General features: G+C 40.6%; 2 protein-coding genes, 2 long non-coding RNA genes and 2 pseudogenes across 26 annotated transcripts, besides 26 other annotated features; 3 read left to right on the top strand and 3 right to left on the bottom strand.

Moving 5' to 3' along the window:
* Window positions 7,135-7,204: an enhancer, noted in NCBI's record as "active region_15776". NCBI's record gives its function as "activates an Ori minimal core promoter by ATAC-STARR-seq in GM12878 lymphoblastoid cells {active_cell/tissue: GM12878}" and the evidence as "EXISTENCE:reporter gene assay evidence [ECO:0000049][PMID:35858748]".
* Window positions 15,536-15,585: an enhancer, noted in NCBI's record as "active region_15775". NCBI's record gives its function as "activates an Ori minimal core promoter by ATAC-STARR-seq in GM12878 lymphoblastoid cells {active_cell/tissue: GM12878}" and the evidence as "EXISTENCE:reporter gene assay evidence [ECO:0000049][PMID:35858748]".
* Window positions 25,510-26,093: a transcriptional cis regulatory region, noted in NCBI's record as "candidate enhancer chr2.2087 targeted for multiplex CRISPR interference". NCBI's record gives its function as "positively regulates RTN4 gene expression with high confidence in K562 cells {active_cell/tissue: K562}" and the evidence as "EXISTENCE:mutant phenotype evidence [ECO:0000015][PMID:30612741]".
* On the top strand, window positions 28,690-194,332 carry RTN4 (reticulon 4). 13 transcript variants are annotated; one of them, NM_001321904.2, is made up of 10 exons: window positions 28,690-29,087; window positions 85,882-86,032; window positions 138,301-138,357; window positions 139,036-141,435; window positions 178,823-179,030; window positions 183,868-184,006; window positions 191,757-191,826; window positions 192,654-192,700; window positions 192,900-192,958; window positions 193,323-194,332. In NM_001321904.2, exons 4-10 carry the CDS (start codon window positions 139,041-139,043, stop codon window positions 193,363-193,365), a joined length of 2,961 nt encoding a protein of 986 aa, NP_001308833.1. In that variant the 5' UTR covers window positions 28,690-29,087; window positions 85,882-86,032; window positions 138,301-138,357; window positions 139,036-139,040; the 3' UTR covers window positions 193,366-194,332. The 13 variants fall into 13 exon arrangements, 11 of the variants coding, with proteins under 11 accessions (NP_001308833.1, NP_001308788.1, NP_001308789.1 ...); NM_001321859.2 differs by lacking the exons at window positions 28,690-29,087; window positions 85,882-86,032 and adding an exon at window positions 115,249-115,804; NM_001321860.1 differs by lacking the exons at window positions 28,690-29,087; window positions 85,882-86,032 and adding an exon at window positions 115,923-116,093.
* Window positions 31,949-32,861: an enhancer, noted in NCBI's record as "OCT4-NANOG-H3K27ac hESC enhancer chr2:55360796-55361708 (GRCh37/hg19 assembly coordinates)". NCBI's record gives its function as "activates a minimal SCP1, AML or CMV promoter by ChIP-STARR-seq in naive H9 embryonic stem cells {active_cell/tissue: H9 hESC(naive)}" and the evidence as "EXISTENCE:reporter gene assay evidence [ECO:0000049][PMID:30033119]".
* Window positions 32,334-32,628: an enhancer, noted in NCBI's record as "tiled region #647; HepG2 Activating DNase unmatched - State 4:PromP, and K562 Activating DNase unmatched - State 5:Enh". NCBI's record gives its function as "activates a minimal TATA promoter and a strong SV40 promoter by Sharpr-MPRA in HepG2 and K562 cells {active_cell/tissue: HepG2 | K562}" and the evidence as "EXISTENCE:reporter gene assay evidence [ECO:0000049][PMID:27701403]".
* Window positions 32,458-32,647: an enhancer, noted in NCBI's record as "active region_15774". NCBI's record gives its function as "activates an Ori minimal core promoter by ATAC-STARR-seq in GM12878 lymphoblastoid cells {active_cell/tissue: GM12878}" and the evidence as "EXISTENCE:reporter gene assay evidence [ECO:0000049][PMID:35858748]".
* Window positions 50,154-50,448: an enhancer, noted in NCBI's record as "tiled region #4359; HepG2 Activating non-DNase unmatched - State 21:Repr, and K562 Activating DNase matched - State 5:Enh". NCBI's record gives its function as "activates a minimal TATA promoter and a strong SV40 promoter by Sharpr-MPRA in HepG2 and K562 cells {active_cell/tissue: HepG2 | K562}" and the evidence as "EXISTENCE:reporter gene assay evidence [ECO:0000049][PMID:27701403]".
* LOC105374662 (uncharacterized) lies at window positions 79,449-86,316 on the bottom strand. Of its 2 annotated transcripts, none has more exons than XR_002959387.2 (3): window positions 86,226-86,316; window positions 84,214-84,343; window positions 79,449-79,674 (listed from the first exon to the last, which is right to left on the bottom strand). It is a non-coding gene; the product is annotated as an uncharacterized LOC105374662 (long non-coding RNA). The 2 variants fall into 2 exon arrangements; XR_940105.1 differs by having other exon boundaries at window positions 79,638-79,674; window positions 86,131-86,291.
* Window positions 116,240-116,289: an enhancer, noted in NCBI's record as "active region_15773". NCBI's record gives its function as "activates an Ori minimal core promoter by ATAC-STARR-seq in GM12878 lymphoblastoid cells {active_cell/tissue: GM12878}" and the evidence as "EXISTENCE:reporter gene assay evidence [ECO:0000049][PMID:35858748]".
* Window positions 116,240-117,064: a biological region, named in NCBI's record as "NANOG-H3K27ac-H3K4me1 hESC enhancer GRCh37_chr2:55276593-55277405".
* Window positions 116,252-117,064: an enhancer, noted in NCBI's record as "NANOG-H3K27ac-H3K4me1 hESC enhancer chr2:55276593-55277405 (GRCh37/hg19 assembly coordinates)". NCBI's record gives its function as "activates a minimal SCP1, AML or CMV promoter by ChIP-STARR-seq in primed H9 embryonic stem cells {active_cell/tissue: H9 hESC(primed)}" and the evidence as "EXISTENCE:reporter gene assay evidence [ECO:0000049][PMID:30033119]".
* Window positions 116,430-116,489: a silencer, noted in NCBI's record as "silent region_11495". NCBI's record gives its function as "represses an Ori minimal core promoter by ATAC-STARR-seq in GM12878 lymphoblastoid cells {active_cell/tissue: GM12878}" and the evidence as "EXISTENCE:reporter gene assay evidence [ECO:0000049][PMID:35858748]".
* Window positions 116,630-116,749: a silencer, noted in NCBI's record as "silent region_11494". NCBI's record gives its function as "represses an Ori minimal core promoter by ATAC-STARR-seq in GM12878 lymphoblastoid cells {active_cell/tissue: GM12878}" and the evidence as "EXISTENCE:reporter gene assay evidence [ECO:0000049][PMID:35858748]".
* Window positions 132,827-132,876: an enhancer, noted in NCBI's record as "active region_15772". NCBI's record gives its function as "activates an Ori minimal core promoter by ATAC-STARR-seq in GM12878 lymphoblastoid cells {active_cell/tissue: GM12878}" and the evidence as "EXISTENCE:reporter gene assay evidence [ECO:0000049][PMID:35858748]".
* On the top strand, window positions 152,000-152,103 carry RNU6-433P (RNA, U6 small nuclear 433, pseudogene; annotated as a pseudogene).
* Window positions 155,383-155,442: a silencer, noted in NCBI's record as "silent region_11493". NCBI's record gives its function as "represses an Ori minimal core promoter by ATAC-STARR-seq in GM12878 lymphoblastoid cells {active_cell/tissue: GM12878}" and the evidence as "EXISTENCE:reporter gene assay evidence [ECO:0000049][PMID:35858748]".
* Window positions 170,724-170,903: an enhancer, noted in NCBI's record as "active region_15771". NCBI's record gives its function as "activates an Ori minimal core promoter by ATAC-STARR-seq in GM12878 lymphoblastoid cells {active_cell/tissue: GM12878}" and the evidence as "EXISTENCE:reporter gene assay evidence [ECO:0000049][PMID:35858748]".
* Window positions 191,858-192,059: a silencer, noted in NCBI's record as "fragment chr2:55201598-55201799 (GRCh37/hg19 assembly coordinates)". NCBI's record gives its function as "represses an EF-1alpha promoter that drives an FKBP-Casp9 reporter gene in an ReSE screen in K562 erythroleukemia cells {active_cell/tissue: K562}" and the evidence as "EXISTENCE:reporter gene assay evidence [ECO:0000049][PMID:32094911]".
* EML6 (EMAP like 6) lies at window positions 194,496-442,969 on the bottom strand. 10 transcript variants are annotated; one of them, XM_017004098.3, is made up of 44 exons: window positions 442,839-442,969; window positions 441,263-441,972; window positions 353,130-353,289; window positions 349,636-349,734; window positions 346,059-346,127; window positions 338,770-338,955; window positions 337,044-337,179; window positions 322,273-322,474; window positions 318,898-319,035; window positions 316,303-316,559; window positions 312,666-312,878; window positions 306,820-306,987; window positions 302,632-302,738; window positions 299,637-299,755; window positions 297,154-297,340; window positions 294,916-295,021; window positions 286,881-286,974; window positions 275,367-275,467; window positions 273,865-274,067; window positions 271,495-271,606; window positions 271,121-271,248; window positions 266,739-266,880; window positions 263,325-263,477; window positions 263,019-263,150; window positions 255,479-255,567; window positions 249,586-249,762; window positions 238,007-238,208; window positions 237,770-237,896; window positions 219,847-219,861; window positions 218,507-218,515; window positions 217,561-217,639; window positions 215,742-215,871; window positions 213,829-213,927; window positions 212,365-212,538; window positions 208,523-208,731; window positions 207,260-207,417; window positions 206,187-206,301; window positions 203,810-203,998; window positions 202,363-202,535; window positions 201,788-201,950; window positions 199,418-199,521; window positions 198,240-198,393; window positions 197,753-197,853; window positions 194,496-196,450 (listed from the first exon to the last, which is right to left on the bottom strand). In XM_017004098.3, the coding sequence occupies exons 2-44, from the start codon at window positions 441,457-441,459 to the stop codon at window positions 196,426-196,428; spliced, it is 5,901 nt and encodes a 1,966-aa protein (XP_016859587.1). In that variant the 5' UTR covers window positions 441,460-441,972; window positions 442,839-442,969; the 3' UTR covers window positions 194,496-196,425. The 10 variants fall into 10 exon arrangements, 9 of the variants coding, with proteins under 9 accessions (XP_016859587.1, XP_047300255.1, NP_001034842.2 ...); XM_047444299.1 differs by having other exon boundaries at window positions 194,496-197,853; window positions 442,744-442,859; NM_001039753.4 differs by lacking the exons at window positions 218,507-218,515; window positions 219,847-219,861 and having other exon boundaries at window positions 442,744-442,859.
* Window positions 198,035-199,028: an enhancer, noted in NCBI's record as "NANOG-H3K27ac-H3K4me1 hESC enhancer chr2:55194629-55195622 (GRCh37/hg19 assembly coordinates)". NCBI's record gives its function as "activates a minimal SCP1, AML or CMV promoter by ChIP-STARR-seq in primed H9 embryonic stem cells {active_cell/tissue: H9 hESC(primed)}" and the evidence as "EXISTENCE:reporter gene assay evidence [ECO:0000049][PMID:30033119]".
* Window positions 215,204-216,403: an enhancer, noted in NCBI's record as "BRD4-independent group 4 enhancer chr2:55177255-55178454 (GRCh37/hg19 assembly coordinates)". NCBI's record gives its function as "activates an origin of replication core promoter dependent on BRD2, P300/CBP, MED14 and CDK7 cofactors, and independent of BRD4, by STARR-seq in HCT116 cells {active_cell/tissue: HCT116}" and the evidence as "EXISTENCE:reporter gene assay evidence [ECO:0000049][PMID:35650434]".
* Window positions 261,686-262,885: an enhancer, noted in NCBI's record as "CDK7 strongly-dependent group 2 enhancer chr2:55130773-55131972 (GRCh37/hg19 assembly coordinates)". NCBI's record gives its function as "activates an origin of replication core promoter dependent on BRD2, BRD4, P300/CBP, MED14 and CDK7 cofactors, with strong dependence on CDK7, by STARR-seq in HCT116 cells {active_cell/tissue: HCT116}" and the evidence as "EXISTENCE:reporter gene assay evidence [ECO:0000049][PMID:35650434]".
* Window positions 316,172-316,231, bottom strand: RNU7-81P (RNA, U7 small nuclear 81 pseudogene; annotated as a pseudogene).
* Window positions 387,766-387,913: a silencer, noted in NCBI's record as "fragment chr2:55005745-55005892 (GRCh37/hg19 assembly coordinates)". NCBI's record gives its function as "represses an EF-1alpha promoter that drives an FKBP-Casp9 reporter gene in an ReSE screen in HepG2 liver carcinoma cells {active_cell/tissue: HepG2}" and the evidence as "EXISTENCE:reporter gene assay evidence [ECO:0000049][PMID:32094911]".
* Window positions 410,740-410,809: an enhancer, noted in NCBI's record as "active region_15770". NCBI's record gives its function as "activates an Ori minimal core promoter by ATAC-STARR-seq in GM12878 lymphoblastoid cells {active_cell/tissue: GM12878}" and the evidence as "EXISTENCE:reporter gene assay evidence [ECO:0000049][PMID:35858748]".
* EML6-AS1 (EML6 antisense RNA 1) lies at window positions 415,465-419,420 on the top strand. Its single transcript, NR_187225.1, has 3 exons — window positions 415,465-416,195; window positions 418,061-418,161; window positions 419,067-419,420. It is a non-coding gene; the product is annotated as an EML6 antisense RNA 1 (long non-coding RNA).
* Window positions 441,656-441,805: a silencer, noted in NCBI's record as "silent region_11492". NCBI's record gives its function as "represses an Ori minimal core promoter by ATAC-STARR-seq in GM12878 lymphoblastoid cells {active_cell/tissue: GM12878}" and the evidence as "EXISTENCE:reporter gene assay evidence [ECO:0000049][PMID:35858748]".
* Window positions 442,477-442,966: a silencer, noted in NCBI's record as "silent region_11491". NCBI's record gives its function as "represses an Ori minimal core promoter by ATAC-STARR-seq in GM12878 lymphoblastoid cells {active_cell/tissue: GM12878}" and the evidence as "EXISTENCE:reporter gene assay evidence [ECO:0000049][PMID:35858748]".
* Window positions 443,107-443,326: an enhancer, noted in NCBI's record as "active region_15769". NCBI's record gives its function as "activates an Ori minimal core promoter by ATAC-STARR-seq in GM12878 lymphoblastoid cells {active_cell/tissue: GM12878}" and the evidence as "EXISTENCE:reporter gene assay evidence [ECO:0000049][PMID:35858748]".
* Window positions 467,376-468,091: an enhancer, noted in NCBI's record as "H3K27ac hESC enhancer chr2:54925567-54926282 (GRCh37/hg19 assembly coordinates)". NCBI's record gives its function as "activates a minimal SCP1, AML or CMV promoter by ChIP-STARR-seq in naive H9 embryonic stem cells {active_cell/tissue: H9 hESC(naive)}" and the evidence as "EXISTENCE:reporter gene assay evidence [ECO:0000049][PMID:30033119]".
* Window positions 474,515-474,809: a silencer, noted in NCBI's record as "tiled region #11075; K562 Repressive non-DNase unmatched - State 8:EnhW". NCBI's record gives its function as "represses a minimal TATA promoter and a strong SV40 promoter by Sharpr-MPRA in K562 cells {active_cell/tissue: K562}" and the evidence as "EXISTENCE:reporter gene assay evidence [ECO:0000049][PMID:27701403]".

Genomic DNA, 477,569 nt, shown 5'->3' with positions numbered 1-477,569 from the left:
TTTTGCCAGAAAGCTAGTGGGAAATGGGATCATTAACCTTGAAGAAATATTACAGATGAACCATAAAGGATTACTGAACAGAGAACCTCATACATGTTTTCTACTTCTGCTTAAGACAACAAAAAGAAATTCACACAGGAATTTAATTTAAGTTAAAACTTTAAATTATTGCAGGGAGATGTTTTTGATAGTTAAGGTTTATGAACTTTATAAGGGGTGACAGTTCCGAGGGTGGGTTTGGAGTGCTCTTTAAAGGTCTTTAAGAACTGGCTGTACCTATATCTGACTGATTGGTTGAGGAAGGGCAGGTTCTGTGAGGGAAGGGATCACCTTTTCAGTACCCCTGCTCTGATGCTTGGATGGCCCAATACACATGTTGTGGTTGACTGTAAGGTGGCACCAAACTTAATTCTCTAAATAAGGACTTGGGCAATGTTCTTCACGGTGTGAGTTACCTGACCAGACTCAACAGATGACAATCTTCTCTCTGCCTTCAGCAGGGCTCTGCACATTTACTTCATAAGCAGTGTTGTGGGTAGGGCTCCCTGAAAAGCTGACTCTGAGACAGAGGTTTGTGTGTAGGCTGTTCATTAGGAAGTGCTCTCCGTATCCACACTGTGGAAGGGAAGAGAAGAAAGCAGGGTTGGGCAGAGGGAGAAGCTAAGCTCTGAAGTAGTCCCAGAAAAGAGCTCAGCTGACCACTTGGAATGCACTGAAGCTGGGAGGGCCCTTCTGAGGTATCCCCAGTTGGTGTGTGGAGCCAGGCCTTTAGACTTCTGTGGATGAGTCACTGGATGGGGGCTGCCACTGGAAGTAGGCATGACTTGGGCAGGGTAGTTTCCTTCAGCCCAGGAAGTCCCCAAGAGTGCTGATGGCCATGGATCTTGCTCTAGCAGCTTTTCGACCATGTGGGGGACTAAACTCTTCATTCATGAAACGGGACCTGGGGAGCGTCACAGCGTCCACCACAGCAGCTTCCCCTGGCTTCTACTTGGGTCTGAGTCTTTCCTTCACCCTTTACATAAGAAGCCTTTTCCTCCAGGAACATATTTCCCTTCCCCTCATTCCCACCCAACCCTTTGCCACCCCAGTACAGGGAGTGAGTGCAGAGCCACAGATTCTGTTTGTTTTGAAATTTATTCCTCCCTCCCTCTTTCCTCGTCTTCTTCATTTCTCTCTTTTACCTCTCATCAGGCAGATTCATGGCCTCGTGACAGCCAGACTAGATGGCAAGCTAAATGTCAAGCTGATTTCTTCCTCTTTGGAGAGTTTCCATTCTCCCTTTCGTGGCTGCGAATTCCTTCTCTGTCCTTTGCAAACACCTTGTGGATGAATCCCCATGGCAGTAGTGCAGTCAACAGCATACTGGACTGCAGCCTTCATTAGCTGAGGCACTCGTTTGTAGGAGCTCAGTCAAGGCCTGTTTCCTCCATTAGTTCTCCAAAACAGGGAAAGGCCATGGAACCGAGTAATCTCCATCACTCCTTCTAACTCCAGTGTTCAATAATATTTTGATTTGAAGGATTTTCACAACAGGAAATGGCAACAAAAGAGATGCCGGATTCCCTAGTTAGTCTTTGCTTCTTATCTCACCCACATAGAATACCAAAGTCTCTTTTCCCAACTAAACGCAAGATGTGGGATTAGTTATGGCATAGCCTGAAGTGTTTGGGGGAGTGAAGTTTTAAAACCCCAGAACATTTTGGAAACCAGTCTGTATTGAAATCAGCAAGTTCTTAGCAGCTCATCTTGCAGCTGCGCCTAGCCTGTCTGCGAGGCTTCTGTGTAAGGGTAAGTGAAGGTGAATCAGGACTTGTGTTGGGCTGCATTTGAAATGCATGGAGCAGCACACTGCAGCAAGAGAGGTTTCCTGCTGGCTTCATTCTGCTGGCCTCCCTCCCTTTTTATTAATCTTAATTTAATTGGATTTAGCTATCAGTCTTGGTATTTTCTGTAGCGATTTTTTTTTTTTAAGGCATGAGTCGGAGCCATCGTAAACACGCGCTTAGAAGGAGCTCGGCTCAGATGCCAGGTAGAGACCCCCTTCAAACTGTCCTTTCTGTTCCAGGCTGGGTGTCTCATTCAGTAATGACAGACTGAGAAATTAGCAGCACAGGGTAAAGATAGAGGAGGTAGAAGCAGGAGAGAAAAGGCTAGTGGAAAAGTGAACTTGGCTGTTCAGAGGACAGAGCTGAGTTTATTTGCATAGTAACTCAGGTGTGGTTACTTATTTACGAAACACATTTCTTATGAGGTGTGGAAAATAGGCTACCTGTGAACCTGATCCCTGGCCTAGAATGCTCATGGTCAGGAGGCAGAGCCCGGCAGGGACCCCACTCCCAAGCCCTTCCATTTCACCTCTGTAATTCCCCGTGGAAGCAGCAGAATCCAAAACGTCTTGTTTACTTGTCTTCCCCTCCCCGCGAGACTCTGAGGTCCTGAAGAGCCAGGATAAGTATTTGGTCACTGTTGTTTTCCTTGGCACATGGCAGACCTTCAGTAAATAAATGGGTAATGAATGAGCATCGGAGTAACCTGCTGAGTGACTTGGCAGTGAAGGTTGCAGCAACCTGGAAGTTGGAGGCAGGTAAATACAAAAGAGAAGGAGAAGTTTTGGATCTCCCAGACTTAGACAGGTACCCTGAAGTAAGAGGAGGGAGTTATGTCAGAGCCTAGGGACAGAGAGGCACCATTTGAAGTAGAGGTCAGCTGTAGACACACTGCAGGAGACGATCCCAAACAAACTTGACCTTCTACCAAGTACATGGACCTGACTTATTCAGAACAAGGCAAAAACCAAAACAAAACCTTAAAAAAGGCCTACCCCCAAACAGGAATTCCCCCAGACTCACGGTAATGCTGTAGCTACACAGCAGAAAGAACAAAGAAGTGATCTAAGCATCCTGAAATTGAAACGGCTATTGCTAAACGCAGGAGAATCAGCAGAATCATTAGATTCCAGAAAATGCCGAACCTCTGAGGCCTCTGTTTTCTTCCATCCTGATGTTAGATTGCTGGCAGCCCACGCTGAGCTGCTTTATGAGAATGTGCAGCTAGGCCACTGCCTCTAGAAAGATGAGGGAGGAAGGAAGGGCAAGCTTGACTTGCTTGGAATGTGGAAGCTCTGTGTCGAAGATGAGTGAATGAGCACCGGGCACTGCTGTCTCTCTGCTCCTGCTGACGAATGAGGATATGGCTGGCCCTTTCAGCTAATTAGATGCAGACATGGGTATCTCCGAGTATATATATCAGTCAGGGCCCGCCTTACAGGAAAATAGAATTTATCCATAAAGGTTCAAATAAAAAGACGTTAATAAAGAGATTATTGCCAGAGATTTGGGCAAGGTTAAGAGAACCACTAAGGAATGTTGAGTACCCAGAGGCTGCCTCAGTCAGGAACCATTACCTCCCATGGAGACAGGGCACGAGGAGGAAGGAAATCACAGTACCAGAACCAGGAAGAGCTAGAACTCTGAGAAGGAACCTCTGTGGGAGCTGTCATCATGCAGGGCAGGGATGCAGGGACATGGCTTTCAGCCACTGTCAGAGACAAGGCACCAAAGAAAGGAAGGGGTGAGGAGGAAAGATACCCCATCATCACTGGTGTTATCACTGAGGAAGGAAAGGGAAGCAGAAAGGCCTGAAGCCTGGTGGTCCTGAACAGCACATGTGGGCCGGGTACATGGGGTGCGTGGCTTATCGAAGATATGGATCTCTGTTGATTGGTCTGTTTCCCCAACTGAGAGGCTGGGATGGCTTCTGTGCAAGCTGGTGTGAGTGACCCTCCAGCGATTTGGGGGCAGCAGGCAGCCGACACTGTCATTAAGTTGACTTTACTGTAAGGTAATCCAGGCAAGAGTGGACATTTGATCTGGAACACAAGGTCTTATCACCAAATAAATATTTTATCATTCAAGTCCCCTCTGAGCTGATGCAGGGACAGGGCTTTTGTGCATGTCTGAGCCCTCTGCCTCCTCTCGGAAGTCCAACGACCCCTGTTCAGGGAAGGGGGCGGGGCTGGGGCTGAGCCATTAGAGGAGGTGGGAAAGGGGTGAGTCAGGAGACAGGGGCTGGGTTTTCCTTTCAGGACTTCTTTTCTTTTCAGAAAGATCAAATGCGATAACACGTGAAAGCATTTTGGAAGGCAGAAAATATCATAACAAACCGACCATGTCTTTTCAGAAAATGTCCCTCAGGAGGTCTAAACCATAGCTGAGCTGCTTTTATTCATTCATTTAACAGGTATTTATTGAGCACCGGCCATATGCCAAGGGCTTATTTTCTGCCTTATGGATTGGCAGGGTTCTTTGCATATTCTTTTCCACTCAGCCAGCCTGAACTTTAGAGGTTTTATGTTAACCTGTGCTGTCTAGGGTTGATGGGGAGTATAGAAGAAAGTAAAATGCTTGTCAAGGAGTGACGGGAAATATGTTGGCGGAAATGAGATTTCAACACCCGCTTCTCATTACCTCCAGCCTCATTGGCATTCTGCCTTTTTGCTAAGGAGCTGCAGGCTGGGTCTGCATAGGGAGCGAGGCCTTGAATGGCACTGCAGGGCACCATGGCAACCACACAGGTTTGCCACTAGGGAGTTCGTGTCAGGTTGTACCTTGAAGCTCATCAACTGTGGGCTCAGAAAAAAAAAAGAAGAAGAAGAAGAAGGAAAAGAAAGAAACGCTTTCCCATTCTGTGAGGTGGAGAAAAGGGGAAGGGAGGTCAGTGTGATGGATACAGCTCAGACAGGGTGCTGTCAGTAGGGATGCATGCGTCAGCGAGGACGTTTCACTTTCAATAGCAGCTCTGCTTGCTGGGAACTTGGGATGCCGGGCCCTAGCATGGATAAAGGCACACATGCCTAGCTTGGGTTATGAAATGCCAGGATGTCCTGTCAGGATGTTTGTCTTTGAGCAAGAATCAAAGGAGTAGATGGCTTTCCCCTGGTGGGGCAGTTCAGGAATCCCTGCTTGTCTTGAAGGGGAACCCCTTTGAGCAGGTCCTGGATAAACCACCCACTTCCCCCATGTCCTAGACCCATTGCTTCTGGGTGAGTAATGTTTTGCTGTTTCTTTCTCTAGTCAATAAATCAATCCTCCCACCTCATTCATATCCTGGTAAAACATGGTGGGTGCCCAGTATATGCCTGGGTTATCTGATGAAACTAGCCCTAATCCAGAAGAAAGTTGTTTGCAAAGTATCACTAAATAAGCATAAAATAGTGTCCTTACTGTAACAGAAAAGGGAAAGAAATGTAGGGCAGGGTCTTGGGAACTTGATGTACCTTGGTACTTTAAAAAATGCCCCAACTCAAGGATCCTGCGACCTGGTGAGGGAGACAGAAGCAAAGTCCTTGTTGTGGGCCCCACCACCACCTAATTTTTCCCAGAGGAAGGCCAAGGACTCCGTGGAGTCTCAAATACCTCAGAGTGAGCCTTGTCTGCTAGGAATTCGTGCTTCTGTACCTCTCTCCTTTTATCCTGCCTTCTTGTCATCCTCACAGCAACATCTTTAAACACATCTGGTCTGTTTATTTGCCTCATCTGCAGGCAGGCCAGGTAGTTGAGTAGGAGCCATGTCTAATGGTTAAGCAGGGCTGATGCTGGATGAGGAGGAAGGTACAGTAGCCTTCTCCTCCTCACTATCATTACTTAAGAGGGGCCGAATGATGATGATGACTGACAGCCCTTCAGGGGATTTATCTTATTTCAGCCTCTGTTTGCAGAGGTGCTTTAGGACTTTATAAAGACCCTCCCAGAGCTCTGGCAATTTGTCTTTTCAGTTTCTTAGATCCAGGATACTACTTGGGTTTAGAAAGTTTGCTTGTTTGTGCTGCAGGAGGTGGTGGCTGCCGGGTTCTTGGAGGAGAGGACCCATTGGTTGGCTATTTCCATAGGTGCTGTGTTGGCTGCCCAGTCGGTATTGATTTTTAGATTGCTCCCATAATCACACTGCATTATGCTGCACTGGCCCAGGGCCTGGGCAGGCCTTTTAACTTGAAACATTTGTTCTCTGGAAGGTGCTGGTTCTCTCTTCCTTGGCTGTCCCTTCCAGGTCTCCTGGGGTTCCCAACTTGTCACTGACATTCTTCCTACTGGCTCATTTGAAAAGGTCTGAGAGTGGCATCAATGCTGATGATTTGCTAGGCACAGCAGCTTGGCTTCAGCTCTTAAAGTTGCTTTAGTTTTGGAATGTATGGTGGGAAGGGGCTGAGCCGAGGCAAGTTCTTAAAGAAAGATCATGCATTTACATCAGAAACCTGCAGTGTTTAAGAGTTTGAAAATACCCTGGTTAGAAGAAATATACTGTATTTGGAAATAAAAATAAGGATTAGTGGCCAAGTTTTTCTTTGCAAAATTAGCACTTCAGCCATACTGTTGGGAGCATTTGATGATTAAGTGAAAGGGGTTCCAGCCTGGGCTACATCGTGAGACCTTGCCTCTACTAAAAATTAAAAAAAATTAGCCAGGCTTAGCCAGGTGTGGTGATGCACACCTGCAGTCCCAGCTACTCAGGAGGCTGAGGCAGGAGGAGTACTTGAACTCATGAGTTTGAGGCTCACTCTCACATGGCAGTGAGCTATGATTGCGCCACTGCACTCCAGCCTGAGTGACAGTGAGACTTTATTTCATAAAAAAAAAAAGATAAGAAAGAAAGGGGTTGTGCTTTTTAAGAAACAGACATAAAGGTCTTAGAAGAGTCCTGGGTATGTGGGAAATACTATATAAGTATATAATATATATTTTGTATAATAAAATATACAGCAGAACCAATGGCCAGAATGGAACTGGAGGAGCTGCAGATAGGCATATGCAGCTGGCATAGAGAGAGCTATATTTGGGGTTTAGGGAAGGTTGTCATTGATGGTGCAGAACAAGATGTACGAGAGGCTGATGCTCCCTGAGAATTCATGAATTGCTGCTGGGAGGAAGGGATGCCCCCTCCCTTAGCTGAGTACCCAGTGCATGTTAGGTGTTTCACAGACATCATCTCAATGAGTCAGCACCATATTCTATGAAGCAGGTGTTGCTGTCACTTTTTTACAGATGAGAAACTGCCAAGGGTCACACAGCTGCTGTGCGGAGCCACCTCTTCCTCTCTGAGGAGGAAATTGGAGCAGAGGACAGATCTGGGCCTGTTCTCCCTCCGACCTTGTTGTGGGGAGGGGCAGTACACCCTCAATCCCTTCCCCAGTAGGCTCAGGGCCACACATGGGAAGCAGGTCCCTGCCCAGTGGAAGTGGAGGGGGCAAGGTCATAGTGGTGTCACTTTAGCATGTGCTCACGGGGCTGAGGCTGCCCTCTCCCTGGAGTACTCTAAAGCTGCCCCTGACTTGTTGCTCTCCCTCTCTCCAAGGACTTGTTGGCCAGAGGCCCAGGCTCTGCTCATAGAGAACTGACTGATTTCCCAAAATAGGAAGCCTCAGCACCCACCCATTCTCTTCCTTCAGCTGAGCTGGGTGGGGGCCTCCTTAGTATAAATCTCTCTTTATAGGTATGTTTTACCAGAAGAAACTTTGGCAAAAAAGAGTGGGGCTTGGCTGGGTGCGGTGGCTCACGCCTGTAATCCCAGCACTTTGGGAGGCCGAGGCGGGTGGATCACCTGAGGTCGGGAGTTCGAGACTGGCCTGACCAACACAGAGAAATCCTGTCTCTACTAAAAATACAAAAATTAGCTGGGCGTGGTGGCAAGCACCTGTAATCCCAGCTACTCAGGAGGCTGAAGCAGGAGAATCGCTTGAACCTGGGAGGCAGAGGTTGCGGTGAGCCGAGATTGCGCCATTGCACTCCAGCCTGGGCAACAAGAGTGAAACTCCGTCTCAAAAAAAAATAAAAAAATAAAAAAGAGTGTGACTGACTGGATACCTGTGGTCGTAGGGCCAGTTTGTAGCCAAGGAATTTATAGCCATTGAGCCTGGGGATTAACTGGAGTGACAGAGGGGTGGTGGTTGCACAGAAGTCTGTGCAGTCCCTGATTGAAAGAGGAAAGAAGCCTGAGGAGCTTCACTGGCTACCCTGCTGATTTCTTCCCTTCTTGCAGCAGCCCAAGGCTGGGAGCGCCAAGCTTGGCAATAGAAGAGTCAAATGTTATTGCCAGTCTGCAGGGCCTGGAGCAAATCTTCCTGAGACTTGGTTTTCTCATCTGTGTAATGGCTGCAACAGCCCTTGTCCTGACTACTCACAGGTTTATAGTGTAGGTCGAGAGAGGTAGCCTTTGTATGCATTCAGTGCTGGGTGAGGTGCCCTCCTTACACTTCTCAAACTAATAAGAGATAAGCTTGTGGTGGCTCAGAGATAACACATGCACACAGGGCCTGGAACAGGAAAGGTGAGCCCCGGCAAGCCTCACATAGAGCTTCCTTTCTGCGGCTCCAACTGGATCAGCCTCTCTTCCCCAAGCCCTGCCTCTCTTTCACATTGATTTTAAGAATAACCATGCAATTTCCTGCTTTGCTGTTTGGGTTTTGCTTGGCTGCTTTAATTCATCATTCTGTCAAATGGGTTTTTCTCTCTTTCCACAATCAGTTGATCTGAAATAGGATTTTACCTAATGAAGCAGAATTTCCCACTCTTTTGTTTATGAGAGGTGTGGGTTTTGTTTTGTTTCTTAATCTTATTTTGTTTTTACTGTTCAGAATTTACCTGATGTTCTGCATTTCCCACTTTGCTTGTGATTAGAGGGAGAGGCCATAGTAAGAACAACAGTATGAAGGTCACTTTCCCTTCTCCTATGTGTGTTTCTGCCTTGAAAAATAGTAAAGAGTGGGAAGGGACAGACCTAGTCATAGTCAAAGTCACGCTTACATCATCCCTGTTCTTTGGTGCACTCTATTAGTGGTGAATTTGGCAGGACAGACAGGGTCATAAACATCGGCCCTGATCCCTCTGCTGATGGCTATGGGAATAGCCTTGAGGGCACAGTTGCCACCTCCTCTCACTAGTATAAGCAGGGGGTGGGGGAGGCTTATCAGAGGAGACCCTGCTCCCCTCTTGGCATGAGTTGGCTTTGGGTGTTTGGGGTGGAGGTGGAGAAAGAGATAACTGTGGTAAACAAAAGACAAAGGCAGAATGGCTAAACCCAGAGAGGGCTCCCCACCAGTGAGCAATGCAGTGAGACCTCCATGCCTGGCTTGGAAGCTGGAATCAGTACCCACTCCTCAGTGGCAGATACAAAAAAAGCAGATCGAGTCTCTGTGCATAAAGAGCTGAAGATCTACCAGAGATTAAAATAATCCCCAAAAGCATGAAAGATGTGGCAGTTCTTACAAAACAACTAGGTGGGTACGTGGCTCTGAGGATGGCATTTTCCTTGGGCTCACTTTGGCCTTCTGAACTAGCAGAAGGAAGTAGATAACAATCTGTCTCTCTTCTTCCCTCCTTCCTTCCCTTCCTAATTGAAAGCCTACTATTTGTATAACACTGTGCTAGGTTCTGGGTGGGGATTAATGTGTTCCAATAAGGGATTCAACAGTTTCTATGCAGGGGTGTCAGTGCCAGAGTTGAGGAGCACTATCAAGCTATGCTACCTGAAGGAGCAGGGACTGGACTTTCAATACCAATATCAGGACAAACAAGCCTTGTCCAAGGGCATCATTCTGGAATGACCACAACCTAACCTCAGCTTCTGTACCTACTCTGTTTTTTTGTTCCTGCCTTTGAATCCAACTCATTTGCATAGATCCCTTCTCCACATGGGCCATTCCTTTGTTATCTCAGTGTCTGACTTAGACCCCTGATACTACTCTCTGAGGCAAGGCTTTGGGCCCCTTTCTTACCTTGGCCAGACTCCTGGTTTGGCTCCTGGCAAATTGCTTGGGCTGACATTGAGAATACAGGGCTTCGGTCTAATTGAAGAGACAAGACCTAGACACAGACCAATGTTTTGTTTCTTTTTTAAATAGCATGTTAATTGCCAAAAGAGCAGTGTTCTGTAAGATCTCAGAGGGCTTGATTTTGGTCCTGAGAGACAGTCAGGATTTGCATAAATGGAAAGGAGCAGGGAGTGAGTGCATTCTTGGCAGGAGAAAAAGCTTCAGCAAGGGCTCCAAGATGGGAATGTGCTTAATGAATTCAAGAAGCAACGAGTAGACTGGTTTGCTAAAAATACTTACCAAGCACCTTCCATGCACAAGGCACATAGCAGACACAAAGAAAGGGTAACAAGTGATCTTTGTCTTCAAGAATTCTGTAGGTCTTTGACTATGAAATGCCCCCATCAGAGCAGAAAAGCCTGGAAGAAGTCTAAGGAATAAAGCTGGAGGCAAAAATTGAGGGTGCAGGAAAGTGTCAGCTCTCCCATCCCAGAGATTCAGATGACTAAAAAATGTGTGCTCAGGACATAATCTTAGTAAAGCTGCAGATTATGTTTAAAGCAAACATTTACAAAGAGGATTGGCATGAGGAATGTGCAGAGAGAGTGAGCAGTTCTGTGTTACAGAGCTTCTGAATTGCTGCGGTAGAATTAGCCAGCAAAAGTGGAAAGAAAAGAAATCAGGGTTCAAGCATGAATGTATTTTAATAGCAATCTTTGCAGCCTGGGCTGATGCTCCCAATATCTATTATGTTGCTATTGTCTTAGTGACTGTGGCAGCAAAGTCTTATAGGCCTGGGGAGACCTTTCTAGCTTGGTAAATTCTTTGGCTTTTTGAACTTGTCCCAAAAAATTGCTTTGGTTTCCTCTCCCTGAATACAGAGGAATGCCTGTGGTCTCTGAAATGGAATAACAGTTGACATTGCTCTGTGCTATTTTACCAGGAAAAATTACTAATGAGATGGATAATTTTGGTCCTTGCATTTGCTCTCCTGAGCGTGGCTAAATTCTAATGGCTTTTCTAAAGCAACTTAATTTGAACTAGTATTTATAAAAGTTGCTATATCCTCACTCAAGGTACAATTTTAAAAACAGCCAGACATGAAATGAGAGGATAGGAGTGCCAATAAAATGAACATTCATTCAACAGATACTTTTGTCCCTACTATGTTCAAGTCACGCTGCTGGCACAAAAGCAAATGTCTACTTATAAAAGCCACACTTGTACTATCCTACTAACGCTAAACATCAGGCACTATCCAGCTAAATGAACAAGGAATTCCAGACCCTAGGTCTTCCAATGGAAACATTAACTGTCCACATACGGGAAGGACACAGAGACAAGGGAATTCTTCAGTGATTTCTGGCAGCGTCATCCCCCTCAGTACTTTGTGAGGCTACCAAGTCTCAGAAGAAAAGGCCCTTATCCAGAGCTGGGTATCCAGAGGCATTCAACCAGGAGAGGTGGGAGAATAATCTGCAAAGTGGAGAACAAGACCTGATGTGGAGTCCTGCAAGGTGGTGGAAACTGGCTCACCTCTGATGAAGCCGGTCCCTTTTACACAACAAGCAGGAGCACTCTGCCTGTTCTTGACCCAGGCTCAGTGACTCTCATCTGAATTAGCCTGCTGAGAAGAAAGGTAACACACCTTTCCCCAGAACTGGCGATGGTGATGCAAAAGCCAGGATTTGAGGGATAGACAGATGTTTGGAGTGGACACAGTTCCCCGTGGGGCGGGGTGGGGGAGGGTCACTGTTGGTTGAGTTCAGAAGGCCATATGGAGGAAGGTGTGCTGTGGGATTTAGTCTCTTTGTGCTCCTGCTCAGTCCCATGTGAACCAGACATAACTAAGAGGAGGGATTGACATAGGATGGTGTCAGAGCATGTGCTGTGGGAGATGAGCTGGGACCGTTGGCAAACTCTGGCTAATAAGTGGTAGGGCCAGATTGTAAGCCAGGCTCACCTGGCTCCAAAGCCATTCCCTTCCACAAAACTCCATTGGCTCCTGGCCACCTGTCTCAGATATCTGAGGGCAAAGGAGTGGAATCTGCCCAGAGAAGGTGGCTCCTAGCAGAAAAGGTGGCTGCAGAGCCCTTGGTGTAGAGCACTGGTACCAACACTAACCTCAAGGTGTACTTAGGCTGGTTGTGGTGGGTACAGCACAGTGCCCTTTTTTTCCTAACCTCTGCCTTTGGCTGAAATACCATCTGAAATTGAACTCACCCTTTTTCATGTAGAAGCCTGCAATGTTTCTGGTTCCCAGCACCGCAGAGGACAACAAAGCTCAGAAAAGGAAAGACTTTGTCTGGGGGAGACTCACTGCATACCCAGGTCCCTCTCCCCTCTTGCACTTTGAGGATACAGCAAGTCTCCTGTTATGCATGTGACCCACTTGTTCAGAAGAATAGAGGCAGGGGTCGCTGAGGATTGGGTTTCTGTCCTGGGGCTTCCAGAAGGCCCAGATTTCTGGCAATAACACTTATCTGGAAGCTGTTAACTTTGCCCTAGTTCATTTTATTACATGCATACTTCCCTTTTAAAGATACTTTCAGACGATGGGTGTGGTGGCTGATGAGTTAAAACCTGTCTTAATTATGCACTGAAGCCCGGTTTCGGAGTGTTATTACTTGCTTAATGATAGCAGCTTGCAAAACAGTTTCCATGGCTCTCAGCACAGCTAGGCCTGCATTGCCATACATCTGCTCCTGAAAAGGGTTTGCCATTTGAAAATGCAAGCATTTGGATCTAACAAATGGCGCCCTGACAGAGTTATCCTAGTATTCAATGCCCTTTAAATGTCATTGTCTAGTGATCAGTACCGGTTTGGGTAGCTCTTTCAGCTGCTGGGCTGTCAGCAACCCCTCAAGGGGATCGCAGCCTTTGATACCTGGGGAGTAGCTGCTGGTTTTTAATTGATGTGTTGCCAGGACCAGAATTCCCCAGGCCCTAACATTAGCTCTTCAGAGGAGTTTTTGTATACAACATTCAGAATACTTGTGAAATTTCTGTATTACGTAATCACCATCAATATTTCATGCGTAAGACATTTTCCCTATTTGTGGCAATCGCTACCTTAATAGTAACTCAGGAAAGATGCACAATAAGGCAGGCATTAAGAGCCAGTTCTTATATATGGTAACATTCTCCTTTTCTAACTTTCTAGGCTTCTCAGGGAATGATATATTGCAAATAGTATATTTTTCTAGAATCTAAAGCCTGTACCTCTTGAAGTACAAAATTTGAAGATTTTAAACTTTTGTGATACAGCCTTGGCTTCTTTAAATGTGATATATTTCATGTAATATTTTTATTTTCATGACTTGGGACTGTCAGTACAGGAGACTGTACAATAACGCTGCAGCTTGGTGATACTCGCAAGGCAGTAGAGATACACGGAGTTGGCCTTTTGTCCCCTTCACTAACTGTCCCCAAATAGCTATATTTTTATTCCCCTGGGGCCTTTCACACTCTCTACTTTCATTTCTCCCTGTTGCCTCATGTTCTGTTGCTTCTCATCCATAGCCTTATTTCTCACACAGTAGGAGTAAGAACTTTGACATGGCCCTCCTTTTTTGAGAAGTTAAGCACAGGAGTCCCGCTGCTCAGAGGTCCTCTTTGTTTACTCCAGATTTCTTTGCTGTTTATGGTGGTGGGTGGAGGAAGATGGCGCTCACAGTTTTCCAGGTGTTACTGGAGTTGACATGAAGCAGAGTTGCCACTTGGGAAAACACCTTTTGGCCTGTATGAGGACCTCCCGGGTTATAGACGCCTCATACATATCAGAAGGCGAGGGCCCTTTACTTCTTGGTTTGCTACTGCTCTTATTTCTGCTTTACCAAGCAGCTGGTGGTTGGTAGAGCAACCTAAGCTTTTTCCCTGCAGTCTCAAGGGGGAAATATGACCTGTTTTGCCTTATGTATTACCCCTGAGGTAAGCAGGAGATGCCAACATGATACCACAGCAAAGAATCGACCACTCTGAAGTGAAATCTCTGAATTTCTGAGCACTTCCAAGGATGCTTTGGCAACCCTCATCATGCATGTAATTTCCTGTTTAATGCGATCTTTCACAACAGACTGTGAGCTTCAAGAAATCGGGACTGTGTCTTCTCACTGTAGCCCCAGTGCCGTCAAAGCGCCTAACATATCCTGAGCACTCAGAATAGTTGTTAGATTAAGTTTGAAAGGGCACTTCATTGACTGTCTCATCTGAGCAGCCCTGCGAGCATATTTAACAGACAGATATATCCTTTGGACTAGGTGTTTGAGCTTGAAGAAAGGTTTTTAGGGTGGCAAAATTAGTGCTGTCTCCTGCAAGGCTGATTGAAAAGTCTGCACCACTTTTCTGGTTTTCACCTCTGATTGCAGTCCCATCAGCAAGTGTCTACACTGTGCTCATACCCTTCTAGGTGTTGTGATGGCTGGAAACTCATTGTGAGATGTTGCTCTTGCCAAGAACAAGTGTATACTCCAGAGCAGGAGGCAGCTGCACTCTCATAGGCAAAGTATGATAAATACTCTTAAGTCTTGTGGGATCCAGAGAGGATAGACAATGTAGACCAGAACTAAGACTAGGACCTCCACAGTGGATTCTTAGATATTTGGGTGACACAGACTCTTACCCCTGCCTGTCTTTGGAGGACAGAGTCATTTGTACAGAAATCCCAGGTCATTTTCTTACTTGTTTATACTGAAACTTCTCTACTCTGGTCCTCTCTGTTGAGCTAGCTGCAGGCTTGGCAAAATAGATATTTGGCATCTTCCCATGTTGACTTCTTTTTCTTTTCCTGTCTCATTTTTCCACATTATTGTTTCCCTCTTTCAGCCCCAATATGTCCATTTTCTTCACATGCCCTTCTCCACCTGCCCAGGCCTCAGGCCTCCAGCCTCCCTTCCCCCTACATGCCTGTTGCACATCTGAATATGCACTGCCCAGGCAGGGACCTGCCCAACTTTCCTTCTACTCACTTTTTCCTAAAAACTAACTACCCGTATGGGCCTTCTCTTCTGGGCTTTGCTTTGCATTTTCTAAGATGAGACGAAATTTTGATAATGCATTTATTTGCTTGTCGAACATTTCCCTTTTTTCACATGGTGAAAGTGCCATGATAGGCACCACAGAGAAGGAATGTAATGAGGATCCACCTCTCCAGGAGCTCTAGGCCATCAGGAAAGGCCATCAGCGCTTATCTTTTTCTGAGAGTCTCCTAAGATTTACTTTGAAACTTAAGTTGAGTCCTAGGATTGTAAAAATTTCATGTATATTCATAATTATACACCAAGAGGGGAGAGAGTGGATGATCCTGATACCCTACATGGAGAAGGAACTTACTGTGGGGTGGAAGAAATTTACATCTCTGTTTATCCTGACCTTGAACAACCAGCTCACGGTTGGTGGGAGTAAGACATTGGAAGGTATTGTTCAATACTGTCTTGTCTAGTTCTGAGAATGCCTCAGTCATCTGCAGACAGAGCTATAAATACCAGATTTCTTTTTTTCCCATCTTTTCACAGGTGTTGAAAATATCAGACTTCTTTGGCAGATGGGAGGAGTCTTATAGGACTCAGGAATTGTCATCACTGGTGAAAAGAGATGCTTCCCCTTCTGCAATGAAAGACAGAAGTGAAAGCTGAGCTGTGAGACGTGGTGAGCGACAGGCCAGTGGGAGACAAGGCCTTGGTCTCTGCTGCCAGCAGCAGTGGGCTCTGTTGGTCTCCTCTTTTCACTAGGGGAAGTAGTGAGGGACCATAATTCTCTCTCTCTCTCTCTCTCTCTTTCTTTTTTTTTTTTTTTTTTTGAGATGGAGTCTTGCTCTGTTGCCCAGGCTGGAGTGCAGTGGCACAGTCTCGGCTCACTGCAACCCCCACCTCAAGTGATTCTCCTGCCTCAGCCTCCTAAGTAGCTGGGATTACAGGTGCCTGCCACCACATCTGGCTAATTTTTGGTATTTTTAGTAGAGATGGGGTTTCTCCATGTTGGCCAGGCTGGTCTCAAACTCCTGACCTCAGGTGATCCACCCGCCTCAGCCTCCCAAAGTGCTGGGGTTACAGGCATGGGCCACTGTGCCCCGCCTTTTTTTTTTCTTTTCTTTTATTAGTCACAGCTCACTGCAGCCTCAACCTCCTGGGCTCAAGCGGTCCTCCCACATCAACCTCCTGAGCAGCTGGGACTACAGGCATGTGCCATAATGCCTGGCTAATTTTTTGTAGAGATGGGGTTTCACCATGTTACCAGGCTGGTCTCAAACTCCTGGACTCAAGTGATCTTCCCACCTTGATCTCCCAAAGTGCTGGGATTACAGGCATGAGCCACTGCACCTGGCTTCATAATTCTCTTGAGCAGTGTAGTCATGGGGCATGTTTGGGAATAGTGGGGACCCAGTGTGGAGCTTGAACTTCTAATAACCCAGTGGTGACTGGGTGGAGAATCAGGAATCAAAGACCCGGTCGTATTGCCATTAATTGTTTCCCTGGGTTTGATGGGCACAGAAAACAAAGATTACATAAAGAAGAAAAAAACTATGGTTCTTGCTTTCGGAATCACAGTGTGATGGGGCAGTTAGGATAATTGACACACACATAACGGGAGTGAACAGAGGTGGGGCGATGGGAAAGGAGAGAAATGTTGTATGAGCAGAGTATGGCATTGGCCAACCTCAGTGATCTGAATGGGAAGAGTAATGTTGTGGCCTCCTTGGAAATCCTTTAAAGGGATGGATGGTGTTTGTTCCTCTTTGTGACATCCATGCTCTCAATATTGCTGATGACGCGATAAGGACTGAACACAAGATCTCTCAGATGGCAAGCTCCAGAGGGTACTTAATGCTATAGTCCAGTGTTTGTCAAACTTAAATGTGCACTGGAATCACCTGTACATGAGGGCTTGTTAACACACAGCTTGCTGGGCCTACCCACAGAGCTTCTGATTCAGTGGCTCCAGGGTGGGGCCCAAGAATTTGTATTTCTTTCTTTTTTGAGACAGGGTCTTGCTCTGTCGCCCAGGCTGGAGTGCAGTGGCATGATCTCAGCTCACTGTAACCTCTGCTTCCCAGGCTCAAGTGATCCCTCTCACCTCAGCCTCCCAAGTACCTGGGACTACAGATGTGTGCCACCACACCTGGCTAATTTTTGTGGGTTTTTTGTTTGTTTTTGTTTTGTGTGTGTGTGTGTGTGTGTGTGTGTTTTTGTAGAGACAGGGTTTTGCCATGTTGGCCAGGCTGGTTTCCCAAATCCTGGGCTCAAGAAATGTGCCCACCTCGACCTCTCAAAGTTCTGGGATTACAGGCGGGAGCCACCATGCCCCACCAAGAATTTGCATTTCTAACAAGTCCCCAGGTGATGACGGCCCAAGGACCACTCTTTGGGAACCACTGGTACAGTCATTCAGCAGCCAATAACAGTTTGGAGTAGGGAAGTAAGAGCTGTGCATTTATCATCTTTAATTGACCCATTTGGAGAGTCCATACTGTGTGAGAAGATAAGTAGGGGAAAAAATTTGTAAAAGACGGATTTAGCCCAAGCAGTGGCTCCATGTTCAGTGGTGAGATGGGATGAGAGCATCCCACTTTTCCCCTAGCTGCAGTGGGGACTAAGGGAGATGAACCACATAAACCCGTATTCCTCAAAGGAGAACACTGAGCACCAGAAGCTTTAAAATTATTTATAAAGCTCTAGAGCAGAATTTTTAACACAAAACATGCATTTCTTAGTGTCGCTTTTTCTAAAGACATTTATTATTTTAGTCATCAATGACCACAAGAACTGGTTTTCCATTCAGCCTTGTGATGCTCTCCTGTACATGTTCTGTGCTCTGGTTAAGTAGAAAAGGCCTTCCGTTTTCATGCCTTCCTGCCTTTACTCAAATGGCTCCCCTGCCTGGAATTATCTCCCCTTACCTACCCTATAGCCATTTGAACAATTCTTTACCCCAAAGCTTTGACTGCCTTAAATGCTGGCAGACGTGTTTCTGATGAGGGATGTTTTTCAGTTTTAGAAGCAAAGATGGCTATCTCCAATTATTCACAGGCCCATTAATCACCCTAATAGAACCCCAGGAACACTGAAGGCTTTCTGCAGGTGACAGTATGCAAACAGCCTCTAATCAGCACATAGGCTACCTATCATTTGCTCATTGTTTCTTGTTTCCCTTCTGGGAGCCTCCAAAGGCAAGTGTTGTGACAGAAGAGGAGATGATTCAGTCCAGACCTTATGGGAAAACAGGATATGAAATTCAATACCACCGATGTGAGCAATAAACAGTAAAGACAACCTCTATTTAAATGGCATGAATCTTGATAATTATCTCTTGGAGTATCTAGCCTCTCAATCTGAATGCATCCTCAAGATGTGAAACACATTCTAATATTTTAAGCACTAGTCTCATAAAACGTGCATACTCTAACTGCATGATGTTCTCAGCAATACATTCACTTTTGCCAAGGTTCATGTGTTCAAATGACCGCCTGCATTACAAAGACTGCAAACAAATTTGAAGTAAAAATTCTGAACTCTTAGCTGGTCTCTGCAGTGCAGTGATCAAAATGGTGTCCACCAACGTGACCCCTACTGTCTTCAAGGTGTCACTCATTAGGTCTTCAGCCATTTGAAGGTAGAAGTTTGGGTTTGAGTCACAATGTCACAATGTATTAGCTTTGCAATTGTGGGGAACCAGGCCACCTTTTACTCTACAAATGGATGATAATGGCTAACATCTAACATGTCTTGTTTCCTTTCCAGGGCCGTTGTGGAGATCAACTGAATCATGGATCTCTTTGTAAATGGCAAAGCATAATGGAAATGTTAGTTAATGTTATTATTTTGATCACTCACTTCTTGCTGCCTATTCCAAAGCCAGAGACCTTACTGTTTCACCTGACAAACTGAAAGGTTTTTTTTGTTTGTTTTTGTTTTGTTTTGTTTTGTTTTGGAGACAGGGTCTTGCTCCGTCACCTGGGCTGGAGTGCAGTGGCATGATCTTGGATTCTAATCTCTGCCTCCTGGGCTCAAGCGATCCTCTTGCCTTAGCCTCCAGAGTAGCTGGAACTACAGGTTTGTGCCACCACACCTGAACTAATTTTTGTATTTTATGAGACAGGTTTTCGCCATGTTGCCCAGGCTGGTCTCAAACTCCTGAGCTCAAGTGATCTGCCTGTGTTGGCCTCCCAAAGTATTGGGATTACAGGCATGAGCCACTGCACTCAGCCTGAAAGATATTTCTTATGTTTATTTCAAAAATTACTCAGTTAGTCCTGGATTATAACCCAAGGTGGCTGGGGTTTGGTTGGAAATGGGCACTGGCTTTCGGTTGTGATATTTATTTGAGAGGTGATTAGGACATGGAAAGACTTAGGAAGGACAAATTTGATTCAGGGCACTGACTTTCCCGGTGTGATCCTTAGGCAAGTCTCTTTGTTTATAGAACTGTGGGCTCTTTGGATTGGAGGGACTAGGGCTTTTGGATTAGCAGTGAACTAGTCTAGGATTTCAAGCATTTCAGAAATCCATACCACGGCATCGTGACAAATGTCTTGCTTGGATACCTCTAGAGTTCCATGGGCTCTTCCCCTCAGAAGCTCATTTTATTTTTTGATATTTCCAATTGTTGGAATATCCTTTCAACTTTTGAGCCAAAATTGGCCTGTTTTACTTCCAATTGCCGATGCTCCTTGACTTACAATGGGGATATGTGTTCAACCCATTGCAAGTTGAAAATATCGTAAGTAAAAAATGCACTTAATACAACCAACCTACCTAACATCACAGCCTAGCCTAGCCTACTTTAAACATGCTCAGAACACTTACATGAGCCAACATTTGGGCAAAATCATCTAACACAAAGCCTATTTATAATAATAAAGTGTTGAATATCTCATGTAGTTTATTGACCACTGTACTGAAAGTGAAAAACAGAATGGGTGTATGGGTACTTGACATACAGTTTGAACCAAATGCATATCGCTTTTGCATCATAGTCAAAAATGGTAAGTCGAACCATTGTAAATTGGAACATCTGTGTGGGTCTTCATTCTTACCTCTGAGAGAACACACTGAAGGCTGCTCCCTTCTTGATATGACAGGGCTTTCTGCTGGCATAATACCCAGCTAGCATGCTTCTAACAGGTCTTCTCTTGTTTGAATTAAACATACCCTGGTTTTGTAACTGTGTTTTGTTGATATGGTTTCCAAAACTGCCTCACAATCCTGGTTCCCTCTTCTGAATGAGAAGCATGAATGTTTGTAATGTGGTTGTTGGGGTAATAATAGACAGGCAGGGAGTAACTAGGTCTTTGATGGTCTTGTAATTCAGCAAACTTTCCCCCACCCCCACACCACACCCTTACTGCAGCACACAACTACAAGAATTCAAAAATTCAAACCCAACAGTGACTGTGAACGTCCAGCATTTCAAGCCTTCAGGAAATCAATACAGTGACATCGGGCTACAAGGGCAGCCTGATACTGTCTGATATGCAGGATATATTCACTTGATTTAGTTTCTACTGATCATTGCTTTATTTAAAGTGATAGAATTCTTCCCATTAATTCCATACAAATGTGTACAAATGTTTAAGCAGAGATGGTGCAGGAAGTTGGATGCAGTGATGAAGCACACAGGCAGACAGATCCAAGTTCAAATATGAATTTAAACTTTGGCACTTTACATCTTGGAGTCTCCATTTTCTGACTTGTAAAATGAGGATGATGATTCCTGCCTCATGAAGTTGATGTGAGGACTAAATGCACTATTTTCAAAACAGAGCCTGGATTACAGTAGGTGCTTATGAGTGAACTCTGATGTTCTTTTTTTGTTTTTTGTTTTTTCTTTTGAGGCAGAGTCTTGTTCTGTCACCCAGGCTGGAGTGCAGTGATGCAATTTCAGCTCACTGCAAACTCCACCTCCCGGGTTCAAGTGATTCTCCTGCCTCAGCCTCCCGAGTAGCTGGATTACGGGCGTGCGCCACCACGCCCGGCTAGTTTTTGTATTTTTAGTAGAGATGGGGCTTCACCATGTTGGCCAGACTGGTCTCGGACTCCTGATCGCCCTGGCCTGCCTTGGCCTCCCACAGTGCTGGGATTACAGGCATGAGCCACCGCACCTGGCCAACTCTGATGTTGTTAGCAAATTAACTTACTGTGTTTACCTTCTTCCTTCCAAAGCAATCCAGGTAAAGGTGTTAAGTCATTCTGGTGTGGTGGTAAGAGCCCAGAAGAATCTAAAGTGGGAGTTGGCAAAGTTCTCTTTTTAAAAGGCCAGATGTGATTACTTTAAATTTAAATAGCCACGTATCTAGTGACTACTGTAGTCAACATAGCAACTTTAGAGCACATGAATTAGAATTGTGACATGTAAGGCTAAGCCCAGTCTGTGGACTGAGTGACAGACCAGTGGGCAATTGGGAAACATTTCAGGTTTTCCAACGGAGAATATTAAGAGCAGAAATGTGGAGAATGCCACAATGACCAGTCACTGACACCCTCATGCAGGGTAGACAGGAATTTCAGAAAGCTTTGTGGATTATACAGACCCTGCTGCTACTACTCAGCAGTAATATTTGAGTGCAAAAGCAGTCATAGACAATAATGAAATGAATCAGTGTGGTTGTGTTCCAATAAAACTTTATTTACAAAAACAGGCAGCAGGCTGGATTTGACACACAGGCCATAGTTGTCAACCCCCAATCTAGAGTCTTATTTTCTTTCTTATTTTCTTAAAATTGTGGTAAGAGCATTGATATAGTTTGAATATTTGTCCCCACTCAAATCTCATGTTGAGATGTAATCCCCAATGTTGGAGGTGGGGCCTGGTGGGAGCTGTGTGGGTCACGGGGGTGTATTCCTCAGGGCTTGATGTTGTCCTTGAGATAATCAGTGAGTTCTCACAAGATCTGGTCATTTGGCCACGTGCGGTAGCTCATGTCTGTAATCCCAGGACTTTGGGAGGCCGAGGTGGGCGGATCACCTGAGGTCAGGAGTTTGTGACCAGCCTGGCCAATATGGTGAAACCCTATCTCTACTAAAAATACAAAAATTAGCTGGGCATAGTGACACGTGCCTGTAATCCTAGCTACTCGGGAGGCTGAGGCAGGAGAATCGCTTGAACCTGGGAGGCGGAGTTTGCAGGGAGCCCAGATTGTGCCATTGCAGTCCAGCCTGGATGACAAGAGCGAAATTCCGTCTCAAGGAAAAAAAAAAAAAAAGAAAGAAAAAAAGATCTGGTCACTTAAGTGTGTGATGCCTCCTCCTGACTCGCTCTCTCTTGCTCCTCTTCTTGCCAGGTGACATGGCTTCTCCTGCTTCACCTTCCACCATGAGTAAATGCTCCCTAAGGCCTCCCTGGAAGCTGAGCAGATGTCAGCACCATGCTTCCTGTAAAGCCTGCAGAACTGTGAGCCATTTAAACCTCTTTTCTTTATAAATTACCCAGTCTCAGGTATTTATTTACAACAATGCAAGAACAGCCTGATACAAACACTTAACATAAAATCTACCGTAACAAATTATTAAGTGCACAATACAGTATTGTTAACTATAGTCACGATGTGGTACAACAGATCTCTGGAACTTGTTCATCTTGTGTAACTGAAGCTTTATCCCCCTGAATAACAGCTACCATTCCCTGAGCCCCTTACAGCCCCTGGCAGCCACCATTCTATTCTCTATATGAGTTTGACTATTTTAAATACATCATGTAAGTGGAATCATGAGGTATTTGTCTTTCTGTGACTAGTTTGTTTCACTTAGCATAATATCCTCAAAGTTCATCCATGTTGTCATGTGTGGCAGGATTTTCTTCTTTTTCAAGGCTGAATAATATTCCATTTATATTCATACCACATTTTTTTTTTTTTTTTAGACAGAGTCTTGTTCTGTCGCCCAGGCTGGAGTGTAGTGGTACTATCTTGGCTCACTGTAACCTCTGCCTCCCATGTTCAAGCGATTCTTTTGCCTCAGCCTCCTGAGTAGCTGGGATTACAGGTGCATGCCACCACACCCAGCTAATTTTTATATTTTTAGTAGACACGGGGTTTCACCATGTTAGTCACAGGCTGGTCTTGAACTCCTGGCCTCAGGTGATCCACCCACCTCAACCTCCCAAAGTGCTGGGATTACAGGTATGAGCCGCCGTACCTGGTCTCTTACCACATTTATTGACTCATCTGTTGATGGGCATTTAGGTTGTTTCCATATCTTGACTATAATAATATAATGATAATGCTGCAATGAACATGGGAGTGCAAATATCTCCACCACATCTTGATTTCAGTTCTTCTGGATAAATACCTAGAAATAGGACTGCTGAATCATCTGGTAGTTCTATTTTTAATTTTTTAAGGAACCCTCCATACTGTTTTCCATCAGGGCTCTACCATTTTACAGTCTTAAGACCAGAGTACAAGGGTTCCAATTTCTCCACATCCCACCAACACTTGTTATCTTTTATTTTTTTCATGGTAGCCATCCTAATAGGTGTGAGGTGGTTAGAACCTTATTTTCTAATCTCAGCCCTGGGGACTTGCTTCTGCTGCATTCCTTTTTCCAAGAGCATCTTTCTCTCACCCCAGGGGGTTCTAGGATCCCTTCAGGGGTCACCTGGGCACATAGCCCCAAATCCTGTCTGAAGATTTGCTTCAAGTAGTTTTGGCTTCTGGAGAGGCAGGGAGCTCTATCCACCATTTTTGAGAGAGATGGGAGAGAGAATGTGTGCAAATCCTTTGGGGGAGGCCCCCTGAAGACTTTATTATTGGGAGCAAAGTACCTACGTCCTGTGTTTCCATTTGATCATCTGTTAGGTGTGCAGTTATATGCCTCCATGATACCCCATATCATTGGTTTGTAGCATTTAGATCAACTATAATTATTTGTGTGATCATCAGTTTAATGTCTCCCTTCCTTCTTTCCCTCTACCCCTCAAGAAAGCGCCCTGAAGGTAGGGCCATGTTTGAATTGCTGTGCATGGCTGTATACATAGCATCTAGCAGAGGGATCGACTCAAGATACACACTCAGCAATAAATACCTGCTAAATGATGAATGTAAAAGTTCAGTCCCTCAAGTCATCCAGAGAACTTTCTCAGATTACATTCACCAGACTTCTTCTTTCTAGCACTGTGAGGGAAAAGTTTGATTTTCAACTGTTAATGGACTCTAAACCTGAAAAACAAAACATATGTTATAGTGTTGGCTTTGACCAAAGGCCTGCCACCTCTGGCCTCAGAAGTTTTCTTGGTAACTATAACTATAAGCTGGAAATAAAAAGCTGTTCTGTTTATTTACACAATTGGCAACGATTTATTGGAGGGAGATAACATTAAGAACTTCAGGAACACTTCCTTTGAAACTTGGAAATAGTTATTCATTCAATACTTTTTTAAATCTCTTTCTCAGAGAGTATAACTTTTTGTGCCTGGTGTGCCTTCTTCTTTTAAGAATCTTTTTTGTTTTTGTTTTCAAGACAGGATCTCACTCTGTCACTCAAGCTACAGTGCAGTGGCATGATCTTGGCTTACCTCAGCCTCGACTTCCTGGGCTCAAGTGATCCTCCCACCTCAACTCCAGAGTAGTTTGAACTTCAGGTGTGCACCACCATGACACGCTAAATTTTTTTTCTTTGGTAGAGACGGATTCTCACTATGTTGGCCAGGCTGGTCTTGAACTCCTGGTCTCAAACAATCCTCTGCGACCTCCCAGAGTGCTGGGTTTACAGTTGTGAGTCACCCTGCCCAGCCTGGTGTACCTTTTTCTGATCTTTTGTTAACTGAGGGTTTTTCCTCTTCCTTCTACAATGTAAACATTAACAGCAGCAGAAGAAAGTGAAGTGCCAAATCCTGTATTAATACACCAGTTGTGGAAGTGCACTCACTTGAGCAGTCTCAGAGTGGACAGAGTTAGCTGACCTTCACAAAGCGGGACAGCAAAGTCCTGGACAGAAAAGGCCACTGGGAGAGTTTCCTGGGGCTCAGCCAGGCTGCTGTCTTGTTCACACCCCCAGGAGGGTAAAGTGCTCTGGGTTATCCATAGCTCACTCAGTAGGGGTAAGTGAGAGGAAGGGGAGGTGAGCAGGAACAGACATATTGATGACGGGGCTCATACAACGTGATTTTGTCATTCCAGCCACCTGGTGTCCTCCGTGGGTTTCGGATCCCAAGCTAATGCCCCCTTTTCCCTACTATAGCAATGTTGAAGGCCCCTTCAGCACCCCTATTGCCCTTCATACCATAATTTGGCTGAATAACTCCAGTCCCCACCTTGTCCCATGAATTCTCAACAGGTTTCAGTAGGGGTTCAGTGTGGTTTCCTGGTCTTCTCCCTTCCCCTTTGCTTGAGTGATGTAGTGGGTTGAACACATCCCCCCACAAAAGTATGTCTAAGTCCTAACCCCTGGAACCTATGGAGGTAACTTCCTTTGGATAAAAAGTTCTTTGCAAATGTAATGTAAGGATCTTGAGGTCAAATCATCCAGGATTTAGCCGGGCACCGTAGATCCAAGGACACCTGAAGAAGAGGAGAGGACACACAGACCCAGAGGAAAAGGTTATGTGAAGATGGAGTCAGGAATTGATGAGCACCACAAGCCAAGGTACAGCAAAGATGGCCAGCAGCCACCAGAAGCTAAGAGAGAGGCATGGAACATGTTCTCCCTCAGAGCCTACAGAAGGAGCCAGCCCTGACAACACCTTCACTTTGGACTTCTGGCCTCCACCAAATGAGAGAATAAGTTTCTGTTGTTTTCCGCCACCCAGTTTGTTAATTTGTTATGGCAACGCCACGAAACTAGGAGAGTATAATTTGGAAAAGATCTTTAAGATCCGCCACCCAGTTTGTTAATTTGTTATGGCAACGCCAGGAAACTAAGTGAGTATAATTTGGAAAAGACCTTTAAGACCTGAGTTGTTATCTACCCACGTTGTCTTTTCAACAGCATTGTGTAAGCTGATGCAACCAGGACTTGCAGGTGTTGAGGAAGAGTGCTAGGTCATGTGTTGTTAACCATCAGCCCCTAAAGCCAGTGGCTGTTCATGGCAGATAACACCTCTCTTATTCTTATCACCTGAGAAAATGAGAGAACAGCCATGCAGCTTAGGGACCACTCAGCTGGGTGGGGAGTGGGTGGAAAGGGCAATCATTTGAGCAGGGTCACAGGACTTTCCTCTCCCCACTTCTTTTTGCTTAGCACATAAGCAGGAAAAGAACAGTGTCCCTGTCCACAGCAGCCGCCACCAGTTAGACTGCAAACACAATCCTTTTCTTTTCTTTCTTTCTTTCTTTTTTTTTTTTTTTGAGACAGTCTCACTCTACTGCCCAGGCTGGACTGCAGTGGTGTGATCTTGGCTCACTGCAACCCCTGCCTCCTGGGTTCAAGCGATTCTCCTGTCTCAGCCTCCCAAGTAGCTGGGACTACAGACATGCGCCACCACGCCCAGCTAATTTTTGTATTTTTAGTAGAGACGGGGTTTCACCATCTTAGCCAGGATGGTCTCGATCTCCTGACCTCATGATCTGCCCGCCTTGGCCTTCCAAAGTGCTGGGATGACAGGCATGAGTCACCGTGCCCAGCTGTCCTTTTCTTAAATGATAGAATTTTCTCTATGGGGCAAAGCAATGCAACATTCACAATCAGAGAAAAGAAATCCTCGCACCCTCACTATTCTCTTTGGTCTTTTCCTCTCCCAGGCACCAGCCCTTTCACCTGATGTCAGAGCAGCACAGCTGAAAGCTGTAACCTGGGTGAGGTGGAGGGCGACTAGCAGGCATGCGCAGGTGAGATCCCCTGGGGCAGGCCTTGAAGGGCCAAGGTGGGGCATGGCTCGCTTTGGCTGTTTTGGTTTTCAAAATGTTTAAATGCTGAAAGTTCATGTTGGTAGTTGGCATGTAAGGATCTTAATTTGTTCTGTTCATTGCAAAAAAAATTCTCTCATTTTACAATAGAGATTTTTGGCAGTCACTAAATGGTGCAGTGCTATTGCCTCAGTTAAGACATTTCTGTCAACATATTTATGCCATGTATGGTTGCTTTTGTGTCTCTCATTTCATTTGAGTCTCCCAATAGCCCATGAGAGGAGTAGAGCAGGGATTATTACCCCATTTTAAAGGGAGAGAACTGAGGCTTATGAGGCTTAGGGGATGGATAGTGGGAAAATAGGGGAGAATTTCAAGCTGGGGGAGGAGCCTGAAACAGCCAAGAAATCTTCGTGGCTAGAGAGCAGGTCATGTGGATGAAAGACATGGGGGAACGCTCTGTGATTTGAAGAGGTGCCTGGAGAGGCAGCTGGGGGTGACTGGGAATGCTGACCAAATGGCAAGAAAATGAGAGAAACCTGTAGTTTGTGAGCAGAGTGTCCTTCCTGGAGTCTGAACATTCAACAAGAGGTGAACTTGGGGAAACCGTGTCTCCTTAACCAAATGACTGCCCAACGTAATGATGCTTCATGATAATACAATGGATGAACTTTGTCCTCTGCCATGAAGAGTAGAGGCGGGTACTCTTTATTGTACTTTATGGCAGTGTGTCATTGCATCGTGGGCCTGGCTATCAAACGGGGTCCCCCTATACAAGGCAGCATTTTGGGAAGTTGGCTCTATTGGGCACCAGGAGGCCTGAATTAGTGGATGTGACCGTTGGGTTATTAGCCCGAGCGGCCCTGAGCTTTGAGAGGAGGAACTTGGTACCTCAGCAGGAGGCCTGTCCTCAGCTGGTCTGACACATCACATTTGCTTTTTGATTTGCACACATAAAATGAATCTCCCCAACAACCCTCTCCCCAAAGCCTCATCAATTATAACTGCTTTTGTCCTTAGCATCCTTTTGTTGACCAGCTTGGAAATTAGTTAGAAGGAAGAAGAAAGGGAAGTTGTCTTTGCGGGTAGTGGCACTGGAGAGCTGGCTGCTAATGAAGGAGTCCTGAATGGTGCGATTGTGCTGCTGTTTATATAGTTTTTATTTTAATTTGCATCCGTACCAGGCTCGAATCCCAAGAGTCATTCAGCCGTGTTTGGAGCTTTTATCTCCTTCCATGGAGCCAATTCTGCCAGCTTATCATTTGCCTCAAGGAAATTAATGTGGCTCTCCCCTCCCTTCACTTTTATCATGTGCTGTTGAATTGTTTATACATCCATGGAGAGAAAGAAAGACTCTGCAGAACCGTAGAAGGAGGTTTCTCTCCTCACGTTGCTGGCTCATCTGAGACTCCTCTCTCTGGTTAAAAGGCTTGTAGAGCCAAGGTCTCAGAGAGCAAGGATGGAAGGGAAGGGAGGGGGTCACAGCATCAAAGGCCCAGAACTCCTGCTGTTTTTTTCTTGTCTCCATATAGCTGTTTTCCTCTTCGACAAAGTAAGCCTTCCCTACGACTTTCAGAATAGAGAGCAATGATTATATCTGGAAAGATCTGGAAAGACCTCTTCTCACCACTGTATTGGGTCAGAAATCCTGGTGCATGCAGGGGGCTTTGTCCTTGGGGCCCCTCCCTCATCCTTATCTCAGCTTTCGTAAGGCAATTCCTGCCAACTTCAGATTACTTTCAAATCTCTATCTCCGGCAGTCCGGTTCCAGAAATGAAAAGACTTAGATGCTGCCCTCAAGGAGTCATGGTTTGGTGGGCATGAAGGAGGTTATAAAAGGCAGTGTACAGTGTGCCCCAAGGTGCAGAGGAGCTCATGGGTCTAGAGGCCTCAGGGAGAGCTTCTGGAGAAGGAGCCTCCAAACCATGCCTGGAAGGGGAGGAGGCTTTTCAGTCTAGGTCAAGCTGTGTAACCAAGCACATAGGCTGAGAGGACATGAGGATGGAGGGACATGCACTATTGCGGTGTGGGGAGGGGGAGGGGCGGTTGCGGAGCGGCAGGGGGGTCAGTAGGGGGAATGGGGAGAGCCGCTGGAGTGCTCTGGGCTGGCAGGACCACGCTGCACAGGCCTGCGGCAGGTTCCGCTTGCCCAGAGCTTTGTGCCCATGTGAAGGGAAATGAGATTTCAGGCTACAGCTGAGAGGTCGGAGGTGGAGAGAGCGCCATGGGGGAGACTGAGCTGGTAGAAGACACTCAGGGAGTTTAACTCTCTCTGTGCCAGCAGTGGGGTGGTTGGTCTGGACAGGTTGAGGGGGCACCTGTGGGGAGGCTGTAGTCAGAGTCCAGGCAAGAGAGGCACGCATCTACCCAGGAGCAGCAGCCGCCGTGATTTCAGAATCCAGCCCTTCCACATGACTCCCATCTAGTCAGTCACCATTTCCTGCACAGTCTGCTTCCGAACGCTCCGGAATTTAGTCCCTGCTGTCTATTCCCACTGACGTGGTCCAGGTATTCGTTACTCCTATGTTCTCCTAAAGTGTGGTTCTGGTCTGGCTCTTTCCTGACTCCGTAGCGTCACTGCATAGAGGTCACCCTCAGCACGGCATGGCTGGCCCCCTCTCTGGCCTCCTTTCCAGCCACCCCCATTTCATGCCCTCCTCTTCTCATGCCCTCCTCTTTGCTCTTAGTCTCCAGTTCCTGGAAGCTGCCTTGCCCTGGGGCATTTCAGTTCCTTTTTCTGCATTTAGAAACACTCCCTCTACTCTGCTTGGTGAATTCTCATCCTCTAAGATGTAGTTCAAAGATCATCTCCTGGGAAACCTTCCTCAGCTCCCCAGACGGAAGTGCGTGCTTCCTCCTCTGCCTGGCCAGAGCCCTGTCTTTATGCATCTCTCCCTGGCTTCTCCTGTTAAATTCTAGGTGATGGTTTATGCGTCTCTCTCCTCCGCAGGACTGCCAGTTCCTTGAGACTGTACCTGGTAAAAGGCCAGTCTGGGGGACAGAAATGGGTCTCCCCAGGCCGTTCACCTTTGTAACAACAGCTCCCCACTCTGTACCTGGCCCAGGGTATTGATTTGCTGAATTCAATTAAGTAGGCAGTCTGCCTGACTCAGGGAAGTGGACAGCCTGGAAGAGAATCTAGATGTGCACTGTCCAATAGAAATAATGCGAGTCAGATTTAAAATTTTCTAGTAACCTCATTTTTAAACAACGTTAAAAGAAACAGGTAATCAAATGTTCATAGCTACTTTATTTGCAGTAGACCCAAACTGGAAACAAACCAATGCCCAGCAAGAGGTGAATGTATCAGCAGCAGTGAATCCATATGGGTCTGTGGCAGCTTGATTCTTGCCGCCTCAGGCGAAAGAATTCATCTGAGGGACATAAGGTGTGGTGAGAGACTCTTCAGAGCAAGAGTGAAAGTTTATTAAAAAGTTTTAGCGCAGGAACAAAAGGAAGTAAAGTACACTTGGAAGAGGGCCAAGCGGGCGACTTGAGTCCAAGTATGCTGTTTAGCCTTTGACTTGGGGTTTTATAATTGGCATGGTTCTGGGATTTGTGTCTCTGCTCCCCTGATTCTTCCCTTGGGGTGGGCTGTCTGTATGCACAGTTGCCTGCCAGCACCTGGAAGGGGCCGTGTGCACAGGTGTTTATTGAAGTTTTGCACATGCTCACTTGAGGTATTCTTCCCTTATCAGTTGAGTGTTCCTGGAGGAAGGTTATAGACCAGTGAAACTTTGCCCTGTTGCTTCTTAGTGTACATGCTTGAGCCCACTCACCCAACTTCTGAGATCTTATCAGGAAGCGGCTGATCACCAGCTTTAGGTGTTTTCTATCTATTGGGAGACTGCCTTTAAGCTCTGGCACTGGCTGTGACCAATTATTATTTTAGAGAGACAGTTTAACAACCACCTGCTGGTCACCTAACATGCCTGGAGGTGGGGGCCCTCTCCTGCCTTGCTCATATCTGCCTAGCTAACTGCTCTAACAAGTGGATAAACAAACTATGATATATAATAGAATACTACTCAGCAATAAGAAGGAATGAACTACTGATACATGCAACAACATGAATGAACCTCACAATAATTAAACTAAGTTAAAGCAGTAAAAAATATATATTACTGTATAATTTTATTCACATAAAATTCTAGCAAATGCAAACTCCATATGCAGATCAGTAATTAGGGATGGGGGATTGGCAGGAAGGACTACAGCAGGGCATGAGAAAACTTTTTGGGGTTGACGGAGATGTTCATTATCTTAATTGTGATGATGGCTTCATGGTATTGTATATACACATGTCAAAACTTACCAAGTTGTGCAGTTTATTGTGTGCCAATTATACTTCAGTAAAGTGTAAAAAAAGAAGCAGAATGATTTAAATGTTTTAACACCATATATTGAAAATGTTATCTTTTAAACGTATAATTGAGGCTGGGCATGGTGGCTCACGCCTGTAATCCCAGCACTTTGGGAGGCTGAGGTGGGCAGATCACTTGAGACCAGGAGTTTGAGACCAGCCTGGCCAACATGGTGAAATCCCATCTCTACTAAAAATACAGAAATTGGCCAGGAATGGTGGTGTGCACGTGTAATCGAGCTACTCAGGAGGCTGAGGCCTGAGAATTGCTTGAGCCTGGGAGGCGGAGGTTGCCGTGAGTCAAGATTGAGCCACTGCACTCCAGCCTGGGTGACAGAGCAAGACTCCATCTCAAAAAAAAAAAAAAAAACCAAAAAAACAAACATATAATCAATATAAAAATTACTAGTGAGATTTTAAAACTATTATTTTTGTGCCATCTTTGAAATCTTATGTGCATTAAAAACATTTTTTTAATAGAAATGGAGTCTCACTATGTTGCCCAGGTTGATCTTGAACTCTAGGCCTCAAGTGATCCTTCCCCCTTGGCCTCCCCAAATGGAATTGTAGGTGTGAGCCACCATGCCTGGTGCTATGTGCATTTTACACTTACAGCCCAGCTCACTTCCGACTCACATTTCAAGTGCTCAACAGACACATGTGACAAGTGGCTACTATGTTGGACAGCAGAGATCTAGACCCTCTAGTGAAGCCCCGATCAGAATTGTTTCCTCCTCAGGACTGGGCAAACCCTGAGTAAGTAACTCCTCGCATTTACTTCTGAAGCGGTTTTGAGTTGCCTCAAGAGCCCTTTTCGGTGGGCCCAAAAAGCTTGGGCACTCAGGGGGCTGCAGGTCAGAGGCTGGCTCTGGAGAATTAGATTATAAACCTAGAACTCTGTGTAAGCTCCCACCTCCCGCTTCACCCACCCTTTCTTCTTCCTCATTTAAACTTGAAGAATAATATTCTCTTTGCATATTTGCTTTCTGAGAACAGCTGTTTATGTCAGGAAGCAAACTGCACTTTATTGACTGCATGCAGGAAATTGGTGCTGCTCTGAGCTAAGGTGAATGCCTGCTGGGTGGGCATCAGCCTCTGAGAGATGGAGTGAGTCTGGGGGCTGTCTCTGGACTTTGGACCTGGGGGAGTCTTATTACTGAGTGGCCTTGGACCCCACACAGACCTTCTCCAAGTCTAGGATCTGCTTTCCCATTTCCTCAGCTTCTGTCAAGAGGTCAGGAGGAGTGGGGGGAAGAGGGGAATGCTGATGGTAGTGAGATAGGAGTTCACAAGATACAAATCATAAAGACCCCACAGATAAAACAGGATGCGGTAAAGAGGCAAGTGAAAATCAATCAAAACCCACGTGACCACAAAAGCAATCTCTGGTTGTCCTCTCTGCTCGTTATACACTAATTATAATAAATTAGCATACTAAAGGAAATGCCCACTAGCGACATGACAGTTTACAAAAGCCATGGCAACCGTCTGGAAGTTACCATATATGGTCTGAAAGGGAGAGGAACCCTCAGTTGTGGAAATTCCCCACCCCTTTCCCAGAAAGCTCATGAAAATCCACTCTTTGTTTAGCATGTGATTAAGAAATCACCATCAAAATAGCCAACCAGCAGCCTTTGGGGTTGCTTTGCCTGTGGACTCTCCACCCTTTCATTCCTTTACTTAATAAACTTGCTTTCACTTTGCTCTCTTGGCTCGCTCTTCCTGTTTGGAGCCAAGAACCCACATGACTTCCTGGGCTGAACCCCAATTTTGGGGTTCACCCTGTGACATCTTGACAAGCAGTGGCTTTATCAGCCGTGTGGCTGCTGGGTCTCCTTAGGGGTTATCTGGCAGGGGCTATGTTAAGGACGGTGAGAGCTATTTATGGTTCTGTCACTTAACCAGCTCAGGGTCCCTAACTAAGTTTCCCTTCTTCTCAGGGCCTCAGTTTCTCCCTCCATAGAATGGAGGAATTGGACTAGACACCTCAAGGGTACCTTACAGCCTTGTGAGGAACAGTAGTTCTAACGGAATTGAACTGAACACATACCGGTGTGGGCAGTATCCTGCATAAGGAGGAGGTTACAAGAAATACACATGACACAGTCCTCCCGTATTATTGGGAAGTAGATTTATACCTTTCTGACAATTTTTACAAGTATTTATTGCTTTTGCAAGTAAAAAAAAGGCAGGGAGAGGGAACAAATAAACTGAAAAATAAAAAGTAAACAAGCAAAAGACAACACCGCATTCTCCATGATGTGCTTATTTCACATTGCATGCCTGTATCAACACATCTTATGAACCCCATATATAAATATACTTACTATGTACCCACAAATTTTTTTATTTTTAGTTTTAGTTTTTTGAGACAGAGTCTCAGTCTGCTGCCCAGGTTGTAGTGCTGTGGCGTGATCTCAGCTCACTGGAACCTCTGCTTCCTGGGTTCAAGTGATTCTCCTGCTTCAGCCTCCCAGGTAGCTGGGATTACAGGCACCCACCAGCACACCTGGCTAATTTTTGTATTTTAGTAGAGACACGGTTTCATCATGTTGGTCAGGATGATCTTGAACTCCTGGCTTCAAGTGATCCACCTGCCTCGGCCTCCCAAAGTACAGGATTTACAGGTGTGAGCCACCACACCCGGCCATGTTTTTTAAAAATAATAATAATTAAAAAAAACAACAACAAAACTGGAGAGTGAGAACTAATTCCTAAAATGATCGGTATATTTATTTTTAATTTTCAATTTTTTTTTTTTTTTTGAGAGACGGTCTCACTCTGTGGCCCAGGCTGGAGTGCAGTGGCAAGACCTCGGTTCACTGTAGCCTCCACCTCCCATGCTCAGGTGATTCTCCCTCGTCAGCCTCTCAAGTAGCTAGAATTGCAGGCACATGCACCATCATGCCCGGCTAATTTTTGTATTTTTTGTAGAGACAGGGGTATACCATGTTGCCCAGGCTGGTCTCAAACTCCTGGGCTCAAGCAGCCTGCCTCCCTTGGCCTCCCAAAGTGCTAGGATTATAGGCATGAACCATCACTCTTGCCTTTTAATTTAAAAGGTTTTTTTTTTTTTGAGACAGAGTCTCACTCTGTTGCCCAGGCTGGAGTGCAGTGGCACCATCTTGGCTCACTGCAACCTCTGCCTCTTAAGTTCAAGCAATTCTCCTGCCTCAGACTCCAGAGTACCTGGGATTACAGATGTGTGCCATCACACCCGGCTAATTTTTGTATTTTTAGTAGAGACGGGGTTTCGCCCTGTTGGCCAGGCTGGTCTCAAACTCCTGACCTCAGGTGATTCGCCCGCCTCAGCCTCCCAAAGTGCTGGGATTGCAAGCATGAGCCACTGCGCCTGGCCGAAAAGTTTCAAACACACATAAAAGTGGAGAGCATAGTGTAATGAATCCCCATATTCCCATCACCCAGCTTCAGCAATTAACGTACTGCCATTCTTGTTTCACCGATTTCCTCCAGCTTCTACTTTGTTTTGTTGCCAGTTCTAATGTTTTTAAAGCAAATTTCTGGTGTCACATCATTCCCCCCATAAATACTTGAGCAGATATTTAACACATAAGGACTTCTGATAAAACATGGTATACCATTAGCACAACCAACACAGTTAACAGTAATTGTTAAAATATCATGTAATAAAAAAAGAAATATGTAATAATGTTTTCAGATTTTATTATTTTTTTGAAATGGAGTCTCGCTCTGTTGCCCAGGCTGGAGTGCAATGGTGCCATCTTGGCTCACTGCAACCTCCGCCTCCTGGGTTCAAGCAATTCTCCTGCCTCAGCTTCCCAAGTAGCTGGGATTACAGGTGCACACCACCACGCCCGGCTAATTTTTGTATTTTTAGTAGAGACAGGGTTTCACCTTGTTGGTCAGACTGGTCTCGAACTCCTGACTTCAGGTGATACACCCACCTCGGCTTCCCAAAGTGCTGGGATTACATGTGTGAGCCACCGTGCCCTGCCAATGTTTTCAGTTTTTCTGATATCTTTTACCACTGGTTTGTTCAAACCGGTAAAAGAATGTTTGGGGCTTTAAAAAGTATTAAAAAATACTTTAGGCTGGGTGCAGTAGCTCACGTCTGTAATCCTAGAACTTTGGGAGGCCCAGGAGGAAGGATCACTTGATTCCAGGAGTTAGGACCAGCCTGGGCAACATGGCAAAACCCCATCTCTACTAAAAATACAAAAATTAGCTGGGTATGGTGGTGCATGCCTGTAGTCCCAGCTACTCAGGAGGCTGAGACAGGAGGATCACTTGAGCCCAAGAAGTGGAGGTTGTAGTGAGCTGAGATTGCACCACTGCACTCCAGCCTGGGTGAAAGGGTGAGACCTTATGTCAAAAAAAAAACCCAAAAAACAAACAAAACTTGTTAAAAGGAGGATCACTTGAGCCCAAGAGGTGGAGGTTGTAGTGAGCTGAGATTGTACCACTGCACTCTAGCCTGGGTGAAAGAGTGAGAACTTATGTCAAAAAAAACCCCCCAAAACAAACAAAACTTGTTAAAAGTATCATCATACAATACGTAGTGAATTAAGTGCTTGTTTTTCCTTTGTACACTGAAGACAGATGGGGGCCCAGGACTTTTGCATGACTCTTGGACATCTCTGTTCCAACCTACTATTAGGAGAGTGGTATTCATTACCTTCCTAATACCTTCTTTTTGTTGCTCTAATCTTTCTTTGTCTGGATCATCTTCTTGAGTTTTTGCAAGCCACCTCCCTTCATGGCAGCTCTTGAATCAGTCAGACATGAACTGAAACCCTTCTGTGTTACTTGATAGCTCTGTGACCTCAGGCAAATTACCTCTCAGAGCCTCAATTATTGTAAAATTTGGCAAGATCTATTGTAAATGTGGTGAGATCTTGACTTACTGCAACCTCCACCTCTTGGGTTCAAGAGATCCTCCCGCCTCAGCCTCCCAAGTAGCTGAAAATATAGGCATGCACCACCATGCCTGGCTAATTTTTGTATTTTTCGTAGAGATTTTTGTATTTTTTGTTGTTCCGGCTGGTCTCGAACTCCTGGGCTCGAGCAGTCTGCCCACATCACCCTCCCCAAAGTGCTGGGATTACAGGCGTGAGCCACCACACCCAGCCCAATGTGATGTTTTAATATATGTATACATTGTGAAATGATTAACACAATCAACCTAATTAACATATCCATCACCTCACATACTTTTTTTTGGCCATCTTAGTATGTATTTTTCCAGATGTATTTCTATTTACAAATACTTGTATGTCCTATAGAAATGTATGGTTTAGTGGGGAGTGTACATGTTTAAATATAAACATAAACATTGTGCATATTGTTAAACAATTCACTTTTTTCACTTAATACATCTTGGAAATTTTTCCATGTCAGCACTCAGTGAACAACGTAGTCTTTCTAATTGCTGCATAATATTCCTTAATATGACTGTTCCATAACTTATTAAGCCATGCCTTTACTAGAGGACATTCAGGTTGTTTTCAATTTTATGCCTTCACAAACAATTTTATAATTAGCATTTTTGTACATGCTTTTTCAGGCACATGTGCAAAGTATTTCTCAAGGTTAGACATTAGAAGTAGAATGTAGGATCAAAGAGCATGCACATTTTAAAATTTAATGCAACCTAATTGTCCTCCTAACTTCCAGTGCTGGGCATTTTTAGTCTTTCTAATTATTCCTACTCTTTTTTCTTTTTTTAAAAGACGAGTTGACCGGGCACGGTGGCTCACGCCTGTAATTGCAACACTTTGGGAGTCCGAGGCAGGTGGATCACGAGGTCAGGAGCTCAAGACCATCCTAGCTAACACGGTGAAACCCTGTCTCTACTACAAACACAAAAAATTAGCTGGGTGTGGTGGCAAGCGCCTGTAGTCCCAGCTACTCGGGAGGCTGAGGCAGGAGAATTGCTTGAGCCCGGGAGGTGGAGGTTGCAGTGAGCTGAGATAGCACCACTGCACTCCAGCCTGAGCGAGACTCCATCTCAAAAAAAAAACAGTCTTGCTTTGTCACTCACCCAGTCTGTGTGCTGTGGTGCAATCATAGCTCTCTGTAACGTTGAAACTCTTAGGCTCAGGCAATCCTCCTATCTCAACCTCCTGAGTAGCTGGGACTACAGCTATGTGTTATTACTACCAGCTAATTTTTAAAGTTTTTTTTTGTAGAGAGACACAGTCTCTCTATGTTTCCCAAGCTGGTCACGAACTCCTGGGCTCAAGTGATCTGCCTGCCTCGGCCTTCCAAAATGCTGGGATTACAGGTGTGAGTCACTGGCCCAGACTAATGGTTGCTAATCTGATGAGAAAACAATGATAATTTAGTATTTAAGTGTATTTATATGTTTACAGTGAGATTTGGCATATTTTCCTTTGCTGTTGGCCATTTGTATTTCTGCTATTGTGAATTGCCTCTTTATATCCTTTGCCTCCCACCCCCTTTTCTTTTTTTTTTCTTTTTTTTTTTTGAGACGGAGTCTTGCTCTGTCACACCTAGGCTGGAGTGTAGTGGCGCGATCTCGGCTCACTGCAACCTCTACCTCCTGGCTTCAAGCGATTCTCCTGCCTCAGCCTCCCGAGTAGCTGGGATTACAGGCGCCTGCCATCACGCCTGGCTAATTTTTTGTATTTTTATTAGAGACAGGGTTTCACCGTGTTGGTCAGGCTGGTCTCGAACTCCTGACCTCAGGTGATCCACCCATCTCGGCCTTCCAAAGTGCTGGGATTACAGGCGTGAGCCACCGTGCCCAGCCCTCTCTCCCACCCCTTTTTTTTTTTCTTTTTTCTTATTGAATTGTAGGGATTGCTGGTATACTGAATATTAGTTCTTTGCTTGTAATACCTGCTTCAGATATTTTAATATGTCACTTGTCTTTTTAACTTTGCCTATATCTTTCATTGTTCTGAATTGTGAGTTGCTATGTTGCCTGGGTTTTTAATCCTTTTATCTTCCTGGCTTGTTTTTGTGCCTTTCTTAAGAAGGCCTTCCTTATCCCATGGTTATAAACATGTGGAAACCATTTTTAGGTTGCAGTGAGTTGGGACTGTCCCCAGGGGACAGAATCTGGTAGGCCTTCGGGACTTAGGAGAGAAGCGCAAGTGGAGTGAGTTTGCTCTGGGGGTCTAGAACTCCACGTTTTCCTCATCGGAGAGAGCAATGCACAGAAGCCATGGCTGCATGGATGGTCACCATGACCAGAAGCAAGTCTAGAGAGAGAGCTTTAAGCTATTGCTGTTGTCTTCCACCCTAGGAGGGTGCAAAAAAAATGTGAGGCCACCCTGAAGGCCCAGTTTTTGGAGAGTTCCATCCTTTCCTTGCAATTTCCTTGACACAGCAGTCCCAGAACAATGCAGATAAGTGTAACAGGAGTAGTTTTGAGGACATGCTCTGTCCTCAAAGGCAGCTGCCATGTAGTGGAAAAAACAGTCACAGTCCCAGTGCGGTGGCTCATGCCTATAATCCCAGCACTTTGGGAGGCCCAGTAGTTTAAGACCAGCCTGGGCAACAAGGGAAGATCTCGCCTCTACAAAAAATAAAAAAATTAGCCAGGCATGGAAGAAAACTTAAGCCCAGGAGGTCGAGACTGCAATGAGCCATGATGGCTCCACTGCACTCCAAGTCTGGGGAACAGAGGGAGACCCTGTGTCCAAAAAAAAAAAAGCCATCACAGAGAGGTGTGGTTCTGATGCCAAACACAAAAGCATTTATCATTACAAGGTTTCACTGAAGTATCTGCATTTGTAATGCACCATGCTAGGTAGGGTGTAGAAAGAGTGATTCTGGGGGAATGTCTGTTCTTTTAGAAATGGCCCCCTCCACAGAGGTACAATAGAACAGTGGAACAGAATCAGACATCTGTGATTGTGTTCTAGCTCCGTCCTTTGGCAGCTATGAAACTGTGAGCCAATCAGTGAGCCAAGGCCTCAATCTCCTCTCTGAAAATGGGAATTACCCCAGCTTGTGTGGGGTATTATGAGGATGGATGACGTGATGAATGGGAAAGTCGGTTGTATGTGCTCTAAGAAGTATAATATGGACTTAGCGTTTGGGGACACATGAAGAAGAGGATATGGTCTCTGTCCTCAAAGAGCTTGTGATGTACACATGTAGAAACATAAAACAGGACAAGACAGGAAATGATCAAGTTGTCAAATTGTAAGGTAGTGGAAGTTGGAGAAGAACCAGTGTTCAGGACCAGAGTAAAATCCTATCTGTGGCTGTGCTCTTATGAAAGCTGCCCAAGCGTGAAATGAAACGAAATCATCCAAAGGTGATCATCTTGTCAGCCTGAGTCTTTTTGTCCTGTCTTGTTCTGAAGAACAGCGGAACACCTCTTGGGGCAGCTTTTGTCCTGGGCTCCTGGCTCTAAGGCCACCTCTTTCTTTTTTTTAATTAAAGGTTACTTTTAAACTTTTATTTTAGATTTAGGGGTACACATGAAGATTTGTTACATAGATAAACACGAGTTATGGGTGTTTGTTATACATAATATTTCATCACCCAGGTATTAAGCCCAGTACCCAATAGTTATCTTTCCTACTCTTCTTCCTCCCCGTACTCTCCCCCTCAAGTAGACCCCAGTGTCTGTTGTTTCCTTCATGTTCATAAGTTATTATTATTTAGCTGCCACTTATAAGTGAGAACATGCAGTATTTGGGTTTCCGTTCCTGCATTAATTTGCCTCCAGCTGCATCCATGTTGCTGCAAAGAACATGATTTCATTCTTTTTTATGGTTGCATAGTATTCCATGGTGTGTGTGTACCATATTTTCTTTATCCAATCTGTCACTGATGGGCATTTAGGTTGACTCCATGTCTTTGCTATTGTGAACAGTGCTGCAGTGAACATTCACATGCATGTTTCTTTATGATAGAATCGTTTATATTCCTCTGGGATATACCCAATAATGGGATTGCTGGGTCGAATGGTAGTTCTGTTTTTAGCTCTTTGAGGAATTGCCCCACTGCTTTCCACAATGGTTGAATCAATTTATAATCCCACCAACAGCGTATAAGTGTTCCCTTTTCTCCACAACCTCACCAGCATCTGTTAGTTTTTAACTTTTTAGTGATAGCCATTCTGACTGGTGTGAGATGGTATCTCCTTGTGGTTTTGATTTGCATTTCTCTAATGATCAGTGATATTGAGCTTTCTTTTCCATATGCTTGTTGGCTGCATATATGTCTTCTTTTTTTTTTTTCTTTTTGAGACGGAGTTTTGCTCTTGTTTCCCAGGCTGGAATGCAATGGTGCCATCTCGGCTCATCATAACCTCTGCCTCCCAGGTTCAAGCGATTCTCATGCCTCAGCCTCTCCAGTAGCTGAGATTACAGGCATGCGCCACCACACCCAACTAATTTTGTATTTTCAGTAGAGATGGGGTTTCTCCATGTTGGTCAGGCTCCATGAGGTCTCAAACTCTTGACCTCAGGTGATCTGCCCTCCTTGGCCTCCCAAAGTGCTGGGATTACAGGCATGAGCCACCATGCCCGGACCTTTTTTTTTTTTTTTTTTTTGAGACGGAGTCTCGCTCTGTCACCCAGGCTGGAGTGCAGTGGCGTGATCTCGGCTCACTGCAAGCTCTGCCTGTCAGGTTCACACCATTCTCCCGCCTCGGCCTCCCAAGTAGCTGGGACTATAGGCATGTGCTGCCATGCCTGGCTAATTTTTTGTATTTTTATTAGAGATGGGGTTTCACTGTGTTAGCCAGGATGGTCTTGATCTCCTGACCTGGTGACCCGCCCACCTCGGCCTCCCAAAGTGCTGTGATTACAGGCATGAACCACCGTGCCTGGCTTTTTTAAAATTTTTGAGACAGAGTCTTGCTCTGTCATGCAAGCTGGGGTGTACTGGTGAGATCTTGGCTCACTGCAACCTCCGCCTCCTGAGTTCAAACGATTCTGCCACCTCAGCCTTGTGAGTAGCTGGAATTACAGGCATGTGCCACCGTGCCCACCTAATTTTTGTATTTTTAGTAGAGACAAGGTTTCACCACGTTGGCCAGGCTGGTCTCGAACTCATAACCTCAAGTCATCTGCCTGCCTTGGCCTCCCAGAGTGTTGGGATTATGGGCGTGAGCCACCGCACCCGGCCATATGTCTTCTTTTGAGAAGTATCTGTTCATTTCCTTCGCCCACTTTTTAATGGGGTTGTTTTCCTCTTATAAATCTGTTCAAGTTCCTTATAGGTGCTGGATATTAGACCTTCGTCAGATGCATAGTTTGCAAATATTTTCTCCCATTCTGTAGGTTTCTCCCATTCTGTTTACCATTGATAGTTTCTTTTGCTGTGCAGAGCTCTTAAGTTTAATTAGATCCCACTTGTCAATTTTTGCTTTCGTTGCGATAGCTCTTTGTGTCTTTCTCATGAAATTTTTGCCCATTCCTATGTCCAGGATGGTATTGTTTAGGTTGTCTTCCAGGGTTTTTATAGTTTTGCATTTTACTTTTAAGACTTTAATTCATCTTTAGTTGAATTTTTTTCTTTTGTTTTGTGCAGCAGTCTGCATTATTGAATTGATTTTTGTGTATGGTATAAGAAAGGGGTCCATTTTCAATCTTCCGCATATGGCTAGCCAGTTATCCCAGCATCATTTATTGAACAGGGAGTCTTTTCCCCATTGCTTGGTTTTGTCAGTTTTGTTGAAGATCAGATGATCATAGATATGTGGCCTTATTTCTGGGCTCTCCATTCTGTTCCGTTGGTCTATGTGCCTGTTTTTGTACCAGTACCATGCTGTTTTGGTTACTGTAGCCTTGTAGTATAATTTAAACTTGCATAATGTGATACTTCCAACTTTGTTCTTTTTGCTTAGGATTGCCTTCACTATTCAGGCTCTTTTTTTGTTCCATATAAATTTTAAAATAGTTTTTTTCTAGTTCTGTGAAGATTGTTGGTAGTTTGATAGGAATAGCATTGAATCTGTAAATTGCTATGGCCAGTATAGCCATTTTAATGATACTGATTCTTCCTATCCATGAGCATGGGATGTGTTTTCCATTTGTTTGTGTCTTCTCTGATTTCCTTGAACAGTGTTTTGTAATTCTCATTGTAGAGATCTTTCACCTCCCTGGTTAGCTGTATTCCTAGGTATTTTATTCTTTTTGTGGCAATTGTGAATGGGATTGCCTTTCTGATTTGGCTCTTGGTTTGAAGGCCACCTCTTTGTTTTCCTTTGATTTAGCCTTACATGCCTGCAAGGCTTTTATCTATCAGAGACTTTGCCTCCTTGGTTAAGTGTCCCTGTGAGAGCTTCTAGGTAACAAACCAGGAGCCATCAAACTGGATCTAGACGGAAAGACTGAGAAACTGGTTGTTGGGGCCTCAATACACCCTATGCTATGCCCCCTCCTCAGGAATTCAGTCTTGTTCCGTGGTGTGTCCCCAAAAGAATGAAGAAGTTCATCAGAGAAGGATACTGACAAAAGAGAGGGGATTAGGGTGATTCTCTCAGCTCAAACTTGCTGCAGCATCTATGTGTGGGGCTGGCAGTTCCACTGTGGTCTACGGAGAAGAGTCCTGTGACTGGTTTCTGCATTATTTTGCCTTTGCTCAGCTGTGGGCCAGTACAATAAGGATACAAAGTCCTTAGTCCATCCCTGAATGGGCCATTTTACTTCCCAAGACCAGCTGCCTTACAGAGAGATGCTGGACTTCATTACAAAGGGAGGTGGTGACTGAATAGTCCTGGTTAGGGCTGGCTACACAATTTGCAAGGCCCAGTGCAAAATGAAAATGCAGAGTCCTTATTCAAAAATTAGGAAAGAAAAGTGCTATTAAAGGTACTTTACATAAACTTTTTCTTTCAAAAAGATCTTGTTACTTATAAACGTAATAGGCATAATAGTGTTACACGAGTAACAATATAAACTTACAAATGCAAAAATCCACTTTTGGTGTCATATGGTATAATATAATATAATATAATAAGTGATAATTATCAATGTGATATCTTGATCATAAGATTTTTCTGGCTTACTTTTTTGCAAATTCATTTATGAGGTCATCAAAAGTTTTACTTTTAGCAACTTCATTTTCAATTGATATAATTGAAAGTGACAGTCATTTTTGGCAAATACAAGATCTCAAATAATTTTTGATAGTTTTTAATTTTGAGAATAATCTTTCTGCTGATGCAATTGTTACTGGAGCTCTTAAGTATATTTTATAGGCTGGGACAGCATTGGGGTAAATTTCTGATAAATTATTTTAAAATATAAATTTTAGTACATTTAGAGTTGATGATAGCCTTCAAGTAAGTATGAATTTAATTTCAAATATAAATTTATGAGTGACACTTTAATGTTTCCTTTGGCATTTTTTGCAACTTGCTGAGGTCATACAAGAATCAAAAGTGGTTTCATGATTTATATGTAGTTAAAAATGCCTATTTATGCATTCTATTGCTTTATCTTCCATTATATAAATTAATTTTTTATTTTCTTTGTGGTTAATAATTGGCTTATTCCTTAGAAAATGATGCTTTTTCTGCTGATGCAATGGTCTCTAAATTTAATTTCTATTTCTAAGTCTGTGGATATTGGATTTGCAGTGCTGTAATAATTTTAAAACTAGAGATTCCAAACTCTTTGGAGAATTCTAATAACTCTGATTGATATGCTTTATTGCAATGTCCATGTGTACATTTGTATTTTGTGGTATTAACTAATTTAACAACCAGGTTTACTGCTTGAGCACTGGCAGTTCCTGTCCCAGGGCTCTGGCTGGAGAGTTATTATTTGTGCAGATGGTGCAGGGACAGGCTCTGGGGATGGGTGTGTGTGCAGGTCTCCCATCTCTGTCCTTGTGCTTCCATGTGGAGTTTCTACCTCTTCTGGGGCTGTGGCCACTATTGCCACCTCAGCTTCTGCTGTCCCCACCACCACTGTCACTAATCTGGGCTCAGCTCTGTTTCTGGGTGCTGCCCAGCACACTGCCTGCTTGTGCCCATAGGACTGACCCATGTGTGCATGGACTGCTGCCAGCTTATCTTCCTGCTCACATGCCTGCTCCATCGTCTCATCAGACGTCACTTACAAAACACAAGTTCAAAGATAAAATTATTAAGAATTTCAGACAATAGCCACAGGACATTAAACCAACTATGGGGTTCTTTTGGAGCCTTGGGCTTGTGCAAATGACTACACAGGTTGCAGGCCCATGGAGCCAGCTCTGGTCAGGGCCATGTGTGCAAACCTTGGTGGGGAAGTAATGACTTCTTGGTGTTGTAAGCCGGAAAGCACTCTAAGTCGGGGAACCTGTAAAAATCAGGAACATGTTCTGAAAAATGGAAACCCAAGGCCGGGTGCAGTGGCTCATGCCTATAATCCCAGCACTTTGGGAGGCCGAGGCAGGTGGATTGCTTGAGTCCAGGAGTTTGAGACCAGCCTGGGCAACATGGCAAAATCCTCTCTCTATAAAAAATACAAAAATTATCTAGAGGGGGCCCCTACCTGTGGGGCTGAGGTGGGAGGATCGCTTGAGTCCAGGAGGTTGAGGCTGCAGTGAGCCAAGATTACACCACTGCACTCCAGCCTGGGCAACAGAGTGAGACCCTGTCTCAAAGAAAAAAAAAGAAAAAAGAAAATACAGATAAGTAAAAATAGGAAATCCCACCTAGCAGAAATACGGCTAAAATTTTGTTATGTACTCTAGCAATCTTTTTGTTTTTCTGTATGTTTTCAGAAAAAAAGTTAAATATAGAAAAGTACAGTGAGTAACATGACATGACAAGCACTCATGTTCTCGGTACCCTGAATGAATAAATATTTACATTTTGGCATATTTATTTCAGGTTATTTTATAAAAAAGAAAACATTACTGTTCAAGTTTAAGTCCCCTTGGTACCTCACTCAAATCCCATTTTCCTTCCTCCTTCCCTGGTAATTGTCATCATCAGAGGAAGAGTAAGAATAATGGTCGATGACAATAGCATGATAATAATAATGACCTCAGTGGATAAAAGGATCTGTCATGCTTCCCAGAAAATTCTGGATACTTTGATAGATGCTCTATGATTATAATTATCTTTTCCCAGAGCCTTCTGTTCAACAGACTGGTAATAAACAGAACATGAATCAAATGGGTAGATATTAGCTAAAAGTTTAATTAGCTGAAGAAGGAGAAATAGTGGTAATGGTCTTGGGCTGACGTCTCTTGAGACCCTAATCCCAAACTTCACAGTATCTCTTAGTGATGGTTTTCTTACCAGGGCAATTCCTTGTGGTCAGTTAGATTTTTCCTGATGTTGTACTCATAGCTCCCTGAGCTTCCTCTATCATAATACTCAACACAAGATTTTTTACCAGTTTAACTGCAGGTAATTTTTACCAGACTGTGAGCTCCCTGAGAGCAGGGATCGGGACTGACTGTCTCATTCATTGGTCTATTTCCAGTCCCATGTATGGTGTCTGTCAGACACTGCACAATAAGTATTTGGTGAATGACTGGAAAACAGTCTCAGGACATAGAGCTGTTGCTGTTGTGTGGGATTCAAGGCTGATTCTGGGTTCTTGGGTTTAGTCTGGCGAAGGCATTGGATGCTGAACATTTTTATTGGGGGTATTTGGTTCTGTGGCCCCATGGGAATTTTTCCAGCTGTCCTGGTGGCCACCAGGGTTTCCTTATTGGTCAAGTTAACCCTGAAAGGAGACCCTGGGGACCCCTGTGGTTGAATGCCATGTCTGGAGCAGCTGCTGCCTGCAGCTATGTGTGTGTAAGCCGGAGACCCGAGCTTTTCTTAATCTCTGAGCCAGGCTGCTGACAATAAATAAGCTTTCCACCCAACAGCTGCTGACAGTCGCCTCCCACACAGCCCGCCCGAGCCCTGCCTGGAGATGGCATGTCTCCTTCCCCGTTGCTCTAATAATAACAACATTATATTCTCAGTCAGAGCTTGAGGGCTTCACTCAGAGACATTTTTTCACTTGCTTGAGAATGGGAGTTAGAGAAAGCATAGAAATGTAGAAAACTCATTTGGACATTTATTTAAACCATCTCAAACTTAATTTGGTCAGGTTCAAGTTGTTAAAGATCTCCTGCTCGTCTTCTGACTGCTGAGCAGTTGAAAGGGGACAAGCAGAATGGAGGGACAGTGAGAGGTTTGGGGGCCAGCCCCAGCTTGGAGGAAGGGCCCGTTGTAAAGCCTGGGCCGGAGGAAGGTTGGCAAGGCAGGGCCCAAGCCTGGGCTCTAGTTTCCCTGAGCCTGCCAGGGTGCCCAGCCAGGAGTTTCCTTCTGTCTGTGCCCACCCTGGTGAGCTGGAGATAGGGGGAAACCTGCTGGGAAAAGTGGCTTCGGAGAGCTAAAGTGAGGGGGGCAGGAAGCATTGCTTTCCTTCTAAGAACCTTTGCTTCCTTCGGCCTCAGCATCTGCCTGGGGTGACACAGGGTTGCTTTCTTCAGAGATGCGGCTGTGCTGTTCAGCCCCTCCTTAGGTTCTGCCAAGGCAAGGCCTGGGTGTCCAGAGTGGGCATGGGAATCATTCACCCACCCCACCTCTCAGTGCCGTGGGCCAGTCTGGGCCTCACGCAGCCCACAGCGAGGCATGGGTTTGCATTTTACAGTCACTTGCAATGACTGCGCTTTTTTCCAGTTCATGGGAGCAAATGGAGAGGTGTTCTGGGAATCCCATCTTCACCCTCCTGCATCTGAGGCTGGTGAGCAGCTGAGAGAAGGAGAAATGAGAAGCCAGCTGGTCAATGGTCTGACTCCTCCACCCCTGCATAATTATGGGTTGGCCATGTAGCTAATCCCGTTTTCTCAACAGCCCTATGACATGAGGGAGGAGGAGGTGGTTGTGGAAACCACATGCCCTAGATCCTAGTGGTGCTCCAGCAGTCTGGGAGCAAGGTTGCCCTGGGAGATCCCTGGGGAACTATTGACTTCTCTCCCTGATCTTTTGCTTTTTTGCCCCCTGTAATACTTTCATCATTTTCACTATGGCTAAGCGAGATTCCAAGTTGGGCTGGTCACTCTGCCCAGAGAATACAAGTTCTATGAAGAAAAGTGCTCTATAAATCCAAGGCATTATGAAATTTACTTCTACTATAAGGCTTTTATACTTGCATCCAATAAGTCTGTGTCCCCTATCTAAGGGATGAAGCCAGCCAGCTATCACACGAGCTCTCTGTTCTTAAATAGACTCAAGGCTTTGTTCAAAGCTTTTCAGGTGGATTCATTTAAAACTGCAGCTTCCCTGCCACTTTAAGAAATTCACCCTATCCATCGTCAGCCTGGTACTGTTGAGTATATTACCATTATACGTAGAGGCATAGACTATAGCTCCCAGTGTAGAAAACAAAACTTTAGATTGAGTAATTGCAGGAAACTTGACTGCAATTCACTGAGAATGTATTTTGACGAATAAGGAAAAAAACGTTTCAAAAAATAGGTCAGGGCGCTTTTAGGGAGCCCAAAAAACCCGCAAGGATTCTCTGCAGGTGTAATAATTGGGCAGTCCATCCAGCCTCCCACCTCTGTCTCCTTCCCTTGTATTTCTTTTCCAGGCTGCTGTCTGTGACAGCTCAGGAAGGGGCCCCAGGCAGCTCTCCTCTGAATTCTTCCCCCGATATCTCTCTGCCTTCTTCACACACAAATCAGCCTCACTAGCACCTCAGCTTCTATTTTTAGCTGCTGTTTTGCATTTTGTGTAGAATACAAGGAAATAGAATGCAGAATTTAGACAGGAGAAAAGGCAGGCTGCTTGCTTCCTGATAAATTGTCAGGGACCCATATCTGATGGTTGAAGCCTGATAGCAATCAGAACAGCAGGGAACAGAACGGTTGCGTCCTCATCTGCATTAGAGAGCAGTCTCTTTTCAGGGTTCCATGAGCTAGGGCCTTTCTGTCCTTTTCCCTCTGCACTGATGGCTGGTTGCATGGCTTCAGAATCCACTAGACTTAACTCCTGGTTTGGTGAAGATTCAACTTGACACAGATAATTGATAAAGTTGAGAGGGAGTTTGTGCATGTGTGTGAGTGTGTTTTGGGGGGCAGGGAGGATTGTTTTACAAAAGAATCGTGAACTAGATTCAATAGTCTGTCCACTAGAAGCAGAGGACCATATTCTATACCCTTTATCATGTGAAACTTCTTCCTGGGTGTCTTTTTTTTTTGAGACAGGGTCTTGCTCCATTGCCCAGGGTGTAGTGAAATGGTGTGAACACAGCTCGCTGCAGCCTTGACCTCTTGAGCTCCAGCGATCCTCCCAACTCAGCCTCCCAAGTAGCTGGAATTACAGGGGCACACCACTTCTCCTGGCTAATTTTTAAAATATTTGTAGAGGCAAGGTCCCAGTATGTTGCTCAGGCTGTTCTTGAGCTCCTGGGCTCAAGCAATCCTTCACCTTGACCTCCCAAAGTGCTGGGATTACAGGCATAAGCTACCATGCCCAGCCCTGGGTGTCTTTTAAAAGATGGGGCAAAATTTTGAGAGTAGACTAGATCGGTGCTATCCAAAGTGTGGCAGCATCAGCAACATTTAGAAGCTTGTTAGAAATTCAGTCTTCTCAGGGGTGGGGTTGCTACAAATTTCCTTAGTGAGACAAAACAGAAAATCCCAAACAAACCAACCTTTGTTATTATGAAATATAACACACAGAAAACTGCATAGATGCATTATATAAAGGGAATCTTATAAAACCAAATGAATTGTAATAAAAGGAACCCTATGTCATTTCCACCCATGTTAAGAAATGGAACATTGCCAGCACCCCAGGAGACCCTTGCCTAGTGGAATTCCAACTCCCTTCCCTACCCCAAAGGTAATCACTCTCCTGGCTTCTGTGCCTTTTTCTTTTTTTATATTTTTACCATCAAAGATTGCATCCCTGCATAGCACAGAGTAGTTTGCCTATTCTTGACCTTTATCTAAATGAAATAATGAAGTGCATACTTCTTTGTGTCTGGTTTCTTTTGCATATTTTGTCTGTGAGATTTCATGAAGCTTTTAACACAGCAATTGTTGCCCTTTCCAGAGCTGCCACGCCCTCTCATTGTTTAGATCCATAGCAACCCCTCAGAAAAGCATAGATTCTCCTTTAAAATTACAGCAAGTTAAAATTAATTTGATTAATGAGGATTTCACTGTGCTCCTTGAGCCAGGTGTTATTCCCTGGGATGCTGCCGAGTCAGGATTGGGACTTGCTGCTCCAGGGCTCTAGCTGTGTCTTCTCTGTTCCAGGATGAGCTTGAGGTGATGGTTAGGAGGCCCTTCAGGAAGAGGCTGCTCATTGAAGGGAATGCTCGAAGGCATGAGCTTTCAGGAGCCTCGAAACCCAATATTCAACCAGTGTGTGACATTGGATCAGGTCCAAGATGACCCAGGGCTATTTCAAGGTCTCACATGTCTGTCTTTATGCTTTTTTCATTGAAGTTTTCTGATCCATCACGTAAGAAACAGCTATCTGGCCGGGTGCGGTGGCTCACACCTGTAATCCCGGCACTTTGGGAGGCCAAGGCAGGTGGATCACTTGGGGTCAGGAGTTCAAGACTGGCCTGATCAACATGATGAAACCCCATCTCTGCTAAAAATACAAAAATCAGCCAGGCATGGTGGCGAACACATGTAGCCCCAGCTACTTGGGAGGCTGCAGCAGGAGAATTGCTTGAACCCAGGAGGTGGAGGTTGCAGACAGCCAAGATTGCACCACTGCACTCCAGCCTGGGTGACAGAGCAAGACTCCATCTCAAAAAAAAAAAAAAAAGGAAAAAAAGAAAGAAAAAGAAACAGCTATGCATAAAGGAGAGTTCTGGGAAGTGTCGAAGAGATGAGACATCTAAGTTGCAGTTATTGACCAGTCTTTTCCCCTAGAATCTTGCTCCCCACAGAGGTTAAGGGCATGGTCTTTTAAGTCAGACCAACCTGAATTCTGGTCCTGCCTCTGCCACTCATTAGCTGTGTGACTATAAGTTCATCCTCATCTTAGAATGGAGATTATAATAATAGTACATACCTCATGGGGCTATTTTGATGATTAATTAAGAAATGCTCGTAAAGTGCTTAGCATCTGCCTAATAATTCTAGCTAACAGTGAATGCTTCCAATGTATCAGCTACTGGAATCCTATATAATTGATTCTATTGTTATCCTGAATTTCAGACGAGGAAACTGAGGCTCAGAGAGGTTAAGAAACTTACCCAGGATCCCATGGCTAATATGTGGTGTGGAGGCATTTTAACACTCTTAACCACTGTGTTGTATATCTATTTTTATCATCATTTGAAGTCAAGGCTCTGATATTCTTGATATGTTTCTCCCATTATCTGTTTCAAACCTCTTACATGGCTTCTAGCACAGCCAGAGTCTTATCAGCTGCTGGTCCAGGATCAGCCTGATGAAACAATTAGAAATGAGGCCCCGGCAGTGACTCATGCCTATAATCCTAGCACTTTGGGAGGCCAGGCGGGAGGATAGCTTGAGGCCAGGAGTTTGAGACCAGCCTGGGCAACAAAGTGAGACCCAATCTCAAAAAAAAAAAAAAAAAAAAAGACTAGTCCCCATCTCCTTGTTATATGATCCTCTTTTGGGGTTGTCTCTCACAATGGAAGCTAATGGCCACAACAGTAGCCATGTTGAATGCACCCAGAGGGTCTTTGCTGTCACTTTACAAAGCACTAGCTTACTAGCTTACCCTGAAGCCTTGAATCACACTGAGCTGGGATTCTGCAGCACTGAGTCATCAAAATGTTTCAAGGGTTAAAAAATGGTCATAAGAGGATGGCATAAAGGAACTGTGGGGAGGAGGTAGTAGTTTCATAGCAGCACACTGGTGACTTTAACTTTGAGCCAGATATACAAGTTGCTAGATTTCCCTGCCCATATGTGGTAAGAGGAGAAGCAATGTACAGAAAGGATGAGCTAGACAGAATGCTTTTCTTCTATTGATGACAAAAACATAGTGCCCCGGAATAGACTACTGAGGGGCTATTGGGAGCAGACTGCTTTCTTGGGCAGTAGCATTAGTAGCTTAAGACGGGGGTGGACCCCAGCCTTCGTTTCTCATGATTTTGTGATAAGGATGTTATCTCTTTATTCTCAGATTTCTAGAAATCTTCTACAGTGTGGTGGGCAAAATCGTGCCTCCTCTCCATAGATGTCCACATCCTAATCCCTGTTACCTATATATATAGATGGGCCCAGTGTAATCACGGAAGTTCTTATAAGAGAATGAGAGAAGCAGGAGAGTCAGTTTCATAGTGATGTAATGTGAGAAAGACTCAACCAGCTATTGCTGGCTTTGAAGATGAAGGAAGGGGACCAGGAGTCAAGGAATGTGGGAGCTTTTAGAAGCCAGAAAAGGCATAGAAACAGATTGTCCTCTAGTGCTTGTAGAAAGGAATACAGACCTTCTGACATCTTGATTTTAGCCTAGTAAGATTCATGTCAGACTTCTGACCTACAGAGCTGATAAGATAATAAATGTGTGTTGTTTTAAGCCACTAATTTGTAGTAACTAGTTATATAAACCACAAAAAGCTAATATGCATAATTTAACCCATATACCAAGAATATGATTTGGAAAATCAAATTGTCTGAAGGGAGAAGTTTTTATATTCTCTCCTAGCTGTGGCTTCTGTATCCCAAGTACATGAAACCTGTCAGCCCACATGCATGTGCTGGTGTGGCATCAATGGTGGTAACAGTTAATAAATACCTCTATCTCGTAAGGCATCTTTAAGCTGATGCACCCTCTAGTGAACCTGGGACTGACAAGGGGAGATGAATGGGGGTGGCTATTCTTCACGCTATTGCCACCCGTGAGCATTTGCACCCAGGGAAGCTTCAGAGGAGGAACGTGCCTTTTTAAAGGCAGTCTGGAGAACAGGTGTACTAACTTTCTGTGGTTCTCTGGAGTTACTTATTTACTTGTTTATTTATTTAGAGACAGAGTCTCACTGTATCACCCAGCCTGGAGTGCAGTGCCGCAATCTTGGCTCACTGCAACCTCCACCTCCTGGGTTCAAGCAATTCTCCTGCCTCAGCCTCCCAAGTAGCTGGGATTACAGGCGTGCGTCACCACGCTCATCTAATTTTTGTATTTTTAGTAGCGACGGGGTTTCACCATGTCAGCCAGGCTGGTCTCGAACTCCTGACCTCAAGTAATCCACCTGCCTCGGCCTCCTAAAGTGATGGGATTACAAGTGTGAGCCACCACGCCCGGCCTGGAGTTAATCAGGAGACATCAAACATGACCTGGACTTTGGAGCCTCCTTGTTCCTTTCCAGCTCCATCCCCTTCATAGAGAAGTGAGTTTCTCCTTTGCTGACTCACATTTCAAACTGCAAAGTGGAGCTGCAGACTAATTCACAAAAGAGAGAGGTGGAACAAACCAACACTTGGTGCAAATGGTGCACCAAGTCCCAGAATGAAAAAGTGACATCATAAAATATTCTAAGTGTGCCTGTCTTATTATAGACTAATGTAAAGACAGACGATTCCAAACTGCTGACTGGAAAAATATAAATCTAGCTATATTTTCCGATAAATTGTATATTTAGCATTTTAAGATGAAAACAAAACTTTCAACAAGTACAAAGAAAATCAAGTTTTGAAAAATTCATGGTTTCCAAAGCAAATTTGTGAGGCCATTTCAGGGAGCAATAGGCTCAGCATAGATGTTTCTTTCACAGCCCAGTTTAGTTGCCTAGGACCCAGGTTCAGAAGCAGTTGATATTCTGTTTTTGGCCAGGAAGGGATGGCCGAGAACATTCCCAAGAGCAGTGAAGGGCCTGTGTTTGGCACCAGACTATTAGACAGGTGGTTCCTTAGCCTTCTGATTCTGGGCTGGTCAGTCAGTCATGGTCTCCAGTCACTTTGGACTGGGGGTCACCTCTCCCTCACCTTCTACAGGAGTAATAGGTGCTTCTAGCAACTCTTGGGTAGGGTAGAGTTGGGATGATGTGGGTTGTGAAACCAGGCTGATAGAGCCAATTTACTTACACTGGACTGCATGGACCCTACAGGTCCGGAGTGAGAGGTCACTTGCTGGACGGAAATCCATAATATTGTTCAATTGAAACAAGGGCTACTGCAGCAACTTCTCCCCCAGAGCAACTACCACCACCACCCTTGTCTCTTTTACCCACTTCAGAGAGACAGACAGAAGCTTTCCAAAAGAGGACAGAGTAGCCAGGGATGCTAAATGAGTGGGAGGTAGTCATAGTCTCACCTGAGATCCTCCTCTGTTGTTTGTGAGTATTGATAAGGCTTGAATTCAGTTCCACATTGACCTGAACATGCCCCAGTCTGTAGAAACCACAGTTCTGAAGTCCTGAGGGATCCTCTTCTACAGGTAAGCAAGGCTTCCACACATAAAGAAGAGAATACACCTTTTCCCACCCCAGGAAGCCTTGGACTGCACTGCTTACCCTCCTCGCAGAAGAAAGGAGAGGGCTTCTTTTGGTGGTGGCCTTTTTATTTTTCTAGCAACAGCACAGGACATAGCCTTTCTCTTAATGTCAGGTCACGGTCTTCCTCCTTCTCACACCAGTGCTGGTGGTTTTTGGGGCCCTGGAATCACAGTGTGGCCAGGGCCTTCTATCTATGGACCATCCACTGAGCTCCCAGTTGCTCACGTTGATCTTGCCACAATTTTTCTTTCTACAGTTTGTTGTCATGTGTCTAGAGAGCAATTTTTCCATCTTTGTAAATGTCAGACTGTTGCTGCTTCCTCTTTTTGTTTTTAGCTATTTGGTTGCTCCAGAAACTCCAGCTGGGGGTTGGCAGAAGAAATAAAACAAGGAAGCCAGAGCCATGAGCAGCTCTGAATAAATAGCGGCTGAAGTGGCAAGGACAATGAAAATAACAGATAATCCCCAACTCTCTTTTGATGATACAATTGGAGTTCTCCTCTGGTAGATAATTCATCAGAGCTGTTCATGGCTATGCTCGAGCCGCAAGGCGGGGCTGGGAGCCAGCGGCAGCGTGGATGCTGGGAGCTTCAGGGTCAGGTTCCAGCAGGGCCTCTGAGGACTGCTGCAGACACAGCTGAGGCAGCCCGGCTCCAGGCTCGCTGGAGGGGCTGTGTCTGGGGAGATGCTTCTCTATAAAAAGCTTAGAGGTCAGTGTGGAGCTTCCTATTCTTTCCTCTGGCCGTGCTTAGATTTAGAACAATACTAGTGTGGAAAGTGCAGCTGCTCTAAAGCCAGTAGTGTTGACGTGGTTGGGAGCCTAGACCCCTAACCCCACAGTCTGGGCTCAAGCCTTGCTTAATCACCACTTGACTTTGGCTCTGTGACCTCTGGTTTCCTCACCTGTAAAATGAGGATTTTACGGGGTTGCTGTCCGGGGGTAGATGAGGCAACATATGCCAAGTGCTTAGCAAATGATAAGTGTTCAGTCAGTGGTACCTTTCTTCTTAGTATTATTTGTCATTGTCACCACCATCATCTCAGCCCAGTGCAGGTGAGCTGGGAAGGTAGGCCTCATATAGTCCTGAACACGCTCCCCCACAGGGGGCCTCTCAGAGCCTCTGAGCTCCTCACAAAGCCAAGGCACGCTCTTTCTGGAGTTTGGTAGCATTTAATAGGAAGGTATTGCCTAGGTGGTTGCTTCCTCTTGAGTGTCGCCATTGGAGCAGGATCCCCAGAGACTCATTGCAATTAACTGCTTCTGGTGGTTGAAGCAGTTTTGAGAGCAGTGCGTGCCCACAGAGGCGGATTTCAACACGCTGAGTCATACTGCAGGGTCTGCCGGCAGAGCTGGTCACAAGGCAGGAGGCAGGCAGCATTCGGGAAGATGGATAGACATGGGGTGAGGTAGATTTTTTAAGGACATTTCAGTGAATATCTGTTCAATGTGTCTGGATAAAGGAAGGGTGGACATTAACGTTTTTTCAACACTTACTCTGTACATGGCCCCTACAGTTGGGCTTCGATTTCGTTGAATTTCCTCCAAACTAGCCAGTGGAGACCCCTCCTCCTAAACAGCCCCAAACACCCTCCTGAGTGGGTCCTTAGGAGAGGTCTGTGACTCCCAGCAGAGGGTGGGAGGTGCTGTGGAAGGCAAAGCCACTTTCGTGGGCCTGGATTGGGGAACAATCCTCCCTCTGCTCCCACAAACACTAGCTAGGTGGATTTATGCGAACAGGAGTGAGGAACATTTATTTCTGTCTGAGGTTGAGTAAGGTGTCACAAAAGGCAGTGACTTTATTTATTATCTCACTATGGGATGAGAATCTGCTTTCCACAGTTGCTATGGATATTTCGTTGTTTCTGTTGATACCACCATCTATTTGGGCCTAAGATTTGAGGGTGCCTCTGAAAAAGGTTTCTTTGTTATCTCTGTGCTTGCTCTGTTTTTAAAATCTCGGAAGAGTGAGGTTAAAGTGAATTTTTTTTTTTCATGCAAGTATTCCAGTGATCCCTCAAGAATTATTGGAAAATAAAAAGCAACTTTGCAGCTAGCAAATTTCCCAAGGTTAGCAAGCAAGCAAGTAAAAATAAAGACAATTTGTTTTTATTTTGTTTTTATTCTTTTCTTTTTTTCAGACCTTATCCCCCATGCGGAGATACATTATTATTATTATTATTGTTATTTTGAGACACAGTCTTACTCAGTTGCCCCGGCTGGAGTACCGTGGTACGATCTCGGCTCACTGCAACCTCCACCTCCTGGGTTCAAGCAATTCTCCTGCCTCAGCTTCCCAAGTAGCTGGGATTACAGGCATGTGCCACCACGCCCAGCTAATTTTTGTATTTTTAGTAGAGACAGGGTTTTGCCATGTTGACCAGGCTGGTCTTGAACTCCCGATCTCAGGCGACCTGCCTGCCTTGGCCTCCCAAAGTGCTGGGATTATAGGCATGAGCTACCGTGCCTGGCCTGGCGTAGATATATTTTTAATCTGTATTTTTCCTGATTTGAGGTTGGCTTTCTATTTTATTTCTGGAGTAAACACCCTTGACATTTATTTAAAGAATGAGACAGTTTTTTTTAAAGGATCCAAATGGACGTATATGCGCCCTCAGATAGATTGACATTGGTCTGCATTATTGATAAGTAACCAGGAAATGCTGTTTGGGAACATTTGTTTTCTTCATCAGCAAGAATTTTTTGAGCCTTTATTGGCTGTGATATGTCATAGGGTATTCCTGATTGTTCTGTTTGTTTTGATATTATTGTAACCTTGGGCAAATATCTACCATTCTAAGGAAATGGAAGGTGAGAAGGGGTACTCAGGGGCCATTTGGGCTATGCCTCTGCTTCTTTTACAGCTGCTTTCTATTGATGAGAGGCACGAGATTCCAGAATTTTTTTTTTTTTTTTTTTTTGAGACAGGGTCTCCCTCTGTCACCTAGGCTGGAATGCAGTGGCAGAAACTCGGCTCACTGCAACCTCTGCCTCCCAGGCTCAAGCAATCCTCCCACCTCAGCCTCACACGTAGCTGGGACTACAGACATAGGCCACCATACCTGGCTAATTTTTGTATTTTTTGGGTAGAGATGGGGTTTCACCATGTTGCCCAGGCTGGTCTCGAACTCCTGGGCTCAAGCTATCCACCAGTCTCGACTTCCCACAATGCTGGGATTATAGGTGTGAACCACCACGCCCAGCCCTGAGATTCCAGAATTTCTTTTGTTCCTTTCACTATTTATCATCCTTCCCTTATTTTTCTTACCACTTCTGAATATAAATTCAATGTCCACTCTTTTTTGGAAGAGAGAAACAGTTTTCTCCCCAGGGAATAAATAATATCCCTCTACAAGGCTAAGATTGTTTTAGGGTGCTCCCTCAGACTCCTCTTTTCTTGGCTGAGTGATTCCCTTTTTCAAATATTTAGGGCATATTTACTCTCTGCCTGGAGCTCCTGTTTGCCAAAGGGCACTCGGGTCAACATATGCTCTGAGTCACTAGCCATCTGCTCCTTTTTCTTGGACAAACCCCTAACATGGAACATATACAGTAACACCCCCTTGCTCCAGAGCATCAACAAAGTAAACACCCTGCTCCAGTGCTTCCTTTTCTAAAAGGTGTTTTAGCAGAATCAGGGAATTGGGGCATAGCAAGTGAGTATCAGTAACAAATATTTTCAGAGGACAGAAATTCCAGAGATAAATGTCCTTGTCAAAGCTGAGTTACCCTTTTTTCTATTCAAGGCCTACCTAGCTACGTGATACTGTACCTGTTGGTTTTTCTATAGAGTGGAAGGAGTATGAGGTATTTGCTTTTGTAAGCACAGTTAATACCAGAAGTGATCAGCAGAGAAGCAGCTGCATTTGAGTCACCCTGAGCAATTTATTATCAGCATTGACATTTCTTTAACTTTGCATCTATTAATTATTGAAGGGCTCAGGCTGTTCAGTGACTTTGTCCCATGCAGGCATCCACTTGCTGGGTTCTAAAAATTATGGCTGTGCTCTTAAACCTTTAGTGCATTTTTATTTTTAAAGGAATTTAGCACTCTTCTAATATATAACTGTTTTTTTCATTTCAGTATTTCAGGAACTTAAAATTTATCAATCTTTTAACAGCTGTGGCTGAAACGTTTCAAAAGTGTGTGTGTTTAAAGGTTCGATGTATCGATTTAAAACAATCCCACTTCTCATAATTTAGAAATTGTACTTGGAGACGTGTCCAGCTGAGCCTGCTGTCACTTGGAAACGCTGCAGACCTGAAAAAGCTGCTGGCCTTGATCTTCTCTTTGCACAGAGTTTCCTTAGGGATGTGTTTAGCACAGAGCTCCTGGAATTATTCTGTGAGGAATATGGCTGTGAAGAGCTCCTGTAGATTCTTAGTCTTACTATTTTTTGGGATTTTAGTCATAGAAATTGGCCTATGATTAGGCTGGTGCAAAAGTAATTGCGGTTTTTGCCATTAATGTTTTTAATTAAAAGTAAAGGCAAAAACCGCAATTACTTTTGTGCCAACCTAAATATTTATTTCTTTATGGGAATCAAAGTAATAAGAGAGGAGAGGTGGGTAAGGATAGGGGCATGGCCCTGTGGCTTCTTATTTCCAAATCCAGTGTAATCTGCTTTTATTACCCCTCTTCCCCCATCCCTCCACTAGAGCTGCTCTTACTGGTTCTTCTCAAAATTCTGTAAGAAAAACAAACCCTATTCAGTATGGCTAGCAAGGGATTCTGAACCTACTAAACCCTCAGTTCTCAATATTATCATTCACCCTGAGTGGAATTCCAGGCCCATCCCCGATGCTGGAGCCCCTTCACCCTTCTCCCTCTCCTGCCTGGCAAGAGATGAGCACTCAAGTAACTAAATGCTCTCTAGCTTAGAATTTGGGGATTACTACTGAAATGGGCAATTTTTAAAAAAATGCTTAATCACATTTCCCTATAGCTGTCCATATATCTATATACATAAAGAACTGGGCTGGGTGGGTTGGCTCACGCCTGTAATCACAGCACTTTGGGAGGCCGAGGCAGGTGGATCACCTGAAGTCAGGGGTTCGAGACCAGCCTGGCCAACATGGGAAAACCCCATGTCTACTAAAAACACAAAAATTAGCTGGGAATTGTGGCATCGCCTGTAATCCCAGCTAGTTGAGAGGCTGAGGCAGGAGAATCACTTGAACCCAGGAGGCAGAGGTTGCAGTGAGCTGAGATGTGCCACTGCACTCCAGCCTGGGCTATATACAGAGCAAGACTCCATCTCAAAAAAAAAAAGGACCGAATTTAACAGGATGGGAAACGTGTGTTTTAAAGTCCAGTCTCTATGTAGCTAAAGGCATGATGAGGTTGTACAGAATCTAGTGTATATTTATCTATACCACATACAGGCTTTCCAGAGTCATGCAGAACTATTCACAATCTCTGTTTTTGTAATTATAGTTGACCAAGGGTGAGAAATCCTGAGTTGGGATCTCTGTTTGTCTGGGGAGTGGCACAGACATTCCTGATGTTCATAGATACTGGGCCTCTGGATGCCCAGGGCACCCTTTATCTACCCAGAGCCTGACTACCATCTCTGCTCACTTTTGTGTCTGCTTAGCCTGAAGTGCCTGAACTTATTCTATAAATACCAGCCTTGTTGTTCAAATAAGAGCTTCTTTGGATTCCTAGCCACCACAAAACCCCCCCAGATGTACCAGCCAGGCAGTCTCATACTGGCTGTGAGGTTTGTTCTGCCTTCCCCTGTGAGAATGAGCAAGGGCAAGAAAGTAGGGCCTAGAGTAGCCATCACTCACCCTTTCTTTCTTTCCTTTTTTTTTTTTTTTTTTTTGAGGTTCAGTCTTTACATTCAGCAAATTTAAATCCTTACAAGATTTTTTAAAACTTATTTATGAACTGAAAATATTGCTTGCTGATAAAACTTGCTTAAATGCTATCACTGAATGTACAAGTCACTGATTATGCCAATACAAGAAAAATAAGCACATGTTTGATTATTGCAATGTGCCAGACATTCACTGAAAAAAAAAAATACACGCAACTAAACAAAACTCACTCAACAAACATCTGAGAATCTGGGCACTTCATATCAGTGTTTTGAAGTGTTTCATTAATATCTTAAGACAAATGTATCAAAACCTTGGCATGATTTAATTTTGAGTCACCAATTTTGTTTTTATTAACATCAGAAAGTTACAGCTACACTGCCAATGCTGGGTCTGCTTAATTTAAGAGTTTAATATGACTTAACATTAAAAGCTCACACTACTCTAAAATATATGATTTTACACTTACGGTGATATTCAGCATTCAGGTGCTAGTGTTTGTGTACTGTCTTTTGGTTCACTTTCTTTAAACATTCAAAGAATCACTTTTAGGCTTACAAAAATAAATATTTGTTAAAATGTTCAATAAGACGGGGCATGGTGGCTCACGCCTGTAATCCCAACACTTTGGGAGGCCTAGGCCGGTGGATCACCTGGGGTCAGGTGTTCGAGACCAGCCTAGCCAACATGGTGAAACCCCATCTCTACTAAAAATACAAAAATTAGCCGGGCATGGTGGTGCACGCCTGTAATCCCAGCTACTCAGGAGGCTGAGGCAGGAGAATCACTTGAACCCAGGAAGCAGAGGTTGCAGTGAGCCGAGATCACGCCACTGCACTCCAGCCTGGGCAACAACAGCAAAACTCCATTTAAAAAAAAAAGTTTAATAAATATTACATGAAACTTGCAACAAAATGTATCTAGAAATTTGTCATTATCACTTATCCTTTCCTCTCACAACTGTGTGAGGCCCTGGATGAGGGCTTTGGGAGACACAAAGATAACAAACTCAGTCCCAGCTCTCAAGGAGTGTACAGTGTGATGCAATAGAAGATATATGCACAGATGATTATATTATGAGAAAGAAGGAAAAGCTATGGGGGAGGAAGAAGAGGAGGAGGGCAAGAAATTCAGGGTAGGGTGAGCTGTCACCCAAGTGGAATATGTGCGTCTGAGCTGGGACTACAGATGAGGAAGGATTTGAACACAGGAAAATAGGTGAGCTATTTAGAAAATTATGGCTTTGGATCTCTAGCTTATATAACAAACCGAATACCAAATCTCAACAGTATGATATTAAAAAGTACAACCCCCCAAATAGTAGAACATATAATTGAATATGTGCTTTTGAAAAGGTGAAGTATATTTTAAGCATAAGAGAAAAGAAATAAGATACAAAATAAAAGATTGCTTAAAAAATTTATTTTAGAGATGGGGGTCTCCTCCTGTCACCCAGGCTGGCTTGCAGTGGCATGATAATAGCTCACTGTAGCCTCGAACTCCTGGGTGCAAGCGATCCTCTGGCCTCAGCCTCCAGAGTAGTTAGGACTACAGACATGTGCCACTGTACTTGGCTAACTTTTAAATTTTTTGTGGAGTCTGGGGCGGGGTGTCTCTCTATGTTGCCCAGGTTGGTCTTGTATCCCTGGTCACAAGTGTTTCTCCTGCTTCCTTCCCCTCCCAAAGTTCTGGGATTAGGCATGAGCCACCACACTCAGCAGAAAAGATTGCTTTTGACTACAATAAGATTACCTATCATAAACACACTCCACAAAATAAAACAGCAAGGGAGAATGGGGAAATATTTATTACTTAATAATAGATAAAGGGTCAGTAACAATATACAGAGCTTGCGTAAAATAAATTAGAAAAACAATCTCAGCCAGCATGGTGGCTCATGCCTGTAATCCCACAACTTTGGGAAGCTGAAGTGGGCAGATCACTTGAGATCAGGAGTTTGAGACCAGCATGGCCAACATGGCGAAAACCCATCTCTACTAAAAATACAAAAATTAGCCGGGTGTGGTGGCAAATGCCTGTAATCCCAGCTACTCAGGAGGCTGAGGCAGGAGAACTGCTTGAACCTGGGAGGTGGAGGTTGCAGTGAGCCAAGATCGTGCCACTGTACTCCAGCTTGGGTGACAGAGTGAGACTCTGTCTCAAAAAAAAAAAAAAAAAAAACTTCAATAGCAAAAAAAGGGGGGAAGGCAATGAGTAATTCACAAAAAAGAAATATGGAAGGCCTAAAAATGTGAAAAAGTTCACATAAGTAGTAATCAAAGAAATGCTAATGAAAACAATGAGCAGGGCCAGGTGGCTCACGCCTATAATCCCAGCGTTTTGGGAGGACATGGTGAGTGGATTGCTTGAGCTCAGGAGTTTGAGACCAGCCCGGGCAACATGGCAAAACCTCATCTCTACAAAAAATATAAAAATTAGCCTGGCGTAGTGGTATGCTCCTGTGGTCTCAGCTATTTGAGAGGCTGAGGTGGGGAGATCGCTTGAGCCCGAGAGGTTGAGGTTGCAGTGAACCAAGATCGCACCACTGCACTCCAGCCTGGGCGACAGAATGAGACTCTGTTTCAAAAGACATATATAACAAAAAACTAAAACAAAACAATAAACAGATACTACTTCTCATTATTAATCTAGGAAGTTTCTTTTTTTAAAAAAATTATTATTTCCCAATGCTCAGCAAGAAAAATAGGAAGGAATGGATGTCTCTTCATTCAGAGCTGCCCTTAAAAAATAAAAACAAGGCCAGGCACGGTGGCTCACACCTGTAATCCCAGCACTTTGGGAGGCTGAGGCAGGTGGATCACGTGAGGCCATCAGTTTGAGACCAGCTTCGTCAACATGGTGAAATCCTGTCTCTATTAAGAATACAAAAATTAGCCAGATGTGGTGGCATGCGCCTGTAGTCCCAGATACTCGGGAGGCTGAAGCACGAGAATCATGAACCCAGGAGGCGGAGGTTGCAGTGAGCTGAGATCGCAACGCTGCACTCCAGCCTGGGCAACAGAGCAAGACTTGTCTCAAAAATTTAAAAAACAGCCAGGCATGGTGGCTCACGCCTGTAATCCCAGTGCTTTGGGAGGCCGAGGTGGGTGGATCACTTGAGGTCAGGAGTTTGAGACCAGCCTGGCCCACATGGTGAAACCCTGTCTCTACTTAAAAAAAAGCAAAAAAGATTAGCCGTGTGTGGTGGTGCGTGTCTGTAATCTTAGCTGCTGGGGAGGCTGACCCAGGAGAATCGCTTGAACCCAGAAGGTGGAGGTTGCAGTGAGCCCAGCTAGTGCCACTGCACTCCAGACTGGGCAACAGAGCAAGATTCCATCTCAAAATAAATAAGTGAATAAAAAGAACAAAAAACACTTTATTGAGGTACAATTTACATATAAAAAGCTACACATAGGCCAGGTGCGGTGGCTCATTCCTGTAATTGCAGCACTTCGGGAGGCCGAGGTTGGTGGATCACCTGAGGTCAGGAGTTTGAGACCAGCCTGGCCAACATGGTGAAACCCCATCTCTGCTAAATATACAAAAATTAGGCGGGTGTGGTGGTGGGAGCCTGTAATTCTAGCTACTTGGGAGACTGGGGCAGGAGAATCGTTTGAACCCGGGAGGTGGAGGTTGCAGTGAGCCGAGATTGCACCACTGCACTCCACTCTGGGCAACAGAGCGAGACTCCGTTTCAACAACAACAAAAAAGCTACACATTTTTAAAGTATACAACTGTATAGAAGTCTTCTGTGAGACGTAGAAAAAGAGGGAAAAAAATAAAGTACACAGCTCTGTGGGTTTAAGGATAAGTATATACCCATAAAACCATCACTACCATCAAGACCATAAATATATTCATCACCTCCTAAAGTTTTCTCCCAGCCCCTTTATTATTAATATTATTAATTTTTGTGTGTGTATGGGTAAGAACACTCAGTATAAGAGCTACCCTCTTGGACACATTTTAAGTGTACAATACAGTATTGTTAGCTATAGGCACTATGCTATATAATAGGTCTCCAGAACTTATTTATCTTGCATAACTGAAACTTTGTACCCTTTAATCATCATCTCCCCATTTTTCCCTTTCCCAAGTCTCTGGTAACCACAATTCTACTCTCTGCCCTGAGTTCGACTTTTTTAGGTTCCACATGTAAGTGAGATCATACAGTATCTTTCTGTTTCTGGTTTATGTCACTCAGCATAATGTTCTCCAGGTGCATCCTTTTAAAACTCATTGTTTCTTTAAATGTTTTATAAACTTTTAAAAATATACTTCCTTTTTTTTTTTTTTTTCCGGAGTTTTGCCCTTGTTGCTGGAGTGCAATGGTGTGATCTCAGCTCACTGCAACCTCCGCCTCCCGGGTTCAAGTGATTCTCCTGCCTCAGCCTCCCTAGTAGCTGGGATTACAGGCATGTGTCACCATGCCCGGCTTATTTTGTAATTTTAGTAGAGACGGGGTTTCTCCACATTGGTCAGGCTGGTCTCAAACTCCCGACCTCAGGTGATCCGCCCGCCTCAGCCTCCCAAAGTGCTGGGATTACAGGCGTGAGCCACCGCACCCGGCCACGATAGTAACTTCTTAGATTAATAAAGAGATTTGAATTGTCTTTAGAAAAACAATAGAGTTTTGTCTTACAAATTGTTTTTAGAAAATCTATAGAGTTTTGTTTTATAAATCTCTTGGATTCTCCTCTCCTACCTCCTACCCTTCAATACCAGGACCAAAGAGAAGCAGCAGATCCCAAGCACCATGCACTGGCCTATTAGCAGGGACTGGCAGTTGGCCATGTGTCAAGTCCAATCAGCCACCAGATTCTTGTGAGGTCTGCCAACTAAGGACGAATTTCACATCTTAAATGATTAAAAAAAAATCAAAAGAAAAATGACATGTGAAAATTATATAACATTAAAATTTTTAGCGTCCACAAATAAAGTTTTATTGAAACACAGCTATGTCCCTTTGTTTATGTGTAGTTTATGGCTGTTTTGCCGTAAAACAACAGAGTTGAGCCATTTTGGCAGAGACAGCATGGTCCATGGTCCACAAATCCTAAAAGATTTACTATCTGGCCCTTCACAGAAAAGGTTTGCTACCCCCTGGCCTAAAGTAGTAGTTTATATACCATCTTCAAGGGATTTCAGCCTTACAAAAACAAACTAAATTCCATTTAAGTGAACATTTTGATCCCTCCTTCCCTTTCCCCCTTAATCGTCATCTGCTCCAAAGAACTGAAAAATGATTTAGGCATGATTTGGATGGAAAGTTATGAAATAACAATATCTCATCTTTAAGGAATTTGGTGCTCATGATTTTTAAAAATGGACTTGTTAACTTTATGATTCAAAATAAAAGCAGAAGCCTTTTTTTGTCTTAGATTTCAGATGTCACATCTAAAAGTGAAATATCAGTAGAAAACAATAATAAGATTTCACTCTATTTTTCCTTTTCTTTTATATTTGATTTGGAGGTGTGAATATATTTGAACATATATCCTACAGTGTGTGATGATTTTGTGAAATTTGAATGTGCTGATGAAATATACAATCTTTCCAGTCACTTAGCTCTTATGTAGTGAAAAATTCACTTTAACATACAAAATTAATTAATTTGCTTATTGTTTATTCACATGCAGCAGTTCTTCTAATTAATAATTCCTATGCTCCAGGATATCCACAGGGCTGGTTCATACCATCATATGAGGACAGAAATTGGGTTGATCTTTTTCATCTCTGTGTAGCTGGTACTTGCATACCTAGCACATTGCCTGGCACAGACTATGTAGCAGAAATGCATGCTTAATGAATGAAAGTGGTTTGTTGATTGTTCTAAAGATTTCAAAGTTTTAAATTCCATTTGGTTTTGCATATATATAAAAATATACACCAAATCATTTTGGATTCTGAGAAGACTAAGTATACTGTTTTTCAATACTTCAGTTATTGTATTAATAACTTCAATTTTTACAGAAACTTATTAGTATTATAGAATTTCCTGAGAAGCTACCATGAGAAATCTCACTAAAATTATTATTACAATGGATAATGTATTATTTCACTCTTCTGAACAAGTTACAACAACATTGATTTTCAAAAAAATAAACATTTTCTGATTGGAAAAGTAATAAGTATTCATAAGAAATTCAGAAACTATAGGAATATGTAGGAAAAGACAATGATAATCTCACCCCTGGAGATAATCCCTATTAACAACTTGTTTGTTCAGATTTTTTTCTATGCATATGCCAACATGTAAAATAATTATTATTTTACTAAAATATAATCCTACTATACAAACTGTTTGGAGCTTGTTTTTGTTCTCTCATGTTTCTATGTCAAGATTTCAAAATACATTTTATAATTTTAGTGGCTTAATAGTTTCTATTACATAAATTTACCATTATTTATTCACACTTTCCTCTTGACAAATATGTGATTAAAATTACATTTTAATCCAAAGTGTTTTAAGTGTCAAGTAATCTAATGACAGCTATTTTTATAAAATGGTAAGAGTAAAAAAAAAAAATGCTAAGAGTGCTGTCAAGAGAAAAAAGAAAGAAAAGAATAAAACAAGCAAGTAAATTTTTGTTTAAGCACAAATGAACCCTAGTGCATCCTGAGAATTTCTAGCCAGTGAGCTGTGGAAAACTTGGCATGGCTGATGCAATGATAGCACAATTATATGTCAGTAATGCAAGTATATAAAATTGCAGATAAACAAATGCCTTTGCTTTAAATAAACTTTGATTTAACTACTTTAGAGACTGTTCTTGTTAGAGCTCCGTAGGGTTTTTAGGTTTAGAGAAGATGTACCTTGAGGCTTTGTTGGGGTCTAATGGACCACCAAGGAAACAGCCCACAGGTCTGCTGCTTCCCTTTCACTGTCTTCAGTTGCAGCAGTGCTGAGATCTTAACTCCTCGAACCTGACGAAAGAATTATGGCAAATGGCTGAATAGATCAAGATTTCATAATATGAATGGGCTTCCAGACAGAACCAGCATTAAGATTTATGTGATCTGGGATATGTCTTGTAATTCTACCAGTTTGATTAGAAAGGGATCTGGAGGGCTTGGGGAATGCCACCCCAATAGCTCCCTGTGTTCAACTAGGAAAGACAAGACGAATGTGGCTTGTCCAAGCCCCCAGTGCAAAGTAAGACCTTAACTCCGTAGTGGGGTCACTCCTAGCCAGGCTTCTGCTAATTTACCCCTTTCCAGACAAGTATAAAAAGCAGAAAGTACACTGGTGCTTGGTGACCTTATGAATGCCATTTGTTTTGTTGAATTTGGATTCCTTTACAGGAAATGTTCTAATATGTGCAAGTATTGCATCATTTAAAGTAGCAGATTAGTAGGACAAATGTTGCAGATGTAACTTAGACTAGTTCTCTAAAATAAGTCAGCATGTCACTAGATATGAATAAAATGTAAGTCCATGTTGCATATCAGTTGACCCACAGTGTAAGCAGGCAACAATGATGAGGCTGGAAAGAGACTAGTAATAAGAATAATAATAGTCAATGCTTACACAGCCCTATGTGCCAGGCCCTATTCTAAGCATTTTACATGAATCGCTTCATTTAAACTTTACAGGATTCTACATATTTAGCTACTGTTATTATTCTCTTTTCACAATTGAGAAAAACTGAAGCACAGATAAGTTGGTAAACTGGCACCGTGTCACATACATAATATGTGGCAGAGTGGTGATTCAAACCCAGACAGTCTACCTCTGGCACCTGCACTTTTAGCCACTAGTATGTCTGAGAAATTCAAAAATTTAAAGTCAGTCTCTAGCCAACCCAGGTGCAAAGAGCACCCCCAAATCCCTGATTGATGTCCTGAAATACCATTTCCCATGTCAAAGAGCCAGGCTCCTTGAAGAAATGGCTGAGTCAAGGTCTAGGGCAGGAAATGAACAAGGGATCCCTGAAGCACTTTGTCATATAGGTAGTGAGGAAGCTATTGAGGACTACAGGGTCATTCTCAAAAGGACAGCAGAACCAACTTAAAGAGGCTCCCAATGGCCAAAGGTGTCACAGTTTTGACATCAGTAGGGATAATACCAGCAATAGATTGAAACATCTCAAATATGTTTAAATCTATGAGTCCATAATGATGCTCAAAAAACTGGTCATGTTTAGAAGATGATTGGGAGGCAACTCATTATTGAACTGATAACCGGTAAATAAATTCTACCATTTTTTTCTGCCTTCCTTATATGAACTGTATGCCCCAGTAACTAAATAGTGCATGAGGTGAAGTTCTTGTTTAAAGAACTAATTCAGCCACTAAACAACAAAGGAGTAATAGAGTCCCCTTTCTATGGCCTCTAAAGAACTAATAGATCTAGGCCTTAAGGAGAAGTGATTGCTAACGTAACAAGAATACAGACAACCAAACAGTACGGACCTCCTGATGGATGAAGGAAGAATACACCCATTCATGAAGAAGTCTTGCCAAAAAGGCAAATTCAAATCTTACCAAGTTTCTTGTTCCAAATGCCAATTTAGAAAATAGAGAGGACAGAGGAACATGTTGCACTACATTGGGGGAATGAAGGCAGCAAAAAACTAGACTATGAGAAACTCTACGGAACAAATGACCTGATTTCGTCAATAAATAATTCGCAAGAAAGGGGGTTCAGGGGGAAACCTATAGATTAAAAGAGATTTAAAAGGCATATTGATGAATTGCAACATGTGGACCTTATTTGGATCTTAATTTTTTAAAATTAAAAGAAATTGCATTTATGAGAAAATTGGTCATTTGAACAATGACTCGATATTGATGTTAAGAGATTATTGTTATTTTTTTGGGGTGTGATAATATTATGGTTTTAAAAAACTCTTCTCTTTTACTGATAAGATATGTTCTCTGGCATTTGCTTCAAAATAATATGCAATGGAGTTGGAAGTAAAGATAAAAGAGAATTGACCCTGCGTTGATAATTATTGAAGTTGGGTGATGGGTATTTGGAGGTTTATTATTATTCTGTTACTACATAATGGTTTTAAATTATTATAATAAAATGTTTTTAAAAATTAAGTGCCTAAGTTTTAGGTTGCATAAAGTATACACTCTTTCTGATCAAAGAAAGATATTTTTACTTTAGACACTAGGATTATAAGTCCAAATGAATGAATAATCCTTAAATCTCCACCACAAGACCACAAACATTTACTAAACACCAGCTTTGTGCTGGGTACTGGAAATCCGGACATACTTCTGCCTCTAACAGGTGAAAAAGAAAATGGGACAACACTAGCCCTAATCTAAAATGACTGGAGATGTGATAAAGGGAGTACAAAGAAATACCGTAGCACAGTGCAGAGGTTAATTCCATCTAGGATAGTAACAGCTGGGAGATGGCCTTTGATAAAATTGTGTGAGGTAGAAAAAGAGATTGGGGGAAGGGCACAGAGGAGAAAGATGAGGCTGAAGGTTGATGAGGAGGGGCGGGAGTGCTGAAGGCTTCCATATGTCATTCTTGGCCCTTCAGACTCCACCTGCTTCCTGGGGGAATTTCACTTTTCCTGCTCTTGCCTATACACTGGTGATTCAAATGATTCAGAAATCCTTATCTCCAGCCCTGACCTCTATCCTGAGTTCCAGAACAGCCTGTTCAAGTGTCAGCTCTTCATTATGGATTTCACTTCAAAGTCAACATGTTCCAAAACTGAGCTCATTATCTTTCCCAGCAACCTATTCCGTCTCTCATATTCCCAATGTTTATGAAAGTGTTCAAGATAGAATCCTTAGAGGCCTGGGTGGCGTCTGCAGCTCTACCTCTGACAGTCTGCCTCTTCGAGGCCTCCTGAAGCTGCCCCTCCTCCTTCCCCCACTGCTGTCTCCTTGGTTCAAGCTTTGCCATCTCTGGGGCAATAGCAAGTGTCTTCCAACTGCTCTTTCTGCCTCCAGTTTCTTCTTGTTTTGATCTTGTTTTCTATTATTCTCTTAGAGTACCAGTGTTCCAAAGCTTTCTTTACAAGAAGTACCTGGGGTTTGATTACAAATGCAGAATTACCAGGCTTTCCCCCCAACCCCAGAAATTCTGATTCTGAGTCTGGACTGAGGCCAAGGAATTTTTTTTTTTTTTTTTTGAGACAGAATTTCACTCTGTCATCCAGGCTGGAGTGCAGTGGCACAATCAGGGCTCATTGCAGCCCTGACCTCCTGGGCTCAAGCAATCCTCCTTTATCACAATTTAGCTCTTACTCATCTTTTGCAAATACTTCCATATTAAATTGCTTAGTGGCCATGCCTTAGTTCGTGCTGTGCCCTCTGCCTAGAACTTCTCTTGGCCTCTTGTCTGCTTGGTGAACTTTTTTCTTTATTGAAATCATTGCTCAGATATCACTATCTTAGTATAATCTCCCCTAAGTACTGGGGCCACAGTGAGGGGCTTTGGCCTAGTTGCTCCCTTTAAAATTTGTACATGCCCAAATAAATACCTCGCATCTACCTAACAACCTTGCAATTATCCATTTACAATGACTGTCACTCCAACTACACCTCATTCCTTGAGTGTAGGGAAGCCTTTCTTCGTATTTTTTGTATTCCTGGGCCCAGAAAGCTGCCTGGCACAGGACAGAAGCTTAATAAACAGTAACTGCTGCAGCATGACAGAATGAGCAGAGGGTGTGGTGGAGTGCTAGCATGGCACCCAGATCTCAGGGCAGGAGCCAAAACTGGAAAGTAGCTTGCGTTCAGATTGAGAAAAAGACCCCAAAGCAACACTGAAAACCTTGGACCTTAACTTCCAACTAAGACAAAAGTTTTATTCCTAAGTGGGATTATTTAGCCAGAGAAAGGCTATGATTAGAGCTTTGATAACGTGGTGCAGGATGCTGAGAACAGTCTGGGAACTTAGACTTGAGACTGTGGAGATAATGCTGATGAGGAGTGGGTTCTGGGAGAGAACCTTGAGAGATATATTAGATGAGGCCTGATGAATGATAGATTCCAGGGATGGGAGAATGAGGAATCAAAAATCACTTGGAAGCTCAGCCAAGAGATCAAGGTCAGCATCAGCAGTGATAAGTCCTGGTGGTAGCATGCACTCTTTTTTTTTTTTTGAGGCAGAGTTTTGCTCTTGTTGCCCAGGCTGGAGTGCAATGGTGTGATATTGGCTCACAGCAACCTCCGCCTCCCGGGTTCAAGCGATTCTCCTGCCTCAGCCTCCTGAGTACCTGGGATTACAGGCATGCGCCACCACGCCCAGCTAATTTTGTATTTTTAGTAGAGACGGGGTTTCTCCATGTTGGTTAGGTTGGGCTTGAACTCCCGTCCTCAGGTAATCCACCCGCCTCGGCCTCCCAAAGTGCTAGGAACAGGCGTGAGCCACCATACCCGGCCCAGCATGCGCTCTTATATGGTGGGATGAAAATGGTACTTTACCTCTGTAGTCTCTCTCCCAATAACCCATAACCACTGTCCCATTAGGAGAAAAGCATCAGATAAATCCCAAGTGAGGGACATTCTACAAATTGCCTGATCAGTCCCTGCTCAAAACTGTCAAAGGTAGCAAAAACAGGGAAAGTCTAGGAAACTGTTAGAGCCAAAAGTAGCCTAAGAAAGCATGACTAAATGCAATGTGGTATCCTGGATGGGATCCTAACAGGAAAAGGGCATTTGAAATCTGCATAGAGCTTGGGCAACATAGTGAGATCCCCATCTCTACAAAAAAAATTTAAAAATTAGCCAGGTGTGGTGGCGAGTGCCTATAGTCCCAGCTATTTAGGGGAGTCAGGGGCAGGGAGATAGGGAGTGCCGAGGTGGGAGGACCACTTGACCCTGGGAGGTCAAGGCTACAGTGAGCCCTCATTAAGCCACTTATACTCCAGCCTGGGCAGCAAAGTAAGACAGGGTTTCACTGAAAGAAAAGAAAAAAATCTGAATAGTGTGGACTTCAATTAATAATGTATCAACATTGGTTGGTTCATCAATTATAACAAATGGACCTCACAAATATAAGATGTTAATTTTTAAAATTATTTTACAAAAATTAATTGAAGGTAGATGATGATGTGATTAACCTCATAATAATATTTGGGTTTTTTTGTCTGTGTTTTTTTTTTTGAGACAGGATCTCACTCTGTCGCCCAGACTAGAGTGCAGTGGCACGATCTCGGCTCACTGCAATTTCCGCCTGCCAGGTTCAAGCGATTCTCCTGCCTCAGCCTCCCAAGTAGCCAGGATTACAGGCACATGCCTCTACTGCCCAGCTGATTTTTGTATTTTAAGTACAGACGGGGTTTCACCATTTTGGCCAGGCTGATCTCGAACTCCTGAAGTCAGGTGATCCACCTGCCTCGGCCTTCCAAGTGCTGCGATTACAGGTGTGAGCCACCGCGCCCAGCCTTATTATGGTATTTGGATATTGCATGTTGTGTGGATGGAGTATGGCGATAATACGGGAAATACAAGAGGAGGACTTGTGTGGAGTAGGAGGTCACTCGGAAACCATGGTTATTTCATTGGTATTCAAAATCTGAAGTTTCTTATATGAATTTCTTGCTGTGCATCTCTTGCTTTCACTTTTGGGTATTAACACTCAAGCCTGTCTCAAGTCCACTTCATTCTTTGCTTGACCTAACTCAGGGGTAACTGTCAGTCTTACATAGACCTGATGTTAGCACCATGGTTCCTTGTGCCTCAAACGTTTTCCACCAGATTGTCTCCTAGTCAGCTCTTCCTTGTCATTCATCTCAAATGTCCCCTGCCCAGAAAGCCTCCTTTGATGACCTGATCTAAAGTAGCCCCTCCCCAGTCACTCCACATAGCATGGCTCTGTTGTGTTTTGTTCATGGCTCTTATCACTATCTAATATTTACTTGTCTGTTTACTTGTTTATGGTATGTGGCGTATTTTCCCACTCAAACTGAAGTCCCATGAAAGCAGAAGCTCACCTGATTGGTCACTGCTCTATACTTCACTGCGCAACAGTACCCAGAGTGCTAGTGATGCTCAGGAATTATCTGCTTAATTAATTCATGTAAAACACTCTCTTTGTCAGCTTGGCGACTGTCACAAAATAGCACAGCCTGGGTGACTTCAACAACAAACATGTATTTCCTACAGTTCTGGAGGCTGAAAAGCCCAAAATGCAGGTGCTGATGGATTCCTGGTGAGGGCTTTCTTCCTGGCTTGCAGACAGCTGCCTTCTCACTGTGTCCTCATGTGGTGGAGAGAGAGAGATCTCTCCTTAGAAGGCACTAATCCCATCATGGGGACTCTACTCTCAGGGCCTCATCTAAATCTAATTACCCCCCAAAGGCTCCACATCCTAATACCATCACACTGAGGGTGCAGCTTTAACATATGAATCTTGGGGGAACATGATTCAGTCCATAACAAACACCATTATGGCTCCATCCGCTCTGCCACCCAGATACATTAGTGTAGGATATTAGTGATCGTAAGAAAATTGTGACTCTTTCATGCTATTTCCATGTCCCTCTCATATTCCATTTATAAATAGAATAAAAGCAAGAAAATTCTCTTCCTTATAATTCCTTTCCCAATTCTATTTCCCTTAGAAAAAGCAAACCATTCAAGTAACAGAAGCATAGCTAAATGAAATGCATTATATCCTTGCCAGACCTTAACAGGGAGTTAGTTAAGGGGCCCTCAGACTGCCTTCCTCTGGCTGTAATCAGAGGAGGAAACAATTGAGACATTTACCCTTTTTCCTCTTACCAATTTCTCTTCTCCTTTTCTCCTTCATCTCTGACTCTTTCCTAATCCCCCCTGGCCTCGTGGAGGGAGAGGTGTTGGTACCCTTGTACTCTCCAGATCTCAGGAAAGATGCAGATAATGACTCAGGGCTTCCTCCGGAAGAAGCATCACCTCTAAGCTATGCTGCGGAATCACTTAGAGGTTATGAGTGCAAGAACTTCCCTCAGCATAATAAACACCTTTCTGGCGTAACAGGAGAATGAAGAATACTTTCTTTGGGCCCAGGGACATTATTGCTTAATTTATTCTATATATATATAAAATAAATTAAATATATATAGAATAAATTATTTAAGTATAAAATACACACATATGTTTATGTGTTTGTAAATAAAACAACATACAGGTATACATGCATTTAGCCATTTAGAGTTCAACAGCATTTCAGTTGTATTTTTTAGCATTTCAACCACAAAAACTGTTGAACTAGGCACTTACAGGTATTACTAAGAGCAAATACAAATTCTATATTAATGTGTATGACATTTCTTCATTAAAGAGCTGTCACTATAATTGGCTGGCCCACGAATGTGCATCATAAGCTATCAAAACACAGACATTTTCAAGCAGCTCTTAGAACAATGCAAGGCTCTTATCTTCTGATATTTTACACACGTACACACACACATAGACACACACACAATGGTTATTTTTATTAGTGGTCAGAACTCAGTAAGCAACACTGAATAGATAAGTGAAAAAGTGAATTTTTAAAATCAAACAAAAAAGTTTTACCCATTGGGAAAATGTCTGTGAAGAAGAAGAAAATGCGAAGGGGCAAAACTGGCTACTTTGAAAGAATAAAACTTCACCCCATGTGAATTTTCCTGGGGCCGCTTCTAGCTCTAGTGTGAGGCCTCTGCTTTCTCCAGGGGAGCCCCCAAACTGAAATTGGAAAAGGGCATCTACATATATATGTGGTCAGTTTTACCTGGCTTACAGGAAGGAGTTAAATGACAAAACTCTAATGAGTGAGGCTTTTACCAGGTGCCACAATTGGGTGTGGCCTCTGACAGAGGGCAAGCAGGAAACAAGTGAAACTCAGGTATACTCATTCCACAAGTTTGTGTTGAGCACTTTTTTCTGCCAGGTAGTGTTCTAGGAGCTGGAGATAAAAAATCTCTTCCTTCGGGCCGGGCACGGTGGCTCACGCCTGTAATCCCAGCACTTTAGGAGGCCGAGGTGGGCAGATCACCTGAGGTTGGGAGTTTGAGACCAGGCTGACAACATGGAGAAACCCTGTCTCTACTAAAAATACAAAATTAGCCAGGGGTGGTGGTGAATGCCTGTAATCCCAGCTACTAGGGAGGCTGAGGCAGGAGAATTGCTTGAACCCAGGAGGTGGAGGTTACGGTGAGCTGAGATCATGCCATTACACTCCAGCCTGGGCAACAAGAGGGAAACTCCAACTCGAAAAAAAAAAAAAGAAAAGAAAAAAAAATCTCTCCCTTCATTGAGCTTCCTTTTTTTTTTTTAAGTCATGGTCTCACTCTGTCACCCAGGCTGGAGTGCAGTGGTGCCATCTCAGCTCACTGCAGCCTCAAACTCCTGGACTCAAGCAATCTTCCCACCTCAACCTCCCAGGTAGCTGAGACTACAGGCATGTGCCACCAAGCCTGGCATGGTTTGGCTGTGTCCCCACCCAAATCTCAACTTGAATTGTGTCTCCCAGAATTCCCACATGTTGTGGGAGGGACCCAGGGGGAGGTAATTGAATCATGGGGGCCAGTCTTGCCTGTGCTGTTCTCGTGATAGTGAGTAAGTCTCACGAGAGCTGATGGATTTATCAGGGGTTTCCGCTTTTGCATCTTTTTTATTTTTCTCTTGCCGCTGCCATGTAAGAAATGCCTTTTACCTCCTGCCATGATTCTGAGGCCTCCCCAGCCATGTGGAACTGTAAGTCCAACTAAACCTCTTTTTCTTCCTAGTTTTGGGTATGTCTTTATCAGCAGCATGAAAACAGACTAATACACTGGCTAATTAAAAAAAGTTTTCTTTTTGGAGAGACAGTATCCTGCTATATTGCCCAGGCAGGTCCCAAACTCCTGGGCTCAAGCAATCCTCCTGCCTCGGCCTCCCACAGTACTGGGATTCTAGGTACAAGCTACTGCAGCTGGCCTGAGCTTACATTCTAATGAGGACAGGAAGATGAAAAATTTGTAATCAAGCAACAAGTAAGTGTTACAGGAAAATAAGATAAAGGGTAGAGAGTGAGCAGGGGCTAGAAGTTTAGGGATTGGGGCAGACAGGTGAAAATTTAAGGGAAAAGCATTCCAGGCAGAAAAATAGCATGTACGGAGGCTCTGAGGCAAGAAGCTTTATGTGTATGTGGGAAGAAAGGGCCCAGTGTGGATGACACCCTATGAATGGAGGAAGAAAGAGGTCAGAGTGGTAAACACGGCCCAATCACGTGGGGCCCCCTAGGCCACAGAGAGGAATTTGGATTGCAATGGGAAGCCATGAATGATTGTAAATGGTGGAGCCATACTGTCCGATTTATACACAGACACACCCCTTTCTGGCTGCTACCACCAGGTAGTGAAAAGGCCACTGGTGGCCAGAGGAAAGACAGGGCAACTGGTTAGGGAGGTTTTTGCTCTAGCCAGTTGAGCAAAACTGGGAGTTCAGTTGAGGACTGGTGGCTGAGACTTCTTGGGTGGAATCAATGGAGATGTGCAGAGAAGTTGAAAAATGTCAACTTGGGATGTGTCTTGGAGGAGGGACTGACAAGGCCTGCTGATCTCCTGGATAGAGAGAATGAGAGAAAGCAGAACCAAGGATGACTCGTAGATTTGGGGCTTGAGCAACTGAGTGGATGTGGGGCTGGTAACTGAGGTGGAAAAGACTGAGGGAGAAGCATGTTTAGGGGGTGGAGCCGAGTTTGGTTTTTGGCCATTTTAAATGGGAGTTACTTATTAGATATCTAAGAGGAGAAATTGTATGAGCAATTGGACCCTGGGTCAGTGCGGAAGACAGGTCTTTGGGAACCATCAGCTGTAGTCCTCCTTGTCCTTTAGAATGGGTCCAAAGCCCTACTCCATATTTCATGGAATTCTCAAGCTCTTGAGATGATTTTGGCGAAACTTCCAGGTGGATAGAGGGGAGGTGGAGACTTCATTCTCATTGCCTTCTGTAGCTCCAGCTTCTGCTTTGGTTGAATTGGCTCCGTTTAGGGACTATCTCTTCTTCCTCCATGACGTCCTCTTCTCAGAGAGGAAATTCAGCCACTTTCTCTATGTCCATACGCAGTCAAGATATTGAGTGTGCAGGGAACTGCATTAAAGATTTGCTGGAAGCAGATGTGAGCGTGTGTGTTTGGAAATAGTGTGAAGGTAATACTGTAACCCAAATTATATTAAGTGGAATATTGGGTCTCTCTGTTTTAAACTGTCTTGGGCCACTCTACCTAGGGGACATTTGGGGATAGTTCTATGGCCTTATCATACCTCCTATTCGCAGATACTGGACTTCTCCAGGTAGAGGAATTCAGCTGTCTCCACTCCAGCCCTATCCTTCCACTCAAAACAGCCCCATCCTACTCAAAACAGCCCCAGATCTATTTTACAATTCAAATCTACCAAAGACTCAGGAGAAAAAAAAGACTTTCATTAAATAAATCTCTCCTTAGAAAACATGTGTTCTTCATGAAAAGTAAGCCTTTCTCAACTTTAACAATTCCTCGTGCCTATTCTAACATTCAGACAGCTGCTTGGGGTGGGGACCAGGGGAGGGGAGTCAGTCTAGTTGCTGCTGTCAGTCAGTGATCTCAGTAATGGGGAAAATGTTCCATGCCCCAGGTGTCCCAGGGGGACCTTTTTACCACATGCCTGGAGAGGCCAGTGACAAGGAGAGGAATAAGACCTCCTCCCCAGGCACAAGGACCACAGTGCTGTGCTGAAGAGTGGTGGCCAGAAGAAGGCAATTTGTAGAATGGCCTTGCTTTGGAGGTGGGCTTGTATCTCAAGTGTTTGCATTTCGCAGATTTGGGAAATGACGACTAGAAACAGAAATAGCTAAAGCACTAGACATGCAGTTGACAACATTCACTTAGTTGGAGCAGGACGTCTCTGTCCCTTAAACGCTGAATTTTAAGTACATCCAGACAAGGAGACAGATTTTTCCGTAATTGATAAATCCGTTAATTACCTGGCAGATCATGCCGGAAAGTGGCTGGGCTGACCAAAACGGGATGTGCCTAGAAAGAACTGTAGAAGTAGACAAGTCACATTCAGGAGGGTGGCCTCAAACCAGAACAGAGACCCTGCTCTAGCCCAGAGTGAAGGCTTTAACAGTGCTGTCCTGGGAGGGGAGGAATCTTGCTACCACATTGGCTATACTTGTACTGATTTTTAGCATTCATACTGATGCTCAAGTTAATTATAGATTACATGCTAGGGTTCAGCCCTTTTCAACCCTCTTCTTCTGTGATATCCTTAGTTAAAAGAGTCCTAAGGATAGCCCTACTCTGGCCCGGCGCGGTGGCTCATGCCTGTAATCCCAGCACTCCTTAGGTCAGGAGTTCAAGACCAGCCTGGCCAACATGGTGAAACCCCATCTCTATTAAAAATACAAAAATTAACTGTGAGCGCCTGTAGTCCCAGCTACTCGGGAGGCTGAGGCAGGAGAATTGCTTGAACCCAGGAGGCGGAGGTTGCAGTGAGCTGAGATCGCGCCACTGCACTCCAGCCTGGGCAACAAGAACGAGACTCCATCTCAAAATAAATAAATAAATAAATAAATAACCCTATTCTTGTGCTGTCAGTCTGGCCAGAGGATGGGAGACCAATAAACTGCCCTGTAAATAATGTTGTCTAATGAGGAGCCCTTCCTAATTAATGAACCCACTGTTGGATAAATTTCACCTTTCAGTCTCCTCTCTCCTTTTCTGTGTTCCTCCCTCTGCCTTGATCCATCTCTGCTTTTTTGCTTTCAGAAGATTCTTTTCTTTCTGCCTTTCACTAACTCCCCGTCATCATTTTGAATGTATTTTGCTTACTAGACCCTTTGGAGGAAAGCTCCAATGTATGTGCCAAGTGGCAGAATATTTTCAGCATGATAGCATTTCTATGAAGTTTTGAAAATATGCAAACCAATGTTACATATCATATGAATACATCTGTATGTTGTCCAGGGAGCACCCTGTTCCAAAGTATTCAGTATGTAATCCTCCTGAGAGAAAACATGAGGAAATACTACAAAATGGAAGGCTTTGATATGTCATTCATTAGGCCAAGTTGAAAATTATTTATATGAAAGAATATTATTAAATCCCTAACAGTTAATAGAAAAGAATATGTGTGTGCTTTGCATTTTTAAATAAACAAACTATGTATCTCCAGATGCTCTAAGATCTGATGCAGACCAAACAGAAAATAAGTTGTCATTCCCACTTTTCCTTCCTTCCCTACGTCCATGAATACTCACTGAGTTTCCTCTGAGGGCTGGGCCCTAAGGATACAAAACTGTCATAGAATTTGTCTCTGCCATCCAGCAGCCCATGTCCTAGCTGGGGAGAAGATAACATAACCCGTAAGTACTTGAGATAACTGTGCTAGCTGTGCATACAAGGCACTGAGGCAACATTCCTCAGGGTCTTCTGACATCTGCATGCAGTCAGGCAGATCCCCAGGCCCCGCTTAAATAAAGAACACTAAGGTTCCACAACCACAGCTCTATGTGAATAGAGAAGGGGAATGAACCTCTCTTCCTCTTTGCAAATATAAGTGTATGTATTTATAAAGTTTTTGGAAAACTTATTTAAGAAAGTTATTAGGATATTACACACCCATTCAATCAACAAACATTAAAAAACATCCAACCATACAAATCACTGGTGAGGATCTGGAGCAATGGACACCCTCACAGGCTGCTTATAGCAGTGTCAAGTTGGTACAACAATTTTGGAAAGCAATTTTGCCAATATCTAGTATAGCTGAAGATATACATATACTATGACTCAGCAGTTGCACTTGAGATAGTCTCACAGATGGGTACAAAGACACATGAATAAGAACAGTCTTTGTGTCATTTATAATCATGAAAAAATGGAAACAAGCTGAGTGGCCATCAACAAGATTCAGACTTGAAAAACTAGAATGGTGTGTAGCAGTGAAAGAGAATAAATTGGAACTATATGTACCAACACAGATAAATCTCAGAAACAAGTGGTAGAATATTTTCAGCATGATATAGTAGCATTTCTATGAAGTTTTGAAAACATGCAAACCAATGTTATACATTGTATGAATATATCCATATGTTGTAAAAGTATAACATTAAAAACAACAATGATAAAAGCTAATGAGTGGAACAACTGGAAATCTCATCAACTGCTAGTGGTTGTACAAATTAGCACAACCACTTAGGAAGCTGTTTGGCAGTTTCCAGTAAAAATGAATGCATGCAGATGAATGACCCAGCAATTACACTTCAAGGTATATACTGAACAGAAACACATACATAGATGGTCCACAACTTGGGTACATATTCACAGCAGCATAGTTCACAGTACCCCCAAACATAACCACCCAAATTGTTGGATGACCAGATGAATAAATTGTGGTACATTATACAATAGAATGCTACACAGCAGTAACGTAACTGAACAAACAAGTTTATTAATCTCACAGACATAATATAGAGCAAAGGAGCCCAGATATCAAAAAGCACATACAGTAGGATTCCATTTATATAAGGTTGAAAACAGGCTGAGTGCAGTGGTTCATGCCTGTAATCCCGGCACTTTGGGAGGCTCAGGCAGAAGGATCGCTTGAGGCCAGGAGTCTGAGACCATTCTGAGAAACACAGTGAGAAATCGTCTACAAAAAAAAAAAAATAAATTAAAGTTGAAAACAAAGGCAAAATTGGTTGACAGTGAAAGATATCTGGATGGTGGTTACCTTTGCGGGAAAGATGATGGCTGAAAGGGGGCCCCAAAAGGGCTTCTGAGATACTGATGTTATTATTATTATTAATTATTATTATTATGTTGGTTAGAGACAGTGTCTCCCTCTGTTGCCCAGGCTGAAGTGCAGTAGTGTGATCACAGCTCACTGCAGCCTCGAAATCGTGGGCTTGAGTGATCCTCCCACCTCAGCCTCCCTAGCAGTTGGAACTACAGGCGCATACCACCATGCTTGGCTAATTTTTAAATGTTTTTTTTTTTTTGTAGAGATTAGATCAGGCTATGTTGCCCAGGGTGGTCTTGAATTCCTGGGCACAAACAATCCTCCTGCCTTGGCCTCCCAACGTTCTGGGATTACAGGTGCGAGCCACTGCACCCAGCCCTGGTCATATTCTATTTCTTGATCTTGGTAACAGTTACACAGGGGTATTCATTTTGTGAAAATTTATTGAGGTGTAAACTTATAATCTGAGTTAGCATGCTATACTTTAATAAAAGTTAAAAACAAAACTAAACACTACTTGTAGACAGTGATCAATTCCTAAAGTTGTTTTACAACTTTATATTCCCAGTCAGGGGAATAAGCTAGGCATCTTGATCTTTGTGTCTTTTCAATGTAGATTAATTGGGAAATAATAAAATAGCTGCTATCCTTGAGGACCTGTGTTACTTCTGTTCACAGTGTCCATGTGATGAAGAAAGGGCTCTATCTGATGAAGAAATGTCAGAAGATCTGACTCTTGTTGGCTCTATCACCTATTGACGCTACAATCTTTGATGTGTCAGAGTATTCTCTCTTGCCTTATTTTTGGTCAAATGAGGACTGCAATAATGATTTGTGAAGATTACACAAGATGTATTTATGAACATATTTTGTAAACATTAAGGGGCTACAGATTTGATTTGTTATGATCCAACAAATGTGCAGCGAGATTATATTTATGTCTCATAATGGGCCTAACGTTAGAAAGGGGCCAGGCCTTCAATAATGTTTATCAAAGGATGGAATGAGCCTGTGTTTCAGGATGTGAAATACTCATTCATTTTTTTCTATGTAGATTGGGGAAGGATTATAATATGATTCATTTTTATGTTTGAATTTGTTAGGCTATGGTGCCCAGTTATTTGAGCAAACATGTCTAGATGTTGCTGTGAGGTACTTTTAAGATGAGATTAGCATCTAAATTGTCAGCTTTGAGTAAAACAGATTCCCCTTTATTATGAGGGTGGGCATCACACAATCAGTTGAGGGTCTTAAGAGACTGAGCTCCTCTGAGGAGAAAGAAATTCTGCCTCTAGACTGCCATCGAACTGAAGACTGCAACACCCACTCCTCTCCAGGTCTCCAGGCTGCCCTGCAGATTTTGGACTTGCTAGCTCCCACAATTGCCAGTTCCTTGGAACAGATTTATCTACCTCTCTCTCCTTCTATGTGTGTGTGTGTGGGTGTATATGTATATATACACACACACCCCCACACACACCTATTACACACTGTGTTTGGGTTCTCCAGAGAAACAGAACCAATAGGATGTGTGTGTATATATCTCCTGTTATGTCTACGCACACACACACAGTTCTATTTCTCTGGAGAACCCTAATTAATACAGTGTGCAATAGGAAAAACCTAAAATGTCTTCTCCTACTGTTTATACTCTCAAAGCAACAAAGAGCTAGGTGCAGTGGCTCATGCCTTAATCCTAGCACCTTGGGAGGTCAAGGCAGGAGGATCGTTTGAACCCAGGAGTAAAAGACCAGCCTGGGCAACATAGTAAGATCTAGTCTCTACAATATTTTCTTTAAAAATTAGCTGGACATGGTGATGTGTGCCTTAAGTCCCAGCTAGTTGGTTGGCTGAGTGTCAGGGGGGATCACTTGAGCCCAGGAGGTTCAGGCTGCAGTGAGCTGTGATTGCGCCATTGCACTCCAGCCTGAGTGACAGAGCAAGACCCTGTCTCAAAACAGCAACAACACAGATGTTTCTGGTCACCAAAATGTGTGAGTTTTGGCCACATTAAGCAATTCTCCACTTCTTGGCAGACATTGACTGGGTATCCTACAATTTAATTCAGTTCTGACACTTACTCTAGTCAGCACAGACGCCACAGGTTAAGGGCTCAATCCCATGAGACTGCCCCAAACATCAGATGCCAAGTGCAAATAGTAGGTTCCCAGATTACCCACACCTTTTGTCTGACTTGGTTACAAATCAGAGGTTCCCATGACCCCCCAGGGGTTCAATCATTTGCTAGAATGGCTCACAGAACTCAGAGAACTCTTTACTTTTGTTTACCTGTTATTATAACAGGATGCAATTCATGGCCAGGCATGGTGGCTCACACCTGTAATCCCAGCAATTTCAGAGACTCAGGCTGGAGGATCACATGAGCCCAGGAGATCAAGACCAGCCTAGGCAACATAGTGAGACCCCACCTCTATTTAAAAAAAAAAAAAAAAGGCAGGGGGGATGCAACTCAGGAACAGCCAGATGAAAAAGATGCACAAGGCAATGTATGGGGAAGGGGTTGTGAGCTTTTATGGCCTCTTAGGGGATGCCACCTTCCATGATTTCAGCAACCCGGAAGCTCTCTGAACCCCGTAGTTTGGGGATTTTTATGGAGGCTTAATCATGTAGACATGATCAACAATTAACTCAAATGCAGTCCCTCTTTCCTTCCTGGAGGTTGCAGAGTAGGGCTGAAAGTTCCAAACTTTTAATCATGGGTTGGTCTTTCTGGTGACCACCCCCCTTCCAGAAACCCATGAAGAGTCACCTCATTAGAACAAAAGGTGCTCCTTTAACCCAAGAAACTCCAAGGAATTAAGCTCTGTTTCAGGAACCAGGGTCAAAGACCAAATATTAGAACAAAGAATGCACCTAGCAATTGAGATGCTCAGGAAATTACAAGGGTTTTAGGAGCTGTGTGCCAGGAACTGGGGTCAGACCAAATATATGCTTCTTCTTATTTCACACAGAAGATAGGATGATGAGAGGAAATTTTTAAAGTAACTGTTAGGGGAAAGAGGATCTAGTCCCCATTTTAAATAGGCTTGGGTCAACTGTTTTGTCTGAATTGTATGTGAAAACACAATTTTTCCCCTTATAGTTTCCCTTAATTTTGTATTATTTAAGTGAAAGTGCAGGAGGTTTACCTATTTTTTTAAATGTGCTTTTTATTCTAGTACGTGTGTGTGTATGTGTTTTAATCATAGTTTAAATCATAGTATATGAATTCACATCCTGGTTGTTTTTTTTTCTTCTTTGAGACGGAGTCTCGCTTTGTTGTCCAGGCCGGAAGTGCAGTGGCGCAATCTTGGCTCACTGCAACCTCTGCCTCCCAGGCTCAAGCAATCCTCGTGCCTCAGCTGCCCAAGTACCTGGGACCACAGGTGCATACCACCATGCCTGGCTAATTTTTGTATTTTTAGTAGAGACGGGGTTTTGCCACGTTGGCCAGGCTGGTCTCAAACTTCTGGTCTCAAGTGTTCCTCCCACCTTGGCCTTCCAAAGTGCAGGGATTACAGGCATGAGCCACCACACCCAGCCCCACATCCTGTTTTTATTGTTATATTTATAAGCAAGCAATTTTCTGTGTTGTGACAAACTGTCATAGATATCACTTTTAATGGCTGCATATCCAACCTATTGATATTAACTTATGTACTCATTCCTCTATTGTTTACATTAGATGGTTGTTGATGTTGTTACTGTTATTTAAAATATATAATGCAGCTTGGTGGGTAAAACACGAAATTTGAAAAGCTTTAGACCTGAGTTTGAATCTCAGAAATGCTACTTCTTTTTTTTTTGAGACGGAGTCTCGTTCTGTTGCCCAAGCTGGAGTGCAGTGGCGCGGTCTCAGAGAAATGCTACTTCTTAGCTGTGTGACTTGGGACAAATTACTCAACCGCTTTAATGTGAGATATGGGTGATACTACTTATATTTTATAGGCTGTAACGATTAAGTGAGATAACACATATAAAATGCCTAGTAGAGCACCTGGTACATAGGAGGCATTCAGTAAATGAGAAGTATAAAATTTCCAGTTCACTTTATAAAGTTCATAAGGGCAAGCAATAATTTTATTGTTTCCAACACCTACCATGGTTTATGATGCATAGAACTTAGCATAATACATATTTGCTTTCTTGAGCTTTGCAGAAATTTAGGATTATTTTCTTAAGTGGAATCACTGAGCCAAGGCTTATAGACAGATAAGGCTTTGGAAATGTGTTATAGATTGGTCTCTACCTGGCCAGGGGTGGGTGAAATTGGGCCAGTCGCCAAGGCTGGGCTTGCTGGGGATGGCCTGTTTCAGGAGCATGTTGGGAGTGTGGTAGTTTGGTTTGTGGTGGCTGCTCCTGATTTGGCTGTTCTCAAGTCTCTGGCTTTTGAGAGATATATGAATCTACAATAGCATTTTTGTTGTGATATAATCTCTGAGTACTTACAAAACAATTGCCGAGGTGATATATGATCGTTTCTATGGAAGAGCTTAGGGAGACCAAAGCATCAGGTGAATACACCTTGGTTGCTCCATTCTGAGCCCTTTGGATCCAGCTCTGTCAGCCTGTTCCATACCTGGAAGTGGTATAGCCAGTTAGAAATAATCTCTGTAAAGAGATTAAAGATACTGTCTTTATACAGATTATTGCACATTTATGCTTCTTGACTATGTCAAGGGTTGAAATTCAGTTTAGGCCTTCTACCAAGTAAAGTACCCATCTACCTGAAAGAATCAAATGGCTGTTATATTTAAAGGCAGCATGAGGGAAAAAAGCAGAAGTATGTAAGGCCTCTTTTTCATCATATTTGATAAAAATGAATTAGCAATCTTGATTAGCAAAAAGGCAGGGGATAGATCTCTCTCTCACTCATTTTTTTTTTTTTTTTTTTGAGACAGGGTCTGGCTCTGTTGCCGAGGCTGGAGTGCAGTGGTATGATCTTAACTCAATGCAACCTGCACCTGCCAGGCTCGAGTGATTCTCCAGCCTCAGCCTCCTGAGTAGCTGGGATCACAGGCATGCACTATCATGCTCAGGTAATTAAAAAAAATTTTTGAGAGATGAGGTCTCATTATATTACCCAGGCTGGTCTTGAACTCCTGGGCTCAAGCAATCTTCCTGCCTTGGCCTCCAAAATGCTGGGATTACAGGTCTGAGCCACCATGCCTGGCTGGATATCTCTTTTTTTAATCAATGGGATGAAATAAATAAATTCTCTGAGTTTGCAAGTAGTGCAATAATCACAAATGTTTAGTATTCATAATGGCATATATATATTTAGGTATGAATAATGCTGTTCTGCATATATGCCATTTAAATTAGACAGAGTAAGTTTTGAATTAATTTTCTGGTGTGTAGTAGCTTAAAAGAGAGTGAAGGCTGGTTGTGGTGGCTCATACCTGTAATCCCAGCACTTAGGGAGTCTGACGAAGGAGGATCACTTGAGCCCAGGAGTTCGAGCCGAGGCTGGACAACATAGTGAGACCCTGTCTCTACAAAAAATAAAAAACAAATTAGCAGGGCATGGTGGCGAGCACCTGTGGTCCCAGCTACTTCAGAGGCTGAGGCAGGAGGATCACTTGGCCCAGGAGGTTGAGGCTGCAGTGAGCTGTGATCATGCCACTGCGCTCCAGCCTGGGTGACAGAGTGAGCTCCTGTTTCAAAATAAGAAAGAATGTAAGAATGAAAGAATGAAAGAAAGAAAGGAAGGAAAGAGGGAAAAAGAAAGAGAGAGTGAATACAGTGTACCTTTTGAGAGCTCTGAATATTTTTTAAAAAGTATAATGTCATTTCCTTCCAAAAGAATTTTTTTCCTTTTTAAGTCCAAAAGGTTTTCAAAAGATAAAGATTGCGCATTCTTTACATAGTGTAAAATTAGTTCTTTCAAATCAACTTAATTAAGCTTGAGTAAAGAGATCCTGTCTATGGGACAGTTTGTGGATATGTATTATGTATGTATAAATGTGCAAAAACACTTTACTGGCTATTTATAAAAGACAGAAGGGTCATATGCCCAGTTAGGAAGGGGAGAATATTGTAAAATAAGATTTAAAAACTTTTCTTAGAAAGACGGTTTCAGTATACTTAATTTTTCCTACCCTTTTCTTTCAATAGAGAGTTGTCATCGAAAATAACAAGACTATTCTGGATATGAGTAACACTGAGGAATAAGATACTAAGCCATTAAAGAAGGGTATAAAAATTATGTCTGACACAGGATATGGAGAGAAATATGATGAAGATGAAATATGACAACAGAATCAAGGTAACTGGTATGAATTTGCTCTGTGATATGCAAATACAAGGAATGTCATATTTCATTTTTTTATATCAAATTAAATTTTGCTCAAGACTGCCACCTACCCCGGATAATTAGAAATCTAATCAGTCATTTTGCAGTGCCCCTTCCGTTTCTCTTGAGATTCATCAAAAATATGGCTGGGCATATTGGTTCACACCTGTAATCCCAGTACTTTGGAAGGCTGGGGCAGGAGGATCGCTTGAGCCCAGGAGTTCAAGACCAGCGTGGGTGACATGGCGAGACCCCATCTACAAAAAAAATACAAAAAGTTAGCCGGGTATGGTGGTGTGTACCTGTAGTCTCAGCTACTAGGGAAGCTGAGGTGGGAGGATCATTTGAGCCTGGGAGGTCAAGGCTGTAGTTAACTGTGATCATGCCACTACACTCTAGCCTGGGAGGACCCTGTCCCCTGTCCCCCCAAAATAAGAGATTCATCACAGATAATGCTAGCAAATGTTTACATATCTGCACCAGATAGGTCATAGTATTATTACATTCATTTTTAAATTAAGGACACTATGGTACAGAGAGTAGTTTGCACTAGACTGCCTGGCTAGTAAGGAACCAGGATTTGGACCCAGGCAGTCTGGTTTGGGAGTCTGTGCTCTTAACCACTATAGTATGCTGTACTAGTTTCAGAGTTTATGCATTTCAGCAGTATTCAGACAGGGCTGTTGGTCTCTTTATTCCTAGGCATCATCCCTATGTAGGAGAGTCCAGAACTGTTGCCCCATGATCTGATACCTGGAGTCAGAAAATTGCTGGTCTCTGATCAGATCTGACAGCAGACACATTTTGTCCTATGAGTATAGTACCTTTTAACACTCTGAACTGACAACATTAAAAGATGGAGGTTTCATTAAAAAGTGAAGATTTTCAGTTTTTATTGAAAGATCAGAAGATTTGGGAACAGCACCAGTATTCTTGCTGACCATAAGCTGAAGCTCATCGTCTTCTGCCACTTTACCTGACATGTGTGCTTTCCTTGCTCTCCCTGTTTCTATCCTGAGGCCCTTTACTCTTCTAAGTTACTTGACAGATTCAGTGGTCAGACTTTAAAACAAAACAAAACAAAAAAAACTCTCCTTCCTAACAAAGCCCAGTCTGTCCTTCCAATAAGTAGAAGAAATAACACTTGTTCCTTCACGGTGAGTTAACCACCCAGGCACAATGAATTTTCACTAGCACTGTTATAACTTTTTGCTTCCATAAAGACTGAGATTGGTTTGGTTTCCCCCATCATCTCCCCAGGGACTGGTATTTGAAGCTTTGGCAACCTCTTTGGCCCTTCCCTTGTCTTTGCCTTATAGATCAATCAGTTGCCAAATCCTAGATTCCACCACCAAACCTCTGTGACCACAACCTCCTCTATGTTCACTACAGCCACTTGCAAGACACCAGCTTAATGCAGGCCTTCCTGGCCCCTTTTCTGGACTGTCCTAATACATGGCCTCTTAAGAGGTCTACTGGCTCCCGTTTGTCTTACTCTATTTTCCATTTCCCATTTCCTCTCCTTATTCCCAAGGATGGTCAGATGAATCGAACCTTTTTTTCCCAGTATTTGCCCTGAGTTTTTCTACTTCTGTGATCATCCTTTCTTTTAAATACTCCCTCCACAAACACCCACATATTCAAAATCTACCTCTCTCTTAGTAACCTCAAATTTCACATTCTCCGTCTTTCCATGATCCCAATCAGAAGCAATTTCTCCCCGCTTTTAAAGCACGTAACACATTTACTCTGTGTTTACAAACATTGTCCCTACTTGTCAGTAAATCTTTTGAAAGTAGAGTTAATTTTTGAGTCATTTTATATGCTCACAACTCACAGGATAGTATCTTGCAAGTATTACTAGCAGGTTTTCAATAATTTTTGAAGGAAGGAAGAAAGGAAGACAGGCTAAAGTCTCCTATGAGGTAAAAAAGTATTTAGCCATAGGAAGTTATTTACTTTTTGTTACTGTTTTTTCTTCTCTATAATGTAGAAGAAGAACTGGAATATCATTTCTAAATCTATACTATTCAATTTAAAAATAATATGGCAAAACTAGGCTGGGCATGTTGGCACATGTCTGTAGAACTAGCTATTCCAGAGGCTGAGGTGGGAGGATCACTTGAGCCCAGGAGGTTGAGGCTGCAGTGAGCCATGATTGCACCACTGTATTCCAGCCTGGGCAGCAGAGCAAGCCTCAAAAAATAGTAAATTTAAAAAAATAAAAATAATATGATAAAACTGTTAAAAACCATTATTTCTTTCTTTTAAATTTTTTTTTTATTTCAATAGGTTTTTTGGGAAAAGGTTGTGTTTGGTTACATGAACAAGCTCTTTAGTGGTGGTTTGTGAGATTTTGGTGCACCCATCACCTGAGCACTATACACTGTACTCAATGCGTAGTCTTTTATCCCTCATCCCCCTCCCACCCTTTCCCCTGAATCCCCTGAGTCCCCAAAGTCCCCAAACGTCCATGGTATCATTCTTATGCCTTTGCATCCTCACAGCTTAGCTCCCACTTGTGAGTGAGAACGTACAATGTCTGGTTTTCCATTCTAAGTGAAGTGAGTTACTTCACTTAGAATAACAGTCTCTAATTCTGTCCAGGCTCCTGCAAATGCCATTATTTCATTCCTTTTTATGGCCGAGTAGTATTATATGGTGTGTCTGTGTGTGTGTGTGTGTGTGTGTGTGTGTGTGTGTGTATAAAACATTTTCTTTATCCACTTGTTGATTGATGGGCATTTGGGCTGGTTCCATTTTTTTGCATTTGCGAATTGTGCTGCTATAAACGTGTGTGCAGGTATCTTTTTCATATAATGACTTCTTTTCCTCTGGGTAGATACCCAGGAGTGGGATTGCTGGATCAAATGGTAGATCTACTTTTAGTTCTTTAAGGAATCTCCACACTGTTTTCCATAGTGGTTGTACTAGTTTTCATTCCCACCAACAATGTAAAAGTGTTTCCTTTTCACCACATCCACACTAACATCTATTATTTTTTGATTTTTTGATTATGGCCATTCTTGCAGGAGTGAGGTGGTATTGCATTGTGGTTTTGATTTGCATTTTCCTGATGGTTTTGATTTGCATTTTCCTGATAAGTAGTATATTAGTCCGTTCTCATGCTGCTATAGAGAACTGCCCTAGGCGGGGTGTGGTGGCTCACGCCTGTAATCCCAGCACTTTGGGAGGCCGAGGCAGGAGGATCACGAGGTCAGGAGATCGAGACCATCCTGGCTAACACGGTGAAACCCCGTCTCTATTAAAAATACAAAAAAATTAGCAGGGCATGATGGTGGGTGCCTGTAGTCCCAGCTACTCGGGAGGCTGAGGCAGGAGAACGGCATGAACCCAGGAGGCAGAGCTTAAAGTGAGCCGAGATCGCGCCACTGCACTGCAACCTGGACGACAGAGCGACAAACTCCGTCTCAAAAAAAAAAAAAAAAGAACTGCCTGAGACTGGGCAATTTATAAAGGAAGGAAGTTTAGTTGACTCACAGTTCTGCATGGCTAGGAAGAACTCAGGAAACTTTCCATCATGGTGGAAGGGGAGGCAAACATGTCCTTTTCCACAAGGTTGCAAGAGAGAGAAGTACCAAGCAAAGGGAGAAAAGCCCCTTTTAAAACCATCAGATCTTGTGAGAACTCACTATCATGAGAACAGCATGGGGGTAACCACCCCCATGATTCACTTATCTCCCACTGGGTCCCTCCCAAGACACGCGGGGATTATGGGAACTACAATTCAAGATGAAATTTGGGTGGGACCAGGCACAGTGGCTCTCGCCTGTAATCCCAGCACTTTGGGAGGCAGGCAGATCATCTGAGGTCAGGAGTTTGAGATCAGCCTGGCCAACATGGTGAAACCGCGTCTGTACTAAAAATACAAAAATTAGCTCAGCGTGGTTATGCATGCCTATAGTTCCAGCTACTCAGCAGGCTGAGGCAGGAAAATCACTAGAACCTGGGAAGCGGAGGTTGCAGTGAGCCAAGATTGTGCCATTGCACTCCAGCCTGGGCGACAGAGTGAGAGTCCATCTCAAAAAAAAAAAAAAAAAAAAAAAAAAAAGAACAAAAGAAATTTGGGTGGGGACACAGCCAAACCATATCAAGTAGTGATGTTGAGCATTTTTTCATGTTTGTTGGCCATTTGTATATCTTCTTTTGAGAATTGCCTATTCATGTCCTTAGCCCACTTTTTGATGGGATTGTTTGTTTTGTTCTTGCTGATTTGTTTGTGTTCCTTGTAGATTCTGGGTATTAGTCATTTGTCGGATGTATAGATTATGAATGTTTTCCTCCCACTCCATGGGTTGTCTGTTTACTCTGCTGATTATTTCTTTTGCTGTGCAGGAGCTTTTTTAAATTTAATTAAGTCCCATCTATTTATCTTTTTGTTGCATTTGCTTTTGGGTTCTTGGTCATGAAGTCTTTGACTAAACCAGTGTCTAGAAGGGTTTCTCCAAAGTTTGTTCTATAATTTTTGTGGTTTCAAGTCTTAGATTTAAGTCTGTAATCCATCTTGAGTTTTGTATAGGGTGAGATATGAGAATCCAGTTTCATTCTTTTACATGCGGCTTGCCAATTATCCCAGCATCATTTGTTGAATAGGGTGTCTTCCTCATTTTATGTTTTTGTTTGCTTTGTCAGAGATCAGTTGACTATAAATATTTGGCTTTATTTATGGGTTCTCCATTCTGTTCCATTGGTCTATGTGCCTATTTTTATACCAGTACTATGCTGTTTTGGTGACTATGGCCTTGTAATATAGTTTGAAGTCAAGTAATGTAATGCCTCCAGATTTGTTCTTTTTGCTTAATCTTGATTTGGCTATATGAGCTCTTTTTTGGTTCCATATGAATTTTAGGATTGTTTCTTCTAGTTCTGTGAAGAATGGTGGTGGTATTTTGATAGGTATTGCATTTAGTTTGTAGATTGCTTTTGGCAGTATGGTCATTTTCACAATATTGATTCTACTCATCCATAAGCATGGGATGTGTTTCCATTTGTTTGTGTCACCTATGATTTATTTCAGCAGTGTTTTGTAATTTTCCTCGTAATGGCCTTTCACCTCCTTTCACTTAGGTTAAGCATATTCCTAAGGTTTTGTTTTGTTTTGTTTTTGGCAACAATTGTAAAAGGGGTTGAGTTCTTGATTTGATTCTCAGCTTGGTCGCTGTTGGTGTATAGCAGAGCTACTGATTTGTGTATGTTAATTTTGTATCCTGAAACTTTGCTGAATTCATTTACCAGTTCTAGGAGATTGTTGGATGTCTTCAGGGTTTTCTAGGTATAAGACCATGTCATCAGCAAACAGTGACAGTTTGACTTCCTCATTACCAATTTGGATGCCTTTTATTTCTTTCTCTTTTCTGATTGCTCTGGCTAGGACTTCTAGTACTATGTTGAACACAAGTGGTGAAAGAGGGCATCCTTGTCTTGTTCCAGTTATCAGGGGCAATACCTTCAACTTTTCCCCAGTTGGTATAATGTTAGCTGTGGGTTTGTCATAGATGGCTTTTACTACCTTAAGGTATGTCTCTTATATGCCAGTTTTGCTAAGGGTTTTAATCATGAAGGGATGCTGGATTTGTGAAATGCTTTTTCTGCATCTCTTGAGATAATCATGTGATTTTTGTTTTTAAGTCTGTTTATGTGGTGTATCACATTTATTGACTTACAGATGTTAAACCATCCCTTTATTCCTGTTATGAAACCCATTTGATCATGGTGGATTATCTTCTTGATATGTCATTTGATTTGGTAAACTAGTATTTTGTTGAGGATTTTTGTATCTATGTTCATCAGGGATATTGGTCTGCAGTTTTCTTTCTTTGTTATATCCTTTCTTCATTTTGATATTAGGGTGATACTGTCTTCATAGAATGATTTAGGGAGGATTCCCTCTTTCTCCATATTTTCTTTTTTTTTTTTTTTTTTTGGTGAGGGCAGCAGGGAGACAGGGTCTTGCTCAGTTGCCCAGGCTGGAGTGCAATGGTGTGATCACAGCTCATTGAAGCCTCAACCTCCAGGGCTCAAGCAGTCCTCCTGCCTCAGTTTCCTAAGTAGCTAGGACTACAGGAGTGTGCCCCCACACCTGGCTAATTTTAACATTTTTTGTAGAGACAGGGGTCTTGCTATGTTGCTGAGGCTGGCCTCAAACTCCTGGCCTCAAGTGATCCTCCCACCTCAGTTTCCCAAAGCACTGAGATTACAGGTGTGAGCCACTGTGCATGGCCAGTGTTTTCTTACTTTATGATATTCATCTCTGACCTAGCTTCAGAGTCACTACCAACTTCCATAGAATCCTGTAAAACAAATGGGTTACTAAAGCACATCACCTTCAAACATGGGTGTCTGAGACAGAACACCTGAAATTTATGACAAGAGTGCATTATGTTTACTTACTTGCCATCTGATTTCATTGCTGAGGTTGGGCAAGTGAGCTGTTTTGGAAATATGCTGTGACTCTGGCTTAACCTCACAGTGAATGCCACCTTGCAACGAAACTGGGGCAGGTGGTCCTGAGGGAGGGTGGTGCTGTGGGTGGTATACCAGAGCTCATGTCAGAAACTGAGCTCAGGTCCTGGCACTGCCACCAACCAACGAGTGGTCTGGATAAGTTTATACGTCTCTTTGCCTTTAAGTGAAGAAAACTGTGCTTTATCTCTAAAGTTCTTTTCAGTTTCAACATCTGTGAATCAAGCTGTTAGATTGAAATTTTCAGTGCATAGAATCAGCAAATGTCCCCAGAAAGCCATTGATATGAGCAGTCTGAAGATAAATGAGAATTCTGAAAATTGTATTTTAAAGTGGCTCCTAATGAGTCCCTGGAAATTTGCACATTGACATAGTAGTGTATCTTCATACAAATGTCATATATTAGCATTTTTGTTGTAATTCCCAGAATTGCTTCCCAAAGATACTGGGGTTGGTTTTTAGGCATTTCCTTAAGTATACCAACTTGCTGCCAAATTCTCTGTTCTCCTCCTACTCTTAGCTCCAAGGATAACACATAAAAATTGAATTACTGCTACCGTTTCTTCTAATAGTAACAACTAAATGCTATGCTACTGCATATTTATGTCTTCTATAAAGCTATTTGTAGACACTATTGCAAATAATAAAATATAATGAGATGCACATTGGATGATAAAATTAACGCTCTTGGTTGTTTGGTATTTACGGAGAGAAATAAATAGAGATTGAGCTAAAGGTTATCCCCAGCAGGCAAGAAAAAGGTCACAAGTTTATGCATAGCAATACACTTTTGAAAGTGGTTTCTGTGAGACACATGGCTAGTTAGAATTGTCTTTCTTTGCTGTTGTATAGTAGGTACAGTAAAACTTTTCTTTTTAATTTATTTAAAAATATGTAAAACCCAGTCTGGCCTCTTAACAGAATTGCCTAATAAAATTGCAGACATAAATAATTATATTGAGGGATGGAAGCTAGAAGGGGTGATTGAATAAGATGAAAGAATGAGCAACTGAGCCGAGCAACTGAAGAAGCTCATTTTCAGGGGATAGAGTTGCAGAAAAAACACTTTAACAGTTTCTCTTTTGATTATTTGAAATAAACATGGCATATTTAATAAAGAAGTATAAAGCACAAATGGTAATCCTGTAAAAGATGGCAGAAAACAGTAATAGTTGTGATCCTTATAGTTAGAGATTTTTCAGATTTGAAGATCATGTAAACATTCCTTTGGGGAATTTCAAAATTAGAATGCATATCGAATATCATTAGGCACGTGCTCAAGTGCTAAGTGGTACAGTTATATCTAGAACAGCAAGATGGTACTGTGATAATTAAAGAGAAGAAATTGCTCAAAAAATTATTATCAAAAGTGAAAACTTAAAAAATGTGTATGCCCCTCGATCCAGAAGCTTCACAACCAAGAATGTATCCTAAGAAAATATAAATACTGGGCCGGGTGCGGTGGCTCACGCCTGTAATCCCAGCACTTTGGGAGGCTGAGGCAGGCGGATCACGAGGTCAGGAGATCGAGACCATCCTGGCTAACGCAGTGAAACCCCATCTCTACTAAAAATACAAAAAATCAGCTGGGCATGGTGGTGGGCACCTGTAGTCCCAGCTACTCGGGAGGCTGAGGCAGGAGAATGGCGTGAACACGGGAGGTGGAGCTTGCAGTGAGCAGAGATCGCGCCACTGCACTCCAGCCTGGGAGACAGAACGAGGCTCTGCCTCAAAAAAAAAAAGAAAAGAAAAGAAAATATAAATACAAATAATGCTTTTCTTTGACTCTGTTTACTCCAGTTTTACATATTTTTTTTTGAAAAAAAAAATAACTAAAAACAATCCACATCAATAAGGGACTGTTTACACCAATTGTGGCACACCCATACCATGGAAGGACATCTTAATGATTTGGGATAGTGGTGGGAGCTGCTTATTGCAGGAAGCGGAGGAGGAAGATGATGAACATTTTGACTTTCTTGTACTCTGGAAAATTTTCAAATAAATGAAGTTGATTTTAGCAATCTTCTAACTTTACTTTCTCCTCTTCTCTCTCTTGGAATCTCTTTGGGGTTCCAAAATTCTCAAGCTAACCCAGTCATTATAACATCTTTACTTTACAAAGTAATTTGAACTGCTCTCTCCTAAACTGTTTATGATCTTTACAACTTTTTCCCTCCCTTCACTAATAAATCCATAGAATCTCTAAAAAGATTCAGGGGTTTTGTTTGTGGTTTTTTGACAACCACAGGCACTGCGGCAGTGCTGGGGACATCAGTGAAGGGTATGGGCTATGGTTTGCTAAAAAGGGGTAATCTATAAATTGACAGTCTGAAGTCAGTGATCGCCTGCAGCATTTTTCATAGAACCAGATCACAAATATTCTCTGCATTAGCAGAAGTAAATGACTGGCTTTTTTTTTTTTTTTTTTTTTTGATGGCAAATGGTGCCTCTCCTATACCAGCAACACAAATTCTATGTAGTTAGAAGTAGAAAAGGGCATCAAACACACAGGGTTGTTTGTTAATGTGTTTCCAGTTTCTGAAAAGACCGTAATGACTTAGTTATGTCTGGTTACATTTTCTTTTAACTTTCAAAGCACTTTTCCATCTCCTTTCGTTGTTTCCTTATAATCACCCGTACAGAAGGTAGGGAAGGTACTATTGCTCCCATTTGAGAAATGATGAAACTGAGACACAAAGAGTTAATTGCAAGGTAGTAATAGGACCCAGGATGACTGACTGTGCCAGACATTTTGTCTTGTAGATCACAAGCAAGAGACCCCCTGGTGGCCAGTAAATTATTATTGTAGAAGCTAAGCATAATTTGAAACCATTTCCAGGAACTTAGACTGGGCTTGGAGTTTCAAAGTTCCATTAAAAAAAAAAAAAGAAGAAAAAAAAGGCAGGGCGAGGTGGCTCACGCCTGTAATCCCAGCACTTTGGGAGGCCGAGGTGGGAAGATCACGAGGTCAGGAGATTGAGACCATCCTGGCTAACACAGTGAAACCCCATCTCTAATAAAAATACAAAAAATTAGCCAGGCGTGGTGGTGGGCACCTGTAGTCCCAGCTACTCGGGAGGCTGAGGCAGGAGAATGGCGTGAACCCGGGAGACAGAGCTTGCAGTGAGCCGAGATCGCACCACTGTACTCCAGCCTGGGCAAGAGAGAGAGACTCTGTCAAAAAAAACGAAAAACAAAAAAACAAACAACAACAACAACAACAACAAAAATCAAAACAGCTGTTTGTCCTTGATAGGAGTGGAGATTTTTATATGCTGAGATAATAATAGACCGGTGATTTTTAACCAAAGTCAATTTTGCTCCCCACCCCTAATCTCATCCCTCTTCCCAAAGGCATTTTTGGTTATTGCAAATGGGAGGGAGTATTTTATTTTTCTTTCTTTCTTTCTTTTTTTTTTTTTTTTTTTTTGAGACAGAGTCTTGCTCAGTCACCCAGGCTGGAGTGCAATGGCATGATCATAGCTCACTACAGCCTTGATTTCTTGGGCCCAAGTGATCCTCTGGCCTCAGCCTGCTGAGTAGCTGGGACTACAAGTGTGAGCCACCATGCCTGGTTAATATTTTAACATTTTTAGTAGAGACAAGATCTCGCTATGTTGAACTCCTGAGCTCACGGGATCCTTCTGCCTTAGCTTCCCAAAGTGCTGGAATTACAGGTGCGAGCCACTGTGCCTGGCCTTTTGTTTGGGGGGGTGGGGAGGATTTGGGGAAGGGTGTATTACTGGAGTATTACTGGCATCTAGTGAGTAGCAGCTGGTGATCCCGCTAAACATCCTAGAATGCACAAGACAGCCCCCATAACAAAGACTATCCAGCTCATAGTTTTAATTGTTCTGAGGTTGAGGAACCCCTGCTTTAGACTGTCTCTTTGCCTTGGTTAATGGTGCTTGGCATGTTATCAGTTTGCCCTATGATTAGTCTCTGCCATCGAAACCACTGGGCAAGACATTTTAAAAGGGAGTTCAATAATGTGCCATCTTTTACCCCACATTTGCTGCTTTCTCTTAATTCTTCATCCCTTCTCTCAATCCTTTCCCCAGTTGTCATCATCCCTACTTCTCCAGCCAGCATTTGGCTTAATTCATGTACCTGTGTTTCTCTCTTTTTCCTCTTTGACATCAAATTGACATGGTTCAGTTCCACTGTGGTCTCTTTTTCTTGCTCTCTTAGAGAAAACACTGAACTTCGTGGACATTGGGTGATGGGTGGAGGTGCAGGCCCTGCAGGTGCCCCCAGGAATGTCGGTTGGGCCTCTCTGGGAGACTGCTTATCTGCCAGCTTCTATTATTAATTTTGGAAGAATGCTTGGGTGGAGGAGGCAGAGGCCTTCCCTTAGTGCCTTAGAGGAAACTCACAGGTGAATTTTCCTAGAAGTTAACTCTACTTCTGAAAGGAGGGTGAACAATTATACTCCATACTCACCTACAAGTTGTAACTCTTATTTGTGTAATAGCAATAAACCCTGTGGATAGTAGTCTCTGGCCATGCAGATATTTTCAGTTTGTTTTTAGACAATGGCAGAGTTGAATTTACTAAGAGGAACACTTAGAGTATTAGAGGGGCTTTCTGATTTTTTTGAGGGGGGCGGTTACAGAGGACCAGGTAATTTTGGATTTTATTTTCCAGAAGAATGCTGACATGGATGAGAAGCATTACTTTTATCTCACTGATAAAGGTTAGAACTTTCATACTCTAAGCAATTGATTTCTTGAAGACGACTGGACTAAACCAGTCTAATTAGGTTTTTTTCTGAGCTAGGTAAAATGTGTTAGTCATTATCTAGATCAGCAATTCTCAAAGTGTGGTTCACAGACCCCTGGGTGCTCCTCCTGAGATTTCTTCAGAAAGTCTGCAAGGTCCAAACTCTTTTTATAATAATATTAAGATGTTATTTGCCCTCTCCCCACCCCTTGTGCCACTTCTCTCTAATTTTGCACTGATGATGCAGAAGCAATGGTGATGCGAACTTTGGGTGCCTTGGCACAAATCAAGGCAGTGGCTTTAAAGTACACTAATTGTCTTTGTGTTCTTCACCTCCATGCACTCACAGTAAAAAGAAAAGCCGGTTTCACTGAAGAAGGTCCTTGTCAAAGTAGTAAAAAGTATTAATTAAATCTTGACCCTTGAGTGCCCATTTTTTAACATTCTGTGTGATAAAATGGAAAGTACACAGAAAGCATTGTTGCTGCATACTGAAGTACAAAAGTGATTGTCTTCAGCAAATCATTTATGCAATTATTTGAGCTGCAAGCCAAACTAGCCCCCACCCCCCCCCCTTTTTTTTTGTAGAGCACCATTTTTCACTTGAAAGAGCGACTGGCAGACAAACTGTGGTTATTCAAACTTGGGTATTCAGCAGAACTTTAATCAAAAACATATGAAGTAAACCTGTCATTTTGAGGAAAGAAAAACTGACAGTAGTTTATTAAAGATAAAATTTGGGTTTTCAACTAAAATTTTGAATTTTGGAAGACCTGTATTCACCACTGTGAGTATGACAGTTTCCTAGTACTAAAAGACTTTTCTGATGCAAGAAATGATGATATGATTAATATGATTTTAAAATATCATCTAAGGAAATGTGTCAAGCTTGGGAAGATATCAATAAGTCTATGTACTGATATTTTCAATATGATGTTACTAGATGATGCATGGGTGAAAGATCCATTCAGAGTGCAAGACAGACCAATGGATTTTAATGTAGCAGGGTAGGAAATGTTCATCGATATACTTTCAGATTCCACACTGCAAATCACCTTTAAGAAACTACTACTTATTGAGTTTTGATATGGTACCAAATAGTAATATCCACAATCATCTTAAAAAATCATTAAAATATTCTTCCCATTTCCAACCACATATCTGCTTAAGGCCAAATTTTCTTCATATACTTCAACCAAAACAACAGATTTCAACAGATTGAATGCAGAAGTAGATATGAGAATCCAACTGTCTTATATTAAGCTAGACTTTAAGGAAATTTGCAAAAATGTAAAATAATACTTCTTTTCTTACTAATTATTTATTGTTTCAGCAATAGCTATTTCTCATAAAAATGTGATTTATGTTAACATGCAGTGGGTTTATTAATGTTATTTTAAAATAAATATTTAAAATCTATTTTAACTTATAGCACAGTAAATATTAATAGCTAAAATCCACAGCACGGAAGAGTGTAAAGGGATCTTGAGATGAAAAGTCTGAGAATTATTGATCTAGAAGAATATAAATTACAATATGGGGCCAGGTGTGGGGCTCACGCCTGTAATCCCAGCACTTTGGGAGGCCAAGACAGGCTAATCACTTGAGGTCAGGAGTTCAAGATCAGCCTGGCCAACATGGTGAAATCCTATCTCTACAAAAAATACAAAAAAATTAGCTCGGTGTGGTGGCATATGCCTGTAATCCCAGCTACTTGGGAGGCTGAGGCACAAGAATCACTTGAACCCGGGAGGTGGAGGTGGTAGTGAGCTGAGATCGTGCAACTGCACTCCAGTCTGGGTAACAGAACAAGACTCTATCTTAAAAAAAAAAAAAAAAAATTGCAATATGGTTACTGCAAAGTTGATCCCTTCAAAGCAAACATGTGCTATTCCCTTTCATTGTTTAAAAACATTAATGACTCCATTTCGATGGTGCTTTGTACTTTCCAAAGTGTTTTTACATGCATCAACAATTTAATCCTTTGAGCAATCCTGCAGGTCAGGTATCATATTCTTTATCTTATACTGAAGAAAATTGAGATTCAGAGCAATCATCAAGCAGCTTATTTTACGTCAGAGAGCCAGTGACAGAGCTGGACATTAACCCTAGATTTTCCAATTTCCAATTTCATTATATTTTTGTAATACTAATTTATAGGTTCAGAAACTATTAGAAATAATTTAGTATATGAACAGTGTACATTATAAACAATTTTAAAGGGTTTATTAAATTACTGTACTTTTGGGTAACAAACATTAAACTCAAATATACATAGATAATCTTATTGGGTTTGGGTTATGTTCTTTATGTTGAACATGCAAATTATTTCAAATTCTGAATGAGTAATGTCTAAATGAGTGTTTTCATATACCTACTTCTGTTCATTGTATGACATTGAACTATATGAAATGGCCAATATTCTCACATTTTTGACTTATAAAAATGACAATTTCATATGGCTCAACATAATACAATTTTACAAACGCAGAAAAGATTAATAAGGCCTTGTAAAGTAGGCTTTATTTATTTATTTATTTATTTATTTATTTATTTATTTTTGAGATGGAGTCTTGCTGTTACCCAGGCTGGAGTGCAGTGGCACGATCTTGGCTCACTGCAACCTCCGCTTCCCGGGTTCAAGCGACTCTCCTGCTTCAGCCTCCTGAGTAGCTGGGATTACAGGTGCCTGCACCATGCCCGGATAATTTTTGTATTTTTAGTAGAGACAGGGTTTCACCATGTTGGCCAGGCTGGTCTCAAACTCCTGACCTCAAGTGATTCGCCTGCCTAGGCCTCCCAAAGTGCTGGGATTACAGGTGTGAGCCACCACGCCCAGCCAAATTAGGCTAAATTTATATAAAGAGAGCATTAAAAAGAATAAACTGAAAAATAAGAGTTTATGTACAAACCCCAGCCCTCAGTCCCACATCCCAGTTGTCTAAGGTAACCTACTATCAAAACAATTTCCTGTGTGTCCTTCCAGGAACTGCCCATGCATATACAATCAAACATGTAGCTATTAAAACATACACACACACACACACACACACACACACAAACACACACACACACACACACACAAATGGGTTCATACTAACAAACTACTTTGCCAATTGCTTTTTTCACTTGATATTTTGGGATATCATTCCTTCCAATTCATGTAGTTCTATTCTTTTTAAAAATTTCTATTAGTCTATTGGAGAATGTACCATAATTTACTATTGAATTTAAAAGAAATTATTGAAGCATGACATCCACATTGTAAAATGAACTAATCTTAAAGTTTATTTTCCATATGCGTATATACATGTTTATGCACACTACCTTCTACATGAGTGTGTATAACTGTGTAACCACCATCCAAATCAAGTATAGAGTAGTTCCAGCATCCCACAAGGCCCTATCAAGCCCTGTCTCAGTCAATAATACTTCCCTAACCCAGTAACCATTGTTCTAATTTTTATCACCATAGATTAGTTTTGCATGTTTTTTTTTTATTATCTAGCCATCCAGAAGCAGTTTTGCATGTTTTTAAACTTCATATAAATGGAATCATACTGCATCCTTTGCGTGTGTGTGTATGTGTGTACCTTGTTTCTTTTGTTCAACGTGGGTTCTCTAGGGTTGAGTTATATTAGCGTGTGTAGTGGTTTGCTCTTTTTATTGCAAACCATTTTTATAGTATTCCCTTACATGAATTAATCCATTCTACTCTTGATGAAAAATTTTTTTTTTATTTTATAAGTTTTAGATATTATAATAAAGCTGCCATGAGCACTTTTACATGTCTTTTGGTGGATATCCATTAATTTTCTTAGGTATGTTCTTACTTGATCTCATTTTGGTTTAAATGTGTTAATATGCCTACAAAGGCAGCCCTTCATAGAGGTAGTATAACACATTCATCACACTAGCAAATAGCAGTAGAAGGCAGATGGGATAAAACACAGAGATTATGAGTGCAATTTTAAGAAAGCTTTTAGTTATAGAAATGTAAAGAAAATGTGGTATAAATAAAAGCAAATGCTCTAGTAAAATGCTATTTATGTAAGCTGGATATTGGCATGCCAGTGGATTCTGATATGAAAAAACTCCCGTAGAATGCTGAATAAAGAAGACATCCTATGAGAGTAGAACCGATGGCTTTTTCAGGCTACAGATATCAACCAGTAACATACTCAACTTATCTCTGTAATTTTGCTTGCATTCTTTCCAGCATATGCTTACTGGCTTATTTGGGGTACAATGTTTACAAACACATATAATATAACACATGCATTCGAAATGGAAAATTAAAGCTATTAATTTATATTATTAATCTAATTTGATACCCTATCACTTTCATATAAGTGATTCCTTAAAAAGGAAAGTTATGTTAGGGAAAAATTCATATGTTTAGTTAATCACATAATTTAACAAAGTCTCAATTAACTGGAATTTTACATTATAATTAATTTGACTCATTGTTAACTAAAGATTAACCAGAAAACTCTATTTCTCACTCATGAACATTTTTAAGTAAGTTATTGTACTTTCACAGTCTCGGTATTTTTGTATAGAAATCCAACATATTCTTTAATGATTTAAGAATGTTTGTGTAGGCCTGGCGCATTGGCTCACACCTGTAATCCCAGCACTTTGGGAGGCCAAGGCTGATGGATCACCTGAGGTCAGGAGTTTGAGACCAACCTCACCAACATGGTGAAACCCCATCTCTGCTAAAAATACAAAAATTAGCTGGGTGTCGTGGCAGGCACCTGTAATCCCAGCTACTTGGGAGGCTGAGGCAGGAGAACTGCTTGAACCCGGGAGGCGGAGGTTGCAGTGAGCCGAGATCAAGTGCCACTGCACTCCAGCCTGGGCAACAGAGTGAAACTCTGTCTCAAAAAAAAAAAAAAAAAGAATGTTTGTGTTATCATTTTAAATATGAATAATTGTTGCCAAAGTGCTGTAGTTGGTCTGGGATGACTCTAGATGTTTCTTTTGAAAATAAATTTCTGTTATGTGTTTTCTTTTTTCTTTTCTTTTCTTTCTTTTTTTTTTTTTAAGACATGGTCTTGCTCTATTGCCCAGTCTGGAGTACAGCCATCATGGTGCCACTCCTGAGTTCAAGGAATCCTCCTGCCTCAGCCTCCTGAGGCACTGGGACTACAGGTACACACCACTACACCTGGCTAATTTTTAAATTTTTTTGAGGAGAGAGGGTCTCACTTTGTTGCCCAGGTTTGTCTTGAAATCCTGGCCTCAAGTAATCTTCCCACCTTGGTCGCCCAAAGTGCTGAGAGGACAGGTGTGAGCCACTGCGCTTGGCCTGCTTTCAGTTTTGTTGCCCTCTGTTCACCACAGAACAGTCAGAGTAACTTTTTTTTTTTTGAGACTGTCTCCCCCTGTTGCCCAGGCTGGAGTACAGTGCCCAGTCTCCGCTCACTGTAACCTCTGCCTCCCAGGTTCAAGCAATTCTCCTGCCTCAACTTCCCAAGTAGGTGGGACTACAGGCGCCCACCACCACGCCCGGCTGATTTTTGTATTTTCAGTGGAGACGGGGTTTTACCATGTTGTCCAGGCTGGTCGGGAACTGCTGACCTCAGGTGATCCACCCACCTTGGCCTCCCAGAGTGCAGGCATTACAGGTGTGAGCCACTGCGTCGGGCCCAGAATAACTAAAACATAATTCAGTGTTATTCTCCTGCTTACAACCCTTACCATTATGCTTGAAAAAAAAAGTCAACTCATTACTATGGCCTGCTAGTCCTAAATGACGTTGCATCTGCTAGCCTCTCCCCCACCATCTGGTGTCATTAAGTTCCAGCTACATGGCCTCCTTTTAATTCTGTGAACATGCCAAGCAAGCCCTTTCTACTTTACCACTTCCCACACGCAGTCTCCTCTGTTTAGGAAACTCCCTACCACCTCACACAATTTACTGCTTCTCAGCATTCTACTCTCCACTTAAATGTAACCTCCTTGCGAAGGCTTTCCCGCCTCACCTAAGAAGCCCACTATCTTCTATTCCCATCTTCTATTTTTTTAAAATATAATTTACCAAAATTATAATTATATGCTTGTTTTATTATCTTCTTTGCTGTGTCAGGAATTGGTTCAACTGCTGAAAAATATACAGTGGCTAAAAATGATAGTTCATTTTTCTCTCATATAAACGAAGTTTAGAGGCAGGTAGATCAAGGTTAGTATGGTAGCTCCATGGTCATAAGAGACCTAGGCTTCTTCCCTCTAGCTATTCCACCAAATTAAGCATATGGCTTCCACCTCACAGTCCAAAATGGTTGCCCCAGTTCCAGCCATCATGCTTGTATTCCATACAGCTGGAGTCAGGAAGGCAAATACAGTTTTTATTCAAAGTAATTGAGATTTTATACACACTGTTAAAAATTGAGGGTTCCTTAGTGAAATTATTGAATCAGGCAAGGATTTTCAATTGATGTTAAAATGACCAGGTAGATGGCTAATGATAAAGGACATTCATAAGGTGCCAAACAAAGCAAAACAAAACCTCTGCACAGATTACTTCTGTCCATGAAAGAACAAAGCTTTACAGTGAAAAAGTCAGGCTGTCATCACCTCAATCCAGGGGTCAGATATTCTGTGTCTCCTGATGTGATGTGATTTGAAGTACACAGTACTACTTGCGACACAATCTTGCCAAAAATGTTCAAATTTGAGTCTAATTGGGCCTTAATTTTGAAATGGGAAAGATTCCCTTGTCCCCCTCTCAGGGCATGCGATAGGAGTGTGGCTCCCCTCTTCAGTGCCCCGCTGCTCAAACCTCTAGGGGAGCACACAGACGCGCAGGCTGTGGGGCTCTGACCCCACGGCAGTGTCTAGGGGTGAATGTTTACAACTGAAGCCCCAGTGGGCGTGTTACGGGTGTTCTTTTAGTTTAGCCATCTGTAGGCGGCTTGTGTTAGTCAGCTCAATTAGACCCCTGCCTTATTGCAAGGACAGAGGGCTTTCTGTATCTCGGGGTTCCTGCCTTGGTGTACCGGAAGAATTGGATCTCATGTGGGTTTGGAGAATGAGTGCAAGGTTTTATTGAGTGGAAGTAGCTCTCAGCAGATGGAGGAGCCAGAAGGCAGATGGTTTTCCGCTGGAAGTCGGGCTGCTTGGCGGCCCGACTCTTCTCTGACAGCCCTGGCCAAACTCTGTTCTGCCGGTCAATGACCTGCCGGCGTGCCAGTGCCTGTCCGTGTGCTCTTGACGTGCTCTTGACGTGCTCTTGATGTCCTCTCGAAATCCAACCGCTTGTGTGTTCCTCCGCCAATGTGCTTCTCTCAACGTCCAGCCGTTTTTGTGTGTTTGCCTTGCTAGGGTCTCGGGTTTTTATAGGCACAGGATGGGGGCGTGGCAGGCCAAGGGGGTCTTGGGAAATGCAACATTTGGGCGCCAAGGCAGGAGTGCCTGTCGTCACCTAGGTCTATGGGCACAGGACCGGGGGTGGAGCCCTCGCCAGGGACCCACCTTTCTCCTCCCAGCACTTCCCTGCCCCTCTTCTGTATCAATTTGTCATAACATAATTTCAGCTTTACAGAAATCACAAGGGGAAGAGAAACAAGCTAACTGGTACCTTGACGAAGCAATCAAACAAGTTGAGAAGTTGGGACATTCTTCTGTAGAAGAATTGTTCCTGTTTCTGTCTCTTTAACATTGCAGTATCATGAATAAAGGGACTGATATATTTCAAAGAGACTGAGGGGACATAACAACCAGATGTGATGTGTGGTCCTCAGTTGGATCCTGGTTTGGATAAACCAGCTGTAAAGGACATTGCGTGGACAACTGGAGAAATTTCAATATGCATGGGTATTCAAATATAATATGCTATTAAGGAATTATTACTACTGTCAGCTGTGATTGTTATTTTGGCTATGTAGGAAAACTTGGTGGCTCACGTCTGTAATCCCAGCACTTTGGGAGGCCATGGTGGGTGGATCACCTGAGGTCAGGAGTTTGAGACCAGCCTGGCCAACATGGTGAAACCCCGTCCCTACTAAAAATACAAATCAGCTGGGTGTGGTGGCGTGCGCCTGTAACCCCAGCTACTTGGGAGGCTGAGGCAGGAAAATTGCTGGAACCCAGGAGGCGGAGGTTGCAGTGAACCGAGATGGTGCCACTGCACTCCAGCCTGGGTGACAGAGTGAGACTCTATCTCAAAAAAAAAAAAAAAAATTCTTATTTTTAAAATATGCATACTAAAATTTAGACGAAGAATGTCATGATGACTGTTATTTACTTAACATTCTTTAGTATTGGAGGTCCACTTCTAAAGAATAGGATAATGGATACTAGGGGCCAACAAGAAGTCTTCTTTATTTTGAGACAGGATTGTGCTCTCTCACACAAGCTGGAGTACAGTGGTATGATCTTGGCTGACCACAGCCTCGACCTCGTAGGCTCAAGTAATCCTCCCACCTCAGCCTCCTGAATAGCTGGGACTACAGGTGCGTGCCACCATGCTAGCTAATTTTTGTATTTTTTGTAGAGATGGTATTTTGCCATGTTACCCAGGCTGGTCTCAAAATCCTGGAATCAAGCGATCCACCTGCCTTGGCCTCCCAACGTGCTGGGATTATAGCTGTGATCCACCGTGGCCAGCCCAAGAAGTCTTTAGCATACTCTGCCACCAGACTGTGAGTTGCATGAGGGCAAGGATTGTGCCTATTTTGCTTCCATAACCAGTGCTTAATACACTGTCCAGCATATAGTAGCACTCCTTGCATATTTGTTAAACGAATGAATATGTGAGGATGATAAAGGAATGTAGAAATTAACCATGAGTTCCACTGACATTGGGAATCCAGCAGACATCTGTCAAGAGATCACTGCACTTAAAAATAGGTATAACTGAAATATGACAACTATATGCTATAATTAGCACTAAAGAGGTATGAAAAACTATGGAACTGCAAAGAAACAAATAAAAGATAGAAAACATTAAAAAGGTAAAATAATGGCAAGATACTATTGTTAACTGTATTGCCCCATGCCCATTCCTTTTAAAGTCCAGGGCATTGAATTAGCTTTTTGTAATAAAAATAGCCAAATATAAAAAGCTAAATTCTGTGTGTTTTTTGGGAGATTGTTAGAAATCCAATCTATTTTTTTCTCCCCTTACTCTCCACCTTATCTCCTTCTCCTACTACTGCTGTGGGAAGATAGCAAGACACCCACTGGCTGACTGCAGTTTCAATCCATTAGCCAGCGACATTCCAGGAGAGTTTCCCCCTTGTTTGCATCATTAATCAAAACGTATTATGGCTGGGGGCAGGGTGGCTCACCCCTGTAATCCCAGCACTTTGGGAGGCCAAGGCAGGAGGATCGCTTGAACCCAGGAGTTAGAGACCAGCTTGGGCAACATGGTGAAACCCCATCTCTCTCTCTCTTTCTCTCTCTCTCTTTTTTGAGACAGAGTCTCACTCCGTTGCCCAGGCTGGAATGCAGTAGTGCAATCTTGGTTCACTGCAACCTCCACCTCCTGGGTTCAAGCGATTCTCCTGCCTCAGCCTCCTGAGTAGCTGGGATTACAGGCACCTGCCATGACACCCAGCTAATTTTTGTATTTTTAGTAGAGACAGGGTTTCACCATGTTGGCCAGGCTGGTCTCGAACTCCTGACCTCAAGCGATACACCCACCTTGGCCTCCCAAAGTGCTGGGATTATAAGCATGAGCCACTGTGCCCGGCCTGAAACCCCATCTCCAGTAAATATACAAAAATTAGCCAGGTGTGGTGGTGCGTACTTGTAGTCCCATCTACTCCGGAGGCTGAGGTGGGAGGATGGCTTGAGCCTGGGGTGTTGAGGCTACAGTGAGCCGTGATCGCACCACTGCACTCCATCCTGGGCAACAGAGTGAGACTGTCTCAAAAATAAAAAAAGTATTAATTAAATTTCTACTATATGTATTAAGTATATTAAAAAAAAAAAACAATTAAGTCTAAATCATAGATTTTGTCCTTGGGATGTCGAGATCAGCACAGGCAAAACAAAAAGTAAAAAGTCCCAACAAATACCTTATTTTTCTGTGGTGCTTTACATTTACAAAGAGCTTTGACAATGAAATTTCACTTATTCCTGAAACAATACCTTGTCATAGGCTGGGTTGAAAAAAAAATGAATTGACTTGCTCAAGGTCATCTCCGTTATTAGAGATAAACCTGGAATTAGAACCCAAGTTTTCTGGCACCATGTTCTCTAGGTATCACACTACCTTCTGAAAGCCAAAACTTAGGCCAGGCATGGTGGCTCATGCCTGTAATCCCAGCACTCTGAGAGGCCGAGGTGGCGACGATCACTTGAGCTCAAGAGTTCAAGACCAACCTGGGCAACACAGTGAGACCCTCCTCTCTATTATTATAATTTAAAAAAAAAATTATCAAAAAAGAAAGCCAAAACTTAAACCAGAATTGCATTTTTGACTGTACAATGTACCAGGAGCAACTAACAGAGCTGCCACGTGACTGAAATAAATCTTGACTGTAGAGATGATTTCTAAAGCTATCTGTCATTTCTTTGATTTTTTTTCCATTTTTCTTAGCATCCTGGAAGCACCACTTTATTTTCCCTCTTCTTTCTGCTTCCAGCAGCTGCAGACCCAATGTAATCACCAAGAGAGAATGAAAACCTCCAACTACCATGAATCAGGCTTAACACAGTAAGAGAACATTTGGGATTCTACTATAAGAATTTCCACTAAAATTTCGTCAACAAAAAGTTCAGAAGCTGTTAAGCATAGACAAGCCTGAAAGTGGCTGGTAGCTGGCATGTACACCATGGAAATTTCGTATGGGTAAAAAAATGAATCTGATTTTGTGTGGTACATTTAACATTATCACCACCTACACATTCAGTTAAAAGCTGTTCATGGCTGAAGAGAAACCCCTGATTCCCTCCTACATCATATCTCAGCCTAGTTTTGGTAAGATCCGTGGGGAGCTTCATCAAGGATGTTTGCATCCTTTACCCAGAACAAACATTCTAGTAGTGCAACACTCATAGAATCTAAAGAATAGAAGATTAATTTAGTAATATTTAATAAGGAAATGATAATAATAATGTAAATTTAAAAATATTCCCTCCAACTTTTCCCTCTCCTTTATCCCTTGTAGATCATGAATCAGTCCCTGAGGCCTCTCCAGTTTTTAAAGTCCCTCAAATAGGTCCTTTATTTCCAGTCCCACCATCCTAGTTTTAGTTCTCTTTAGCTTTGTGATCAAAACCCACTGAACTACTCTATTATTTATTTATTTTATTTTTGAGATAGGATTTTGCTCTGTTGCCCAAGCTGGAGGGCAATGGTACAATCATGCCTTACTGTAACCTTGACCTCCTTGGCTCAAGCGATCCTCCCGTCTTAGCCTCCCAAGTAGCTAGAACCACATGCATGCACAATCACACCCAGCTAATTTTTTATTTTTTGTAGAGATAGGTTTTTGCTATGTTGCCCAGGCTGTTCTCAAACTACTGGCCTCAAGCAAGCCTCTGCTTTGGCCTCCCTAGGTGCTGGGATTATAGGCGTGAACCACCAGGCCTGGGTGAACTACTCTTAGTACCCATCCTCTTTTCGCTTTCTCAAACGCATTCTTCACATGTTCCAAATAGTTTGCTCAATCAAGTTCTTCTGCTCAAAAATAGAGTGACTTATCAAGTCTTAATTGCTTTTGTGACTTTCAAGGTCCTTTAGAACATGGCTTCACCTTAGCTATGTGACCTTATTCTGCTCTAATAGTAGCAATAATAATAATAATTACTATTGATTGAGTACCCAAGTGCCTGACTCTGTGCTAGGTGCTTTCCTTATACAATTTGCTAACACAAATCCTTACTTCAATTAGACCTGTGTCCTATGGTTCCCATATATACTTTGCTCTCTTCTCAAATGCCTATGCTCTATTTTCTGTACCTTCTATGCCTCCGAATCCTACTATTTTGAGAGTGAGGTCATTTCTCAGCTCCTCCAAAAAATCCGCATACATCATATCAGACCCACTGATTTCTTCCCTATTTGGCTTTCTTGCTAAGCTATGCAGATATTTAATACCACTGTATGGTTATTTAGTTGTTTCAGGTATGTAAATTCATCTCCAGTTAAATAGGAGAGCAATGTAAATGTATTGGCAGCTAAATTTATTGACATCCATGGATGGGCTTTGAAACATGCATGAACCATTGAAAAATTATGTTTTGTGTTTGTGCATTTTTTCTGGGGTCAGAAGTTTTCAAAGCATCCCAAAGAGGTCTATGAAGGGGGTTGGGTTACTTTCTGGATAACAAGCCTTATTTTGAGATCAAGCCTACTACCTAAACCTAGGAATTATATCTTATTGCATAACCTCTGATTCTCCATTGTAAAATTTCTGGCTTTGTTACATAGGCCTGAGTTTTAAAATTCCGACCTGTGTTTTTTACTCTGCTTTAATAAACAGAGTGGGCATCCTGAGTTGTGATGCAGAACACATAATCACTATATTGGGAACTTATTTCAACAATAATTTCTAAATTAAATACTTTTTAAATAGGCAATACAGTTACATAATTTGAAGGTCAAAACTACAGAAAGAGGATATCCAGAGAAGTTTCACTTCTACCTGACTTTTTTTTTTTTGAAATGGGGTCTTGCTCTGTCACCCAGTTTGGGTGACACACTCCATCACGCCCAGCTAATTTTTGTATTTTTTGTAGAAATCAGGTTCGCCATGTTGCCCAAGCTGGTCCCGAACTCCTGACCTCAAGTGATTTGCCCACCTTCGCCTCTCAAAGTGTGGAATTACAGGTACGAGCCACCACAGCCGGCTCACCTTTTCATGTAAAGGAAGCACTTTATGACTTCTCTTTGGCATATCCAGATTGCCAGCGTCCTTACCCTCATACTCTGGGGCCATTATTACGTAAAATAAGGGTTACCTGAATGCAGCACTGTGATACCATGACAGCCGATCTGATCCCAGGGATGGCTGCTAAGTGACTATCACGAGGGGAGGGCAGGGAGCGTAGATAGTGTGATCACTGGACAAAGGGATGATTCACCTCCCTTGAGGGACAGAAGGGGACTGCTTGAGATTTCATCATGCTACTCAGAACAGAACACAATTTAAAACTTATGAATTGTTTATTTTTGGAGTTTTCATTTTAATATTTTTGAACTGCAGCTGACTGAGGGTAACTAAGACCACGGAAAGTGAAAGCATGGATTAAGTGGAACTACTGTGTGTGTACAGATATATATATATATATACACACACACACACACACAAACACATATATGTATATATAGATACATAAATCTATATCATCTACATATATGTATATACATGTATACATCTATATATACACATATTTATAGATATACATTCTTATGTAAACTAGACTATGCATTCTTTGACATTAGGAAATGTGTTTTATCTATTATTTATCACCAGAGCCTAGATGGTCAGTAGGTTTTTGTTTTTGTTTTTTTTGTTTTTTTTTTTGAGACGGAGTCTCGCTCTGTTGCCCAGGCTGGAGTGCAGTGGCGCGATCTCTGCTCACTGCAAGCGCTGCCTCCCAGGTTCACGCCATTCTCCTGCCTCAGCCTCCCGAGTAGCTGGGACTACAGGCGCCCGCCACCACGCCTGGCTAATTTTTTTTTGTATTTTTAGTAGAGACGGGGTTTCACCATGTTAGCCAGGATCATCCTGATCTCCTGACCTCGTGATCCGCCTGCCTTGGCCTCCCAAAGTGCTGGGATTACAGGCGTGAGCCACCGCGCCCGGCCAAGGTCAGTTGGTTTTAGTTGAATCAATGAACAATGTTTAAAGACAGTGACCACTTGGTTTCTATCTATCTCCATTGAAGATTAAATAACAGAACTTACACTTCAACCTTTAAGTATTAAAAATAATAAGTTATATATTAGAATGAGTTGTTAAATTTTGTGGACTCTTTTCTGCCTTCTTTCTTCATATGAGGACACATTTTTATTTGTCTAAGACAGCATAGGATGTCTTCTGCTTGGTTTTGTACTAGTAGATCAAAATTAACTTTCTCGTATCTGAAATAATTTTTTTGCTAGATCAAAATAAATTTCTCCAGGGAAACAATGCATATTCAAATAGCCTAATTTCTAATAATGCAGGGGACCGAAAACAGTTAAAGGAGAAAGATTTGGTTCAGTTTTAATTATGACTTTCACTTGCTTATTATGGGATTTCTTTTTGGGACTTAACATTTTTATTTTAGATCCAACACTAACTGTCAATGCTTAACTAACATGACTGAAGAAGTTGATCTTACATTTATATTTCTATTCTTATTACAGAATGGATTTAATATGTTAAGATGTTGAACAGAACCATGAACTGCATTTCACAAAATGGTACATTTCATAAAATCTAAAATCCCAGCAAAATGATAGGGACAACAACTTAGCACGCTGTTAATTTTTCACTTAAGGGTGCCAAAATGATATTTCAGTCTTTTTTACATAGAAAGGTCAGATGTCATTCAGTGGCGCTCCTGAACACAGGCAAGTCATTTTCAGAGGTGAAAAAGCTGTGGTTGACTGCTCTTGAAACAGGTTTCTCTACAATCCACCTCTCATCTTTCTTCTCTTACCGAACCCACTCTGGTGTTCACGTCCTGCTATATGTAGGCAAGAGTATACCCATCCTACGCCTTTTAACTCTTTTGAGGGGCATACATAATTCAAGGACAATTAACTTGTTCTACAAATACCAGTTTAGGTGTCAATTTAGCATTCTGCAAATAAGGTATAATACTATAGAAATGGAAGGGGTGATTTCCCCAAGTAATAGGTCTCTTACTGAAAACATGCAAGCACGTTTGTGTCTGGCGTAGTGCTGTATTCTTCAAAGTCTTGAGCAGGGCCTGGTGCAGACTGTATACCCAACAAATATTTCTCTTATTAAAAAGTATAAAGTGAAAGCACAAAAGGGATGGTTAAGCAAGATAAGAAAGATGAGAGGTGGATTACAGACACACCTGTTTCAAGAGCAGTCAACCACAGCTTTTTCACCTACTGAAAATGACTGGCCTGTGTTCAAGAGCACCTCTGAATTACATTCAATCTTTCTATTTAAAAGAGACTGAAACATCATTTTGGTACTCTTAAGAATTTTTTTATTTAAATTTTTTATTTGTATAAATTTATGGGTACAAGTGTAATTTTTTTGCATGTATTGATTGCATAGTGGTCACCCTTTTAGTGTATCCATCACCCTAATAATGTACATTGTACCAATAAGGAATTTCTCATCATCCCTTCTCCTTCTCTCCAGTCTTCTGAGTCTCCACTATCATTCCAAACTCTATGTCCATATGTACACTTTATTTAGCTCTTGCTTATAAGTGAGACCATGATAATGGAAGAGAGATTGGTTAAGCTGACCTCCCAAAGTTCTCCCAACCCTAAGATTCTATGATTCTAGCAGGCTGGATCTCTTGTAGTGTTCTCAGAGAGAACAGCTACTAACCAGTGGTATCTGAAAACTTTAATCTTCTACTTCTGATGAGGTATTTTCTTTTCTTTGTTTCTTTTTTTTTTTGTTTTTTTTTGAGATGGAGTTTCGCTCTTTTCACCCAGGCTGTAGTGCAATGGCATGATCTTGGCTCACTGCAACCCCTGCCTCTCAGGTCCAAGCAATTCTCCTGCCTCAGCCTCCCAAGTAGCTGGGGTTACAGGTGTGCACCACCATGCCCTGCTAATTTGGTATTTTTAGTAGAGATGGGGTTTCACCATGTTGGCCAGGCTGGTCTCAAACTCCTGACCTCAAGAGATCTACCCGCCTCAGCCACCCAAAGTGCGGGGATTATAGGCATGAGTCACGGTGCCCGTCTGATAAGCTATTTTCAAATATAAATTATTGAATAATTATTTTAAAACTATTATTAGTATCTAGAATGTGCATTTTTCTTTTAACTGGTTCAAATGTCCACCAGAATTTTGTTAGTGATAGTGATATTTACATCTAGTTACAACAATGTATAACTAGCTTTACTTTTAATTGTGGTAGAGCAGCAACAGCCTCCTTTCTTTTTGCTTTGTTGATCATTCTATGAAAGCTGGGCAAACTCTTTACTCATCTATCTATCAAATACTTATTTTTTTAGAAGTCACTGAGATTAATAAAATTTATTTTTATTCTGCACCAGATAGTGCTTATATTATTGCATCAATATTAACTGCTATTTCCTATTAAAATTGTAAATCTACTATTTATAATTATTCTTTTGTGAAACTTTGATTAAAGATACTCCTTTGAGACTATTTTAGTAGTAGTAGGTACAGGGATATATGAATGCAGAAATATCATATAAACAACTTGCAAATAACGTAAGTCCTGTTTATATTAGACATACATAAAGGCCCTGTGAAACTTATCATTAAGGAATTTCAGAACAGTCATAGTGGGAAAAGCATGCGGGGAAGACTGCTGATAGCTAAACTGTGACAATAGAAAAGGTCGTATCATAAAATACTGTTAGTATATTTTTGTATGTTTATGCAATTGGTTGAAAATCAGGCAAATTTTTTATAATTTTTGATAAATATTTGACAAAGACTTCAAATATGTCTCTTGTAGTCACCATTGTAGAAATTTGTTTTGTTTAAATTCATTTGGCATTAACTTCCCGCCCCAAAATTCTACATCAATACATCTCTCTTCCTACTCTTCCCAACCCCTCCAAAAAATAACACCAAACTCAAAGCAAGTCACAAACGTTTTGCACAAATAAAGCCAGTTCTCCGTGGAATTAATGTGATAGGTCTTGAATATATTGTTGATAATTAACCCAATCAAGTAACATTGCCAGGAAATCTTTATTCTTTTCCTTTTTTAAAGGTTCATAAACTTTATTTCTTAGAGCAGTTTTAGGTTTACAGAAAAGTTGAACAGGAAGTACAGAGTTCCCATACACTCTCACTCCTGCCCCCTAACCACAGTTTCCTCTATTATTATTAACATAACGCATTGAGGTGGTACATTTGTTACAACTGATGAACTGATATTGATATATCATTAACTAAAGTCAATAGTCTACATTAGGGTTCACTCTTTCTGTTGTATAGTCCTGTGGGTTTTGTCAAATGCATAATGTTATGTATCCACCATTACAGGATAATACAGAACAGTTTCACTGCCCCCAAAATCTTCTGTGTTCCACCTATTTATCCCTCCCTCCAACTCTTACTTTTCTTTTTTAATACCCAAATTAAGCCACAGTAATATAAATTAGTTGGAGCTAAGAATTTGCCAGTGATTCCCCATGGCAATCAAACTTTCTTAATTATTAATCTAGACTAGCACTGTCCAAAAGAAATATAATGTGAGCCATTATGTATTTAAAAAACTCTAGAAGCTGCTTTAAAAGGAACAAGTAAAATTAATTTAATAATATTATACTTATCCCAATATATCCAAAATATCAATTTCAACATTCAGTCAACAGGAAAGCTGAGATATTTTACATTTCGGAGGTACTAATTCTTGAAATCCAGTGCGCATTTTACACTTACAGCACATCTAATTTCAGCCTAGCTACATACATTCCGAGTGTTCAATCAGTAGCCACAAGTAGCCAGTACCTGTCAGGTACAGCACAGATTTAGACTTTGAGCAACTTGAAAGCAGGTTATCCTCTTCTCTCCAGGGCCTCCAGAGTAGGCATGCAGTGAATATTTTTGAAAGGTAAATCAGAAAGATAAAAGGATCCTGATTCTTACAAAGATGTTCTGCAACTACTCTCTTTAAACTCTCCAGCCTCATAAAAAGTGGAATGGGGATCATGCTTATTCCTGCATATCAAACCAATGACTATGGGGCTTCCTGACTCCCAGAAAGCCTGAATCATCCGAAATGTTGACTCATGAACCTAAGGTGACTGAAATGTAACGTGAACCAAATTAGCTTTCCAAGGCATCTTTGTATTTCCACTTTCCTGTCTCCCCGCTGCCTCTCTCTTTGGGTGACTCACTCTCTTACCATGTAAGAGTCCAGCAGGCAAGGCCCCAAACTCTCTTTGGAAGAAGAGCAGACTTTCAAATGGTCGGCCCCAGATCCCTAGTTAATTCAGCACAGCTGTTTTCCTCCCAATTTCGGGGGCTGCGGTTTAGACTGAGTGAGCCTAACTGTCAAAAAACAATTTTTTTCTTATTTTAGGGTGGTAGTAGTAGTGATGTAGTTTGGAACTTTGAGTGAACAAATAATCTTTTATTTCAAAAATCTTTAAAAATCCTTAGGGCCCACTTCCCAGTCCCGCTAATACCTTTCTCCAGTCGGGTTTCTTCCTTTCCCGGGAGGAAAGTTTCCACTCTCAGTTCCCCCAGGATAACGCCCTTCCGGTGGCGCGCCAGAAACCGCGCCGACCCCTCCCAGCCAGCAGCCCGCCCCCTTTCCCAGTGCTCTAACGACATACGGACGCCAGCTGCGGGCAAGGCCAAGACCCCACCCCAACTCACGGTTACCCAAAGTGGGGGTGGAGCTCCCAGCTCTCAGCCCCGCCCATTGAACGCAATCCCAGCCGGTAAGAGAGAGGAAGTGCCGTAGTCCCCACCCACTTTCATCTCCTTCCCTTTCTGTTGGCCCGGCTGGTCGCCTATCTTCTCGATCCTGTAGCCGATTGGCTCTCTCCCTCCCGCGCCAGTCCCTGCCCTCCCCTGGGGAGGGTGAGTCACGCCAAACTGGGCGGAGAGTCCGCTGGCCTCACTCCTAGCTCATCTGGGCGGCGGCGGCAAGTGGGGACAGGGCGGGTGGCGCATCACCGGCGCGGAGGCAGGAGGAGCAGTCTCATTGTTCCGGGAGCCGTCACCACAGTAGGTCCCTCGGCTCAGTCGGCCCAGCCCCTCTCAGTCCTCCCCAACCCCCACAACCGCCCGCGGCTCTGAGACGCGGCCCCGGCGGCGGCGGCAGCAGCTGCAGCATCATCTCCACCCTCCAGCCATGGAAGACCTGGACCAGTCTCCTCTGGTCTCGTCCTCGGACAGCCCACCCCGGCCGCAGCCCGCGTTCAAGTACCAGTTCGTGAGGGAGCCCGAGGACGAGGAGGAAGAAGAGGAGGAGGAAGAGGAGGACGAGGACGAAGACCTGGAGGAGCTGGAGGTGCTGGAGAGGAAGCCCGCCGCCGGGCTGTCCGCGGCCCCAGTGCCCACCGCCCCTGCCGCCGGCGCGCCCCTGATGGACTTCGGAAATGACTTCGTGCCGCCGGCGCCCCGGGGACCCCTGCCGGCCGCTCCCCCCGTCGCCCCGGAGCGGCAGCCGTCTTGGGACCCGAGCCCGGTGTCGTCGACCGTGCCCGCGCCATCCCCGCTGTCTGCTGCCGCAGTCTCGCCCTCCAAGCTCCCTGAGGACGACGAGCCTCCGGCCCGGCCTCCCCCTCCTCCCCCGGCCAGCGTGAGCCCCCAGGCAGAGCCCGTGTGGACCCCGCCAGCCCCGGCTCCCGCCGCGCCCCCCTCCACCCCGGCCGCGCCCAAGCGCAGGGGCTCCTCGGGCTCAGTGGGTGAGTGCCGCGACCTCTCGCTTCGCGCCGCCCCTCGCGCCCCTCCCTCTTTTGTGTGCAGCCCCAGATGCTTTGGGCTGGTCCCTCCTCTCCGCCCCGAGGGCGCTTTGTCTGCGGACTTCGGGGCGATGGCGCCCCGTCTGGTTGGAAGCGCGGGGAGAAGGGTGGGGCGGCCCTTGGAGCCCGGGTTTGTTCTTATTGTCCGTCTTGGTTTCGGGGAACACGTGCACCGCTCCCGGCTCCCACTTTCACCCTGTGTGATGCCCAGCGTACGGATTCTCGGAAGTTAGGCACCCACCCGTAGTAGGAGCCGGGTATATACCCGAGAGCCAGGGTTGTGGATTTATCGGGTTGGTTGGGCTTCGAGGTGAGGAAGGAAAGGCCTTGGCACCCAGATATTTTTAGGAGGTGCTTTTGTCTACCCGTCTGGGTTGCTCCTTTGGAAAAGGTGCAGTTTTGCTGCGGGTCTGTTGGCCTGCATTCTGCCCCGGGCTCCCTCCTCACCTCCTGGCTGGCGTGGGTGGCCCCTTTGCGCTTCCCCTCCCCCTCCTCCTGTGCTCGTGGGGAGCTGGCCGAGTGGAAAACGTCCACATTGACCCAACCGCAGTGAAGGGAGAGCGCCTCCAGTGGTGTGGTGCGTGGAGAAATGGGAAGGAGAGAGTTCTGGTAAAGTCCTGCCACCGCCCAGCTCCCCGGGGTGTGATGTGGACTGCTCCCCACCAGCTAAACCGAGCCAGGGAAAGGGGATCTAGGCATTGTGTTCGAGGGGGCGTAGTTCTGCCGGGGTTTCAGCTGCAGGGTCGGAGGAATTGCTGTTAGTGTGGACTTGGCCCAGCCTCTTAGTGCATCATAATTGAATCTTACAGAAAAAAATAAAAGGCAAAATGGTTGACATTCCTAAAGAAGGGAAAACCTGTGGATTCCTTGCCAGGAATTGGCTAATTGAACTCGTGGCAGATTTACCATGAGACACAGAGAAATGTTTTGAGACAGACATTTTCATATATATTGGTTAGAAATACTGTTTTTCAGAAGGATATGTTTTAGGTTACAGAATCAAAATACGGTCACGTGCCTCATAACGACGTTTAGGTCAAGGACAGACCGCATTTGCAACGGTGGCTCCATAAGGTTGTAATGGAGCTGAAAAATTCCTGCCGCCTAGCGACGTCTTGATCTTGACCCTGTGTAGGCCTAGGGTAATGCGTTTGTATCTTAGTTTTTAACAAAAGTTAAAAAAAAAATAGAAAAAAGCTTATAGAATAAGAATATAAAATTTCTTTTCTATAGCTTTAAAATGTGTTTGTGTTTTAAGTTAAACGTTATTACAAAAGAGCCAAAAAGTTTATAAAATAGAAAAGATACAGTAAGCTAAGGTTGATTTATTATTGAAAAAATATATCTAAAGATAAATTTAGTGTAGCCTAACCGTAGAGTGTCTGTAAGTTGTACAGTAGTACATGGTAATGTCCTAGGCCTTCACATTCACTCACTACTCACGTCCACAGCAGCTTCCAGGCTGGCAAGCTCTGTTCATGGCCAGTGCCCTGCACACGTGTGCCATCTTTTAATCCTTTGTACAGTGTTATTTTAGGTATGTTTAGATAAACACTACACAAATACCATTGTGTTACAGTTGCCTACAGTAACATCCTGTATAGGTTAGTAGCCTAGGAGCAATTGATTATACCATATAGCCTACATATAGGTATGTAGTAGGCTCTACCATCTAGGTTTCTGTAAGTATACTGTGAGGTTTGCACAACGACAGAATTGCCTAACAATACATTTCTCAGATCCTGTTCCCCCTGTTCAGCGAGGCATGACTATGTATGGTCTGTAAAATAGTTTTCAAGTTCTTTCATTCACCTAAGTTCCTGATTGTATGTTATTATTAGTCACGTTGTTTTATTGCCGTTTTCATCTTGGGAAATTATTTTGGAAGCGAAAAAAATCACGTTTGTTAGAGATTGAGAATGCATAATATTAGATACATTCATAAGTACTTGCTACTTCGGGGACAGAAAGTGTCCCACTAGCAGTAGGACCTTTATGTATAAAAGGTCAAGAATCAAGTAGTGTAACTGCCTGCTTGGAAATCTTCATAGCCTTGTAGGATGTTAGAGGTGATTCATTTCTTAAAAGAAAATCAGTCTGATTTTTTTTTTTCTCAATTCACTTCTCCATAATGGGGGAAAATAAGCCAATTGCGATGCTTTTTAGTAATATTTTGATGTTGACGGACTCCTCACCCCCATACTACTCAAAACACTAATTGCCATATTAAAGGTCTTAGAAGATGAGGAGTAACTCAATCTTTTCCTTTTTCTTTATGAAAAAGACATACTTGAGGGAAACTGAGGTAAGAGAAAAATATGAAATATATTTTTAAACAGGAATTTTTTTTTTTTTTTTTTGAGATAGTCTCCCCCTTGTCACCAGGCTGGAGTGCAATGACGCAATCTTGGCTCACTGCAACCTCCGCCTCCCAGGTTCAAGTGATTCTCCTGCCTCAGCCTCCCGAGTAGCTGGGATTACAGGCGCCTGCCACCACGCCTGGCTAATTTTTGTATTTTTAGTAGAGACGGGATTTTACCATGTTGGCCAGGCTGGTGGTCTTGAACTCCTGACCTCCAGTGATCCACCCACCTTGGCCTCCCAAAGTGTTGGGATTACAGGCATGAGCCACTGCGCCTGGCCACAGGAAGTTTAATGATTGACAAAAGCATACTAATCTTGTATTGGTATGGGAACAAAGAAAATAGTTCTGTCTTTGAACATTAGGGATTCAGGGGGTGACAGCACTCTCTTGGAATCTTGTGTGTTGGAATGCTGAGGTTGGAAGGCAATGGGGAAAGAATATTGCCTGTTCTACAGAGTTCCCTAATTCCATATTGATGATACCTATTGGGAAACTTTAGTTTTTTTAGTAAGTGTAAGAACATTGTGATTATGGTTGTGGATAGTTAACCATTTTCAATGTGTCTGGATTTCTTAATGCATTCAAGAGTTTGTTCATTAATTCAACCCATTATTGATTACCTACCAAGAGACAGGATCTATTCTAAGCTTTGAGGGTATAGCAATAAGCAAGACACATGCTCCCCCTTGGGAGAGTACAGATAATAAGCACATAAATAAAGAACCCAGAATAGTGGTGTTATGAGGAAAATAAACAGGATAATGGCATAGAGAATGATGGGGATTTATGGGGGCTTTTTTAGGTTAGGTGACACTAAGACAGGCTTAGAAGGTGAGATTTGAGCTGCAGAGAGAAAACATTTCCAAGCAACTTCAGGGCAAAACCCTGAGGCAGGAATGAGCTCTTTGTGTCTGAGAATCTAGTGTAAGACTAGTGAGAAAAACTAGTGGGAGAGTGAAGAGGTGGCCTTACCCACCCAGATCATTGGGGGTCTCTAACAGGCAATGGTAAAAATGTTTAGCTTTTTAAAAAAATAAAAATATGCTTATTAAATAATTATATTGTGATTTTGGAACTAAAATAAGTTTGGAAGATTCAGGGCTACTGAGAGGACTGATGTGAGACAAAGGTGAGAAATGTGCAGAGCAGGGTTAGAAGCATAGACTAGCCTGCCTGGAAGAGAGGGTTTCTAGATCACTGACACTTGTCTGTTTAACATTGCTGTTTACGTTATTTATGAGTAAGCCCTGATTTTCATCTGTTAATAAGTTGTAATTTTACTGTTTGCTGTTGTGCCCAGAGCATCTCCATCGCAATGCAGTAACTGAAGTGAGACTAAAACCTCTCACTTGAGGGCCATTTTTCATGGGAAAATACTTGGCTTAGTGGTTGGTTAAGTTAGGCTTTGAGGATATGCGCAGAAAACTCTGGCTAGAAATCGATTTGAGAGCAGTGCAAACATAATTAAGGGTGACTTCGAACTGGTCTCTGGACATGTTCTAAACCAAGGTTAATTAAGACCGAAAATATGTAGATCTGGATTCTGAAAGATACTGAATGCCAAATTAAGGAATTTGGATTTTATCATTCCACTTTAATCCATGCTCTGCTATCCAGTTGCCCTTGCTTTTGGTAATTTATATTATGAAACCAAAATTGTTTTTTTTAATTGTTGTTTCTAAAGTTATTGTTTTTCACCCCTTCTCGAATTAGAGCTTTTGGCTTTGGGAAGACAGCCATTGAAGGTTATTTGAACTGAGGCAAGGCACCGTGAAAGCAGTATTAGAAAATTGGTGACAATATTCAAGATAGGTGGGAAGGAAAAGCAGATGAATTATTTAGAAAGCTATTACAGTAGTTCTGAGAAAGATGAGTAGGGCCTGAACTATTTCATTATTTGTTCATTCAGTGAAAATGGAATAGAAGGGAGGAATATAAGAGTATAAGAAGCACGCTTTCTTTAATTGGCTGTGAATCTGTTTTTATAGTTAGTTTACGAAGAGGCTGTATGAAAGACGAATTGATAGGACTTGGAAACCATGAATGTAAAGACAAAGAAAAGAATATTAGTGCTTATTAAATCAGTTTCAGAGACTGCCAAAATTTAATTGCCATGAAAATTTGTATAAAATTGAATATTGCTCATAAATACAGATTATGGGTTGGGGCTTAAAAATTACTAGTTTTTACTATCATGAAGCCATTTATTATATGATCATTTTTATTGGCGTAGTAGCATGTATTAGAAATTTTAAGATTTTGAGTGACATATGGTTTAAATATTAGGTATCAGTTCTTAATATAAAGTCCAAGTTCCCAGGAAGTGGATGCTTCTAAACACAAGAAAGTCATGCCCTGTCCATTCCCCACTTTCATTTTTGTGATTCTGAATAATTTCTGGTTAAGCCATTTCTTATTTTTAAAAGTTGGGAATAAGTAGTATACTCCTCATGGATATGGTGAATTATGTTTCAGATTGGTTCCTGGGCAACTGAGTGTCAAATTTGTGGTCTTTTTTTTTTTTTTTTTTTTTTTTTAGTGATTTGCAAACTCTCTCAAATCCTTTTTAAAATGAAGTGATGGGTATATGTGGAACCACTGATAAATAACTGCATGGAATAGTGTTTAGAAAACATGCTATTTTAGTGCTATATTATTGTAAACTTAAAGGATTTGCCATGTTATAAAAACATTTCTGAAAAGGAGCATGTTACCTATTGTCCATTAATTGGCTTTGTTTTATGTGTAGTTATTTTCTTTTTAAAAATCTAAAAACCAAAAAACAATGGTCTCACTTTTGTCCAGGCTGGTCTCAAACTTGGGGCCTGAAGCAATCCTCCTGCCTGGACCTCCCAAAGTGCTGGGATTACAGGCATGAGCCACCATGCCTGGCAAGTTTTTTTGTTTGTTTGTTTGTTTGTTTGTTTCTTTTGAGACAGAGTCTTACTCTGTCGCTCAGGCTGGAGTGCAGTGGCATGATTATGGCTCACTATACCCTTGACCTCCTGGGCTTAAGCAGTCCTCCCACTTCAGCCCCCCAGGTAGCTGAGACTACAGGTGCACACCACCATGCTGGCTATTTTTAAAATTTTTTAAAAAAACTTTTATATTTATGTATTTATATTTTGGAGACAGGGTCTTGCTCTTTCACCCAGGCTAAAGTATAGTGGTGCAGTCTTGGCTCACTGCAGCCTCATCTTCTGGGCTCAAGTGATCCTGCCACCTCAGCCTCCCAACTAGCTGGGACCACAGGCACGTACCACCACGCCCGGCTAATTTTTGTGTTTTTCGTGCAGATAGGGTTTCGCCATGTTGCCCAGGCTGGGCTCAAATTCCTGAGGTCAAGCAGTCTTCTCGAAGTGCTGGGTTTACAGGCGTGAGCCACCACACCCAGCCTAAATATATTTTTATTTTTATTTTTATTTTATTTTATTTTTGAGGTGGAGTCTTGCTCTGTAGCCCAGGCTGGAGTGCAGTGGCGCAATCTTGGCTCACTGCAACCTCCACCTCCTAGGTTCCAGCAATTCTCCTGCCTCAGCCTCCCGAGTAGCTGGGACCACAGGCATGTGCCACCACACCTGGCTAATTTTTGTATTCTTAGTAGAGACGGGGTTTCACCATGTTGGCCAGGCTGGTCTTGAACTCCTGACCTCAGGTGACCCACCTGCCTCGGTGTCCCACAATTCTGGGATTACAGGTGTGAGCCACTGCTCCCAGCCTTATTTTTATTTTTTTAAAGATGGGGTCTTACTATGTTGGCCAGGTTGGTCTTGAACTCCTGGGCTCAAGCAGTTCTCCCACCTCGACTTCTGAAAGTGTTGAAATTACAGGTGTGAGCCACTGTGCCCCGCCATTTATTTTCATAATATACCTTCAAGCAACTTATTAGAATAACTTGATTCAAAGCCTCAATTTAATGGTTCCTTTTTAAGGTACTTTGCTAGCCCAGGATAAAAGTATAAACTGAATGGCTATTTCTTGATTCTTCCCTGGAACCCTTAAATAAATAGAAGTAAATGTTGCAGATATACTATACTTATGGTACATTCTTTGAGACTTTTTGTTCCTGTTTCTAAAGGGATCAGGTTCTTCTGAGGATGACAGCACTAGGGATGGGAACTGTAATGGTAAAACCATAGTTCTCAGTAGTGTTTGAATGAATGTGACCTTTGTGGATAGCTAGTGCAGGACATAGGTATGCAAAATGATGAGACCCAGCTTTACTGATGCTAAGATTTTCTCAGACTAATGCCATCATCATCCTTTTTAACCCCAAAGGAGGAGTTGATAATTTCATATTTAAGCTATTGATATTTATGTTTCTTGGAATGATGATCATTGATTTTTAAGTTGCTTTCATCACGTGTTTCCATAATATTCTGTTCTTACCTCTTCATAGTATATATCATTCTATATAAGGTAATGGTATGGTTACTGATTTCTTTCCTCCACCAGACAGTGTACTCCTTGAGGAAAGGTGCTGTGACCTTTTTCTTTGAGGAAAAGGACTGTATGCATTGTGTCTGCATTGCAGTGCCTTAGATGTGATAGGCACTCAGTTTGTTGAATGAGAAAGATGCTGATCTTCATATTCTGTATAGTTCTAGAATTACTATAATATCTTCTCTCAATAAAAATCCCAAATCTTACGAAAGCATTTATTTATTTATGTATACAAGGTAACAATTCCAAACAGTACTACAAGAATACACAGAAAAGTAACTCTTTCTACCTGTTACCCAGATTTCCACAAATTGTCTTCTGTAGATCCACCCTCTGTTAGTAGTTTCTTGAGTATCTGTTTAGAGATAATCTGTGGATAAATATTTATTTATACATGTATATCCTTTTCACTTTATTTTCCACAAAAATAGATGCAGAGGACTCTGGGGATGTACCATATTTTATTTAATCAGTCCCTTATTGATGGTTATTTAGGTTGATACTTAGTTTTTTCTCTTACAAATACTATTTCTGTGAACACTCTTGTATACACTTCTTTGGGAATACATGCCATTATATATGTTGTAGGATAAATCTGTGCAAGTAGAATTACTGCTTCAAAGGATATTTGCATTTAAAATGTTGGTAGCTAATGCCAAAGTGTCATTCAAAGAATGGTTCCAACCTTTATTCCCACCAACCTGTTAAGGTACCTTTTCCCTTATATCTTTACCAACACAGTATATTAGTGAACTAATACATTGTTTAGCAAATTGTTCTTTTAAATTTGAGTCATTTTTCATAGGCTTAGGTGTCAAATTTTTTCTGATCACAGCTTTTGCCTATTCTTTTGGGTTTTTGGTCTCATGTATGTAGATTCACTTAATCTGCATTGTAAGGAAACTAGCCTTTTGTCATATGTCTTGAAAACTTTTTATTGATTTGTTATTTGTATTTTGACCATATGGTATGTTTTTCTGTTTAGAAATTTTTATGTAGTCAGATTTATCATTTTCTTTTATGACTTTGAGTCATAAAAGTGAAAAAAGTCATTGAGTTTTATGTAATCCTTAGAAAATCCTTCTTGAGGATCATAAAAATTTTCCCCCATGTTTACTCCTAGTAAGTACTTTTATACTTTTTATGATTTCATTTTAACATTTAATTATTTGATTTATTTGCAGTTTGTTTTGTTCTAGAGAGTGAAGTAGTGAAATAATTTTATATTTCAAGATTATTTCCCATTTGTTCCAATACCTTTTATTTTGAATTATCCTTCTTAACCACTTTGAAGTACCATTTTTGTCATATTCTTGTAGTATGGGTGAAATATTTCCTCTGCTTTTCCATTTATCTGTCAGTTCACACAGAAGTATCAGACTGTTGTGCTATAATTTTTAAATACTAGCTAAACGGCTTTTCCATAAATATTTTTCTTGGCTATCTTATGTGTGTATAATTTTCTACTTCATCTTAAAATTTTTTTTATCTTGTCCCCTCTCCCTCTGTTGGAGTTTTAGTAGGTTGCATTACATTTATGGATTAATTTTGGGGAGAATTGAAATACATTCGGTGTTGATATTGTGTATTTTTCCATAAACACGTGGTTTTTATTAACATGTATTTAAAAAAAATTTAGCATATAATTAGGTGAACTAGAGACTTTTAAAAATAAATATTCTAGCCTCCTTGTAACATACTGAATTATACAGGTATTTGGCTCTCTCTTTTCAATTGATAATTGACTGAGAAAGAAAGCTAAGTCTTCCTGCTTTTTCATTTCCAAAAAAAAAAAAAAATTGTGTTGAGAAAGAAAGAAATATTCTCTGTACTCTTGTATTAGGAGCTATAGCTGCCAAATACTGGATTTTTTTTTTTTAAAGCAGTCTCTTTACATAGGTGGCCCTCTACTTTTCAAAAATAATTATTTCTTTAATAGCTTGTTTTTCTCATTGATGGAATTGTTACCACAGATACAGAAAGTTTATAAAGTTTTGTTGTTCAAGAGTTTGGAGTTGCTGCTTATATTGGTGGTCTCTTGGAAGTTCAATATTAAGAAAAAAATTAATATATTCCTTTTTTTTTTTAACTAGGCCTAGGGCTGAGTAAGAGGACAAGAAAGATGAATAGAGGTTGTACTTATGAGAGGTATAGGTAGCAGATGAAGGAAAAAATACAGGCCCTTAGTTGTAAAGAATTTTCTGCTCTTAAAACCAGAGGAGTTTTGTGATTGGCCTTACAGGACATATTTACAGATCTGTGAACTGCTTTTGTGGAAAGAGAGAAGCTTACTTAAGGATTCCAGGTCTGCCTACGTGTTCTTTCTCCCCAACTTTGTAGGTTGATTTATAAACTCGCCTAAATGGAAGGTGCCATTATTGAGTTCATTTATCTCAGTGCCCTGACAACCGTAGATGGAGGTGACCTAAAAGTGTTACAACTTTTTTTTTTTAAGCTACTAGAGGTTTTGATCTCAGAAAATAAGGGAATTTACTTTTATTTATTCTCTTCTGAAGAGGTTACCAAAGATGCTTGTATCTGTGTTATAAATCCCTTTCATAGTCTAGAACTTCAGTCTCAATTCATCAACATCATTGTTAAATTATGGAAAGTTTTATTTTATCAAATTCTGATATTTTAATTTTGTATAAAAACCAAATTTTATATAAAATAACTTGATAAAAACTTTGTTAGATGCTTTTGCTTGCATAGGTGAATTATTGAAAATCAGAATATAGAAGATCAAGTTAGTATTTCATTATATTTTATAGGCTATATGTACTGCACAGAGATCTGCCATAAGGATTAGGGCTATAAGACATCACTTTTGAACAAGGACTGAGAAACTGCCACCTACAACATACCTTCTCATTTACCCTCTCTCATCAACCAAACTTACTCTTGTTCCCTTATTAAAATTTTGTTAATGAAATATGTTGCAGGGGATATGGTTAAGTTTAAGATTGATAGACTCAAACATGTATATATTTTAATGGAATACTAAAAGAGTTGAGGGTAAAACTACGGTTAAAATGTCTTCAATACAATAGAATTAGTATCAAGCATCCAGCTAATGTTCACATTTCCATTTATTTATTTAGAGATGGAGTTTCACTCTTGTCACCCAGGCTGGAGTGCAGTGGTGTAAGTTTGGCTCACTGCAACCTCCACCTCCTGGGTTCAAGTGATTCTCCTGCCTCAGTCTCCGAGTAGCTGTGATTACAGGCACCCAACACTACACCTGGCTAATTTTTGTATTTTTAGTAGAGATGGGGTTTCACCATATTGGGCAGGCTGGTCTCGAATTCCTGACCTCAGGTGATTCACCTGCCTCGGCCCCCCAAAGTGCTGGTGTGAGCGAGCGCGCCTGGCCTCACATTGACTATTATTTACTGAATGTCATAAATGGTCTTTCTTTCTTTCTTTTTATTTTTACAGTTAGAATCAGAATTCGAGTAAGGTCCACATATTACAATAGATCAATTTGATTTATTAGTCTTTTAATCTATCGATGAGTTCTCCCTTGCTTGTGGTCTCTCTCTCTCTGCAATTTATTTGTTGAAGAATGCCCATACACCTTTTTCACCTTAATGTTTTTATTAAGATATAATTTACATGCAGTAAAATGCATAAATTTTAAGTTTCAACAGTTTTACATTTTGACAAATGCGTACATTAGTTTATCCACACCTCTGACAAGATATAGAACATTTCTATCATCCTAGAAAGATCTCTTGGGTCCTTAGCAGTCAGTCCTTCAATTCTTTGCTCTGGTTCCTACCCGCAACACCAATCCCAAACAACTACTGTTTTGATTTCTTTCATCATAGATTAGTTTTACGTATTTTAAAGCATCAATCATATGAATGGAATCATACATTTTGTGCTTGGCTACTTGCATTCAGCATGATGCTTTTAAGACTTACTAATGATGCTGCAGGTATCAGTAATTTGTTCCTTTTAACTGCTGAGTGGTATTCCATGCTAAGAATAGCACAGTTTAATTATGTATTCACTCGTTGGATGTTTGGATTATAGTTTTTGGCTACTATGAACAAAATGCTGTGAACATTCTTACATAGACATTTTTGTATGCATATATTTTCATTTCTCTTAGGTAAATACTTGAGAGTAGAATTGCTGAGTCATGGGGTAACTATATATTTAACTTTATAAGAAGTTGCTTAACTGTTCCCCCAACCACTTCCACCAGCAATGTGTGAGAATTCTGGTGGCTTTACGTTTTCACCAACATTTGATATTGTCAGTTTTTTAAATTCTAACCATTTTAGTGGTTATGTAGTGGTTCCTCATTGTGGTCTTAATCTAGATTTCCCTAGGGACTAATGAATTAGAGGACTTTTACATGTCCTTTGTGTGTGTTTTCTTTGGTGAAGTGTCTGTTCAAGTAATTTGCCCATTCTTAAATTGTGTTGTATGCCTTTTTTTTTCCTACATATTTGTAAGAGTTCTCTCTATATATTATGAATACAAATCTTTGGTCTGATACATGTGTTGTGAATATATTCTCCTAGTCTGTAGCTTGCCTATTAATTTTATTGATTCTTTTGATGAGTATAAATTTTTAATTTTGAGAAGTCATAATTACTTTTTCTTTCATGGTTAGTGCTTTCTTTGTGATGTCTAAGACATCTTTGCCTCCTTCCAGGATTGTGAAGACACTTTGGTTTCTTCTAGAAGCTTGATAGTTTTAGCTTTTGTTTGTCTTGATCCGTTTTGAGGTAGTTTTTGTCTATGGTATGAGTTACCATAGATCCAGATTTATTTGTTTCTTTTCCATACATATAATAAGCAGTTTTCCCAGCAGAGTTTTTTGAAAATATTTTTCTCTTTCTATTGAATTGCTTTGGTGCCTTTGGGAAAAGAAATTGACCATATGAAGTGTGTCTATTTATATATATCTATTTTGTTCTACTGATTTGTCTATCCTTATGCCAATACTTGATTATTGTAGTTTTATAGCAAGTCGTAAAATTAAGTAGTATGACTGCAAGTTTGATCTTTTTTCAAAATTGTTTTGTGTCTTCTAGGTCCCTTAGTATTTCTGCATAAATTTCAGAATCAGCTTGTTCATTTCTATAAAATGCCTGTTATGAATTTGATTGGGATTGCATTGAATCTAGAGATTAGTAGGGGGGATAAGTGACGTCTTAGGATTTGAGATTTTACACTACTTCAAAGGTAACAAGTTAGCCTGTCATAGTTTCATGGATGCTGGCAGAGGATATAAGATGCCTGGGTCAGAGGCAGAGGACTTTATTACTCACAGCAATGACAGTAGCCAGAATATTAGCATTTTCTTGTGCCAGTTCCCTCAGCTCCATTTCACATGGAGCAACACTGAGATGGCTGAGTGAGATCTGCACCTGTAGCAGGTTGTATTATAGACAGAAATCTTAAGCTTAGGGAAACAAATCTTTTGTGTCATATAATAAGCATGGCTGCTAGTTGCTGAAGAAGAAGAAACTGTCCCTGTTTTCCAAGGCTGTTCACAATACAAATGTTTTTAAAAGATAGGAACAAAGGGAAGATGTGTAAAAACACAATATACTCATAGAGAACTGTTTCCTGACACTCAACAATATTATATCTTTCAACCCATGAATGTGATATCTCTGTTGTTTAGATCATCTGTAATTTCTCTCAGCAGTGTGTTTCAGTATAGCAGTTTTGTGCATCTCTTGTCAAATTTATGCCTAAATATTTTATGTTTTTTTGTTACAGTGAGTGATATTTAGAAAATATTTTCATTTTCTCTTTGTTGCTACTGTATGGAAATAGAGTTAAGTTTTGTGTACTGTCTTTGCATCTATCCTGTATCCTTATAAATTCACTACTAGCTTTGGTAGGGTTATTTTATTTTGAATCCTTAGGATTTTCCAACTATACAGTCCTGTTGTCTGTAAGTTAAGATAGTTTTACTTTTCTCTTCAGATCTTTACGAGAAGCCTGGTAGATTGCTTGTTTAACACAGAATCTTGAGTGAATGCATTAGTCTTTCACCTTTAAGTATGATGTTAGCTGCATATTTTTCCTAGATATCCTGACTCTTAGGTTGAGAAAGCTTCCTTCTATTCCTAGTTTGCTGATAGTTTTTATGATAACAGGTGTTGAAATTTGTCAGATAAGTTTTTGACATTTGTTGAGATGATCATATGGTTTTTCCTTTTCGGGCTGTTGTTACTATAGTGAATTTCATTATATGATTTAAAAAAACTTTTTAAATTTTTTTAATTTTTTTTTTTTTTTTTTTTTTTTTGAGACAGTCTTGCTCTGTTGCCTGGGCTGGAGTGCAGTGGCACGATATTGGCTCACTGCAACCTCTGCCTCCTGGTTTCAAGCGTTTCTTGTGCCTCAGCCTCCTGAGTAGCTGGGACTACAGGTGCACGCCACCACACCTGGGTGATTTTTGTATTTTTAGTAGAGACAGGGTCTTACCATGTTGGCCAGGCTGGTCTCAAACTCTTGGCCTCAAGTGATCTGCCCACCTCAGCCTCCCAAAGTGCTGGGATTACAGGCATGAGCCACTGCGTGCGACCTATTGTTTGATTTTGAATGTTAAACCAACCTCACCTTCCTGGAATTAAACCCCATTTGGTGATGATTATACTTTCTATGAGTTGCTGGATTCAATCTGCTACTATTTTATTGAAGATTTTTTGCATGTGTGGTTATGAGGAATATTGTTATATAAATTAATTTTAATTTTCGTGTTATATCCTTGTCTGGTTTTGGTATTAATGCATAAATCTATAAAAATTTTATGGGAAGTGTTTGCTTTTCCTTTATATGCTCAAAGAGTTTGTGTAAGGTTGGTACTATTCATTAGATGTTTTATATTAGTTTTCTTCGTGGGGGTTTTAAGTTACAAGTATAGTCACATAGGACTATTCTGATTTTTGATTTCTGCTTGTGTCAGTTTTGGTGATTTGTGTCTTTCAAGGAATGCATCTATTTCATTTTGATGACTGGGTATAAAGAAACTTGTCTTTCATTTTGATAAGTAGACATCAAGGAAGTTGTCTACTCATCTAAGTTGTCTAATTTATTGTCATAAATGTGTGCATAATATTCTCTTACGTTTTTAGGACCTACAGTAACAGTCCCTCTTTTATTTTCAATACTTGCTTCCTCTCTCTGTCTCTCAGTCTCTGTCTTGATCATTTTAGTTGATTATCAATTCTGTTGATCTTTTCAGGGAAGCAACTTTTTGTTTCATTGATTTTTTTTTTTAATCTGTTTTCTATCATTGGTTTCTGCTCTTTACTACTTATTTTCTTTTACTTGTTTGGATTTAACTTGCTCTTTTAAAGTGGAAGCTTTACACTTCGATTTTAAGCCTTTTTTCTAAAAGCATTTAAAAGCTATACATTTCTCTCTAAGCATTACTTTGCTGCATCCCACACATTTTCATGATCATTTGATTCAGAATTTCTTTAATTTTCCCCCTATTTTCTTTGATTCATGGATTATTTAGAATTCTGTAGTTTCGTTTTTAAACATTTGAGGATATTTTAGGTGATTTAATTCATTGTAGAACATAGACTGCATGATTTCACTTGTTTTAGATTGAGATTGTTTTGTAGCCCAGGAAATGTTTTATCTTGGTGAATGTTCCATATGTACTTGAGAAGAATGTGTATTATATTGTTGGTTGTAGTGTTCCATAAAAGTCAGTTTAGCTCATTGGTAGTGGGGCCTAAATCATCTGTATCCTAACTGATAGTGTGTGGTTGTGTGTCTTTGTTTTTTCTTTGTCCCATCTGCTTTTTGGGTTCTTTGATTTTCTTCTTTTGTTTCTTCTTCTGGATTAATCAAGGATTTTATAATATTCAGATTTATCTCCTCTGTTGGGGTTTTAGCTGTACCTCTTTATTTTTTAAGAGGCTGTTCTAGGGATTACAGAATGCATTCTCAATTTATCATAAAATAGCAAGAATATTATACCACCTTACATGTTTCACATGTAATAAAACATACTTTCATATACTATTTTCATCCTTTGTGCTTTTATTGTCATAAGTTTTGCTTCTAAATGTATTATAGTTATTGTATTTTGTGATAATTTGTGCTTCAGAAAGTTATTCTTTGAAGAAACTAAGAAATGAGAAAAATTAACATCTACCTGTATATTCAACATCTACATATATATTTACCATTTTTGCCATTCTTTATTCCTACATAAAGATCAAAGTTTACATCTCATATCATTTTCTCTCAGTCTGAAGAACTTGATTTAACATTTCTTGTATTGTAGGTGTCTTAGTGACAAATTCTTTCAGCTTCTGTTTTCAGCTTTTATCTGAAGATACCTTTATTAATCTTTACTTTTTCTATATATTTTGTTTGTTCGTTTAGAGATAAGGTCTTACTCTGTTGCCCAGGCTGGAGTCCAGTGGCCTGATCATAACCCACTGCAGCCTCAAACTCCTGGGCTCAAGTGATCCTCCCACCTCAGCCTCCCAAGTAGGTGGGACTATAGGCACACGCTACCGTGCCTGGCTAATGTTTTAATTTTTTTGGAGAGTTGGGGTCTCACTTTGTTGCCTGGGCTGGTCTCGTACCCCAGGGCTCAAGCAATCCTCCTACCCCAGCCTCCTACGGTCCTGAGATTACAGGTGTGAGCCACCATGCCTGGTTATTTAAAAAAATATGTTTTGAATAATACAGCCAATTCTGTTTTTTTAAGCTGTCACTATGTTCTGTATAGCCACCAAAAACAGGGAATTAGCAAATACTGAATCATTGTTCTTAGGGGAAATACAGACTTGGCTCCTGTAAGCCTCTTGTCATAATATTTTTGTTAACCAATCAGTATATTACCTTGTTTTATGTGTTTTTCTATTTAAAGCCACCTGGGGTACAAAAATACAGTTGGATAGAAGGAATAAGTTCTAGTATTTGATAGTACAGTAGAGAAATTATAGTTAATGATTTATTCTATATTTCAGAATAGCTAGAAGAATTGTAATGTTTCTAACACAAAGAAAAGAAAAATGTTTGAGGTGATATATAACCCAGTCACTCTGACTTGATCATTACACATTGCATATAGGTATCAAAATATCATATGTACTACCAAAATATAAAACAACTGTTATATATCAATTAAAAAATAAAGACATCTTATTTAATATGTATTATTGATTCATTAACATTGAACTCATGGCCAAGAACACTATAATTTATGCCTGAAGGAAGATTATCTAACATATGTTTTCTCTGTAAGGCACATCATAGCCTTCTTGTGGTTAAAAACACTCGATACCATGTCAGCGCTGTGCTTAAGGGCCATATGAAACAGGGAAGTCAGTGGCAGAGCTGAAACAAGAAGGCGGTAGGGTTACCTTGTTCCATCTCAGCTGGGAACTTGTACTTTGGATGACCCGCTCTGGTTTGCCTGCTCTGCTCATTGCATGTCCTGAAAGTGCTGCAAGTATGGATTTTGGGGCTACAAATTTAGTGAGCAGGTAAATGAGCAAATAAGGAATCCATGAATAATGAGGATCATCTGTATATAATTTTAGATTGTCAGTTTTTTCATAACTTTAAAGGCGTTCATTACCTTTTGGATTACATCAATGAGAGGTGAGGTCATTCTTATTGTTGTTTACCTGCTTTTTTCCTCTGACTGTTTTTAGGGTTGTCTCTATCTTTGATTTTCAGTTTGACCCTTATGGTGTGCCTTTTTGTGGTGTTGTGTTTATTCTGCTTGGAGTACATTGAGCTTTGTGGCTCTGTTGGTTGGTATTTTCAAAATGCCAACTTCTGTCCAATTTTAGGCCATTTTTTCTTTTTTTTTTTTTTTAACTTCTTCAGTCTTTTTTAAAGAGACAGGGTCTTAACTGTGTTGTCCAGGGTGGAGTGCAGTGGCGTGATCATGGCTTGTTACAGCCTCAAACTCCTGGGCTTGAGTGATCCTCCCATCTCAGCCTCCTGAGTTGCTAGAACTGCACGTGTGCACCACTACACCGGCTAATTTTTAAGTTTTTTGTAGAGATAGGGTCTCACTGTGTTGTCCAAACTGGTGTCCCAACTCCTGGCCTCAAGTGGTCCTCCCACTTTGGCCTCCTAAAGTGTTGGGGTTACAGGCATGAGCTCCCATGCCTGGCCACTGTTGCTTTTTTTAAGGGGACTGCAATTATAGGTATTTTAACTCCTTGATTGTCTCTCAGCACTGAGGCTCTGTTCCTTTTTTCACTTGCCCTTTTCCCTTGTTGTGTTTCAGTTTGGATACTTTCTGTTGTTGTTTTTTAAGTTTGTTTATCAATAAATCTTTTTTTCTGTATTGTCTAATCTGCCTTTAAGCTCATCTAGTGATTATTTTCAGTTAATATAATTTACAATTCTAGCATCTCCATTTGGTCCTTTAGTCTATATTTCTCCACCAAGATTCCCTGTCTACTCTATATGTCTGTCTTTTTCTGTACTTAATATCTTAATAGCTATTTTAATTTTCATTTTAATATTTGCTAATCCAGGCCAGGTGTGTTAGTTCACACTTGTAATTCCAGCACTTTGGGAAGCTGAGGCTGGCGGATCACTTGAGGTCAGGAGTTTGAGACCAGCTTGGCCAACGTAGTGAACCCCGTCTCTACTAAAAACACAAAAATTAGCTTGGTGTGATGGCAGACACCTGTAATCCCAGCTACTCAGAGGCTGAGGTGGGATAATTGCTTGAACCTGGGAGGTGGAGGTTGCAGTGAGCCAAGATAGCCCCGCTGTACTCCAGCCTGGGTGACAGAGCAAGACTCCGCCTCAAAAAAAAAAAAGTGCGAATCCAACGTCTACGTTATTTGTTTGTTTATATTTGCTATTCTTTCTTATTTATGGTCATATTTTCTTGCTGCTTTGCATGTCCATTAATTTATTTTATACTGCATGTCATGGATTTGGTGGTTTTAACTTTGTTCTGGCAGGCAGTTAATTTGCTGGAAAATCATTTTGATCCTTTCAAGTTTTGATTTTAAAGTTAGGGTGGGTCTAGAGGTAGGGGTCTGCAGACTTACAGGGCCAGTTAGAGTAAATAGTTTAGGCTTGTGGGCCATACAGCCTTTGTCTAAACTGTTCGTCTCTGTTTTTATTGTGCAAAAGTAGTTATAGACAGCACAGAAGTGAATGGGCGTGGCTGTGTTCCAATACAATATGGGCTCATGAGCCATGGTTTGCTGACTCTTGGTCTAGAGTATCCTTTAGGCTTAGAGTAGTCCTGCTTGAGGTGTTTAGAGAGATCTTTCCTTTCTGACTGGTCAGAATTTTTAGATCAGGTCTTCAGCACTTTCTGACCTTCGATATAATCCAGTTAATTTGCAGCTCTACCATAGGTTTCTTGGCTAGGCCTTGCCGAGTCTTGTGCTGTGCACATGCAGCGTAGTATTCACCCAGAGGTTTAAGAGGAACCCCTATCCAGATTTTTGGAGCTCCTTTTCTGTGAGGCTTTACTTTGTATGTTACCCTGTCTCACAAATTCCAGACAACTCCTCAGCCTCCTCAGCTTAGCAAGAGTGCGGTATTCTTAGGCTTCTCTCTGTACTGTAGACCAGAATGTGCCTTCAGACAGAAAGCAGCGTAGTCATCTTGCAGGTTTCCCTTTTCTCAGGATTCACACTGCTGTCCTGCCTCTTGTCCAGTGTCTCAAGATAGTTGCTTCTAGTATTTTGCCCATATTTTTAGTTGCTTATATTGGAAGAATTAGTCTGTTGTAATTACTCTCATAGCCAGAAGCAGAAGTTCTATGGTTTTAAAATGCAGGTTTTTTGTAGTATTGTAATTAGATATGATTTAAATGCCTCTTTTCTCGTATGTGAAATGGGGGTAACAGTAGTACCTACCTTACAGGGTAGTTTTGAGAACAGAATGAACATCTGAAACAAATGTGCCGGCTCAGCACAGTACCTGTCCCACATTAATGTTTCTATAAATGTTGTTACATTGTAAAATAGAAGCAATTGATCAATGCAATATTTCTGCTAATTACAAGGTATTTACTGGGTGACGATTTACCTTGTTTCAGGAGAACTAACTTGAGGGGCTGATACAGTAAGAAGGATTGCACCAGTTGCACTTGTACATAAATACATCCTTCAGAAGATGAAGCACATCTCGTGCTTTGAGGAAGCCTAGCCAAAAAATAATAATAATTATAAAGCACAAAGACTTGGGAATTAGATGTTTTGACCCTCTGGCCTCCTAGTTCTGTGACTTAGGGCAAGTTGTTTCTTCTTTTTTCTTTCCCTCTCCCTCCTTCACAACATTTTTAGGTGGGTACTCTTATTATCCTTATTTTACAAGTTTCATTAGGCACAGAAAGGCTAAGAGTTACAGTTGTAAGTGATGGATTTGTGATTTGGACTTAGGCAATTCAATTTCATGATCTGTGATTGCTTTATTAGGAGTCTGAACTGTATTCTTGAAGTCCCAGAAGATAGTTAACTATTCTGGATTTTTTTAAAGAGCTTTTAGAAATGTAGTACTTGTTTTATGGGTAACTGGATCGAATCCCATTTTACAAAATGAAGATTTTTCTTTTTTTCTTAAACATAATGAATCTTTGAAATACCAATTTGAAAACTTTTTTACTTAGAAAAATTCCAGGAATATAGTTTTTATTATAAAAGATTATTGCACTAGGTAGGAATAAGAGTACAGTACATTAAAAAAATACTTTAAAATTATGGCACAAATTTAGATGTAGTTTGTTTTCCCACTAACTTTAACAGTAATATATGTTTCTAGTTCACTTTCCAGATAGACTAGCCTCTGAATTAGTGGCTTTTAACTATATTGTCTAGATAAAAAAGACAACCATTTTGTTAAGAATTGGTTAACTGTTATTTAGATGGAGCAGCTGCGTAATTATTTGGTTCTGCTCTTTGACCCTCAAATTTCAGTTTTATACAAGCTAATAATTCATTATTTTAGCTGAAGGGAACTTTCCTTCATTTTACAAATGAGAAACTGTAATTTAAGATCACATAGCAAGTAATCTTTTAAATATGTGTACACATATATATGCACTTTATTTAAAAATCTTATAAGCCATTATGTTACCCCTTTGACTGGATAGCCCATCCTACCTAGTGCTCTAGGTTGGAGGAAACCCTTTTAAACACACATCATAAATTTCCCGTCATCACCCTCATCTAGGAATCCTTTAAGTATGACTTCATGCCCAGTATATATTTATCTAAAATATATAAGACCTTGTGAAGTTAGCTCTCCTAATTCATTAAGGGTAATATGCTTGGAAGACAAGTCCGTATTCATGTTAGCTACATTTCTTGGATTTTTATCTGTTTTGATCAGCCTTGTCTAGCTTGTCCATCCAGATGAAATTGTCTAAATTTATTAGGTTCTCTCTGTTAAAGGAATATCACCTTCCAGTCATCTCTCAGGCTGTTTCAAATTGTCTGATGGTAGAGGCCTTTCTCTAGTGTAAACCATGGAAGATCTTTAGCTTAGGATCTCCCAACTGCAGGTACAAGATGACATTGTACAAAGTTAATATTACCAATATAGAGTGTATTAGTTAGCTTGGGCTGCCGTAACAAAATACCATAGGCTGGGTGGCTGAACAGAAATTTACTTCTCACAATTCTGGAGGCTGGTAAGTCTAAGATCAAGGTGCTGGCAAGGTAGATTTCTTTTTGAGGCCTCTTCTCCTGGCTTATAGGTGACCACCATCTCACTGTGTGCACACATGACCTCTTGTGTGTGCCTGGGGAGACAGGGAGCATGACAGCAAGCTCTCTGGTGTCTCTTCTTGTAAGGGCATTAATCCCCTTGGCCCAGGGCCCCACCCTGACTGCATTTAACCCTAATCACCTCCCAAAGTCCCCATCTTCAGATACTATCACTTTAGGGGTTGGGGCTTTAACATGAGTTTTGTAGGAAATATAAGCATTCAGTTCTGTAACATACAGTGATTAAGGAAATGGGCTCTGGAATTGAATTGCCTTAGTCTCTCACTTACTAGTTGTGTATACAAATAACAAGTAGCCCTCACTTAGGTTAATTTTAAGCAAAACCAATAATGGTGTCATCCTAAAGGCAGTTAATTTTTTTTTTTTTTGTATTTTGGACTCTGGCATTTGGACATTGGCACAGGACTAATGTCTTCAAAGAGCAATGTACAATGACTGTAACAACTTAGAATGTAAGAGAAAATGCATAATTCTTTAAAAGTGTTTCTTTAAATTGAATATATGCCAATAACAAAAGATTAAACATTTGTAGTTGTTAATTGTATTCAAATTCAGCTTTTTGTTTTTGGCCTGAATAGAACAAGACAATTTACCTATGTGAAAACCTGAGTGAAAGCTTGGGATGTGATATGTTAAGTAGAACAGTATTTTAAAGCCACTTTGATTCATAAGTTTCTTTAACATAAACAGGTTGTATTGCCTCTTGAAAAATGATAGGTTCTATGGATAACATTTAATTAGCTTTATAATACATATGATGATTTAACCTGAATTAATGGTACTACTTTTTCTGACTTCCTTTTGATCTTGGCCCTTTCTCTGTAAAGTTTTTTGTTAACTTATTACAAACTGAACCCTGGCTTGCTCCTCTTATCTTTAGTCTCCTTTCAATCTGTCTTTATTTCTGCTGAGGTTATATTCTATTTGTTTTTCAGATGAGACCCTTTTTGCTCTTCCTGCTGCATCTGAGCCTGTGATACGCTCCTCTGCAGGCAAGTTCTTTCTGCCAGCCTTTTATCCTCTCTGTATTCTAACTTTAACTCTTTAGTGTGTTAACACTATGCAGAGTAGTTTGGGTTTACTAAAAATTAGCATGGTTCCGAGAATGTTTTGTCTACTGGAAAAGTTGAAATGTGCATTTTATATGGTATGCCCAAGGGAAAAATGAGCAAAATCTGATGAATACTTGGAAGTACATAAGGAATTCTTGGACCCTTGAATTACATTTACATATTTACCATTCCCTTTCTCCAAATACAGTTTGAGTATAGCCAGAAAGGCTTTCCTGTAAATAAATACCAGTCTATGGCATTTACCCAGTGCCCCTTCTTTCCTATGCTGTCACCGAAACTCTTTTCACAGATATTCTTCTCTTCTCTAAAACTAGCTATTAGTATCTTAGTTGATAACATTTGAGGTTTACTCAGACTTGATTTGTCTTTGCACAGCATGTAATTGCCTCTGTAGCCATGCATATGTTATATTTACAATAGCTTAATATTTTCAGTAATGATTGAAGTCTACTCTATTGTTACTTATTAATTGCTATTAACATTTCATTTTAGTAAACAGTAAGTCTTTACTAACACTATTTTGGATCTGTCATAAAACTTGCATTAACTCTGAGAACACTGGCATTCTCTAACTTTCCTTTCTGTCCATGGTCACAGAAAATATGGACTTGAAGGAGCAGCCAGGTAACACTATTTCGGCTGGTCAAGAGGATTTCCCATCTGTCCTGCTTGAAACTGCTGCTTCTCTTCCTTCTCTGTCTCCTCTCTCAGCCGCTTCTTTCAAAGAACATGAATACCTTGGTAATTTGTCAACAGTATTACCCACTGAAGGAACACTTCAAGAAAATGTCAGTGAAGCTTCTAAAGAGGTCTCAGAGAAGGCAAAAACTCTACTCATAGATAGAGATTTAACAGAGTTTTCAGAATTAGAATACTCAGAAATGGGATCATCGTTCAGTGTCTCTCCAAAAGCAGAATCTGCCGTAATAGTAGCAAATCCTAGGGAAGAAATAATCGTGAAAAATAAAGATGAAGAAGAGAAGTTAGTTAGTAATAACATCCTTCATAATCAACAAGAGTTACCTACAGCTCTTACTAAATTGGTTAAAGAGGATGAAGTTGTGTCTTCAGAAAAAGCAAAAGACAGTTTTAATGAAAAGAGAGTTGCAGTGGAAGCTCCTATGAGGGAGGAATATGCAGACTTCAAACCATTTGAGCGAGTATGGGAAGTGAAAGATAGTAAGGAAGATAGTGATATGTTGGCTGCTGGAGGTAAAATCGAGAGCAACTTGGAAAGTAAAGTGGATAAAAAATGTTTTGCAGATAGCCTTGAGCAAACTAATCACGAAAAAGATAGTGAGAGTAGTAATGATGATACTTCTTTCCCCAGTACGCCAGAAGGTATAAAGGATCGTTCAGGAGCATATATCACATGTGCTCCCTTTAACCCAGCAGCAACTGAGAGCATTGCAACAAACATTTTTCCTTTGTTAGGAGATCCTACTTCAGAAAATAAGACCGATGAAAAAAAAATAGAAGAAAAGAAGGCCCAAATAGTAACAGAGAAGAATACTAGCACCAAAACATCAAACCCTTTTCTTGTAGCAGCACAGGATTCTGAGACAGATTATGTCACAACAGATAATTTAACAAAGGTGACTGAGGAAGTCGTGGCAAACATGCCTGAAGGCCTGACTCCAGATTTAGTACAGGAAGCATGTGAAAGTGAATTGAATGAAGTTACTGGTACAAAGATTGCTTATGAAACAAAAATGGACTTGGTTCAAACATCAGAAGTTATGCAAGAGTCACTCTATCCTGCAGCACAGCTTTGCCCATCATTTGAAGAGTCAGAAGCTACTCCTTCACCAGTTTTGCCTGACATTGTTATGGAAGCACCATTGAATTCTGCAGTTCCTAGTGCTGGTGCTTCCGTGATACAGCCCAGCTCATCACCATTAGAAGCTTCTTCAGTTAATTATGAAAGCATAAAACATGAGCCTGAAAACCCCCCACCATATGAAGAGGCCATGAGTGTATCACTAAAAAAAGTATCAGGAATAAAGGAAGAAATTAAAGAGCCTGAAAATATTAATGCAGCTCTTCAAGAAACAGAAGCTCCTTATATATCTATTGCATGTGATTTAATTAAAGAAACAAAGCTTTCTGCTGAACCAGCTCCGGATTTCTCTGATTATTCAGAAATGGCAAAAGTTGAACAGCCAGTGCCTGATCATTCTGAGCTAGTTGAAGATTCCTCACCTGATTCTGAACCAGTTGACTTATTTAGTGATGATTCAATACCTGACGTTCCACAAAAACAAGATGAAACTGTGATGCTTGTGAAAGAAAGTCTCACTGAGACTTCATTTGAGTCAATGATAGAATATGAAAATAAGGAAAAACTCAGTGCTTTGCCACCTGAGGGAGGAAAGCCATATTTGGAATCTTTTAAGCTCAGTTTAGATAACACAAAAGATACCCTGTTACCTGATGAAGTTTCAACATTGAGCAAAAAGGAGAAAATTCCTTTGCAGATGGAGGAGCTCAGTACTGCAGTTTATTCAAATGATGACTTATTTATTTCTAAGGAAGCACAGATAAGAGAAACTGAAACGTTTTCAGATTCATCTCCAATTGAAATTATAGATGAGTTCCCTACATTGATCAGTTCTAAAACTGATTCATTTTCTAAATTAGCCAGGGAATATACTGACCTAGAAGTATCCCACAAAAGTGAAATTGCTAATGCCCCGGATGGAGCTGGGTCATTGCCTTGCACAGAATTGCCCCATGACCTTTCTTTGAAGAACATACAACCCAAAGTTGAAGAGAAAATCAGTTTCTCAGATGACTTTTCTAAAAATGGGTCTGCTACATCAAAGGTGCTCTTATTGCCTCCAGATGTTTCTGCTTTGGCCACTCAAGCAGAGATAGAGAGCATAGTTAAACCCAAAGTTCTTGTGAAAGAAGCTGAGAAAAAACTTCCTTCCGATACAGAAAAAGAGGACAGATCACCATCTGCTATATTTTCAGCAGAGCTGAGTAAAACTTCAGGTAATCCAATCTATATGCAGTTTTGTGCTTTCATGCCACTTTTGGATTTAGGGAACATTCCACTACATTTTGTGTTTTATATTATGTTTATAGTGTCTCATATGTCACATTGGTAAGAAGTCTTCTCCACTTTTTCAGTTAAAGGTTTTAGTGCTTTTTCTAACTCTCTTGCACTCAGCATTCACCCTTAACTTTTCCACACAGTTACACTTTTATATTGCACTATGGAACTATTAATAGAAAATATTTTTGTTTATAAGAATTGGCTTTAGTACCTATTTCTTTCTTTCTTTCTTTTTTCACTTGTGTTTCTTGATAACATGAAGAGCAAGAGATATTAAAATATTTTCAGATGTGTTTTTGTTATCCCAGAAATTACCATATTTAATTTTTAAAGAAAATTTCTATAGTATGTTTTAAATATTTCTATATAATATAGTACTTTTCCAGTGGTAGGTATAAAGTTAGGCATATTGAGTGTAGACATTTTGTTGAAAAGTATAAAATGAGTTATGCTATTATGAATTCTTTTGAAAAGTACCGATTCTCCTTTTTTTCTTTTGACTATCCATTTTCCACATACCTGATTTGCATAAGGTGATTTGCACAAGGTGATTTGCACATGTGCTCTTTATTAGCATTCTGATTTAGCTGCGTTTTCTCTAAAATAGTGATTATGATAAATTTACTGAATATACTTATGTATTTAAGTGCTGGTGCTTCAGCAGTACAGTCCAGCTCATCACCATTGGAACAGTGGTAGACCAGTTGCTGTAATCTAAGAAAGAGGAGATTATGAACATTCAGGCAGTGGGATGAGCACAGAGACATAGGACTTGGTGTTTGACGGATAGGGACATAAAGGATGAGGGGAAGAGGTAAAGATGACCCCAGGAACCCTGGATTTCATTTCTGGCATGTGCACTTGTATGGGTGGCAGTATGAGAAACTGAGATAGGGAACATGAGAGATTAAAGTAGGTTTAAGAGGGAAGATACAAATTTGGTTTTGGATATGTTGGTATTGATGTACATACCTCTAAGATATCCAGTAAGTTATGGATATTATACACATGAAGCTCTTGAGAGAGATCTTGGCTGTATGTGTCTGTCATGGGCTTAGAGATAGAAATTAAAGCCCCAGATACCAATTAGGAAGAATCAAGAGAAGAGGACTACTTGAAGGTGGAAGAAATGGTCAAAATTATCAAATACTGGAGAGGTCAGTTAAGGATTGCAAGTTGGTCAAAAAGGAGGGAAGATATTGTCATGACAGCGGCAAATGGTGTGGTGTGCATGGGCATGGCTAGGATTGAGAAGTGAATGAGACTTGAGTAAGTGGTTATTAAATGTTGATTACTCTTAAGAAGTTTGAGATTTTTATTGGAGAAAAATTAAAATATTAGCAAGCAGGAAGGAGAGTATGCAGTGGAGGTAGGACTTTTTTTTTAAGGTGGGAAGGGGAAAATCTGATTACAGGTGCTGGCAGAAAGTCAGAAGGGGATGGGGATGTGCTGCCTAGTTCAGGTGGAAGAATTAGTGTTAGAGAGAAGGAACGATAGAGCTTTGATTGTAGTGAGTGGAAAGGAAAGTATGGGGTATTGATACTGTTAGGGTTTTGTGACTGAAAGTTGAGGGAATTATTTGATGGTTTATGTTTGTTCTTTAAAGCAGTATGTTAGTTCATTTGCTGGGAATGAAGTAGATCATGCTTGGGTGGAAGAGATCTGCAATACCTCTGACTAGGGAAACCAAAGGCATTGTATTAGGAGCCTAATCAAGGTTGAAAGGTGGTCTAAATGGTAGGGTGACTTTTCTTTGATTGTGCCAAACAACCTAGGTATGGGTTCAGGGAAGGCAAATGATTGTATTGATTCAAGGATGTGTTTTGGCAGGTGGGCCCTGTGGAAGGACAGTAAGTCAAGAAAGTTGAGGGTGATAGCAGGAGAGTAATTTGAAGTGATGGACTGTGGCATCTAAGTTGAAGGATGTGAATAGAAAAAGGTAGGAGAGGTAGGAGGAGAGTAGATGGTCAGTGAACTCAAGGCCCAGATTAGGTTTAAGAACCAATAGTAGTAGGAATAAATACATGCCAGAATGATAGGAGATTGTGGTCAAAGTAGGGGAGAGAAAGAATGCATGTGCGGGAGAGCAGGGTGTGTGTGTGTGTGTGTGTGTGTGTGTGTGTGTTGGATGTTGAATTTAGAATTTCAGAGGAATAGCAGTTCAGGTTGATTATAATGGCCAGTGTTAGGCCATCAGGCAAAGGCCTACTGTGTAGTCAGATTAAGATTGCTAGAGGTGAGGTCAAGTAAACTATGAGGCCATGATACTGTATTGCACTTCTACCTAACATTGAAGTCACCCAGGGTGATGGCAGGACTAGGGGTGGAGAGGAATACTGGGGTTAGAGTCCTTGGTAAAGGGCAGTGAGGTAACTGGCAGGATGGTAGGTAGAAGAAATGAGGAAGGACAGAGAATGACGTAGCGGAATAGCCAAGACTTTTGCCCAAGGTCTCTGAAATAAAAGTCTGGAAGCAGCATTGGTGAGCAGAGGGTACTGACCTCCCCACTCCTCCCTTAGGTGTGTAGAATATGAGAGAACGATTTAGCCTTCATTTAGCAAGTTCCACAGGGAAACCAGTATCTTCAAGGAACAGCCAGGTTTTAGTGAAGGCGAGGTAAAGGCAGGAATGTTCAGTAAAGATGTTGAGGAGTAGAGGAGCTGGTTCACAGTGGAATGGGGGTTTCAAACAGCACAGTAAAATGGTTTAGGAGGGAACAGTAGAAAGAAGGGTCTCAGAAGCCCAGAGCAGCTTGGTGATGACTGGGTGAAGAGCAAGGAGTAATCGGTGTAGCAACACCTTTGAAGTCTCCCCTCCCCGCTAGTGCTTCCTCCCAAAACTTAAAGCTAGCAGTCCTCTAGTAGATGGTGGCCCTTAGGAATTTCAGTATTTCAGGAGTCACCTATTTCTTGGATTGTTTTTGTTAAACCTGGGAAATCTATAGCCTAATAGTTTAGAAGTAAGGGAAGAAAAGGGGGCATTGCCTTTGAAAGCTTAATGGGAATGGTGGAAGAAAGTGTAAGCAATGCTTGGGCATTCTCTTTTAGAATATGTTTATCTCCCTTCTCTGAGAAAATTGTTATTTCCTGCCTTTTTGACTTAACCTTTTTTGATATTAGTTATCATAGCAACTTACTAGGGAATAGAGAATTATTTAGATACACCCAATATATATATTCTACAAAAGTTGTGGGAAGGAAACCCAGTATTGCTATAATGAAAACAATATAGGTGACCTGAGGTTTTAGTCTTGGCTATACCACTGACAATCACTTTGTTTCTCTAGATGTCATTTTCCTTTTCTATAAAAGGAAGGGTGGATTAGCTCAAGTCCTTGCAACTTAATAATTTTCTTGACTTGATTATATAACAGGCATCTGTTAAAAGCAGGTAAGTAGTGGCCAGTCACAATGGCTTACGCCTGTAATCCCAGCTTTCAGGGAGGGAGAGGTGGGAGGATAGCTTGAGCCCAGGAGTTCGAGACCTGCCTGGGCAATATAGTGAGACTCCGTTCTCCACAAAAAAGGGAGAAAAAAAAGACAAAAAAAAAAAAAAGTGTAAAAGCAGGTAAGAGTTGCTTTAACATGCTTCTATCAGGCACTATATGAGATTTTTTTTTGGCGGGGGGGGCAGGGAAAAAGATGAAACTAAGACAAAGTTTTGCGCTTTATGCAACTTACAGCCAGCTGGTACAGACACACTGTTGAGGACATAGTTAAACATTGTGATCTATGTTATAGTGAGGATAGGTACTTACCTGTGTATCTTCGTGAAAGGGAGGTTCAAGTGTACTGAAGTCAAATGTACCAAAATACAGCAGTGGTCTGATAAAACATAAGGGAAGCTCTCTTCTCAGATGACTTAAAAGTTTTATGCCATCTCTAATTATGAAATATTTAAGTGTGTTTTTAAAAAAATTCTGGGTCTTATTAATGTATATGCATTTAAACATTTAAACTATTAAATAATAAAATACTAATTTCCTCAGATCATTTATTATCTCATATGTTCTTCTTTTCTTTTTTCGAGACAGGTTCTTGCTGTGTCGCCCAGGCTGAAGTGCAGTGGTGAGATTATGGCTCACTGCAGCCTCAACCTCCCAGGGTCAGGTGGTCCTCAGCCTCCCAAGTAGCTGGGACCAAAGGCTCGTGTCACTATGCCTGGCTAATTATTTTTGTAGAGAGGAGGTCTTGCCTTGTTGCCTAGGCTGGTCTCAAACTCCTGTGTTCAAGGATCCTCCCGCCTCTGCCTCCCAAAGTGCTGGGATTACAGGTGTGAGCCTCCAGGACTTTCCTGTTCTTGTTTTCTTAAAATGACATTTTGTAGGCAGAAATCAGTTTTAGTTTTGGGAAGAAAGATTGATTTTGCAAGAGAGATGAATAAGGTATTGTGATGCAGATGGTGCTTTATTAATTTTGGGAAGTAAAGTTTGTCAAGAAACTAATGAATTCTGGTCTTCCTCCCCCTCCATTTACAAAGAAATTTGTGACAAACTATATTCTTACTATTGGAATGTAAATACTGATTTTTTTTCTCAGTAGTAGTATCAATGAATGTTCTTGGCATTTCCCCAATGAATGTTCTTGGCATTTTTTTTTTTCCAAAAATTGATTGGCTATAGATATGTTAATTAATTTCTGGGTTATCTGTTCTGTTCCATTGGTCTGTGTTTCTGTTTTTATGCCAGTACCATGCTGTTTTGGTTACTATAGCTGTGTAGTATATTTTGAAATTTAGTAGTGTGATTCCGCCAGCTTTATTTTTGTTCAGGATTGCTTTTGCTTTTTGGAGTCTTGTGGTTCCATACAGATTTTAGGATTTTTTTTCCTATTCCTGTGAAGAAGGTCATTGGTATTTTATTAGGGATTGCATTGAATCTGTAGACTGCTTTGGATATTACGGCCATTTTTTAACAATGTTAACTCTTATGATTCATGAACATGGAATGTCTTTCTTTGCATTTGTTTGTATCCTCTTCAATTTCTTTCATCATTGTTTTGTAGATTTCCTCGTAGAAGTCTTTCACCTCCTTGGTTAAACTTATTCTGAGGTATTTTTTTTTAAGCTATTGCAAATGGAGTTTCCTACTTGATTTCTTTTTCAGCTAGTTTGTTGTTTGTGTAAAGACATGCGATATTTTTGTTATTGATTTTATATCCTGCAACTTTACAGAATTTACAAGTTTTTGGTAGTCTTTAGGTTTTTCTTTATATAAGATCATGTCATCTGCAAACAGGGACAATGTGACTTCCTCTTTTCTAATTTGGATATCCTTTATTTCTCTCTTGCTCAATTGCTCTGGGTAGGACTTCCCATTTCAGTCTTTATTTATTTGTTATGACATTAGCAGTTTTAAAGAACACAGGGCCTCTCTTCCCCCGACTTTATAATAGAACATTCCTCCTAGTGGATTTGTCCGATGTTTCCTAGTGATTAATTTGAGGCTATGGGTTCATTTATGATACTGTATAGATGATGATGTGTCCCTCTCATAGCACCACTTCTAGAGTTATCTGCTATTCATCAGTCCCTCACTGGTTATGTTAATTTTGACCGTCTGGGCAAGATGAGCTCTGATTTCCTTATATTGTCTTTGTTTCTCCCTTGCAGATGATAAGCAGTCTGAGGAGTGACACTTGAACACATGCAGATATCCTGCTCCCTATCAAAATTCGCCCCTCCAATTTAGTAAACCATTGATGATTCTTGCTTGATCCAGTCTTTACCATGAGAGTTGAAAAATGATTTTAACTCCAGTACTCCCCGTACATTTTTCATTTGACCCTCAGCATTCCTGTTTAAGCAGCAGACCTCCATTTCCATTAATGAATTAATTAGCTAATTAATTATCAGTATGGATCCGTGAATTTCCATTTTCTTTCCAATGGTTTATGATTCATTACTGAACTTTATTATTTTGGTGGTAAATTATTGCATATTTTGAGGGTTCCTTCAGGTAGGCTCAGGGACATGCAACCTTCTTTCTTTGGGGTTGGGAGGGGAGCATTTCTTACTTTCTAGCCTAACAAAATATTGTAGGCCTATTTTATGCTTACCGTGTCCCAGCCCTGGAATCAGCCATTTCTCCAAGGATGCCTGATTCCTTTTAATGTAGAATGAGAGGTCATTTTCATAATAGTGAGGTATTAAAGATCAAGAGCTAGATGCTAGTTGTGGTCATTGCTACTGTGGGGATCTTTCCATTTTAACCCTTTCAGTGGATAAAGCTAGGAAATGCTTATATACATACATAAAAATAAACATACACACATACACATACATACTTAAGAAATGAGTTCACATAGATACCTCTAATTCTAATCCATTCTCACAGGGTTTGTTCTTTCTTTCCTGATTTCATATTTGTCTCTTCTTTTATAGTGAGAACCCTGGTTCCTAAGACCACCAATACATTATTTATATCCAGTCCTTTAATACACCTATAAGAGTTTTAGAATGCTTTTTTCATATCACTATAATAAAAAAAAAACTTGATAAAAGAGTTCTGGATTGTTTGCAAATCCCTACTCTGCAACCCTGCCTAAGATGGAATGTATATAGTCAAATACATTATTCACAGATTACTTGTATTAGTTTGTTCTTTTTTCTTTTTCCTGCGTCCTTCTCCCACTGACTAATGGCTATGATATTCATTTGAAATACAATTAGCTTCATTTGTTTCAGTTCTAGATTTTCTTTCTCCCAGTTTTAGGTTTTTAACTGAGAATTTTAAAGTGTTGAGAAAAGCTGAATTCTTCTCATTTTATCTGGAAAGGGAAGACTATCATTTATGGAACATCTTCTGACCAACAAGCACTCTCACATATTTGTTTCATTTAGGTCTTCACCATAATCTGAAAGAAGGAACCATTTTATAGATGATAAAATCTAAGCCTAAGGATGTTAAGTAACTTTTTCAAGGATACCTGGTAAATTATGTAATAAGCACAATGTTTTTGAGCTTCTGCCGTGTTTCAGACATTGGGCTAACTTCTTATTTGTATTAGTTGTTACCTAGTTTCACAAGAATGAACTGCGATTCCAACTCAGGTTTTGTCCGTTCACAGTTATTTCCTGGTTTTGGAATAAGCAGTTATTGTCCTAACTTTAGCAGGCAATCAAGGTGCTACTGCTTTTATCATATATCTGTTGTGTTGAACCATTAGGCAATGTAAGACATTTCTTGACATCTTAAGATGTCAAGAAAGTTGGTTGCCATCTACATTTTCTCACATATGTAAGGATATTGGAACTAGGGTAACATTCTGTTGCTAGTATGTGGAGACTGAAAAACCCTACTTTGGACAACTGCTATCATCTGTTTATGTTGGTAGGCCATTGGTACAGAAAGGTGCTCATGTTTCCTGTCCAAACTGCTGAGATCTTGACTTAATGATAACTTAATATATGTTTGTTGGTTGCTTGTCACTAATGCACAGAGAATATTTTTAGTTCGTAATCGAAATATAGATTGTGTCTTGCTGAACTAATTGGAACTATTGGTAAGTGAAGTGTAAACCGACCATACATTGATTATTTGTTCATTATAATTAAACTATGTAATACCCAGGATTCACCAAGTAGTATTACCATGATCACTCACTTTAAAAGGGCTTGTTTGTCTAGGTAAATAGTACGAAATTAGCTTTGCAAACTTATATATGTTCATGAATAAGAACTTACATATGTTCATGAATAAGAATTGTTTTGATATTCTTACGACTTAAAATATTTTTCTGAAAAAGTATATATAGCCTTTGAGTTTTTTTACTGAAGTACTGTAGATACTAAGAGTTGATATTTTGTTTAAAATATATTTTTATTGAGCAAATAATATTTGGAAAATTTTGATGTAAGTTGGACTTTATTATGATAAGTAGTTAATCTTAACTGGAAGGCTATCAGTAGATGTACAATGTAGCTAAATTAGAACCTGACTCTTGTTAATAAAGGAAACGATTATATTTACTTTTTAAAAAGTGACATTGTTAAATTAGTGAGGATTTATTTAGTGCTTACTGTGGGCCCAATACAGATTGAAAATAAATATGTACCATAAAAAAGAGATACCTGCTAAATATAATGTGGTTAAATAACTTAATTTTAGGCATTTTACAGACCTGAGTTCTAATTCTGACCCTTTCACTGATTTAGCTGTATGACCCTTGGCAAATGTTTTAATCTACTTGAGCTTCAATATTTTAGTAATAAGGATTTTTTCTAAGGACTTGATAACTATCAGTGAAGTTAGAGCAACAGTTTATGAAGCAGTCTGACATACAATACACGCTCATTGTACAAATTTGAAAAATGTAGAAAAGCATTGAGATGAAAAAAATTATAATCATATTACCCAGACATAATCAATGTTTAATATTTTAGAATATATTATTCTAGTCTACTTTCAATGCACATGTGTTTTGTTTTTGTTTTTGTTTGAGACATAGTCTCGCTCTGTCACTCAGGCTGGAGTAGCAGTGGCGGGATCTCCACTCACTGCAACCTCTGCCTCCTGGGTTCAAGCGATTCTCGTGCCTCAGCCTCCCGAGTAGCTGGGATTACAGGTGTGGGCCACCGTGCCTGGCTAATTTTTGTATTTTTAGTAGAGACAGGGTTTCACCATGTTGGCTAAGCTGGTCCAGAACTCCTGACCTTAAGTGATCTGCCCACCTTGGCCTCCCAAAGTGCTGGGATTAAAGGCATGAACCAGCGCACCTGGCCGCATATGTGTATTTTTAAGAATGTAATAGTGTTTTATGAAATTGGAATCATACTCTATATATTGTTTATAAGCTTTTAAAAACTTTAGTAATGTCTTATATAATGCAAACATTTCCATGTCTTTAAATATTTTGCTGCTGATTTTTTGTACTTAGTGTTCCTTAGTATGGGTATAGTTTAACCAGTCACTTTGCTATTGTTGGACCCTTAGATTGTTCCTTTGTTATTGATAAATAATGCTATTAACCTCTTTATATTTAAATATGTCTTACATATCCCTGAATTATTTTCCATAAATCAATTTGAAATAAAAACCTAGGTTAGTGGGTATGAGCATTTATAAGGGTTTGTATAAAAATTGGCCACCAGAAAAGTTGTACTAATTTTTACCCTTTTATCAGAAGAAGAAAACACCCATTTCTCTACTTTCACCAACAATTCATATTGCTTATTTTTTGATAGATAATATTTTTACATTATACAAAATGCAGAAAGTACAGTGACAGTCACACTTCTTCCTCTCTCTCTGTTGTCCAGCTGCCTAGTGCTGTTTCCTAGAGTTATCTACTATGACTCGTTCCTTAAATATTCTTCTGGACATTCTGTACTAGGTATTTTTTAAAAGCCCTTTACCAGTTTGATAGGTGCAAGTAGTACTTGCTTTTTTGATCTTTGATTATTAGTGAATGTGAACATGTTGGCAGTTTGTATTTCTTCTGTGATTTTTGCTTGTTCATACTCTTTGCCCATTTTTAAATGTAGGTGTTCATTTTTTTCCCTGATTTTATGAGAGTTCTTTACATATAAAGGATGTAAACTCTTGTGTTATAGTTTTCCCTCAGTTTTCTAAAAGATTTTTAGTTTACATTTCAGTGGACATTTTCAGTTTTCACAAAGGAAAATATATTTTTTATTTACTTATAGTTTTAATTTTACACTTAGTTCTGATCTATTTAAAATTGATTTTGGATTCCGATTAGGGATTATTTTGCCCCACGTATTTTTTTGGTGTTAGAGTTGTTTTCCTATTCCCATACTCTGATCTAGCTGCCTAGGGCCAGGCAGCAATCTTGTGGAAAAGCCAGAAAGTTAATGTTTGCCAGATTGCCTTCCATGAACTGGGCAATCAACTGTAGACTACGGGTGTTGGTGCCATCTAGTGTTGCAGATGGAAGATCAAGTCTGTGGAATGATCTATAATTGACTATGTGGAATAAATTCAGTTGGACAGAGAAATTTAGCGAGCTGTGAATATCGTTTTGCACTAACAGATGAGTTTAAAATTTTTATAAACAATTTTGAATATTGACATCTTGTACCAAATCAAACAAATGCTTTAATCATACTACTATAAACATTATGAAATGACCTTAAAGATTCCCCCCAAACCTGGATACTTAAATGAAGACATTAAAGTTTAAGAAGATCTGTTTAGGGCCTAGTGACTATTAATTCTTGAATTCAGAATTTAAAAATGCGTGCTTGAGGCCAGGTGCAGTGGCTCACGTCTGTAATCCCAGCACTTTGGGAGGCTAAGGCGGGCAGATCACGAGGTCAGGAGATCCAGACCATCCTGGCCAACATGGTGAATCCTCGTCTCTACTAAAAATACAAAAATTAGCTGGGCTTGGTGGCACGCACCTGTAGTCCCAGCCACTTGGGAGGCTAGGCAGGAGAATCACTTGAACCCGGGAGGTGGAGGTTGCAGTGAGCCAAGATCGTGCCACTGCATTCCAGCCTGGTGACAGAGCGAGACTCTGTCTCCAAAAAAAAAAAAATGCTTGCTTCAGCAGCACATACTAAAATTGGAATTATACAGAGAAGATTAGCATAGCCCCTGCACAAGAATGACGCATAGAATTTGTGAAGTGTTTCATATTTTTATATAAAAAATTTTTAAAAATGCTTTGGGTGTTTAAGAATATTTGTATGTTTTAGATTATAATGTAAGAAGTTAGCATATTAGTTTTCATAAATAGTGTCACTTTCAGTTTATGAATTTTAGTATTCATTTTTGGTACCTTATGTTAAATTTTTTATAGACTTTAAAATGCTCGTTGTTTTGCTATTTTAACTTGTACTGTCATTCATTTTCTAGACTAAAATCTTTTTCCAGTTCTTAAGATTTAATTCAGTAATGTTGAAGTGCTGTAATTTAGTCCATAGAGGGCATTATATTACAGCATATGGTAGGGTTTTAAAAATTAACTCCTTTCAGTATTGAAACATGTTAATTTCATACCTTTGTGTAGCTCAGAATAGTTAAATTTTGAAATAAGCTTAAAACTACTGTGTAGCTATAATTGTTTCTTATTTTTTAAAAAACATGCCTATTTTCTGTGGCTGGAAAGTATAAATTATTTTAGCTCTCAAGAGCAGTGTACATAAGCAGTCTCTAACTTTCAGAGTAGCATTTTCAATCCAAATGATTGCTGCTTTCCCACCCTCTTTCCCTTGCATCTCTAAATGTTGTAAAGAAAAACGAAGCAAAACAAAAACCTGAGTTTTTCCTGGGTGCAGAAGTAGAGGAAAGAAAGAAATGGAAAAGGAAGAATGTCTTAGAATAAGAGCTGGCTGGGGTGGACTTAACACCTTGCCTAGTGCTGCCTGTTCTAAAATCTAAAATATAACTTTCTACTGTCTGAAATCTTGCCAGTTAGATACCACCCCCCCTACACCCTCCCCCCCCCCCAAAAAAAAACCCACCAAAAAACATACACACAGTTTCTGAGGTCATAAAAGAGTTTCTTGTTTAGTAGGAATTGATTTATGCGTATTTCCTACTTAACAGGTAAGTGCATGAAGGAAACGAGGGTTTGGTCTGAGATGTGAGAAAAGAAACCGTGTAGGTAATTTTACAGCATATTACCCTTTAGAGCTTATCCCTTCATAAGATGCAAAGGAAAGACATTATGGATATGTATTTGGGCAAGTTTTCATCTTTGATTTTTTTGTCATGCTTGGGAGAAGGGGATACTGGGGACATGGACATTGAGGAGTGGGAAATTGCCAAATATGAACTTTGAACAGTTTATTTCAAAAGTTCTGTATAAAGCTGATTTTGAGTTCAGGAAAAGGAGAATACTTTTCCCCTCTTCTCCCCTCCACAAACACACAATATGAAATAGGGCTTAGAATTCATACAACACTTTTATTGGCTTGCAGTATAAATAAAGGAGTTTTCTGTGGCCTCTCCTTTGTGAGCCTTTGCTTTTATGGGAAAAGAGGTTCCTGTCTCAAATAGTCAAAATGCCATTCTGCAAGTTGAGACATGTGCTCTACTTGAAAATTGTCCTCAAAAGAATTAATTTTTTTAAAAGTTAGGTAGTTGAAGGAAAACAAAATAAATGAAGATAAGTTTTTAACAGATTTATGTCCTTTCTTTATTTGACTTGTTAAGTTGGGGTTCATTGTGGAATAGGACCTATAAACTATGCAGATGTACATTTTTCTCAGCTGGAAAATAATAGAACTATACAGCAACGACAATAGTTTGTGTATGAGAGGGGGCAATTCTGTTTAGAAAGATTGGGTTATTGCCTAGAGTTGAAGGACTTAATATATGAGCTTTCTTAGATGTGCCTTACTTGTCTTGTTGCTTCTTAGTTTGATTGTTATTTTTAGCATACTGATAAGTAAATAGCACTTACATAGTGCCTACTTTTTGTCAGGCAATGTCCTAAAGCCTTCTATTTTTAGTAGAGATTATATGATTTTCATAATAAACATAGCCCATCTGGCTTTACATCTTTAACAAATTTGTGTCATATCAGTTTTTCAGATTTAAGCACTTTTTTGCTTAACTTGCCAAACTTAAAACAAGTCTAGTTGAAAAACTTTGTGAGAAAGAACTGGGCAAAATGTCAGTTGATTTCCACAAGCTAGTTTTCCTTGTACACTTACAAAGACCATAAAAATTAAAGAAGTAGATGTCACTATGTAGGCTGAAATGTTTACTAAACTTCAGGGCTCCTATTTTGACTTTTTAATCTGTCAGGGGTGCTATTAAGTATGTTTAATGTTTAGATGAGTGGGTATGTCTTATTACACATTCTTGCCCCTCTCAGACTTTTTTCTTTAATTGTTAAGCCAAATCAAGTACCACGGAAGATACAAGTAGTCTTAAGTGCCGAGTAACTTGATCACAGTAAAACTTTTTTCTTCTACTAGTGAAGTAATCTCTGACTTGAAAATAGTGTTTGAGTACTATAGTTGAGTGTTTTATTCTAATGCTCGTTATTTATTGGCTTTCAGTTTTAAGGGACTTGTTATTAGAAAGTCAGTATTTTGTATTTACTAAATAGTTTGAGATTCTGAATGTTGCGTGGAGAGGCCAGACATTTTCAGGCCATGATATGGCTTGCTGACCGGGTTCTCAAATATCACATTATGCAGGGGTTCAGTGAATAAAGTTTAAAGTTAAATATTAACTCGAGCTGAGAATACTGGGCTCTTTTAAAAATTACTTTTCTTTATTTATGTTTGGAGTTAGAGAGGCAGATAGGGAAATAAATGTGTCATTGATATTCAAGCCACTTCCTTTTTCCCCTCTCATTTTCCTAATTTTAGTTCTTTCTATGTTTAAGTCTTACATGTTTTGTTTTTAGTTTTTTTGGGTACATAATAGGAGTATATATTAATATCAAGCCACTTCTGATATTAAGGATTTTGCAGCCCACAGATAGCAGGTTCCAGAAAATATTATCTCTATTTCATTTTAGCTATACAGTCTTAAGTATGTATTTTTGTACATAGGCTACGTATCTTATAGTATTTTCGCAAATTGCATTTTAAAATATTTTAGCTGATTTGTTAGTGCCTTTTCTGCTTAGGCAGATATAAGTATCAGGTGAATTGATTGTGGAACATAAGTAGAGACACTGCATTGGAATGAAAATCAGTTTTATAAAGTTGAACACAGATTTTAAAAATGCTGTACATAGATTTGTTTTTATATTTTTCAGTAAAATTTTAGGCCAGGTGTGGTGGCTCATACCTGTAATCCCCGCACTTTAGGAGGCTGAGGTGGGAGAATTGCTTGAGCCCAGGAGTTTGTGACCAGCTTGGACAACACAGGGAGACCTCATCTCTAAAAAAAGTGTAAAAATAAAAAATTAACTGGGCATGGTGGCACATGCCTGTGGTGACTGAGATGGGAGGATCTCTTGAGCCTGGGAGGTTGAGGTTGCCATGTGACCAATGATTGCACCACTGCACTCCAGCCTTGGTGACAGAGCGAGACCCTGTGTCAGAAAAAAATAAAAAATAAAATAAAATTATAGTTTGCTTTTATGTCATTTTCCCATGGCAGATTATATCATTAGCCCATGAATATATCTCCCCAAGCTAAGAATCTATTAATACTGTCTGTAGAGGTGTCTAATAAATATTCAAAGATTGAGTTGGAGCAGATGATGATTAAGAGTAAGTGTATGTTTGTAAGTCTCTGGATTTCCATAATTGTAAAAGAGGAAAAAAGATATTAGGAAGATTAAGTTGCTAAAGTTTTCTGTTCAAATAATATGTTCAATAAACATTAGTAATTTGACTTTTATTTTCTGTTTATCTCTTCATAAGGTGCAAAATGCTGAATGTTTTACGTCTTAATGAACTTAGGAGCAATTAAGGAGACTCATCATTTCACAAGCTTGAAATTTAGGCTATTAATATTTGATCAGTCCATTTTTATCTTATTAGGTAACCATTAATTTTAGAGTTTTAAATGAAACTGAAAACCAGTAGCATAATTCGACCATCTGTTAAAAAAAGAAAGAAAAAAAAACTGCATATGGCTTTAATTGCATTTCAGATACATTCAGTGGTTAGTTCTAAGAACAACCCTTATTTCCTTTCTTTTGGTAGCCTGCCCTCTCCCTGCAAATGCAGCTCCATTTGGTATGAGCAACAAGGCAAATGCCTAAAACAATCAACAGATAGAAGGAAAGCATTAATGCTGGAGTATTAGTAGCCTAGTTACAGATTGCACTGCGTCAGACTGTTCCACACCCAGAAGACGTCAGGTGACTTCAGTCCTGCTGCAGTTGTGCAGCAGAGGAGACTGCAGACTTCGGTTGAGGAAACGGGTATTTCATGTCTCAGGGAGTAGGTTTGTGCAGTTACAGCTTTTCTGTTGGTATGCATAATTAATAATTGGAGCTGCAAAGCAGATCGTGACAAGAGATGGACGGTCAGAAGAAAAATTGGAAGGACAAGGGTATATCTGCTTTTTAATTTCTTATTCAGTTTTTATATGTGACCACTAATATATTTCTATGAATAAGCTTTGGAATTTAGATATTTTGGATTGAAAGTGAAACCTCTGAAGAGTTGAAGTCTAAAGGATTAAAACGGCTATCTCACGTGTTTTTACATTTGGTTGTATACCAGAAAATGTCATGCTGTTCTGTTTCACTGGCATTCGGTTTAGTCTTTTCAGTCCTGCCGTTTAGGTTCTGTTCTCTAATCTTGCACATTGTAAACAATATAGATCTAACAGATTTCATTTGTTCGTCACTTGGATGTGGTAAATACACATTGCTGTTTTTGTGTTTCACAGTGACATATTTTCCGTGACTATTTTAAAAAACCTTACTTGGTGTAGTTGAAATTCTGTGCAAAGGTTTGTAGGTAGCAAGATATTGTGTTTGCAGTAAGCCTCTTCTTTGAAAATCTGATTTGAACCTTTAAAATTATTACCAACTTTCTTTTAATCAGATTATGTGCATCTTGAAATCATTCAAATTACACAGTATAATTACGCAGTAATTTTAAATGCATGTCTATATTTAAGTCACTAACCTTTGTCCTTGTAATAACCAATCAGTGATTTTGATCCCTTTTCCTCCCCCTTGAAAGCCCAGATCCTTTCAAATCTCAGTGGATCATTGTGTAAGAATTTAAGCCTGTAAATGGTAAAATGTTGACTAGAATATTTAAAGAATATTTTATTATGTAGATGGTTAAATCTACCTTTTTTTCTTTAAAAGAAAGTGGTAGGCTGTATATCTGACCACTTATAATAAATTACCTTTAAATTATTAGAGCTATTTTTAAGTAGTCCAAAATAGACATTCTACGTAAGCAATTTTTTTCCTGGCTACATTCAAGTTTTATAATTAAAAAAAATTATTTCCTTCTAGCAGGATTGGCAACAATATTTCTAAAAGTATGTAGAGCTAATTACAGTAACTTTTACAATGTCTTTTTAAAAATTTGTTCAATAAAGATGTGGGGAAAAGGTGAATTTAAGATTGAGACCATATTGAGACATTGGTAAGATTTTATGGTTGCAACTTAAAAAATAATAGAAAACAATACAGCTTTGGGTTTTGCCTTTAGGATTTCTTTACATGTGAATTTAAAGAGAAGGATTTTTATTTCTTCATCCTGTTAGCCGTTGACGTTACAGATTGATGAATTGATATATGGTAGCTTTTGCTAAGTGAAAATGATACAAATGATAATAATACAATAAATACAGGCCTTAAAAGTAGGTGAAAAGTCGTATCAGGGCTCATTCTGCAACTATTAAGGTTCTTTATTAATAACTTAAGTCTTAAATCATTAAATAACATCTTAAGTTCTTTATTTGTTGAAGTAATTTAAAGGTATTATGAGACAGGAGAAATTAAGTTCCAATGTAGTTCATATTTTTTCCAGAGATTTGTTTGATTATTTTTAGGTACTCAAATGTAAAATTGAATTTACTCCTGAATATCTCTGGGGAGCCTCACTTTGTAAGTGGAATGGCCTAATATTTTTTAGTACCTGTCTGGCTGTTTTGGTCGGTAAGATTAACTTTGCCTGTTTTTCTGAGTCAGTGGTTAAATTATATTTTAGTATTTTCTCTATCAGCAGACAATTTTATTATTACAGAGTAATATTTAAGATTACAGAGTAAGGTTTAAGTTGGAAATCACTGAGAAGTTGGAAGCTGTCATGGAATGAGTTTTTCCTCATCTAAAAAAAAAATAGTTTGACAGCAGAGAAGGAGCCTAATCTAGGGTCTAGGTAAATTTAAAAAATATACTTAGGCATTTTTCTACTGCATTCTCCCCCTGACCACCAGTATAGCATAGTGACAGATTTGAGAGATGCTCTGATTTCAGTGTTCTTTAAAAGGTGGTGTGTGTGTGTGTGTGTGTGTGTGTGTGTGTGTTTGCTTGCCGATTAACTGGTATTTAAGATACTCGATCTTTCAGGCTGAAAGCATTAATAATTTGCATTCTTTTATATATTCTTCATATTTTCTGTTTAGGATACTTATGACAAATGACATTTACATAGTATTCGATTACTGGGGTTATATGGAAAATTTTGATTAAGGTAGTCAAAAGATTTTTAGGAGCTTAAAATAGGAAGGAATGGGTAGGCCTAGGGATTTGGATGGGGTAGGAGAATGATATAACCACTAAAAAGCTATAGTTGAGACAGTAAATAACTTTCTGGGTAGAACAGAATATTTAGGACAGGAGTTGAAAGATAAGATTGGTGTGGTCAAGGAATGTAGAAAATTTAGATGAACTAGATTAGGTTTCCTCATACTTCTCTGTAGATGAGAATCATCTAGTGCTTCTTAAAAATGCAGATTCCTTGGGTCGTGACCTACCAAATCAGATTTTGTAGGGCCTGGCAATCTGCATATTAAGCATCCTGGTGTAATTCATATTGTTGGGCAAATTCGGGAAACAGTGATCTAGGGTTTAAGCCTTGGTTCTGGTATATTTTGATTTTGGCTAGAATAAGAAACTTACCTTTTTGGTTTTAATTTCCTCATTTGCGTGCTGCCCAGGGTTCCAGTTGAGAGGTTCTCTGGTTTTATGGAAGAGATACCCTGGGCCAGACCGCAGAAGACATTGAGTTTTGGATTTGATTGTAAAAGAAATAAAAAGGATTTGGAAGTTTTAAAGTAGGGAATGGTAAATGATAGCAGTTGGTTTAGGGTGCTGCATAAGATCAACTGGGGGAGAATAACCTATAGCCACACCAGTTAGGATGACTGTAGTTGTGCCCAGATTTAAAGTAGATAGGCTTGAATTTGGCCTGAAATAGGAAGGAAGAAGAAGCGGCAGATTTGAGAAATTCAAGGAAGGAATACTTGGCATTTGGTATAGATTTGCAGGACAAGGATGAGGTGTAAAGACTCAAGGGGCAACATGAAGTTTGAATTAGAGTGAAATATTGGCAATGACAGTCCTTTAGTATTAGTAGAAATAGAGCTAAAATAGAAAAGATGCCAAGTTGAGTTTCAGACGCTTTGAATTTGAAGTGATGATAGAACATCTCGGAAGCTCAGATAAATGACAGGTTTAATGATAAAGAATTGGGAGTCAAATGCAGAGTGAGGCAGGTGAATACTATGTGAGGAGATTTGCACTGAAAGAACTATTAAGAAAGAAAAGCCTAAAACCTGCGTTATGGAGGTCTGCGGCTTTAGGGAAAATGAGGAGGTTCTAGAGCAGTAAAAGAAGCAGGATAGTGTAACTGATACTAAGGGGGGAAAGAATTTTCAAGAAGGAATGGGCAATTAAATACTTAGAGAAGCTGGTTAATATGAGTGAGAAATGGATGTGAATCTTGTTAAATTTTAAAAGTAGGTGCAACACTGTTCTTTATTGTTACAGTACTCTTTGGATTTGTCAGTTAATGTGCCAGAGGTAATCTTTGAGAGAAGTTTCTGTAGGATAGGGAAAGAAATGTTCCTAGCATTAAAACTCAATATAATTATATCTCAAGACAAACTAGTTTTGGACCATTTCTGCAGCATACTTCCGTGTAGAGATTCTTTTAGGGCTCTCTGATCTTTACTTATGATAAGCTACTTTCATTTTTTGAAAGCCTTGAATAAAGCTCATACTGACATTTTGGTAGAGAGTAGCAGGGGTCTTGCTGTTTGAAATGCCTTACTCGGGAAGGCCAAAAAATGCCCAACAAGGGAACTTTGGCATTAATTAATTATGGGGCCTACTGATTGGAACGACTCTCCTTTCAGTTCTAAACTTTGTTAAAACCGAATATTTAGGCATTCATTAGATACATTTTCTAGATCTTGGGTTAGTAGTGCAGCACTACATAGGTATGTGTTATAGAGAATTTAGAAGGTAAGTAGAAGAGTAAAACTCACATCGCATAGAGAATAGTTTTGGGGTATCTTTTTAACAGGGTAATGTGTGTTGGGAGGGTTTTGTGGTATATTTTATTCTGTAGTCTTTTTCCTCCATTAAGTATTTATTTTTTAAATACTGTACGCTATTTTAATGACTACAATATTTTAATTCCATCTAGTTAAATCAGGTTATTGCTAAAGTTTGCAAGTACAGGTTGAACATCCCTAATCTGAAAATCTAAAAGCCAAAATGCTCCAAAGTCTGAAACATTTTGAGCGCTGATGTGATACCACAAGTAGAAAATTCCACACATAAATACTTAACACAATCTTTGTTTCATGCACAGAATTATGTAAAATATTGCATAAAATTACTTCCAGCCTATGGGTATAACATGTAGATGAAACAGAATGAATTTCATGTTTAGACTTGGGCCTCACTCCCAAGATACCTCATTACGTATATGCAAGTATTCCAAAATATTTCCAAATATTCCAACATATTCTAGTCCCACATATTACAGTAATACTCAACCTGTAAAAACAATGCTAAAATGATTATAACTGAACATAAGTCTTTGTTTCTATTTGTGATTATTTCCAAATTTCTGGGTTATGTTATTTAGGCTTTGGGCGCCTTTTACAAAACTGCTTTCCAGAAAGATTGTACAAATTGTTATTTTCATCAGTGAATGTGAGTGTCTATCATGGATCTGTGGCTAAGGTTAAATAGTATGTATTCCTTTCTTACAGTTTTTACTCTAAGATAGCTATTTCGTCAGTGTTAACTCATTAAATTACTTGATAAGAACCAGCTTTATATTGTAAGATGTGTAAGCAGTGGGAGCAATGGTGGAAATAGCCTTTCTATTTTATTTACCCAAGTCTGTGTACTCCTCATCCTTACCAGGGCCCCTAACTGATCTTTCCACTAAATTATGTGTGTCACAGCGAAATTAAAATTACTCTTCCAAAGTGCAACTCTAATCATGGCACTTAAGGGATTTTCCTTTACTTACTTTTCAAATGAAGTTTCTTCTGTCTATCCTGGATGTTTGAAAGGCATTCCATGGCCTAGCCCCAACCTTTATAATTTCGTCTGTCATTACTCCCTGTCGCTAGCCACACTGAAGGACTCGTTTTCTAAACATACCTGTTCTTTGCCTTTGCTTGTGTTTTTCTCTCCACCTTGAAGGCCCTTTCTTCCCATTTCATTTTGCTGAAGTAGTCCTTATCAAAGGCCCGGTTCTCCTTGAGGTGTTCACTAAGCCTCCCTGGGGAGGTAGTTCAGTGTTCCTCACTCCCATCTCTCGGTTTTCATTTTGTACTTTTTTTTCCCCCCTAAGGGAAGGGCATGAGGGGTTTCATTTTGTACTTTCTATTACAATTATTTATACATAAATATCTTGGCTCTTTTTCCAGCCTCCAAATTTTTTTGAAGGCCAAAAACAGTGATGGCTTCATCACTGGGTCTTCTGATTGACTTGGTGCAGCTTGTCAATGAAGGAAAAGGCTGAGAACTCCATTGTTCAGCCAGGTTTACTTCTGGCCTTAAACCCACATAAATTTTTGGAAAATTTTAAAATATGATTTCAAGTGGGAGCAATTAGAAAAAGGATTCCCCCACTTTTCCCCTTCTTAAAGGAACAATTCAGCAACTGAAGGAACTTCTGTAGATTCAGAATTTTTAGAGTATTCCTGCAGATAAGGCATTCTGTTAATCATTTATTCCAACTTTCCTGTTTTACTGACAAGGAAACCAAGAAAACGAGAGATTTAAATATTTGTCAGGCCCACACAGGACCATGCCACAGGTCCATGGTGGCATGAAGCCTTTGTTTTTATTTTATAATTTATATTTGCACTTGAATAACCAAAGATTGAAAAGTATATAAGCTAAAACGGCCCATGTTTTGATATTTTATTTGTGCATAGTCTACTTGTGGCATGTTATTGAATGTCGTATACTTCTTTCGTATTGTCCTCACTGCAATAAAAAAGGCAGGCAGTTGTCTGTCACACTAATCATGGAAGAAGGTAGGTGTGGTTAGTCATTTAGTACAGGTATTGTCAAAAGGTTAAACCTAGTGGGAGTTCTCTGGGCCAGGAGAATAATTTCTTTTCATCTTTCAGGATTGGATTACATGCTGGGATGTAGGCAGAATATCTAGGCAGAGAATAGAATTCTTAAATTTGTTCTCCGGTTGTCCCCTAAGTTCCCTTTTTATGTACAGCCATCTCAGTATCTGCAGGAGATTATTTCCAGCCCTCCACCCCGCGTCCCCCTACACCATGGATACCAAAATCCACAGATGCCCACGTCTCTTATATAAAATGGTGCAGTATTTTCGTAAAACCTACGCACATCTTGTTGAGATCATCTCTGAGTTACTTTTTACAATGTAGGTAGTTGTTATATTGTTCAGGGAATAATGACAGGAAAAAAGTCTGTACTTGCTTAGTTACAGATGCAGTCATCATAGGTCTAGCTACATTTTTCCATCCACAGTTAGTTGAATCCGCAGATGTGGAACCTGCAGACATAGAGGGCTGACTGTATTCACTTGGTCCCATCTCTTGCTAGAATTTGGGCTAAGGGATGATGTTTAATTTAGGCAATACTTTTCTTTGCATCCTTGGAGCAGTGATCTGACACCACATTTATACTTATTTATCTGCTCTATCATGAATAAGGCTGACATATTACTGAGTGTGTGTGTATTTTTTTTAATCTGCTTCATGGCTTTCAAGTTTGTTTGATTCAGCTGCCCCTTAGGCATTGGACGTATTATAGACACTAAAATATTTTGTGTCGTCTTTCTTCAAATACTATATCACTACCATATTCTATATAACATTTTCTTATGAAGCTCAAAGCAATTTAAAAACTGAAAAATTACCAAATTATCAAATATTAATGATTATTTGTACTGTTCATTGATTCGATGAACATTTATATTGTGTGTACAACAGTTATATAAGGTTATGGAAGAAGAAATATAACTGATTTACTTACTAGTGAGGTTCATTCTGTGTTTTGAACTAGTAATTTGCTTTGAGCTCTTCCCCTCCCCCAACTCCAGTATATTAAGCTTCAAGTTTCTAGAGTTACGGGACAGTATGTTTTCCATTTAGTTTTTGTTAGTAGAAAATAGGGTTTTGAGCAGTAACCTCAGGTTTCTAAGACTTGGTGCCTACTTATTTTAAGCTTTAGATGGGCCAACAAGAAGGAAAATTTAAACTATAGTAAATTATACATTGAACCAGTTTATTTTCTAATTTTAGGTTTCTATTTATGCAGGTCTTGATCAATTCTAGTAACTTAATAACCACATGCTTATCAACATGTATCAGAAATACAGACTTGTCATAGGAGAAGTTCTCATTTTAACATTCTTTACAATTGAAAAATCGTTAAAGTGAGTGCAGGTAGGGAGAGTCATGTATATCCAACATACTTAAAGAGAAGATATTTAGCTTTACCTTAGAGAAAATGAAATTAAAGGTAGGATTATTCTGTAAAGAGAAAATTATCATGGTTTAGGAAAACTAGGAGTGCAAAATTAGAACTGTTTTCTGCCCTTTTTTGCTTGTTTTCTCCTAGTAAAGCTGGAAAGAGTGTAGGATTAAGGGAAATATTGAAAACCACATGAACTAATGAAGTAAACTGGTGAATTTAATTATAAATGAAGCATGTATGGTGTTATTGAACTTCACTTTTCTCTTAGAGAAATTCGTGTTATCCTTAGAAGATGGCAAACAGCCATAGGTAGTTTTTATGTTCCTGCAACATATTTGAGGCATTTTCTACTTGAAATATAGGAAAAAAAGACCACTGGCTGGGCCTTGTAGCTCACGCCTGTAATCCTAGCACTTTGGGAGGCCACAGTGGGAGGACTGCTTGAGCCCAGGAGTTTGAGACCAGTCTGGGCAACATAGGGAGGCCCTGCCTCTACAAAATTTTAAAAAATTAGCTTGGTGTGGTGGTGCACGCCTATGGTCCCAGCTACTTGGGAGGCTGAGGTGGCAGGATTGCTTGAGCCCAGGAGGTCGAGGCTGCAGTGAGCTATGATGATGCCACTCTGCTCCAGCCTGGGTGACAGAGGGAGACACTGTCTTAAATAAATAAATAAATAAATAAATAAAATAAGATTTGATTGACTTTATCTTGGCACATAAAAACCAATAACTATGAAAATAAATTTATTTTAGTTCATTCTTAACATAATTTAGTTTATAATCACAGCCGTGCATAAGGTTTTAGAATACATAGAGGATGAATCAGGTTTTTGGGATTTAGGGGAATGTAATTTTTGCCACAAAATTGTATACTAGCACAAAATGGCTTCTTTTGCTTTATGGTTGAATTTCACAGTGGGTCATATATAATGTCCCTTTACAAAAAATGTTCAGTGGTTTAAAAATGTACTTTCCTGGGGGCTCTTCCTAATCTTTTGAAGTGAGAGGCTCCGTTTTGAAGTGCCTGTTGGACTGTCAGTGTTTTTTGGAGCAATTCTCCAGCATCACTCACAACATTAACTTTGTGGAATTTCATGTTAATAGGAAGATTTGCAATTTTGCACTGTTGATTTGGGTGGTTTTATCTGACAAGACATTTAGGTAATGAGTGAGGCTGGATGGTGAATTTAAACAGTAAGGGATATTTATGAGCTTGGATTAATTTTGAAGATTACTTAGTGGATGTTTTCTTATTTATGAAAATTTTCTTTCCTATGCAACTTCATAACTGCAGGGACCATTTAACAATACTAAACTTGGGTAAGAGAATCTTGTACTCCTCAAATAGTGTTGGTTACTAGAGAGCTAGAGACGCATATTTTTTAAATCACAAACCATCTTTTAGTTCATGTTATGTGGGGAAAGGAGTATGTGTGTGAAAACACACTCGGTGTTTACAACGATTTTAATTGTAAAGGCCGTTTGTTCTCAGTAATAATAATAAGGTTCTATCCTGGGTGTAGGATTGGTTTTTTAATAAAATGAATAGTAAACATTGACTTAACTTCACATCTTTATGTTTGGCTTCTGTTTCCTGGAGATTTTCTAGAAATGGTATTTTCGTTGCTTTATATGCTGTGTTTGTCAAGTTTATTGCTTATTTAAAAATTTTAATATCATTCTTAAATTCACCAATGTCTTTTTTATCTATTTTTATAGTTCATATGTAATTACATAGATTGTTATTTATAGTATAAATTTATTTTTAAGGTGAGAACAATTCAGATTGCTTCTAGAAAACAATTTAAACAAAACATGGTTTATTCCTATTATTGAATCTCTTAATGAAATTTATTGGTCTCACCTATAACTCTACTCGTAGTGTTAGTAAATTGTGTCTCCTGTCTCAATTATTTAAACTAAGGTAGAAATAGCATTTGGTATTCTCAAGTAGCATAAAAAGAAACTTGAGTATTAATATAGTCTTTTAAATACAAAAGGTATAATAGAGTGAGACCTTCATGGTCAGACTTGAATTTCAGTTTGTAACCCTACACAATTTATTTAACAATATGTTTACATTACAAATGTACAAATACATTTGCATCACATATGTAATGCAGATAATACTTTTTAGAGTTGTTATGGATTCGAGGTAATGTATACAATGTACTCAGCACAGTGCCTTGCTCAGACTGGGAGATTACAAAATTATTGTAGAAAGGGGAAGTATAGAAATTTTGCTGATTGTTTATTAGTGCTATTTGTTTGTCATGTAAAGTGTTATTTTCTTAGGTGTGGTGGTTCAAATTCGCCAAAGCACTGTAACGTTATCAAAGTAAGACAGGAAAGATTTAGTGGAAGAGACAAGGACCTGAAATTTTGCACGTATCTGTTTAAAAACTCTAGTTAAAGGAAGAGGAGATAGCCAAGACAGATGCTGGCTTGCCAGGTATTTGGTTGAGATACTTTTGTAGCAGTAACAGGTACCCATCAGGCTGAGACTTGCTAATTGAAACCTCTTTACATATACTTTCAGAGAAAGTTGAATTCACCTTTTTTAAAAAATCAGGGCTTAGCTAAGCATTACATATAATATTTGATTGCCTTTCTTGACCTTATCTCTTGAGCTTTAGTACCAGTGTGTTCAGTTTACCAAGCATTTCCATATGTGAAATTTCAATTCAGCTTCAAATAATTTCTTAGGGGTGGGTATTATTTTTCTAATTTTACACACAGGGAAACAGAGATTACATTATCTTCTCAGATCATATTGATACTAACCTGAAGGAAGAAATAGGACTCAAAAGAAATAGGACTTAAGGTCCTCTTAATGTCTTTGTGAAGAGAGCTAAACTCTGCACAGATCCTTTTTGTGGACCTTCGCCTGTCAGTTTTTTGACAGGTGAATGCTTACTGTGTTGAGACAAAAGCTTACTATTACGTAGTACTAAATGTTCAATTCTGAATTCTAATTACTTTTCCTGGCATTTGGGAAGAATTTGATTAAGGGTTGTGATTCTTAATAAATATATAATTACTTATTATTATAAACATGGTTGTGAAAAACAACTGAAATTTTAATACCGTTCTAATATTTATATATTCATTTGTTTATTTCCTATTTAACTGCCATTCTCATTCCTCACCTGGCATTATTAAAGAGAACTTAATATTTGCTTTTGCTTCAAAAGTAGGTATTTTTCTGCCAGCCATTCCCTGTCCTAGTATTTTTAGGAACAGCCAGTTTAACTCCCCACTGCCCCGCCTTCCCAGACAAAAGCTTTTTAAAATTGAAACCTGACTTCGGGCTGTTCAAAGAAGAATGTAAGAATTTGATTTGAGGCAAAATGTAATTGGATGACTTCTGCACGTAAGGCATGCACAATGCAGGCTGACACTATTTTTAGCTATGGCAGATGACAGTTTGTGATTACCAAATGTAGGCAGCTCTTCTTACTGTGCATTGAGCCAGAAGTTTTTATTTTAAAGAAAAGATTTAAGTGTACTGAGTTATTTTGAATTAAAATTTTATTTTGATAAAGATGCTATTACACACAGTCATTTTTCACATTTTTATCTTGGAGACAAACGGCAAGGACTGCAGGGCATAAATTACTTTTTTCTAAACTACAAGGGTTTGTTAAAATTGATGAACATTATTTTTAGCAATTCATAAGCATTCCCCCAAAGTTGTAAATGGAAAAGTACTGCTAAATTCATCTCAGATCTTTGAAAGGATGTTTAATGAACATTTTGTATGAGTAAGGTTGAGGCCACAGAATAGGGTTACCTTGTATGATTAACCCTTTATTCTGCAGTATAGAAGGAGACTTGAGGAACCAAGAAAAGTTAAACTTTCCCTGTATAAACTCTTTGTCTTAATTTTGGTTTTTCAAAAATAAGGAACCACTAAAGTGATTACTGAGGAATCCAAAATTAGCATTTTGGTGATCCTGTAGTTCTTATTGAAAGGTGTCCTTTATTTTAATTTGAAAATGAATTTAAATGTTTCTGTTCTAAAAATAATCTGGCCGCTATTCAGACAGTGCAGCAAGCATTAATGATGTAGGTAATGGGAATATAAAGATGAAAGGCATTTATCAGTTTTCCAGGGTCTAGTAAGGGGAGACAAGCCTGCAAAACAGTGTTTTCTTTTTTATAAATTACCTGAAAGCATTATTTGTTATTTAATAAATGTAGACATCTGAAAATAGTGTAAATAAAATAAATGTTAAGTCTAAAGCGTAGAAACATTTTTTAAATAAATCAATTAGAATTAGTGACCTGTCATAAGGTATTCATTCATTCTAATCAGTCAACAGTAATATTGAAAATTTAGTTGTTTTTGGCTTTCTGCTCAGCTCTGGGGATAAAGTTAGGTAGTAAGACATACATGTTCTTTTATGGAGTTTACAACCTAGTAGAGAAGTATGTTGAAATGACTATTTTTTTAAAGTTTTAAATCTATTTCCAGGACATTTTCTTCACCCCCCTCCCAAAAAAAGCCCCCCACACCCTCTAGCAGTCACTCCTCTTCCCTTTTTCCCCAGCCCCTGACAATCACTTATCTACTTTCTGTCTCTACAGAATTCATAACTTGCATATTCAAGGCACTTCATATAAACAGAATCATAAAATATATGGCCTTTTGTGACTGGCTTCTTTCACTTAGCATATGTTTTCAAGATTCATCTGGGTTGTAACATGTATCAGTACAGTAGTTTCCCCCTTATTCTTGAGGGGTAAGACTCTAAGACCCCTAGCGTATGCCCTAGAAACTGCAGATAGGACTGAACCCTATATATACTGTTTATTCCTATCTATACATAACTATGATAAAGTTAAATTTATAAATTAGTTACAGTAAGAAATTAACAACTTTAACAATGAAAGAGAATCATGGTAACAGTATACTAAAGTTAAATGAATGTGGTGTCTTTCTCAAAATATCTCATTGTACTATACTCACCTAATTTTTAACTGTGGTTGACTGCAGGAAACTCTAACCAGGGAAAGGGAAAATGCAGGTAAGGGAGGACTACTGCACTTCATTTCGTTTTATGGCCTAATAATATTCTGTTATATGGATATACCTTTTTTTAAAACAATCCATTCATCACTTGATAGACATTTGGGTTGTCTGTCTCCTCTTTTTGGCTATCATGAATAATGCTGCTATGAACATTTGTGTGTTAAGTTTTTGTGTTTTCTAGTTTCTTGGGTGAAAATTCCTAGGAGTGGAATTGCCAGGTAATAAGATAACTCTGTATTTAATTTTCTGAGGAACTGCCAAATTGTTTTTCACAGTGGCTGAATTTTACATTCCCATCAGCAATCTATGAGGCTTCTAATCTTCATCACTTTTTGTTAACACTTTTTATTGCTCATCTTTTTGATTATAGCCATCCTAGGGGGTATGAAGTGGTATCTCATTGTGGTTTTGGTTTGCATTTTTATAATGACTAAATGATGTTGAGTATTTTTTCATGTGCTTATTGGCCATTTGTGTACCTTCTTTGGAGAAATGTCTATTCAAATCTGTTGTCTATTTTAAATTGTTTTTTACTGTTGTAAAAGTTTTTCAATATATTCTGAGTACAAGTCTCTTATCAGAGAATTGGTTTGCAAGTGTTTTCTCTCGTTCTGTGTGGTATCTTTCCACTTTATTTGTGGTGAAAGTTTTTAATTTTAATGAAGTCCAATTTATCTTTTTTCTTCTTTTGTTGTTTCTGCTTTTGGTGTTATATGTAAGAAACAATTGCCTAATCCAAAGTCATGAAAATTTACACTTATTTTTTTCTTAAAGAGTTTTCTGGCTAGGTGCTGTGACTGATGCTTACAATCCCAGCACTTTGGGAGGCTGAGGCAGGAGGATTGTTTGAGCCCAGGAAGCTGAGGCTGCCTGCTTTTGCACCACTCCACTCCAGCATGGGTGACAGAGTGAGACCTTGTCTCAGCGACAATAACAACAACAAAAAGATAAGAAACAAAGATAAAAGAGTTTTCTAGTTTAAGCTCTTAACTTTGAGTCTTTCGGCCGTTATGAGTTAACTTTTATGTGTGATATGAAGTAGAAGAATCCAACGTCATTTGTTTTGCAGTTGGATATCCAGTTGTCCTAGCACCATTTGTTTAAAAGACTGTTTTTTTCTTATTGAGTTGCCTTGGCACCCTTGTGAAAGTCAGTTGACCATAAATGTAATGGTTTATTTCTGGGTTATCAGTTGTATTCCACTAATCTACCTGTTTGTCCTTGTGTAACTACTCTACTGTCTTGATTACTATATCTTTTTAGGAAGTTTTGATATAGGGAGGTTCGAGTCCTCCAACCTTTGTTGTACTTTTTCAAGTTTTTCTTGATTTTTTGGATCCCTTATATTTCCATATGAATTTTGCAATTGGCATGTCAATTTTCGCTAAAAGACAGCTGGGATTTTGATAGTGTTTGTATTTTAGATCAATTTGAGGAGTGTTACTGTCTTAATGTCTTTCAATTCATGAACAGGAGTCTTTCCAATTATTTAAGTCATCTTTAATTTCTTTCGACAGTGTGTTATGTATAGTTCATATGTCTTGAAATTCTTTTCGCTGTATTCCTAAGTATCTTATTTTTTCTATGCTATTACAAATGGAATTATTTAATTCATTTTCAGATTGTTTATTGCTAGTGTATAGAAATACAATTTTTGTATATTGATATTGTGTCCTACAGCCTTGCTGGACTCTCATTCATTATTTCTAGTAGCTTTTTGTGGATTCCTTAGAATTTTTAAAATACATACAACAGACCCTCATATCATTGTTTTGTTCAGTGTTGTTTCGTTATAATGTGCATGAGGAAGAGAAAAAAAAACAATTCCTTGCTGGGGCCACTGTCTGTATGGGATTTGTATGTTCTCCCCATGTCTGCATGGGGTTTTCTCTGGGTACTCTGTGGTTTCTTCCCACATTCTAAAGATGTACACATTAGGTTCACTGGTGTGTATCAGTTGTCTCATAATGAGTGTGGGGGTGTGTGTATGAGTGTGCCCTGTGATGGAATGGTGTCCTGTCCAGGGTTGGTTCCTGCCTTGCACCCTGAGATGTCAGGATAGGCTCTGGCCACCCGTGACCCAGAACTGGAATAAGCAGCTTAGAAAATGAATGAACGAATGAATGAATGAATACAGATTATTATAAAATAAAAACCCATAAAGTATATAATAATCATGCAAATGCACAACAATAAATGATGCAGTATGAAGGCACTTAGAGATCCCTCCATATTTGTTGTTTCTGAACTGTGTGGTGGTGGTAGGAGGTGCTCCTACCACAGTATTTGCTTTGCAGACATTTGTTCCTTGATTTAACCCACCACCACTACAACCACCATCACTGATTCACCAAAAATTGTGTTTTAAAAAATCTTTCTTAAATGTATATATAGCTTACTTTATTTCAGTGTTTAATAGTAGAAGTGTTTTGAGTCTTTATTTAGATTTTTTTTTTTTTTTAGAGATAGGGTCTTTCTGTGTCATGCAGGCTGTAGTGTAGTGATGTGATCTCAGCTTGCTGCAACCTCCGCCTCCTGAGTTCAAGTTATTCTCCTGCCTCAGCCTCCCGAGTAGCTGGGATTACAGGCACCGGCCACCATGCCCAGCTAATTTTTGTATTTTTAGTAGAGATGGGGTTTCACCATGTTGACCAGGCTCAAACTCGTGACCTCAGGTGATCTGCCTGCCTTGGCCTCTGAAAGTGCTGGGATTACAGGCGTGAGCCACTGCGCCCGACCTTTATTTAGAATATGATGATGTTTTTGTGACCAGAAATATGCCATAGAAAATGAAGTCTTGTTTATATAAATTAGCCTATGGTAAAATTGGTTCTGTTACATGTCATTTCACTTAAAGTTGCAGTTTCCAGAAAGCTATCCTCAACATTTAAGTGAGGATTTACTGTATAAGATCATGTTATCTTTAAATAGAGTTTAATCTCTTCCTTTCCAATATGGATGCCTTGTATGTCTTTTTCTTGGCCAGTTGCACTGCATAGCACCCCCAGGACCAGAAGTGGCAAGAATGGATGTACTTGTCTTGTTCCTAGTCTTAGGGGGAAAGATTTTTACCATTTAGTTTGATGTTAGCTGTGGGTTTTTGTAGATGCTCTTTATCAGGTTGATAATGTTCCATTTTGTTCCTAGTATGTTAAATGTTTTATCTTGAAAGGGTGTTGGAGTTTGTGAGATGCTTTTTCTGCATCTGTTGGGATGATCATGTGGTTTTTGTCCTTATCCTATTAATATGATTTATTGTGTTGATTGATTTTCGTATGTTTAATCAATCTTGTATTTCTGAGATAAAGGCCACTTGGCCATGGTGTATAATCTTTTTTATATGTTGCTCGATCCAGTTTGCTTGTATTTTGTTGGGGATTATTGCATCTATATTCATAAGGGATATTTATCTGTAGTTTTCCTTTCTTGTGATGTCTTTGTCTGATTTTGGTATCAGGATTGAACAAACTTCTAAGTTAACTAATAAATCTAAATTAACTAATAATTCTCTTGTTGACCATTAGAAGCAACAGTATTTTTCTCAGAAAAACACTATATTTCTCAGAAGGGATTTTAATAAAGTTCTATACATTCCTCCTATTGAGAATCATTTATCCTGTATAAACAATCTTTCAAAATTTTTTTATTAAAACCAATTTGAGGAATCTGTAAGGGACTAGAAATTTTGTTGGCAAATGTCAATTAAGTCAGCCACACTGTTTGGTATCAACTAATATTTTTTTCATTCTTGCAGCTTCACTAACAATCTTTTCAGCTTCTTTACGGAAAAAGATGGAAATTCTTCTGTACTTTGCACAGTGGGGTTGGTGGCAGTGTAGATTGCCTCTCAGGTGTTCCTATTCTAGGATATATTCATATTATCTTATGTGTGACTATCAGTGCCTAGTTGTCTCATTTCTCTTGGCTGTTCTTCCCTTTTTGTTTTCCTCCAGGGCTCTAAAGGGTCTGATGGCTCCACCAGAGCATTCCTAGTACTTGTTTCAGTATGTCTGTCATGATACCTGCTTTGAGCTACTCTCATGTAGCTGCTTACATATTTTTATTCAGTATGTGTGGGCTTACGTATGTAATTTTCAGAGCTTTTCCATTTATTGAAAAGACCGTGTTCCTAGGAACCATATGACAAGAGGAAAGGAAGTGGTAGGTTAGGGCTTACTATCATTGAGTACTGCTGGGCCTTATACATGACTATTCTGGTATCATTAACTTTGGGAAAATTGACTTGATTCAACGCAGAACACCAGAATCATCAACTTAGTTATATACTGCTAGAATTTTAACTGTTGGCTGGATCCAAATATTTATTAACCTAACAGACAGGGTGTTCTTTTTCCAATAGGAAAGCCTACTGGGAAAAATAACACTCATAAGACTCTTCAGTAGTACCGAATAGAAACAGAATGGGGTGAATTTTTTTCTGATTATAGTCATGATTCATGCTTGCCATTAGAGTGGGACCATTTCAGATGGCACAGAAAAGAGTAAAGAAGCAAGTAAAACTCATTGATAATCCCGTTATGCAGAGATAAAAACACTGCTTAGTAGATATACTTTCAGACTTCATAGTTATATGTTTAATTTCTTTTCTTTTTTTTTTTTTTTTTTCCGAGATGGAGTCTCGCTCTGTTGCCCAGGCTGGAGTGCAGTGGCGCAATCTCGGCTCACTGCAACCTCCGCCTCTCGGGTTCACGCCATTCTCCTGCCTCAGCCTCCTGAGTAGCTGGGACTACAGGTGCCCACCACCAAGCCCGGCTAATTTTTTTTTTTGTATTTTTAGTAGAGACGGGGTTTCACCGTGTTAGGAAGGATGGTCTCGATCTCCTGACCTCATGATCCACCTGCCTCGGCCTTCTAAAGTGCTGAGATTACAGGCGTGAGCCACCACGCCCGGCCATATGTTTAATTTCTTAAGTGAGAATATACTGTGAGTCTTTTTGTAACATGCTGTTTTCATTTATCATTATGGACATGTTTCTGTGATAATGTAGATCTGTATCACTTTTTTTTAATGGCTACACATTTCTCTTGCATAAATATACCCTGATTTTATTTAATTAGATTCACATAGTTTTTAAAAGTCATTTTTCAACAACTTAATTATAGTTCTCTACTGTGGGAAAGTACTTATCAAATATATTGGAGTAAAGCCCTGTTCTCGGTTTTTGGGTCTAACAGTAGGTGAAATATTCACATTAAAATTTGTCCCTTATTGATTAAACTATCTTGTTAATTTCACTTAGCTTTTCTTCTTGGCCTTTATGATTCATCTTGCATGTTGTAATTATCTGCCTACACTTTGCCCATTTGTTATGCATGCACACGTATAACATTTTGAAGCACTTTAATCAGCTAAGCCTTCAATTTGGCATCATACAATGGAGAATATGAGTTTTTATCCATAGGAATCCTGGGTTCAGATCCATGTTCTGCCACTTATTAATGATGTGATCTGGGTCTAGTCATGTAGGAGCTGGGTTTCACTCTTTCAAGCCTACCTTTCATTAGGTTTGTTTGTTTGTTTAAGAGATGAGGGGTCTCTGTGTTTCCCAGCCTGGTCTCAAACTCCTGGCCTCCCACCTCGGCCTCCCAAAGTGCTGGAATTACAGGCATAACCCACTTTGCATAGTGGCTCATTAGGTTTTAATAATTGAAAGAGATAATGTTGTATAGGCTACTGCAGTGTTTGGCATAAAGGAGGTGTGGAGATTGGAGAATGTAGATCAGCAATCAAAACATCTATCAGGCTTAAGCGTATCATTTTTCAAACTTTTAAAAAGTTTCTCTCATACAGTTGCCATAATGATAGAGTTTATAATTGCTTGAAAAATTGTAGGAATATGAATTTGTTATTTTCCTAAAGTTTTAATAATGTCTGGTACTTAAGATATTTCTAGGAAGGTTCAAATCAGAAGACTGGTATGAATAAAAATATTTAAGCTTCCTTCTCCCCAAAAAAATCTAGATCTAAAAAGGAAGGAAATATTTTAAAATTATATTGAGCACAGATAATGCCCCAGTAGTAAAACTTCATCGGTTTGGATCCACTGACAGGGAATTTGAATGCAGTACTAATGTGTGTATCTTTGTACTGACTGTGGGTCATGTTAATTCCTTAAGGGAAAAGAGAGATTAGAAGATTAATGCCCTTTATGGACGATAAAACTGAAGGCCAGAGAGGTTGGAGTCGTATCCAAAATCACACAATTGCTGAGCTGGTACATGCTAGGATGTGGGTCTCTTGAATCCCAGTCCTGATATTTCCTTCTACCATATTCATTTAGGTAGAAATTATAGACTAATTATAAATAATTCATATATAGTCACTACACCTGTTTAAACAGTAACTCTGTTATAATATTAGGAAGTTTGATTAGACATTAATTTATGTTGTACAGTGCAAACCTCTCAAATCTAAAGTCATTGATTTCATGGCCAGGTTTTACTGAGTAGTTTTTAATGATGGTAAAAAATAGCAAGTACATCTGCATTTACTTTAACTTCTCACCAATAGTGATTTTGAAGGTTAATTAATGTTTCTGAGCAGTTTGAGAACCACTTTTATAAAGGAGCATTTGTTCATATGAAAAATAGATTTGAGAGGCCGGGCATGGTAGCCCACGCCTGTAATCCCAGCACTTTGAGAGGCCGAGGCGGGCGGATCATGAGGTCAGCAGATCGAGACCATCCTTCCTAACACGGTGAAACCCCGTCTCTACTAAAAAAACAAAAAATCAGCCGGGCATGGTGGCGGGCGCCTGCCCCAGCTACTCGGGAGGCTGAGGCAGGAGAATGCCATGAACCTGGGAGGCGGAGCTTGCAATGAGCCGAGATCGCGCCACTGCACTCCAGCCCGGGCGACAGTGCGAGACTCTGTCTCAAAAAAAAAAAGTAAAAGAAAAATATATTTGAGGTACACCTTACTTGCTGATTCCTTTGGGCTATTAGCTTTTACTTACCCTATAATAGTAAAAACTTAGATAAGCTTTAAAATTCTTTCCCATATGGTTTATAAAGTAACATGTTTACAATATAACACAACAGTATAGTTTATTAACCTAAAGTTAATAATAAGTTTGAAATTTTCTTCTTTATGTATTTACTATTTAAGTATTGAGTAAGATGATTGTGATTGTGGTAATAATAACAGCAACAAATAGCACTGACATTTATTAAGAATTTATTGTATGCTATGTACTCTATTAAGTGCTTTACATTAATTATCTTACTAATGAAAAATCTAGTGAATCACATCTCAATGAGATCATTCCTATTTTTTTATTGACAAATCATAGCTGTATATATTTATGGGGTACAATATGTTTTGACATGTATACAATGTGGTGTGATTAAATCAAACTTATTAAAGTACCGCCTTGTTACCTATTATTTTTGTGGTGAGACATGAAATTTACTCTCAGTTATTTGAAATACATACAACTATTGACTGTTGTCACCCTGGGGTGCAGTAAATCTCAAAAGTTTTTTCTCCTTTCTATCTAGAAACTTTATGCCTTTTGTTCATTCCTATTTTAATATACATTTTATAGATGAAGAAACTGAAATATAGAGGACTTTAGTGACTTTCCTGAGGTCACGTAGCTCGTAAGTTATTCAACCATTTTTTTAGTCTAGGTGACCCAACTATAGAACCTAAGTTTTCTGTTTGTGTGTATTAAGTCACCGTTGTAGGGTACAAAGGCAGCCTCACAGGAAAGAGTGATCCTACCAAGGGCTGTCTTTATCATCACTCCCCGTGTTCTCTCACTGTACCCTCCTAATAAAAAAAAAGGCATTAATTATTAGAACCACTGTTAGCAGAAAGATGCTTACAGTTAGGCCTGTACCTTTAGGTTTTCTAGGTCGCATTCATTCTTCAAGACCCAGCTCAGTTTCCATTTACAGTATTTCACAGTCTTAACATTTCTTCCAGTTTTTCCCTTTTCTGAGTTCTTATAGCAGTGCAATGTTTATTTTATACCTTCATTGACTTGCTTTTATATGTCTTATCTTTCCTAGAATTGTAATGTTGGACAAGACCTTCAAGAATCAGAATGAGTTTTCTCATTCTGCTAGGTTGAGTTACTTGAACAGTTTCACCTCATTAAGTGTTTGCTGATTGCCAGAAACCTATTAGCGTTGCTCTTATCTCTTTATTCAATATGACATTATTCGTAATGTCCCTTTGACAACCTATAGATAGGCCATTTCAAGTTCTTGTCAGTCCTCAGTTGTGCTAGTACAATAGTAGAAACTAGTGGAATAGCACTAAGCGCCTTTAGATGTTTTAGGCAGGGGCTGTAACAAACAAGTTTGGGAATATTTGAATAAATAGTTGAAATCAGAGTTTGAAAACAAACTTCGAAATCATATATAGAATGTTAAATTAATAGCATTCAAGCCAGACCATTTAGGCAACTGAAATAAGTGTTTGAATCCCTGCTATGTACTGGACACAGTGATGGGCATTTAAAATATCCTAAACAGTACTCATGATATACTAGCAGCAGTTAAGGGCTTTGTACTAATATCCAACATTGTGCAGTTCACATACATAGTTTTCCCTACAGAAGTACCCTTAAGAGCAAAGGAAAGTTACATACATCTTAGGGGACCTTGGGGATCAAAACCAAAGCAGCCCTAAAACTGTGATTTTTCTTTGATGTCACCTCTTCTTAGAAAGAGTATATCCATATTTACTATAAATTTTTTTCTCCCAATTGTTCACAGTTCAGAGAGAGATTAATTACATCAGCCTATGAATTCAAGAGCACTTTGGCACACTTCGGGGTTCTCCTTGCATTGAGCATAACCCGATTTTGAGACATCAGGCTATGCTTACTTGATCCCCTCAGTGGCCCTGTGGCCATGTCCAAGAGCAGACATGCTAAATTGGGCTTTGTCTGACTCCTTACTATTAATAAACATTATGTAAATGTGTAACACATTTACTTTTCTTTTTTCTTTGACCCCTAAATTTTTATGGCATTATATCTATCAACTCTTAGAAGGAAGTAGCTTTTCAGGTAATCGAAAGGCTGTTTGTTTTGTCTTTTTCTTTGTAGGAAATTCTTCTTTTAATGATAGCCAGGTTAAGTTACAATTTTGTTTCTAAAAGACAGATCTTAAGAGCAGAGTTATTACTAGCACAAAAAAATCAAATAAGAAAAAAAGCTCATTCATATGTGTAGTTTTTGTATCTCGGCCTTTTTAAATTTATTTTCTGCATATAAATATATTTTGGTATCACTGAAGTATCTCATTTTAGTGTGTTAATATTTTTTCTGTTATTGGAATATATTTATTGAATTATTTGAATATATAGCATGCATTGTATGAGATGAAAAACCCCAAGATGATTTTTTTGGAGACAGAGTCCTGCTCTGTCGCCCATTCTGGAGTGCAGAGGTGCAGTCTCGGCTCACTGCAACCTCTGCCTCCCGGGTTCAAGCGATTCTCTTGCCTCAGCCTCCCGAGTAGCTGGAATTACAGGCATGCGCCACCATGCCTCACTAATTTTTGTATTTTCAGTAGAGACGGAGTTTTGCCGTGTTGGCCAGGCTGGTGTGGAATGCCTGACCTCAGGTGATCCACCTGCCTCAGCCTCCCACAGTGCTGGGATTACAGGCATGAACCACCGCACCCAGCCCCCAAGATTATTTTAAGTAACTCCTTGTTTTGGATTAGAAGTCTTCTAGGCTTTGGAGACATTTAATCATTGTGTATGGCTAGAATGATTTGGTTATGCAGAAATAAATTTGAATAAAAAACATTTCGTGGTCAAAAATAAAGGTGTTATACTAATATACAACTAAGAGTGGGTTTAAAATGTGGGTTATAAAGTTAGTGTTTCTTTAACTTAGTGTTTCTTTAAATTTTTAGGTTTGATTTTACTTTATGTAGTAGCGTTTTTGTTTTCATAGATGGAGCAAATCCAAATTGATAAAATAACATTCTAATTTCAGATTTCTTTTTCAATTTTTAGTTGTTGACCTCCTGTACTGGAGAGACATTAAGAAGACTGGAGTGGTGTTTGGTGCCAGCCTATTCCTGCTGCTTTCATTGACAGTATTCAGCATTGTGAGCGTAACAGCCTACATTGCCTTGGCCCTGCTCTCTGTGACCATCAGCTTTAGGATATACAAGGGTGTGATCCAAGCTATCCAGAAATCAGATGAAGGCCACCCATTCAGGTGAGATGTCTGGAAAACAAGGCATGCATTGGCAATAGTGTAAACAGGATTGGTATTAAGACTTCATCTACTGTCTATAGAGTTACAAGCATGCATTTTTTTGTTAAAGATAATTGCAGTTATTTGCTTGAGCTATACCAAAAACATCTGCTTTTGAGATTTTCTAAAAGTCGTTTTAAAGGCTCATGATGGAGGAGACTGTTTATGTATCATTAAACTAACTCTGCTACTTGTTAGGAATATTTATTAGAGTTAAGCATTGGTTATCTTACTTGAATGAGTGTTGTATCTTTTTAACATGGGTAGGTTTGATGAGGATATTCTTTATTGCTTTTTATGCTGTCTGATAACGTGCTTTCTGATATTTCGTATCTTTCTAGTATGCTGATGTTTTCTGTTATGCTTTTCTTTATGTATTTTCTTTATCTAGTTTCTTCTCGTTTCTTAAGGCTTTACTTTTTAATTATTTTTTGGAGAGCTTTATTTCAGCATCTCCTTGTCTCTCAACTATCATCTTCTACCCTTGTTTTCACAAGTATACTATAGCATTATATAGTTGCTATGGAGACACAACCTCAGCTTGAGTCTTCTGCCCTCACCTCATACTCTGCGTGTTTTTCCCCCTCTTTTTTAATTGACATATAATTCATATACCATAAAACTCATTGGTTTTTAGTATATTCACAGAATTCTACAACCATCACTATTTTCATCGCACAAAAAGAAACTTCCTACTTATTAACAGTTCAACTCCCCAACCAACGCCCGACAACGACTAATTCACCACGTTTTTAAATGAACTTTTCCCCTCAAACTTGTTAATTTCTATCCATAACACCACTACCATGCTAGTTTTCAGGCTCCTGTTTTGATGTTATCTTTGTTTTCATCTCATATAAAGAAAATCACTAAATATTGTTAGGAAAATCACAAAATTTTGTTCTTTTCCACTGCTTCCTCAGTCTAACCAGGGGCCTGTAAAGCAAGGCCATGGCCAAATGCAGTCTGCTGCCTGCTTTTGTAAATAGTTTGTTGGAACACAGCCATGCTCATTCATGTAGCTGGTTTCGTACTGTAATAGCAGAATTCAGTAGTTTTAAGAGAGACCATATGGACGTGAAAGCCTAAAATGCTTAACTATCTGGCCCTTTACAGAAAGTTTGCTGACCCCTAATTGGACTCCATTTGTTACTACATTGACTTGTAGTTACCTCGGATTACTTCAGTTCTTACAGATGATGTCCGATTAATTTTTCTAGAAGTACCACTTTTTTTCTAAAGAGAAAAAAAACAAAAGAAAATGCACCGGCCCTCTATAGACTGTAGGATGAAGTCCATATGTCTTTGTCTTGTCTCTCATTTACCCCTTCCAGAGTTTTGTACCCATGTTCATGCTGCCTTCCTTAGCTGCCTCAGTCATACTTTTTATTTGGTTCTTAGTTTGGTTCAAGACCCAGCTCTTTGGAGAATTTCCTAACCCTGACCCCAAATGATCCGAAAATTCAGTTCCTACTGCATTAACTAAGCCTTTGAAATGTTAATTGTTTTGCATAAGGAGATCATTTTTCTTCAAATAGATTGAGATAATTTAAAAACTATTTCTAACTTGTTAGCTTGAAAGTAGGGGAAACAAAGGAAAAAACTATTTGTGGCAAGGTAATATCTGTTTGGGCATATGACTATGTACCTACCTACAACATGATCCAGTTGATATTAATGGGTAAACTTAAATGGATTTACAGACTTTGAAAGAGGAGACCTACTGAATTATTTTGTTTATTGTAAAGACTGGTGATTTTTCTCTGGCTTTCTCTTTGTGATGAAGTAATGATGTTATACAAGTTTAGGGGGAGAGACCAACATTTATTGAATAGCTCCTATGTGTCTAACCTTTTATGTACATATTTTAATAAGTTTATTTTAAATTTGTGATAATTCTGTGAGATAGGTGGTATCACTCCATTTTATGGGGTGATGGGGAAAAAGTTGGAATTCAGTAACTTGAAATTGTAGTTTGAAAATGGCAGAGCCAGCCAAACGTGTTGGCTCATGCCTGTAATACTAGTGCTTTGGGATCCTGAGGCAGGAGGATTGCTTGAAGCCAGGAGTTGGAGACCACCCTGGGCAACATAGTGAGACTCCCATCTCTACAAAAAATTAAAAATTAGCCAGGTGTGGTGATGCATGCCAGTAGTCCCAGCTATTCAGGCAGCTGAGCTAAGAAAATTGCTAGAACCCAGGAGTTCAAGGCTGCAGTGAGCTGTGATCATGCCACTATACTCCAGCCTAAGCAATAGAACGAGACTCTTTCAAAAAAAAAAAAAAAAAAAAAAAAAAGGCCGAGTCATATTATTATCAAGCCACAAATCATAAAGAAGTATGATTTTTAATTAGTTATGCTGAAATATGTAAAAATATTGTCAAGCCAAAACTTCTAAATTTTCTACCGTTCCAATTTTACACATCATTTGATTTTTGAGGTTTTTGGAAAATATTAGTGATTTATTTCCTTCTTAGAAACAACTTTATTCATTTTTTAAACTTTCTTCAAAGAGATGGGTCTCACTGTGTCGCCCAGGCTAGTCTCGAACTCCTGGACTCAAGCAATCCTCCTGCCTCAATGTCCCAAGTAGCTGGGACTACAGGCATGCACCACTGTGCCTGGCTAGAAACACTTTATATTCTTAAAGTCCTTTTATAGTCATTATAAAGTAAATTCAGCCAACATACCAGTTTAAGCTTGTTGGACAGTTTTTCCTAGTACCCCTTAATCATACTAGTAGAGGTGATATTATGTGGTTTGTATCTAATACCTGTGGTTACTGAGTGATGAACAGTGCTGGCATTGTATTAATATCACATAAATGTCAGTTGAATTAGTGTAAATATCTACAGGATGTCATTGATGGGGAGTACTGTCTTTATGGCTTCTGCTTAGGCATCTTGTCTTCAGCAAGAACAAGTAACAGTGGTACAAAGAAGCAGAATACCAACCAGGGTTATATCAGCCACTTTCCTATATTTCTCAAATTTGGGTAAACAAATAATTGCTGGTTTAAATATCAGTGCGAGTATTTGAGTATTTTTAACTTGATATTAATAATTCAGTTTTTTGTTAATAATTGTCTAACAGTGTGTTAGACCATGTATTAGTAAAGATACATTCCTGGTCCATAACAGCTTATACTCTAGTAGGAAAAATATACAAGTATACATGTGTCTATATTTCAGAGCTGAATCTAGTAAATACTATAAGACTAACACAAAAGAAAGCATTGTTAGAATTATACAGGAGTGAGAGAGAACATCAGGGTTTTATGAAAGAGATTGGCAGATAAGGCTCTATGTATGGGTGAGATTTGAGATGGGGCTAACTGGCTAAATAAGGTATCACCAGAGGTAAGAGAGCATTGCAGATTGGGAAAACCATATGATTAATAAGGGCTACATTAAGGTTAAAAAATACTTAGTGAATGACTCATTTCTGGCTGCAACATAAAGAGTAGTTGGAAGTAAGGTTGGAAAGATTTAGGAGGATGTCCCTGGTTGAAAAGTTGGAGTCATAGAATCACAGAATGTTTGAGCCTGAAGGAACTGAGGAAAGTCTGTTTCTCAAATTTACAGAGTTGGAGCACTTACCCAGAGAAGTTAAATGCCTTTTGCAATGTTGTATAGCTAGGTAGTGGCAGGTCTTCTAACTCTTGCTTGAGTTCAGCCTAGACAGCACTATCTAAGATAGCTCACATAAGGTTATTCTGGCATTGGCTGACGGAATGGATTTGGATGCAGGCAGATCAGAGATTGGTTTGGAGAGTGATAGAATATTCCAGCTCGTAAATAGTAAGTGCTTAAAATAGAGTGATGGCACTGTGAATAAAAACCAGGAGACATATTTGGGGCATGTTGCAGAGGTAAAACTATGGGACAAGGAGTTGTCTAAGATGTTATTTCCACTGTAAGAAACTGGCATCCTGAGACATAGGGAGGTTATGAGGACTACTTCCAACAGATACGAGGGAACACTCAGCACTTCTGAGTTGGTTGTACCCTGCCAAGATAAAATGGCTTCTTTGAAACAGTAATGAAACTGTTTCTTACATTCCTGTGGACTTGACTTTTTCCCCAGTATAGTATTTTTATTTATTTATTTATTTATTTATTTATTTATTACCAATACAATACTTTTAAATTTAACAATTTTAGCCATCTCGGTATGGATTAAAACATCTAGATGATGTAACTCTTATGTTTTGCTAGGATTGCTACTGTGCTTTTGGCAGCCACTTTACAATCTGGTGCTTGACATATTGAACAATTTCCCCTAAAGGTTAGTCTGAGAGAGTTTAGGATTTGGAAATGAAAAAGATCTTTGTTAGGAAAACGTGATGAGACAACATAGTGTCAACTTTAAGAAAAAAAAAAAAACAACCATAGTCATAACTACCATTTACTGAGTGCATCCTTGTGCTCAGTTGCATTAGGCACTTTTCTCACTGAATTCTCATGATAATCTCCACTTTATAAATGAGGAAACTAAGTTTAGAGGGAAGAATAAATAACTTTGCAAAATTACCTAGCCAGGTAAGTGGCAGAGCATCAGATTCAAGCCCAGATCAGTCTGGCTTCAAAGTGTATGCTTTTTCTGTGCTAGTCAGCAGACAGTGCATATCAAGGAAATACCCCTTACTGCTGAGTTTTTATATTGCCCCTAATTTGGAAACAGTTGGCTTTTATAGTAGAATATTTTCTTAATTTCTTACAGATATATAATTTCTGATTGACATTTAGGGGAAAATCACTCCAATTAGTGACAATTATGATGTGTTTTGTTTTCTAGGGCATATCTGGAATCTGAAGTTGCTATATCTGAGGAGTTGGTTCAGAAGTACAGTAATTCTGCTCTTGGTCATGTGAACTGCACGATAAAGGAACTCAGGCGCCTCTTCTTAGTTGATGATTTAGTTGATTCTCTGAAGGTAAGTTTATTTTGCCTTTCATTTTTGATATACCCAGAATTTAGTATCAAGAGAGTTGAGTGTAAAATTCTGTTCTTCTATATTCAAGTAAATGATAAATATTAATTAAATCACATGGCTGTAAACTTGTGTTTTAAAATTCAGAATCCAATCAAATAAGGATGAAGAAGTGCTATTCCCTTTTTTTTTCTGGTCATACTTAATACAGAGAGTCCTGTATTCCTTTTTAAAGGAGAATAAGTTATAAATCATACTTGTGGGCCGGGTGTGGTGGCTCACACCTGTAATCCTAGCACTTTGGGAGGCCGAGGCGGGTGGATTACCTGAGGTCAGGAGTTTGAGACTAGCCTGGCCAACATGGAGAAACCCCGTCTCTACTAAAAATACAAAATTAGCCAGGCGTGGTGGTGCATGCCTGTAATCCCAGCTACTCAGGAAGCTGAGGCACAGGAGAATCGCTTGAACCCGGGAGGCAGAGGTTTCGGTGAGCTGAGGTCACGCCATTGCATTCCAGCCTGGGCAACAAGAGTGAAACTCTGTCTCAAAAAAAAATTATATATATATATAGTAATACTTTCGGAAATCATAAAGATTAAAAGGAAAGGAAATTAATCGGAATTTTGACTATAAGCATAAAGATCGTCTAATGCATTATCAGATTTATTCATTCTGACTTTGCTTTACAGTCTAGCACTTATGTACATGAAAGCTATTTCATATCTTGGACTCTTTCTTATTCTAGATAAGATTTAATATTCTGAAACACTTCAACTAATCTTCAACTGGTAATCATTGGAAGTTTTTCTTTAGTTTTTGGATCTCGCTACATAAGCAGCTGTTAAGAGTCTCACCTTGCAAATAAACTCTCCCAAAGTTCTGACTGACGAAACAGGCACTAAACCACAGTTGTGTAATTTAAGCCTGAAGCACTGGACCTGTAGTGCTTTTCTTTTTCATAGAACTTGTCATTTGTGTTGTATATGCTCTTTCCTGTGACTCTGCAGAAAACAGGCAGACTTGTTTCCAATCTAAGCCTGGGCAGAAATGTAGTGGTGGTAATTCTCATAATTTTTCATTTTTCATTTCCAAGAGAAATGTTCTAGTTTATATTTATCACACATGCCAAGGATATAGTAGTAATAAGGTGACTGGGCCTTTAGACTCAGAAAAACAATTTCTGAACTGGTCAGAATAGGTTTAAGTGCTTAAAGTGCTTTTTAAAAAAAAAAAACAAAAACATTTTAGCCTTTATAACCTAGTAGTTGATACGTTATTTTCAGCTGTTTGCGTCTCTGGGCTTACAGGTATGAGCCACTGCGCCCAGCCGCATCTCTTATTTTTATTTATGACTTGGAACTTAAGTTACTTCCTAATAACATCAAGGGTAAATAATGTAGTTTCCTTTTATTACTTACCTCTTTCGTATAGAGTGGTTGCATTTAGTGACTAAATCTGTAGTGGTGTTTTAAAATGATCTGATGTTAGTCTGTAAATAAAAAGATTACGGTTATGTTGTTTGGCATGCTTGGTTAATAAGTTTCAAAAGAGATCAACTAAAAATATTTTGGAGCAAATGAAATAGAACCTTGTACATACAGCCTAGAGGAAACCAGTTCCTATTCATGTATTATTACCTTCTATACGTAGCTGACTTCTAGGGTAGAACATGTGTGAAAAGTGATTGAGGAGGAGGTACTGATGCCGCTTAAGATGGATGGTTTGTGGGTAGGAATTGACTGAGAAGAAATACTGTCTGTAAGTAGTAATTCAGAGCTTCAAACAGCAAAGGACCATCTCTGAATTTAGTAGTCAAAGATTGGTGGGGGAGAGAGGTGACTTCAAAGAAAAGCCTGGTGAGCTTAGGGGAGAGGAGAGATGCTTGTTGTTTTTATAGATTCAATAAACACGGCAACAGAGATACACCAAAAGTCATCCTCGATGTTTGCACAGTATAGCAGTGAAGGCAGCTATATGTCTACAATTTAACATTTTTCTTGAGAGAAATGTCATTCTTGAATAAATCTATTTTTAAAATTGATCTGGGAATGATTCATTATGCTCTAGTTTTCTGAGTTTGAGTATAAAGTTTCCACTTGTCTTTAATCAAAAGAAAACTTATTTATTCTTTCAGAGAAAATTTTCATCCATACACAGTCCATTGTGTAGATACGGGGCAAGAGGAGAGAGAAAATGTTAGAAAGGGGCTGATGAGATCTTAAGAAACATTTTAAATCTCTGTTTTGCACACGTATTTGAGAATCGAATATGAGGACTTTTTAAAAAAAGTTTTGAGAAATAATTTCTTTGTTAAATCTTATATTTTAATTTCTTTTGAAAACTACATTTTTTTGTAAAAGCAATTATGTTATTCATGAGGAAGCTAGCATAAATGAGAGAAATCGAACTTGATAAGTTCTTGCATTGAGTGACTGCTAATTTGAAAGTAACAGAAAGTAACACATGATGAGACAGATTTCCTTTCTGGAACACTTGTTGTTTCTTAGTATTGAAAAAAAGGACTTTCATTAAAATTATAATTTATCCTTAAGGATTAGCAATCCTTTTAAAAAGAGAAGAGAAGAAAAACGTACTTGATTGGTTTCCCTGAGTTGTGTTTTTGGCAAGCCCAGAGCTCAAGGAAACCTGCTTGGTGACTTCCCCAGCTGGCAATTCATTTAGGACTGCAAATAAGTAACAGTTGCCTCATCATGTTAGCACTTAAAGTGAACCTGGCATTTAGATCTCAAAATCTAGAGGCAAATGAATAAGGCAGGGAATCTGTCCTTTTCTCCCCATGAAAGGTAAAGCCCTTGGTAATTCAGGTGCACACTCTGATAATGTACATGAAAGGTCTTCCTTGATAAACGATAAACCTTGTGATTTTGCCACACAAGAATTTAGCTAAACCCTTTCCTAATGTCATTGTATATGAGTAGTACAGATTCCATGTGTTTGTTTCCATTGAATATACAGAAATACTGAATACTTCCTTAAAACAGCTTTTATTGAAAAAAGGAAGCTGATAAAAATCACTTTGCTTTTTTATAAAAACGCTTGATAGGATTACCTTTCTAGAGAGACTTCTGTGTATGGCCACACTTATCCACCACAGTTTTTGTTTATATAGAGAGCATTTTAAAAAGAAGAAGGTTTTCCTGGCCATGCACAGTAGCTCACGCCTGTAATCCCAGCACTTTGGGAGGCCAAGGCGGAAGGATTGCTTGAGGCCAGGAGTTTGAGACCAGCCTAGGCAACATTGTGAGACTGTTTCTATAAAAAAAAAAAAACTGAAAAATCAGCCAGCCATGGTCGCCCATGCCTGTAGTCCCAGCTACTTGGGAGGCTGAGGCAAGAGGATTCTTGAGCCCAGGAGGTGGAGGATGCAGTGAGCCATAATCATACCACTGCATTCCAGCCACGGCAACAGAGTGAGACCCTGTCTGTTTAAAAAAAAAAAAAAAATTATTAAAATCTTAATCTTAAGTTCCTTAATAGTGGACTGTATTACTTTTTGCCTTTTAGCCACAAAAACTGGTAGGGAAAGTTATATTCTGTCACCCTAAAGCAAGCAAAAAATGTTTTTCCAATTCCCATTCTTTTTTTACTTTTTCAACATAAGGAAAAATGTATTTACCTTGTTTAAACGGATTTATTTTAATGCCTTACAGTCAGATTTTAAATTTATGGGAAGTTTGCTAATAGCTCCAGTCTCTCCAGTTGAGATGAATGTTTTTTCTTATTTAAATAACAATGAGTTTTTTAAAATTTATAGGAAGTAGCTTTTTATTGGAATTACATTGATTTTATATGATTCATAGCTAGGAAAATGGAAACCATCTTAATTTCAGGAAAATGTAGTAGAAATTACTCTCATTTCTAAATTTTTGTCATTTAGAAAAGACATTTTTATCAAGCTCTGTGTTTACAAAATAATAGTTTTTAAACAACAATTTGAAAGAAGTATCTCTATAACTCATTGTCTTCATAAATGCAAAATCTGTTGTGTGCCCTCAAATTTATATCTACATTTTTAGATTCTGGGTCACAATTATCACTAGCTCTTTTTTTTTTTTTTTTTTTTTTGGAGATAGAGTCTCGCTGTGTCACCCAGGCTGGAGGGCGGTGGTGCGATCTTAGGCTCACTGCAACCTTTGCCTTCCAGGTTCAAGTGATTCTCCTGCTTCAGCCTCCCAAGTAGCTGGGACTACAGGTGTCCGCCACCACGCCCAGCTAATTTTTGTATTTTTAGAAGAGATGGGGTTTTGCCAAGTTGGCCAGACTGGTCTCGAACTCCTGACCTCAGGTGATCTGCCTGCCTTGGCCTCCCAGAGTGCTGGGATTACAGGTGTGAGCCACCATGCCCAGCCTACAATTATGACTATTTCCATGTGAAACCATCTTCCTCAGAAATTGAAATTTTAGAGCCGCTCTTGCTAGCATGTGAAACCTTTTCCTTGCTTATTGCCTTTTGGCGGGGGCAGTGAAGGAGGAGCCTGGCCTTTCAAAATGTGATCAAAAAAATAACCAAACTCCAGGGCTCATTAGTCCTTTTATAAACACCGGTGTGAAATGATGGGTATCCGTGTGCCTGGTCCAAGTTTCCTGGTGGTTGACTTGGGCGAATAAAAATAAGACATGTTCTGCAGAGTTCTCCTTTTAAATTCTTGTGTAATATTCCGTTTGTTTTGCTCCTTTGCAATTAACTACAAACTTCTAAGTCCTAGAAAAGATTTCAAGTATTTATAGAGTGAGCAACGATCATTTTCCTAGTCAAATAGTATGGCAAAAATCACTGTTTTAAAAAGTTGTGGCATTAAACTATAAATCCTCCCTCCCCTCGCTTCCCACCCGCAATTATGAAAGAAAAGCATATGACAATGCCTACTGGGCTCAGCTTTTGGGCTAATTGAGTCTGACTGAGCCTTCTTAGCAGGTTCCTGTCTTTTGAAACCTCAAATCCCAAAAAGCTGTCTAATAATTTTACTTTTTTAGGGACTAAGACCAGGTATTTTCAGCAGAGGTTCTTACTTTTCTGTAATTGAGGCGCAACTATAATGTTCCAGAACACAATCTTAAATCTGAAAGTGAGAGGAAGAAAAAAAAAAAAACGGCCTGAGCTCCAGAAATAGCTGACCCAGAAGAACACTAAAATCTAGCTCTCAGGCTCATAGGCAGCTGTTAACATTCACATTTTGACAGCTTCCTTTCAGGTTTCTTGAGCTCTCAGAAAAATTAGAAGGAAGTGGGCTGGGGATATAGAGAGAGTCCAAACTACCAACTAATGAATGAATCTGAAGGAGACACAGAAGGGCAAGTAGAGTTTAGAGTTTGAGAGTGCAGGAAAGTTTTGAAATGGTCAGAACTGCCAGAGTAATTTCTGAGATCTTACTAAGCACTCTCCCACCGTTTGCCTTAAAGATACCCCTTCCCCCAAATTGAAACATCACAAATCTGCAGAGCTCTTTAATCAGGTGTGTTATACACAGTGAATTTAATTCTCTTATTGCCCTGGAAGAAAGATAAACCAGATGTGGCCCTTGCCCCTTTTCAGTAAGTATTTGTTAGATCTTCATTACATTTTAGGCCTCCTTCCTCCAGTCTCGATACTGTGCAATGGAGAGATAAGCTTTGACCTCTTCAGTTAATAAGTATTGGCTATAATGTTGCAAAGTATTTGCCATGGAATCGTGTAGAATTTGTTAAGTCCAAAATGAGAGCAGCCTGTTTGCTTCTTTAAAGTGTTTATTGACCTTATTCCTGCCATGTTACAAATCCATCATTTGTGGTGGATTCCCATTAATAATGGTTACTCTCTAGGTTAGTTCTTGCTGCCACCCCTTTCTCTCCTGGTGGTGTGTTCCCTGAATACACTTAACCACTATTTCTGTTTTGGGCCGCCGAAGTATTCAGTTTTCTCAACATAGCTGCAACATTTAAAAATTATATGATAGCACACAAAAGTGTACATTTCTGGCAACACTGGCCTGGAATATTTGCATGGCCACAGCGTATGGAGCAGGGTTGTAAGTGCCCCTTTGAGAGGAAGAATGCATATCACTGTGTGCCTCAGTTCTCTCCCAGCCTCTCACATACATGTATGTCACCTGCCTGGCCCTAAGGACATTTGAGACCTCCCTGTGTTCTTCTCTTTGTCTTGGGATAGCCTGGCTTTTAGGAAGTGTTCTCAAAGAGGCAAGTGACATTTGAGCCCCTACAGTGGCTCAGGTGTGAAGTCTTGGGCTTTTCCCCTGTGGACTTGGAGTGAAGCCTTGTCAGTGACTGTAATGACCAAATGAGGAGTTATTTTAGCTTGTGTTTGTTACTATCTTCTGTCATGTTAAGGGCATCTTCGTTGCTAGAGTAATTTCTTCTAAAATATGGAAGGTCAACACTTTTCCCTTTAGACTTGTGGATAGTGATGGATAAAAATAACTCTCTTACTCTATAGTAAACTTGCTCAAGTGCAAAAGTTATATTTAGCTTCAGCAATAGGAGTCTATAAAACTGTGAGAGAAAAGCCTTACTAACTGAAGTCATCCTTCAAACCTTTCTACCAGGGGTTCCAATAGCAATTGCTAAGAATACGGCAGCTTAAAAAAATTTTTTTTCAATTGACAGATATTAAGAATGCCTGATATTTACTGACTTGAACATTAGTTAAATTCAGTTAGGGTGACCAGAGTGTTGCTATTTGTAGAACTGTTGCTTGGTAGAGTCATCCAAAGTGTCTTCCTAAGCTGTAATAAATATGCTTACTAATGTTTGACTGCTTAATTAATGGTCAGTAAGCATTCAGTCAGAGTTCGTTTAATACATGGAGAAAGATATATGCTTTAGATCAAGGGTTAGCAAACCACTGCTTGTTTGGGCCACGGCCTGTTTTTGTATAGTGTGGGAGCTAAGAGTGGGTGGTGTACATTTTTAAAGGGTTATGACAACGACACAGAATAATATGAGACACAAACCCTATGTGGCCCATAAAACCTAAAATTCTACTGTCTGGCTCTTCACAGAGAAAGTTTGCTGATCCCCGCTTTAGATAATGGGGGTGCTCTACTACTCCCCTTTTCATTTATAGTGTTACATAAGCCTAAATAATCACTGTAGCTGGTGGCATCATGTTTGTTACCTACTAAGTAGGTCAAAGTGATTGCCAGACATACACATGAAGGCCTTGAATTAGAAAGCAAAGGAACTGATGATGACCAATGTTTAACAAAATTCAGACTGACTTTGTGCCTGATCCTTCAAAGGCTAGAGGTGATATTTTTGGTACCTGAAACGTAATTTCCCTGATAAGTACTCTTTGCCCAATTATTGCTTATCAGCTGAGATATTAATGTCTGAATTATTCAGCTCATATATCTTCAAGCACTCAACTAGTTCATACTTTGAAATCAATTCTAATAGACAATTCTCATAACACCTTTATAGTCTTCCCATTTAAAAGGTAAATGTTGTTAGGGCTGGAGGGGTAAGATGCACCCTTGGTATATTGTCTGATCTCAGCAGAATCAACTACTTGGTAGTGTAGTCCAGAGAAAATGGGTCAAATCTATTAATTATTTTAGGATTTTGAAATTCATAATTGAGACTCGTGACTTAATAGTGAACTGCTCATGGTACTTTACCCAGTCTTCAAGTTGTATGCCTTTTGTAGGTAGGCATTTAGATGGGATGCTTTTGAAAGCATAATTAAGAAACTTTACTTGAATTTTGTTTATAATGGGCTAATGTTATTTTCTTATAGTTTGCAGTGTTGATGTGGGTATTTACCTATGTTGGTGCCTTGTTTAATGGTCTGACACTACTGATTTTGGGTAAGTCTACAAAGCCATTGGGATGAAAAATTGCTGGAAAGATTGTGTGCCAGGAGCTTAGACATTTTAGTGGAGAATATTCTCATTGTATGAAAAGTAGGGGATGAAAATGTGGGCCGGGCGCGGTAGCTCATGCCTGTAATCCCAGCACTTTGGGAGGCCAAGGTGGGCGGATCACCTGGGGCCAGGAGTTCGAGACCAGCCTGGCTAACATGGTGAAACCCCATTTCTACTAAAAATAGAAAAAATTAGCTGGGCGTGGTGGCGCACGCCTGTAATCCCAGCTACTCCGGAGGCTGAGGCAGGAGAATCACTTGAGCCCAAGAGGCAGAGGTTGCAGTGAGCGGAGATCGTGCCATTGCACTCCAGGTTGGGCAACAAGAGTGAAACTCCATCTCAAAATAAGTTTGAGGTTGTATTCTCTTTAAATAAGTTGGTGATACTGCTTCCCGGTTTATTGAAATGCTACCTTAGTTGCTGAAGACAGCTCCTACTAACAAACAGTGATAAACCAGATAAAGGGTGGCTTTATATGATGGTGCAGTCATAAATCTAACCAGGGATACCTTTATTTTATGAAATCTCACTGTGATATGATTTGAAGCTAGAAATGGTTCCTAGCTCTAATAACTGCAGCCTCACACAGTTCATTCATTCCTCTGGAGTGGCTCCTCAACAGCAGATGCATCCAGAGATCCTTATGTTTTTATTCATTCATTAGGAACACTGCTTGGTTATCTTGAGTTGCCAGTTTAATAGTTTTTTGAGTGTTTATTCCTCCCAAATCATTCCGTTCTTTTTGAAAAGTTGTATATTTCCCTTTTCAGCTCTCATTTCACTCTTCAGTGTTCCTGTTATTTATGAACGGCATCAGGTAATTTCCTAACTAACTGCTGACTTCAGAATAGAGCACTCACTCTATTACATGGGATTTACGGATGTATTAGTGCCCATTTTCAATGTCTTACAAAAATGAGAAGTGTGATGGTTTCTTAAGCCTTTAGCTTGACACATAGTAGTGGTTAATAAGATTCTTTAGCAACGGTAATAATTCCTTTATACCTCTCTTTCAGGCACAGATAGATCATTATCTAGGACTTGCAAATAAGAATGTTAAAGATGCTATGGCTAAGTAAGTATTTAAAATCTGCAGTGTTTTTACTAGGATAAGGTGTGCTGGATTGTGAGAACAGTATTTTCATATTGCAGGCATAATGAGTAACAAATCTCTATCAGACCTTAAGTGTGACTTCAGAGTTGCCAAAAGATTGTTTTTCTAACATTTGGACCATTCGTTTCTGGGTTTATTATGTGTTTAAGGCTTTGTTTAAATCTAATTCATGAGGCCAAGGTGGCAAAATTATAGCTTAGAATTAGGCAGCTTTAAGGATTTCATTTATTGTATTAGCTGAATAACATACAAGTAGTTCTTGGAAGATGGTATTTTAAGCAGCAGCAAACAAAACTGATATTTACATTGACTTTTTCATTTTCAGAATCCAAGCAAAAATCCCTGGATTGAAGCGCAAAGCTGAATGAAAACGCCCAAAATAATTAGTAGGAGTTCATCTTTAAAGGGGATATTCATTTGATTATACGGGGGAGGGTCAGGGAAGAACGAACCTTGACGTTGCAGTGCAGTTTCACAGATCGTTGTTAGATCTTTATTTTTAGCCATGCACTGTTGTGAGGAAAAATTACCTGTCTTGACTGCCATGTGTTCATCATCTTAAGTATTGTAAGCTGCTATGTATGGATTTAAACCGTAATCATATCTTTTTCCTATCTATCTGAGGCACTGGTGGAATAAAAAACCTGTATATTTTACTTTGTTGCAGATAGTCTTGCCGCATCTTGGCAAGTTGCAGAGATGGTGGAGCTAGAAAAAAAAAAAAAAAAGCCCTTTTCAGTTTGTGCACTGTGTATGGTCCGTGTAGATTGATGCAGATTTTCTGAAATGAAATGTTTGTTTAGACGAGATCATACCGGTAAAGCAGGAATGACAAAGCTTGCTTTTCTGGTATGTTCTAGGTGTATTGTGACTTTTACTGTTATATTAATTGCCAATATAAGTAAATATAGATTATATATGTATAGTGTTTCACAAAGCTTAGACCTTTACCTTCCAGCCACCCCACAGTGCTTGATATTTCAGAGTCAGTCATTGGTTATACATGTGTAGTTCCAAAGCACATAAGCTAGAAGAAGAAATATTTCTAGGAGCACTACCATCTGTTTTCAACATGAAATGCCACACACATAGAACTCCAACATCAATTTCATTGCACAGACTGACTGTAGTTAATTTTGTCACAGAATCTATGGACTGAATCTAATGCTTCCAAAAATGTTGTTTGTTTGCAAATATCAAACATTGTTATGCAAGAAATTATTAATTACAAAATGAAGATTTATACCATTGTGGTTTAAGCTGTACTGAACTAAATCTGTGGAATGCATTGTGAACTGTAAAAGCAAAGTATCAATAAAGCTTATAGACTTAAAATATGCTTTGGTATTTTCATTTCATGAAATTGCAGCAGATTAAAAATGCACACAGTGGGTAAACTGCTTCAACCAGCGAATGGTAGCTTGTGCTTTTAGAAGGGTTTTTTTCAGCTGATGGTGCAGCTGTTTGTTTGTTTACTGTGGAAACAAAAGTCAACAAATGTGTTTACATAATCAAATTTTATTTGACACATAAAATGTTTAAGTGATGTGTTTTATACTTTGAAAATAAATTCATGCACCAATGTTTTAACTCACATATATCATACAGTGCAGGATTTATGAACATACATAAAATCAAAATCATACCATATAAACGTTTACAAATAAGTTTTTCATGACACACGGACACTATTGCTCTTTAAATATGGTTGTACATGTCATCATTAATCGATTCATTGTTCTTCCACATGGTTATTTCAATGCAAGATCCGATCAGCATGAAGAGTCTAGTACAAGATAGGCAGACATGGTTATCACTCTGCATCACCAGTCACATGGTTACAGAAAACAGAATTGGGACTGCATAGGGACTCTACTGCGGGCCCAACAACCTATTAGTGGATTGATGTAAGGCATTAGTAAATTGGCATATAAAAATAGCTTAATGAGTGATCTAATCCATTTAGAATGCTGAAGCACTTCTGTGGTAAATGTTAGTCTATTCTACAATTGAAAATGCCTCATTTTACCTTTTCTCTAAACTGACAAATGCAAGTAGCCAGTAACTGTAGGTCTAGAATTTTCGTTCACTGACCAGAAGGACTAATAGGCGTCTATGTGCTCAGAACCACCAGTCCCGCACCAACTCTCCTTTCAGTGAGCACTGTCAGCCACATCCTGTAGTCACTGGTCAGCTACATGGAAAGTGTGACTGAGGGGCTTACGGATGGCTTCTGGTAAAGATTGTCCAAGTCATATTCCGTCATACAACCAACTCCAAGGAACTCTAACTCACTTTATAATTTTGATTTACCAGCTATTCCTTGGGTTTACAATTTGTTCTGCAGATAATTTTTTTATAATCTGGACTTGACCTATATAGTTCGCCTGAAGCAATCAAATGAAGTCACCTCAACTCCACTCAGGGTGGTACACCAAGGTGCAGCCTTGGGTTACCCTCATTTATCTTAAGATTTAACGAGATAAGTCAGCTCATTCTCATAGACCTTCCTGAGCCTTTTTCCCCTTCCATTTTGTAGTAGAAGTTTGTTTAACTTGAATTCTATTTTGGATTTTGTGGGTTTGGCATGAAACACAATGAAAACCCATAATTCTACCCTGTCCCGAACTTCAATTCCTTTGCTGCTCACCTTCCCATAAGCAGGTAACCGATGTCTTTCATTTAGGAAGCCTTGGCGTGAACACAGGACAAGGGTGACACACTGAATCTGCTAAGGGTCCTGCAGCCCTCCTCAGCTTTGAGGTTTTAGCACCATATGGAGAAAGGAGAAATTGGTGGGAGGTGAGACAGCAGCCCACACAACTGGAAACTTTCAAAGGCACTTAATGGATATAAAACTCTGCAAATGAAACATTTAAAAATTAAGTTTCTCAACTCCTTTATACATGGCTCATTTGGTTTTGAAAGCTAAACTGGAGAACAGAGGCTAGCGATATTTCTAGTACTTCGGTGCATCTAACTTAGGCTGTCTTGTTCAACTTATTTGTAAAAATGAACATTCTTGAAGTATATAGAAACAATAGCAAAACATCTTTGTAAAAGTTTTGATGCAAATTAAAAGCTACATATTGGTTAGGGTAACCGAGGCTTCAAAATTCGTCAGCGGGCTACATTATCAGATAGGATTTCTTTGTCAATGTAGTTAGTATGTATACTGTTTAGTCTCAGGAACAGAGGCAAGCAGTCTTTAACATTTTAAAACTTGACCTTCCTTCGTGGCATCACGGTTTTGGAGAGTCCAGATTATGGGAGCAGTTGTGTAACTTCTGCAGCGTTTTGAGCTTGTGCATCCGGGGCAGCATGGTAGGCATTTCCCAACGGCTGGTGGCAAGGAGGCACCTCAGCATGGCCTCTGCAGTTGCTGGCTGGTAGCAGCAGCAGCAATAACATAAGAGGCTTCTGGCATTTTACAGACATCGCCACACAAATACACTGAAAAGGCAGATCAAACAGTCATTTTGCATAGCTGGACATCATACTTGTGTCAAGTGGCAAAAAACAATCTTGCCAAGTGCTCAAAAGTCAAGCTCGGGTGATGTATTGAACATTTTGACTTCAAAAGGTAAACCAGGGATCTTGCCACCAAATTAAGATCTATTGCTTTTCTTAAAAGGTCTGTTTTTTTCAGTTGAGTTCTGTTTGGTTCTTTCAGCAGTTTGAATGTCTGTGCTAAATGTTGGTCCGTGAGGACTTCTGGCACTTTGATATCACACTCTCTCCTGTTACTATTGAAAAGGTTTATCACCTCCACTTGAGTCAGAGAGCCCTTTTGAGTGTTTAGCACAGAACCAGGGATCACAGCATGCTCCCATGCCTACAAAGGCCTGCAAGCCCTGCACGGTTAAGGCCACTTCTTTTTTATATTAAAACAAGTCTGTATCCCCTGCATTGGGGTGACCAATTCATTTACGTCTTTTACTCCTAGCTTGTTCACAATTGGGTTGGTGCTGCTTTGAAGGGGTGTTAGCACTTCACAGGGAGCTGCTGGCGGTACTATCTCAAGGGCTATAAGTGCCAGAAGTAGCCAGCACAGCAGGCTGGAGATGGGGGCTCCCAGGCAGGCCATGAGAAATACACAGTGCTTTTGAGTGGGAAGTGGGTTGAGATTCTTTATAGGTGCCTTTCTTACAACCTAACTCAGACCACCAGGAAGTATCAGAAGGCCTGTATTTCATCTTTATCCCCTCAGGAGTTTTGCTTGGGCTGAATAGAACCCAGTATTCATGCTACAATGAAGCTCATCAGAAATGGGGAAGCTGAGTGAGTTAGAATGACCTAGACCTGTTCCTCTATACTCTATTTAGAGTAAATAAAGAAATTCCCAACACTGGTGATCAACTGGGAGTTCTTAAAAGGACATATAGATGAATTTGCATTCTAACCTCCTGATTATGCACAAAAGCCCATGGGCTGCCAAGAGCTTCTACTCAAATCAGCCATCTCGGGTGTCATCCACCTGTCCCTTTCCCCCAGCAGTGCCCAGAGTAGCTATCACATGCCCATGCCATCCCAGGACAGCTCCAGTCACAACCATTGGGTTGACAGTCACCAAAGAGTAAATGCCTTATCTTGGAAAGTACTTGCCTTCATGAGGACTCATGGAATTTCCTGTTTATTAGCCCCACATCAGCCCTCCTCATGCCCCTGGGAGAGGCTGACCCACGGGATGCCTGAGATGGGGAGGGAGAGCTGGCCAGGCCTGTGGAGTAAGAACTGGGTCAGCTACGTTAGTACCTGCAGTCGTCTCCTCCAGTGCTGACCACATACTTGTCATCATAAGAGAAACGGATGTTCGTCACGTGAGCCGAGTGACCGAAGTATCGCTTATGTTTGGCCTGTGAGCAAAAGTGAATGGAGACAGCTAAGAGACCCTGGCTCCTCTCAGCAACCACAGACTACTTCCAGCACTCAAATCCCCTGCTCCCAGAACCTTCCTTCACTGGGGACTTCCATTTGGTCTGGACTCATCTATTAGCCAGCCTTTGGCTGACTTTCCTGCCTCTCATCCTTGCCCCACTTCAGGTCATTTTATCCACCCTCCATCCTCCCTTCTGGCTTCCAGGACTGCCCCTCCAGGAGGTGAAAAACTCATTGCCATATTTCCACTGTACCGGGACAGGGTTTCTCTGTGTCTCCCAGAGGGCCATCTAGACGTGGCCCCTATCTCCTGCAGACGGCCAAACAGAGAACCTGCAGGGAGGTTACTCTGAGGAACACTCACAAATTTTTCTGTGCATGGAAAATCAAAGAGCTTCACCAGCCCAAAGTCATCTCCTGTGACAATGTTCAGGCCAGCGTGGGTCACACATGCGCAGTTGACATCAGCCTTGTCTGCATTTCGTGGCCAGATTCCAATGACTTCATCTCCCAGGACGCTGTTCCAACAGAAAGAGGGGTTAGGATAGAAGGAAGTCACGGCGAAGGCTCCTTGCAGTCAGTCATCACCTCCCAGGGATAAGGAAGAGAGGGATGTTTAACATCAGGGGTCCCCAACAGCCAGGCCACGGAACGGTACTGGTCCATGGCCTGTTAGGAACCGACCGCAGGGCAGGAGGTGAGCAGTGGTGGCGGAGCATTACCACCTGAACTCCGCCTCCTGTCAGATCTGCCGCAGCATTAGAGTCTCATAGGAGTGCGAACCCTATTGTGAACTAAGCATGCGAGGGATCTAGGTTGCAAGCTCCTTATGAGGTGGAACAGTTTCATCCCGAAACCCCACCCCCTACCTGGTCTCTGGAAAAATTGTATTCCATGAAATTGGTCCCTGGTGCTGTTTTATGTAATTCAGTACAGCCATGTGGCTCTCCTGGCATGAAAGCATCTGTCCCCTTCCCCTCTGTACATTTGTGCCAGCTCTTACTGTTCCCCCTCTGCCTCAGTTCCCTACACTCCAAAAACACAAGTTACCCCCATCTTTGATTCTCTCCCTGTTCCCTGTGGTCCTCTTGAATATGTGTGTGTTGGGGAGAACAGCAGGGGTTCCTTTCAACTCACAGACTAAATGGTCTCTTTTCCCATGAATTAGCCATTGTTTCTCATCCTGCTAAGCCGGGGTCTGGCCCTCCCACTCCCTTCCCCTAGCGAATGGAGGCCTCACTGTGCACTAGGATTGGCCAAGAGACGGGAGATGGTTTCCTGTTGAACTTGCTGGAAGGGGTTGGAGACTTGTAGAAGAAATTACACAAAAAGAGGGGCTTCGCATTTCAAAAACCTAGGTCAGATCAAAGCCAGTGACCTAAACTAGACTAGCCAAGAAGCCTCCCACCCTCACCCCCAAAAGAAAAGACAGCTCCATTTCTCAGCTTCTTCAGATCCTGCACAGACTTGGAGGCTGAGCCTGAGTGAGACAAGAGACTCCCTTGTGACCTTTTCCTCAAGTTTTTTCTTCCAGTCAGTCACCTTGTCCAGGAGGCCCAGGTGATCTTCTCAATGACCACGGCTTCAGTTACCTGCTTCCCCAGGGGGACCTCATGCACCTGGCGCTTATAGGCACCTGTTGACACCTGTAGGTAGAAGGGAAGCCATGTTCATCAACGTTCTTTCTCAGTCCCACAGACTCCCTTTGGGCACAGTTTCCCAGAACACTGCCCAGCCTCTGCATCCCTAGGGCTTTTCTCCAAACCCAAGCTCAGCTCCAGGCTGCAAAGCCTATGGCCAGCCCATGACAACAACAGCAGGCCATTTTCCCATCTTTCTTCTCATCCATTTTCTCGCTATTTTCCAGAGTCCTAAGATAGCGGTTCTCTGAGTGTGGTTCCCGACCAGCAACGTCAGCTGCATCTAGAAATGTGTTAGAAATGCAAATTTTTGGGCCCCACCCCAAACCTACCCAGACAGACACCGAAAGGGTGGGGCCCAGCAGTCTCTGCTGTAACAAAGCCGCCAGGTGTTTCTGATACACAGGAATCCCAGTTCACAGGAAACCAAGAACCTTTGGTACAGAGGTAAGGCAGGTTTCTCATGGACAGTGGGTGACACAGATGATCTCTGAGGTGTCTAGAACCTGAACCTCGGTGCTCTGGGAGTCTTCTAAAGGAAACAGACCATTTTTCCTACCATCAAGACATTTGCAGTGAATGGCTGCTGCCCTTCCTGTTCAGCTTCCTCTCTCCCTGCAGTGCTTCTCCTGGAATGAGCTGGGAAGCTGAGCTCTTTCCTGCCTCAGGGCTTTCATGCAGATGGCCTGGAACAATGTTCCCACCTCTCTGTTGGCTAACACCTACACACCCTGCAGACCTCAGCTTAAATATCACTTGCTGAGAGGAAGTGCATCTAAATTCAGCACCTTGTTACATGCTCCCCGGAATGCTGTACTTTTCCTTCTTGGCACATAATCACAATTTGTAATTATATTTATATTTTGTGATTGTCTGTTTAGTGCTTGTCTTCTCTGTTATAGAGCAAGCTCCAGGAAGCAGGGACTGAAACTGCCTTTGCAAAATTATGATTGAGACAGTGAAAGAGATCTAACTTAACTGGCTCCATCTTGTTTCTAACCTCCATGCTGTCCTTGTTCATTCCTGGATGTAGGCTGAACTAACTTTGGGAGAAAGTTTATAGTTTATGGTTTAAACAAAGATGGTAGCAGCCCTTTCCCAAAGCAGACCTCCTTCTTGCCTGGGGACCAGATTGCCTTTGTAGGATTAACATTAGCCAAAAGATTAGAAATTATGGTTTAGGAGTCATGTAGCTGGAGGCTACAAGATTCTGACCCTCAAACTGCTCCTAAATTCAGCGCTTGAGATATTTTGCAGACCGTGCACTTGATGGATCAGCTGGCCCCACCCAGATCAATACACTGGCTCATCTGATCTTGTGGCCCCCACCCAGGAAGTGACTTAGTGCAGGAAGACAGCTTCAACTCCCTATGATTTCATCTCTGACCAATTAGCACTCCTGGTTCACTGGCTTCCCCCCACCCACCAAATTATCCTTAACAACTCTGCTTCCGGAATGCTCAGGGAGACCAATTTGAGTAATAATAAAACTCCGGTCTCCCGCACAGCCAGCTCTGCGTGAATTACTCTTTCTCTATTGCAATTCCCCTGTCTTGAGAAATGGGCTCTGTCTAGGCAGCCGGCAAGGTGAACCCCTTGGGTGGTTACGGGACCAGTCTCATTTTGTCCATCTAAAAGTCTAGCATAGTGCCCGGTTCAGCAAATAGTTGAATGAATAAATACATCCTCTCTCCTTTTACAGTGAATATCCAGCTCCAGGCCAGCTCACAAACGCAGATTTCTTGAGTGCTAGAGAAATCATTCTGTTTTTAGGGATCAGTCCCAGCAGTGGAACCCTCTCCCTCCCTTCCACCGGTCAGTTCCCCTGGGACCCAGGGATGAGCTTTCACTCCAGGCCCACTGGCTGGAGTCCAGGGCCCACGTATGGAGGGGCCATTCTACCCAGTAGAGTTGGGAAAGACATGAATAAATACCAGAAGCGGCACAAGGCTTAGGTGTAGCCCCAGAAAACTAGAAATCAGGAAACTCTGAAGAGGAGGTGGTGAGGGGCAGATTAAAGATGATTAGGGCTTGTGTTTCCTGTTTTTCTTACTCTTTATTATTTTAAATTCTATTTCCTCCACGTTCTTAAATTCTCTAAGCCTCTGTTTCTACATTTATAAAATATGGAAAAAGTAACTACTTAAGGAGTTCTGGTGAAGAGTGAGTTAGCACATTGCCTGGTACACAGTAAGGACTCGATTAATATAGGCCATTGTTATTACTGCTGTTATTATTGGTTGCCCCAGATATAAGTAAACCCCAAGCATACCTGAATGTATTTGCCATCCGCAGAAAAATCCATCTGAATGACAAAGCTTGGGATATCTTTGCAGTAGCCAATGCGGTTCAGATTTGTGCCCTGAGTGAGGTCATAGAAGTCAACTGTGTGTTCAGAAGAACCAACGGCTAAGAATCGGTTGTCTGGGCTGATTCTAGAAAAAGCAATCCGAGAGCAGAGTCCATGAGGAGGGCTGTTTGGGGCTGGTCAGGCACGAAGGCTGGTCTGTGACAGGCCTTCCAGGCCTAAAGGCAATGAGAGCCACCTTGTGACTCACATGTGGTCAGCCTCTCCTGGCATTCTACGGAATTCAACAATTTATCTGGATCGAATCCCCGGGAAATATGTAGAATGACATTTACAAGTAATTTTAACCACACTTTTATGGAAATTAGCAAAGACTTGTCTAAGAGTGAGAGTGGGAGAAGGTATTCTTTCATAGGTGGCTTGTTGAAAGTGACCCTCTCACAACTGAGTTCTTTATTCCAGCCGTGGCTGGAATGGGAACCACTGGTAAGCAGAATGCTTGCCTTTCTCCTCCATGCCCAGACCACCCACTTAGGTACCTGATATCTTGGATAGCAGATTTCCGGTCTCGTTTTTTCCCCCAAACTTTCAGGCTGTTCACCAACAAGATGACAAACTCTCCATTCTTCATGCCAATGGCCACCATCTCCCCATCAGGGCTGTAGGCTGCACACCTGGCCGCATGGCCCAAGCTCACCTTGTTTAACAGCTTCTACATTGATGCAAAGGAAAGTCACCTGAGCTCTTGGCCCCCTCAGCTGGTCTCCAGGAGACATTCTGCACCAGGCCAGAGAAGTCAGGCTGCCCTCGCAGCCACTGCAGGCCACCAAATCTCTTGCTTCTTAGAGTAAATGTCCCTGAATAACTGAGCAGAGCTGTATGTCTTGATTAGAGCAGCTTGGGGGACAACAAGTTTTAGGGCACAGGCTGCCCAGCTTTTTCTGTAAATGATTAGGTAGCACCCACTTTAGACTCTGTGGGCCATAGTCTCTGTCGCAACTACTCACCTTTGCCACTGTAGCACAAGACAGCCTCAGTACCTGAATAAATGAGGGCAGCTGGACTTGTAGAAACAGGCCACAGGCCCGATCTGGCCTTTAACTGTAGATTGCCAACCTCTTCTTTAGGGGAAAGAGTGTGAGCTTCTGCCTCTGCTAGTTCAAATTCTGAATCCTGGCCCTGTCACTTACTAGCTGGGTGTGTTTGGGTAAATTACATCTCAGTTTTTAGAGTTTTACTAATAGCGATGTTAATAAGGGTTTTGCAAGGTTATTGTAGGCACTGATCATGTCCATGAAGCAGCTGGTGTTATGTAGTTAGTCAAGTAGTGACAGCTGTTGCTAATAATGTTTAATAAATAATTACAGAAACTAACTTAAAAGTCTAGCAACCATACTCAAGCTTTTACCTGACTATTCTGTGACTCTGACACTAAAAATACAACAAACACTTACCAGCCATTTTAAAATGAAACCAAGTATTTTAATTAGTTGAACTTGAGTACTTGTTTTAACACTGGATAAGGCCATGAGGATCGGCAAGAACTCTTTGTTCCCTCCCACCCACCCCGCTCCGCCCAGCCACTCCTTGCTATTTCACAGTTTTACTCCAGATGAACTTTAACATTGCCTTCCCAAGCTCTAAGAGAAACCTTGTTGGGATTTTGACAGAAATACATTAGGCCCATTTCAGAACATTTCACATTTTAAATCATTTTTAGTCTTCTCATCCAGGGAAAACATGATTTGTCTCTATATTTTTAGTTTTGTGGGTTCTTTCATGACAACAGAATAATCCTTCTCAATTATATTGTTTAGACGGGGTGTGGTGAGTGGGGCTTCTTTTATCGTTAGGTTTTCTAACTCGATCTCCTACCTGGCCCCATCCCCGTCTCTGCCATGACGCTGGCTGGGCCTCTCCTCGCTCAGCTCCCACTGCCGCGCAGCCCACTCGTGGGCATCTGAGTTTGGGCAGAGTCGGCCTCACCTTGTCAGCCAGGTCCCAGATCCGGGCTGTGCCATCGTTGCTGGCAGAGATGAAGAGGTCCTTGGAAGGGTGAGTGGCCAGGCCCCAGATCTCCCCTTCCATGTGACCATCAATCAGGATGTTAGAAGCAGCATTTTTTTCACCAACTTCAATTATTTCTCCGTCTTTGGTTCCCACTAAGATTTTTCCCTGTTGTAATTGAAACACTATTAGAAAAAGGACAAATACTGTATGACTGCACTCATATGAGGTATCTAGAGTAGACAAATTCATGGAGACAGAAAGTAGAATGATGACTGCCGGTGAATGGGGGTGGTGGACAGGGGAGTCAGTGTTCAGTGGGTACAGTTACAGTTTTGCAAGAAAAGTTCTGTGGATGGTGGTGATGGCTGCACAACATGTGAATGCACCTAATGCCACTGAATTGTATATTTACAAATGGTCAAAATGGTCAATTTTATGTCTATTTGGCCACAGTTAAAAAAATTTAAAACACCACTATTATTAGAAAAACTTGGGGATTGCTTGAGCCCAGGAATTTGAGGTTGCAGTGAGCTATGATGATGGTACCACTGCACTCCAGCCTGGGTGACACAGTGAGACCCTGTCTTTAAAAAAAAAAAAAAAACAAGTAACTTGAGAAAATGCCTTTGCAGTGTTAATATTAAAATAAGAAGGGGTGAGAAGTGTTGTTTTTGTTTGTTTTTTGAGGCAGGGTCTCACTCTGTCACCCAGGCTGGAGTGCAGTGGTGACATCTTGGCTCACTGCAACCTCTGCCTCCTGGGTTCAAGCGATTCTCCTGCCTCAGCCTCCCCAGTAGCTAGGACTACAGGTGCCCGCCACCACATCTGGCTAATTTTTGTATTTTTAGTAGAGATGGGGTTTTACCATATTGGCCAGGTGGTCTCGAACTCCTGACCTCAAGTGATGTGCCTGCCTCTTGGCCTCCCAGAGTGCTGGGATTACAGGTGTGAGCCACCATGCCTGGCCAGTGTTTTGTTTTTAACAACAAACTGTCCATTCTTAATTGCTCTTCTCCACCCTCTTACTTTGCCCTTTCTCCATCAGCTACCTCAGGTGAGAGCTTCAGCACAGACTCCTCCATCACCCAGCCTCTGCCAGAATATTCCAGTGACTGCAGAGCAAAGCAGCCAATTCTCCTGTTCTTGGACAGCTCAAGCTCTTAGTAAGTTCTTCCTTCCACTGAACAAAAATCTGCTTCCTGGCCAGGTGTGATGGCTCACGCCTGTAATCCCAGCACTTTGGGAGGCCGTGGTGGGTGGATCACCTGAGGTCAGGAGTTTTGAGAACAGCCTGGCCAACATGGGAAAACCCCATCTCTACTAAAAATACAAAAAATTAGCTGGGCATGGTGGTGGGCACCTGTAATCCCAGCTACTTGGGAGGCTGAGGCAGGAGAATCGCTCGAACCCAAGAGGTATAGGTTGCAGTGAGTTGAGATCATGCCACAGTACTCCCCCTGGGCAACAGAGCAAGACTCCGTCTCAAAAAAAAAAAAAAAAAAACTACTTCCTGATAACTTCCAGGCTCCAGGCATAGTCCTGCCTTCATCTCCCATAACTACCCTTCCAGGTGGGCATCACTTAGCTATTTAAGAACAAAATCCCCAGTTTTGAATCATGTGGTACTCCATATCCAGTTTGCCTTTTTCATGGACAGCATCTAGAAAGCAAATTCTTAGACTGATATTTAAAAACAAACACAAGGTATTCAATAGAAGTTTGGAGATTGGCTTTTAAGTGCATCAAATCTCCTGGGGGAATTTAAATAGAAGGAAATAGAAGGAAACATACAGGTCCAGGTCCCACTCCTGAGATTCTGATTCACCAGCTCCAGGTGGGTGCCCGGACATCCATATTCTTTAAAACCCGACAGTTGTTTTTGATACGCTACCCAAATATGAGTTGGAAACCAATGGCTTTGAGTCAGACAGTTTGGTGGCCCTTACCCTCCTCCTTACTGGCCCTATAGCTTAGGGCATGGGCAAACTATTTAGTATCTCTGAGCTTATGAGGATATCATCTATAATACTAGTAGCTAACATCTCCTGAATGGGACTATATGCCAGGTAAGATGAAAGGCACTGTCATGTATAAATATGTGACCCTCACAAAAACCTCATGACAAACCTGTGTGCTGGACACAAAAACATTAAGGAACACACCCAAGGTCACCCAGCTGGTTCTTCCTGGGGGAGTCTGACTCTCTTAAGCTGCTTCCCACTACAGCACAATTCATGTATTGAGGCCTTGTTTCAAGGAGTAAACAAACCAGCCCAGAGAAAGTGCCGGCTGGGAGGGTACCTACACTTCCCCCTTCCCTGGCCCAGCCCCCAGGGGAGCTGGCTGTGCTCACTTTTCCACGGCACACGGAGCGCACACACTCCACCAGCTGCCCGGTCTCCAGCTGAAAGGCCCGGCAGCGCTTCATCTCCTGGTCCCACAATTTTACAGCACCTCCTTCTTTGGTCCTAAAAAAGATTGAAAGGGACTCAGGCTGTTAACCCTCATCCTAAGACCCACTACCCCCTCCGGCCCTCTCCCCTCTTTCCCAGTCATCAGGGTTCTGGCCAGTTGGGGCCCAGAAGGAAAGACCCTCCAGGGTCCAGACCCTCCAGGCAGCCTCTCTCTTAGGCCCTGGTGCTAAGCAATCCCAACCTCCTGAGCTTGCAGATTTCCTAAAATGCCTTCAAATGCTACTATCTTGGGAGGAAAGAAAACGTAATTTGGAAATTCAGACTTTTTATTAGATTAGAACACAGAAATGTTTCTCCTGTCTTCAGGCTTTGCTTCTGCATCTCCCCTCTTCTCCTCCTTCCTCCATTCCTCCACAGAGCTACTAAGAATAACGTTTTATCAACAGCAAAGTCACTGTGGTTTGTTCAAGAATACCTCTCAAGATTTTCTTTTAATTTATTAATTTATTTTGAGATGGAGTTTCACTCTTGTCGCCCAGGCTGGAGTGCAATGACATGATCTCGGCTCACTGCAACCTCCGCTTCCTGGGTTCCAGCCATTCTCCTGCCTCAGCCTCCCTAGTAGTTGGTATTACAGGCGCCCACCACCATGCCCGGCCAAATTTTGTATTTTCAGTAGAGTCAGGGTTTCACCATGTTGACCAGGCTGGTTTTGAACTCCTGACCTCAGGTGATCTGCCCACCTTGGCCTCCCAAAGTGCTGAGATTACAGGCGTGAACCACCATGCCTCTCTCAGGTTTTTAAACTATCATCAAACCACCTCTGCACTCCTCTCTTCCTTGTGAGGATCTTGACTTAGGGCCCTCTTGGAGAGAGAGCAGACTGATCTTCCTAATGCAAAAAAGATAGGAGGATGACAGTCTGCATTTTCTCCAAGTTGGGAACACTTTTGTCAGTTTCTCCCAAGATAACAACAAACGACAAGTTGTTTCCATAGGAGCTTTGGCTTACGGCCTCTCTTTTCCGCCGGTCACTATGAGTCCATCCCGAAGGGTTGTGTACATTGTGAACACGGGGCCTGTGTGAGCCTTGGCCACCAGCCGGATGAGGAAGTGGTCCTTCCAGACGTAGACATCTCCATTGATGGCACCCGTGAAAGTGAGATTGTTCTGTAAACAAAACAACATCTTCTACACCCGGAACACACTCAAGCGGGTCCCTCCCCAGCCACCCGTTCTCTCATTAAGGAACCAGAGCTAGAGATGCAGACAGCCTAGGCAGTTTGATCTCTTTGTGCTAAGGAAAGCAGCAGAATTTGCAAAGAAATCACCGAGAGCACATCACAAGGCAGTCACCTGGCTTGGAAATTCACTATATTTAACTGGCTTGGGCATCTGACTTCCCCTCTGAGCACAGCTGTGCATTAGCAAGGACTTCCCTTCTGTAAGCATGGCCCAAGTGACAGCAGGGATGGGGCAGACTCCAGGCCAAAGGACACTTTCCTAGGGCTCCTCTACAAGAGGGAGAAACCCACTCCTGGAGGACCACGAAGTTGGAGCTTGCATTGGCTGAGGGCACCCCATAGCCCACTTAAGGGTGGTAATTGGGGGCATCTGTGGCACAAGAGGGCTGGTAAGAAAAAGGATCATTATCTACAGTGGAAATTGTTCCCAATATCCTCTGGGGCTTGCAACTCAGGGTTGCCTTTAGAACAACAAACCTCCTGTCCTGGGTGGGTGTCCTACCTTTTCTGGTTAATATTTTAAGAAAAAAAAAATATTGGCCAGGCGAGGTGGCTCACACCTGTAATCCTAGTACTTTGGGAGGCTGAGGCAGGCGGATCACCTGAGGTCAGGAGTTCAAGACCAGCCTGGTCAACATGGTGAAACCCTGTTTCTACTAAAAATACAAAAATTAGCCAGGCGTGGTGGCAGGTGCCTATAGTCCCAGCTACTTGGGAGGCTGAGGCAGGAGAATCGCTTGAGCCTGGGAGGTGGAGGTTGCAGTGAGCCGAGATTGCGCCACTGCACTCCAGCCTAGGTGACAGAGCAAGACTCTGTCTCAGAAAAATAATATATATATGTATGTTGCCAACCCACCCATATGTGCTACAGAAAAGGAACAGTGGTTGCAGATAAGCCAGTACAGGAGCGAATGTGGAAATGGCTTTCCTGCTGTTTTCAGCCTCTTGGCCAAACTCCCCTCCTGCCCATGCCCATGCCCATGCCCAGGGGGTCTGGGTCCCCTTCTCAGGGAGTATCTGCTAGAACTCACAGCACCGAAGGCCACGGAGAGCATCGTCTGCATTTTGGCAGCTCCCAGGGACCCGATGACCCCTTTCTTGTAAAGCAAGGCGCTGCCTGCCAGGGTCCAGAACTTCATATGTTTGACCCCGACAGATACAAACTGCGTGTCTGAGTCGGGGCGAAATTCCACCACAAATATGCGCTCCAGGTGACCCCCTCGGCTGGCAACCTTGGCACCTGTGTGGGTGACAGAGTCCAGTGAGGCTCCTCATTGCTTCATGGGCCAGGCCGGGGGAGCCGCAGCCCAGGAGGTCTCCACCCCAGCAGGCGTAAGCCATGCCTCAGTTCTTCTTTACAGCACTCTCTCCCCTTCAGACACTATTCCCCAGGTGGCAGCGGGGAAAGTGTGTCTGGCAAGTTTCCAGAGCAGCAGGTGCTGGTAACAGATCCCCCAACCCAGGCATTCATGAACGTAGCAAGAAAGGATGGCCTGTGAGATGGAAGCTTCCAGATATGAGAAGGCAGCAAAGTGGCTTAAAGATATCCCCCATCCCCCTTCCATCAAGTCCCCAGCATCACCACAGGAGTCGTCCCCCCACAGGATGACAGAGCCGCTCCCAGAGGGCCACTGGGACTCACATTCCTCTAGAGAGCTTTTTTTTTTTTTTTTTTCCTAAGATTCTCCTGCATTTTCTTTAAGTTCCCCGTTTTCCTTTTTAGTTTGTGGTGTTTAGGTTTAAATTTTTTTACCTTTTAAGTACTATTTTTCCTTAACCCCATTTATTTATGTCTCCTGAGTTTTATTTAACCTTTGTCTTAATAAAATTCCAACTCTACCATTTACTTGTAGAACAACTTTAGACAAATTATTTAAGCTCTCTGTGCTTTAGTTTCCTTACCTGTAAGATGGGGCTAATAATTGTTCCTATTTCAGAAGGTGCAGTGCAGATAAAAAGAATTGAAGTAAGTGAAGCCCTGAGCACAGTGCTTGATACTCTGAGTGATCATGTGTTAGCCAGTATTAGTAGTAGTAGTAATAGTATTATCATCACTCCTTTAGCTACTTTTAAAATTTCTTGGCTTCTATTCTTTTAGCCTGTATTTTAAACTCACCTCTTTTTTAATCTCATTATTTTTAAGCTCTCGAGTTTTAAATTTTTGTTTTAAACCTGTTACCCTTTAACTTACTCTGAATGTTTTTGTTCCGATTTCTTGTCACCCCTCCCTTGATTATTCACACACCTATTTTTTTCTTCTTCGTTCTCATCACTTCGCATTTGTTTTTATGACAGCTTTCTAGTACCATGATGGTGGTGGGTTTTGATGTAGCTGGGCCTGTGGCCACCCCTCTGATACTCCCTAACAGAATCTCTTTCCAGGCGAGGCTAGGGGGACCCACAGAGAACTTCTCCCAGCTGTAATTCTCTCTGCATATGGAATCTCTGACTTACTGTAGCAGATCTCTCTCTACTTAGGGCTCAGAGGTTTTAAGACCCACAGTCTCCAAGGATACCATAAACAAAGTAACACAACATACGGGAAGAAAGCACTTGCAATGCTTATAAGATTCAGAGGATTAACATTAGAGATCTATAAGGAACTACAAATTATAAGTAAAAGACAACCCTCCCACTCCAAGTAGTAAAAGGATTTGAACAGGTAGATTACAAAAGCAGCCAATACAAGTGGCCAATGAGATGGAAAGAGATTCCAGCTCACCAGTCATGGGAGAAGTGCAAACAAAGGAAAGAGATTCCAGCTCACCAGTCATGGGAGAAGTGCAAACAAACAATGAGTTGCACATTTTTTCAAAGCCACTGTTTATATTTTCCTTGTTTTAATTTCATGGACGCTTCTAATTGTGGAGACACCTGTATCCCTCTCTGCATTGGCTTCTAGTCTGCTCAGAGCAAATTACACATATACCTAGGACCTGACGACATGGATTTTATGTAATAAGCTCATTTTTAGGTCTATTTTATTTTTACCTACACACACACACACACACGTTCCCCAAAACAATCCTCTAATAAATGAAGAATGAATAATAGGCTCTCTAGTGATACATAAAATGTATGTAAACCTCCCCAAACACATGCTATTTATCTGTAAGTAAGACTTGAAATGAAGGCAAACCCACACTGGAGAAGGAAGGGAGGAGAAATGACATGTCCGTGGTCAACCCGGAAGAGGTGGTGGCTAGCGATAGGTCACATATCAGCACTGGCTCACAACCCTCTGTACAAACAAGAGCAGGCTCCTCTTTTCCTCGGGAGCTTGTTTAAAAGCCCTGGCTCCTCTAACCTTCCCCTGGGAGGTCAGAAGGGACCCTGGGTGAGCAAGAGTCTGTGCTAGGGCAGGCCAAAGCAGGCACTGCTTGGAGGACAGGTAGAGGGAGTGAAGACAGTGAGCCTGAACCTAAAAAGACAAGGCCGTGCAGTGGGGCCAGTGTGAGAGCTTTCTTCCAAGGATCTAGGAACAGTTAGCAGCACAGAAGAAACATATAATGAAGCAATTTCTGTCCCCACATAAGAAGGGGCTTTACGCAAGAGCTTTCTGACAGCGTGTGGGCTGCCTTGTGAAGTGAGGAGAGCCACATCCTTGAAAGTATTCAAGGGGTCCTTGAAAGCCACACCCCTTGAAAGGACAAAGGGGTGCATTTGAAGGAATTTCTCCTTAGGATGGGTCCTAACTGCAGGAAGTCTTCTCTAGTTCTTCCCACTCCAAGATGCTCTCTGTCTATCATTTAAGATGCTCAATTTCTCTGGGCTGAGTCTGGTCAATCAGTTGGCCACTTGACATCACAAGGAATGAATCTGCACCCCTGGGATACTGACTGTGCAGCCATCTGGGTGAGATATACTGGTGAACCAGAGAATGAGAACATGTGGTTTCCTAGAAACATTATAGATCATGTCACCTTCTGAAGGAATATGGTATCATTACAAATGTCTGCAAGCTGTCAGGCTCTTTTCCTCATATGGGGGTGCTCAGGAGTGACTGGAACTTTCCCCCAGTGTGCTGATCTCTTTACAACCTCCACGCACCACCCCCTCCATGGGAAGATGCAGAGATAATGGGACTCCAGAGCCCTGGATGGGAGAAGTGACACCTCTGCGCTTGCCTGGTAGAGCGTGTCCCAGATACAGGCTGCCTAGCTGCAGACAGACCTCATTAATGTTCTGACTAATTGGATCTGCTCTTGCCAGGGCAGTACCCAACCTGAGAATATATGAGGAGGACTGCACATCTTTAGTTCTAAGATGACCACACATTCAGTTGCAGCTTGTGTGTGTGCATGTGTGTGAGGTGTGTGTGCATGTATTGGGGGAGGACTAGAAAGAAATCCTGTTACAGTAAATGTAAACCTGGATTGTAAGATAAATCCCTATTTCAAAAGTGTTAAAATGTTAAAAAAAAAATTTAAATGTTTCTGAGACTATGATAAAACATGATCCCATTTCCTAAAATAAAGCAGACAAAGTGATAGGGCTGTAGTAGGATCCAGGGGCCATCAGAAAGAGCACGGAAGACAAGGACCCTTGGGTAGGAAGGTGGCTAAGACAGATGTCGGGGAGGCTGCTGCCTTCCGAGGAGGAGGGCTGCCAACATCGGGGAACCTCCTCAGAGCCCCTTCACTAATGGGCCCTGGAGTCCCTGGCCAGCCTCCTCCTGGCCCTGGGACCCTGGGATGCACTGGCATCAGTGGGGCAGCTATACCAGGATCCCCAGTGCCCTGTTTTCCACTTGCCCAGCAGCAGTCAGTGCCTACGGCAGGCTTCGGAGTGAGGCAGATCTGGGTTCGAGCCCACAGGCTCGACACCCACAGGCAGACACCCTGGAGGGACAGAAAGCCCAGTGCTGGTTTACCTTCCTGCCATCGCCAGACAGTGATGGTGTGCTCAGGGTCCACTCCCACCGACACCAGGAGCTTTCCAGTTGCACTGAAGTTGATGTAATTCACCCCCTTGGAGTGGAAGCACCGCAGCATGGAGAGGGTGTGTTTGGTCATGGCGTCCCATATGTGGATGGAAGGTGTTGTCCCTGAGTGTGGAGAGGCATGACAAAGAAGTAAGGCTGACAAATGGCAGAGCCAAGGCGATGCTTATGTTCATGTAAAAGCCTTTTTTTTTTTTTTTTTAGACAGAGTCTTGCTCTGTTGCCCAGGCCAGAGTGCAGTGGCACCAGCTCAGCTCACCGCAACCTCCACGTCCTGGGTTCACACGATCCTCGTGCCTCAGCCTCCCGAGTAGCTGGGATTACAGGCACGCACCACCACACCCAGCTAATTTTTGTATTTTCAGCAGAGACAGCATTTCACCATGTTGGCCAGGCTGGTCTCAAACTCCTGACCTCAGGTGATCCGCCCGCCTCCCAAAGTGCTGGGATTACAAATGTGAGCCACTGCCGCCCGGCCTGCAAAAGCCTTTTTTAAGACAAATGTTTAGGGCTGTTACAGTCATTGGGCATAAGAGACCTATAGCCTGACCTGGCCAGAGGAGAAAGACTAGAGGAAATTTGCTTTTAAAGGCAGAGCCCTACGGACATTTATGTTCAACACACACACACTTGCAGAGGATTTTATACGAAGGAAACTGGTGAGGTCAATGATTTGTATCTGCAATTCGGCAAGATACAATCAGCAAACATGATAGAATGACATGATTTTGCTCTGCAGATTCAAACTACTCACGGATGGAACAGCCTTACCTGGGGTTTCCGTAATATCACCTGCATTGGGTGAGCAATGGCAATGAGGAAGCGTCAAGGGAAAACAATAGCTAAAATAAGTCACGTTTCCAACAGTGAAGCACTCAACACCAGCATCAGAAAGTTCCAAATTAAACTTAAAAATGGACATGATTCAATGAAAACAAGCAGGAAGTTGTAAAAATTGCTCGAGATGACTAAGTGAAAACAAACTTCTCATAAATGTGAATCAGTTCACATTTGTCACCGGCAGTTTCCCAGGGCACAGGGGGTCCAGGCACACTTACTGAAACCTACCCTGGCCAAGCACAATAACCAGCTTCAAAAGACACGGAGTTCTTGACACTTGGGGTCTGAAAAACTATTCTTACAAGTCCACAGGGATGGGGGCCAACGTTTATTTGGACTCTCAGGCGCTGGTCAGACTTTATGGTCCCTCAGAATCACAGTCACTGGATGTGTCAACGCAGGTGACACAGATACACTCAGGACTCAAAAAATCAACAGCAACATCAACAAGAAGGGATGGATGTAAGCAACCCACCCACTCCCTCTCCCAATAATTGCTGACAGGTCAGCGTCCCTGCAAGCTGGGAGAGCCTCAGCTGCCACAGGACCTCCTACCTATCTGGCTGGTGGCCACCACGTTTCTGTACTTGGGGTGCTGGTTCACTGTGAGACAGAGGATGTCATCTGTGTGCTCCAGATAGAAGCTCTGGCTCCCTGGGGGAGAGAGATCATGGGAGGGTGAACAGTGGAACCTAAAGACCTTTTAGGGCAACTTCAAAACATCGCGTGGAGCCATTGGATACTTCTTATAAAAGTGAGAGCTTACAGCCCTCAAATTCTCACTTCCAGAATCACACTTGGGGAGATGAAGGGTCGTTTTTTTGGAATGTTCATATTCTGTTTTGGGTCTGGGAGAAGGGGAGCTACTGTCTGTTATCTGATACACTCAAGCTGCTCTTCGATACTTCCCACAACTCTGTGTGGGTCCAGAGCACAGTTCAAGTACAGGGGTTTCCAGAGTCCACAATGATGAAGGTCAAAGTCTCCTCCACTCCATGGCACAGGACTGGTGCTTCTCAGTGTCCACATCTGGGCAGAAGTAGGGGTGGAGGCCTGGAGATGATGCTTTACTGAGCAAAATGGTACCACTTCTTCATGTGGAATATGAAATTCTCAGGGACTAATCACCTTTGCTCACCAAATGCCAATCCACTTGGGGGCCTGGACAGCACAGGTGATGGCTTTACCCTGGAAAGCCCTAACTCGACATATGTCACAGGAAGTGGAAGAAAGAGCACTTTACCATCTATCAAAGCAAATGGGTTTGCTGACTTCCATAATAGCCACTTTAAACCCACCCAAATGCTCAAGAACCTAAAGATGAATGATGGTGTAGATACACAAGGAAGGTGTGTACTGCTACCAATATGATGGCAAGGCTAGAAAGTGAAGAAAATATATAGACAATGTCAAGGTCCTCCTCCCCCTCAGATACACACAAATCAACATGTGCCCAGTGATTTCACTGTTTAAATCTATGTATGAACAACTACACAGAATTGACAAAGAACAAAAATTTAAAATGAAAGGTGTTTTTTTTTTTTTCTTGAGGCATGAGCAAATAAGGCAAAATGTGAACCTGTTTAAATCTGGTGGTAATGATATAGTTTTCTGTTAATTTCTGAATGGTTCTTTTTGTTTGAAATGTTCATTTTTAAAATTTGAGTCACCATGTGGTTTGAGTATTTTTTTTTTTCTTTTTGAAATAAGAGTCTCCCTCTGTTGCTCAGGCTGGAGTGCAATGGCGCGATCTTGGCTCACTGCAACCTCCACCTCCCAGGTTCAAGCAACCTCAAACTGGGTTCTCCTGCCTCAGCTTCCTGAGTAGCTGGGACTACAGGCACCTGCCACCATGCCTGGCTAATTTTTGTATTTTTAGTAGAGATGGGGTTTCTCTATGTTGACCGGGCTGGTCTCGAACTCCTGACCTCAGGTGATCCGCCCACCTCAGCCTCTCAAAGTGCTGGGATTACAGGCATGAGCCACCTTGCCGGGCCTGGTATTTTTGTTTATTGTTTAATTGTTTTCATTCTCATTATAAATGTGGCTAAACTGTCAAAATACAACTTGAAAAATCTGAGCTGTTAAAAAATAGCTCATTGTAAAAATGAATAGGCAAAGTTCTGTGATTTCTTCATGGTTATGGTCTCCAAGGAATTTCTCCACTCCTTACACCCTGTCTCTTGCTTTTCTCCATGGCTGTCGGTTACAGAGGCTGGTGTCAACATGGCCGCCTTCTCTCTAGGGCCTATGATGAGGTGAGGTCAAGCTCAGGTCAGAAAGAGAGAAGGCTCTGACTCTGGTAACTGAACCTGAGCGTTACCAGGCCTAACTGAGACCATGCTGGAATTGGGGGGAATGGCTCTATAAGGGAAGGAAAATGCTTAAGCTTTTGGGCATCTAAAGAGTGGGGAAAGCATGTAAAAAACAGCTAAAAGAAAAACCTGTATTTTTTAACCCCCGGTTACCTGTGGAGAGGTTCTGAACGATGCCAGCCGCTGCTGTGTGGAAGATGATGTCAGCGCCATCATTAAGGTAATGCAGGTTATTTCGACAGTCGAAACCTCTGTAGCCAAACACGTGGTCTAGAGCCAGCTCCTGCATTCACACACACAGATCAATGTGACCCTCAGAGGAAGGAAGGGAGAGCCGAGGAACACACCCACATTGCGTGAGCAGCCTCGTGTGTCCCAGGAACGGTATGGCTGGTGACGCCAACACACACTCACTGAAAACATTTTGCTTCTTGACTGGCTGAGGAGAAAATGCAGCCCCTTCTTTAGTTTTCTGAAATGCTGGGGTGGCAGTCTAACACACAGAATCACCATGACTTTCCAAAAAACCCAGATTTACTTCCTGGCTCTGTCAGTGTGCCAAAGTCCAGAGATTTGATGCCCTGTAAAGGGTACCTAGCAGTTTTGTGTCTGTGCCTTGGCAGGCACTCTGGGTGAGCTGAATGGTGGCTCAGAGGTTTGCTCTAATAAACTCTCATCAATGTGACCAGGGTGGGTAGAGCAGAACATAGAGTCAAAGGCCATGCTCGTTCTGCTGCCTGGTGCTTGCTCTACAAAGTTGCTACATATTTGCCATTTTTTTCCCCCAAAAACTAGATACTGTTGAGGTTTATAGTCTTTCTCATCTTCCTGTCTTGTCTTCTAAGACAAAGAACAGTGGCTGATTCAGATCAGTTCTTAATCCAACACAGACCTCTCAGGCAGCTCCTCTGTGCCTATCACTGTGCAGGTGGAAGGATGGGGTGTGGGCAGGGAACTGCAGGAAGGTTTAGGGTGAGAAGCATCAGGAAAGACTCTACAGAAAAGATACTGGAGAAGGTCTTGGAAAGACCAGGGTACTGGGAGCTGGCAGGAGGAGCCTTCTAAGCAGAAGGAATGACAACACAGGGGCTTGAAAGTCCCAGGCAGCTTCCGAGAACACTAGCGGTGGGTTTGGGGGGCCAGAGATTTGCACTGTGGTGAAAAATCATAGGCGGTAAGCTTAGAAGGTGGCTCTGGGTAAGGTTTTGAAACCATGAACTTGAATCCCATTGGCAATGTGGGACTCTCCCAGGTCTGAAGGCCAGCATGAGGCATGGAAGATGTATACTTTAAAAAACCAACTCTGGAGGCATTGGGGCATGTGTCAGAGAGAGAGGGTGGAGTCTGAAGTCAGGCAGAACAGTCAGGAGGCCTCTGACTTTATGAGAGCCTAGTCTCAACAATTGAGTTCAAATCCCTTTCCACTTACTGGCTTGGTGATCTTGGGCTTGGGACCTGATAACTCCCTCAACTCCCCTCAGCCACAGCGTCCTCGTCGGGAAAATGGAAACAGTAATGGTGCGTCCCTCCTGTGTGTGAAGATTGTATGAAACGCTTCGTGGCTATGGAGCAGGGCACCCGGCAAACAGTCGGGGCTCAGGCAACATTAGAGACGGTGAATATGTGCTCCCCTGTCTCTTTCCTTTCTTCTCCATGGAAGGGATGCTGAGGGTCTGAGTGGGACCAAGTGGAGGGAAACGGAGCCAGGCTTGAGGGACACAGGACATCTTAGATTTAGTACTGAAAGGACCTGGTGACAGGGCTGGGGGAAGCAGGAATACGATACAGTGGCTGCGACTCTGGTCCCTGGGATGGAAGACACAGTGCTACGTAGGAGGGAGAGGGGACAAAAGAGAGCCCAAGGGACCTACTCCGTTTCATTTGACTGTGTCTTTGGGACGTGCAGATGGGGATGTCTACCAGGTATGTCTTAGAACGTCAATATCAGACTACAAGTGATTGTTTAACTCACCTCAACCAGTTTCTTTTTTTTGGTGATATTGTTCTTCTGCAGTTTCTCAGGCTGGGGAGCTGCTCGGCTAACGGGTGGTCTGGAAGAGAGAGCGGCCAGAGGAAGCACAGCATTGAACAAGGGCTGCAAGGCTGCCTTCCCGGTGTGGCCTGTCTAGGCCAGTGCCGGCCTCCTCTCTCCTCCCGCCTCAAAGGCCCCTCCACTTGGATCTGTTCAGTCCTGCCCTCCTCTCTCACTCCCCGCCTGCCACGGGACCCAGCCTGAATTCACAGGCACTGGGTTGGGCCTCCCCACGCTTGAGGCACCGTGGTCAGGGTCAGCCCTCCTCCCTCTGCTTAACCTTCTCCTGGGAGCAGGGGGAGCAGGAAGAACATGTGGGCTTGAAACAAGAGGGGCTTGGTTCAAAACCAAGGAGAAGCCTGACCATGAGGGGCGGGAGGCCACATTTCCTGGACTTGCTGACCTTTTTCAGACAGGGATGTGCTCATGTTGTTCAGAATTAAGTTGTCGATGGCCATGGTGTGGCGTGAAGTGGCACTTACAAGCCAGGCTGCGGAAAGGGCCCTAAGGACCACAGGCCAAGTGCCTAGGTCGGCCTCACTTCTCAGACAGGCAGGCAGGAAGCAGAGGGACAGGAGACAGACAGCACTCCCGCCTCCCACTCCGCCCTCGCCTCAGGACTCGGGTCTGCATTCAGCTGCTACCACACCAAAGGTTGCTTTTCCCGCCTCCGTTTTGGGGTCTGGGGCCTCCAAATTTAATGAAGAGATTTTATAATGTGTAAGCCCTAATGGAATCCTAGAGGAGTACGCCAGTTCTTGGTGACGTGGGGTTTCCTTAAATCAGATTTCTCTATGGATGGGTCGAGAAAGAACTGTACCAGCTCCCACCGCATGTTCCAAAGTAATTAGTTATTGCTCCCGGGATATGCAAAGAGAAGGATTACCTTGATCCCCTTGAAAGCAGCAAACAAAGCCAAGTGAGAAACTTAGTACAGTTTAGAGCCGCATTAGCAACCACCTCATTCATGCACAAGCATTTTCCAAGTGAACAGACATTCCTGTGTGGCACACACCATGCTTCCCCAGCATGCCAGCAAAGAACTAAAACAGAAATGAAAGAGTGCACCAGTCTACAAATTCAGAAAGCTCATACCCTGGCGTCTCTGGGCAAACTCTGCACTAAAGCGCCTACAGAATAGGGAGAGAAAAGGAAGCTTTGTCAATGCTTCCCGCACACTCTCCGTGACTTTACGAATGCGCCCGGGGACTCTGCTTAGAGTGTGCTGGGGAGAAACTTGCTGTCAGAAAAACAATGACATCTTCCTGGATGTCGTGGGGAGTTATGTACAATGGATACTTTGTTTCCAAATCAAGTTCAACTCATAATTTAGCCTAATAATTCCCAGTGTTTCTTGGTAGGTCAGCCTGCCTGCTCGAATGGCTTGCGGGGGTTCTTTTTGTGTGCAGGGGAAGACAGGGTACCTTTATTTTCTCAGAAACTCTTCAATCAAAACACGTTATGTAATCATAAGTGATAATTGGACCAAACGGTATTATAATCACCACTGAAGAATGGGTAGACAGCACATCTCTGCAAAACGACACCCCCGGCTGACATCATCGCCACCAAATTGAGCAAAATCGGGAGACTGGGGGCATGCCAGTTCTCACAATTAGACACTTCCTTCACATTAATTATCGCTTCCCAGGACATCTGCTCTTTCTTCTGTTTTAGTGGGACTTTCAAATGAAATCCGTGGGTTTCTTCTTTCACCTAAGAACGTTTAAGTGTATGACAAAAGCAAGCCAGGGGCTATGAGGAGAGCAAGAGGACACTGGAACTATGGCATGGCTCATAAGGCATTATTTGAGGATAAACACAGGGCTCGATTTCAGGGGACACACAGGTTGTATAATATGTAATATATTATACAGTGAATATAGAGTATGCGTACAAGCACAAACACCGTGTATTTATATATACAGGAGATTGTATATATATACACAGACGCAATCCGATGCTTTTTTTTTTCACCTTGATTTTCAGAAAAAAACCGAAAGGTAAAGCAATCTCAATGTTTCTTTCTCATTTCGCAAGCATATGTTTACAGCTGTATTGCTTCAAAACTGAAGATGAGAGGAGCAAGGGGAAGAAACCTGCATTGTGGCAAATTCAGCGGATTTTAAGTATTGACCCTTCGCGGTTGTGGATTCTGCGTGAACACTTAGTACTGGATGTTCACCAAACACCTGTGTTTGTCTCCAGAGCGGTGTGAATACTTACTTGACAATTCCCTGCCTCCAAAGGAAAGCAAGTTAAAACACAATACAAGTATTAAAAGCTTCTTTCCAGGCATCTATAAACAGTGTTCATAACATCAGATGTGGGAGGGACTGCCAGAGACTTCACACGTAGCCAAACACTGGAGGTTTAACAGTTTTCCGTGGATCTAAATCCTTCTAGATTCAGATTCCATCAGAAATGGGACTCTGAAAAGCTTTGCTGAGGTGGGAAGGAGTGGAGGCATGAGGACATTCACTCACTTTCAGTCCAATCAGCTCATTAGAGTTGGTCATTCCCAGCTGGCACAGGACAGGAGTGCGAGGAAGGCTGTGGGCACAACCCGGCATTGGCAGGGAGACCCAGTGGGGCCAAGATCTGGGAAGGTGAGGGGGTGAGAGACTGGAGGTGGGAGGAGCAGAGACACAAAGGGGCCTGGTGGGGCAAGTAGGCTTTGAGGAGAATGGGCAGGGGGGCAGGGTCAGGGAACAAAGGAGAAAGAGCTTCCATTGGCAAGAAATTTAAGGAGGGAGCCTGGCAAGACAGCAAACAAACTGGATAATCAGGAGAGAGGGTGGCACACAGGCCGAAGCTCTGGAGAGCAGGAGAAGCCTGCCAAGAAGACAGAGTGAAGGCAGGAAGCCCAGGGAGAGGCTGTGAACTCCAGCCTGGGGCTTGGTGTTGAGTAACAAGTCGGCCCTGCTCTTCAGTGCCTGTGGGGAGAGTCACAACCCTGTACCCCCTGTGGAAACAGTTGGCACATTCTGTGGGCAGGGCAGGATCATGGGAAGGCCAATTCCTGCTGTCATCCCACTGCCCAGCGCTGGGCTGCTGAAGAGAAAGCTTAGACTCAACTAAAGATGTGGGGAGTCTTATCCTGACACGGGCTCTTGCCCTGCACAGACCCGCAAGGCAGGCCAATGCCTGGGTACTTGTCCCTCCTTTCCCCCTCCCCAAGGCACTGGGCTGACAGAGCAAGAGGTGGAGCAGAGCACACAATGACCTGAAATGTGTAAGAGCATTCAGGGCCAAAGTGCTCAGGGAAGCTTCTGAAACCACTGAGGTCACGAGTCAGTTGCAACCCAAGATGAGTACAACATGAGAGCCAACTGGGGAGTGAGGCTTGGACAGCCTGTGAGAAACCAAGTCGTTCCAACCAGTTTCTATAAAGAGGGGTGTGGGTGTGGGTGTGAGTGTGGGGAAACTCAGTTCCAACTAGCCAAGAAATTCAAGTTTGAAGTTGTTTTGAGTCGTGTTCATCAGACAATGTTCAAAGTGTCCTTGGAGGAAACAGCTTTCTTCAGCTTCCAAAATGTGGCATAAAATGCTCCAATGGTTTTAGAATGTCTTGGGAAATCCAAAGGGGAGGGGGAGGGGAGAGAGAAGGGGGAGGCAGAGAGAGAGGGGAGAGAGAAGGGGGAGGGAGAGAGAGAGGGGAGAGAGAAGGGGGAGGGAGAGAGAGAAGGGAGAGAGAAGGGGGAGGGGAGAGAGGGGAGGGGGAAAGAGGGGAGGGGGAGGAGGGGTAGGGAGGGATGAGGGAGGGAGGAATGGGATGGGAGGAGAGAGGGAGGAGTGGGAGAGGAGGGAGAGAGGGAGGAATGGGAGAAGGGGGAGGCAGAGAGGGAGGAGGGAAGGAGTGAAGGAGGAGGGAAGGAGGGGGGTAGGGAGGAATGGATGGGGGAGGGGAGGGAGAAAGGGAGGGGCGAGAAACACAGAGAAATTAGCAACCACTGCTCTAGGATAAATCCAGGGTTAGGAAAAATCTCCAAAGCCAGGGGGCCTCTCTGTTATCAAGACCAAACTGGACTGTGTCAAGTGCATTCTTCAGAACTGGACTCTGTTAACAGTATTCCTAAGAACTGGACTCTGTTGAGTGTATTCCTATGTCTTCCAGAATCATGTACAGAGATACTTAGTGATGGGGTGATGGAAAGGATTCAGGCAGAAGAACTGCAGGATGTCCTGAAAGAAGCCTACCCTCTTGAAAATGCTCTTGACTGAAGCCTATCACACAGCTTTGTGTCTTTTTGTTGTTGTTTTAAAAAATGGGGATATCGTCTTAGACTTGGCTATTTTAGGTGAATACAAAGTTATTTGGGTGAAAAAATGAGAGTACAAAGGGTGGCGTAAAGGGAACTAAGTAAAGATGGGCAGAATACTGAAGAGGCCACTGTGATGATCCAAGAGAGGAATGATGAAGCACTTGACTGGAGCAGTGGTTATGGAGAAGAAAACAGGTGAATATTTAAAGAAAGGTTGGCGAAATAGACTTCACAGCACTTTGTCATGGAGAGTCTTTAGGGGATGAAGTAGGAAAAGCAACTCAAGGGCAATACCAGTTTTCCAGCTTGCATATCTGGACAGATGGTTGTATCATGGAATGAGACAGAGAGAAAATATCAATGAGGGAAGATGATGAGTTCAATTTTGGCACGTTGAGCTTTGAACACCCGTGAGATAGCTTTGTTAGTTGGAAGTTCCACTGAGAGATGGGAGTCAGTGACATGACCCTGGGAATCACTAGCCAATGGGTGGGATATAAAAGATTAATTAAGAGAGAGGGTAGATGGTAGAGGGTGAAAAGATGCCAGCCAAAGGTAAAATCCTGAGGACCAACAGCATGTAAGGGGCTGGAAGAGGAAGCAGAGGTGAGACACTGAGAAGAGAGAGGGAGGCACCAGAAGGGCCAAGAGAGATTCTTTCAAAAAGGCGAGAGAAGAACGTTTATATTCTTCTCTAACACGCACTGTCCAATTCAGTAGCCAATGCCACATGTGGCTTTCAAAAGTTTGAATTGTGCTATAACTATAAAATACACACTGGAATTTGAAGTCCTACTGAAAAGTTTTTAACAGAATGTAAAATATAATTTTATATTACATGTTGAAATATTTTTTAATATATCGAGTTAAAATATATTGTTAAAATCAATGTCACCATCTCAACTTTTTTAATGTGCCTGCTAGAAAATTTATACACGTGGCTCACATATTTCTACTGGACAATGCTACTCTAGAAGAAACAAGTTCTCTTAGTAAGACAGAGAGAGGAGAGTCACTGGACTCAGGGGTTAAAGAGCCCCCATGTCAGCAGAATGGCAGGGACAGAGGACAGATGAGATAGGATAGAGAATGAAGAAAAGACTACAAGGCCTGAATGAGAAAGGAAAAAGGTTGGAAGGAAGGTGACGGCAGAAATGTGTAAGTTTATAAGATTAATCAAAGGACCTGTTTTTTTTCCTGAGGAGAGCTGGGTGGAGGTGGGAAACTGGGATGTATTTTTTGGTTGAGGACATGGATCTGGCTGTGGGAGAGTGACACAGGAGACACAGATGAGGGAGCATGGATGGACAGGAGGCCGGGGCCAAGCACCAGGTGAGGGAACTGTCTTGAATAGGAGAAGGGACTTACTTCCTCTGAGAAGAGAGGGAAGAAGGTGAATGGCTTACGTGAGTGAAGGATGGGAAGCAAAATGGAGGAGAGAGAAAGAAGCACCAAGATGGAATGCGTGCCAGTGGCTTCTGTTTTCTCAGTGAAGGAGGGGCAGGAGGTTGAGTTGAAACCTGGATGACTGCTGAGAAGCAGCAGAGAAAACCAACCAAAGGAAAGGATGGAGGAGCTTGGAGGGCCATGTGCAGCAGCCAGGCAGCCTCTCTGGTGGTGGCCATCTGTGCCAACGTGGGACTTCCTATAAGAAGAGTGGAGAGGCAGGTGGTAGGAGGAATGTAGGGGAGAAGGGCCAACAGGACTGGGAAATGGCATTTGGGTAGGCACAAAAAGTGAGGCCAGGAAGGGCTGATGAACTTGGGGAAAAATGAAGGTGTCTAGGCACTTATTTGTCTTGATGAAGATCAGGTGTACCCGGGAATGAGAAATCCAGAGGACAGCTGGTTAAGACACTGAGGGACAAAGGAGTTCCTGGTGATGATGTAACCCAGGGCATGGCAGGAGCTGGCTGGGGTTGGCCAGTTGACCATGAGCTGAATTGCTCAGAGACAGGAAGTTGACAGATGACAAGAACAGGAAGGGGCAGAAGATGGCAGAGCATGACACGAACTTCAAATGAGCGAGAGGGAGTCGGGTAAAGAGCACGCCAACATAGTTTAAACACACCCACAAGAGCACCCTGATCCTTCACACCTTCCACTCCTGCAAATGCCTCCTCGGTTACCACATCCTGACCACACACTAATTGACAGGAGGCAGATCAACACCCCTGGTAGTGCCCATTCCCCCCAGATGGAGAATCTGTGAGATGTTCAGACACTTGCCTAAAAGAATCAGACCCAACTCTGCCACAGTCTTCGGAGAGTCACTCCCTTTTGACAGAAAAGTGCTTACATATTTTTGAAGTGTTCTTTTATCTCCATAAGTGAGTAGGTTTGATTTGATGATTACACTGTGGGAGTGTGATTTCCTAGGCACATTAAGCTTCTAAAAATCATTTTCCAACACTTTACTTCTGGATTTTTATACACTGGCCACTCTTTGTCATCAAAAGTGAAGAAACTATTCTATAATGAACAGCAGGTTTAATGCCTAAAATTATCAGACAGAAGTCATTGCTTTGCTTCAAACCAATACAGAAAATCAAGGGGTTTGAATAAAGAAAATCATTTATGAAAATAGCATCATATTCACTTAGAAAAAAATCAACGAATGATTCAGCTTTTAGTGGAGTTACCTAACTAAGCAATAGGCCTTGGAGATGATTAATTTCAGCATTTCTGGGTTTAATAGATATTATAATTTCAGTCCCTTCCAACTTCATAAAGAACAGGAGTCTTGCATTTCTACCTGCTCGCTGCAGCTATGCGGGCAGAACTCTTGCAGAACGAAGGGGTGGGATGAAGAAGAACGCAGCTTCGAGAGAAGGGCTCTGGAGCAGGAGTGCTCCTCGCCCTGCGTGCACTACGCGTGTGCCATCACTCTCCCATGGGGAGAGCTGGGCTCAGCTTAAACAACACACATGCAACTGCAGATCTCTGTACCAACTCTCAGGCTCTGTAAGCTCACTCCAGCCTTGGAAACGGGATGGAAATGTAGAACTAGAAGTTCCTCCCCATTTATTGGGCCAAGCTTCAAGATAGGATTGAGCAGTTTTCATCAATCTCTATATGGTAAATCCAGCAGCATTAGCTTAGCAGGATGGTCAGTTCTTAGCAACTCTAACAATACAGGCCCACAAAACAGCTATTGATCAATGACAACAAAGGGCCTCTGTCCGGCTACGCTGAGGAAGGAGCTGGGAGCACAGGTTGCTCATTTGCCGTTGACACTGTGCCACTTCACCATGCTCATCATGCCTCAGGCGAGCTTGAAATTCCCACAGATCTCCTGATTAAATAAGGCGTTTAAAAAAAACTGGGGGCAGCTTCCACATATGAGTGAACAGCAGAAGAGAGGATTTTGAATGGTCCCAACAGAAATAAATGACAAATGTTCGAGGTGAAAGATATGCTAATGATACCAATTTGACCACTATACATTGAAAATATTGAAACTATGTACCTTATAAACATATAAAATTATTGCATGTCAATTAAAAAATTAGAAACTAAATACAAACTGGGGGCAACTTCTCCCAGATTTCTGTTTCCAAGCACAGCATAAAAGGTTAGAAGGAAAACTGGGATTACTTATATACGGTGATTTGGTGACTGAAGGAAACCTGTCTACATCCTTCCCGTTTTCTCGTAGTCACTTATGAGCATGTTCTTTGTTTCATTGTAAACCTGCTGACAAAGCACCTTGGTGTGTACAATAGGCATGATAGCCACAGTGACACAGAATCTTCTTGATTCCTTTTGCCTGGGGTTAAACAGATTTAAACCAAACAAACATTGTAATTCCTGAAGGACAGATACTACAAAGATCAAAAAGTCATTTTGCCAAGTGCAGTCCCAGGGCCAACTGGGGCACCCTGGATTCTACATCAGTCACATCATTTCCCACAAAGACCATCCATAGTTGCTAATGAAGTGAAGGTAAAAGTGGTCGCTGACCAAGAATGGACTTGCACAGCATCTTGAAGACAGATTAAATATTAAGAGAATCAGGCTAAGTAAATTGGTCCATTCATCTATTCATTTGAAAAGTATTTGTTTGCTGTGTATTAAGTGTAAGGTACCACGTTAGACACACAGTGGTCCCATGATAGGTACAGTACCAGCCACTGGGGAACTGATAATCCTACACAGTTTATAATCCAGTGAAATTTTATATTGACGCCACAGACTAATAAATTAAGGAATCAAGGATTAAAGAAGGCTATTAATTTAGAGTTGAAACCAAAACATGACCAAAACAAACAAAAAAAATCTCTGAAACCCCATAAAATTTTTTTAAGCCCACAGTATATAGTTTTCTTTATAGAACTTTCTTTTTGTTTCAGTTCATAAACCCATTCAAATCAACTCAGAAAGAATGAGGTGGAAGATAGGTTTTAATGCCTTATCCATTCAACTGTAAGCACAGTCTAATAAAAATTCTGGAAAATGCTAATACTACAGTGGAATTTTGAGGTCATTTGGTGCTAGCGCCTGTCAGTTCACAGGTAAGGGCACCACCATTTATAAAAGGCTTAGAAACTACTTCTAATTTTGGTTTGGTAAAAGTTCCTTGGTTTCCTAAGGAACATATGCCATAGATTGACAGTGAATATATTCCACAAGGACTAAAATATTAATGCAGAATATTCACAGATTCCTCCTTTATAATCTGCTGCTAAGAATAATTCTGGCACCGCCTCCTCGTGTTTGCTTGTGCCGGGCCGCTGAGATGGCTGGAGAGTTAAGTTGCCTCTATAGTGGAAGGCAGTTTGTGAAGTGAAATGGTTCCTTTCCCCTCTCTTCACAGAGAATTGGGAGAGGAATTCCACTTGGGACACACCCCTAGACTTGTATGGGATGCCCAAATCTCATTAAACCAGGACAACCATCTCTTGTATGAAAGTTGTTAGCCTCTGCTGTTGCCTGGAGGGAGGGTCAAGAGAGACAGAGCAGAACCCAGGCAGGGGCACTGCAGGGAGCGGGGAGGATAAGGATCACCCTTCAGGATTATGACATGCCTGCTGGTCCACAAGTGGGGGCTATTGAAAATGATGGAATGCTGACAGCTGCGATCAGCCAAATATGGGTGCATATCACAAGGGGCTACTGGTACTTGGAAATGAGTCCTCGTCCATGGGGACTGTTGGAAGCAGTACTCATCCATCCACATGGAAGTAAACTTACAGCAAGTATGACAGAGAAAGGAGAGTTGCCTGATCCTCTAGACCCCTCCTAAACATCCACTATCACACATTCCCTGCCAGACAAAGCAGACAACTACCCTCAACACCACTGAGATGCAGTCTGGGGCAAGGGCTTCTCCACTTCAGACCACTACTTGGAATTGCCTAAAGGCAGAAGCCAGATGGAGAATGCTGCAGCCTGAGCGCTGGAAGGATGACCAGGGAGGCCAACTGCTTAGAAGCAGAGATTTCCTAGCTGGATTATGGATTTTAATGACAAAGTGTCAACAAGATCTCAGAATTTGATATCTAATCCATGGGCTAGAATGAAAATGAATCTAAATCTTGTTGTTAAGGAATCCATTTATTCATTCAACACACATTTACTAAGTGCCAGCATGTTCTAGATTATAGAGATAAAGCAGTGTATAAAACAGAAATTTTGCTTTCACAGAGTTGACAACCTACTTGGGAGAGGAGAGCTTTACGTGTAACCCTGATCAGGTCAACAGCAAGGGCCTGTGATTGTTCAGTTCTTAAGGCAACTCCCAGGTCTCCCACCAACAGAAATGAGATAATACGGAAACCAAAAATAAAGCCCTCAGAAAGGCAATTTTCCCCAGTGCCAATCTCAGACTTGGCAAAACAGAACAAAGACAAACAAAATCTTCTCAGAGATCCGAACAGGTGCAGCCAGAAGATGTCCAAGGAACCCATCACATTGTGCTGAAGAGAACCTCAGACAGCGTGAAGCCTGGGCCTGAGGCAGGGTTCTGTTGAAGCCAAAGTCAGTTAGTTCCCATAGTGGACGTGTCAAAGTATGTTAGAACTGTTTTGTAGTAGTTACTTATACTGTGGGAGCTGGTAGGCATGTACTCAGATTCTGCTAAACATTTGGGTATGTGTTTCAGGAGGAGATGGTAGAAAAGTATAAAATACATCTCAGAGAAATAAAGGAAGCCTCTTGTGCTTGGAAAAATGCCAATAAGCATGGCTGTATGTCTCACTGAGGCATGAGAGGGACTTGGGAAGCCCTAACAGTGCCGCCTAAAAATTGCTATTAGCTCCTGCCTTATGTAACTGTATCTATAGCTTTCTGCATACCCTAAAATTACAGAAACTTCATCTAACTTTTTTTTGAGATGGAGTTTTGCTCTTGTTGCCCAGGCTGGAGTGATTCAAGTAATTCTCCTCCCTCAGCCTCCCGAGTAGCTGTGATTACAGGTGCCCGCCACCATGCCTAGCTAATTTTTGTATTTTTAGTAGAGACAAAGTTTTGCCATGTTGGCCAGGCTGGTCTCGAACTCCTGACCTCAGGTGATCTGCCCGCCTCGGCCTCCCAATGTGCTAGGATTACAGGCGTGAGCCACAGCACCTGGCCCCACCTAACTTTTATACAATCACTTTTCCATCATTCACATCACTAACATCACTGTCCTGTGAGGACGAAGCAGATTGGTGTCAGAAGTGGGATTAAAGCAAACCTCTTTACGTATAAAGAGGTTTTATACGTAAGAGGAAATCCAAGGGGAGCCAAGTTTTGCTTTGATTCTCATTGACCCAACTCTTGTAGAAGTCAGAGATTCCATAATGATTTAAATACAAACAGTATTTAATTAATGCACAAAGTTTGATTGATAGAGTATATAAAAACACTGTTGCTTGAAACTTTTTTTAGAAGATGGCTGTGTACATGTCATCTACCCAGGTAAAACAGCTGAATAACTGGATAAAATCTAACAAATCAGTGACTAAAACTATAAATATCACAGTATCTACAGTTATCCATAATTTATAAAGTAAACTACACTAAGTTGGAGCTAAGGCAATATAATTTAAGCATTAAAAACTAACTTTTCTACTTTTTTTTTTTTTTTTTTTTTTTTTTTTTAAAGACAGAGTCTTGCTCTATGGCCCAGGCTGGAGTACAGTGGCATGATCATGGCTCACTGCAGCCTTGACCTCCCAGGCTCAAGTGATCCTTTTATCTCAGCCTCCCAAGCAACTAAACCACCACATCAGGCTTTTAAATTTTTGGTAGAGACAAGGTCTCCCTATATTGTCCAGGCTGCTCTCAAGCCATCCTCCTGCCTCGGCTTCCCAAAGTGCTGGGATAACCGGCTTGCCCCACCATGCTTAGCCTAAGACTTCTTCTTTTTTTTTTTTGAGACAGAGTTTCGCTCTTGTTGCCCAGGCTGGAGTGCAATGGCTTGATCTCGGCTCACCACAACCTCCACCTCCCGGGTTTAAGCAATTCTCCTGCCTCAGCCTCTCAAGTAGCTGGGATTACAGGCATGTGCACCACAGCCAGCTAATTTTATATGTTTAGTAGAGATGGGGTTTTTCCACGTTGGTCAGGCACGTCTCGAACTCCTGACCTCTGGTGATCCACCCTCCTCCGCCTCCCACAGTGCTGGGATTACAGGCGTGAGCCACTGTGCCCGGCCCAGACTTTAAAAAAAAAAAAAAAAAAAAAGAGAGACATGACCGTTTTAGCCTGAGCTAAGCAGGAGAGACTGGCAACAAGCCCAAAGTCTACTGCGGAAGGAAAAAAATATGCTTTAGGTGAGTTTGGAATTTTGACTTTTGGCCATAAGTTATGCAGCTTCTCAGGTAAGAAAAGAAGGAGCAGTTAAACCTCTTTTCAGTGACAGGTGAAAAATGCTATAAGTAAAATAATGTTATAAAAATAATGTAGAAACAGGAAGTGGTAAGTCTAACATTCATTTATTCATCCCTGGATAGACAGTCAAAAGCTGTATGCCTCAGCAGTTGTTAATAAAGGACCTTGAAAAAAATACAGATGGCTGACTCAGGTGCATTGAGAAAACAATCCTTGAGCTAATTATTGTATCCTCTTCAAAACATAAAGGTTAAGTGAGTACTTATATGCCAATTTCTGTAATAGTTTAATTCTCCATTTATTCTGTATCTTATTATAAAGTTGGGTTTCTGTAGAATGCAGGTTCCAACTGTATATAGCAAATAAAAATATCCATTATGACCAACCCCTATGTGGCCGGTTAAGTGAGGAAGAAATGAGGACATCCACCTATGTCAAACAGGAGGCATTTAAAAATAAATTACTAACCATGGCTCCACCAGATGTAACTAGGAAGACTAATACCTGGTCAGCTCATATGAATTTCAGTAAAAGATCATAACCCACACTTAGAGATATTATTAGATGCTACATATCAATTATCAAAAAGAATGTTCCTTTGTGATCGTGTAGTTACCACAGTATACAAAACTGAAGCCACATGATAATTTGATAAGAACAAAAAATGTAGACATTGGCACTAAATATTTCCGTAGTTATAAGTTTCTAATTTCTGGCTTTCTCTTAATGTGATAATGAAAACCTCTGGAGATGAGCCCAAGATGTTTAAACACACATTGATTCATTCATTCACGGACAGGGTCTCGCTCTGTTGGCCAGGCTGGAGTGCACTGGTGTGATCACAGCTCACTGCAGCCTTGAACTCCTGGCCTCAAGGGATCCTCTCACCCCAGCCTCCTGAGTAGCTGGGATTATAAGAGTGTGTTTTCATTCCCAGCTAATTTTTTAAATTTTGTTTGTAGAGATAGGGCCTCCTTATGTTGCCCAGGCTCATCTAAACTCCTGCCAGCCTCAACCTCCTGGATTCAAGTTATCCTCCCACCTCAGCCTTCCAAAGTGCTGAGATTACAGGTGTGAGCTACTACGCCTGGCCTTAAACATTATTTTTAAAGATATATGCGAATAACAAAACATAATGTGAATATAAGACTACAATTTTTAAAAGTAACAAACCTCAGCATGAATGTATTTTAAAAGTTGATTGTTGTGGCACGCTCAGATGGTGGTATAAAAACTGTGACTCATCAAAATTGTTTCACTTTAATTGGGTAAAGTTTTAAATGTCTCTAATAATTCTTGACATTGATTTGGTTGAATTTTTGCTGGCCATCTCTGATTTTTAAAAAGTTATGCAGATATAATACTAGGTAATAAAAACATACGCAAAAGTAGTTACAAATGATAGTAATTACTGTTCAACAGTAAAATACCCTAAGGTTCTTTTCTGTGATAATCACCACTTTCCATTAGAAAGAACAATTAAAGGAGAATGAACTAGATTTTGTGTGTTCTCCAAATCTCCAGCTTATGTGTACTCATAGAGCCCAGACGCCATTCACAGGACAGGAACACCAAAGATAAGCATGGGACTCCTTAGCAAAAAACAGACACTTTCAAAGGTACATGGTGGTACTACAAAAACGACACGTACACCCAACCAAAGGAGTGTCTGCTAAAGACCAAACGTGACAACCTAAACACGAAGCAATGCCAATACCAAACCATTAATGAAAATTTGTTGAGCCTACAAAAGGTTATAATATTCCTTCCAGAGACAAATAATATAAACTATACTTTAAAAAAGGAATATCTACCAATAATAAATTAACTCATACTCAGTTTATCACCAAAAATGAGGGCAGAGTGACAAGTGATTTGACTTAAGAAATAAAATAGTAATTTGTTTAATTGATATATCTTTCCCTTGAGAATTCAAGTATCAGTTTGAGATGTAAAAAAATATATTTTTTGAGCTGGGCATGGTGGCTCACACCTGGAATCCTAGCACTTGGGAGGCCAAGGTGTAAGACCGCTTGAGCCAAAGAGTTTGAGAACACCCTGGGAAACACAGTAAGACCACCCCATCTCTAAAATAAAGATAAGCTGGGTATGGTGGTGCACACCTGTAGTCCTAGTCCCAGGTACTTGGGGGACTGAAGTGGGAGAATTGCTTGAGCCCAGGAGGCTGAGGCTGCAGTGAGCCAGGATCATGCCACCATACTACACTCTGGGCAACAGAGCCAGACCCAGTCTCAAATATAAATATAAATATATATATATGTATATATGTTCTAAGTTGATACTATATAACTCCAAATCTTAGGCCAGAGGACTAAATGACAAAAACGGAATTTAGATTGACCTGAAATGTGGGTCTCCTGGCAGATGTCTAAAAATTGACCTTCCCTCAAGCAAAGTGACAGCTTATGCGTGCCTGTGGAGCAGCCAAGCCCTGAGCCAGTCTCTCGTCAAGGGAGGAGCTCATGGGAGGGCGGGAGGATACAAATTTTCCCATGAGAATGACAAAATACAGGGGCATCACTGACATCCCAGTAGGAACCTGGGACACTTGGAGAGCTGTACTTTTAAGAGAGTATTATGTTACTTCCTACTTTTATTTTTCACTTCCATATGTGTATGTTTTGAAAGAACAAACAAAACCTTTATATCCTGACTGCTGGTATTTTCCAACATTCACATTACCATCCAGTCATATAATACTCGCACACGGCTAGGGCAGGAATCGTTGATTGTTCAGTCCAGCAGAAGACAATACGCTATGGACCAGTGATCACTGCGTGTTGTCTCATTCTCCCTCCTTCAAAGTGGTGATTCAAAAAAATTATCTTCATTCTGTCCTCTCTTTACCACTATTTGGCAAGTTAGGGTGGTTAATATTATCATTAGCCACAGGACCATGAGGGGCTTTATCTGGACCTGGATGAGAAAATTTCATAGTACTCTCAGATCCTGGATGTGGCAACTGGCTGAGACTTTGAGCCGCCTCTTTTTGGGAAGGTGGCATAACTGCATTTCAAATTACATATAGGATAGTGGGGGTTTTTAGTGGGTTTTTTTTTCTTTCTTTTTGAGGCAGAGTCTCACTCTGTCACCCAGGCTGGAGTGCAGCAGTGCCATCTTGGCTTGCTGCAACCTCTGCCTCCTGGGTTCAAGCGATTGGTGCCTCAGCCTCCCGAGTAGCTGAGATTACAGGCGTGTGCCACCATACCAGGCTAATTTTTGTATTTTTAGGAGAGACAGGGTTTCACCATGTTTCCTAGGCTGGTCTTGAATTCCTGGCCTCATGTAATCTGCCCACCTTGGCTTCCCAAATTCTGGGATTACAGGCATAAGCCACCGTGCCTGGCCTATATATAGAATAGTTTTAAATGGGGCCATTTTAAGAGAATATATATGACAAGAAAAGGGTGAACTGTAATAGACATTTTCTATTTTGGGTCTGTCCAAATCACCTCTGGGGGAAGTGATTACAGAGAGGTGAAGTGATTACATTGCTAGTCTATGGTGGCAGGTGACTATTTCCAAGGTAAGAGTCAAAGACTTTTTCTTCCTAGCCCATAGTGATTGGTTCAAGGGTAGTCCTGGGGCCCACCAGAGCCAATAGCACCTCAAAAGACATTTGTAGGGGGAACTTGTGAATCAGAGGCAGTTCTTTCCTACTGATTTTGAACCACAGAGACTATAAGTTCTGCAGCCATTTTTCTACCTGAAGAACTGTAATAACCCAGAGGAAGAAGAACTGAGATATGAAGGAAAAAACCAGAATCCTGGCAGCAAGATTTGAGTTCTCTTAACAAGTGCCACCTGAAGTTGCCCCACTCCTGCATACTTAGGTGTGTAAACCAGTAAGTTCCCCTTTGCTTAGGCCAGTTTGGGTTGGGTGACCCCCTTGAAAGCCCCTATGTTATAAATCAAAAAACAGTATGTAAGCTAGGTGTGACTTTGGTAACGTGAAAAGAAAATTCTTAATTTAACAGGCAACTCTAGTAATTTGGTACCAAGCAAACCTTAGGGATTTCATCACTTGACGAATTGGGGAAAACTGTTTTTACCGAAGTCTGAATACAGGATTTGGGCACCATACCTCATGTTGAGATGATATAAGCATTTTGTATCTTAAATTGCTCTGAAAAACTATGCTTTCCTCCTTCATTTTTTCTCCCAAAAGGAACTTTTCTGATATTTAAAGTATCAATTAAATATCTTAAGTTTGTAGATGGACAAAAGAGTACATTATAAGAAAACACGGCAAAGGAGATAAGGTCAAAAGTTGAGAGTAAGAGGTGTGTCAGGTTGGGGCGTGGCACTTGAGAGGTGGGAAGGTTTGGAAGGGTTCCTCTAGACCAGAATTAGCGTCAAGTCGGCTGGGGATGAAGGAGGGCAGCGTGGGGTAGCCCTGAGTGCCCAGATAAGGAGTGAAAGCATGGATTCCCAAAAGTAAAAAAGACTTCATGACTTTCCTCAGCCACACACCACACGTGGCAGCTGAGCAGCAAGATCACCCAAGGTTGGGGACCAGCCAGATGAGTCTGGGTCATGGAGGCAGGGTATCCCAGTGTGTTAGAGGAAAGCTGGAGTAACTGGGCTACCCGCTGAACACCTCATGGACATTACATATCTGGTAGGTGTAGCCCAGGATTCTTTTGAGACCAACTGTAAATTTCTTCTCAGCTTCCTCATTTTCTGAAAGATTAGAACTGAAGATCATATGGCTTCTGAAGAATAAGAACTCACAATGTAATTAGCAATTGTGCAAAGAAGCAGGATCTGAAATCTCACAGCTATTTTAAAGTCAAATAACTGAGTCTAATTAGAAACAATCCACAAATATCTTAAAATTTAGGAATTAGGAATTCAGTTGCTTCAAAAGTAATTGATGCATAAAGCACAGCTACCTTCAAGGCATTTTTCTCAGTACGACAGGTGCTACAGTCATCTCAAGGTTTCTAATTGCTTTTAGGTGACAGGGGATTTACCAGAGGTAGAGCTGCCTGAAACATTGCTAAGTGACAAAACAGTGCTAAGGACCCTGCGTGGAGTGGTTGTCCCAAGCTCACATCTCTTTCAGTCCTCAAGTACTCGTCTCCCATTAGTCTCATTGGTGCATGTCTTGAACCAAGTGTTTAGAAAAAGCACCCAGGTATACAGAATTATCTGCAGGTATATACGGAAGGCACGATGACGGGAACACCAAGGAAAACCCCTGCCTCTCAAATCTTCAAGCAGGGCTTGAAGTTGCCAAAGAAAACAGTATCAGGAGCTGCTGGGCAACGGCCCTGATTATTCCCAGGGAGAAGCTGGCCACTGCTGCCTGGCTTCATGTGGTCCTGATGTCACCATTTTTCCTTCTCTGTCCCTCTGTCATTCCAGGATGCTAGAGTCCATGGGTCCTGTTTTATACCCTAGATGAGGACTAAGATATGCTGTTTAACATCTTGTGCCACCCTCCCAATTCCATCACTCATCCTGCTTTCTCTCAAATTCCCCAAATGCCCTGCCTTGCCTGGCAATGTTCTATTTTGTGGTCCAGAAGATGCCTACGGTCGCCGGGCGCGGTGGCTCACGCCTGTAATCCCAGCACTTTGGGAGGCCGAGGCGGGCGGATCACGAGGTCAGGAGATCGAGACCATCCTGGCTAACACGGTGAAACCCCGTCTCTACTAAAAATACAAAAAATTAGCCGGGCATGGTGGCGGGCGCCTGTAGTCCCAGCTACTTGGGAGGCTGAGGCAGGAGAATGGCGTGAACCCGGGAGGCGGAGCTTGCAGTGAGCCGAGATCGCGCCACTGCACTCCAGCCTGGGCGACAGAGCGAGACTCCGTCTCAAAAAAAAAAAAAAAAAAAAAAGATGCCTACGGTCTGATCTCTGAGGTTCAGTCTCCCCTAAAATTACTGACCAGGACTGGTGGAGTCTGCTTGTTCTTGGCTCTGATTGTGATTTGCCCCCATGGAGACTGCTAAGTTGGCCATCATTTATTGCTCTTTACTAGCTGACCCTACCTGGCAGGGCCCCACTCTGCTCCCGGCATGCTGTGCAGCTGGCAGTGTGTGCTCTAGTTCCAGCTCCTTCTGGGAATTGAGGCTGTCAAGGCTTTTAAAGTTACCTAGGAAGCTGCTCTCTACAGAAAAGGTTTGATTACTCCTCCAGACCCTATACTTATCTTAAAATTGTTTTCTTCACTAAATCCTGGTGTGAATTTTTTTAAATGCCAGTAAACTACTGAACTGCCTACCCCTATTTCATAATATTATAAGGCTTTTTCCTTTTGATAAAAAAAAAAAGAGTCATTCCAGTGTATGCGACTATACAGTTTCCTATCTGATGGGGTATAGCTTGATAATAAAATGGGGTAGCATGAAAATTCTGAATTTTAAAATGAAAAATTCTTAGGGTCCTCTCTATCATCAGTCCTCCTACCTTTCATTAAGTTTGGCAGTACGAAATGTTGACAGATTTGCCCAAAGAGGCAATGAGACAAGAAGAGGATTAGGTGAGCCTTGGTTAGGGTTTGAAATCAGCTGTAGTGTTTGGAATTTGGAGCTTGGGTTAAATGATTATATTTTGGTGGCTAGCATGAATCTCAGCATGATGTACGAATGAGTTACAGAAATCAGCCAGAAACACCCTTGGGATAATGGCCATGTCAACTCATTTCATAATGGTATGTGAAACTAGAAATGAAACTAGAAAGGCTGGGTAATTTTTTTTTTTCCAAAGGAATGAATACTTCAGGTGAAACATTTTTTTAGATTGGATTATTTAAGTGGGAGGCCTATTCATGCACTTCTGTGCATATGGTTCTTTTTTCCCCTTAATTCTTAGAATTAGGACTTTTAAAAATTATTTTCTGTTTGTGGCCACTTTAAAACCATGTTGCAAGCAAAATGAACTCTGAAGACCACTGCAGAAAAATCTCTAATTTTTTCTTAAAAGAAAGCTCTGGATCTTTGTAATATCTAACAAAGATGCTAGGGAAAAATTAGGGCTTTTTTGCATTAGATTCAATCTTCTTGCCAGTAGCACACCCACCATTTACCAAGTTTATTTTAACATCTGGCACTGAATTTAAGCAGGAGGAGGAGGAGGAGGAGGAGGAGGAGGAGGAGGTTACATTTCTTTGCATCTAAAACCCCACATAATAGTAAGAAGTGATAGGTCAGACTTATTGTTGTTAGGCAGAAAGCCATACTAAATGCAAACTACTTGAATCTCATAAATTACATATTGTGGGACCAGCGTATTGTCAACATCGAGCCTACCTCAATGTGAACAGCCAACAGAATTATTAAAACATCTTTGAGATCCACGAAATTCTCTTTAGTTATTAAGAGTTTTTATTCAATATCCACTCTTAGCATGAATATGATAAATTAAGTAATATAGTAATTCTGAGCTTTTCTTTTTAGAAATGCTAAAGTGTTTGACAATTCTTGTCAATACTTATAACAGCACATTGAAAAGCCCCAAAATAATACTAGAAAACACTCATTCTATATAGAGGATCCAAGGCAATAAAACCAAATGGGATAGGCTGGAAATGCCAAACCCACCTGGACAAATCTGGGCAAATGAAGACACAGTAAGAGAAGATACACCAAGTGAATGGAGTATAAGGCACAGATTCTGGTTAGAATGGAAGATGGTTTTTCACAACTCTGCAGCCATTCCTCCATGACCTCAGAATCCTGTCCTCCCTCCTACCTTGCTGGTCAGCAGGCTTTCCTGTCAGCTGCCACAGTCAGGACTGCTTTGGGGCTACCCTAGCATTTTTTTCTGGGCATGGAGAAGTGTAGTCCAACTAAATTTCATGTCTATTCAAGTCACATTCCATAACCAACTTCCACAAAGTATAAACCGCCCTTTGCCACGTACTGGGATGTTGTGCAATTTTTTCTCAGCTTAAGCCTGTGTACAGGTGAAGACTCTGTGAAGATTTATAAAAGACTGACTTAAACAGCAACTTTGAGGGCAAAGAAAACGCACTCTGGCTTAAACAAGTTTCTTGTCATCAGGTATAATAAAAGCAAGCAAACCTGGCAACACCATACCTTTCTTCCACGGAAACTTCCTTCAGCTGCTGGTGTGGCTTGGTGCCTTCCATTTCCCTGATGCTCACAGCATAAATCTTGGTGGTGTAGTCAATGGCCTTTTCTCTAGCAACATCGCTGTCATAGCCTCAAACAACAGAAAGAGATTGGGGAGCCAGTTGGTTTGCAGTGGCCCAGGAAGGGAGGTGTTGGGAGGTGCATTCGGCGCAGGAGGCATGTGGCAGGTGGGGGGCTCACCTCCATCCTCTTCCACGTCGGTGTCTGACTCCTCGCTGTCCACCAGCTTGCTCTCCTGGGTCCCCACAAACTCCCTGGTCCAGATCATCAGGGCTGTGTCGGCGCCGCCCACCGTGAGCAGCACAGAGTCATTGTGCAGCCACCTCACGTTAGTGACATGTGCACTGTGCCCCACATACTTCTTGAATCTTGCGTGCTGTCCCTGTAAAGCCCGAAATTGGTTATTACCCCAGCCACTGTTATTCCTTTCTCTGGGCTCGTTTATCCATGTTAGTTTCTACTGGATACAAAGGAAACAGTTCAACAGCAATTTCCTACATTTCAACTAGAATGTAAGCTCCATGTGGGCAGGCACTAGGTCTCTTTTTTCTTCAAACAGTACCCAGCTCACAATAGGTCCTCAATATATTTTTGAGGGAATGAATGAAATGTTAGACTACAGAACCTATTTTCTGGGAATCTATAGACATATAAAAAGCTTGTTCTGGTTCTCTCAAATGTCAAATGTGCTGCCTCCACAGGTCTCTAGTGTAAACTCCTGACTGTGAGTCTGGCTGACATCTGAGATCAAAAGTGTCTTCACAGCCATCTCCTACAGTGACTTTTGTACTACAGTCCAGGCAGTGGCAGAAGAGCAAAGGATATCTTATAAACCTGGGACCTCAAGTAAGATGTAAAATGAACACAACGGTTTCTGCCACAGACGCTAGAAAGAATTTTTAATACAAACACGCAAACATTGATTTAAAGCAAAGCTCCTTTTCAACAAACATAGCCAAATACATACAACCCAATTTATCAGTAACGACTAAAAGCTTTTTGGAGTGGTGTGCCCAGGCCACCCCACCTTTATCCCCGGGTGGAGGGTGGAATGTGAGTCAGCTGCTCATGCCAGGGCAGTCCTGACAAGTGGTGCAAAATCAAAGCTGGCACCAGAAAAAGCTTCCATATTCAGCTCATGAGCCACAGCCTGGCAAAAACAGCTGCAGCGGGAGCCATTTAAAGACATGGAGTTTTTCCATCCTCTCAGCGACTCCGAGGGAATACCTTACAGAATATGGAAGGCCACATGCACTCTCTGAGGTTGTGACAGAGTCACCAGTATCCCAGATGAAAATTTTATTAAGTAATTTACAAGTGGCTCCCAGAGGGTTTTGGACTGGCATGCTAGAGAATCTGAAAACAGCACAGACATACAGCAGGAAACAGGTGCAGGAGGGTTCGTGACTTTGTAATACTCCTAGTCAAGATCGCCCTGTATTTGGCCAACTACTAGCTGATGGCAGAGCGGAACTGCCCACTCCTCAGCAGAGTACTGAGCCTAGAAAGATTCCTGAAGCAAACAGGCAGGTAGGATTTCCAGGAGGCCCTCCAGAGTCATTAGTTTGCTAGCAAATAGGCAGAACAAAAGAATTTCCAAGAAAAACCCATTTGAACATGTGAGTTCCAGAAAGCATGGAAACAGAGGACAGTCACAGCAGCTGCAGCCATGTGTCCTGCTGGTCTTCTAGCTGGAAGCAGGAGCACATCCAGTTTATACACTACAAATGCAAGCTGTTTCTTTACAGAAGTAAAAGAGCATGAGAAATGCCTCTCTACACCCTCAACTTATAAGAGGGACACAGGGTTTCTAGATGGCAAGAAAAAATGCAAAAAGAAAGGTTCAAGGAAACAGACTCTAAGGGATGAGATTCAGGTTGCAGAGGGGAAAAAAGGGACATAGAGGAAGAAAGAGAGAGGAAAAAATTCAGGGCCACTGAAGAGATATAACAAGGCAGAGATTCCTGCAGCAGTGGGTGATTCAAGATTCTCAGAATAGGAAAGAAAATCACTGCTCCATGCAACAATAAAGGGAATTGACAGTTGCTAGAAGGTTCTGCGAAACCAGCTGCTGTCTCAAGAGAAAGACACTGGCAGGGATGTATAGTGGTTCCCGGCAGGGCCTACGGAGGAAACGTCCTCAAGACCTGGCACAGCCATTGGGATGAATGACCTTTCTGGGTCTTCAAGCCAAACTGCACTTGTTACACCCATCAGAACTTGCTGCTTCACCACAACTCTATCCATCAAGTGATGAAATAATGGATGATAGCACCAGAAAAACCTGGAATATGGCCAGGTGCACTGGTTCATGCCTGTAATCCCAGCACTTTGGGAGGCCAAGGCGGGCAGATCACTTGAGGTCAGGAGTTCAAGACCAGCCTGGCCAACATGGTGAAACCCTGACTCTACTAAAAATACAAAAATTAGCTGGGCATGGTGGTGGATGCCTGTAATCCAAGCTACTTGGGAGGCTGAGGCAGGAGAATTGCTTGAACCTGGGAGGCAGAGGTTGCTGTCAGCCAAGATCACACCACTGCACTACAGCCTTGGCAACAGTGAGACTCCATCTTAAAACAAAAAAAATCTGGAATATGTCTCCAGAGTAGTGGTTGTCAATCCCTTGTAGGGAAGAAATTCCTGAGAATCTCGTGAAAGCTGTGCACTCTCCCCTACATTCACATTTCAGTTTCCCTGTCTATAAAATTTTCCATGCAAAGTTTCTCTCTGAAGAATCATCCTCCAGAGCTTTTCACATTCTGAGGAGGAAACTTAAGGACTTGAGGGCATGGAGGGTTTTAAAAATGCAAATGACACAGTGGTATTTTAGCCTCTCCATTTAGCAAAAGGGTCTAGGTTCGGAAGGGAAGGGAGGCTATGGGAAGCAATCTGCAGGCCATACAGATGGTGTCAAAAAACAGAATTTGGTTTTCTGGTCCATGGTTTAAGGTACTACAAAAATGGGTCGTGCTCCTGTTAAGTCTCTGATAAAGGATAGGGTATGTCTCATGGAGGTTGGGACAAGGTGGCTGTCAGGGCACTAATGATCTAATTGGGAAGGCTTTAACCTATAAAACTGAATATTAATAAAGATACTTGTCTGGCATGGAAAGAAAAATGCCCGGAAGAGATGCCCACTCATAGGAAAGTAGAATGAGAAAAAGAGCCAAGATAGTGACGTGATTTTAGCAGCCAACAAACGGAACTTGAATTTTGGACACAGAGCTCTGTGGTGGTAATAAGATCTCACAGGTATCACCAAGACTGATGACATAGAACTCAATGCGAGAATATAGCAATGGCATGGGACATTAGTCTGCTTGGGTTGCCATAACAAAATGCCCTAGGCTGGGTAGCTAAACAGCAGAAATTTATTTCTCACAGTTTTAGAGGCTGGGCAAGATGAAGGTGCTGGCCAATTTGGTTCCTGGTGCGGGCTCTCTTCCTGGCTTGTAGATAGCTGCCTTCTCACTGTGTGCTCACAGGAAGAGCGGGCGGTGTGTGTGTGGAGAGTGAAAGCTAGCTCTCTGGCATCTCTTCTATAAGGACACTGATTCTATCAGATTAGGGCCCCTCCCTTATAAACTCATTTAATCTTAGTTACTTCCCTAAATGACCTATCTCCAAATACAGTCCCATTGGGAGTTAGGGCTTTAACACAGATTTGGGAAGACACAACCATTCAAGTTCATAACAGATAATGAACTTTGTTCAACAGAGTGATAGCAGTTAGACAAGTGTGACTATACAGCTGGAAATATTCATTGGCAAGAGATTCATGTATTTGGGAAGGAAAGTGTGCCAGAAAAATCAGGTTGAAAAAAAAAGAAGAGGCTGGGTGCAGTGGCTCACGCCTGTAATCCCAGCACTTTGGGAGGCCAAGGCAGGTGGATCACCTGAGGTCAGGAGTTCGAGACCAGTCTGGCCAACACGGCGAAACCCCATCTCTACTAAAAATACAAAAAATTAGCCAGGTATGGCAGCAGGCACCTGTGATCCCAGCTATTCAGGAGGCTGAAGCAGGAGAATCACTTGAACCCAGGAGACAGAGGTTGCAGTGAGCCGAGATCACGCCATTGCACTGCAGCCTGGGCAACAAGAGCAAAAACTCCATCTTGAAAAATAATAAATAATTTTTTTAAAAAAAAATAAGTGATTTTATCAAAATAATTCATATTTGGCTAGTAGTTTAAGCCATGAACCTATTTCTTCAATCTGATTGAAGAAATAGAGAACTCAAGAAATACACAGAACTCAAGAATGAAAAGATAATTTAAAACAATGGACAGAAGATTTGTACAGATACTTCCCCAAATAGTAAATAGATGACAAAGTGCTCAGCATCCTTAGTCATCAGAGAAATGTAAACTGAAAACACAACTGGATGGCACCATCTACTCCCCTGGACAGCTGAATTTTATGCATCTGACAAGATCGAATATCAGCAACTGGAACTCTTACATTTTTGGTGGGAATATAAAATGATACAACTTTGGAAAAAGGTCTGGCAGTTTCTTAAAATGTTATATATATTTTTCCCCATGACTCAGAAATTCCACTCCTATATATTTACCTAAGAGAAAGAAAGCATATGTCTACAAAGACTTGTCTAAAAATGTTCATAGCAGCTTTACTATAACCAAAAACTGGAAAAGTATGTTCATCATAGGAATATGGATGAACAACCTGTTATATCCACACAATGGAATTCTACTCAGCTATGAAAATGAATGAACTATTATTATGCAACAACATGGATAAATCTCAGAAACATCTCTGAGTGAAAGAAGCTGGATAAAAAGCAGTACCTATTTCATTTATATGAAATTCTTAAACAGGTAAAATTTATGGTGAAAAACATTGGAACAGTTGTTTCAGCTGAGGGAGGGAGGGGGCATGGGGACTGGCCCAGAAGGAGTATGAGGAAGCAGCCTGGGGTGGCAATGGCGTATGTATCTTCATAAGAGATGTTTATATAGGTACATGAGCTTTTTGTCAAAGCTTATCAAATGGAACACTGAACATTTATGTATTTCAACTGAATATAAATTTTACTTAAAAAATACCATAAGCAAATCTTGAACTCTAGATAGTAATATGCATGATGAAACATTTAGGGGTAAGTATCTTGATGTCTAAAATTTACTTTTTCCTCCCAGCTTTACTGAGGTATAATTAACAAAAATTTTATATATTCAAGGTGTACAACAGAATCTGATATATGCATACATTGTGAAATAATTACTACAATCAAGGTAATTAATGCATTAATCATGACATAGTTACCATTGTGTGTGTGTGTGTGTGTGTGTGTGTGTGTGTGTGTGCGTTTGGTGAGGACACTTAGGATCTACTCTGTTAGCAAATTTAAAGTAATACAGTATAATTAAATACAGTCACCATGCTCTACATCAGATCCCCAGAACTTATTTATCTTAAAAGTTTATACTCTTTGGCCAGGCGTGGTGGCTCACACCTGTAATCCCAGCACTTTGGGAGGCTGAGGTGGATGGATCAGCTGAGGTTGGGAGTTCGAGACCAGCCTGATCAACATGGAGAAACCCCATCTCTACCAAAATTACAAAATTAGCCAGGCATAGTGCCACATGCCTGTAATCTCAGCTACTCAGGGGGCTGAGGCAGGAGAATCGGTTGAACCCGGGAGGCAGAGGTTGCGGTGAGCCCAGATTGTGCCATTGCACTCCAGCCTGGGCAACAAGAACAAAACTCCCTCTCAAAAAAAAAAAAAAAAAAAAAAAAAGTTTATACCCTTTGACCAACATCTCCCCATTTCCACCCACTCTCCAGTCCTTGGCCACCACCCTTCTACTCTCTACTTCTGTGAGTTCAACTTTTTTAGCTTCCACGTATATGTGAGATCACAAAGTATTTGTCTTTCTGTGCCTGGCTCATCTCACTTACCATGTCCTTCTGGTTCATCCACATTATTGCAAATGACAGGATTTCCTTCTTTTTTATGTGAATAATACGCCACCATGTATATGTATATATACACAATAATTTCCTTATCCATTCATTTGTTGATAGATACTTCAGTTGTTTCCATATCTTGGCTATTGTAAATAATGCTGTAATGAACATGGTGGTGTAGATATCTCTTCAAGATACTGATTTCACTTCCTTTGGATATATACCCAGAAGTGGGATTACTGAATCATATATTAGTTTTTAATTTTTTGAGGAACCTCCATATCGTTTTCCATAATGACTGCACCAATTTGTACACTGTTGGTGGGCATAACAGTGTACAAGGGTTCCCTTCCTTTACACCCTCACCAACACTTGTTCTTTTTTTAATAGACATCCTAACAGGTGTGAGGTGATATCTGTGATTTTGACTTACATTTCCCTAAAAAGTGATGTTGAACATCTTTTCACATACCTGTTGGCCATTTCTATGTCTTCTTTGGAGAAATGTCTATTCAAGTCATTTGCCTGTTTTAAAATCATAGTTATTGCTATTGAGTTGTAAAATTCATTATATATTTTGTATATTAACCCTTTATCAGAAACATGGTTTGCAATTATTTTTCCCATTTGATAGGCTGCCTTTTCATTTTGTTGATTGTTTCATTTGCCATGCAAAGCTTTTTAGTTTGATGTTGTCTCACTTGCTTTTGTTTTTGCTTGTGCTTTGGCTGTTACATCCAAGAAATCACTGCCAAGACCAATGTCAAGGAGCTCTTTATATTTTCTTCTAGGAGTTGTATGATTTCATGTCTTACATTTAAGTCTTTAATCCACTTTGGGTTAATTTTTTTAAATGGTGTGAGATAAAGTCCAAATTCATTCTTTTGAATGTAGATATCCAGTTTCCCTGACACCACTCATTGAAGAGACTGTCTTCTCCTTACCGTATATTTTTGGTATCCTTGTCAAAGATGGACTATATAATATATATGGATATATTTCTGGCATCTTTATTCTGTTTCATTGGTCTATGTGTTTTTATGTCAGTACCATACATTTTGATTACTATAGCTTTGTAATATAGTTTGAAATGTATATTTCAAAGTGTGACACTTCCAGCTTTATTCTTTCTTGGGATTGCTTTGGCTATTCAGGTTTTTTGTGGTTACATACACATTTTAAGGTTGTTTTTCCAATTTTTGTGAAAAAAATGCCTTTGGAATTTTGATAAGGATTACATTGAATCTGCAGATTATTTTTTGGGTAGTGTGAACATTTTAACAATATTAGTTCTTCCACTCCATGAACACAGGATCTCTTTCCATTTATTTGTGTCTTCTTCGATTTATTTCATGAGTGTCTTACAGATTTCAGTATACAGTTCTTTCGCCTCCTTGGCTAAACTTATTCCTAAACATTTTATTTGTCTTGATGATACAGTTTTTGTAGATAGTCTAAGTATATAAAAATGTAATTGAATTGTATATGTTAGCTTTGTATCCTACAACTTTACTGACTTTATTAATTCTAATAGCTTTTGGGGGGGTCTTTAGGGTTTTCTATATATAAGATCATGTTGTACATAAATAGAGATAATTTTACATCTTTCTTTCTGATCTGGATGCCTTTTCTCTCTTTTGCTTGCTTAATTGCTCTGGCTAGGACTTCCTTGTCTTGTTCCTTATCTTAAAGGAAAAGTTTTCGGCTTTTCATCATTGAGCATGTTAGTTGTGGGTTTTTCATTTATGGCCTTTATTGAAGTTCCTTCCTTCTATATCTAATTGAAGTGTTTTTAATCATGAGAGGATGTTGAATTTTGTCCATCCTTTTCTCACATCCACTGAGATAATCAAATGATTTTTATCCTTTATTCTCTTTATGTGGTACATCACATTTACTGACTTGCATATGTCGAACCATCCTTGCATCCCAGGAACACATTCCACTTGATCATGGTGTATGATCTTTTTAATGTGCTGTTGAATTTGGTTTGTAGTATTTTGTTTCAGATTTTTGCACCTATATTCATCAGGCATATTGGCCTGTAGTTTTCTTGTAATGTCCTTATCTGGTTTTGGTATCAAGGTTCTACTGGCCTTCTAAGAAGAGTTTAAAAGTGTTCCCTCCCCTTCAATTTTTTTTCTTTTTTTGAAAGAGTTTAAAAAGGATTGGCAATATTTTTTCTTTAAATACTTGGGAGAAATCACACATGAAGCCACATGGTCTTGGCCTTTTCTGGGAGGTTCTTGATTACAGATTCAATCTCTTGTGCATTATTGATCTGTTCAGATTTTCTATTTCTTTGCACTTCAGTTTTGGTAGGCTGTGTATTTCCAGATATGTTTCATTTCTTCCAGGTTATCCAATTTGTTGGCATGTAATTGCTCAAAGTAGTCTCTTATGATCCTTTGTATTTCTACAGTATCAGTTATAATGTCTCATCTTTCATTTATAATTTTATTTGAGTCCTTTTTTTGGCTAGTCTAGCTAAAGGTTGGTCAATTTTACCTTTTCAAAAACACCAACTCTTAGTTTCATTGGTCTTTTCTATTCTCTTTATAGTCTCTATTTTATTTATTTCTGTTCTAATCTTTATTATTTCCTTCCTTCTGCTAACAGGAAGCTTAGTTTGGTCTTCTTTTCCTAGTTTTCTGAAGTGTAAAGTTAGGTTATTTGAGATCTTTATTTTTCTTTCTTAATTCTACAGTTTACTTTAAATTACAGAATTTAGGTTGTGGGTTTCTATTAGTTCACTATATTATTCTCTCGTCTTATGTGTATGCTTCAAAATCTTCACAATAAAATCTTAGAAAAAAGCATACACAGAAGATGAATGTGCAAAATACAAAACATAGTGTAACTTTGTTGAAACAGGAACGGGATTCCAGAGCTTTTGCACTGGTTCCTTCCTTCCCACCTGAGATATACCTCCCTGGAACTCTGGTCTGAGGAACACAACTTGAAATGACTAATATATAGATAAGCCACCTTGTCAGGTAGGGGAAGTACTAGCAAGATGCAATAGTACTGTGGGGGATTTAGTTATCTAAATAGCTGCTCCAAAACCTTGGTCTACTAAAACCAGGGTATCACTAACTTTTTGCCTTGTACTGCTAGCAATTTCATTTACACACAGAAATAGCAAGGAAAATGGCTACTTAGAACTAAATTCTGATCAAATAGGAAGGGCTGGTAAGTGACAGATCATTGGCAGAAGGTTGCCAGGCGGCTTTGGGATGGGCAATGAACGTAACACTGGACAGAAACAGATGTGTATCTCAGGGCTACTCACCATGATAACCTAATCAGTTATTAACAAAGGAAGGAGAAGAAAGGAAAAGTGTCCAAAGTAACCAAAGTGGCCATAGAGGTAACTGCTATGTTCAGGTTAAAATGTACAAATGACAGGAGTAGCAAATAATTGAGATTGAATACAAAAGCCTTGCACCAACTTTTAAGTGTAGTTTCTGGAATGCTAAAGACAAAAAATAAGACTTTTGAAAAGGATTGGGGGGGGGGGGAAGCAAAATAGAGGAAAGTTAGGAACACTTCTCAATCAGGTGGCTTCACATGAACTGAAAGTCAATTTCTCATTTCCTCTGTCAAAGAGAATGTTCTTCAAACCGCAAAGGAGAAAACAGAACTCATTTACGTGAGTATAGGTGCCTTCAAACGTGACCACAGAAATAATACAGTAATAGCTGAAAAGTTTAGGAATCAGGAGAGGTGGCATCAAACACAAAGCGGTTCTTGTATCCCAGTGGGAAAACAAATAGGCTCCGGAAAATATTGATTCATGAGGTAATGTAATCCCTGGAAAATTCTAGGATGAAATATTACACAGGAGTTCGATAAGCATTTGGAAAAAGAAGTAGTGATAACCAGACAGTAATGGGTACACTGTGAACTAACCTCACATATTTTATTGGTTGGTTTATTAGAAGGAGAGATTAAGGATGACAGAGACCACTATCCACTTGTCTTTAGGCAAGACATTTGCCAAGAATTTAATGATGTCTTCTTGGACCAGGATAAATGACTGTACAGGGGGGTAAATTTAAATGTCTGTTACTGATTAAAGAATTGTTACAACGTGTAGATTAATAAACAGAATGACAGCTGGGTATGGTGGCTCATGATTATAATTCCAATACTTTGGGAGGCCCAGGTGGGAGGATTGTTTGAGTCCAAGAGTTTGGGACCAGCCTGGGTAATATAGTGAGACCCCATCTCTACAAAAAGTAAAAAAATTAGCTGGGCATGGTGGTATGCACATAATCCCAGCTACTGGGGAGGCTGAGGTGGATTGATTGCTTGAGTCTAGAAGGTAGAGGCTGCAGTGAGCGGTGATCGTGCCACTGTATTCCAGCCTGGGAAACACAGCAAAACCCTGTCATTCATTCATTCATTAGTTAAAATAAATAAATAAATGGAATGTAAAACTGAATTGAGGGGGAGGTTCCTTGAGTTGACGTGTGATTGTTCCAGTCTGTCTTTTTTTCTATGATTTAGAACTCGGGATTGTGAAAGCAGAGGATGACATGATGCTGCAAGGGAGAGAAAATGCTCTGACAAGGTATTCAAAGATACAGATAGGATGGAACACTGAGAAGAAATAAATAAAACTCTTTGGGTATAAATGTAAAGTTCTGTACTCAGATCTTAGAAAATCAATTGTGTAAGTACAGGCTTGGGGATAATCTGAACATTTTTGAGATTGACGTCTATGATTCAATTTTGTAGTGTGGCAGCCAAAAGGGCCAATGCCATTTTAGTTTGATTTAACACAAGTGTAAAACTCAAAACCAAGAAGGTAGCAGTCCCACTGTGCTCTGACCTGATCAGATTACAACTGGAACACTGAATACAGTTCTAGACTAGACAGTTGAAGGAAGAATTGATAAACTGGACTGTGCTTAAGGGAGGGGACAGCTGTAAGCCATCGAATATGGGAAATGGCTGAAGCAACTAGAAAGGTTAGGCTGGAAAAAAAAATGAGACTTCGGGGAGTCAAATGTGATCTTACTACAGATGACGGCTGTTAGAGGAATGGAATGGTTTAATGATGGTTCAGAAGGTAGAACTTTATTTAAAAAGAAAAGAGGCCAGGCGCAGTGGCTCACGCCCATAATCCCAGCAGTTTGGGAGGCCAAGGCGGGTGGATCACAAAGTCAGGAGTTCAAGACCAGCCTGGTCAAGATGGTGAAACCCTCTCTCTACTAAAAATACAAAAATTAGTCTGGCGTGCTGGCAGGCGTCTGTAATCCAGCTACTCGGGAGGCTGAGGCAGGGAATTGCCTGAACCTGGGAGGCAGAAGTTGCGGTCAGCCGAGATGGCGCCACTGCACTCCAGCCTGGGCAAAAGAGTGAAACTCCGTCTCAAAAAACAAAAAAAAAAAAAAAAACAAAAAAAAAAAGGGAAGAAGAGAATTCAGCTCAAGATAGATAAAAACGTTTTAACAATTGGAGGTATTTAAAAATCAGTTGGGGTGCTGTGTGATATTAAGTTCCTCATCTGTGGAAGTATCCTAATGAAAGTTAGAAAGGCACTGGTCTGTGAGGTTGTAAAGGTAACACTTACTTTGCAGTTTGTGAGATGTTGGATTTGGTGACCACTGAAGGCCTTTCAAGGTAGAATTCTATGCCATGAGAATTGCACTGAAATTAGTCACTCAAACACAATGTCAGGGAGGTTTTTATACAGCATAAATAATACTCCGATAATGTGAATTGCTTATGACTTCAAATTTTTAAAAATGCACTTAGATACAATATTTAAGGTTATTAAGGAGACTGAGCAAGTAAAGATAATAAACACGCAATATTACCTTGACAGGATATGAAAAAAGCTTAACGAAACCAAAATCATCTCCGGTGGCTAAAAGGGAACAGTCTTTGGTAAGACTGGCAGCATTTACGTCAGTTATATCGCTATGTGCTGGCCAGATTCCCTCACAGGTGGGCCCCAGGACACAGGTCCATGTGTCCCACTCTATCTTCTCGATCTGAAAAAGAACGAAAGAGAATGATATTTTTGCACAACCTAGTTTGTTTTATTTAAAAGAAACAGTTTGCACCTGAGTAATTCTAAATTACTTTGCCAACGTTAGGCATTTGTGTTGAGTGCTGAGGTACACAAATTCTAAGTTGCATATTTAAAGTGGTTATTTGCATTGTCTTCAGAAGCCAACACTGCAGTCAAATACCCAAATGTTTTTCTCTAGATAAAATGAACATTTTGAAATTGTGGAAATTTGATAATAATAAGGTATTTTAGTTCTTAACTAGACATTTATCATTGTATAAGCCATAAGCTGGATCCAGATTCCCCAACGCCAGCACTGATGTCTTAGGCTGGAAAATTCTTTGTTGTTGGGACTGTCCTGTGCGTGTCAGGATGTTTAGAGCATCTCTGGTCTCCGCCCACTGGATGCCAGTAGCATACCCTTGTCCCCAGGCATTGCCAAATGTTCCTGGGAAACAAAATTGCTCTCAGTTGAGAATCACTGACCTAGGCTGATCAATGGAGATGATCATTTAGCCAATTATTTTAAAAAGTTACAAGACACAACTTTAAAAAACATGACTGCTTCCTTGGAGGAAAAAGTAATAAGATTCTGCAGCAAGCTTAATATCCTGTATGCTCTAGAGAGACTACTTTAAAAATCTGAAGAGCTATTCATATTCTATTGCCATGAATCTTTTATCCTTTAAAACTGTTTTGTCTGAAATTCTTGGCTAGAATATTTGTAATTTGTATAGGTTAAATCCTGATAAGACTGAGGTTTTTCTTTCCACTTTCTTAAAACAATAATAGACAATAACAACAACATTATGGCTTTCTGGGAGATTTTATCTCATTTACTTTCATTCAACATCTGCTATTATACCTTAATATTCCAGTTTCTTTAGAGAAAGCACTGGAGTAAAAGAAATTAGAGAACTGTAGCTAAAATTAAAGCCCAGATCTCTCTTTTTGAATTTGAAACTGTTTTGCACGCTGCTAATGTACCCTGCCTAATTTCTGCTTGTTGTTATTGCTTAGAAGAGAAATTACAAGATAAAGATGCAGCCAGGAGTTTTAGTCACAACGTGGTAAGGTGCTATACATTTGTTAGTCCCTCAAATTTCTCATTTAATCTTGTGTGTTTCTTTTGGAGGCACACAGAGGTGGAAACAAAAATCTGAATCTGGTCCTGTGACTTGGGGGCCTTGGGTAGGAACACAGACCAAGGTGACTCAAGGTGGTTCCCCCAGAAATCACCTCAGTTTTAGAATTGGAGTCCCTCAACCCCTTATGATGTCCTAACCTAACCTTCACAGGAAGAGAAGCAGGGAACCATCCCTTGCTGGTTCTGGAAGCATGCTTTTGGCCATTGACTCCCTTCCAAATTCTAGATTCCATCTCTAAGACTCTCCTAGTCCACTCGCAATCCCTACAGTGATGCTGGCCTCATCCCAGCAGGAAAGGAAAGGGAGCTGGTATTGCTCCCCTGGCAGACACCCCAACACAACACTGTTGGCCAGATCAGGGCACCGTGTTCTCCAGGGGAAGCAAATGTCGAACTTGCTGGAAGCTACAGAAATTGCACTTAAAATGGAGCATTAAAAATGATACCTATAATCCGTCAATGCAAAAGGGTTAAATAAACTTGTTGAAAATGCTGGAACTAAGATGGAAGGAGAGTCCTCAAGGGATCCCTTCCTTAGCACCTTGCCTCAGGTAGACATGTTATCATTTTGCAAAGGAAGCAACTGAGGCCCACAGACAGGTTACATCACTGCAGTCACAGCATGCTTAGGAAGCCGAAGGGGGAGGTTTGCTCCAGAGAGTTTGCCTCCCAATATGGTGCTGCTTTAACTGTACCATTTGTATCAGATGGATTTGAAATGGGCATTTTAACATTTGTCATATTTTAACAATTTGCTGGGTAAGCTTTTTATTAGTTTACCATGATTGTTTCTTAAAAAAAAAAATTGCTTCTTTGAAAAAGATTTTCCAAAATCCCTCATGCTCAGTCAAAGGGCCTTATAATATTGGGACTAACATGATGAGCTACCTCTTCAATGCTCTCAGTAGCGGCACTACTAGGGAAGTTGGCCAAGAAAGCATCAGTTGGAAGGACTCTGCAACCAACATCATCAGGAATCAGCCTCTGGAGTAACAAATGTGCACCACAGGGTAACAAATTAACTCTTAACTCTTCAGAGCAAGAGCCTGTCACTTTGGGAAGCATTATAACATGAATTTTCCTTTTGTGCATTATCTTTTATATAATAATTGCTCATCTGTTCCAAGCCAGCCTCATCCTCCTCTACCATTTGGTTAAATTACATTTCATTTTAGTATACTTATTTGGGGGCACTAAAACCGGAAGGGAAAGTACAGCTGAAGTGATGTGAAATGACACTTAAATCCACAGGAGAAATTGAGAGGCTTCATGGTGTAGGCCATGGAGTCACACATAGATGCCTTTGGGTTAAGATCACAGTGCTGTAGGTCTTTTGCCCTTACAGAGCCTTAGTTTCCTTATCTGTAAAACCAGATTGACAACTATCATGTAAAGCTGTTATGAGGATTAAAATATAGGTGTATATATTCTGAAATTCATATGGAGCCAAAAAAGAGGCTGAATAGTCAAAGCATTTCTAGGCAAAAAGAACAAAGCCAGAGGTATCGTATTACTGGACTTCAAAGTATACTACAAGGCTACAGCAACCAAAACAGACTGGTACTGGTATAAAAAGACATATAGGCCAATGGAATAGAGAACCCAGAAATAAAGCTGCACACCTGTAGCCAGCTGATCTTCGACACAGTCAACAAAAATAAGCAATGGGGAAAGGACTCTCTGTTAAATATATGGTGCTGGGATAACTGGCTAGCCGTATGCAGAAGAACGAAACTGGACCCCTACATTTCACCATACACAAAAATTAACTCAAGATGGATTAGAGATTTAAATGTAAGACCTCAAACTATAAGAATCCTAGAAGAAAACCTAGGAAATACCATTCTGGACATTGGCCTTGGGAAAGAATTTATGACTAAGTCCTCAAAAGCAATTGTAACAAAAACAAAAATTGACAAGTGAGACTTGATGAGTTTAATTAACTAAAGGGCTTCCACATAGCAAAAGAAAATATCGACAGAGAAAACAGACAACCTACAGAATGGGAGAAAGTATTTGCAAACTATGCACCTGAAAAGGGTCTAATATCCAGAATCTAAAAGGAACTTAAGTCAACAGGCAAAAAACAACCCCATTAAAAAGAGGGCAACAGGAGTTGGAGACCAGCCTGAGCAACATGGCAAAACCCTGGCTCTACTAAAACTATTATACAAGAATTAGCTGGGCATGGTGGTGTGCATCTACAGTCCCAGCTACTCGGGAGACTGAGGCAGGAAGATCACCTAAGCCCGGCAAGTCAAGGTTACAGTGAGCCGTGATGGTACCGCTACACTCCAGCCTGGGTGATACAGCAAGACCCTTAGAAAAGGGTCTTAAAAAAAAAAAAAGTGGGCAAAAGATATGAAAAGACACGTCTCAAAAGAAGACATACAAGCAGCCAACAAATATGAAAAAATGTTTATCACCAATCATTGGAGAAATGCTAATCAAAACCACAAGATGCTGTCTCACACCCTTCAGAATGGCTATTATTAAAAGTAAAAAAAAAAAAAAAAAAAACAGAATCTGGCAAGGCTGAAGAGTAAAGGGAATGCTTATTCACTGTTGGTGGGAATGTAAATTAGTTTAGCCTCTGTGGAAAGCAGTTTGGAGATTTCTCAAAGAACTTAAAAAAGAATTACCATTCTACTCAGCAATACCATTACTGGGTACATACCCCAAAGAAAAGGAATTGTTCTACCAAAAAGACACATGTACTCATATATTCATTGCAGCACTATTCACAATAGCAAAGCTATGGAATCAACCAAGATGCCCATCAGTGACCAACTGGATAAAGGAAATGTGGTACATATATACCATAGAATACTATGCAGCCATAAAAAATAATGAAATAATGTTCTTTGCAGCAACATGGATGTAGCTAGAAGCCATTATATTAAGAGAATTAACGCAGGAACAGAATACCAAATACCACATGTTCTCACGAGTGGGAATAAAGCATTGGGTACACACAGACAGGAAGGTGGGAACAACAGATACTGGGGATTCCTGGGGGGCAGAGAGAGGAGGTGGCAAAGGCTGAAACACTATCTACTAGGTACTGTGCTCTCTACCTGGGTGATGCAATAATTTGTATGCCAGTCCTCAGTGTCATACAACAGACCCATGAAACAAACCTATGCATGTATCCCCGAATCTAAAATCAAAGCTGAAATTAAAATTAAAAATAAAGGTGTATAAAGTATCTGGCAGTCAACAAATTACCAGTGAATGAAGGACGTAATTAAAAATACCTCTTACTCAAGGCCATAAGTTTCTCCATATAAAAAAGTTAAAAAGAGGACGGATCAGAGACAAATAAATTGGAATTGGGGAGGGGAGTGAGATCAAATTTCTCAGTGAACAGTTTCCATTAATACAATGCCATGATCTATAACGATGTATATTTTTTAAGTACTACACATATACTTCCTTTACAAACAATGACAATGCAAATGTACACGTGTCCAAATGTCTTAGGGAGAACCTTACAATACTGGGACAGTTTAAGATACTGGCAAACTGAAGCGAGGGAGAGGCAGATGCCTGCCACTCAGTGGCATACCCTTACCTCCTTTTCCTCTAAGGAAGCAATATTTCCTCATCCTCATCAACAGTTAGACCAGGGCTCATTATGTGTACACCCTGAAAGAGGTACGCATCTACAAAAGCCATCTAGCTTTCAAGAGGTGTTAGTTTAGGGATTCAAAAATTTTATCTAGGCTTTGATTTCAGCAACTAAAAAATCGTGTATGTAGCTAAGGACATGAGGAAACATGGAAAAAAGAAAACAGTTTGATACAATACAATGGTCAGATTGCAGATTGTTTTTGTCTCAAAAAATAATTTCCAGGCTGGACACGGTGGCTCACGTCTGTAATCCCAGCACTTTGGGAGGCTGACGTGGGCGGATCACCTGAGGTTAGGAGTTCGAGACCAGCCTGGCCAACATGGGGAAACCCCATCTCTACTAAAAAAATAAAATAAAAAAATTAGCTGGGTGTGGTGGCAGATGCCTATGATCCCAGCTATTAGGGAGGCTGTGGTGGGAGAATCACATTAACCTGGGAGGGGGAGGTTGCAGTGAGCCAAGATGGTGCCCCTGCACTCCAGCCTGGGCAAAAGAGCAAGACTCCACCTCAAAAAAAAAAAAAAATTCTGTTGTTATAGATAATAATGTTCATAATTACAAATAACCATTGAGAAAACATGTTTCAAAATATATGTTCATAAAAAGCTTTGCACAAAATGACATGTCAAATGGAAAAAGGAATATATAACATCCAAATTGCTAGCTTATTCATTGTCTTCAGGCAGAGAAAAATTAAGCAGAGCACCAACTGTACATTGCTACACCAGTGGTGTGATAAATCCATATGTTCTGGGAACCTGGAAACCAGATTAAGCAATCAGATTGAAGACACGATCAAACTTAAAGGTATAGTAAATATAACCCATATTAGTGGTTAACGTGATAGGTTTTATTAAAATGCACATATTAAATCTTCACAAAATATCTTTAAAAATCTTTGTGTATGATTATTACCTCTGAAGGTCTTATTATATGCCGTTTGCCTCTTGGAGCTTCAAAAAAAAGTTGTTCTCTGGCACCTGAATTCACTTGCAATAATTTTCCTGTTACGACAGAACGAAGTAGAGAGATAATTAAAATCTGACTTTATCTCTTTATTATAAAATGAGAAGCATGGGTGCTATTTTGATTCATTTTAATCAAAGTCTCACAAATTGAGTAAATACATTTTGAATTATTCAGAAGGGCATGTACAGCCAATTACATGATGTGGTACAAACCCCAAAGCTGTGATTTTTAGAATATGGACTTCATAATATTTGATCTTCAACATCCTTCAAATAACAGAAGAATAAAGCTTGATATGTTTTATTGATATGCTGCACTGAAAATATAGTTTTCCAAAGCCTGAGAAAAATCAGTTTTCCCCCTGTTTTTCCCAGTTGCCTCTCAGCAAACTGTGTTGGCAAGAATTATGTCATTGGAAGATTATGGCAATTAGAAATAAAACACTTACTGTGAGCATTCACATTTACTTAGGACTGAGTTCTAAATTTGCCTTTAAAGTTTAGAAACAGAACACACAAACTATAAATGCTCATTCCTTCCCCACCCTCTGGTCTTACTTGAACATTTGAAAAGAAATCCAGGACTTTCCCCAAGGAAAATGTTGGGCAAAAATAGTCTTTCAGTCTGATGTACAATTATAATCTTGGATTTGACGTTGAAAAAGGTTAGATTTCCTAATTCTCCTCCTACAATGGCAACAATCTTGTAAGGCTTAAAATGTAAATGACTCAAGGTATTTATGTTCCAGTATTTTTGCCATTTTTTAAATATTATGGAAAGTTTCAAACATGTATAGAAGAAGAGTATAAAGAACCCCTGTATGCCCACTGTCCAGCCTCAACAGCTATTAACACATGGCCAACCCTGTTTCATGAACCTCCACCCTAGATTATTTTGAAGCAAATTTCAGACGTCATAATATTTCACCTATAAATAATTCAGTATACATATACATAATATTTCTCCTTTTGTTTTTTCCCATAACTATGTATATCTAGTAGTTTTGAAATATCTTTCTTAGAAAAATAATACCAAAATAAGAACTTTTTGGTTTAGATCGTGTTCTTTAGCATTTAAATAGGCACCACCTTGATCTGAAATCTAGCTTGGCTAATCTTTTTTTTTTTTTTTTTTTTTTGAGATGGAGTCTCGCTCTGTCACCCATGCTGGAGTGCAGTGGGCAGTGGTGTAATCTTGGCTCACTGCAACCTCTGCCTCTCAAGTTCAAGCGATTCTCTTGCCTCAGCCTTCTGAGTAGCTGGGATTACAGGCACCCACCACCACACTTGGCTAATTCTATTTTTTAGTAGAGACAGAGAGTCATCATGTTGGCCAGGGTGGTCTTGAACTCCTGACCTCAGGTGATCTGCCCACCTCGGCCTCCCAAAGTGCTGGGATTATATGGCATGAGCCACCATGCTCAGCCTAGCTTGGCTAATCTTAAGAAGTTGTAGATCTACTTCTACCTGACTAAAAATAAGGTTCTCTCATTTCCAAACTGACAACTTTAATCATTTCTAATTTGGTGAATTATAACACAGTGATTAGGGGATTTTTCCTTGACTTGAGCAAATATATCTGAAAATGTGTACCCTGAAATGGGCACATCTTCTGACTTTATGGCTGAATATATGTAAGTGAGAAAAGAAAAAAGGGAGTTAGTTATCTTTGACTATTTAGAATTATAAGAAAATGAGTAACCAATACTTTTCCGATGAACTAAATACATCTGTAAAGTAATTCTATTTTTAGGACACTCAAGAGTGATTGCAAATGACAAAGCACGTGGACGGTTATTCAGTGAACACATTCTTTGAATATGGCTAATTTTAGATGATATTTGGCCATGAGATACTAAGATAATTCAGAGGACTGTAATCCTCAGATAAATCCCAACAACTCACTTTACACCATAGTTTCAAAGATCATACTTCACTTAAAACCAAAAATGAGAAAAATCTCTCAGTGAAGTAATTTATGATTGCAAAAATATTCGAGAATCTAAACACATAGACAAGTACCGTAAGTGCTGTGTAGCATTGTAGACAGCTTGTAGGGTCCCCTATCTAGCACATGCCCCTTCCCCGAGAACTGCCCCCGCGGTCATGTTTATACTCTGCGGGCAGATGTTGATCCTGGAGGGGCCAGGCTCACACTGGGCTGGGTAATCAAAGTTCTCTCTTGGTAAACTGGAATCTGAGAGGCTGAATCAGTTGGTGCCTACAGGGATGAGATGTGGACTTTGGGCCTGTGGGTGGCATTTTGGGGCAGCCGAGGCTGGGCCATGTGCAGATGAAGTAGAGAAAGGCTGCTTGTGCAGAGAGAGGGGTCAAAGGCAGAGATAAGACCCAGAAGAGCAGTGGATGCTGAAACTAGCTGCCTAAGAGTGGGAGAGGAGGGGAGAGGAACTGCTTGCTTGGTTCCTGTGCGTTTTCTAGTTCATTGCTAAACTCAGTTCCTTGGCAGGTGTTCTTTCCTGCTCTTGGATTCTATAAAATATCTCCGTATCTTTCCAATAAACTCATCTGTTATTATTACTTTAAAATTTAAGCTGGTTTCCAGCCTGGGCAACATGGTGAAACCCCATATCTACTAAAAATACAGAAAAAAAATTAGCCGGGCATGGTGGCAGGCACCTGTGGTCTCAGCTGCTTGGGAAGCTGATGTGAGAGGATCTCTTGAGCACAGGAGGCACAGATTGCAGTGATCTGAGATTGCACCACAGCACTCCAACCTGGGTGACAGAGTGGGACCCTGTCTCAAAAAAAAAAAAAAAAGTTTAAGCTGGTTTGAGTGGGTTTCTGTTCTTTGCAATCAAGGATGTCAAGAAGAAAAAACCAAACCAAAAAGCTATTCTTCTATTAGAAAGGAATAATTAAGGGTATTTTTTTAAAACCAAAATTTTCTTTACTGCTGCTAATACATGTTTCTTAAGCATGAGGAAATATTTAGGTCACCACTCCTTTTTCTCTCTGCCTGCTGTGATATCTATCTATCTATCTATCTATCTATCTATCTATCTATCTATCTATCTATCTATCTTATCTATCTATCTATCTATCTATCTATCTATCTATCTATCTATCTAATCTATCTAATCTATCTAATCTATCTGTCTCACCACTGACATATTCTGAGGATGAGGAGCAGAAGCAAGAACAAAAACTCTGTTTGCATTTATAATTGCTCTTGAATAACAGTAATCCTTTCAGAATCACATTTTTATTCACTGGAAATATCTGCTCACACAGATTAAAAACTGAAAGACACCCATGTCCTTACATCACACATCTTGCGGGTACCATAGAGCTTTGCAGCCCACAAAGTGATCCACATACATCATCCCAGCTGCTATATAATTTACAAGTTAGAATAATTCTAACAACTGGTACTAAATATACCAAGTATCAGGCCATCTGCAACAAAAATGGGAATGAAATGTCCTATTATGGCTCAAATTGTCATTTTTATTATTACTTTTTGAGACATAGTCTCGCTCTGTTACCCAGGCTGGAGTTCAGTGGTGCCATCTCAGCTCCCTGCAACCTCTGCCTCCCGGTTCAAGCGATTCTCCTGGCCTCAGCCTCCCAAGTAGCTGGGATTACAGGCGCCCGCCACCACACCTGGCTGATTTTTGTAATTTTAGTAGAGATAGGGTTTCACCATTTTGGCCAGGCTGGCCTCAAACTCCTCACCTCAGGTCACCCACCTCAGCCTCCCAAAGTGCTGAGAATACAGGTGTGAGCCACCGCACCCAGCCTTCAAATTGTTAATTTGTAAAGGATGTTATAGCCTGATATTTCTAGAAATGAACTTGTAGCATTTAGAAAATACCCTTTCTATGTTTTCTCTCCCTCCATACATTTTTTCTTTCTCAAGCATTCCATGCTGGAGCTTTCATTCAGGGGTAGCTGATGTTCCTGCAAAAGCCCAGTGCACTTTTTGGTTTTCCAAGGACCTGTAGTTGCCATGGGCACAAGAGGCTGCTGAGGCTGGCGGCTGTGCCATCCCCCACCCTGAGAAGCCAGCTGGCTCTGGCAAATGCTTTCACTATTTTCGACAGGATCAAAGGCATGAAACAGAACCCTGCTTCTAAATTCTGCTCTCAACCTTGCCAGACTCTGGAGGCCCCTGCTGTGAAAGCTAGGCTGGTCTTGAGGCAGCATGGCACATTCTCGAGATCAGGCATTTTGGGGACTGAGGTGTTGGGAATGCAGGAATATCAGGATGACACATGTCTCATGGCTAGTGGAGTTAGATCAAGGAAGATTCACAGGTATTCTTGCTCTTATTCTCCAGATGGTGTAATTCCTCCCTAAAAATCAGAAGTGTCTCTACTACTCTCAATCCACAGAAAGCACTTGGTCTGACCCCCTCACCTGCCTGCAGGGACCCTTACAATGAGAAGCATGGTGGCTTTTCAAAGACCTTTGACTCCACTCCTCTCCTGCTCATTCCCAGGAGCCTCCCTCAGCATCCTGAGCTCTAAGAGGCTGGCCTTGGGCAAGATTATGGAAATAGGGAGGTTTGCTTCTCTTTCCACCAAGTGATGGCTCCATATCGAGGGACTTTACACAGACCTTCCCCCAGGCCCCTCCACAGCAGCATCCCCCTGATCCTGGCCGAGATCTTGTGCTTTCTATCTGGGACTTACTTCTCTTTATATCCCCACCATCTGACACAGGGCCTATACATTTGCAGAATTAAGAACAAACAAACTCCCTAAACGCAAATGAAACCCAAAATGAGATACACTTCATATCCATTAGGACAGCTATTATCAAAATAAACACATAAAATAAGCTTTGGCAAAGATGTGGAGAGATTTGAACCCTTGTGTACAACTGGTGGGAATATAAAATGGTAGAGCTGCTATGGAAAACAGTATAGTAATTCCTCAAAAAGTTAAAAATAGAACTACCATATGATTCAGCAATTACACCCTTGGGCATATACCTCAAATACTTGAAAGCAGGGTTTTGAAGATATATTTGTACATCCATGTTCATAGCAGCATCACTCACAGTGGCTGAAATGTGGCAGCCACACAGGTGCCCCTCAACAAATAGATAAGCAAAATACAGTCTATACATAAAATTAAACATTCAGTCTTTAAAGTAAGGAAATTCTGACACATGCTACAACATGGAGGAATCTTGAGAACATTATGCTAAGTGGAATAAGCCCATTATAGAAAGACAAATACTGTATGCTTCCACTTATACGAGGTACCTAGAGTGGTTACATTCATAGAGACAGAAAGTAAAATGGTAGATGCCAGGTGTTGGGGAAATGAAAAGTTATCATTTAATGGGAATGTCATCAGTATTACAAGATGAAAAGAATTCTGAGATGGGGGCAGTGATGGTTGCACAACAGTGTCAATGTTTTTAACGTCCTTGAACTGTACACTTAAAAAATGATTAAAATGGTACATTTTTGTTATGTGTACTTCACAATTCAAAATAATTAAGAAATCTTCCCAGTCAAAATTTACTCTATATATACCCTCTTTTCTCTGGACTCTTCACTCCGTAATAGAAACAATAATGGGTTTTAATCCCTAATAGTCATTGAGTGGTGGGATTTCACGTATTGTATCAGGTATTTTGTGTGTGTGTGTGTGTGTGTGTGTGTGTGTGTGTGTGTGTGTGTGTGTGTGTGTGTCGGATTCTAAATAAAGTTAATCAGACCCTATTCTACCTGGCAAGAGAATAGCAAGATAATAAATAGGGAGAAATCACTGCTTTAAAAAAAAAAGCAGAGAATATCAAAGAAGGGTCTGAGAAGCAGCTGCTTTCATCGGCCTCACCAGTTCCTAGATAAAGTCACAGTGCCCTGCCTGGTCATAAATGCCGGTCAAAGCCCTCGGCACTTTGTCTGGCCAGCACTGCCCTGACATGAAAGCGAAACAGACTTATCTGATCTCCCTTTGCCCTTGTTGGGACTTGTACCTTTTATAAATGCAATGCATCACATGCTTTTTTCTCTATCTACTGCACCGTATAAAACTCCTGAATGTTGTAAAGCTGAAATAAAGTCCAAATTCCAGTGTGGCAAGTATAGTTACAACTAAATACCTGCCAGGCAGAAGGGTTTCCAAGTCCTGGTCTATGGCCACTACTCCAAGAAATACTCTGAAATAACCTTTTTGGCAGAGGCCTTCATCATCGTTCTCCTGATTAATTTGATTGCTCCAACTCCAGGCTCACTTCTTCTCCCCAAGATGGGAGGGAATGCCCCACGCTAGATCCCTCAGAGTTACATAGTGCCTACAAGTACACAGTTCAGCATGAAAGTTCTGCTCTATCCCAGCCTGTGTCTCCACATTCCCCTCCCTTCACACCCTCAGCCACTGAGCACTTCTATTTCTTCATCACCCCCTGGTTCTTCCCACCTTCACTCTTCATATGCCATATTCCTTTTGCCTGGAATGGCTCTTCCTTGATAGCGCTATCTGGTGGATTTCTCCTTATCTCTCAAGATCAACCTCAAAGGTCACTCCCTTCTACAGAGGCTCCATGGATTACCTCCAAGGAGCTTTCCCTCAGAGCATACATTGGGCTTGGTGCTTCTCTACCACAGTGGACTACAACGTCTCTGAAGGTGGGAATGCTGTCCATTCCCAAGTACCCGCTCCAGACTCTCAACATCAGCCGAGTCTTGAGGATAGGATTTACGAGTGACTCACCCTATAGTGCAATGTTCCACCCTGGGTACTGAATGCTGCCGTGGCCCATTCGGAGTCCCTGCTCACCACTTCCCTTGTGACTCACCACTGCTTACTCACACGGTACCCATTTTGTGCTCTTGTATTATTTATGGATAAGTATCTCCCTCACTCAATTATAAACTCCACAGGGAGCAGAAACCATGTCTTACTCACTTCCAGAGCCTCCACATTTGCTAGCTTAAGACTATGCAACACCATAAAAGCTAGAGTTATTAAATAGACAAATCCTCATGGCATTTGTGGGCATGACTTGGAGGAGGTAGGAGTAGGTTGGGAGTTTTATAGAGCAGAGAAATTTTAGGCAGGCTGAATGTAGATTTCTACCTCTGCTGGAGGAGGAAATTTGCTTGAGCCTTTTTGGGCGGTTCTCCAAGAGGTGGAGCTTTGGGTGGAAAAGGGAAACCAGCCAGGAGGAGGATGAGGGGACCCAAGACAAGGAGAAAGCACTCCCAACTAAAGGTGAGGTGGTGGCTTGCTATGATAACAAAAGGCATCATGTATCTTTAACTGTCTTAAAACTCAATGGCTTGAATCAATAGTGACAATAATCATCCTAAGCGTAAAAAGATGGAAAAAGTATTCAAAATGTTAGCAGCAGCTGCCTCTGGGTTGTAAAATTACAGTCGTTTATATTGTTGTGGGATTCCCCTTTCCCATTTCTAACACTCAACTGCCATTCTCTCTAGAAACAATGCATAAATGGACATTTTTTAAACACAGAAATTCTATTTTAAAAGCCACAACATACTTTACCTCTAGAGTCCCAGTCAATGTGTGTAATATAACTAGAAGCACCTTTACAGATGCCAACCCTTTTGCTTGTAAGTACGTTGTAAATATCCACAAAGTTATCATGGGATGCCACGGCAAGGTATTTTCCCGTATCTGTTAAGAAAAATGTGGGGTTAACATCGAAGCATTTTATATAGGAATTTACTTCCAGGAACTTAGTATTTTAAAAGTGGGAAAATGGTCAAAGAAACATTTGAAATAGTTCATTCTTGTAATTTTTTGTCCCAAGACTGTGCTATTTTAAAAAGTATCTGCTGTCATCTTCACCTTTTGAAAACTTAATATCAGAGATCATTTCTTTTCTGTGATGGAAAGAGACCATGTCTTCAACAGTGTCAGCATTTACCACCAGGAAACTCCCATCGTTCAAGCCAACCGCTAAGGCTTTCCCATCAGGGGAAAAGGCACAGCATCTTCCACCTACAGAAGAATCCACAAAAAACACTTATTATCCAAAACTTCACTGTCAAGCAAACCACATGAAAAGATGAAGAAATCTGATGATGTGCATTATGTATGGACACGTGACTGCCTTTAAATTGACACTACACTTGTGAGAACTAAAACTTCCTAATTTAAGACACCTCTTGTCTGGGCGCAGCAGCTCATGCCTGTAATCCCAGCACTTTGGAAGGTCGAGGCAGGTGGAACTCTTGAGCCCAGGAGTTCGAGACCAGTCTGGGCCACATTCCGTAGGTTAAAAATTAGTTGAAAAGTTATTTTTTGTAGAGGCGAAACCCACCCTGTACAAAAAGTAAAGAAATAAGCTAGGTGCAGTGGCTTATGCCTGTAATCCCAGCACCTTGGGAGGCCAAGGCAGGTGGATTGCTTGAGCCCTGGAGTTCAAGACCAGCCTGGGCAACGCAGCAAAATCCCATCTCTACAAAAAATACAAAAATTAGCCAGGAATAGTGGCACATGCCTGTAATTCCAACTACTCAGGAGGCAAGGTGGAAGGATCACTTGAGCTTTGGAGGTGGAGGGTGCAGTGAGCAGTGATCATGCCATGGCACTCCAGACTGGATGACAGAGGGAGACCCTGTCTCAAGAAAATAAAATTAAGTATCTCTTCTCCCCAAGTCCAAGGAAAAAGATCATAATATCAAAAATACATTTTCAACTTCCATGAGGTTTATTCATTCATTTATGAGTATTTAAATACCTGGGGTTTCCAAAAAATAAGTGGGGTAAATGGAGAAAAGGAGTATAGGGTTAATAGGACCAGTATCTTTGCTTCGAAGAAAAGAGGTAATATTTAAGAATAGGAGTTCTATAATAAAATTTCCAGAAACCATTTTTTTTAAATATTAAGCCTTACATACAACTTGCTTTAGAGGACCTCATTCTTTTAGTTGCTCCAATTCTCTGATCCACGGATTGTAATGTATAACTCTAGAGGTGAAAGATGTTGTTCTTGCCTCTTCTGTCACGCGAAGAATGGAATCTGAACATTCTCCCAAGGGGTTTCTGGAAAACTAATTGGCACTAGGGTGATGGTGCTCCATGAACCATGTTCTCTACTCCTTTGTAGGGTCACAAAGACATTTCTGAATCAGGAGCATGGACTTTGCAAAGGTATGTCTAAAAGGAAACTGATTCAAGAACATGCCTACCCTCTGCCACCATTCTTATTGTCGAGCGTTGTAAGCACACCCCAGGGATAGGACAGCCAGGTGGCCTTGTGCCAGGGCATTTAATACCGAGCCTCTTTACCAACTCCTCTGTTCATGGTATGCTGAAAGCTGTGTTCATGCTCAAAACTGACGTGCCAGTACTGAGACAATGAAAATACAAGCCTGCCCTTGAAGAGCATCATCAAGATTAGGTTAATCACAATCTATCGTACAGACCAAGACACGTTTGAGAGTGAAAAGGAAAGCTATTAATAATTATACCAGAACAACAGGGGTAAACTGGGTTGAATGGTTATCCTATCTAAGATGGGTCAATAGTTGTTCAACTAATTTTTAACTTAGAGAATAAAGTCCATTCACTGACATTCAAGTCCTTCACAGTGAGGACTTGGCCTATCATTCCCCCGATATAAACTAGTAGCCAAAATGATTCTAGCCTGTAGTGATTACGAGCATGGGCTTTGGACTTAGATTTGGGAAATCCTGCCTCCACCATTTACCAATCCCCAGGAGCCTAGTGTAAAGACAGGCAACACGGCAGAGGGAAATAGTGTTAAGCAGTGGCCACAGGTGTGTTCTCACAGTCACACTGCATGGGTTTGAATTTGGTTCCATTACCTACTAAATGTGCAAACTAATTAAGCTTCCTGTGCCTCAGTTTTCTGATTTGTAAGTGGCAATAATAATAGCCTTACTCATGGGGTTCCTACAAAGACTACATGGAAAGAGCTGGCATAGTTGTTGGCTCAGCCATATTAGCCACCATCACTATTGTTACTACTGTTTTGACACCTTTCTTCATTTTATTACCCTAGAATACAATCCTCATGTCTGCTTATAAAATTACTCAGTACAAATATTTTAGGGTCAGACCTCAATTTCATCCTTCCCTCTTAAGAACTTTTACAGATCCTTCAAGCCTCAGCTCGTCACCTCTCTGATGAAGCATTTCCAAGCAGTAGATGTCCTCTGAGGCTCCAGGGTACTTTGTGCCAAATATCTTTAGTTTGTCCTTTCACATCCCCTTTTTGCCCTTGTCCACCCTGCTCTGTGCCTGAAGCTGGTCTGCATGGAGAGCATCAATGGGCTCCCTTGTCCTCTGGTTTCAGGTTGACTTTGGCCAACGGGGAGCACTGGTGGGAAATTAGAGAGATGGAGGAAGAATAGGGAGGCCGGGCCATTTATTTCCCTGGCTGCCTCCCGCAGGGTCACTGCATGCTGGCAGAGTCCCCTGCTATCAGTCGTGGCTTCTCTCAGGCTGCCATCTCATGTGGCTCTCATATTCAAGGTTGCAGCAATTGTCCTCTCCTCCTGTCCCTTCAAGCCCAGGGCCAGTGAGAGCAGCCGCCATTACTAGCTGCATAGTGCTGCACTATCCCTGGTCATTTCCTCATACCTTCCCCATCCCTTTATATAAATAGTCCCATTTTAAAGACTCTCCTCGAATTACCCAATTTGAATGGATATGTTGCTGAGACTCTGTTCAAGTCCTGTCTATCTCTGACACTAGAGATGGGACCATTCATCATGGGATCCCCTGTGCCTGCCACACAGAAGCTACTTAATAAATGTTTGCTGAATTTGTACCTCTCAGTACACCTCATAGTTCTAGTGCATTTAGGTGTTCAAGACATATTTACTCATTTCTTAAGTATTATATTTCTATATAATTGATGTTTGTTTTCAAGTCATAAAATAAGTTCTGGAGACTGTTACAAAATAAATAGCATTCTTTAAAAGCTGATGAATTTCAATTGACTCCCACAGCTCTCAATGAGAAGAGGAAGGACATATTGCCCCCAGGTGGCAAATATCTGTGCAGTGCAAGGAAAATGAAGTGAAAAATGGAGCTGGATTAGGCCAGCCTTCTGGCATAATTCTACATGTGCTTAGTTATGACTGTAGCAACCAATATAAAATTCTCATTGCCCAGCATATTTATGGGCATATAACACGTGCCCTCAGTAAATATTAACTGAGTGAATAAATATGACACATTCTGTTACTTGTAAATACTCTGACAGATGTGTAAGGTGGTGTTATGTACCTTTTTTGAGTTTCCGTACTGCCAGCATACGGTGCTGGGCAGATAGTTCCCAGATGCGAAGTGTTTTATCATCGCTCACTGTTGCACAGATGGGCAGGAGAGGGTGAGCTGCCAACCCCCACACTTCTCCTTCCATGTGCCCCTGTGGGAGAGGAAAAGGGGCAACATAAACTCTACTTATGCTGTTTGGCTAGCCCTTCTTTAGCCTGGTGCTACATATTCAGTCCAAGAGTACCACAAAAAAGCACAAATAGGAATAAACACACTTTGAGCTTCCTTGAACCAAAATCATCACCCGAAATAATTTTTTCATTTAAACTTGAATCTACAGCTAGACCTACACGATGCTAAATCATTCATTTGCAAAGCAAAACATGAACTCATTGCTTATTGGTTTTGTTTATATGATGCCAAACATCTTTCCATTTAGAAACATCCAGGTAAATGGTGAAATGCCTGCTTTTCTGTTGTTTCATACTAAATAAACATAGTATATATGTACCCTCCTAGTAAAGCAGCTTAATCACAAGGACACAAACCACTTCCTTCAGTTAAATCATATTCTAAAAGATGCAGGTACGACCCATTCATGTCAGTGAAATTGAAGAGCAATATTCTAATTATTTATGCAATTTTAGTCCTTTGAATGTGTAGCATTCGGCAGAGCAGAAGTAAAGGAAGCTAAATTTTCATTTCAAGCGTCCTCGGTGTAGCCCAGGTTCTGCGTCTGTTCACAAATTGGTCTGTCCATGTGCCAACAATGAACATCAAAAACTGAAAGGTGCTTAATAAGCACTGGACCAATTCCATGTATCTGTATCTTATCACAAACACACTTGGCTGGCTTAGAATAATAACTAAGAGAAAGCAGTATTTTTTTATAACGAACACTTAACAGGGAGAAAATGAATTTGATTCTCATAATTTTTCACTCTATAATGCAGTGTGTAAAGATTAGTGCTACAGAGCAATAAAACAGACCAGATTAACTGTTTACTGAATTTTGGCTTTTTAATGGCTAATTACAAAAAGGCTTTGCTTAGTAAAGCAAAAAGGAAGCCCACACACAGGCATCTGAAAGGTGTTTGTAGCTGGAATGCTTTGGGGAACAGGTGGCTTTCCAAAGAGAAATTGGATGATTCCAATTTAACTGAGAAGCTATTTGAGCAAAACAGTAATTTGGCAGAAGATGTAAAGTTCCAAATACAACTGACATTCAAATATGAGAAAATGAGGGCTGAAGGATACAGACATTGTTTTTGAATTTATTGGATTTGAGGACACCCTACATCCCCGGTTTTCTAGCCTTCTCTTTGGAAGCCTCCCAGCCCCAGAGTCACAGTCAGGGTACAGCTCAGGGGTCAACCTCACATCTTCCCAGACTGACTCTGCTTGAAGCTCTTCTATAGACTGAGCCCCTTTGTGTATTTTAGTTAAGAACAAGATTGTGGGACCCAGAGATCCTTTTAAACCACTGCCTTATATTGACATCAAAATTGTATTTCCTTAATCTGTTTATTTTAATCCCCGTGTAACACAGGATCGGACAGTAAGCGAGGCAGGCTTGAAGGACCTTGAATGGCTCAAGGAAATGGGCTTAGGATCCTGCTTTGCTGCTGATCACCCACAAAGCTGATCATAAACAGCTGTACAACTGCGAGCTGACTGCTTCAAAGCACACATGACGGGAAATGCCACAACCCATCACCTGCCATTCTCCCCTCCCCCAACCTTATTTTCTCTTAAAAAATAAGCAGTCTATTCCAACTGTGATTGGATTGCCGTGCCACCAAAACCGGCAAAGTGGATCTAAAATCTTCTTCCGGCAGGACAGCCCATCGTCTCACTCACACTGCCTCTACAGTTCCTTCACTTTCCCTTGCTGTCTCTATCATCTCTCAGAACAGGACTGTGACACGGTCCTGGGCAAGCAGGAAGCCCTTATTCCACTGCACATATACACAGCACAGAGCAGACCTGGGCAGGAGCCCAACAAACATTGACTGAACTGAAATAATGAGATCCACCTAAGAGGAAATAGCAAATGAGAGAGCAGAAGACGAAAAAAAGATGCTGAAAAAAAAAAAAGGGAGAGAATGGTACACATGTAGGTGGCAAAGATGGTAACTAACATCTGGTCTGAAGCTTCCAGCAGCTCAACCAGCCACCCCATAGCTCAGGGGCTTTCCTGAAGTGTCCAAGCTAAGAGATGTGGGGAACAGCCTGGTGAGGTGAACAAGGGCTCTGGCAAACCTTGGTTGGAATCCCAGCTCTGCAGTTCTTAGCATGTGACTGTGGGTAATTTTCTGGGCTTTAGGTCCCTCATCTATAAAACAATGTAACAGAGCCAATCTGTTGTGGAGATGAGACAAATGTCGTACAACGGTATTGCCTGACACAGAGTAGGTGCTCAATATATGATTGCTGTGGTTATTTTTCTTATTAGAGCAATAGAAACAAACATAGGAAAGAATAGAATTGTAGAGAATTAAGAAGTGAAAAGCCTTGGTCAAGCATAAAACATATTTAAACCAAACTACCTCAAGTGTAACAAAATAAGAGAGAAAACAAAGTTTAGATCTTACAGTATTATTTAAATCATATTGGGGCATAAATCTTCTAAAATATCTAGCAATATAGCATACATGGAAACAATTTACATTCTCAAACATTTGGAGATTAAAAAGTAAATAAATACTTTTCAGTAAAATTAAATTAGAAGTTATGGCCAGAAAAAAAAAGATTTAGTTTGGAAGAAAACAACAAAAGCAAGAACAGCTGGAGAACAAAGACCTCATTGCCTCAAGGATGCATCTCCAGCCTAGTTCTCTAGCCTGGCTGCAAGGCACGACCAGCTGCAGAGCTTTCGAGGTTTGTTTTTAACATAGATTTTTTCTTTTAAAAACACAGACTTGTTCAGGATATCCAGGGTGGGATTTGGGCACCTGTGTTTTTAAAGCCTTGCAGTGTCCTGAGCCATAGTGTATATGCACATGTGTTTCCATGATACAGTAAGTCAGAGGGACCCTCTCAGTGGGATTTGGGGATTCACTCGTAATACAGCAAGCCTGCAGGCATCAATCACTCAGAGATCAAGGCAAGGAGGGGAAGCTCCTGCACTGGAATCTTGGAAGTTCTGACTGCTCATATGATCAGTGCATTTTCTTTTCTCTCCAACTTCTGAACACACATCCTTCACCCCTCACCATGCCTCTTCCACCTAAATATGGTCTTATCCATCACCAAACTGGGCAGGACTACCTAACGCACCTCCACATCCTACCACATCCCCATCCTTGAGGTGAGATTTTATCATTTCTTGGCTCCTAAAAGGTTCTGTTACATTTATTTTAGTTCAATTTTACCTAAATATGACTTTTGAGGGAAGACAGGGACTAAGGAGGATGCAATTTGCTTATGTGGACCAAGGCTGAGACTATAGTGAGGCCCACATTCCAAAGGGGCACAGGTGCATCTGGCATGTGGGGAGCAGGTAATTTGTCTTGTTCATTTTATGGACGGACAGATTGACAGGACTTACATCTAAGGCACTTCTTCCACACCTGGACCCAATTTAGATAATGAGATTCTGGACTTTGAGCAGATCCTGTAATGTGATAAGGCTCTTGGGGACCTTGGAGGTGGAGGTAAAGGATTCTGTATGTGGTAGGGACATGAATAACTGGTGGCCAGAGGGTGGCCAGTGACGGTGACCCTCATACTCCTCTTGTGTTTTCACACTCTTGCATAATCACCTCCCTTTGAGTGTGGTATGACCTGTGACTTGTTTCTAACCAACAGCATATGGCAAAGGCAATGGAATGTTATGATTCCACATATGTGATGACATAATTATGTAACATAAAATTGTAGTATCTATTTTTTTCCCCTCTGTTTTTGGCTTTGAGAAAGCAGCAATGTTGGGAAACCCTATGTGGCAAGGAACTGTGGGCAGCCTCTGGGAGCTGAAAATGGCCTCTGGCCAACAGCCAGCAAGAAAAAAAAAAGCCTTTAGTCCTACACTTACAAGCAACTTAATTCTGCCAACAACATGAGTGAGCTTGGAAAAATCTTCCCCAGTTTAGCCTCAGATGAGACCATAACCCTGGCCTTTATTGCAACCTTATAAAACACTAAGCAGAAGATCCAGTTAAGCTGTGCTCAGATTCCTGATCCACAGACACTGTGAGAAAATAAATGTGTGTTGTTTTAAGCTGCTAAGCTTGTGGCAATTTGTTACACAGCAATAGGTAACTAGTTCAACTCTTGTGCAACCCTGAGAGTGAGTGCCTCCTTAAGTTTTGCAACCTAAGCATCAACTTTGCCTCACTCTAGTCCCAGCCTTGATGTGAACTGCAGTTTAGAATACATACAAACAGTACCTGAACAAGCAGTGTCATTGGGCCACTCTTATCAATTTCCAGAATCTCTCCATTTTTTGTTCCCACCAGGATATGTCCATGTCCCAAAGTGATGGCACGAATTGAAGGGTTATCTTCCAAAAGCAAGCCTGGGGAAGGGGATGGTATATTTAACACAATAACAAAAACAACTGCTTATTAGTATAAATTCAATTTTTATAGCTCCAAAGAACTAGGTACTAGGCAGTCAGCCTTGACATTTCTACCAGAGGAAGAGAGTTCTAAACATGGAAGAGGGAGAAAATTGATTTGCTAATAGTTTTCTAAAAACTTTAGTACAATCTTCTCCATCCCTATGAATACAAAGATCTCTATTACATGTTTGGGAGTGGCACCTTTTGAGCTAGTCGACAATGCTGATCTTTTAATGGCATAAGTCTTCAAACATCTTTCAAACATATCATCCCAGAGCTCCACGATGCCGTCCTTTCCACCTGTTACAAAGCCCTGTGAAGGCACACATGAGAGGTATTATATACACATCAAAATGACCAATTACCCACTTGGCCCCAGGAGGATTCCCCGCAGGTAAGGAAGCTTTGTGGATGCTACCTTCCTAAATATATGAGATGGAAAACTCTGGTGATAACAATGTTCGAATAATATTTTTTGGGAGCATTTCTCCCATACTTCCCTAAGCAAGATTAAGCACGTTCTCAGCATGTGTCCACTGCACTCTCCTCAGAACAATGGTTGGCAGCTGGCCCACTGATCAAGGATGGCTCTGCTTGTGCCCAGTCTCCCAACCAGAATGTGGTTCCTACAGAATGGAACCAGCCTCAAAACCTAGCAGAGTTTCTGGTATCTCACATACTCTGACCAAATGGATTGAAGTTAACATCACAGTTTAAAATTATTGTTAAACATTTAAAAATAAAAGTCATGTCCAGAAGAAAACATCATTATTTATTAAGAGTAGCTTAGGTACTTTATATAATGAAACGATCCTATTTCATTCAATAGACACAATTTCCATAATTAAAATCCAGATTAATTTTTACAAAAACCTGGAAAGTAAAAAGCTTAACATATTGGATATTTTTTACTGAACAGTGATCTTTATTCCTGTTCTAAGCTTATAATTTTTTGGCTGTACTAGTTTTCCTTTCTGGTAATTTATTATATATACCAACTGTTCTTAGAGGTTTTTTTTTTTTTCTAAGAAAAAAGCTGAGTAATTCACTGCTTTCTTAGCAACTTTTAATTTAATGCATTTTTATGAAGTTTACAAAGAAATAATATTTCCAAGTGTATAACACTAAATATCCTTATTCTTATATAGAATTTGTACCCAGGAAAATTCAATCCCCAAATTAAATTAAAATGCAATATATTATATTGTGATATCCTTGTCTTTTCTCATGATTTTGCAGCTTAATTTACCAAACAACAAGAGCTTAAACAAGTTACACCATATCTACTTCTGGGCCTACAGAAATTCTTTCTTCTTCTTTAATCTTTTCTAATACTTGCAGTTTAACCAAAAACATATGTACCAATAAAAAAACAAAACAAAACAAAACAACACCTTTGCCAGCAAAACAACCGTTACAGTTGCATACCTAACAAGAACCTACTTTTGTAGTAGAATCAACACATTTGCCTAAGGACAGGTAAAAGAAAATTGAGACATGGGTTAGGAGTAGTAGGTGGCTTCAACTGGAGGTCAGAGGGCACAGATGAAGTGGTACTACCAGCAACCTGGAAATAACTGAAAAGAAGTTGATATTTGCTGGCAAGTTGATTGAATAAAGTGTTTTAAAACACTGAAGGTGCTATGGTTTAAATATTAGCCCCCTCCAAAACTCATGTTGAAATTTAACTGCCTCTGTAACAGTACTAAGATGTGGGAACTTTCAGAGTTGACTAGACCATGAGGGGTCTGCCCTCATGAATGGATTAATGCCATTATTGTAGGAGTGGGTTCATTACTAAAGGATGATTTCGGACCCTCCCACTCTTATTGGCCCTTCAGCCATTGGGTAACACAGCAAGAAGGCCCTTCCCTGTTGCAGCCCCTTACTCTTGGACTTCCCAGCCTCCAGAACTGTGAGCCAATAAACTTCTGTTCATTATAAAGTACCTAGTCTCAGAAATTCTGTTACAGCAGCAAAAACAGACTGAGAGAAGGTAAGTGTAATCTTTGTAGAGGGACACTGCAAGGCAAGTAGACAGACCAGGGCAATTATGATGAGCTTGAATTGTAATATGGCCAATGAACAGCCTTCACTCTAACACTCTTGTTAAAGCTGAGCCTTTCTACACAGGAGCAAGTTGGTTATGGATGCAAATTTATCGTAGCAAATGGACGTCTGGAACAATAATGTAACCATTTGGTACTTTCAGGTCTCTGCCCATTGTGTCACCAAGGAGGAAGACAATGCTGAAGTATTTCTCAGGACTCTTCTGCTGCTAAGTGTCCACATTTATCCTGGCACTTCTTAAGGGACTCTCATGAGTGGGCGCCAGGAAGAGCATGTGTGGAAAAAGTGCAGAGAAGTTGCATATAAAGAAACAACTGTAAACGAAATTATAAAAATATCTTTGCTTTCCTCCCTATTGTCTCTTGACTGAGCTTTATGACAACTACTTCCTAATTCAGACAGGCCTGTTTTAGATACAGGCATCCTCTTGGGCCATCCTAAGACTACCTTATAATTTTAGAAGGCTGATGAGGAAAATGAATGCTGATACACAGGCCATACCTTATCCAGTGCATACATAGCAAACACAGGCCCATCATGAGCTTTCACTGTCTTCAGTAGTAGAATGTCTTTCCAAATAAAAATATCTCCAGTAGCTGCTCCTGAGAACACTAGATCTTCCATTCGTCCGTAAGAAACACACATCATTGTTTCCAATTTTCCAACGCTTCCAAAAGTTCCTCTTTTAGAAGTGAAGCCCCCACCTAGAGTGGACCAAGAACAGTTATTACTTTATAAAATCTGGCACTTCCTATAAGCATGTAGAAGGACTACTTCCATGAGAAACCTGGTGTCTCTCATTAGGTATTTATGTAAAGATGTCTAAAAGTGACAGAGAACATCATGAACAAAAATATTCTAAGAATATTTCTCATTTATTCATTAACTCAGTGTTTACTGAATCCCTACATGTGGTAAGTGCAGCGCTCACTGTTGGGATATGAAGATGAAAAGAGGGTTCCTGTATTCAAGGAACTCAGAGTCTGGCTGGAGAGAGCAATCAATATGCATCTCAGTCCAAGACATGCGTCTAACTGAGGCTCAGCACAAGTTCTGTGTCAGCCAAGAGAAAGAGTGACTAAGTGCCTGAAGGAGCAAGCAAAGTCTTCATGAATGCTGACCAAAAACGATAAAAATAGTACTGACTGTAAATGTAAAATATAAGCATGTTATATATGCTCTGCTTATTTATAACAGCTATTTTGGGGTGAGAAAAAAGAATTGTTTTGTAGGAAAAGGTAGTATACGGGACAAGCCATTAGATTTGTCCCTTACACATTCACATTTCCCCACACTCCCTGTCACTGAGAAACCCAGCTTTATTCAAGACAGCTACACACAGGCTGGCTCTCCAGACATACTGGGTGGCATTACCTTCTTTTAAAAGCAAAATGCACTGGAACAGAACCTTATTCACATTTTGTGCATAATAAGTTAGGGCTTGGCACCAAAGCTGATACTAAGAATTCAGATTCAATTGTATTAAGTCTGACTTATTAGTGAGAAGAATGAGATATCCTCTATGTTTTCTCATGCTTATTTACTCATCATTATTATCAACATTAAATCCACCAATATTTATTGGACCACCTATTTGTGGGCAGACTCAGGGTTTAATTCAGGTTTAAATTCAGTAATAGATAAATAAAGGAACCATCCAAATAGATAAAATTTTATTCACTCAACCAAAATGATTATTTTATTTCCTGTGCAGTAGTCTAACATAATTACTGCTTTCAGAACAGATGACTAAATATAAAAATGATTATTTTCACAGCAGAACATTTTCCAAAGCTTTCTAGGTATTGATGAATATGCATAGCGTCATATAGAGTGTTCTAAGCTTCAAGCGTTCTAAGCGAACTTGGGAGATAATTTTTTTAGGCACATTTTTATTTTAGATTGCAGAGACAAGCGAGGTAGTAGCAACAGTTTGTTTTGTTTTTCTTTCCAGCTAGGGTAAAGCTCTCAATCACATAAATGATAAACCCAAACGACAGTACCTGCTTGTTGCCAGAATTTGATGTGTTTTATCCCAACTGTAACCAGTTTGTCAACATGGTGTGGGTTACACTTTACCACAAATATCTTATCTTTATGTCCTCTGTAAGAGACAAATAGGAAATAAGATTCTAGTTTGGATGGAAGCAGTAACAGTTTTATTAAAAGCATGCATTTGGTCTAATTTTAAGCACATCTAACAGGACCATTAAATTAGAAAATGGTTTAAAATCCACACGGGCATCTACATTAAAATAACGAGCTTTGGCTTTTCTTTGCATGTTTGAACCCTTTCTTCTTATCCTAATATTGCTGCCAAAGTTTATTTACTTATACTTTAAGCAAAGTAATGAAATATTTAAAACATATTGTAATGTCTCCATAAGATAAAATTAATGCCACCACTGTGGGGTTGCAAGTAATTGTGGGGATGTGCAGAAGGAAAGAGATAGTATTGACTTCTCTTTTCCTCCTCTTGTGCAGGAGGAAAGAGAGTATTAACGAAAAGCTTCACATGAATCACTCTTGCTGTGGAAAGCATTGCTCTGGGTTAAATGGGTTTTCAGCTGGAAACATATTGTTTAGAAGTTGAAGCCCTGGACCCACAGCTATGGAAAGAGAAAGGATGTCTTCTATTGATTCGAGGCACTTTGGAATGCTGCACAGAGAGGTAGGTTTATAACCTAAGGGGCAGAAGGACAAACATAAGTGCAAAGTTCCATTGTAGACCTGGGCTGTAGACTTGGCATCTCACAGCATGAGAGGGACTATTTGATGGTCTTTGATATATTAGGACATAATTTTAATAATGTAAAAAAAGCAATTAAAAAGAAGAACATGACTGACCGATCTGCCTTACGAATATAGAGACAAACATCATAAATATTAGCAAACAGAATCTGAAAGCATATTAAAAACAATACATTAGGACCAAACACAAGGGTGGCTCAATATTAAGGAATCAAGTAATACAATTGATCATATTAATAGATGTAAAGAGAAAAATCATATTATCATTTTCAGATGCTGAAAAGGTATTTGACAAAAACCTAACAGTCACCCATGATTTAAAAAATAAACCACTCAACACCCAATACAGTAGAAATTAAAGGATGCTTCAGACTTGTCATTTAGACATTTGTATTTCCCTGTACTTTGTCATTGAGAAACCCAGATTTATTCAAGCTAACTACATATAGGCTGGCTCTCCAAACATGCTATGTGTCATTATCTTTTCTTTAAAGATAGAACACACTGGAATAGCTTATTCGTCATATTTGTGTGTGCACACTCCAAGGACTGTTACTTAATGGCATTCCCAATAGAGTCAGGATAATTACCACTACCATTTAACATCGTATTGAACATATAAACTAATGCAACTAGAGGAGATTTTAAAAGGCACAAGAGCTGGAATGGAAGAGCTAAAACTATTCATATTTGCAAAGGATATATGTCTAAAAAATTAAAAAGGAAATTTTAAAATGACTACAAATAAGACATTTTAGTAAAGGTACAGTATATAAAATTGAATACCAAATCAATAACCTTTGTATATACAGTGACTGGTTGAAAAATATAATGGAGGAGAGGACTCTATTTATAAACAATAAAAATAACAAGGCATAAACTCAACGAGATACATGTAACATAAAAGTGAAGAGAGAAAAAAAGACCTGATAAGTAAGATTAAAAAGGCAGACTTTAAAAAACAGAACTATATCCCATGTTCTTGGAAAGGAAAACTCAATCCTAAAGATAGCAGTTATCCCTTAGTTTATAAATTCAACTTAGTTCCAATAAAAAGACCACGGGGTGTGTGTGTGTTTAATCTGGAGTTAGACAATTTGATTTTAAAGCTCTCATGGAAGAATAAGCCAGCAGGAATGACCAGGAAAACGGAAACAGAAAAGCAGAGTGCAGAGAGTAGCTCTCCTAGGTATTAAAACAATCTATAAAGGCTCCATAATTAAAACAGTATAGTACCTGTGTATGAGTTGACTGACAAATGGCAAAACAGAAAATCTTGAAACAGACACAAATGAATATAAAAATGTAGTGTATAACAAAGACAAGGTTTTACATAAATAGCAAGAGAAAGATGAACTTTTAAAATAAATGGTGTTTGATGCCAAATGCTGGCTAGTCTGTGGAGTGCTAAGAACTCTTGTTAATTGCTGGTGGGAATGCAAAATGATACAGCTATTTTGAAAGACAGTTTGGCAATTTCTCACAAAACTAAGCATATTCTTACCATACGACCAGCAATTACATTCCTTGATATTTGCCTAAATAAGCTGAAAACTTATGTCCACACAGAAACCTGCACATGGATATTTATAGCAGCTTCATAATTGTCAAAATGTGGCAGCAACATAGATGTCCTTCAGCAGGTGAATGGGTAAACAAACTGTGGTACATCCAGACAATGGATATTATTCAGCACCAAAAAGAAATGAACTACCACATCATGAAAACACATGGAAGAAATGTAAATATATATCATTAAGTAAAAGAAGCCAATCAGAAAAGACTACATACTATATAGTTCCAATTATATGACATTCTGGAAAAGGTAAAAACTACTAACATGGGTAAAAAATTAGTGGTTGCCACAGTATACAGAGGAGGGAGGAGGGATGAAAGGATAAATAGGCAGAACACAAAGAACTTTTAGGGCAGTGAAACTCTCCTGAATATACTGTTGTAACTGCAGAATCAGCCCAATCTGGTTCAACTTTATATAATACAATGGTGAGTTGTTTTTCAGTTATCATGTAACCCAGGTTGCAAGTTACATCACCTGATCATGCCCAGATGAACCAAGCATGCAACCATGGGTGGAACCTTAGTGCTTGGCCCAAGGAACAGGGACCAAATTAAGAACTACACACCTCATGGCATGATCCAGTCCTATCATGTCTCCCGGCCACACTGCATTATAAGATCCAATCAGATCATGCCTCATTACCCTCTGCTATGAATCCTGCCCCAGCCCCCAGCTCGAGAGAGATATTTGAGCACTGCCTCCTGTCTCCTTGCCCGTCAAACTGCAATAAAGTCTTTCTTTTCACAAAAGCTGGTGGCATAGTATTGGCGTCTATGCTTTTTGGGCAGCAAGCCCATTGCTAGCTTGGTAACGCTACATGAAAAATATGTGTCAATATACATTTGTCAAAACTCGCAGAATGTACAAAACAAGTGAATGCTAATATAAACTGCGGACTTCGGGTGATAATGATATGTCAAGGTAGGTTCATGAATTGTAACAAATGTACCGTCTAGTGCAGGAGGGTGATAGTAGGGGAGGCTGTGCATATGAGGAGGCAGGAGGTAATGGGAACTCTCTCTACTTTCTGCTCAATTTTGCTGTCAATCTAAAACCACTCTAAAATATAAAATCTATTTAAAAAGGGAAAAAATGGAACACCTTGGTAGCCATATGGAAAAAACAGAAAGCTGGACCTGTTCCTCAGATACTAGGATAGATTCTAAACTATTTAGAGACTTAAATATAAAAGATGAAGCCATAGAACATTAGAAGAATAGGTGATTTCTTTTTAATGTGAGAATGGGCAGTATTTTTCTAAATACAAAAATCTTAAAGCAATAAAAGATTAATAAATTTAACCACATAAAAATATAAACCTTTTGCTTGATGAAAAACACCACAGCAAATTCAAAGGATGAATGACAAACTGGGAAAAAAATCAGCAAGTTATAGACAAAACTCAAATAACCCTAACATTTAAAGAATCACTTTCTGTGAGAATTATATTTCAGAGAAACCAAATGGTTCACGAGGGAAAATTGTTTATAAAATAATTCTAGCTAACGTGAAGAATGAATGATAAAATTAGAAAATTGCCACTTTGAACCCTGAACTAAGTAACCAATTTAGCCCAAGGTTGTCAGCTGATGCTACAACCATTAGAAAATGTGGTGATGGGGAGCTGTATAATGAAAGGATCAGGTCAATGCTCCCAGAACCCACCAACTGAGCTGAGTATTACTGACAGCAGAAAAATTAGATGTTCTGGGCAGTAGTGTACAAAAGGGTGGTGCAGGGGAAGTGGTCCATCCTGGAGGGAAGGAATTCCATCACTAACATTGTTTAGAATTGCCAGATAATGGGAATAATAAAAAGCAGTATGGCTTTTAGTTATTTTCAAATTCTCTACAGATAATATACCCCTATTGCTTGCATCTGGGAAGGACCATGCCTACTGCCTCCCTACTCTCTGGTATACCACCGATTTTATCTTTTCTGATGTGACAGGAAGTACCTATAAAGCATTCTTGCCTAAAAACTTGAACATGGGTGAAATTATTTGCAAATCATATATCTGATAAGGGACCTATATTCAAAATATATTAAAACTCTTAAAACTCAATAATAAAAAGACAAATCACTCTATTCTACAAAGAAAATATACCCAGTCAGCACAGGAAAACATGCTCAACATCATTAGCTATTAGGAAAACCATAATGAGATACCACTTCACACTGATGAGGTGGCTATAATAAAAATGACAGACAATAACAAGTGTTGGCCAGAATGTGGAGAAGTTGGAGGCCTGTGTTTAACATTTTGAGGCACTAATGTTTTCCAAGTTGCTGCACCATTTTCCATTCTCACCAGATCTAAATGTAAAAGATGAAGCTGAATAATAGAAGAAAGAAAGAGGCCAGACGCGGTGGCGCACACCTGTAATCCCAACACTCTGGGGGGCTGAGGTGGGCGGATCACCTGAGGAGGTCAGGAGTTAGAGACCAGCCTGGCCAACATTGTGAAACCCCATCTCTACTAAAAATACAAAAAATTAGCCAGGCGTGGTGGCAGGCACCTGTAATCCCAGCTACTCAGGAGGCTGAGACAGGAGAATCACTTGAACCCAGGAGGCAGAGGTTGCAGTGGGCCAAGATCACGCCACTGCACTCCAGCCTGGGTGACACAGCAAGACACCATCTCAAGAAAAAAAAAAAAAAAAAAAAGAAGGTTAAAAAAAAAAAAAAGGAAACATTTGTGCAATGTGTAGTATGCTGATCATTGTCACAGTTGGGTGATGGGTACAGAAGGTTCATTATGCTATTCCCTCTACTTTGGCATAACTTTGAAATTTTCCACAATAAAAAGAATAGAATGTCTCTTGATCCATTATGGCTACATGAATGTGAACCCTACGATGAGAGGCAAGGAAGAGATGGAATTTTGGGGCTCTGACTCTTTGAAAATCAAAAAGTGGGCTGGACGTGGTGGCTCACGCCTGTAATCTCAGCACTTTGGGAGGCCGAGGCAGGGGGATCACGAGGTCAGGAGATCGAGACCATCCTGGCTAACACGGTGAAACCCCATCTCTACTAAAAATACAAAAAATTAGCCGGGCGCGGTGGCTGGCGCCTGTAGTCCCAGCTACTCAGGAGGCTGAGGCAAGAGAATGGCGTGAACCTGGGAGGTGGAGCTTGCAGTGAGCCGAGATAGCGCCACTGCACTCTGGCCTGGGAGAAAGAGCAAGACTCCATCAAAAAAGAAAAAAAGAAAATCAAAAAGTGAATATGGATATTGGAGCTAGGATACATTACTGGACATATCGTTAACAATTAGGGGAGAAAAAGATCTAAAGACGAAATGTGTTTAACACCAAGAGAAGAAATCAACCAGATAACCATAAAAACATTAAGCATCCAAAAAAAATTTTTTTTTTTTTGAGACAGAGTTTCGTTCTTGTTGCCCAGGCTGGAATGCAGTGGCATGATCTCGGCTCACTACAACCTCCGCCTCCCGGGTTCAAGTGATTCTCCTGTCTCAGCCTCCTGAGTAGGTGGGATTACAGGCATGTGCCACCATGCCTGGCTAATTTTTTATATTTTTAGTAGAGATGGTGGTTTTACCATGTTGGTCAGGCTGGTCTCAAACTCCTGACCTGAGGTGATCCGCCCGCCTCAACCTCCCAAAGTGCTGGGATTACAGGCGTGAGCCACCGTGCCAGGTTTTTTTTGAGACAGCATCTCACTCTGTCACTCAGGCTGGAGTGCAGTGGCGCAATCTGGGCTCACTGCAACCTCTGCCTCCCGGGCTCAGATGAGTCTCATGCCTCAGCCTCCCAAGCAGCTGGGACTACAGCACCATCATGCCCGGGTAATTTTTTGTATTTTTAGTAGAGACGGGGGCCGGGCTGATCTGCAACTCCTGACCTCAAGTGATCCACCTGCCTCAGCCTCCCAGAGTGCTGGGATTATAGGCATGAGCCCCCATGCCCAGCCCAATGATTTCTTGATTGGAGGAAAATCTCCCTAGATACAAAATCATTAATATATACTTTAGAGAGACTAGAGAAAACCAAAATGAAAATAACAAGTACAGAAAATTATATTTCCTAGAGATAAAAGATTGTTTCCTTGTATTTATACAATGCCAAACATTTACAAAAATCTTTTTTGTGAGAACTTTTTAGTTTACATCTGATTTCTTAGTGCCATTGTGATATTACAAAATACATATGTGGTCTTCAATTCTCCCCCTCCATTTCCTGACCTACTACTCCTACAATCCTTAGGATCTCCATGGAGGTCTTCTTGTATGCTCATGATTGACTTGATGGCCGCCAGCCCAGAGGTAGCTTCAGGATGGGTCACCAGAAAGACCAAAGCAGTAGTAGAGGATTGGGACTTGCAGCCCCATTCCTGACCTTCAGGGAAGGGAGAGGGATCAAAAGATAAGTTGCTCACCCATCGCCAGTTGGTAAACCAATCATGCCTATGTAATGAAGCCTCCAGTAAAAACTCCAAAGCACAGGGTTTGGAGAACTTCTAGAGAGCTGAACACAAGGAGATCCCTGGAGGGAGGTGCACCCAGGGAGGCCATGGAAGCTCTGTGCCCCTTCCTACGTGCCTTGCCCTATATAGCTTCCCAACCATAACCTTTGTAATAACCTGGCAAATGAAGTAAGTATGTCCGAGTTCTCTGAGCAACTCCAGCAAATTAATCGAACCCAAGGTGGGATGAGGGGAACGGTCTCAGAAACTGAGCCCTCAACCTGTGGCATCTGAGGCTACCTCCAGGTAGACAGTGTCAGAATAGAACGGAACTAGAGAATACTCAGCAAACAGAATTGTTTGCTTGCTGGTGGGGAGAAATCCCCACAAGTTTGGTCACAGAAGTCTCTGTGCAGATTGTTGTTGAGTGAGAAAACGGAAAAAGCACTTTGAGTTTGGGTGAGAGCTTTTGTTGTCCTACTCTATGTCATAAAAACACCAAGGTTATTTCTGTTGTGGCTAGTTATAAAGTGGCTAATGATGGCATGTAAATGTTTAGCTAATGTCAATATATAAATAAAGAACACACTGCATACCTGTCATTTTTCTTATACACACTTGTTAAACTTGTAGGGAAGTTGCCTGCAAGTGTAGGTGTGTTTGTGCACACATGTGCATGTGTGTATGTGTAAGCAAAACAAAATACAAAGAGTTTGTCAGATCTTAGATGGCGAGAATAAGAACTTACACACTGTGCTGCTGTCCTAACACTGGATGATTCCTCACGCCCCATCACAAGGAATTCACCGCATAGGGCCATATAAACCCACCAGCAAGCACGAAGGAAGGAGCCTCTTCCAGAGGCCAAGGGCAACTGCACACTGGGTGACTTGGTTTCCATACTGTCCATTCAGAACTCTGTTTGCATAGAGGCCCAGTCCTGTGTGTAATTTTGTTCTCCCTTTCTGTGGCAGTAGCCTTTAACAGGAAGACTGATGAATGTTTGATACATATACTAACTCCAAAAAAAATTTAAATTGGCTGAAAATATAGAATAATATAGAACAAGACAGGTAACAAATTAGAACACAGTGAGATGATGTATTAGTGAGTGAAAAAAACCAGTTATAGAGCATATGTACAATACTCCACATGTAAATAAAAATGAATACAAATACTAGAAAAATACACACTAAAAGATATATGCTAAAATGTTAACCATGGCTACATCTGGGTAGTGGAATTATAGATGATTTTCCTTTTATTAAGTGCTTTTCCCTGCTAATTTTTCTATAATGATCATATATTATTTGAAAAACAGAGGAAAGAATAAGTGTTATTTTAAAAAACAAAGTGAAAAAGAAAAGGGGCCCATATGGTATGCGGGAGACTCTATCATAGTCATTAAATGCATGTAAAGGTAGGGACCTAAAATAGATCAAGCGATGAAGCTAATACAGAAGTGCTTACTTGGAAGTTCGATACGCCTGCCATATGCATAAGCTTAGTGTGTCCCTAAGCTTTCTTTTTTTTTTTTTTTTTGAGACGGAGTCTGGCTCTGCCGCCTAGGCTGGAGTGCAGTGCCGTGATCTCGGCTCACTGCAAGCTCCGCCTCCCGGGTTCACGCCGTTCTCCTGCCTCAGCCTCCCAAGTAGCTGGGACTACAGGCGCCCGCCACCAGGCCTGGCTAATTTTTTGTATTTTTAGTAGAGACGGGGTTTCACCCTGTTAGCCAGGATGGTCTCCATCTCCTGACCTCGTGATCCGCACGCCTTGGTCTCCCAAAGTGCTGGGATTACGGGCGTGAGCTACCGCGCCCGGCCTTTGTCCCTAAGCTTTCTAGCAGCAAAACTTTCAGATTAGCCTGGGAAGTGTTCTTGTTGATAATTCTTTTTTGTCCAAGATCCCTCCTATTCATTGTTCCCCTAGTCACACTACCAGAGTAACACAAGCACAAATAAAGGAGCACAGATGTACCTGATTAATCATTGCATTATTCTGCCCTGATTGACAGTGATGTTACACCCTGTAACTACTTCTATAAGAGATCAGCCTTGGTTCTTAAATGGGATACTTGTATACTAGACTAAAATTGGAATGATCTTTAGGGAAAAAAAAAAAAAAAAGACTAAAAAATTCATTTGTAATGGAGGTAACCGAAATCACTCATAAAAATTAGCAAAGATTGCATGCGGGGAAATTGTTTAAACAGATCGGATCGTCTCACAGAGATCTTGAAAATAAAATCTTGAGTATCTTGTAAATAAGATCTCTATGGTCCAATTCTGAATTTCTCTAGTTTCTGTGAGCTGCTAAAGAGTAGGTTCATTTAAAATATTCTCACCAATCAGGGGAGGAGCAACTTCTGAGTGCCTGGTTGCACAGCTGGCACACGTCAGCACAGCCACCAGCAGCACAGCTGACGATGCCACCACAGCTACCAACCATGCTCCTCCTCTGTGGAGAAATCTCACTTCCTGGGCGATGAGTGGTACAGAACAATCACCCTTGCCAAAACAGCACAGCCAGCCAGAAGCAGGTTAATTGTTCAGCCTTGCTCTATAAATGAGGCTGGCAGTGATCGAGACACAGAAGTGTAAAGTGAGGGGTAGGACTGAATCAGCTTCTCTGTGAATTAGGCCCTCTTGGGAGCTTAGATGACCCTGGAAGCAAGGTATCATTCCGTTAAGGATTACTTCGTTGTCGCTTCTATCATGCCCCTGTTTAAATTTTTTTTTTTTTTTTTTTTTTGGGACGGAGTCTCACTCTGTCACCCAGGCTGGAGTGCAGTGGCTAAATTGTGGCTCACTGCAACCTCTGCCTCCCAGGTTCAAGCGATTTTCCTGCCTCCTGAGTAGCTAGGATTACAGGCGCCCGCCACCACGCCTGGCTAATTTTTATATTTTTAGTAAAGACGGGGTTTCACCATGTTGGCCAGGCTGGTCTCGAACTCCTGACCTTAGGAGATCCGCCCACCTCAGCCTCACAAAGTGCTGGGATTACAGACGTGAGCCACCATGCCCGGCCTCCTGTTTTTAAAAGTTTCTATCTACTTAAGCACTCTAAGGCCATACATATAAGCTTTATTTATTTGTCTAAATTTCTTATGTATTTATGTAAATATGTATCATTGTTAATATTATGCAAATAGATATTTAAGTAACTTTTATTTACTTTTTACTGTAAAATCTACTGTTCTTCCAAAGAACTTTAATCCTTGATATTCCTGCTTGGAAACAGCACTGGCTAATGTCAATCCAAAATGTTCTCCTGGGCAATTCTGCAGGTATCCTGTTTTGGGAATGTGTCATAAGGCTTGGGAGCAATTCCAAATATGAATTGTGTTATTAACATAATGGTGTTAAGTCAACTTTGTGTTAAATAGAGGCAGTAACACTATCCAACAAGTATATAAAATATATACTATTTTAATATTAAGAAATATTTCTTTCTTCCATTTCTATTAATGTTTCGGGCATAAAACTGGTGAGCCACCCATAGCTGCAGAGGGTTTTCTAGCAGGAAAATTGCATTTCTGTTGCTTTTGAAATCCAGAAATGTGCTTTCCCTGAAATTATCTGTAAAGGCAGATGGTATATTATCAGAAATATTAAACTTAAATTCTGTATTTTAGTCTGGGGGGAACAGAGTTCTGATGAGAAGCTGAATCTGAGTACTACTAGAAGGGAGTGGAATGACAGTGAGGAATACTAGAAACAAAGACCAGAAGAAAAACCACTTGGGCAGGCAGATTTATGAGCTGTCATTTGTTGCCAAGAATTCAATCTCAACAGCAGTCATCAGAAAAGCTTCCCTTTTTCTCCGAAGATGGTCAGTTGGAGTCCTCATGCCTCCATCTGCTGCTCCTCCAGGTCTCTAGCAATTTATAAATCTTCATTCATTAAATCCCCACAAAACTTTTTTCCTATTTAATATTGTAGAGGAAAATATTACTTTAAAAAGTGAATATTGGGGTTCAAGGCTATTAACTTCAAAATGATTTTATATCGCAAGACAGAAAGGACATCATTAATGCAGAGAAGAACGAGCAGGGAGGTACACTGACAACACGCCTCGGCAACAAATTGTATTGCTGGGCCTTGGCTGCCAACTATTTTGACCCCTGATCAGGGTTGGGCAAACAGCTGAGCTCAATGTAAGTAGGAGTGGAAAGTCGTGTTCAGACTTAGTGCTGATTCAGCAGGCAGGAAGGCTGGGGTAAGGGAGGACAGGTGGTCTATAAACAGCAGTCGGTCTCAAAAAATCTATTTATAAGACGGAAGATTAGGGAAACAATTTGCCTGCTTTGAAAGCAAGTGGCAGATGCACACGGTGGGGCCTCCTTTCCAGCATGCTGCAGCCTCATGACAAACGGTGCTTCTGATTCTGGTGACATTGACAATCCTTCACCAGATGCTAGGACAGAAGAAAAACAAGGGGCAAGGCACCAGCCTGAGAAAAGCTGCTTTTCTATTGCTGAAGTGCTTTGATACAGATTACACAGACCACTCAAAATGAAGCGGTGAATGACTCTCTGCAGAGGATTTCGGAATTTTCTGATTCACCGCAACAAACATGACCTGCTCTAAGTCAGGTTTGGCACCATGAAATACTGCAGTATTTTTTCACTTAGGTGCTAAGCCTTCTACGTCAATTTCACCTGAGTTTGAAGATGAAATCTTACCAGAAAATGAAAACTATTGACCTTTACTGAACCGTGGTATCAGCAGGATACCGTAAGATCCCGGCAGCTTCTTACCTTGTTGTGGCTATCTTTTCTCCCTTTTTCCAGTCCCAAAATACAATACTGTGAAAATCGTCTAAACCAACCGACACCAGACATTTTCCATCGGCTGTATGAAAACAACACAAATGTCAAAATTTCTTCCATGAAAAAACAAAACATTTCATACACTGTAAAGAGGAATAAGTAACTGATCTTAAGAACTGATAAATATTTGAGGTGATGGATGTGATAGCTGCCCTGACTTGATTATACAATGTATACATGTACTGAAACATCACACTATACTCTATAAACATGTACAATTATATTTTAATACATAAGGGGTATCATATACTAAATGGACCTCGCTGAATGAAATGCATGACTAGAGATAGCCGAGCTTCCTAATGCATAACGGGCTGCCGAAGTAAACTGCCGACCTGACATTCTGAGACACAGAGCTAGAGGGAGACTCTCAGGTAAGCTACAAAAACTATGTCTATTTTGTGACAAACAAATCTCATGACATTTAACTTGAGGTACCACTTGGCTTTGTGATCCTGAGACCATTTTCAGCTCTAAAAACTGGGTTCAGTTAATTCTCCAAATTAGGAACATTATAGAAACTAAATTTAACTTAAAAAATTCTTTCAAAAGATGATTTTACAATTTAAAAATTTTATGTTCCCTATTTCAAATGTAGTGTACTTGTTATAGGAAATTTAGAAAATATGGATACAGAAAATTTTTAAATCTTCCCAATTTCTAGGCTAACATTTGATATATATCCTACCAATCTTTACACAAATGTGCTTAGAAAAAACAATACCAGAATAATAATGAACAGGTTATCTTATCTTTCTTCATCTATTATATCATGAACATTTTCCTTTAGTATTAAATATTACTTATAATTGTTTAGAAAAGTGGCAAGAATAGATTACTGTAAATCCCTATGTATAACTGCTTATTGTCTAGTTTTCACATCGCTTGTCTGCTTTACATTTCCAGGACAATTTATTTCTCTAAGAGAATAATAATTATCCATGATTACTATAATTTGGACATTTAGGTTATTTTCCCAAAAATTGTTTTAAAAATATACTGAATGCACAATTAAATTTCAAATAAAAACACTTAATTTGCTTTTTCCCTTCAAGACAAAAGAAGAGGTATAGTCAAAAAGCCTTTCCTTTGCTGCCTTCCTGCAAGGCTAGATTCAACACAGAACCATCTCTGGGTCAGCAGTCTCCCTTCCACTAGCTGTGCGGTTGCTAGGAGACGAGTGATCAAGCTCATCCTGCATCAGTATATCAGGGCTCTTCTCTGACTACCAAGGGCCAGCCATGAGGGTAAATAAAGCAACACAGGTCTGTGATAAATTGCCTCTTCCAGTTCTGCCAGTCCACTCGGAGGTCCCAACCGGTATTTTCAAAGGCAGACCTGCAGTATACCCCAAATTAGGGTTGCCAGATAAAATATAGAAAACCTTGTTAAACTGGCATTTCAGGTAAGCAGTAACTAATTTCTTAGTACAAGTATGTCCCATGCAATATTTATATGTATATTACATATTTATCCTTATTTTGCATGGAATACACTTATGACAAAAATTATTTACCTGAAACTCAAATTTAATTGAGCTTCCTAAAATTTTGTTGGCTTAATCTGGCAACCCCATCTCAATTGCTAACCAATGCCCATGCTTTGAGGGCCCTTGCTTATGCAAGAGACCCTCCTCCAACCAACTGGAAATGGTAGTCTCCTCCTTTTCTGGATGAAGGAGAGTCAGAGAAAGAAAAAGTCTGGTTTAACAAACCAAATCCTCTCCAACCCTCCATCACTACGAAGTATGAGGCAAGGATTTGAAAGTTACCTGACCCTTTCAAGCTACTAGGCTGTAGTATTAGATGAAGACGTTAACACTTTCCTTAAGGGCTAAATCATCACCAGGTGATTATTATAAACTACGTCTTTCAAAAACAACTAATGATATCCCCTTATGCTTAAATGTTACCAGGCTTTAAATTGGGCAAGGTCCCTCTTTAGCATTTAGGAGAAGGAATTGGTAATGACTTCCTATTCATTACCAACATTACTTTTTCCACATCTCTTGATATGGTCTGGTTGTTTCTATGTTGGCATGCCTCTGCACTTGATTTTATTTTTATTGGTGTTTTCTCTCTCCTTTTTTAATATCATAAGCTTTTTTTTAAGACTTTTAATAATCTTATCACATTTCCTTTGTAAGTATCACACTAATCAAGTTTTCAATGAATGTTGATGATACTGGTGACACTGATGATGAGGAAGAAGATAAAGACAGAATATGCCTGTGGATGGTATAAATTGAAATAGAATGTACTACGTTATATAGCTATAAAGATTTTGGCCAGGTGCAGTGGCCCACATCTGTAATCCCAACACTTTGGGAGGCTGAGGCAGGTGAATCCCTTGAGCCCAGGAGTTGGTGATCAGCCTGGGCAACATGAGGAAACCCACTCTCTACAAAAATACAAAAAAATTAGCTAAGCATGGTAGTGTGCATCTGTAGTCCCAGATACTTGGGAGGCTGAGTTGGGAGGATCGATTGAGCTCAGGAGGTCCAGGCTGCAGTGAGCCATGATCATGCCACTGCACTCCAGCCTGGGTGACACAGTGAGACCTTGTCTCAAAAAAAAAAAAAAATTTTTTTTTGGATGATGAGTCAAGAGTGAGTACAAAGCTACAGTTAGGAAGAGTAAGTTCTGGTGTTATATTACATATTAAGGTGACTATAGCTAATAATGTAGTGTATATTTCAAAATAGCTAGAAAAGAAGATCTTGAATGTTATCACCACAAAGAAATGATAAATGTTTGAGGTGATGGATGTGATAGCTACTCTGATTTGATCCTTACACAATATATACATGTACTGAAATGTCACATTCTACCCTGTAAACATTTGCAATTATGTGTTAATTATAAACAGATTTTTAAAGAAATTGTCCATTTCAAAAACACTGTACAAATATTCAATGTCTTGTTGCATTCATTGACTATATTTCATGTTTTCTTTTGAAATCTGTGTAGTTATGTTCTTCTTGGAATGCAAGCACAAATACATTTAAAATAATAAAGTTTTATGTCATCTGAAGAAGGCCTAAGGATAAGCTGATTTTGCCGGGGTAAGAGGTGAGCTTTTATTTTAGGAGAATTTCTGCAAGGCCCTGTCAGCTTATCCTCACTGTTATACCACCTTTCTAAACCAAAAAAAGGTATTCTGATTGTGGGTAGCAATGGAAGCAGCAGTGCAAACCCAGAGGTGCCTCAACAGCCATACCTCTTTTTTGGGATGGTGACTTCCCCGAGTTCTGCGGGTGTGGGCTATTTCTGTGTATATACTACACAGTTTGGAAATAAAATTGGCTACCTTTTTACTCTTTCCCAGTTCTCACTTTCCCTGTAAGCCGTGGTCTTAGCTTTGGAAATCTACTCTCTGACCAGTTAGTTGAAGTTTTTTATTTTTAGCCATGTTTTTAGTCTCTTAGGTAATGTCCTTTCCCATCTTTGCAGTCACAGCATGCATTAATTATGGATGTCTGTGACATAGTCCAGAAATAATATGAAGGCATTTAATGTCAGTAGTAAAGGGTGAATTAGACAAAGTTTTATTCAGACAATTATGAGTTGGTCTCTCTATTCAGGACTCATAAAAAATGCGTAGGTTTTCTACTGAACACAATGAAATCAAGTCTTAGATGTGCCCTTATGGAAATCAGTATTATTCTACGAAGCTTTTAAAAAAATTATATGGTTGATATTTAGGCTAGAAAATACTTCTGTGGTTGACCTTTTCTATTTCTAATCTGGTTTTCTATTCATATGGAAGCACTTTCCTCACGGCAAGCACAAAACAAAAATGGTTCCCCTTCCCCTAGACAGTAATAAATACTGAGTTAAAAGAGGTTCTCAACTGAGATAATATAAATTCATTCCTTCTTGTCCTTGTAGCCCAGTTACAGATTTTGCCCAAGAAATGTTTTTGACTAAAAATGTCTTTTGTTTGCTTTCGAAAAGTGGCAAGAACAATCTAAATCCTCACACATAACTGTGCTTATTTGTTATCTAGTTTTCACATTGTTTGCCTGCTTTATATTTCCAGGACAATTTATTCTCTAGTAAGAGACAAGCACGCTATCAGTAGGTGTCCATAAAACCCCCCAAAAGAGCTAACTCCTAAGAGATGGGCAGCGACAGGAGTCCTGAGGCACACAGATGGAGCACTAGCTAAATCGTAACTGTTGAGTGTCACGTCAGTGCCCTGTTTACACCGTTAAACAAGGAGGTCTACGTAGTCTCCTCTTTCAACATTTCTACTTGAGCTACTCACTTTTCTATCAGTTTCCAAAGGATGGTAGCATTAGTTGCCCTTGTTCATACTTCAGGTAAGTGTGTGTTTCTGGGCTGTTTTAGAACGGGATCTCTCTTCACTTGGGGCTGTTCCACATGGGGGCCTCTATGCACTACCATGTCCACTCCACAGTTACAGTGGAGGGTGGGAAGGGCAGATGGACAAGCTTACTGGAGGGCACAGGTAGCAGAAAGTGAGCCTGCACACTGAGTGTCCCAGGTATGACACTCTTGCCAAGTGTACACACTAGCATCGGCAAAGGGAAGCGGCTGGAGGAGGCCTGACACCTAGGAGAACTCCTGGCATGCCTCCTGCCTGCTGACAAACCCAGGCCTGGTGGCTCTCACAATGGACCTGGGTTCTGCCTTTGGATCGGCCACTGTTCACTTTTACCCAGGCCACCCCACCAAACTTCAGGATGTCCATTCTCAGCCTATAAAGTGGTTGCAAGGATTTAAGACTCAAACTATATTATTAAAACATAGACTATCAATAGAAATTAAACCAAACAGGCCTCAGCTCACACTTTCAGGAGTCACCACAGGTCCCCACACCCTCACCCCAACCCCCAGTCAATGACTACAATTCATCTGTATGTAACCATTTATGGTAATGAATCACGTATCAGTCAAAGTTTTTCCACAATAGTCCTTAGTATTAGTACTTTCTAAAACTATCAGATTCCTTTCTACCATTTATATATTGACATACTACTTAACCTGTAAGACAAAAAGGTGAATTTCCATAAGCAAAAACAACACATTTGCTGAAAAATGGGCTCTTTCCCAGTGATTGTTATCTGGGGAATGGAGACTGTATTGTTAAAATACTGAAATACCCTTCTTATGCACAAAACATTTCATATTTGGGAATTTATGTGCCCAAGATGGGAATCAGAAGCAGTTACAGAATCGGGCTCCTCACCTCCTCCAGAGTATCTGATTTCTCTACCCAGGCACTGATCTGAAGGGCTGCCTTATGGGAAAAAGGTTTCTAAGCTCACTTAATTTCTTGTTCTTTCTTCTATAAAACTAATAAGCCCAGAAGAAATGTTAGCTATCTGAAATGAAGAGGCCACATTACTGGGTACCAGCTTATTGCTACCAACTCATCTCATAGTTAATGTCTTTGATCTGCTAATCTCTTCTTCCAAAGGTATTTAAAATAACACGAGCTAATTATTTCGATTTCAAAAAATAGAAAATTAATCAACTCTATAGAGGAAATAACCAAATGATTAAATTCTATTTATATTACTCTAAATTTCTTGCCACTTTATTTATATGCTAATACACATATGCACATTCTCATTTGCAGTCAGTGATAGATGGTATTTTGAGTTCAATTTTTTCTTTTATCTTGATACATTGAAATGTGCATAAAATACAATCTTCATACTTGTCATTTTGAATCACAGCTTTGTTATACATTGCCAGATTGTTTGCTAGAATTGAGTCAATTTTCAGTGCTGCCAAAAGAATGAATATATTGGATTCCCAATAATGTTGTAAACATTTAGCTGTTGTTATTTATTTTTGCTACTTTAACGGGCATTTCACCACTCTTCTAAAGCATATTAATTACTTATATTAAGTATACATATATTTGTCTGCTAGCAAAATTAATTTTAGGAAAAAGGCAGTTTGGCCACTGAGGAGTGGAACTATGGAGAACAAAAAGCAGAAGGAATTCATCCACATCTTTGAAATACAATCGTATTTGAACTAAAATTACAGCTTCTTTTAGGTTTCACTGCTTTATCAGTGACACACAGCACACCTATTTTAAAACTGCATGTCCATCACACTTCCGGGAGTTTGGACTTTGTATTCACTGTTTATTGAGTGAATTACTGACTGTGTTATTCAGCTGGCAGGTGGTATGCGGAGTTCTCTCTCCCTTGACACTTATGCCTTCTCCTACCTCACATGTCACCAGTGTAGAGTATAAACTGTTTAACCTTGATTTTTACCAATTTGATAATCACTGAAGGCACTGAATAACTTCTAATAATGATACAGCAGCTCAGATTTGTAGAGTAATTTACAGTATGTGAGAACATGCCTGTTAGAAAAACTAAAAACTGCCCCATGTTGCATTGGTCAGGCAATGAAGGTAGTTTTCACCCAAACGTGGTTTATAATGTAAAATTCTAGTAGTAATAGGGAAAGGCAAGACAAAGTGCATTAAGCAGAACCTCATTTGTTCATTTAGTCATTCACTTTTTTTAGTAGCTTCTATTTGCACAGCAATATGACATGTGCAGTGGGGACCAGACAGATGGGCTCTACTGCCAAGTAGTTTACTGTGTGTGAAATGCCTGGGAGACGCTGACACAAGTAACTGTGTGCCACATGGAGTGCCACAAGAGCAATGGGTGCCATAAGAGCAATGACAACAAAGGGCTAAGGGATGCACAAAAAAGGACAGGTTATTTCTCCCTGTAAAGTTGGAAGAGAAAACTTCCAGCTTGACCTTAAAGGGCGGGAGGACTTGAAAAGACACATGAGAACAGCATGAGCAAAGAACACAGCCAAAAGAAGGGCAAGAGTGCATGTAGCCTCCACAGTTAGACAGATGTGAAGGAGCACTAATGGGCTGGTGGGTTAAAAATGCTGCTAAGGAAGGTTAAGGCCAGATCATGGAAGGCCATGGATGTCCCAAGGGCTCCACAATGAGTCAGCCAACCAAGGGGAATCCATGTGGTGGCAATGGTAACTATGCTTTTGGGAGACTCCAGAAGAGGGTGGGATGGACTGAGGAAGAGGGGATAGAATTAGAGACCAGCATGACTACCATAGCATAGATGAAAGAGTGAGGGCTTGAACGGGGAGAGGAAGGGACAGGGGAGAACAATCAGGCTTGTGGAGTCATGGAATTTAATAATATTACACGTTATACTTATTAAGCATTTGAATAAAATTTAGAAAAAAATTATAAAATCAGCATTCTGTACAAAGTTTAGAATTCTTTTTCTATTGATCTAATTTCTACAGTTGCAATTATTAAAAATTTCTAGGTAGAAATACTTTTTGTGATAGGCCCTCATTCTCAAATGCCAACTTAAAGAACACTCACTCTAAAGGAACTTAACTTTCATCAGTTATTTTTTATGATACTGTGTTCAAATTTTAAATTAAGGAGATGAAAACTTCAGTTCTATTTTTTCGATATAAAAGTTATTTCCAAAATACCAATGTTGTAAACTGGCCCTCTGCAGATAATTTGCAGCCTTCTCTCTAGTACTTTGTATTTTCAATCAGAAGTGATGTGCTCCCACTTATTTGGAGAGATGAAATTGATGTTCTGAGTCACTGCCAGACATTTGCGACTAAGTCAACAGCAACAGCTGCTCTGGATTTCAAATTGCTCAAGCAAATACAGAACACAGTGTGAGCTCTGGGTAGTGACTTAGGAGACAGAAAATGAGGAAGATGGGAAGCGGTGTGTAATCTAAAGGCCACATTTTTTGGTGAGGTATTCCTATGTATGATTCTCAGTATAAGAGCGGGTAGCTGGCATACAAAGAGCTTGTACTTCAATACAAACAGAACGACTAAGTGGGAGCATGTTTAAATACACACACACGCGTGCGCGCATGCGCGGGGCATACTCTCTCTGTGTCTCTCTCTCTCTCAACGTAGAACCATGTGTCAATCACTCTGGACCTTACCTGAAAAATCAAGTGCACACACTCCTCTCTGATGTTGTCCTTTCAACAGCGACAAACATTTTAGAGTTTGTGTGTCCCACACATGAATAGCAGCATCTCTTCCAACCTTAAATAACAGAATGACTGTTATTAACTACTAACACGTTATACTAACAATGATTTTGTTCCTTAGAGTCCAACACTGCTCAGAAACCAAGATAAACCCATTTGGAGAATAGAAGGACCCTAGGAAATCATCTGCTACAATTCAGTTATTTTTGAGATGAGGAAACTGAGGCACTGTATCTCTAAGAGGCTTGTCCTGGCAATCAGGTAGAGTTCCAACAGAGCCTAACCTGATGCCTGGGCCTTTAAGGCTAATTCAAATGTCCACTGTGCCTTGTTTTTGTCAGTTACTTCTACCATTCCCTCTCCTGCCTTCCCAGCTCGACACAAGATTCTGCTTCTCAGTCAGGGAAGTCACTTGTACATTGTCATGACGCTATCCAGAGTTATTTTACCCATTCTCAGTTACGCTACCCACCAGAAGAAGGCCTGGCCCCGCTTCTCCCCCTGGGAAATAACATTTTCATGGCATAACTATCTTTCAGTAAGGTGGATTATCTTTGCAGGGATACAAGCTTCTATCACACTAATCCCCAACAACAAAGAAAATTATAATAGTAGAGTGGTTTTTCTCACTTGTAATATGTAGTGGGGGGTGGGGAAACCTGTTGGGTGTGATGACTTTAAAAGGAAAAATGGGAGATAAAGCCATAGGCATAAATGAGCAGAATCCAGGCCACTCCTACAGAGGTCTGTGGAGGCCCAGTCTCCTGCAGGTGGCTGCTGGAATACTGTTTGCCACTGGTTTACCTTCCATCAAATACAGTATTGAGTGCAGTAACTCCTTGGGGATTTATGTAAAAAAAAAACACCTCTGGCTTTTACTTAAAAAAAGAGGCTATTAAATACACGTGAATCAAGCACCATCTGTTTATAAGACAGACAAAAAATAAGGGCAAGTGAAAAAGCAAAGCAATGATCAATTACTTGTAAAACCTTATAACATCAGCTAACACAGTAGGTCTCTAATTTTCAGTTGGAGGGACAGCAAATTCATGTATAAACCAACGGTCAGCCCTTACCCTTTGGAGGACTGTAACCCTTTTAAAAAACAATTTAAAAGCTGTGGATCCTTTTTCCCCCAAATATACCTTTTCAGTTGGAGGGCCAGCAAATTCATGTATAAACCAATGGTCAGCCCTTACCCTTTGGAGGACTGCAACCCTTTTAAAAAAAAATTTAAAAGCTATGGATCCTTTTTCCCCCAAATACAACTTTTTAAGGGGTTGACTCCCCTCATGTTCTCATTTTCATTCATAGATTTCATGAACCCCAGGTTATGAACTCTGTCCAAAGGCTTTACCACCTGCAGGTCGAGTCTCAGGAAAAGGGCTTGTCTCATGTTAACCTTTGACATTATACCAAGAATGTTTTCTTAGAATTTGCCACTTAGTTAATACCAGTTGAAGTATTATCTGCAATTAAACACTCATTATAAAAACTGAACAAAAGTATAATCTATACATTTGAGGAAAAGATAAAACTAAAAATACTTTTGACAATATTACTCTTTTGCCAGCAAGGTAATACATCTGTGTTTAATAAAGTCTTTAATAAGTTAATGATTATTTTTCTCTTTACACTCCCAAATGATTGTAGAGGGTCCCTGTTTTAGCAGCTTTTTCAATTACAGACTCAATCTAAGGTTAAGGCATTTCAAAAAAAAGTTCAGATAAAATTCAAGGTGTTTTTATAAGGCTAAAATACAAATTAGTCAAAAGTCTTATGGTTTTCAGTCTTACAAATATAATTATACTCTAGATGTTATAGTATTTTTAAATGGTTCATTCAATAAATATTTATTGAGTACCTAGGATATACTAAATCCTGGGCATACAGCGAGGAAGTATATAAAGCTGCTCCTTGACAAAACTTTCACCATTTTAGTTTTAGCTGGTCCCATTCATAGATCTCATCATTCCAGGAAAAGAACTCCTCAGAGGTCTCCCAATAATGCTAAAATGCTTTGCTTGATTCTCCCATGATCTTGGAAGGATCCAATGATCATTCAATCTTCACCTTCCCATCTCATGTTTATTTCTACCAAGCATTTCTTGAATTTCTAATATGTAAACTGAATTCAAAAATTAAATTCTCTTTTTGGCTAGGCCCTAGTTTACAGGAGATAGATACCTGCCCAGTAGCCACATAGTCCTTCACTGGATGGATGGTCAGGCTGAGAATGTCGTCATCGTGCCCCAGGTACAGCCTCTGGGAGTGCTGCTGCCGATTATACACGACAGCAACTGCAGCAATGTGGTAGACTACTTCTCCAGCTTGTGTGTAGAACAGATTGTTTCTACAGTCGTAGCCTCTATAACTGAAGCACAGGTCCAAGAAATGCATAGTGGTTGAACAAACAGCAAATGCATGGAGCAGGAGGTGTCAGAGGCAAGGCTAACATATTGACGTGAACATGTACAAGTGGAACCCCAGGTGTCACATAGGACAGCAATGTTTAAATGAGGATATGTGGCCGTCTGAGGGCATGAGATGACTCTCAAAAAGGCACATGGGCACTGAACATTGTAACAGAATCTGTTAGCAGATCCTCAGCTGTTGTGTGCGCTTTTTCTTAAAAACGATCATCTGAGAACACATCTGTGATGAGGCACAGGTATTCCTTTCCCATCTCCCCTCTCATAAATGCCTTCCGCCCACTGCAGAAAGCCATTCCTCTCCTCCATCTGGAATCCTATTACACTGTATTACTCCGGGACACAGACCCTTCCAGGGGCACCAAAACAAAGGAACAATTCAAAATACAAGTATGCATGTTGAAAGAAAACAACTCTAATGACTGGCTAAGGAATCCTGCAAATCAAGTGATTTCCAATTCTTTGCTTTCAACAAAATTGTACAGAGACTTAATGGAATTACCAGCTGAAAGATTATTTTTTGTGATATATCAAAATCAAATATGACTTTTTTGGCCTATCACAGGAGTCTGAAGAATTGAATAACATTGCTATAAAATGGCCTCCATTCTTACCTAATTATTTAAGAGAATAAACTTTCTCACTGCTTACATCTATACAAAAATGAGAACTGAGAATAGACTCAATATTAAACTTTGTTACATTCTAACAGTAAGTAATATAAATGCACAGATCTTGCAACTGAAAACCAATCCATCATATTAAAATAATTTCCAACAAAATTTTTCTGTGCTTAATAATTATATGTCACAATTAGTAATATATTCATGTTGATTTAGTCGACTTTACTAATAACTATAATTCAAATAAACTGTTAATGGAGCAACACTAACAGAAAAATAACATGATCCTCCTAATTAAAAATTTGTTGCCATATTAGAAAAAAAAATTTATTTCAGTAACATTTTAAACCCAAAACACATCTAAGATATTACTATATCAACATGTAATCAATATAAAAACTTATGAGATATCTTACATTCCTCTTTTCATAGTAAGTCTTCAAAATTGGTGTGCATTTTACACATGCAGAACATCTTTTTTCAGAATAGCCGTATTTTAAGTGCTCAGTGACTGTGTGTGGCTAGTGGATATTGTATTGGGCTGAGTTAGAGTCTTAGGACCACAGAAAAATTTTTTTTCTTGCAGAGGGTATGACATGGTGACAAAGGACTCTCAAGCATAAAAAGATTATGTTAGGGTAAAATTTTATGGGAAAATTAGAATGGAAATGTGAACTTAGGTAGAAATATGAATGATGTAAAATAGCTTCCTGTTTTAGAAGGACTTCTTCAGGTATTTTTTTTCCCCTTTTGGGACAGGGCCTCACTGTTAACCAGGCTGGAGTGCACTGGCAAGATCACAGCTCACTGCAGCCTAGACCTCCCCAACTCAGGTGATTCCCCAACCTCAACTTCCCTCCTGGGTAGCTGGGACTAGAGGTACACGCCACCACATCTGGCTAGTTTTTTGTAGAGATGAGATTTCACCATGTCTCGAACTCCTGGGCTCAAGCAATCCACCTGCCTCAGCCTCCCAAAGGGCTGGGATTACAGGTGTGAGCCACTGTGTCTGGTCTCACATATTTTTTAAGTTGATCATAGTGAGAATCAAACATTTATGGCATTTAGGTTCCTTTGCATCCATTTAAAGGACTGATGTATTCATAATACAGATAGTATCTTCTCAGCCATTTAAACCGACATTAAAAAGTTTTAGTTGTCTACTTAAAATATGCAAGGGTGCATATAATTTTACAAAATTCAAAATTATGTTGGGCACATGTGCAGAAAATATTTGAAGAAAATACTGTCCTATGGTGGAGCCAGCAAAACACAGCAGGGGATTAGGGGAAAGGAGAAAGAGGAAGTGAAGATGGTGATGAGAAAGAAGTGCAGCAGCAATGAGCAGCAGCACCCTTTAAGTCATGGAATTATATGAAGTCTGAGAAATCTAGAGACAATCACACTGTGATGGCCACAGAACATCAACGAGGGAAGTGGATAGAGAGTCACACTTAAAATAGCAACCACAGGTACAAGTGCACATTGCAGAGAAGAGCTAGCCAGGAGGAGGACGACACTGAGGGGAGGGGATCCCTTAAGCCTGGTGCTAAGGTTGGTGACAGCCAGGCAGAGACAGAGGAACACATACGGGCGCCCATGACAGGCCACCCACCCGTGTATGAACTGGAGTTTCAAGCTGTCCTCAGGAGCCTTTTCTCGTTTGAGGAAGGGCACTGCGTGGTTTTTCTCTTTACTTTGTTGCTTTAGCTGAGGTAGATCTTCTTTGTAAACCTTAAAGTACAACAGAAACATCTGGGTGAGATGCCTTTCATCAGGTTCCAAAAATATCAGCATCTTGACATTCTTGTAAAATCTTTAATTGCTTCAATAAAATGTCTTTGAAAACTTAAGACATGAGAATGAATATTACTTTTTCCTAATGAATAAAACTAATATGAACTATTTTTTAAATAATTGGGATTTTAAAATAATCTTTCTTGATTTGTTACTGTTTTCTTAATGTCTAGAAAATATATCAGTAAATTTTAAAGGAAATTAAGTATCAGTAAAATATAAATAAAATAGTTTGTTTTATTTCTTCTAAGGCCAGAAATCTCTTACTGATTCTGACAGTTGAAAAATGTGGACCTCATGAGTCATGACAATTTTCTCCTGAAATCCCTCTTTGGAATCACATTCACTTCATAGCTTCATGCATCTTAACAGATCTGAGATACAGAGCAAAGATCAATCTTGGTCTAACTTGGGACCTAAAACGTGCTGCTGATTGTACCATTTAAACGCATATAAAAACCCATCTGTTGTTTACTGTGTATTTATACTTTACTACCAAGAAATGTCCATTTAACAGGTGGAGAATCAAATCCAATCTAGTAATAATTTCTCATCTTCATCAAGTTTTTATTTAATCAAACTCTTTTAAAAATCATAAAATATAAGGCCCCTGTTTAGGATTTGATCAAAAATCATTTGTAAAAGGTCAGAAGAACTCTCACTACTGTTTTGTCTACTACAGATGCAATTAACCAAGCTTCTAGAATCTAAAGATTATTATTCAACTTAATTCATGATGCTTTCATCAGCTCACCAACTATTTACTTTAGAGCAATGAATTCTAGTCTTGATATTTCTATTGTTTAAATGGGTCTCATAACCTCTGTGGGCTTCAAATTCTCATCTGTAAAATTGAGTTAAAAAATCCCTGTTAAGGAATAACTCAGGAATATTGTGAATGTAAATCAAATATCGGTGAAAGCATTGGAAAGTGACATGTCAGGGAGAATATACAGGTTGAGTATTCCTTATCTGAAATGTTTGGGATCAGAAATGTTTTGGATTTCAGATTTTTTTCAGATCTTGGAATATTTGCATTATACTTACTGGTTGAGCATTCCAAATCCAAAACCAAAACACAAAATGCTCCAATGCACATTTCCTTTGAGCATCAAACCAGTACTTACGAAGTTTTGGATTTTGGAGAATTCAGATTTTCACATTAAGGATATTCAAACTGTTTAAGTCGTAGGCATGAATTTTAAGTCTACCTTTTCATTCTTTTATTTATTTTTCTTAGAGACAGGGTCTTGCTCTGTTGCCCAGACTGGAGTACAGTGGCTTGTAGCCCTCAATCTCCTGGGCTCAGGCAATCCTCCCACCTCAGCTTCCTGAGTAGCTGGGACTACAGGCAAATGCCCAGCAGTTTTTTTTTTTTTTTGTAGATACAGAGACTGTGTTAACTAGGCTGGTCTCAAGCTCCTGGTCTCAAGTGATGCTCCCACTTTGTCCTCCCAAAGCATCGGTATTACAGGAATGAGCCACTGTGCCTGGTCCCTTTTCATTCTTCTACTAGCACCATTTTATTAAACAAACACTTCCCAATTAAAGATTTCTTTTCCTAAATTCTGTATTGTGTTTAAATTTTATTGTCTCCTGATACCAGAGTATAATATTGTTTAGTGTTTGCATAATATTTCCACATTAATAATTTCCTTTCAGGCAAGATTGACTACGTTCAGGGTTGTATGGCCACAGACAATAATCTCTTTTCAAGTCCTTTTTAGTAGTCATATTGCATAATACAATGTGTCAATGCACAGTCAAGATGATTTCGTCATGGGGCTGACCCAAACCATTAAACTGTCTTGGTACGAACACAATTTTTCAAACTCTGAATCAATGACTGATGATTATGGGCTGAAAAATATTCCAATTTAATGCTTATATAGAGGCAAACCAAGTAGTGCATAGAATGTGCACTTTGGAGATAAGCCTAGGTAAGCATTGTTATCCTAATACGACAAGCAACGTGGACATGGGCAAGTTACTTTACTTCTTTCAACACATGGTAGCTGCCATAGGCCTATATCTTAAATCTCTATTGGCGACACTTACAGTTCATGTATCTGAAATTTGAAGTCTTATTCATTCCACATTCATGTACAGAATCTGCTTCACATATCTTTGTTAAGTGACAAGAAAGAAAAAGAGAACCCCCATGGTTATTGCTGTAACAAGGTGGTATGTGTTCAGATTCCGCTGAGGGATTGCTTTAACACTGTTTAGTGCTAAAATGATATGTCAACTTCCAAAAAAACTGAAGTCAGCTGATCAGCTTTCCTACTAGAGGTAATTTCTGACTGGAGAGATTAATACACATTTTATTTGAGCTTTTACTTTAAGTAGATAATTACTTTGATTAAATGGATAATGGTTGCAGTAAGTTAATAGAAAAACCGGGCTAACAAGCTCACATGCAAACCACCATGCCTCAAGGGTATCCATCCTTGTAAAGGAAACACATGCTTTCATAATCTGCTAAGAAAGTGAAAAAAGACCTATGGCTTACTTGCACATTTTTCTTCAAAATATATTTTAAAGTTTTAGGTGCTAGGGAGGCAAAAAGCCCAAATACCAGGGGTTCAGTTTTCAAACTTTGCAATTACTTTCTGCTGAAATAAATTTTAATGGTATGATTGGGTAAACACGTCGGTTTTAACCTGCACTTAAAGGCACAAAGTAGACTATTTTTCTTGTTTTTGCCTCAATTCTCTTTGTCTAAGTGCCAGTCATTTTTAGTGCTATGTCCAAATCCAGGAATGAGATCCCCTTCTGGGGTTACAAATTTTCATTGCTCCCTGCTTACCGACCTGGCGATCATAATTGATTTGAGCTTCTTGCTCAATATCAGAGTCCAGTTCGGGCACATCAGATAAATCTGAATCAGATTCTTCACTGTAGGAATCAGCTCCACCTTCTGCAGAGATACAACCCACAAGAAACAAGCAAAAATTCTGAGACTCTGAGCAACTGAAATTATCTAAAATATTTTTCCTTTTATCCTAGCAAAGTAAATAAAAACTATACCATAGTTTTCATTTAATATAAATTGTTAAAACATCTTTCTTTCACCTTTTGGTTTAGTTCAGCCCACCCTTCACTCCTTTCAGGAACATTAACAGACTAGGCCAACTTCCTTCCCCACACCACCCACCAGGCAGACTAAACTCATTTATACTTTTTTTGAGACAGGGTCTGTCTCCTAGGCTGGAACGCAGTGGCACAATCTCAGCTCACTACAACCTCCTCCTCCGGGGCTCAAGCAATCCTCCCACCTCAGCCTCCTGGCAGCTGGGACTACAGAGATGCGTACCACCATGCCCAGTTAATTTTTAAATTTTATTTGTAGGGACAGGGTTTCACCACATTGCCTAGGTTGGTCATTTACACATTTCTATTAGATAGCAGATACCTGGGTTTTAAGCTTTGTTTTGTAAAATGGGCAGGTTTTAAAAAGTGAAAGGCTAGGGCAAAAATAAACCCAACCATTTACTTCAATACAGATCCTCTTTAGCCTTTTAACCATGCCCACCCAAGTGTTGGTAATTGTCATGGCCCAAACCACCACAGAACTCTTGTCAACATTTATTCAAATAATTTTTCATTTTATCACCTGCTCATGCCTGCTGACATCAGAGATAAATGAAAAGACTACATACATGTCCACTGAATTGGAACACATAGGCCCCAACCGTGAACCACTGCTTGAGCCCCATTCTGAAGGCCACTTACATTTCAAAGGTTACCCTGTTCCCCTGCAGCCTGACTGAACAGACCCACTGCCTGTTACAATTGTCCTAAGGAAGCTGAAATGTATCCTCTCCTGTTATCCCCCAAGGGTTAATTCTTCACGTAAACCTTAGACCTTCAACTTGCATTTGGGAAATCTGCTGATGGTTTTATAGAGGTTTCCTTATGTGTGATGATTCTCTTTTCCCTGACTACTTATAATGCTCTGCCTTTAACTTTTGATCATTTAAGATGTTTCTTGGGGTACATCTTTTTGGATTCATCTTACTCGTGTCCTTTGCGCTTCCTAGATTTGGCTTTATTTTCTTTCCTAGGCTTGGGAATTTTTCTGCCATTATTTCCTTGAACATGTTTTCTGCCCATTTCTCTCTCTTCTCTTTTTGGCATGTTGGTAACACGTAAGTTGTTGGACCACCCTAAGTCTCTAAGCTATCTTTACTCTTTTTCTTTTTGTTTCTCAGATTGGATGGTTCCCAGTAATCTGTCTTTCCAAGTTCACTGTTCCTTTCTTCTGCTTAATCTAGTCTGCTGTTGAACCTCTCTATTGAATTTTTCAGTTCAGTGGCAGTACTCTTCAGAGAAAGTTTTTTTTTTTTTTTTTTTTTTTTTTTAGAGATGGAGTCATGTTATGTCACCCAGGCTGGAGTGCGGTGGCACAATCGTGGCTCACTGCAACCTTCACCTCCCGGTTCAAGCAATTCTCCTGCCTCAGCCTCCCCTGTAGCTGGGATTACAGATGTGCTCCACCTTGCCTGGCTAATTTTTGTATTTTTAGTAGAGACAGGGTGTTTCACCATGTTGGCCAGGCTGGTGTTCAAACTCCTAACCTCAAGTGATCCACCCGCCTTAGCCTCCCAAAGTGCTGGGATTACAGTCATGAGTCAACGTGCTCAGCCAATCCTCAGAGAAAGTATTTCAAAAGTACCAAAACTCATTGAGTAGTTTTAAAAAACACCTTCTATCTCTAAAGTTCTCAATTTGTTCTTATATTGCTCTCTTGACCTCAGTGAGGGTCTTTATGACTATTATTTTGAATTCCCTGTTGGGTAAATCACATATCTCTACTTAACTGGGGTTGCTTTCTGGAGATGTCTTGCTCGTTTATCTGGAATTTCATTTCTTCATTGTCACTGACACTGTGTGTTGGTTTCTGTGCATTAGATTAAAAAAAAAAAAAAAACAAAAAACCTCTCCCTATCTCGTCAGACTGGCCTTGTATAGGAGAAGGATCTCACCAATCTGACTGGCCAATGGTTTTAAGGTGCCTCTCAAATCTGTGTTTGTCCAGACTATTGTCTGTTTTGGTGGCCCCTAGAGCTTAAGATGTGCCATGTCCTGTTGGTACCGCAAGACTGTAAAGGGGGGAAGACATCAAGACACTTTTGATGTAGCTAGAAGGGTTGGAGGGTGGACTATGTGTTTCAATTCCTTCTATCTTCACAGTGAAGCTGAGCACAGTCATTTACCGCTCACTTTTTCTGCACTAAGCCAGGTAGAGAATCTGTGACAAATGCCTGTACTCACATTTAGGCTGTACCCTCTGATCCTGGGGAGATAACTCCTGAAGTGGGCCCATTGTACCTCTACCTCTTCATTTTCTGTGGTTTAAGTCCACTCAGGAATGCGAAGCCCCATCAATTTCCAGAGCTAGTTCATTAAGGAGACAGGTGGGAGCTATAGAAGGTGTGGCACTTGGTGTATGACCAAACTTTTTCCAGTAAGTATGGGTAGGCTTAGATTTATCACTGGGGCGAGCCAGAGCAAAGGCTCATGAAGTGCTGAGCTCTGGCTGCTGGAAGGCTATTATATGTTTGCCCTGTTAGCTCCTTGATGGAAATCATTTGATGGCAGGCCATCAAGTAGCATTGGAAGTGTATGCTGTAAGCCCCTTCTGGAGAAAAAAAATGGGAGCTGCACATTCCCAACCTTTTTCTGCACTGCTCCAAGGGGATGTCACTCCTGTAAGTGTTTGTAAACCCATTTAAGACCACATCTCTGTTCTGTGATATAGGAAGACTAGAATATTCCTAGTCCCTTCTGCTCCCAGAGCAAAGAGGTTTAGGATGGAGTCCTCTGGGAGGTAGCTGTAAAAGTTGGGCATTCAACACATGGCATAAACCCCATCTGGGGAGAAATGAGGAGCTGCATTCTTATAGCACCTTCTCGTCACCACTCCTAAGAGAAGAAGCCGCTGCAAGTGCCTACAAGTCCATATAAAACTGCCACCTTTCTCTATGGTCTAGACAGACATTCATATACTTTGCCCCCTCTGCTCCCCGAAGTGGGAGGTTTAGGATGCATTTCCTTGAGTGGAAGCTATAAAAGTTGGGGAGCTCAATGTGTGGACAAACTCCTTCCAGAGTATATTATTAGATCTGGAGTTACTGATGGGATGAGTCATGGGAGGAGGCTCAGAGGTCTGTTTCTTAGGCTGCCAGCTGGGTTAATGTGTGTCTGCCCCTCTAAATCCCTGTTGCATATTGGTTAGAAGCCAGGCCGCCAAGTAGCCTCCGGAAATGTGTCATAAACCCCTTCTAGGTAGAAACTGGGCTGCATTTTTTAAGCTCCTTCTCAGAACTGCTCCAGGGGATGAAGTCCCTGGAAGGCTTGAGCACTTGTATCAAACCGAGGCTTCTTTCCCATGGTCTAGAGACTCCCAAATGTCTAACTCCCTCTACTCCCAGAGTTGGTGAATTAAGAGCCAGTCCACGGGTAACCTAGAGTTAGGGCACTATGTGTGAGGTCCAAACCATTCTCTCCACAGGGAGAGGTTGGGTGGTGGGGATTCCTGTCCTGATTTCAGGAAGCAGTGCGCAGGGTAGGGTTCCTGCCAGAGTGTGCCTCAGCTTTTCCTACCTACCCAATGTGGATGTTTTCTCAGTTGCCTGGTGGGTAGGAGTTTCTCAACTTGTATGACTTTCTCTCAGAGAGAATGGACCTGCGAATCAATGTGTATTTGGTGTCCATGAGTGGAGGGAGTGTCAGGAGCTTCCTATTCTGACATTGCAGATGTCACGTTGCTGACGTCCTGCTCAACTTGCATTTGGTATAGCAACTTCCTTTGAAGAAAATTATCCAACTGACCCATGTTAATCTTTAAAGTTTCTTCTTATCTTAAAATTTTAAGATTACAGGAATCAATTTTCCAAAATTGCTTAAATCCTTTACCTATAGAATACATGTTAGACCATTCTTTGAAATGCCTATTGAAAAATAAAATGATGTTAAGAAATTATTGCTGGGTTTACCTTGGGGTGCAGTTTCCAGCATGCCGTTGCTGACACCTTCTGGAATAAACCTCCACTGGAAAACTGAGTGATCAGCCCCTCCTGTGCTCAACACCCACTGAAAGTCATGGGACCAGCGGACATTTGTGACATGTGCAGAATGGCCCACATACTTTCTAAATTTGGCTCCTGAAAGAATATTTTTTGAGAGGATTAGTTATGAAAAAAGAAGAGTTCATTAGTTTAAAACAACCCCCCTTCTGTTCATGTTGAAGAGTAAAATCTTTAAATATATCTGAAAACGATGTTCCGTCTTACATATTGTAACAAATAACCAAATGCTTCAAAATATATCTCAATTATTCCAATATGCAGTAAGCTAAAAATAGGTCGTAAAATTTAAGCCCTGTGGCTAAAGACACATCTGAACCTGTTCCAAATAATGCCTACTGCTTCACTGATTCTGAAAATAAATGACAGAGAATGAACATCTTACACATTCTTATTTAAATGAAAGATAAGACAGGCAATCCTGTTTAACAGGGAAACAGAAAATAATTCTATGGAAATAAAATTATTGTTTGGAGTCACGTAGACATAGAGTTTGGAGAATCATTTTTTCCTCCTTAAACTGGTTGCTTTACTCAGTGAACACTAACCCCAGGTAGTGAGTGCAATAGAAAAAGCTACTTGAAGTGATATTTGTGGTTGAACTACAGTAGTAAAGCCTTCAGCATATCAGCATATGCTCAGTACACAGCGGCATCAAGGCACTCGAGTAATAAGCAGGGTCCATCTTACATGGAGGCCTAGAACCCCAAAGTCCATGGTAGATTTCAGGAGGTCAAATACCCCAACCTCTCTTCAAAAACATTTCTATTTCTCACAGTTTCTCTAAATGAAATCCCTTTTATTAGGGTTGGGGGAGGCCATCTGTTCAACTATCACATGTTTAAATTTCAAATGTCCACTGGAGAGGCAATGATTTGTAAGAAGGTGAAAATTACTGCTACATGTCATGCTCATACATTTTTTGAGAGCATGCTCTGACCAGATAAGCCTCATTATATCAGGGGCTCTGAGAAAAATTAGGGGAATTCTGCTGCAGAAGGGAAAGGAAGCATTGGGTCTCAAAAGCAAACTTGCCTACTTCAAAGAGTTACCTAAATCAGTTTCGTAATAAAGTCAAACTGGCTCCAACTAAGGTCAGCTGGAAATGCTGGCTCATGATTGAGTAATTGGGGAGCAGGGTATGCTCTTCCCAACTCTCTTTAGATCTTAAAGTGTTGGCCTCTTCTTTGCTTCCTTGACCTTTATACCTTCCTCACAGATCAATTAGCCTATCTCTTTGCAGAGGTTTAAAAATATGTCCACAAATTCTCTGATACAAAATGAACAGAATATGGCAAAAGTGAAGCTGACATCTAAGAGGAGGTTATAAAAGGTACTGCAGATTCTGCCTTGCTGTCTTTCTTGGATCTCTATATGCCACGTCATAAGCACACTGGAGCAATCTATGGAGAGGCTCACACAGCAGGAACTGAGGCCTCCTGCCAAGAGCCACATGAGTGAGCCATCTTGGAAGAAGCGAATCCTCTGGCCTCAGTCTAGCCTTCACATGACTGCAACCTCATGAGAGACCCTGAACTAGAATCACCCAGCTAAGCTTCTTGGGACTCCTTGACTCCCAGAAACCATGATATAATAAATGTTTGTGCATTTACACTTTTAAGTTTGGAGAATAATTTGTTATGCAGCAATAGATAATTAATATAGCCTTTGTAAGCTGGAACTAGAACCTGCAAAAGCATTAATGTCATTAATACTTAGGCCTTATCTCTCTCATCTTTTCTTTCTGCCCTCTCTCCCCGCTCACTCACTCTGCTCTGGGTACATTGGTCTCTTTGCTATTCCCTAAACATGCTAGGCATTTTCTCTGCTTCTAGGCCTTTGCTGTTTCCTCTGTCTGAAGTGCTCTCTCCCTAGATATCTGAACAGCTGGATCCTTCATTCTCCTTCAGGTTCTAAGTCAAATGAAACCACAACAGCAAGCCCCTCTTTGACCAACTCATTTAGAACACTGCACTGCCCAATTCCAGCATTCTCTGCTCCCACTGTTTGCTTTATTTTTCTTCACAGCACTTCTCACAATCAGATGTTTATATTTTCTTGTATATTAACTGTGGACCTTCAGTAGAACAAAAGCTCCACGAGGGCAGGGATTTGTGCTTGTTTTCATCACTGGCCTATCTCCATCCCGTAGGACAGCATTTAACGAACACTTCTTGAATAAATGAAGGCCACACCTGTCTCTCATAAGGCTTTCCCTGGGACACTGAATGACTCCACCAGACCTCCCTTTGTCCTCTGCACCACAGGAGGGCTCAGGCCTCAGCCCTCATGTCTTCTCTATCAACCTCCTCCCCCATGGCTTTAAAGTGCTGTCAACGTGACTGCCAAGTGCACATCTCCAGCCCTGACATCTCCCTGGAGCACTGACAGCTCTGTGCCACGTCCACCCGGATGCCCAGTACGGGCCCCTAACTTACAACAAGGAAAACAGACCGAGACATTCCTCTTCCCCTTATGTGCACTCCCAGAGACAAATATCTTTTTTCTCATTTTCCCAGCTCTGTAAATGCTGCCACTATTCAACCCACTGCTCAAGTCCCAAACTTAGAAGTCATCCTTGATTACTTTCTTTTCCTCTATTCTCATATCCAGTCCATCTGTAAGACCCTCAGCTCTGCCTTGAAACTGTTTCCTAAGCCCGACCAACCTTTCTGTATCTCTTCCTAGTATCTTTGTCCAAGCCACACCATCTCTTACCTGGACTCCTGCAATAACTTCTCTACTTGAAACCTCCCTTTTCCTAACCATTCCACAAAATATCAAAACAGTCTTAAAAGCTTGGATTGGTCACATCACTCCATGTAAAACCATCCATAGTTTTTCATTGCACTTAGAAGACGACTCTGATTTCTAGTAGTGGCCAGGGGGCCCTTTACGACACAGCCCTGTCACCCTCTCCAATGTCACGGTACGCAACTCTTCCCCTCATGCACTAAGTTCTAGCCACACTGGCCTTCCTGCTTCTGCACTGCATCAAGCTTATCCATGACATATGGAAGGCCAGCACCAGCCCCTCCAAGATCTAAGATCCAAGATTTCTGCAACTCAAGTCTTAACATTCAGGACACTCATCATGGGAGGTGGCTGTTCAAGCTGTCCATAGGCCATGTGTCATAAAATGTACAACACAAGTCCATTTGCTATCAGGACATGGATACTTTTGTGGGTTGCTGAGGTGTAATGCAAAGGAGGAATGGAACGGGTGCACCAGGTGGAACATGGAGAGCCTCTGAGTCTCCCATTGGAGTAGGGGTGCGTACCAAGGCTATTAGGACATGGAAAATTGTCATTGAGCAAGGCCTTGGATTTTACCTCGTTTCAGTGTCTGTGTGGCGATGGTCAAACAGGATATAGTCTAAGTGGTATCAGGGAAAGCTGTCAGTATTGATCCTAATTATTTTAAGATGTGAAAACTGTCAAAATGAGAAAAACAAATTGGTTTGGCTACGTAAACATAGTACAGTAGCAGTCATTTTCATTAACTGCAGAACACTTACGTCTAATTACTGTGCAACTGATTGTTATACACATATAATTGCAAACATGTCAAATTAACTTGGTTGTGAGTTTTTAAAAATCACAATGGAAAACAATAATGTTTGCTCATTTCCCACAACTGCTCATGGTCATCAGCACCTGCCCATATCTGGCTGTTTACAGGTTCAAAATGTACAGGGAATACTTGTACCTTGTCACCTAAATTACAGACAGACACATTCCACCAACTGCTAGTATTCCCATCAACAATTCCCACTCTTTTATTCACTTCCCCACCAGTAGTTTTGGCACAAAAAGGACACAAAAGCCTGAATGTCTCAGAGGCAAATTACAAGATTTATAAGCCATGTGTCATGAAAAGTAGAACACAAGTCCATTTGCTATGAGGACATGGATATGTCTGTGGGTTGCTGAGGTGGGTTTTGCTACTTCTCACCATACTGTCATCTGGCTGTCCATCTCTCCTCATTCATGCAGATGCCCTCTGTGTGCCATTATCCAAAGAGCTGTTTTTTATGTAACGGTGACTCATTTTGACAGCACTACTCACCCTCTGTAATATAGTTTGGACATGTGTCCCTGCTCAAACCTCATGTTGAATTGTAATCTCCAGAATTAGAGGGCGGGGGGGGGGCATGGTAGAAGGTAACTGGATTATGGGGGTGAATTTCTCATGAATAGGTTAGCATCATCCTCTTGGTGCTGTCCTAAAAGTGAACAAATTTTCATGAGATCTGCTTGCTCACAAGTGTAGGAACCCTGCTCTAGCTCTGTCTTGCTCCTGCTCTGGCTTTGTGACGTACCTTCTCCCCCTCACCTTCTGCCATGATTGTAAGTTTCCTGAGCACCCCTCGCCCAGACGCCAAGCAAATGCTAGCATCATACTTCCTGTGTAGCCTACAAAACCGTGAGCCAATTAAACCTCTATTCTTTATAAATTACCAAGTCTCAGGTACTTCTTTACAGCAATGTAAGAATAGACTAACACATGCTTTCTTTTCTAATAGATCCACATTTCCATTGCTATTTTCCAGACCCAAGCACACCTTAAAAGACTTGGGATGTATAGGATATCAATTATCATCGAGTTATGTTTATTCCCAAGTTCTGACACTAGAGACCAGTAGTGTTGCCACTGACCCCAATGTTGTTTCTTCTCAATTCTGAATTCCCAGGTACTTTCTTGGAGGCCTAACTTACCCCCTGCAAGTATACTACTCAATCTAACAAGATATGCCCTATTACTCAAAGGGCTCTTGTGGGGAAAAAGAAGAGTATGAATTGGGCATGTTGAGATAATTCTGTGCCTTGCACATTTTAAACGGATGGTCATTTTGTGATGTTTCAGTGATGGTGTCTTGTTATGCATTTTATGTTCCATTTGTACCATAACTGTCACTGCTTCAAAACTGCCAGTTAGCTGAAAATGACTTTCTGATTGCATTTTTCAATCCCTTTCCTTGCTTAGTCTAAAAATTGTTCAAGTGAAAGAGTTTTCAGGCAGTAGCATGTCCCTGTTGATTACTTTTCTAAGATCGGATTTTCAGGCACAGTTGAGGAGTCTCAGAAGAGCCTGAATATGGGCTTTGCCTAAACTTGCAAAGGAAGAAGAGGTCATTACATGGTTAATTCATCACCTTCTACAACGCTTGAGTGTGCCACATAACTGAAGTCAAACAATTTTAACAAAACAAAACAACAAAACATGAGGGCAAAGAGGGTTGCTTTGAATCAAACTTCTCTCAAAAATTTCACCAGTTATGTAAATCTAGTTTGCAAAATTACTGCTATGACGAGAGGTCCATAAACTATTATCACCACAACCATGATCAGATTTTAATTATGTCTGAAAGGATTTCCTTTGCTTTTCCATGTATAAGCACAATAGCTCTGAATCATAAAAGAATTTTAGTTACAACATTTTAACGGACTATATATAAACTATGAATATTTACATAAATATGACTTGTTCGAAATGTGAAACAAGGCTTACAAATCACAATATGGTAATAACTCTATTAGCAAATTCTTTCTTAAATTTGCAAAACCACATATCTTAAGATGTCAAAAGTAGAAGACATCAACACATTCTATTTAAAATTGTTGAAAAGTAAATAAGAATATACAAGATAAAATAAACAGTGCATTGGAATAGACAGCAGGAAGATCAGCCTTAATTGTACTGTATACAGTTTAGAGTAAATCTTTATGCAATGAAACATCTCTTTTGGCCTTACCTCTCTTGAGACAAGGAAATTTAAACAATTTAACCAGTCCAAAATCATCTCCAGACACCAGCACTGAGCTGTTGTAATTCGCATCCACTGAGTTGATGTCAGTAACCTCAGTGTATTTGGGCCAAATTCCACTCACTTCAGGGCCTTTCACGCATGTCCAGGAGGCCCAAGGAATCCCTTTAATTTCTTCTTTACTTGTTAAAGGCTTCCCAGCTGAAAATAATCAATATTAACATTACATTTAAATAAAAAGTTTATTCTAATTTATTTTTTATAAAGATCTGAAACTTTAAGAAAACTTTTGTAAATACAGAAAACTACATATTTTAATCTCTTTATCCCATTTGCGATTTTTTCTTTTTTTGCGTGGCTTAAAGAAAGCCCACACTCAAAACTCAGACATTAAAAAGAAAATGATGAAATATTCAGGTGATGCATCCCTAAATATCCTGACTTGATCACTACACATTCTATGAATGTCACAGAATTTCACATGTACCCAATAAACACATGAATGTATCAAAAAACTTAAGAAAATTATCATACTAAATGTAATGTCTCAAGCTACTAACAATTACTTAATTACCTTGATACAGATGGTATTATGCTTTGTATTATTAATGAAATGACTTTTATCATGTATCATCATGTTTAGTCACCAACGCTTTGCCAGGTTTTAAAAACTTTGGCTAAGTTCATCCTGAACTTCTATTTTTCATAATTTAAGGATGCTCAGAAGTGATGTCTTTAAAATTCAGGCTCAGTAGATTAATGAAAAAAAATTAGTGAATATTATTTAAATTTATAAGTACTAGGCACTGAAAATCTACAAGATTATGATGAAATAAAATGTAATTCACGCGGGAAAATAATCCCGACCGTTGTGCTGTGTATATTCCCAAATGGGGATGGCCCACTACCCAGTTCCCACCACAGCAGGTCAGGGATGTTCCCCAGAGAGCACACAAAGAAGCAAACATACATACATTTGGGAAAGTGTTTAACCACACACAATTTTAAAATTCAAAATCAAGACATTTAAGCATATTACCTAACTTCTCTCTCAGAATAAGTATTTTCAAAATAAAGAACTGGTGAGAATAAATGCCCTTATATAATACTGGTGCATTATCAAATTGGCACCTTAAAATTCTAGACTGTAACAGCATTACGTAAAACTTCATTAAAGAGACAACAAAATAAAAACGTCTGTAGTTGGAACACAGTCTTTCACCTAGTGTTCTTGCCTTGGAGAATACAGTCCTAGGAAGTAACTCAGGAGAGAAAATTCCACCAGTACAGGGGCATTTGGAATTCCAACAGCTGGACCAACAAAGATACTAGAAATAAGCTCAAATACCCAATAATAAGACAGTGATGAAGTAAATTATGATGCCACCCCTGAACAGGATGGTATTTTATTATTGCAAATGATAAACATGTGTTTAATATTTTTTCACATAGAAAAAATATATGAAGTAACGTCAAGCAAAGAAAACAAAGAAATACATATTTCTGCAATGGTACACTGAAGAATTTGATAAGGCAGAGTCTTATTTGTGACATTTATTTTAGCATCACACAAACTAAATGTTAATAAATGAGTATTATGTAAGTCAGATGAATCTCTTATAAAAGTTATGGTGGGGTCACAAAAATAGCATTTAAAAAATCCCAATGGGCACATTTCACCAAATAACCAGTAAGAGATTCCAATTATGAAGAACAAAGATCTGGGACTAAAACAATCCAAGTAAATAAGGACTATGATCCTCAAATCTTTGAAGACTTAAATCTTGAAATGTTGTGTTGGAGTTCTAAGCTGATCTCAGAGTTTCTAATACTCCCAGGGCCATTTTTTCTAAAATTTCAATAGACTATTCTTTTCTATTCTGGCAGGAACCAGTTTTCCTAATGATAATGTAGCCGACTATCCCTGGATATCTGTGTTACGATGGGAGTATTATTGCCCAACAAGCTGAAACCCACGGATGATACCTCCAGTTCATTTTCATTCATTTCTAACCCTGCTGCAGAATTGTGTGTGCAAGGCACTGACAGAAGCATTATGACTATTTTGCATTATCACCATTTAGTCAACTTTTTAGGTACACATTAATGAACAATGAAATGGGCAAAGATCAGGAATAAAGAAGAAATAACAGATAAAGCAAAAGACTTGGATAATGAACTAAACAGGTCATGAACATCCAAATACCTGAAAGTTGGTTCTACAATTGTTTCAGATTTTCTCTACTTTAAAAAACTATGAAATACTTCGAGCATACAGAAAATTATACAGACTACTATAGTGTACAAGTGTTGCACCACAGTTTCAACAAATCCTAACATTATGTCTTTATCACAGAATTTTAAAGAAAATGTTTCAGAGTTAAAATCCATTGGGCTTTTTTTCTAAATTTATTTATTATTTATTTATTTTGAGATGGAGTCTCACTCTGTCACCCAGGCTGGAGTGCAGTGGTGCGATCTCAGCTCGCTGCAACCTCCACCTCCTGGGTTCAAGCAATTCTGCCGCCTTAGCCTCCCAAGTAGCTGGAAATACAGGTGCCCGCCACCGCGCCTGGCTGATTTTTTTTTGTATCTTTAGCAGAGATGGGACTTCACCATGTTGGCCAGGTTGATTTCGAACTCCTGACCTCAAGTGATCCACCCGCCTCAGTCTCCAAAAGTGCTAGGATTACAGGCATGAGCCACCATGCCTGGCCTCATTGGGTTATTCTTTCCAAGATCATCTCTGCTTCTCAGCGGTAACCAACATCCTGAATGAGGTATCATTCCCATGCATTGTTAAAACATTTACTACATGTGTATATGGTCATAAATAATACAGAATTTTTTCATGTGCTAAAAGTTTATATAAATGACCATACACTGTATATATCATTCCACAACTTTCTTTTGTTTGCTCAGCATATTTTTGAGATGTATCCCTACTGATGCAAGTAGCTCTAGTTTAATTTATTCAAGTTCTTTAAAGTATTCCATTATATGACTACACCACATTTAACTCAACTCTCCTCATGCTGATAAACATTTAGGCATTGTGTCACAAACATCCTTGTGCGCACATGCCTTAGTGCATGTTCTCACCAGCAGTATATGTGGTTTCCATTTCCCCTCTTCTCGCCATCAGACTTTTGCCAGTCTAAATAGTGTAAAATGGTACTTTACTGTTGTTTTAATGATCATTTCCCTGATTCCTAGTCTTTTATTGGTCATGTGAGATTTGCCCATTTTTCTAATGTTTTTTTTTCCTTGCTCTTATCCTTAGGCATTCTTTATATATTCTAGATATATATCTTTTGTCCATTATAACAATGGCAAGAATTTATGCCTAGTCTATGCCTTGTCTTTACATTTCATTCACGATCTCCCTTGTTGTGCAGCAACTTTTAGTTTAACATGTTCCAACTCATACCTTTCCTTTGAATGTCTGTTATTTAGGATCTTGCGACAGAAAACATTCCTTGCCCTGAGGTGGGGGTGCTTTCCGGCAAAAACCAGAAAACCTGCTGTACAAATTCTAAAAGAGCCATGACACTTGTCCTGTATTTCCTTCACCTGGTTCAAAATTTTGCTTTCCAGAAACATCCAAGGCCTCCACATGACTTACATGGCATTCTGTAGAACAATCGTTCTCCTGCACCGTCATTAGTTTGTAAGTATTTACTATCCAAGGACCAGTCAATATGCGTGATGAAACTAAGGGACTTGCTGCATTCTCCAATTTTCTTATACCTCTGGGCAACAGCATAGACATCTACTGGGCCATCATTGGATCCCACTGCAAGGTAAGAACCATCTGGAGAAAATTTCATTTCATGAATGACTTCTTTTCGATCTTTGATGTGAACTACTTCTGTCATATCTCTGTAAGAATAAAAAGCAAAACGATAAGCAGCAATTCTACAAATAGAAAATCCAAGTTTTAAAATATATGTGTCAGAAAAAGAAGTGTGTTGAAAGAGAACCAAACCTGCAGGAATTAAAGGATTAACTTTTGAGTAAATATATAAAATGTTATTATTTAAAATTTATGGCATTGGCCGGGCGCGGTGGCTTACGCCTGTAATCCCAGCACTTTGGGAGGCCGAGGCAGACGGATCACGAGGTCAGGAGATTGAGACCATCCTGGATAACAAGGTGAAACCCTATCTCTATGAAAAATACAAAAAATTAGCCGGCCGTGGTGGCAGGCGCCTGTAGTCCCAGCTAATCGGGAGGCTGAGGCAGGAGAATGGCGTGAACCTGGGAGGTAGAGTTTGCAGTGAGTCAAGATGGCACCACTGCACTCCAGCTTGGGCGACAGAGCAAGACTCCGTCTTAAAATTTATGGCATTTTAGGAGAATAACAAACTGTTTAAATGATATTTTGGGCTTCCAAAGTAAAAACAAAAAATTTAATTAAGTGCATATTTGTGATGAAGAGAAGTAGATTAATGGGCACAAACTGCAGTGTGATAGAAGAAATAAGATCCAGCGTTTGATAGATCAGTGGAGTAACTATAGGTTATAATAATCTATCAGATATTTCCAAATGGGAGAAAATAATTCAAATGTCTCTAGCATAAAGAAAAAATATTTAAGGTGATGGATAGCCCAATTACACTGATTTGATCTTCACGAATTATATGAATGTATTCAATTACATGTACCCTGAAAATATGTGTATCTATTATGTATCGATTTTTAAAATTTTAAAAAGAAATGCACATTTGCTTTCATGTTTAACTATATATTATTTTTCCCTAAAATTTTTGTTTCAAAAGTTGGGGTTTGTCAAATTGTTTTAAAAATACGCCATGGAGAAAGGGAGACTGTATCAAGATTAACATAAATAAATCATCTTTTTTATACTTTAAGAAACGAGTGACTGTTAAGCTTGATACCTATTGTCGCAAAAAGAGCAAGTCAAAAAAGCAGCTGAAGAAAATTACCTTTTTAAATGTTAAATTGTGATGTAATCATTCAACATTTCACTGTCATGAATACAGTGAGTCACTGGAATATTTTGTTTTGTTTCTGACCAGATTCTTTTAAGAATTTCTGCTCACACTGGAAAGCTCACTGGGGTTGTTTTTTCCCTACAATTGTGAGACAGGATTATGACAACTAGCAGGTCCCCTGAGCCAGTAAAGATGGCTTCATCAACTCCAAATAAACTGAATACATAAAGAATAGCAAATAATCGTTCTACATAACAGTCGCTCATACCTGCTATCATTTATTAATAGCATTATGGTGTACTAGAATGTCATAAAATAGGTGTCTGGAAATTTATGTGTGTGTGTGTGTGTGTGTGTGTGTAGTGTGGAAGCTTGAGAAGTCCATCGAAAAAGAAATCTGGTACTCAGCCATCTTTTCACACGTCACTAAGCAGAGAAAGAAAATGTTGCCCACTAGTTCAGTAATGAGTTATGTGTGGTTGGTAGTGAGAATGTAGTGTAATAAACTGTGCTAAGACCATTCTCCAATCAAAGCTATGGAGAATTCTCTGTGCAAAGCGGGAAATATTTACTTTATAGCTGCATTTATTTTCTATAATTACAAAACATGTGAGTCGAGAGAACGACAAATGCATTCAGAGGAATTACAAGAGTGGGTCATAATTTTTTTCAGTAAAAAGTATATAGGATGTCAGTAAATAGGAAATATTCCATTTTAGTATCAATTATGGGTAGAAGAAATCTTTTACTAAAGCTCACCTCTAAACATCTGGTGCTGTTGGGTGCTGCTTTATTCTTTCTTCCTCTTTTCTTGGCTTACTACAAAGCCCACAATCTTTTATCCAAAACCCTTGGAATTAGATGTGCTTGGGAATTCATTATTCATTAGATTTTAGAAAGGTTCATACACAATGTATCATGTAACATCCCCAGTGGGGGCTGGGGCAGCAATCTGTATTAAACACAATAATTTTGCAGCAAGTCACATGACACATGATTATTTCTACTAAGAGATTACTAGATTATAAACAGCCTCACATCAGTCTGTTGGGTTAGACTGTGCTGCCAAATTATCAAATAATTTTGTATTTTCAGAGTGTTAGGACTTCAGAATTACAGATAGGGGATCGTAGATCTATAGTATTCCTATTTGAATGGCTAAATGGATTTTTCCTAAGGTCCTAGCATGTATTATGACCAGGAAAATTGTAACATTTAACACGAGAGCATTTCTAAATACCATTTTCAACATCAGTACGTGCCTGACTCGGAGAACAATGAAAGAGCCGTCCTTCATGCCCAGGGCCAGCTGAGATCCGTCGGGGCTGAAAGCTACACTGCGAACCGCCTCTTCCATGTTACAGCGGGCGATCAAGGCATGATCAGCCAGGCTCCACAGCCTAGGCACAAGAACGAAGTCAAAACAAAACAAAACCAACTTCCCATGGTCATCGGCCAGCCCAAGGCAAGAAGGGCTGCTCACCACACCAACAGTAACAAGAAAAGACATAGGAACTTCACACCAGAGCCCTTTATCATGGCCTGTCAGCGAGTGTGGAAAGGTGTTTTAGTGCATCTTTGGGTCATTTTCATGATTTGAAGGAAACCAGCAAGAATTATCAAATGAGGTAACATTTCCAAAGATTTTGAGATTCACAGAACAAAAAAAAAATTTAAGGCTGGGCATGATGGCTCAACGCCTGTCATCCCAGCACTTTGGGAGGCCATGGCAGGAGGAACACTTGAGCCCAGGAGTTCGAGAATAGCCTGGGCAATATAATGAGACACAGACTCTACAAAAAATACAAAAATTAGCTGGATGTGGTAGTGTGTGCCTGTAGCCCCAGCTACTTGGGGGGCACAGGCAGGAGGATCACTTAAGCCCAGGAGTTCAAGGCTGATCCTGCCACCGCACTCCAGCCTGGGTGTCAGTGCAAGGCCCTGTCTCCAAAAAAAAAAAAATACTACTTCATACAAAATATTACTTTCACTTTGGAAATTAAGTGGTCCTTTATGTATACCAAGGGTTGTTCATCACACATACATGTTAAAAAGTACTTACAGGATAAGATGCCATTATTATTAGCTTTTTAAAAAGTATGCGCCAGACACAGTGGCTCATGCCTATAATCCCAGCACTTTGGGAGGCCAAGGCAGGAAGATTGCTTGAGCCCAGGAGTTCAAGACCAGCCTGAGCAACATGGTGAGACTCCATCTCTAAAAAAGATTTTAAAAATAGCTGGGTGTGGTGGGGCATGCCTGTAATCCCAGCTACTTGGGAGGCTGAGGTAGGAGGATAGCTTGAGCCTAGGAGTTCAAGGTTGCAGTTAGCTATGTTCATACTACTACACTCCAGCCTGGGAAACAGAGCAAGGCCCTGTCTCAAAAAAAAAAAAAAAAATTATGTATCAATATATCTCTTTCTCAATATAAATATATATCAACACAAATATATATCTCTCAATATATAGATCAATATAAATATATATCTATATATCTACATATCAGTATACATAATCAATATAATTATATATGTATGTAAATATATAAAAGTGCTTCCAGTAATAGTTATTTCAGCACACACAGATTGAAATATATGTTACATTTGTTGGCCTTCCTAGGAAGAAAATGTGTCCAAGATGAAGAAGAGCAAATGATATCCCCCTCTGTTGCTCCTCACAAGCTTCCCTGGGCGCCCAAGTGATGGGTCCACTTTTGTGGGGGTGGACACCTCACAGGACTCCTGGCCAGTAAGCACAGTCACTGCTGGAGAAGTGGCAAACGAGGGGCAATTGCAGCTCAAACAAAGCTTTCAGCAAACATTCCCATCCCCACAACACCTAAATCCAGGCACCCCAAACTGAGTGAGCCTGAATGAAACATCTGAAGATAGAAATAAGGCTTTACATGTTGGGTGCAATTGTGGTATCTGACTTCCATCAATTAGTACTTTTTAAAATATAGTCTTCTGATAACACAAACTAGTGTCTGGGAGACTGAGAACCTAGAGCTCTGCAACAGACAGACAAGAATAAGTCACATGCAGCACGGTTTCTCTCAAAGCATTCTGCCATCAGAAGGGATGGGGCACATCCCTTCCATGCTGAGCTGCACAGTAAATAGCTTACCGGTCCCTTAGGCAGCCTGTACTGTGCAGCCTCAAGCTGAGTATGTTCTCAATACCTCATCCATCATGCATGATCTCATGCTGTTTCAACCTTGTACTATTTTAAGCAATGTAACCCTTGCTTTACTAGTAAAGAAACCATCACTCCTCAGTAAATGGTACTATCCCTCTGAAGTCACTATGCTCATCTTTCTCAAGAAATTATGACTTTTAGCCTTCCTAAATTTTAATACTTAGTGTAAAAATGTATTAAAGATTCTAGTCAAATTAATGGTTAAAGGGAATAAGATTCTGGCAGTCAGGGCTCCTCAAGGATGTTTGCAATTCTGAGACTTAACAATTGTTGAAACATAAAAGCGAAGGACTTCCTTGAAATCACTTCTTTCTGGATGGGTATGAGTTTCACACGTGTCTGAATAAGCGGGAAAATTCAAGAGTAACAGAAAGACAAAAACAAAAAAGGAGAAGTGAGTAAAGTGAAGTATAAACCAAATAACCATTTATGTCACACAAGGAGAGAACAACAGTTGTTTTAGTTTTTCTCACTGATTTTTAGATCAATGAGGTTTTCGTGCTTGGTAGAGATGGAAAAAACAGAATTAATGACTACACTAATTGTATTTTGATGCGACTCATAAACACACAAAATAAGGGAGGTGGGAACTAGTGAGCTTTAGTCCAGTTTGCATTGTTCTATATTAGCTATCAAAACCCAGAGGCAGTAGCCATTCAATCGATTGATCAGTCTGTTCCTCTCACACTCTCCCTCTTTCTGGCCTGTTTGTCATTGAGCATATCTAAAGCTCAGCACTAAGTAATAAAATACTGAAATTGGGGTAACATTCTTCATCCCAAACCTTTAAGTCATATGTTCATTCCTTTAATAGGTACAAAAATACTGGAATCATAAGTCATTGTGCTCATTTTACCCAGTTGGGCTCTCAAAAGAATAAAAATGATCCACAGCAAGAAAGCTGGAGGCTCCGAGTAAACTACTTTCTCAGGCCCCATGATTCTTTCATCTGATGATGCTGTTCAAAATTTCATCTGAGACTTTAAAAAGAAATAATAGCTTATTCATGTGCTAAAGACAATTTTGAGAATCAGAATTTAAGTTCTAATGATGATGAATGAGAGAGCCTTTAACAAAATTGTAAAATCTCCATGCAGCCCCCTGCAGAAGACCAAGGGCACGAGGGGACAATATGGTTTCATCATAGATGAGTGTGCTTAGCTCATAAATCTCCAATTAGAAAGATCTGGAAGCCAGCATCACCAGTATTGAAGCATTTTTCACTTCTAAAAAACATTTCCATGATTTAAGATGCAGCCAAGAAAGACAACAGCAGGAGCAAAATGCCAAAAACCCACTTGATGAGCTAAATGTCTTAACGTTTCATTTGGAAACTGTGTGGTTCTGTTCTGCACTTTATCCTTCTATTAATAAGCAAATTTGGGCAAATAAATCCATCTCAAAGAAGTCAGAGAGGTGACGGCGGTAGGGCCTCACCTGACAGAGCGGTCATCGCTGCCTGTCACAGCCAGAGGCTTCTTGGGGTGCAGGGCCAGAGCCCAGAGCTCACCCTCGCAGTGGCCCTGTAGGATCAACATCGGCTTGTCTCGCTCTCGCACAATCACTTCAAATATCTCACTGTCCTGGGTCCCTGCTAGAAGGCGGTCTGCTTTCCAGCACACGCTCCGGATAGAGAGGCCTGACAAAAATAAGTAAAACAAAAGCAAATCTTCACACTATTCACACACACACACACACACACACACACACACACACACACAAAACCCTAAAGTAAATGCCCTTTAACCAGGATACCATCAAATGTGACACATCTTAAAGACTCTTGGAGGCAGAGAATCAACTCTGCCACCATTCTTTGTGCTTTTTTTTTTTTTTTTTTTGAGATGGAGTCTTGCTCTGTCACCCAGACTATAGAGTGCAGTGGCCCGATCTCAGCTCACTGCAGCCTCCGCCTCCCGGGTTCACGCCATTCTCCTGCCTCAGCCTCCCAAGTAGCTGGGACTACAGATGCCCACCACCACACCCGGCTAATTTTTGTATTTTTAGTGGAGACGGGGTTTCACCGTGTTAGCCAGGATGGTCTCGATCTCCTGACCTCGTGATCCGCCCGCCTCGGACTCCCAAAGTGCTGGGTTTACAGGCATGAGCCACCACGCCCAGCCCATTCTGTGTTATTTTCTTACAAGCGCTGGATGTTTCCTCCACCCCTTGTAATCTAGTTTGCAAAAGAGTGGCTGCTTTTCCTTGACTTAGGATAACTATGTGTTTCTACAGCAGGATTGTTTGTTTTTATTTTTTAGAGACAAGGTCTCACTCTGTTGCCCAGGCTGGAGTGTGGTAGCACTGTAGCTCACTGAAGCCTCGACTTCCGGGGCTCAAAGTAATCCTCCTGCTTCACCCTCCCAAGTAACTGGGACTACAGGTGTGCAACACCATGCCTAGACTAGTTTTTTTTCTTTCTAGAGACAAGGTCTTGCTATGTGGTGCCCAGGCTGGTCTTAAACAGTAGAATGTATTTTAAATACTATATCATCAAGTAAATATAAGATGATAAATTGGTCTTCATGAAAACCTAACCTTCAGAATAATTTCCTTCAGATTTGCTATCAGAGAAGAATCAGTTCAACCTTTAGGAATAACATTGTGTTAAAATTATACGTGGGTGACACTACAGAACAGCTGATGATCATATTAAACAAGTTTAATACATATTTGATCAGAATCTAGATATATCCTACGGAATAAACAGATGCACCATGTCTCAGAAATATGCAAATGAAACTCCAATTTCAATCTCAAAATACCATCAAACATTTATCAGTGAAAATACTATTCTTCACCGACTTAATTTATGGAATCTTCTCCACAAGCCTCTTCTCCAAAAGCATAGTACTCCTTTAAAGTCCACACGTCCCTCTCAGTAGTACTATTTCATCCTCCCTAGGCAGGTCCTCACTTGCCTGAGTCTCAGTATCTTGGATTTTTTGCAGTCTGTTCTGTTCCTTACTGGGTTTGTTATTTGTTTAGGCAGTGAGTTTTTGAATCCGAATTAGAAATACAGAAGCAATATCAATTTCCTAAATACTTTAAAACAAGGCCAGGATGTGATGGGCTCCAATTTGCCTCCCCAGCAGGCACTGTGTCTCTGGGATAGAAAGTATCAGACGTTCGAGGACTTGGCCTCTACTCCTGCTCTAGGTCCAGCTGGCTAGACATAGGAGTATTCTTTCCTTGCTGGGGACCAATTTTTCTCCCCTTAAGATATAGACTGTAATTATGGTGACCAAGTAATCTGTCATTCCAATTAGAACGCCTTTAAGAGGCTCTAAAACTAAATTTACATAATACTTTGAAGTATTTGACTAAGGAAGCAGCTTTCTTATGTTGAAAGACCTACTAAATAGTTCTATCAAAGTATTTTCAATTATAACATTCTAAAAACTGTTTACTGCAAAATTAAAAATCTGGGGCAGAGAGATAAATAGGCAGAGTGATGAACAGGCAGAGTATGGAGGATTTTTAGGGCAGTGAAACTATCCTGTAGGATACTATAATGGTGGAGACATGTCATTACACATTTGTCAAAACCCACAGAATATACGCCACCAAGAGTGAACTCTAACATGAACTACGGCATCTGGGTGATAATGACACGTCAAGGTAGCTTCACCCACTGGAACAAATGTACCACTCTGGTGGGGCACATTGATAGTGAGGGAAGCTATGTATGTGTGTTGTGGGTGGGAAGGGGTATATGGTAAGTCTCTCTACATTCTCAATTTTGTTCTGAACCTAAACTGTCCTAAAAAATAAAGTCTATTAAAAAAAAAATGGCAAGGCACGGTGGCTCATGCCTGTAATCCCAACACTTTGGGAGGCTGAGGCAGGCAGATCGCTTGAGGCCAGGAGCTTGAGACCAGCTTGGCCAACATGGTGAAATCCCGTCTCTACTAAAAATAGAAAAATTAGCTGGACATGGTAGCACGCACCTGTATTCCCAGCTACCCGGGTGGCTGAGGCACGAGAATGGCATGAGCCTGGGAGGCGGAGGGACTTGCAGTGAGCTGAGATTGTGCCATTGTACTCCAGCCTGGGCGACAGAGCAAGATTGTCTCAAAAGAAAAAAAAAAAAAAAAAAGCCAAGACAAATACTAAACCAGCTGGGATGCTGGGACAACAGAAGGGGTAATTTGGGGTACGCGGACATCCTAACTATAATCTTGATCTTAATCACTTCACTGTGGTCCCGAGAGGATCCAATGAGATAAATGCATTTATTAAGAGAAAGTAGTTTTTCAAGGCATAAGGCTTTAAACAAATACATGAGATAACTGTCTTTACTCCTTCCTCTGAATTCATTGCTACAGGTCTTGAAATGGTGGGAAAAAGCACACAGGCCGATGTATTATTCCCGCCAGGAGGAGTAGAGACACCCTGGCAACAGTAGTTCAGGGTCAATTAATCAAAATCCTCCACTGCAAACATCAGGATGGGCTTTCAAGGATGGGAAGGACAGATGTATGGTGAAAGCAGTCAGGATGTCATTGCAAGCTGACAGGGCATGCAGCTCAGCTGCAGAGAACCACACGGCCTTGCGCCCATGATCCTGTTGCCACAGCCCCCCCTCCTTGTCCTGATCTCTTTGCCTACCCTTTTCGGGGTTTCATTACCACTCAGGAGTCAACATATTCCCGTTTTCTCCCTGGTGTTTTTCTCAGCTCCTGCAGGGGCTTGGGAGGAGGGGCTGAATTAGTTGTCTCCCTAGCAGGCTTTGCATCATCTACTTTTATTACACAAAGGGTTTAATGCTTTGCTCTTCAGCATCATCAGGAAGGAAGAAGAGTCAGTGATATTTCAACATCAGCAAAAAACAAATAATCTACTTTTACTGTATTTATTGTCTGCTTCCTCTCAGTAGAATAGAAAGGTCTGTGAAGAGAGTTTTATCAGTTTTATTTACTGCTATATCCTCAATACCTGGCACAGTGACTGTCACGTGGTAGATGCTCAATAAAGATTACTGAGCAAATGAAATAAAACATCAAAATCAAATATTTGAGTCCTTGGAGATGCCAAGAAATAAAAGATACCACCCTTGTTACTCAGTAAGAACATTCAAAGATGGGATATATTCATTCCTTTATTTCAGAAATTTTTATTCAGCACTACTCTGTGCCTGACAGTGGAGCTTAACAGTGAACAAGATAGGCCCCTACCGTAATGAAGATTACATTTGAAAAAGGGGCCAGACATATGTAAGCAGATATCCATGCATCAAAAACTAAAGTGATGCAAATGTATATGTGTACCTATATACACATACATTGTATACAGATATAGACATATACATTACATCTTAGTGATACGTTATATATTTTAACTGTTATTGAATATTCAGATCATAGTCCTTTTATAATGCCATTGATTGTTTTAAAGACACGGCCCTTTTCCAGGCAGGTCTGGAATCCATGGCTTCACTGTAAGCATGAACACACCAGTTCTCCCAAGGCCTCCAACAGCATGTCTGGCCTCTCAAGGCCAAATGACTTGAATTTGTCCCAAGGGCCTGGAGCTGTATTTGGTCAAGTATCTATTTATGCTTTATTACAGAAAGGATTTAATGCTGTACTCTTCAGCATTATCAGGAAGCAAAGAGTTAATGATTTTCCAACATCAGCAAAAACTAAATAATCTACTTTTTTACTGTATTTATTGTCCTGCTATTTTTAACCTTATTTGGGGGAATAAATTCAGCAAGGAAAAAAGATTATAATAACCCACAACCTGGAATTAAATATCGACATTAAATATATATCTATATATCCTCTCTTTTAAAAAATTTTAAGAGGCTCAGGAACAAAGACCAAAACCTTCCAACTCAGCCCAGACTAATGAACCAGTCAAGTCACATGGCACTCAGTGTTTTTCAGACCATATCCAGGGAGCTCTTGCATTCCTCAGAAGAGTGCCAGGTTCCTGGCAAGGAGAGGGCCAGGAAATAGGACAGCAAGAGGCGGGAGTTTGAGGATCCCACTGCTGCATTTCCCTTGACACCTCACCATCTCCGATTTCATTTGAAAAAGGGTTCCACTGAACTAACCAACGTAAAGGCGGAGCTTAGCAAGGATTATTTCTGGCTACACATGGGTGGAAGGGAAGAGAACAAGAGAAGGAGTTGCTACATTTTCATTGCTTGCAATATCAACTTAATGAGCTGTGAACATTTTCTCTCAGAGAGCAACTGCGTCTCTCCCTAAGTACTCAGTTCTTTCAACACATCAATTGTCTTTTGTCACATCAGACAAGTCAATCTCATGGCGTCTGTCCACCAGGCAATAGATACAATACCAGGTCACTCTCATTCCTTAGATAACCATTTTAAAAAGGAAGACATCAGTGTGTCAAAAGCTGTATTCATGTTTCCTAATAACATCCCATTGCCATCCTTTTTTAACCTAATTGTTCTTCTGCATGCAAGAGTGGTAAAGAGAACCACACAGTCTCTTCTGGGAACCTTCTGGTGAGACCTTGGTGAATGGCAGATCCCTGACAAAGTTCTGACATTAATTCCCTTCTCCTGTCTATCCAGGCTTAGTTTCTACTTCTGACACAAACCCAGAGAACAGAAATGTAATCATGATGTCCCAGCTGGGCTGACCAAGGCAGCTGCAGCATTAGAAGGCAACGAAGCTGTCTTATACTGCTTTCTATTCTGCTCTGGGAGTCAGAGAAATATAAGCTAGTATTTGGAATATGGTTACAAATCCATCAGTAGTTAAGAGAAACAGGAGAAACCATCCTCATTATTTAAAACCACAGAAGTTCTCTTTCCTGGAGAAATACACATCATTGTTACTTTTGACACTGTGAACTGAAGGCGTTTCACCACACAGATGAGGTGTCCACATTTGGACACCATACCCTGTGCCACTTGTGATGAGAAACGTGGAGCTTGGGCCTATGCTTGGTACAGAGAGCCAGCAGATGGCGGTAGAGAGCAAATCACCCATCTAAACCAAAAAAATCCTCTTATGCCAAGACCAAATCCTCACCAGTCCGTGGCCCTGATTTTATACTCAGACCAGAGAAGAGAAACAGCAACCTTCCAATTCCCTCTGCTACAGTCCTGAAGCCTGGCCATGGGGAGATCTAGTCTGTGAATATCAAATCAGACCTCATTACTAAGGGACATTGCTTATTTTCTACCACTAGTTTATTTTGAACAGTTAAATATATGAACTGGATTTATATACCAGCCGTTGCCAGCTGTGTGACATGGTAAGGTATTTAGTCATTCATATCGTTAGTTCCTCCATCTGTAAAGTGGAGATTATTAGCACTCACACTTCATAGCATTGTGAGAATTCAACACAACAACACATGACCCAGTGTCTGGCACTGAGGAATGAATCAATACATTATGCTATTATTTTAACCCGCGGGTTTTGTGCTAGGTCAGGATCTTTCTATTAAGTTCACATCTCAGCACAGAACAACTTGCTGTATGTGTGGTCACATCCGAGCCCTGTAAGGTGGCAGTGCCAGGAACTATGAAGTGCCCTATGGGCCTTTCCTAGAGTCTTAGTTACTCTGCCTTATCTTACAACTTAGCTTTTGTCATTTGCTATTATAATTTTGATCTGCTGGCACTGCAAACTCACAGAGGAAAAGGCTATGTTCCAGCACACAAAGAGAACAAACCATTTGGGGAAGAAAATGGCCTTTTCTCCCAATTATTTGGTCCAAGAGGGGAAAACTGAAAGCAGGCAGAGGCTCGTATTTAATAGTGTTCTTAAAACCCATGTTCCAAGGCCTGATATGGTAAAGGGCCAGGCATGGTTGTTCCCAACCCTCAATGTACACCAGAATCTACAGAGAGAGCATTTAAAAGACACAGATGCTTGCGCCCCTCCCAGATATTCCTCCCAGTTGGTCTGGACCAGAGCAAGACTTCATTACTTTTAGCTCCCCAGGGCTGAGAACCACTGCCTGCTCAAGCCATTCTCCACCTAGTGTGTTCTTGCATGTCAGATTGTTGAAAATTCAGAGTGCCCAGCAGGTCACCAGCTGATTCTAATGCAGTGGTTCTTCAGTCACATGCTGGCAAACTCTACCCCACTGGATCGGAAAGCCCAAAGATGATGAGCAAATGACAAAAAAGACAGTAGCACCTGTGAGAAGTCGACTTTGAGATAAACAAGCAAGCCCTGCAGGTGGGCAGTAAGGATTCTCACCAACTTAACCAAGCCGTGTGCCCGTGAGTGCCCGTGAGTGCTTAGGAGGTGGCATTATCATTAACCCCATGGACAGCGCCAGGCCCTCAACGGGGCTAGTAAATACGTGCTGAACCGATGAGGAAATAACAGCATAGAAAGTTTGTATTACTTGCCTCAAGTCACAGAGCAAGCTAGCAATAGGGGGAAAAAAAATGAGGATTCAGGCAGTTCAAGTGTGGAGTTAATACCCTTCCCCACAAAGTTATTTCCTGTATCTGTGAATGTATGCCCAGGACATGGTACTGAAGGTGAAACAAGACAAGGTTGTGGCTGTCTCCTGTAAACCTAACCTTATTAAGGATGCAAAACCAGGGAATGCCTTGAGTGCAAGAGGTTAAAAGGTAATAAGAACAAGAGAGAGAGGAAGAGTAATTTCACCCAAACTTAAGAGGGAGTATTGGTAGAGGGTGTGGAAAAGACAGCAGAGATCTTCAAAACCCCCCGCCCTTGCAGCCCCTCAGGAAGGGGTGGCTGAGGCCACCTAGGGAGCCTGGATCCTGGGCACAGGAGCTCTGGGCCTTGCAGGGACTTCTGATGTTCTAAGGGTAATGCTGAAGACAGAGTTTGGAAATGTGAAAGAAATGAAGGAGGAAAGACATGCATCTCCCCAGGGATTCATAAACACCAATGATTTTGGAGCCCAGTGCAAAACAGAAGTGTGGGGCCCCTTGCTAAAAAACGATTAGGAATTCCAAGCAAGTGACAGCAAAGCATGCAACCAACCGCAGGGCCCTCCTGAGTACCAGGCCCTGTGTGACTGCCCAGACCTCAGCCTGAGAAGCCTCCCTGCCAGGGGACCCCCAGGGGAGTTTGAGGATTAAATGGGATCCTGTGTGTAGAGTGTGTACCACAAAGGCCACCACAGAGTGGGCATTCAGCACTGACCCTGAGCTGGGAGAGTCGCAGGGCTGGGGCTGCAGGTCATCCTAAGCGTGGACTGCCTATGACCTGCTGCTCCTGTTCACAAAGGCTCCCTGCCTGAGAATCTCCAGCAGAATTCATAGGAAAGATTTCTTTTTACAAAATCTCTGCTCATTTCAAAACCCACTCCGCAGGATCCAAAATTCTACAGCCACGGGAACTGTGAAAGATACACAAAGCCTAGTGAGATATCAGAAGATGAGAACACATAGCCAAGCCCATGGCCTCCCACCCAGGGAGGAAACCCACCCAGGCTAGCTTTTACATAAGGCTGGCTAAGGAGAGTTATTTACAGAGGAATTACTACAAGCCAGGCCAGCAGCCCTCTGACACCATGTCACACACGGAACTTGCGCACACAGTGACACCACATCTCCTGGCTGCAAATCTGTCTCCAGCTCCTGAGGCTCGGGCCTCTGCAGTGTTCTTCTACCTTCTCAGCAGAACAGTGAGGCTGAAGGGCAAGCCCAGAGAAAAATGGTGGGCACACAGGGAGAGCGGTGACAGAGGCAAGGAGTCAAGAGGTAAGTAATGGAGCCGCCCGCGGGACTGGAGAATAGGATGTGCTTATTTTGCTTCTATCGTAAACAAGGGTGTTCTCAGGTTTGAGAGTTGGTCTTTTGGACGTTCTCTGCAAGGGATCTTAACAACAACACTATCAACATTTGGGGCTGGGTAATTCTTTGTTGTGGTGGCTCTCCTGTCCACTGTAATACTTTTAGCAGCTTCCCTGGCCTCTATCCATAGATGCCAGTCGCAACTCTGCAGTTGCGACAATCAAAAATGTCTCCAGACACTGCCAAATGTCCAAAAAATCACTCCTGGTTGAGAGCTGCTAGACTATCTGACCATCGCAGTACTCAGAGGAGTAAAAACAGTAATAAGCATGAACACTCTGGAACAACCACCTGGGCTCCTACCTCTGATCCTATCCTACCCCAGTCTGCTCTCTGCTCTGGGGCAGGAGAACTAAGTGGAGATCCGATTATGCCACATGCCTGCCTAAACCTCTAAGACCTCCTGTAGTTGGCCCTTGGAGTGCAAGCTTGCATGTCACAGGTTGACACAAAGAAACCAAGTTATCTGTTCCTCCTTCTGCATCCTCATCACTTGCGCTCCTCCACAAGGCTCCACCCTCCAGTCCTATGACACTTTTCATTCACCTGACAGCTACTTCCAGGACTCCAGCACACACTAGGCACGTCCTAAGTGGGTGGGAGGCATCAGTGAACAAAGATCCCTACCTTTGTGGAAACAGACAATAGCCAAGAACATAACACAGAAATTATACTGTATGTTACAAGGTGAAAGGTAAACCCGGGAGAAGGGGATTTGGAATACTTGGAGTGGTAGAGGCAGAATGAGTTGCAATTCTAGAAGAGATCATCAGCATAGGCTTTATTTGAGCAAAGGTTTGAAGGAGAGGAGGGAAGTAGTCATGCAGATTCTAGGCAAGAGTGTCACAGGCAGAGGGAGAAGCAGCGAGGGGAAGGAGCAGCCAGGGCGAAGCAGCGCAATGCGGAGGGTGGTGGCTGCCATAAGGACTTTGACTGTGGGTAAGATGAATCATTGCAGGGTTTTGAGGAAAGCAATTATGTGATCTGGCTCACATAAAGTTCAAATAATCCCTCTAGCTGCTGTGCAGAGGATGGTGGTCGAAGCAGGAATGCAACTTACAAAGCAACTGCAATATTCTATGTAAAAGATGGTGGTGGCCTGACCAGAGAAGGTTCAGTGGAGATAGTGACAAGTCTAAGCAGGGCATCTCATGTCCTGGAACTTTGGCCTCTAATTCTTGCTCAGTGATTCACCTAATGCAGGTTCTTTCTGGATGCGGAGTTTATAGTCCATTAGACACAGCAACAACTCAATAAATATGTGTTGGTAGTTAAAACCCACAGAACTCCCCCGACCTCCACTCACACCTAAAATATAATCTTGACTGAAGTATACTTTTCAGGACTTCCTATTCAGTTCCTAGGCACGTATCTGGCACTTGGATGTTTAATAAATGTTTACTGAGTGGACAAATAAGTAAATAATACATCTTATACTGTGTGAATAATTACTGTATTCCTTTAGACAGAATCATTTATAACCATTAACCCAAAGTGTTTTATTATCCTAGAAGTAATTCATTTTGGTTGATGGACTTTAAGAATTTTGGCTTTTCTTGCCACCACTATAAGTTACTCAAGCTTCATTATTTTACCCAGATCATAAATGTGTTTTAAAAGTGATCAGACTCAGCATGCACTGTTGTGAAGTTTGGTGTGAGGTATGAGTGAGTGACTTCAGTTTACAATTAGCTTGATGCTAATGACCCTGGGCCTCATTGTACCATCCATGAAGTGAGGGAGTTCTCCCCATGCCCCGCCACCGCCGCCTTACATCCAGGGTGTCTCCCAGCCTGAAAATTCCAGAATTTTATATTCACTAAGATGTATATTGGAGGACAACCACCCCATACAGCTGAAATCCTTTGGTGCCAGATGCATTTTGGAATTCAGAAAAATGTGGATTTTGGACTTGTAATATATCCAGCAGAAACTGAGGCAGCATCTTGAAATTAAATATTTCTATAACAAAATATATAAAGACACCCAGTAGCCTCATATCAGGTCAAGTTTTGCTGCCGAATTAGTTATTTAGAAAATCTTCTGGTATTCTGAACCTTTTGGCTTTGAGAATTGCAGATGAAGGATCCTGGGTGAATTAGGTTGTTGGTTTATATCATCTTGTGTTGTTGTTGCTACAGAAACTTGTTTGAACACCCAGTCAGCAAAAATGCAATAACTCACAAAAGATGCACAAGTCACCGGTGCAAATAAAACTCTACAATTCCCTTTCACTGAGGGATGGCCCTCCTCATCATGTGAGTGACATTTTCTTTGACTAACCCTTGGGGAGAAGGGAGGGAGCCCTGAGAATCAGATCTGACACTAACCAATTCTTGATGTGAATGTGACCCATCTCCAATCATTCACGCTTAACCTAAAGTGGGGTTAATTGTTTTTACTGTAAGTCAAGTGTCCTAATTAGCTCAAGCTACTACAAAGATGTAAAAGAATTAATAATGTCACTTTATTACAAAGCCATATCATTTTTTTCTGAGCTTAGTATCCATCTTAGTTCATTTTAAAACTTCTTTCTTGATGGCTAACAGTTAATAGTTATTAGAAGATGCAAATGTATGCCAATCTTGCAAAGATTTCCATTAAACAACTTGGAAATTGTCAGATTCATTTTGTAAATCTTATAGATGTCTACAGGAGGAGCAACAGAAGTCTTTACAGGTGGCACACTAAGTGTGATCTTTATAAATACCCTCAGATTCCTAAACACTAGTAAGCAGCAATTTCTTAATTTTTGCTAATACTTTTAAATTTATAGAACATAGAAAAGTACCCATACCATGTCATGGGAACTGGGCCGTGGCCATGATTAATTCTCTTGCTAAATTTGTTTAGAAAACTATTTGGCTGTTTGAGTAAGATGAGAAATCGCTACATTTCCATTGAAATGAATTCGAGTGTCGCTGTTTCACAAATAGCAAAAATACAGAAGAAAGCTCATTTATATCAAGATAGTTCTTATAAAAATAAAACTGTCATGTCCAAACTGAGAACAAGGAAGCTTCATGTCCAAACTGAGGGCAAGGAAGTCTAACACTGCTCTGCCTGAATCTGTTCCTTTCGAATATACTTGGTTTGTTTGAGGCAAAGAGAGGTGGAGCAGAAGGCCAAGCCTTCTTTGAGGGAAGGGATGAGGGGTTGGCGGGGGGGTGGGGAGGACAGGACACCTGACCATCTTCTGTCCACTCTGCTTTCTTTTGCTCTTTTCCCACCCTCTTTCCTTCCCTTTTATTTGCTCAGCTCTTTGCTAATGTTGAAACAACCAAGGGTATGGTATTGCCTGGCTGAAGGGGGAGCTACGCCAGAAAGCTATTTACATCTTGATTACTTTTATCTCCTCAAATCCTATGTATTTTAATTCCTACACTTGTGTTGGGTCTTCTACCTCACTTTGGATTTGGGGCACACCTCCACTTGCCTTGGAGAGGCTGCCCCATCACAGGATGGCCCAGGCAGCCAGCCTCCAAGACCACAGGAGGGCCGGTTCTGAGAGTCTCTCCCTGTTCGGAGCTATGGAAGGTGGCTCTGGAACTCAACATCCTCCTTCCTTGCTTCAGTGCAATAATGGCACCAAGGCCTGGCTGAGCGCAACAGAGCACCTTAGAGAGGGATTCAGAGCAAGTTTCCCCACATGACCCTGTCCATGCAGGCTCAAGAACTCCCTAAGTTGGAAGCAATGGGTGGGCCAGACTTTAGTTGTTACCAGTAATTCAAACCAGGAGCCTTTCTTCTTTTGATGCTACATGTACATTGTTTTTTCACTGAGGACTGGAATGAAGGCATCTCTTTTGATGCTTGATGATACACAGTGGCCTTTTGTGACAATGTTGCCCAAGCCAGGGGGAGAGGATAATTTTAGGTGGGTGCTCCAAGGGCAAAAATTAAACCCCAGCATATTAAACTCATGTCACAAATATTAGTTTAAAGCAAAGTTTTAAAAAGATATATTAATCAGTTTAAAGTAAAATACTAAGCAATTAAGAGTACTGGTCGTCAGCAGCAATTCTAAAATTAACATCATCCACAGCATCCACACTGTGGGGCTGCATGCTAAGCAGTGCCATCTCCACTCTCCCAGGAGCTCCATCCCAGCCCCTGTGCCCTCTCCGACTCCCTGGGACTCAAACTGGAACATGATCTATACCATCCTTTAAAAGCACAATCTGTTTCTCCCTACAAAATGCAGGCTACCGCCTTATCAGTAAGCCATCTAAGATGCACACCAATCCCTGGTCAACGCCAAGCCCAGGCACCACAGGGCAGGCACATCCTATGAGGTGCAGGCTTGTTTCGGGTTCCCAGTGTCCACCGTGTACCAGCCAGATGTGCTTTGATCTTGGTAAGGATGGGGCGGGAATCTGAGACTGATGTATAACGGAGGGCGTCGCTGACTGTCCTAACTCTGTAGATGGGAGTTGGCTGTGGGGCTGATGTGATCAGTACCACACCTGGTTACACAGATCCTCATTCAGAACTGGTCCCTGAACTCTCCCAGGAGAGCCAGGCTCAAGGACTCAGTATTGGGCAGAAAAGTATAGCAGCGTAAACCAATGGCTTCTTAGCTGATCCCCATGCTTTAAAATTTATGCCTTAATTATGTGATACAATTTTTGGATTAGTTAAATGGAGTAACTGCCAAAAAGAGTCATGAATCCTGGTTGGTACTCCCCAACGTTTAGGCAGTTTATGGTCACTAATCCCATCTGGCAAGTTGACTCTGCTCTCTAAGTACATGTTTTGGTTTCTGGTTTACCTTGAAAGATATACCAAGAAGTTTCATGGTTCAGGACCAAACATTTTTGGCTACTGTACTTAAAAAAAATTGCTCTTACGGGTACTTGCAAGCTTATATCTGTTTGGCATGTTTTTTCCGGATCAAGTTTCCCTGGCCCACACTCTATGGCAGAGAACTTAAGGCCTTCGATCTCCTTGTCCCTACATTGAGGTAGACACCAAATTCCACAACTTCCTATGCCAAACTCTGTGCCTAGTATTCAGAAACGTATGCACACCAGCATCCTGAGCCTCCGTGAGAAGACAAGAGTCCAATCCTGGATTAGTTGACTTAGATGCACATTTTTGTATTTCACAGATACATAAAGCAGCTGGCATCCAGGTATAAACAGGAAGTACAATATCCAGCTCATTTCCCTGTTGCTCAACTGTTGGCAAAGTTTTGCTGCAAACAACACTATTTAAGGATGGCCTGAAGGATATGCCGTCTAGGCTGTTTTCTCCCAGTCCTTTGAAATCTACCTAAGGCCGGCAGAGAGCACCGCGCACTGCCACATGATCTGGCCTATGGAACAACCTCTGTGGCAGCATCGCCATCAGGTCACACAGCGGGGGCTTCATGAGGAACAGCCCAGGAGAAACAACTCGTTTCAGGCCTGTTGAGGACTTTGAGCCCTATGTCACAGGGTCTTCTCTAAAAGATGCTCAGGAAATTTCTCCCTCATCTCGGCACTGAAAAAGATTCCCCTTCACAACAACGATGGGTAAGTTTTCATCCTGTGGACCCCCATGGCTCACAGTACCATGTACCCCTCCCTTGGCGCAGGGTCTGTGGCCCACCTGTGGGGAGTGAACAGAACCTCCCAACCTGTGCTTAGCGTATTAACAGTGCTATGACTTCCTCTTGTCTTACCTATTTACATTTTCCACTTTAATCTTTCTCGGCTGTAAATTCTTTGTCTGCCAAAAGGTAACAGGCCTACCATGAGAATTTTAAAAGATGTATTGTATTCTGATATATACACTCTATATATGGTGAGAATAGCTAACAGTTTGAGTGCTAAGTGCGCTTTGCAAGTATATTTAGTCCTCATCCTGAGCATTTTCTAAGTATATTTAATCCTCATACAACTATGGGAGGCTGGTGCTAGTATTATCTCCATTTTATAGATGAGGAAACAGATGCCCCGAAATTTGAGACTGCCGTTCAATTTCTTAACTCTCTCATAGGTAAAAAGAGTTTGAACCCACCCCACATGACTGAGCCCATGCTCTTAATCCCTACTACTATAATTATCTACTACTTTAAAGCTATTTAAAACAAAATTTGTCTCATTTCTCCTCTCATTTGTTTGTTTTCAGAGGCTGGGTACATTCACTTTAATGGTAACCAACTTGTCTAGAACGTCTCAGTTTTGTCACTGACAATCCCATCTCCTAAGAAACCTCAGCAACTTCATCAGAATGCTTATTTTGGCTGCAGCATTGCTGGTTCATGCAGATGCATTTGTGCGAATTAGGAAAAAGGACATCCATTTACTTTTAACATACTTTTGCTTGTATTCAATATATTTATATAAACTGCCTTTTTAAAATGGGGTACAGAGAAACAAATATGAATACAGAACTTCACATTATATTTCACATCCAGAGTTACAGGTAAGCTTAACACATATATTACCTTTGTATCCTTGTTCTGTCTCCCTGAGATCAATTTTGGTTATTGGTTTGAAATCAGTGTCCCACAGTCGTATACACCCATCTCGCCCACCAGTGGCAAAGCCTTCTTCACAAGCATACATGCTAAAGATTCCAGCCTGTTGATTAAAACAGGTAATACTCAATGGTGCAACCATCCTAAGTATAATGAATAGATACAGTTGAATGTTGATTTAAAAACATAGCAAGTCAAAAACAAAAATAAAACCCCTTTGTTCTCTATTGAAATGCTGACAATAGACCAAGTAGCCATTTATAACACTGTTCATCTCAGCTACATTTAAAAAATCATAATAATAAAAGCAAACTAGTTCAAGTGCTCTTTTACCACTACTAAAAAGATTACAGTTTAAAAAAATTCAAAAATATAATTAATGCAGATATGGGAATCAAATTATTTTATGTGATAAGTGGCCCTTAGAGAGAAAAGACAACTATGGAGGTGTTTCATGGAAGTTGCTGCCTAAAATAATTAAGTAGAGATAAGAGGCTAGGAACATGAACAGTTTCATAGGCACAAAAGTGCCCAAAATGTACCTCAGTGAGCTCACAAAGGTATCACTTGAACCTAAATGAAAATGTAAATAGCACTTGTGTTCGCTTGTTAAGCATCGTTTGAAGATTTTCACATGGGAAATAGTTTTAGGAATTTCAAGATGCTCCTCCACAGGAAAATACTTTATTTGGTTTGTTCAAAAGTGCTGCAAGAATATAATGTTGACATAAGATCCAGTATAAAAAGAAATTAGGTTACTAAGACAGCTGCTTTTGTGAATGAGGACAAATACTGACCTATTATTTTAAGAGCTGTTTCATAATTAGTGAAGCCAAGAAAATTCACCTGCAACATATAGTGAAAGATCTGAAATGTCATAGCTCTAAGAGTTGCTTAAACTTTTCTTCATATTAAGGGTATAGGGAATCAATTTGGAGGCAATAAGCTAAAGGCTTACCATTTCCAATAACATCTTTACCCAATTTCCATTCACTATGATAGGCTTTGCCTTTTACATCATCTTCCCATTTATAGGGACAATTTTATCATTTGTAGATACAACAATGTAGTCATTTTCATGTGTGTCAAAAAAGAGAGCAGAGTGGTAAGAAGTTTCTCCTTGTTCTTACTGAGCAGACCATCAGAAGATATGTAGTTATCAATGGTTTCTGATTGTACCTTAAGAGCTCATGACACTGGTGTGGAGGTGACACCCTGGCACCTCAACATAAAGAATGAGGAAAATCTATCTTACCAACCAATACAAGAGCAATCGTTATCTACACCTTTCCTGTTCAAACTATGGGTCACTGATGAGCTGTGGCGACTTCATCGCAGACCTATGGAGCCAGAATCTGCATTTTAACATGATTCCCCAGAAACTCATGGGCACATTAAAGTTTGAGAAGTGCCTATAAGATGAATCTGATGAGCTAGTTCTAGTGTTCTGTCAAACTACTGTGGATGACATAAATCAAGCAATTAATAGTTAAGGTGAGGGCTAATTACATTGTATGCTTTTGAAATATATTTTCCTTTAGGTGAGCAAATGTAATATGGGAAATTATCATGAGTAGGGAGTGTTCAGCAGGGTTCTCTGATTCTAAAGCAAGAAGGGAAACATACAGGGAGGGATTCGTGGTCTTACCTTATTTGGTAGGTCACCCACAGATTTCCACAAGGTAATACTTACACTATGTGCTCCTTGAATGGTGCGGACTAAATTGAGCCCTTTCCAGACATAGATGTCACCATTTAAAGCACCAGAGTAGGTGATGTCTTCTTTGGCACATGCAAGGCAAAGGATGGTCTGAAGATCCCCTGTTTTGCCAAATATCCCTCTTTTTGCAGTCAGGGCATTTCCACACAGTGTCCAAAACTACAATGTAAGTGATAAAATAGATCTCCAAGATAGAGTATTCGGATGTATTGCATTGGTGTTTATTTATACTTCAGTGCATTTCACATAATGTGCTCTATCCAAGCTAGGCACAAATAAGTTAATTTGCTTTGCTGTAACATAACAACATGTAACACAAAAGCATTTTAGCTAACTACCAGGAACATAAGAAAAGCCTATAACAACACTTTTAAAACTTTCAAAGTTCCAAAATTTCAAAGCTTTGCTCATTGTTTAATGGTGATTTAATAGAAGATAATGTTCTCAGAGTTGGAATCAAGTGGACAAATCATGTTTTGCTTAGTTTTTTATCAAGTTATAAAAGTAGTATAGGTTTATTGTAGAAAGGTTTAGAAACACAGATAAGTATAAAAAGGAAAATTGTGATAGTCTGTAACTTCTGGAATGCAATGGCGCCATCTCAGCTCACTGCAACCTCTACCTCCCAGGGTCAAGTGATTCTTGTGTATCAGCCTCCTGAGTAGCTGAGATTATAGGAGTGCACCACCAAGCTCAGCTAATTTTTGTATTTGTAGTAGAGACAGGGTTTCTCCATGTTGGCCAGGCTGGTCTCGAACTCCTGGCCTCAAGTAATCTGCCCTCCTCGGCCTCCCAAAGTGCTAGAATTACAGGTGTGAGCCACTGCACTCGGCTATATCTAGGTATTTTTAGTGTACATATATTTGGAAATAATTTCTAACTTTAAGTGTTATAAATCTTCATTGTAGAAATGTTACTTAGAAACGTTTCATAAATATGAGTTATATTTCCATATACCCAAATAATTGACTCGGCTTTTCAGTTTTAGTTGCATAAAATGTGTCCATTGTGTAGAAGACCATACACAAAGCTTCAGCAATTTTATACAAGGCAGTAAGGACACTCCTATGGTTAAACAGACACAAAATATTTTGTATTGACATAGTTTTTTTGGGGGGGCAGGTGGGGACAGAGTCTCACTCTGCTGCCCAGGGTGGAGTGCAGTGGCCCGATCTTGGCTCACTGCAACCTCTGCCTCCTGGGTTCAAGCGATTCTCCTGCCTCAGCCTCCTGAGTAGCTGGGACTACAGGCATGTGCCTCCGCACCCAGCTAGTTTTGTGTATTTTTAGTAGAGATGGGGTTTCACCATGTTGGCCAGGCTGGTCTTAAACTCCTGACCTCAGGTGATCTGCCCCACTTGGCCTCTCAAAACCTTAACATAGTTTTCATGTATCAACTAGAATAACCTCACTGCCCTTGATATAGCCCCCCCTCAGGTTATAAGGGCTATTTGCATATGCTAAGTTATTTGATCCTATCAAAACCTTTAATAGGCTAAGGTAGACAGGATGGTCATCTCCATCTGGAGGGGAGGGAAAGCAAACAGAAGTAGCTCACTGAAGATAAGGGTTCAATGGGGTTAGAAAAAATACTGAAATCTTTGTCTTTGCTTTGACAACTCTGAATCAATGCAGAGGCAAATGAAACAATGAGATAATTTTAAGGTAGCATATTCAGACTGTGCCCGGGTGGCAGGAAATTCAAAGGTAGAGAACTAAGTTGAATTAAACAGAATGAACAAGAGTAGGACTTGGATCAGCAGTGAGGAAGAAACTGCATCTGGATTCAGAGAAGCAGGATGAGATGAAGCCACATGGCAGGCATGTGGGAGTAAATCAGTAACATTGTACTATTTTACACCTGTAGGAGAGGAAAAACCATGGTCCTCTCAGAGTAGTTGGGTACTAGAGGAAACAGTTCTGGGATGGCTATACCCCCAAGGTGGCCAGGATTCAGGCAGCTGGGGGTGGGGGGCTGTCCTATGTGTGTGCGTGGCAGGGGGTTAAGGAATAGAGGGATGCCTTGGCAAGAATGAAGGGCAGATACACAATGAAGGACCAAATCGGATTCTCTTCTCAGAAAAAGGTATCAGCTCTGGTAACTCATTTCTTTGGGTATTATTAATGAAAAGGTGTTGAAGTATATGTTGAAATAATAAAGCAGCCAGGTGCAGTGGCTCATGCCTGTAATACCAGCACTTTGGGAAGCCAAGGCAGAGAGATCACTTGAGCCCAGGAGTTAGAGACCATCCTGGGCAACATGGCAAAACCCCATCTCTACAAAAATAATTAGCCTGGAGTGGTAGCACACACCTGTAATAAAGTTTTTTTTAATAAAGAATAAAGAGATCTAGGAAAAAGCTAGTTAGGTATAAGCTTTGGAAAACATTTAAGCTGTTACTATGAACCTGAACAAACTATTAGACATAAATGATTACTGGTTGCACCAACATGCCAAAGAACTTGCTGTTCATAGCAATGCTTAAGGCAGACAGTTCCCTTTCTCTTTACACCTCCTCATGCATGAAGATTAAAATAATTATTTTGTCCTTTAACTTTGGATATACACCCCCCGTCTGAGTTATCTGAATATTTCCAGACAGACAGTCACAAAAAATAGAACCCATTATCTTCAGACTTGATCTACATAAAAGTTTATTGACAAGTCACCAGGTCAGATGGTATAAGGCCCACATGAAAACATTCCAAAGAGTCAAATGATTCCCTAAAATGTATGTTATTTTCTGCAGAAAATGGCAAATACCTGAAATATTATCTCTTTTTGAGAAGCATTTCCTACTTGGAAAACAGTGGCAGTTTAGGGTAGCAACACATCATTAAATTCACATCAAATGAGGAGACCTTGTTTATCTTCTGCAGTCTCTACCCACAGACTGTAATGCAAATTTTGTTAGAGCTGGCAGGTACCTTGAGTTCATCTAGCCCTAGGTAGTCCCTGAAGTCCCTTCTGTCTCTGACTAGAGACGGCTCAACAGTATCCACAAACCCGGTAGGCTCATTTGCTATAAAACCAGTGAAGCAGCCGATGCTCAACTGTTACTGTTTTTCAAGCATTCGTTTCAGATAATTGCAATTTTCCTATTTGCCAAAACATAGGGGATTTACAAAGCCAAAAAGGATTTCACCCTAGCTATACAAATTTCAGATGAAAGTATTTTCTTTGAGTACAAAGATTTTGCACTCAATTTATGACTGGAATCATTCAATGTTAAGGTAGGTTTTCTGGGGAAAAAAAAGTGGAGAAATCCTGGTAATTGGATATAGAGAATACAGACAGCAAAAATAATTTTTTGAAGTCCGCTTAAATGTATTATATTTCTAAGCAAAATTAATAAAGTATTGCTGGGTAGACATTCCAGATTCTTTGAGGTAAAAATGCTTGTATTTGCTTAGAAAAAATGTCCAAGTCTGCTAAGACAATTAAATTTAAACAGGATAAGTAGCTCTTGTTTCAAATAAAGTTTCAGAATTTTGTCTCTGCTTTTCTGCTTTTAGAATTTACCGATTTAAAAGTTAGAGTTAACCAAGGACAGAAAGAGATAGGAAGGAATCAGGAGAATTCTATCAATTAAGCAGCAAATCTAGTTAGAACCCAATAAAAAGTTAAGGCAAGGTAGTTCACTAAAGAAATTTCTCAGTGTAAAGAGCTCTATAGGAGTCAGAGGCTGAGCTTAAATCTCACCTGTGCCATCATTTTTGTGACCCTAGGAAATGGGGAACGAAATTAACATTATTGTGCCCCTACTGGGTTCCATACTCTTTAATGTAATTATCTTTAATTTAGGAGGTAGTGATCTCTCTCTGAGAGAGAGAGAGAGAGACAGAAAGAGAGAGAGAGAGAGAGAGAGAGAGAATGAATGAATGAATATTAATTCAGCCTCAGGGAGATTAAATGGTTGCCCAGAGTCAAGCAGAGGGAAACAATCACAAATCAAAGTCAGATTCCCACCTAACCCCCTAGGGTCCTGGGTTTCTTCACCACTGAGTACAGGATGGATGATGGCTCCCAGGATAGGGTCCCAGATTTCCAGAAACCCACCACAGCCTAACAGAAATCAGGATCATTATGAACTCACATGTTTTTTTTACTCATGGCTGAAACAATTTTCATATTTTAGTCTGATCAGAAACTCACGTTGGCAGATAACATCTTTGACTAATAAAACATTGCTAAGGAACCCGTGATTTATTGGCTAGTTTATTTTGTGGCCGCCATCTTTCAAAATATTTGTTCCCTAAAAAAAACTATGGAATAGGTTCTTTGGTGATGAAAACATTGGTAATCTTGGAACATATCATGAGCCAAGGACCCACCCAGCTCCCCAGTCTCACACTTCCATGGGTGACCAATGCCTCTCTTAACTCCTGACAGAAGTGCAACCCCTCGCCTAGTTCTGCCTCCCGACCCTTCCTACCAAACTCACCCACCCACTGAGGCTCAGCCTAAGCAGCATCTCCATCCTGACAACATGCTTCTAGCCAGCTGGGATGTCATCTTTATCGATAGAGGGCTTTGATTTTTACCTTTCTTCCAAAACATTCTGTCTTAATGTTTTAATGGCTAAACTTCAAGCAAATTGAAAGTGGCGTCTGTTTTTCTTCTTTCACCTAGTACAAACTCAAATATTAAACTGAATGAGTTTTTGGTCTTTCAGGTATGCTGTACCAAGCACAGAAGGAGCCTCCAGCTGCTGCTAATAAAGCAAACTACCTAGATTTCAGCTGATGTTTTCCTAGATTAAAAATATACACATCAGGGCTTGGTACAGGATTATTAAATGTTTATGAAGCCCTAAAGTGTTGATGGAATATGTTACACTTTTGAGTAGTGGAACCTCTAAAATTTTTGTTCTCCATTTTTAAATTTTTTCTTATTTTGGAATATATATTGTTGTAAAATAATTTTACAATGAAGTATACAAGGGATAAAATTATCCATCAACCCATTACCCAGAGATAACTGCTTAACATTTGGAGAAGTCCTTCTAATGTATTTCCCACATAAAAATGTTTTTAAAGAAAAAAAAGCCACAAATCTAATCCCACCATAACCCAACCCCCAAAGTAAACTGTAAACTTCCCCATATAATAGATTTTGAATATTTCCCAATATCATCATTTAAAACATAACTTATGATTGTACAGTGTTTCATCATATGGATGTAACATTTTATTCAACTTCCTAGAGACACTTAAGTGGTTTCAGATCTTCTGTTTGGTTTATTTCAGATCTTCTATTTGGTTATTTGCTATTGATAAGTTACTCAGCAATGAGTCAGCTCTTGGTTCATACTTCTAACAATTTGCTTGGGATAGATTCTAAGATATGAAATTACTGGATCAAAGAGAATTGACATTTCTAAGGATAAATATTTCCAAATTTCTTGGCTGAAAGACCATTATCAGCTTACCCCTCTCTACCAGCAAGGTTTGAGAGTGGTCATTCACTGAATCCTTGCCAAGATACGGTACTTTCAATCATAAATTTGATAGATTTAAAATGCTGTTATTTTAAAATTTGTGTTCCTTAATTAGATTTTAACATTTTCATAAGTCTATTGGCCAACAGTGTTTCTATTTGTCAGTTTTCTATGTTCTTTGTCCATTCTACGGATTTGCAAGAGATCTTTGCATTTTGAGAACAACCCAGTATCTATTTTGTGTGTTGCTTATACTTTTGCTAGTTTGCGGTTTCCCTCTTTTTGTGGAAAAAAGGAATTATACAGAATATTTTAATATTTCTACAGTTGCATCAGTATTATTCCTTACGATTTCTTTGCTTTTACATTTTAAAAAAATCTTTCTCCAATTTGAGCAGTTAAATATTTGCCTATATATTCCTCTAGTTATTTTATAGTTTTTGAAACTTACCTCTTTAATTCATATAGACTTTGTTTTAGTGTATAGTATGAAGTATTGACTTTTTCTAAAAAATTGATAAATTTGTGCCTGCCAGTTAGAGATGCTATTATACTCTAAGTTGTCATACATATTAAGGTCTATTTTTCAGCTTTTTTTATTTCTTTGTATCCAAGTCTTGTATCATTTAAATTAAATTCTATTATGCTTTAGTAAATAGTGGTACATATATCCTCTTCATGATTCTTTATCCCAAAGTTCATAGTTATTGTCATTATTTAATGCTTCCGGATTAATTTAGGATAATTTAAAGGGAAATTCTGTCAGGTAAAAACAAAAGTAATAGGGATTTTAACTGCATTTCTACCAAATATAAATTTGGAGATAAATGATACATTTGTAAATTTTAGACGTGTCCAGAATCAACATTGTCACTCCATTTGTTCAAGTATTGTTTTACATTCTTCTGCAGAGTTTTGTAACATTCTTTAGGTAAGTCTTCCATATTTCTTATACTTATTTGAGTATTTTATCCTCTGTCCCCTTCTAACCAAGTAAGACTAATGGGAAGGATCGTGAAAAACTAGACTAAAAGAACTGCAAAATAGGAGGGGTTGGTTAGAGGAAAATCTTCATTCATACAGAAATGTACCATTTTTGTACAGAATCCATGCATGCTCTATTCAAGAAAGTAATCCTTATACTCTTGTTTATGGACTTTAACTTACATTATTTACGATCCTATAGAGAAAGAAGATCCTGGGCTATATCCCAGGGGTCAGGAGAAATTTTTGCTATGTCAGAGCAAAGCATGTTGATGCAGTTAATTTTGTTACTTGTGAACAAAATAGTAAGAAGCAAATGTAGGTCTACCCAGATGAGAGTGTAGTCTAGAGGAAGATTGGGGCGTTTAAAAACCAATGGTCCAGATAGGTTTGTACTGTGAATTCCTCTATTTCCATGTAGAGCACAACTTGACACCTTTCTTTTAAGGGAACATAACATGTCAAAGTGTTGACATGCAAATATGTAAATATTCATTATAATGGAAAAACTTACTTCACAACATTAAAATAAGCACTGTTTTAAAACATGCAATCCCACAAGTATTATGAGTCTTCAGTTCGATATTTAATTAACATAAAATTTCCTTTTCAGCTGCCTGCGGAGCACTTCACTTGATTGTCATTACTTTGCATTTCTAAGAGAGAGCCCCATCAGCTGATGTTAGTTTGCTTCAGGAGCAGAGAAACAGGTAAGAGGGCTCTATATTGAAGAAAAAAAATGTAAAGTCTAGCAGTCTCTCAACATCAAATTATCTATACAAACACCTAAAATTATTTGCACTCAAGGTACCAAAATTAAAAAACAAAAAGCTTTACCTTTATGTGTTTTACTCCACAGCTAACCACTCTGTTTGGCTGATATGGATCCCAGGAAATATCAAAAATCTGTTCAAAACATTAAAAGTTGCCATGTTGATCATTTGGTATATTTTTGCCTTTTCCCAATACTAGTCCAATTGCCAAGACTCTACTATAACATTTAGAACACAATGTTACCTGCACAGAATAAAAATGGAAGATTTGGCTTGGAATGAGTCAGGAACTAACACACACGTTATCACCTCATATCTACTTACCTTAAGGCCTGAGTAGAGAGAGAACTTACCATAATTATTTAGAACAAACTGGTGTCATATTTTTAATTTTGTCCATTTGAGATAAACAAATGGACAATTTAGGATAAATTTTTGATCAAATTTTTCAATAGCACTCCACAGTGCTAACACTTTGGAGATAGCTTTTCAATAGAAATTTAAAGAATTATAAAATGCTTCTTAGCTAGGAAAACATTCAATAGTTAACTACAATTTAATGCGGCCAACAGTCTCTAGTAATCACAGAAGTTAATATTCCTAAACGTAAGGCAGAGGGATTTATCTGTCACTAACTTAAATAGTCCCTCAGGCTATCATTTTAATCTGACCCAACATACTATTGTATTTTCAATTATCCAATGAACTGAAAATATATCTGCAACTACTATTTGTCTTTTTTTTTTTTTTTTTCTGAGACAGTCTCGCTCCGTCACCAGGCTGGAGTGCAGTGGCGTGATCTCGGCTCACTGCAACTCCGCTTCCCAGGTTCAAGCAATTCTCCTGCCTCAGCCTCCCGAGTAGCTGGGACTACAGGCGCGTGCCACCACGCCCAGTTAATTTTTCTATTTTTAGTAGAGACGGGGTTTCACCATGTTGGTCAGGCTGGTCTCAATCTTGTGACCTCGTGATCCACCTGCCTTGGCCTCTCAAAGTGCTGGGATTACAGGCATGAGCCACCGTGCCCGGCCTATTTGTCATTCTTTAACAAGAGCTACCAGACAGTTTGCACGTAGTTCTATTTCCAATCCAGAGACAAGAAGGAAAAGGTCAATCCTGAGAATCAAATTGCCCATAGCAATTGCTTAAAACAGGTATTTCCAGGGCCCATCTGAGATGCTCTCATTTAGTGGGTCTGGAATTGGGCCCAGATACCCAACACTTTAAAGAGACTCCAGGAGATTCTGATGGAGGTAGATCCATGGAACGCATTCCATGACACACTGATAGAAAGGGAAGGACTACTTGTCAGGGACAAAGTCTAGACCAGAGAAATAACCTAGACCACTAACTTTTCATCACATATAAAGGAGCAATTATGGTCCCCAGAAAGATCACTGAAGAAAAAGTACTTGGTCCAAGTATCCATTTCAGCCATTCAAGCTCAGGCAAGTCTGAGCATCTCTAACCTTAACCTCATCTTCTCTACGTGGATAATACCACCTCAAGTTTTGTTAAGGTCAATGAAGATAAGGTATATAAAGTCATTTTGCAGGGTATAAAACATTCATTATATAAATGTAATGGATTAAGTATTTTAGTGCCACTAAAATAATCTTGAGGATAATCTTGAAGTTAATCATAAGCAGTCAATAATTCATACTGGTATCAGTAATAAAGAGCAAAATTATGTGTGACACAGATTATGGGGTCTGGGAGAACAGTGTTCCAAATAAAGCATTTCATTAAAACATCCTAAGATTACAGACTCATCACTATAGTCCTATTATACTTTTTACATTTCACCCTTACTGGCAAGCGGTAGCACAGCAATAGCACATGCACAGTCACTGAAACATACAGGCAAGTCACATGATATCCAGAGGTGTTCAATTTATCTAAAGTTTTAACAGAGTTGAATTGAGCAAACAACTGTTTGCAAATTGGGCAGCCCTCAGAACCAGAAGAGGTTCAGAGAGCTCTGCTCTGCAACTGGGCAGGCATATGTATCCTGGGGAAAATGAACTGAGGTACAGGAACAGCTTTCCTAGTTTCAGCACCGAATTTGCTTTATTTGGGCATGGTCTGAATAGATGGCAGCCTGCCATTGGCTGAAGCTGGCTGCCACTCAGCTATTTGTTACGGAAGTATACCCCTAAATTTTCAGTTTGGTCACTTAGCAAGCTAGGTTGCAGTTGATTTTGTAGAGACTTACCATATGGAGGGCAGCTGAGGCCAAATTTAGTTTAACAGTAATAATTTAACAATAAAAGCTCTTTCTATACAAGCCAAAGTGATTACATTAGGCTATTTTTCTAAGTAAGGAGATTTTACTGGTTTAAACTGTTTGTAACTTTAGTTTTCTACTTTTTCCAAGGTGATAAGGCCCAAAATTCTGACAGACAGTATACTAGTTCAGGTCAGACTATATAAAATGACTCAGAAATAGAAGCAGTAAATGCAGAGTAACTCAGATAAAATATTATGTATGAGTGTATATATATGCCGTGAAGTCTCCCCAGAGGATTCTATCTGTAGCCAGGATTGGGAACTACTGGACGAGAGGGGTACCAGGCCTCTTCCAGTACTGAGGTTCTATTGTTGGTCACTCCTGAGCTTTCTGAAGACTTGATCCTGGAGTAGAATTTGCAACATCTGTGGGGTCTCCTTACAACTACAAACCTCCATAGATCAATGTGCCATTCATACTTTTTTTTTTTTAAGAGTTCCTTCTAAGCAAGAGACAGTGAATTTCATGTTTAATTAGAGCCTCATTCTACATGAAGCTTGTCCAACCCACAGCCCAGGATGGCTGTGAATGCGGCCCAACACAAATTTGTAAACGTTCTTAAGATATTATGAGATTATTTTATTTTTAGCTCATCAGCTATCATTAGTGTTGGTGTTTATGTGTGGCCCAAGACAATTCTTCCAATGTGGCCCAGGGAAGCCAAAAGACTGGAAATGCCTATTCTACATTAACACTTATATTGTGCAGAAATACAAAACAACTAGGAATTCAAGTAAGACAGTCATGCAAATTCATTGTTTAGAGAAACCAAGATAATAAAGGAGTCAAATTATTTTAATTATGCAAGACACTGGCAAATTAGATTTCTGACCAGTTATATGTATATACCCCCTTCATCCCCTAAGACTACATGGAATTATCATTTTTGATCACACTGACTTCAACAGGAGTAAGCAGGTCACATTCTATGTTCTCAAATACAACAAAGAATCACGAAGTTGTCATTACACTCATTCAAAATTAAAATGCATACCCTTGTAATCATATTTTGTGACTATTTTCTAACAACTATTTCCATTTCTAAATGAATACATCTAAACTACACATAATTTCAAATTCAATTCCATTTTGATTTCATAAAGTAAAATGCCAGCATCAAAAATTTGCTTTGCCTATGAAAAGCACTAACAATTCATATAAAGTACTTGATCACCAGAAGCACATTAACACAGTTAGCTATTAATCATGAAAAAAGAGGATGATTATAAGTTTAATAGGAAAAAATGTATACTGAAATATTTACTGTTAAAAACATTAGAAGTCTGAGACGCGATATCACAAGTCCCCCCAAGTTCTGAAATCTGCATAGCTTGATCCAACAAGTTCTTACCCTGTCAGAATGGCCGGTGGCTGACGCCAGAAGTTTTCCCTTCCTCCAGTCCCAAATGCAGACTGTGTTTTTGGCATCCAACCCCACAGAGGCTAAACGCTAAGAATAAGAACAATAATTTAGTACCTAAAAGTGATGGGAAGACTTACTGACACGTTAAGAAATAGTTACTATTTACTATGGGTTAGGCATTGAATTTCTTATAACAAACCGATTTCTCAAAACCCATCTTAAACCCCAAACTAAAAATAACACAATAGATGATGACTTCCATTAGTATATGCTGAAATTTCAAGAACCTAAGAGCTACAGCTCCTTTATCCTTTTTAAGTGTAAGAAACATACATATAAACTCTCAGGAGATCTCTGAAACGTCAATAGAAACTACAGAAACAGAACTTGATAGCAGCATTTGGAATTTTTAACTTAAAATTTTTAGGTAAAATCTTAATGTGAGATTTAATAGAACCCAGAATTCTATAGTCTAAAAGCTTCCAACTGCTAAAATTTAAGGGTTTGACGAATAGAATAAATGAACATTAATTTTTAGTTTTCTATAATTTCACAAACATTTAAGGTGACTACAAGATAATATAATCTAAGTAGAAGTAATCTGGTACTTCACCTCCCAGCCTAAATTCCCTGGGTTCAGGTCAGAACCTGTCCTTAAAGTAAGAATAAAATGCAACCCACATGATTATATACAAAACCAAAAGTGTGAAAAACAGGCAACAGTCATACCAAAATCAGAGTTTCTTGCAGGATATCACTTATAAGGAGAAAGTATTATGTAAGAAATCTGAACTATAAGTAGATTTGGCTTTTCTTTTTGCTTTTAAGTAGCCAGACATAACACCTTGCAAAATTAACCTCCTTAAATCTCACTTTTCTCATTTGTACAATGGGTATAAAAAATAATCATTCCTTCTGCATTATTGGATTGTTGTATGGGTCAAGTGAAGTATGTAAATTAAAGGGGTTTTAAAAATATGGTATTCCCCAAGTGTAAGAGTGTGTGAGTACTGAGTACATTCGAGAGTGTGTCTGTGTATATGCACACTCACAGTGTGGATGAAACAGACAGCCACATATGGTTAAATGTATACATGTGCTGTTATGCAGGGATTCTTCAGCTTTCTTCACTAAAGATGGCTTCCATTAGGAATTTTTAATATAACACACATCGTTGAGGGTTTTTTAATGTGTCCTTAAGAAATTTCTTTGCTATAATTTTTTAACTGAGGGTTTCAGCAATGGAAACAAGATGTGGTTGTATTTTTATTCATAAGAAAATCTGAATGGGTGAATTCCATTCAGCTTATTCAAGAGAAAAAAAGCAGTGAACACAAATAGGGGCACTGAAGTAAAACCCACATTTCCTGATGGAGAAAAAGCTGAAAGAAACCTATTTTGTTCATCTGTAGTGACAGTTCCCATAGCTACCTGAAAAGCATTTTTATTGCCTTTTGTCTATTGTGAGGTGATGGACCATTTGTCATTTCTAAATATCATTCGATTCCAGTGAACTCTGTCCAGGGAGTAAGGAGGACCTGAAGAAATAGCCATCAACAAGCCAGGAAATCCACCATGGCTAACATACAAGAGGTTATTTCTCTCACCTGACAGTTAAGTACCATGCAATCCACCCCCACCCACCATCCTTCAAAATGAAACCTAAAGGAGAATAGCTAGGATTCTAACATAAATTAACATGGACAAAAATGAAGTTAAAGCTGGATTTTTAAAGCTGGATTTTCCTCTGCTGCATTACATTTTCTTGTGACACTTCAGAACAAATTGATAAAGAATGCTTGCTTGAATAACAAAATCCGATTAGAGAAGGTGCATACCAGTACAGACATAAGCATACATTTATACTTGTACATGTGTATGGATTCTGATTCACTTCAGTTTATTCAGGAAGTCAATATAACTGCAAGCCTGAACAAATACTAGCATCCAGCTATTATCTCTTTATGTAGCCATAAAAGGGAATGCATGCATTAAACTGACTAACTGGATGAGATTACAAAGGAGTAAAATAAAGAACATATATTCCAGGGGTCTACATATGTAATAAATCTAGTTCTAGAAAGAAAAATGACTAGTGATCGATGCTCTCTTAAAATAGCAGAAAACAGCAAGTAAATGCTAATTGTTTTTCAAAAGTGACTCAACCCAGGTCAACTCCTATAATCCACTGAATTTCCCACAGACTTTCAGTTAAGCCTCTATGAATAATTTCACAGATCTTTGCATGGCACCAACTTACAGAATTAACTCTGAAACTTGTCAAAAATTAGATTGAAGGAATTAACAGGCAGAAACACGCAGGGTGAGAGAGACAGAGGAAGGGTGGCACAGGAAACGGAGGCGGTTGGGGAGATGAGGAGAAGAGGCCCCGCCTTAGGGAGGAGATGAATGCAGCCGGAGCCAGGAATGACCCCTCCGTTTTTACTTTCTTTTCTAGAACGTATCAACCTATCTTTTCTGCCCAGTGTTGCTGTAAGTCAAAGGAAGAAGAGAAAATGTTGTTGGGAGGGATTGGCAAGGCTTTGTGAAAACCTTTGGAGACTGAATCACTTCAATGGGCAAAAGGGTGAGCAGGACACTTCAGGTGGACAGGACAGACTGAGGCAGGGCCCAGAGGTACAAACATGCAAGGTCTGCTATAGGAGTCTTGCAGATTTGTCCAATTCGACTATGAGGGCACAACGGATAAAAGTCTAGAAAAGTTGGCTAAAATAGAATGCCCACCTACAAAGTGTGGACTTTATTCATTGAGTACTCCAAGCTCTTATTGGTTTTAAACAATGCTTTCACACCGTTTTCAGTTGATGAAATGCATTAGCAAGAAATTGCCTGTGAGGAGACTAAGAGATTCAACTAAGTCAGACATGACACTGACTTATTAGCACTTAAAGGACAGTGGCAGGAAGAATGGAAAGGAGAGGATGTCAGTTACTGTAAAGAAACATGAATACCCAGGAATTGATGATAGACTGAATTGGGAGAGGACAGGTAGAAGCAGCTAAAAGTGACATCAAGGGGTAAAGAGTCAAGGATAATCTTCTCAGTGGATTATTAGGAGGTGATGTCATCTTTTGAAAGCAAGAGGTACTACAGACATGCTCAGGGCTTGACGTCTATGAATAAGGCTTGGTCTAGCCCTTACTCCAAATAGGAAGCTAACAACAGACAACAAAGTAGAATTACTGGGCTATGGTGAACCTGATCACCATGAATTCATGACTTCTTTTATGGATGCTTTTTAACCAGATGGTGGGACTAGGGGAACAAAAACCAAGGCCTGTCCAGAGTTTGGTGTTAGTGCCATAGCTTTAAAGGGGAAAAAACAGGTGAAAAATTCTAGGAGGCTGTGCCAGAAGAACCAGCAAGGGTTGATGGACTTTGAATCTACTGGCTATTCCTATTATAGTTTTAAGTGAGTTGTGAGAAGTCATTAAATAAAACAACTAAAAAAAGATACACACCTGTCCATCTGAGTCAAAAGCCAGGCAGGCAACTCCATGTGTATGGACATCTTTAAGAAGAGACACAGTCTGGACATTATAGGAATCCCATATGCATATATATGGCTCCTTCCCGACTTGGCCAGTTGCAACGAGAGTTTTGTCTGGGTGTAAGGCAAGGCTGAAAGAGAAAAGGTTTCTTTTCACATCTTCCAACTGAAGAAAACACTGATCACCTTTTATCCAAATCTGTTTCTCATTTAAATTATCTAACAAGGTGATCTCAAGAGAAAGAGTCTGAACTGTCCCCAAAGTAATTAATTACTTGATTTGACTAATTGAAATGTTCACTTTAGCAGAGAGGCTTAGCACAGTCTGACAATCTCATTTGGTCTTACCCATTGGTTACCTTGAAAATTAGGTGCTGTTGTGATTGTAATTATTCAATTTAAAATCGTCTGTATAGTTTTATAATTGCTTTATGTTGTGAAATTTAATTATTGATATTCAAAATATTACTTGTTTTCAAGTTAGCTTTTGACTTTAATTTTTTTTTAAATGTTGTTACTAGGGGAAGGTTCTCTTCTTGGAATTAAACATACTTGCAGAAGCACTAGATACTATCCTCATTAGGATTTCAAAGCATGAATGGGTCCCAGAGTCATGTGCTGTTTCTGTGTCTGTTGCTATAGATTACAAATTTTAAGTTAAAGTTTCCATTTTACATAGATCACTGTGACACCAAAGAACTACAAATTACAATTGTGGTTTGTATAGCAATTTTTCTCTGTAGTTCGATAAAAATGAAACTTCGTCAAATACCAACTGGTATTTTAAGGAGTCAGTAGCCGTTGAGAAGTATTTTTCCTAGATTAAAAAAAAAAAATCACCCTAATGTTTTAAATTCATTGTGTATAGGCGTTGTGTCTTTCTAAAAAACAGACGTTGGGAATCAAGAGCACATTACCTATATAGCAAACTAGCTCATTGTGTAAACTTCTGCTTATACAATCAACAAATACAAATTTTCCCATTCCAATTTTCAGTATCTGCTTAACACAGTAAATGGAAGTAGACTTTTTTTTTTTTTCAGTGTTTGGCATGGTGTTAATGAGAGTATATGTTCTGATATCAGACACTGGATTTGCATGTTGGCTGCCCTTAGTATCTCTGGTTCTTTGGACAAATTACTTCATCTTTTGCCTCAGTTTCCTCATCTAAAAATACAGATAATACAGAAAATAGATGATATAGTCAATCTAGAGTACTTAGCAGAGTGCCCGGTACAGAGCGAACACTGAATACAAATTTTGTCTTTTGTGTAATCAGCATTATATATCTATAACCAACATAAACATGCCTGTGTGAATATAATATGGCTTCCAAAAACAACATATGTACTTTAAATCCATGTTGGACATCTGAAAAGTGCTTGCTGGAAAATATATCTTCAGGAATCTTCATAAGCAAGTAATACAAAAAGATAGCCCATATAGAAGGGTTGCTTTTCACAACAGGTGAATGCTATAAGCTTTTAACTTTTTAAGGTTGTAGAACACTTCAGCATTCAGTTGGTGAGAGATTATCAATAAGAAAGGACCCTCCCAATCTCAATTTTGTTGAGACACACCTGGTATTTCAAAGTACCTAGATGTCCCAGAAAACTGCAAGATTATGGCATGCCATGTTTGCTCATTAAGCTGAGTGGATGGAAGCAGTTTGAAAACCCTGTTGATAAACCAGTATATTTTAGCTCATTCACTTATTCAACAGGCCCTTGTGGACCTATGATATGTCAGGGACAGTACCATAGACATATAAACAGAAATCACACTGCTATCTTTGAAGGAGCCCACTTTCAGAGGAAAGAGACATGTAAAGAAATAATCACGATATGTCAATATACATACACAGTAACACAGAAAGATGGAGGATGGAGAAAGATGGAGGATGGAGTGACCAGCTGCCCAGGACATTAGGGAAGACACGAGTTCATATGAAAGACAAGGTGCAAAGGGGATTCACGTGAAAAGACAATGTCCTCCACAGTTTCAGTCTTACAGAGAATGGCAGAAAATGAGATGGGTCAGGCAGGCAGGGGCAGCTCTTGAAAGCTGCCTTAGCCAGGCCAGGAAATTAGGGTACCACTGACTATTTTCAGCAGGACACAGCATAAACAGTTCCATAATTTAGGAAGGTAATCCTAGCAGTGATGAAATGCAGGGGTAAGGACAGATCTGTGAGGGGTGTTAGGAGAGGCAAGGTGGTCAGTTAGGGACCAGGGAGAGACAGGGAGGGAAGACATGGGTAGAGGGGATAAAGAAGAGTCAAGAGCTACTGGGGGTGAGAACAGAGGGGGAAATGCTTAGTATGTTTGAGACTCAAGGACAAGCTTGGGCACATTAAAGTTGACAGAAGATTTTGTGCGGGCAACAAGGTTTGTAACTCACAGAGCCTGGCTACAGTAAAGTTTGAAGCCTATGAGCCTGATCCTGGGAAAAGATGGCCTAACTATCCAATTTTTAGTGGGGAAACCAAGGAGACTGCTCAGGTTAGCATCACATCTGGAGTCCTAAAGGCTAGGAAGAAGAGGATTGACTAGATTGTATGCTCCGTGAGGGCAGGGGCTGTCTTCCATCACTCTAAACAGTTCCTGGAACATCATACAGCAGAGTAGGCATTAACAAAATACTTGAAGAGGGAGTGAATGCTGCCAACCATCTTGGCTGCCATATTGCCTCTCCCCCTGCAATAGGCAAGAGGTTCTACCCAGGGACTAGAAAATGAAGAATGAGCATATTTCCCCTGGAAGGCCAGAAACACTTTCAAGAGATATAAATTATACTATTTTGCTGTGATCACAGCTTCTATTTTAAAATCCTTGAGATACTTGTTAGATTCTTGAGATTCTGAAGCATCCAGAAGCAAATAATAAATCACTGCTCCGAGCAGTTGTTCTAATTCCATAATTCCTGATTTATTGCAGTTCTTTGAATGACGGGGTTGGGGGGAATGGAATAAACAGATTTCAACAAGTCTTCAAATAACTTACGAGCCTTAGTTACTCAATAAGCAGTGCTACCCCAAAACACCTCACATTTTGGATTTAAAGTATTTTTATGCTGGTTATTGTTCTTCTCATTCATATTGAAGCCCATAAATTTACCACATTTACTAAAAAGTTCACATTGCAATTTTTTTTTCTTGCCAGAAGTTCCTTCACACTGTTTGTTAAATCATCTCTTTACAGCCCTTTCTCCAGTCCTCCTTTGCCATTTGGGTACATTAAGAAAATGAGCTTTTTCTCCTTTCATGAGCCAGAGTCTGTGACATCACCTCTCTGGCTTGATGTAACATGATTGCTTAGAGTGACTCATAATGTTACCATTTATCTATGTCCATGTCAAGAATAGCAAGAACAGAGAACCACCTTTATTCACTTTACTATTTGTTACCTTTCCCATCAGGCTTCCCAGAAACTCCACCCCTTTCAGCAGTGACATGTATCATCCAGGGCACAGCCAAATGGCATCCATGTCTCATCCAGGGCACAGCCAAATGGCATTTACTTCTATTTTAAATTTGTCATGTCATTTCAAAAGCACGTTAAGCCTCAAAAAAGGAGAAAAGCTCACGAACTTTACTCACTAGATTTGCAAGAGAATAGAAGGTATCAATAATGGTGGAGTTACAGATTTATTTAATAAGTATTTATTTAATAAATAAAATTCCACACATCTTTGGAATTTTAGTTCAGAAGCATTTTAAATGACAGGGAAGTATTATGTTTGAATTTTCCCCAAATGAAACCAAGTCCATCCTTTTCTACCTACCTCACAATTGCTCTCTGCTCCTTTCTGAGTGCTCTGAGCCTCAGAAGTCACCCTCCAGCCATGCTGTTAGTCAACCAGCAGATTAAAAGGTCAGGTCTTTGCATATAATTGAGGGACTGTGATGCAAAGAACCCTGTCCCCTGAATCCCTGGGCTTTTGATAAGATCTCATGAGAAATGGCCAACTATTGTGTCCTCCCATAGCGCAAGTCACAGAAGCGGAGAGTGCCACCATCACACAAAATGCTTATTCTACCTTGGGCTTCTTGTCATCTTCTTTACCATGTTATGACTGGAAGTATGGACACTACTTATCTCTATTTTAAGTCTATCTGCCTATTGAGAGTCCATATATTTAATTCTTTGCTTTTCTAAGAAGACTTGCAACTTTTGCAAGTTATTTTAGCTACGACAGCACTGTCACAATATTAAAACTTTTACAGTTGACTCCCTTTCATTGCGAGTCTCAAGACAATGAAAGTCTCATTCCACACCTACATAAAAAGTTTTGGTGTGACTGTTTTTCCTTTGGTACTCAGTTTATTCCATTTATTGTATTTTATATATGGCAACAAAAAAAGGATCAAGTTTTGAAAGAACTGTTTTTTAATATATAAACCTAGTTCTGTTGGGAAATCCCATCTTCTGTTACCATAGCAATAGAAAGCACTGCAGAGAAGGACTTTCATCAACCTATCTGGGAGAAGAAATTGATTTGTTTCTCTAGCATGCCAGGAGGGAAAAGCATGTCTTCCTGATGTCAGATAAGATCACGAAGATTTCCAAACATCTTGTGAAAAAGAAAAGATGAGAATCAAAAGGGTCATGGAAGGAAACAGCCTTGCTTATGAAGTTTAACAACAACAACAAAACACTCATCAATATTAATCATTCTTGATTCCTTGAGGCAAAAAATTTTATGAGCACTTGTTCCAAGTGCAGCATTTAAAAAATGTTCACAATTCTTAAGCCTCATTTCATTTTTGCCCAGGCTGCTTCAGTGATTCTCTCAGTAATAATTTATATGTTTAGTTTTTTTTGTTTTTGTTTTGTTTTTGGAAAAAAAAAAAGTCTCACCAGGAAAGCATGAAAGCCTTCTCCCTCCCTGCCCTGAAGATAACCTTGAGAGCAGCTTTTCCATGTCAGAGGCAGAGGCACATCAAAATTAGGTTGCATTGTCTGACGACAGAAGGGGAGGTTGCTGCTTTGGGGATTGAAGGGGGAGTGACCCAACCTCAGTGGATGTTCATCTGCAAGGCAGAAAAGGCAAAGGCAGGCCTGATTTGAACAGTGGCCTGGAGGTAGTGGAACCTCAGATGGGGATGGCTGTGTTCCAGTCCTGGTCCCAAGAGATGCGCTTAGCACTTCAGTACCCCACCACAACTGTGATCTTGACACCACAGAGAGGGCCCTGCCTTCCTGGTGGGCTTGGGCAGCACAAACAGGAATGACAGCAACATGGACAAAACAGCAAAATTCATTGCCATTTTCCTGAATTGTGTGAACCCCACAGAACCCGTATAATCCATAGTTAAGCAGGGGGGGTCCCTAAAACTGGACTTTAACAAGCTTGATGAGTGGTGCATCTAATGAGAATGTGATTTAGTAAAATAAACTTAATACCTTGCCATAACTGTATGCTATACTTACTGGTATGAAACTATATTCCAGCAATACCTTCGTATAAAAGAATGGTTAAAAATACAGCCATACAGTGGCATGATTGGAGCCAGCTTAGACTGGCCACCAAAAACTGATTAAGTTTTAGCAACTTTGTAAACCAGTTAATCACAGCCACTGTTAGGTATTATATTGATTTACAATTACATAAATTATATTAAAAGCAAAGGTAATACATACTGAAAGCTCGTCACTTGGTAATTATTTTACTACATTTCACTGTTGTCTATAGTTGTGAGGTTATTTATTGCTATCCTATCCATATGGTAGAAATACCATAGATGGTGTGTTACTCCACACCTCTTCCCAACTCCATTTTCAATGATGTCACATTGGTGGCTTGAAGTCAGCCATAGTGGGTATATTTACATCATGGAAATCACTAAGTGCTACAAATCAGGGCTTAATTTATTGTTTTGTTGATTGTCTAGACTTAAGAGATAGGATAAAATGTTGATAATGCAGAATAAACATAAAAGCGTGTCACTCTGTAGCTGTTACATTGTGAATATATAAAATTGAGAAAACGTCCTCAATATTCTCTCACATCACTGACCAACAAGTGTAGTTCCAACACAAATGTTGGCTGATAGCTTTATTTACATTAATAAGGAAAATGTAAAACATATACATATTGGAACTTTAATCATTTGCCAATGATGTGAACAACTTCTTTGCTGAACCAGATGGTAATCAAGAATTTATTCCTCATTTGATTTTGTCAAGTCATGCTTAAACTGCAACCATAGACTGACCACAGATATAGGAGTTTAGAAAAAGAGGAAAAAAAAAATCAATAAAAGCATTCTATCAGAATTGATTGGCCATGTGGAATAAAAAGTATGACACTTTATTATTTGTAAGTTGTGCATTATATATTATTTATGTCAGTAAAGTGTATAAGTTTATTAATGCGTATGCATAGTTTTTTTTCTCCTGGAGAGCTGTTTGTTCCGTGACAAGTGCATCACTGAAACCTGTCTCCTCTACTTACTGGCAAAGAACAGTTTCTCATATATCACCTTCAGCAAATTACTCAACCTCTCTGTGCCCCAGTTTCTCATCCATAAGAATGGGAATAACAACAGTACCTACCTCAAAGAAAGTAGGTACTATGAGTACTTAATAAATCCTAAAGCAGTGATTAAAACAGTAGCACTTAAAACCTAGCACTATATAGGTGGTATTGTTATTAATTAACCACCATGTGATAGACCCACATGAAACCTACCCCTCACCCCCAGAAACGGACATTCTTTTTTTTTTTTTTTTTTTTTTTTTTTTTTTTGGAGACGGAGTCACTCTTGTTGCCCAGGCTGGAGTGCAAGGGCGTGATCTCAGCTCACTGCAACCTCCGCCTCCCAGGTTCAAGCGATTCTCCTGCCTCAGCATCCCGAGTAGTTGGGATTACAGGCACGTGCTACCACGCCCAGCTATTTTCTATATTTTTAGTAGAGACAGGGTTTCGCCCTGTTGGCCAGGCTGGTCTCGAATATCTGACCTCAGGTGATCCACCGACCTCAGCCTCCCAAAATGCTGGGATTACAAGTGTGAGCCACCGCGCCCGGCCAGGAACAGACATTCTAAGTCCGAGCAACTCATGTACATAGAGAGCTATGGTGAACTCTCCTTGAATTTAAAAATAAGACTATTCTCTGTGATTTAAACTGGTAAAAACCATTTGGAATGGACAAGATCAGTTATCTGAAGATGCCTCCCTAAGGAGAAAAGATCTAAAATATAGACATATATACATACATGTATATATACATACACACATATATATGTATATACATACATGTATATGTCAGAAAAAATGTTAACAAAAGTAGAAGTTCTGCTTAAAGTCTTTATTAAAAGGAATTAAGACAGAATATTGCTATAAGGATAGACATACAAATCAATGGTATAGAATTGAATCCATAGAGAGACCCACATTTATATGATCAACTCATTTCCAGCAAAAGTGTTAAGATAACTCATCAGGGGAAAGGATTGTTTTTCAACAGACAGTGCTGGAACAACTAGGTATCCATATGGAAAAAAGTGAACCTTACTCTTCCCTTTTACCATATGCAAAAAAACTCAAAAAGTATAAGAGCTAAACCAAGTAATTGATAGAAAAAAATATAAGAAAATCTTTGTGACCTCTGAAAGATAATGGTCTCTTAGAGAACAAACAAGCATGAACCATTACACAAAGGAGAAATTGGACTTTAAAAATAAAAACTTCTGGTCTTTGATAGACACTATTAGGAAAATGAAAATGCAAAACACAGACTAGGAGAATGAAAAGAAAAAAACAACAAAATCACCAAAGTTCTACCCAGAATATATAAAAATGCTTATAATTTAATAAGAACACAACTTAATTTAAAATATGCTGGAAGACTTGAACAATGTTAAGGACAACTAAAATTAAAAAGACTGATAATACCAAGTGTTGCTAAAGACACAGGGCAACTGGAATGCATATATATTGCTAATAGGAAATGTAAAATGATAAATCACTTTGAAAAGTCTTTTGGCAGTTGCTTATAAACATATGCGTACCATTATGATCTAGCAATTCCACTCTTCAGAATTTATCCAAGGGAAACCAAAAGGAAATGTCTAAACAAAGACTTGCATACAAGTCTTCACAGATTTAAAAGAGCCAGAAATCGGAAATAGGTCACACGTACAACAAGTGAATGGATAGATTATCATCTATTCATGCAATGGAATTGTTCTCAGCCATAAACAGAAATGGAACTAGTGACATCCACAGCATGGATGAATCTCAAAAATATTACATTGAGTGAAAGAACTCTGGAGCATTCAGTGGAATACTCAAGTCACTAATACCTTCAACATATGTTAGGAGCCAAGACATACTGTTTCTAGTTGACAATCCCAAAAATAAAAAGGTATGAAAATATAACCTAAAGCTACAAAGGTAAACGTTAAGGGAATAAAAAATAAAATAACCCTCAGGGAGGAGAAGAAAAGTGATGTAAGAATGGTATACCTAAGCTACATCCTCATGTATGTTAAAAGGAAGTCAACATGTCTAAAGAAAATAAGAAATAGCCATTAACCATACTGTTTTGAGATGTGGAAGTAACCACCAGAGAGAACAGTCCTGAAAATTAGAAGTGTTCCTTTGAAAAGTAGATTGCAGATAGGAAAGACTAGAGCAGGGGCAAATTTACATTATAATGCTTTCTGTTATTTTGTGTCTCCATTGTTCTGATACAAATACAAAGATTAAAACAAAAGTGATCCTGGAGAAATATAAATTGATTAACTGACACAAGAAGGCATCTGTTGGTTTAGAAGTCTTCCACAGGCAGGAAGTGGGCAGGGTTGTCTGATGGCTATGTCACATTTATCAACTCGCAGAGGTTCTCACCAGTATAATTGCTACTGATAAAAGAATTTGATCAGCATGGCTAGTCTTACAGTGCATTCTTTGAAAAAGAAGAAATACTGCCTAAGACTGTAACACAACAATTTGCTAATGAGAAGTTTCACTAATGAGAGAGGTCTATGTGAAATCCAGCTTTCTGGAGCTAGTCATCCTTTTTTCCTCCTCTCTTTAAGCAAGGAGTATGACTCAAGCATTGAGGGTTGTATCTGGCAGAAGTCCTGTTAATTTAGGATAATTAAATATGCCAGTCATGTGTTTCAGTAATGTCTGATTAAATACTTTAGAGAAGTCATTAATGAATCCATCTGGTCTAGTGGCTTTGCCAGATGGCAAAATGTTACTACCTCTATCTGTACTGCTCCTGGAGCATTCTACCTTTCTTGTAGTGTAGCACACAGTCATTTTCAGGGTAAGTCTTAATTTGCTAGTTTATACTATCAAGGGATTTGGAAGGTAGAATGCAAGCCTAATATTACACCACACCAACTGAGCCACAAGATTAAGGCTGCATTAAATGGCCTATCATTCTACTGTTGAATTCAATGTGATTTCATCATTTCCATTTCCTCAGAATGTTCTGTCAAACATCTCAGATGGTGCCCGGTCCGTGAGTGGAGAGTCAGCACCACAGGGAGAGGTGACCAGCTGTATTTCACACACACAGGAGCTAACACTCTAAGAGGAGGAGAATTTCAATTGTTTCAAAACTGAAATCCTGGAAGTATTTTCTCCATGTGGCTCGTCACTTAAAAACAAAACTGGCCACTTATTTAAGTATAGAGTTGCACAGCCTTGTGAAAGGTGCATTAAAATGGCAGTCTTCAAGCCGTTTTGATACCTTAATCATGCAGAGTTCATCTTTAACTTAACAATTCCCTCACCAGCTTGGTCAAAATGCAAGGCGTTCTCCAAAGCATTGACAATGGCAACTTTAAGATAATCACTTCACTAATTGGTACCTAAGGCAAAGGCTTAAATAGAAGTGACAACAAACAAAAGGGGCTTGGAGCTGCTAGAGGAGGGTCTAGGGTGGCTTGACGAAGGTATGAGGCAAAGATACAGCCGAGAAAAAAGCCCAATGATTTATTACCACTGTCAACCCCTTACCCCTCAATTGCATTGACTCCTCTAGCTGACAAATAGGGCTAAATTGAGGTCCTATTCTTTTCTAAGGAAGCCAAGTTTGACTAATTGACCAGTTTAGTTGGCTTTGATCATTTATGTTCATGAAACTTGCTTCCAAGGGCACTTCCTGGCCATACAGAAACTACAGACACCACACTATGGCAGCTCACACGGAGCTCTGGCTTTTGTTTTGCTCTTGTGGTTAAGAACAACTCCCTTCCCCTTCAGTTTCATCTTTTTCCTCTCCCTTCTGTTCTCTTTCCAAGTTTTTTCTCTTTCAATGAGGATCATATGTAATATTTCATCCAGCAAGTTGGTGTTTGGAGGAGTAAGTGGGCAGGAAAGAGGGGACCTGTTTCACCCCAGTCTCCCAAGTTCCCAGAACTGGAAACCCATCGTTGACTCTTGCCCACTACTCTCAATTCTGCGCAGTTTGGATTCAGTCACTGTGGAACTATCACAGAACTTGGTGTAAGTGACTAATTAAAACCTTTTTAAGATTCCATGTGTAAGAGTGTGTCTCTCTACTGAGTTGAGAACATGCTGTAGTTTTCATCTGCCAAATGGGGTAAATGGGAACGCTCAGCACAGGGTGTGAGACACAGTGGGCACTCAAATAGTAGCCATAAGTAAAGTAACATGGCCTTTTATCAGAGCAACTAAATTATTATTATTATTGGTAGTAGTAGTAGTAGCAGTAGTAGTAGTAGTAGTAGTAGTAGTAGTAGTAGTAGTAGTAGTAGTATGAGACAGGGTCTCACTCTGTTGCCCAGGCTGAAGTGCAGTGGCATGATGACAGCCTCGACCTTCCCAGGGCTCAGTGATCCTCCCATCTCAGCCTCTCGAGTAGCTGGGACCATAGGCACATGCCACTATGTCTGGCTAATTTTTTTATTTTTTTGTAGAGATGGGGTTTGACCATGTTGACCAGGCTTGTCTCAAACTCCTGGGCTCAAGCGATCTGCCCGCCTCAGCCTCCCAAAGTGCTGGGCTTAGAGGCGTGAGTCACTGCACCCTGCCTACTAAAATTATTACCAAGTTAAAAAAATTCAAACTCTTAGAAGTACGAGGTAAGTTACTTATTGTGATTTTTAGATGCAGAAAATAAAAACTGTATTTCATTCTTGCTTGTATCGGGGGCATTCTTTCCAATTCTGCCATCAGTGTTTTAAAATTCTGCCATCAGTATTTTAAAAGAATGTTAGCTACAGGAGGGCAGGGATTTTATAGTCTGTTTTTTCCATTGATGACCCCCAGAACAGCACCGTGCCTAGCCTATAATGGACACTTTTATAAATACATGTTGAATGAGTAAGTTGACATGTATAGCTTCAGACATCTGAGTAAGAGCAAGATGGATGCAAGAACACATTCAACAACACAGGCATCCTTCATGCACAAAATTCCTGTCACGAACTCTCCAGACAAGAAAGATCATGAAAAATACCACTTATTCTTGATAACAGTAGTTCAAGAAATCGTTATCCAGAAGACTAAAATCCAGTTTTTAAAAGTGCCATTCTGAGAAGTGATGGCATGACGTTTTAATACATAGGGCCTCATAGTTTTCTAACCAAATTAGCTACAAAATAATAACCACGTTTGTGATGTTGGTTTTGAAAAATTGCATTAGGTTCTTACAATAGTTTGTTCAGAAGAAAATCATTAAATGGAAATGAAAGGGCCTTTGAAAGCTAATAACACTGCAAACAAGCCTAATTCAAGGTCACCGATTTTCCTTTGTATTTTAGTTCAACAGAAATGGTTTCATGGGGAAACGGATTCATCCATATTCTATTATTTCACAAAGAAAGACAAGCACGCCCTCCTCAGAGCTGGCGCAAGCAATCCCAGACATCACACTGGAGAGTCAAGCATGAATAAACTCCTACTTTGACACGAGTATCCCTCCAGAGATGGTTAATTCATGTAAGCATCACTTCAGGCCAAGGCTGACCCAGCCCACTTTTCATTACTTCATATTCTCAGACACGTCATAGGAAGAAATTTTCAATTCCAATGAGAAACCTTTTTTTTTTTTTTTCTTTTGAGACAGAGTCTCGCTCTGTAGCCCAGGCTGGAATGCAGTGGTGAGATCTCGGCTCACTGCAAGCTCCACCTCCCGGATTCACTCTCCTGCCCCAGCCTCCCGAGGATCTGGGACTACAGGCGCCCACCACCATGCCCGGCTGATTTTTTGTATTTTTAGTAGAGACGGGGTTTCACTGTATTAGCCAGGATGGTCTCAATCTCCTGACCTCATGATCAGCCCGCCTCAGCCTCCCAAAATGCTGGGATTACAGAGGTGAGCCACTGCACCCGGCCTCAATGAGCGACTTTTAAAGAACAGAATTTAATGTCCAGGGCTAAGAAAATTCAAGGAAACAGATAACATGAAGGGTAACTTTATTCTAGCTCCTTGACCCCTAATGAAATTGGAGTCTGCCATTTACCAGCTCCTGTTCCAGAGACGTCACATGTTAGATCAAATTTAATCCCCAATAAGAGTCTACCTGGGCTGGAGTTGAGGATCCTACATGTCTATTATACAGAGGTAAGTAACACCTCTGCCTCCCTTCTCTTCCCCCGTATTGGTTTTCATCCACTGAGAGTAAAAAAGCTGCTTGGGAACCACGAAAATTACTATCCAGAATGGTGGTTCATCCATCTACCCATCCAAGTATCTGATGTCCTAGGGGTTGGAGCCAGGTGCAAGGAATGGAAGCTGTGGTAAGGGACAATGCCCTCTTGAGTGCATTCACCATGCTGGAGGGTGCCGTTATATCTTTGAGCCAGCCTCTAAGTCAATTCATGCTTGTTTTGGGAAAAATAAAAGCATCTGTGTGGGAGGGGTCTCTGAAGACCGATTATTTTAGGATATGTTTGATGCTTAAGAGTCCTTATATTGAAAATAGGTACCCCAAAATATATATACATATATTTATATGTGTGTATGTACGTGTGTGTGGCTAAAGTTTATTCCTGAATTCAAGCGTCATTTGAGGATCACCTTCCAATCTGATGGAACAGTGGGGGATACCTTTAACATCTACATCTGAGCTATTTGACCCTTTAAGGGACCTCATTCAATCCAACTCCTCCAGAGCAAACAAAATAAGAAATCAAATGGTTGCATGGCATGTCAGGCTGGAGTGCAGTAGTGTGATCTCGGCTCACTGCAACCTCTACCTCCTGGGTTCAAGCGATTCTTCTGCCTCAGCCTCCCGAGTAGCTGGGATTACAGGCGTGTGCCACCACACCCAGCTAATTTTTGTAATTTTAGTAGAGACGGGGTTTCACCATGTTGGCCAGGATGGTCTCAATCTCCTGACCTCATGATCCACCTGCCTCAAGCCTCTCAAATTGCTCAGATTACAGGCGTGAGCCACCACACCTGGCCGAAACCCCAAATCTCTTTATAAAGTGTACCAACCAGTTTGCTGGACATTTTCACATTCACTTTCCTTTTAAATAATTTCTAGCAAAGGTCAGAGAGCTCTATCTAGTAACAAACTGAGCAAAGACTCAAAATGAGTTTTGTCTGCTTCTGAAAACTTGGAGCTAATTTTACCTCTCCAATCTCAATTTCTTTTCCATTATATAAGGGGTCAGCAAACCTTCTATAAAGGGTCAGATAGTAAGCGTTTTACTCTTTGATGGTCATATGGTCTCTGTTGCAACTACAAAATTCTGCCATGCTAGTATGAAAGCAACCATGCACAGCTGGGCACGATGGTTCACGCCCTTAATCCCAGCACTTTGGGAGGCCAAGGCGGGTGAATCACGAGGTCAGGAGATCGAGACCATCCTGGCCAACATGGTGAAACCTGTCTCTACTAAAAATACAAAAATTAGCTGGGCGTGGTGGTGGGCACCTGTAATCCCAGCTACTCAGGAGGCTGAGGCAGGAGAATCGCTTGAATCAGGGAGTCAGAGGTTGCAGTGAACGGAGATCGCGCCACCACACACCAGAGGCTCCATCTTAAAAAAAAATAGTAATAAAGGCTGGGCGTGGTGGCTCATGCCTGTAATCCCAGCACTTTGAGAGACTGGGGCAGGCAGATCACCTGAGGTCAGGAGTTTGAGACCAGCCTGGCCAACATTGTAAAACTCCTTCTCTACTAAAAATACAAAAATTAGCTGGGCATGGTGGTGCACACCTGTAGTCCCAGCTACTAGGTAGGCTGAGGCAAGAGAATCACTTGAATTCAGGAGGCAGAGGTTGCAGTGAACCGAGATGGTGCCACTGCACTCCAGCCTGGGAGACAGAACAAGACTCCGTCTCAAAAAAATCTAGCAGAATATATAGCAGAATAAAGCAGAAAAAAAATACAATCATCTCAATAGATGTAGATTTGCTGGTTAACAAAATCCAACATCCATTCATGATAAATGCTGTCAGCAAATTAAGAATAGAATGGAAATTCCCAATCTAATAAAAGGCAACTATGAAACACCTGTAAGCTAAAATATTTAATGCTGAAATACTGAATGCATTCTCTTTATGATGAAGACCAAGGCAAGGATTTTTATTTTTATTCATTATTAGCCTGCAGGTCCTAGCAGTACAATAAAGCAAGAATAAATAAAAGGTATAAAGATTGGAAAATAAGTAGTAAAACTGTCTACTCACAGATGATATTGTGTATCCTAATTAATCTACAGTTACAAAATCCTATTATCCTAATCAATAAAAACCCTACTAGAATTCAGTATAACAATATTTGCAAGACACAAGATCATATACGAAAATCAATTTGTAGGTACCGGTAGCAATATTTTGGAAAACAATTTTAATGCCACTTATAATAGCATCAAAAAACATAAGGTACTTAAGATCTTAAGTTTAACAAAAAGATGTATAGCTCCTTTACATTAAAAACTATAAAATGGCCGGGTGTGGTCGCTCACGCCTGTAATCCCAGCACTTTAGGGGGCTGAGGCCGGCAGATCACAAGGTCAGGAGTTCCAGACCAGCCTGGCAAACATGGTGAAACCCCATCTCTACTAAAGATACAAATAAATTAGCCAGGCATGGTGGTGCGCACCTATAATCCCAGCTACTCAGGAGGCTGAGGCAGGAGAAGCACTTGAACCCGGGAGGCAGAGGTTGCAGTGAGCCGAGATGGTGCCACTGCACTCCAGCCTGGGCAACAGGGCGAGACTCCATCTGACAAAATAAATAAATAAATAAACTATAAAATACTACATAGAAAAATTAAAGACAAGAAGAGATATTATGTTTATGGATTGAAAAACTCAATTATTGTTAAGGTACCAAACCTCCTCAAATTGCTTCATTGCAATCCTAATCGAAATTCCAACAAGCTTTTTTATAGAAATTGACAAACTGATCCAGACACTTATATTGAAGTACAAGGGTCCTAGAATAGGTTTTTTAAAAAACTAAAACCTTGAAAAACAATGAACTTAGAGGACTCACACTATATTAAATCTTGATTTAATATAAAGCTAAATTAAGACAATGTGCTATTGGCATAAGGATTAAAAAAAATCTATCAATGACACTGAAGCCCAGAGAAGTCAAGTAACTTGCCCAAGATTACATGGCTGATAAGTGGTAGAGACAGGATTTATACCCTAGCAGTCAGATTCTAAAGCTGGTGCTTATAACCTCTACACAGGCTGCCTTTCCACAGTACAGTCTCACTAGAAACCAACCACTTCCCAAAGACCTTAGCTGAAGCCTCAACTATTGCTAGCATTTTTTTTTTTTTACAATAAAGAAGTTTTCTACATGTTGTTAGGCATAATGCTATTGCACACTTAGTAGACTACAATATAAACATGACTTTACATGCACTAGGAAACCAAAATATTTGTGTGACTCGCTTTATTGCAGTGGTCTGAAACCAAACCCTCCATCCGATATATACCTGTGTATGAAATCATGACTTAATTTGTTTAAGGTGTATCCTAAGCAGATTAAGACAGGATTCGTATTACTAGAAGACATGGTTAGGTTTGAGAGAGGTCTCAAGGCCAGACCATATTCATTTCTCTCCTTTGAACTCCGATGGCTGTTATTGTCTATACTGGCCCCTTGCTACTCAAAGTATGGTCTTCAGACCAGCAGCATCCATCCTCAACAGGTGGGGCTTATTATAATAAATACAGCTCCTCAGACTCAACCTTAGACCTACAAGATCACAGTTTTTTTTTTTTTTTTTTTTTTTTTGAGATGGAGTCTTGCTCTGTCACCCAGGCTGGAGTGCAGTGGCACGATCTCGGCTCACTGCAAGCTCTGCCTCCTGGGTTCACGCCATTCTCCTGCCTCAGCCTCCTGAGCAGCTGGGACTACAGGTACCTACCACTAGGCCCCGCTAATTTTTTTGTATTTTTAAGTAGAGACCAGGTTTCACCACGTTAGCCAGTATGGTCTGGATCTCCTGACCTCGAGATTGCCCACCTCGGCCTCTCAAAGTGCTGCAGAGCTTACCTTTTTAAAGGATCCCCGCCTTGTGACTACCTGGCCACAGGGTGAGGAGTCCTTGTCTGAATCATTTACTCCTGCACTTAACCCTCTATAATAGCCTGGCGGTGCTCTAAAACGGTTTGTTCTATGCATTCACTTATGTTACCACAAGAAACACAACATTTTCTCCCAAGTAGGCGCTTTGTAGATCCCCATAACCTTTTCTGGATGCCTAGTATGCTTAAATCCCTGTTTCTGTAAGTCTTTTGGCACTGAACTAACAGTCACTTAAGTGTGTGTGTGCGCTCGTGTATGCAAGCACACACATTTAATATACTCAATTTTCATTATGAAAGGATTTAAGTGTTCCTTTAAGATAGTAAGCTCTCAGCATACTTAAAATGATTCCATTTACAAAAAAAAAGAAAAAAAAAACTTACCAAAACAAAAAAGCGCTCACTTTACTCAATACACTTCAAAAAAAATGCACAGGTTATATAAATGTGATTCCACCTGAAGTGGGAATATTTCATTTTCCCTTTAAGAAATGGATTCTCTGAAGAAATAGGTCATTTAGCTTCTTTAGGCTCCTATTGTGTTATTTTGAGAGTAATGAGTAAAGACTGAATAAGGAAATTCAGGAGGAAATATTTCCTCAGTCATTTTTAGAAGCCATTAATCAGACTTATTCCCAAGGAGATTTCTTTTGGTTAAAATTAGATGTAGATATGGAGAGAGAGATGTCATAGATAGATATGATATCTTGGGATTTTACTTATATACTATTAGACGGATTTTGTATCATACTTGCCTTTATTTCCCTTCAGAATCTTTTGAAATCCTTGTTATAATTTTTCTCTGAGAAAGTTTTAAAGACTTATTTGTGTAATTTTATCTCGTATTCAGTGTTTTGAGATTTAGATGATGAAAGCATCTCATCTAGATTTTGGTGCTGGATTTTTAATGCCAACAGTTGTAGCCCACCAGTGAGTATGTCCATGAAAGAGAAATCATGCAAATTCCACAGAAGCAGCTTTTTAAGCTGAATGAGTACCACTGTTCTTAAATTCTTAAGATGTAGCTGCCTAATACCCTAATCTATGCCTCTGCATTCATCAGCGTTTTCACCTGGGAATCAGGCTCACTCAAGTATTAAGTATTGAATTCGGGGGAAATCACATATTATGCTAGGGGCTAGATACTAAAGTTTGCTTATAGTCAGTTCCTTAGAGCACCATCGGGGCAGCGCAGTGCATGTGGCATATGTACATGACTGTACAGTACTGAGGCCCACTGAGGACGCCAGACCCAGACATTCCCTGGGGGCATATGCTCCTTGCTGGCAGTGGCAGGATGCTACACCATGCTTTTTAAATTGGTCCCTATCCTCCTCCTTCCCCTCTTCCCTTTTCCTCCCCCACACGTGTATTTGATGAGACTCACTGATATTGGCTCTGTGTTCCCAAGTCTCATCTCCAATTGTAATCCCCATACGCCAGAGGAGGGGCCTGGTGGGGGGTAACTGGATAATGGGGGCAGATTTCCCTTGTGTTCTCGTGATAGTGATTTCTCACAAGATCTGATGGTTTTCAAGTGTGGCACCTCCCCACCTCATTCACACATGCTCTCTCTCCTGCCACATGTGAGACATGCCCTGCTTCCCCTTTACCTTCTGCCATGATTCTAAGTTTTCTGAGGCCTCCCCACCCATGCTGAAGTGTGAGTCAATTAAACCTATTTTCTTTAAAAATTACCCAGTCTCAGGTAGTTCTTTATAGTAGTGTGAAAACAAACTCACTATACTCATTTTATATCCTCCAGAAGCTTAAGACCAAGTTAAAGCAAAACCAATCTAGAAAAACAAACAAACAAAAAAACACGAATAAATAGTACTATGTAAGAATGGCGTGGTAAAATTCTGAGGTAAAGGAGTTTCAAGAAGGCTGGGTCGGTGGGACCTAGTGTGGTCAGTGAATTAACAAATGATTCCTTCTTAAGGTAATCAATATCCTGAAAGTCTTCAGTTGCCATCATACAGATGAGGGCTGGTCTTGGTACCAGAACCTACTGAAGCTACAAATTCATCTCCAATGACCCTCCTTTAGGCATTTACTAAACCAAACAACTGTATTACACTTGTCACGTAAGCGTAATGTCGTACAATTTTTGTAAGCTGAACACTTGTTTAAGAATGCTTAGGACCTTTTTACTATTAAAGTTAATCCCTGAGTGCACTAACCATTTACAGGTGGCCCAGCCTTTACTCCACTGAAAGGAAAAAGGGGCATTATGCAAGGGCCATTGGTAAGATAAGTTTTCCTAGAAAAAACATTAGGCAGACAGGATCCTTTAGGGGGCATCAGGACGAGCCAGTTTACAGAAGCCAGAGGGGTGCTGAAAGTATCTGAATTAAGGGAACTGAGTTGACCCTTCCCCGTCCTGTCCCTACTCCCTCAGATGTTTCTGCCAGGGAAGAGGACTGAGAACTAACGTTTTAGTAATCAAATCACATGGTCAGCAAGGGGTCAAATTAAGAATTTTGCTAAGAAAAATTTGTATAATATCAATAATAAGAACAGAGAAAAGGGCGATAGAAATCCATGAATTGGTGTTTTAATGCCTCTGAGTGACCTACATTAACAGGGACTTGAGTAAAGATGAATAGGCAGCTGAGTGTAATGGCACAGTCCAGAAGCCAACAGGCCTCTGCTGAAATCCCAGCTCCCCTGCTGCATGACCAAGCAGCAGGGCCAGCTGCCTAATCTATCTTAGCCTTTATATTTGTCCGAAATGGGGATAATAACACAACTTACTTCACTGGGATAAGATTTATTTGAGATAATATATGGAATATACTTAGTACACTGCCAGCAAAGTGGAAAATGCTTATTAAGGGTCAGTTTTCATGTTTATTAGATGAGGTGAGGCAAGGGAATTGACCGAAGAGCTATTTCAGGGAAACCAGTAACAACTGTTCCATCAACTGTCAAGTAGACACTTTCTCTTTGAGAAGGAGAACTGTCTCCTAGTAGGCTATTGAGGGGCTAGGGGAAGGAAGAGAAAAGACCTAGGCTGGAGTTCCAGGGAGTTCCAGCCATCACAGCTGCATTCCAGGCACCAGGAGGTGGGAGTTGGGGAAGTTCTGCCACTGCTGCCCCTACTCACCAAACCAGCCCCGCTTCCTGGAAGTCCACAACACTTATGTAGTCACCAGCCACATCTGGCTCAAAGGAAAACTGGCCAATGTTTCCTACAGGGACATTGCTTTCCTGAAAAGAACTGGGGTACTGTTGCTAAGGAAGGGAAGAATAGATATTTGGTAGGCAACTGGCAGTCTCTTCCACAGCCTTTGAAACAATTGCCTATGTTGCGGGCGTGTGAGGAAGTTCGACAGGATTTAGTGTTCATAGTAACCATTTGCCTTCCTTGAATTGCACAGAAAAAATTAAATATACAAAGATATGCTTGCATACATTTTATTAGAAACAGGGATTGTCAAAAGTAGTTACGATATGCTGGGACCCAAAAAAAAAAAAAAAAAAGCCTACTCATACATATTTACCTTATACTTCTTCAGGAAAATAAAGTTGATCCGTGTTTTATGACTTGGTTCTCCTCCCCTCTACTGCCCTGCAAACGCTGAAAGATCAAAAATTTTATTTTGTGACAGTCTTGCTCTGTTGCCCAGGCTGGAATGCAGTGGTGCAAATTTGGCTCACTGCAGCCTCTACCTACTGAGTTCAAGCAATTCTCCTGCCTCAGCCTCCCTAGTAGCTGAGATTACAGGCATGCACCACTACACCCAGCTAATTTTTGTAATTTTGTAGAGATGGAGTTACACGATGTTGACGAGACTGGTCTCAAACTCCTGGCCTCATGCAATCTGCCTGCCTCAGCCTCCTAAAGTGCTGAGATTATAGTTGAGAGCCACTCCACCAAGCCTAAAGATCAAAAACTTTAAACCAACTTTAAGAAAAAGCTCAGATGCTATAACTTTAAAAATCATTTCTTTTTTTTGCTTTTTATAACTCCTCTGTTGTCTGACAGAAGTAACTACTACTTCCAATAATCCGTATGTCCTCATAACATCTTTTTAGAAATCCTAAATTTCAATCTCCTTAAAAGGCCCTTGTGAACAATGTCGTATTTCTATAGCGTATTTCTATTTTATCCCAAAGTGCCCATAGTATTAGGTATAAAAAATACTTCAAATAAACTTTTTTAGCAGTATTTTTTCACATTTTTAAATTGAGGTATAAATTACATACAGGAAAATTCACCCTTTAGTGTACAGTTCTGTGAGTTTTGAAACATCTGTGATCATGTAACCACCACAGTAATGCAGATACGCAACAGTTCTATCACCTCCAAATTTCCCCTGTGCCCCTTGTGTCTGGCAATCACAAATATAGCCGCTATCAACATTTACAGACAGGCTTTTGTGTGAAAATAAGTTTTCCACTTGGTCAGATATCTAGGAGTGAGATTGCAGGGGCATCGGATGCCTATTCAAAGCCCCAAATCAAAAGTTAGCTTAGCTATCAAGTTTTTATTAAGCATTTTGACAGTCATCCCCAAAGATCTGCATAATGACTTACTAAAAAGAGAAACTGCCACCAATAATATAGGGGAAGCCCAGGGGGCATTAATAAATTAGGCTACAATTAAAGGGACAAAATATATCGAGACCCATTTTTCATTCTGCCCAACACAATAGAAATAAGAAAATATTACATGTCAAAAGGGTACAGAGAAATATATGGCTTTAAGATGAATGTTTTCCCATTTCCCACTGTAATTTATACTCCCTTCTATTACTCCTTCTACAAATCACATTTCTGAACTTTTAAAAAACTGAAGAAAACCAGATGACTTTGGGAGGTCCAGGCGCATTCTGATGTCTGCTTATGCGGAAGCTTCTAAAGAGCTTGCTGTAATAAACACTACAATAAGCCTGAAAGAGATCGCCAGGATTTTCTGAGTCAAACAAGACATGTTACTCCTTCATAGAATCAGAACTAAAAGGAAACTCAAGTAAAATCTCATCCCACCCTCTCAGTTTACAGATATGAAGAAAACCAAAGCCAGAGAGGAGAAATGACTTGTCCAAGAGCACAGCTACTTTGTAGTATAATCCAGGGCTGGACTTCACAAGCGGAGGGCAAACGGTAGGGTGGACACTACTGAACCTCCAGTATCATTTTTTTTTGTCAATCTTCAGTTCTCTTGGCTCTAGCCTGCAGGCTAACATCACAGTTATAGTGTTTACCCAGAGCCATGGAGAGAAGAACAAAAGGGATACCGGTGTGGCTTTGTTTAAGGTAAATATTTTATTATAGTACCTCAGCCATTCTTTCTTCTAATTATAGAATCCACTGACTGGAACTAGAAGTGGGGACAAACTGATCAACTTCAGGGTTTACATTGCTGGTGAACTCCAACAATGATGGATAAACTTGTATCACAGGTACAAGAGGAAGGGGTAGTACTGCTGGATTTCTTAATTTTGAAGATACATAGATTTCAGTGAGAAATTCGGACTCATTCTCATTTTGGCAAACCACTGTTGAAATCAAACTGGACAGAATGTAGGCACCTTCCCAATAAATTATCTTCAAAAGAGATGAGAAAAAGACCCACTTGCGTGAGCATACCGGCAGGACTGTAACTGTGCCGTCACTTCCCGATCAGGCATGTACTGGCATCATCTGTGTTCCCACGTGCAACTCAGGAGAAGCAGGAAATAAAGCTGAAAACCCTACACGTCCTCCCTCACCTCTCTGAATTTCTCTTCACACCTATTATATTTTTTGTAATATTTATTCAGAAGAAATGCTGAATGGTGATAATGCAATAACTTAGGCCTGTGACTGTTTGCTTCAAAGTTTGAAAATTAAGTTACCGGCCGGGCGCGGTGGCTCACGCCTGTAATTCCAGCACTTTGGGAGGCCGAGGCGGGCGGATCACGAGGTCAGGAGATCGAGACCATCCTGGCTAACATGGTGAAACCCCGTCTCTACTAAAAATACAAAAAATTAGCTGGGCGCGGTGGCAGGCGCCTGTAGTCCCAGCTACTCGGGAGGCTGAGGCAGGAGAATGGTGTGAACCTGGGAGGCGGAGCTTGCAGTGAGCCAAGATCGCGCCACTGCACTCCAGCCTGGGCGACAGAGCGTAACTCCGTCTCAAAAAAAAAAAAAAAAAAAGGAAAATTAAGTTACCAATGTCCTCTATACACAATAGGGTCCTGATACTAATATGGATGTGAATGATCAACTGTGGGAAAGCCTGGTGATAAGTACGTCAAAAATATAACCAGTTTCTTGCTTCTAAGTCTATTAAAATGTAGGTCCTTGGCTTCCAAATGCTGGTATCTGAATGATACAAGAATGGACCCTCCAGCCGTGAAATGGGTGGTGACAATAGAGTATGGTGTTGTACACACAGATTAAGAGTGCAAATATTGTCAATGTTTATATTTCCCACTAGTTGTAAACTTACTCTGCAATTCAGAGTACAGCTCACAGAGTTAGGGTGCTTCCCCGCTCCACAATGAATCTGAAATTACCTAAGTATTTTCTGGGCACAATAAAAATTAACCTAGTTAACTCACTAATATGTCAATGAAAACAATATATACATATGTGGGAAGACAGTGGGAGAGAAAATAGAAAGTGGATGAATTGTCACCATACACACAGCAAGTTATCTAATTTGCTTTTCAATTGGCTCATTAGAAATAAGTGCCCACTATTCAATCTCTCTTATAAAAATCACTAGTCATTACTAAGTTTTCAGATATATGAACTGAAATTATGCAATGTCATCGGAAGACATTCTTTGAACAAATATTTACTTAATGCTGACTATTCTTAGATCTCCCTCTTGTACAGGTTACCTGTGCATTTTTCATCATTTAAAAATACAACACATATACGCATTGCAAAAATAAGATGAATCCCCACCACACACACATACCATGAAGCTCATTCTCATTTGGGTCCAAGAGCCAGAGAAGTCAATCAGTATTTGTAGATATTCTGTGTCATAAAGCTCTCCCTGTACTTACTATTTAGGTAGAAGCAAGCCCTGGTAAGGAAAGCAGCATGTGTGCTGGAGTTAACTCTGGATTCAAATTCCTTCTATTCTACCTATTAGGACCATGTCTGAGCCTTAGTTTGCTCATCTGCAAGATGAGAATATTAACTCCCTTCTGGATATCATGAGGATATAATTAAATAAGGTAGAGTTTGTAAAGCATCCAATACAGTATCTGGCACATGACAGAAGAAGAGAAGAAAACCAATACAAGTACGGAAGACAACATCAGGTGGGCCAGTTACGTCCCACCCATGTCTACTTTGGAAAGCACATTCTTTTTCTTTTTTTTTTTTTTTTTTTTTTTTTTTTTTTTTTTGAGACGAAGTCTCGCTCTGTGGCCCAGGCGGGAGTGCAGTGGCGTAATCTCGGCTCACTGCAAGCTCCGCCTCCCGGGTTCACGCCATTCTCCTGCCTCAGCCTCCCGAGTAGCTGGGACTACAGGCGCCCGCCATCACGCCCGGCTAATTTTTTTGTATTTTTAGTAGAGACGGGGTTTCACCGTGTTAGCCAGGATGGTCTCGATCTCCTGACCTCGTGATCCGCCCGCCTTGGCCTCCCAAAGTGCTGGGATTACAAGCGTGAGCCACCGCGCCCGGCCGGAAAGCACATTCTTTCTAAAGGTCACCATAACACTTGCTAAAAATTAAATGTTTCATTGTTTTTGCTGTTTTTGTTTGTTTACGCAAGTATCTTCCAGAAGCTATTTATTGGAATAAAACCAAAGTGCTGAAGGAATTAAGCAGAGACAGAACACATGAAAGAGAAAGGATAACAGATGATGGATATAAGAAAGAATAAAAAGCAAAAAGATAGCAAACCTGCCTCATTTTATTAAGAAATGTAAGCAAGTGGCAAAGGGGGTGGGGCGGATGGAGAAGGGAATAGAAAGCCAATGTTACTAACCATTGGATTCAGCGTTAAGTCTATGGAACTCCAACCAGTCAGAAATGACTTTCCATTTTTCATCTAGCCAATGGAAATGAAACATGTATTTTAAACAATAAAGTCAATAAAAACTTCAGGAGAAATAATGTTTTGATTCCTAAAATATATGTTCTGAAGAGTTTGGCCCTATTTTTCAAAAAGCCAATTAGTGTTCACCACCGTTTCACACCAAAACAACAGGAATTTCCAATAAAATGACTGATAAGCCATTCTATTAGACAAGTTAATATAACCAGCCAAATAACCAGTTATTTTGGCGAAATCTTGTTTGATCATTTTGCTAAGCTTCAATTTTCCTCTAACTTGGTCTTGAGGTCTCTCTCTGGAGAGTAGCTATCGATTCTAGACCTGCTGGGGCGGGGGGCGGCCCCAGATGTTTATAGTGTTTCTCACAGAATACCTCTTTTCCCAGCTGGACGCCTAATCCTAAGCGTGGACACATGACCAGATGCCCCTCTCACAGAAAACTCGGTTATAGTGGCAGCCACCCTTGTAGATCTTCTCTCACCTGGGTCCAGCCCTGACCAGGAAGGGAGTTAGGTTCAAGTGAGACACAGGAGCCGGCACAACAAAACACATGAAATAACAGAAGCCGGTGTTACTTACAGATGCCAGAGAGAAGAGGGCAGCCCGCCTTGCAGGCCAACAGGAAGCGGGAGCCATCTGGAACCTATGTGCTCAACCAGTAAGTGGGCAGCTAGCGAGCGAGTGAGCGAGAACCTGGCGACCTAAGCCTTTATTAAGGTCCACGGGTGTTCTGCCGTAGGCTTTCCACAGGGCAGTGGTTGGCTAGTTTAAAGAAAACACGTGCGAAGGGAGGGGGTCTAATTTACCTGACTCTGATGTTGACCATCAGGTTTCATCATGGTCAACAGCTGTGGGGTGTGCTGGGTTTTTGGGTCTGCGAGATGAGGAACAGGCAGGCTACAGCAGAAACCACCGCACAGGTGAGGGAAGTTTCAACTAGGCCTCGGGGGACGGGGTGTGTACAACCGGGTTTCAAATAACTTAGGTCTGGCCTAAAAATTGATGCAGAAGGAGCAATGATATTAAACAAATTTATGACAATGGACACTTGAACAAATTCCACCTAAACACACAGGCTACCTTAAACATGTGAAACAAACCTCCTATAAAATCTGATTTGAGATCTTAAGGAAGTACCCCAGACTGAGACATCTCCAGACACGACTCCCAAGTTCCCCATGAGCAAAATGCTCCACTTTATTGCTAAAGATTGCTTCAGTTCCATAAGCATTTATTAATCATTCAGTGACATTAGCTACTATTTATCGATCAATTACTATGCGGTACTTTACACATTATCTCATTTAATGCTCAAGAACAATCCAATAGGATAAACAAACTTATCTCTCTTTACAGACAAACATACTGCGGCTCACGGAGGTTAAGGAACTTGCCCAGGCCACACAGCTGGTAAGTGGCAGAGCCAAGATTCAGACCTAGGTCTGTATGACTACAATTCAATCTTTTCATAACTCAATCTTCCTCTGGTTTACTTTTAAAATATAAATACTTGAAATTCTCATTAAAAACTGACATCTGGGTTCACACAAAGACCCCCCCCCAACCCTCACCCATCTCATTGACAAGGCTCAGACCATGGGAGCCTTGTCAGGTATTTCTATGAAACGATATTGATGGGAAAATGAGAGCATTTGGTCACTTCGAGAACTACCAACCCCTGAACCAGCCCCCTACCCGCTTTCTCTCCCACCAACGCACACTGCACAACTCCCCGAAGCCCTGCTGAACCTACTTAGGCAGTGCCTGCCTGGCCTGGAGACCTCAGTGGGCACACCTGAGGCACTCATCTTTCAAAAAGAACCTAAGTCTTCTCATGTTCTAACCTCTCCCTGCCCCACTCTTCCCAGATCCATAATCAGAGGCAGATTTCAACTGCACTGGGAGTCAAACAAAGAGTCAAGCCCGAGAGAAAAAGGCTTACACACCAAAAGAATGGCACTATTTTGCAAACTTACAAACTTGTATATGTTTAACAAGTTTCACTTGTCCAGTATATATTTGGGGAACCTGTGTGGGAATGAATTCCGAGGAAAGGGGAGAACATTACTTTAACCTGGGCTTTAGAGACCAGCTGTCTTAACAGAGCCTCTGGATTCAACATGGAAACTCGAGCATCTGGGAATTATTCTAATTGTTTGCTCCATTTCTTTGTTGAAATCTGGACTCAATGGAGTCCTATAATATTTGCCAGAAACTCAGTATAATGGAGAGGAATGTGTGTTGTGGGTTCTACCTTGTGTAAACTGTCCACCTCCCTATACCGCTATGTCCCCTGAAAGGGTACAGGAGATTCTTCCTTCACCACAACCCACTGGTGGGGTAGGTAGCGGGTGCGGTAGCAGCACTTGAGCAGGGGAGGGGACCCCACTGTGGCTGAGCACTGTTCTCCGTTGTGTGGTCTTTGGCTCTCCTAGAGATCCTGTGAATGTCCCAATACCCTTCAATAAGTGACTTTCTGCTTATGTAAATACCTAGATTGTTTGCTGTCAAGAATTGTAACACCTCAGTCCAGGGTACTTTCTGCTACCCTAAGGTGTTTAAGATAAGAGTAGCAAAAAAGGGCTGGGACTAGAGACCTAGGGAATGACCCTCCTTGAAGACAGGGCAGAGAGAAAACTTCCAGGGAAAAGAGACACTCAGGGAATAAGCATAGGAGCCACAGGGCCCAGCCATCTCCTCCTCTACTGCCCCGGTGGGACTTCTCAAATTGATTACACCAGAAAAAACAGAAGGCTCCCTACAATGGGTGCTCTCAGCTAGCTCCTTTACCCCAACACCCTGGGTGGCCGCTCCACCTCTAGCTCCTTTACCCCAACACCCTGGGTAGCCACTCCACTTCCTCCTGGCCATAACCATGCCCTAAATTGCACACACACACACATACAAATATATATATATATATTTATATATACAGTTGATCCTTAGACGACACAAGCTTGAAATGTGCTGGTTCACTTATACTCAAATTTTCCCAGTAAATACACTAAAACATTTTTTTGGAGATTTGTGACAATTTGAAAAAACTCAAAAATGAACCGTGTAGCCTAGAAATACTGAAAAAAATTAAGAAAGAGATATGTCATGAATGCAAAAAGTATATGTAAACACTGGTCTATTTTATCATTTGCTACCATAAAATTTATACAAATGTATAATAAAACATTAAAACTTATGAAAACTTACACACAGACAGTACATGGAATCATTCACAGTCGAGATAAATGTAAACACATATAAAGATGCAGTATTAAATCATAACTGCATAAAATTAACTATAGTGCACACTGTACCTCTGTAGTACTTTGCTATTGTGGTGAACTTAAGTGTTGTGAGTATCCCTTAAAAGGCCATGGGGGCCAGGCACAGTGGCTCACACCTTTGGGTGGCTGAGGCAGTAACTCTGGGAGGCCGAGGTGGGAGGATCACTTGAGGTCCGGAGTTCAAGACCAGCCTGGCAACATGGTGAAACCCCGTCTCTACTAAAAATACAAAAATAAGCCAGGCGTGGTGGCTCACACCTGTAATCCCAGCTGCTCGAGAGGCTGAGGCACGAGAATCACTTGAACCTGGGTGGCAGACGTTGTGGTGAGCCGAGATTGCGCCACTGCACTCCAGTCTGGGCAACATAGTGAGACTCCGTCTTAAAAAAAAAAAAAAAAAAAAAAAGTGTGTGTGTGGGGGGGTGGAAATCTCTTGAAGTTCTCTCGTATTTTTCATCATGTTTAGTGCAATACTATAAACCTGAAATAACACTGTGGGACCCCCTGTGAAGTGCCACTAGTGATCTAGGCTGGAGGTGTTCCCAAAGAAGCACAGAAAAGTCATCATATTACAAGAAAATGGTGAATTGCTTGAGATTTGCCATAGACTGAGGTCTGCAGCTGCAGTTGCCTGCTATGTCAGACAGACAATTCATCCTGTAAACAGATGATGTACTCTTATGGTATTGACAAATACAATACAGTACTGTAAGGGTATTTTTCTCTTCCTTATGATTTTCTTAACAATTTGTTTTCTCTAGCTTCCTTTAAGAATAGCATGTGGGGCTTAATACCTCGATGATGGGTTGATAGGTGCACACATTTACCTATGTAACAAACCTGCACATGTATCCTGGAACTTAAAATAAATTTAAAAAAAAAGAATACAGTATATAATACATATAACATAGAAAATATGTGTTAATGGACTGTTTCTGTTATTGGTAAGGCTTCTTGTCAACAGCATGCTATTAGTAGTTAAGTTTTGGGGAGTCAGAAAGTTCTACTTGGATTTTCACCGCAAGGGGGTGGGGGTAGCATCCCTAAGTCCCATTTTATTTGAGGGTCAGATGTGTAACACCCAATATTGGCAAAGCAGGCTATACAAATTCATTATTAGTGGTACGGTAAAGTCTTATAACACTTTTGAAAATACATATGGTAACAAGTTGCAAAAGGTTTATTAGTATTTATACTCTTACCTGGTAATTCTACTCATAAATATTTATTCTAATATAGCAAAAAAGTGATAGGCACAATATAGTTAGTTGCTTGCTAATTGATTTAAAAATTTACAACTTCATAAAGATCTAACATTAAAGAACAGTTCAGGCCAGGTGCAGTGGCTCATGCCTATAATCCCAACACTTTGGGAGGCTGAGGTAGGAGGACCATTTGAGCCCAAGAGTTTGAGACCAGCCTGGGCAACATAGCAAGATCCCCATCTCTACAAAAAAAATAAATAATTAGGCATGAGTAGCACATGCCTGTAGTCCTAGCTACTTAGGAAGCTAAGGCAGGATATTCACTTGAGCCCTGGATTTCGAGGCTACCATGAACTATGATCACGACTGTACTCCAGCCTGGGCAATACCACAAGACCTTATCTCAAAAAAAAATTGAAACAGTTCAATAAATTATGGAACATGAACATAATAATACACTAATGTGCAGATATTTAAAATCTTGCAATGTGGATTTACCTATATTAACATGAGAGAAAATAGAATACAAAATAGCATGTACAGTCTCATTACAAGTATATCAATGATACATATTTATAGTATTATACAAAAAGAAAATACTGTAGTCAATTTTTAGGGTGGTGAAAGTAAGAATTATTTTAATCTCATTTTTAAAAATCTTGTCTTCTCAAAATCTTTTTAAAAAATCAAGCCTCAAAAACATTTCAGTGAATATAATCATCACAGTCGTTTCAAACTAGCCGCAATTCAGCATAAACTACAGCTAATTACACGGACAATTCTTTCCTTGCCACACCAGATATCCACATTTGACTAAATTTTTTAAATTAGATTGAGAAAAGGTATATGTCTCTATTTCACTTCCTTAAATCTAAAATCAACTACAGCTTTGTTCCAGATATGAAAAGAACTTTTAAAGGCTGTGTACAAACTGACCTAATGGTATTACAGAAAACAATTTGTGATGTTCTGAATGTTATTTGAAACACTAGCTAAAGGGAAAATTTTAAAGCATAAATTAAAAATCTAGACTTAAGCTTGATTTTTACTTGCAATATAACAGAGTGTTTCATTACATAGTTATATCCAGAACAATAAAAAAGAAATATGCATATACATCAATTGCCATGGAATATGAATAATTTCTTATTTTATGAGATAAGACATGAGGTCAGTAAATGACATTTCCCAGGCATTGTAATAAAGCATTTTCTATGTAGGATGTAATACAGTATGATGTAACTTTTATTAGTTATTATTTACTGATCGACTATAATATATGCACGCATACATACCTATATTAACTTCCCTACCACGTAGAATATTCCACAAGGACAGAGCTAATTGGGCAATGACAGCAATAAAAACAGCTATGATTTACTGGGCTCTTGCTATATATTAGACAGGAAGCTAAACCCTTTACACAGATTATTTAATCATCCCAGCAGCCCTAAATTAGGTGCTAACCTTTTCTTCTCTTTACGAATGAGACGCCTGGTTTTCACCATAGGTTACACGGTAGGCAAGTGGTGGCACAGGTCTGAACCCAGCATTCTCACTAGTGGAGGTTATGGCCTTTAATCAATGAGTAAGAGGGTAAAACAAAATGGAGGTGGGTGGGGATGAACAATGAATGAGGGTAGGAATACTAAAGCATCTTAGAGAAGAAGACAAGAAGACAGAATTTAGCCAAAAAAAAAAAAAATACAAGTAGGTCTAATAGAGATACTTATAACCCTTTATGATTTGATTAGACACATTCATGATACTCGTTACAAAAAACTGAGAAGTCATACAAGAACAAAGTAACAGATAATCAGTGTTTATGTCTTAGTTGGTTTACAGAAGGAACAGAAGAAAGAACAAGATCTAAGAAGTAAAAGCAAGGCCTGAATTTGATTCAGGAAAATAAAATAGCCCCAATTTAGGAAAATCATGTCTTTTTCAATTTCCCTAGGAAATCTCTCTAATATTTCAAAATGTCAATTACTCTAAAATCTCATTTTTATCATGCTTCCCAATATAAAAATTTGACTTTAAAAACCCAAAATAATATTTCATGAAACATAAAATGACACTTTGTAAATATTTTTAAAGGTTTTGTTTACTATTAGGGAAATATCAGGGAAAAGAACTAATCAACAAAGAAGATTAACAATGAAGTAAAATTTAACATACGTACAGAAAAGATACTTTTGAAGTGATAGGGAAATTCAAAATAAAACTTAGTTAGAACATAGACTTATTTTAAATGTTTTATTACTTTGTGCCTAGTTTCAATACAATACAGAATGCAATTTGGTTGGCATAAAATAGAGAAAACTTTTTGTTACATGCACTGTAATTAAAAGTAGAAAAGGTAACTCAATATTAACAATTTGAAATTTAAAAGATATATTTGTAGTCCAGGAGTGGTGGCTCACACCTGTGATCCCAGCACTTTGGGAGGCCAAGGTGGGCAGATCACTTGAGTCCAGGAGTTCAAGACCAGCCCAGCTAACATGGCTAAACTCCATCTCTAAAAAAATAAAAAAATTAGTGGGACGTGGCAGCATGTGCCTGTGGTCCCAACTACTCGAGAGGCTGAAGTGGGAGGATCACTTGAGCCCAGAGAGGTCAAGCCTGCATGAGGTGTGATCGCACCACTGCACTCCAGCCTGGGTGACAGAATGAGACCCTGTCTCAAAATAGAATAAAATATACATATATATATTTATTTATACTTGTAAATTCATGCTAGTATTTCACTATAACACTTGTATGTTTTTTAGTATTAGATATGAGCTTTAAAACATATTTAGCAATCTCTAACTTCAATGATTTGTCAGTACTGTCTAGATACAATTAGATTTCAAAATTTTCACTCAGGTGAAGTAGAGGGTGACTGCCATAATTTGGGCAAGTGTCATAATTTAGTTTAAGCATGCTGGTAATATTTTAATTCCTATGTGGACCAATTATCTGAGAATGACACTATTTCCCATTCCACAGCCATCAGCTGCATCTTCTTACCTGAATCACTTTTTTCAAAATCCATGCGATTTATTGGCCACAGAAGGGTCTCGACAAGAATGTAAATGGATGACTGGCTCCTTGCAAATCTATCACCACTGCCAGAAAAGTCTCTCAACACTTATGCCAGCCTGCCACTCACTAGCTGTGTGTCCCTGGGCAAGATACTGACCATTTCTATGCCTCGCATGTAAAAAGGGGATAATAATAGATATGTATATATAGTTGGGTCATTGGGATCATTCCATGTTTAAGTGCTCAGAGCAATGCAGGCAGGTAGTAAGTACTTAATAAAGGTAAATTGTTATTTTTACTATTCAGTAGTATATCCTCTTATACAGAAAACCATATAGTATTACCTTTCACGTTTTTACATACAAATAAAGGATGCCAGAGCTAATAATTCCTTTCTTAACCGCCCAAAGAATTATAAATAAGCATGGGATTTGAACCTTCATAATAAGTAGCATGTCAAATGCTTAGAGGCAAGAATGAACCATCTATTATACTCATGCAACAATTCCACAGTCACATAATTCAAATCATTATTCGTGTGACTCACAAGCCATAATGTAGTTTATTCTTCAGCATTATCCTTTTACTATGTTTCTATGAAAATATCTCATTCCGTTATCATTCCATATTTATAGCCAGATTGCAAATATTCCATCAAAAACTGTGTAGTACATTTGAGGTAGTTCCCTAAGGAATCAAAATTATTATTATCTTAGACAATTAACATAATAACGGTGTATTTCTTTTTTAACCTTGAATTCTCCTCCAGATCTCCAATATTATAGACACAGTTCCCTTAATTGCTGGGGAGAATGAATAGAGAATATAGGAAGAACTAAGAGCCTTATTATCCACTCACTCCAGTACAGCCCTCTCTAGAAAGCAAGCATGTGCAAAGAAGATCTCTGTATCAGGTCAAATATTTCTGGGACAGTCAACTATCTATCTATGCAAGTCTAAAGCTACAAACGTCATTTTTGCCAATGCATTCTAAAAGCTAAGGTATATTAAATCACTCTGATTTTTGAACAATCTAGTCTAGTAAATTGTTTAGCCTTACAGACTGAAAGTCATTTTTATCATATCTAACTAATTATTCATTTCTAATTACATTTCAATAGATATTATACTAATGGGTAAAAAGGCATTTCATTGTGTTATTATTTGTAATAGTAAAAAACTGTAAACGATTATTAATAAATGCCTCTCAGTTGGCTAAATGCATGTGTTAGCTTCTACACAGATAAATGTTTGAAGAATATACAACCGTGAATAGTAGGGACCTTTGGAAAGCCGAATTAGGAGGTGGGAGTGGGAGTCCCACCTCCTAACTCTGTATTATTGTACATTTCCGTATCATTTGAAGGTTTTACAATCATCTTGTTCCACTTTTTAAATTTTTGTAAAGATATTTTTTCCCTCTCTCCCTCTCTCCCCTCCCTCCTGCCTTCCTTACTATATTCTTTTTTTTTTTTTTTTCTTTTTTTTTGAGACTGGGTCTGTCACCCAGGCTGCAGTGCACTGGCAGGATCTTGGCTCACTGCAACCTTCACCTCCTAGGCTCAAGCCATCCTCCCACTTCAGCCTTCCAAGTAGCTGTGACTATAGGCACACACCACCATACCCCGCTAATTTTTGTATTTTTGGTAAAGATGGTGTTTTGCCATGTTGTCCAGGCCTGTCTTGAACACCTGAGCTCAAGCGATCGACCTGCCTCAGCCTCCCAAAGTGCTGGGATTACAGGTGTAAGCTACCACACCAGGCCCTCCTTCCTATATTCTTTTTTTTTTTTTTTTTTGAGACAGAGTCTCACTTTTGTCGCCCAGGCTGGAGTGCAATGGTGCTATCTTGGCTCACTGCAACCTCCACCTCCCGAGTTCAAGCGATTCTCCTGCCTCAGCCTCCAGAGTAGCTGAGATTACAGGCACCCGCTACCACACCCAGCTAATTTTTTTGTATTTTTTTTTTAGTAGAGACAGGGTTTCACCATGATGGCCAGGCTGGTCTTGAACTCCTGACCTCAGGTGATCTGCCCACCTTGGCCTCCCAAAGTGCTGGGATTATAGGCGTGAGCCACTGCACCCAGCCCCTCCTTCCTATATTCTAAAAGAACAAGCTAGTGCCATGTCAGATAGGGTGGCAAGCAACTGAGATGTCAAAACTTTTGTATTATCTTCCCTAGTTCTACCACTGACAAGTTCATGAGACTGTCACCAAAATGGCTTTTTCTTCCTGTTGGTTCTTTCATTCAAAATACCATCTTGGATTTCATTAATACTCTACAGTTAAAGAAATCAAATTCTGAAGCTCTGTCATTTCTCAGGTGAAAGTGTAAAGTGTTAGTTCATTCTTACTATCATAATTGTAAAGAGTGTAAGGAAAGTTATTTTATATATTTGATATATTTATTAATTTAACAATTCACTTCTTTTCTTTCTTTCTTTTTTTTTTTTGAGATGGAGTCTTGCTCTGTCACCCAGGCTGGAATGCAGTGGCACAATCTCGGCTCACTGCAACCTCCACCGCCCAGGTTCATGCCATTCTCCTGCCTCAGCCTCCCGAGTAGCTGGGATTACAGGCACCCGCCACCACACGCAGCTAATTTTTTTTGTATTTTTTTAGTAGAGATGGGGTTTCACCGTGATAGCCAGGATGGTCTCGATCTCCTGACCTTGTGACCTGCCCGTCTCGGCCTCCCAAAGTGCTGGGATTACAGGTGTGAGCTACTGCGCCCGGCCTAACAATGCACTTCTAATTATATTTTAGTTTTTTCTCTTCCACAATAAAAAGAAATACATGGGACCCAAAACTTAGTGCATGGTGTCAGCATCTCGCACAGAGTGATAAAATGGCCATGATGGTAATCCTCATTTGGAAACGTAGCTGACTTTTGAGGGTCAGAATTATAGTTCAGCCCCAGTTTGGGAGGGGGGTACAACTTTCTCCTCATCCCAGACAGAAAACTCTTTTTTCTCTCTCCTCTCCCCCTTCTCTCTTCCTCCTTCTCTTTCTATATTTAGCACAAACTTCAGAGCCTTCTTTAGGAATAAATTTCGACATTTAATAAGCTTTAATGAAATCTTATACAAATCCTTCACTTGCCATCTTAAACTGATTTTATCTCACTTTCTTTTGAGAATTAATTCTGGATTTGCACATTCTGACATAATCCCAAATAAGCTAAACATTTAGAGATTCACAGATACATATAAATGGAAAAAAACTCTTACCCTGACATGTCTAAATGACCCCAAACAGTTGAAGAAAAAACAGAAAGTCAAGACATTATTTCCACTCTTTGAAAGTTTAGGTGATGAATGCCTAGATTATCTTTTATAGAGCTGAACATTTTTTCTTTATCTTTTGTTTCTCTACAAGCTTAGATTTTAAAATAGAACCAGTGGTATTTTTTCATATGTAAATATTCCCCAAAAATTTTATTAAATTCATTCAGAAGTCTATTTTGATGTCAGAAGAAATTTGCTATAAATAAATCATATTCTCAAATAACCCACATCTTGGATTTTAAGATAGTTTCTTTACCAAAGAAAACATGGGTACTTTCGAGCAAGCACCCATTAATGTAACACTCCATGTACCCAGCCATGGAAAGGGCTCCTCCTGCTCCTGAAATCACTAAGCTGAGGGCAGATTGGTCACTCTGGGGTGAGAAAAAGATTCCAGTGCCCAACAGAACTCATGACTCCCATCTCTCCCACATGGCCAATGACAAAATACAGGAGTTAAATGAGGACCATAAGGACACACCAAGATAGTAATTACATTTCCCCTTTCCAAAGCAAGATCATACCAGTGTCTTGTTTTGTTAAAAATTAAGTACTGAGAAATGGTGCTAATAGTGGACCAAAAGTTTTGAGGTCTATGTGGAAGACAGAAAGCGAAGGACTCAGATTTACATGGAACCCAAAGCAAAAAGCCTGCAATAAAAAGTGAGCATAAAAGTCCAAGCTCAGAGTCAAGAAGCCATCAGGACGCTCAACTAAATGATATCCTGCAGAGCAGCTGGACTACTTATAGGCTCCTCTCCATCACTCCACCATCACAACTCCTCCACCCCCACCCTAAATAATTTGCTGGCAGTGAGAAGGCATTTGGCTCCATGCTAAAACCTTAAGATTTGCACCAAAGGAAGTATTCATTTTCAGGGCTAGCAGACTTCCTTCTGTGAGTATTGAGGTCAAATATCAGTAGGTTAGAGTCTTTGGGGACTCCAGGCCTCACAGGGCGATGTGGACAGCAAAGCTGCAGCTGGCAATAAAGCTGTCCTTACTCTGGCAATTGTGGTAGAATAAAAAGAGACCCTAATGAAACGGAATAAAATAACAACAAAGTAGACTCAATGAACAAAATCAAAGGTGTTTTTTTTAAACCAAAGAATCTCTTAAATTTATTAGGATAAATACTTAGAGAAAACAAGACATAAGTCACATAGATGCATTAAGCCATAAACTATCCCAATGAAGTCAGTCCCTCACCAGGGTCCCAGTATACAAATGTTCATATAAAGCAAGGTATCAGTATTAGCTTTCAAACTGAATATATGTTGTAAAATATCCAAGGTTGAGTTAGAAACAGGACGTGGGGGTGGGGTGGCACAGGAGGGGAGGGAGGAGACATTCTTTTTTCTAGTAGATTCAGGGAATACATGTGCATGTTCATTTCCTGCATGTATTGCATAATGCTGGAGTTGGGGCTTCTAATGATCCCCTCATCAAAGGGATCATAAATGAAACAACAATACAGTAGAAAAAAATTTGCCAAGCTTGATTAAAACCAGTGAAAGAAAACACAAATAAGCAATATTAGAAAATATACGTGTAAGATTTTATGAGCCTACTACCTATATTCAAAAATATAGATAAAAGCTTTCCCAGAAAATAAAAGTATAAAAACTGACTCAAGAAAAGGGAACTAATTAAATGGGGCAATAATCGCAAAATGTATAAAGACAAATTTCTACCCAACACGAAGGTACCGAGCCCAGGCAGTTTTACAGGCAAGTTCTGTAAAACCTAGATTAACAGAGTTCTTGACAAGGGAGAGAATATAGTCATGGGTTCTTAGTCTCTGTTTCTGGTTGGGCCAATAAAGCCCCTTTCTCCTCCTCCTTTTCCACTTATCACTAGAGTCAGAAACTAAAAAACATGGCTTTGGGCTGCTAAAAGCCTAAGGCAAAACAAAACACAACAACAACAACAACAAAATAAGGCAGGTTGAACCCCTGTGAGGCTGGTATAACCAGGATAAGGCTTATGGTTATCAAAACTAGATAAAGACATCATAAAGCTACAGAAAACCATTCTTACTTGCCAATATTAAATAGAATACATAATGGCAAACCAAATCTTAAGAATAGTATATTATTATAAAATAATTGTGTATCATGACCAAGTAAGGTTGTCACAGGAATGCAAGGATGGCTCAATATTAGAAACCCTATGGGTATTTACAACAATAATATATTTAAAGAGAAAATTCTATAATTTTTATTGCATCTTCTGTTAGAATGGGTTTTAGTTGTAGACTATATATTCCCATTCCACAAGGGCAGGGTACTACTGTACTTCCAGAATCCAGCACACTCACTCCTCCACTTGCAAAAATTTGTGGAGTGCATGCTTGAAGCCAGGCACTCTCCTGGGGATATAGCAATAAGCAAAAACAAAGGCCCTGCTCTCTTAGATCCTGTAGTCTGGTCATACAATGAACAATAAACATTAAATACACAGTTTTAGGTTGTAATAAGTGCTATGAATAAAATAAAATAGGGTGAGAGAGATAAAGGGTGACAAGAGGTGCAATTTTATATAAAGAGGTCAGGAAAGGCCTCCAATGAGGTTAGGAGGAGCACAGAAATCTGCACAAAATGAGGGAGTAAGCCAAGGCCAAATCGAGGGGAGGAGCGTTTCAGGCACGGGAAAGAACAAGTCCAAAAGTCCTGAGTCAGACACTTGCTTGGTTTATCTGAGAAATAGCAAAGAAGCCAGTGTGGCTAGAGCAAAATGGCTGGGACAGAAATGGGGTCAGAGAAGTGGCTAGGGGCCAGTGCCTGCAGGGCCTAGCGAGGAATGGCAAGGACTCCGCATTTCACTGTCAATACACTGGGCAGCAAGGGTTGAGAGTAAAAGGAATTGGTAAGATTGATTTAAAAATTTTAAAGGCTTATTTTGGCTACCATAATGAATAGACTATACCTGGAGCAAAAAGTGGGAACTGGCACACCAGTTAGACTACTATAGAGGCACAGGTGAGAAATGCTGGCTCACACTGGGTAGGAAGGTCCCCCCACTGCATGTCTGCTCACTAAGTATTTGCTTTTTCATTTTTTGATCATATTTTCAGGAAATTTCTATGTGACACATTTGTTAACAAAAGTAATGAATGTCAACAATACAGAATTTTACATGTTGTAAGCACTTTCTGTATTTCCACTTGGGTGAAAAACAAAGGCAAAAGCAATGTCAACACTATCTTTTCTAATGCAAGTCATTAGGAGAAGCATTGACTAAAGACCAATCCACACAGAGTAGAAGATAAAGATTTTGCAATACACTATTTTCTAAATTTGATCATTAGACTAGGGATGCCAACTCTTTTAGTCCCACAAGATCCTCGGGGAGAAAAACATCTTGTAAAAATAACTTTGGGAAATGCTAATACCACATCTAAGATAGATTGGATGCTTACCATAAGCCAGGTCCTCTTGCAAAAGGACCTCTATGTTTTATTTTATTTGATCCTTACAACCACCCTATGATGTAGTGTAGCAGAGATGCTAGCTCTTCCATTCTCCCCGTGATGTAGGCTAAAAACCATCCAGAACCCCCTTCCATGAAGGATATGTTGCTGGTAGTGCTGTTGGCCAGAAGGCCTCTGTCTGTCAGGCTCTTCAGGGATCACCTCAACTTCCAACGGCTCCCTCACCCACAGTCACCCTTCTTCCCATAATGGCCTGTACCTAATGACTGATCAATGTAGGAACATAAAGGCCTGACCATCCTGTGGAGCCTGCATAGTATCCTGACTTCTCTCTCTGCCCTCCCTTCCATCACTACTGATCCAATAAACATTTTGCAAGCTGAACTTCGTCTCAGAGCTGCTTCCTAGGAAACTCAACCTATGATAATCACTCCTCTTCTTTTACAGAAATAAATGCCAAGAATAAAGACATTTCCTAGCTTCCCTTGGAGTCTGCTGGGTGTGGCCATTCAACCATGCTCTGGCCCCTGGGATGAAAATGGAAGTCATGTGTGCAACTTCCAGGAAGTGTTCTTAGCAGTGCCCCTCTTTCTCCTCCTGCTGGCTGGAATGCAGACATGAAGGCTGGAGTGGGAGCAGCCACTTCTTGAGGACAGCAAAGGAACAAGAAAAAAGGAGGCCCTGTGCCAGTCATCAAATCGAATTGATGGTATGTAGCAGAAACAGATTTGAATCTAGATCTGACTCCAAAGCTTATGCTCTCATGCCACACTAAGATGCCTCTGGGAGAAAATTCTGTGATACTTTTCCTTAGGAGAAGCGCTAATTTCATAATTCCTGAGCACAGAAGAAACAGATATGGATGTTCAAATAAAGTGTGCAAACTTAAAGTTAGCTGCAAGAAAGAAGTTCCCAGTTGTAAATACAGTAGATGAAAGAAGAGAGACAGAAATGTGGCTCCTTCCATGGACATCTGAGAGCTTAGACAATGTAAATTGGAAATAATTGCCTAGTGATGTTTTGCCTAGAGACATAGATGTCAGAAACCAATACTTCATACATCTCCTTTAGTCTTGAAATTCCCCTCCAAAGATGAATAATGTCTCTTCCTTTCTTGAATGATGAGGGGTGGAAGAAAGCTCAGCCTTCCAGGCATGATCTGCCACTGGCCCAGGAGGGGAAGACTGGGCTCAGTTACGGATCTGAGATAAGCAATTTGACAGTCTGGCTTGGAACACTGACAGAAAAGAGGTGGGCACATAGAAGTGCTCAGGGAACGCAGTTCTGAAACTTGTCCTAGTGTCTTGCTGCCCCGGCTTTGGGCTACATGCTCAGCCTCACTGCTCAGTGGAGCCTTCTAGTCTTCAAGGACTGAGGTCACTTAGTGTAGCTCTGGTTACTTCCAAGAGAAAATATCTCTCATATAGCCAGCAGCCTTAACCATTAGTACCTTAGGGGAGAGCCACAGCCTCTAGCTGGACAGTTAGCTCACCCAGCCGCCCACAGGCTGGCACTCCTGAGGCAGCTCATCTGGGGCCACTGAGAGGCTTACCACTCTCTTTAGCAACTGGGACTCATCCTCCAAGATCCAGTCACTTTCGGACATGAGGACAGAAGGAAAGGTCAGTGTTGCCCTACCCTGGGCCTAACCAACACCTAAGCTCTCAGACCATCAAGTCAACAAAATACTGAGAAGTATTTGGTTCCAAGACTTCCCCAAATGTAGCATCTGGTTAAATTAATCCAGAATTGTACACGTGGACTCTGACAATGTCATCACCCTCGTCGACCAGCAGTCACAGCTGTTAACAGTCCTGTGTGAGAAAGGCAGTGTTCTGTGGGAGAAACACATGGTCTCTGCAGAGGAACAGACCTGGGTGTGAAGCCCAGCTCTGCCACTTACCAGCTGTGTAACCATGCACAAGTCTCCTGACCTCTCCCATCTACTGTTGACAATGTTAACTACACCGCAGAGCTGCTGTTATGTGTAGAATAAGGGAATGTACATACACACACAGCACATGGTAGGCATTCAGTAAATTTTTGCCACTCTTACAAACAAAAAGGTAGCCTCAGTTTAGGGGAAATTGTATCTTGGAATGAAATTATCAAATCTCCTTAAAGGCAAACCATATAGTAAAAATCGAATTAATTCCATAGTATTTAACTTGACATGAAATGTTTTATAATTTTCACCGTTCCATATGACTATTTTCTTCCTGGTGAAATCCTTCAAAGTCCACACCTCTCATTACTCATTTCCTTCTTATCCAAACCAACTGGATAGAATTAGTCACCTCTGTTCATATTTCCATAGCACTTCTCTCACACCACTAACCAAGTCACTTCAAGCTTCGTTTTATATGTAACACTTTCTCCTATTAGATTGGAAGCTCTTTCATCACAAGAATCATGAACTACCTTCCTTATCCAAACTGCCTAGCACAATGTCTGGCACAAAGCAGGAATTTCATAAATAGTTGGTAAAATTGCAACAATTTAATAAATGCTGTGGCTTCCACGGGATTCATGAAAACTGCTCTCAGTTCCATAATCCTGAAGGCAGCTGTGTTCCTGCAGCATAAAGCATTTCAGAGACTATTTAGTGCCAGTACATTTCACTGGAGAAAATATCATTTTAATGAGAGACTGTCAGTTTAGTTTGTATAGCCTACAGGGTCCTAGTTAACACTGAGTAGGAGAGATCCCATTTTTTATTACAAATCTGAAATTAATTCAATTTTCAGCTTTGCTTGCCTAGTCAATTTAATTCTAATCTTCTTCTTGAAGAGGTAACACAAATGAAACTATCAGAGTAGAAAAATAGGCTGCAGTTTTGCTGCCCAGTGTATAATCATTTTATGCCTCAAAGAAACTGTATGGACACTACCTCAGTTAACAGATTATCGGACAACTGTGAGGAACAGCTGCAACCCCAACTGTGTATGTGTCTGCGTGTGTTCACACATATATACACATACATTCACACACATATGTGATAGCTACCATTTTATAGAAGGAATTTTGTAGCAGACGTTCTGAAAATGGCGTTAGCAGCATTCGTTTTCAAAGAAGACATCCCACATCCAGAGTTTCCTGCATCTGTCTTCATTTATGCAATTAGCAATAGAAATATGGTGATAAACAGCTGATGAAGACCAGTTGAGGCAGAAAAGCTGCATAATTTAAAGATTGGCTTTTGAATAACTGCTGACACGGTGTAAGATACCTATGATAATGTATCCGCTCTTGTATGAGTAAGGAATGGTTGCCTGTGGCGTTACGGGACATGTGGTGACTCACAGGATGACAGAGAATGAGCGTGATGAGAAAGAAAGAATTGGAACAGAATACCAAGGGACACTTCATCTAGCCAGTCCAGGTTAAAGGCTTTAGGGATGATCTGGTGAGAAGGTAGAGAGCCTAAACTGTAATTATAACTCCAAAAATGTGTAGCACGCCATTAACTGCTCAGTAAATTACATAGGCTGGATGACAGAACTCATCAGGCCTGATCCTGCCACTGAGCTCAAGACTCATGCATCTAACTGCCCACTTGACATTGTCATCCAGGCCTGTAACAGACATCTTAAACCCAAAACAGAGCCTTTGACCTTCCACTTCCCCACCCCACATTAAACCTGCTCCTCTCTGTGTTTCCATTTCAGTACATGGTACAACCATTCACCAACATGAAGATGATTACTACATCCACAAAAGTGTGACTGTGGGTAGGAAAGGGCCCTGGGGCAATTCAACACAGAGGACAAGCAGAGAAGCATTCAGCAGAGGATACTAAGAAGGCAGCACTGGAAAGTGGGGAGAAGCTGGAAAAGCGTGCAGTCACAGGAATAAGGGGAAGAACATATTCTGAGAAGGAAGGAACGATCAACTGTATCAACTAACGACAGAGATGTGATTACCCCTAGATTTGTGAACATGGAGGTCATAAATGGCATAAACAAAAGCTGATTTTGTGGAATGGTGGCAAGAGAAGCCCAGCTGGAGGCAACTGAGAAGAGACTAGGAAGTGAGAAGTGGAAAGAACAGACACTAGATGATTATGGAATTAAGAAACTTAGTCTGATGTTGGGTGCTAACAAGTCTCCCTAAGAAATACTGTGGTTTCTCTATTACAGAAGCCAAAGGGCAAGAGGCGATCAACCATCAGTTCATTTAAGGTCAATGACCAAATGCAGTAGAGTTCACAGCTATATCATCCCACAGGAATGAGGAACCATGGAACAGAACTGGAAAGCAAGTGGTCCCAAGTGTGCTGGTGTCAACTTTTAGAGTGACCAAATGTCCAACGGTCCCAGCTTACACCTGTTGTCCCAGTGTAATTATTAAGGACTCTCAAAATGTCCCAGTTTGGATGATAAATTATATCCTTATACTATTTATAGTTCACCATCTCCTTATCCAACACTGAACAAGCTCTACATGACTTAGGTTAAGCAAGATCACTATTTAAGTTAGAAAACTGCCCAAGACTGGCCCATGGCAAGAAGCTCAGGACAAATATTTGAGTATACTGATAGACTATCAATTTTACTGAAAAATATTAAAGGGCTTCTTCATATCAGTCCACAGAATGCAAAATTATCTGCATTCAGTCAAGTCTAAAATTCTAAATTACAATAATATAATATAATAGTGGGATACTTAGAAAAAGGCCTACAAAGATCTATATAAAATTTATAGTGGCTTTCCAGAGTCCGAGAGGAGGAGAAAACTGGGAGGAATTGGTCAAAGGGTACAAAGTTTAAGTTTCAGTTATGCAAGATTAACAAGTCCTACGGATCTACTGGACAGGATAGTACCTAGAGTTAACAACACTGTATCACACACTTAAAAGTTCACAAAGAGATCTTATGTGAAATGTTCTAATCACCATCATAAAGAGGGCAGAAGAAAACTCTTGGACGTCATGAGTATGTTTATGGCATACATTGTGGTGATGGTTTCACAGGCCTCTACTCACCTCCAAACTCATCAAGTTGTACACTTTAAATACATACAGCTTTTTGAATGTCAATAACACCTCAATAAAGTATATAAAATTTTGCTTATACTGGCTGCCGTAGGAGAGTGAGAGTTGGGGTGGCTGGGGGTGAGGATATTTTAAATGTATATGCTTCAGTAGTTTTCAATGTCTTACAGTGAGCATGTATTACTTTTGTACTACAATTTTTAAAAATGTACTTAAACATACCCATCCATTCTCAAAAATAAGAACCCATCATAGATCAGGTGCATGGTATTAAAATCTGCTTCTCTAGGGCTTGTCCCTGTAGCACTCAAATTGTTGGCTCTGATGGATAAATTGAAGTGAAACCAGATGTCCTCTGCTGCATCCCTATGGCAATATTCTAGCCTAGAATTATAGTGAAGTCTTCTGACATCACTACTAATTCATCAAAGCTTCCAGACAACCCACCAGGTGCACACTGCAGCCAGACTGGCTCATATAAATCTTTGCCAGTTTATTTTAAATGTCCTGTCAGATTCGGGTATCTCAACCAGCTTATCTGTACATTGTATTTTGATTAATCAAAATAAGTCATTTCCCAGCTTCTTGGATAGTGTGGTTCTTAACTACCCAGCTTTCCACTGAAAGCTGAAACTCATACAGACAAAATCTTATGCAAAGTCATCATTATCCACATGTGTTGGCACTATGCAGACATGAACATGAGAAGTATTTCAATTAGAACCTATAAATCATAGATTGGGATTTACAATGTCTTGTATAATTGTTACTTATATAGAAGCCAAAATCCCATTTATTTTCTAAAAAAAAAACTTTGAGTAGAAAATTTATATATATTTAACTATTAAACAGAAAAGTTTTAGAACTTTAAGATGTAAAGCTTCAGAGATGTTGTAATCTGTCTTCTTCACAGATGAGAAAACCAACTCAGAGGAGATAATGGCTTGCCCAAGATCACACAGAAAGAGGATAACAGATCTTGGGCTACAATCCGGGCCTCACGACTCTCTGCATCTCTACCATGTTGCTTGTCACCAACCAAAAACATTTTCGTGGACATTCCACAGAGAGAGATTTACGCAAATTAACTATAAAATGATTAAATATAATCCATTGAATGTAAATAAACTGTTTACAAGTGTTCTTGTCACTGTGTTGCCTGCCACCCTGAAAACTTTACAAAAGAGCCAATTCAGAATTCCTCATATCATATTGGGAAGAAAAGTAGTAGTGGGGACCAACTAGGAAAAGTCCTTGCATGTCATCCTTGAGATACCATATCTATCAGTAGTTCTAGCAATAAGATGCCAAAACATTGCAAAGTCAGTTTGATTCTCTGACAGTTGCTGAATCCTTTTAACTAAAAAGTAAGTACATAAAGGAATGGCATCCCTGAGATCAACTAAGGCCAAAACAACATGTTTTCATTGTTCTCAAAGGCCAATGAATCATCAAAAAAAAAAAGTTTTTCTGATCTGTTTAGAACTATAATGAGAACTGAAACAGGATATCACCAATGAGGAGGTAGCCTTGGCATATGATCTCATCTACAATGTTCCCTTTCAAGAGGCCCACATCTGAACCAATGAAAGAAACTTACCTAGACAACAATTCCACACTCTCTACAAAGCCTAAGAATCATTACTCTGAATGTGATCTCATGCAGATGTTTGCAGGTGAAATTCAAAATTAAATTAAAAGTACTTCTTCTGGCTGGCATGTTGACTCACGCCTGTAACCCCAGCACTTTGGGAGGCAGAGGCAGGCAGATCGCTTGAGCTCAGCAGTTTGAGACCAGTCTGGGCAACATGGCAAAAACTTAATCTCTACAAAAAAATACAAAAATTAGCCAGGCATGGTGGAGCATGCAGCAAGAGGACTGCTTGAAGCCAGGAGTTCGACACCAGCCTGGGCAATATAATGAGACCCCGTCTCTACAAAAAATAAAAAATAAAGAAAGTACTTCTTCCAATATTTTTGCAACATACACACACACACATACACACACACACACACACACACACACACACACACTCTTCATACCACTTAATTACTGTATAGGTCCAGGCAGGCTACTCAGTAAATATGTGATACACAGAACTAAATTGCAATAGACATAGTAGAAATAAAATAAAATAGATATTTGAGGTGAAATATCTTTTTAGACTGGAGACTAAAAGTATTGCATGGGTGTTTCTTAAAATAAAAGTATACTATCCAGTCTTGATATAAATATCTATTTACATGTTATTTATTTTTATCTAGTAGATTCTACTTTATCATCATATAATAAAAAGGCAAAACAATATCTATGTTGATGCATTAGAATCTAGGCATTTTTTCCCTGGCTGTAGGTTCTTCTTCATTGAATAGGGCTTGTCAAACTGTCCTGTTAATACTGAGTTAAATTGTGTTTATGTTGCATCAGTTAATACTTTGCTGTAACAGTGTCAAAATAGTATTCAAGATGCTTCAAAGAAACAGTGACAGCAAACAGATGCTCTATAAAAACCTACTTTGACTGCCTCATTCAAGGAGGGTAATTTTGACACAAAATACTATATTTCTAGATATTATTTTTTTCCTAAAATTATGTGAAAGCAAACTATTCTGCTAGTGATATTTAATATACTTGGTGCTACTTTTAGCTGCTATTGCAAACAAAGGATAGCAGATGATCCATCATGAAAAGTATTCAGTATGAAGTTACTTATTTGTGAGAAATAAATAAATGTTATTTACTGTACAATAGAATAAGGCATATAATGACGAAGACAATTAGGAGATAATTCTGAAGCTAAACAAAGGACATATATGTAAACATATAAACAAAGGACATATATATTCAAAATAACAGAATCTAATTTGGCAATCATAATAATAATTTACTATGCCATGAATCATCAGTTGATGCTAAAACTCCTGTGTGAAAGTTTGATTAGAAACAGATATTTACACAGACTCAAACTGTATTTCCACAAGATATATGTTAATTACAAAGGAAAAAAAAATAGTAACTTTGCCATAGAGAAATCTGGCAGATCCCCTAAACCAAGTGACCAAAGTTAACATTACCAGTAATAGGACAAATTAATATCATGTGCCTCCTGATATTATGTACTAAGAAGAATACATCATTTCTGTGATACTTCTGCCAAAATTATATAAACAAAATTGTAAGAAAACACTGGACAAACCCAAACTGACGGTCATTCTATAAAATAACTGCCTTGTATTCTTCAGAAGTATCAAGGTTATGAAAGACAAAGAAAGACTAAGGAAATGTTCTAGATCAAAGAAGACAAAACAGACTTGATATGTTTAACACGTGATCTGGGATTTTCTTTTGCTCTGAAGGACATTATTGGGACAATTGCCAAAATATTAATCAGATCTATACATCAGCTATTGTTTAAATATTATTTTATTGATTTTGAAAGCTATACTGTGGTTACACAAAAGAAGTCCTTGTTTTTAGTAACTACACAAGGTGTCTGGTCTGCAACTTACTCTCAAGTGGCTCAAGAAAAAAATATGTATCTACATACATATACATGTGGATAGATGAAGGAAAAGAATAGAGAGAGGAAGGAAAGTGTGAGAGGAGGAGGTGGAAAGAAGGGAGAGAGAATAAGAGAGAGAATATTAAAGCAAATGTGGCAAAATACTTAACATTTGAGGAATCTGGGTGAAAGGTATATTGGTATTCTTCTTACACATCTTGGAACTTTTCTAAGTCTAAAATTGCTTCAAAATAAAAAGTAAAATAAAAAAGAAAGTAGATTGTATGTAGATAAGAAATGGTTAAAGTATTTATTGACTATTTATTAAGTACCTATTTTATAATGGTATAGATGGTACCATAGGGACTAAACTAAAAAGAATGCATGACGCCTGTAATCCCAGCACTTTGGGAGGCCGAGACTGGTGGATCACGAGGTCAGGAGATCGAGACCATCCTGGCTAACACAGTGAAACCCCATCTCTACTAAAAATACAGAAAACTTAGCCGGACATAGGGCGGGTGCCTGTAGTCCCACCTACTAGGGAGGCTGAGGCAGGAGAATGGCGTGAACCCGGCAGGCGGAGCTTGCAGTGAGCCGAGATCGTGCCACTGCACTCCAACCTGGGCGACTAAGCGAGACTCCATCTCCAAAAAATAAAAATAAAAATAAAAGAATGCATAAAATTTGTTTGCCCTTAAGTTTGTAGGGAAAAGAGGGTAAACAACCAGAGAACAGTTCAAAAGAGGAGATATATAATTAAATGCTAAAATTATAGATATAGATAATTCATAACAAGTTTTAGCCATTGTTTAAGAAGATTTAAAATTATGTCAATCCATACTAAAAATATAAGATCAGCATTTCTCTTCTTAAAAATACCCTTGTAAGTAATTTCTAGAGATCTGCTTATGTGTGTTAAATTATACACAATAAGTTAGAGGCTGAATATAATAAATATTTACTGCTTCTAAAACTTCTACGATCACTTAAATTTAAAATTCAGGTAGTTTTCCACTCAAAGGAAGATATCCAGAAAATATATTATTACGAGAAAGTGGGAAATAAAGAAAAAAAAATTCTAATGTAGGCAAAAGAGAGGAAAAATTTTAAAAATGGAAACAAACACTGAAAGCAAAAATATTAGCTAACTATTCATATGTGTGATTTAACCATCTCCCACTAATCAAATGCCAACAATCCCAGGTGGAAAAAATTCACTACAAGCTTTAATGGAAGCACTCATGAATAAATTTTGGCATAAGCAGTTTTGTAAATAGAAGAGGTTAAATAGGAATCTGGCATCTCCTACCATGCATATACCAAATAGAAAGAAAGCTGAAAAGGCCACCATGGCCTTTTGCTGCCCCATTTCCCCAAACTGCGTTTGATTCTGCCCTAGGCAGAACAGTATTTAACCAGTCACTCCTGATGAGATAGGTGATGTTCTTAAAAACAAGTTCAGCCTTTAACCTATTCTTGTATTTATTGATGAAGGCACAATTTAATTTTATCTTCCCCAAAGTTAAAGCAGGGGGATTTCACATTAGCCACTGAATTACTAAGCATTAATGTAAGCAATGCAAACATGCCTACACAAGCAACAAGAAGCAGACAAGTGCAATTTAAAGTTAATGCACCTCAAATTCCTTATACAAGTGGAGTGCCCCCAGGTTTCACGAGCAATAGGGATAATGAATTTATTTGTGATTGCTTTGGGGGGATCAGATGTTGAGTTAATTATCAGCTCAACTTTTTTCCTCTTGGTCTAATCTCGCTAATTCTATATTTACTTTAAATGGCTCTCATTTGAATTTTCCAACTTCATAACGTGTAACTAATAATATTCCCACTATGTCTACTTTGTGCCAGTTTGTTTTGTATTAGGAAATTATATGGACTTAATCTTATTTTACAGGCAGACAGGCACACAGCATAAATGGCCGCTGTCTATAACCTTTCTAAAATGGCATATTGAAAATAACTGGACTGCTTGGAGGTTGAATGATGACCTTGGACAGGTTACTTAACTCAGCCACTTTTGCCAACCTAAACAAAATAAAATGCTGACTAGAGGGCAGGAAGTTAAGAAGGTCAACGAGGGAAAAGGCCAGAGGCCTGAGAATGTCCCTGTCCTTCAACTTCTGTCCACCCCTGGGTCAAAACCCTACAAGATGGCACAGAACAACCAACGGAGTTTGGAGAGGCCTTCAGGGCTGGAGATCTTGAACCTCACTTCCCAGCCTCGCTCTGGCAGAGAAGGGAGCCTGAAGGCAGCATCAGAGCCAAGGTGCCCCCTAGTGTCACGCCCTGAAAGCACCAGAGCCTTTCCAAACCCTCACCCTACCCTGCCAGGCCTGCTGAAGCTGTTTTCCGATGAAATTAATGTCATACCCAATTTTTACCTTAACCACTTTGAATACATTCACCCTTTTAGGCTCCTGGTAGAAGGAGAAAGACGATTTTCATTCTCCATATTTTCTATGACTTGGAGAACAGACAGTAATATCTCTACCCACCTACCCATCCAAAAACCACACAAATGCACCTAGCCAAACACTGTGTTTGATTTTAAATTCTCAATATTCTTTAAAAGCAGATTGCTAACTTAAAAGATAATAAAATGAAAGAAGCTTGGAATACTTCTCTGAGTATATCTTATTTTGTATAGTCTGGAGTTTTGGAATCATGTTAAAGTTCTATAAACATTCAAAAATTCAATTAGATCAACAAGAATAGAGGGAGAAGCCTAAAACTGAATGTAAACCTAACTGTATTCCAGTGAACCCAACTTTATTTAAAATGAATAACATAACCATGCTGAATTTTTAAAATACAGAACTAATCCAAGTAACTTCTGAACATAGAACTTTGACTATTCATGCTCAGTGTAAAGAAATATAAAAGAACTGCAAATAAATCTTGAACTCTTCTTAGCAGTTTGTTTTTCATACTCGATGGGTATACAATCCTGAAACTATTTTATGCACATTGCAGGATGGATCAAATGAATAAATGTATTATGTTTTGTGAGCCAGACTTCTCACTATGGAAGAAAAGAGACATAAATAATAAATGGGAGAAACCAAGGAAGAATGTAGGGTGGGAAGCTGTGTTGGAATTGGGGGGTTACCAGTATAAACTTAAGATGTTTAAATGTATCTCTATCTTTTTAGCTATATATATGAGTGTGTAGGTATATATATTCCCCAGCTCCATCTGCTGAAAAGGTCAAGAACAATGACATTCTGGCACAGCAATGATCACAGATCACAGTTCTTAAATACCAGTCCCACTAAAAGAACCAGAATTTCTTGGAGAAATTGATTCCAGTGCTAGGGAAGGGAAAGTACAAAATGGACCTGGAACAGCTATGATGCCAAACAGCAATAAGATGCTACACAAATTTATAAAGCATGTCAGAAGGACAAAGGAAATAGATAAATGGAGTTCCTATTGGCCCTGGGGATAATCTGAGCATCAAAATAAATAAGGGCAGGAAGCACTTTATTATAGCAGAATGTCAACTAATAAATATGGAAGGAACAATGGAGTTTTTAAAAGTCACAAATTCAGACATAAATTAGCAACGGATACTAAATCTGGAGGTGGGAGACGCTTGGGGAGTAAGATATTTATGTGGAGTCTTAAAAAGCACTTCCACTCAAATTACTCTATAATTAGAAAAGAAAAAAATAGTAACTATATGATAGAGAAAATGGATAACATTTAATGATCGATTTTACCATGATCAGATTGAACATCACCAATAATGAGTGGATAGACATCATGCATTCCCATCCGTGATGTTCTGAGGAGGACACACTATCACTTCTGAGGTACTCCAGCCAAACATGCATACCCTAAAGCTGATCATGAGGAAACATCAGATAAACCCAACTTGAGGGACATTCAGTAAAAGAACTGGCCTGTGTTCTTCTAAAATGTCAATGTCCTAAAAGATAAAGAGAGGCTTAGGCACTTTTCCAGATTAAAAGAGACTAAGGAGACATGAAAATGAAATGCAATACATTATCTGAGCTGGATCTTATACCAGAAAAAAATTGCCCTAAAGGCAATTATTGGCATTACTGACTAAAGAAGAATATAGAGCAGATAACAGTATTGTGTCAACATTAAATTTCCTGAATTTAATAACCATACTGTGGTTATACAAGTGACTATCCTTATTCTTAAAATTACATGTTTTAGTATTAAGGGTAAAAGGGAATGATGCATTCAACCTACTTTCAAGTGATTCCAAAAAAAAAAGCAATACTAATGCGTATCTATAAAGAGAAAGAATAACAAAGAAAATGTGTCAAAATACTAAAAATGGATGAAATCTGTGGACTATTCTTGCTATTTTTCTACAAGTTTGAAATGATTCCAAAATAAGTTTAAATAGACTTATATTTTAAACTTAAAGCATAGGTACCTCAACTATTTTTGACCATTTTAAACATTTCCATATCATAATTCAGACAAATTAAAGTCAAGCTATATCCACAGAGTTTATGATTTATGTTAGTGAAAGAATCACTTTTGACCAAATTGCAATGTGATTCATAAATGTCCACTTTTATGCCTTTGTGATTTTTTAAATGATCAACCAAATTTGATAATTTAATTACATTCACATATTATATACCTCAGATAAAACTAGTAAGCTGCTCTGAAAAGGGGAAATACCTTATTCAACTTTCTTACCAGAAATTATAAACACTGAAGGACTAAGCTTTGTTTAATCCCTGGTATTTCCCCAATTAATAAAAATAAGCACCTTCATTTATGCTTTTTTTTCAGTTAAGCATTAATAAAAAAGAAACAAAGCGTATTGTTTATTATCATATTTTTTGGTTCACAAAACTGCAAAATTCAAGTTTATAACATTAAACAAGTCCGTTCCACAAACTGGGAGTACTATGACTTTGGTAGTCTGTTTAAAATCATATTCTCAGATGAAATAACCATATGGAAAACAATTTCTCAACAATGATGAGAGTTATTATCATTTGGCTGCACTACCACTAAGAATAAAGTGGAATTAAAACCATAAAGCAGAGAAGCTGAAATCTAGTTTCTCAAATGCCTTGGGATTAACTTCACTAGCATAAACCTCAAAGATACTGATTACCAAACTCAGTACTTCCCAGATTAATAAAAACATTATTGGTCACCATTCATCATACTAAGCCTCATGCTTCTAGATTCAGGAGGTTTGTATTTCCCAGACACAGAGTAACTTCCATCTTTCAGTCTGTCCCAGATTCTTTTTCTAGTAAAAAAAAAAAAAAAAAAAAAAATGCTCCCTCAACTTCAAAGCAATGGGGAGAGAGAATGGATCTCATGTACACCTCCCATCTTTGAAATCTTCCGAATTCCAGGACAAAAGCAGTGATTCTCTGTCAAGGTTTGTTTGTATAAGGGAAAGATAGAAACTTACTTCTTCATATAAGAAAGAAAACCCAGATAAAATTACATTTGGCAAAACAAATTGAATTTGATAGTGTCATATACCGGCCAGATGGTAGGGAAACAGGTACTCTGCAAGCCTGCTGCCTCTAGGTACTGCAATTCTAGGCTATATTGAAACTGAAAATGGGCATACCTGTGACTAACCAAGTCCACCTCTAGATATCTCCCTAGAGGGCCACTCTCCCATGTGTGCAAGGATTCACTGAAACACTGTTTGAAAAGCAAAAGAACCTAGAAGTCTGTCAATAGGGGAATTTATGTAAAGAAATCAAGCACATGCATAAAGCAATACTCTGTTATGTTCTTGGGTAGTACGTGAATATAAAGATCTGAAAAATATATACCAAACTCATAGCAGTAGTGAATATCTGGGGAGCATGGAGGGAGACCAGGACAGGAAATGAAAGCTTCATTTGGAATGTTCTAAAATTAAAAAAAAAAAAAGAAAACTTATTCATGTATTACTTAAGTAGTTAAAAATTAATTTTCAATGATTAAAAATATGGATCGAGTCAAACACTAAATAAATCTAAGACCAAGATCAATTTGACTACAAAATAGTGGAAACTGAGAAAAACTGGAAGTTAGGCTATTTAAATTACTAACATTCTTAATGCATCAGAGTAATGGCCCAGAATCGGAGCCGGAGTCTTGATCCTGCTGTGTATAATGATCCTGCTGATATCTAGAGCAAGTTATCTTATTTCTCACCTACACTTAATCATTAAAATATATATAAATATATATTATATGTAAACAAAGATTTTATATATATATATATGGAGGGAAGGAAGTTTCCTCAACTATTAATTACATCTAATTTTGTCCAACCTCGAACTTCACTCTTGGATCACCTTAGCACAGCCTAACATTGGGATATAGTTAAAATGTCTCCATTTTGAGCAGATTCTGCATGCTCTCTCCTGAGCATTCACATGCTAGCTTGGTGATGAAGATGTGTTGGTATAAATCCAACTTTTCTTTAGATTTAAATGAGTTGGTACATGTAAAGTTTTTAGAGTTTTTAAAGTTTTTCTCTCTCCCCCAGATTTGGCATCCATTGCTAATTTATGTCTGAATTTATGACTTTTAAAAACTCTATAAAACCTTTAAAAGCTCCTTAAATGAATAAAGTTACTATGCGTTTAGTCAGCATTCAATAAATATTAGCAAATAATATTATTGCTATTTCCAAAATAAGTGACTCATTTTAGCACTTCCCCCATGATCTTATAATAGTTACCACCACTATTCTTTCTAGTATTACCATAAAATACTCCAGAAAACCAAGGTTACTCATTCAATTAGCTATAAAAAAAATTCTTTGGACAGTATTCCTAAACTCAAGTTTTGAAGATAGCTACATGAAATACCAGTCAAAGCCACTGTAAACTGTGGGCCTAATTATCAGATATGCATATTATTATTCATCTAGTATGAACTTGTCATTTCCTACTACCTGAAAAGAAGACATGCTAGACACAACAGACTGTTACACAGCTGTTTCATAATCACACATTTCACAAATGGAAAATGGAATTGAAAACATCCACCTAATGGAGGCTGCTTCACTGGGTCTAAGAGGGAGCCACACAAGAATACTGGGTCGTGTGCTGAGTGCCAAGCACTCCATCCCTATTTTTTGTTTTCAAGTGTGTGATCCATTATGTACTATATGTGGAAGTGATGAAAACAGGAAGAAAATCTATAGCTCAAAAAGGCAACTTATGAACCACCCATATTTTATGTTTGCAGAGCACCCCTGCATTACCCTACATTGCTCTATGAAGGAGTGTCACCTGGAATGTAGCAAAACTGGGATTAAAAAAACAATGCTCTCAGACCAATCTGTAACCCATCCCTGCAAAGCCTCTTAAAACAAGATATAGCATCATATTCTTTTATAAAATATTTACTGACACCTGGTTTGGGCCAGGTACTTTGGTAGGCACTAGATATTTAACAGTGAACAAGATAACATGATCCTGTCTTCCAGAATCAGTCACAAGGAAGAGAGAGACAAACAAATGGATGATATACTACAGGGTAATAAGTACTACGTTGGAGGAAGTATAATATACTAGGGGACAATACAGGGAATGGGGGACTGGGAAAACCGTCCCAGAGAAAATCACTTCTAAACAGAGATCTGAGAGATTAGTAAGAGACAGTGAAGCAAAGATGAGAAAATAGAACATTTCTGAAACCACACGTATAGAGGTCCAGAAATAAGAGAAACTATAAGAGCACATTCTGGGCCATCAGAAGCAAGGCAAAACCTACTCTGTAGGGATGTCTCCACAACCAGGACATACAGGACTCCCACCAGAAATAGTATTACACTGGACAAAGAAAACAAGTCACTGTAAGGAAGACTCAGGAGACACAGCAAGCAAGACAATTAGCATCCCTTCTTTCCACCCACTCCCCTCTCCCTTCAGGACTTGAAAACAATAGAACAGCTGGAAAGATTTTAAATCTATTTAAAATCAATAAAAAGATGAAGGTGTAGATATCACATGGTAAGAATAATGCATACGAGAACAGAAGAAAAGTGAAAGTCAAATAAAACTCATAGAAATGAAAATTACGGTGACTGGCATTCAAAATCCAATGCAAGACTTTCAGTTTTAAAGCATTTATCTATGCTTCTTGCCAAATTGAAAAGATAGGGAGTTATTTTAAAAGACACAGGCCCACAAAGACAAAGAGAACAAGAAGAAAGGATAAAGTATGCAAAAGAAACCTTGAAGAAAAAAAAAAAAAAAGGAGCTGGAAAGCAAATGAGTAAGTGGTGACTGATTTTAGAACCCTAAGAAATCTAAGCCTACCAGGGCGAGGGTGGGAGGAAGAAGGGGGAAGTCAGAAAGAAGCAGCCAGCTCACAGCCGGAAACCTGGAAAGGCTCAGGGCCTTGCAGATACATATCCTGAAGGCTGGAGTGGAGGGAGGGGGTGAAAGTAGGAGGACTAGTTGAGAGCTTGTGTAAAGAACAGTGAGTCCACCAGAATCCTCCTCTCACCCAGCAGAACTCTGGAGATTTACTCTCTGGGGCTGCCCAGCTGAGGAAAGCTCATACAGGAAGTTAAGTGAGTCGGCGGCCTTGTGAACCATAAAACCTCTCTCCATTTTACTCCTGGAACACTTGCCACCAGGTATACTGCATACCCCACGGTCACCCCCAGGCAAGAGATTGGAGGTTCCTTTCTGGGGAAACTGACCAACACAAGAGAAAATGCCCCTCCATCCTGACATTGTATTACAGCATCCTCCATTGCAAAGGCGGTGCACCACCTTAACACCCTATGGTGAAACCACTCATCAACACTGCCCCTCATATAGAGCTCCCAATTTGCTTTCAGGGGTCTTGCTCTTAAATACAAAGAGAGCCAAAGCCTGCCCAACATCTGATGAAAGCCTTGAACCTAAAAGTTAAAGACCAATACAAATATACAGGAGAAAAAGGGAATGCTGAGGTGACAGAGAAAAGGAAGGAGACATAAGGGAGGGACATAATTAATATACTCAGAAAAAAGAAAAAATATGGCAATATATTGAAACAAGAAGGTATAAAAAAGAAAAATTCAGTAAATTTTTAAAAAGCATTTTAAAATATAAAATATAAAAATAAAAATTCAACCGATTTGAATGACAAAATAGAAAAATCTACCAGAAAATAGAAAACAATAATAATAAGGAAAATAGGATTACAATTACAGATCCAGGAGGTCTCAAAACTACCAAAAAGCTTTGAAGAAGAAAGAGCAAAGAGAATGGAAAGGAAGGCAAGAAAACATTCCAGAACTGAGACTCAGGAGTTTGTAGGTTGAAAGGCCCAAAAAAGGCAAGATCAATGGATGGAAGACCCAAACAAAGCCACATTATTGTTAAATTTCAGTATGCCAGGAATAATGACCCAGAGTATCAGAGAAAACCACAACAAAAATAAATTAGAAATCCTACCTTTTAAGAAAATAACCCCAAATCAAAAAAAAGGCTTTTTGTAGAAAAAAATGCTCCTGAGAACATCATTTATAAAAAGGAAAATATAAACTTAAAAAAAGATTTTTTTAAAAAGGAAAATAAAAGAAACACCCTACTGCCCAAATACAAGAGAAATGGTTCAAGAAACTGCTGTGTATGACAATATAAAATCAGGACCAAAACCCAAACTTGTATAAACAGCATGCTCACAGACATAAAAACATAAGCACATTAAAGGAAACAGAATGAATATCCATTAAAATGTTAACATTTAGACATCCACTCTGTGTTGGACAAAGTGAATTTTATTCTACCAACCTTTCCATTGAGAACTTCTATAAAAGCTAGATAAAATTAAAGAGCACAGTCGATTGAAGACACTGATGAACAAACCAAAGCAGGAGGAATTTTAGGGGCAGGGATCCTGACAGAAGAGCAATGCCCTGAACATTAAAGTAAGCCCTAAATTTCACCCACTCTGCCTCCTTGGGGCATTTACCAATTTGCAGTGCAGAGCCCAGAGGGTAAGCAGAAACTGCCACCTATCGCTCACGGCATTCTCACTGAATGAGAGAAACAAAACTTAGAATTCAGGGCTTCCAAGGCAGCCTAAACTTAAGGAAGAGGGCCAAGATCCAAATTAAAAATGGTATGGCAGAGAGGAAAGTCCAACCCTCTGCATACAATTTCCCCTTAAGGTATTTGCCGATTCCTAACCAGTACATACAAGAAGGAAGAGCTTTCTTAGCCAAGCAGAAAACAGCGGTTAAGAGGTTAAAAACCTAAGCAGAACCACCCTGGGCAACATGATGAAACTCCGTCTCTACTAAAAATAGAAAAATTAGCCAGGCGTGGTTGCCTGCACCTGTAGTCCCAGCTACTCAGAGGCTGAGGTGGGAGGATCGCTTGAGCCTGGGAGGTGGAGGGTGCAGTGAGCTGAGATCACACCACTGCACTCCAGTCTGAGTAACAGAGCCAAACCCTGTCTCGAAAAAACTAAAAAATTATATTTCTATATACTAGCAAAAATAATTAGAAAATGAACATTGAAAGTATACCATCTGCAATAGCATCAAAACCCATCAAATACGTAGAGATGAACATCAAAAGATGGATAAGACTTCCTCCAGAAAATTATAAACCATTACTAAGAGAACAAAGTAGAGGGATATATCATTTTCATGGATTGGAAGACTCAATATTATAAAGATGTCAATTCTCTCCAAAGTGATTTATACAATCAATATAATCTCAATCAAAATATCAGCAGGTTTTTAATGGAAATTGACAGATCAATTCTAAAACTGATACAGAAATACAAAGGACGCAGAATACTCAAGACAACTCTGAAGAAGTACCACAAAGTCAGAGAGGTTATATTCTCAGAGTTCAAACTGCAGTAATTAAAACAGCGTGGCGTCAGTGCAAGGATGAAGACTAATGGATCAGAATGGAATCCAGAAACAGACTTATTAGGGCTGCCTGATTTATGACAAGGTTGCCACTAGTTCAATGGGTTAAAAAATGATCTTTTCAATAATAGATCTGGGTTAACTGTATATCTGTATTTAAAAAACAAATTGCTAATCATGACCATCTCATAAAATCATTTCCATTGGATCACAGACCTAAATTTTAAAGGTAAATCAATAAAGTTTCTGGAACTGTGGTATCCATTGTGGTAACCACTAGCTACATGTGACTAACTACATTTAATTTTGAATTAATTAAAATCTAATAAAATTTAAAATTTAGCTTTCACTAACCACATTTTAAGTGGCCAGTAGCCAAATGTGACTAGTGGGCTACCACTGGACAGTACAAACATAGAACATTTCTGCACTTCAGAAAGTTCTACTGGACAGTGCCGTTTTGAGAAGATTACATAGGAAAATCTTTACATAACCCTGAATTGGGGAAATATTTCATTAACAGGACCCAGACAGCACTAATCATAAAGTAAAAGATTGATAAAGATTGATAAATTGGACTTCACTAAATAAAGAATGTCTGATCATCAAAGAATACAAATGCAAGCCACAGAATGGGAGAAGATATTTGAAATATAGAATTGACAAAGTACTCATATCCAGTATATATAAATAACTCATATATATCAATAAGAAAAAGACAGGCAACCCAGTTATTTCAAATGGTCAAAAAGACCTGAAGAGGCACTTCACAAAAGAGGGTATCAAAATGGTCACTAAGCACATGAAAAGGTGCTTGTACTAGTTTCCTATTGCTGCCATAATAGGAAATTACCATGAACTTAGTGGCTTCAAACAACACAAATGTACTAACTTACAGTTCTGAAAGTCAGGTGTCCAAAATGTGTCTCAATGAACGAAAATCAAGATTTTCAAGGCTGACTAGTGGTCAGATTTTCAAGACAGGTGCAGTGGCTCCCACCTGTAATCGCAGCTAACTCAAGAGGCTGAGGCAGGAGGATTGCTTGAGGCCAGGAGTTTGAGGCCAGCTTGGGTAACGTAGCAAGATTCTGTCTCTAAAAAAAAAAAAAATTTTTTTTTTTGAGACGGAGTCTCGCTCTGTCTCCCAGACTGGAATGCAGTGGTGTGATCTCGACTCACTGCAACCTCCGCCTCCTGGGTTCAAGCAATTCTCCTGCCTCAGCCTCCCGAGTAACTGGGACTACAGGTGCAGGCTGCCACACCCGGCTAATTTTTCTATTTTTAGTAGAGACAGGGAGTCACCATGTTGGTCAGGCTGGTCTCGAACTCCTGACCTCGTGATCCACCCGCCTTGGTCTCCCAAAGTGCTGGGATTACAGGTGTGAGCCATCGCGCCCAGCCAAAAAAATTTTTTTAATTAGCCAGACATGGTGATGTGCACCTGTAGTCCCAACTACTCGGGAGGCTGAGGCCAGAGAATCACTTGAGCTTGAGGCCTGGAGTTCGAGGCTGCAGTGAGCTATGACTGTACCACTGCACTCCAGTTTGAGCCACAGAATCAGACCCAGTCTCTCAAAAAAAAAAAAAAAAAAACTCAGGACTGCATTCTTACTGGGGGCCCTAGGGAGACTGGGAGACTCTGTTCCTCTGCTTTTTCTACCTTCTAGAGGCTGCCCACATTTCTTGGCTAGCAGGTCCCTTTCATCTTCAAAGCCAGCAATGGTCAGTCGAGCCTTCCTCATAGCATCACTACTTCCATCATGGCATCTCCTTCTCTGACTCCCTGTCACTCTCACTTATAAGGACCTTTATGATTACATTGAGCCCACTGGGATAATCCAGGATAAGCTCCTCATTTTAAGATCCTTAACTTAATTACATTGATAAAGTCCCTTTTGCCATGTAATGTCACATATTCACAGGCTCCAGGGATCAGGACATCGATATATCTTTAGAGGAACATCATTGTGACTACACTAGTGCTCAATGTTATTGATGATCAGAGAAAATAAAATTAAAAACACAATGTGGTACTCCACACCAGGATAATTAAAACTGAAAAAGACATTCAATACCAAGTCTTGGCAAGAATGTGGAGAAACTAGAACTCTCATACATTAGTGGTATATAAATTGGTAAAACCATTTGGTAATATACCTATTAAGGCTAAACATGTGCATGCCCTATGATCCAGGTGTCAAAAGACATGTATAAGAATGTAGCCGGGCACCGTGACTCACGGAGTTCGAGACCAGCCTGGCCAACATGGTGAAACCCCGCCTCTACTAAAAATCCAAAAATTAGCTGGGTGTGGTGGCGGATGCCTGTGGCACCAGCTACTTGGGAGGCTGAGGCAGGAGAATCGCTTGAACCTGGGAGGCAGAGGTTGCAGTAAGCCGTGATCGTGCCACTGCACTCCAGCCTGGGTGACAAAGTAAGACTCTGTCTCAAAAAAAAGGTTTAAAAAGAAGCATTATTTATAGTAGACTCAAAGTGAAAACAACCCAAATGTCCAATAGTGAACACAATAAATTATATTTATCACTTCTTGGCCTTTTGGCTAAGAGCAAGTACAGAATAAATTATATTCACACAGTAGAATACTATACAGCAATGAAAAAGAATGAACGAATGCTATCTACTACAACATGCATGAATTTCATTGACAAATGTTGAATAATTCAGCCCCACACAAAAGAGAACATATTTTATTATTCAATTTTTATAAAGTTCAATATCAGGCAAAACATATCTACATAAGAGGAGTCAGAATAGTGGTTATCTTCAAGAGGGCATAATGACTGGGAAGTGGTAGGTGAGAGGTTCCAGGCTGCATTAATGTTCTATTTCTTGATCTGGGTAGTAGTTATATGGGTATATTAACCTTGCTAAATTTCATCATAAACACATAATTTTTATACTTTTTTATATATGTGTTATATTTCAATTAAGAAGTTCACAAAAATGTGAACAGATATTTGGGGTTCAACTATGAATAATTTTTTCCTTTCTTGTCTTATTTTTAAAATTTTGTTTAATGAGTAAATATAGGTATTATAATGGTGGAAAAAAAGTAACTTTTAAAAAACAGCAGAACTGAGATTCTGTGAGGTTCCCAACAAACCTAAGTAGAGCATGTAATTTAAACACAGTGTAATGAAAAACACTGGCACGCTAGACATGCTGAAAATGATGCCCTAAAGTGCACTCATCCTTAAGGTGGGAAAGAAGGAAGAAAGTTTTGGAAGCCTAAGTTACAAATAGAGGCTGCTGAAGTTTACCTTCAAAATAGTTAAATACACAAAATGCAAACCCTTAAAGGATTCCAGTTATCATTATGAAACCCAAAGGCCTATCACCCTTATTTCTTGAAACTGGATGATAAAAGTTTCATCCTCTTTTTGATACCCTCTAACTGCCTCAGTTTTCAGAAAGCAAATTGAAGACATTTATTAGCCAGAAGTTAACAATAAATGGCACTATATATTCAGCATAACAAACCTTGCACGGTCAACCAAGACAACTTTTAGGCTACTGTGTGCCAACATGGAATAACATGTTCTGTCTAAACTGAAAAATAAATTTTAAATATAGGCCCACAAAATAACTTCAGTGATTTTTAAAAATCTGTCTAAAGTTTGATAAGGATATGGGGGATGGAAGGTTGAGGGGACGGGGTATTACTGTGTGCTGCGGAGCATTTGTCCTTCCTTTTGTAAGCTTCTCTTCCTTTAAACTTATCCTATTTTTTTTTCTTTTTCTGGAAGCAGAAGCTCTAATTTAATCCTCTCTGTTCCCTTGTGCTTTGCATAAAATAACTAAAGTTCCTTGTGAACCTTCTGCTCAGTATTCAAAGGGAATCTTCTGTTCAGAAGCTTCCATTTTATCTATACTCCCATTAGAGTCCTCCAAGATAAGCTCATGCCCAAGCTCCTTTACATCCCCGTGTGTTTCTCAGGAACTACACTAAGGAAGTGATCCCTGTCCTCCACACCAGTAATCCAATATGCAGGTTTCATATTTGCTATTTAACATGCCCAGATGATTCTGCCCTTTGCCCAAGTAAATTGTCTTTGTCACCATAAAACATGGATCTGATTCTCAACCTAAAAAGATATTGGTGAAGGCAACCATCCCTTTCAAAGAGATAACAAGCAGGGATCTATTGTTTCCTGGACTCATCTGTTCTCTGAATGATGCGTCAAGCTCAACATCCTATTATTTTCCAGGCTTTCTTGTAACTACCACTTTGAAATACATATTGTTTTAGTAAGCTCAACATTTCTTTCCCTTTCTTCTGGTAATAACTCTTCTCCCCTTTTTAAAAAAATTGGCCCTTCCCCATCCCATGTGGCTCGGGGAGGACTGCCAATCACAATTTCTTGCACTGATCGGACAACCATGATACCCATTCTGGGCTACAGTCATATGTCTAAAATGGTCACATTACCCAGGCAAGGCCAGAGTGTCCTTCCCTGTAACTTTACAATCTGTTGCTAGGAAAGCTCCCTGTTTCCTCTGAGGTCTTGAGCTGAGAGGCTGGAAACCAGAAGCCACCCATGACCATTGGCATCAACATACTGCCTATACCCATAGGTTCAAAAAAATCGGCCAGCAGAAGGAAAGAATGAGGCCAACGACCGGAGAGAAACACAGCCAAGAGATGGAGAAAGGGAGAGTCTAAGATACTACTGACAGTCATCTGAGTCCCTGTAGGCTCTGATGTCAGCACCAATCTAGAACTTTCCAGTGGCATAAGCCACTAAATTCCTTTGTTTCCTTAGGCCAATTTGAGTTGGGTTCTGTTACCCTGAACTGAAAGTCTCTAAACACCAAAAAACTGTGGTGGTGATGCCAATAAGCTAACTGCTCACACCAGCTCTTTATGGCTTCCCAGAGGAGCAAGCAACCTAATGCTGTAGACTGGCTGGTGAGTAAGTAGCTATGAAGCCATCGGAATGGCAGAGTTCCAGCTTGGCCATTCCAGGTCTAAAGCTTGAGTCCCGTCCCAGGAGTCAAATATTATCAATCTGCATGTCACCTGAGTTCTTCCTGGGCCATATCCAAAAGCCAAATATCGGGCCCTCAGGCTGGGCAGCCAGGCCAAGGGGGTATTGTGGACAGTGCACGATGGATAGTCCTGGAGCTCACCGTGGCAGGGCCCTGCTCTGTGCCAAAGTACTTCCCTTGTTCAAGAAACAGGTGACAGGAATTGTTGCCATTGCTTTCAGCAAACATCAAGGAAAAAAATTGATCTGGACCTAGTGTCAAGCAGAAATTCTTAGAAGAGGGCTAGTTTTTTCAGTAGGGACCTCTCTGAAAGCCTCAAATGGACATACCGTGATGGGAGTTCATGTTAAATTCATGTCATTATTTTTCTTTGAAAAATATCCCTGATTCTTACCATCAGATGACAATAACTGAGTGACTAAAATATGCCAGACAATTACGTAAATTAGGCAGCTGGGGTGTGGGGTGAGAGACGCCTGGGTTTAACTCCTGTTTGACAGCTACTAGCTGGATGTTTTGGGGCAAATTACTTAAATACTCCAGGCCTCAGTTTCTTCTTCAGTAAACAGGGAATAATAGTATCTACCTCAAAAATTTTTTGTGAGCATTAAATAAGGTAATGTATGCAAAATGCTCAGCGTGCCCAGTACATAATAATAGGTAATATAAATCACATATATATGAAGTATATAATTACATATTATTAATCAATAAGGTACACATTATAAAATGTTGGTTTTATCTTCTCTCTGCATCGATAATATATATTATTGGTAGGACAACTCTATAGAAAAGACAGTATGATAAATCCCTATTTATGTTATGACAGCAATTAAACAATCACATATTAAATGATCAAGCCCAAGATATTTGAATATAAGATTATTATATTTGAATATAATGTTTATTATTTTAATAGACTATTTCTGTGAGTCTTCACATGTGTAAATGTAGGCATTTACCATGAAAGAGACCAAACAGAAAAGAAGAAACATTGTTTATTATTTTCACCCATGAATGCTTTACTTTCTTAACTTTAAAATTTCCACATTCTTTCTGTCTTTAAGAGAGTTAAAACTAATGTGATATAAGAGCAGAGGAAGCCGTCAGGAATATCATTTTCCTACATGTCCATTGGTACATCTCTTTTTGAAAGGCAATTTGTCAACATCTATCACAATACAAAGTATACACATTCCTTGACCCTGGCCATTCTACTTCTAGAAATATCTGCTACAGAAACACGCATATACTCTAGAAAGTATACATAAGGATGTGTGCTACAACAGTGTTCATAATAGTCAACAATCTAAATGTCCATCGATATGAAGGCTTAGACATAAAACCAAGATTGAACTGACAAATTAGAAGTCCAGGGATTCTGGCCAGGGACAGTGGCGCAGACCTGTAATCCCAGCATTTTAAAAGGCCAAGGTGGGAGGATTGCTTGATGCCAGGAGTTTGAGCCCAGCCTGGGCAACAAAGCAAGACCCTGTCTCTACAAAAATAAAAATAAAAAATTAGCAGAGAGTGTGGCATGCACCTGTAGTCCCAGCTACTCAGGAGGCTAGGGTGAGAGGATCATTTGAGTCCAGGAGGTTGAATCTGCAGTGAGCCATGATCCTACCACTGCACTCCAGTGTAGGCTACAGAGTGCAATCCTGTTCCCTGCCCCCCAATAAAAAGAAGTCCAGGGGTTCTTCTGGTAGCCACAATGTATGTAAACACTGGCCTCTGAGTCAATTCAAGTCAACAAAAATGTGTTGAGTGTCCTCCCTATACTAGGCCTTGTGCTGGACCAGTGATGAAGACAGCAAACAAGATACTCTGGCCCTTTAGCCTGAAGAAGAAAAACCAAAACCAGATTCCATATTCTCCCAATCCAGGTAGGATCTTAGAAGACAGCTTTTAATAACACCCATGATTTTTAGTTTATAGCTTCAACTAAGAATCATATAAAAATTATGCCCACCAAAGGTACTGGGGCAAATCTTTTCGTATGAAAAGGAAATAAAGTTTTATTGAGTCTTTCTTTGACACCATATAATCATAGTTTTGATAATTTCCTATGTTCTCTTACAGTTTATTTTTTCTGAGTTTTCTGTCAACTACTATAATTTCTTTTTGGTGTCTTGCCAGAATTAATAAACAATTTTACCCATTATAATTTTTGTAATAATCTTCACTATAAGGAACCCATTTTCCCCAGAATTACTGGAATACCTTGCACATTTTAAAGTGAAAGTTTCTAAACCTATAAATTGTAACAAAATTTAACCAAGCACAAAATTAGGATAAGTAATAATGACTCAGTTCTGTAATCCAAGTATTAATATAAAGTAAAAATCCTAGATAAATTTGTATAATGTAGTTATAAATAAAGAAGATTAAAATGAGTATACTAGTAGAAACAAGAACTGTTTAACATTTTTTCACATGTATCTCAAAGTTTTTTTCATAATTTCATATCTTAAGGATAAATAACATGGGATGAAATCAATCATGCTAATTAGTACAGTAATTTTTGCTTAGGGCCCAAATAAAATAAAACAAAGAGCCTCAAATAAGTTTACTTAAAGTTCCAATTTCCCTTACAATTACCACTTTTTATTGCCATTTTAGTCTTAAGCAAGAATTAAGTTCATTCTTTATGTGGGTTTCAGACATGCATACTAATTTTCTCCTAGCCTAGTGATAAGTAAGGTTACCAAAGAATATATAAGTTAATGAGTTTGTTTTTAGTCATTTCACAAAATGTCCCATTATTAACTCCCACTATTTTGAATTTCAGGATCTTGTCCTATAGTAGTATGTTGCCACCACCTGAACATCAGTCTAGCAGACCTTTTACCTTATTATGCAGAAAGCACACTTGGCATGAAAAGAAAGGGTATCCTCGGCTAGATTTGCTTCTGTCATGGCTGAAAAGGTGAAGTGACCCGCTCTGAAAACATGAAGCCCTTGGACTCTCAGGTCACTGCATAGGGTGTTCTAATTAGAAAAACAAGTGTAGCATTTTACCCACCAACACAGTGGTGACATTTGGTGAAGTTCTAAAAATCTTTAATTATTACTTACACTTTACATATTTACCAAAATGTTATGTATCTCCTTGATATTTAATAAAATCACTTTTAAAATCCTATAGTTAAGATTCCTGTGAACACAAGGGAAAAGGTCAAATGAAGATTTGAATGAGCACAGGCTGTAGAAAATACACAGCGCTCATACTGCAGTCTCTTTGAAGTGCATACAGTGCCAGAGAAAGTAAGTTAGACATTCAGTAATTGACATTCAGTAAAAAACACTCCTGGGATATCTACTGAGTGACTGCTTCCTTGATGTGGCATCTATGGCCAATCACTGATCACTCGTGGCACAGTACTGCTCTAACATTTCCATTGATTTATTGCTGGAAATTTGATTTTTTATTTTTGTGTGGTACCCAGAAAGAAAAAGCTAGCTGCTGAATTAGCTTTTGAGATTCAAAGGAGAATTAGATGAAACTAGGACACGTATGGAATTAAATACCTATAAACAGATCAATCGTTTTCTAGCTATAAAACAAAAAAGTCGCTTAAAGAGAAAAAAAGATGCTATAACTCAGAAAAAAACTAAGTCCTGAATTCTGTAAAATTTGCACCTATAAATCAGTCTTCGCAGTGTGACATACTATAAGGATTAGTAACAACAACAACACTCTTTTCTTTTTCTCTCTTCTTTATATTTTTATTTTTGACAAAGCCCTTAAACAGAATGTTGTATATATCTTGAAATTTCAGGAATAATTAACCACCATAAAAACAAACGAAATCACAAGCCTGTACCCAAGGAAAACAATAAATAGATTTTCAAACCTCTGACTTGTTGCTCCATCAAAGCAGATATGTCCTCTTGATTAAGGATCATTTTGAGAAAAAGAGACACAGTCGATGGTCAACCTGCACCTTCATTCAGTATTCCCTACTGAAACAGATGGCATCTTGGGCATGTTGAATCTCCCAGAATAGGTGCCTATTAGCAAGACAACTCTTAAATCTTCCAGATACCAGGAAATGCCTTGCCCTAATTAGGCTACACTTTCCCATTGCCTCCACATTTTCATTCTTACTCATTGTTCTAGCAATTTGGATTCTGCCCCATACCATTGGAATGAAATTGTTCTTCCCTTAACCTCTTTTGAGTCTCAATCCTGGTCCATCTTTTTGCACAGCTCCACAGTTGACCCCACCTCCACTTCCTCCACCACCAGCTCCAGCAAAACACATGCAGAGTCTTTCGCTCCTCCCTTGGCTTACAATTTGGTTTACAATTTTGCTCCTCCCTTGGTTTACAATCCTAAACCTCTCCAATTCTTCCTGGCTACTCTGCTCCTGCTCAGGCCCCTTCATGCTTCTTCTCCTCTCCTCAGTAGTTAAAGGGAAGGATGTACCCCATGGTTTTATCTTAAGCTCTTTTTATTTTTGAGATAGGGTCTTGCTCTGTCACCCAGGCTGGAGTGTGGTGGAGTGAATATGGTTCACTGCAGCCACAATTTCCTGGGCTCAAGCAATACTCTCTCCTCAGCCTCCCAAGCAGCTGTGACCACAGAGGTGCACCACCACACCTGGCTAATTTTATTTTTATTTTTTTGTAGAGGCGGAGTCTTGCCATGTTACCCAGGCTCATCTCGAACTCTTGGGCTTGAGCGATCCTACCCTCTCAGCCTTCCAAAGTGCTGAGATTACAGATATTGACCACCAGACTTGGCCTGTCTTAAGGTCTTGTGCCTTTTCATTTCACATGCATTTCACCTCACCCATATGTTAACCTCCATCAGTATCTCCTGGCAGGCACTCAGTCAGTGTCTGTGACATGAGTCTCACCTTTATCCATCTGGCTACCTTTCATAGAAGGCACTATCCCATCTGGATCTCCATCCAACCACCTTCCTGAAGATCAGACCTGCAGTCAAGACTGCCAACCTGTTCCCTCCTTGGGAAGTTACCCTTAAAAGAATAGTCTGTCCCAAGATTAACCACTTCTAAACTGAATTCAGTGTTCTGTAATACCTCTCTGCTTCACCAAACCTGGTCCTTCTCATCTACCCTGGAGTCAATAGCAGGACAGTCTTCCTAGACCTCATACCCGGAGAATCCTTCCTGCCTTAAAGACTCGCCTCCAGCATCCCTTCTCTTGTAAAGACTCCCCCAAACCAGTGTGCAGGCAGGCAGGCCCTCTTCTCCGCACCCCACAATGCCTTCTTTCCCTCACTCCCTCACTGGGAAGGCCTGCATGGCAGGGTGTGTGTGTGTGTGTGTGTGTGTGTGTGTGTGTGTGTGTGTGTGTGTGTGTGTGTGTACGTGTGTGTGTTGTGTTATACACATGCATTCCCATCCTTCTAGTTGCACCTAATACAGTGGTGACTGACACCTGAATAGGCAAGGTCTCTTCTGTGCACTTCTAATGTCCATAGTTAAATTTTCAATAGGCACCTCAAACTCAGCATGTCTGAAATAGGCCCCCATCCTCCCACCCCAGAACCCAATCCTCCTCCTCGGTCCCTCTCTCCCCTAACTGACCCACAACTTCCTAGTCATCTAATGCATTTGCTCCTCCCTCTCCCACTTCCTCATCCCATGAATGCCCCCTTTGCCTCTCCACTGTCTCCCTCCTGCTCCCCCTGCTCTGCGTTCCAGAGGTCATTCCTTCACACTGGCCTCCCTGACTCTGCACACCCCACTCCCCTGTCCATGCTACTTTTTTATAAGTCCGTATGTCTAAAATCCAGATCCAGTCACAGTCACTAACATCTTTCAAAGCTTCCATGGCTCACCTCCGCATTTGGATTTTTATCCAGTCCAAATGTGAAATCACCTACATGTTCCTGCAAATTTATCCCTCGGGGTCACTTTGCCACCCAAGGACATTCCCATGGGTTTACATCCCTTCCTCTGGCCCCTTAGGCACTCAGCCAGCTCTTGTTTTCTTCTAGGCTACCACCATTATGGGTCCTTCCTTTCCCCACAAAAGACTGCTAACATAAAGCAATCTCTTTAGCTCAGAAGGCCGCCTGTCTCACAGCTGCATTTCTAAGTGTGCTACATTATTATTTTCTAGATTCCCCCCACCCCCCACAACTCTCCTCTGGCCCAACTACCATTGTTCAATGTAAATGCCCAGAATTGTCCAATGCATTGTCTTCATCCTAACTGTGACCTCAACCTGCAATGCTTTCCCCCACCCAGTGTGCCAGCTAACTTCCTAACATCCTCCTAGAGGCCACCCAAATGCCATCTCTTCCAGAATGGGTTCTTCCAAAACCCCACTAGTCAAATTTACCTTCCTTCCTCTATTCTCTAGTTCAGGGGTTTTCAAAGATATGTGCAAGATGATTTGGGGGAGTATAGTAAGAAATTTATATGTAAATTGCATTCACATATAAATTTAATGTAAATGTCATATGTGTTTTATAATATAATGTTAGCACAATAATACAAGTATATAACATAAATATATAAAAAAACAAATATTCCTATAGTGGGAGTTGCACAAGAGTATTTTACCAAGAGAGGTATACAATCAAAAAAAGTTTAGAGACTACAACTCTAGCTTAACATTTTTCACTATGGGCTTCTTATTTAAGGTAATTTTGGCTCTGTCTCTCCTGGTTTATGAGTTCCCATGTAATAGAAAGAACATGGCTTTGGAGTCAGAAATAGGTTCAAAGTTGGGTCTGTTGGTTACTAGCCATGTAACTATACCTCTGAATTCTCTTCAGGATTACAGGGAAAAATGCATATATATAAAATACGTCTTTGAAAATAATAGATATATACAGCAGGTCCTTGAATAACATTGTCTTGTTACAACATTGATGAGAAAAAATATCAATTCCTGGCCAGGGCCACTGTCATTTGGAGTTCGCACGATCTCCCCACGTCTGCGAGGGTTTTCTCCAGGTGCTCTGCTTTCCTCCCACATTCCAAAGATGTGCATGTTCAGTGAACTGGTGTGTCTCCATGAGTGCTACATGAGTGCAACTGTGTATGTGCGTGCACCCTGCGACGTGACTGCGTCCTGTCCAGGGCTGGTTCCCACCTTGTACCCTGAGCTGCGGGGATAGGCTCCAGCCACCCGGGACCCTGAACTGAATAAACAAGTAAATCATTATCTTACTAGTTTTTATTAACTTTTCTTAAACATCTAGATAGCTCCCATTTACTTTAATGTTTAATATGATAAGCATTTTGGTCTTTAGTTAGGTTAGTGATTTTCCTGTGGCCAGAAATATGCGTAGGAATTTAACTCTTTATATCAATCGGCTGATGGTAAAATTGGTTTGTTGTACATTGTTTTGTTTAAAGTCACAGTTTCCAAAGACCTATCAATGATGAAATTCAGTGAGGACTTACGTGTGAAAAAACTTACTCAGGGCCTAGAGTGAGGTTTCTTTCTCTTTTATGTCATTCTTCAACTCACTTTGCAAAGCTCCTTATATGCTTTACTGAATTGAATTCTCAATAACAATCTACCAGTGTGTCTAGAGGAAGAAGCTGAGGCTGGCTGTGTAACAACTAAGAAGTGGTAGAATCAGATTCAAACCTAGGTGTGACTGGCACTGAAGCCCTAGCTTTTTCCACCACATAAAGAGCCTCCGGGACACAGAGGGGCCAGTCGCCTGCATAACTGGGGTGGAGAGACACACAAATGGAAAGTCATAGCAGAATTGAGACGTGTTTAAGAGACGGAGAAAATGCTACAGTGGCAAGGAGGAAACAGACATTAGTTCTGCCCCCATGAAATCAGGGAGGGCTTCACAGAGATGGTGACACTGTAGTTGTCTCTTGGCTTATATGAATCTGCCACAAATTCAGATTCCAGAGACCTGGAAGGCACTTTCAGCAGCAAGGCTGTGGGCAGTAACATGGAGACACATATACCCTTTGACTTACTGCAAGGAGTATGGGTGATGGGACCAAAGGTAGGAAAGTCGGGGAAACAGAGCTGTGGCAAGAGATAATGGCAAAAAGGTGGGGGTAGGGTCGCATTCCAGAAGCAATAGAGTTGGCCGGAGTTTTTAAGCAAGGCAGAGACAGATCAGATCTGTGCCACAGAACACTAATTCCAGTGCTAGCATAGAGCAGAAATTCTGGAGACTAAAACCACTTGAGGAATCTTTTTTTCTTTTAATGGTGTGGTTTGTCCCATTGTTATGAATGTTAATTTGAATTTAGTTATGGTGGGTTGCCAGGTTTCTCCACTGTACTTATTGTTTGTCCTTTGTAAATATTAACTATCTGGTGGTGGAGGACAATGTAAAATCACGTTTCTCAACAAAACTTCATCACTAGTTATAGCATCCATTGGTTTTCTAACTCCATCATTCCAGCTATATTTAATACTTGGCTTTCTATACAAGGAAGAGCTTTGCCTTCTCCCCATTGAGTTATTTATATCACTATGGATGCAAGGATTTTTATTTTATTCTACAGATTATAATTCATGCTCAAATTATCCCAGATGTCGCCAATGGAAGTCCCTTCAAGCTGGCTCTCATGTCATTTTAATATCTCCCCTTATTCTTTAAGCACTGCTATATTTTCTAGCACAAGAAGATATTCCAGATGTATCTTGTGCTTTCACTGCCCCAGGCCTAGAATCAGCTTTTTCTCCAAGGAGTTCTGTTCTTTTTTGTGGAGAACAGTCTTTAGAAACTGAATTCTTGGTGCTAGTCATGTTTCTGGTGCTGATGTGTCACTGCTTTCTTAGTAATCTTAACAGAAAGAGCAAGGAAGTGTGTGTGTGTGTGCGTGTGTACTTATTTATATACACCTATATATATATTTCTATGGCAACTTTTTAAATGCAGATTTTGGGGCCTCACACCTATACCTACTGAATCAGAATCCTTAGGAGTGGGCTCATTAAATCTGAATTTTTTTGTTTAAGTTCACCAGGTTCTTGAGCAGAGGATGGGCTAGGGGAGTAACCATCAAAGCCAGGAGGCCAGTTAGTACTCTATTGTAACCATCCACACAAAACCAGGGATGTGGACCAGGGCAGAAGCAGTAAGATAGAGAGGCCAAGATCAGCTGCACTTGGGGCTCTCTGGACAATAAGAATGAGGAGGGAAGGAGTATCCAGGCACTCAGTGGTTCCTGCCTGGATCGCTGTGATCGTGTGGCCTGCACTGTCATTTACAGAGTAAGCACTGAACACGTTTGTTTAACTTAAGTAGCTTCTCATTTTTCTCCCATAGATTATAAAAAAATCCAAGTTGTTGACATTCTGGGAAGAAAATAATTATAAATTTATAGAATTTATATCTCTTCTATTACATTTTTATCATATGGACTAGAAACTGAATTTCACTCAAGGCAAGAAAGATGACCTGCAAAGTCATTATCAGTAGGCCAACCCCTCACATACACAAACAGGGCCAGTCAAAGTGAATGTGTTCATATCTACTCTGCAGAAAAATAGGCCTGCAAGTCTTTTTACCAAGAAGCAACATCTGTAACAATATCTCTTATTGTCCCAAGAAAAAAAAAAAGAGCTAGAGTCTGCTAGAGATAGAAGTCATTAAGCTGAAAGGACTGCCTACTACCACTGCAGCATAAAACTCACTAGAGCATGAGGAAAATATATAAAGCAGATGTAAGAAGAAAAGTAAACCTGAAAGGAAATGACCCTTGGACATTCGTATTGCTATAACAGAAAGCTTAAAACCCAGATGAAAGTACAATCCAGAGAAAAATCATCATTCCCAGTGTTTATGTAGTAAAAGCAATTCATCAATGACCTCTTATTGCTAAATCCACTGGGCCGTTTTCCAGACTCACCTTCTTCTACTCTGCTGAGTCTGCTGAGCATCTTCTTGACACTCTCTCTGTTCTTGGTTTCAAGGGCATTCTACTTCCCTGGTTTGCCTCCTACCCCTGTGACCATTCCCATCTTTCATAAGTACCCCTTTATCTGCTGGTTTCTAAAAAGTTGATCTTTCTCAAAGTCCTGACCCTGGGATCTTTTCTTTCCTCCCTACCTTCTCTGGGTATCTCACCCACTCCTACACATACACTGAAACTCTCACAGCTCTCTCCTGAGCAAGGGCCCATATAAATGTATAACCACCTCTTGGATGTCTCACAGACACCTCAATCTAAATATGTTCAAAGCTGAACTCATCTCCCCTGACCCTGAAGCTGCTCCTCATTCTGTTTCAGTGAATGGTCATCACCATTCAACCAGCTGACTAAGTCAGAAACTTGACCACTACGTTACACCTACCTGCCTTCTTTCTACCCTACTCCCAATGCCCTCTCCCATATCCAATCCATCACCAGGAATCAAGAGTCTCCAGAACGTATTCATAGTTCTCTTTGCATTCTACCACAATTACTTCACACCTGGATTACTTCAAGTGCTTGCAGACTTGTTTCCTCCAATCCATTATCCACACTGTAGCCAGAGTGACAGGTATACAGCCTAAATCTAATGATGCCCCTTCTTCCAGAAAGCCTTCCCTAACCACCAACCGCCTCCCATGAATGGGCTAGGAGTATGTCCTGAGGCTCTCACACACTTTGGGTAACTAACCATATCTGGCTGTGCATATGTGGACTCCTGCCCTCGTGACTGCAAGTTCATTGAGAGGAGATGTGTGCTGTGTGCTGTGTGCTGCTGGGTCCCCAGCGCCTCACACAGGGTATGACACACAGGAGGCACTCAAGAAATCTTTGTTGTAAGTCATTTTCCTTAAGGGTTTCTTAACCTGGGGGTCCATGTACCCTTTTATAGATTTCAGGAGGTTGATGAACTTAGATTAAAAATTATACCTTCATTTTCACTAACTTGTAACACACTAAGATTTCCTATCATTCAAAAGGTAATCAACAAACCATAGAAGTGTTAGCAGCACCTGCGACCTTGTGACTGGTAAAACACAGAATTTTCATATCACATTACATTTGTTGCAGATATCTCAAACATCAGGTATATTCATCCCTACTTTTAAATCATAGTAATTATAAGAACTACTAAAACTTTTAATTGTATGTGTTAATAAAGAAGCACATATAACATATACCTACATATTAAAACTATTTTTATAACCATATTTCAAAAGAATTTCCTATAGAATATATGTATATATTTTACTTTATACATGAGAAAACACTATTCTGTGATGGTGGAAGTATAAATCGACACAACCACTTTGGTCTCAAACTCCTGGTCTCATGTGATCTGCCCACCTTGGCCTCCCAAAGTGCTGGGATTACAGGAGTGAGCCACCGCATCTGGCCAGATGCAACCACTTTGGAAAACCATTTGACAGTATCTAGCAAGTACCATATGTGCACCCCGTGACCTAACAATACCACTCCTAGGTGGAACTGCATATATGTTCACTTGTGCTAGAATGCTTGTACGAGTAGCCAAAGGAAACTGCAAACCATCCAAAGGCCCATAAACAGTAGAACAGATAAACTCCAGTATTTCCACACAACAAAAAATACAGAACTGAAAATAAGCATGTAGAAACACAAATGAATCTCATCAACATAGTATTGACTGAAAGGAGCTAGACATAAAAGAATGCAAACTGTACCATTCCTTTTAAAAGTACCTTAAGCAAAACTAAGCTATGCTCTTAAAAGTGAGGATGGAGGTCACCTTTGCAGTGGGGATTGTCACTGGAAAAGGGCATGAGGTGCTGTCTGTGGTATGGATGGTATTGATTTTTTGATGTGAGCAAGGTTACAGGTGTGTTGGGTTTGTGAGAATTGATCCAGCTGTACACTATGATATATGTACTTTTCTGTATCTGTATTACACTGCAATAAAAGTGTAAAACAGAACAAACAAGCCTATTATTCTGAGATGGTGTCTATAGGCTTCATAGCCTGTCAAAGGGGGTACAAAAAAGAAGTCCTATTCTAAGCAGAAATTCTAAGGGTATCATCCAAAAACAAATAAAAGTCATGCACAAGTCTTTCATTTGTTCATTCAACAAACACTTCTTAAGCACCTTCTACATGCCAGGCTCCATTATGAGAACTGTAGGCAGAGCAGTGAATGAAACAGCCCTGCCCAAATACAGCTTATATTTTAAAGAGCCAAGATGGATCAAAAGAAATACTAAGGAAAAAAAAACAAGGATGTGCAATAAGGAATGTGTTAGAGAAGAGTTTGAATTTTAAATAGAGTAATCAGTTAAGGTAACACTGATCAGGCACCTAAGGGAAGTGAGTAATGTCATGTGAATGTCTGAGGGGACAAGGATCCAGGCAGAAAGAGTGCAAAAGAGTACAAAGGCCCTGCGGCAGAAGAGCACCTGGGTATTCAAGCAGCAGCTAGAAGGCCAGTGTGGCTGGAGTGGATCAAGGAATGTAGGGAAAACAGACTGGATCGCAGAGGTAAAAGGGGCCAAATCCCCAAGTAGGGACTCAGAAGCCATAACAAGGACTCTGGCTTTTCCTCTGAGGGTTCAAGGCAGAGAATTGACACGACCTGTTCAACCGCACAACCTTATACAGCAAAGACTGCAATTACTTATTGTAACCAGATAACTCTGGCTGCTGTGTTTAGAATAGAAGGGAAAGGCAAGGATGGAAGCAGGGAAGAGGCAGTGGGTAAGAGGTCTTAGGAAAAGAGCATGGCATGAAGAGAAAAGGAGAGAAAAGATGCCTTGAAGAAGACAATGCATACACACATAAAACACATGCATTATTAAGGTCAGGAGTTCAAGACCAGCCTGGCCAAAATGATGAAACCCTGACTCTACTAAAAATACAAAAATTAGCCAGGCACGGTGGCGCATGCCTATAATCCCAGCTACTCAGAAGGCTGAGGCAGAAGAATCGCTTGAACCCGGGAGGCAGAGGTTGCAGTGAGCCGAGATCGCGCCACTGCACTCCAACCTGGGTAACAGAGTGAGACTCCATCTTAAAAAAACAAAAACAAAAAGAAAACATATGCATTATTATTGTTGTCGCTGCTGCTGTCATCGTTACTGAACCATTTGAGAGTAAACTGCAGCCATCATGATTCTTCACTCCTAAGTATTTCAGCACACATCTTCTAAGATAAGTACATTCTCTTATATACCTGCATTGCTACAATCAAATTCAGAATATTTAACAGTGACACAAAGCTGTTACCTCATATATAGTCCCACATTCAAATTTCACCAATTGTCCCAATACTGTTATATATAGCAACCCCTCTCCACCCAATCCAAAGTCACACATTGCATTTAGTTCTATAATTCTAGTCTCCTTTAACCTGGACATTCCCTCAATCTGTTTTAGTCTTTTACAAGAATAACATTTTTTGCCAAGTCCAGACCAGTTGTATTGTAGAATGTCCCTCAATTTGCATTGGTCTGTTTCCTCATTATTAGATTGACGCCATGCATTTTTGGCAAGAAAATGTCATCAGTGACACTGACCGGCCCCTGTATGTATCAGGTAGGCCTAGGGAGAGGAGGCAAAGGGCAGGGGAGGTAAGAGAAAACCAGGGGACCACAATGATGAGGAAAGAAAAGGATAGGCACTGAGGAGAAGGTGATCAGCTGACCCAGTGCTGTGAAGAGGTTAAGCACGATGTGGCTCCACCTAGCAATGGAGGTCACTGAAGTCGCTCCAGAGAACTCCAGTGGCTGGCGGAAGTAGAAACCAGTTCACTATGTTGAAAAGTGAATGAGAGATAAAGAAAACGGGGGCAGTAAATGGAGACAACTAAGAACCTCATGACTTTAACTTAGAAGAGATTTTGGAAGGATCTTAGGGATTTATAAATGAGGAAACCGAGGCCCAGAAAAGGTAACTGCCATGCCCAAAGTCACATGTCTGGTTAGAGACAGAGCCCATGCAGTGTTCAATCCCATGGGACCCCAATCCCCATGCACAATGCCACGCTCCCTCTTCTGAGAAGTCTGGCATTGAAGGAAAAGAGGAGAAAGGAATCAGAAGAAAAGGTTAATAAAAACAAAGTGAAATACTCCTGCAATGATCTTCCTAAAATGTAAATTGGCCTTCTCTTGCCTTGTTTAAATGAACTCACTGGTCTCCATAACTTGTGGAATGAGCGGTAAATCCCTTAGCTATCTAGCTCCAGCCCACTTATTCCAGCTTCATCTCCCACCGTACCCTCCTCACTCTCATCTGTCATTCTGGTAACATTGAGCTACTTATTCTTGCTTCAAGGGACCCTGCTATTTTAAGCCCCTGAGCCTCTGCATAAGCTGTTCCTGCCCTGTCTTTCCCTCCTTCCCCATTCTTTTTCCACCTCCCTGCCAAACCGCTCTTCAGCCTTCAAAAGTCACTTTCTCCAGGGGTCTTCCCTCGAAGCCCTACTTCTGTATGTTTGGGTAAAACTCTTCTAGGCCAGGAAAGACAAATTTAGTTAGAGCTGGCAGATGCTGCCTTACAATCTCTGCAGACATCTGGACTTCACTTCCCTCTTATAAACACTTCAACAGATTTTCAAAAGTTGCTTAAAAGACCACATTTCTTACATTGAAAGGGATGCAAATCATGATTTTTCTTATAATACAGTCAAAATACCTTAAGCACAAACATTCAAAAGGAATGTCTCATTCATTGTAAGGGCCATGGCCATATTCCAGTAGGAAACATTATGTCCTCAATGGCTGTATTTTCCATCTAGGCCAGTAGAGAAGTATAAGGAAGAAGTCAAATCAAATTTGGTGTCTAAGAACACAGCAATAATCAGTCATTATTGCCATTCAAATATTCTCTTAAAAAAGAAGATTCTGAATCCTGCCTCTCAATGCCAGCTGAGAATAATATTTTTGGGTTTTTATCTTCACGAAGTATGTATAAAATGAGTTCTATAGAAATCTCACCCCTATTCCACACCTTGCTCCTTCCAAATAATTTGAAATATAAAGAATAATATCCAAAGCACTTACTATGCCCATGACAAGGTGCTAGGCACAGGGACACACACATGAAATTCAAACCAGATGGAAACATGGGTAAGTCAACAAATGCAACACGATGCAATGACTCCAGAAGGGAGGAACGTGCATGGTAGCCCAGATGCATAGAGAAAGGAGGACAAGATAGTCTTGAGCTGTCAGATAAGGCTTCAGGGAGAGGTGGCACTTGCATTGATATTGAAGGAAGTGAAGGACTGCATAAGTGGAGAAAGGAGGGGTCATTTCAGGCAACCAAAATGATACACACAGGGATGAGGAAACACAAAATAGGATGCCAGATTCAGGGAACTGCAAGGTGTGTGATGTGGCTGGAGGATGTTAAGACAGGGAGGGACATCAGGCTGGAAGAGAAGCCAGGGAGAAGATCATAATAGACCGTGGAGAACATCTTGTGGGAGTTTGACTCTCATCATGCAGGCAATAAGGAGCCTTAAGCAAGTTTTAAATCTAGCCTTAGGAAAATTCATTTTCAAAATATGTTAGATAGCTACACTCACTAAATCATCCAACGGTTCACTCGTGAAACCTTTTCACTCGTTGCCATGGTTGATGTTCAGCAGGTATGCACCAGTATCTCTACCAGTTAAAATATGGAACTATTTCTTTACCAGTTGGTAAATAACAGCTGTCCCTCATCCCCACCTCCACTACCTTGGCCACTGTGCCAGCCCCAGGAAGCCTCCTGTGAGTACCATCAAGCCACCTCCCCAGTGCCTGCCAATATCAGCCTCATTTCCATCTGCGCCCCTCTAACCCATCACCCCTGACACCAGACCAGCAGGGGATAAAAAACCCTTAATAGTAGCACTGGCACCCCAGTGGGCAAACACTTAATGCCCAACTGGCCTTCCAAGGCTATGGCCACCAGCCATTGCCTAGCACTGTCTGGAGACATTTCGGCACAGTCTCTTATGAGAAGTGAAAACTCCATGATATATCATATCACCAATTTTTATTTTTTGAGATGGAGAATCACTCAGCCACCCAGGCTAGAGTGCAGTGGTGCGATCTCAGCTCACTGCAACCACTGTTTCCTGGGTTCAAACGATTCTCCCGTCTCAGCCTCTTGAGTAGCTGGGATTACAGGCACCCGCCATCATGCCCGGCTAATTTTTGTATTTTAGTAGAGATGGGGTTTCACCATGTTGGCCAGGCTGGTCTTGAACTCCTGACCTCAGGTGATCCACCCACCTTGGCCTCCCAAAGTGCTAGGGTTACAGAAGTGAGCCACCGTGCCTGGCCATATCACCAATATTTTTAATGTAAGCCCTTTTAGTATCCCTTTACTTACCTTTTCTTGTCCTCAACTCAGTATTTCTCATCACTGTCCTTTTCTGTGCATCAAGAAATCATTTGCCTCCTTCTCTTCTACTCCACCTTCTGTAGTAAAGTTGCCATTTATTCTCTCTCAGTCTATTCCCCCTTTATTAGGGGTGGGGAATCTTCTTTAAAGGGGCAGCCCTTTGAAACATTGTCCCACCCTCCAGGCTACAGCTGTTTGGACCTGGTAGACATTCTGACCCATGATAGAGCAATTCGATTCTCTTTCCTGGGAATTTGGAATTAAGACTCAAAAGATTGATTCAGTTGGTACTGTAGGACCAAGACGGATTGTACTCAGGGGACTGAGGTGGATTTTTGGGAGGGTGGCCATGTGCAAAATGAATCCTTGAGTTAAGCAGCCAGAGAAAATAAAAGCCTGTATTGTCCAGAGAGAAGCAGAGACGTGAATCCCTGTGATGCACAGGGACACTTCCAAGAGAAATAATTAGAGAAAGAATAGCTGCGTGATACTGTGCAGTGCCTAAGAGACCAGCCACACTCCCTGTAATTGAGTTCCAAAAGGTTTTCTTGTCACCTTGTAATCTTCTCAACTGTACTTCTTTGAAAAAGTTTCTTGCAACTGATGATCCCTTACTTAGAAGACATCTTGTCATTTGTGAGTCTTGTTTTATTCCTATCCATAAAATCAACTCGTAACACAGAAAAATGTTTTCCTGGCATTATTAAACAGCAGTTAAACTAAAAATGAAGGCTCATGCCTTAAAATAATTCTCCATAGCCTTAGAAAAATTCTCTGACCAGCCTATTAAGGTATTACCAGTCCAGAGAGAGCTCCTTTCATCCCCGGGAGGTAGGCTGGCCTGCTGCTCCCCTCCTTTGTGTTAATGGGAAAGGGAGTGGCAGGCAGCAAACCAGTGGACAATCCCAGAATCCTTCAAATTCTAGTTGAGGTCATCCAGATGCCTACCTCCCTTTAGGGGAAGAAAGGAATGAACTGATAAAAGAGTAGAGGTCAAAGAGCACCCTCTGTTACAACTCCCCCTGCTTTCCATACCACTCACCTCCTCAGCTGGCTCAACAGACCTGTGTCCAGCAGCAAGGCTGATGCTTATAAAATCATTTTTAAAAAGCAAAAACCTTTGGGAGTAAACAAATCCAATGTATAGACTGTTGTTGGTCACTAAACCAGCAGTTACTAAACACTGCACTCACTATTTAAGTTATAGTTTACTTTATAAATATATAAAAATCTATATGTCACTCATTAGCTCAAACAGCATCTTTACAAATACAGAATAGCAACCAAAGCCTATGGTTTCTATTTCTTCTAGGTTAACCTCTTTAATGATTATTTCCATTTCTGGATCCCCAAACATTCAGCATCTTCTACATGGGAGAAGTTAGTCCCCTACTGGCTGAATTCAAAGGCTGTGGGCATCTAAGATAATTTCATGGAGAAAAAGTAGTCTTTTCAACAAACGATGTTGGGACAACCAGATATCCACATGCAAGAGAATAAAGTTGGACCCCTACCTCACACCATATATAAAAATTAACTCAAAACAGATCATCTACCTAAATGTAAGAGCTAAAACTATAAAACTCTTAGAAGAAAACATAGGAGTAAATCTTGATGACCTTGGATTAGGTGATGGTTGCCTAGATATGACATCAAAAGCATAAAAAAGAAAAAATTAATAAATTGGACATCATCAAAATGAAAAACTTTTGTACTTCCAAGGGTACCACCAAGACAGTGAATAGGACAACTCACTGAATGGGAAAAAAGTCTGCAAATAATATATAAGGGACTCATACCCAGAATATGTAAAAAAACTCTTAGAACTCAACAATAAAAAGACAAACTGATTAAAAATGGGTAATAGATTTGAATAGACATTTATCCAAAGAAGATATACAAATGGCTAGTAAGTTTATGAAAAGATCATCAATATCATTAGTCATGAAGGAAATGAAAATTAAAACCACAATGAGATATCATTTCACACCCAGCAGCCTGGCAATAGTAAAAAAAAGACAGACAGTAGTAAATCTTGACGATGTGGAGGAATTGGATCTCTCATACATTGCTGGTGGGATGCTAAAATGGTGTGGCTGTTGTGGAAAACAATTTCACAGTGCTTCAAAAAGGTGTTCAGATCCACACCTTGAGGATAGGAGAGGCTGCAGGATAGTGTTGCCTAATTAGGGCTGCTGCCATGTGAACAGTTTTTCACCTATCACAGTGTCATCCAAATGACTGATTGATGGGGTTGGTGGGACTGATACAATTCTTTATAAGATAGTATAGTTCAGCGCAATGTTTTCAAGCAGTGACCCATTATGTGGCAACCACATTTTCCAAAACAAAACACAGTCATATATATATATATTTTTTTTGACAGGGTCTTGCCCTGTCACCCAGGCTGGAGTGCAATGGTGTGATCACAGCACATTGCAGTCTTGACCTTCCAGGCTCCCAAGTAGCTGAGACCATAGGCACACGCCACCATGCCTGGCTAAATTTTTTAATTTTTTGTAGCAATGGGGTCTCCCTATGCTGCCCAGGCTGGTCCTTAACTCCCAGGCTCAAACGATCCTCCCACCTCAGCCTCCCAAAGTGCTGGGATGACAGGAGTGAGCCTGGACTCATATTTCTGAATTAAAAATTAGATTCATGATGTCACAAGAACAAGTATCCACAACAATAACTGAATGGAATATTTGTGACTGTCCTGGGAAATCTAGGGCATATGGTACCAAAACCCATGAGGCATTAATGACCTGGATGAGAATTACAATGACCTTGGTCTTTCTCTGGCTATCTGTACCAGAATTTTAGGCACATTAAGTTTCTTCCCACCCTGGCACTTTTGCACATAACCTCTTCTCTGCCACTACATCTTCACCTGTCTTCCCCTTCACACCCTTCAGGTTTCTGCTTAAATGCCATCTCCCTAGAGAGCTGCTCTGGAAATCTTGCCTAAGGTGGCTTCCATACCCCCATTCAACCCAGTTTCTCTGTGATTATTTTTCTTCTTAGCACTTATCACAATCTATAGTCATCTTATTTTCTTGTCCATTCACTGTTGGCGTCCCCCATCAGAAAGTAAGCTTCGAGGCGGCAGAAACTTTGTCATGTTCACTGCTATACCCCCTGCATCTGGCACATTATAGATGTAAAATGAGTTTTTGATGAATTAACAAATATGAAAGAATAAATTACACCCAACTTAGAGAATAAACAAATCTTAATAAAAATCACAAGACTATAATTTATTAATAAGAAGAGCAATAATGCAATCATTTATGAAGATCATTATAAGCTTCCGTCAAAAGCTTTCACTTTGCGCTCTTTCCAATGCACAGAGTAAGTGGGATCCAATGAGCAGTAGGATGGTACCATTGAGTAACTCTGATTAAATCTCTTCCCCTCGCAGAGCCATTTCTCAGTGTAAAATGAGAAGACCTATTTCTCAGTGTTGAGGGTGGGAGAATTCAATAGGATGACATATACATGAAGTGTCTGGTACAGAGCAAGCACTCAACTTAATATGGATTTGATTCTTTGTAGTTACCTCCATATTTCTCTTATTCAAACTGGTCAAGGGACTAAAGAATATAAAGTCACATCTCTAGGCCTTCATGTGAACTTGCTTACCTGACACTCCAGGCCCAATCATGGCTGTTAGACCTGTCTCTTCAAATCCAACAAGTTCAATTGTATTTGCAGCACTAGATTATTTGAGCCATGTCACAATTTTGACTAAAATAATTTTTTTTAATTAAAATCTCTAATAGATCATTGTTTCAGGTCATTGTTCCAAAGCTGTGGATATTTCTCTTTTTTAAATTTTTTCTTTTCTTTTTTTTTTCTTGAGACAGGGCCTCACTCTTGTCGCCCAGGCTGGAGTGCAACAGCACAAACTGGGCTTACTGCAACCTCTGCCTCCTGGGCCAAAGAGATTCTCTGGCCCTAGGTCCCGGAATATCAGGGACCACAGGCACCTGCCACCATGCCCAGCCAGCCCTTGTATTTTCTGTAGAGATGGGGTTTTGCCATGCCACCCAGGCTAGTCCTGAACCCCCAAGCTCAAGTGATCTGCCCACCTCAGCCTCCCAAATTGCTGGGATTAGCCTGGCCGAGCTGGGGATGTTTCTAAAGCAAACTTAAACATGGTCCCATTTCCAGGCAGAATTCTAATGATCTACTTCAAATATTCTTGAATAAATCAAACGGTTTATAGACCAACAGAGGATAAGCAAGTTACAAAGAGCAACAATCTACTACCTTCTGGTTAGGAAGAAGGCACAGTTGTAGGGACCACAATATAAGAGGCCATAAAGCAGTGAAGCCAAAGCTTGCAGCTTTGGAATCAGACCAATCTGGGTTCCAATTCCCATTCCACAGTCTGCCAGACAGTGACAACAGGCAAGATCCTCAACCTCTCTGTGCCTCAGCTGCCTCCCCTGTAGCCTGGGGTTAGCAACAGTGCCTATCTCACTGGACTGTGAGAGGGTGGATCAGATCAATCGATATACACATTTAGTTCTGAGTTTGGCACTCAGGAAATGTTAGCTCTGGTTATAAAATTCACTCTCAGCCTCAAGAGTCTTATATACGCTTACAAATGAAAACAGAATGAAACGATAGCCCTAAATGATACATATTAAGTGAGCAGCATCGGTCACAAAACACACAAAGTTTTGGAAGTGCAAGGTGCCCCTTCATCTGAGGATGGTACAAGGTCTCATGGGAGAGGTGAGACTGCAGCAGATAGGGCTTTGCAGGATGCAGATGCAAACAGGACCCTGGTGCTGCACACTTACCACTGGCCAAACATTTTTGTATGTAATCCCCACAACAAACTACAAAGGAGATACTTTAAAACTCCATTTTATAAGTGAAAAGTTGTTTCACTGATGAGATAGTTAAGATTCGAAGAGGTTTATTAAAGTCGCCAGCTGGTGGCAGTCCTAGGTTCAAACTCAAGTATGACTGACAGCAAAGTCCAAGCTCCCACTGCTATGCCATTGGAGGGGTGCGGCTGGACAGACAGAGAAGGGCCAGCGGGGAAGATGAATCATTCCACTGTGAGGCAGGGAAGAACAGAGTCATCATATGGCAAGTGGGAAGCAAAGAATTTATGATTTTTTAAAAAAGGAAAATAAGGATAGGATGGTAGGTTAGGAGAGAGAACAGAAAGCTTAGGAATCTGGACTTCTGCCTGTGAGCAATGATGAATCATTGTTTTGTTCTGGGGGTGTGTGTGTGTTTAGTGAAATACTACTTCTACCACAACTAAGAATATTTATTGAGCACCAACTAAGGGCCAGGCCCCACACTAAACCCTTTGCATACATTTTTTTCTAATAGTTACAACTCTGCAGTTTAGGTATTGTCATTCCCATTTCACAAATAAACAAGGCCCTGAAAAGTGATGCCACTCACCCAGATACCCCCGGTAAATGGCAGAGTGGGATTTATACCCAAGTGTGCATGATAACGAAGTCAGTGCCCTTTCCCCTAAAGCAGCATTGTACATAAACCTCCTTTGCAAATGGGAGCCGGAAAACGAGGCAGAAGAACCTGGAGACAGGGAACTAGCCAGAAGCAATACATATAGTGGTCCAGAGTGAGGAGATAAATGTCTCAACTGGAATCACTGTGAAAATGGAAGGGAAGTAACAGAGGATGAATGTGTTCACAGGCTTTTCTTTCATTTACTCCCATTCTCTGTGTCATGTTCTACTACCTAAAGTAGAAACCAAGTTAGTAATTATCCCAGTCTCTATTACTGTCCTTGGTATCAAGCCCTGATTTGCATCTTGTTGTTAGCCCAATAGCAAATATTACTTTAAGTATTCACTTGTTCTATCACAATGTTATCAGGTCTAAAATATGGCATCATCTTCTAATCTGTTATCTGAATTAAAAAGTAATATTCAAGAGAATAAAACTAAGCCTCCACATTCAGTAAATTATATTATGCCTCACATAGCAACATCTTTAAAAATCTGACTTAGACATATAGCCTGTCAAAGCAGAAGGACACATATGCTGAGCCCTAATGAGCTCTGCCAAAACCTACATTATTATTAGGGTTCATTATGATCTTGGAGATCACATGGTTTTATAAAATGGAGTGTGTTATCAATACTTGTTGGGCTGCTTTCTAGTTAATATTCTTGGCAAAACAGCACAAAAAATAAAGCAGTATAGATGTATGCATATGAATATATCTTTCAAACTAATGCAAAAGCTATGTACCAAGTGGACAATTACTTATGCTATCTCACCTGATGGAAACAAGAATTAGAAACGAACAAGTTTTGATATTCATGTAATGATTCAATAAAAAACCAAAACACTTTTGCATTAGAACCTTAGCTATAGTCCTCTCCATTTAATAACAAACTTCAATATTTCAGGTGGAAGAATAGTAGTAACCGGGATACACAGAAACGAATTAAAATTCATAAGGACAAAAAATTGTGCATTGTGGTTTGTGCAGTGTCTTCACCAGAAAAAGATATTTACATATGTAAGACAAAGCAAAAGAACAGCATAAACATTCCAATTTCATAGCTCTTAATTCCATAATAATCTGTGGTTTGTGTTTCTTAATTCATTGAACTTAATTTTATTCTTGTGTACAAAGACATATTTGGATGTTAAGGAACTCTGCTCTGCTCTGCTCACCTATACATACTCTGACCCAACCAAATATTGTGGAGAATTATGAATACAGTCCTTCCTCTGAAATCAGGCTTACTACTATGTCACTAAAGTAGCTTAATGAATAGATCAGATGCTAACTGTCTCTTTTTCCCTTCATCAGTTAAGGCTCCCTGCAAACCCAGTTATACACATCACTTCATTCACCTTTTCTTCAAATCTGAATGTTTCCTTAACCACCCAAGCTAGATTTCATCACATCCCACTAGCCCGGCTGCTTGTCATAACAACGGTTTACTGCAACTCCACCCTTTTCCCACCTTCAGCTTCAACAGTGCATTTGGTTTTTTTCCTTGTATCAGAGAAAAAATTAGGATTAGGAGTTCAAATCCACAAAGTAGTTCAGTGAACTGTCACATTAATATTATTTAACCACAGAGAATTTTCTGTTTAATTGCCACTCTCTCCCTTCACCCAAAGGACTACATCTTATTTTGATGCTGTAATGGAAAGCACTGCATTAAGACAGAGAGAGCAAAAACATAATGGGTTTAAATTTTTAAACATCTAACCTTTTCATGAGTCATTGTTAATCATTTGCACCTGTAACTTTCATAATCAGCCTAGCAATTAGAGAAGCAAAATCTGCAGAACAAAACTATGTAAGGATGCCCCAAGCACAACAACTACCATGTTAGGGAGGGAAGAAAAAAAGCTATTTGTGTCATACGTGACATGAAAAAAGTTTTACATGCTAGTTCCACTAAATCTTGAGAACATTAGCACTCCCATCTTCAAAAAAAGTCAAGATTTTTTAAAATCTGTAGTTTGAATATTAAGTGCTTGCCTTCTGTAACAATTTTTCAACTTTAGGTCTCAGAAAAAAAAAAGGCTCTGGAATATAAGCACATCATTAGGAAGGGAAAAAAAAGCTGATCTTTGAAATCATTCTCTGCACTGAGAAATTAGGAGCATGGACATGACATCACTTCATTTATTTCATTGTGAAAGACAAACTTAGAGCAAAAGTGGCAATATTCTGAGAATGTAATGGTAGTTGTTCTACATCAATGAAACACACAAGTTTGGAAGGTATAAATATGGTCTCTGTCAGTTGTAGTCCATCCTCAGCAAGTCATTTTCCCTGTGGGCTGAGGCTCCCATATGACGAAAATCTTCCTTAACTGCTGAAGGCTGAAAAGGATTCCCTGTGAACAGCATCTGGCCCATACCTTGTTTGCTCACATAAAAGCTGACAAGGGCTGGAGGAAAATGTGTCTGGTCCAAAGATGAGAGGATAGGGCCAAGAATCACAATATAACCCCTTTCCATTTAATCGGGAGGGCCCCTAAAACGGCCATTCATCCAAATGAGCTCTCCTGTCAGTCAGTCTTGGGCCATCCGCTAGCAGATGTTGGTCATTGTGTGGGCTGGCTGGTAGGATTTTGTGATCCAGCAGCTGCCAGCCTTTAATAACCTCAATGATGCTGTGGAAGCATCCATTTAGTGTATAAATATGCTTTGGGCATTAAAACACTGCCAAGTGAAATATTAGAGAACAAACTCCCCACCCACTGCAGAAATTTCCCAGGTCCAAAGCATCTGAGATGAAGATTCCAAATTACCAGTAGTAAAATTTCTTTTAGATCTTTTTTAATCCTCTTGCTTACTGAGAAACCCACTGAGGAGCCTCCCAAAGATGATGCCCACACTTCAGGTTATTGGTCCTACCGTGCACCTGGTTAGGGAAGGAAGAAGTGTTTCATAGTTACCCAGGCTCCTTCCACTTGTAGCAGGAAAGAACAGCAAGAAAGCATCAGAACACTCAACTCCTTGGAGATTTAAAAGCCAGAATTCCGGAGGGATACAGCGAAAAGACATCTCTCCCTCCTCACCTACACTCCCCACACTGTTTCTGCCCTGGCCCTAGAATCAGCAGCCCTTCAGTAATTCCATGCGGCTCCAGAGAGAATCCTCTATTCCACGGGGCTCCCGGATCCGACCCCAGGTCAACCGCTTCCCACCTTCCCAGCCTCCACACGCAACCCCTCCCCGCCGCCCCTGGCCACCCCCTTACCTGATAATGTCGTCGTTGTGTCCCAGGAAGAATTTTTGGCTGTGCTCGCGGGTGTTGTAAACCACCCCGACCCCAGCCACAAAGTAGACCACCTCCTTGCCTGCCGTGTAGTACAGGTTGTTGCGGCACTGGTGACCCCGGTACCCGTACACCCACTCCAGCCGGAGCTGGCAGCGGGGCGCCGTCCGATCCGCCATGATAAGCCGACCCCGCGCGCCCCCCGCCCCCCCGCGCGCCGGGGCCGTCCTCGCCGAGGCTGGGGCTGCGGCGGACCTGCAGGGGCTCAGCGCGCGGCGCAGGGCGCTGATTTCCGCGGCGACACACAGGCACAGCCCAGCGGGCCGGCCGCCACCATCATCCGCTGCAGCCGCCGCAGACAAGCCGCCGCCGCCGGTGTGCGGCCGCCAGACCCCGCCGGGCGCCGGGCTCCCTCTACCCGGGCAAGGCGGCTCTGGGGGCGCCGGCACCGGCGCGCGCGCCTCACTGCACCTGCGGGCTCCGGCCCCCGGGAGAGGCTCTCGGGGGGGCCACCCCGCCTTTTACATCAGGAATCTGCATATCCCAACAGCGATCACCCAGTTCGCTCACTGAAGTTTGCGGTGCGCCGGGGCTTCGCGGCAGGCGGCGGGATTTATTCTGCGATAGCCTTGATTTGACAGGCAACCCGGGTGAGCTCTGCCATCGCCGTCTTTGGATCCGAAATTGACAGTCTATATCCAGGAAGCGAGAGCGAGGAAGAAAGAAACAGATTTTTCGCATAAGTCACCCAATCCAAGAAAATTATCCCCAAACTAAACCAAGTTGGGTATTTTTAAAAATTGTCCCCTACTCCCGCTTTCTCTCTCCAGTTCCATCTCCTTAATGATATGAAATATGCGTAAATGCTGCTGCCTGGCAGTTGCTGATGCGATTTGAAGGAACGCTTGCTGTTTCCCTAATAAGCGAGGGCGAATATGCAATGGTCATTTTTTAGATGCTCCAATTAGTTTTCATGTGTGTGTTTAATAATCATATCCTCCGTGAACCTTCTCTTCACCGAGAAAGCCATAAAGAACTTAGCAGCTCTCATTGATCAGCAACTCCAATCCGCATCATGAAAGATTGTCTTACTCGGAAGAAACGAGGCACTAGTGCAGTCGGAGGGAGTGCGCTACCTACAAACGCTCCTGGTCGAGGAGAAATCAAATAACAAGTGGCAAAAATCGTGTACTTCTCCCCAGAAACCTCTGCGCTAAACACCGGGTCCCACGGAATCCCGGGTCCTGCCCTGAGCCCAGCGTGGAGAGGGGTCGCCCGAGGGACCCGGGGGACAGCAACCCCCCACAGACGCACACGTCCCGGGGGTCGGCGCGCTGCGCGAGGGATGCCCGCCCTCAGGACTGTTCGGCCCGCGCGCACTGCCGCCCTGGCGGCGCCCTGCACTCCTCCCACTCTCGAACCAGCCTCGCCCGCGGAGCATCCGCGCGCTCTCTGCCTCTAACCTCTGCTGCCAGCGGACGCCACCGGCGCGTCCCGGATCCCGCGCGGGCGAGCGAGCGAAATCCTCTGCCTGCCCTCCCCTCCCCGCCTCCCGCACCCGGGGATGGACTTCGTCACTGGGGCGCCGCGGGAGACAGGTTCTTCCTCCAGCCGGGGCTCCGGGGGCGGGGCCACAACGCCGCGCTAGTGAACCTCAGCTGCCGGTTACTAGGCGAGATCTCGCCGCTTGGAAACAGCGACGCCCCGGAGGACTGGGGCCGCCCCCTCCCTCTGCCTGTCCCTGTGGCCTCTTCCCCCGACGCATCCTGGGAAGTGTAGTCCTCTCTGCGCCGGTTAGGGCGGACAGCGCGCGGAAGGGACCACAAGTCCCAGGATTCCGCGCGCCCAGAGGGAGTCGCAGCGAGACCTGTACCGGCGTCAGCGGAGCCTGCGGCTCTCGGGGTGAGGAGATCCCGGCTCACCAAGGACGATTGCCTGCCCACGCGGGCGTTCCCTTGTGACTGAGGCGGGAGCTGGCGTGCGTGGGTCTCTGTAGAGAAAAGCGGTGGAGTTGGAATGGAGACGGTCTCCCAGCCCACCACTGGAATTTCTCCTTCATCGGTCTCTGAGTGTTGCTGTAACCGACATCCTCACCATGCTGTAACTGACTCAAGCTTAAGTTTGTTTCCTACTTAAGTTTTCCTTTTCATTCACATGGATTTTAATTTGTTAAAGTGCAGTTCTGCCAAGTTTAAGAAAAATGCTGGGAATGTGAGCTCACTTCTGCCCTAAGAACCAGCGTCTTCCCATGACCTGCGTCCTAAATTAGAGGACTTGGGTATTTACAGATAACCGGAGGTTGGAAGCAGGAAGGTGCTCACGCCATGAACAGCTAACCTTGGCCTTCAAACGCAGAAGCTGGTGGCATTTCTCCTAAAACTGCCCGAGATGAACTATGAATCCACTGTGTTCTCAAGTAGCCTATTTCCAATTTAGGGCCATAGCTAGTCTTTGGAAAGAGATTTCAAAATCCCAGTGACTAAGAGGCTGCAAAAGGATGATGGATTGGACGTTTGGAACGTCCTTTCCCTCCCATGCTTTCAGTGTAATCGCTTACTCAGTTCATCTCCCTCAAGTTTTAAGACAACCCTCCGACCTGGTAGGAAAGCTCGAAAGAACTGGAAGTGCCAGAGTTTGGATGATTTGTTGCTGCCCGCAGTAATGAGGATTTGAATTGGTCTCATCTTTGTTTTTAAGGAAACAGAATCAACAAATAAGTGAGATGGCACTGTGCTAGGCAACAAGAACACTGCCAAAAACAAAAACACGGCCTGAGAAAGGTTTGAGATAGAAGCAAAAATATAGTTGATCAATGATGTCGTGCCATAAAACAGTGCCAAATGAATTATATAAAGACAGTAAGTTTTTGTTGTTCTTTTTGTTTTGTTTTGTTTTGAGACAAAACAGGCCGTTGCCCAGGCTAGAATATCGTGATCTTGGCTCACTGCAACCTCCGCCTCCTGGGTTCAAACGATTATCCTGCCTCAGCCTCCTGTGTAGCTGGGATTACAGATACGCACCACCACGCCCAGCTAATTTTTGTATTTTTAGTAGAGACAGGGTTTCGCCCTGTTGGCCAGGCTGGTCTCCAACTCCCGACCTCAGGTGTTCTGCCCGCCTCGGCTTCCCAAATTGCTGGGATTACAGGCATGAGCCACTGTGCCTGGCCAGTAAGTTCTATATAAGAATTCAGAAGAGGAAGAGTTTTTCCAGATAAAATACATCAGGAAAAGTTTCATGGAGGAACTAGGAAATATAGATAGAATTGAGATAAGTAAAGATAAATTGAAAGAGCGTTCTACATGCGTTTAGGGAATAAACAAAAGTGTAGATGCAGAAAAGTGGATTTAGAGAACACTAAAGAGAATACCCAGTTTGGTGCAAGGGAGAATTCATATAAGATCAAGAGGACACATGAAAGGTTAGATTGTAGATGGAGCTCAGCATAGGGGTTTGCGCTGTATCCTTAAAATAATGGAGTCATTGATTTTTTGAATAAAAATAAGGGAATAGCAATGAAAGCAGTAATCAAAGCATGAGGTATTAGAAGTCTGGGGTAGTGCTTGAGGCTGCGTTAGAGATAGTGGCAGTGGTCTAGAAAGGAAGAGACACTTTCCAGAGAAAATGTACAAATGTATTGAAAAGAAGTCTCTTAAATAGAAATGGATGGAACATATTCATTTCCTAAATTATCTTTAGTATAACTAATGACCCCCATGCTGTACCAGACTGTTAAATGAGTTGGAGGAGTAAGTCTGAGTCAGCCACTTACAATTGTAACCTTAGGCAAATCACTAAATCCTCTGATCTTTACTCTCCTCATTTAATAAAGTATAGCAGTACTCACCCCACAGGATAATTGTAAGAATGAAACAAAGTAATACATACGTGAAAAGTTAATTTGTAAAGCATTAGATAAATGTTAATTATTACTATATGGCAGTAGATAGTAACCTCTACTTGAAAGTGTCAAATAAGACTGGTAGTGTCCTTTGGAAATAAGCAGTATTAAAAAGCATGAGTAAAACTCATAATATAATAACATTATGTTGTTGTAATGAATAGCAGTTACTATGTTCCAGGCACTATAAATGGTGCTTTACGTGTATCAGATAATTTGATCTTCACCCCAGTAATAATCCTATGAAGTAGTTACTGTTATTTCCTCATTTTACAGATGAAGAAATGAAGGTAAGGAAAGTTTAAGTAACTTGCCCAGGAATGCACAAAATAGTGACAAAGCCTGGATTTGAACTCAGGCAGTCTGACTCCAGACGCTGCTCTTAAATGCTAAGAATGATGAAAGAAATTGTTTAGATGGTAGAGTAAGTTCACCTGTAAATGAAACCCAAAATAGCCATGATTTAAACTTGATAGAATTTTATTTCTCACAAAAACCTGGAGGTAGTACAGGCCTAGAATGATGGCTCTGCTTAAAGGAATCCTTGAGTACTCAGGCTACTGGCAGCATGCCAGCATTCTGCTCTGCTGTCCCTAGACCTCATGGTCCAAGATGTAGTACTAGCCATCAAACGTACATTTCAAGTACATTTCAAAGAAGAGAAGGGTCATGGGGCACATCCTGGCTGCCTTTAAAAGGAAGATGCTCAAAAGCTACCCTAGGCCAGGCACAGTGCCTCACACCTGTAATCCCAACACTTTGGGAGGCCAAGGCGGGAGGACTGCTTGAGCCCAGGAGTACTAGACCAGGCTGGGCTTTGGTGACACTCCTTCTCTACAAAAACTACAAAAATAGCTGGGTGTAGTGGCACAGGCCTGTAGTCCCAGCTACTCAGGAGGCTGAGGTGGAAGGAATTGCTTAAGCCCAGGAGATTGAGGCTGCAGTGAGCTGTTACCACGCCATTAGACTATAGCCTGGGCAACAGAGTGAGATCTCAAAATAAAAAAGAAAAAGCTACCCCAAGTCTTTTCTGTTTATATGCTATTGGTCTGAACTTAGTTATGTAGGCATACCTAGCTGCAAGGAGATTTAGGAACTAGTTTTTATTCTGGGCAACCATGTACCTAACTAAAAATAGAGGATTCTTAAACTGTGGGAAAAAAATAAATGGCACTTTACATCCCTTATCTCTCTAAATCCTTACAACAACCCTATGAGTAGATAACTTCATTTTAATGTGAGGAAACTGAGACCCAGAAAATAAGTAATTTAACCAAGATTATTCAATAAGTGGCAGAACCAGAATCAAATTTAGGTCTGTCCAACTACAGAACCAGTGTTATTAACCACTACTCCCATACCTCCCAACCCAAGACATAGATCCATTTATTATTAAACGATGAGAAAGTAATACTTGAGTAAAGCAAAGTCTCAGAATTTACTTCCTGAAGTTTCCTAAATAATAAGAGGGAAAAAGATTCAACAAACAGTAGTAAGGACAGAAGATAAGTTGAAAAACTCATGAAAATTCTCACAAAAAATGCTCCAATTTGGAAAAGTAAAATGTAAGTATACATTTTTAGAGGCTGAGGTGAAGAAGGGGCATACGTTAGAGAAGATCCTACATATTACTTTAGGTCTTCAGCAAAAATAGTTTCACCAGGACCTGCCATCATCAGGGAGATGGTTGAATGATGGTTGTACTATGCAGAGTCAAAGGAATAATCCAACATTCATAGGTGTGAGATATATCTTTGGCTGCATGGGATACGTCCTGGAACTGGTCATTTCATAGTACCTTAAGCAAGAGCAAAACCTTGTCTCTTAGTGGAGGCTGTACTTAGTCCCAGTAGATTTCACCCATTTTCCTGCTCTACTCTTTTCCAATATTAGGCTACAGAAAAGTGGGGAGGGGGGGAAACAGTAGTCAGCCACCATATTTTAGCTCTGAGAAGATCAGTTCATTCCTAGATAAAGTGGGAAGGATGTAAACAATAACTTATATAAAATATATCAGAATAGATACATGATCTAGAAATAGCTGCCCCTATCCAAACTGAGCAAGATGAAAAGAAAGGGCGTAGCAAACACAAACTAAAATCCTGAAAGAAAGGTATATAACATGCAAAAGATAGATGAAGAACCCCATCTGGAAGACAGTTTACATTCTCTGCTAGAGAAGAACTTAGTTACAACATGAATTTAAGATATCAGTGACATGGTTTGGCTGTGACCCCACCCAAATCTCATCTTGAATTGTAACTCCCACAATTCTGATGTGTTGTGGGAGAAACCTGGTGGGAGGTGGTTGAATGATGGGGGTAGGTCTTTCCTGCACTGTTCTCGTGATAGTGAATGAGTCTCACGAGATCTGATGGTTTTAAAAACAGAAGTTCCCTGCACAAGCTCTCTTTGCCTGCCACCATCCATGTAAGATGTGACTTGCTCCTCCTTGCCTCGTCTCAGAAAAAGAAAAGAAAATCATAAGGAGGAAAAGATATATTTACTATTCATTAAGTGGAAGTGGATCATTATAAAGGTCTTCATCCTCAACGTCTTCACGTTGAGTAGGCTGAGGAGGAGGTGGAAGAGGAGTTGATGTTGCTAACTCAGGAGTGGCAGAGGCAGAATGAAACTCCTCATATAAAGTGGACCCACACAGTTCAAACTTGTGTTGTTCAAGGATCGACTGTATACTGAAATAATCCGATGAAAGGGTGTTCCTATAAGCTAAAAAAAAAATCATCCCACAGATTATTTACCTTTAAATGAAGAGATCTGGAGGACACTATCTCAGCTTTTCAAACTTAGTGTCGTTAGTGGCAGAACAACTTGCTCCTCCTGCCTCCTGATGTGATGAGTATAAAATGCTGCATAAAACATTTTTACCAAATAATATCTAACCCAAGTCTAATTAAGCCTTGAGACCTAACTTTCAGTTTATAGAAAAAATGGCATAGATGAATGAGTTAATTGAAATCACAAGAAAACAATCAGGTAAAGCCAGAAGGTAGGACAGTATATAACACAAATGACCTAGCCTCATCAAAAGGTAAATGTAATAACAACAACTAAAAAACTAAAAAGCAAGGGATTATTCTTGCTTTAGTAAAAGAGACTAAAGAGATGTAACAACGAAAAACACTGTGTGAATCCTGATCGGATCCTGCTGGTTTTGTTTTGTTTTTCCCCCACATTTTAAATAGAATGTGGGGAAAAACAGTGGTTAGGGAAGTTTGAATGCAGAATGCATACTAGAGGATATTAAGGAATTGCTGTTTTTATTTTTAGGAAAATCTTATGAAACACATCCTGAAGTATTTAGTAGTAAAATATTGTTTGCAGCTTATTTCTAGCTAATTCAGGAAGAAATGTGGATGGAAATAGAGAAATATATACATACACATGCAGACATACACATACATGAGACAAAGCAAATATGGAAAATATCAGCAATTGCTGAATCTAGATGTTTTTCTACTTGTTTTAATTTTTGAAATAAAAAATTGGGAAAATTTATTTCAGGGATCTAGGTAGAAACAAAAATCGAGGATGTGTGTGGAAATCAGGCTGGTCTCAGTTTTCTACACTGCAACTTGCAATGCTGCCAGAAAAAATGGAGCAGTGTCTGTAAGTTCTGAGAGGAACAAAGTGTAACATCAGAATTATAACTAGCTAAATTACGTATAAAGGCAACAGGCAGATATTCTGAAATATTAAAGAAATTCTATAGCACTGTGACAGTTATGATGAAGGTTAATGGCAAATGACTAAAGATCTCAAACCATTAAAGAAGGTAGAAGTTTCTCTCTCACATAAAAAGTGTGGAGATAGGCAGTTGAGGTCTTGTACAGCAGCTTCAAGAAATTGTCCGATCCTCAGAATCCTCCCTCCTGTCTTGCTACATCCAGCACACGTCTTTCACCTCATGATCTAAGACGATAGAACAAACTTTAGTGGTTATATTTGCATTCCTGCTAACAGAAAGGAGAAATCAAGATGGGCATATCCTCTCCCTTTAAGAATATTTTCTGTAAGTCTCATACAACATTTTTGCTTTTATCCCATTGGCCAGAATTTAGTAACCAAGTGTGTCTAGCTGCAAGGGAGGCTAGGATTGTACAGTATATTCCTGGGTGCAGGGGAAAGTTTGTACGTTTAAAATTACAAGGCTTTTTATTTATTTTTTGTTTGTTTTTTGAGACAGGGTCTCACTCTGTCACTGAGGCTGCAGTGCAGTGATGCAATCACAGTTCACTGCAGTAGTCCAGCCTGGGCGACAGAGTGAGACTCTGCCTCAAAAAAATAAAAATAAATTAAAAGCCTGTCAGATTGATGGACACAGTTAGGACATATGAGTGTAGCTGTTTAACCACAATTTCTTCTGTATGAAACCAACCAATTATTTGGAACTAGAACTTGTAGCCTTGACCTCATTGGTATCACACTTTAGATACCATTAAACTAATAAAAATTGACAGTAGTATATAACCAGTTATCAACAAATGGGGTTAGAGTCCACATTTTTAAGTAAAAGACTTAAAAATAAAAATAGCACGAGAAGATGCTAAACATAATTACCCAACACAGAAATGCAAATCAAAACCACAAGATACCACTTCACACCCACTAGAATAAGTATAATCAAAAAGACAGTAACAAGTGTTGGAGAGGAAGTAGAGAAATTTGAACCCTCATACACTGCTTATGAGGATAAATTATATCTCAGTAAGATGGAGCTGCTTTGGAAAGCAATCTGGCAGTTCCTCAAAAAGTTAAATATAGAGTTACCATATGACCCAACAGTTCCACTTCTAGGTACATACCCAAGACAGAGAATAACATACATCCACACAAAAACTTGTTAATGAATGTTCATAGCAGCATTACTTATAATAGCCAAAAAGTGGAAATAATCCAAATATCCATCAATTTGTGAATGAATACATAAAATGTGTTTACATAATGGAAAATTATTTTCCAATGAAAAGAAGTGAACTAATACAAGCTACAACATAGACCTTAAAAATATTATTTTATTTTTAAAATAAAAAATTTTATGTGGTGTGTGGTCAACATGGTGAAACCCCATCTCTATTAAATATACAAAAATTAGCCAGACATGGTGGTGGGCGCCTGTAGTCCCAGCTACTTGGGAGGTTGAGGTAGGAGAATCACTTGAACCCAGGAGGCGGGGGTTGCAGTAAGCCGAGATCGTGCCACTGCATTCCAGCCTGGGCGACAGAGCAAGACTCCATCTCAAAAAAAAAAAAAAAAAAAAAAAAAAAATTCTGGGTGAAAGAAGCCAGTCACAAAAGACGCATATTGTGTGATTCCATTTTCAGACGGAGTGTCCAGAATAGACAAATATAAACAGACAGAAAGTAGATTCGTGGTTGCCTATAGCTGGAGGTGGGTAGGCGGGGAAATGGGAATGACTGCTAATGGTTATGGGGTTTTGGAGGGCAGGCATGATAAAAATGTTCTAAAATTAGATGGTAATGATGGTTGCACAATTCTGAATATACTAAAGAGCACCATTTTAAGTAGGTGAAATGTATGCTATCTAAATTATATCTCAACAAAGCTATTAAAAATGAAAACAAAGTTGGACTCGTTTTACTTCGTTGTGACGTGGATTTCCTGCATATTATATGTACCAATCATTTGTCTGTTCAGTTTCTTAAATGGCAGTTATTTTTAGAGCAGAAATGATTTCTTATTCATAAAGGAAGTGATTGATTTTTCAATTAAAATTCAGCATTTTTGTCTATCATCCAGAACTTATTCTATGTTTAGCATGTTTACAGGAATAATTAACATCTTAGATAAACTATACAAGTCACATTAGAAGATATAAAATGCTAGGGCTAAAGGGAATGGGCAATTATCAGTCATTTGGGGAGGAAAAAAAATTTCTAAAGTTTCCCATCCCCCTCCCATCTTTTTTCAAACTTTTTAAATAAAGGATAAAGAGTTTCTGTCTATTGAGCTGTGGAAGGCAGTACAGTCTAAGAGAATATCAAATCAACGAAAAGTTTTTATGATTTATTTTACTGAAGATGGGGTTCCTCTTTATTCTCTGTACAATAAAGATAACATAAAAGAACCGGGTCAGACAAGTGAGAAAAAGCCTCTTTAATCCCTGTGTGAAAAGGACCTATTCTAAAAAGCATGCCTAGATACCCAGAGAGAGTCTGGTCTTTCAAATGTAACTAGCTAGAACTCTACATAAAGTCTAGATTGCCTGAAGACCAACTTGCAACGTACAGACATTTGAAACTTCACATCACTTAAAATTTCTTAATCCAGACATTAACGCTGATAACAATTCTTTTTTTCCTCCTGATAATATGTCAGTCATAGTGTACCTTTTTAATAAAGCCCCTATTGAAACGCTAGCCTCAAAGAAAAAATGTGAAAAGTCAGTCATATAGCTAATAATGCATGCTATACTTTCAACACAGTTCAATGTTTTGGATCTCTTATAATAGGGGTAACATCTAGTTGTTAGATCTGGACCACCGTATCTGGCATCATTATATATTCTTCCCAAGTGGGCCCTATACACTAATTTATTTGCCTTCTCTAAAATCCATACCAAGAAATACCCTATTTGCATTATTACATTTTTTGACAATTTATGATAATCTCTTCCAGATATATTAAATTTCCTATTATACTAAGTTGCACTACATTTCCCCCAGTTTTAAATCTTTTCTTAGATATTAAGTTTTTCCAGTGTTTGCTAGTAAGAGCAATGAGAGCTTCCTATAGAAGGTATTAATTTGTGTTTCAAAATTTTAAAGATGTGCAACAATCTCACTGCTAGGTAGGTTTCTAAAATAATAATTTAATAATTATTATTACTAGGCGGGATGCAGTGGCTCACACTTGTAATCTCAGCACTTTGGGAGGCCGAAGCAGGTGGACTGCCTGAGGCCAGGAGTTCAAGACCAGCCTGGGCAACATGGCAAAACCCTGTCTCTATTAAAAATACAAAAATTAGCCAGGTGTGGTGGTGTGCACCTGTAGTTCCAGCTACTTGGGAGGCTGAGGCATGAGAATTTCTTGATCCCAGAAGGCAGAGGATGCAGTAAGCCGAGATCACACCACTGCACTCAAGCCTGGGCAACAGAGTGAGATTCTATCTTAAAAACAATTATTATTACTAATAATAATTATTAATAATTGTGTGTTACCTTCAGGTATACATTCTAGAATACTGTTGAAGTTTATACTAAAGAGGAAACTATAGTAATCTTCACCTAAGAATCAGGATTCTAGAGCTGGAAGGTATTTTAGAGATACTTTAATTCTACTAAAGGAGGCTCAGGTGATTGCCAAGGATAAGGAGTCCATAACAACTTTATTGAGTGTTTATATATTCAGAGCAATAATACTTGAGTATTGGTGTGGGGAGGGATTAATATAATACACTGAAAGCATCCTGGAATAGTCCAACGGGGCAATCCTTTCAGTTCAGAAGACAGGACTCTGGAGCCAGACTACTCAAATTGTCATCCTTACTTTGCCACTTAGTGGCCTTTTGGCCTTGGACAAGTTACCTAAACCTCTCTGAGCTTCAGCTTCCTCATCTGTAAAATAGGCATAACACTACCTATTTCATAGGATTGTTGTAAGGATTAAATACGTAAAATACATATAAAGCAGCCTGGGGACCATCTAGACTTTCCTTCTCCTTATGGAGCAAAGATTCTGCCAGGCCAAAGAGGCATGCCCACCCAGAACCCATATCCAACCCCACTTTTAAGACCATGTTCCAGATATCTGAGACCCTGGAATTCCCTACACAAATGGCTCTAAGCCCATTTACAGGGCTATCTTCCAGACTTCTCTGCTGGAGTGTGTTCTTCTAGGTTAGAGGGTGACCTAAAAGGAAAGTGATTTGTGGGGTAGGGGAACATGTACCTGGAGCATACATGTATGGACTGAGTGCCCACAAGCCTGTGTGTAAGGCCCCTCAAGAATATTGTAGTTTTTTCAGTGTAAGGACTTTTTTTTTTTTTTTTTCTGTGAGACAGAGTCTTGCTCCATCACCCAGGCTGGAGTGCAATGGCGTGATCTCGGCTCACTGCAACCTCCACCTCTCAGGTTCAAGTGATTATTCTGCCTCAGCCTCCCGTGTAGCTGGGATTACAGGTGCCTGCCACCACGCCCAGCTAATTTTTGTATTTTTAGTAGAGACGGGGTTTCACCATGTTGGTCAGGTTGGTCTCGTACTCCGGACCTCAGGAGATCCACCCGCCTTGGCCTCCCAAAGTGCTAGGATTACAGGCGTAAGCCACCACACCCGGCCGGTAAGGACATTTTTAAAAGTTTATTTGATATCTAACTTTGAAGTACGTAGACATATGGAATGTGGGCCTTCTTTAGTACTCTTGCCCTGGCCCCACAAGCATGAGGGGTAAGCCTGGTGCCTGTCAAAGCAGCCAATACCTTTTAGCTATTATTATTATTACCTTAGAAAGAGACTATGTTCACTAAAGGTAGCAGAAAAAAAAATTTCCTTACCTCACTGACCAGAGAGAACACAGCCTGCCCAGAGAAGGTACTCAGGTTAGAGATTTCTAAAGGCCCAAGCAAAGAGGCCAGACCACTTTTCAGGTTAGTCAGTGTGACGAGGAGGTCAGCAAAACCCTCGGCAAATATCGGTTGACATGGGAATTAAGATTCCATACTAAATGGGAACTCGGCATTTCCGCATGAGAAGAGTAAGAACTCCCCCAGAAAGTCTCTGTAATGAAGAAAACCCACTCCTAGCACGGAGCTGCACAGGCCATGGGACAAGAGGACAATCTTCACATCCAGGAGAAGAGGCCAGTCTTGAGTAGGGCAGAGCATACATTTTTCTCGTGGCCCCAGGGATGAGGTATTAGTGCCAGTTCTTCAGTAAAAACAAGCTGGATGTGGAGACAGCAGAACCCTACTGCTAGCACCACCCTACTTTGATTACACCAGGGACTGTGGGTTCAATCATCTTGAACAGATCCCTTTACTATCTTTATAAAGTCCTGAGTTTTAAAACCTGCTCTGAAGAGTGTAGAATTTGAGTCATTCCTTACACCTGACACCTGAATAAATTGCAACTGGGTCAGAAATATAAATGTTAAAATAAAACCATCGAGTGCTAAAAGAAAACATGAGTAAATTCACCCACAACCTGGAGATGAGAAACACATTCCTGACCATGACTCAAAATCCAGAAGCAACATGGGCAAAAATTGATACCTTCTATTACCAAAAAATCAAGAATATTTTGCATGGCAAAGAATATCCTAAGCAAGTGAAAAGAAAAACAAAAAACTGGGAAAAAATATTTGTGATTAATATCACAGAGAAAGGAAATATATTAGAGATTCTGTTGATTAAAAAATAAAACCAGTAACTCTATCAAAAAATATGAACAGGTAGTTCACATAAGAAGAAATTAATGTGGTCCTTAATCATATGAAAAAAATTCTCAAAATCAGATAAAAGTAAATTGAAACTACATTGATTTTAAAATGTGGAAAATTGTACATTTCTGAAGATATGCTTAAGGACAAAATGAACAAAAGGAAGGCATGCCTAAAGATTGACTGTAAAGTTAAAAAGAAAAACTTTTTGTAGTCATCATATTGGAGTATATTAAATGATACCCCAGGGATACAATCAGCAAAATTGATATTTGGGGAATTCTAAAAGACAATCTGTTTTTTAATCAAATAAATTATAAGAATTAAAAATGAGGGATGGCAGGGGAAACTCTTATTAAAACATATTTAAAGGACATACCAACTTATCTTCTGGAGCATATTTGGATCCAGGGTTGAACAAGCTGTTAAAAAAAAAAAGAACTATGAGATAATCATGAAACTGTTAATACTCAATGTTTGATGATTTTAAGGTATTATTAAATTTTAGAAGTTATAATGGTATTGTGGTTATGCTTTCAAACAAGAGTTCTTATCTTTTAGAGATTCATGCTGAATTATTCACCATGAAAAGATTTGAAGTGTGAATTTGCTTAATTTGTTTAGAAATAATCTGGAGAGGGTAGGGAGAAGTGGATGGGATTCTACATAAAGCCAAATAGGCCCTGAGCTGATAATTACTAAAGCTGGATAATGAGCACATGTAAGTTTGCTCTACTATTCTATTTTTTATATGTTCTACATGCTCCATAGATCTCTTTTTTCCAGTTTTTAAAATTAATATTTTTCAACTGTTCCAAATATTGTTAGAGCCAGGATTCTGGACAGGGTGTGTCTTCACTGACTATTTCAGCCAAAATACTAAGGTCATAATCAGGTGAGCAGCATCTGCTACAGAATCTTCTCTTGGGCCTATTTCCATCTGAAGGTGTTTACTCATTATCCTTGCAGAGTGCTTTCATTATAGTTTCATTATTATAAATTATACTTTCATTATTAAATTATAGTTTCATTAAAATGAATCAAGTAAGATTTTGGTTTATCATTTTCTCCAATGAGAATAGGGAGAAAGTGTAGGGTGATGGTTAAGGATTTGGGCTCTGGAGTCAGACATCTCCATTCAAGTCCAATTCTACCATCTGGATATGTGACCCTGGGCAAGTTATTTATCTCTTAACATCTCAGTTTACTTATCTTTAAAATAGGCATGGATAATAAAACACATTTCATAAATATGTTGTGAGAATTCGATGAACTGGAGAATGTATGTAAAGTGATTATAATACATACCACATAGCGTTATGGGATCCTTGGAGTGTCACTTGGCCATCCAGAAACCTCTGTGGCCAGTGGTACCTTTGCTGGGTTTTGCTCTGGCCCTCTGGGCTCATTCCGCCCACTCTGCCTGGAAGGTTACCCTTGGCTCGCACTACTGGCCTGGATCCCACACCTGCCAAGGGCAAGTCAGGCGTGGAGCAGCAAGAGGTGTGGGCGAGCTTGGGGTCCGGCCACTGTGCGCAGCCAGGCACTCCAGCTGCAGCAGGGTGGGCAGCTCCAGGTGCTGGCTCCAGAGCTGGCTCCCCGCAAGGCTGCTGCTAGACCAGGCGTACCATAAGCAACTTCCACAGCTGACATCAGGGAACATGGTGATACCCAGAAGCTTGGAGACGCCAGAAACTGCAGAGCCCTAAAGAGGGTGTCACAGACCTGGCTCGGGGAGCTCCTAGGTCTGGGATCCCTGACGGGCTGCAGCTCTTCTTTTCTTCTCTCTTCTCTCCTTCTTGTTGCCCGCAACGTGGCAAGCAAAAGGCGTGTTTCAGCCCTGTTTGTGTTACAGCTCTTTTAGCCCCACCATTTGACGGGTCCCGATTTCTTGTCCTGGGTGTCCAGGAAGAATGAGGTACACGGACAAGTGGAGGATGAACAAGACAAAGAGGAGCTTTACTGAACAACAGAACAGCTCAGAGGAGACCCGCAGTAGGTAGCTCCTCTAGGTAGCCAGGGTTTTCCCAATGAGTGTTCAGCTCTCAGCAGAGAAGGGTAGGTCTTCTCTTTAGGTAGGTCGTCCCATCGTCTCTTCAGGTCTGGCTGAGTCCGTGGCTTTTTATGGGCCTCAGAGGGGAGGAAGTGTGTGCCAGTCAGTCCATTAGCAGCCATGGACGGCCCGAAAAAAGCACCACAAGTTCCCACTCTGATCACGGGACCAGCAGCCCGGCCGCCAGACTTCAGACCTTCCCCGGATGGAAGGTGGGGCTTCACCAGGGACCTGCCTGTTTCCCAGGAGCCTGTCTGATCCTGCCGCCTTTATGGTGCCCAGGCGGTTCCGGCCCAGGGGCACCAGCAGGCCAGTGCAAAGCTGCCCTCAGCCCCTGCCGCGGCCTCCCTCACGGGCTTATCGGTGCCCAAAGCCCAGAGGAGGCTGAGGCGGCAGGGGACTGGTGTGTCAGCGCTGCCCTGAGTGTGCGCACACCCAGCTGGGCTGCAACAGCACCTGGGCTTGGCCCCAACCTTGCTCCGAGATCAGAGTGAGCAGCAGGAGCTGGGAGAAGCCAGGCAGCAGGAGCAGACACCTCCAAGGCTGCGGGGGTAAAGGGGGGCCTTCCTGGCCCCCAAGAGTGCGGAGATGCCTGGATCCGCAGCCGCGGCTAGGCGGCTGTAGCTGCACCTGGGAGGGCAGGGCTCCTGCCTGCTCCCGGCCCCCAAGAGCACAGGGAGGCCTGGGTCCACAGCCACGACTTGGGCGGCTACAGCTGTCCCTGGGAAGGCGGGGCTCCTGCCGACTCCATGGAACACAGCATTGCCACGGGCCCAGCTCCTCCTCCAGGCTCCTCTCTGCCTGTCCCTCCATGCCCCACCGTACTGCTCCCCTGCCAGTGGGTGAATCGGCCTGGCCCCACCATGGGGGCTCCCAGGACGGCAGGCTCCGAGGGGTCTCCCAGGGGTGGGCTCCAGGGTCTGCTAGCCTCCTCTCCGCATTTTGCCTGCAGCAGCGGTAGGCAAGGTGCAGGCGGCGCAGCAGCCCCTGCAAACTCTGCACAAACAAACCCGACGCTCTCAGGCGGCCCCATGAGTCCTGGTTGTGCCTTCAGCTGGGGGCTCGGGGGCTGCCAAGACGTGGCGGGAGCAAGGTTGAGGCCCCAGTGGAGGTCCCAAACCTGGGAGTGGGTCCTGCCCCGCTGTGTGAAGGTGAGGGTGGTGCAGTTGGCTGCCTCAGGAACGCGGGGCACAGGGGACGTGGGGCACACCCACCACCGCCACTGCTGCTCCTGCAGCGGCTCCTGCCACCACCGCCTGCGCCTCCCCACTGCAGCCAGCGTGGTGGCAGCGGCTGCTCCGGAAGGCCCACCACTGTCATCAATAGCACTCCAAATATTTATTATTAATTATAGTTGCACAACATCAATATTTAAAATATCCTCTCAAAGAAGACTCCCAAAAAATGTAAAAGGAGGATTTAATTATGCATGAGTCTGTGTGATTGCCTGAGTTACTGTTACTGTGTTTTTAGTTTGCCTGGCCATGAAAGTTTTCTGATAAAATTCTAGAATGTATTAGAACTAATTCTGCATTAAACTAAGATTTCTTCACAACCTTAAAAGCATCAACATTGTTTAAATGCAAAGACTTTAATGAGCTAAATAATATGTTACAAGTTCATTAAATTGCTACCATTATGCAGCATAGATGAATAAATTTCCAAAATTGCACGCAGAAGGGACAGTATTATGTCATCAATGAATGGTAATATAAAGGCCTCAATATCACATAGTTGGGTTCTAGAGTGAGGAAAACTAGAGAAACGATTATCCAAATAGCTTGACACCCAAAATTCTGTATTTCTGAAAATATCCACTTTACTAAAGGGAAGGAGACTAAAAAATTTACTCTTTTGAACCCTGCTGCTGGTACCTGCAAATACCTAATTTTCTATATTAGTGAGGTTTTTGGTTCTGCTGTCTAAAGGTGAACACTAAACAGAATGACATAGATTTATAGAGCTAGGGACACATGAAATTAAAACAAGACCTGGGTTTAACCACAGCTCTAACCACTTTCCTTGCAGCTTTGAACAAAGCAGTCAATCTCTTTAGGTTTCAATTTACTAAACCATAAAATGAAGGAGTAAGACCAAATGATCTTTGGGATCTCTCCCACCTCTAAAATGTTATGGCCAGTTCATTAATAGCATTAGTTTGATATGGGCAATATATTTTCATGAAGTAGTATAATTCAGTCACACATCATATATTAGATCCTGCTTCAAAGAGTGGGGAAAACAATGTGGAATCAGTGCAATTCACTCCTAATCTAGGGCTCTTTAAAAAGAATAGGGCTGGGTGTGACAGCTCATGCCTGTAATCCCAACAGTTTGGGAGGCCAAGACAGGTGGATCACCTGAGGTCAGGAGTTTGAGAACAGTCTGGCCAACATGGTGAAACCCTGTCTCTACTAAAAATACAAAAATTAGCTGGGCATGGTGGTGTACGCCTGTAATCCCAGCTACTCAGGAGGCTAAGGTAGGAGAATCACTTGAACCTGGAAGGCAGAGGTTTCAGTGAGCCGAGATTGCACCACTGCACTCCAGCCTGGGCAACAAGAGCGAGACTCCATCTCAAAAAAATTAAAAATACTACAATAAAATAAAGAGACTTGGCTAACCTTGTGAATAAACTCAAAACAATTGAATTTTACCTTTTAAATGGTAAGGTTTATGGCATGTGAATTATATCCCAACAAAAAATTACATTAGAAAAAATATTATGCTCATCCTCAAAGAAGGAACATGTGTAGCCTAAAGAAGCTTAAATAGTGATGTGGATCAAAGAGTACAAACCTTTAGATAACTGAACTAAAAAACCTTGAACAGCAATTTAGCTAGGCCAGCAGTAAAAGCTACCCTTTACTAGGACTGGCTACATAATTTACATGGCCCAGTAAAAAATGAAAATGCAGGACCCTTGTTCAAAAATTATTAAGAATTTCAAGGCAGCCATAGCAGAGCATTAAACCAAATGCAAACCACCTCAGAACTCAGGCCCCTGACTACACAGATCACACACAACCCCATGAAGCCAGCTGTATTTACTGAACTGTTAATATTTTGTAGGCCCAGGGCTGAATACGTTACAGACCACTCCTTCAATTTTCACCACAACCTTGCAAAAGTAATATTACTATTCCCATTTTATGAAAGAGAAAATAAAGATTTAAAGAGGTTAAAGAATTTATCCAGTTTCCCACATCTATAGGTGAAAGAGCTGTACTTCAAGTGTAGGTCTGACTCCAAAGTCACGTTTTTTAAACAGTGATCTTCAAACTTATTAATAAGACATTTTTAGTGAGCACTCTGATGTGTGTGTAAATATATAAGAATAAATTATATACATGTACTACTGTATTAATAAGTTATATACCATGGCTGGGCATGGTGGCTCACACCTATAATCCCAGCACTTTGGGAGGCCAAGGTGGGTGGATCACAAGGTCCAGAGATCGAGACCATCCTGGCTAACACGGTGAAACCCTGTCTCAACTAAAAATACAAAAAAATTAGCTAGGTGTGGTGGTGTGCAACTGTGGTCCCAGCTACTCAGGAAGTTGAGGCAGGAGAATCTCTTGAACCTGGGATGCGGGGGTCACTGTGAGCCGAGATCGCACCACTGCACTCCAGGCTGAACGACAGAGCGGGACTCCGTCCCAAAAAAAAAAAAAAAAAAGAAAAAAAATGAGTTATATACCCTAAATGTCATGTAAAACAAAGACATTTTAAAGATGACATATGTAGAAATTCTAATATGTTCTTCCCATACCCTAACCACTCACCTTCCACAGTTGCTGTAGTACTACTCCTGATAAGGTATCCCTTAACCCAGGAATTAAGGCTCCCCTGAGTCCAGCCAAACTTAGAGTTAACAGCACTTAAGACGTTAATTTTCTGGCCGGGCGCGGTGGCTCACACCTGCAATCCCAGCACTTTGGGAGGCCGAGGCGGGTGGATCACGAGGTCAGGAGTTCAAGACCAGCCTGGCCAAGAAGGTGAAACTTTGTATCTACTAAAAATACAAAAAAAATTAGCCGGGTGCAGTGCAGGCGCCTGTAATCCCAGCTACTTAGGAGGCTGAGGCAGAAGAATCGCTTCAACTTGGGGGGCGGAGGTTGCAGTGAGCTGAGATCGTGCCACTGCACTCCAGCCTGACAACAGAGTGAGACTCTGTCTCAAAAAAAAAAAAAAAAAAGTTAATTTTCCTATGTAGGAAATTGTAAAAAGGTAACACTCAAAAAGGTGACTTTTTCATAACAGAATTTTAGGATCTGTGAATAGCAGGGGGTATTTTTTTTTTAATCCTGAGGCTGGCTTGCCTTAGAGAAAGCTCATTTCACTTACTGATAAGATAAGCTGGGTGGGCCTGGCCAACATTTTTGGTTAAATCTAGGTTATCTCCAAAGTTATACAGTAAAGGATGATTCATTGTAAAACACAAGAAGGAAAGCATTGACTTGACAAATGTTTACTGGTGCCTACGATGGGTCACAAATCTTGCTGGTAGCTGGGGATAGATCAGTGAACAAGATAGGCTCTCTGGGGCCAAGATCTAAGTATGTTCTATAGAACACCAGGCAAGGGCAACTTCCATGACTGCAGAAATAAGCTTAGGAGGAAATAAGATGCACTTTATCCTCTGCTCATTGGACATAAACCTTTGGAAAGCAAGACAAAGCTTACAGGTATATTTTATTAAGAAAAATTTCAATAATGTTAGAGTTTGATGAAGACCCCAAATTTTCCTTAAAAATGTCAAAACCCATTTTGACATACAATACTCTTTTTTCTCTATACTGCAGTCTACTTTTTAGATTCTCTTTAAATACTGGCCACTAGTGCACTAAATGTACTAAGAAATGTTTTTTAATTCTGCTTTTATCTCTTTGTATATAACAAACTTTGGTTGAATCATGAATGTACTAAAAATTGACAGCACGAGAGAGGAGATATTTATATCTCTTCCTGAAGATGGCGACAGAAGACCATATCTTTAATAAAGGGCCACATCTTGTGTACCAAGAGGTAAACTCAAGCTGTTTAAGCAGAAAATACTTCCTTCATTGAATTTTTACTAAATCTTCCTTTACTAAATCTACAAGATTTTTTAAAGTATAAATAAATGATATTTTTAGTCTACAGTTAGTTTAAAAGGTGGACTATTTGGATAGCTTGTTTGCTTTGCAACAGTAGCAATAGAAAAAAAAGAGTGAGTAGAAAAAGGAAAATTGGGACAGCAGATTATATCTTGAGCTGCACATGTCAACAATTCTTCAGGTTCCTTTCTTTGGTTGCACAGTTACCCCCATATTTATTTATCCTGGTGCTTGTTTTAATACAGCTCCAAAACCAGTGGGAAACTGGAGCCACAGTCAGTCTGCCTGGTGCAAATCCTGTCTCCACTATTTACCAGACGTGTGACTTGACAAGCTAACATCTGTCTCTGTATCTTTGTTTCCTTATCTGTAAAATGGGGATGATGCTGAGCAGAATAAGCATGTAAAGGACTTAGCACAGTGCCTGGCACACACTAGACATTCAATAAATGGTAGCTCTCATCACAGGATCACAGGGCCCTGTCTAGATGACCTAAGAAGCCTCTTCAAAACATAGCTTTCATTATATTTTAGGAAGAGGCATGGTTTTCAGTATTGGCCAATCCCAGACAAGGGGAAAAATACTCTGGGGACTAAGCAATATAATTGGAATATCTTTGGACTCATTGCTTAAAATGCCAAATTGTTGAGTTTTTCATTTTGATGCAATCAAATAATTTGATTGATGAGTCACTCTAATTGCCACTCAGAATTGTTAGTTTTTGCCTTAATGAAAAATTGCATAAGCAATTTTATTCAAAATGCCACATTTATGTTAATCTATTTCTTCTTTTATTAGGTTGTTGCAAAAGTAATTGCTGTTTTTGCCATTTTAAAAGTAATGGCAAAAAAGTAATTGCTGTTTTTGCCATTTAAAAGTAATGGCAAAACGGCAAAAACAGCAATTACTTTCGTACCGACCTAATAAATTGTTATATATACTTGAAATTCCAATGCATTTTTCTAATTCAGCATTTAATCTTAAAATATTTAGAAAAAAACATAAAGTAAACACCATTTTCCAAATTACATGACCTTAATGAGCAAGTTCAATTTACTTGTATTCGTTGTTTTTTGTTGTTGTTGTTGAAGCCTTTTTAAAATTTATCACCTCAAGCATTTATCCTTTGTGTTACAATCAATCCAAATATAGTCTGTCAGTTATTTTTAAAAGTACAATTAAATTAATTTTACTATAGTCACCCTGTTGTGCTATCAACTACTAGACCTTGTTAATTCTTTCTAACTTTTGTGCCCATTAACCATCCCCACTTCCCCAACAGCCTCCTACTACCCTTCCCAGCCTCTGATAACTATCCTTCTACTCTATCTCCATGAGTTCAATTATTGTAATTTTTAGCTCCCACAAATAAGTGAAAACATGTGAAGTTTGTCTTTCTGTGCCTGGCTTATTTTACTTAACATAATGACCTCCGGTTCCGTTCATGTTCTTGCAAATGACAGGATCTCATTCTTTTTTACGGCTGAATAGTACTCCATTGTGTCTATGTACCACATTTTCTTTATCCATTCATCTGATGATGGACACTTAGGTTGCTTCCCAATCTTGGCTATTTTGAATAGTGTTACGATAAACATAGGAGTAAAGATTTCTCTTTGATACACTGATTTCCTTTCTTTTGGGTTTATCCTAGGAGGGGGAATGCTGGATCATAAGGTAGCTCTATATTTAGGAAACTCCAAATTGTTTTGAGGAACCTCCAAATTGTTCTCCATTTTGGCTATATTAATTTACATTCCTACCAACAGTGTACAAGAGTTCCCTTTTCTCCACACCCTTGCCAGCATTTGTTATTACCTGACTTTTGGATGAAAGCCATTTTAACTGGAGTGAGATGATATCGCATTGTAGTTTTGATTTGCATTTCTCTGATGATCCATGATGTTGAACAGCTTTTCATATCCCTGTTGGCCATTTTTGTGTCTTCTTTTGAGAAATGTCTATTCAGATCTTTTGCCCATTTCTAATTGGATTATTAGACTAGTCCTATGAAGTTGTTTGAGTTGTTTATATAGTCTGATTTTAATCCTTTATCAGATGGATAGTTTGCAAATATTTTCTCCCATTTTGTGGGTTATCTCTTCAGTTTGTTGATTGTTTCCTTTGCTGTACAGAAGCTTTTTAACTCGATGTGATCCCATTTGTCCATTTTTGCTTTGGTTGCCTGTGCTTGTGGGTTATTACTCAAGAAATCTTTGCCCAGTCCAATGTCCTGGAGAGTTTCCCTAATGTTTTATTTTGGTAGTTTCATAGGTTGAGGTCTTAAATATAAGTCTTTAATCCATTTTGATTTTATTTTTTATATGGCAAGAGATAGGGAGATGGGGTCTAGTTTCATTCTTCTGCATATGGATATCCAGTTTTCCCAGACAATTTACTGAAGAGGCTGTCCTTTTCCCAGTGTATGTTCTTGGCACCTTTGTTGAAAACAAGTTTGCTGTAGATGTGTGGATTTATTCTAGGCTCTCTGTTCTGTTCCACTGATCTACATATCTGTTTTTATTCCAGTACCACGTCATTTTGTTTACAATAGCTCTGTACTATAATTTAAAGTCAGGTAATGTGTTTCTTCCAATTTTGTTCTATTTGCTCAGGATAGCTTTGGCTATTCTGGGTCTTTTGTGATTCCATATACATTTTAGGACTGTTTTTCTTCTATTTCTGTGAAGAACGTCCTTGATATTTTGATAGGGATTCCATTGAATCTGTAGATTGTTTTGGGTAGTATGGACATTTTAACAATATTAATTCTTCTAATCCATGAACATGGAATCTCTTTCTAGTTTTTGGTGTCCTCTTCAATTTCTTGCATTAGTGTTTTACAGTTTTTATTGTAGGTATCTTTGACTTCTTTGGTTAATTCCTAGGTATTTTATTTTATTTGTAGCTGTTATAAATGGGATTACTTTCTTGATTTCTTTTTCAGATTGTTTACTTTTGGCATTTACAAATGCTACTAATTTTTCTATGTTGATTTTGTATCTTGCAACTTTACTGAATTTATTTATGAGTTCTGATAGTTTTTTGGTCGAGTCTTTAGGTTTTTCTAAATATAAGATCATATCATCTGCAAACAAGGATATTTTGACTTATTCTTCTCCAATTTGTGTGCTCTTTATTTCTTTCTCTTGTCTGATTGTTCCAGCTAGGACTTCCAGTACTACGCTGAATAACAGTGGTGACAGTGGGCATCCTTGTCACGTTCCAGATCAAAAAGAAAGGCTTTCAGTTTTTCCCCATTGTGTATGGCACTAGTTGTTGGTCGGTCATATATGGTTTTTATCATGTTGGGGTATGCTCCTTCTATACCCAGATTTTTGAGGATTTTTATCATGAAGGGATGTTCGATTTTATCAACATCAATTGATATAATGACTTATTATTAATTGATTTATCAGCATCAATTGAAATGATCTCATGGTTTTTACACTTCATTCTGTTGATATGCTATATCACATTGATTGATTTGCATATGTTGAACCATTCTTGCATCACTAGAATGAAACCCACCTGGTCATGATGAATCATCTTTTTAATGTGTTGTTGAATTCAGTTTGCTATCTTGTTGAGGATTTTTGCAATTATATTCATCAGTGATATTGGCCCATAGTTTTCTTTTTCTGATGTGTCTTTGTCTGGTTCTAGTATTAGAGTAATATTGGCCTCGTAGAATAAGTTTGGAAGTATTCCCTCCTGTTCTACTTTTTGAAATAATTTGAGTAGGATTGGTAGTAGTTCTTTAAATGTTTGGTAGAATTCAGCAGTGAAGCCCCCGGGTTCCGGGCTTTCCTTTGCTGGGAGACTTTTTATTATGGCTTTGATCTTATTACTTGTTATTGGTCGGTTCAAATTTTGGATTTCTTCATTGTTCAATCTTGGTAGGCTGTACGTGTCTAGGAATTTATCCATTTCTTCTAGATTTTCCAATTTATTGGCATATCGTTGCTCACAGTAGCCACTAATGACCCTTTGAATTTCTGGGGTATCAGTTGTAATGTCTCCTTTTTCATCTCTGATTTAATTTATTTGGGTCCTCTCTTTTTTTCTTAGTCTGACAAAATGTTTGCCAATTTTGTTTATCTTTGCAAAAAAACACAACTTTTTGTTTCACTGATATTTTGTGCTGTTTTCTTCATTTTAAATTCATTTATTTATGCTCTGATATTTATTATTTTCTATCTTCTCCTAATTTTGGATTTTGTTTGCTCTTGCTTTTCTAGTTCTTTAACATCTATCATAAGGTTGTTTATTTAAAGTTCTTCTTTTTTGATATAGGCACTTATAGCTATAAACTTTCATCTTAGAACTGCTTTTCATATATATCACATATTTTGGCGTGTTGTGTTTCCATTATAATTTGTTTCAAGAAATTTTGAATTTTCCTTCTTAATCTCTTCATTGACCCACTGGTCATTCAGGAGCATGGTGTTTAATTTCCATGTGTTTGTATAGTTTCTAAGATTCCTCTTGTTATTGACTTCTAGTTTTATTCCATTGTGATCAGAGAAGATGCTTGATTTTATTTCAATGTTTTAAGACTTGTTTTATGACCTAACATATGGTCTCTCCTTGACAATGATCCATGTGCTGAGGAAAAGAATGTGTATTCTGTAGCTGTTAGTGGAAATGTTCTGTAAATATAAATTAGGTCCATTGGGTCTATAGTGCAGATTAAGTCCAATGTTTCTTTGCTGATTTTCTATCTAGAAGATCTGCCCAATGCTGAAAGTAGGGTGTTGAAGTCTCCAGCCATTATTATATTGGAGTCTATCTCTCCCTTTAGCTTTAAAAATATTCACTTTATATATCTGGGTGCTCCAGTGTTGATTGTACATATATTTATTTTTATTTCTATTTTTTTCTTTTTTTAATCTTATTTATTTTTATTTTTTATTTTTTATTTTTTTTAATTATTTTTTTATTTTTATTTTTTTCATTGATCATTCTTGGGTGTTTCTTGCAGAGGGGGATTTGGCAGGGTCACAGGACAACAGTGGAGGGAATGTCAGCATACAAACAAGTGAACAAAGGTCTCTGGTTTTCCTAGGCAGAGGACCCTGCGGCCCTCCGCAGTGTTTGTGTCCCTGGGTACTTGAGATTAGGGAGTGGTGATGACTCTTAACGAGCATGCTGCCTTCAAGCACCTGTTTAACAAAGCACATCTTGCACCGCCCTTAATCCATTTAACCCTGAGTGGACACAGCACATGTTTCAGAGAGCACAGGGTTGGGGGTAAGGTCATAGATCAACAGCATCCCAAGGCAGAAGAATTTTTCTTAGTACAGAACAAAATGAAGTCTCCCATGTCTACTTCTTTCTACACAGACACAGCAACAATCTGATTTCTCTATCTTTTCCCCACCTTTCCCCCTTTTCTATTCCACAAAACCGCCATCGTCATCATGGCCAGTTCTCAATGAGCTGTTGGTACACCTCCCAGATGGGGTGGTGGCCGGGAAGAGGGGCTCCTCACTTCCCAGAAGGGGCGGCCGGGCAGAGGCGCCCTCCACCTCCGGGACGGGGCAGCGGCCGGGCGGAGGCGCCCCCCACCTCCCTCCCGGACGGAGCGGCCGGCCGGGCGGGGGCCGACCCCCCACCTCCCTCCCGGACAGGGTGGCTGCCGGGCGGAGACGCTCCTCACTTCCCAGATGGGGTGGCAGCCGGGCGGAGGGGCTCCTCACTTCTCAGACGGGGCGGCCGGGCAGAGACGCTCCTCACCTCCCAGACGGGGTCGCCGCCGGGCAGAGGCGCTCCCCACATCTCAGACGATGGGCGGCCGGGCAGAGACGCTCCTCACTTCCTAGACGGAATGGTGGCCGGGAAGAGGCGCTCCTCACTTCCCAGACTGGGCAGCCGGGCAGAGGGACTCCTCTCATCCCAGACGATGGGTGGCCAGGCAGAGACGCTCCTCACTTCCCAGATGGGGTGGCAGCCGGGCAGAGGCTGCAATCTCGGCACTTTGGGAGGCCAAGGCAGGCGGCTGGGAGGTGGAGGTTGTAGCTAGCCGAGATCACGCCACTGCACTCCAGCCTGGGCAACATTGAGCACTGAGTGAACGAGACTCCGTCTGCAATTCCGGCACCTCGGGAGGCCGAGGCTGGCGGATCACTCGCGGTTAGGAGCTGGAGACCAGCCCAGCCAACACAGCGAAACCCCGTCTCCACCGAAAAAAGACGAAAACCAGTCAGGCGTGGTGGCGCCGCCTGCAATCGCAGGCACTCGGCAGGCTGAGGCAGGAGAATCAGGCAGGGAGGTTGCAGTGAGCTGAGATGGCAGCAGTACAGTCCAGCCTTGGCTCGGCATCAGAGGGAGACCGCGGAAAGAGAGGGAGAGGGAGAGGGAGAGGGAGAGGGAGAGGGCATATATTTAAAATTATTATATCCTCTTGCTGAATAGACCACTTTATCATTATATAATGACCTTCTTGGTTTCTTCTTATAGTTTTCATCTTGAAATTTATTTTGTCTGATGTAAGTATAGCTACTCCTGCTCTTTTTTGGTTTCCATTGGTATGGAATTTTTTCTGGCCCTTTGTCTTCAGTTTATGTGTGTCTTTACAGATGAAGTACGTTTCCTGTCAGCAACAGATCATTGGGTCTTTTTTTCCCCCCATTCAGTCACTCTGCATATTTTGATTGGCAAATTTGGCCCATTTACATTCAGTGTTGTTGTTGATAAGTAAGCCCTCACTCCTGTCATTTTATTGTTTGTTGTCTGGTTGTTTTGTGGTCTTCTCTTCCTTTTTTCCAGTCTTCCTTTTAGTGAAGGTGATTTTCTCTAGTGGTATGATTTAATTTCTTGTTTTTTATTTTTTATGTATTTGTTGTTTGTTTTTTGACTTGAGGTTACTATGAGGCTTGCAAATACTGTCCTATAACCCTTTATTTTAATGACTTAACTTTGTTTGCATAAACAAACAAACAGACAAGCAAAAGAAAACTAATAAAAATTCTACACCTTAACTTTGTCCTCCCACCTCGCTTTGTAGCTTTTTGTTGTTTCTACTTATATATTATTGTATTGTCTGTGTCTTTAAAATTTGTTGCAGTTATTATTTTTGATTAATCATTTAGTCTTTCTACTTGAGTAGTTTACTGTGATAATACTCTGTGTTTTTCTGTATACTTACTATTACCAGTGAGTTTTGTACCTTCAGATGACTTCTTATTGCTTATTAATATTCTTTTCTTTCTAATTGAAGTTCTCCATTTAATATTTCTTGCAGGACAGAGCTGGTGTTGATGAAATCCCTCAGCTTTTGTCTGGGAAAGTCTTTATTTGACTCTCATGTTTGAAGGATATTTGCACTGGATATACTATTCTAGGGTAAAGGCTTTTTTCGTTCAGCACTTTAAATATGTCATGCCACTCTCTCCTGGTTAGTAAGGTTTTCACTGAAAAGTCTACTGCCATCCGTGTTGGAGCTCCATATATTATTTGTCTCTTTTCTCTTGCTGCTTTTAGGATCCTTTCTTTATCCTTGACCTTTGGTAGTTTGATTATTAAACCCCTTGAGATAGTCTTCTTTGGATTAAATCTGCTTGGTGTTCTATAACCATCTTATAATTGGATATTGATATCTTTCTCTAGGTTTGGGAAGTTCTCTGTTATTATCCCTTTGAATAAACTTTCTACCCCCATCTCTCTCTTTCTCTACCTCCTCTGTAAAGGAGAAACTTTTAGATCTGCCCTTTTGAGGCTATTTTCTAGATCATGTAGGTGGGCTTCATTGCTTTTTATTGCTTTTTCTTTTGTCTCCTGTGACAAAATCTTCTTTCAAATAGTCTGTCAAGCTCACTAACTCTTTCTTCTGCTTGATCAATCTGATATTAAAAGACTCTGATGCATTCTTCAGTATGTCAATTGCATTTTCCAACTGTAGAATTTCTGCTTTATTTTTTATTTTATTTTATTTTATTTTTCAGATGGAGTCTCACTCTGTTGCCAGGCTGGAGTGCAGTGCCATCTCAGCTCACTGCAACCTCTGCCTCTCGGGTTCAAGTGATTCTCCTGTCTCAGCCTCCTGAGTAGCTTGGGCCTACAGGTGGGCGCCACCATGCCCAGTTAATTTTTACATTTTTAGTAAAGACAGGGTTTCATTATGTTGGCCAGGACGGTCTCAATCTCTTGACCTCTTGATCCACCCGCCTCGGCCTCCCAACGTGCTGGGATTACAGGCATGAGCTGCCGCATCTGGCCTTCTGCTTTATTTTTTAAAAATTACTAATCTCTTTGTTAAATTTATTTGATAACATTCTGAATCCCTTCTCTGTATTATCTTGAATTTCTCTGAGTTTCCTTAACACAGTTGTTTGGAATTCTCTGTCTGAAAGGTCACATATCTCTTTTTCTCCAGGATTTGTCCCTGGTGCTTTATTTAGTTTTACTGGATAGTCTTGATGCTTGTGGATGTTTGTCTGTGTCTGGGCACTGAAGAGTTAGGTATTTATTGTAGTCTTCATAGCCTGGGCTTGCTTGTACCAGTCCTTCTTGGAAAGGCTTTCCAGATATTCAAAAATACTTAGGTGTTGTGATCTAAGCCGTAGCTGCATTAGGGGGCACCTCTAGCCCAGAAATGGTCTGATTATTACAGACACGTAGAGGTACCACCTTGATGGTCTTGGATATGATCCAGAAGAATTCTCTAGATTATCAGGCAAAGACCCTTGTTTTCTCCCCTTATTTTCTTCCAAACAAATAAAGTCTCTCTCTGTTGTGAACTGCATGGAGCTTGGGGTGGGGTGACACAAGCACTCCTGTGGCCACCACCACTGGGACTGTGCTGGGTCAGACCTGAAGCCAGCACAGCACTGGGTCTCACCCAAGGCCTGCTGTAACCACTCCCTGACTACTGCCTATGTTCACTCAAAGCCCTGGAGCTCTACATTCAGTAGGTGGCAAAGCCAGCCAGACTTATGTACTTCCCTTTGGGGTGGCAGGTTCCCCCAGGCCGAGTAGGTCCAGAGGTTTTATCCTAGAATCAGGGAACTAGAGTAAAAAACCTTAGATGTCTACCTGGTGTTCTGTTGTACTGTGGTTGAGCTGGCACTCAAACCAGAAGACGCAGGTTTTCCCACTCTTCCCTCCCCTTTCCAAAGGCAGAGGAGTTCTCATCCTATGGCTACTGCCACCTTAAGCCCAGAGGGGAGTGCTGCCAGACTACTGCTGAAGTTCCCTTTAGGCCCAAGTGCTCTTCAGTCAGCTTGTGGTGAATGCTGCCTGGCCTGAGATACACCCTTCAAGGGAGTGGGCTCCCCTCTAGCCCAGGGCAGGTCCAGAAATGCTGTCTAATTGCCACGTCCTGGAATCGAGAACCACAAGAGCCCACTTTGTGCTCTATCCCACTGTGGCCGAGCTGCTACCTAAGGTGCGAGACAAAGTTCCCTTTGCTTTTCCCTTCACTTTTCTTGAGCAGAAGGAGTCTCTCCCCATAGTCACCACAGCTGGGAATATGCTGAGTCTCACCTGAAGCCAGTAAGACTCAGAGTCTCACCCAAGGCCCAGGGCGTATTATCTGGTTATCATTTCTGGTTATTCAAGACCCAAGGGCTCTTTAGTCAGCAGGTGACGGGTCCTGCCAGGACTGGTTCCTTTCCTTCAAGGCAGCAGGTTCTCTTCTGGCCCAGGATGTGTCTAGAAATGGCATCTGGGGCCGGGCGCGGTGGCTCACACCTGTAATCCCAGCACTTTGGGAGGCCGAGGTGGGCGGATCACGAGGTCAGGAGATCGAGACCATCCTGGCTAACACGGTGAAACCCTGTCTGTACTAAACAAAATACAAAAAATTAGCTGGGCATGGTGGCAGGCACCTGTATTCCCAGCTACTTGAGAGGCTGAGGCAGGAGAATGGTGTGAACCCAGGAGGCAGAGCTTGCAGTGAGCCGAGATGGCGCCACTGCACTCCAGCCTGGGCGACAGAGTGAGACTCCGTCTCAAAAAAAAAAAAAAAAAGAAAGAAAAAAAAAAAAAGAAATGGCATCTGGGAGCTAGGGCTTGGGAAAGAGGCCTCATGACTCTGACTGGTGCCCTTTCCTACAGTGGCTGAGCTGGTATCCAAGTTGCAAGACAAAGTCCTCCCCACTCTTTCCTCTTCTCTCCTCAAGTGGAAGGAAGAGGTCTCTTTTGGAGCAGTAAGATGAGCAGCCTAGGATTGAGGGGGTTGCACAAGCACTCCCTTACCCACCCCATCTGGTATCTCAGTAGGTTGTGTGCCCCCCAAGTCCACTGGCTCTGGGCCCAGTTCAGCACTAGGACTTGCCTATGTGTTGCAGTCTTTGTGGCCTAGACTGCCTTTCAAGTTTATTTAGGGCCCCAGAGCACTTTAGCCTGGGGTGGCAAGGCTTGCCACAGCTCAAGTTCCATCTTCTGGGATGAGGAATAACCCTCTAGCTAGAGCTGGTCTAAATGCTCCCTCTGTGGGTACGTGTCAGCTGAGTTCAGCCTGGTTTTGCTTTCTGCCATGACAAGGCAGCACTAAGTTCAATGCAAGTCTCACAATTACTGCACTTTCCCTCTCCCAAGTGCACAGATTCTCTCTCTGTGCCATGCTGCTACTGCCAGGGGGCGGGGGAGGGGTGGTGTCAGCAAATCAAGAGTGTCTTTCCTACCTTCTTCAATGCCTCTTTCAGCTAGATAAAGTTAAAACCAGTGCTCACCTGATTTTTTATTCTTATGAAGGTGCTTTTTGTGAGTAGACAGTTGTTCAATTGCTGCCCTTGCAGTCAAGACAATTGGTGGAGTCTTCTATTCAGCCATCTTGCTCTGCTCCTCCTTTTGAAGTAAGTCTTCTGTATTTTGTTTTCACTACTATCCTCTTTTTGCCTTTTCTTCTTGATATTGTTCATTATTTGAGGGTTTAAGCAGTTCTTTCAGCATTCATCCTTTTAACTGTCATTAATTTTTTTAACTGTCAGAATAGTTTTCCATATTAGCAACCAATATGCCTGCTTCCAGCTGGTCGAGATTCAGTGAGTCTGTCGATATGGTTGGTCTGTTTTGTTTTTCCATGTAAACAGTTCAATTTATCCACAAAATCCCAATTTTCTTGCTACCATCCCTTACCTAATTAATTATTCATCCTCTGCACAGAGTTGTCTTTTGAATTTGAATTCTTTATTTTTTGATGGAATCGTTCCTCATTTTGATCTACCTAGTGTCACTGAGACTCAGGCCCTTTGGTAGTGGTGAAGGCTGGCATCATACCATCCATGTGGTCACACTCATCCCCCTGCTTCAATCTGATGGCCTGCAGAGACATCTGGGCCCACAGCAGAGATTCCCCTAAGAACCCTGGGCAAGGAGAGTCAAAAGGACCCATCCATATGGTAAAGCTTGTTTTCCATTAGCTGAACAAACTGACATTTTCTAAAAGTGTGCTGCCCTTTGGTAAAGCTTATTGGTAAAGCTTGTCAGTAAATGAGCTTTACCAACAAGTTTACACATTTCACCCCTTTGTAATCAACATTGTTCAGCTGCACTCTTAAGATTTGGAAAGGATGGGGCCAGGCACAGTGGCTCATGCCTGTAATCCCAGCACTTTGGGAGGCCGAGGTGGGCGGACCACGAGGTCAGGAGATCGAGACCATGCTGGCTAACATGGAGAATGGCGTGAAACCCAGGAGGCGGAGCTTGCAGTGAGCCGAGATCACGCCATTGCACTCCAGCCTGGGCAACAGAGGAAGACTCTGTCTCAAAGAAAAAAAAGAAAAAGAAAAAGATTTGGAGAGGATGGTTTTTTTTTTTTTTTAGAGATGGGGTTTTGCTATGTTGCCCAAGCTAGTCTTGAACTCCTGGGCTCATGTGATCCTCCCACCTCAGCCTCCTGAGTAGCTGGGATGACAGGTGCCCACCACTGCATCCAGCAGGAGGCTGATTTTTAAAGTTAGAGGAATTTCTTGTGTAGTCTCCTCTGGCACTATTTCAGTGTTTCACTTGCTCCCTCCTAGTAATTTTATCATCCTTTCAAGTAAAACAGAGAAAAACCATGATGTGGCAGTTTTATACTTTGATGGCCTCAGGGAAATACACTTACTGGTTGTCATGCCCTTATGTATTATGTGTTCAAGCTCTTGACTCTGGCCTTGGCCATGTGGCTTGCTTTGGCCAATGGGACATTAGCTAGTGTGGTGCAAGCAGAGGCTTAATACACACTTTCACATGGGGGCTTGTCCTCTTCAAATGTTCCTTGGAGCTAGACCACTGTATTAGGCTGTTCTTGTATTGCAGTAAAGAAATACTTGAAATTTGGTAATTCATAAAGAAAAGAGGTTTAATCAACTTATGGTTCTGCAGGCTGTACAAGCATGGTGCCAACATTGCTCAGCTTCTGGGGAGGCCTTGGGGAGCCTTTACTCATGGTGGAAGGTGAAATGGGAGCTTGCTCATCATATGGCAAAAGCCAAAAGCAGGAGCATGGTCAGGGGGTGGTGTGCCATACACTTTTAAATGACCAGATCTCACAAGAACTTAGAGTGAGAGTTTGCTTATCACCAAGGGGATGGGATGGCCCAAGACATTCACAAGGAATCTGCCCCCATGATCTAAACACTTCTCACCAGACCTCATCTCTAGCATTGGGGATTAGAGTTTACCATGAGACTTGGGTGGGACATCCAAACCATAGGAACCGCTGAAGGGTGAAAAGCCAAGTGCAAGGAGATCCTGGAGGATGAGAGGCCATTTGGACATCCCAGCTCCAGCCAAATTGCCGGCTGAATGCAGTCGCATGAGTGATCTCAGCCACCCAACGTGGAGCAGAAGCTCCTCCCAGTGGAGCTCCATCAACCGCAGAACCATGACAAGTAATAAATCACATAGCTACTGTGCTTTGAGATGGCTTACAACACAGCAATCGATAGCTGAGCTATGTGTTAATAAGTTACTGTCTTCATTACATAGGGTGCTTACCTGAGATTTTCTCTTATGAAAGCATTACTGTGTGTACATATTTACCTTTGATAAAGATTCAGCTCCAAATTTATATTCAACTGAAATGTCAGAGGGATGCCTGACACCTTGCAATGTGCTTGGCCTCTGAGCCATTTAAAAACATATGTCACCCCGGTGCAGCTTTGTCCTCACTGACATGTCTACCAAGAAGCCTGGCTGGCTGGTGTTCCAGGCATTGTATGTCATATTTCTGAAAATGCTGACAGATTGTTTCACAGAATATTGTCATAATATCGTGTTACTAAATCTTGAGTTGCCTTCATGGTAGCACATTTTTGCAGGAATTGGTCTTATCCTGTTAGGTATCTATGACTATGTTTATGCTTAATCCCTGAAACTGGGAATTCAATATTTCTGAATGATAATTAACATCTATAGATTTTGATGTAGTTTTAATAATTGAATCAATATTTCTAACAACTTTATTAAATGCATTAATGAGATGCAAATTCCTTTTATTAAAATAAAAATGTGTATTTTTTTATTTTCTTTTTTGAGATGGAATCTCACTCTGTCGCCCAGGCTGGAGTGCAGTGGGACGATCTCAGCTCACTGCAACGTCTGCCTCCCAGGTTTAAACGATTCTCCTGCCTCAGACTCCCGAGTAGCTGGGACTACAGGTGCCCGTCACCACGCCTAGCTAATTTTTGTAGTTTTAGTAGAGATGGGGTTTCACCATATTGACCAGGCTGGTCTCGAACTCCTGACCTTGTGATCCACTCGCCTCAGCCTCCCGAAGTGCTGGGATTACAGGCGTGAGCCACCGTGCCCAGCCTAAAATAAAAATTTATTAAATGTAATTATGAAACTAGAAAACTATAAAGAAAACAATTCACCTATAGGAAAAGTATGAACATTAACAGTGACCTGGTTAAATAAACTGTAGGATAGCTACACAATGGAGTTTTATTATTTACCAGGCTGTCTGTTAGTTTCTAGATAGATATCTGTTTTCTACCATACAGTAGGACTTCAAAAAATGTTGAATGAATAACTTGTAAATATCTTATGTGTGTGTACCTCTGAAATGATTAAAAAACTCTAAATGAAACCAATTTAAATTCAGATATACTTCAACATACTAATGTTAATGAAAAATGTTTTATATAACTACAAAAAATGAGCAAGCTAAGTACTGATATGGAAAGGGTTCCTAGATATATTATTATGTCAAAAAAGCAAATTTCAGAATGATGTTTTTGGTATGCTACCTTCAGAGTAAAAGGAGGAAAATCTATATGTGTATCTGCATAGACCCATAATATTTTAAAATCTAAGCACAGGGTTGGGAAACTGGCACTAGGGGAATAAACACAAGAAGGAGACTTTCCACTATACACTTTTTATACTTTCTGATTTTTAAACCATCGGAATATACTACCATTTGAAATACAATTTAATAAGCAAAATTTGAATCTATTTATGTTTTGCCTTTACACTTCTTTTGCAACTAATGAAAATGAATATTTTTTCGTTTGTGTGTTGACCAGTTTACTTCTTCCCTGAGTATGTTTGCCCATATTGACATCTTAGAGGCTTTGCTTTTTTTAAAAAAAAATCAGCAAATGTTAAATCTTCTCCACCCTTTACAGTGGAGATATTTGCCCTCTGTCACCTGATTTTGCTTTCCTTTATGTTATTGCATTTTAGAGTGTGAAGTTTTTATGCATTTGTATCTACTCTTACATGCTTTGACATTGCTCCCTTCCATCAGAGGTCTGACAAAGATTCCTTTCCATAATCTAGTTTGATAATTTTTGCCTTTTTGAAATTCTCATTAATTCATTTAGAATTAATTTCTGTGTGCAATTAGAAGATGAATAGTTACTTTTAAGAGTATCTAATCTTTCTTTTCCCATTGATCATATGAACTTCCTTATAGTATTTTTGGTTCTTATGCATAATAATGTTCATTTATGTACTAGCTGCTATATTCTATTCCATTGATTTGCATCAGTTCCGCTGACATGCATCAACATCATAGTCTTTATCACCGATTGAGAATATTTTTTCACAAATGGTGGTGCTAGTACCCACCATGATCATCACAATCCTTTTCTTTGATGCTATCTCTTGTTTTATGTTTATTCATTCTCTAGTTCAGGTAAATAATTTTAACTTTCAGAAACATTCTGTTTTTTATTGAGAAGTGGTCAAACCTATAAGTTAGATTGAGTAGAATTCATTCCTTTAAAAAAGAGCATGGTTCTTGTTTCCATTTAGTCAAGCTTTCTTGTCACCGCCATTTTGTTTGATTGGTTGGTTTTCTTCTCTTGGGTCAAAAAAATTTCACATCAAAGGTATTTCTTGGTACGTTATGGTTTTTGTTTCTATTGTGAATGGGATCTCTTTTTATTATATTTTTCTGATTATTCTTTATGTGGAAGAGTGCTATTGGTTGTATATTGACCTCGAATGTGGTCCTTTTGGTGGCTCTATGATCTTACTGGGAAATGATTTCCCATTTAGGTTTTCTGGGATTAAAAGTTGTCTTGACATTTCAATTAGCCCAAAATTCTGTTAATTCAAGGAGGGGAAAAATCATTAATGGTATCACAATGGGCAATCAACTAGTTGGTTTAAATGTTTACTTTCCATCAGTTTTAAGGTTTTGTGGACACACCCTGTACTTAAGGGATGTTATCATGGAACACTGCAAAAACAGAAATGCAAACATATGCCAATGAACTGCAAATACCTTCTCAGTCCTTGATTTAGGTCTGATCAGTGGCCTCAGTTTACTCTCCTCTCACTCTGTTTTGACAATCATAGGTCAGAAAAGTGAGAATCCTAAAATGGAAAGGAAATAGAAGACAGCAGAATGACTGAATTTGTGGCTGGCTG

Source organism: Homo sapiens, chromosome 2 (genome assembly GCF_000001405.40).
Source record: "Homo sapiens chromosome 2, GRCh38.p14 Primary Assembly".
NCBI classification, from domain to species: Eukaryota; Metazoa; Chordata; class Mammalia; order Primates; family Hominidae; genus Homo; species Homo sapiens.
The sequence above is the reverse complement of the archived record's forward strand: the minus strand, read 5'-3'. Positions and strand labels throughout refer to the sequence as shown.

What these genes read in the sequence shown, in the direction of transcription:
- RTN4 (NM_020532.5), top strand. Translation starts at nt 116,221, where the DNA reads ATGGAAGACCTGGACCAGTCTCCTCTGGTCTCGTCCTCGGACAGCCCA. An exon ending in GGGCTCCTCGGGCTCAGTGG is followed by an intron (nt 116,777 to 138,300) that starts GTGAGTGCCGCG and finishes TTTGTTTTTCAG; the next exon opens with ATGAGACCCTTTTTGCTCTT. An exon ending in TTATTTATGAACGGCATCAG is followed by an intron (nt 192,701 to 192,899) that starts GTAATTTCCTAA and finishes CCTCTCTTTCAG; the next exon opens with GCACAGATAGATCATTATCT.
- EML6 (XM_017004098.3), bottom strand. Translation starts at nt 441,459, where the DNA reads ATGGCGGATCGGACGGCGCCCCGCTGCCAGCTCCGGCTGGAGTGGGTG. An exon ending in ATTTCCTTGTCTCAAGAGAG is followed by an intron (nt 306,988 to 312,665) that starts GTAAGGCCAAAA and finishes ATATTCTTTCAG; the next exon opens with GAGCCAAATTTAGAAAGTAT. An exon ending in TTCCATGCACAGAAAAATTT is followed by an intron (nt 197,854 to 198,239) that starts GTGAGTGTTCCT and finishes TTTTGCTCACAG; the next exon opens with GCCAAACATAAGCGATACTT.